Source organism: Dendrobates tinctorius, unplaced genomic scaffold (assembly GCF_039654945.1).
Source record: "Dendrobates tinctorius isolate UK_male_01 unplaced genomic scaffold, ASM3965494v1 ptg000022l, whole genome shotgun sequence".
NCBI lineage: Eukaryota > Metazoa > Chordata > Amphibia > Anura > Dendrobatidae > Dendrobates > Dendrobates tinctorius.
The window spans coordinates 94900435-95477150 of NW_027361690.1; the positions used below are offsets into that span (position 1 = coordinate 94900435).

At 48.6% G+C, this 576716-nt stretch overlaps 4 protein-coding genes and 2 long non-coding RNA genes across 12 annotated transcripts; 3 read left to right on the forward strand and 3 right to left on the reverse strand.

Moving 5' to 3' along the window:
- Positions 1-28004: 28004 nt before the first annotated feature.
- LOC141083990 (uncharacterized) lies at positions 28005-38617 on the reverse strand. Its single transcript, XR_012230892.1, has 3 exons — positions 38496-38617; positions 38255-38405; positions 28005-28793 (listed from the first exon to the last, which is right to left on the reverse strand). It is a non-coding gene; the product is annotated as an uncharacterized lncRNA (long non-coding RNA).
- Positions 38618-64629: 26012 nt separating this feature from the next.
- ADAMTS7 (ADAM metallopeptidase with thrombospondin type 1 motif 7) lies at positions 64630-165451 on the forward strand. Of its 4 annotated transcripts, none has more exons than XM_073568985.1 (24): positions 64630-65020; positions 82178-82533; positions 83013-83163; positions 83270-83475; positions 83709-83792; positions 84089-84213; positions 84427-84576; positions 86230-86373; positions 97457-97601; positions 97809-97901; positions 99991-100136; positions 129550-129719; positions 130989-131122; positions 133215-133335; positions 134606-134850; positions 136083-136224; positions 136400-136526; positions 136642-136855; positions 136953-138398; positions 142105-142257; positions 143254-143427; positions 143637-143783; positions 143994-144153; positions 150992-151444. In XM_073568985.1, the coding sequence occupies exons 1-24, from the start codon at positions 64960-64962 to the stop codon at positions 151021-151023; spliced, it is 4926 nt and encodes a 1641-aa protein (XP_073425086.1). In that variant the 5' UTR covers positions 64630-64959; the 3' UTR covers positions 151024-151444. The 4 variants fall into 4 exon arrangements, with proteins under 4 accessions (XP_073425086.1, XP_073425087.1, XP_073425088.1 ...); XM_073568986.1 differs by lacking the exon at positions 150992-151444 and adding an exon at positions 150521-150976; XM_073568984.1 differs by lacking the exon at positions 150992-151444 and adding an exon at positions 164182-165451 and having other exon boundaries at positions 64631-65020.
- Positions 165452-172029: 6578 nt separating this feature from the next.
- Positions 172030-219811, reverse strand: CIAO2A (cytosolic iron-sulfur assembly component 2A). The gene is made up of 5 exons (XM_073568988.1): positions 219672-219811; positions 191635-191799; positions 175895-175944; positions 174788-174833; positions 172030-172431 (listed from the first exon to the last, which is right to left on the reverse strand). The coding sequence occupies exons 1-5, from the start codon at positions 219760-219762 to the stop codon at positions 172334-172336; spliced, it is 450 nt and encodes a 149-aa protein (XP_073425089.1). The 5' UTR covers positions 219763-219811; the 3' UTR covers positions 172030-172333.
- SPG11 (SPG11 vesicle trafficking associated, spatacsin) lies at positions 219793-323210 on the forward strand. 2 transcript variants are annotated; one of them, XM_073568981.1, is made up of 41 exons: positions 219793-220019; positions 224150-224372; positions 230234-230421; positions 239248-239475; positions 239578-239752; positions 239828-239914; positions 247626-247981; positions 256484-256629; positions 256710-256827; positions 256926-257081; positions 261361-261515; positions 261620-261796; positions 264869-264940; positions 265012-265145; positions 265225-265385; positions 273981-274194; positions 274450-274638; positions 274873-274976; positions 275069-275214; positions 275293-275457; positions 280713-280779; positions 280863-281028; positions 281172-281380; positions 284274-284376; positions 284497-284641; positions 284721-284957; positions 285286-285480; positions 285586-285693; positions 285776-285938; positions 286274-286488; positions 292774-293506; positions 296992-297125; positions 311358-311556; positions 311633-311770; positions 311875-312008; positions 312094-312201; positions 312592-312760; positions 315100-315188; positions 316157-316312; positions 320028-320179; positions 322279-323210. In XM_073568981.1, exons 2-41 carry the CDS (start codon positions 224179-224181, stop codon positions 322457-322459), a joined length of 6966 nt encoding a protein of 2321 aa, XP_073425082.1. In that variant the 5' UTR covers positions 219793-220019; positions 224150-224178; the 3' UTR covers positions 322460-323210. The 2 variants fall into 2 exon arrangements, with proteins under 2 accessions (XP_073425082.1, XP_073425083.1); XM_073568982.1 differs by having other exon boundaries at positions 284515-284641.
- A 19018-nt stretch (positions 323211-342228) lies between these two features.
- On the reverse strand, positions 342229-378422 carry EIF3J (eukaryotic translation initiation factor 3 subunit J). 2 transcript variants are annotated; one of them, XM_073568990.1, is made up of 8 exons: positions 378200-378422; positions 364165-364262; positions 346367-346418; positions 345540-345631; positions 345346-345460; positions 344672-344830; positions 343574-343647; positions 342229-343282 (listed from the first exon to the last, which is right to left on the reverse strand). In XM_073568990.1, the coding sequence occupies exons 1-8, from the start codon at positions 378219-378221 to the stop codon at positions 343151-343153; spliced, it is 744 nt and encodes a 247-aa protein (XP_073425091.1). In that variant the 5' UTR covers positions 378222-378422; the 3' UTR covers positions 342229-343150. The 2 variants fall into 2 exon arrangements, with proteins under 2 accessions (XP_073425091.1, XP_073425090.1); XM_073568989.1 differs by having other exon boundaries at positions 345540-345634; positions 378200-378407.
- A 1996-nt stretch (positions 378423-380418) lies between these two features.
- Positions 380419-385161, forward strand: LOC141084322 (uncharacterized). Of its 2 annotated transcripts, none has more exons than XR_012230976.1 (2): positions 380419-382430; positions 383319-385161. It is a non-coding gene; the product is annotated as an uncharacterized lncRNA (long non-coding RNA). The 2 variants fall into 2 exon arrangements; XR_012230977.1 differs by having other exon boundaries at positions 384104-385161.
- Positions 385162-576716: the final 191555 nt, after the last annotated feature.

Here is a 576716-nt window from a genome sequence, read left to right on the forward strand (position 1 = left end):
CAGACTGGATATAAGGCAGCCGATGCCCTTCTGAGTGGCTGGTGATTTCTCTGCTGGATTCTTGGAGACCAGTCTGATTCCTACTTCCCAAAGATAAGTTTTTTGCTCTGCTATTGAACTTATTAGTTTTGGTTTATTTTACCTTGTTTTCTGAGTTCAGCCATCCCCGGCTGGGGGTGTGCTGGATTCTTTTTCCTTGATCAGTGTTCTCTTTTGCTCTGCTTTCAGAATATTCTGAGTGCTGATACAGGGTTTGAAGTCTAGTGACTTCAGGGTCCTTTTTGCTTATCAGTTGTGTTGGTAATATTTTTAGCAGGGTTTTCTCGGATTGCAGACAGCAGCTTTTCTGTCCGGTCCTTTTTAGTTAGCTTGGGCCCCATCATTTGCTCAACCTATCTTTCTATCTGTGCTAGTGTCTTCATCTTGCTTCACCGTCATTATATGTTGGGGGCTGCCTATTGCTTTGGGGTCTGCTCTGGGGCAGTCAGTTTTTCCCTTTTCTCTCTTTAGGCTTACTTAGATCTCCGGCTGTGACGAGGTGTCTAGGATCACCGTAGGAACACTCCATGGCTACTGCTAGTTGTGTGATAGGATTAGGGGTCTGCAATCCGCTAGTTTCCAACCTCTCTGATTTTCTGGGCTGAGCTTGTGTTTTGTTTTTTCCTCCTCGGTGACTCAATCATAACAGACCTGTCCTCCTACACTTTCCCACTCTTTTATGTATCTTAACTCCACCCACCTCCCAGCGCGTCCAGTGTTCCAAGCAGGGAACCACCAAAGGTGCTCTGCTACCCTCTGAGCAAGCAGCCGCAATGTGGTTGTGCAGAACTACCCTGTTGTTTGGGGTGCGAGTGTTGGAGTGTGGAAAGGAGTTCCCACCTTACTCAGATGGTGGGGCACTACACCTTAGGAGAAGGTGCAGTACCTCTGTGGCGACTGAGCCTCAGGGGCGCCACAATAATGTGGGAGTGATGGGGACTGCAAATGATGATGTGAGGGTAATGGGAATGCAAATGATGATGTGGAGTTGATGGGGGTTGCAAATGATGATGTGGGGGTGATGGGGACTGCAGATGATGAAGTGTGTTTGAGGGGGTACTGCACATGATGAAATGATAGGGGGCTGCGGGGGACTGCAGATGAAGAGAAGGGGGATAGGGGACTGTAAATGAAGTAAGGTTGACTGCAAATGATGAAGTGGGCGTGATGGGGACTGCAAATGAAGTGTGTGAGGGTCGGGGGACAGCAATTGAATTGAAGGTGGGGGTGGGGAGAACAAATGGTGATTTTAAGGTGGGGAGTGGGGAGAGCAAATAATGAATTTTGAGGGTGGGGAGTAAATGTTGCATTGAATGTGGCGAAGAGCAGTTGATAATGAATAGAGGGTGGGAGAGAGAGAAGACATGACAATGAATTGAGGCAGAAGGGGCATATAACTGTGGGGAAGGTGACTTGACGGACAGACTTGACTGGAAGTAGGAGGGGACGATTTGTGCACTACAGACGGAGGTTGGCAATGACAGAAAGGTAACAGCAGGGAAAGACAGAAAAGGGAGTGCAGTACCGAAATTTGACCACAAGATGGCAGGGGGAGTGTAGTTCAGGACTTAACATCAGCTTATGGCTATAGAAACTGCTTAGTCATGGGGGGGAGATAGGAACCCAGGAAGGGAATTCCCAGTGAGAGAGGGGATAAATAGGACTGGTTGGGGTTCCAGAGAGGCTAGTTCCGAGAGGAAGTCAGCAGAGGAAGACTTAGGACAGAAGACGGAGAACGGTGAAGAGCTCGACCAGGGGACTGACATGAGAGGACAGTCAGGGGGGTGGCCCTGACACGACGTGCCGCAGGACAGACGAGGCCCTGGGAGTACCGACTGGACGACGACCTCGGGCAGGTGAAGCATTGGCGGAAGTTTGGTCTAGGACAGCCCCAGCGAAAGATCCGCGAGGGATGTCATCACGACTAAAGGAAAGGTGATAGGTAACCGGGCCTGGAAACGGAGAGCTGTAAAGGAACTGCGGTGCATGGCTAAGGTCGTCAGGAGGACGGCCAATAAACCCGGATCTGTTACAACTGACTTCTGCCTCCGTCTCATCTTTGCCGCGTCCGGTCGTGGTAAGCAGTGGACCACCCCCCAATCCCGGCCCCTACCACATTTGGCGTAGTTGGCAGGATACGCCGCCGCTAATACCACACCTTCCGCGGCAGGCCTGCGCCTGGAGAACCCAAAAGGACTTGAGCTGCCCACCTGTGGATTACAAGTTTGCTCCCCTGTGGATTACAAATTTGCTCACCTGTGGATTACAAATCTGAGACTCTGTTCCGGACCATTGGCTGGCATCGGAGGATCCGGAACGGGAAAAAAAAAACTTTGTGAGATGGTGCCCAAGTGGAGTACCAATTGGAACTGTGGCTGGACCCATCCAAAGAAAACCCGAATGAGACTCTGTGCCCCTGCAACGCTGGTGACCTGCGAGCAGGAGGGGGGTGACGCTGAAGTGGATTACCCGGGGCGGCCACTAGAGGAACTGTCACCGGCCGTCCCTGCGGAACTATCCGGCCTGGAGGCTGATCCTGCCGAAGGGCGGGATGAAGAGCAGTGGCAGGCGCCAGACGACGGGAGCTGCGGAGGAGCAGCAGAGGCCAGCTGCTCCCCGAACCGACTTCTGGGAGAGCGGAGGAACAACCTGCAGAAAGCCGCGGTGCCGGGGAAGGTGAGAGGTCCCCCGGCTCAGCCGGCAGCTCCGCGACAGGCCCCCTCCAGCTGACCTCCCCGCGCGGCCTCCTGCGTTCCTGTGGGCCCGGCTGCGGAGGGCTCTGTTGCCTCCGCCGGGCTGAGCGGCGCCTCTGTTCACATCCCTTAACCACCCTGCCCGGCGGCGCCACGTCCGGTGTCGCCGGTGCGGAACCAACCTATGGCCGTCCCTGCTACGTTCCATCTGGCGGCGGCGGCCTATTCACCCCGGTCCCATCTGCGACTCCGGTTGCGGCCGGCCTATTCACTCCGGTCCCATCTGCGACTCCGGTTGCGGCCGGCTCCACAGCCGCATCTACGTCACCCCCGGAGTCGGCTGCGGTCTGCTTGTCGGGCTCTGCGGCCTACTCGCCAGGACCTGCGGCTGCCCCTGCCCGCCGCCCGGCCCCAGCGGCTGCTGGGCTGCCGGAATCTGCGGCCGCCTCTGCCCTGCTCTCAACCCCGGCCGAGTCCCGCCCACCGGACTCCGAGGCCTACACCGGACCCTCCGTTTGGGTCGCGGAGGTCATACAGAAGAAAAAGGCCAGAGAGCGGGAGGTCTGGAACCTGCTCCATGAGAGAAGGGAGGCTGGCATGGAAGCTTCACTATCAACGGGGCGGCTCGTGTACACCAACCTGGAGAAGGGATACAGGTTCATTCGGGACCTCGCAACCGGCCAGAAGGTATACATCAACGTCACTTCCATCCGTCACGGCCGGGCTTTGCGGGAGGGGGACTTGGTGTCGTACTACAAGGAGTACTGTCCCCGCGGCTACTACGCGGTAGCCGTAATCGCTGAACCCGAAGGTCACGAGCCCCCATAAAAAGGACCCCTAGAGACCCTCCCTGCATCCCGGGAGCTCCACGGCTGTGGGGCCCCTTGCTACCGGCTATCAGGAGATGGCCTGGACTGTCGGGATTTCGCTGCACCGTTGTGCTGGCCACGAGGACAGTTTTCGTCCAGGTTAAGAAGATTTTTTATATTGTTTGACCTTTTTCCTGACATAGCGGAGATGTGGGGGAGTAGGTACTAATGCTAAAGGAAGGGGGAGTAGTTATATTCTGTTTTAAAGATGCTGTGCGAAAATGTTATGTTGAAAGAAAAGGAAAAAAAGGAAAAAAAACAAAGAAAAAAAAAGGGGGGTTACTTCGGTTGAGTAACTCCTATTGTTATTAAAGTAGTGGTAATTATACATGGTATGTTAAAAGTTGATTTATTGAATAGTGTGTGTAACCAAAAAAAAATGTGTGTGTAACAGGTCCCGGGTACGAGGTAGATGTAATGAAGACGCCGACCATGACTCTTTTAAGTGAAGGACGACGAGAGGAGAGATACCGAACCAGACAGTGGTCCGTCAGTCAGGTCCCCGACACCACGGACACCCCAAAGGACAGGCGGGCGCCAATGATGACCCGGTAGGCAAAAGGCCACGGTCATGGCGTTCCGGACAGCTGAAGGTAGTAGAAGGGGAGAGCAATGGGAGGTACACGCCGTAGAGTAGTCCGAGTGGACCTCGCCAACCTGAAAGAAGTTGTCACGTGGCGTGCGTGCTGGCGGGTAGCAGTAGGCTGCTCGGAGCATGGTGCTCCCAGTTTGGTTTGGCCCCCGTGGGCAGCGGGTTGGCCCAACGACCGGTCCAACAACAGACTGTGGACAAGCTTTAGGACGACGTAGGTAGGGAGTACGATTGTCGGGATGACAATGGACAAAGGAAGGGGGAGTGTGGGGAAGGTGACTTGATGGACAGACTTGACTGGAAGTTGGAGGGAACGATTTGTGCACTACAGACGGAGGTTGGCAATGACAGAAAGGTAACAGCAGGGAAAGACAGAAAAGGGAGTGCAGTACCGAAATTTGACCACAAGATGGCAGGGGGGAGTGTAGTTCAGGACTTAACATCAGCTTACGGCTATAGAAACTGCTTAGTCATGGGGGGGAGATAGGAACCCAGGAGGGGAATTCCCAGTGAGAGAGGGGATAAATAGGACTGGTTGGGGTTCCAGAGAGGCTAGTCCTGGGAGAAGCTCAGCAGAGGAAGACTCAGGACAGAAGACGGAGAACGGTGAAGAGCTCGACCAGGGGACTGACAGGAGAAAACAGTCAGGGGGGTGGTCCTGACATGACATACCGCAGGACAGACGAGGCCCCGGGAGTACCGACTGGACGATGACCTCGGGCAGGTGAAGCGCTGGCGGTAGATTGGTCTAGGACAGCCCCAGCGAAAGATCCGCGAGGGACGTCATCACGACTAAAGGAAAGGTGAAAGGTACCCGGGCCTGGAAACTGAGAGCTGTAAAGGAACTGCGGTGCATGGCTAAGGTCGTTGGAGGATGGCCAATAAACCTGGATCTGTTACAACTGACTTCTGCCTCAGTCTCGTCTTTGCCGCGTCCAGTCGTGGTAAGCAGTGGACCACCCCCCAATCCCGGCCCCTACCACATAACTATAATGAATTGGGGTAAGGGGTAGACTGGGAGGTACATAGTGGGGGGCGATGAGGATAAAGTGACTGGTAATGAATTGAGGGAAAGAGTACAGGTGCTAATAAATTTCTATATTAAATGGGGATAGTGGCTATGTATAGATAGTGGGGGCACAGTGGCGGATTATAATTTATATTTTGAATGGTGGGTTGCATAATAACCAATTATATATTAATGGTGGGTGATTGTCTGTACTCAGAAAAAGTGGGGAATGTGCTCTGGAAGTGGAGCTCTAGATAACTGTGTTATTTTATGCAGAGACGAGTCCTGGCTGAAAGAAGTGATGGCAGTCTGCGCTGGATTAAAAAGAAATGCAAAGATGAAGGACTAGGGATAGTCACTGTGCTACCTGTACAGTGACAATATATACTGTATACAGAGCTCCTGTGTATAATGTAACTGGTGACTACTTTATTACCTGTATGCTATATGCAGAGCTCCAGTGTATAATGTCACTGGGGATTACTGTATTACCTGTTCACTGACACTATATACAGAGTTCCTGTGCATAATGGCTGTTAGGCGTCGGGTTCCTGACGCTGCATAGCGGGAATCCCGAGCCTTGCTTCCGGCGGTCTCCCATTTCTCTCCGGCTGCAGAGGAGGTTGCTCAGCAAACTCGTCAGTCCCGGCACTCTGCCCAGACAAGCTCTGTGGGTTTGCTTGCTGCTGCCACCTCTGGCGCAGCTATGGCAGTACATGCTGCTCAGCAGTAAGATTCAGGGACTAAGTCCCCATGTAGGGCCACTGAGCATGCCCGTGGAGTGATCTCCCATTGGAGATCGAAGGTCATGTGCTCAGGTCCTGCTCCTGTTCGGATTGGCCCATCCGAGAAGCCAGGAAGGCCCCGGACGCTCGCGGCTATAAAAGGTTCGCATGGCCGCTTGGCCATGCGCTAGGATAGACTGTATTTTCAGACTATAAGGAGTGAGTTATGTATGCACATATGAATGTCTCTGGTGACTGACTCATTATGAAACCCCTACCCTTGGTACGCATGTGTTGTGCAGCCTAGCCTGCTAGCGCCCAGGCTAAGGCGTAGGTAGGTCAGAGTTTGAGTTAGGCAGTAGTCATCATCAGTGACTCGGCACGCCTCAGTGCAAGTGCTCCACACTCCATAGCCAGTGTCTATAGCGGCGTTCATGGTAACGACGCCGCGCGCTCAGCGGGCCTAGAGGGACTCTAACCCCGTGTCCTTGGGGTAGAGTTCTGTGGCCGTTTGCTGTGCGCTCTTTGGCCGGGCTCTGTGAGCTAAACAGGCTCCGGCATCCACGTTCAGCGGCTGTGCGGCTCTGTGAAGTAACAGAGTCCGCTCCTGTTCACACTGGGTGACGTAACCCACGTGTGACTGTTTTCACGCCGCACTATTCTTCCGCCATTGTCTAGCAGCAGTGTACCACCTCTGCACGTTGAACCCCGGGCTGCGAACGCACCTACTTCTATTTTGTAATTTGGTGCGTTCCACCAGCCCTAACAATGGCACAGTGATCACTGTATTACCTGTACACAGATACTGCATGCTAAGTACAGATCTCCTGTGTATAATGGCACTTATGTTGATAGTATTTTTTTTTATTAATGATCAGTATTGTACTATTCAGTCACAATGTGGTGGTAATATGTTGTCCGGCCATTGTATTTTGGTATTTGTTCCTTGTATGTGCTATTATTCAGTCACTGTGTGGTGGTAACATGTGGTCTGATCATGTTGTGTTGGTATTTGTTCCTTGTAAGTAGTTGGTCACCATGTGGTGGTAATACTGTATGTGGTCTGGACATGGTGTGGTGGTATTTGTTCCTTGTATGTTCTATTATTCGGTCACTGTGGTGGTAATATCTGGTATGGACATGGTGTGGTGGTATTTGTTCCTTGTAGATGGTATTATAGGTCACTATGTGGTGGTAATATGGTGCCTGGTCATGGTGTGGTGGTATTTGTCCCTTGTATGTGATATTATTGGTCATTTAAAAAATTGACAAATAAATAAAAATATACCTAAATTGTATTGCATATTTTAATAAATGTTTTATAGGTTAGAGTATAGTAGGGCCTGGCCAAAAGAGTCTACCTTCTCGTCATGGCAGATTAAAAAAGTATTTTGGTCAAAACAATAGCTGCTGGCTATGTGTGTGATCTGGTGATGGGAACTGTTAATGAGTGGTTGGTGAGAAGTGGAGTTTTTCCAAGAGAGAGCGGTGGGACTGTGGACAGTTTGAGGGGTGGAGGCGGGGCTGGGGTGGAGCTTGGGTGGAGTCTCAAGGGGGCCCCAAAAATTTTGCCAGTATGGGGCCCTGAAATTCCTAGTGGCAGCCCTGTTTGTTTACACACCCTTTGGAATAAATAGCTGCAATCAATCACTTCCTAAAACCATCCACAAGCTTCTTACACCTCTCAGTTGGAGTTTTGGGCCACTTTTCTTTTGCAAATGGCTCCAGGTCTCTCATATTTGAAGGCACCTTCTTCCAACAGCAATTTTAAGATCTCTCCACAGGTGTTCAATGGGATTTAGTTCCGGAATCATTGCTGGCCACTTCAGAACTCTCCAGCGCTTTATTTCCATCCATTTCTGGGTGCTTCTTGAAGTATGTTTTGGGTCATTATCCTTCTGGAAGACCCATGACCTAGGACACAAACCCAGCTTTCTGACACTAGCTACTACATTGTGACTCACAATCAAGGGGTGGACATACCGCTGGTGCAGCCGATGCACTTGCACGTTGGCCCTGGGCAGGAGGGGGCCCAGGAAAAACTCATGGCAACGGGGCATAATCAGTCACAGAGCCAGCGGCAGCATCATGGCTAACCTTAGACGCCGGTCCGCTCTGCTGCACGCTACACACGATTATGCTGAGGGGCCCTGTCCCCACCTGTTAGTGCTGATGCTGCTGTCCAGTCTCATCTATGTGGAGATGCTGTGGGGAGGAGGGAATGTGACACTGAGCCTCACTGTCATGATCTGAAGTGATCTGACAGTTTTAAAAGCACAGAGTGAACTTTTTTTTCCTTTTGGCAAGTTGCCAAGGTGACTTGACTGTCCCCGGTGGTGGTTAGTGGTATCGCACCTTAGGTTTTCAGTTTAAAGTTCTCTGTAATTAAGATTCAGGTGTGGAGCTCTATAAATGAGTCTCAGGGTGTGCAATCACGGCGGGTGATACTCATTCATTCTTTGATTCTGAGTTGGTGAGAGCCTGGTGGAAGGATGGAGCTTAGGAGGAGTCCTGCACAGCTTAGCCAGGGGGGAAGTGTGTCAGCTATGGTGTCTGGACGAAGGGCTGGCATGGCGTGGTGGGGTCGCAGTGATGGTGTCAGCGGGAAGTGTCTGCATGGACTGGTGGAGTGGCGACTATGGAGAGTGGCACTCACCATGTGGGACTTGGCTGCTGAGCTGGACTCAAGCATGCTTGACTTCATGTCAGAAGCTGAACTCATCCTTGGGACTCTGTTACTAAGCAGCAGCAACTGGTGGTGGACTCTGCTCCAAGGCTGCACTATGGTGATGGATCCTGTTATGGTGATGGATCCAGGTGGAGGAGAAGACGCACGCAGGTGGAGGGCTCTGTTGCAGGAGCATAAGCACAGAGCATAAAGCTAAGTGGTGTCCCCCTGTATTGTCTCTTTCCCTCATGTGTGTTGTTAGTGCAGTGGTGGGATTAGTCTCCGCACCGACCAATTCCCTAGCGAGGGTTTAGGGTCAGGGCGAGCAAGGGTTTAAGGTTCGCGTGCGGCGACAGGTGCGGAGCCTGTATAGGGAATGTGAGGAGTGCAGGGACACTGGCTCAGGGGAGTGCAGGTGGTCTCCATGTCCCCATTCCCTATTGCAGGGCCCACCATTGTTAATGTGACCCAGGTCCCCCTTAGTGTTTATTTAAATTCGCCTTACTGGAGGCGGGGTTTCCAGAATGTATGTATAACGTGTAATTCCTAAATTCGCCAGGTGGAGGCGGCGTATCCATCTGCACGTTTTATTATTTAAATTCGCCCCACTGGAGGCGCTGTATCCAGGGTCACGTGTGTTATGGGTCCGCCTTGCTGTATCATCTGCGCCCAGACACACGTGACCGTGACACTCACAGCGTGGATTCCCTCTGCTGCTGACCCCTGCCTGTGCTGTGCTGCTGATCTGATGGTATGAGAAGATGTAGAGGTGCTGGGAGGGAGGTCACTGAAGCAGGACATTAACCATGTCCTGACCACTATAAGGGAGGTGTCCTGAGTGCCCCCTCATACAGCTTTGTTAAGTTTTAGGCACTGCACAGAGTGATATTTGTGCCTCATTGCCTGTCAGCCAACCACAGACTTTTCTTTATAAGCACATCTGTGATTGGCTGACAGGTGATATTCAAGTGTCTTCTGTGTCCTGGAGTTACAGCTAGGAGCAGGAAGCTTCAGCAGAAGAGACTGTGGGACCAGACTGACAGGATGGTAAGACACAGGGGTGGACATACTGAAACTGCAGGTGATGCAGCTGCATCAGGACCCAAAGATGGAGGGGGGCCCTTGCAGGCCCCGGGGCTGTCGAGGACACCGGCACGCTATGGGGCACATGAGTCAGGAGGGGGTGCTGGCATCGGGCCCCCCTTCTCTATAAGCTAAAATACTTACCTCTCCCTGTTCCTCCGCAGCTCCATTGTCCATGACTCTGGCGTCTCAGGGCAGAACGTGTGATAAATTCACTACAGCGTGCCCTCTGTGCTGTGCACTGCAGAGAGTCATAAGACGCTGAGGAGCAATGAGCAATGGAGCCTGGAGCAGCGGGGGAGAGAGAAAAAAGTATTTTATTTTGTTTGTTTGTTTTTATGTATGGAGCATTATATGGGATCCATTATTCTGTATGGAACTTATATGGGGTCCATTATTCTGTATGCAGCAATATATGGGGCCCATTATACTGTATGGAGCAATATATGGGGCTCATTATACTATATGGAGTAATATATGGGGCCCATTATTCTGTATGGAGCATTACATGGGATCCTGTTGTGAGTTCATTTTTCCCTTCGACAATTGAGGTCTGATGAACTCCCTCCTCTGGTGAAGGAAGTGTTATGCGGGGCTTAGGTCAAAGGAGGCTGACATACCCGGGGCCCCTGCGGAGTCCCTCAAACTAGGGAAAACCCTGTCTGACCCTCAACCCAGGGTTTTTGCTAATGGTGCAAATGCCTGAGCCTCCAGCCTTTCCTTATCTCCTGCTCAGCCCTAAGCTGAACCCTCCACCCTCCACCCAGTGAGTTGTCAAACCACCAAAGCCCCCACACAGTAATGACAGACAGGGAGAACTTAAAACACACCGCGCCGCAAACACACAGGACAATACTGTAATGTGAACAGGGCAAAACAAAGCACAAATATAGGAAGGCGAAAAGGTAACAACGGATCATACGATACCAGATATGAATTTCTCTCTCCAACACCTCCTCTCCAGACCGGAACCACTTGGCCTAAAACACAAGCTATAATCGGCGACGCCCACAGGCCAGCACGACTATTTAAAGACCGTGGGCGTGACCAAACATCCCACCTGATTTCCAGCTAGATTAACCCCAGGTAACCTGAGTAAAATCAAGCCGGCGCCACTGAGGCTATAGTGGACGGAGATGGAACTACCGCTGCCTACCGGACGCTGTGGTGTGAATAGCATCCGACATGACAGTACCCCGTCTTCTACGAGGGACCCCAGGGCCCTCAAGACTCATAGGACCCGGCTTGTCCGGATGACGGCGGTGAAAGGAACTGACCAGCCGATCCGCATGTATGTCCGAGGCTGGTACCCAAGACCTCTCCTCCGGACCATACCCCCACCAGTGTACCAAGTACTGAAGAGAACGGCGCAGTACTCGAGAGTCCACCACCTTGGAGACTTCAAACTCTAAATCGCCATCCACCATGACTGGAGGTGGCATCGGCGTCGTGTCCACAGAGCCTACCACCTTTTTCAATAAAGACCTGTGAAACACGTTGTGTATCCTGTATACCGCAGGAAGTTCCAACCGATAAGCAACCGGGTTAATGATGGCAGCAATCTTAAAAGGGCCAATAAACCTTGGACCCAATTTCAATGATGGAATTTTGAGTTTTATGTTTTTAGTAGCTAACCACACCCAATCACCCACACACAGGTCCGGACCTGGCACGCGTCTAGTGTCAGCCACACGTTTGTACCTTGCACTCATGCTCAGCAATCGCTGTTTCACACTCCTCCAGACTGATGATAGTTGAACTCCTAACCGGTCCTCCTCTGGGACGCCCCCAGAGCCCCCCTGACGCAAGGTACAAAATTGAGGATGGTGCTCATAAACACAAAAGAACGGAGACTCTCCCGATGATTCTTGGCGGTGATTATTTAATGCGAACTCGGCCAAGGGAAGGAACGTCGACCACTCCTCTTGGTTGTCAGACACAAAACATCGCAAATACTGCTCCAGATTTTGGTTCATGCGCTCAGTTTGACCATTTGACTGCGGATGAAACGCCGACGAATGAGACAACTTGATCCCCAATCGTGAGCAAAAAGCTTTCCAAAACTTCGCCACAAACTGGGTACCCCTATCAGACACTATGTCCGACGGAACTCCGTGCAGTCTGACCACCTCCTGCACAAACACCTGAAGCAACGTCATCGCGTTGGGCAAGGAAGGCAACGACACAAAATGCGCCATCTTCGAAAATCGATCAACCACCACCAGTATGACCGTGTTCCCGGCCGAGGCAGGCAAGTCCATGATAAATTCCTGGAGATTTCTGTCCATGGCCTACTAGGTATCCCCAGAGGCTGTAGCGTGCCAGCAGGACGGGTTCTGGGCGACTTGGCCCTGGCGCACGTGATGCAAGCTGTCACGTACGAAACCACGTCCTGCCGGATTTTTGGCCACCAGAAGCGGCGCGATACCAGTTCCAAGGTGCCCCTAACCCCTAGATGACCGGCCAGGACCGAATCGTGGTGTTCCCCCAACACTTTAAGACGAAGATGAAGGGGTACAGACGACTTATTAGCGGGAAGTCCTGGTGGTACCTCCTCCTGGGCCTCGGCAATCTCCGCCTCTACCTTAGTCGTGAGAGCCGAAACCACTACACCTTCCTGGAGGATGGGTACCGGATCTTCCTGAGGTTCTCCCCCCGGAAAACACCTGGACAAGGCATCCGCCTTGGTGTTTTTAGCCCCAGGACGGTAAGTCACCAGAAAGTTAAAACGGGTAAAAACACAATGCCCAGCGAGCCCGCCTGGGAGACAGACGCTTGGCCGACTCCAGATAGAGCAGGTTTTTATGGTCGGTGATGACTGTGACCTGGTGGGCCGCCCCCTCCAAGAAGTGTCGCCATTCCTCAAAAGCCAATTTGATGGCCAACAACTCCCTGTTGCCGATGTCGTAATTCCGTTCGGCAGGCGACAGCTTCTTGGAGAAGTAGGCGCATGGACACATATTGCTCCAGGACGAGCCCTGTGACAGTACTGCCCCCACTCCCACCTCAGACGCATCGACCTCCACCGTAAAAGGTTTAGATACGTCCGGTTGCACCAGAATGGGGGCTGAAGCAAAACAGTTCTTCAGAAGCTCAAATGCACGCACCGCATCCTCAGACCAGATAGCGAGATTGGTACCTTTTTACGTCATGTCCGTGAGCGGTTTGGCTATAGTAGAGAAATTCTTAATAAACTTCCTATAATAGTTGGCAAACCCAAGGAACCGCTGGAGCGCTTTTAGATTATCAGGCCGTTCCCATCGCAGCACCGCTTGCACCTTCGCGGCGTCCATTTTAAACCCTGCGGCGGACACAATATATCCCAAAAAAGGCAACTCCTGAGCAAAAAATACGCATTTTTCAAGCTTAGCATAGAGCTTATTCTCACGGAGCAACTGTAACACCTGCCTGACATGCTCTAAATGAGTGTCCTGGTCGCTCGAATAAATGAGGATATCATCCAGGTACACAATCACAAATTTCCCCAGCACATGAGCGAATACATCATTTATGAAATGTTGGAACACAGCAGGCGCGGTTGTCAACCCAAATGGCATAACTAGGCTTTCAAAATGACCCTCAGGGGTATTAAATGCCGTCTTCCACTCATCCCCCTGACGGACCCTTATGAGGTTATATACCCCCCTGAGGTCAAGTTTGGAAAACCACTTCGCACCAGCCACCTGGTTGAACAAATCAGGGATCAGAGGCATCGGGTAGGGATCACGGACCGTAATCTGGTTTAACTCCCGGAAATCCAGACATAGGCGTAACCCCCCATCTTTTTTCTTAATGAAGAAAAACCCCGCTGCTACAGGTGAGGATGAAGGCCGGATGTGCCCTTTACTTAAACTCTCCGCAATGTAGTCTTTAAGAGCTTGTCTCTCCGGACCAGAAATACTAAACATCCTCGCCTTTGGCAATTTAGCCCCGGGTTTTAACCTAATCTGACAGTCATAGGCTCGATGTGGAGGTAGTTCTGAGCAACCCCTCTCAGAGAATACGTCCGCAAAATCCAGCAATGCCTCCGGAAGGCTGGACTTCACGGCGGACACACATGTGGCCAAGCAATTTTCCTGGCAGAAACTGCTCCACTGGACCATGTCCTGGGTTCTCCAGTCAATCACCGGGTTGTACTTGGACAACCATGGGAAACCCAGGACCATTTGTGCTGGGAGATTATTGAGTACCCTACATGTAACCCACTCAGAATGTAGGACCCCAATGTGGAGTTTAACCTCAGCTACAAACTCAGTAATCTCCCCCTGTGGGAGGGGAGCGGCGCTGCACATGTGATACCCCAGCGATTTGCATAGGTTCCGTGGGCTCACCTGCAGCAACCACACTGGCACCCCTGCTTTCCCCCAGGGGCAGCGTCTCCTGCGCCCCTTGACGCAAACGGCGATCAATACGAATAACCAAACTCATGGCAGACTCTAACGATGCAGGAGTCTCATACATCAGGAGGGCCTGTTTAACTCTTTCTGAAACCCCATGAATAAACTGACTCCGCAGCGCTGGGTCGTTCCACTGTGTGTCTACTGCCCAACGGCGAAATTCTGAACAATAGTCTTCCGCCATACGTTCCCCCTGACGGAGGGCGCGGATTTTAGATTCCGCCAAAGCCAATCTGTCGGGATCATCATAAATGAGCCCGAGTGCTGAAAAAACATTCTCAACCGAATGAAACGTAGCAGAGTCGGCTGGTAAGGAAAACGCCCATGCTTGAGGGTCCCCACTCAGTAATGATAACACCAGACCCACCCGCTGAGCCTCATTACCCGAGGAGACCGGGCGCATGCGAAAGTATAACTTGCAGGCCTCCCGAAAGATAACAAATTTGCTGCGTTCCCCAGAAAATCGTTCAGGCAGCGGAATCTTAGGCTCTGCACCTGCACCAGCAGAAGCCGCTTGCACATTAGCTATAACCAGGCCCTGCTGCTGAACTGCCCCCTTCAACTCGGTGACCTGTAAGGACAGCGCCGCCAACTGGCGGTTTATGGAAGTCATGGAATCCATGGAAAAATGTTAGGCCGATTATAATGTTATGCGGGGCTTAGGTCAAAGGAGGCTGACATACCCGGGGCCCCTGCGGAGTCCAGGGAAAACCCTGTCTGACCCTCAACCCAGGGTTTTTGCTACTGGTGCAAATGCCTGAGCCTCCAGCCTTTCCTTATCTCCTGCTCAGCCCTAAGCTAAACCCTCCACCCTCCACCCAGTGAGTTGTCAAACCACCAAAGCCCCCACACAGTAATGACAGACAGGGAGAACTTAAAACACACCGCGCCGCAAACACACAGGACAATACTGTAATGTGAACAGGGCAAAACAAAGCACAAATATAGGAAGGCGAAAAGGTAACAACGGATCATACGACACCAGATATGAATTTCTCTCTCCAACACCTCCTCTCCAGACCGGAACCACTTGGCCTAAAACACAAGCTATAATCGGCGACGCCCACAGGCCAGCACGACTATTTAAAGACCGTGGGCGTGACCAAACATCCCACCTGATTTCCAGCTAGATTAACCCCAGGTGACCTGAGTATAATCAAGCTGGTGCCACTGAGGCTATAGTGGACGAAGATGGAACTACCGCTGCCTGCCGGACGCTGTGGTGTGAATAGCGTCCGACATGACAGTAAGGTAGTGAGGCTGATTACCAAACACCTGGGCAGCTAGATGATGACTGGGTGGCTGGAATTGAGGACTGGATATAAGGCTGCCGACGCCCTTCTTCCTGGCTGGTGATTTTCCTGCTGGATTCTTGGAGACCAGTCTGATTCCTGCATCTCAAAGCTAAGTTTTTCTGCTCTGCTTTCTACTCTTCAGTTTTGTTTTTGTTTTGCCTTGTTTTTTGGGAGTTCTGCCATCCCCGGCTGGGGGTGAGCTGAATTCCATTTTTGCCTCTGATCTGTTGATCTTTTGCTCTGTTTTCAGAATATACCTGAGTGCTGATATAGTCTTTTGAAGCCTAGCGACTTCAGGGCCTGTTTTTCCTATCAGTCGGTTGGCTCATTTTGATAGGGTTTTTGCGGATGGCAGACAGCAGCTTTCCTATCCTGTCCTATGTAGTTAGCTTGGGCCCCATCATTTGCTCAACCTATCTTTCTATCTGTGTTAGTGTTTTCATCTTGCTTCACCGTCATTATATGTTGGGGGCTACCTATTGCTTTGGGGTCTGCTCTGGGGCAGTTTAGTTTTTCCCCTTTCTGTCTTTAGGCTATGTAGTTCTCCGGCTGTGATCGAGGGGTCTAGGGCACCATAGGAACCCCCCACGGCTACTGCTAGTTGTTGTGGATAGGTCCAGGGGTCTGCAATCCGGTAGCTGCCAACCTCTCTGGTTTTCCTGGACTTAGCTGGTATTTTGTTTTTTCCTCCTTCGGTGACTCATCATAACAGGATCCATTATTCTGTATGGAGCATTATATGGGGCCCATTATACTTTTTGGAGCAATATATGGGGCTCATTATACTATATGGAGCAATATATGGGGCCCATCTAATATATAAAGCTCAAGTGTGTGTATGTATATATGTATGTATGTGTGTATGTCTGGGATTGGGATCCGCACCGTCGCAGCTACAGCCACAAAATTTGGCACAGTCACACGTCTGGACCCCAAGAGTGTCCTAGGCTATGTTGTGAGGCGAAATTTTAACCCCGCGCGTTCCAATTCACCAAACAATTTTGCCTCTATCTACATAATGGGGAAAAAGTGTGTGTGTATCAAGGCCAGCCCCTCATTATGATGTCATAATGGTTGCCATGGCGATGCTGATGTCATCATAGGTTGCAAGCCCCGCCGCTCATTATGATGTCATAATGGTTGACTATGGGATGGAGGATGTGTGATGGGTATATGGGCAGTGGACTATGGGATGGAGGATATGTATGATGGGTATATGGGCACGGAACTATGGGATGGAGGATGTGTGATGGGTATATGGGCACTGGACTATGGGATGGAGGATATGTCTGATGGGTATATGGGCACGGGACTATGGGATGGCGGATATGTATGATGGGTATATGGGCACTTCACTATGGGATGGCGAATATGTATGATGGGTATATGGGCATGGGACTATGGGATGGAGGATGTGTGATGGGTATATGGGCATGGGACTATGGGATGGAGGATGTGTGATGGGTATATGGGCACTCGACTATGGGATGGAGGATATGTATGATGGGTATATGGGCACGGGCCTATGGGATCGTGGATATGTATGATAGGTATATGGGCACGGGACTATGGCATGGAGGATAATTATAATTTGCTATAACTAACCACAGTTAGTTACTATGCCCGGGCAGCGCCGGGCTCTTCAGCTAGTTATACTATATGGAGCATTATATGGGGTCCATTATTCTGTACACTCACTGGCCACTTTATTAGGTACACCTGTCCAACTGTGTGTTAAGACTTAATTTCTAATCAGCCAATCACATGGCGGCAACTCAGTGCATTTAGGCATGTAGACATGGTCAAGACAATCTCCTGCAGTTCAAACCGAGCATCAGTATGGGGAAGAAAGGTGATTTGAGTGCCTTTGAACGTGGCATGATTGTTGGTGCCAGAAGGGCTGGTCTGAGAATTTCAGAAACTGCTGATCTACTGGGATTTTCACGCACAACCATCTCTAGGGTTTACAGAGAATGGTCCGAAAAAGAAAAAAAATCCAGTGAGCGGCAGTTCTGTGGCCAGAAATGCCATGTTGATGCCAGAGGTCAGAGGAGAATGGGCAGACTGGTTCGAGCTGATAGAAAGGCAACAGTGACTCAAATTGCCACCCGTTACAACCAAGGTAGGCAGAAGAGCATCTCTGAACGCACAGTGCGTCGAACTTTGAGGCAGATGGGCTACAGCAGCAGAAGACCACACTGGGTACCACTCCTCTCAGCTAAGAACAGGAAACTGAGGCTACAATTTGCACAAGCTCATCGAAATTGGACAGTAGAAGATTGGAAAAACGTTGCCTGGTCTGATGAGTCTCGATTTCTGCTGCGACATTCGGATGGTAGGGTCAGAATTTGGCGTAAACAACATGAAAGCATGGATCCATCCTGCCTTGTATCAACGGTTCAGGCTGGTGGTGGTGGTGTCATGGTGTGGGGAATTTTTTCTGGGCACTCTTTGGGCCCCTTGGTACCAATTGAGCATCGTTGCAACGCCACAGCCTACCTGAGTATTGTTGCTGACCATGTCCATCCCTTTATGACCACAATGTACCCAACATCTGATGGCTACTTTCAGCAGGATAATGCGCCATGTCATAAAGCTCGAATCATCTCAGATTGGTTTCTTGAACATGACAATGAGTTTACTGTACTCAAATGGCCTCCTCAGTCACCAGATCTCAATCCAATAGAGCATCTTTGGGATGTGGTGGAACGGGAGATTCGCATCAGGGATGTGCAGCCGACAAATCTGCGCCAACTGTGTGATGCCATCATGTCAATATGGTCCAAAATCTCTGAGGAATGCTTCCAGCACCTTGTTGAATCTCTGCCACGAAGAATTGAGGCAGTTCTGAAGGCAAAAGGGGGTCCAACCCCTTACTAGCATGGTGTACCTAATAAAGTGGCCAGTGAGTGTATGTAACAATATATGGGGCTCATTATTCTGTATGGAGCATTATATAGGGTCCATTATTCTTTATGGAGCAATATATGGGGCCCATTATACTGTATGGAGCAATATATGTGGCCCATTATACAGTATGGAGCAATATATGGGGCTCATTATACTATATGGAGTAATATATGGGGCCCATTATACTATGTGAAGTATTATACAGGGCTCATCATTCTGTATGTCGTAATATATGTGGCTCATTATTCTGTATGTAGCAATATATGGGGTTCATTAGTCTGTATGGAGAACTATGTGGTGCCCATAATACTGTATGGAGAACTATTGTTATGATTGAGTCACCGTAGGAGGAAAAAACAGAAATGCTTGCTAAGCCCAGAAAACCAGAGAGGTTGGCAGCTATCGGATTGCAGACCCCTGAACCTATCAACACAACTAGCAGTAGCCGTGGGGGGTTCCTACGATGCCCTAGACCCCTCGATCACAGCCGGAGGACTAAATAGCCTAAAGACAGAAAGGGAAATCTAAACTGCCCCAGAGCAGACCCCAAAGCAAAAGGCAGCCCCCCACATATAATGACGGTGAAGCAAGAAGAAAGAACACAACACAGACAGAAAGATAGACTGACCAAAGACGGGGCCCAAGCTAACTAGATAGGAAAGGACAGGAAGGCTGCTGTCTGCAATCCGTGAAAAACCCTATGAAAATAAGAGCCAACAGACTGACAGTGAAAAAGGCCCTGAAGACGCTAGGCTTCAAAAAGACTATGTCAGTACTAAGGAATATTCTGAAGACAGAGCAACCGGCAAAAGGAGATTCAGCTCACCCCAGCAGGGAATGGCAGAATCCAGAAAAGCAAGGCAAACAAAAACAAAACACAAATGCTAAAAGGCAAAGCAGAAAACTTAGCTTTAGAGGAGCAGGAATCAGACTGGTCTCCTAGAAGTCCACAGAGAAATCACCCGCAGGGCAGAAGGGCGTCGACAGCCTTATATCCAGTCCGTGACGCCACTCAGCCAGTCATCATCATTAGGCTCAGGTGCCTGATAATCAGGCTCATTACCTTCCTTTACCAGAATAGGGAGTTCACCAGACCTCAGTGACGAAGGGGAAAATGAACTCACAACAGACTATACTGTCCAGTTTCTGAGCTATTGTAGAATTTACAATAGGTATCACTCATGTAATGTAAGAAGTAAGTGAAATCTTTGGCATTGTACTATACCTATATTTCTTATCTGTGCATCATGAATCATGGTTTGTGTTAAAGGGGCAAACTGAGACTCTTTCATCCGGGGCCCACAAAAACCTGGAGCCGGTTCTGTGTGAATGGATGTATATGGGTATATATGTTTATACATGTGTGTGCATGTGTTTATGCATGTGTGTGCATGTACGTGTGTGTGTTTATGCATGTGTGTGCATGTATGTGTGTGTGTGGTGTAAGACAGCGCTTACTGCTTGTGTTGGTGGACACTCGCTTGGCCACGGGATTCAGTCACACAGAAATGTTTTCTCCATTAACCAGTCCATGCGGTTTATTATTCACTCATAAACCACTGTTTATACAACACACACATAGTCCATAGTATTTCATAAGATATGGCTTTAACTTGCAGTATCTAAACACGCCGCACTTCTTTGCCCAGTTACCGTGGGTGACCGCACCCCAAATAGTTCATTAATGTCCAAGGAACACAGCAGGCACCAACAGACGACATTAAGTTGCAGTCTCTAAACATGCTGGACCTTACTCCGTCCATTTACCATGGGCAACCACACAGTTCATAAACATCCATGGAACATCATAGGCACTAACAGTCTGTTCCACTGGCAGATACTTGTCTGCCCGTAACCCCATTGTCTGGCATTACCTTACAGGAGCTCCTCCTCCACACGCTGACTCCTGTCAGTCCTCTCCCCTGGGGGAAGCTGCCTTACTGGGATCACCGTCCTAGTGACCAGGGCACTCCCAACAGTCCAGACCCGCGGAAGGAATGGTAGCTTCCCCAATGCAATGTTGTCACAGACTCTGCACATATGGCCCCTCCATGTGCTCTTCAGGAAGTCCACCCCTTGGACCTTCCAACACATCAGCCTCCAGATCCATGGCCTCACCATGTGCTTTCAGGAATCCGATCCTACTCCCCGATCTTCCAACACAGGCCATCCAGGACCTTACACTCTGACCATTCAGGTCCATTCACTCTGACAATGTGACCCATCCATGGTCACACTATGTAGCTGTAGCCACCCCCACAAGTGGGCGGTGTATGTGTGGTGTGTCAGTCCCGCCAAGCTCTCTGACTAACCCTATAAGCCCCCCTATTATAAACTAAGCAAAACTCATGGAACTACAAGTCCCAGCACAACAACATTATTTCGGGCTTACAGCGCAGAGGACCTCTGCGACACATACCGGCCATTTACAATCATGCCGGTCACTGTCTCACCATCATAATGTTACGTCGCCATCAGACTTGGGGCCTGCTGTTCCGGTCGTGGCCACTAGGATGCGCCGGACTGCCAATTCGCCGTCAGACTCAGGGACGGCTGTTCCTGCCTCGGCCACTGGGAGGCCCCGTGGTTCTGTTACGTCGCCATCAGACTCAGGGCCTATTGTCCCGGCTTTAGCCACTAGGAGGCGCTGGTCTGTCACGTCGCCGTTAGATTCGGGGCCCGCTGTGCCGGTCGCGGCCACTAGGAGGCGCCGGACCGCCACTTCACCGTCAGACTCGGGGACGGCTGTTCCTGCCTCGGCCACTGGGAGGTGCCGTGGTTCGCCCGTGAGTTATGGTGGTGACAGAGAAGGGGCTCCTGCGCAGGCATCTGGTGGGTGCAGGCTCCGCCCCTCTGTCAGTCGTCAGGGGGTTACTGAATCACCATCTAGCCTGGTCCTGCGGGCTGTCCTAATGACATCATCAGTCCAGGAACCTGTGAGGGATGACCTGATCCCTCAAATACCTTGGGACTGGTCTTGCAAGTCGCCGGATATATTCTTGGTTCCCCTGCGTGCTACTGTGTGAATTGCTATAGTTAACTTTGACCTCAGCCTGGATTTCTGACCATTCTATTGCCTGCCGTTTTTGTACTTCTGCCGCCCTCCTGGTTTATGACTCTGACCTTGGCCTAGATTCCTGACTCTGCTTCTGCCTAATGATTTGTACCTCTGCCGCCCTCCTGGTTGATGACTCTGACCTTGGCCCGAATCTGACTCTGCTACTGTCTGCTGTTTTTGTACCATTGCTGCCCGACTGGTTTAGACTCGGATCCCACTACGTTTTTGGTAGTTATTGGAACACCTCTCTGACGACCGCCCTGCTCTGGTCCACTGCTCTTATTCAGACAGCTACCTCCTGGGCTCTGCTATAAATCCAGATCCCTGTATAGGGGTAAAGGGTATCAGGGTTGCTCGGGGTGTTGTCTTACTGCAGCCCAGACTCGCAGACGGACGTCACACATAATCACAGATATGCCTGCGACTGCCATGCAGTCCTATGGCCTTATTATGCCTCCGTGTGTATTCTGAGGAGCACATACAGCGCCCCCTAGCTGTAACAGGAGTCACTGCCTCACAGTGTTTATACATGTGTGTGTATGTGTGCGCGCGTCTGTGTTTATGAATGTATGTGTATGCATATGTGTATGTATATGTCTATATGTGTGTGTATCTATGTGTATATGACTGTGTGTGTATGTAGGTATGTGTATGTATATACAGTACGTGTGTGTATGTGTGTATATATGTCAACATTTTTTTTGGTTCTTGTATTATACTGCAATTGCAAAGAATAGGAAAATCAACCAAGCTCTTTAAAGGTTATTCACTAAACTCGAATAAGCCAAGATTTTCAGCTCATTTTATTGGACTGAAAGTCCCCCTCTCGGCTTATATTCGAGTCATATACACCAGGGGGTCGGAGGGGGAGGGGGGGCGGGGATGTCAGGTCATACTTACTCCGAAGCTGGGGGCTGCAGAGACCGCGCCAGGACGGGTAAGTATAGCGATACTCACCTGTCCGGGGTCCATCGCTGCTTGCTGCTGTCTGGCACGTCATCTGTCAGTGACGTTCAGACTGCAGGGGGCGCGGCGCGCACTAACCATGTATATGTTTGATCTGGCTAAGCCAGCATCTAGCAGTAGGGAAGGGCGAACCCCAGTGGTCGATTATAAAGAGTTCAATCTGGGCGGTAGCCCAGGGCCCAGTGGTATGGGGGGCCCACCAGCCCAGGGTAAATTGCCTCATTATAATCTGCCACTATAGCGCCACCCACCCCATGCAACGACCTTATCCTCACCCTCCCAGACAGACCCACTGATAAATCCCTGCTCTGTGCACACAGGACCTGTGATGAGGTCACAGGAGGGAAGGAGTCAGGGGTCACATGATCAGGGGCCTCAGTCCGAGGCCCCTGATCATGTGACCCCCTGACTCCTCCCCTCCTGTGACTTCATTAGAGGTCCTGTGCGCACAGCCCTCGATGAATGCAGGACTCTGCTGTGCTGGATGTCATCGTTCTGGATGAGGGAAGGATGTGTGGAGTCAGGAGGGGTTTACAGGGTGGATGTAGCTGCGCGCGTGCGAGGTGTACGGAGCTGCGCTGCGCACGTGCGAGGTGTATGGAGCAGAGGCGCGTGTGCGAGGTGTATGGAGCGGAGGCGCACGTGCGAGGTGTATGGAGCGGAGGCGCGCGTGCGAGGTGTACGGAGCGGAGCCGCACATGTGCGAGGTGTGCAGAGCGGAGCTGCGCATGTGCGAGAAGTATGAACCGGAGCCGCGCGTGTGCGATGTGTGCAGAGCGGAGCCGCACGTGTACGAGGTGTACGGAGCAGAGCCGTGCGTGTATGAGGTGTACGGAGCGGAGCCGCATGTGTACGGAGCAGAGGTGTGTACGGAGCTGAGCCGTTTGTTTACAGAGTGGAGCCGCATGTGTGCGAGGTGTATGGAGCAAAGCCACATGTGTACAAGGTTTACGGAGCGGAGCTATGTGTGTTCAAGGTATACAGAGCGTGGCTGCGTGTGTACAAGGTGTACGGAGCAGAGCCGCATGTGTACGAGGTTTACAGAGTGGAGCCGTGTGTGTGTGAGGTGTACGAAACGGAGCCGTGTGTGTACGAGGCATACAAAGCGGAACCATGTGCGTATGAGGTGTGCAGAGCCATTCGTGTACAAGGTGTATGATAGGGAGCATTCATACCTCCCAACCATCCCAGATTTTGAGAGTCACCCCCGACCAGGAGCTTACTTTTCCCCGGACACAGGAGTACACGGCGGAGCCCCGAGGAGCACTTGAAAACTCGCACGTGACGTTCCATCGGAAGTGACGTGCTGGAAGCTGACCGGAAATTAGGTAATTTCGAGAGGCGATTGTGACGGAACCATAGAGGCTCTTCAGGGAATGCTTCAGATCATCACCATGGCCTCTGACAGCGCGGACAGAGGGATCGCCTTGGACTCAGGGATGTCGGCCATGTGAGTGGATGGTGATATGTCCTGCACGAAGAGGCTCAGGTGGGCACTACAATGTGAGCCGGACTGGTGTAGTATCTTTATAGAATCTTTCTTTCTCTCTCTGTTTCTTTCTCTCTCTGTGTTCTTTCTTTCCCTTCTTTCTTTCTTTCTTTCTTTCTTTCTTTCTTTCTTTCTCTTTCTTTCTCTCTCTGTTCTTTCTTTCCCCTCTTTCTCTCTCCCTCTGTGTTCTTTCTTTCTTTCCTCTTTCTTTTTTTCTCTCTCTCTCTGTTCTTTTTTTCTGTCCCCTCTTTCTTTCTCTCTCTTTTCTTTCTCTCTCTGTTTCTCTCTTTCTTCTTTCTTTCTTTCTTTCTTTCTTTCTGTTCTTTCGCTTTCTCCTTTCTTTCGCTTTCTCCTTTCTTTCTCTCTCCTTTCTTTCTCTCTGTTTTATTTTTCTCTCTCTCTCTGTTCTTTCTTTCTTTTCCTCAGTGCCAGTCAGTATGCCCACAGCACCAGCCACTGTGCCCACAATGCCAGCCACTGTGCCCATAATGCCAGCCACTGTGCCCTCAGTACCAGTCAGTGTGATCGGCAGTGCTAAATGGGTGTGGTTGGGACGTGAACAAGGGTGTGACTAGTTGTGAAATGGGTGTGGTCGGGCGGCCGGTAACCAATCATCATAGTGGAAGTCGTCTGTTTCCATCAACTTTGTTATATGTGGGCAGTGGGCACCTCTAGTAAGGTGGGCACGAGATGGCGGGTCTTGTCACCTCTGCCTCACACATAAGTTACTATGAGGTGCACTTTATTACTGCCACATTTCTTTCTTGGCCTACTGAGAGAAATGTTTTGACCAGTTGAAAGTTATACAACCTGAGGATTGTGCATGTGTGCGCTGCCCGCATGCAGTAATATGTGTGTGTGTGTGTGTATATATATATAATTTACTTACTCCTACCCCTATATAAACCCTGCCCCTCCGACCGCCGTCCACTTTCCCATGCTCCTGTTCCAATCTTGGGGTCTTTTTTGTCCCCCCTTGGTCCTCCACGTGCTGTACATCTGGGACATGACTAACATTGTGCAATGTGCGCTTGTTCGTCACCAGATGCAGCGTTGTGTCCAGTGTGTGAGGAGATGGCGACTTGTCTGTGGCGTTAACCCCTCTGCTGCCATGTTGGGCACAGCCTGTGATGAGGATCATCTCTTCCTGTGTATCCTGCCACAGGCTGCACATCAGAGGCTGCTTCTTCTATCTGGGGAAGTTCATGAAGCAGAAGCCTCTCTGTGACTCATGTGAAGTAACTTGTCTGACAGGTCATGGGTCCAGGTCAGCAGGTGATTGCAGACTATTAGCTGGTTTCGATGTTAGGTACAGGTGAGTCAGGACTAGATGTTGGGTGGAAGCCTTCCAGTATTTGTAAGGCCTCGTTCACACGCTGAGTATTTGGTGAGTTTTTACCTCAGTATTTATAAGGCCTCATGGAGACGCTGAGTATTTGATAAATAAAGACGTGGGGTCTCCTCTATGTTTGCTAACCAGAGCAAGTAAAGCTGATAGCAGGCTGCAGCCCCCAGCTGTCAGTTTTATATTGGCTGGTTATCAAAAATAGAGGGGACCCTCGCCGTTTATTTCTTAATTACTTAGATATATCATTTTAAAAAATGGGGTGGTGTCCCACCCATTTTTTAACAATCAGCCAAGCTAAAGCAGACAGCTTGGGGTAATCGTACAGATTACCGCACGGTGAACGGCATAAAAAAACAATAACTGAATTGCTGGTTTTGTTCATTCTGCGTCTGAATAATCTGAACAAAAAGCGATAAAAAAAGATGGGCCTCAAAATGGTACCAAAAAATCTACAACTCGTCCTGCAAAAAATAGGCTCTTCTACATCTCTGCTCACCAAAAAATAAAAAAGTTACTGAGAATATGGCAACAAAAAATGTTTACAGTGTGATTACAAAACCTAAAAAAACCCAGTATAAATATGGTATCACAGTAATCGGACTGACCCGAAGAATAAATCCACCTTATCACTTATATTGCACTGTGAACCACGCAAACAAAAAAAAGAACTATTCTTGTACAGCTGTCTATTTGTTCATTCTACCTTCCAAAAATCGAAATAAGGCTCTGCTCACACTTATCCTGCACTCTCCGCTGAGCTCTTAAGTTGGGGTTACTGTGTAAATTCCCCAAAACTGTGATTAAGACTAAATCCCCCACTCACTTATGAGGCAGATGGAGTCACTTTGGACTGGTCTCTGTTTTGGTGGTGTTCAATCATTATAGGCGTCTTTTTAGCACACAAGTGTGAGCAACCACAGATCTGTGCAGCATGCCTAAAAGGATTTCCCCCACATATGGAGTATTGGCATACTCAGAAGAAATTGCACAACAAATTTTAGGGTCCATTTTCTCCGTTTACTCTTGTGAAAATAACAAATTTGGAGCTAAAGTTAAATTTTTGTGAACAAAAGTTAAATGTTATTTTTTTTCCTTCCACATTGTTTTAGTTACTGTGAAGCACCAGTAGGGTTAATAAACTTCTTGAATGGGATTTTGAGCACCTTGAGGGATGCAGTTTTTAGAACGGTGTCAGTTTTGTGTATTTTCTATCATATAGGCCCCCAAAGTCACTTCAAATGTGATGTGATCCCTAAAAAATTATTTTGTAAATTTTGTTGGAAAAATGAGAAATTGCTGATCAATGTTTCACCCTTCTAACTTGCTAATAAAAAAATATATAAAAAATGATGCAGATGTAAAGTAGAGATGTGTGAAATGTTATGTATTAACTTTTTTGTGTGACATAACTTTCTGATTTATGGGCATAAGAATTTAAAAGTTTGAAAATTGCAAAATTTTAGAAATGTTTGCTTGCCAAATTTCCGATATTTTCACAAGTAAACGCAAGTCATATTGAACAAATGTTACCATTATTATGAAGTACTATATGGCACGAGAAAACTTTCTCAGAATCACCGGGATACGTTGAATTGTTCCAGAGTTATTACCTCATAAAGTGACATTTTTGAAAGTGAAATTTCAAAAATGTGTTCCTGGTCAATAAGGTCAAAATTGGCTTGGTCACTAAGGGGTTAAATCCAAGCAGCATCAATAATGCAAACAAAAATAAAAACAACAATGGGGACATACAGAGAAATCATAGCAAAAGTTCAAATTGGGCTCCCCACCCCCCTAAAAAAAATTATTATTCGGCGGTATCACAGAAGAGCATATCTCACAACTTTGCAGTAATTTTCCTCCTATTGAAGCCCCTAGATTCCACTCTCATTGCTCCCATAACGTACGATGCCAACAAAAGTACGTCCAAACAGTATGCTACCTCCACAGTGAATTCCTCCACATTAACCTCCACACTCCTACTGTGCCCCCCCCCCCGGCAAAGTATAGTGACCCCAACACAGTATAATGCCCCAACTGTGTTCCCGACACAGTCCTCCATACAGTACAGTGGCCCCAAAACAACCCCCCCCACATTATGACCACACAGCCCTCCAAACAGCAGAATGGCCCTTACACAACCTCCAAAGAGCGTAAAGGCACCACACAGCCCTCTAAACAGCATAATGGACCCCACACAGTATGATAGACCCCACACAAACCTTCACACTGCATAATTGCTTGCATACAGTATACTGGTCCCACTAGTCATCCAAACAGTGTAATGGCTCCAATCATAGTCCTCCAAACAAAATGCCCTGCAAACAGTAAAATTAAATTCCACATATCCCTTAAAAAAGTATAAAAAGTACTTGAGAAAGGTCTGCACTTGAGACCGAAACGTCGCCACATGGGCTATTAAAAAGCACTTTTTTCTAAAATTTCTTATGGTGTGCTGCCTCTATCTTTTTTGATTTTCTATATCTATCTATAGATAGATATATCGATAGATAGGTAGATAGATAGGTAGAAAAAAATCTGCGTTATGCCGGGGTCACACTTGCAAGAAACTCGCACGAGTCTCACATCTCAATACCCGGCACTGCTGCTGACACTCGGACCAGAGCATTTAGCTGTACATTCAGTAAAAGAACCCTTATATATACCCCCTTATGTTAAAGTTGATAAAAAAGAACCAACATTTTTCAAAGATAACTTTATTTTAAACCCAATAAAAACATTGTGACAATCATTGTCATATTTTTTTCAATATGAACACTTTTTTTAACTTTTGGCCAAATAATTTAATTCTTTGACCACAGAACAAGAATGTTGCCTTGCTTCCAAGAAGTTGATTGGTCTCTTGGTGGTGAAGTGGGTCTTGTGGTGGCAATGTAAAACTCAGTGTAGCAGACTTAAACATCTTGGAACTGCTTGATGGTCTGCGACACTTGGCAGGAATCAACTGAACATTCAACATGTAAATGTATTATGCGCAATAACGATGGTGTGCACCCATTTTAATTTAAAAATTGATATTCCGGGCAATCCCCATAACTAATAAATGAATCAGTAGTGAAACTTGATGTCGGTGAGGGGGCCGGCCTTTGGGCGCTGTTTGACTCCGAATATTGTGGATACATGCTGGGATGTCTGGAGTATCTGTAGTCAGGTTCTTTTTTCGGGTGTACACTGTTAAATACCCCCCATCAAAATGTCATTCATAGGGGAAATTGGAGCATGATCCTCAAAACATGCTAGTGTTGTATACACAGTGCTCATAAAGATTGACTGCCTATCCGGTGGCATTGATCGAGCCTTGCTTGCAATTGTCAAGGCGAAAAAATCAAAATGATCCTCTGTAGCTGATTTTTTAATCAAATCAAGATTATCATTTGCCATCTTTGCTGTAGGATCTTTTTTCACTTTTTTTTTGGTGGGCTCTACTGCCACCGGAGAGGCAGCTCTTTCTCTGCTCGCTGTTAAATCTGCTTCTGCTGAAACAGTTGCAACAACAGCTGTAGAAGCAGATGTGCCAGCAGCAACAGAGGATGTTCCAGCAGCTGCAGAACATGTGGCACCAGATGCAGTAGAGGATGTTCCTGCTGCCTCTTCATCTTCAGTCCCAGGAGGACAAATGTTCCCTTCAGTGCTGTGTAAATAAAAGAAAACAAGTCTTCATTATTAGGGTATGTTTCCACGCTGCATAGGAGCAGCGCTTTGGATGTAGCGGAAAGCGTGCTCTGCCCAAAGCGCTGCCCCCTTTTTTTTTTTTACGCGCGGTGATACCGCATGTGTTCATTGAGTACATGCGGAATCACTGCATTCTATCCATAGACTGGGTTATTTATCTTGCGGAGACAGAGCGTCTATGCAAGATAAATTGACATGCTGCGGTCTATAAAGACGCGCCACATGTGCATATACGCGGGTGTGTCACCTGCGTCATTGTACGCATAGTGGAGATGGTATTTCATAAAATCCCATCCACAATGCGGTAACTAGAGTTGAGCGACTTTTGGTTTTTTAGGGTCGCGTTTCGTTTCGTGAAACCCGACTTTTCCAAAAGTCGGGTCGAGCAAGATCGTCCGATTATAGGGAAAAGTCGGGGTCGTCCCGAAACACGAAACCCAATGTAAGTCAATGGGGAATAAAAGTCGGCAGTGAGAGGAGGACAGGAAACACACCTACAGTGCCCATTTGAATGCCAAAAGCATCAATTCTTCTTACTTAAGCTTGTCAACCTTAATTAACTTCATAATACAAGTTACGCAATGAAAAATGGGGGTTATTTGGCTACAGACTGTGGGGGGGGAGGGCTGGCTCCAGGTTTTCATGTGCCCTGGGCGAAAGAGCGCCCCTTTAACACATACCACAACTCATCATGCTCCGATACGGCAGAGAAATAGCGGTATAGTACAATGAAAAATACCTCACTTTTTACATCTCATGACGAGGCCCATCTATTTCTCCATACAGAATCATTGGTCCCATATAATGTTTGAAACAGTATATGATGAGCTCCACATAATGCTACAGTATATGTTGGTCCCCATGGATGAAGCTCTACTGTCTTATGGGCCCAAATAATGCTCCAAACATAATGGGCCCCATTTCTAATGCTCTAGTGTATAATGGGCCCTGTAAATGCTGCTCCAGTGTCTGATGTCCACCTTTGGAATGTTCCAGTGTATGGTGGGCCCCATCTATCATTCTCAGACGGTGTTAGGCCCAGTATGGATTGCACGTGATTGCACAAAGGTTAGAAAGGGTACCGTATCCCCAGATAACATGTATGGATAGCGTACACATTCAAAATATATGTCTCAGGAGGCAGGCTCAGACGGTGTTAGGCCCAGTATGGATTGCACGTGATTGCACAAAGGTTAGAAAGGGTACCGTATCCCCGGATAACATGTATGGATAGCGTACACATTCAAAATATATGTCTCAGGAGGCAGGCTCAGACGGTGTTAGGCCCAGTATGGATTGCACGTGATTGCACAAAGGTTAGAAAGGGTACCGTATCCCCAGATAACATGTATGGATAGCGTACACATTCAAAATATATGTCTCAGGAGGCAGGCTCAGACGGTGTTAGGCCCAGTATGGATTGCACGTGATTGCACAAAGGTTAGAAAGGGTACCGTATCCCCGGATAACATGTATGGATAGCGTACACATTCAAAATATATGTCTCAGGAGGCAGGCTCAGACGGTGTTAGGCCCAGTATGGATTGCACGTGATTGCACAAAGGTTAGAAAGGGTACCGTATCCCCAGATAACATGTATGGATAGCGTACAGTACACATTCAAAATATATGTCTATACATCAGGAGGCAGGCTCAGACGGTGTTAGGCCCAGTATGGATTGCACGTGATTGCACAAAGGTTAGAAAGGGTACCGTATCCCCAGATAACATGTATGGATAGCGTACACATTCAAAATATATGTCTATACATCAGGAGGCAGGCTCAGACGGTGTTAGGCCCAGTATGGATTGCACGTGATTGCACAAAGGTTAGAAAGGGTACCGTATCCCCGGATAACATGTATGGATAGCGTACACATTCAAAATATATGTCTCAGGAGGCAGGCTCAGTCGGTGTTAGGCCCAGTATGGATTGCACGTGATTGCACAAAGGTTAGAAAGGGTACCGTATCCCCGGATAACATGTATGGATAGCGTACACATTCAAAATATATGTCTCAGGAGGCAGGCTCAGACGGTGTTAGGCCCAGTATGGATTGCACGTGATTGCACAAAGGTTAGAAAGGGTACCGTATCCCCGGATAACATGTATGGATAGCGTACACATTCAAAATATATGTCTATACATCAGGAGGCAGGCTCAGACGGTGTCAGGCACAGTATGGATTTGATGGCCCAGATTACACAGCGGAGGAGCAGGGAGAGGTAAAGATTGCAAATGCTGGGGCCCTGCCCAAGCAAGGGGGGCCCACTCGTGGGCGTTGGTACTGGCACTGGGCCCCTCATAGTACAGCGGTGTGTCTGACAGCGGGTGTGCACCACCACCGTCAGAGACACTTGATTGCACTATGAGGGACCCTGTGCCAGTGCCCGCGCCCAAGAGTCGGCCTACCCACCTGTCCAGGGCAACGGCACTCGCACGGTGTCGTGCGCTAGGTGGTGACCCCGGCCATGGGGGGGGGAGGCAGCACAGTTAGGGAGTTTTAGAAAGTGGCATATGTTGATGTTGGACATTCAGCTGATGCAAAAGGCGAAATAGGTGAAGTACCAGGAAGAGGTGGACCAAAGCAAGCCATTTTTCTGTCACCCTATGTGTCATCAGGGGAAGGTGGGACAAAATCCTTGGAAACCCATGCGTGGTTCATTTTAATGAAGGTTAGATCATCCACATTTTGGGTTGACAGACGGGTCCTTTTTTCTGTCAGGATTGATCCAGCTGCACTGAAGACTCTTTCCGATAGCACACTTGCAGCTGGGCAAGCGAGCTCCTGTAAGGCATATTGGGCCAATTCAGGCCAGGTGTCCAGTTTAGCGGCCCAATAGTCAAAGGGGAATGACCTGTGTGGGAGAACATCGATATGGGAGGAAAAGTAGTTTGTAACCATAGTTGACAACTGCTGTCTCCTGTCACTTTCCATCGATGCAGTATTACCAGTTGTGTGAGCGGTATCTGAAAAATCAGTCCACAACATTGTCATGAAACCCCTGTCTCCAACGCCACTTCTGCTGTGTGCACCACGAACACCTCTGCCAAGCTGCCCCCGGCCCGTAAGGCTCGTGTGAGAACCATCACCGCTGCTGTGTGCTGGGAATGCCTCAAGCAACCGATTTACCAGAGTTGCTTGTTTATTAGCCAATATTAGGTCAAGGTTCTCCTGTGGCATGATGTTTTGTAATTTGCCTTTATAGCGTGGATCCAGGATGCTGGCCAACCAGTAGTCGTCATCGTTCATCATTTTGGCAATGCGGGGGTCCCTTTTTAGGATCCGCAAGGCATAATCTGACATGTGGGCCAATGTTTCCGGTGTCAATGATGCACTGCGAGTGCTGGGTGGAGGAGCACTTTCTGGCAAATCCACATCCCTCCAGTCACGCACAAACCCTGTACCAGACCTTGCCACGCCAACATTTTCACTTGCCCCACGAGATGCATCCTCCTCCCCTAAGTAATCATCCCCATCATCATCCTCCTCCTCCTCTTCTTCCTCCACCTCGTCCAGGAGAGGTCCCTGAGCAGACAATGGCTGAATGTCATCAAGGATTCCCTCCTCCTCTTCCTCCTCATCAACATTGGCTGCAGACGCCTGCTCCTTAAGGTGCGTCAAAGTTTGCATGAGCAGACGCATAAGTGGGATGCTCATGCTTAGGATGGCGTCGTCTGCGCTTACCAGCCGTGTGCATTCCTCAAAACACTGAAGGACTTTACAAAGGTCTTTCAGCTTCGACCACTGCACACCTGTCAACTCCATGTCTGCTCTCAAAGTGCCTGGCCGTGTATCCTCCCACAAATGCATTATGGCCTGCCTCTGCTCGCACAGCCGCTCCACTATGTGCAGGGTGGAGTTCCACCTTGTTGCTATGTCGATAATGAGGCGGTGGTTGGGAAGGTGGAGCAATCGCTGCAGCTTCTGCATACGAACGGAGTGTACAGGCGACCGGCGGATGTGCGCGCACAGTCTTCGCACCTTCTGGAGCAGGGCTGTTAACTCCGGATAATTTTTGAGGAAGCACTGCACCACCAGGTTCAAGGTGTGAGCCAAGCAAGGTATGTGGCTGAGTTTTGAAAGGGCTATGGCTGCCACAAAATTACGGCCGTTATCACTAACTACCTTGCCTGCCTCAAGATGTACACTGCCCAGCCATGACTCAGTTTGTCGCTTCAAGTACTCGGCCAGCACCTCGGCGGTGTGTCTGTCGCCCAAACACATCATCTGCAACACAGCCTGCTGACGCTTTCCACTAGCTGCTCGATAGGGGGACACATCGTGTGCAACAGTGGCAGCTGCAGATGGAGTGCTCGTACGACTGCGCTCTGTGGACGAGCTTTCGCTTCTGGAGGAGGAGGAGGAGGAGGAGGGTCGAACGCCTACAGCCAACTGTTTCCTATACCGTGGGCTAGGCAGCACTGTCCCACCACCGCTGTCCCCTGTGGACCCTGCATCCACCACATTAACCCAGTGCGCAGTGATGGACACGTAACGGCCCTGGCCATGCCGACTGGACCATGCATCAGTTGTGAGGTGCACCTTTCCGCTCACTGACTGCTTGAGTGCATGGACAATGCGGTCTTTCACATGATGGTGGAGGGCTGGGATGGCTTTGCGAGAGAAGAAGTGGTGACTGGGTAGGTCATAGCGTGGTACTGCATAGGCCATGAGTTCGCGGAAAGCTGTGCTTTCCACCAACCGAAAGGGCATCATCTCAAACGAGATTAGTTTGGCAATGTGGGCGTTCAAACCCAGTGTACGCGGATGAGAGACTGAGTACTTTCTTGACCTACTCATAGTGTCTGGGAGGGTGAGCTGGACTTGAGAGCTGCATATGGTGGAAGTAGCGGTGGACAGAGCGGACTGAGAGAGGGTTGATGATGGTGATGGAGTTGGTGTTCTTTCTGATGGCCTAGAATCAGTCTTTCGTTGATATAACAGTGGGATTCCCTGACTGCTGTGGTCTTGCAACGACACCTCAACATTTACTGCTGTGCTAACCGGTGGGCTTACAGTGGGGGAAACAATGTAGCGTTGCTGACTACCTTCGTTGTGATCAGTTGCACATGTGGCACTTGAGGTTTGGTGTTGTGTCCACGCTTGCAAGTGCATGCTGGTTAAATGTCTAAGCATGCAACTGGTATTCAAATTTTTCAGATTTTTCCCTCGGCTAAAGGTCTTTGCGCACTTCTTACAGATAACCTTGGCCTGATCATGAGGATTTTGTTAAAAAAAGTGCCACACTGCACTCTTCCTACTTTGGCAGACATTTTGCGGCCTAGCACGCTGTGATCTTTTGACCCTCTGGACAAGCTGTCCAGCAACTCTTTTGATGTTTGGAACCTGTCTTTGGAGTGCTCCGGGCCTGCCAGATTACAGCTGTTGCGATGTCGATGTCTGCTGTGGATGCTCCTCATCTGAGCTATTGGAAGCAGCACCCTCTTCCCCCAATGGATGCCAATCTGGGTCAACAACTGGGTCATCCATCACCTCCTCTTCTATGTCATGTGCACCTTCCTCTGTGTCACTGTGTATGGTGGTATAGTGTGCGGGAAGGGGCACCTGAGTCTCATCAGGGTCAGAATCTGGCTCTGTACACTGCGAGGACAATGTAGTGCTCTGAGTGAATGTACCAGCAGAATGATCCATCAGCGGCTGTGCATCAGTGCACTCCATGTCAGATTCATCTTGGCCTGGGTAATTCACCATTTCACTTGATAATCCAGGCATGGTATGTGAAAACAGCTCCATGGAGTAATCAGTAGTATGGCCTGCGTCATCCTTCAATCTTGGTTGGGGTGAAGGACACAAGGAAAGGTGTGGTTCATGAACATGAGCCTCCAATGACGACTCAGTGCTTTTACTTTTTACAACTGAAGAAGAGGAGGCGATAGAGCTGGAGGCTGAGTCAGCAATGTAAGGCAAAACTTTTTCCTAATGCTCTGGCTTTAAAAGCGGTTTGCCAACTCCTAGAAAACTAAGCGTTCTAGGCCTTATGTAGCCAGACGATGACGCGGGGTCAGCACCTCCTGCATTCGGTCCTATTTTGCTCTTGCCACTACCATCAGATCCACCACCAACACCATCATTACCAGCTGCCAACCCCCGCCCAATTCCACGGCCTCTTCCACCAGCCTTCCTCATTTTTGGTAGAAATGTAGACAAAATCCAACAAACTATATAGTAATGTAAAACAAGGTACAAGGTGTCTATAGGACAGGGGAGATTTTGAATTTCTGCAGACACTTGTGGACACTGGACACTTTTGGATTGTGTGAGGCCCACTGATATCTGAGCGCTATGTGACAAGCTCGATGGCACAGCTGTGACCAAAGTGACTAGAGGATAAGGGAGATTTTGAATCTCTGCACACACTTTTGGACACTGGACACTTTTGGATTGTGTGAGGCCCAATGAATATCTGAGCGCTATGTGACAGGCTTGATGGCACAGCTGTGACAAAAGTGACTAGAGGATAAGGGAGATTTTGAATCTCTGCACACACTTTTGGACACTGGATGGACACTTTTGGATTGTGTGAGGCCCACTGATATCTGAGCGCTATGTGACAGGCTCGATGGCACAGCTGTGACCAAAGTGACTAGAGGATAAGGGAGATTTTGAATCTCTGCACACACTTTTGGACACTGGATGGACACTTTTGGATTGTGTGAGGCCCACTGATATCTGAGCGCTATGTGACAGGCTCGATGGCACAGCTGTGACCAAAGTGACTAGAGGATAAGGGAGATTTTGAATCTCTGCACACACTTTTGGACACTGGACACTTTTGGATTGTGTGAGGCCCAATGAATATCTGAGCGCTATGTGACAGGCTCGATGGCACAGCTGTGACAAAAGTGACTAGAGGATAAGGGAGATTTTGAATCTCTGCACACACTTTTGGACACTGGATGGACACTTTTGGATTGTGTGAGGCCCACTGATATCTGAGCGTTATGTGACAGGCTCGATGGCACAGCTGTGACCAAAGTGACTAGAGGATAAGGGAGATTTTGAATCTCTGCACACACTTTTGGACACTGGACACTTTTGGATTGTGTGAGGCCCAATGAATATCTGAGCGCTATGTGACAGGCTCGATGGCACAGCTGTGACAAAAGTGACTAGAGGATAAGGGAGATTTTGAATCTCTGCACACACTTTTGGACACTGGATGGACACTTTTGGATTGTGTGAGGCCCACTGATATCTGAGCGCTATGTGACAGGCTCGATGGCACAGCTGTGACCAAAGTGACTAGAGGATAAGGGAGATTTTGAATCTCTGCACACACTTTTGGACACTGGATGGACACTTTTGGATTGTGTGAGGCCCACTGATATCTGAGCGCTATGTGACAGGCTCGATGGCACAGCTGTGACCAAAGTGACTAGAGGATAAGGGAGATTTTGAATCTCTGCACACACTTTTGGACACTGGACACTTTTGGATTGTGTGAGGCCCAATGAATATCTGAGCGCTATGTGACAGGCTCGATGGCACAGCTGTGACAAAAGTAACTAGAGGATAAGGGAGATTTTGAATCTCTGCACACACTTTTGGACACTGGATGGACACTTTTGGATTGTGTGAGGCCCACTGATATCTGAGCGCTATGTGACAGGCTCGATGGCACAGCTGTGACCAAAGTGACTAGAGGATAAGGGAGATTTTGAATCTCTGCACACACTTTTGGACACTGGACACTTTTGGATTGTGTGAGGCCCACTGATATCTGAGCGCTATGTGACAGGCTCGATGGCACAGCTGTGACCAAAGTGACTAGAGGATAAGGGAGATTTTGAATCTCTGCACACACTTTTGGACACTGGATGGACACTTTTGGATTGTGTGAGGCCCACTGATATCTGAGCACTATGTGACAGGCTCGATGGCACAGCTGTGACCAAAGTGACTAGAGGATAAGGGAGATTTTGAATCTCTGCACACACTTTTGGACACTGGATGGACACTTTTGGATTGTGTGAGGCCCACTGATATCTGAGCGCTATGTGACAGGCTCGATGGCACAGCTGTGACCAAAGTGACTAGAGGATAAGGGAGATTTTGAATCTCTGCACACACTTTTGGACACTGGATGGACACTTTTGGATTGTGTGAGGCCCACTGATATCTGAGCGCTATGTGACAGGCTCGATGGCACAGCTGTGACCAAAGTGACTAGAGGATAAGGGAGATTTTGAATCTCTGCACACACTTTTGGACACTGGATGGACACTTTTGGATTGTGTGAGGCCCACTGATATCTGAGCGCTATGTGACAGGCTCGATGGCACAGCTGTGACCAAAGTGACTAGAGGATAAGGGAGATTTTGAATCTCTGCACACACTTTTGGACACTGGACACTTTTGGATTGTGTGAGGCCCAATGAATATCTGAGCGCTATGTGACAGGCTCGATGGCACAGCTGTGACAAAAGTGACTAGAGGATAAGGGAGATTGGATTGCTTTTAAAAAAGCAGTTTGCGGAGCAGTGGGTAAACAGCAATGCAGGAATGTCAGGAAGCCTTAGAAGGCAGCCCAACAACCAACACCACTGATACACCACTATATAGCCTCCCCTTGCACTGCACACACAGTGACTGGTGTGTTGTGCAGGCCAAATTGCTAGCAGCAGAAGCAGTTTTTTTGTCTTCTCAGCAGGACAAAAAAAAAAAATTGGGATTGCTTTTAAAAAAGCAGTTTGCGGAGCAGTGGGTAAACAGCAATGCAGGAATGTCAGGAAGCCTTAGAAGGCAGCCCAACAACCAACACCACTGATACACCACTATATAGCCTCCCCTTGCACTGCACACACAGTGACTGGTGTGTTGTGCAGGCCAAATCGCTAGCAGCAGAAGCAGTTTTTTTGTCTTCTTCCCTGCCTAACGCTCTTCCTACAGAATCAGCAGCAACCTCTCCCTTTACTAAGATCGGCAGAAATAAGATGGCGGATCGGCATGCACGCCCTTTTATACCCCCTGTGACGCCCACCAAAGCAAGCCAATCACTTGCATGCCCTTCTGAAAGATGGTGGTGACCCGTGCCTATGTCATCACGTTGCCCACAGTGTCCGTGGATCCTGATTGGCTGAAAAAGAGCGCAAAACAAACTTTTGAAACGCGACTTTGGCGCGTAAGTCGCCGACCTCGTGGCCGACCTCATCCTAGGGTCGGGTTTCGTTTCATGAAACCCGACTTTGCCAAAAGTCGGCGACTTTTGAATTTTTTCGACTCGTTTCGCTCAACTCTAGCGGTAACATCTGGACGCTGCGGATTGAACGCTGTGGCTGTACGCAGCATCCAATCCGCAGCAAATCCTGATGTATTACGCCACTTGGAAACATACCCTTAAGGCTATATATATATATCTTTAATTACTAATCTCTCACTATTTTGAAAAACTTACCTCCGCAATGTCCTGCTTGTCAAAAGAAATTGCATCTCTTCAAACAAAGGGAAATGTTTCTTCTGCGGCGAGGAGCCACTCTTACTGCAACTGGTGATGAATTTGTGGAACCTGTCCCTGACGGACCGCCACCTCTGTTTAATATCTTTTGCTAAAAAAAAACCAAACAACCCACTATTATCAATCTCAGTCCATTTTTAAAATAATATAATATTAATTGTTAAATAATGGTTATAATTACCAATTTGCATCTGCTTTGAATTTGGGCATGCATCCCATTCAGGATATAAGTCCAACAAATGTCCTACTTATCCTAATAGGACTCTGACGCTGGGTCCCAGATAGCTGGAAAATCCCATACCTACAATGTATACAATAATGTCATTAGATACGATATTCAAGACACAAATAATATAAAAAAAGGGAAAAAATATATACGGTATATCTATCTATCTATCTATCACAGAGATATGGCACACAAAATACTTAAGTTACATTTCCCACATGTTTTTTTTGTTAGGAAGTTATAGCGATTTCTCATTTTTATAACACCATTTATTTTTAGGGACCACATCACATTTGAAGTGACTTTGAGGGGTCTATATGACAGAAAATACCCAAAAGTGACACCATTATAAAAACTGCACCCCTCAAGGTGCTCAAAACCACAATCAAGAAGTTTATTAACCCTTCAGGTGCTTCTCAAGAATTTTTGTAATGTTTAAAAAAATGAACATTTAACTTTTTAGACAAAAAATATCACATCAGATCCAATTAGTTATATTTTACCAAGGGTAACAGGAGAAATTGGACCCCAAAAGTTGTTTAACAATTTGTCCTGAGTGCGCTTATACCCCATATGTGGGGGGTAAATCACTGTTTGGGCGCACATCAGAGCTCGGAAGGGAAGGAGCACCGTTTGAATGTTAAACGCAAAATTGACATCAGACGCCATGTCGCGTTTGGAGAGCCCCTGATGTGCCTAAACAGTGGAAACCCCCCAATTCTTACTCAAACCCTAACCCCAACACACACCAAACCCTAATCCAAACCCTAACCCTAATCCAAACCCTTCACCACCCTGATTTCACTAGCCAACAACCCCAAGAAACTTTTTGACACTTTTCACTCCCTCCTCAGACCAAAAGCACAAGCCCAGACATTTGTTCTGGTGACCTGGCCTCCCACTTTATAGTAAAAATAGATAATATCAGTCAGGAAATCTGCTCCCAACCACCAAGTGCTGTGACTCCCATCCCTCCCTGCATTTCCCATGGCTCACTTTCGACATTTGATCCCATCACAGAAGAAGTTTCCAGACTCCTCTCTTCTTCTTGTCCAACTACATGCACTACCGACCTCATTCCCTCACATCTCCTCCAGTCTCTCTCTCTAGTAGTCACAACTCACCTAACTACAATATTTAACTTCTCCCTCTCCTCTGGCATTTTCCCATCCTCCTTCAAACACACCATCGTTAGTAAAGAAACCCGCTTTTGACCCATCCTGCACAAACAACTACAGACCAGTCTCCAATCTCCCCTTCATCTCTAAACTTTTGGAGTGCCTAGTCTACTCCCAGCTTACCCATTACCTCTCCACTCACTCCCTCCTAGACCCTTCACAGTCCGGCTTCTGACCCCTACATTCGACTGAAACTGCACTCATCAAAGTGACCAATGACCTTCTGACAGCAAAACCTTAATGGTCACCGCTCTCTGCTCATTCTTCTCGACCTTTCTGCAGCTTTCGACACTGTTGACCTCCGTCTCCTACTCTCTGGGCTCCAGTCATTGGGCATTAAGGACACTGCTCTCTCCTGGTTCTCTTCCTATCTTTCTGACCGCTCCTTCAGTGTTTTGTTCTCTGGCTCCACGTCATCTCCTCTTCCTCTCACTGTCGTGGTACCTCAGGGCCAACTCCTTGGCCCCCTTCTTTTCTCTCTCTACACGGCCCCAATTAGACAAACCATTAGCAGATTTGACTTTCAGTACCATCTTTATAGCAAAAATAGTAGAAAAGAACGGCACTCACCGGGTAGTGTAGTCAAGGCTTTATTGTAAAAGCATATCAGCGGGAGAACGGGTGCAAAAAGGAAATGGCAACGACGATTGTTTCGCGCAGCAAAGGCGCTTCCACAGGTTACATGGTGAGCTGCAGCGGGCCAAAGAGGAAATACCCACAACCAGAAGTCAGGACCCCTCCCACCGGTGCCGCTCACCTGCTGAGCAATCAACAATGCAACAAAAAAGTACATAGTTCACATAAATGTAAACAAAAATATATAATACATATAATGGTACCATGAATAAAAAAGAAGAGAAAACAAACCAGAAAAAGGCAAAAAATTAATAATTTTTCACAAAAAAATTCTTTTTTCACAAAAAAACAGACATATCAATCCACTCATTAAGTCCCGTACGCTCTAAAGCACGGGTTTGCATAATCTACCTGGCCTCTCGTTTCTATAAATTCCTATTCAAATCACCTCCCCGTGGAGGTAATGTAACCCTTTCTATGCCAGCAAATGATAATGCATTGGGATTGCCACCGTGTGCCTCTCTCATATGGTTAATAAGTCTAGGGACCCCTTTACCTGTCAAAATAGAATTAAAGTCCTCCCTAAACCTAACATAAAGAGGACGTTTAGTTTTCCCCATATTAAAAAACTTGCAAGGACAAAATAAAACATAAACAACATGAGTAGTTTTACAAGAAATAAAATCAGTGACATAATGAGTTACCGCGCCTATACGCAAACAACGGTCAAGAATATGGTGAGAACAAAACGGACACTGCCCACATCGAAAATTACCTTTTGGGGACATCGAATTGAGCCAATTACTATGCGGGTCTTCCATATGGTTATGTACAAGAATATCCTTTAAACTGACACTTTTCCTACAAGCAAAAAGGGGTCCCCTCTCCACCACTTCTGATAAATCAATATCATGACATAAAATGTGCCAATTTTTACGGATTGCAGACCTGACTGCCCAGTCCATAGGACCAAAATCAAACGAAAAAACAAACCTTTTTTCATCTTTCTTGCAATTAACCCTTTTATTCGTCTCACCACTGGAATTCTGATTAAACCTAGTCTGTGTTTTTTTAACAGGTTTTCGGGGTAACCCCTCTTCAAAAATCTGTTATATACTTCTCGCGATTGGTCAGTAAAAACTTTCTGGGTATTATTTATACGTTTTAGTCTAAGAAACTGACTATATGGTAAAGAATTTTTCATGTAAAAAGGATGATAACTATCATAGTGAAGCATTGCATTAGTGGATGATGGTTTACGAAAAACTGAAGTAAAGCGAGAACCCTCTCTAACCTCCAAGAGAACGTCCAAAAATTCAATTGAGCGGCCCCCAAATTTGGAAGTAAATGACATATTCATGTCACCTAAATTATTAAGATACTCCACAAAATTATCAAATGTATCTGGGGGGCTGTCCCACACAATGAATACATCATCCACATGTCTAATATATATCTTGATGCAAATACAAATCAATCACGTTACCCGGGAGAAATCGGAGGCATAAATGTGGATTTTACACCCTGCGTAAAAGGTTTAACAGATTCAAAAACCCCTGCATCATTGTTTTCTGCGGAAGCATTTACTTCACATAAACTGTTTAATAACCCCTGGGGGGGCCGTCCCACACAATGAATACATCGTCCACATATCTAATATACATCTTGATGTGTTTCAAAAAGACGTTAGAAAGTGAATAGGTATGCCTGTTTTCAAAAACGGACAAAAAAGATTGGCGAAAGTGCACGACGCCGGAGTCCCCATCACGGTCCCGACCTGTTGTAGGTACCAAGTGTTCTGAAATTTAAATGCATTGTGCCTCAAAACAAAACGGATCCCCTCACATACAAAGTCAATGAATGCAGCATCCTTGTCCGTTGTGGCTAAAATTTCCCTTATCACATCTACCCCTAAATCCTGGGGAATCATAGTATAAAGACTTTCCACATCAATGGACACAAGAGAAAAACCGGGCTGCCATTCAAAATCAATGACAGCTTTCAAAAAATCTTTGGTGTCCTTTATATATGAGGGGATGTTGCCAAGAAGAGGACAAAGCAGCCAATCCATGTACTGGGAGAGAGGTTCAGTAAGAGACCCTATCCCGGACACAATGGGTCGGCCGGGAGGGCAGGACATAGACTTATGCATTTTAGGAATACAGTACCAATAGGGTTTTTTGGGGAACTCCGGCAGCAAGCATTCTGCTAATTTCTTGGGAATAACCCCTAATTCAACATATCTCCTGAGAAATGAACGAAGATCATTTTTAAATTTCCCTGTGGGGTCGTTCTTAAGTTTCATGTAAGTATTAACATCTGAAAGTTGTCTGGTGGCTTCATTCAAATAAAGTGACCTTGGTAACAACACCGTGTTGCCACCTTTATCTGCGGTTCTTACAACAATATCAGACCACTTAGTGATCTCTGACAATGCTCGCTTTTCCTCAGGAGATAGATTAGAGGGATCCCCCTTGTAGACCAAAGCCTCCACATCCTTTAATACCTGCATTTCAAACAAATCAATCACGTTACCTGGAGAAATCGGAGGCATAAATGTGGATTTTACACCCCGCGTAAAAGGTTTAACAGATTCAAAAACCCCTGCATCATTGTTTTCTGCGGAAGCATTACTTCACATAAACTGTTTAATAAAGCCGCATCTTCCCTGACGGTTGCAAATGCACTAGAGTCCGCTAGAAAACCCAATGGACCCACAGTGCACGGGCTAACCACGTCAGGTGCGGCGAGGTCAGATTTTTTAAAAAAAGATGTGTGCAAATGTATTTTTCTGACGGCCTTAAAAAGGTCAATCTTAAAGTCCACAAAATCAAAGTCCCTGGGAAGGCAAAAATTCAAGCCTTTGGATAATAAAGACAGGTGAGCCGGTGATAAACGGTCGGTTAAATTAATCACCATATCATCTGGAAGGACTATCTCTCCTTCCTGTTCCAAGTCACCATTTTCCTCTTGTATTGGGGCATAACACCTCCTCCTCTTGCCCCCTTGTCTTGTTCTCCGCCTAAACGGATCTGGGTTGCGGAAGTATGGGCAGTATCAGATTCACAAACCGATGTATCATCTCTAAAATTGGTCATCATAGAGTTGTCGTCACAGTAACTGGAATCAGAATCAGTAGTTAGATATTCCCTCTGATTTTTTTATATTTTCTGGGGTGCCTATTCCCCCTGAAGCGCGGCCGGCCAATCTTATCACTGCCACGATTAGCTTTATTCCAAGTGAAGATATGTCCTGATTCAAAGTCAGCTTTATCTCTGACAAATTTATCTCTTTTTTTCTGCTTGATGTCTGCTTGTATTGGAATAAGTTTAGTGTCCATTTTTTTATTTAGAACCGACCACTCTTGTTCAGTTAGGCGGGACTTCAATTCCTCCTTGGTTTTGGTTATGTCCTTGTTCAGATCCTCATAACACTGCAAGTTATATTTTATGACCAGTTGCAAAAGTTTCTGGGAACACTCCAGAAAAATATTATCCCATTCAGTCTTGAGATTAGGGTTATCTTTAAAATGTGATATGTCCTTATAAATTCTCAAACCCCGAGGCACACGGCCACAGTCTATATAGGAACTGAGAGAGTTGTTAGTCCAAAAAAGCTTCATCTCCTTTTCCAGTAAAATGCCAAATTTGTGTTCCAAACTCTTGGTGCTCAAAGAAAAACCTCATCTCGTTGATCGCATTCCTTAAAAAACACATCCACGTTCTCCCGACTTGCTAGTAGGCCACTTGACACAGAGAAAGCCGCCGACTCCATTAGGAATTAGTCGGAACACACTGTGCTCTTACAAAACCACTCTGTAGTGGTTAGTGGGTAGTGTAGTCGTTGCTAAAACCTGTTAAAAAAACACAGACTAGGTTTAATCAGAATTCCAGTGGTGAGATGAATAAAAGGGTTAATTGCAAGAAAGATGAAAAAAGGTTCGTTTTTTCGTTTGATTTTGGTCCTATGGACGGGGCAGTCAGGTCTGCAATCCGTAAAAATTGGCACATTTTAAGTCATGATACTGATTTATCAGAAGTAGTAGAGAGAGGACCCCTTTTTGCTTGTAGGAAAAGTGTCAGTTTAAAGGATATTCCTGTACATAATTGTATGGAAGACCCACACAGTAATTGGCTCAATTCGATGTCCCCGAAAGGTAATTATCGATGTGGGCATTGTCCATATTGTTCTCACCATATTCTTGACCGTTGTTTACGTTGTCATGCTCACCATGTCTGTCATGTCCGCCATGTCTGCCTTCTCTGTTTTGCCTCAAGAACCCCTGGAGCGGTGTGCACGCGCATCTCGTTTCTGCTATCCTGCATGTTTCCTAGAGCAGTGTGCACACTCACCTCATGTCTGTTGAGCTGCAGGATGCCTGCGTTTCTGCTCTGCCTCCTGTGATCATCTCGTCATGTCTAGAATCCCTGATCATGTGTCCTTCCTATGTTCTAGCATAGGCTGGTTCTGCATTCGTCTCTGCATGTCTGAAACCCTGATCATGTGACCTTTCCTAGGATCCTGCACTGTCCGGTTCTGCAATCGTTTCTGCATGCCTAAAACACTGATCATGTGACCTTTCTTAGGATCCTGCACTGTTCGGTTCTGCAATCATCCCTGCATGTCTGGAATCCTGATCATGTGACTGCGCTCTGTGATCCTAGAGGAACTGAACTGGAAGCTCTTCCCTGGTCCTGACCCGGAAGTGGTGGTGCTATGCCCTATATCAGACCGCCCCTTCCTATGCTCAGGGCCTGAGTATTGTGTTGCTTCTCTGCATGGCTGCTTTGTCTGTGGGGTTGCTCCCACTATTCTGTGCCCTTGCACTCTGCTCTGTCGTGCGTCTCTGCACACGCTCCGTGCTCATATTCCTTCTCTTGTCTTGTGCTTTGTCTCGTGTTGTCCTCCGTGCTCTGTTTGTCCTCGCTATGTCTTCTTGTTATGCCCGTTCTGTACCCTGTCCCTGACGTGTCTGTCTACATGTGCAGGCCTCTGCTCTGTACCCTGTCTAGTCCCAAGGTTCTCCCTTGGCCCGGCTCTGGGCTTCGGCCTACGCTCCGCTGCTAGACTCTGTCCCTGTCCCTGACGTGTCTGTCTACACGTGCAGGCCTCCATTCTGTGCTCTGTCCCTGGCGTGCCCCTCGGTACGCGCAGGCCTCGCCTTGTACTTTGCCCCTGGCATGTCCTTTGCATGCGCAGGGTCCTGTCTACTACTCTATGCCTTGTCTCTGATACTTCGTGCGCTCTTGCACTTTTCGTACTAGGCTTTGCCGTGCTGTTTGCACGTCTCTCTGTGCTGTATCTTTGCCTAGCCCTGCCTTGTGGCTCCGTGCCTCCGTGCACGTGCTTGGTCGCCTGTGCCTGCCTGGTGTGCCTCAGCCGTGCCGCCTCTAGCCGTGCTTGCCTGTGTGCCTCAGCTGTGCCCGCTGTCCAGTGCTATAGTGGTCTCCAGCTGCGTGGCCGCAGCGGTGCCGCCTCTAGTCGTGCCCACTTGCTTATGCCATCGTCGGTACCACCTGCCGATGCTCCCAGTTGTGGTTTCCGTGCTCCCTTACACGCACGCTGATTCTCGCACTGTGCCTTTTCGTGCTACTCTTGCACAAAGCCTTTTGCCTCATTTGCTCTGCTCTGAACCCTAGTTTGCCTGCCGGATTCCGTAACCTGCCGACCGCTGCCAGAGGTCCGGACCTAGATGACTGCGGCCTGATGTCCGGAGCTGATGTCCATAGCCTGATTCCTGGACCCTGTCGGTTGATGCCAGCACCCCGAATTCCGATGCCATCGAACCTGTCCCTGGCGTGCCCTCGCACGCGCAGGCCACCGTCCTTGTGCTCCTCCCTGGCATGCCCTCGCACGCGCAGGCCTCCGTCCTTGTACCCGTCCCTGGCATGCCCCTCGGCATGCTCAGGTCTCCGTTCTGTGAATCTGATCCTGGCGTGTCTCCTTGCATGCACCCTGTTTTGTCTCCTAGTTTGTCTGCCGGATTCCTGAAGCCAGCTGACTACTGTTGGAGGTCTGGAGCCAGATGTCTACACTCTGATGCCTGGACCCTGGCAGCCCTTGCCAGCCTTCCGGAGTCCGATTCCTCGCACCCTGCCTTAGACTTTGGCGTGCCCTGGCAGGCACCTTGTTATATGGATTCTGTGTGTTCACGTTTTGCACCTGTTTTAATTTGAAGAGTTCCTCATGCCTTGGACCTCGGCGTGCCCTTGCACACATCTTGCTTTTTGTTCTTTGTGTGTTCATCTTTGCACCTGTTGTACCCTGAAGTGTTCCTGAATGAAGTTTACTTGAACTAATGCCTTGTCTCGTCTTGTCTTGCTTCCTGAGCCGGCCGTCTGGTCCAGCAGCCGTGGTGGCTCACCCCCTTGGTCTTGTCCCTGACATTCCCTGTATAGGGGATGGTTCCTCACTAGGTCAGCTCGCCCGGGGTGGGTGGGTTCCCCGGCCTAGAAGGTCCACTCATTCAGAAGAAAAACGACTCAGCGTAAGCTGACGCTCGTCACATACGTATAGGCGCGGTATTCATAATGTCACTGATTTTATTTCTTGTAAAACTACTCATGTTGTTTGTTTTATTTTGTCCTTGCAAGCTTTTTTATATAGGGAAAACTATACGTCCTCTTTATGTTAGGTTTAGGGAGCACTTTAATTCTATTTTGACAGGTAAAGGGTCCCTAGACTTATTAACCATATGAGAGCGGCACATGGTGGCAATCCCAATGCATTATCATTTGCTGGCATAGAAAGGGTTACCGTATTTTTCGGACTATAAGATGCACCGGACCATAAGACGCACCCCAATTTTCAGAAGGAAAATAGGGAAAAAAATAATAATGTGTCAAATGGGGGTCCGTCTTACAGTCCGAATTCAGCTTACTTGGGAAGGGATCCGGCACAGGTGGAGGAGTAGTCACAGGGGTCATTCAGTGGTCCAGGCTCGTGCGGTGGCGGCTCTGTGCTGGGGCAGGTTGGTTGTGCTGGGGCAGCTGTGCAGGGGCAGCTGTGCTGGGGCAGGGGCAGCTGTGTTGGGGCAGCTTTGCTGGGGCAGGTGGCCTGTGCTGAGCTGGGGCGAGGGTGGTGGCGGGCTCTCGGGGGACGAGATCTCATTGCCGAGATTTGAATCTCGTCCCCCGAGATCTCAGTACGAGATCTGAACCCGCGCATGCGCCGTCCCCGGATCGGAGACCATCTTTCCGGCGTCCATGTTCCCGGAGGCCACCACAACATGGCGGCGGCCAGCAAGGGATGTGTGGGGGCCTCCGGGCTGCGAGGAAATGCCGGCAGAGCCGCCGCCCCTGCACCGGAGCACAGCCCGCCGCCACCACCACACCGCAGAGCCCCGCCCGCTGCCACCACCGCACCGCAGAGCCCAGCCCACTGCCACCACCGCACCGCAGGTTAGTAAATTGCGACCATAAGACTCACCCCCCACTTTCCCCCCAAAAAAAGTGCGTCTTATGGTCGGAAAAATACGGTTCTTTACCTCCACGGGGAGGTGATTTGAATAGGAATTTATTGAAACGAGAGGCCAGGTGGATTATGCAAACCCGTGCTTTAGAGCGTACGGGACTTAATGAGAGGATTGACATGTCTGTTTTTTTGAGAAAAAAGAATTTTTTTGTGAAAAATTATTATTTTTTTGCCTTTTTCTGGTTTGTTTTTCCTTCTTTTTTAATTCATGGTACCATTATATGTATTATATATTTTTGTTTCCATTTATGTGAACTATGTACTTTTTTGTTGCATTGTTGATTGCTCAGCAGGTGAGCGGCACCGGTGGGAGGGATCCTGACTTCTGGTTGTGGGTATTTCCTCCTTGGCCCGCTGCAGCTCACCATGTAACCTGTGGAAGCGCCTTTGCTGCGCGAAACGATCGTCGTTGCTATTTCCTTTATGCACCCGTTCTCCAGCTGATATGCTTTTACAATAAAGCCTTGACTACACTACCCGGTGAGTGCCGTTCTTTTCTACTATTTTTGTTATGTGGATTAGGTTATTTTCTATGAATGTGCACCTAAGGGTAAAATAGTTGCATTGCCTGCTGCGTCTCTTTTATAGACGTATGATGGTTCGGATGTGTGGACTATTGTGATGGTGCTCGCCTTCTATTTCTGGACTTTGTAGTACCATCTTTATGCTGATGACACAACTATATACGTCATCCCCAACCTTACCCCCGTTGTACTACAGAACGCCAGTGACTGTCTGTCCGCAGTATCCAACATCATGTCCGCTCTCTATCTGAAACTCAACCTCTCGAAAACTGAACTTCTTCTGCTCCCGCCATCTACTAACCTCCCTATATCTGACATTTCCCTCTCCATGGGTGGCACCATAGCAATACCCCGGCAGCAGGCGCGCTGTCTGGTTGTTATGTTTGACACCAATCTCTCCTTCACATCCCATATACAATCTCTTGCCCACTCTTGCCGCTTACACCTAAAGAATATCTCTAGAATCTGCCCTTTTCTCACCATGGAAACAACAAAAACCCTCACTGTAGCATTGATCCACTCCCGCCTGGACTAATGCAATGCTTTATTAATTTGCCTCCCCGTTACTCGACTATCCCCTCTCCAGTCCATCCTTAATACAGCAGCCATGGTCATCCATCTGGCTAATCGGTACTCGGACGCGTCCGCTCTTCGCCAGTCCTTACATTGGCTGCCCATTCATTATAGGGTCCAATTCAAAGTACTTGTTCTCACCCACAAAGCGCTCAACAGTGCAGCACCCCCCTACATCTCCTCCCGCTCTTCAAATGACTTTTGACTAACGTCTGCACTAATCCGTTCCTCCCACTCCCGACTTCAACACTTCTCCCTCGCTGTGCCAATCCTTTGGAATGCTCTACCTCAAGAAATTAGGACTATCTACAATTTGCATAGTTTCAGGCGTTCCCTCAAAACACATTTGTCCAGAGCGGCCTATCACGTTCACTAATCAAAGTCATTTTATGTGAAAGTGTGCATGTGTAGCCCATTCACTATCTCCATCTATCCCTCACTCCCTCAAGATGGCTGGACCATCATTGTAAATACACACTTGTACTTTGTATCTCCCCCACCTCATTGTAGATTGTAAGCTCTCACGAGCAGGGTTGTCCAATTTTGCTTTAATTATTGTATTGTTAATGCTGATATTTATGACTTGTGTTTTGAAACTGTTAAACTTTAAAGCACTGCGGAATATGTTGGCGCCATATAAATAAAGATTATTATTATTATGCGCCACCATATAGTATAATGTGCCCTATTGCATTTCATATAGTATAATGTGCCTCCATATAGTATAATGAACCCCAGTATAATGCGCCCCATTGCACTTCATAACGGTATAATACGCCTCCATATAGTATAATGCACCCTGTTGCACTTCATATAATATAATGCACCACCATATAGTATAATGTTCTTCCATATAGTATAATGCACCCCCATTGCACTTAAAATAGTATAATGGCCCCCACATAGCTCTCCATATATTATAATGGCCGCCACATTGTATTCCATATTGTATAATGCGCCTCCATATAGCATATAGTATAATACGACACACAATGTACTTATTGATTAAAAAAATAAATAAACTCGCCTCCCTCGCTCCCCCGCAGATCCAGTCTCCTCAGCGTAGGGTACGAAGCACCGCATATCTCCACACAGCGGGCGCTATGTAATGACGTCATTGCGCCTGCTGTGCTGAGACGTCAGCATGGTCTGCTACCATTGGCGGCACGTCACTGAATAACATCAATATTAGCAGTTTGAATCTGGCTTAAAGGGAACCTGTCTGAAACTTTTATCTCCTGAAGCCATTAATTTGATTGTTTTGCCTTTTAAAAGATAATCCAGTTGATCCCTTTATGGCCCCAAAACTCTGCTTCAGCAGGGAGAGATCAAGAGATCACATTTTGAAATTGTGCCTGGAAGTATAATGTATAGGGGCATGATGAGGCACTTCTAGCTGCTTGGCCTCTCGCTGTATTTCCTACCTAGCATCCTCCTCTGGCTGATTGACAGGTTGATTGCTCTGGTACACCAATGCCACTGACCTGTCAAATACGTAAAAAAAAAACACCTTAAAAAGTTGTTGACAGAGCACTACCACTACACTCAAATACGGTAGATTGGACTTGTAAGATATCAAAATTATTGGTAAATGATAATGAAAACAAATAAAATTCTATTTCAGAGCAGTGCTATGTAGTTACCATGTAACATACATGCAAAAAAGTAAAAATTATATATCTACCAAATTATAAAATAGATATGAAAAGTGTATAAAAGAAAAACGCTGAATTGGTTGCCATCCAAAAAGGCTACAAAAAAACATCACATTGATAGCTCAGCAAATTAAACAAGTTGTCACAGTAAGTAAACAAGTTCTAAAATGGCCAAATTCTGGTCGATCCTGAAGATCTGAAACATCCTGAACCTAAATTAGGTAGAGTAGGTTCACATTACATGCAAGCAACGCCAGGGGCGTAAAAATCACAGTTACATAGCGTGTGACCAGGCCCATGTAGGAGGGGGACTGCCAACGCCAATTTCGCCTGGATGAGCATCCTCATACGCACATTTTGATGGAATGTATTGCAGCACACAGACACGCCAGCTCCCAGCGCTACAATACACACCGCCAGCCAATCACAGATCAACAGCTGATTCTGGCTTGACAATGATGCATAGGGCATGGCAATGATGTCAGCGCTGACCGTGGCGGCACACTGAAGTCAGCTGCCAACTCTTGCATGGGCTACAGAAGATGATGCCGTTCGGTGCAGGAGTGGTGAAGGTAAGAAAAATGAGGGGCACTATACTAGAATAAGGACATTATACCAGAATGGGGATAATATACCAGGATGGGGACATTATACCAGGATGGGTGGCATTATACTAGAATGGGAAGCATTATACCAGGATAGGGGCATTATACTAGAATGGGTATATTATATCAGAATGAGGATATAATGCCAGAATGGGGGACATTATACCAGGATGGTGATATTATACCAGAATGGGGGACATTATACCAGGATGGGGAACATTGTACCAAGATGGGGATATTATACCAGAATGAGGAACATTATACCAGTCATGGACTATAGTGTTGGCACCCCTGCACTTGTTCCAGAAAATGAAGTCTTTCTCCTAGGAAATTATTCCAATTGCATATGTTTTGTTGTACACATTTATTTCCTTTGTGTGTATTGGAACAACTAAAAAAAAGGCAAATTGAGCATAATTTCACACAAAACCCCCAAAATGGGCAGGGCAAAATTGTTGGCACCTTTCCAAAATTGTTGGTAAACAACTTTGTTTCAAGCATGTGATGCTTGCTCAGACTCACCTGTGGCAAGTATCAGGTGTGGGCAATATGAAAATCACACCTGAGATCAGATAAACAGGGGAGAAGCTAACTCAATCTTTGCATTGTGCCAGACTAAAGCCCTAGTCTTACATAGCGAGATCGCTAGCGAGATCGCTGTTGCATCACCGATTTTGTGATGCAACAGTGATCTCGCCTGCGATCTCGCTAGGTGTGAGACATAGCGGTGATCAGGCCCCTGCTGCGATGTCACTGACCGTGCTCGAATGTCCTGGGCCATTTTTTGATTGCTGGTGTCCCACTGGCCAGAATGCTTCGATGTGTTTGACAGGGACAACGACGAATGACCTCAATACTACAGGTCTGAGAGACAGGGTCCCAACGACCGTCGTATCGTTCCGTATGGTTGCTGCGTCGCTGTTGAGATCTGACTGCTTGACATCTCACCAGCGACCTTGTAGCGATGCACCAGCGATCCCTACCAGGTCGCATCGTTGTCGGGATCGCTGGTGCGTCGCCAAGTGTGACGGTACCCTAAGCGCAGAGAACAGAAAGAGAAGAGAACTGTCTGAGGACTTGAAAACCAAAGTTGTTGAAAAATTATCAACAATCTCAAGGTTACAATTCCATCTCCAGAAATTTGGATGTTCCTTTGTCCACAGTGCGCAATATAGTCAAGAACTTTACAACCCATGGCACTGTAGCTGATCTCCCTGGATGTGGACAGCAGAGAAAAATTGTTGAAAGAGTGCAATGCTGCATTGTCTGGATGGTATATAAGCAGCTCCAATCAAATTCTAAAGAAATTCAAGCTGTCCTGCAGGCTCAGGGTGCCTCAGTGTCAGCATGAACTATCCATCAACATTTGAATTAAACGCTATGGCAGGAGATTCAGGAGGTCTCCACTACTGACACATAGACATAAAAAAGCTAGACTGCAGTTAGCCAAAATGTACGTGAGTAAGCCAAAATCCTTCTGGGAAAGTGTCTAGAGAACAGATGAGACCACGATAAAGCTTTTTGGTAAAGCACATCATTCTACCAGTGGCGTAGCGTGGGGGGGGCGGTCCGCCCCAGGCGGCACGTGTGTGGGGGCGGCGCGGCAGCAGCAGCAATTCATCTCCTCTGTGGGAGAAGCGCGGAGGCACAGTGCAGCAGCATCGGGCCGGCCTGTGTGCGGGCACATGAGGCTGAGCAGAGCGGCCTGTTCGCCATCGATAGTAGGGGCGGGCTGTGACGTCGTTCAGCAGCGTCCCGCCCCCTCCAGCCTTTGCTCCTCGGTACTGAGGCGGCTTCGGCGCTGGGGGCTGTGGAGGAAGTGGGGACGCTGGCAGCCTTCCCGGGAGGACGGGCCGAGGCCCCATTCATTCATGGCGGAGCCGCCGTCTGACTAGGTGAGAGGTCTCCGGTGGTGTGTGAGTGCCCGACACCAGCGCCATTCCTGTGCCCAGTACAGCAGGGCAGGTGGAGGTGGGCGCACACACTGACAGCCCACAGTCCTCGTCTGGGACCCCACAAGGGCTCCTTGGGGTCTGTACTGTCACCAGTTCTCTGCCCCTCATTACTTGCGTCCTGGGGTGTGGGGCAGGCACATTACTGTGGGGGTGTCTGCTAGGGGTTGTAGTCCTGATGTGATATAAATGGGGCAATTCTCTGCGCCCCCTGATAGTGAGGCCGGTGCTGGGTGGTCTCCTCATCTCTACACCACAGTTTAAGGGGATTTCCATCACTTATTGTTGGGTCCAAGGTGGAATAATTAAGCCGAGACCCCCAAATCCTATTCTTGCCCCCTGGATCAGCGCCGCTCATCACGCTCACAGCAGAGTCTTGGGCAATCTATGGTCATCAATGTCTGGAAGGGGTGTCGCGTGACCGCTGCAGCCAGTCCAATGCCACCAATCATCTGCAGTGTTCACGTTCTGTCCTGCGTCGTAGATGATGATGGTGGAGACCTCATCTAGCCGTCCTTTCTAATGGTCGTAGTGATGTGATGTCACACCGCCGCCATCGGTTGTCATTCTGGGGATGCTCCTTAAGTACACAGCCGTACGGTGGCCCCCAGCCGAGTGCAGGGGCCGGGGTTCCTCTCTCATCATGTATGACCGCATACACAGGTCTGCTGGATTTCATACACATCCTATACCCGTGTATATATAGAGAACTGCAAGAAGATGAAAGTCTAGAAATTTAGAAATAATAACAGCAGAGTAAAGGTACTGTCACACTAAGTGATATCGCTAGCAATATCGCTATAACTTGTGACGATATAGCGATATTGCTAGCGACATCGCTGTGTGTGATACTTACCTACGACCCGCTCCCCCGCTGATTATCGCTGATCGCGCGAGAACGTCCAGGACTGTTTCTCGTCGTCAGCTTCCTGCGGCGAGACGAGCGACGAGCGTGGAGCCGGGCGGGAGGACGTAGGATCGCCACGTCTGACTGGTAAGTAGCGACCCCCGTCCCCAGCGATGTCGCTGGTGAGATCTGCCTGTGTGGCAGCTCACTAGCGACCACTTAGCGATGTACCAGCGATCCTGACCGCGTCATATCACTGGTAGATCGCTAAGTGTGACTGTACCTTTAGTAGCAGACTAAAAATTATATCTTTGAGTGTAGTGTGGGCTCTTCGGATGCTTCCGGAATCCGGATTATCATTGACCAAAGGGGCGGCAAATTTTTCGACCGCCCCGGGCGCCACAAACAGTTGCTACGCCACTGCATTCTACTGTTTACCAAAAACGATATGAGACCTACAAATAAAAGAACACAGTATCTACAGTCAAATATGGTGAAGGTTCAAAGATGTTTTGAAACTGTTTTGCAAGGCATCAGGAAATCTGAAGATTACCAAAGGATTTGGGGTGACAATGTAGTGCCCAGTGTCAGAAAACTGGATTTGGGTCCTACGTCATGGGTTTTCCACAGGACAATGACCCAAAATTTACTTCAAGCACCCAGAAATGGATGGAAACAAAGCGCTGGCCAGTTGTGTAGTGTCTAGCAATGAGCCTGGATCTAAATCCCATTGAACACCTGTGGAGAGATCTTGAAATAGCTGTTGGGAGGATATGAGAGACCTGAAGCAGTTTGTAAAAGAAAAGTGGCCCAAAATTCCAGTTGAGAGGTGTAAGAAGCTTGTTGATGGTTATAAGGAGTGATTGATTGCAGTTATTTATTGCAAAGGGTGTGCAACCAAATATTAAGTTGAGGGTGCCAAAAATTTTGTCAGGCCCATTTTTGGAGTTTTGTGAGAAATTTGGGAAGGCCCTTGGTGACACATGGATGTGTGAATGGCACACAAGACAAACTCTTTTATTTTGTTTGGATCTATACCTGGTTGTACACCAAATCTGCCATGTTTGAACTAGACCTTAAAGAAGATATCAACTCCTTATGGATACAGATATTTAATTAGAGCATTATTATGCAAACATTTGATAATTAATTACATATAATTAAGTGCAAACCGAGCAGTGACCACCTAGTTATACACTTATCTGGGAAACGGAGTCAACTAGACTTGCATTCAGGAATCCTATGTTTATTTTCACAGAAAGCAAAGTGTTTGTGGTGCTACTAGTCTCACATACCACTGTCTCCAAGGAAAAGTATGTCCAGCACAGAAATCTCAGTGATCCTACCAGCCATGCATAACCGTGGTAACCCTGCATGTCCCACTTGACTCCCCAGAGAGATAGTAATCCTAAATAGACAAAGAGTCAGAAGGAATTATTGCCCATCAGTCCACACCAGCTTTTCTTAATTTCCACCTTGAATAACCTGGACTCAGTTTAATAATTGAAGTTGGAAATGCAGTTTTCAATTATTCCTTTATGGTAACTTTAATTACTAATAAAATATTTATTTATTGAGATTTACAATTTATTTAAGAAGACACACTGTCAGTAACTTTAGGGATAGGAAAATGAATGCATTGTTGTATAAGGTATTAAAAGATAAATTCATTAGTGGAGAAAATTCACTATGAAACTATATACATATATACAGCTCTGGCAAAAATTAAGAGACCACTGCAAAATTTTTAGTTTGTCTGATTTTTCTCTTTATAGGTATATTTTTGAGTAAAATGTAAATTGCTCTTTTATTTCTATAAACTCCTGACAACATGTCTTCGAATTTCCAAGCACTAAATTTTTAGTATTTATTTTCTGAAAATGAGAAATGGTTAAAATAAAAAAAATGCAATGCTTGCAGACCTCAGACCTAAGAAAACAAGTAATCATTTAGAAACAAGACTACTAATATTTTAACTCAGGAAGAGTTCAGAAATCAATATTTTGTGGAATAACCATGATTTTTAATCACAGCTTTCATGCATCTTGGCATGCTAGCCACCAGTCTTTCACACTGATTTTGGGTGACATTATGCCACTCCTGGTACAAAAATTTAAGCAATTCTTCTTTGTTTGATAGCTTGATTCACACGTCCTTCGCAAAGATTAACCTGCACAATTCCAGCCTTGCTGAAGCTTTCCCAGATCATCACCGATCCTCCACCAAATTTCACAGTGGGTGCAAGACACTGTAGCTTGTATGCCTCTCCAGGTCTCTGTCTAACCATTAGATGACCAGGTGTTGGGAAAACCTGAAAATTAGACTCATCAGAGAAGATTGCCTTACTCCAGTCCTCTATGGTCCAATCCTTATGGACTTTGGCAAACTTCAGCCTAGCTCTCCTTTGCTTCTCATTGATGAAAGCTTTTTTCTAGCCTTACTTGACTTGAGCCCTGCCTCTAGGAGCCTGTTGCGAACTGTTCTTGCCATGCACTTCATTCTAGCTGCCATTTTCCATTCCTTTTGTAGGTCACTTGATGTCATCCTGTGGTTGCTGAGTGACATTTAAATAAGATGACGGTCATCCCGGTCAGTGGAGGGTCGTTTTCACCCTCTGCCGGACTGTAGCTTTATTGTTCCCAAAATTTGCTGCTTCACCTTGTTGTAATGGACTGCCTTCTTAGAAAATTTAAGGATGGAGGCAACATGACACTCACTGTATCCCTATGCTAGTAAAGCCAGAAATGAGCCCTTCTTTTCCTCACTCAAGACTTTTCTTTTCAACTCCTTTGGCATGGTTAAAAGTTATTTTTTCATTCCTATAGCTTTTGGGATATTACTAGCACTTGTTTTGCCATCCAGCTTGTCCTATTGCAAGAGGATTCTAAACACCACAGCAGGGTTTTTTTTATACTTTCCGTCATTAAATAAGATTTGGTTCAGGTGATCACCTAATCAGAAGCACATTAAGTAGAATGAGATGTACTCTGGTTGGAATTCAACTGACACTGGAATGGAATGGCTGTCAGACATATAGATAAGCTGTGCAGAGGTCTCTTAATTTTTACCAGAGCTGTATATATATAACTTCAAGCTTTGTATATCATATACACACACCACTGACCTAACTGTCAAAATAAGTTAGAAGATCCACATATTAACCAATTATATATTTATTTAGCCACTAAAAATGGAGACAATTTCAAATTTTGTGGAATATGATTTCCCCTTGAAAATCATAGTAACAAGCAAGCCGTATCCCATCTAGATGCAGATAGTGGTTAATAAAATGGTGAAGGAAAGAGCCATTTGCTCCTTCTTCCTCGATTCAGTATGTACAACTGAAATAGCAGGTGTTATAATGCAATGCACACACTACTATGCCATAGGTCACACACCATGTGGTCTGCGGATGTTACCACGAAAAGAAAGGAAAAGAAAGTTTGTGACGCCAGGGTGCATTTAATTAAGCTCTGCTTCCTGGCAGTGTGATGTAAACTGCTGCACTCCAAATAGTCCAGAAGCAGGGAGACCAGAGGGCCTGTTGATAACTTTTACTTGTTGCTCAAATATACAGGTACATCTAGATAAATGATTTAACAAACATTTAATTCCGTTGCAGCAATCACCGTTACTTTCCAGTATAGTAATGCAGATATATAAATGGTGCAGTAATTCCGGAAGTCCAACCTCTGCATAGATGCACAGTATTTATCACACAGTTATCTGAAGCTGAGGCTGTGGTTTCTCACATACAGGAGCTTTGGCTGCTTCCTTACATGCTCCTTCAGCTTTCCTGTCTCATTCTCTACCAGGACCCGGTCATGTGTTTTAATATCCCACTAAGCATACATAAACTACTTATATGTACTGAATTCTCATGTACATTATGTGGAAACATAATGAGGTAGCTGCTAGCTCTGCTGCTGTAATGAGGTTACCGCGACAGAGAGGAGTCAGAAGACTGCAGCATCTGATTGCTCCTACTTCTGCACTGAAAAAAAGCACTTCACCTTTTTGTATAAATTTCTTTTGGCAGTACAGGAGTTAATCGGCCATGTTGCAAGCTCTAGGAGCTAGGGTTTTCAGCTGAGCATGGTTAGCAACTCCTATCCCCTATATAATCTGGGCCCTGACTGACACACACCGTCAGAGCTAGCTTATGCTGCATGGCTGGGAGGATAGTAGTTGGTGGTTGTATAAGAATACATTGATGGGTTTATCTGTGACTGTTGCTTGGTTTTGTAAGTGTGATTTGTTCCCTTTCCTTCTCCTACTTTGATTTTACCCCATACTCCTTTCCCTGATGCATTCCTCTGTTATTTGGGAGTGAATATTTTTATGCCTGATATTTTCCGCTTCCCCTGTTCATGTTACCTTGTTCATTTGGTTGGTGTACTACGGTGCACAACTACTCCCCTCTTCCCTTGATGGAGGAAGGGTACAGACGAAGGGCGGATTCAGGAGATATGGCAAGGTACGTGGCCCCGGCATCTTCACCTTCAGAAGTAACCCATGGAACAGCGCGAGCTAGGGCGCCGCCTAGTGTTAGGGACAGGGAAGGAGCCCTGGTCCCGGGTCACCCAACAGAGGTGTGACAGCTACATATTAAAGGCACATATATTCATCCACTTTAAAGTATGCATGTCCCCATGCATCGGGAGCATATTACTGTGTTCTAGGACAACTTATAAGAGAAATACACATAAAATGCACACAGGGAAATATCAGTAATCCACGAGTTTCTGTACACGTACTGTAACCTGAAACAAATATAACATCATTGAAAAGTCTTTGAAGGTACGTAACTTGAACGTTGCATAAAATGAGGGAAATGAAGAACATGGGGGCTGTTGTATCACAGTCATTTGTAGTGGCCAATTTTAATAGTCCCAATTAAAGTACGTAAAGATTTAACTCAGTCATTCAAGATATGTTGCTGACACACAACGTTTGGTCACTCTCTCTGACCTTTTCAAAGAATCGCTTCTGATAGCTGATGGGGGCTCATTCTCAAGAGATTCAGAGTCAATGCATTCAGTAGGGGGGCTGAGAGTCAATAAGTTTGCACTGTGGATAATCAGGTTGCGGGATAGACCACCCCAAACAAAAGCCAAATGGCCATCCAACAGGAAACATTATCTTGGCATTCTGCAGCTGCCTCTGACCTTTTGTCAGGGGGCACTTGATCTACAATCAGCTCTGAAGTCATCTGGTTTATGGTGGGCGATGGCATCTTCGCTGACATTTCTGGAGGGATCTCGGACATCATCTGTCAGGCAAAGTTTCATGTGGCTATGGTGTACCAACTTGGTTGTCTCTTAATTCCCTTTAGAGATATTGTAGATATCTACTCCAGGCAGAGTGATAGCTCACATGACGTATGGGCAAGTTTCATACTTCTCATCTAGTTTACTGGTGTGATGATTCTTCTTAAGCCAAATTCTATCTCCGACCATCAGGGGTTTTGTTTTGGTATTCAAGTTGTGGTTCTCTTCTGGTCTTGGAATGTTTTGCTAAACATTCATATCCAGGACAACAGGGGGATATCCATCGTTCTGGACGTCAAAAACAATTAGGCTCTGTCTTGGAAGCTCTGCTTGGCCGATTTTTACTGTAGGTTCTCAGTAACCTTGCTGGGGAACAGCTTGCCCTTTGCTGACATTAACATTTATGGAGGCTTCTGGACGGTGCAGTAACTTGTCAGGATTGCAGTAACATTCACAATTGGAGGCTTGAATGGTGGTGACTTGCGAGCCTGTGGCAAGTAAAGCTGAGAAAGGAATTCCATCAATTTCAATGGTGATTACTAGACACTTTCCACTGTATCTAGGGGCCCATTTTGAATAGACTGGTCCTAAGTGGCCTTCTCCCAAGGGTTGGTCCTTTCCCTTGGGGCATTCCAGTTTAACTGTTGGCACTCCCTTTCAGTGTGGTCACTTCTCCAGAACTTCCTGCAGATAGGCCTCCCTTGATTGTCAAACTGATCTGTGGGCCATCTTCCTGGGTTGCCATAGCCACTGTCTCTGGAGCCATAATGACATCTGTCTCTGTGGAACCAGTAGTCTTCAGGTTGCCAGTACTTCTGCTGCTTTAAATCCCTTAGGTCATCACACACCACTGTCAGTCTCTTGGTGAGTTCTACAACTTGCTCGTGCAGCTCTCCTGCAGCAGCAAGAGCTTGAACTTGAGTAAAGTTGGCAACAGTTTCTTTGAGGACAATTGGTGGCACTATTTCAGGTCCAATGAAAGCTCTCATTTGGTTATTAGGCTGGTTACATGGGCTGCTGCAAGCCGGAACTTGGCTGGAGCTTGTATCTACTTCCAGGACTCTAATGGCCATCTCCTTAAAGTCTAATGAATGAGCTGTCCAGATTCTGTAGGGAAAGTATTCTCAGTTGAGTCTTGATAGACTCTGTCCTTGCCCCCTCTGCAAGCTGGTTCTTTAGGCCGGGATCACACTACCGTGTGTCATGCGAGAAACTTGCATGAGTCTCTCGCATCAACACCCGCCATGTATTTCTATGCAGCCGCAGCTCCAGTCCTGAGTGCCGGCGGTAGCGCCGGGTGTTGATGTGAGAGACTCGTGCGAGTTTCTTGCATCACACATGGTAGTGTGATCTCAGCCTTAGGGCAATATCTGCATTCATTACTTCATGAGTCGGCGCTATAAAAATAAAATTTATTATTATGAGTGTGCACCTGACATATAGCATGCAGTGCTTCTTGCAAGCTAAGGGCAAAATCTCTGAGTGACTCCTCAAGCTGCTGTTTTCTGTCAAAGAACTGCATTTTTTATTATGGGACTGTTCTGATATCAAAGTTGGCACTCAGTCTCTCAAAGATTTGTTCAGCAGTTCTTTTCTCAGTATGGGGCCAGGACTTTACCTCCCTTAGAGCTGCTCCACTTAACTGCCCAAATAATATTTCCACCTTCTGCTCTGTGGACACTGAATAAAGTCTAAACACAGCTTGCATGCTTTCTCTAAAGTCTCTTAGTTCATGGGCATCCCCTTTATAGCTTGGGTGCTAATGTGCTCCAAAATAATACGGCATAGTTACAGGCATTGTGTGGGCCATTAAGGGACCTCCACTACTGCTGGGTTGGTCACACTCTTTATCCTCAGACATGTTGTACGGTATTATAATCAGGTGCTGACAAAGTTTGCTTACATCTTCCAGGGGTGCTGTCCCTTTAATTGCGGCTATGATCCGATTTTCTTCTGCTGCAAGAATCACTGATGCTGCACTGCAGTCTCGTAGCTATGGATAATGGTGGTACTTGCTATGCGCAGGTCTGTTTTGCGATGGGCTGTATTCGAGGCGGGACTTCCTCTTCTTTGGCGCGTTGTCCTGCAATTGAGTGACGCAGAATGAAGAAGGTGGAACTTGCTTCTGGTGCAGTGCTTGTCCTCACGGTGGCCATAAACACATTTATATTTCAATAATCAAGCACTGTAGTCACAATGCACTGGGGCTCCTTGTGAAACCTTTAATTTAGTGGGATCCTGTTCGTGGACACCAAAAATTGTAATGCACATACTACTCTGATGTACATCACACACCATGTGGTGTGCAGATGTTACCATTTTGCTATACCAGGGAGAAAAAACTAAAAGAAAATTAAAGTTTGTGACACCTGGGTGCACTCAATTAACCTCTGCTTCCTTGTAGTGTGATGTAATGTGGTGCACTCCAAATAGTCCAGAAAGCAGAGAGGCCAGAGGGCCTGTTGATAACTTTTACTTGCATGAATATACAGGTACATCCAGATAAACGATTTAATGAAGATTCAATTCCAATGCAGCAATCACACTTTCTTTCCAGTATAATAATGCACATATATAAATTGTGCAGTGATTCATGAACTCCAACTTCTGCTTAGATACACAGTCCTTATCACACAGTTATCAGAAGCTGAAGCTGTGGTTTCTCATATACAGAAGCTTTGGCTATTTCCTTACCTGCGCGTTCAGCTTTCCTGAGCGACTACTCTTGTACTCAAAACGTCTCCTTCTCTACCAAGGCCAGTACCTGGTACCTGTTCATCTCACCATGTGACCTTATGGCCATATATGGAAAGCCGGGCTGTTTTTTTTTAACCCTTTACGACCTCCTGACAGCAGAACATGAGTGAGTATTTTTTTATGTGTAAGGTGTGTGTGTTTGCATATAGGAGGGATATGTGAGGGCTCATACTGTACATAGGGGCTATGTGTGGGCTTATTTCATATATAGGGGCGATGTTGGGGTTTATACTGTAAATTTGGGCTATGTGAGAGCTCATACTGCAAATAGGAGGGCTATATGGGGGCTCATCCTGTATAGGAGTTATGTGGGGGCTCATACTATGTATAGGGGGTCTATGTGAGGGTTTATACTGTTCATGGGGTCTATGTAGAGGCTTTTACTGTTTATAGGAGGCCTATGTTTGGGATCATACTGTAAATAGGAGAGCTATGTGGGGGCTCATGCTGTATATATAGAGGGTATGTATGGGCTCAAACTGGATATAGGGGGCTATGTGGGGGCTCATACTATAGGGGGCTGTGTGAGAACTCATACAGTATATAGGAGGGCTATATGGGGCTCATAATGTATATAGGAGATATGTGGGGGCTCATACTATGAATTGGGGTCTATGTGAGAGTGCATACTGTACACAGGGGCTATATGGAGGATAAGCTGTATATAGGAAGGCTATGTTTGGGCTCATACTGTATATAGGAGTGTTATGTGGGTGCTCATACTGTATATAGGGGGTATTTGTGGGCTCAAACTGGATATAGGGGGCTATGTGGGGGCTCATACTGTATATAAGAGGGATATGTGTAGGCTCATACTGTATATGGAGGCTGTGATTCGACTCATACTGTATATGGGGGAGAGGGAGGTCAGTATGCTTAATTCTGCTAAATTATTAAAGTACCACTCCAGCTGTGAAATATAAAAAAACAAATCTGGAATGGTGCTTTTTGTAGTGCAATTAATCTATTCTATTATTTCTAAACACTGTTTTTTGGAGATCCTTTGTATCCCCGTTAATTCTGCACCCACACACACAAATGATACACCATTTGAAAGGTAAACTTGCCCCCTTCAGCAAGAAAATAGCCAAACAAACCACACATCAACGATTTGATCACAAAATACAGTTTAAACATTGATCTTCATAAACCTGCAGTTAGGAAAAATGACCTGCAGGTGGCACCACAGTACCCCAAAGCACACTACCAACACATTTGTATACATGCACTGCTTTTTCGCCCCACACACACACACACGATACACCCACACACACAAATGATACACCATTTGAAAGGTAAACTTGCTCCCTTCAGCAAGAAAAGCGCCAAACAAACCACACATTCACGATTTTATCACTAAATACGATTTAAACATTCATTTTCATAAACCTGCAGAAAGACACAATGACCTGCAGGTGGCACCTCAACCAGAAGACATTTTTTGGCCTCTACTTATCAAAACAATTTATTGTATTACCAATCTACATATATAAACACCTAGTAAGACACAATAGCCCAATACTTTGCAAAAAGCAAATGGCAGTAACCTAAATATATGGTCTGCCATAGTAAGTGGTTCCACTCCATGAGCATGTATAAATAAACAAGGAGAAACGGAGTGATTGAATCCAAAGATTTTTTTGTTTATGAAAATATGAATTTTTATTCTAACAAGTGTATATAAAAACACACAATGATCATGGTACAGTTGCACATAAAATATGATGCCACAAGCCAGGAAAGGAGATAAGTGGGGATAATCAGAAGAGCACCGTCATGCTAAACCACCCACAGTAAAACAGCCCTTATGGGATATAGGTAAAGTACTGCTGCCTGTATAAAATCCTATCATGACCATAATGGGTCTGAGATGGCAGGAGGCTCCCAACATAGCCCAACATAGGCTTAGCATAGTAGGGGTGAGGAAAGCGGTAAACGTTCAACAGTACATAATCGTGCCATAGTGGCAAAGTAGTCACACAGTCAGAACGCTTACCTAGTGGTGCTCAGCTGCCCACGGTTGTAAGGAAGTCTCCGACGCGCGTTTCGCGCTTACAAATAGCGCTTTTTCTGAAAATTGATTGCGCTCCCGATGACCAATGTGAGAAAATTTTGCACGGGCCAAGCTAGTATTAATATAAAATAAAAATTATAACTGATATGTTAATATTAATATTGAGCAGAATTAATTTTAGCCTATTGGTTCGGACTTCTACAACAGTCATGATTTCACATGTGGCCCCTCTGGAAAATTAATTGCCTACCCCTTGGCCTAGACCTCGATATTTCTATAGCATTGCTCACATTCAAAAGATTTTTTTTTTCAGAAGTAGCCACCAGATGGCAGCACAGATCAAGCCTGAAGCATCTGTCAGATTCTCCTGCTGAACTGACCATTCCAAACAATAAGAAAATAGGAAGATCATCTATTAAGTGGATATAAATGTTAAAAAGCTGGAGGTATTTCCGCTTAGAATAACTAATAATCAAAATAATAAAAAAAAAATAAAAGTAATGCATGGTGAAAAAAAAAAGTGCCAGTAACCACTCCATAAAGATCTGCATGATGAAAAGGGGGCGGTAGAGAGGGACAGATGAAAGACAAGGAAAGCAAAGAGAGTGTGGGAAGGACAAGGGATAGGAGGCAGCACAAAAGGAGGGGAGACTTGGGTGCAGGAGGAGGGTCTGTGAACTTGAGAGCCCTAGACAAGAAACAGATGACAAGAGACAAAAGAGTTGGAGTATCTCCTGGATGTGGGCTACATTGTGTCACCAGAGGCCAGAACAGATACCCAGATGTATTGCTCCAGGAGACAGGGACGTAGCAAGCAATGATCCCTCCTATGGTGCACTACAAACCCCATCCGGCACATCTCCCTCACCGAGGGCACATGTAGAACTAGCAGATCACAAAGGACACCAAATCCTGGACCCCTGCCTCCTGGACCCCTACAGGAGCATGCTGCCCCCCAATCTCCAGAGATAAATCCACCTATCTGCACACTCAAGATGTGGCTCCTTCTCATTCTTCTCTGCTGGGCTGTGCAAGAGGTCACCTCACTGATCTCAGGTCAGTATTTCGGTAACGTTTATTACATTAATCCCTCCCGCAGGACGTTTGGAGTGTCAGCTCTTCGGGCAAGAATTGGTAAAGTACCAATTGGGGTATAAAAAGTAAGAGAAGCCAGAACCTTGGTGTCAGGTGAAATGGAATAATGATGAGTAGGAATGGTTGGTGGACATGCCATTGAGGCAACCTGTGCGGCCCCTCAGGGGCCCAGGAGGTAAAGGGGCCCGCTTCCACCTTCAAAGCAGGAGGAACTGTGCATTATGAGGCCCATATATTGTCCTTGCCCAGGGGTCCTCTGCTGTCTGCATTCAGTAAAGGGTTAAGCATGAGCAGGGTCTCCTTGTACATAATGGCTCCTCTGCCCCCACACTGCTGGGGATTGTACTCCCTTAACCCTATCAGCGATCATCGCCTGCAGAAAACCTGGGCTTGTTCGGAATCAATGCTTTAGAGAAGTCATTTGTACTGGGAGACGTCGCAGAACGATGCGACAATAATGGCAGGACCACTACATTTGGTAAAACTGAGGATGTTCTTCTAAAACAAGATTTCCCCACAATGTTTCCTTTTCATTGCTTTTATTTCCGATGACATTTTTGTGCATCAATGCTCCGTCCTTCGTAAAAGATCTGTGCGCCTAGAGTAGATCTCACTGGGGCGCTCATTAGTGAGTGCAATCCCAGCCATGGACTTTCCAAACACATAAAATGTTCCAAGCCGCAGTGAAACCGCAGGTCCCAGCGGATTAGGGGTCAGTGATGCGGTGGGAGTTATATATAGGAGTGGTGAGTGTAATTGTCGTATTCCGTATACAGTATATACCGGTCTGCCCTCAGTCCACATTGTGGGTGAGTAAGATGGGGGTCTGTGTGCCATCATATTCTCTGTACAGAACACCTGTATATCTTATTAATGTGTCCACCTAGTGACATCTCATAGTGACGTAAGCGGCTGCGGGACCATTGCAGGGTGCGTCTCCGCAGCCAATGATATATCATGGAGTCTCGTACTGCCGAAGCAATGCTCCTATACAGATTATCTGCTAATAACTGAAGCCAACTCTATTTCAGGAAGACTTCCCGCAAATACCAGATTGTATGGGCATCCATTGATAATATTGGGGTATTATGCCATCATGCTTTTACTGAGCATGCTGCTTCTCTTCAAGTATCTGATTGATGCACTACCGGGGTGAAACCTTTCTAGGCTCTGATAGCAGGATTGGGAATCTGAGCTGGGATTGTTGAAAGTGAATTGGTCACCAGGATTTTGCTACCTCATCTGAGAGAAGCAGAATGTAGGAAAATAGACCCTGATTCCAACAATGTGTCACTTAGATCACTGGGTGCAACAGTTGTGACACAGTGAGAGTTTTTAGATGTAGACTGTAGCAGAGCTCAGAGAGATAATCCCGCCCACACCAGGCACTGTAGCACATTGTTTATTGACAGTGAGCTGCTTATCACAGGAGGGGGGCGGGGTCAGTCTACCAGTCATGTGCACATCAGACCTGACAATGACAATCTCCTAGTGATAAATCATGCACTCTAAGTAAACAAGAGCACACAGCCTGATAAGTGACATATCGCTGAATAATGTGTTTCAGCCCCTATCTCCTGCTGTATTCAGATTACATTGCAAAAACTTGCTGACAGATTCCCTTTAAACTGAACAAATCCTTTAAAATGAAGGCACACCCCTACAGCTGACTGTCAAGCTCATCTTCACCCTGGCGAAGATTAACATCACTCCATGATCCAAAGTGCCTTGTTGTAGCGCCCCTCTGCCACCAAGCAGTGGAAGCTCAATGCCTCCCGAGCTATTCCTCTGTTAAAGGGGTATTCCCATCTGCAAGATCCTATCCCAATATCTAGGAGGTGTAACTAATAATAATAGTATTAGCAAATATTTCCAATTAGAAATGTAGTATAGTTTTTGTGATTCACTGTCTCTTTCCTCATGTGCAGGCATTGCAGGACCTTAGGTATCCATGGTTACGACCACTGATATAGTGACAGTTAGTTATCTAGTTGCTAGTGGTCGTAACCATGGATACCTAAGGTCCTGCAATGCCTGCACACGAGGAAAGAGACAACAAATCAGAAAAACTATACTACATTTCTAATTGGAGGTATTTGCTAATATTATTACTACTACACCAACTACATATTGGGATAGGATCCTGGAGATGGGAATACCCCTTTAAGGGCAGAGACACAAAGGCGTATTTTTTGTCTGAGAATCGCATCGTAAAAATCGCACTGGCTGTCTGCTCTCCTGACCTGAGCTTGACATCTGCACAGTAATCCATCATGCTGTCATGCTCGGGTCAGGAGAGGTGCCGGATGCGATTATCGCATGAAAAACATGGCAGTGTGACTCCAGGCTTAGTCTTACTTTGGTTATTACCCATTCCGTAGGCAGTTTGACATGCTATCCAATTTTAATGAACTATTCCAAAATCAAGTTAAAGTGAATTTTCAAGGACTGTGGGCAAAATGCTAAAATAATACCCCTCATAGTAACATCACTGTGGGCATTTAGCACTTTAGATGCCTGTGGCAAACGATTCAGTTGCAATCCCCTATACAAGTTGTAGATGGTAAAGTGTTGGGATGGACTATAAATGTAATTATATCACTTCCCGTCTGCCTACAGCGAAGTACTCAACTTGCCTAAAGGAGCATTCTTCTTTACGAATGACACCCACTTTAATGCCAATGTCACAAAAATGTTGGTGTCTACAAAGCGTTCACAAGCAGAGATGCACATTCACTTTGAAGCTCATAGGCCCCACGTAATAGCAGTGCCCACCTAATATGTGCTATTTGAAAATGGATTCTAGTTTGACCCACTACAGGCATATAGTTTAAGGGGGTTGTCTGGTCACAACCCTAAACGGTTGGGGTCCGACACCCAGTAACGCCCACTGATCAGCTGTTATAAGCTCCGGTGGTGGCCGTGTATAAGCACATTGAACAGAGCTGCACTGCACAGGTCCTTTCAATGTGTAGTGGTTGCTGCCAAGTGCTGCAGATTAGCTCATATTCAAGAGGACAGGAGCTCTTCTGCAGGATCCAGCAACGACCGTCCTAACATGAAAGTAGATGACAACCTCTTTAGGGATTTAAAAATACAGATTCAAGTTATAAAAAGCAAAAAAAAACAAATTCATATTTGGAAAAAAAGTCAATTAAATTTTTCACATGATATGAGTTCCAAGTTACAGCGCAATTGTAATAGGTCAAATGTTTTGAAAAATTCAATGTATTGCTCTGGCCATAACCTTCTGATCTTATCATGTAACTCAGATTATAGGTTCCCATTGGGGCTCTAAATTCTCTATCAGTATGTCTTTGGAGTAGCAAAAATTAATAGAGAATTTAACTTACCGATCTTATATGTACCGCAAACACATATAAAAAACAGAGAGGCCCAATGAGACCGGCAGCCAAGGCAGGCAAACCTAGTCCAAAGGTGTCTCCGTTAAAATTCCAATTTCATTAAAAACTCGTCATAGCAGGATAGCAATACGTGTCGACGCGTTTCAACTTACAAGTCTTAATTGTAACATGTAGAGTTAATGATGTTCCGATTAAATGTTCCGACTAAGACTAGTAAGTCAAAACAACATGTATCACTGTCCTGTTATGATGATTTTTTTAATTAAATTAAAAAACACAAATAAAGCAATTGGAATTTTAATGGCGACACCAAGTTTTCTGTTTCTATTGACATGTCTTTGGAGTGTGAAATGAAACCAGAATATTCAGAGGAAACCCACTGATATTAAAGGGAACCTGACAGCAGTAATTTAGAGGAGTTAGTAGGAGCGCTGTCACAATTCTGTTGTCGAGTGTCCCAGGTCCAGGGGCTCCTATCCTGTCTCTAACACTAGGGGAGCCCCAGCTACACCTGCTCGACAGATTGCTTCAGATGGTGAAGACGTCGGGGTCTCGTGCTTTGCTGTACTCCTGAATCAGCCCTTATCTGTCCCCTACAAGGGAACTGGCGAGGAATAGTGTATGTATATACACAAATCAGACAAACAAGGAAGGACGTACAGGGATAATGAACAGGGATAATGAATATACAATCACACAAATATGAACTCACAGACAACAGAGGAGAACACTGGGTAGAAAAGGTAGGCAATCTAAATAGGAGAGGATGGGGGACTTTATTATAATATACTCACAGGGGAGCGGTCCGGTATTGGTCCGATGGGTGTTGCGGTCCAGTGCCTCCCATCTTCATACGAGGCCATCCTCTTCTTTCCTTCCTGTCGTGGCTCCGGCGCAGGCGCACTGTTGAGGGGATAGCAGAAAACTGCAGTGTGCAGGAGCCGGACCTATCCTGGCACCTGCAGGACTCTGCCCTCAACAGGGCAGAGCAGTGCGCCTGTGCCGGAGCCACGACAGGAAGGAAAGAAGAGGACGGCCTCGTATGAAGATGGGAGGCACCGGACTGGACGCGACACCCATCGGACCGGACGCCGGGGTGAGTATAATCTAACTCTTTTTTTCTTATCTTTCAGGTTACATAGGGGGCTTATCTACAGCACTACAGAATGCTGTAGGTAAGCCCCTGATGTTGGTGCCAGCATCTCATATTCCAAAAAAGGGGTGACAGATTCCCTTTATTATAAAGTTGAAGTGCTTCTATTCAGTACTGCTGTGTTCTGGCCCCTCTCTGTCACGGTAAACCCGTGACAAGAGCTTTATTAGCTCCCTAATACAATTTTTAATTATTCTTCTTTTATACTTAAATGATACATGTACTTGTTTAAAAGTAATGTTAAATCTTCCCTGCCTGTCAACAAATCCCATTGATTTTGAGAATGTTTTTTCGTGGCACATTATAATTTATGATAATGGTAAATTTAGATTGATATATTTTGTGTTTATTTATAAAAAAATATCAGAAACTTGACAAAAATGTAAAAAAAATTCCAATTTTCAAACTTTGAATAATTATCCCTTTAATCCAGATAGTCATACCACACAAAAACATTAATAAATAACATTTCCAACATATTGGCTTTACATCAGCTCCATTTTTAAAACGCTAATTTATTTTGTTAGCCTTTTAGGAGGTTTAAAAATTTAGCAGTATTTTATCATTTTTTCAAGGAAAGTTACAAAATTTATTTTTTTGAGGGACCTCTCCAGGTTTGAAGTGACTTTGGGGGTGCTATATATTGGAAAACCCCAAAAAGTGATACAATTTTAAAAACAGCACCCCTTGACAAATTGAAAACTTCTGTCAGGGAGTTTATTAACCCTTCAGTTGATTTTCAGGAATTAATACACAGTGGTATAGCAGGAATGAAAAAGTGTTTGTTTACCACCAAAATGTCAGTAACTTCTGAACTGACCGCTACAGCCGGGAGACTCTAAGGCCGCTATTTGGGCATGAACTGCTATGACAAACATCAGGACCACACAATCATGATCTCGGTGTGTCAATTAGATTAAAGCGGAAGCCCCCACAATTTATTAACCATTTATTTGATGTAGTCACTTTTGACAGCAGCAACTAAGGGGTTAAACAGATGTGGACGCTGACAGCACTGATCGTTTGTGATACAACAAGTTGTCAGCTATAGTGTACAGCCGACAGCTGCTGGATTGTCACCTGTATGGGGATGCTATTCTCTTATATCTCAGGTCAGTAAAAAGACGTATTGGCGGTCATTAAGGGGTTACATCTCTCTTCTTTGTTTTTATGCTATTATTACACATTTGTTCTGTATGTACTAGGTATTATGGTACAAAAGTGCGACTATGAAGTGAGCCACTGTGGTTATCAATGAGACTGGTGCAGGTGGTAAAGCCCTTGAATATTGCAGGGTCTTTGTACTTACTGGCGGATCTGTATATGTACTGATTCAAATTCCAGCAAGGCTGGATCTATACAAAAGCTTCTTGTCCGCAGCAGTGGGAGGGAAATGAAATGACGATGTCAGCTGCAGCAGAAATACAGGCAAAGACTATATAAATGTTGCAAAAGAACTGACTTACTCATTTTTGAAGCACATTGATAAATACCGGCAGATATTCATTTTTCATGACTGTTAATGCAAAAAAAACCCTTTATTATTCAGATTTAGGGTCTTCTGCACATGGGATTGCTTGTGCTAGAGACAAGGCCCACCAGTAACCAAATCCAGGGCCCCACTTTTCAGCTACATGAAAATGTGACATTATCCTCAATCATAAATTTATAGAATTATGAACCAGGTAGATTATTAAATGAATAAGATGCCGACTGTGTCTGTACATAGTGATTTAAGTGTATAGTGCAAAGGACTGATCATATAAGATGGTGGTGGATTACTCCTGCACAGGGACCCACCAGAGGATTCTCCTGTTCTCCTGTGGGACAGTCCAAGCCTAGGTCCATAGAATTATATGAATACCATATTATGGATCTGTAGCACGCCATAATGCGGCCAAGTGCATGATCCCTGACTTTTATTATCTCCAATATGTGGCTTGTGTGGCTGTTTTAAAGGGAATCTGTCATCAGGTTTTTGGTACCCCATCTGAGAGCAGCATAATGTAGGGGCAGAAACCCAGATTCCAGTAATATATCACTTACTGGGCTGCTTGCTGTAGCTTTGATAAAGTTGCTCTTTTATCTGCTGATGATTTACCAGATCTTTTAATGAGGAAGTTCTGTATCACTCAGCCCCCACCACTGATTGACAGCTTTGTGTGTACACTTGCATAGGCAGAAAACTGCCAATCAATGGTGAGAGTGGTGTTATACACAACTCATGACTATGGAGGACTACAGGTTTCCTAGTCCTCTAGTGCAGGGTTCCCCAACTCCAGTCCTCAAGGCCCACCAACAGATCATGTTTTCAGGATTTCCTTTGTATTGCACAGGTGGAGCAATTATCACCTGAGCAATACTAAGGAAATCCTGAAAACATGATCTGTTGGTGGGCCTTGAGGACTGGAGTTGGGGAACCCTGCTCTAGTGATAATCTACTGCAAGTAGCCCAGTAAGTGACACATCACTTGAATTGGGGTCTCATCTGTACATTATCCTGCTCTCAGATTAGGGGGTAAAAATATGAGATTCCCTTTTTATTTGACACACGTTACTCCTGCGGACTCTGGATCAAGACGGGTATACAAAACGCTAATCATTTTTTGTTCTGCTGCAGATCTAGCAGTTCTCAGACTCTGGAGCTGTGTATAACCCCACCCACATCACTGATTGGCAGCTTGCTGTGTACACTGTGCATAGGCAGAAATCTGCCAATCAGTGATGGGGGTGGGGTTATACAGAGCTCATAAATATTGAGGACTACATGGTAACAGGTTTACGAGTCCTCCAGTGATAATCTGCTGATAACACAGTGAGTTTATGAAAACTACACCAAGCAGCCCTGTAAGTTACACACAGCTGTAATCAGGGTCTCAGCCCCTATATCACACTGCTCTCAGATTAGGTGGTAAAAACCCAGTGATATATTCCCTATAAAGTAACGTGTTATCAGATTCATACTGGTTTGTAAAGTGCTGCGCAATATGTTGGTGATATAGAAATAAAACTATCACTATGCTGCCCAAAGCACAGACTGGATGATTCAGACATTGGCTGCACGACTGCTGTGAGGGATGTTTTACTCAGAAATGCTGCCGAGTTTGGGAGTAAACATATTGGTAAAGTCTGTCAGGGACTATGACCCAGATTCATCATTTGCATTTTCTAAGTCACTTTTATTTTTTGTATTGTAGTATGCATTGTGTTTTTTGTGACAAATTCTTCAAAATGGTGCACACAGTTCATGAATTTTACTCTAAGTAAAAAAAAAAATGCTCTTTAGGCTGTGTACCCACGTAAGAGTTTTTTTGTGTTTTTATGCATTTTTACTAGCAAAAACACTTATCAGAAGCATTCCATTCATTTTAATGAATTCTGTACCTTTTGTGCATATTGATGCGTTTTTTCCCACGAAAAAAACGCATCGCGGTAAAAAACGCAGCATGCTCATTAATTTCGCGGACAAATTTGCATTTCTAACTATATTCTATGAGCAAGAGGATGCTCCTGTAAAAAAGCCCAAAAAATGCGCAAATATCGCACAAAAAAAGTGCGTTTTTCCTGGGAAGGAGTCTGTTTTTTTCTGCATACTTGGGTACATAGCCTTAACCTTTTTTTGCTTCTTTTTAGCCTCGAGTCACACAAGCGTATAGCATCAGATGTAAGAGCACAGGACGCGATATGCTAATGGCCCTCAGCTGACACTCGAGTGTCAGTTCTCTGTGCTCCAATCCTCCCGAATGAGATAATCGCAGCACAGGTGCGGAGGAGATGGAAAAAGTAATTTCTCTATCTCCTCCATTGCCTGTCTCGGCTTATATCAGACTGCACTGGGATGACATCTGAGTGCAGTCCAATGTTTCACACGCACCCATAGACTGGCATAGGTGCGTGTGAGCCGAGTCTCTCTGACAATGGCAGCATGCTGCCATTGATTTCTCATGCCGAATCCGCATTAGAAAATAATCACTCTTCTGCACTGCCCTATAGTATAACATTAGCCCGAGTGCTATCCAATAAAACATCAGCTAGCACTCGGCCGTGTTATATGCCAGTGTGAGCGAGGCCTTAGTGGAAAAAGTTGCACATTTTAGAAAAGGTGCAAAAACTAGGCACATATAAACACTCCAGGTGGGAACTGAGTTACATCTACAACAAATTTTGCTGCTAAAAAGTTACAATTGATTAATCAGTCAAAAACATCAGGAAACTCCATACACCACCCACAGTGGTGAGCATATTAAAAAGAAAAAGAGAACACATAAAATAGACTGAAAAAAAGGCACAAACGTAAAGAAGAATTAAAAGCAAACAGGTAAAAGACATAATAATAAATTTTATTTCTATAGCGCCGACATATTCTGCAGCACTTTACATCAAAAACTAGGCAAAAAAGGAGTAAATTCAACAATTAAAAGGGGCATGTGTGTCTTCGCTGACTAGTCCGAGGCCGGTCCTGGGATGGCTTCTCGCTGTGCTGCTTCATTGACTGACTGATCTATCCCGATCTATCCCTATGTATTATCGTCATAGAGAGACCTGTCAGTCAAAGGGATCTGGGCGGGGGGAAGTTGGCTCAGGACTCAGTCAGACTAGTCAGCCGAGACTCCTAGTCCCCAGCTGGCTTTTCAAAATATGTTTTCTCTGATATTTTGCAGTGTTTCAGAGTAAGGCCGGAGTCACACTACACCGAGATACGGCCGAGTCTCGCAGGTTAAAACCAAGCTCTGGCGCTGGCACTCCGGAGCGGAGCGTGCAGCCGCACAGCAATACATGGAGCTGCACGCTCCGCTCCGGAGTCCTGGTGCCAGAGCTTGGTTTTAACCTGCGAGACTCAGCCGTATCTCGCTGTAGTGTGACTCCGGCCTAAAACATATGAATGCAATCGCACATTGAGTCATGTTGCTTGTGGTTCGAGTAGCATGAATCTGAGGACAGGTTGCTTTAAAGGGGTTGTCGAGTCTAAGAGTCACTCTTTGTGACTGCAAACTGCCAAATCATGTCAGAGTCATTTCCCTGTACTCCTTATGTAGGGAAGGTGACCTGACGGACGGACAGACTTGTCAGAATAGGGAAAGGAAGGTTTGCACAGTTTAGACAGGTGTCAGTTATCACAGTGGGGGAAACAGCTAAGACAGTGTAGTGGACATGCAATAACTTGGGCTGACCATTAGAGGGCAGGGAGGAGTGTGAGTGAAGGGCTTGACATCAGCTTAGGGCTTAGGAAACCGTTGGTCATGGGGGGGCGGAGTTACAGGGAACCGGGAATGATATAAATTTGACAGGAGGGTTCCAGAAAGTTCCAGTCCCCAGGGGGAGGTCAAGTGACAGGAAGACTACGACAGTTTGTGCACTGTGAGGAAACCAAACCACGGGGACTGAGGAGAGAGAAAGTCAGGGGGTGGTCCTGACACAAAAGTACCGCAGTATAGACGAGGCACAGAGGTAAAGCATACCGTATTGAGAGACGACTGATCAGTAAAAGTACTGTTGGTTTACGGGCCTAAGGCGCCACAGTGACGGATCTGTCAGGAGCGTCGAAGAGTGAAGAGTGGACGGTGTGTACATGCACGTCCCCGGTGTAAATTACGGTGTGTGTGAAGCGACCCTGGATATGGATGGCCATGAAGGAGATATTGTGGTGTACTGTGAGGGCCGTCAGTCGGACGGTGGGAAAATAAACTTGGACCTGTTGTACCCGAAACCTGCCTCATCTTGTGTCTGTACATCACTGCGCGGTATCCAGAGGGACCACCCCTCAGCCCGACCCACCGACCCTACACCTAGCGGATGGGCGGTCATGTGACTGTGTGTGTTCGATTTGCAGACTGGCAGTCACATGCTGATTGGACTGTTCTCCTCTAGAATATTGAGTATGGCGCCCCCCCAGTGCCTCGCCACATAATAATAAGCCTACATCCAGTAAGAATTCCCCTGCAACTTCTGTTCCCCCTAAAGTGCTTTCCCCCATACCGTATAATGCCCCCACAGTGCTCCTCACACATGATGCCCCTACAGTGCCCCAAATACAGTACCATGCTCCCAATACGGTGTGATACTAACAGTATGTCCCCAATATAGTGTGGTGCCATCCAATACAGAATGATGTTCCCACTATGCCCCCACAATTCTGATACCCCCAGTACAGAATAATACACACACAGTGTCCCGCGATACAATATAGTTCCCTTTCTCCCATCACTGAAAAATATACTGATGCAGCAAAAAAAAAAAAAAAGCTCATGTAGTCTTGTTTCTAGGTTGCTCTGGCCCAGTCTGTGCTGTTGTTCAGGCTGAGCCTCAGCAGGCGCCATTTCGTGACACCATCGTGCCTGCTGTGCCAGACCCCCTGATTGAATGGTGGAGCAAGGAGGTGACTGCTCCACCATTAGTGTGTGGGACGCTGAGCAGGGCTGTTCGGCAGTAGGCACCTGGTCTCATGAGACCCATAATGGCCGTGTCGTCTGTCATGGGGAGTGTTTATTAAAATCTTTCCTAGGTTGTATTATTAGTGTGCACTGAAATAAAATCTAAAACTGACCAAACTAATACAAAATCGAATACTTTATTGGCAAGTATGGCAACCAAGCCAAGATCCCTGGGCTCATTACAGTATGGGCCGCACATGTGTATTTCCAGGTTTTCTTCTATACAGCTGACTCTAGGAACAAACCCGGCTCCATTGGTCTCTGTACATGTCTAGTCCCTGCATGGGCCAGCTAGCCCACCGGTGCCATACGGCAATCAGTTTCTACTGGCAGGAACGTTAGACACACTTCAATTCATGGTAATAGACATTGTAATATAGCCAGCACATGGGGCTGTGGACATCTTAGAAGTTTCACACCTTATTCCCAATAGTGGTGATATTTCCGCCATATACATTATGCATAATACAGAGTTTACTAATGTATTCAGATTGAAGACCCCATAACTACATGGGGGTTATACGGCCATAGCTGTAGCTATGGCTTTAGGGCCTCAAGGTTTATGTAGGGTTCATACAAGTGGATGCAAAATCATATATTTTACATCCAGAAAAAATATATTATTTTTTCATCCATATGACATCCAATTTTTACATGAGAAATATAATAAATAATAACAGACAAATACAGTTTCCAATCTTTATATTTTTTATGTATCTGTAAAAGCACCTGACGTACAGATGGTAACGGACACACGGATTGCATGCGGATGACCATCGTCATTTTTTTGGATGTAGATAAGCGATTTTGTGATCCCAGTCTTATGCTGCTTTTTCAGTCGCTTGCCACTTGGTGGTCGAGACAGATTTCATTTTGCTAAGGATCCTGCAAATTCTAGTTACACCCCTCCTCACTCATGAGGGAACGGTAACACATTAAAGGGAGTCTGTCAGCACCAACCTCTGTCCTCCCTCCTCCAAACTATTTATATGGTTCTCTGAAAGATAATGTAATCCATACCTTTACTTGCAGTCTATTGCTCCCGGACTGAAAAAATACTGTTGTAAATCATATGCAAATGAGGCTTAAGTGCTCTAGGATTGTCAAAGCACTTTGCAAGCCTCTGCTTCCTAGGCTCTATTCCAGCTCAACCCCACCTTCCTCTGCTAGACTGACAGCTCACTGGTCTGACTACACAGTCAGTGAGCTATTAGTTAAGCAGAGAAAGGTGGGAATTGGTTGGAAATAGAGCAAGGGAGGCTTTGGCTCAGGAAGTGCTTTGATGCTCCCAGAGCACTTAAAAAAGTGTGATTTAATACTTACTATTTTATTTTCTTTTTCAGTTAGGGAGAAACAGATTACACGAATAAAGCTATGGATGGCATTACCTTTCAGAATGCAACGTGGCCATATAAAGCGTTTGGTGGGTGGATCAGTCTGACAGATTCCCTTTAGGACTGCACAGTGGTTCTGTAAAATGCATTTTCCTTGTTGTTGCAGCCTTAGTCCACACGTGGGTCATAGACGTAGCCGGTCAGCTGGTTTTCCTCAGGCCAGCTGTGAGGCAGCTGCACATAGGACATGGATTGTGGGGGACACTGGAGTGCTAATTAGTGCTAGAGGGGGAAGGGAAGACCCGACATTGAAGTCCTCCAGGATCCCAGAGATGGGAACATGCAGACTACAAAAGATTGCAGGCTGCTTTTTTTACACGTCTTGGGAAAAATGTGGAAAAGAAGATTTTGGTATTTTTTTTTTTTTAGGAAAAAAAAGATGTAGTTCATAATATGAAAATAACAGTAGCTGTGAATTCTGGCTGAGATCACCATAGCCACAGGACGGACGTTACATAAAGCGAGGAAGCCCCAGTAATCTCCTCTTGTCATGAGTCATAGAAAATAGTTTTCGACAATCCCAACGAGAACACAGAAGAGCTTCTTAGTGCCAAGATTAATAAATATTGTCCTAGCGCCTTCTAAAGTTCCTACATTTACTCTACGCGAGCAAAGATTGGGCGACCATTCACTCTTAGTGCCTTGTGGAGGGCAGAATAGAGTAGCAGCTGGGCTATTGTTCCTTGGGGACTTTTGTTTTTCAGAGACGTCATCACTAATAAGCTTTTGGATGACAAATAGCATGAAAATGATTTCCACTATCCTATCAGCTCAAAACCTAAAAATATGAGATATTGCCGTTACCCCTACTCTAGCTGCTTGCAAAGTTTCACTCTTGGGTCAAGGAAGCTATGGATATGGGACAATCTTCTGTAGGGCCAGATGTGATTAGATACGTTGGTGAGATGCTTAGCTAATGTTCAGTGTAATGTTATGGATTGTTAAAGTGTTTCTTTGGTTTGGACATTCTGTTTGACAATTTGCTTACTGGAAAGTGACCCTTTGCTGCGACCACCAGTGGTCAATTCTTATCTGTGAAGTTTCAGTTCTCTAGCAGCGTCTCCAAAGAATAAATTAAGCATTATACATTGTACATTAAAGTAATGTGTTGTCTGTGTAATGCAAGATAGCAGGTCAGATCCTCCAGAGGAAGAGAAGCTCTTTGTAACCAGTCTTCAATCTGGCCAAGAGATGAGCATCTTCAACATACTTAGAATTGTTTAAGTGTAAGTGATACACAAGGTATACTGAATAAGTGATTGCAATCTATTAATTAATAACGAATATGAAAATTAGTTTTCAAAACTAGACAACTTTAAAATAATGGTGATGGAAGGAACAGATCCGCCTACAAAGATTTACCAAAATTTCTATATTTTGAATAGCAGGAATTATTTGGAAGAATGATTTTCTGTATTTCAGTTTTTGAGTTGAGAAAAAGCTCTATTTTTCAGATCATTGTATACTGTCCTGCTCAACTTTAGCCCCCCTTAATCTACATGTAAATAAAGATGTTAATTGTTTAGTTTTTTAACACTTATTTTTGATGAAATGTACATAATGCCCTCCCAGAGTATGATGTCTGGTGGAAAAATAAATCAAGTTGGATTAACAATTTGCATTTTATTTGCTTGACTTGTCTGGTATTCCCGCAATAAGGGCTCATGCACATGACCGTAATAATCAGACGACAGCTATCTGTTATTTTGACAGATCGCACTCATCCCCATGTTATTCAATGAATCGGAAAAATCGTAGCATGCATCGGCTGTCTCCGATTTCGGATGGCACTCAGTATTTATATCTATGGGTCGTGGAAAACATCGGACCGCACTCAGATGACATTCGAGTTCAGTCTGATTAAAACAGTGCTAAACATATCAGTCTGTATTTACTACTAGCATAAAATACTTTGCGCCATGAAAAAAAAAATTCAATAATCAGTAGCTTAGCTGCACTCTGAGGGGCCCACCCAAAGGTATGCTACTGTAACTGTACCAGCGTTCGCAGTGCATCCATACAGTTACACTCTGCAGCAAAGCAGAGTGACTCAGTCTCCTTGCCCTGCCATCTGGCCGCTGTTGGGCACTTGAGCCGGAGGGCCCCTTACCCATCTTCGCAACTCCAACTGTATTGGCTGGATGTCAACACTGTTGAAAACAATGATGAGACAGGGAACAACATGCTCCTTCTCCCATCATTCCCCTTCTGCATCTGACATCAGTGACACAGACAGTGGGCGCAATGACGTCAGTACATAGCGCCCGCTGTGCTGTGATGAGCAGGATCTTGGAGCAGTGGAGGAACGAGGAGAGTTGACTGGTGAGTACAGTATTTTTTTATGGGGAGTGCATTATACTGTATGGAGGTCAATTGGGAGTGCATTATACTGTACGGAAGCCTATAGAGAGTGCATTATACTATATAGAGGCCTTTATTATACTATATAGAGGCCTTAGGGAAGTGCATTATACTGTATGGAGACCTATGAGGAGTGTATTATACTATATAGAGGCCTGTGGGGAGTGCATAATACTGTACACAGGCCTATGGGGAGTGCATTATACTATATGGAGACTTATGGGGAGTGCATTATACTTTATGGAAGCCTATGGGGAGTGCATTATACTATATAGAGGCTTTTTGGAAGTGCATTATATTATATAGAGGCCTGTGGGGTGTTCATTATACTGTACAGAGGCCTATGGGCAGTGCATTATACTATATGGAGGCTTATGGAGAGTGCATTATACTATATGGAGACTTATGGGGAGTGCATTATACTTTATGGAAGCCTATGGGGAGTGCATTATACTATATAGAGGCTTTTTGGAAGTGCATTATATTATATAGAGGCCTGTGGGGTGTTCATTATACTGTACAGAGGCCTATGGGCAGTGCATTATACTATATGGAGGCTTATGGAGAGTGCATTATACTATATGGAGGCCTATGGGGAGTACATTATACTATATGGAGGCCGATGAGAAATACATTATACTATTTAGAAGCCTATGGGAAATGCATTACACTATATGGAGTCCTATGGGGAGTGCATTTCACTGTATGGAGTTCTATGGGGAGTACATTATACTGTATGGAGGCCTATGGCGAGTGTATTATACTGTGGAGGTCTATGGAGAGTGCCTTATACTGTATAGAAGCCTATGAGGAGTGGATTACTCTATATGGAGACCTATGGGGAGTCCATTATGCTATATGGAGGCATATGGGTTGTGCATTATACTATATGCAGGTTTATGGGGAAGGCAGTATACTATATGGAGGTCTATGGGGTGCATTAAACTATATCGAGGCTATTTAGGGGGCCATAGTACAGTGAGAGGGCCATCATACAGTGTGGGGATTACAGTGGGGGCCATCATACAGTGTTGAAGCCATCAAATAGTTTGGGGTCTACTAAGTGGTCAGTATACTGTGTGGGGGCATTATACTGTGTAGAGGGGAACATCAAACTGGGAAGAGGGAAGACGCGGAACATTATTAAATGTTAAGTGGGCACTTATTGTTATAGTTTGTTGTAACTTATTGTTATAGCTTATTGTATAGATTGTTATAATCCTGTAGAATGTAAGCCCGCAAGGCCAGGGTCCTCTTCCCTCTGTATCAGTCTGTCATTGTTAGTTTTGTTTACTGTAAGGCCGGTTTCACATTTCCGTTTCTTGACAGAAGGCCAAATTCGCCAGAGCTGTTAAAAATGGATCCGCTGCCGTTGTGGGCCAAATGGTCGTCACTGGATCCGTGTTGTGTACGGATCCGCTGGAGTCGGCATGTGGGCGAAATTTAAAGTAACCGCGGTCTGGGAAGGAGAGAGAGAGAGATTTTTTCGGCGCTTCCACATCGGTATTTAGGGTTAATATGCTCGGCAGGGAAAATCTGCCGGGCATGCGCACTATAAAATAGCGGACTGTCGCTGCAAAAAAACATTGCATCGTCCATCTCTTCCGCCTGGGAGATGCTAAAATTTTCACGGATCCGTCAAAAAACGGATCTGACGGACGAACATCAGTCAAAATCCACCGCTAATGCAAGTCTATGGGGGAAAAAAACGGATCCGCCGTTTTTTTCTAAAAGTGGCGGATTTTGACTGACATCAAAAAACTGAAGTGTGAAACAGGTCTTAGTGACATTTTTATTTTGATGTAATCCTGTCTAATGAACAGCACCATGGAATTAATGGTGCTATATAAATAAATAATAATAATAAAGGGGCATTGTGGTTATTTTGACTGTCAAAGGGGCACACAGAAGGCATTATTATGAGTTATCAGCAGGATAAGGGGTTTGTGCAGGTTGGGAATAGATGGGGACGGTGCTGGAAATGTGAGAAACCTGGTGACAGATTACCTTTAAGTGACCAGGCAGCCCTTTACATATTGTTATAGTAGTAAAGATAATTAAGATAATTATTTTTTTCTGGTTATTGGCTATTCTCTCATTTATCAGAATATTCATCAATATCCAAAAACAAGACAAGAGATAGCATTTTGCTCTAGTTACCTCGAGTGACAGCCAGATGGTATTGGTCACAGTAAACGTGACATAGAGGAAGTACATAATAAGTGATTCCAAGAGAACATCTTTATACATTCACCACCTTTGTAATACATGCCATCTTTAGTCACCGTATAGAGAATATGTACAGTATGGTGACCTTGTTTTAACCACAACACACACACCTTTCTAATAAAAAATGGGCATTGAATAAAATCTAAATATGAGTATGATGACCAACTCAACTTTTGTCTTCGCAGATGTTCCGCTCAGCTTTTCCCTGGATGCAGACATTGTTCATCCTGCACGAGTAGACGAACATGGTATTTTCCTAACCTATGACCTAACTCCCCGTAATTTACAGAAGAGGGGACTTTCTTCAATGACTACTTCCTCAACCTACTATGGGATTAAGTACAAAGGAGTTGAGTTGACCTTCAACCTCAGTCAGAACCACCAACTGCTGGCCCCTGGCTTCGTAAGTGAGTGGCGTAATGGAGGCATCCGTGAGTCAAAAATTAGCAGTCGACCCTCCAGCTTATGCCATATGCAGGGTGAAGTACAGACCCACCACCACCATGTAGGAAATGCTGCTATCAGTATCTGCAGTGGTCTGGTAAGTGCAGAACCATTGCATTTATTGCTGTCTGTGGGAACGAGCTCATTTTTCCTTCTTTATTTTCCATAAATTTTTAGAATGGATTAGTAGAATCTATAGTTCTTGCAGCCACATCTTACATAGCGTCTCATTGTTAGTTATCTTTCAGAAGGAATGGGATTTGGTTTGTCTGATGAGGGTTTCCCAGGTGTGTAGAGTCTGACATGTGTGAGGGATGTCTAATCCCAGGTGTTCAAGGTCAGACAAAGTGTTTCAGGTCTGACTAAGATGCCAGGTGTTCTGTGCCTGACAAATTTAAACATCTGTTTGTTTTGTATTGTCTTGCCAATCATCAGGCGTAAAGTTCCATCTTTGCCCCCCAGGTTATTCTCTTACACTTATATTACCCTTTGACTAACAAAATGACCAACAAAATTGTTTAATTGGCCACTTAACATTATTTTCTTTTTTATCTTCATGTTTTCATTTTCCACAAGAGAGGTGTCTTCCAGTTGGAACACGAGGATTTCCTTATAGAACCGGTGGCAACAGAAGTGCCCTCTTTCGAAAAAGGAATGCCTCATCGGATCTTCCGACGTCACTTGACTGAAGGATGGGAGTCAGGATACAGCAGCTGCGGTGTTAAGGGTAAGACTTCTTCTAAGTCCGACCCTGACTTATATTATATATCGATGTGAGACTTACTGTTTTGACAAGAGTGCTGAACACAGATCTACAATCTGTGCTTTGATAGAGTATCCAGACTCCCATGATAAGTGGGAGAGGAGACGGGAGCGCTGGGAACAGTCAAAGGCACGAGAAAGAAGAGAGCGACTTATATCTCGACGATCCATTAGCAAGGAAAAGTGGGTGGAAACCCTGGTTGTTGCTGACTCGAAGATGGTGGAATATCATGGAAAAAACAAAGTAGAAAATTACGTACTGACCATTATGAATATGGTGAGAATAAATGGATATTTGTTCATATTACTTTTGCAATATGCAATGAAACTTCCCCAAAAGTCGACTTTTTTGAGAAGACTACTCCTTTGGCCAAATTTTGCGTGATAGATTTTGGTTCGAGCATAAACTATGCATTTTTGTCTCATAATATGTTTGTATGCACCTTTGGAGTGGTCATCGCAAAAATCTTCCATGTATTGAATATACCTTGACTGATTTCTTTTTAATAGGTAGCTGGGCTTTTCCATGATGCTAGTATTGGGAACAGGATAAACATCGTTGTTGTACGACTGATCCTACTGGAGAGTGATGAGGTAATGTAAAGAGGCAGCCTATTTGACATTCAACCACCTTTTGGGCTATGGAACAACAGAATGAAGGAGGTGAAAAGTTTAGAGTAGTTGATTAGCTGCGAGAACGTGTTGGACGAAGGGTAAAACACGATATGACTAAGGGAATGAGATGATATCCGGTTGTGCAATATCTAACGAAAGTACATAGAGAGAAATGTAGAATGACTAAGGGCGGAACCGAAGTGAAGGAGGGGTGGCAAGGTAGAAGTTGGCTGGTCATCTAGTTTTTAATATGTCATGGTCTTCTCATTTCTAAGGAGGATCTGAAGGTTTCACATCATGCTGACAACTCTCTGCGCAGCTTTTGCAAATGGCAGAAGGGCATGAACATGAAAAGTGAAGATCATCCGTTACATCATGATGTTGCCGTTCTTCTAACCAGGTCACTAAATACTGAAAGACCACCAAGACCACATTATTCTACTTTCCATAGCGTCTTATTGACACATTACAGCTACCATTAGTATAATGCCCACCTAGTACAAATAGATGACCATAGTGCACATCTAACTCAAGACAAACAGCAGGTCAAACTTTGACCCATGTACCTCATATATACCTACACGGTATTACCTGCTTTTTATTTTATTTTTAGAAAAGACATCTGTGCCTCTATGAATCGCCCATGTGAAACTTTAGGTCTTTCTCATGTGTCTGGAATGTGCCAACCACACCGCAGTTGTAACATAAATGAAGACACGGGTCTGCCAACGGCCTTTACTGTCACTCATGAATTAGGACACAGGTGATTTTTTTTTTCATATTGTGTGGATTACAGAACAATTTTTCAGTAATCCTAAAACATGTACTGTCATTGTAGTTGTCCAGGGAAGTAGTCCATTTGGTTCGTATAAGAGGATAGTTCTCTAGGGGAATTTGCAATTAAAAGTCCTAAGGGGAACCAGGGTGTAATTGAGAATTCACTGTTTAAAGAGAAGGGAGGGGTGAAGGAGGAAAAGATGTATGGATCTTCCAAATTTCTGGAAACGCAGTATTTGTTTCCAACAAACTCTTGCTATGGACGAAAGTTAGACAGTCAATAAAGTTGCACCAGTGCCTGGGAACATGCGGTACAGTTCGCGCTGTTCACTCGTGCCGGCTGGCTACCGAAGGCTGCTCTCATCGTTGCCTCCTGCTCGTGCTGATCTCAGCGTGACCACGAGACAATGATGGGAGTTATATTCAGCAAAAGCTGGGTACCTCCTGTGTTAAATAAAGAATTTAATTAAAAAAAAATGGTATGGGCTCCTGCGCATTTTTTCATAACCAGCAGAGGGAAAGGTCACAGCTGGAGGCTGATTTTAATAACCTGGGACAAGGGACAATACCCATAAGATTTCCAGGCTATTAAAAAAGCTAACAGCAGTTTGCTTCGTCTGTCCTGGTGAATTTATGGGGGACCCCAGAAAAAAATGACATGGGGTCCTACTATAAATTCAAACCAGCAAAGGCTAAAAAGACAGAAAATTCTCAAGGTGCTAGCGGTAATCTCCTTGAAGTCACCACAGTTCATTGGGCCGCTCACAGTGAAGTATAGGAATGCAGCCTCAATTACCGGCGGTGACGGATGCCATCCGTATGTCATCAGTGTGCAGCATGCATTTTGTTTGTGCTGCGCAAAAAAAACTGACATGTCTGTGGGTTTTTCACATGGATACACGGTATGTGTAAAAACCTGCGCACTACCTTTGAATACAATGGGGTGTGAGTATGTCCGTATTTGTGGTCCTTAAAAAACGGACTGCATACGGACATAAAACACGGAAGCATCAAGAAGGCCTTAGAGTGTTAATAAAGGGTTTCCACAGCCTGAACAAATGTTTTCCTTTATTTTTCTATGCAAGGTAGCTTCTACCTAGTCCATACAAAATATATATGGCCTCTCTATGATAAGGATATGGCATGTCCGATTTCAGACTGCCGATCCTTTTGATCTTTTTGTTCTGTAAGTGATAACCTGGCACCAGAGATGTCTGACAAGAACACAACAAGTGCTTGTAAGAGTGGGCGCTTCTGTGTATAGTAGAGCCACGTGAGATAACTGCCCGCTGAGCGATCGGCTAAACCGCCATTCGGCTGACAGCTATCTACTGTGTGTGGAGTTTTACATTATATATCCTATATGTGGGCGATAGTCATTCATGACATCTCACATTTTATGCAAATTCTAGATGGGGTGGAAGAGTTCATTTGCATACATTTTGTCCAGGAAGCATTGCCTGCCCTGTGAGTCTCCATATGCCAGCTAGCAGTCTTTGTAAGGAGGATAGTGCACCGTAGTCTTTGGGTTAGTTGCAGTGTGTATATATATATATATATATATATATATATATATCTGTAAACTGCGCCTTTTCTTAGCTCAGCTACCTTGAATAACTCTTATTTCTCTATGACCTAGTTTCGGGGTACAGCATGATGGCATTGGGAATGATTGTGAACCCAAGGGAAAGAGACCACACATCATGTCTCCTCAGTTATTGTATGATACATCTCCTCTCACCTGGTCACGCTGCAGCAGAGACTACATCACCCGCTTTTTGGAGTAAGTTTTGGAAATCTTACCCTTACTTGAATGTTGAATGTAATAATGCATACCTTCCCTCTCTTTAATGATTTATTTGTTCTGTAGTCTGCTCAGTCATTTAATTATTTCAGTTTTAGGCTCTGTGCACACGGTGCGGTTTCTACTGCGGATCCGCTGCGGATCTGCAGCAGAACTGCAGGTGATGTACAGTACCATTATAGCCTATGTAAAAAAAAAAAACGCTGTGCACATGCTGCGGATTTTTCCGCGCGATTTTTGTGCGGAAAAAAAAGCAGCATGTCACTTCTTTTGTGCGGTTTTGCTGCAGTTTTCCACCTGCTCCATTCTACAAATCCGCAGATGGAAAACTGCACAAAAACCGCAAAAAAAAGGAAGAAATCCGCAGGAAAAATGCAGGTCATTTGACCTGCGGATTTAGTAAAATCCGCGCGGAAAAATCCACGGGAGGATCCGCACCGTGTGCACATAGCCTTAAGGTGTAATGCTTTGGACAGTTTGATGCAATGTGTAGCAGCCCCTGTTGAGTGCTGCAGATCATCTCCTATTCTCTTGAATTACTGATCAGTTTTACATCCATTTGTTGATGGATGGGTTATCGATATTGAGTGACCTTTCATGACCATATGTGTCATCAGGGATTTTCAAGTGCCTCCCAGCAGGTTCAAACTTTTAGTCATAGGGGTGGAGCCGGTACGGTTTCAGCCACTACTTTGTGCATAGAGGACGACCTCTTGCGCTGACTGACAGCTGGCTCTAATGAAGAGCCGGCTGTCAATCACTGCCAGGACAGGGTTACAACCTGCGCTCACTATGTACCGAGCCGTGACTGAAACAATGGCGCCGCCATCCCTATGACTGAAAGCAGGGGCTGCTAGGGGAACAAAGTTAATTTCCTCCTTGCAGCGAGGCTCTCGGTGCAGCAGCCGCACGGTGTCAGGACGCTATTAACCTGCAGAATAACCCAAAATCTGCAGGTTAAAGCTTTTTTTTTTAACATGAGATGTTACCCTTAATTTTTGGCAATGTGTTTTTTTTCTACATATTACAACCTGCACGAAAGATTAAATATAGAACTCTCGTAATTTTCATATTGGCCACTTGGGCTTTTTTAAATTCATACTTCCATTTGTTCCAGGAACCAAGACATTTACATTAGCCACAATGGTCAGATCCAAACCCTATCTATGTACTGTATTGAAGCATCTAATGAGTGTGTGCAAAGGGAAGCAGGTTCAGCTGTGACATCGCCTATTGTGATTGGCGGATTCTGTGCCATCTGTGCATAGAGGTGTCACCTGTCATTGTAATCCGGCCTCTGCTGATAAGAAAACTCTAGTAAACTCCACCTGAACGGACAGGAAATAAAGGATTTAAAAAAGCCCCAGTGGCCAAAAATTGAAAATTGCAATATTACTATTTTTTTTTTCTTTTAATAAAGATCGAATTAATTTTTTTTTAAACATTGCCTATTGGTGCCTTTTGAGTTAATAGAGCAGCTGTTCGTTAATGAGAGTATCAGTTCAAAACACTTGGTGCATGCCCTATAAAGACATGGTAAATTATATGCAACCATTTCATTGCTCTCAAATGCCCTACTCAATTTGCATTATTTACTGACCACATGGAAAATTAAGTCACGATATAGCACTAAACAAAATCCCTAAATCATATGGCCACTAAACATATCTTTCAGTTTATCTTTCACTTTCAGGTCTACAGTGCCGAGCGCCTCACCATTCAGTGTCCGTACCAGTCTGGGTGGTGGCTCCAGCCAGGCTTCTCCAGGATGCCAGCACTGTCTAATCCAATCACACCTTTGGCTCCTAGTGAGTCTAATTAAACAGTTTAAAGGGAATCTGTCACTATAATTTTACCACCTCATCTGGGAGCAGCATAATGTAGAGAAAGAGACCCTGATTCCAGTGATGTATCACTTAGTTTACTGGGTGCAGCAGTTGTGACACAATCAAAGTGTTATGCAGCAGAGTTGAGAAAGCTATCCCCGCCCACATCACAGCTTACTGTGTAATTGTCTATTGACAGTGACCTGCCTGTCAAAGGGTGTGGACATCTAGCTTCCAGAAATGATAATGTACTAGTGATAAAATCTTCAATGGAAGTAAACAATAGCACACAGCCTAACAAGTGACACATCGCTGAATTCAGTGTTTTAAACCCTACCTCATACTGCCCTCAGATTGCATAGCAAAAACCTGAAAAATTCACTGATTAGTTCATTTGGGAGCCCACCCTTCTCTCCCCAATCCAGCATCCATGTCCTATCCTGGGTAATAGATACAACTAAAAACAGAATAAGCCCTCTAAGCTCTGTTGCACAGAACCCTAAATTGTCTAAAATGTTTTTGTGATTCAAACATGCAGCTTCAATATAGGCTGTATATCCCACATTTTCTATTTTGTCGAGGAAGGTATATAAGAAGTAAAGATTCACAGACATCGCTAGATTTGCTTATACAAAGTCAGAACATAATTTTGTTGGACCTCAGAATGTGAAGGGCTATAGTGTAAAGGTTAATTATTTTTCCACCTACTTGCTGGTACGGTTCACACACCAATGCTTAGTATTGTTAGTGTTATGTCAGTCATGTGGTTCATTAACCTGTTAGGGGTCTCCTATATGTGTAATATTTAACTAACAAGGTTGCTGACATCCTCTATGTAACTGAGCGAAGCCCAGAAATTGGAGACATTGAGTGATCCTCATTTACTAGATTGTATGCAGTAGTAAGCAGTGTGTAGAAGTGTCATCCATGCTGTCTTTTTCATGTCATCCATGCTGTCTTTTTCATGTCATCCATGCTGTCTTTTTCATGTCATCCATGCTGTCTTTTTCATGTCATCCATGCTGTCTTTTTCATGTCATCCATTCTGTCTTTTTCATGTCATCCATGCTGTCTTAATTTATAAAACATAGCCTATTAAATCTTACAATAAGGGTATGTTTCCACAAGCTGGATTGCAGGCGCTTTGGATGCTGCGGAAACCCCGCTCCGCCCAAAGGACCGCCCCTTTTGTACGTGCGGTGATACCACATGTGCTCATTGAACACATGCGGCATCACCGCATCGTATCCATAGACTGGGCTATTTATCGTGCGGAGCCGGAGCGTCTCTACAAGATAAATAGACACTGCGGTCTATAAAGACCCGCTGCATGTCCAGCCCTGCACGCACTTAAGATCCCCTCCACTATGCTGTAACATCTGGACGCTGCGGCTGTTGGCAGCGTCCAATCCGCAGCAATTCCTGATGTAATCCGGCCCGTGGAAACATGCCCTGAGATTTATTCTGAATGATGATACTTTTATCATTATTTATGTCACTTCTTCACCTCGTATAACCACTTGGTGCAAGGTGAAAAGCTCAGCAATATGGGATTGACCTTGAATTGGCTATCTTTGATTAAACCTGTGGCCCTTGTAACGGATCCCATACACCAGAGGCCGACTTACCATTGGTGCAACCTGTGCAGCCGCACAGGGACTCAGGAGGTAAGGGGGCCATTTGCAAGTCCAAAGCAGGTGGAATTGTGCATCCTGATGAAATATTGGACTGAAAAGGGCCCATACTCTGTTTTTATACAGGGGCCCTTTTCTGTCTGTGTCCGCCAGTGCCATACACCTTAGGTGATTGAACATCTGTCTCCCCATGTGTGTATCTGTTGTGGATGGGGAGAGTGGAATACGTCACTGTCGGACATCTGGAGCAGCAGCTCATCTTTCCTTGAGAACAAAAGGGTCAGGGTCTTAAACATCTTATTTGTCATGGAAAAGAGGAAGACCACCAAACATATTAGATGGTCAGTTGATCACTATTTTTTTTCTCATCTCTGGGATCCACATTTATGTTGAAAACAATGACTTCTCATTACTTGCCCCATCTGATGAGGCAGAATCCATGTAGAAAAAAAAATGAAAAGGTAGATGAATGTGATGGAAAAAATGTACATGACATGACAGTGCCTCAATGTCTGAGTTCTGGCGCCATTGTAAAAAGTTGTAATATGTGATGTCCAAACTGAGCTAAACTAAATCCTTCTCTGTCCACTGGCCACATAATACGCACTGTCCATTCTTCAAGTTTACAAATTAGAAAGTTGGGACCAACATGTTCTCAAGTTCAGAACCCTCTTGAGACTCATGTAAGACCTCTGGCTGTATAAAATGTGCCTGTTCAGCAGGCAGTTATGACTCCACGTCATGTCTACGATTATTATTAGGACATTCACAGCTGCAGATATATTTCTATTCTTCATGACATGTCACATTGCAAATAAAATTGTACCAGATTGTAAATAAGGTCATGGTTGTGGGATGTGAACAGAATAAAAATTCAGCTATTTTCTGATGGTTTCCAGCCATCTGACTTTTAATTGTATCTCACTTTATTTACACGGATATAAATCTTTTGTGAACAGCCTACGCACCCCTGAAAACCATCCGGACAATTGCTGCCTCTGCTTCTCTCCTCTCTGCCTCCCCCTTACTTACTTCCTCTAAAGTTCCAAACACAAACAAGAAGATCAGCCACTTCCTGCCACATCACAATCAGAGATAACTAAAATATGGCCGGGAAAAATAAAAGATCACCATGATAGAACACGCACCCCACACGCTGGGTCAAGATATTGAGGGGTTAATCTTCCGCCCTGTGCAGTTGCTCATCAGCCATTTTTCAGTTTACCTCCAGAGATAAAGGCTTGTAGATTGTTTGCACCTAGTAGATTTTAATCCTGCAATTGTGTTGTGCATCGATTATATACTGTATACAGTGTATAATATATATACATATATATGTACTGTATATATGTGTATATATATATATATATATATATATATATATTAGTATATACAGTATATGCCGTCATGGCAGAAAATGTGCTGGCATCTTTGAAATTGTTGCAAAAAAAAGAAGTATTTCACCCAGAAAATAATTGCAATTACACATGTTTTGTTATACACATGTTTATTTCCTTTGTGTGTATTGGAACAACACAAAAAATACAGAGGAAAAAAAGGCAAATTGGACAAAAAACCCCAGAAATGGATTGGCTCAAAGTTAATAGAAGGAGTCCACATAACCTTCAGGATTTAAAGAGTGTTTGTGTTTAAGAATGGGAGAAAATCACACCTGAGCAATGCCTGCTACTAGTTTCTCCATACAGGAGGTGTCTTGAAGCTGTCATCACCAACAAAGGATTTTGTTCAAAGTATTAAATAGATTTCTGTAAGCGTGTTAAATACTTTTGCCTGTATCATTTCTCATTATTACACATACCTTAATTTGTGGACATCTATGGTTTGATGTTTTTGTCTGTGTGGATTGGACAACATTTTGTGAGAATTTCATGACAATAGTTATATGTTTATGTAGAAAATTGATGATGTGTTCAATACTTATTTCACCCTCTGTATATACACGTTATGTATATATATATATATATATATATATATATAAATTTATATACAACTCAGGCAAAAATTAAGAAACCACTTCACAGTTTTATAAAAATCAGCTTCTCTACATGTCTGACAGCCATTCCATTCCAGTATCAATTGAATTCCAACCAGAGTACACCTCATTCTACTTAATGTGCTTCTGATTAGGTGATCACCTGAACCAAATCTTATTTATCGAAGGACTGTATAAAAAAACCCTGCTGTGGTGTTTACAATCCTCTTGCAATAGGAAAAGCTGGATGGCAAAACAAGTCTTAGTAATATCCCAAAAGTAATAGGAATGAAAAAAATTACTTTTAACCATGCCAAAGGAGTTGAAAAGCCTTGAGTGAGGAAAAGAAGGGCTCAATTCTGGCTTTGCTAGCAGAGGGATACAGTGAGCGTCATGTTGCCTCCATCCTTAAAATTTCTAAGACCGCAGTCCACTACAACAAGGTCAATCAGCAGACATTGGGGACAACAAAGCTACAGACTGGCAGAGGGCGAAAATGACTGTTCATTGACCGGGATGACCGTCATCTTATTTGAACGTCACTCAGCAACTGCAGGATGACATCAAGTGACTTACAAAAGGAATGGCAAATGGCAGCTGGGGTGAAGTGCATGGCAAGAACAGTTCGTAACAGGCTCCTAGAGGTAGGGCTCAAGCCATGTAAAGCTAGAAAAAAGCCTTTCCTCAATGAGAAGCAAAGGAGAGCCAGGATGAAGTTTGCCAAAGACCGTAAGGATTGGACCATAGAGGACTAGAGTAAGGTAATCTTCTCTGATGAGTCGTCTAATTTTCAGCTTTGTCCAACACCTGGTCATCTAATGGTTAGACGGAGACCTGGAGAGGCATACAAGTTACAGTGTCTTGCACCCACCGTGAAATTTGGTGGAGAATCGTGATGATCTGGAGATGCTTCAGCAAGGCTGGAATTGGGCAGGTTAATCTTTGTGAAGGACGTATGAATCAAGCTGCATACAAGGTTATCCTGGAAAAACAGTTGATTCCTTCTGCTCAGGGAATGTTCCCCAACTCTGAGGACTGTTTTTTTCAGCAGGACAATGTGCCATGCCATACTGCTAGGTCAATCAATGTGTGGATGAAGGACCACCACAACAAATCCCTGTCATGGCCAGCCCAATCTCTAGACCTGAACCCCATTGAAAACCTCTGGAATGTAATCAAGAGGAAGATGTATAGTTACAAGCCATAAAACAAAGAAGAACTGCTTACATTTTTGTACCAGGAGTGGCATAAGGTCAGTGTGAAGACTGGTGGAAAGCATGCCAAGACGCATGAAAGCTGTGATTACAAATCATGGTTATTCCACAAAATATTGATTTCTGAACTCTTCCTGCGTTAAAACATTAGTATTGTTGTTTCTAAATGATTATGAACTTGTTTTCTTAGCATTATTTAAGGTCTGAAAGCACTGCATTTTTTTGTTATTTTGACCATTTCTCATTTTCTGAAAATAAATACAAAGGTTAGTGCTTGGAAATTCAAAGACATGTAGTCAGTAATTTATAGAATAAAAGAGCAATTTACATTTTACTCAAAAATATACCAATAAAGAGAAAAATCAGACAAACTGAAAATTTTGCAGTGGTCTTTTAATTTTTGCCAGAGCTGTATATACCCTTCTTTTGAAAACTGCTCCAGGTCTCATATTTGAATGGTAAGAAAAAGACAATGGCACAACTCTATAATTGTGGTGCACAGGTAGGATCCCCAATCCGTGACAATACTGAATATACAGTGGGGCAAAAAAGTATTTAGTCAGTCAGCAATAGTGCAAGTTCCACCACTTAAAAAGATGAGAGGCGTCTGTAATTTACATCATAGGTAGACCTCAACTATGGGAGACAAACTGAGAAAAAAAAATCCAGAAAATCACATTGTCTGTTTTTTTTTCATTTTATTTGCATATTATGGTGGAAAATAAGTATTTGGTCAGAAACAAGCAATCAAGATTTCTGGCTCTCACAGACCTGTAACTTCTTCTTTAAGAGTCTCCTCTTTCCTCCACTCATTACTTGTAGTAATGGCACCTGTTTAAACTTGTTATCAGTATAAAAAGACACCTGTGCACACCCTCAAACAGTCTGACTCCAAACTCCACTATGGTGAAGACCAAAGAGCTGTCAAAGGACACCAGAAACAAAATTGTAGCCCTGCACCAGGCTGGGAAGACTGAATCTGCAATAGCCAACCAGCTTGGAGTGAAGAAATCAACTGTGGGAGCAATAATTAGAAAATGGAAGACATACAAGACCACTGATAATCTCCCTCGATCTGGTGCTCCACGCAAAATCCCACCCCGTGGGGTCAGAATGATCACAAGAACGGTGAGCAAAAATCCCAGAACCACGCGGGGGGACCTAGTGAATGAACTGCAGAGAGCTGGGACCAATGTAACAAGGCCTACCATAAGTAACACACTACGCCACCATGGACTCAGATCCTGCAGTGCCAGACGTGTCCCACTGCTTAAGCCTGTACATGTCCGGGCCCATCTGAAGTTTGCTAGAGAGCATTTGTATGATCCAGAGGAGTTTTGGGAGAATGTCCTATGGTCTGATGAAACCAAACTGGAACTGTTTGGTAGAAACACAACTTGTCGTGTTTGGAGGAAAAAGAATACTGAGTTGCATCCATCAAACACCATACCTACTGTAAAGCATGGTGGTGGAAACATCATGCTTTGGGGCTGTTTCTCTGCATAGGGGCCAGGACGACTGATCCGGGTACATGAAAGAATGAATGGGGCCATGTATCGTGAGATTTTGAGTGCAAACCTCCTTCCATCAGCAAGGGCATTGAAGATGAAACGTGGCTGGGTCTTTCAACATGACAATGATCCAAAGCACACCGCCAGGGCAACGAAGGAGTGGCTTCGTAAGAAGCATTTCAAGGTCCTGGAGTGGCCTAGCCAGTCTCCAGATCTCAACCCTATAGAAAACCTTTGGAGGGAGTTGAAAGTCCGTGTTGCCAAGCGAAAAGCCAAAAACATCACTGCTCTAGAGGAGATCTGCATGGAGGAATGGGCCAACATACCAACAACAGTGTGTGGCAACCTTGTGAAGACTTACAGAAAACGTTTGACCTCTGTCATTGCCAACAAAGGATATATCACAAAGTATTGAGATGAAATTTTGTTTCTGACCAAATACTTATTTTCCACCATAATATGCAAATAAAATGAAAAAAAAAAACCAGACAATGTGATTTTCTGGATTTTTTTTTCTCAGTTTGTCTCCCATAGCTGAGGTCTACCTATGATGTAAATTACAGACGCCTCTAATCTTTTTAAGTGGTGGAACTTGCACTATTGCTGACTGACTAAATACTTTTTTGCCCCACTGTAGACTTGGCACACACACGTGGATTCTCCTACATCCTCCTATGGAGGCGGAACACACACTCCTTTCCCTGCCAGCATCTTCCTGCTGGTGGAACGCACCATGGCGACGCTGGAGCGCACGCCGGACCAATACCGGTGACGCACTTCCGCCCAGCCGCCATCTTCCCCACATATAAATATACCGCCGGCTCCACTCCATTCAGCACACGTGACTTGCGGACGCCGTGTCCATACTGTCTCTTGCGCCGCGCACTTATAAAGGGTAAGATATACCAGACACTTTTACTTCTGTTGATAGGAGTCCACCTCTTTCTACCGCTGGTAATGGCAATTATGTTATATTTACAGCAAATCGGCCCCAGGCTGCCTCTTTATCTAAGCTACGGTATGTAGGCATTTCACATCTCTCCACACCACCAATATACTGCGGCTCACCTGTCATGACGCCACCATCTTTTTCTTTTTCCCCTTAGAATCCTTTTCTTGCCCTAACAATAGGAAACCACAGTGCTTTTTAGGGGTATGTGCCTCTCTCCTAAAATTGCCTCCTGTACTTTAGATTGTTTCCACTCTGTGTTTCATATATTATGCCACCAGCCATAGTGCTGTGTATGTTTTTTGCATATGTAATGTATATTCTATACCCAGATTCAATCATATGTTGTACAACTTTTGTATATACTTTATTTATTTTATACTTATGTCCACTTTTTTATTTCCAGTACATTGAAGAAGGTCATATAGACTGAAACGTCACTGTATGTACTGTACCTTATTAAATCACTATTTGCATTGGGATCCACGTGTGTGTGCCAAGTCTATATTCATCATATTTGAAGGGTGTCTTCACCCAACAGCAGTTTTAAGATATCTCCACAGGTGTTCAATGGGATATGAACTCATTGCTGGCCACTTCATATCTGTCCAGTGCTTTGTTTCCATCCATTTCTGGGTACTTCTTGAAGTATGTTTGGAGTTATTTTCCTGCTGGAAGACCAATGACCTTGCACGCAAACCCAGCTTTCATACACTGGGAACTACATTGCGACCCAATATCCTTTCGCAGTCTTAAAATTTCATGATGCCTTGCACACAATCAACACACCCAGTACCAGAGGCAGCAAAACAACTCCAAACATCTTTGAACCGTCACCATATTTGACTGTAGGTACTGTGCTCTTTTCTTTGTAGCCGTCATTCCGTTTTTGGTAAACAGCAGAATGATGTGCTTTAACAAAACGCTTTATTTTGGCCTCATCTGTCCACAAGACAGATGGCTTACTCATACATTTTGGCAAGCTGCAGTCTAGCTTTTTTATGTCTCTGTGCCAGCAGTGGGGTCCTCATGGGTCTCCTGCCAAAGCTTTTCATTTCATTCAAATGTTGACAGATAGCTCACACTGACTTTTATGCACCCTGAGCCTGCAGGACAGCTCAAATTTCTTTGAAACTTGATTTTTTCTGGTTATCCACCATCTGGACTATCCTGCGTTGCAACTTTTCATCAATTTTTCTTTACGTCCAGGGAGATTGCCTACAGTGCCATAGGTTGTAAACTTCTTGATTATGTTGTGCACCATGGGCAAAGGAACATCAAGATCTCTGGAGATGGACTTGTAACCTTGCGATTGTTAATATTTTTAAACAATTTTGGTTCTCAAGTCCTCAGACAGTTCTCGTCTTTCTGTTCTCCATTCTTAGGGTATGTGCACACGTTGCAGATTAGCCTGTGGAATTTTCTGCAGAGAATCCGCATCTCTTGGCAGAAAACGCAGGTAAAAACGCTTGCGGATTTTAATGCATTTTTGCTGTACAGATTTTTTTGGTGGTACTGGCAATGGATTAGGTTGAACTTTCTCCCTTTCTCATGGTGCCTACAGCCAAACATGGTGGCAGTGTTCTTTCCTTTTGTGGTGCTGTTGGTGTGGAGGAGTTAAATTTCATTGAAGGTATCATTAATTCACAATCATCCATTAGTTTAAACATTGATCTAATGTATACGTGGGGCTTTAGGTTTTCTTATAGCATTGATCTAAACATGAGTCCTCCAGAACCCCTAGCCGGAAAATCACTTTAAGATTGCGCATGTTATGTAGCTTTGGTAGGTGCATTTTGACCTGTTAGAGGTAATTGAAAACCAGGGTGGAATAACCCTCTAGCTATATTAGATCAAGAGGTCTACAGTACTAAATAAGATGTCCTCTATTTATGTCTTCTGTAATATTTTCTGTATCTGACTTTGTTTCTGTAGTCGTGGATGGGGTCTTTGCTTGGATGATCCACCTAGTAAAGAGTTGCTGGATTTCCCTTCTGTGCCCCCAGGGGTCCTGTATGATGTTGGTCATCAGTGCCGCTTACAATATGGATCTGCTTCGACCTTCTGCAAAGACATTGATGTAAGTTAGTTGTCCATAGTCAGCAAAAATGCTGATTTGGGTATATAACAATAATTTAATGAACTCTCAATTATACATTTCATGAATATTACCTACTTCATCAGGAAGTGGTTCTGATGTAGTTGGATCTAAATACATCCAGCAATTACAGTATAATTGTCTTTCAATGGTCTTTTCATGCTTATCGTTTATGTGCCACTGTTACAGAACGTGTGTAACTCACTCTGGTGCTCTGTGGGAACAACGTGTCACTCGAAACTAGATGCTGCCGTGGATGGAACCACCTGTGGAGATAATAAGGTATAAAGTGGACTCATGAAATCGGACATTGGGTTCAGAATATTTCATAGAGCTGAGAATGTGTAGAGAGCAGGGAGACTTTACCCTGTAAGGCTATGTGCCCACATTAGCGTTTATAAACACTCAGAAAACCGGATTCCTTCCCAGAAACTGCGTGTTTTATTTCCGCGCTTTTTTTGCGCAATTTTTGCACAAAAACAGCGCGTTTTTGATGCATTTTTTTCCGCGCGGTTTCTGGGAACATTGGAAATGGCTAAAAATGCACGGCTATGCAGAAAATAATGAGCATGCTGCGTTTTCAGCCGCTAAGCGTTTTCTAAGTGTTTAAAAATGCATGCATTGGCACAAAAAGCCAAAAAAGCATTAAGTTTAATGGGAATCTTCTTTTAAGCGTTTCTGCAGCGTCTGATCCGGCTCAAACGCTGCGGAAATGCTTACAATAACGCAACGTGGGCACACAGCCTAAGAGTGATTCCTAGCTAGGGCTTGGTGGAACATTCTTGGAACCTGCTTAGGGTTCACCAGCAGAGGAGGTGTCTTTTAAAGCTCTTGGGCCCCGTTGCAACATTCGTTACAGAGTACTCCATGTATTACTTTTCATTTATAGTTTATGTCTCCTCAGAGAGACCTTTTGGGTTTCCTCAAGCTCCAGGGACTGGTTGGCCACAACCTCTGCAGGCCTTAGGGCTCATGAAGACGACCGCATTTTCGGTCCAAGTGCAATCCAACAAAACATCAGATAGCAATTCCATGGGGCAGCACGTCTGATCTTTTTCCTTGGACAGAGACTGTCCCTCAAAAAAAAATTTCAATTTCAATCTGATACTTGATCCCATTCAGCCATGCAAGTCAATGAGTCCATGGAAAACATTGAATGTTAATCGAGTGACAAAATGGAGAAATTTTTTTTCCATCATGTCCACATCCGAGAAAATTGGATCACATTATGTTCAAATACTGATGAAACTCTATCAAAATCTTTGTAATTAGCATAATCGGCCCGATTATCTCGGATGACAGAAAATATGGTGGTGTGACCACAGCCTTATAGTTATGCCTCTGCCCGTTAGGGTTCTTTTACACTTGCCATATTTTTTCAGGCTTTTTTTTTGCGGCCCCAATAGATTTCTATGGGGCCGCAAAAATGTCCGGCAAAAATTTGTCAGAGCATTGTGCTCCATATTGCCGTGAGGGCTGTATTTTTCACGGCTTACGTACACAGCCCCATTTAAATCAATGGTGTCGCGAAAACAATGGAAGCTTGTTTTTGTGGCACACCGTATTTGCGGAACGCCATTTTTTTCAGCCAACTTTTTAAAACATAAAAAATGGCGATCCTAAAAAGATTTTTGCGGCCCGATTTTGCGGCAGACCATGAAAATTACAGCAATACGGCCAGCAAAAACGGGCCGCAAAAATCACGGGAAGTGTAAAAGAAGCCTTAGACAGCAGCCACCAGAGCTGTCACCCTCACAGTACACATGGGATAATTTTTAGATGTCACATGAGGTTGGAAATTACTAGTATATTTAGAGGTTATATAAATCCTGGACTAAACATTTGTTTGACCACATCTTCCCAAAACAGGAGAATGAAACATTTTTTTGCAGAAGGTGCGTACCATAGAACTATGTGCATTCTGTAGAGCAAATGTATTGTGATATCCAATCATTTCTTATACAATTGTATAAGTTGTTATACTGCAAAAAAATTAAAAATGAAATAGACTATAATCTAAACTGTATGTAGGTTATACAGACGACAGCTGCTGTTTAACTGTTTAACTGATGGAAGTGTGTATGTTTTTTTTTAAATTTTTTTCAGCATTTCAACCCACTTTTAATTTTATTTAATTTATTTTTCGTTTTTCAGTACATGGTATGGTAACATTAATTGGAGTCACTGAAAACTGCAACTGGTTTTGCATAAAATAAGTTAAGGATCATGAAAAAAGAGGAGTTTAAAAAAACAAAAAAAAAACAAAGTGCAAAAATATAAAATTGTTCAGTTATGATGGGGTTAACGTGAGGTTGGCAGATGCTGAGGCGACTGTTTTTGATACGTTTTTTTTTTTCTGTCCGCTTTGCAGTGGTGCTTTGGTGGTGATTGTATCCCAGTTGGACAACACCTATCTGCTGTGGATGGAGCCTGGGGATCGTGGAGTTCATGGTCAGCCTGTACAAGAAGCTGTGGAGCTGGCGTACAGAGTGCAGAGCGGCACTGCAGCAATCCATCGTATGTGAACACCAGTGTCAATATCAGTGGCCCCTGATAGTGTTAGTTTTGTTAAAGAGAGTTGGAGTTGTGGTCAAAATATTGAGAATTACTTTGGGAATTATCTAGGGTAAGGACACATGTAATCTGATAGCAGAACGATGTAGGAACAGAGACCCTGATTCCAGCGATGTGTCACTTAGTATACTGGGTGCAGCAGTTAAGGTAGAGTCAGTTTTCTCTGTTGCAGATCTAGAAGAGCTCAGATGTTGAGGCTGTGTATAATCCCGTCCACACCACAGCTCTCTGTGTACATTGTATAGTGACAGAAAGCTGCTAATCAGTGCTGGGGGTGCGGTTGGACCAGGAGGCATGAGGCCAGTTGTCCTGTAGTGATAATCTCCTGCTGATAAAACACTGAGTGTATTGAAACAGCAAAACAGAGTCCAGTAATACATCGCTGGAATCACTTATGTCGTGGTGCCCTCAAATTACACTGTTCTACATATTTTCAATAGTTGTCAGTTTCAGTAATCAAATGAGCCATTCATTAATGATTTTGACCTCCTGAATTCAATTCTGACAATGAAAATTTAGCTGACTTTTGCTTCCATGATATCAAAGAGTTTTCCTTTTACTGCTACGTACTGGCCAGCAGACTTTAATTTTGCTGGTTGGAAAGTTGTCTTTAGAGCAGGGTTCCCCAACTCCAGTCCTCAAGGCCCACCAACAGGTCATGTTTTCAGGATTTCCTTTGTATTGCACAGGTGAAGCAATTATCACCTGAGCAATACTAAGGAAATCCTGAAAACATGATCTGTTGGTGGGCCTTGAGGACTGGAGTTGGGGAACCCTGATCTAGAGGATTCTTTGTTTCAAAATAATCTCCACTGTGGAACCACTTTATTTTGAGAAATTGCATTAAATACAGTTTTTTTTATCATTTGCTGTATATAGTAATTTTACTCAATTTTTCCAATCTAAGAATCTGTGAATAATTCTTTAATCAGTAATCATGATACATGGGGTTTTTATTTTTCAAGGAAATCAGCATGATCAGATCTGTAATTCTGTACGATTAATTTCTTACAATTTTTTTTTATTGCGGTCCATTCACTATTTTTCTGATACAGGACACTTAAATTCCCTGCATAGGCATCAATTTTAAAGTTGCTTTCTAAGATGGTGATATTTATGGTCTATCCTTAGGATAGGTCATCAATATGTGGCCTAAGGGGGTTCTACTCACAGCTGTCTTGTCAGTCATTTGAATTAAGGGGTGTGGTGGTCTAGGAAGCTGTGTCCCTTTTCTTACCTACTTCGGCGCAGCTCCATTCATTTTAATTGTGACTGTGCCTGGTGGTGCAGAAGAGAGGCACCGATCAGCTGATGGTCATACTTCTGATTTGTGTTGCTAGTGTCAGCTGGAACCTGGTGGTTCCTGCAGGTGGGAGCACTTGTCAGAAAATAATGTAGTCAAATATTCTAGACCACTCAGGCCCAATACCATTCATTTGGTTGTGACTGTGCCTGGTCCTGCAGATGAGAGGCACAGATCAGCTAATCTTCATCCCTGGGGTATTCTTAACAGATCGTAGTTTCATACAAGAGTTTGATTCATTTTGCCTCTGGACACAATAGAGCATGAATTTATGTTATAAGTTTATAATACTGACCCATTAGTAAAGTAGTTGGCGCTTGTTAGCTAGCCATCTCTATGTTCATCTGTTGATGGCGAGCTCTTGCCGCTTGGCCTGTTATTTGCATTGTTCCTTAGTCTTGAGAACATATGTTATTTTAATTATGGATCGCAGTATCAGTTGGCGCATTAATTTAGAAATCAATAGGTTTTGGACCTAGAAAGCAAAATGGAAAGTTTCTGTATTTCCAAGTTTTAGAAGACAGCAATTACTAAAACATTGCAAGGTAAATTGAGAAATTCAATAGGTTCTCTTAAGTTTTATGAGGGTAGAGGCATATTCTTTCTATACAAACAAAACAAATATGTTACTACTATTTCCAAAGCTATGTCCAAGGATCACAGATAGATTAAACGTTCATCTTTTATTCATTCCATCAAGACAAAATAAAATCAAAGAATGAAAGACAATAGATTGTGTTAGTAATAATGGTTATTTATTCCTTTTATGGATTTTACATTGGGGCCCAGGAAATTCAAGTTACACCTCTGGATCTAAATCAAAGAATACTGTAGGAAATGGTGTAGCCACTTGTGGAATAATGGCTTCAATGAAATTTCAACAAATTCTTGATGCAGTTGGGTCGCCCTCCCAGGGCTGTGGGGTACTCGGTACCGGGCCGGTGTCAGTGGGATGTGTCACAGCAGCAGTGACCCGGACCATGGCCCTGGGCTCCCAAGTAATAGGAAGATGTGAATGGTGGAATGTAGTTAATGGAATAGTTCGTGACGTCACCTGTGGTGTTCGGCAAGGGAAGTGTTAAGCCGACGCTGCAGACAGATCCTCCGGGACAGATGGTGTGGTGCAGCAATGATGTTATAGCCCTCCACAGGCAGGGCTGTTGTCCCAGGGCAGGATAGGTGAAGAGACACTTAGATGGTGTAGTGTTTGGCGCAGGGGATGTAGCAGTGCCAGGCAGACGGATGCAAGAAGGAATGGAGGACACCAGGGCATGTAGTTCCAAAGCTTTACTCACAGGCTGTAGTGCCCGCTTCTGTGCCGTGTCTTCCAGGTCAGGGACTCAGTCAACCTCCAGGCAAGATGGAATGCTCCCTTCCAACACTCCGCCAACTTATGTGCCTTTTCTGAACGTCTCCTCTATAGCACCTTTAAGTGTGAAGATCTCCTAGTACTGAGTTAAACTGGAGTTCCTCCTGACAAATGTTCCCAAGAACTCTACTTGTACGGCAGACAGCTGTAGCCTGCTTCGGGGGCTCTCTACTGCTGAGTCCCGGCTCTCTATCCAAATTGTTGTTGTGCCCCCAAGTCTTAGATGGGAGTAGTGCATTTACAGCCCACTACTCCACCGGTGTCTGCTGCAGAACCATTAGTGTCCATACAACCTCGGGGACCGGGCCCCGGCCTTGCGCTTAGAACTTCTAGGCAGGGTTCTTCCTCTAACCCACGTCCTCTGTGTTCCCTTTCACTCCCACGTTCCGTACTTGTCTTTCCCTCCTATGGAAGCTCAGGCTTCGGTTCAATGTCTTTCTCCGTCTTTCCTTTCCCATGCCAGCTGGCTCAGATCACTGAGGCAGCTGCAGCACTCCTTCCTCCATCCCTCTTCCAGGGATCCCCACTCCTCTCCGAGTGGCTTCCTCTCTCAGAGTCCCCGTCTGACTGACTGACTGACTTACTGAACTCAATCCTAAAACCTTCCCGTTCTTATGTGTATTCTCAACTCCACCCACCTCCCAGCACGTTTAGTGTTACAAGCAGGGAACCACCAAAGGTGCTCTGCTTCTCTCTAAGCAAGGAGCCGCAATGTGGATTTGCTGAACTACTCTATTGTGTTGGGTGCGAGTGTTGGAGCGTGGTCAGGAGCCTCCAACTTACCTGGATGGTGGGGCACCACACCTTAGGAGAAGGTGCAGTACCTCTGTGGCGACTGAGCCTCAGGGGCGCCACACAAACATAACACCATCTGCAAAAAGTGAAAGTTGAAAAGAGGATGGCTTCTATAAATGGATAATGATCCTAAACACGCATCAAAAACTGCAATAGATGACCTCAAAAGGCGCAAGCTGAAGGTTTTACAATGGCTCTCACAGTCCTCTGATCTGAACATCATTGAAAATCTATGGCTAAACCTCAAAATAGCAGAGAATACACCTCAAAATAGCAGAGAATACAAGACGGCCTAGGGAATCTCACAGAACTGGAAGAATTTGCCAAGGAAGAATGGATGAAAATCCCTCAAGCAAGAATTGAACGACTCTTGACTGGCTGCAAAAAAAGAGTTTACAAGCTGTGATACTACTAACCTGGCAGGGTACCCAAACTTTTGCATTGGACCATTTTCCTTTTAGGCCTTTTAGAGATCATTTCATCTTTAACATGCTTAATTGTTCACAATAACAGTAATTTTGACCAGGGGTGCCCAAACTTTTACATGCCACTGTAACCCATATAAGAACACAGTGGGTGGGGATGCCATGCTCGCTCAGACATTCTTGTGGCTGGAGTCTGAGGGTAATACTTTTAAGGTGTAATTGGTGACAAGAATTCCCTCCTAGTACCAGAAAAAGTCATTGTGATGCAGTTAGTGAAAGAGGTGAATGCAGAAATAGCCATTGTGGATCATTGACACCTTCACAAAGGCAAGGTTTGACTCACAACTTGTAGTTCTCGAGGGAGTTGGTTTTGGAACTAGTTTTGACCTCTTTTATCCTTTTTACTCACTTCTTCCAATTTATCCCATGTGATCAGGTAGCAGCTGAATCCTCGCTGTCTTCCTCCCCTGACCTACAGAGAACATAGTCCCCCACACGCAACCTCAGCTATGGTTTTCTCATTTCTCTTGTTCCAACTTGTTACACCTACTTAACATGTTGTAGATTTCTCCTCTCTACCACATAGTATCGTCCTCCATAATGTCAAAAATGTCAAATTACTGCACATAGACAAAGCTGAGAAGCTTTTGAGCTTATGTGTTGACTGCTGAAGGTGGACCTTACCGGCCGCGCAGATGAACATGTAGTGTAGTTAGAAAAGCGCACACTGTTTTTAATGTATATTGCTCATACACTTATTTTCACATGCTCCTATTGTGTTTTGAACAATATTTTTCATGGATAATCCCTCTCAATGTTTTCTTCACATTAAACTGTCTAGTTTTTCCTGAGTTAGGGCAAAATTACGCCTGTAATGTCAGTGACCCCCCTCCAATACGGGACACTTACAAAGTGTCTCATGAAACATGACAGATGTAGAATTATCTCTGGACGAGCAGCATTGTGACAGCAACTGACATGGAACATCAGAATCATGTCATCAGAGAACATGTAGCCCAGCATGATCATCCGGAGAAGTCTGAGAACGGGGGAGTTTCATTCTTGTTAATAGATGCAGGAGACCAGAACACAATAGATCTTTGATTTCTCTGAATCATACGGACCTACTGACCTTCTCGCAGAAGAAGTAGTATTATATCTTGCATTAGACAAGAAATGAGCCTTTGCAGATGTTCGGATGGCAGAAAGTCTAAAAATGACTGGAGAGGATGCAGTCTTCACATTGAGCCCTGAAGCTGTATTTGATAACAGGGAAAAACCAGATGTTGGCAATACACCCTCCATCAAGTGGACTGTCTGATTCTCACAGCAGATGCTTTTCCGCCATATACTTTAAACCCTTCTTTAGTTAATAGAAAGCAATCGTAGAATTTTTTTGCCCTTAATTGTCAGCACGTTCCAGGACATCAAAGAAAAAAAATGTATCTAGAGAACACTGGGTCCAGCTATAAACTCTGTGGTGGTCTTCACACTGTTCAGTAGTGAAAGCTGCCATACAATGCTATATCACACCTATGACACGTGTAGATCTCCTGAATGTCTGCTGTTTATTAAAAATTGTCAGATGATAGGGGAGCACAGTTTGTGGATCGTAAGTTGCTCTGCTACAGTATTCTATTTATTATGCCCACTTATATAGTGCCATTAATTCCACAGCGCTTTACATACATAATAATAATCTTTATTTTTATATAGCGCTAACATATTCCGCAGCGCTTTACAGTTTGCACACATTTCATCACTGTCCCCGATGGGGCTCACAATCTAAATTCCCTATCAGTGTGTCTTTGGAATGTGGGAGGAAACCAGAGTACCCGGAGGAAACCCAAGCAAACACGGGGAGAACATACAAACTCCTTGCAGATGTTGTCCTTGGTGGGATTCGAACCCAGGACCCCAGCACTGCAAGGCTGCAGCGCTAACCACTGAGCCACCGTGCTGCCCCTACATACATCATCATCACTGTCCCTATATTCCCAAATCAGTATGTTTTTGGAGTGTGGTAGGAAACCGTATATTGTAATATAGTTTTAAAACTGTATTTGAAGGGGGTGGTGATCCCATATCTTTTGCACCACTATTGGTGTTGGTGCTGTGTTGTGGCCATTGCTGAGGTGCTGCATCAGTGGGGTGATGTGGCCTGGAGTCATGGGGCCTTTTACCCTACAGCATGGGTGCTGTGGGGTACTGGGACACTCCCCATGCTGGTGCGTTGTCACTTTGGTGGTGGTTGGCGTATGCTGCTGCCCCTTTTAGATTAGGGACTCACTGAGAGGTTCGCCATGACTGGGTGGTGGGTTTTACACAGACTGATCAGAATCTTAAACTAAGAACCTCATGTTCAGTTTTGTAAATTTGTGTCTTGTGTCATTAGATTAATGTACTTAGAAAAGAAATAAGTAGAGGGTGCAGAACCAATCAGTAGCTTGAGGGAAGGAAGCGCCGCTACATCCTGTGGAGAAGGTAGATAATGGCTTACAGTGGGTACGGAAAGTATTCAGACCCCTTTAAATTTTTCACTCTTTGTTTCTTTGCAGCCATTTGGTAAATTCAAAATAGTTTATTTTTTCTCATTAATGTACACTCTGCACCCCATCTAGACTGAAAAAAAACAGTGATGTAGAAATTTTTGCAAATTTATTAAAAAAGAAAAACTGAAATATCACATGGTCATAAGTATTCAGACCCTTTGCTCAGTATTGAGTAGAAGCATCCTTTTGAGCTAGTACAGCCATGAGTCTTCTTGGGAATGATGCAACATTTTTTTCACACCTGGATTTGGGGATTCTCTGCCATTCTTCCTTGCAGATCCTCTCCAGTTCCATCAGGTTGGATGGTGAACATTGGTGGACAGCCATTTTCACGTCTCTCCAGAGATGCTCAGTTGGGTTTAGGTCAGGGCTCTGGCAGGGCCAGTCAAGAATGGTAACAGAGTTGTTCTGAAGCCACTCCTTTGTTATTTTAGCTGTGTGCTTAGGGTCATTGTCTTGTTGGAAGGTGAACCTTCGGCCAAGTCTGAGGTCCAGAGCACTCTGGAAGAGGTTTTCATCCAGGATATCTCTGTACTTGGTTGCATTCATGTTTCCTTCAATTGCAACCACTCGTCGTGTCCCTACAGCTGAAAAACACCCCCATAGCATGATGCTGCCACCACCATGTTTCACTGTTGGGATTGTATTGGGCAGGTGATGAGCAGTGCCTGGTTTTCTTCACACTTACCATTTAGAATTATCATCAAAAAGTTCTATCTTCATCTCATCAGACCAGAGAATCTTATTTCTCATAGTCTGGGAGTCCTTCATGTGTTTTTTTAGCAAACTATGCGGGCTTTCATATGTCTGGCTCTGAGGAGAGGCTTCCATCGGGCCTCTCTGCCATAAAGGCCCGACTAGTGGAGGGCTGCAGTGATCGTTGACTTTGTGGAACTTTCTCCCATCTCCCTACTGCATCTGTGGAGCTCAGCCACAGTAATCTTGGGGTTCTTTACCTTTCACCAAGTCTCTTCTCAGATGATTGCTCAGTTTGGCTGGATGGCCAGGTCTAGGAATACTTCTGGTGGTCCCAAACTTCTTGCATTTAAGGATTGTAGAGGCCAGTGTGTTCTTAGGAACCTTGAGTACTGCAGAAATTCTTTTGTAACCTTGGCAAGATCTGTCCCTTGCCACAATTCTGTCTCTGAGCTCCTTGGCCAGTTCCTTTGCCCTCATGATTCTCATTTGGTCTGACATGCACTGTGAGCTGTGAGGTCTTATATAGACAGGTGTGAGCCTTTACAAATCAAGTCCTATCAGTTTAATTAAACACAGCTGGACTTGAGTAGAACCATCTCAAGGAGGATCACAAGGAAATGGACACCATGTGACTTAAATATGAGTGTCTGAGCAAAGGGTCTGAATACTTATGACCATGTGATATTTCAGTTTTTCTTTTTTAATAAATTTGCAAAATGTTCTACACTTCTGTTTTTGTCAGTCAAGATGGGGTGCAGAGTGTACATTAATGGGAAAAAAATGAACTTTTTTGAATTTACCAAATGGCTACTATGAAACAAAGAGTGAAAAATCTAAAGGGGTCTGAATACTTTCCATACCCACTGTATATATTAATTAGGAGTGGTCATCTATATGTGGTGTCTTTTCTCTCTTAAGTCATAATTAGATCAATGTATGCTTTTTGAATGTGTGCTCCATGTCCTTTTTTTCTATAGTTATCGCCGTTATCAATAGTTGTGACCACAAAAAGTGCAGTATCTACGATTCTACGCACAATAAAATCCATAAATATTAAAATGAACAAGCCGATGCATTAATATAAAGGGACCCTAAAAATATACCGTATATAATAAAAAATGTTACCATCAGAGCATCACTAAGAGTTGGTTCAGAGGCCACACAGTGTGACCGAACATAATCTATGTATACCATAGATGTAGAATTCTGAGACATGAGATTCATTCTCCAGAGGAAGTGGTTTTTGATTCTCAGAATGATGGGAAATGAAGGATTTCAGTTCATTGGTCACAAATGTAATTCTAAGTAATAGAAAATATGATCCCAGACACAGGACTATAGCCCTGAACATCTGCACACAATTATGGAGAATTAGATCTGTGATATAAGATTTATTCTCCCAGCCATGTGAGCTGTTCCCAGGATATTAAGGCCATGATGTGACTCACTAATAGACCGTTCCTTACGGGGTCCTAGCCTAGTATATAACATTTTTTTCTTTTATTTTTTCTGGTGTGACCAAGATTAGTGCACCCTATTATTTTTCTTTTTCTTTTCCATTTATGACATAGTTTTTAGTGTTTATTGCAAAACTCACAACTGGTTAGAGGTCATTGTTATGACACATATACATGGCACCGAGTGTTCTTTACACCTACAGAGGGAATGAAGCATTGCATGGTGGTCATTGAAATTAGGGGTCTGTCTGTCTGGATATGCCAGGTCCTCCATAGATAAATACCCTCGTTGTAGCCACTCATTTCAGCTTATTCATTAGGTCCTGAATGAGGTTCTCCTGTCTAATAACTGGGTTATGTAAACTAAGCTGCCTCGATAAGCTTTCTTAAAGAGGACTTGACTTAACATTTCTGTGTTAAAGAGGACTTGTCACTTGTTCATTAACTAAGTTAAATAACTTGTAAAAATCCCTTAGCTTCCCTGATTCTGCCGCTCTTTTCCTTTTTGCTCTGTGTTCCTCCATTGCAGAGATATTCACGTGTTGCTTTTGGAGCGCAGTTTGTGAAATCTCTGCTTGTAGTGCAACTGAGCGTTTCTTTAGAGTCTTATCTGTAGGTGTGATCTCTTACATCTCCCTGCCATACACTGCTATTCACAGCTCGGGCTGCTAGACTACTAGTGCTGTTATTGGCAGGGTCTGGTAGGGAAGGGTGAAGGTGCACACCTCTAAAGAAATATCCAGTTGCACTACAAGGGGAGATGTCACATACTGCACTCCAAAAGCATCTATAATACCTCCATAGACTAAGCTATTTCAGAGTAGCCCCCCGATCTGTGATGTCGGGGATTGATTTTGGTGTGTAATAGTGATGTGCTGTTATTATTTATGGTGCCAATGACAGGTAGTGAACAAACTAAGAAATGTTCTGTAAACTGTTACATACAAACTGTTTATCGGGTGTATCTCTCCTTTAGGATTAGAGAGAAAATTCTTCCATGACTCATTTCTGGCCTGTGATGGCATTTTTTTTTATTTAGTCTAAGGACAGGAAAACATGAAGATTTCTGCAAAGCAGCCACTGAAGAAAAAAATATATATTTTATAGCCATTTAAGCCTCTCTCATGCAGATTTTTGTGTGCTTTTTTTAATGCTTGTAAGAAACGCAGTGACCTTACAGCATTTTCCATACCTATTTTTCATGAGCATTTTGCTTTATGTGTAATGTTTTTTTTTCTGGCATGCTTCAAGAGCTGTGAAAAAAAAAAGGCTAAGAAAATGCCAAGTGCTGAGCATACTGTGTTTTGGGGAAAAAATGTCACAAATCAAAAAATACAAACGTCAGACACCAAAAATCGCATATTTTATCATGAGAGAATGAATACTCCTTGTCATCTGAGGACTAATGTGAGTCAAAGAAGAATCAAACCAAGGCTTCTGTACCTTATCAAAATTTTGAGGACAAAGCCCGTTTTTATATACCACCCTCTCATAGGAAGCTACAGCATTTACCATATTGACCCAGTGTGAAATCTGTGGGGGACTTTAAATCCATCTCATGGCAATAGCTTACAAGTTAAAAAAAAGTGTTTCCCTGAGAAGAGTGCGAGGCCAGGTCTCCTAATCAAGGATTCCTAATAAACACACCGTTAAATATGCTTATTTTGTATTTTTATTGATTCAGGACTTCTTACCAGATGCGATACTCCAAAGAAAATGTCATGATAACTCTCATAAAAAATAGTGGTTTACTGGATTATCCACCAAAAATAATCATTGCATCAAAATATAAAATGTATGAAGTAGTTACAAAGAGATTGTAAAGTGGACCATAATTAACTCATTAGTTGAAGATCATCCATCTTTTCGTGGATTCTAAATGGTAGTTTGCGTCTGTCTAAATCAGGGTTCCCCAACTCCAGTCCTCAAGGCCCACCAACAGGTCATGTTTTCAGGATTTCCTTAGTATGGCCCAGGTGATAATTGCATCACCTGTACAATACAAGAGAAATCCTGAAAACATGACCGGCTGGTGGGCCTTGAGGACTGGAGTTGGGGAACCCTGGTCTATATCACGACTAAATAGGAGCATGTGTGTCAGGCCTTAATCGAAGAGGAGCACATCTCAGCTGCGGCATGTAGATACTTCTGATGAATGAAATGAGTGAAGAGCAGAGCGACCCCCTCATGTGTCACATGGTTTATACATATATGTCTCACATAAAACTTGTTTCTATATGTGGCTCTAGAAAACAGCAAAAGAGCAAAAAGGATTACCCGTCCAGGCCTCCAGACAAATGCACAGGATGCAGTGGACCCATAGGTTGCAGGATTTGGGATTGTTTAGTTTGCAAAAGAGAAGACTGAGAGGAGACTTAATAGCTGTCTACAAATATCTCAAGGGCTGTCACATTGTAGAAGGATCATCTTTATTCTCATTTGCACAAGGAAAGACTAGAAGCAATGGGATGAAACTGAATGGGAGGAGACACAGATTAGATATTGGAAAAAACTTTTTGACAGTTAGAGTGATCAATGAGTGGAACAAGCTGCCACGAGAAGTGGTGAGTTCTCCTTCAATGGAAGTCTTCAAACAGAGGCTGGACAGACATCTGACTGGGATGATTTAGCGAATCCTGCTTTGAGCAGGGGGTTGGACCAGATGGCCCAGGAGGTCCCTTGCAACTCTACGATTCTATGATTCTATATAATTAAGATGGCAACACAGGTGCAAGAATACCGATGAAACAACCGCTCACAGCCTACCAATACATGGAGGGGGCGGCTGCCTGGTATGTTGATGCACAATAAAAAACTTGTATGCGGCGCTGTTCACACTGTGGCCATGCACAGCATCCAGGCCAGCCTAGTAGTGACACCCTTCTATTAGCTCAGGCGGGCTGCCCAGCGCTATCAAAATGCATGCCATGTGAACAGACACCGCAGTTTACAAGACCAAATGGGCCCAACTGCACCCTGAATAAAAAGTGCAAAAAACACATTAAAAAAATGTGTCTGGAGGCCTGGACGGGTAAACCTTTTTGCTCTTTTCTATTATTGGAGGATTTTTAAGTCCTCTTTCTGTGCTGTTTCAGTATATGTGGCTCTACCTTGACCTAAGTGTACAAAAATAACACATGAAATGTCAGCTAAACCTTCCATGAGGGTGAAGCAATGAACCAATACAGACTTGAGAGTAAAAATGAATAACCATAATTAATATTTAACACACATATTAGGGCAGATTGGTACTGGGGGCTGTATGATCTCCATGAGGATAGCTAGAACCTCTTTCCAAAAGTCTGCAATAGGAAGACACTAACACATCAGGTGGATAAAATCTGCGGCCTCTTCCCCACACCAATCTGCAGCGCCGGATTTACAAATTTTATATCACCTGCTCGGTGTCAGGTAGTAGCATTGATGGACTGTAGACATTTGGACTAGTTTGTTATTAGTTGCTGGATTTTTGAATATTTACCTACAAAGTCCAAGGCACGTGTGACCTAAACATTGCCAGCAAAAAAAACTGATCCAAAGCATTACATGTGAATCCAGCTTCAATCTGATTTTCTCAGGGGGGTTTTTTAAAGAAGAAAATAGAGAGAACATTATATTTTTATTGACCTATCTCCTACAGATAGTCAGAATTCAGGACAACAAAAGTAACAGTCATGAATGATAATGAGAACAGTGGCGTCTAATTTTTTTTTCCAAAGAAAAATTATTCCACCTGTCCAGTGTCTAGTATTGAAACTGATGGTAGATCCTAACTATATTATATAGTATACTTCTTTTTAATCATAAAGGTTTTATTGAGTTTTCAGAAAAAATACAAACTTCTCATACAAAAACATCAAGAACAGGAGCAATGCGTAGCAAGAGGTGGAATAACCTCGAGCCATTATTAGGATATCAATCTGGGACATTAAATACCCCTTCCAACAACAACTTGAACATAGGAGCGGGGAGAGGGGGGGGAGAGGGGGAAGGGAAGCAGCTCTACATGCATGGCATTCTTAGGCACAATCAATTTATTTATGGTGTAGGTGTCTGTATCTGGGGGAGGGCCGTTGCATAAAGGGAAGTGGCCCACGGATGCCATTGTTTAAGTCTCACCGTTCTCTTCTCTAGATTGGGGGTCAAGTTGGTTTCGTATTGCCAGTGTAGGTTGATCCTCTCAGTTAGTTCTGTTTTTGTAGGGGGGCACACCGACCTCCACTTGTATGCCACACAGTACCTGCCGGCTATGAGAATGTGAGAAATGATGTTTTTTAAAAGATCCGGGATCCCATCTAGGCCAATGTGTAGCACCGCTAAGGTTGGGTTTGGGGAAAGACGGAGACTAGTAACCTCATGGATTAGATTGAACACCCCCTGCCAGAAGTTAGATAACTTAGGGCAAAACCACCACATATGACACAAGGTCCCCCTGTGGTTGCAGCCCCTCCAGCACAAAGGTGACATATGTGGGGAAAAAGAAGCCAGTTTAGTAGGGGAGTTGTACCACCGCAGATGAACCTTTTTTAATTGCTCTATGTGATTGAGACATGAAGAGAATTTGTGGATCCATTTTGAGGCCGCGAACCATTCTTGCAACGGAAGCTGAGAGGCTAGATCTTTTTCCCATTTGAGCATATACGGCAATTGTTTGTCCGGTTCCGGGGAGTTTAGCAGGTTATGGATGTATGAAAGGCCTTTAATTTTGCTATTTTGAAAGAATTTTTTAATTGCGGCGTGGTCGGCTGTTGTGGGAACCGGTAGGTGAGGAGCGGACTGAAGGAAGTGACGTATTTGAAAAAACTGGAATAAACTGTGTCGGGGGAGGTTAAATTTAACACACATTTCTGAGTACGGGAGTAGGACGCCTTCTCTATAGAGATTTGCTAGGGTAATTGGACCTCCACGTGTCCAGGCGGCAAGATTCAAATTCGGAATGAAGGCTTCCAGCGATCTAAGGGGAAGGCTGGGACCTAGAGCCTGTGACACTGGCTTGCTCCATAAGGACCAAGCTTTCTTTAGAGCTGCTGTGGTGGGTAGAAGATCGCCGGGGGGCGAAGGGGTTAGGAGCAGGGAGTCTATGAATTGTTTAGGGGAGTGGGCCTGTGCCCAGGTGTACTCAATCTGTAACCATCTCAAGTCTGAATCATTCTTCCACCAATCTCGAGCCGGTTCCAGGATAGCAGCTCTGTGATATGTTAGAATATTAGGAATACCCATTCCTCCACCACTGAACGGGGCATGCATACATCTCAGGGCTATTCTAGGTTTTTTCCCAGCCCATATAAATTTACTCATTAGCGAATGAATTTTGGTGAGATACCGTTGCGGAATTGTTAGGGGCAGGCACCGAAGTAAGTAGATAATTTTTGGGAGACAGATCATTTTAAAAGTCTGCATTCTCGCCACCCAAGAGAGCGGGAGAAGAGAAAGGCGAGTAAGTTCTTTATCCAATGAGGTGTGCAGGGTTAGCAGATTTTTCCGGATCACGGAGTGTAGCGGGGCCAGTATAATACCCAGGTAGGGGATTCCCTCGTCTTCCCATTTGAAACGGTAAAGATGAGAAAGAGTGGCCCTGGTAGAGGCTGGCAAGAAGAGCGGAAAAATTAAGGACTTGGTAATATTAAGCTTGTAATACGAGACTTGAGCGAAGGAGGACAGGATCTCCATTACGTGTTGTAGGGACACCTCTACATTAGTGCAAGATAAAATCACATCATCTGCATATAGACTGATCACATGATTTATACTCCCCACTCGAATCCCCGAGATCCGAGGGCATTCACGGATAGTCTGCGCCAGAGGCTCTATAGCAAGGGCATAGATGATAGGGGAGAGCGGACACCCCTGTCGTGTCCCATTGGTTAATTCAAAACTCCGAGATATAAATCCGGATGCCAGAACTTTGGCGTTAGGGTTAGAGTACAGCGCCATTATGGCATTAAGTATGGGGCCTTTGAAACCAAACTTGGCCAGAACAGATTTCAGATATCCCCAGTGCACCCTGTCGAACGCCTTCTCTGCGTCCAGGGACAGGAATACACTGGGGATTTTCCTCCCCTCAGCCACCGCAATCAGATCCAGCATACGTCTCGTCCCATCCTTCGCCTGCCTCCCCGCCACAAACCCCACTTGATCCGGGGAAATCAGTGATGGAAGAACTTTATGTATTCTAGCTGAGATTATTTTGGCGTACAATTTTAAGTCGCAGTTTAGGAGGGATATTGGCCTGAAGTTTCCTGGCGAAATAGGGGGTTTTCCAGGTTTTGGCAGGGTAGCTATAATGGCCTCTAGATTATTTGGTGAAATATCTGCTGTGGCTCGCCGAGGAGAAAAGTCTCAGGAGGAAAGGAGACAGGGTTTCAGTGAATTGCCTATAATAGGAGCTAGTGAGGCCGTCTGGGCCTGGAGCTGAATTTCTTTTGGCTGTGGTCACCGCCTGGCGAACCTCCTCCAGAGAAAAAGGGGAATTTAGTTGCTCCAGCTGTACTGCAGATAACCGAGGAAGATTAATATTGTTTAAGAAGGAATTAATTGCCGTTTGGGTAGGCTTTGGGGCAGTGGGGTCATTTTTAAGGTTGTAGAGAGACTGGTAAAAGTCAGCGAATGCGTTGGCTATTTCCGTTGGGTTGCGTATTGTGGCATTAGAACCCGTCACGAGGTATTCAATTTTATTTTGCATTTCTCGTTTTTTAACCCTCCTGGCTAGTAAGGCACCCGCCCTGTCACCCATCATATAGTACCGCTGTTTGAGGGATCTTAAGTTTTTCTCATAGTCTGCCATCAACACTTGGCGGAGCTGTGTTCTTAGTTTCCTGAGTTCGTCAGATGTCAACAAGTTTGGGGCAGATTTATTGTGGGCTTCCAAAAGTACTATGTGGGACAGTAGAGCTTTGAAAGTTGCCTGACGCCTCCTCTTCTCCCTAGTGGCAATTTTGATGAATGACCCCCTAATATAGTCCTTGTGTGCAGACCATAGCGTTTCCTCTGTCACCTCCTTGTTGTCATTAAAGTTAAAAAACTCTGCGAGGTCGGCCTGCAACTCCTCAGAGATTTGTCTACAGGCTAGGAGGGAGTCATTCATGCACCACCGGGTAAAAACAGGCGCGCGGTTTTGCTCCTGAACTGTCAGGTATATGGGGGAGTGGTCCGACCAAGCTATAAGTCCAATTTTTGAATCTGAGCAATCCATAATAAGTGAGCTATCAACCAGAAAGTAGTCCAATCTGCTGTAAGAGGTGAACCGAGGCGAGAAGAATGTGTAGTCCCTCTCATTTGCATGTTGGCATCTCCATATATCATGGAGATGCCTTTCTGAAATTATTGTGCTCATCTCCTTCCTCCTCACAGCAGTATTGGAGCAATCCAGAGTGCTGGACATTACCATGTTAAAATCCCCGCAGATTATTTGCTTACCCTCTTTAACGGATGAAAGCTTGGAAAGAAACCTCCGCAAAAAGCTGATCTGACCAGAGTTGGGGGCGTAAACGGTTGCGATAGTATACTTAGATCCATTTATGGAGCAATTAATAATGGCGTATCTACCGTCAGGGTCTAAATGTTGTGAATGTAGTGTGAACGCAACAGTATTTTTTACACAAATGAATACTCCAGCCTTTTTTTTTTTTCCCACAAGCCAGCAGTATGAAAGGAAATTTGACATTATTTAACCTGTGCGAGTCCCCTTGGAGGAGATGAGACTCCTGACCACATATTACATCACATTTGGATTTAACCACTTCCCGCCAAAACATGGATCTCTTGGCTGGCGAGTTCAGACCCCTAACATTTATAGACACACAGTTCAGTACCATTTACATGAAAAAAAAAAGTCTCTTGCCTAGAGCTGCAGGGGGAAAAGGAAGGTTAGGCAGGAAAGAGATAACACTAACAATATTGACATCACTAACATTACTGATGTAGGGAGCATCAGTCCACAAAGAAAAAAGCCCAAAAAAGGGGCCTGCGGTATGGTGGAAATTTACCGCCATGGGGGTTCAGGGTCCCGGTTGAACAGAACCAGTGGACCTTAAAAGTAGCAACTAAGTCTCAGCCGCGACTCAAACATATCACATAACTCACGCGACGGACCAATCTTCATTCACTTTATCCTGTTGGGATGATCCTGTAGCTCTTGGAGATCTGGCCGGGAGATTTGCCAAGTTCCATGAGGATAGGAGCTTTGCCAACTGCTGTGGGGAATGGCAGGCGTGGGTATTTCCTGCTCGGAAAAGCAGGATCTTTACAGGGAAACCCCATCTATAGGATATAGCTTCATCCCTGAGAATTTTGGTATAAGGAGGAAATTCCCTCCTTTTTGCCAGGGTTCCTGCAGACAGATCTGGAAAAATGGACAGGTGCCAGAATTGCTCAGACAGAGGGGGTCTCTTTCTCAGGGCTTGCAGCAGGGCTTCTTTGGTCTTGTAAAAGTGCAGGCGAGCTAAAGTGTCCCGAGGGACATCAGCACTGAGGGATTTAGGCTTAGGGACTCTGTGTATTCTGTCCACCAGGAAATCAGTTGCAGTCAGGTCTGGGAGCAGCTCCTGCAGCAAGGAGCCCAGAAAACTCTGCAGCCCCTTATCTGGTATGGCCTCTGGAATTCCTCTGATTCTTATATTATTTCAGCGGGACCTGTCCTCTAAATCCAAGACCTTGGTATGGAGCTTTTGCACTTGTTCCTCCAGTGCTGCATTGGCATCAATGAGGCTATTGTGTGACTTTGTCAGCTCCCCCATTTTAGATTCAATATGTGCTGTGCGGCTGCCTATGGCAGTGATATCTCCCCTCAGCTCAGCCACCATATCTTTCCAATCCTGCTGCAGTGATGAGCGGAGGGCACTGAGCAGTTTCTGCATTGTACCTTTGGTAAGCGGTATATCTGCAGCGTCTGTGTCCAAGTCTGGGCCCGCTGTGGATCCCCTCCTGGATGAGCGTGAGGAAGCTGCGGAGGAGGATGCCGCCGCCATTTTCCCTCGCCCCGTGCTGGAGAAGAAGTCTGTAACTTTCGCCGGGGACGGCTTCTTCTGGGATTTTCCCCTTGGCATGCTACGATCCTGGATACCTCCGCAGCACCCCCCCCCCGTGTGCAGAGAGACTGGTGCCGCTGGCGAGCCGCAGTGAGCCGGTTAGGAGTCGAAGTGGCTGGAGCTCAGCAGCTAAGTGACCGGTGCCATTAGCAAGCAGGCCACGCCCCCCTATAGTATACTTTAACTAATAGCAAGTGATAGTAAATCCTAACTATCCTGATGCTATGCCATAACTTGTTTATGAGGCAAAACTCTATACAATGATCATCCAGTTAGGAATAGCATTTTATTACTAGAATTTTAAAGGAAATTTGTCAGCAGGTATTTCTCTATGTAATCCGAGTGCAGCATAAGGTAGGAACATATACCCTGACTCCAGCTGTGTGTCACTTATTAGGCTGTGTGCTGTAGTTTCAATACAATCAATATTTTATCAGCAGGAGATCACCACGCCCAGACTAGTTCCAGCATCAACCACGCCCCCAGTACTGAATAGATGCATTCTGCCTGTGAAGAAGCAGGATTATATCTTAATTACCCAGATGACTATTTTTAGCAAAACGGGAAGAATAGTCTGTTATCTATACGTTTGCTTGTGTAAGCCTGTAATATTGACTTGTAAGCTGATATTTCATATAACATAGTGTGCTCTTATCTTTGATGACTAGTGTTACTTGATCTCATCACCATTCTTCCCCTTATCTGTGAGGCTGGACTGAAGAATACTTGTTAGATCTAAAAATAGGTTACATGCCTCTGTATAGAGAGACTCAGAGACAGACAGACAGAGTGAGACAGCCAGAGATTCTGCCAAGACATCCTAACACCCAAAGGACCAGAGACAGGACTGCAGACAATTCATCATGGCTCCATCACGAGGGACATGGATCTATCATTCTACATGAAACAACCTAGGGGTTTTCGGCTCTGGTTGGAAGAATACAGATCTGCTCCATTGACCATCGCTGAACCATGGATACGTTTGGAGAAAGCCAGGAATGGGACCTGCCAGTCGCCTGGCTCCATGGAGATGTACGGAGAAGCCAGGTTGTGTCTCTCAGTTTAACTGGCATTGTACCTCAACAGACTGTCATCTTCCTGCGCTTGTTGTTACCTCCTCTGTGTGTGTGTACCACAGGTGGGTAGCGACTCTGGGAGCTCTGAAGTAACAGCTGCCATTATCCCGGCGAGTCAGCGGTAGGGTGAGACTCTGTAATGTGCACCATCTTGGGGTATTTTGCTGGGGCTGTTCCATGTGTTATCTGCCTGTTTTATGGTGCAATAAAGCATTTCCACACTGTTTTAACCTCACCCTGTGTTGTCTGAGTAGCGTTATGCCCTCGTCAATGGGAGAGCGGGCGTTAGGCGGGACTATCCCTGGTCCATCTGGTTCTGGCGCACACCGACCCTTGTGTCTCCACACTGACAATATACAATGTACGCAGAAAACTGCTAATCAGTTGTGTGGGCAGGGTTAGCTTTCTGAGCTCTGGTACATCTACAACAGAGAAATCTCTTATTGTAGCACAACTGCTGTACCCAGTAAACAAAGTGATACATTGCTGGAATCAGGGTCTCTTTCCCTACATTATGCTGCTTTCAGATGTGGTAGCAAAAACCTGCTGACAGATTCCATTTAATAATTTTGTGTAACTACACACAGATTGTGGCCAAAGGATGCCGCCCACACTAAGGCACTTAAGGCTGTTTGTACAAGTGTGAACATGGCTTTTTCTAATTATATATGAGCATATGCATTATTTACATATAAATATGATGGTAGCATAATTTGTTTGGAATGGATATGATTGCATTATCTATGTATACAATACATGCCACCTTTATTTATATGTGCAGCATATGGCAGCATTATCTGAGTATGCTCTACATGGCCCCATTATTTATGTGTTCAGTTTATGGCAATATAATATGTGTATACAGTACGTGGCAGCTTTATTTATATGTGCAGCATATGGCAGCATTATCTGAGTATACTCCACATGGCCCCATTATTTATGCGTTCAGTTTATGGCAATATAATCTGTGTATACAGTACGTGGCAGCTTTATTTATATATGGAGTGTATAGCAGCATTGTTTATGTGTACAGTATGCGGTAGCTTTATGTGTGCAGTATATGGCAGCATAATCTGTGTATACAGAACAAGGCGGCATTATTTATGGATGCAATATACGGCAGTAATATATTGTGTACATTGTGTAGATCTATTAATTGTTACATATCGACATTATTTATGTGTATATTATATGGCAGGAATCTTTCAGTGTTTTTTTTATTGTTTTTATTCTAGACGAGTACATAGAGAGCACACAGATTTTGCTTAAGGTGGATCATAGTTAGGTCAGTTTCAAATGAGCATCCAGAAAAAAAAAAAATTTCATCTTGTCATCCATGGTTCAATCATATGTCAGCCTTTTACATCCATGTGGCATCTATTTTATACATCAAGACTAAAAAAAATTACAATAGGACTTGTTTTGCACAGAACAATGGCAGCCCATGGGCACTGAACAATGTAGTGTAGATGAACCGTTTACTTTAGTTTGCCTATGTAAACAGGTTTCAAACGACCGCCGATCGATAAAAGTTTACCGGTCGGCTGTTGGGCCGTGTGAATGGACCCTTAGGGTCCCGTTTCACATAGGGACGCACCAGTGATCCCGACAACGATGCGACCTGGTAAGGATCGCTGGTGCGTCGCTACATGGTCGCTAGTAAGCTGCCAAACAAGCAGATCTCTTCAACGATGCACCAGCAATCCCGGCAGCGATGCGACCTGGTAAGGATCGCTGGCACGTTGTCACACCGCAGCTATTCTGACGACTCACGCCTGCGTCCCTGAGTTCTGTGTCACCAACGAGGTCACTCGTCGGCGTCAAACACAGCGATGCATGCTGGCCAGCGGGACGCCAACAATGAAAAAATGGCCCAGGACATTCAAGCACGATCAGCGATATCCAGTGGGGGGGCCGGTTGCTGCTATGTATCACATGTAGCGAGATCGCTGGCGAGATCGCTGTTGCGTCACAAAATCGTTGAAGCGCTAGCGATCTCGCTATGTGAGACGAGGGCTTTAGAGTGTACATTGAAAAAAAAAATCAAATTATAAAAAAAAATATAAAAATATAAATTAGATGGTAAGTTTATCTAGATGTGTTGCACTGCTCATATGGGTGACATGAGTGTGGTCTGATGCATGTGATTGTGTTTTATATCGCCCCACACTGGAGATGACATAGCCTCAATTTTGCCTGAAGTTGCTTGTGTTTCCTGATATCATGTGTTATAATTGCATGCGTCTGCTCTCTGTCAAGTCGACACCATGCCCAATTATTCAATTACACCATCTTCCATGAATCAGGCAAGTTGTGTCTTGAAAGCCGCTATTGTTTGGGGGAATGTGGGCTTCATCAGACAAGTATTAGAATAATTAGAGAGGAGGAATGATAGAAAGTCTGTGTTCTGCTGATTATCCAAGTAAAAAGTGAGAACTGATTGAGTGGCTGGAGATTGATCAAAGGTCTCATATCTGGGTGTCTGTGTAATGTACACTCTGGGGTAACGTGTGCATCTGGTGTACGTGTGTGTGTCCCACCAAGAACATAAGAGAAATTTTCTTACAAAAGTCCCGATTCATCACTTCCTTTTTTTTAAATTCACTTTCTTTTTTTTTTCTCTTTTGGCATTAGTTGCCGTTTTTGGCACCAAATTCATCAAAATGGCGCGATTAATTAATTAGTCGCTAATGGAAAAAAAGGGGCTTCTTGTCTTGAACCACTTTCATGACGTTTGCACCCAAAATTTGCCCAAACACTAGCATACTCAGAAACACACCATGGGGGGACTAAAGTATAATTTTGCCAAATTTTGCGACTTTAAAAAAGTCGCAATGGATGAATCAACAAAAAAAACTTGTCAAATTGTTAGAATCATCCACAAAGTGGAAAAAAAAGAACAGATGATCACATACAAAATGGACTTCAAAAAAGGCATAAATAGACTACTGAATTGGGGGCAAACAAAAAAAGGCAAAAACCAGACGCAAAGGCAATGGTGCATCGGGGCTAAAAAGACTGAATGAGTATCAGTGATATCTTCTATTTTTGTTACCATGTCTCACACTCCAGTGTGTATATTTTTGTATCTATATATAGACCTGTGTTTTTACTTGTTATAGCGAGAACATGATTAATATTATATCAGGTATAAACAGTGCCCTATGTATTGGATATCTCACATACTAACATATCACTTGTTGTGTGTGGGTGTCCGCGATGATCTGTTCGGCTGCCTGTTACCGTGCTCTCTCTGCCACTAGATTTTAGACCACAAATTGCGTAGACCGGATGATAATAGTGTACTAACTTTGGAAATCTAGTAAAGGCTACATTATCTTTGTTGAAAGTCCTCCCCTTTTTACATTGGCTGGACTCATAAAATGTTAGTCCTAAAAGGATTAAATAACAAAAGACTGACCATCACTTCCATTTTCCAAATAACTTTATTAAATTTTTTAGAATAACAGTAATATTTTAGATTCACATTTAAATGTAGAGGTTACAATAAGACAAAGAGAAGGGAAGGATAAGGGATTTGGAATAGGTTTAAGTTGCTTTATTAAGACATACAAAGGGAAAAACAAAAGGGAAGGTAGGGAGGGGAAATATAAACTAAACTAACAGTGTCGTGTCTCTTCGATATATTTGGGGATTGAATAACCCCATAAGGAAAAGACAAGACACTAAACTAACAGTATCATTTCTCTGCAATATTTTTAGGAGTAAATAAACCCCTATGAAATAAAGACAAGCATACGTATATATTAGTACAACACCTGCAAAAAAAAGGTATTAGTATCACTTAAATATTGCTTACTGATAAATGCTTATACAACGAGCTAAAAGTATTCTGAAAATATAAATTATATGTAGACTTGTCGCAGTTGGTCTGAGTAACCAGTACCCAAGGACCAAATGGAGGGAAAGTTCGATTTTTATTCTCAGACTCTCGTACAAGTGGAACAAGGATTAAGTCCACGTAATAAATCATTTTTCTTATCATTACTCGACTTCTGTCAATCCACGATTCTGTAAAGAGTGGGAATCACACACAGTCCGCAATCTTCAGGTATTAGCAAGACGAACATCTTGTATAGATGGTGTAGGGGCACTAGGAGGACATCCATGAGGACCAATACCAGCTTTTTTAGAAAATCCATACCTTCCACTGGAGTTTGGATGACAATTTGCTTTGAGGCAAACCTCACGAGCAATGTGGAAGTCTGTGACCAATTATAATTAATACCAGCATGCCGAAGTTCTCTTGTAATCTGATAGAATGACCTACGTTTTTGCATGGTATTACTAGATAAATCCTTGAAGAAATTTGAATTCTTGTATGGTGATGTGAGGAAAGCTGGCTCTTTTGAAACACTAAAAAGCGCATTTCTAACCCAATTCGGGTAAAATTAAACTATTACGTCACTAGATAAATTTGATGGCAAGAATGAAGGTCTTCTGATTCTGAATACTCTTAAAATTAGATTCTTCCCTTGAGTTTGAGGAAATAGATGACATACCATTGAAGAGACATAGTCCCTCAGTTGGGATGAGGAAATTGTTTTACGGACGCCCCTGACCTTTACATTATTTTTCCTCTTAAAATCTTCATAATTGTGCAAAGAGTCTCTGAAGGAGGTAATATCCTTCTGAATTTTTCGTAAGGATCTGGAGCTCCTTTGGAACACAAGATTTCTTGATTTTTAGATATATATTTTGAGTCTTGAAGGGAACTGTTGAGTATATTGTGAGATTTTATGCCGCTATCACCGGTGATTGTCGATAATACGTCTTTAAAGAGATTCTTGATCAGGCTTTCCGATGCTTTGACTTTGTCAGCTAATTGAGGGGTTAATTTTTTATGTTTGATTTCAAACGATGGTCCAGAATTGCCCTCACCAATAGTTGATTTCTCCCAAATGTCCAACGATTTCAAAAAAGCTTTGCATATATTGAGCAAGAATCTTTCAGTTGGATAATCATCAGATGCTGGGATGCTATCCAGTGACAACGTATTAACAGTAGGTACTTCAAAAACCATACCAGATTTCTCTTGAACCATATTAGGCCCGTCAGTTAGGGTATCATAATTGAGAGAACTCTCTGAGGAAAAAGAGTAAAGTGAAGATATTTCATCAGAGTTCAAAGATTCAGGATTGTCACTTTCCAAATTAATAGAAGAGACTGACCCCTCAACAGATTCTTCCAAAGATGAATTTCCTAACTTTTCCCTTGTTTCCAAGGATGGATCTAATGCGACGACTTGTTCGGTTTGTTCTATAACCTCTTTAGAAATGCGTACATCTTGGTGCAATGTTTCAAAGTGACTTTTGATTATTTGTTCAGTTTTTTCAAAGGCATCCTTCCAAAAGCTCTTATGGAGAGAGTTGCAATTATTTGGAATGAGCACAGGAGTACCAGCCCTTAATTTAAAAGAGCTGTCATGTAAAGTATGGTAAAAAGCTTCCCCCTTTTTTGGAGAAACTAAAGCTGGACCCTCCTGTGCTACCCCAGATGGGATTACAGGCTCGTTTGTGTGCAATCTCCCATTAGGATAAATATTAGTATCCACAAGTGAAATGTCCCTTTCATTATTATGATGAATAAATGCAGTAGGAGGCTGGACCCCATTATTGTTTGGTAGTGGATTTTCACTTACCACTCCATCCTTTAGAGGAAGTGAATTGACTTTTCTATTATTTTGATGATTAAATCCAGTAGCAAGCTGGACCCCATTATAGCCTGGTAGCGTTTTTTACTTACCGCGCCATCTACTGGTTGAGAAGAGTCATCTTTCAAAGAATTGTCCTCCTTATTAGGGTAAAAAGTAATAGGGAGTTTCTCCTCCAGCTCCCCACGACCCAGATGAGTTTGAAGCCGCAGTATCTGATCATTACTATTGAAAAATCCTCCCAATTCACCATGTCGCTGCAAAGATTTCTCCCCCACATCTGCTGAACCATCGATAATCGGCTGCCATCCATGCCCACTGCAGCCGGCACAAACTCAGCCGCATCATGTCTTAAATTGCTGCTAGGATATCGGTTAGATGATAATATACCCGCTGATCCATGATGATAGACATCAGAAGTCACACCGCTGTTATTCCCCTGGAACCGCGCAGCAGCAACGCCCATCACAGATACCCGATATCTCTTCTGATCTTCATCAGACGAAGCCGCTGCCCCACCGATCCCAGAGGACTCCTCCACCGATATCCGAAAGGTTGATGCAGCTTCCAGCGCTCCCGGATCTCTCCCGATGGCTTTGGAAGAAGACGGACCAGCAGATCTAAGCAGTGTCGGGACAGGAGCAGCGTCGCTGTCATTCCCCTGCAGCCGCGCGGCCGCGGCTCCCACCACTGATCCCCGGCTTGTCTTTAAATCAATAACAGCTGCAGTCGGGGCCACGCTAAGCCCGGGGGACCTCACCGCTGATGACCGGGATACCGGCTGGACTCCAGATGAATCCCTCTTCACCCCCACGCTGCAGGAATCATTAGCTTGAAGCAAAATATTCAGGATTGAGAGTCCTCAGTAGTTGATACCTTTTAATGGCTAACTGAAAAGATGGTAACACATTGCAAGCTTTCGAGACTACTCAGGTCTCTTCATCAGGCTAGACTAATACAAAATCTGAAGTCACATATTTATGCACAATACAGCCTAGAAAAAATGCAATAGATAAGACAAGTGACGTGAAGCAGAACTATCAATATGGGAGAGGGAGAAGCATAAATATAAACATTGGACCAGTTGTCTTATCTATTGCATTTTTTCTAGGCTGTATTGTGCATAAATATGTGACTTCAGATTTTGTATTAGTCTAGCCTGATGAAGAGACCTGAGTAGTCTCGAAAGCTTGCAATGTGTTACCATCTTTTCAGTTAGCCATTAAAAGGTATCAACTACTGAGGACTCTCAATCCTGAATATTTTTCTATCCACTGGCTAACACGGTACAAAGATATACATCTTTCCTGTAGCTTGAAGCAGAGGTTTATCTTGTTTACCTCCGACATGTTGAGGGCCTGCGTGGGAGACTTTCTCTGAGTTTCTTTGCCTAGTCTGTGGATTTTTCCCAAAAGGAGCTGCTTTCTTCTTCTTGGATCTTTTTCCCGGCATGTTCCTCTTCTTTTATAATCCAAATGTCCCACCGTTAAGTACTCTTTAGTAGCTCAAATTAGGAGCTCCTGTGAAACAGGTCCGCTCCGTTCCCTTGCAAACCACGCCCCCTGACCATCACTTCCAAACAGAAAACTGGTGTGTACAGGTGCTTACTAAGAGTAGCCATCTCTATACATGACTAACAAAGTTACACTCTGTAGTGCTATAGCATTTAAACATGAAATATCAATTGCATTACTGCTCTTGAAAATAGGTAAAAAATGGAGACACTTAGCACATAATTTGACCAATTCATGCATACAGCAGGATCCTACCCATATAAATGCAGACTTCAGCATAGGAGAGGATTCACACTAGATGGTTCCCAGCAATAGATAATCGCCTTGTTATTGGCTGCTGGGCATGCATAAATTGGCCAAAATATGTGCTAAGTATATCCATTTTTTCCTATTTTCTAGAGCAGTAATGCAATTCAAATTTCACATATTTCATGTTTCCATGCTATAGCGTTACAGGGTGCTACTATATTTGTTAATCTTAAAGGGGTTGTTCACTACTTGGACAACCATTTCTTAAATACTTTATTCTCTAGTGTAAAATAAAAATAATAGATTCTCACCTTTTGTACCGGTGCATAGCGATGTGGGCACTGGGTCACCCAGCGTTTGCATGGCATTGTTATGCGATGTGAGCGTTGCATCCAATCAATGGCTGTCAGTGTGCTGATTCACTATCAATTCCCTCAAACAAAACTCCAATGTACGGCAAATTCAGTGCCAAAATTTCTGGAAAAGCGCAAGTATGAGATATATCTTTAGTTTACAAAGCAGAATACAGGATTAAAGAAGAGGTTATCCAAATAGTGGATGTTTGGTTTGGCATTCATGTTACCACAATAAAGGAAAGATTCGTTAATTGTCACTCACACTGGGGAGGGCAAAGAGTATCGGCCTAAACAATACAGCATGATTTATATATAAAAGAGATACTTAGTCCAATAGAGATTCCCATGCACCACTGACTTCGGACTTGGTTAGACCCTGTACAGGGTACAAAGCCATTGAAATAAAAGAGATTCCGAGGCACCAGGGAAAATAGGGATAAAACATAACCTTTATTCCATCCTTAAAATTCACATGGTGAAATACAATTGAGGTAGACGAGTGAAGCAACGATTTAGCCCAAAGGGGCCTTTTTCAAGCCAGAAATGCAATAAAAATTGCAGCTATGGCTATTTTCTCTGGTGCCTCGGAATCTTGGATTTTTTTTATTTATAAAAGAGGTGTCATGATTCTCCAGAACCAAACCTTAATCATCACAAAACCTTCTGATCAAAGGTAAGAGCTGCACATCGACCAGAAGAAACAAAGTAGTGTGCTTAGCAATCAGAACCGTTAGGTTGAGTGCACACAGAGCGGATTCAGCTGCGGATTTTTCCGCGCGGATTTGCAGGTAAAGAAGCAGGTAAAACGACCTGCGGATTCCCCCTGCGTTTTGACACCTGGACAATGGAACAGGTGTCAAACCGCAGCGGAATCCGCAGAAAGAATTGACATGCTGCGGATTTAAATGTAGCAAATCCGCGCGGAAAAATCCGCAGCATGTGCACTGCAGTTTTTAAAAGCCGTTGGATAACATTGTACTGTACTCTGCTTGCGGATCCGCAGAGGCAAATCCGCTGCGAATACGCAGCAGAATCCGCACCGTGTGCACATACCCTAATCCAGGGTCAGGCCACGTTCAAACATTCAGTATTAGGTCAGAATTGGGCCGGAATTTTACATCCGTATTCGTAAGCCAAAACCAGGAGTGGAACAATCAGAAGAAAAGAGTAAGGGGGTGTGCACACGCTGCGGAATGCTCTGCGGATTTGTCCGCGCGGATTTAGTAAAATCCGTAGGTCAGAAGACCTGCGGTTTATCTGCGGATTAGCCTGCGGTTTATCATCTCTGCAATGGAGCAGATGGCAAACCGCAGCGGAAACCGCAGAAAGAATTGACATGTCAATTCTTTCTGCGGTTTTGAGACCGCAGCAAATCCGCGCGGAAAATTCTGCACCACCTGCATTGCAGTTTCCATTTTCCATTCATTTTAATGGTACTGTACAATGCAGCTGATCCTGCTGCGGTTCCGCAGGGCCAAATCCGCTGCTGATCCGCAGCAGAATCCGCAGCGTGTGCACACACCCTAATAGAAACACATCACTAGTGATGAGCGAGTATACTCTTTGCACAGGTTTTCCCGAGCATGCTGGGGTGTCCTCTGAGTATTTTGGCATGCTCGGAGATTTAGTTTTCGACGTCTTATCTGCATGATTTGCAACTTGCAGACAGGCTGAATACATGTGAGGAATGCCTGTTTCTTAGGGAATTCCCTCATGTATTCAGCCTGTCTACAAGTCGCAAATCATGCAGATAAGACGAGGAAAACTAAATCTCCGAGCACGGCAAAATACTCGGAGGACACCCCAGCATGCTCGGGAAAACCTGAGCAAGGAGTATACTCACTCATCACTACACGCCACCACTTGTGTATTTTTCTCCCACTCCTGGTTTTGGCTACAAATACTGATGTAAAATACTGAACGTGTGAACGTGGCCTCAAGAATAAATACATAGGAGAGAATAAATCCCAGTGCTTCACTGAAGTCCAGCCGGAATAAACCACTCATTTGCAATGTGTAGTTCTGTCATTTGTTTTACTGTAATTTTGTATAGAACCTTAAGGGCATGTTCCCACGACATCTTTTTCCAGTGTTTTGAGAGTGGAAAACGTGAATAAAACCTCAATCAAAAGTTCAAAAGAATGGATCTATTCAATTTTATCTTAAAACGACTTGCTTTTCATATATTGAGGCTTTTGAGCTTCTTTTAAACACCTAGGCTTTCAAAAGATGCCAAATGGTGAAGAGAGGTAATGCTAACATCCATGCTTTTTGCATTTTCCGCTAGGAAGATGCTCAGTACTTTACAATAGAAGTCAATGGGAAGGCTAAAAAAAATCACTAGGTGTTTCTTTAAGTACCGTATTTGTAAGTGTTTTTGCTTAAAAAAATGCTAGTGTTTTCTTTAGTGATTACTTGAATTTAAAATAAGTCCTGAAGACGATAAAAAGACTGAGTGTGAACATACTCTTATGTGGATCTATGTATGGTTCAGTGAAGCCGAGGGAATCCAGCATATAACATAAGATTTCCTGGTGGGAGCTGAAGAATTTCAACATTTTATCACTTAATCTTTGAAGCTCTGTATCAGGAACAATGCTTTGCTTGTTATGATCATTATTGTCATAGTGTTAAAGGTTTAGAGGTTCTTCAGTTCATTAGATTTATTTGCTGCTTCCTCTATAATCTTTTGGGTGTTATAAATGGCTGGTGCCTTGTTCTTTGTATCAGGATGGGGCTCCAGATTGCTGGAGATCTTGGGCAGATCTTAACCACTTGATATGTTTAAAGGATCCTAATTGTTGGTGCACACAATATAAAAAAGAGAGATTTTCCATATTGTTTCTTTCTTTGCTTATAAGGCCAAGATATGGAGGAAAATACTGTCTAGGAGAAAGAAAACGATACCGTGTGTGCAACATTCTGACTTGTACCCCGGGAGCCCCGTCCTTCAGGCATTTGCAGTGTTCCCAGTTCGATTCATTTCCTTACAAAGGAAAACTTCATCGCTGGAGTCCAGTATTAATGGCTAGTAAGTACAAGGATGTCTATTGCTCCATCTGTATTCCATAGAACCTTACCTTTCATTTATCAGGTCTCAGATTCTTGCCCAAGTTCAGTGGTACCATCGGGACTTGCGTCTGAACACCTCACAAAACAAGATTTGGGCGTATGTGCTGACGTGGCCGTAGACTATAACGGTGCCGACAGAGTCAACGTGTGCTCTGACGTGCACCATTTTTGGGCGTATATGTCTACTGGAGGCGGACACTCAGATGTAGTAGACTGTGTTGGAGTGTCCATCTCTAGTAGTGGTATACACCCGAAAATGATGCCCCGGTGAGACCACTGAACTTGGGCAAGAACGCAATGAGAAAGGAGCCTAAACAATATACAGCAGTGCTGGAAAGTTTGCGAACCCTTCTGAATTTTCCTTATTTTTTCATAAATTTAATCCAAAACGTACATCAGATTTTCACACGAGTCCTAGAAGTGATCAAAGAAATTAGTCAAAAGTATTAGCTGCATAATTTTTTTTGTTGAGATAATTTATTCAATATCACTTCTGTGAGTGGCAAAAGTATGTGAACATTTGTGATTAGCAGATAATTAGAATCTGGTGTTTCAGTCAATGGGGTGACAATCGGGTGTGGGTGACCTGTTTTATTTAAAGACCAGGGATCTATCAATGTCTGATCTTCACAATAGATGCTTGTGGAAGTCAGGGCACAAACAAAGGAGATTTTTGATGACCACAGAAAAAGAGCTGTTGATGCTCATCAGCCTGGAAAAGGTTAAGGAAAGTTCTGAACAAACTTTCAAGTACCACTGTACTCTACATCAGGTTATACAGTCTAATCCAGCCCATAACCAGAGTAGATTTCTATTTGTGGCACATGGACCATTCACGGTGTGACAGATATATTAAGAATCATGCACATTTTGGCGCATTTTAAACAGCGCTCTAGTAAGACTGGCTAATGAAATGGCAGTCTAACATAAACGTAGCCCCTTTTGTTTCCTTACAAGGGTCAAGATGCTTTTTGTTGTTGTGAATGCAGACATTAAGAAGCCACAAAACTGCAAATATCAAGTTCTGTTCTCATCTGAGAAGTTGATGTATTTTGCAGAGCTGTACACAGATAATATTTCTGTAAATCGGGAGGTGGGGCATGGTGGGATCTCCATACACCTTCATTCCAAGCCCCCTTTATATATCTGCTTACAAGTGCCCACCAGCCCTTCCTAGCCACATCCCTGGCCTCTCGTAATTTGTGTATTAATCTTTTTTCCTTCATAGTCAATCCATGTGAACTTCATTGCCAGTCGGACACAGGATACTTTGCTGAGAAGCTGCGAGATGCAGTGATCGACGGGACGCCATGTTATGAGAGGAATACCAGCCGGGATATGTGCATCAATGGCATTTGTAAGGTATGGCTCCTATGAGGCACTTTACTGCATGTCTTCTCTTTTTATTTACTTTTGCCCTTCTTAATAGAATTGAGGAAAAACATTCTCAGGACCCCGGTTCAGAGGCCACGTCAGCTAACCGTGCCTGCCGGACAGGGACAGCTTTATACAGTGCGTCTCTGGACAAAACGTAAAGTGAAGCCCCAAATGCTATCATATTCTGCCATTAGACAGACATGTTTAGGGTGCATTTCTAAGAAATTATTTCAGACTTTTTAAACAAAATTTGACATTCAACTGTTCAAGTCATTTGGTTGTTTTTATCTGACCTCTTTGCACATGTTTCTGAAGAATGATGGGGGTAGAACGATCACTAACAGATCACTCTGTCTCCATATAGTACCATGTTATCAGCAGCACATCTGCTGTTTACACGACGGCGATGTGCTGCCGAGAACGATAATTTTTGTTCCGACATAAACAGTCCAATTACCCGATGAATGAGCAGCATTTTGCTTGTTAGTTGAGTGATTGCCGAGTCCGACCTGCTTACATCTTCTATCGTGGATGCCACACAAACACTCCACGCTAAACACACACACCCACGCTACACTACACAACACACACACACTATGCCACATACTGTATGTTACACACACACCACACACACACACACAATACACCACACACACCCAGCACATAATACACAGTGTAGACGACATACCAGGCTCTCTCCTCCAGGCTCCTGCAAGGTGAATGACTTTTGGGCACATAATGATCACATGACTATAATATCACCAAAGTGTTATGAGTTCATTTTCTCCTTCACCTCTGATGTCTGATGAACTCCCTCTGCTGGTGAAAGGAGGTAGTGAAATTGATCTGGATGGGAAGAACCTGTCATCTGAACAGGTGGAGTGTGATTGGACATCCGGAATTTCTGAGTGGATATAAGGCAGCCGACGCCCTGCAGGGTTGCTGGTGATCCTTTCTGCTCTGAGCTCTGGCATCCAGTTTAGTTCCTGTCTACTAAAAGCTAAGTTTTTGCTCTGCTGTTTTTCCATGAGATTTTGTCTGTTTACTTAGTGTTTGTGTTCAGCCTGCCCTGGTTGGGACGGGCTGAACTCCATTTTTGTCTCTGATCAGTTGATCTCTTTGCTCTGTCTTCAGAATATACCTGAGTGCTGATATAGTGATTTTGAAGTCTAGTGACTTCAGGGCCTTTTCTATCAGACGTGCTGGACATTATTTTTGGCAGGGTTTTTTGCGTGATTGCAGCCAGCATCTTTTCTGTCCTTTCCTATCTAGTTAGTTGGGCGCCATCATTTGCTCAGCCTGTCTTTCTGTCTGTGTTTGTGTTTTCATCTGTTTTTCACCGACAATACATGTTGGGGGCTGTCTATTGCTTTGGGGTCTGCTCTGGGGCAGTTTAGATTTCCCCTTTCTTTCTTTAGGCTTATTTAGCTCTCCGGCTGTGACGAGGGGTCTAGGGCACCGTAGGAACCCCCCACGGCTACTGTTAGTTGTGGTGAATAGGATCAGGGGTCTGCAATCCGCTAGCTACCAACCTCTCCGGTTTTCTGGACTTAGCTTGTGTTTTTTGTTTTTTCCTCCTCCGGTGACTCATTCATAACACCAAAGGTTCTTCTGCACTTCTAACATTGGAAACTGTACTGATAATGCCAGACTGGGCAGTAGCCCAATTTTCTATTCCCTAACGCTCTCCCTTCTGTGAGACTGGAGCACCGTGAACCTCCTACCATCTGTGGCATCCCCATACCTCTTCTGATAAGCCCTGCAATGTCATTATGTTGCTGTATAATGTATGCATTAGGTCACACATGGTCTATTAATCAGTAGAGGCTTCGTAATGCTAGCAGATAGTAAGAGGTCCACTCTCTGGCAAATATTTTTTCTTAACTTGGCTTCTATGCTAGATTTCTCATAACTAGAAGATCAGCTCTCTACAAAAAAAAGATAATTTTTCTTGAAGGACCTATAACACCATATTTCTAAAAATGTACTGATGGGTTCCCTTTAACCCACTATAAAAATTTGTCAGCTGTCAGCCTTTGCTTCATCTATTAACTATGTTGTGTATTTTTCTATACAGAACATTGGCTGCGATTATGAGATTGACTCGAATGCGGTGGAGGATCGCTGCGGTGTTTGCCATGGGGACTCGTCTTCATGCCACACTGTGCATAAAACATTTGATGAGAGTGATGGGCTTGGTGAGTTTCCCTCAGGGGAGCAGATGCTATCATGTCTTACGGTCTTACCATTGGTAGGATACGATAAAGAAGAAAAAGTGCATATAAAAAAAATATTACATCTTTTTGAGGTGAATGGGTTTAAAATCATTGAATCAAAGATGTAATTTTTTTCTGCACTGATCGACCTACAAGATTAACTTGATCTTTAAAGATTTCACTTGATTTATTTAATTAGCACCAACCAATTCCGCAATGCACATTTTGCAAGATAATGTTATTACGTTCCCAAGGAGCATAAGTGCATACATTTGGGGTAGTCAGAATGTAAGAACCATCACACATTTTCGGTTCTTTAGGCTGTGTGCCCACGTAGCGATTTTTAAGCGTTTTTGCCGCGATTTTCGGCGCGAAAACGTTTAAAAATCGTGTACAGAACGCCCCCCATGCATTCCTATGGCATTCCGCACATGCTGTGCTAATGCTGCACTTTTTTCCGCGGCGGAATCGCATCGCGGAAAAAATCGCAGCATGCTCATTCTTTTGTGCGGAATCGCAAAGAATTGCCTCGATTCCGCACCCATAGGAATGCATGAGAATCGCTGACTTCCCGCATGTGGCTATGCGTCTCATGTGCAGTTGGTACCCACGGTGTGGAGAAGAGGTGACTGTCCTCCAGGCCCTGGGTACCATACCCCTGTAAAAAAAAGAATAAAAAATAAAAAATCGGGGTATATTTACCTTCCGGTGTCCCGCGCTGCATTCCCGGCCTAAGCGTTCCCAGTAATGCCTTGCGGCAAGGCCCTGTAATGACGTAGTCTCGCGTGACTCTAGCGGTCTCGCGAGATCGCTATAGCAACGCGAGACTACGTCATCACAGATCTCGCAAGGCATTACTGGGAACGCTGTGGCCCGGGATGGCATCGCGGGACGTCGGAAGGTAAATATACACCGATTTTTTTATTTTTTTTTAGCATTTTAACATCCTATCTTTTACTATTGATGCCGCATAGGCGGCCTCAATAGTAAAAACTTGGTCACACTTGTCAAACACTATGTTTGACTAGTGTGACCAACCTGTTAATCACTTTCCAAGCGATGCTTCAAATCGCTTGGAAAGTGCTTGAATATCGCACACGAAAATCGCGGCAAAATCGCGATCATAATCGCGGTGAAATCGCGCGGAAATCGCGCGGAAAAAACACGCGATTTCTGGGAAGGAGTCCGCTTTTTAGTGAGCGTTTTAAAACGCTACGTGGGCACATAGCCTTAAGCATCTGTTTGCTTTCAGGGTACGTTGACATTGGTCTGATTCCACCGGGTGCTCATGAAATCCAGATTGAGGAGGTAGCAGAGGCAGGAAACTTCTTAGCTTTACGTAGTGAAGATCCAGAGAAATATTTCCTAAATGGCAGATGGACAATACAGTGGAATGGAGATTATCAGGCTGCTGGGACAACCTTCACCTACACCCGCACTGGAAATCTGGAAAACCTGACTGCACCTGGACCAACATATGAGCCTGTGTGGATACAGGTAATATGGTCAGCAGCATTTCTAGCCATAGTTTTATTATACATTAGTATTCAGAAGGTGATCTTAACATATTGTCTGGGAATTTAAAAAAGTGAGCTAAGACCAAGAAATGTTCTAAAATAAAAAAAAACAGCCATTAAGCGCAGACATTAAAGTCCTTGCTGCTTCGGGGCTGCCACTTCTGCAGCAAAGACGTCTGTTACATAATTCACCCTAGCACTGCAGACAATCATAAGACATGCTTCAGCAGTCACGCACCATACTTGCAAACATCACCGCTGCAGCCAGTGATTGACTGCAGCAATCATGTAAACTGTGTTCATGACGTCTTAACCGCTGGATCTGCAAGGACCACTAGAGAAGCGTTGTCTGAGCGGCAGGGGGGAATTTTATTTAGTGAGTAATGGTTATTTTTTTACTTTACAACATTTCTTACTTCCTGGAGACTTTCATAAAATGCCATATAACTATCTTGATTGATTACTTATTTACTAGCCCTTAAAGCACCACTCCAACGTTTTTTTTTTATTCCCGCACTGGAGTACTGCAACTAATCTAAGTTTACTGCTCCTACTCTTATACTCACCAGCCGCCATCTTTGTCTGTTATCAGCGCCGGTCTGGTCATCTTCTGCAGGTTGCAATATACCGGATCGCAACAGTGTTTGTTTTTTTTTTGTAAATCTGAATCAGGGTCTCAGAGATATAGACGTATTTATTTAGTGACAATTTCTATGGTATCATTAATGGGATTTATTCAGAGACAATTTCTATGGTCTCAAAAAAAAAAATCATTAAGGGGAGTGACTGGCAGGATTCCCTGGGGGAGTGTTTATAGGCTGTTCTGCATAATTACCCTGTAAGAATCGTATGATTGATTTAAAAAAAATAAAAAATGGGGAGAATACTCAGGGGAGGAGGGAATAAAATAAGAGCAAAAACTGGCCACTTTTGACTTGGTGACAGCTCCTCTTTAAAGGGTTCAATTCCTTTTAATTAGAAGGGTACTTTATCAATAAGCTGATCACTGCCGTCCTGCTACCGTTCTTCACTGTAGGTTCCAGATTATAGGAATACCTTTTTTTTTTGTGGCAGACTTACTGGCAGCTATTTCATTATAGGACACTACAGTCATCTTCACATCAGCTGAAAATAAACCGTAGGCAGCAGAAACAAATACCTATTTATTTGCACAATTCACATATAAACCTGAGTATTCTTTTGCGGTTTTAGCTCCTGTTCCAGGAGAAGAATCCTGGTATCCGGTACCAGTATACCGTAAGGAGGGATCTAGATGACAGCAATGAGATTCAACCCCCAGATTTCTCATGGAGATATGGCGCATGGTCTGAATGCTCTGCCACTTGTGGCACTGGTAAGAGGGATAAGCTGTGAAAGTTATGCCAAATGATGAAATCTGAAACTAAGTGGTTCTCATAACAATGCTCCATACTTCATGGAGCTTGTACAGAGTCGTAATGACTTGGATCATGTCATCAACACTGCAGCAACAAGTATAAAACATTCTTAATTACATATATTTATGTCAGGGGTGCAGAGGCAGCTAGTGCACTGCGTGGAGAAAGTTGCCGGTCTGGTGGAAGAAAGGTATTGTGACTCGTTGACAAGACCAGATGACAGACGAAGAAACTGCAATGAGGAGCTTTGTCCTCCAAGGTGACTTGGATTTCAGTTTATTTTTTTCCACTAGTATGTAGACAACGTACTATGTTCTGATCCCTTGTGTTAATTATAATAATGCTAATATTCTGCTGATTTATCTTTTTCACAGGTGGTGGGTGGGAGAGTGGCAGCAGTGCTCTATCACGTGTGGGACCGGTGGTGTACAGAAGAGAACAGTCTTATGTATTCAACGAGTGGGACTGGATGAACAACGAGCGTTGCTACCTTCAGACTGTCAGCACCTTCCTAAACCTGAATCCAGCATTACCTGCAGCCATCGTGAACCGTGCCCTGCTGTTTGGCACCATGGAAATTGGAGCCAGGTGGGTAGTCGGAAAGAAAAAAAAATGGCCAAAGAACAGCAAAATAGAGGTATTAAATAAAAAGTATCTGATGTGTGCATTGTTTTATGTCATCTAGTGCTCGGTCTCATGTGGAGATGGGTTCCAGCATCGAGATGTGTATTGTGAAAATGACCTTGAAGATAGTGCCTGTAATCCCTCAGAGCGCCCTATTAGCAAGCGAGTATGTGTAATGCCATTTTGCATTCCAGTTTTCAACCCGTTTGACTGGACTGGAAGTGGAGGATCCAGCAAAGAGATTTTTAATGAAATCTTTCCAGGTCTGCCAAGATCTTCTAATGCCAACCAGAATTCATTGGAAGATAACGCCATCTCTGAAGGAGACTTTTCTAGTGTTGGAGATGGCAATCAGGGAAAAGTTGGGAGGACATTTGTTGATGACTTCTATTATGATTACAACTTTATTAATTTTCACGAGGATTTGACATATGGACCAGTAGAAGACAATAGTGTTAATGGAGGTGAAGAATTAGAGCCAGAATACCTTCCTACTCATGTCTCTCATCAGGGAATTGGAAATGAACAACAGGGAACTGAAAATATCCAGTCCACGGAAAAAGCAAATGGTCATTTCACCACAATATCTAGTGAGAGCTTGAAGTCCTCAGTACACCCTGCTATTTTAGTAGAAGACCAAACTGATGTTAAAATACCTGTACAAACACATACAGCTTCAAAAGAATCTTTCTTGATAGAACAATACACTCCCACATCCAATAATCAGGAAACACATACCAACGATGGATCAAGATATCAAGATCTCTTCGTGCCAACAGCTGACATACCAGTTGACACCTCAGCTTTGACACAGACCTTGGCCAAAAGTTTCCCCGAAAGTTTTATGCATTCAACGCTACCACATTTTCATGCACAAAAACCTACATCTTCACCAAAAACGGTTACATCATTCCCAGCATCTCATACCTCCTCTCAATTTTTCAGTTTAGATGCTACAGAAAGGCAAGCTCACGATATTTCCACTTCTTTTACAGACTTGCTTTACAAAACGTCCCAAAATCCTGTCACATCAGATAAGTTGGATATATCTACAGACCAAATATTAGAGAATGATGAACTTACCAAACCAGATCTGCCCTCTAAACAAGAAAGAAACACTGTACTGAATTATCCTTGGTCTAATGTTTTACTTACTACTTCACCACTAGATAATGACCTTTCAGATTTATCCTCGACTTCTTCAAAACGAAGCTCTGTTGGTCCTGTACCTACTATAAAATCTGCTTTGCGTGAAAGATACGACTACATAACATCTAATGCTGCACAAGTGACTTCACCTTCACCCAAGATGACAACCCCAGCCCTAATAGACATCCTGACGTCTGCCACCACACAAATTCCAAACCATTATCATGGAGGAAACACTTATCCTCCTCTCAAGGAGGAAGTAACAAGAAATTCTGCGGCACCTCAATACAATCTCTCCTTATCACATGGAGGTGACAAACTGGTGAGAAGTTACTGGGAAGTTGGAAACTGGAGTGAGGTAAGATGTTTAATGTTAGCAGAAGCCCAAGAGAAAAAGTTTCAATATAGATTTGTTTCCTAAATCATTATCGTATATACCCGTTATTACATCTAGATCTGTTGATGAGTTTGCCAATTCCACTTAATTAAATCAAGTAGTGAAGCCAGGTACAGACTAATTGATCTAGACCAAATGGTAATACCCTTATAGGCCAATTTTTAACCCAAAAGTTGTGTTGGGTTAATAAAATGCATTGGATAGATAATCCTTTAGGGGATAATGGAGAATGCCTCCCACTTTTGCAGTCATCCCCATCACCTATTTAGCTAGATTCTGGCTAAGTGCTAAGGGTGACAAGAACTTATACAAGATGTTAAGTAAGATCATGTAAGAAGATGCATTCTATAGTAATGCCTTCAAGGTACATTGTTGAAATTTCCCTTTGACAAGAGCTGTAAGTGACTACAGCTGTGGGCACGCACTGGCCATTGGCCCCAGGGCAAAGTTTGAATGGAAGATGACCACTCACGGTAGCTTTTCTCAGTTCCACGACTCAAGAAAATTTGCTAATGGCATGAAATAGTTTATAATTGTGTAAAAAATGTAACATTTGCTAATAAATGCTAAAAAGTAATAGGGTACCTACAGTATATGTATTTCTTATGTAAAGTATAAAACATGTCTATACAGAAGCACTGAAACTTTTTATGACAAATATATGAGTCATGGTATGCAACACGTGGCATGCTGATATGATATAATAAGGAAAAAGAATTTCTTTTGAGGAAGATTACCTGCTTTTATGTTAGGATGAACATAGACTTCTCTTCTGACACCCCCATACACACACGATTGAATATGCATGAGATTTCAATGGGGAGAGGGGAGTAAGCTGTTGCCAGACAACTCAGGTGTCGGCTTTTCTTCCCCAAGACAAGAGTATAAATATTGGGCATGTTAAAATCTTGCAACCATTTGTTTCCCATCCGAAGTTGGAGCACCACCATGTACCTTAGATGGTTATTCTGGAACCCCAAAATTGGTAGATTTAGTCAGCATTAATGTAATTGGTATAGCCACTTTTAGGATCTATCATGCTCGACTTTTCAACATCTGCTGTTGGTGAAGAGCTGAGAAATCTCCTTACAGATTAAATAGTCGGCTGATCATGCAGATTTTGACAAGTTTGACTGACCTTCATATAATGTGTCTTGTTACCTTAAAGCTACCCTCCAGTTGAAACTGAAAATTTGACTATACATTGGAGATTGCAGTAGCGCTGGTTCTTTCACGGACAGTGGAGGGGGAGAGGGCATTTCTTAGTCTTTACAACAGCATTCTACAGCAATGTCTGAAATGGCAATGGATATTTTTGAAGTGGAAAATAGGGCTCCAACTCGCACAAGGAGGGCATTAAATATATTGCCTTTACATGTCCCTTGTTGAGTTTAAAGGGTTTGTCCCACAGACAAAGAACATTTTAATTATTAGATCTTGGAATAATAATAAATTGAAAAAGCAGAAGTGGTAAAAAAATGTTCCTGTGCTGAGATAATCTTATAAATGTGCCCCTGTTATGTACTGTGTAATGGCTGTGTCCTACCATGCAGAGCTGCTCCAGTTCATGTATGGCACACACCACAGCTCCTGGCTAGGGAAGGGGGGGCTCATAACTGCTACTCTCCGAGGTAACATATTTCCCTGCCTGAGATAACACAGTAACACAGGATTGAGTGTTTCTGGTACATCTCCAGCCCACTGAACTCATCATAAAACATGTTGGTATCATATGGTCCTAGCGGTAGACAGAGCTCCTACATTACTGACTTGATTTATGTTGAAATCAGGGGACTTAAGCATGGCACAAACAATCACTCCTGTTTAGGCAGGGAAATGTGTTACCTCAGAAAGCAGCAGCTGTGGGCCCCTACTGGTTTGTCTGTATACTCACTTATCATTATTGACTTAGGGTATGTGCACACTACGGAAAAACTGCGGTTTTAAATCCGCAGAAAGAATTGACATGTCAATTCTTTCTGCGGATTCTGCTGCGGTTTGCCACCTATTCCATTGTCCAGGTGTCAAACCGCAGGGGAAAACTGCAGGTCAATTTACATACGGTTTTACCTGTGGATCCGCACGGAAAAATCTGCTGGTGAATCCGCAGCGTGTGCACTTAGCCTAATGTTCTGCCCCTGGCCAGGAGCGGTGGTATGTGCCAACCGTGAACTGGAGCATCTCTGTATGGTCAGTCACAGTTATTACACAGTACATAGTAGGGGCACATTGATAAGGTTAGCTCAGCAGAGGAACATTGTTTTTTTTTTTAACACATCCTATTGTGGAATGTATTATTATTTCAAGATCTATTGATTTAAATGTAAATTGTTCGTGGGAAAACCCTTTAAGTTTCAAGTAAAAACAAGGGGCTTTTTGTGTTTGCTTTGGAATAATAGGGCTTGAATCAGTACAGACCCTCATTACTCCACATATGTACGTGCTTTTACTTAGAATAAACATAAAGCTTTGAAAAGTAATTAAAAAATGTTAATCCCAGACAGTAATCTCTTGAGGTTAGAACAAACATTTTCATGTCCCGGAGATGTGAGAGAGATTTCTTTTGGAACATTAGTTTGACGCAGTAGTGATCACAATGTTTCAGTATTTCAAAATGTAGAAAACGAAAAAATATTGTGTAAAGGTGAAGATACATTAGGACCTGCTGTCGGTCAGCGACAGGGATGCGGTTATAGACGCCGATCTCAATGCAGACCGCCCCTGCGACTGAAATCTGAACTCTGCCACTGGGAATAAAGTTACTTTTCTCCTGGCAGTGTGGGCCTAAGTTCACACTTTTAGACTGTAGATTAACCCCATATTTGCAGGTTAATAGCATATTTACAGGTGGAAGAATCTCTTTAAAGAAGGCCTTTTACCAGTTTTAGCATGTCAAATTGACCACATCATGGAATAGTGGCTGCAGAGCTGAATAAAACATAGTTGTTTTTGTTTAACTACTCATCTCTGTTACGGAGATTTGAGCTTGTAAAGTTTAAGTTTTAATTCATGCCAAAACCAAGAAAGTATTAACAGAGACTTTTCTCTGGGCCCTCCTGCTTATGATAGGTCAACATTATACAGGGGGAAAACACTCCCAGAGAATATCAGAACATGCTTTCACCTGAGAGACATGTAATGACACAGCCATGTTCTCTTCTGTGCTCTATCTGCTGGCATCTACTGGGTAGAGTAGAGCAGATCTACAGTATGTGTCACTACAAACATCTCTTGCAACTTTCTTTTAACAGAGGTCAGTATGGGGGGAAGGAATAATAGAGCAGAGCTACAGTGCATAAATCAAATACTGTTCCCACCTTTTCTGGGGGCGTGTCCTTTTTACCCTGCATGATGCCTCCTGTTTATGATTGGTCAACATCATGTAGAGGAAAAAGTACACCCCCACAGAGAAGAATCTTTGCTAACACCCTGTTGGTCATAACACAAGTCAGAATGTAAACTTTACAAGCTAATATCTCTGCAATGGAAAAGAGAAATAAAAAAATATGATGGAAAACAAATAACCTACAAATGCACTTGTTTGTATAAATTGGGACATTCATAGATGAATAGTGAGACAGGATACAGACATTTGGCATGGTCTATAAATTTAATCTGTGCAGTATACAGTGACATGTTTTATTACAGCATGTCCTCTTTCTTGTAGTGCTCCACCACCTGTGGTCTTGGTGCAATGTGGCGTACAGTTGTATGCAGAGAAGATGACAATGGTACATGCGATATCAATACTAAGCCAGCTCCTGCGCGACGTTGCTACCTACGGCCTTGTGCATCTTGGACAGTTGGAAACTGGAGCAAGGTAATCAATCTTACAATGACCAAGGGCTTGTCAAAAAGTCGCCACCACGAACCAACACTGTACACCTAGGTTTACATATGAATAATGAATGCCTGTATCAAGTTAGTCAATCATTAAATAATATATTTTTTTACTTGTAGATTACGTAGGACAAACATTGTTAAATCAATCATGTCTACAGCTTATACTTCTGGCTAAAAAAAAAATAAATAATAACTTTTGAGGGAATTATACATGAATATTACAAACACTGGGCGGGGCTTATTCAGCTGCTCCCCCCTCCCTGTCTTGCTCTACACATTTCTTCTTGTGTAGAGCAAGACAGGGAGGGGGGGAGCAGGTGAATAAGCCCCGCCCAGCGGACCGGACAGCGGCAGTTTACATACATTTGAACCGATATAAAAAAGGTATTTATGCATGAAAGGTGTGGGGTCAGGGGGAAGTAAAAGTACGAAGAGAATCCTTTTGTGACACACAATTGAATGATATCATTATATGATATCTCAAAAAAGGGGTGACAGATTCCCTTTAAGTGCATTTACTTGGGACTAAAAAATAATTTTTGCAATTGAGTTTCATTAACATTTTTGCATTGTTGCATTGCACTGTCCATTGCTGGCTGCAGAATGAGTTAACTGAGAATCTGTCAGTCAGCACACTGTGACAGTCTGCCAAGAGATTGAAACTCTCTTATCTGCCTTTTTCTGAGTTCCTCTCTGCTTATTTATAATCACATACCACATCAAGGTTGAATGTGCAGGGAAACAACAACCCTGTAAAAGCCAAAATGATACAACATTTGTAATGAAACCTTTCTGTAAAAACAATTTTTAGCCCCCAAATACATGCATTTAAGGGAAAAAAATGTCCCTACCCCCTGTCTAACCGAAAATCATTTTTGGGTGTTTTGAGATCAAATTCACAGTTAAACTTTTATCTGTCCCCTCACTTTTTATGTATGAAAGGTTTTCAGTCAGAAAACATTTATTTCTACAGTGCTCAAGTAGTTGTGGGCCTGGAGTCCGGGTGAGAGATGTCCAATGTGTAGACATGCGGGACAGTCGGCAGCTAAGACCTTTCCATTGTCAGAGTAATGTCCACAAGCCACGTATACAGACCGTTTGTCATGAGCTGAAGTGTATGGACTGGTATGTTTCATCGTGGAGGGAGGTAAGTAATCGGGGCAAGGACAAGGGTAGAAGATGATCTTGGTTACAGATTCAATACCCAAAAGGCACTAAGTCTACAGTCAGCTTACCTTTACCCCGATAACTAGTAGAAATGGAGATACATAATTATTAATGATGAGAACAAAAAATACAAATTTATATTGGCTGTAAATTAGTGGACTACAAGCATGCCACTTTTTGTCCCTTAAGTGCTCAGAGGAGTGTGGTGGGGGCATGCAGCAGCGGCTGGTCACCTGCCCCCAGGTCGGACGATGCGATGAAGGTCTGAAGCCCAACAACACCCGTTCTTGTAATGATCATCCGTGCACTACATGGGCCGTAGGACCTTGGGGTCAGGTAAGAGGCACAAACATTTTGGTCCTTTAATTATTTATGGGGCAGTAATACTGATGCCATGCACCCCATATTAACCTTCTATCAGGGGCTGCTGTACTAATCTGCTTCTTACAAGATGCATTGCATTTGGGGGTATCTTGTTACCCCATGACAGTCCTTTTACTCTCTCTTTTACTGTTTGGGCTGTCTTCACGCTTTGGCTGCATACAGTGCACAGCTTCCTGCGGAGGGGGTATCCAGCGGCGTCAGGTGAAATGCGTGAACAAAAGGACAGGGGCTGCCGAGGAAGATAATAATCTGTGCGACCATGAGCCATGGCCTGAAAATCTCCAGAAATGTAACCCACAGGACTGCCAGCAAAACAATGCCAGTAAGTGCCCCTCATTTCAGAGGCTTCATATCTAACAATAAGGTGGGCTTTATTTCCCCTACTAACAATTCATTATTTTTAAATCTGCATTCATTCCCTGGTACTGTACATGTACAGAGGGTTTCCATCCAAAATACATATATAAGTTATAGTGAACAAGCTAACAGTGACAATCTGGCACAGGGGGAGAGGACCCTGCCCTCGCCGGTGTACACTCCTAAGGGTCCCGTTTCACTTAGCGATGCACCAGCTATCCCGACAACGATACGACCTGGTAGGGATTGCTGGTGCGTCGCTATTTGATCGCTAGTAAGCTGCCAAAGAGGCAGATCTCTTCAGCGATGCAGGAACGATCCAGCGATCAAACACAGTGATGCATGCTGGCCAGCGGGACACCGACGACGAAAAAATAGCCCAGGACATTCCTGCACGATCAGCTATATCCAGCAGGGGGGCCTTGTCGCCGCTATGTGTCACATGTAGCGAGATCGCAGGCAAGATTGCTGTTGCGTCACAAAATTGGTGACGCATTAGCGATCTCGCTGTGATCTCGCTATGTGAGACGGGCCTTTATAGTGATAATTTTGCACCTATAAGGGCACCCTGTCAGCAGATTCTACAAATGGAAGCAGTGCTATGGTTGTATAGGCGCTTGTCCCTTAATTAAAAATGATAACTTTATTTGTAGAGATCTACTGAATGAGCCATGAGAAATCTAATATAGAAATCATATGCAAATGAGGCAGTTAGTGCAGTGGGGGCGTGTCTATGTACTTGGATCGCTTACCTACCAACAGGTACTCCATTCAATCAGATTCCCACAGGGTTTGTGTTGGGTGGGGTCTCAGTGGTGGTAAGTGAGATGCTCTTTGTACAGGTATTCCTAATTAGATTATAGTTGAAGGAACTCCTGGTGCCTGCCTTTACTTGGCAACACTTTTTAAAGGGGTTGTTCAGATAAAAAAGGTAAATTACCTTCAGTTAGTAAGTTGAAGAAGCACTCCTCCTCCCATCAAAGTTTTTATCTTCTCAATATATTGCAGTCATCATATTATACAGCACTGTGCGCTTACAATTGCTCATTTTGCCTTTCTACCTAGCTAATTCTTCTCTTTTCTCTGCCCTATGTAGAAACAGGAAGTCTCTTGTCCCTGCAAAACTCATTCCCCTCTTTAACTCCTGACCCAACTGCTCTGCTCCTCCCCCTGCCATAGACTTTTGCAGTGACTGATGTTTTATTCAGAGAAAATTGATCTCCTGTTTCTACATAGAGCTTAGAAGGATTCAGCCAGTCAGTTATTAATCATGTGATGTCACAGACCTAATGGAAGAGAGAAGAATTATCTAGGTAGAAAGGCAAAATGAGTAATTGTAAGTACACATTGCTGTATAATATGATGACTGCAATATATTAATAGGATAAAAACTTTGATTGGAGAAGGAGGAGTTCTTCTTTAATAATATACTTGACATCTGCCCTGATTTTTATTTACATGTCATTCCACTTCCAGTTTGATGTATAGCATTTTCTCTATTGGCTCATGATCACAGCTGTGGGAGAAGGGGGCTGGCGACTGCTCATTTCAATAGGTAAGCCAGCCCCTGATATAGGTGGGCCAGTCTCCTTCGCCCACCGCTCTGGTCAGGTGCGGACACAGGACATGCTATACTGTATTGGGCACAAGCTGGAACAGGAGCTGCCGGGACCAGACCTTCTAGCTGAAGATCAGACATCGTTCAGCCATCATTTATATTAGTAGGGTACATAATGTACTCATTTGGGCTCAGTTATAAGAGATACCTCCCTCTGCCTTTTATCTACATTTGTAGCTACAGTAAGTTAATTTGTTGCCATCAGAGATGAGCAGTTCAGTCCGAAAAGGATCAAGTTTGGTTCAGTTTCATGCAAATGCGAACATTTTGAGATTCAATTTTGTAGTTCTCAAAAAAAAAAAACTTGCCTGACACCATTTTCCATACTACTAAATTCATGATTAGTTACAGAACAGACCTTCCCATAATGTCCCACAGTTATGACATCTATCGGATTATCATATTATGATGGTGGTCAGTACCTCGACCATCACTGATCAGCCGTTCCCAGTGGAGCACAGGTTGTACGGCAGAGTCATTGAGTAAGGCTCTCTCTGCTGTAGTGTAAGCTCTTATGGTCAGTGGGGTTCTCTCTCTCCTGTAGAGTGGAAGCTCTTATGATCAGCAGGGTCCTCTATCTCTCCTGTAGAGTGTAAGCTCTTATGGTCAGTGGGGTACTCTCTCTCTCCTATAGAGTGTAAGCTCTAATGGCCAGTGGAGTCCTCTCTCTCTTGTAGAGTGTAAGCTCTTATGGTTAGCAGTGTCCTCTCTCTCATAGAGTGTAAGCTCTTATTGTCAGTGGGGTCCTCTCTCTCTCCTGTAGAGTGTAAGCTCTTATGGTCAGCGGAGTGCTCTCTCTCTCCTGTAGAGTGTAAGCTCTTATAGTCAGTGGGGTCCTCTCTCTCCTGTAGAGTGTAAGCTCTAATGGTCAGCAGGGCCCTCTCTCTTGTAGAGTGTAAGCTCTTATGGTCAGTGGGGTCCTCTCTCTCCTGTAGAGTGTAAGCTCTTATGGTCAGCAGGGCCCTCTCTCTCCTGCAGAGTGTAAGCTCGTATGGTCAGTGGGGTCCTCTCTCTCTCCTGTAGAGTGTAAGCTCTTATGGTCAGCAGAGTCCTCTCTCTCTCCTTTAGAGTGTAAGCTCTTATGGGCAGTGGGGTCTTCCTTCTCCCTCCCCCCAGCTCTCCAGTATTGAGAGTTGTACAAATTTATTCACCCCAAATCTAATTTTGGGGGAAAAATTTGAGGAAGTCTGTTGATTTGAATTTACAAAGATCCGCTCTTCTCTATTTGCCATTGTTATCATTGTACACTTTTTTTGTGATTACAGTTATTTTCCACAGTAAATATTAGTAATATGTCTAGGATATTTTCTAAATAGCATGGAAAGCTTAATTTAAAACTAATAAAAGAATCACTGTGGTCTAAGAATTGGAATAAGAGCAATGGAATAATAATGAAATACTAAGACTAAGTGATTTCTAGAGTTTGCAAAACATTTACAATTATTTCCAAACAATCATTAACTGCTTATTGTCACAGACGTCTTGCCGGCCAGCTGGCATCGGATTCGCTCCTGATTTGGCTATACCCTTATGCCAGCATGTCTCAGCCAAAGTGTCAAAAGACAAGTCTCTGTTGCGACAATCTTGGACGTGCCAACTGGCATCACAGTCACTTCTAATTTAGCCATCGCTAACACCAATGATTCCCAGACAGTATGTGCTGGGAGGTGGTATCAGCGGAATGTGACACAAGAATATCTGGGTAAAATATTACCGAAATAAGATGATATTTCCCAAGTTTAAACTTGTAATTCCTGATATTTAGAGACGTCAGAGGGGGTCGCATTCAGCATTGGGTGGTCTTGACCACAAAATAATCCTGCTTTATAAAGGAGTTTAGCAGATGTGTGATGGTGCGTCACTGTCCTTGTGTAATAATTGTAGACATAGCTTTCTTACTTTAAATAGCTCACTATCATTGTGTGAGAAATCACAAAGGAAATAATTTAACATCCCGGGCATAATATTATATTTAAAATCCCTAGGGTCATTAGAATTGTCAGGTGATGTGTTACTTATAGATCACATGTCATATCACCCAAAGCCTGTTGTAAGGCATGGTCTTGCTACCCTCATTACCCCATAACAAGTAAAAACTGCTTTTGGTATGTGTACCAGTCTAATATGTCCAGGAGTTGTCCCAATTTCCATGCTCTGTAATTTGCCATCCACTCCTAGAGGCAGTTTCTATTCATTAGCATACTGCCAGCACTATAGGTCCAGGAACTTCCTTTCCAGGGGGTTGGACCAGATGACACAGGAGGTCACTTCCAACTCATTCTATGAGTCATCAGTTACAAATAATAGCAAATGGCATACCTGGCCTGAACAAAAATCTGCCTCTCTTTTACTTACGTGAGCAGTTTGACAGACAGGAGAGCAGGAGCAGAGGGACAAAGACAGCTGCCTTCTTCCTGTAAACTCTATCATAGTCTTGGATTACAACAAACAATGAACGGAAAGTTAGACTGAAAAACAAAAGACATCTGGTTCCTGGCACGTTGGAGTGATTTTCTGTACTGAAAGCATCATTTTGGTTAAAAAGAAAAATTGCAATTCTGTTAGTCATTGTATTGGCCATCAGCTGAGCCGACGTTCAATAAAAGACAGTGATCCAATCAAAGTGACACCTATAGTATTCCAAATAAGGGAACACATACTCTACCAGTAAAATGCAATTTTAATAACTTATACTGCAATTTATCGCTATTGATATTGTGCAAAACTCCTAGGCTAACGTATAAGGAGATCACTTGGCATGTATCTGTAGCGTGCTTGTACTGTATATTTTCCACATCTGTTGATGATAACTACAAATACTTTTCAGCAGTCCAGGCTGATAAATCTCCAGAACACCTATAAATATAGATGAGATGGCGGCCTACCATGACGTATTAGGACAGATCTGTGAAAGTCATTAATAGCGGGCATACAAGGCATAAGGTACAGGGGGTGCTAGGGAGGGACACCTAACACTGCAATGTGTGATTAATAGAATACAAAAATAAGACATATTGTGCTCAGACACGAGTAAGTAGACATTTACACACGATACCTATGATATGATCCCTTGCACTTACACACCAAGTATTGCCACTGCATTCACTGTAGATGTTGTACATATTTTGTAGTATATATTTCACTTTACAGGGAAACTTTTCCATAGACAGTATTTTTACTATTTCAGTGTGTCTAAAATGAAGAGAATCATTTTATCAATCCATCTTCCATCATTATGTGTCTACAGCTTCTGTGTAGACCTGTATGATTCTGTGGCTACAGACTACAAGAAAACCTCGTGTAGTCAGATCCTGTAGTCACGCTTATCTTATAGATGGTCGTATGACTGTGGGATCAGACTAAACAGGAGCTTTGGTAGAGGAATGATTTCCCATTCTTGCAGGATTCTCGTCGCTCCACATTCTGTGTCTTTGCCGGATTTTTTGTTTCATATTGCGCCAGATGTTTTCTACTGGTGAAAAACTCCAGACGCAGGTTCATCAGCTGCCAGGGACCAAGCAGCACGGGAGACTAGTCAGACAGGTGGGTCCCCGGTGGCTTCTCCCCGCCCGCTCCCCATGGGTGGAAAGTCTCTTCATGCATTTGGGTATAGGGAAAGACCTATTATTCCAGGGGAGCGGATGGGGAGAAGCCACCAGGTACCCGCCTGCTCATCTAGTCTCCTATGTGGCCAGCTCCCTGTATGTGGTTCCCAGGCCGGGATCACACATGCGAGAAGCTCAGACGAGTTCCGCATGTTAATACCCGGCACTGCCGCTGGCACTTAGGAGTGGAGCGTGCGGCTCCATGTATTGCTATGTGGCCGCACGCTCCGCTCCCGAGTGCCAGCAGCAGTGCCGGGTATTAACATGCGGAACTCGTCTTTTCTGAAACTCCTCAATGTTTCAGAATCAAACATACCTGCCTGAAGTGATACATCCAGTGCCTGGTACATGCTGCTCGTTGTTCAGGCAGCATTTATCAGCTGTCAGGTTCCCTTTAACTTGCATTTGTTTATTGCATAGCAATCAGTGTTCACAGACCATGATTTCTGGAAGTCTTCCCGAACTCCAAGCAATGATTTGCATGTCCGAATCATGAATGTTTTTAATGCAGTGCCACCTGGTGGCCCGTAAAGCACGAACTTCCAATATTGGTTGTCGGACTTTGTCTCTTGTGCACATAGATTTCTTCATAATCTCTGAATCTTTTCATAATATGTACTGTAGATGGTGGGATATTCAAAGCCTTTGCAATTTTACTCTGGGGAGTGTTTTTGTGAAATTTTCACAATTTTTAGATGCAGTTCACAGATTGGTGAATAATGCATGGAAACATTGTATAGCCTGTTTAAATCCACATTCAATCTGAAGCTGGCACAATGTTTAGGAATGTATTGTAAATAGCTGAATCGCGGCCAGTGTGAGCGGAAGCATTGCAAACTTGGACCAGGTAATAGCCAGGAAAATATAGTAGTTGCCCCTAGAACTTTTGTTGTTTATGATAGTTTATCATTCTGTTAAGCGGCTATACTAAAGTGCGCTGCAAAAAAAAGCGGTGGGCAATCTAAATTTCCAAGTCATTCCATGATGTTAATCCTGCAGTAACTTTAGTGTAACCAAGGAATCTTCAGCCAGAACTATAGTGAGCGCATTACATGGAATTGCCCCTTTAATTATATTAATACAAAGACTGTCATTTTTTTTCCATAAAGCTACAAACATTCATTACTGCTGAGTGGGCCGTAATGGAGTAGGCAGAAGGTGACCGGAGGACACATAACGCTTTGTGGAGGCTTTTCAATTACAATGCATGGAGTGCTAGGCTCGTGCTCACACTAGACGCCTTGATCCTTTTGTGCACAGCATTAGGGTATGTTCACATACGTGTTGTATCCATTTTTTTCTCGAATACCACACGTACCCATTATATCTTATGGTACTGTGCACATGTGCATGTTTTTACATTGAGCGTGTGTCGGTGCAAAACACACGGAGACATGGGATGTACAGCACACGGATGACATCAGTGTACAATCAGTATGCCATAAGTGTGCCATCTATATGCCATCAGTGTACAATCAGTATGCAATCTGTGTGCCATCAGTATGCCATCTGTGTTTAATATTGCAAAGTATAGGAGATGTTTTATCATTTATTTCTTTTTTTTTATCCATACCGGAAAGACTCTGCTGACACACTGATGGAGCAAGGATGACACCGGTACCAGTTTGTCACGTATGTTTTTTATACAGACGTGTGACGGAGAACTTATTGATCCCAGAACTAAAGCAACAAGTTATGAGACCATGTAGATGGCCATAATTCCGGACCCTATTTTTTGCCTTTTCTCGAGTGCTGCCGCAGTATAGTTAATATTTATACCGGATTTGTTAACACATTAACTGTGACTTTGTAGCCGTTGCAGATGACAGGGTCAGTAAAGAGGGCACAGACGCCGGACTGTATGGAGCTACTGCAGGTACTGAAGCATATAATCCAGTGTAACCGCTACCATTACAGCATTTATAGTAAAACTTCACAATAAAATCCTCAGCAGGGGGAAATAAAGCACCTTCTGTCGCCTTCTACCTTTCACCATTTTCTACCACAAATTAAAGAAAATCCCCCCACACTCATCCGGAGTCTGGTCAGTGATCATTATTGTTTCCACGTTTTTCACATGTACTATCCATGCTTCTATTCAATCTAAGTGACCATACCATGCCTTCCAAAAGTTGCTTTGGGACAAGAAGAGCAAAAAGGATTACTTTCCTGCAGTCACTGTTAGGATGGGTTCAGATGACCGGTCTCGAGAGAATCGGGTCCATTGTGCTAATCACACTCCGATCAGAGTGTGACCATAGTGGGATCCGATTTTCATGGATGAAGAGAAAATAATGTCTCCATCTTCTCCATTCTGTCAGTCGATGTCATCTGAGTGCAGTCTGATGTTTTCCACGCACTCATTGACTTGCATGGCCGAGTGCGATCCTAATATTGGATCAGACTCTGGCATGCAGCGAAAAGAATCTGACATGGGCACAACCCTATAGAATGAAATTGGTCCGAGTGCCATTGGATGTTTTGTCGGATCACATGCAGACCAAAAATACGGCCCTTAATAAATAGGACAGCTCCGTGGATAGTTCATTTGCCTAAAGGCACAAGGGTCCTGGATTTATTTCCCATCAACATTTGTAAGGAGTTAGTTTTCCCTGTGTTTGCTTGGGTTTCTTCTCACACTCCAAAGAGATTGCGAGTCCCAATGGGTACAGTGATGATGTCTGGAAAGCGCTGAGGAATATGGTGGCACTATGTAAGAATAGTAGATACATAAGTGTATATACTACCGTAAAATTTCAAAGGAGTTGGAAATCCAGCGTTCACTTAATTCACAGGTTACACCTACTCTATCCTAAGTAGAAGCTCAATAGTGATTCATCCACTTCTTATCAAACATAACAGCTAGGGAACTATTTTAGGAGATCATAGTCTCCGTAATGAATAATTACAAGGCTTTTTGTTTCCAGGGTCTCGCTTCAAAGCTACCTCCAGCGCAAAAATAGTATACATGATACATGGATTAGGAATATATCTAATGGGAGCTGCAAGAGAAGAAAGGTTGAGTCCTATTCAATTTTGTGAATTTTGGAATTTAACTCGAATTTCTCCCAATTCTGACAAAATGGGTGGAACTGAGGCGGCACACGAGTGCGACGGGAGTGTGACACCACAACTCGTATAATTCATAATGAGCTGCGACTTTCCTTACACCATTATTCTCACTCCTGTACCTGATCAGAGTAAGATTTCTGGCATGGCGGAGGCGCATGCTACTCCTCAGGAACTCCTCGATTCATGAAGAAGTGTGCCCCACTTCATGAATCTAAAGAGACTGGCTCCAGCATGCCCCTCATCATGAACAAGACTGGTCTTGATGAATTGGGCACTTTTCCTTAAGTGTATAGCTTTAGCCCAAGTTTGCGACCAACCACATGGCTTCATGCCTGGGTAACCACCATTGAAGTGTCTACGTGTGGTCAAAGAAAGATGTATTCGCTGAACAGCAGACGCCTTGATTGGTATCATGGGCCTAAAACAAGCCTGTGTAACAAACATTTTTAGAGCAGGACAAAAAAAACACCCCCACAATGCGTAAAAAGAACACCTAGAAATATGAGAGGGTTAAAGTACGGGAAAGATTCTGGAAGAAGAGGAGAGGAAGAAACAGTGCAGGAGATTTAGTAAGCTACATGAACCAGAATTTTGGTTCAATTTGTGCCAAAAATATCATGTGTGCCGTGCGTCGGTATGTTATATAGACACTTTTTGCAGTTTTGAAAAATATTTAGAATAAAGGGCTGTTGCTTAAAATGTTAAATTAGTCCTAAATTTAAGATGCTAAATATTTGTGTAGAGCAAGCCAAGCAAAAGGTGGTGTTAGGAAGGTACCCAAATTACCTAGACACACCAAATCTATAACACTAAGTGCACCACATCGTTTGTCTGCCTGACCTAGTTTCAAAGAGTAATCGTCATTTTAAATTTTAGTTCATAAATCAATAGTTCACATGAAAATAAGAAACTTTAATGTATCTCATCAGAGAAATCTGCTTCTTTCTCCTCTAGGACTGATCTTTCATTTTTTAAATTCTCAGTTTATGAATAAAATCTGTATTCAGTGAAGACAGATTGTCACAGAATTAATGATCAGTCATGACGGAGAAAGAAGCAGATTTCTCTGATAAGATGTAACATAAAGTTGGTAGTTTTCATGCATATTGCTCATTTATGAAATAAAAATTAAAGCGACAGTAACACATTAACCCTCCCTTTGATGTGGGCTCCGGCGGTGAGCCCACATCTTTTCCAGCACAAGTCAGCTGTTTTGAACAGCTGACATGTGCCTCTAATAACCGCGGGTGGCATCGTGATCCACCCGCGACTGTTAACTAGTTAAATGCTGCTGTCAAACTCTGACAGCGGCATTAAACACGCGCTTCCAACAAGCGCGCCAGAAATCTGCCCATCGGTGACCCCCGTCACATGATCGCGGGTCACCGATAGGTTGGCATGACAACCAGAGGTCTCCAGCAGACCTCTATGATTGTCACTACCAGATTGCTATGAGTGCCACCTGGTGGTCGGCGCTCATAGCAAGTGAGCATTTCTGCTACATACAGGCGATTTGGTCGTCGCCTGTATGTAACAGAGCCGATCGGAAAGTGCAGCTTCTAGTCTCCCTTGGAAACCATTGAAGCATGTAAAAATTAAAAAAAATATATTTTTTATTGTAAATATTACAAAATTTATTATAAGTATTAAAAAAAATTAAAATATAAAAGTTCAAATCATCCCCCTTTCGCCCCATTCAAAATAAAACAAAAACAATAATAAAAAAAAAAAAATCAAACATACACATATTTAGAATCGCCCGATCAATATAAAAAAATTAACCTGATCGTTAAACGGCGTAACGAGAAAAAAAGTGAAAGCGCCAGAATTACATTTGTTTGGTCGGCGCAATATTGTATTAAAATTCAATAACGGGAGCTCAAAAGGTATCTGCACCACAATGGTATTATTAAAAACGTTAGCTCTGCGCGCAAAAAATAAGCCCTCACCCAACCCGAGATCACGAAAAATGGAGAAGCTACGGGTATTGGAAAATGGCGCAATTTAAAGAAATTTTTTTTTTTTTACAAACTTTGGAATTCTTTTCATCACTTAAATAAAAAATAACCTAGACATGTTTGGTGTCCATGAACTTGTAATGACCTGGAGAATCATAATAGCAGGTCAGTTTTAGCATTCAGTGAACATGGTAATAAAGCAAAGCAAAACTTGTGGAATTGCACTTTTTTTGCAATTTCACCGCACTTGGAATTTTTTTTCCCCGTTTCCAGTACACAATATGAAACCAATGGTGTCGTTCAAAAGTACAACTCTTCCTGCAAAAAACAATCCCTCACGTGGCCATTTTGACGGAACAATAAAAAAGTTACGGCTCTGGGAAGAAGGGGAGCAAAAAACAAACGCAAAAATGAAAATGCCTCCGATCATGAAGGGGTTAAGCTAAGTAATAACTTTAACCCAGTGTCTTTTAAACTCAGAAAGTAGCTGTAATAACATATCTCTATCTACTTGTCAGCCATTCATTAATAAATGATACCTAAATAGGAACCAACTTGTTTGCAAATATTTATTTTTACATTTCTGGAATCACAAGAACATTTTATAAATAGTTAAAAGTCCATTTATTTAAAATAACCTTTGTTCACGAGGGAACGATGTTTTAGCAAACAGTTGGAAGTTTGTCCAAAACTCTCAAGGTTGAATCTTTGTGTCTTTGGAACAAAAAACCCAAAACAAATAGAACCATGGCTTAGTACATAAGAGGCGCTGTGATACAAAATAACTGAATACAGCGCACTCATATTTTATAACCCCTGATGACTGAGCATGCTTTTTATTATTTTACGACTACGTTCCCATTATGAGCTTGTGGTGATTTTTTTTCACCTATTAAGTAAAACAGGTTACTTGTATTTTTAATTTTTTTTTAATACCAAAAACTCATTATTATTTATTACTATTATTTATTTATATAGCACCATTAATTCCATGGTGCTGTACATGAGAAGGGGGGGTTACATACAAAGTTATAGACATCGTTAACAGTAAACTAATTTACAATGACAGACTGGTACAGAGGGGAGAGGACGCTGACCTTGCAGACTTACATTCTACGGGATAGTGGGGAAGAGACAGAAGGTCGGGGTGCAGCAGCTCTGGTGGTGATGAGGCGGCGGCTTGGGCAGTGGTGAGGCGGCAGAATGGTTATTGCAGGCTGTAAGCTTTCCTGAAAAGATGGGTTTTCAGGTTCCGTTTGAAGGATCCGAGGGTGGTGGATAATCGGACGTGTTGAGGCATGGAATTCCAGAGGATAGTGATATTCGGGAGAAATCTTGGAGGCGGTTGTGTGAGGAACGAATAAGTGTGGAGGAGAGTAGGAGGTCTTGGGAGGATCGAAGATTACGTGAGGGAAGATGTTGGGAGATTAGTTCAGAGATATAGGGAGGGGACAGGTTGTGGATCTTGGGAACGTCGCCTAAATCAGCGATATGGTCCCAAAGATATTGGTCTTACTAGCTTGGCCCGTGTGAAATTTTCACACATTGGTCGTCGGGGGCACAGGCAATTTCAGAAAAAGCAAGCTGCTCAAATGTAAATGTATTTCATGAGATGATGAACACAGACAGGTATTTATATATGTAGATTGGTAATACAATAAATTGATTTGATAAGTAAAGGCCAAAAAATGTTTTCCGGTTGAGGTGCCACCTGCAGGTCATTGTGTCTTTCTGCAGGTTTATGAAAATGAATGTTTAAACTGTATTTAGTGATAAAATCGTGAATGTGTGGTTTGTTTGGCTCTTGCTGAAGGGAGCAAGTTTACCTTTCAAATGGTGTATTGTGTGTGGGGCGAAGTAATCAGCGAAAAAGCAGTGCATGTTTACAAATGTGTTTACTTATGTAACACACCTGCAGTGAAGTGTGCAATCCTCCAATATGCCTGAAATAGGCTGGGCAAGCACTTGAGCAAGCTGGAAAGACCCCAAGGCAAATGTTTGGATTTCTTTGTGATGTCTGTAAGCTGCTTTGGGGTAGTGTGCTACCACCTGCAGTTCATTTCAAGTTTCAAATGGTGTATCATTTGTGTGTGTGGGGGCAGTATGAACGGAGATAAAAAGTAACCACCGAAAAACAGTGTTTAGAAATAGAATAGACCACTCAGTGACAACCTTTATGGTCTTTACCAAGGGAGCGAGGCTCACATAATGCTCTGGGGTCGTGTCTTTAGGCTTTTCTGCCACCATTAAGCTATGTTCACACCTTGCGTTTTTTTTTCTGCAAGCAAAACTGCGTTTTTGCTGTCTATTGTGCATTTTGATAAAGTTTAGTCCCCACAATAAACATGATTCAACTATGTTAGGTTTTTGCACCAAAAACCTGATACCTGCGTTTTTGCTGCCTTTTTTTTCAGTTACTCATTGCTTTCTATGGGTGAAAAAACACAGCAAAAACGCTGAAAGAAGTGACATGCTGCAGTTTGCAAAAACACAGCAGTTTTCCATTGATGTCAGGGAAAAAAAGCGAATGTGTGTGAATGACGTTTCTGACATCTCATAGACTTTTTTGGTACTGTAAAACGCAGCTAAAATTTACATAAAAGAGGCAGCAAAAATGCAACATGTGAACATATTCTTACCTTGTGAGTAACGCCTTCTTGGTAAATATACCATAACAATTAGTACTAAATAAAAATTCCCATGTATCTGGAACCATATGGTGGATTAAAAAAAAGAAAAAGGGCATGCTCAAGGAGCGGAGGGAAACATACAATAAGAGCAAAAAATTGCCAATTTTAACTTGCTGGTAGTTGTCTTTAAGGCTATGTGCCCACGTTAGCGTTTTTAAACGCTCAGAAAACCGGACTCCTTCCCAGAAACCGTGCGTTTTATTTCCGATTATTACAGAATGCTGTAGATAAGCCCCTGATGGCGGTGGCCGCATCTCATAGGCCAAAAATGAGGTGACAGATTCCCTTTAAAGGGGAATTCACTTGGATTGGATAAGGCATCTATAATGTTATTTCTGCAACATGTTTTTCTACCTTTATAGAGACTCAGACCCCTGTAGTCAGCATGGCTGATTGTGATTTTCATTAGAAATTCAATAAGTTACCAGAGTGTAATGAAATTTCCAAAGTCTACAGACAATGGGGCAAATATATTCATACAATCTAATATTTACAAGGTACAAACTTCGACTAAACACAGTAACATGAAACTTGTGGGTTCAAATACAAAGTCTCCAATAGGGCTGCCAACTAGCAGGAGACTTTACTGTATTGGTCTCATAAGGGTCAAAGGGACCTTTTGGACCTTCTTTGCTCCGGAGCCTGGATGTATCTATAACCACTTGAACCTACTCTAGTTACCCCCTTAAACATGTTCTTTACTTGTCACAGGGACTCCTCCTTTTTGATACATTTGGACCAAGCTTAAGTCCAAACTGGGCAAGACTCCTGGCACATTTTTGTTTCTCCTCCGATGTGTTTTGGTTTCTGATATACAGGGCCGTCAAATGCTGCGCTTGGTTTTTCCCATCAGTCCCATGTAGAATGAATGGGACAGCCGTCGGGGATCATACCTGTCGCTCCATTTTTGTAACGGGGATAAAAATTTGCCATTCTGTTGATCGGTGCAGCCTGTTCCTGGAGTCGGACCCCAACCAATAGCTAAGGTATCTCCTAACCTGTGGATAGGGCATACGGTACCTTGTTTTCACCAGACAACCCCTTCAAAAAGCTAAAAATATACGGTGTGTGTAGGTTTTACTTATCGCAGCTCTAAAAACAGAGGGGAAGGTTTTCCTCTAATTTTGGTATTCAATGTTTGTTTAGAATTCTAATTGCCCGGTGTATTAATTCCATTAATATGTTTAGGAGAACATTACAAAGGATTAGAAGGCTTTGAAGACTATCACCGTATATAAACTTCGATTTCCCAGCACAGGAAATACATCCGGTCCTGTTCACACAGTTGAAGCAGGGCTCTTCAGTTTCCTAGGTATTCTGTCTTTGTGCAGAGCCCCATGGAGTCAGCTGGCTATTATAGGATGTGTGCATGGCTTCTCCAGGAGCTCAAATAAACCCGGAATGTATTTTCAGATGGAAAAGTTAAAAAGTATCTCTCAGTAAGAAAACTAAACAAATGGCACTATAGCCAAACTTTATTAATTGCTCATGTGTTCAAAAAAAAGGAAAGGTAATTGACCCCAAAATTTTATTACACATAAAAAACAATGCTACGTGTGAAGGTATTCTAGTAACCCATTATATTATTGCCACAAACCTCTTTAGCTCACCTTCCCAAAAGGTAAAAAAAAAAGAAACCCAATAAATACCACTAAATATTGAGTGTGACACTAACCCTTATAAATCACTAACAGCTGCCAACCTTCCATCCTTCCAATGTCCTTGGGAGCTCAGATGTAAAACTACAGCTGAACGGAAACTTCTGTAAGGCTTGCCTTAAATGTAAAGTGCGGCTCCAGTGAAAAATAAAACAAAACTCGAGAAGCAATGGGATGAGACTGAAAGGGAGAAGATACACATTAGATATTAGAAAAAACTTTTTGACAGAGTGATGAATGAGTGGAACAGGCTGCCACGAGAGGTGGCGAGTTCTCCTTCAATAGAAGTCTTCAAACAGAGGCTGGACAGACATCTGTCTGGGATGGTGTAGTGACTCCTGCTTTGAGCAGGGGGTTGGACCAGATGGCCCAGGAGGTCCCTTCCAACTCTAATATTCTAGGATTCTGTGAAAATACTAATTTTCAGTCCTATTAGATCTTGATTATTGTAGCTGTGTGAAGCCTTTTCCTTGAGATCTTAAATAATAAGAGGAGGTTTTAATTATTGTCTCCACGATATAGATACCGAGATCTAGACCCCATCCCTGTTTCATTAATCCTGATAGGTCATTTCATCCCTTTAACAGCCTACTTTAATCAGAGCTGATGCTGCTGTGATCACAGGACTTTATTAGCTAGAAGATTCTCTCTACACAAACAGTTCAATATTCCCTGTGTAAATAACATATTCAAGCTATTTTATCTCTTATTATTTAGCGGGAAAGAAATAAATGTGATACAGTATCACAACTCTACTCCTATTCTGCTCCCTACTGAAAGGGAGCATGCACTGTGAAAGTAAATTAATCTAATAAACATCATGGAGTGCCTATTTGTTTCTAAAATTGAATTTACACCCCAAGGCGCATGTCCCAAAAGGTTTTTAAGCACGTCACTAAAGGTACACTTTATAAAAATCTATACAATCTGTTGTGAATAAAAATATTTATTGTTGTCTTGTGTTTCGATACCTTCTTAATCAGTGACCTTATAAATATCAGAATGCTGATGTAATCTTTACTTTTTTGGCCCTTCTTTCAGTTCATCTGCCTTTAAAGGGAATCTGATTATTGCACAATGTAGGGGCAGAGACCCTGACTTCTCGACTTTATCACTTACTGGGCTGCCTGCTGCAGTTTTGATAAAATCACTGTTTTCTGTGCAGCAGATCGACTAGTTCTCTGCAGAACTCCTACACTGCGCATAGGCAGAAAGCTGCCTATTAGCTGCCTATTAGTACTAGGGTCCTGGTAATACAGAGCTCATGAATATGGAGGACTATATGGCAGCTGGTTTACTAGTCCTCACAGTTTTATCAGCAGGAGATTATCAAAACTACAGCAAGCAGCCCAGTAAGTGCCAAATGTCTAGAATCAGGGTCTCTGTTTCCACATTATGCTGCACTCCGATTAGGTGACAGATTCCCTGAAATTATCTATGTCTTCCCTTTCTGAAAGTGTCAGGAAAAGTTAAAACTCAGACAGTGCGATAGAAAACAGACCCTGTTACTTCACTACTAGACCATGAAAACAGAATCTCCTTCACGCTTCTTTAAAAAAACCACATGTGTAAAGTTTAAGAAACATTAGGAAAACGAATCCACCATCTGCGCCGTTACAACTGGAAGCCGCGTTCACCGAAGCTCGTACATTTGTATGTTTGTGGAAGAAAAACCGGAGAAAAAGCCAAGCGTGCGAGTGTGGAAACTAGGTGAGAGACCATGGGGTGGACATTCCCCCGAACAGATGGCAAACACATCACTTAAAGTGACACGACCATCATGTTCAATGTCTCCACTCATTAAAAAGATTTCAGAAATTTGCACGATTACAAATAAAAGCAAATAAATAGCATATTTTTTTCAGTTTGTGCATTATTTTTGACGAGCAAAGGGCTGAAAAACTCACTACAAACTTATATTATATCAAAGGGTCCCTAAAATGCAGTAAATAGGGTCCGTTTTAAAAGTTTGGTTATACTGCCCTGAATGACGTTATTCCACTGCGGTGTCCATTACGCATCTACTACAACATCACTTTTTGCGCATTTCCAGAGTTGTGACATTGTTCTATGCATTAGCAATATTGGAATACCTTTGCATGAATTAACCCTGTACATCAATGTTTTTTTTCCCCGTACACTATCTGCATGGTGACATGTTGTGCGGTATTATTGTATGCCTTGTGCTGTGACATTATGCATTATCTCTGATCTTTTACATTAGCATTTGCACGATTCCACACGCTGGAACTTTGTTTTACTGCTACATCACCATGTCAGTTATCTCTATGCTTGGACATTACTGTGGGCATTAGTCTTTTACTGTGAGCATGATTCCTGTGCTGAAATTACCAAAAAAAAAAAATATATAACAGGCTTTATTAGATCAAGATAAAAGTACATATCGGGGGAGGGACAGACAGGAAGAGGGCGTTAGTCGAAAGTGTGTACCCATATACATTACGCATATACAGTATATCACACATACAAAACATTCTGTACCAAATAGAAAAATATAATAAAAAATATATAACAAAATCAATCATGTGATCACAGAATACGTTCCTAGATGTAACCGAATATATACGTATCAATTGATGTCAGGGGATCACATATTATTTAGCAACATATATAGAAAATATTGACATCAGCACCATGAGGTAGAGTGTTTGAAAAGATTTCTATCAGCAAAAAGATAAAGTGCCCTGTCACACCCTCTGACAAAGGGCAGACGCCGAAACGCGCGTGGAGATGGGCGCATCATCGTGTGTCCCCTAGCTCCTGACTGTTACCCAGGTACATAGTGATGAAACTGGGTGTATATGTCCAAATCTACGCTGCTGACCGCATTGACTATTAACCTGTTTTGAAATAAAGCTTTGAAGGATATCGTCTGCCATCCATCTTTATCAGTAGCGCAGATTTGGACGCACACACAGTTTCACCATTATCCTCAGTCTTTGGACTCGTGTTCTGCAGCAGCTGATCCATGCTTTTCACATGTTGCTTAATTGCAACAAAACAAGGTGAGCGTACCTCTCCCCAGTGCACCCCAAGTTTTTAACCAGTTAAGACCCTATTTGCGCTTTTTTTTTTGCTCTCCAGATTTTCTACTTCTACCCAGGTACATAGATACATCTTACAATATCCACTTTACTTGTTCGTACTGGTGACTATTTAGCTACACCACATATGCCAGGAGCCGCTCTTCCTCCTCTCTTTAGGTGTAAATGCACTAGTACTTTATTTACCTTTTAGGTAAAACTCTACCTCATGGTGCTGATGTCTACATTTTTTATATATGTTGCTGAACAATATGTGATCCTCTGACATCTATTTATACATATACATTTCTTTACATCTAGGAATTTTCTTTCTACTATAAACGTATTTTGTGATACCTTGGATTGATTTTGTTATATTTTCTTCTATTTGGTACAAAATATCGTTTATATACACACAGTTGTGCTCAAAAGTTTACATACCCTGGCAGAACTTTTGCTTTCTTGGCCTTTTTTCAGAGGATATGAATGATAGCATCAAAACTTTTTCTCCACTCATTGTTAGTGGTTGGGTGAAGCCATTTATTGTCAAACTACTGTGTTTTCTCTTTTTAAAACATAATGACAACCCAAAACATCCAAAGACCCTGATCAAAAGTTCACATACCCTGGTGATTTTGGCTTGATAATATGCACAGAAGTTGACACAAATGGGTTTGAATGGCTACTAAGGGTAACATCCTGACCTGTTTGCCTGTAATCAGTGTGTGTGTGCATAAAAGATGAGTGAGTTTCTGGGATCCAGACAGACTCTTGCATCTTTCATCCAGCCACTGACGTTTCTGAATTGTGAGTCATGGGGAAAGCAAAAGAATTGTAAACAGATCAACGGGAAAAGGTAGTTGAACTGTATAAAACAGGAAAGGGATACAAAAAGCTATCCAAGGAATTCATAATGCCAGTCAGCAGCTTCAAACTGTGATTAACAAATGGAAAATCAGGGTCACTGTAAAAACAAAACCACGGTCAGGCATACCAACAACAATTTTGTTCACAACTGCCAGGAAAATTGTTCAGGATGCAAAGAAAAACCCATAAATAACATCAGCTGAAATACTGGATTCTCTGAAAACTAGCAGTGTGGCTGTTTCAAGATACACAATAAGGAGGCACTTGAAGAAAAATTGGCTGCATGGTCGAGTTGCCAGAAGAAAGACATTACTGTGCAAATGCCACAAAGTATCTCGCCTACAATACGCAAAACAGCACAGAGACAAACCTCAAAACTTCTGGATCAAGGTAATTTGGAGTGATGAGACCAAAATTGAACTTTTTGGCCACAACCATAAACGTTAAATTTGGAGAGAGATCAACAAGGCCTGTGACCATTCCTACTGTAAAGCACGGGAGGTGGATCGCTAATGTTTTGGGGATGTGTGAGATACAAAGGCACAGAACACTTGGTCAAAGTTGAAGGAAAGATACATGCAGCACGTTATCAGCAAATACTGAAGGCAAATTTGCAATCATCAGCTCGGAAGCTGCGCATGAGACATACTTGGACATTCCAACATGACAACGATCTAAAACACAAGGCCAAGTCGACCTGTCATTGGCTACAGCAGAACAAAGTGAAGGTTTTGGAATGGCCATCTCAGTCTCCTGACCTCAATATCATTGAGCCACTCTAGGGAGATCTCAGGCACGCAGTTCATGCCAGACAGCCCAGGAAATTACAGGAACTGGAGGCTTTTTGCCAAAAAGAGTGAGCAGCTTTACCATCTGAGAAAATAAAGACCCTCATCCACAACTACCACAAAAGACTACAAGCTGTCATTGATGTTAGAGGGGGAAATACACGGTATAAAAAATGGGGTATATAAACTTTTGATCAGGGTCATTTGGATGTTTTGGGTTGTCATTATAAATTAAAAAGAGAAAATACAGTAGTTTGACAATAAATGGCTTCACCCAACCACTAAACATGAGTGGAGAAAAAGTTTTGTTGTTATTCATACTCTCTGAAAAAAGGCCAAGAAAGCAAAAATTCTGACGGGGTATGTAAACTTTTGAGCACAACTGTATATATAGCTGTACATAGGTATATTAGCACCGTTTTACTAGATGTTTCTCCCCCCTATAGATAATTCTCCCCCCTATATGTAATTTTATCTTGCTCACTACCAAGGATGGACACAAGAATACAATGATTTTTTTGGTCTCTTGATTTTTATGCTTATAGACGGAGCAGAAGCCCTGGCTACCACTGGATACACACTTACCTTTTTAATTGCACAAATGTTTACTGCACTGTATACTACTTCTTCTAGTATTGGTGATTCTGTATCTTCACCTTCTCTTCATTCACTGATACCTTATTCCTCTTACAGGTCTTCAGTGCACTCGTGACCGCCTCACCTTCAGCTTCTGTCGGACATTGAGAATCCTTGGCCGTTGCTCCCTACCTACAGTCCAGGCTCAATGCTGCCAAACTTGCAGGTCTCATACTCAAAGCTCGCGTGAACTCAGTATTCAACGGGTGTCTTGGAGGTGAGGACGATAGCCATGTCTCTAATCTCAGGGACCAAACGATTGTACCAAACTTGGTTATCTCCATCTCGGCTAAAGAAGGTCCACAGATCCGTCCCTGCAGATTTTTTTCTGCTTTATCAAAGGGACAGAAGAGCGCTGCATTTCATCTAGGAATTGACTTTTTTTTTTTTTTGCTTCCAGTGTCCCATAAGCATTAATCCTGTCCAAAAATACACAAGTTTGGATTTTTGGTGCTAATGTCCTGCAAGTGACCTCTTATGAAACTCTTGATCATTCACTGGCTGGCCAGTGGAGGAATCGAATGCTCCTTATAAAATTCTGCTTCTTGGTGCTGTAGGTTCCTCAAGGATTAGTAACAAACAACTATGGTATAATCTATATTATTGTTGCATCTTAAAGACAAGAGGAAGTCTCTCTCTACTTTCTGGCCTATACTATTTCCTTCTGTAGCAATGTGCACTGTTCATGATGTGGATTTCTGCCACACAAGCCCTTCACTGCTGAAGCCGACTGACCCGAAATGTAAAAAAGTATGACAAAGACTTGTGAAAAGTACAGATCGTAAGTGATAAATCCAATGTACGTACAACGGCATATACCGTCTGTGAACCACTTCTCCCGAACCATTGTTGGCCATATGTGCACATTTTACTTTCCAGTTGGACTAGTAACAGCCTCTGTGGTACTGGAAATAGCGGCCTTAGCACTACAGACACCATACCTCATGGATAAATCCACAGAAAACCGTCTTACTAGCCTTACATACGGCACTGAAGAGTTGGGGCATTAAGACTGTAGTCAGTGTAAGAGACTCAGAAATGTAGCATTGGAAATAACCATGTATCTTACACTTGTGGTTTGGAATATCAATACCTTTCCTTAAATGAAATTGGTGCTATCATTAGAACAAATCACTGTCCGTATCCTTTATAAAGCAGACTAGCCTGGTGAAGAGACTACCATTCTCTTTATGGATCCTCTAGGTGCCAATACCCAATAAGTGACTTACCCTATTTTCAGTACACATTTTGTATGCCAATTAAATCTAAACATTTTAATTGCCAATGCATTATTATCTATCAAATACATACAACACTGGCTACCATATTTCTCCTGAAATTGTGTTTGCACTTAATTAATGACCGGACCGTATCGCCTATTGCACCAATACTTTGCTTGTTAATCTGCTCTGCCTGTCTATATGGAGCATCACTACTTATTTGGGGCATTAAAAGGAATATATAAGTGAGATCAACCCTTCTAAGGCCAGGTTCACATAGCGTTAACCAGCCCTATCAACACATAGCGTTGACGGGCTGCATTAACGCTATAGCATAACGCGATATACACTCACTGGCCACTTTATTAGGTACACCATGCTAGTAAGGGGTTGGACCCCCTTTTGCCTTCAGAACTGCCTCAATTCTTCGTGGCAGAGATTCAACAAGGTGCTGGAAGCATTCCTCAGAGATTTTGGACCATATTGACATGATGGCATCACACAGTTGGCGCAGATTTGTCGGCTGCACATCCCTGATGCGAATCTCCCGTTCCACCACATCCCAAAGATGCTCTATTGGATTGAGATCTGGTGACTGAGGAGGCCATTTGAGTACAGTAAACTCATTGTCATGTTCAAGAAACCAATCTGAGATGATTCGAGCTTTATGACATGGCGCATTATCCTGCTGAAAGTTGCCATCAGATGTTGGGTACATTGTGGTCATAAAGGGATGGACATGGTCAGCAACAATACTCAGGTAGGCTGTGGCGTTGCAACGATGCTCAATTGGTACCAAGGGGCCCAAAGAGTGCCCAGAAAAAATTCCCCACACCATGACACCACCACCACCAGCCTGAACCGTTGATACAAGGCAGGATGGATCCATGCTTTCATGTTGTTTACGCCAAATTCTGACCCTACCATCCGAATGTCGCAGCAGAAATCGAGACTCATCAGACCAGGCAACGTTTTTCCAATCTTCTACTGTCCAATTTCGATGAGCTTGTGCAAATTGTAGCCTCAGTTTCCTGTTCTTAGCTGAGAGGAGTGGTACCCAGTGTGGTCTTCTGCTGCTGTAGCCCATCTGCCTCAAAGTTCGACGCACTGTGCGTTCAGAGATGCTCTTCTGCCTACCTTGGTTGTAACGGGTGGCAATTTCAGTCACTGTTGCCTTTCTATCAGCTCGAACCAGTCTGCCCATTCTCCTCTGACCTCTGGCATCAACATGGCATTTCCGGCCACAGAACTGCCGCTCACTGGATTTTTTTTCTTTTTCGGACCATTCTCTGTAAACCCTAGAGATGGTTGTGCGTGAAAATCCCAGTAGATCAGCAGTTTCTGAAATTCTCAGACCAGCCCTTCTGGCACCAACAATCATGCCACGTTCAAAGGCACTCAAATCACCTTTCTTCCCCATACTGATGCTCGGTTTGAACTGCAGGAGATTGTCTTGACCATGTCTACATGCCTAAATGCACTGAGTTGCCGCCATGTGATTGGCTGATTAGAAATTAAGTCTTAACACACAGTTGGACAGGTGTACCTAATAAAGTGGCCAGTGAGTGTACGTTATGCTATGACCGCTAGCGCTGATGAATCATCAGCGCTAGCGGTGACACGCTGTGACGGAGCCTCAGATGCTGCAGGCCGCGTCCGAGGTTCCGTCAGTGCTTAACGGCACATTGCGAACGTGTGCCGCTTTACGGCATACGTCGCGATGCGCTAGTTAATGGGAGGCTATGGCAGCGTTAACGGACTGCGTTACACCTCGTTATACCATGGTGTTCCGCAGTCTGTTAAACGGACTGCCATAGCGCAGTGGGAACCCGGCCTAAGCAGTCTACAAGGGCAGATTCTCAAGTAGATCTATGTCCGGCCCATAGATCTTAACAAGGTCATTTGCATATATGAAAAATGTGTCTTTCTCTGGAATAAGATATCGGATTGTAGATATCAAGGTAGCATTGTATTCAACTTCCTATGACCTAGATACCCATATAGTTAAGGAGGGTAGATCCTACTGACAGTAGGCTTAAGGCGTTCAATATGCGGTTTACTGTTACTGACCATGTGATTTCTTCATAACCATAGTGATTTTGAGTTATTGGGAATATGATGAAGACAATGGGAGTCAGATATTAAGTCAACTGCAGTCACTTCTGAGGTCTGCAGACACTGTCTTTTTAGAATTTAAGAGTTCATGTTGTTTCAGATAACTTTCCAGCATAAGCTATCCTTTGTGTCCATGAGAAATAACACCATTTGGGGCCATTATATGACTTGTAGCCTGCATTTTTCACCAGTTTTCTACTCTGCAGGCTCTCTCTGATTTTCAGTTGTTCCTGAGCTGGTGGGTGGAGACAAGTTTCTATGGTAGCTCCAATACACAGTACATACAGCCACAAGTTTCCTGTCCTGTCTCTATGTGGCACATGTTCAGAGGCATGGAGCATGCAGGACACTATGCAATCGTACTGAGCTGTGTGGCTGTGAAAGCAGTACTGAAGTAAAAAAAAATAACTAGAGGCGGTCTCTGGATCTGGCTGGTCTCTAACTTTGTTGAGTGTGCCTTATTCCTCCCCATCTACATAGAGTTTAAGACGTTGTAATCGGATACTACAGTTAGCTGGGCAGTCCATCTTACTTTGATGGATTTAAACAGCTTTTTTCTTTGTTGGTTTTGAGTGGATGATGAGTTCAGGAGGCAGAAGATAGAAGCGTCTCATAAATGAAGAAACCAAGCATATTTCTCGGAAAAGATATTTTACAAAGTTCTATATTTCCTTGTACTATGGATTTATGCAGTTTGTTGAGATGACATTTAAAGGCAATCTTCACCTTCATAACCATCTTTTTATTGTGGCAATGCATCACAAATTATGTTTCAGTAACTGCAATATTTTTTAATTTTTGCTATAGATCTTTAAAACCTGTTTTTGTTATACCCTAGAAGATTATCACATTGCAACGGTGGCAGGTGGTTTTAGAGTGCTTCATTAAATCGATTCATGGGGTCTGTACAAAATGGGACAGCGATGCAGTTGTGTTGTATAGAAGTTGTGACCATAACTGACTATGATGTAGGCCGAAAATCTGGGTGGAAAAGTAAGCACAAGTTACAACAATATTTCCTGTTCACTGGTCACTATGGGTAACTTCGTTGTTTCCGAATTCTGACCTATGGAGTAGTGGTTCTGATCCCATTTAAGTACAGGAAGGTAGACATTAGAAAATCCTTAGTAATTACAGGAAGTTCTGCCCAGGATTTTTTTACACAGCGTCTAGTGATTTTTCTTTGCAATGACATGATCTCTTTATTATTCTACACTTTGCTCTTCGTATGTGTTGGGTGTGTGTGACGGGACCCTGGCCAGGAGAAGTGAGGTTCTCAACCACAGCTGGGACACAGGATGATCCTTCATTCATGCTCAGGAGCAGGGTTCAGCACTCAGCACACAATAGGTGTATTTTTATCTTTACAAAGCTCCGGATTAGTCGGATGTGCAAAAATATATGGAAAGAAAAAAAAAAGAGAAACAAAGGACACAGTCCCATATGAGCTGACGGGCCTTCCTCACTTCCTCCGCAGTCTCAAACACTGGCTTTTTTCATCCTCCACATGACTAAAACAGTTCCATCCCCAGAATATCACCGCACAAAAGATCAACTGTGTAAAAAGCATTTCATCTCCTTGTATCCTGTGCAGAAAAGCCAGAGCGCATAGACAAACTAACTTACGAAGACCACTTCTTATATGTACCGCCAAAAGGATGTCATAGTGGAAGATGCTTCCACCTCTATTTTCTGTGTGCCTGAGGTCCCTGTATAGTACTAAATAGTGGAAGGTGCCTCACAAATTTCCCTGTATATATGCAAGAGCAGAAAGGTAATGCAAAACGCTCTCTTGCTCTGGAAGGCCATGTTTGTCCAGGCCTTGGTAGGGACCACTAGAACCGTACTGAAGAGCACAACATCAAATTACAATTATACTCATCAGCCATAACATTAAAAGCACGGATCCCATCAGGTCCACCTTGTGCTGCAAAAACAGCTTTGACCCATTGAGACTTCGAATCCACAAGATATCTTAAAGGGTTTGTCCAGTCCAAATCAATAAGTCTGCAGTCACTCTGTGTGTCTGCAGACTTATGCCTCCCCCCAGTGTGCACTGAGCGCTACAAGGATTCGCTGGACTCTGAGCCGGGACTGGAGGGCATGTATGAGTTATATATGAACTCTCGGCCTCCCTCCATAAACTTGCATTGAGCAAGGCTAGACCTCAACTAGTGACACGACTGGCTAGAGGGCGCCCACTGGACGGGCTCTGGTCGGGAGTATCTATAACTCACACTTCACCGCCGCCCCCGGGTCAGAGACCGGCGAATCCTCGCAACGCACAGTACGTGCAATGGGGGAATTCACAAGTCTGCAATCACACAGAGCAGCTGCAGATTTATTTACAAATCAATAAGTCAGCACAAAAAAATCTCACCAAAATCCACACGTTAAATGCAGAATTTTATACTTTTTTCACTCCACATTTCACTGTAGGAATAGCAGGATGAAACAATGAAAATACACCGCTCAGTTTACACACAACCTGCAACCTGTAGATGAGATTTTTAGCATTTAATCTATTTACACGCTACTGTATTATGCAGATCTGCCGCTCTGAATACGCACCATGTGCATTTAACCCCGTGTCCCTCGATTCCCAGCATTTTGGAGATCACCAAACTATAATGGCCAGAAAAGTGGTTTTATGGGTGAGAACACTAAGTTATAAATGTGACCCTGCTTAAGCAGAATTTTTTTTTTTTTTTTTTGGAGGTGGGGGTGTCCGGTGTCCCATAAATTTTGTGCGCGTCCCTGGTAGTTACTAACTGATGCATGCCGCGAACATCCCACCAATCCTGCCACTTTATAAATGCTCTAACCAGTCACCTAGCCATAACATTTTGGATAGATGGCTTCTAAAATTTGCCCAGACCCTTAGGGTCCCGTCACACACAGCGATCTCGCTGATTTTGTGACACATCAGCGATCTCACCAGCGAGATCGCTGTGTGTGACGGGGATCAGCGACCGGCCCCCCTGCCGGTTATCGCTGATCACGCTCGAGCGGCCTGGGCCGTTTTTCGATAGCTGGTCTCTAATGTAAACGTCGGGTAACTAGTAGCCGCGGCTCCTGGATACCCGTTTACATTAGAAACCAGCGTCGCTGGTCCGGATCGCTGGAGGGGCTGTCTATGTGACAGCTCACCAGCGATCAGCCTAACGATGTCCCAGCGATCCCATCCATGTCGGATCGTTGGTGGGATCTCTGGGACATCGTTATGTGTGACGGGGGCTTTACAATTGCCCATTTACTTCAGGAACTGATTGCTCACTTGCGGCCTCATATATCAAACCCTGATATTATTGCTGATCGGTATATATATCTACAATTATTTATAAAGAGATTAGGGCCCAATAATGTAATGTACCAGAAAGCTGTCTCACTGGAATGATCAGATCTACACATTTGTAAAAGACTTGAATGATAGTACAAAATAAAATGCATTGGATCGACCACTTGGGAGAGATAATTCTGACACTAGTGCCTTATCAGCGTGGGTGTCAGCCTGTGCCGGGACACATGGAGCTGGAAGGGAAAAGCTAGCACCTACTGTATTGAACTTATTCCTACATTTCCAGGAGGAGTAACACAGGAACAGCACAATGCAGAGGTCTTAAAGAAAAGGATCCAGACTTGTTATTTTATGGTGAATACAAGGGTTCATGGTGTTTTTGATTCAATCACAATACGGATATGGGTCCTGTGCAATTTCTAGAATATTCCAGGATGGTAGTATAACTTTTTGAGACATGTTCAGTAATTGCATATTTGTTGTTGAAGGCACAAAAACCACAATTTATCAAACTCTATTGCTGTACAGGGTAAAGTATTTACGGATTTGCCAATAAATCCGCCATAAAAACGCTTAAAATAAGCTTCCCATTCATTTCTATGCATTTTGCACTTTTTGTGCATATTGATGCGTTTTTTACCGCGAAAAAAACGCTTCAGGGTAAAAAACGCAGCATGCTCATTAATTTTGCGGATTTTTCCGCATTTCTGGCTCTATGTGTCTGGAACCGCGGGGCAAAAAAACGCATAAAAACCACACAGAAAAAAATGCGCGGTTTCTGGGAAGGAATCCAGTTTTTAGGCAGAAATTTTCTGCATACGTGTGCACATAGCCTAAGGCAAAAGGTGAACCCGGCCTGTAACAGTAGCCCAGGTCAATTCTTCTATCGGTGGTGATCCAGGACAGGTCATGTAGTGATAAGCCGAGGCATATGATATAACAGCCCTGCGTACGCTACAGGATAGAATTCTCGGTTTCCACATACTATGAACTTCTGCTGGGTACATGTGGTCCATAAAAGAGTAAATTGACCTACTTTAGTCGACATTTTGATTGACAGCTCATCTCACCCCCACCATTGTAAAACAATATTGTGGGGTCAGAGGTCAGACCCTCATACAAAGTGTCAGCGTTCCCTATGGGTCACTAAACAGGTCACTTGTTAAATGCATGGCTCCTGTTCTATAGAGGAAGGGGTAACCCCATGCTGGTAGTTGTCAGGCCGCTTGGCTCCGTGCAGATGTTCACAGAAGTGATGACTGGCTCCACTAATAAGAAAGGCGAATAAAAGAGATTTATTGGTGACTTCCCTCCGCACCCTGAAATAACAGAGCTGTTACCATACTACGTCCTTACTACTAACAAGTAAGAGACCATTTCCTAGTCCATGTATAAAGCGTGCTGTCATCAGAGACCCCGACAGACCAGAATCCAGCAGGGGCTGCAGTCCAGGAGTGAGCAAGTTCATCAGTACAACCCATATAGCGCACATCCAGTGGTGTCACCCTGAAGTGATGGCGGTGTCCGCGGCCCTTGTTCCAGACCTTCATTTACCCCTCAGAGCGAACTTCTCCATCTAGTCGGGCTCCGTGACACACTGCTCCACTATCTCCCGCAGGTTTGGGTTCTCCATGGCGGCCGAGACTCGTTCCTTATCGTTTATCTGTTTATTAACTTGTAGATAAAATCAGAGTCATTGATACGGAACAGGAAACAACGCAGCGGCACAGAACATGGCGCCAGTGTAGCATTTGTAGTTTATATCGCCTGGACTTCCCTGCGGACCCCGCTGACCAAACAGACCACCAGTGATCCATGTAGCCTTCTTGGGGCATGTGCACACAACGCCTGCTTCCAGTGGGTACACTCCGATGGGAAACCCACCTGAAAAAAGCGCCAATTAATGCACTTGTGGGACTATGTAAAAATGACTGTTCACATGGTCAGGCTTTTCAGCCTCAGTTTTCCAAAGACGCCAAGCGGTTAAAAACATGACCAGTCCATTAATCAGGCGTTTCCAGTCAGAACATGCTTTACACAATACAGGTCAATGGGACGGCTCAGGACACGCAGGAGGCTTTCTAAGCGTGTGCACATGCCCTAAGCTTGGCTCAGTGGCAACATTACAGCGTGGGGCTGTGTTCACATGGGCATCATGTACAACCCTGGCTAACAGTACAACTGCTTTGTTTACCATAGTAACCAATCAGAGTACAGCTTTCATTTTTCCAAAGCACTTTAAGAAATGAAAGACGAGCTCAGATTGGCTGCTCTGGGTAACAAAGAGAATTGTATTATTTGGGCTCGGTGTAATAGTAAGATGGTCTTTGCCGCCCAAGGCAACCAGAGCTCAGCTTTCATTTCTTAAACTACTCTAGAAAATTGAAAGTTGAGCTCATATTGGTTGCTATGGGGGAAAAAGACAATTATACAGTTAGCCAGTTTTGATGAATGGTGCACACAAATTGTGTGATTTTTGGAATTTTACGCCAGCTCCACCAACTATGAATAGTGGAAGGGGGCATGACCAGACAGACTCGCTGCAATCAGAGCAGACATGTTCTCCAGTCTTTGACAGAAGTCCCGTAAAGGGAATCATTCACCAGGTTTTTACTCCTCTATGTGAGAGCAGATTGTTGGAATCGGAGTCTCTGCCCATAGATCCATGTGTCACTTACTGGGCTGTAGGCTGTTATTTTGAGAAAATCACAGTTTTCTCTTCTGCAGATCTGCCAGTTCTCCGAATGCAGAGCTCTGTATAACCCCGCCCTCATCACTGTGCATAGGCAGAAAGCTGTCAATCATTGGTGGGGGCGGGGTTATACAGAGCTCATGAATGTGGATGACAACAGGTTTCCCATTCCTCTAATGATAATCTCCTGCTGATAAAACTGATTTTATTAAAAATACAGCCAGCAGCCCAGTAAATGACACGTTGCTGGAATCAGGGTCTCTGTCTCTACATCATTCTGCTCCCATGTTAAATGGTATAAACCTGAGGTTCCCTATAAAGAATTTACAACGTGCTTCTCCTACAGACTTTGGATCAAGCCTGTTATACAAATCACTTATCATTTTTAATTTCCCCCTTAGTGTTTTCGTTGTGGGGTCTGCTCCGCACCCGGACTCTTTAGGATAATGCAATGGTTTATTTTGCGCTGTGGGGCCAAACTGCATATTATGGATTTACCGTGACTTGCTGCCGGTTTTGGTGGCCTGGCCTGTACAGGTAACATATTGAAACCAGGCACTTCACCACTATAAACGGTCCCATTACTCCCATCAGAAGAGGCAGGCTCCTGCGCATTTTTCCCCCAGCATTGTGCTTGTGACATTACATTTGCCTGTTCCATTTTTAGGAACATACAAATATCAAAACACAAGTGTGAATGGGGTGTGATCTCTACTAGATTAGAATGAATTTTTTAAAATTAATTTCAGATCATGACCGGCGCCAAATATTGTTTTTGCAACACAGCCGAACATCATTGGAGTCAATGGGAGTGCACATGACCGAATATGTTCGGAATCAATCGTCAAACATAAATTTGGCACGAATAGGGAACCAATATGGCAAATTCAGGTTCAGTGACCGATTCCGAACATATTCGCTCAGCTCTGATTTCTACGTACACAGGCAGCTTTATGCGCTCTTGGAGTTTTCTTTATTACCGTAGTTGAATAGGGTGAGTTATGTTTTTTAATTTTTTACTTTTCCACATACTGCATCGTAATAGAGAAAACAGATCAAGAAATCAGGAGAAGGTCAACTTTACTTTCCCTAGACTTCATAGGTTCCCGATAACCAAAATTTAGATTTCTCCAAGGGAAGTAGGTGAATTATTTATGGGCAATATTTCACTGCAGGAAAATAGATCTTGATACAGGATATATTTTCAATACTTCATTGGCAGCAATCGTACGTCTATATATTACATACACACATGACGACTCATCTCCCACATACACAGCCTCCGCTCATATCCAGTGTTAGCCATTTGTCTTATTGGCATAAGAAGCACGAACTTACTATCCTCCTCCGTTGAGTGCGTCCCTTCGGAAATATAGATCTCCAGCTGAAATAGAAGAAGGACATGAACTCACCCACTGCAGGACAGTGTGGGATCAAGGAATCAGACTGTGATGGCAGGTACAGGTCTCCCATAATGTATTACATTGTTTGCGATTATATGACATTAGCTTCCCACGAAAACCACAGCAAAACTGCAGGTCAGGACTTTACCGGAGTGTCTGGAAGAGCGAGGAATGCAGACAACCTGCCAGATATCCCTGCGGTCCCAGCTACCATGCCAGGACTGTGGGTGTGTGAAACCGGCATTTGTAATTTATTCTTTTGCCTCGAAATGTGCTTAATCCATCAGCATTTAAAGGGTTAAAAGGCCTCAGCAGTTAAAAGGTTAAACGTGCTCAGTGCAGAGATGGAGCCAGCTGGGATTTCCATTACAGCGCGAGCATGCACTGCCATCTGGTGGACAATTTGGACTATTGCAGTCATTTTACTGCACTTTCTATTGTGACACACATTCTATTGGGAGGAGAACAGATAACATTATATTTCTCCATTTAGTAAATGATTTATCAGGGATTATGCTCCCCTGATTGTACGTTATAAGCATGTCCATCTAAAACTTAAAAACTGCAAAAAAATGGGACCATATAGGACCTGTATTTGTTTAGCATATGTGAAAGTAATTCTTGTCACCCATTACCCTGTGAACGTGGAAAAGCTTTTTTTGGTCAATGTTGTCTCTGCGTTAGCCTACGTTTTTCTATGCAGAATTATCCATTACATAATATACAGTATATGTCAGAGAATAGTTGTCTTTTCTATATCAGACATTGATGACCTATCCCAAGGACAGGCCATTAATGTTAAAGTCACCGGACAACCCCTTTAAACATATCCTATTTTAGGCTGCTAATCCGGCAAATCCTTAATACAAAACAATTTATCTTATAGCTCAACAGAGATTGGACTTTCCAGCTGGAGACTGTCAATAGTTGGAGGTGGAGCCCCCTATTGATTAGTGTGACAACTTATCAGCAAAGCATTATCGCTGTGACAACAAATCGCCAATATCCAGCAGTGTCAGGCACGGGTTAGTAGATTTCTCACCTTGTGCTTGAAAGATAGACACCTCTGCAGCTTGACTCTCAAACACAGACCTGCACATCAAAATATATAGAATTCCTGTTATTTAGGAAAACACCAGAAAGCTCGTCTATATCGGTACATTGAGTACTGTACAAATAAAAACACATTTATCACAGGTTATGACGGGATTTAAAAATGGCGCAACTATAAGTCACCAACAGGGGACGTGAAGAACACCGATTTACAATGGCACCTGTCTGTGACAGGGTGGGGTATGTCTGGCAGAATCGAATAGAAAAGCGTAAGGATCAGTCAGTCAGAACATCTTCAAAACCGCAGGACTTGGGTTCCTGGCATGCAATGGTTAGTACCTTCCAAAAGTAGAGTAGTCCATGGAAGGACAACTGGAAGCAGGGTCAGGGCGATTGCAGTTTGCTTGGTATGTGGCTAATAGCCACATGTCAGGTTACAGGGTCCAAGATGACCCCTGCCCATAACTAAAAGCGCCTGCAATGAGCAGAAAGAATGAAGCTCTGGGCAATGTCCTGCTGTAAAACCGCGGGTGCTGGCGCACGTTTTAATGTTAACAGTACCATCTACCTAAGCATTATACCACTGCATTGTAGCTATGTCCGGGAGGAAGACTGGGCTCTGAGAAGGAAGATCTGTCTGGAGAGGACAATGCCTGGCGTGGTGGCTAGAAGAGCGATCGGCCAGGGCTCCAGGCTCCACAGGACCCATCTAAAGAGTGAAGAGTCACTCGTATGCCTTGATTAAGGCTGTGTGCCCACACTACATTTTTTAAGCGTTTCCGCCAAGTATTTCCCACAGCAGAAACACTTAAAAAGGATTTCATGGGAATGCGCTATGGGATTCCGCAGTTGCTGTGCCCATGCTGCGGATTTTCCTGCTGCAGAATTGAATAGTGGTAAAATCCGCAGCATGTTCATTATTTCTGCGGAATCGCGCCGATTCCGCCGCCATAGGATTGCATTGAAACGCTCACTTTACGCATGTGGCTATGCCCACCATGCGTAAAGTGAGCGCTTCATGTGCGGATGGTACCCAGGGTCTGGAGGAGAGGAGATTCTCCTTCAGGCCCTAGGTACCATATTCCTGTAAAAAATAGAGTTAAAATAAAAAAAAAAAAAAAAAAAAAAATCGGGATATACTCACCCTCTGATGGCCCCAGAGTCCTTCCGGCTCTCAGCCACGCTGCCAGGGATCCATTCCCAGGGATGCATTGCGCGAATCACCTGAGATGACGTCGCAGTCTCGCGAGGGTGACGTCACAAAGGTCCTTCGCACAAAGGATCCCAGGGAACGGAACGTACTGGGAGCGCCGCAGAGGAGATCGGGGGCCGTCAGAAGGTGAGAATAACCATATTTTCTATTATTTTTAACATCCTATCTTTTACTACTGATAGTAAAAAGTTGGTCACACTTGTCAAGCACTATGCTTGACAAGTGTGACCAACCTGTCAATCACTTTTCCAAGCGATGCTACAAATCGCTTGGAAAGCGCTAGCATTCTGCAAGCTAAAAACGCTTGCAAAACGTGGTAAAATTTCTTCAAAATTTCTTGTGTTTGTGAAAAAAAAATGTAAATATGACAAATTTTGAAAAACATGGATTTTTGTGATAACTCATCGTAAAATCCTATTCTCCGAGACGCTCATTGGGGGACACAGGACTGTGGGTGTATGCTACTGCCGCCAGGAGGCTGACACTAATTGAATGAAAAATAGGTTAGCTCCTTCTCCGCAGTATACACCCTCGCCTCGATTGCAGGCTAAACCAGTTTGGTGCAAATGCAGTAGGAGATCACAACAAGACAAAATCAGCCTCAATGCAGGTAACAACATGTCTAGAGAACCCACCTGGTATCATAAATATCTATTAATAAAAAGGAGCCAATTGTGGGTGCTGTGTCCCCCAATGAGTGTCTCGGAGAAAAGGATTTTACGGTGAGATATCACAAAAATCCATGTTTCTCCTTCGCCTCATTGGGAGACATAGGACTGTAGGACGTTCTACAGCAGTCCCTGGGTGGGAAGTCGACTCAACGGTCCAAGCTACACGCACCTCCTGTCTAAAGGTGCGCCACAGCTGCTTGAAGAATCGTTCTACCTAGGCCTGCATCTGCTGAAGCCTAAGTATGGACATTGTAATGTTTGGAGAACGTGTGCTGGCTGGACCAGGTTGCCGCCTTGCATACCTGCTCCGCCGATGCCTGGTGCCGAAGAGTCCAAGAGGCGTCCACTGCTTGAGTTGAGTGCGCTCTGATCCCTGCTGGAACAGCTGCGCCTCTGATGCGGTCGGATTCCTGAAACGTCAGCCGAATCCACCTGGCTATGGTCGCTCTTGAGGCAGCAAGTCCTTTCCTGCCACCCTCGGAGAGCAAGAACAGCGTGTCTGTCCGACGAAAGGATGCCGCCCGTGACACGTACCTCCCGAGAGCTCTCCCCAGGTCCAACGTATGAAGAGCCCTTTCCACCCGGTGTCCCGGTGCCGGGCAAAAGGAGGGCAAGGCAATATCCTCATTAATGAGGAAACGACCTTCGGCAGAAAAGGGGGAGCTGGTCTGAGAACCATCGTATCCTTGTGAAATATCAGAAACGGAGCTTGGCAAGATAGAGCTGCCTGCTCTGGGACCCGCCTGATTGATGTTATCGCCACAAGGAACACCACCTTCCAGGAAAAGTTTGTCGAAGTGACCTCTTGTAGTGGCTCGAATGGAGCTTCCTGCAGAACGCTTAGGACGAGGTTACGGTCCCAGGCGTCCCGAGTGGTCCTATAGGGGGGTACCAAGTGTGAGACCCCCTGGATGAAGGTCTTTACCTGCAGATTGGTAACGATTCTGCGCTGGAACATGACGGATAAGGCAGATATCAGTCTCCTGAGTGAACTTGGAGCTAAACCAGAGTCCAAGTCAGACTGGAAAAAACGCCAAAATGTTGGGAATAGAGAATCTCAGTGGAGAACAACCGTGGTCCCGACACCACGAGAAGAAAATCTTCCAGGTGTGGTGGTAAATACGTGCTGAGGCGGGCTTCCGGGCGCTAACCATTGTAGCAACCACATTGCGTTCGAACCCAGCCTAGGTCAGAATTCAAGATTCAACGGCCAAGCTGTCAAACACAGGGCCCCTGAGTTCGGGTGGTAGATCGGGCCCTGGGAAAGTAGGTCTGGGCGCTCTGGCAGTTGCAGGGAATGTCGGTGAGTAGCTGCACCAGGTCTGCATGCCATGCCCGCCGAGGGCAATCTGGGGCCAGTAAAATCACTGGAACCCCTTCTACCTTGATGACCCTTGGGAGTAGCGGCAGCGGGGCGGAAATAGGTATGGGAGGCGAAAATGGTTCCATGGCGGAACCAACGCATCCACGGCAATTGCCTGCGGGTCCCAGAACCGAGCGACAAACGCGGCCGCCTACCCTGGAGGCCATCAGGTCCACATCCGGCGTTCCCCAACATCGGCAAATTTGCCGGAAGACCTTGTGGTGTAGTGACCATTCCCCAGACGCAAAACCCTGCTGGCTGAGGAAATCTGCCGCCCAGTTCTCTGCCGAGATCACCGAGTGGTTCCTCTCGGCCCAGTGAGGGATGTGCCTCACACCGTGCATGGCTGCCCTGCTGCGGGTGCCCCCCTGGTGATTTATGCAAGCCACGGCCGTGGCGTTGTCCGATTGAATCTGGACTGGGCGGCCTGCTAGAAGATGATGAAAATGTTGCAGAGCCAGCTAGATCGCTCGGATCTCTAACAAGTTGATCGGGGAGGCGTACCTCCTGCGGCTAACACCGTCCCTGGGTCGCATGATGGCGAAAAAACTGCTCCCCAGCCGAGGAGACTGGCGTCGGTTGTGACCACCAACCAATGGTCCGGGGGAAATGGTTTCCCCTGTAGACGGGAGGAACTAACTGTCCACCACCCGAGTGCCTGTCTGACCTTCATGGACAACCGACACTGGTGATTGAGTGTAAACGGGTTTTTGTCCCGCGATGCCAAGAGGGCGTGCTGCAGGGGACGAAGATGGAATTGCTTTCATTGCTGCCACCCTCTTCCCTAAGACCCTTATGCAAAAACGAATGGTATGAGGGACTGGCTGGCGAAGTACCTGGACTCGCTGGTGAAGAGCTAAGGCCTTGTCTCGAGGGAGAATTACCAACCCACGGGGGATGTCGAAGATCATCCCTTAAAAGGAAATCCTCTGAGCTGGGACCGGGGATGATTTCTTCAGGTTGACCAACCACCCTAAGTGGGCAGGAGTATCTAGCGTGATGTTGATGCTCTCCTCGCATGCTCGACATGAAGGGCCCTTCATCAAGAGGTCGTCTAAATAAGGCAAGACAACTATGCCCCAGGAAGTGCAGGATGGCCATGACGACCGCCATGACCTTTGTGAACACTCCGGGGGCGGTAGCTAGCCCAAAGGGGAGAGCTGCGAACTGAAAGTATAGGTCGTTGATAGCGAAGCGTAGAAATTTCTGATGTGGAGGGAAAATGGGGATGTTCAGGTACACGTCTTGGATGTCGTTAGATGCCAAATATTCTCCTTGTTCTATGGCATCTATGACCGAGCGACTCCATCCAGAAATGTCTGACCCTGAAATCTGTTCAGGAGCTTTAGGTCCAGTATGGGCCTGACAGTCCCGTCCATTTCGGGGACCGTGAACAGGTCAGAATAGAAACCCAGCCATCTTTCGTCTCCCGGTACGGGGATGACAACACCGTTTTGCTGGAGCAATTTGATGATCTTGAACAAGGCCTGTGCCCGGGATTCCACTTTGGGAGGATGAGAAAGAAAAAATCGTCTTGGGGGCTGTTTGACAAAGTCCATCTTGTACCCCGAGGATACCAGCTCCCTTACCCATGTGTTGTGCATGACGGAGAGCCAGACATGGCGAAACCAGAGTAGGCAACAGCCTACTCTGCTGGTGTCGCCCGGCACTTGCCTCGAGCCATTTGGCTGAAGATCTTTGGGACTTAGGTCCCCTTGATCTGGGCTGTTGAGATCGCATTCTCCCGAATGGTTTGGCTCTATATGAGACTTGATGATCCCTTTCCTGGTTGGGGCAACCTGCAACGGTGGAGTTGGTTGCTGAAGCCCACCCGGAGTTGCGAAAGGACTGAAACCGTGTCTGAAGCAGGTGACGAAAAAGCTGTTTAACCCTTTGTTGAGGGAGAAAACTGCTCTTGCCCCCTGTGGAGTCAGAGATAAGCTGGTCCAACCTTTCACCAAATAGGCGGCCGCTCTGATAAGGTAAAGAAGCTAAGGACTTCTTCGAGGTTGAATCTGCACGCCAAGTCCTCAACCACAGAGCCCCTTAATAGAAATTGCATTTGCGGCAGCGAGTGCTGCGCAGCTAGCCGTATCCAAAGACGCATTAATCAAGTAGTGTGTGGCCCACGCAATCTGATTAGCAATATCTGCTACCTCTGCAGGCAGGTCCATACCCTGCAAGGCTCTCTTTAATGATTCAGACCTAGAGCCCATGGACTTAGCTACCCAAGTTGCTGCGAACGAGGGTCCCACATCGCGGGAGAGGATATGTGGAGACGATACTCGCACGTGCTCGCCCGTTGTTGGTTTGGGGAGATCGGACCCTTTCAATAGGGTCCGTCGCCCCTGTCTCATCTTCATGGGAAAAAAAAGAGTCTGGAAAAAGACCAGACGTGTGTGCCTCCTAGGCCACTAAGCAAGAACTGGTTTCGCCTGCAATCGAGGCAAGGGTGTATACTGGGGAGGGGGAGCTAACCTTTTTTTTTCCCATTCACTTAGTGTCAGCCTCCTGACGGCAGTAGCATACACCCACAGTCCTGTGTCCCCCAATGAGACGAAGGAGAAAATTTCACAATTTTCAAACTTTTAATTTTTATGCCCCTAAATCAGAGCATCATATCACATAAAATAGTGAATAAATAACATTTTCCACATGTCTCCTTTACATCAGCACAGTTTTTGAAACATAATTTTTTTTCGTTAGAAGTTATAAGGGTTAAAAGTAGACCAGCAATTTCTTATTTTTCCAACAAAATTTACAAAAACATTTTTTTCAGGCAACACATCACATTTGAAGTGACTTTTGGGGCTTGTATAACAAAAAAATGCCCAAAAGTTACACAATGCTAAAAACTGCACCCCTCAAGGTGTTCAAAACCACATTCAAGAAGTTAATTAATCCTTCAGGTGCTTCACAAGAAATGAAGCAATGTGGAAGGAAAAAATGAATATTTAACTTTTATTCACAAAAATTTACTTCGGACACAATTTTCTATATTTTGTCAAGGTATCAGGAGAAAATGAACCACAATATTTGTTGTGCAATTTTGCCTGAGTACTCCGATACCCCATGTGTGGAGGAAGACCACTGTTTAAGCGCACGGCAGTCCTCAGAAGGGAAGGAGCACCATTTCAGGTTTTGAACGCAAAATTAGCTGGAATTGAGATCGTACGCCATGTCACATTTGGAGAGCCCATTGATGTACCTAAACAGTGGAAAGCCCCCATAAGAGACCCCATTTGGGAAACTAGACCCCCTAAGGAACTTATCTAGATGTGTGGTGATCACTTTGAACCCCAAGTGCTTCACAGAAGTTTATAATGTAGAGCTGCAAAAATAAAAAATCTTATTTTTTTCACAAAAATGATCTTTTCGCCCCCAATTTTTTATTTTCCCAAGGGTAACAGGAGAAATTGGACCCCAAAAGTTGTTGTGCAATTTGTCCTGAGTACGCAGATACCCTATATGTGGAGGTAAACCACTGTTTGGGCGCATGGCAGAGCTTAGAAGGGAAGGAGCACCATTTGATTTTTTTCAAGACAAAATTGGCTGGAATTGAGAGCGGATGCCATGTCGCGTTTGGAGAGCCCCTGATGTGCCTAAACAGTGCAAACCCCCCACAAGTGACCCCATTTTGGAAACTAGACCCCTCAAAGAATGTATTTAGATGCATGGTGAGCACTTTGAAACCCCCAGGTGCTTCACAGAACTTTATAACTTAGAACCATGAAAATTAAAAATCAAATTTTTCCTCAAAAATTATCTTTTAGTACCAATTTTTTTATTTTAACAAAGGTAACAGGAGAAAATGGACCCCAAAAATTGTTGTGCAATTTCTCCTGAGTTTGTGGATACCCTATGTGTGAAGGAAGACCACTGTTTGGGCACACGGCAAAGCTCGGAAGGGAAGAAGAAAGGTTTGACTTTTTGAACACAAAATTGTCTGGAATTGAGAGCGGATGCCATGTCAATTTTGTAGGGCCCCTGATGTGCCTAAACAGTGGAAACTCCCACAAGTGATACCATTTTGGAAACTAGACCCCTCAAGGAACTTATCTAGATGTGTGGTGAGCATCTTGAACCATCAGGTGCTTTACAGAAGTTTATAAAAGAGCTAAGAAAATTAAAAAAAAAACAAAACACATTTTGCCTGCAAAATTTTTCTTTTAGACCCAATTTTTTTTTATTTTCTCCAGGGTAACAGGAGAAATTGGACCCCAGAATTTGTTGTGCAATTTCTCCTGAGTGTGCCAATACCCCATGTGTGGGTGAAAACTACTTCTGAGGCACAGTGCAAAGCTCAAAAGGGAAGGAGTGCCATATTATAGTGCAGATTTTACTATTATGGTTTGCGGGTGCCATGACCCACTAGGAGAGCCCCTGAGGTGCCAGAACACAGAACACCCCATAAGTGACCCCATTTTATGAACTACACCTCTCAATGAATTAATCTAAGGGTGCAGTGATCATACTGATACCAAAGGTGTGTCACAGAATTTTATACCATTGGGCAGTAGAAAATAATAGGTATTAGACCTACCGGTAATGATGTTTCCAGGAGTCCATCCTGACAGCACTATGGAGGACGTCCTCCTCCTCCTTACAGGGACAGGAAAGCACACGAGAGGTTAAAAGGCCATGTCCCACCCCCTTTCCCTCAGTGATTTGACAAGTACCACAAGGTGGATGATGCTAGTAACGGTTTAATGAAACAGTCATATTACAGCATATGACATAACATAATACAACATAGTATAACATAACAGGGAGGGAACTACCCGTGCTGTCAGGATGGACTCCTGGAAACATCATTACCGGTAGGTCTAATACCTATTTTCCAGGACGTCCACCTGACAGCACTATGGAGAGTACCAAAGCACCTCCTCAGGGTGGGATTACTGCTTGGAGAACTTTTCTCCCGAATGCGGTTTGTTGGCCAGCTAACACATCTAGTTTGTAGTGTTTGCAGAATGTATTAAGACTAGCCCAGGTTGCCGCTCGACAAATTTGATCAACTGACGCCCCTGCCCGCTCGGCCCATGAGGCCGATACCGCCCTTGTAGAGTGGGCTTTTAAGGAATCAGGCGGGCTGGCGCCTTCAGCCTGGTAGGCGTCCGAGATTACTGAGGTAATCCAACGCGCTATGGACGCCTTAGAGGCCTTCTTCCCTTTATTCCTACCACCAAAGAGAACGAACAGGTTCGGGTCGATACGCCAACTATTGGTGGCCTCTAGGTATTCTATAACTGCGCGCCTCACGTCTAGCGAGTGGAGCCGCCGCTCCTTCTCATTTCGGGGATTATCACAGAAAGAGGGTAACACTACCTCCTGGTTCAGGTTTCTTGTGGAGGCTACCTTCGGGGTAAATGCCGGGTCTAACCTAAGGATTATACTATCCTTTCTTATCTGGAGGTATGGATCCTTAGTGGATAGGGCCTGGATCTCCCCTATTCTTTTGGCCGTGGTAATGGCTACTAGAAAGGCCGTTTTACGAGTGAGAGCACGGATGGGTATCTTCTCACTAAGGGCGAAAGTGTCCGAGCAGAGGAACCGAAGTACCAGGCCCAGGTCCCATGGCGGGGTGAGCTGCCTAATCGTGGGACGCAGGCGTTGTGTGGCTTTTATAAACCTTATCACCCAGGGATGTGCAGCTAACTGATAATCAAAGAAGGCGCTCAAAGCTGAAACCTGGACTTTTAGAGTGCTGGGCTTGAGGCCTTTATTAAAGCCTGCCTGCAGGAACCCTAGTATGTTAGGGAGATCCGGGGTACCTGCCACGAGCTCGGACCTGCCACCCTCCAGACAGAATCTCCTCCATATCTTCCGATAGATTGCCGACGTCACCGGCTTCCTGCTGGCCTGTAGGGTGGATATGACCTGCTCCGACAATCCTTTTGCCTTCAGGATGTCCCTCTCAGGATCCAAGCCGATAGATGGAGTCTTGCTGGGTCCGGGTGGTGGATCGGGCCCTGGTGGATGATGTTCTTCCACAAGGGCAGCTCGACTGGATCTTCTACTGCCATGGCTCCCAGAAGGGAAAACCAGCTTCTCCTCGGCCAGTATGGCACTATCAATATCACTCTTGCGTGGTCCTCGCGTATCTTTCTGAGCACTGCCGGTATGAGGGCCAGTGGTGGGAACGCATAAGAGAGGGATTCTCCCCAAGTCTGACTCAGGGCGTCTACGCCCTCTGGATGGTCCATCGGATTTAAGGAGTAGAATCTGGGAACCTTCGCGTTCTTGCGGCTTGCGAAGAGATCTATACTGGGGTTCCCCCAGCGCTGACAAAGCTGGTTGAAGATCTCTATGTTCAGTTCCCACTCTGTCGGGTGGATCTGTTGTCTGCTCAGGTAGTCCGCCACTTCGTTTTGGGAACCTTCTAGATGTACCGCGGTCACGGATCGAACTGTCCGTTCTGCCCACGTGAATATCTTTTCTGCCAGTGCCTGTAGTGGTTGATGTCTGGTTCCTCCTTGGTGTTTCAGGAATGCCACTGTCGTCGTATTGTCGGATAAAATGCGGACATGACGACTCTTTAGTACCGACCGGTTTCTCCGCAACGCTTCCCAGACCGCGAAGAGTTCCTTGAAATTGGAGGATCTGGCCTTGATGCTTGCTGGCCACTTCCCCTGGAAGATCTTCCCTTCTATGTGGGCTCCCCATCCCCACGCACTTGCGTCTGTGGTGACTACCACGTATGGAGAGGTTGTCCAATGCACGCCCACCTGAAGATTCCTGGCCTGTAACCACCAGCGAAGGGACTCCTTTACTCGTCCTGAGAGTCTTAGGGGTTTGTCTAGCGACGCCTGACTCCTGTCCCACCTCGCGAGAATTTCTCTTTGTAACAACCGCGAGTGGAATTGGGCCCAACGGACACACTGGATGCAGGCTGTCATAAGGCCCAGGACCTCCATTGCTTCCCTTATGGAGCATTGACGCTTCAACAGACCTCTGGTTCTGGCCTGAATGGACTTCTGCTTCTGCTCGGGTAGCCAGGATATTCTGTCGGCTGAGTCTAGGAGGACTCCCAGGAATACCTTTCTGGTGTTTGGAGTGAGGTCCGACTTCTCCCAGTTGATCACCCAGCCCAGGAACTCCAACACAGTAGTTGTTCGGATCCTGTCTCGGATGAGCGCTTCCTTGGATCTTGCCACCAGTAAGAAGTCGTCCAGGTACGGCACAATCACAATACCCTGATCTCTCAGGTAGGCCACCACCTCTACCACCAGCTTTGTAAAGATCCTGGGAGCTGAGGCCAACCCGAATGGAAGACCCTGGAACTGAAAATGGCAGGTCCGGGCTGGTGAACTGATCGCAAACCTTAGTAGGCTTTGGGATGAGGGATGAATAGGAACCTGATAATATGCCTTTTTTAGGTCTAGGGTGCACATAACTGCGTCCCTGTCTATCAGAGGAATTGCGGATCGGATTGACTCCATCCGGAACCTCCTGTATCTGACCCAAGCATTTAGTGGCTTCAGGTTTATGATGGTGCGGGCCTCTCCGGATTTTTTTGTAATTACAAACAGGGAAGAGTAGTGACCTTTCCCTCTTTCTGATGGTGAAACTGGTATTATGACCCCTGAGTCTAGCATGTCCTGAAGATCCGACCACATTGCGGAGTCCTCCTGGACGACAGTGGGGGCAATATATCTGTCGGGGGGAGGAGAATAGAGCTCTATCCTGTAACCCTCTCTGATGGTTCTGAGAACCCACTGATTGTTGGTGACTTGCGACCAGTTTGCTGCAAAGTGGCGAAGTCTCCCCCCAATGCCTATGGCGTCATTGTCTCCTCGACCTAGATGTCGATGCAAATGGGGGATCTCTGCTCTTCCCACTTTGGCTGAAGGAGCCTCTGTAGGAGCTTCTATTAGACCTCGCCCGGCCCCTAAACTCTGACTGTCCTCTGAAGAAGGAGCCTCTCCGAAAGGACTGGGACCGTCTGGGCTTTTCTTCCGGGAATCCCTTATTCTTATCAGACACCAGCTCAAGGATATTATCCAGGGCTGGACCAAACACCCTCAGACCCGAGAAAGGGATGGCACATAACTTGGCCTTAGAAGGGTTATCTCCCGACCAGGATCTAAGCCAGACTGCTCGCCGGGCCGCATTAGAGAGGGAGCTGTTTCTGGCCGCAAACCTAACTGATTCCGCCGACGTATCCGACAGGAACGCCGTGGCTGATTTCAAAAGAGGAAGAGATGCTAGAATCTCTGACCTCGGGGTCTTGTTGGTTAGGTTTTCCTCCAACTGCCCCAACCACAGGAACATAGACCTGGCCACCGAGGTGGCTGCTATGTTGGCTCTAATCAGGGCCGCCGACGTCTCCCATGTTCTTTTTAACAAGACGTCCGCCTTTCTATCCATTGGGTCTCGAAGACCGGACGAGTCCTCGGCTGGGATAGCCGATTTCTTCGTAACCTTGGCAACCGGGACGTCGATCTTAGGGACCTCTTCCCACGCCCGAGTTTCCTCGGGATCGAAGGGCAGTCTATTTTTAAAGTTTCGGGAGAGTGTCAACCGACGCTCTGCTTCCTTCCACTCCTCCTGGATCATTGCTTTGATGTGCTCGCTCACAGGGAACACCACCTGTTTGCGGGACACCAGTCCTCCAAACATTAAGTCCTGTCTGGACTGTGGCTTAGGGACTTCTTCCATCTGCATGGTATTTCTGACCGCGTGTACCAGCTCGTCCGTATCCTCCAGTCTGAACAGGTACTTTCTGTTCTGTTCCTGACTATCCCCCAGGATCTCGCCTTCTTCCTCCTGATCTGAGTTCCGGAAATCGGATTCCTCGCTAGGGCTCGCCTCTGATACTGGGACTGGTTCCCACCTCGGACGCTTGCGACCTGGCCCAGGGCTGGGGGATCGACGCCGGGACGTGGAGGCCTGAATCTCTTCCCTTATCAGCGACCTCATTTCGGAAAGCAGAGATGGCTGTTCCTCGCCTATGACCCTGGAGGTACAGGGACCGCATAGGGTCTTGCTATAGGTGTCTGGCAGCTTTACTCTGCACACCGGACATCTGACTGATTTGGCGGTAGCTTTCGCCGGGTCCTTCCCCGAGGGGGACTCAGCCGGGGTTCCCTTTTCCTGATAATATAAGGGGCACCTCATCAGATCTGGGCTGTGGGGACGAGTGGGGAGGGTGGTCTGCGCTATGCGCACTTACCCCTCCACCAGATGCAGTGTTGCCTTCCATCCCCTGGCGTCCGATGCAGTCACACAGCCTGGAACCGCCTGTGACGACTCTGGAGAAGGCTTTGGTCCAGGAGCGCGCGCGCCCTGGATTTGAAACCGGCGTCTGACGTCACCGGATGTGACGCTGGTAAGCCGCGCCTCCACTTCCTGCCGGGCATCTGCGCGCGACCGCGCTCGGCGCGAGCCCTCCGGCTTCCACTGCCCAGCGTCAGCGTCGTTCTGCGGGCTCGGCCCGCCGCCCCGCTTCTGTCGGTGCCCGCATGGCCAGCCGCCTGCGGGGAGCCGACCCGTCCTGGAGCCGAGAGCCCCCCCACCGGGAGGAACGGCTCCCTCCAGGAGCGCCGTCCTGCTCCTGGCCTTTGGAACCGAGGGACTCCCCACCGGGAAGTTTCGGCTCCGGGACCTCTTGACAGGGGAAGGATTGGACCGGCCGCACGATCCCCTGGGTCCCTCCGGTAAGCTCTCGCGTGTCCCTCCGTGCAGGGACAGGAAAAACACTGAGGGAAAGGGGGTGGGACATGGCCTTTTAACCTCTCGTGTGCTTTCCTGTCCCTGTAAGGAGGAGGAGGACGTCCTCCATAGTGCTGTCAGGTGGACGTCCTGGAAAATTACATTTTTACCACAAAAATTTTGTTTAAGCCCCAGATTTTACATTTTCACAAAAGAAGTGGGTAAAATTGGCACCAGAATGTGTCCCACAGTTTCTGCTGAATATAGAAATACCTCATATGTGGCTGTACAGTACTGCTTAGCCACACGCAGAGTCTCGGTAGGGACGAAGCACTATTTGCCTCCTGGAGCGCAGATTTTCCTCGAATAGTTTGTGGTGTCCAAACACAGAGCCCCCTAAGTGCTAGAGAGCAGAATCCCCCTCCCCCAAGTGACACAATTTTGGAAATTATACCCCTGCCAAATATGAATGCTAAAGGTGGGTTATGCACACTCGTGCTCAGAAGCGAGGGGGGCATTTGGATTTGTGAGTGCAGAATTTGCTGAATTTCTTTAGGCTTTTCCAGAGCCTTTGTGCTATCAGTAACGTGGAAGCCTCCTATATTTCTGTTAACACAGACCTGAGTGGAGAATTGCTTTTTTTGTGGATTGAGTTAAAGCTTTTATTGGGAACATTTTTAAGAACGTTTATGATCACATTTATCCAGCAGTCTACACTGAGCACTTACTTTGGAGTTTCTATCAAAATCTCCGAGCTACGTGACAGATGGAACCCCTGGAGGATCCATTCACTATAATGAGGCAGCAGAGTTACTGTGGACTCCGTCAGGCCTCTGTTCAGCGTCGTCCTTACTTTCAGAGGTGCATAACACTATGGTGGACTGCGGTTTCTATGCACGCCGAAAAAAAAGGACACCGCCGGATCATAGGTCCTATGGCGCTCACAGTGCCTCCATCTGCCTAATTATAAAGAATCTTCCGTAGGTGGTTCTGTCTGAATCACATATTTCAGAGATATACATGGAAACCCGGATGCAAGCGCTCAACGTAGAGCACAGGATAAATGTGCGCTGAGCCTAACTGCAATCTTTAGGTGGCAGAATGAACAAATCCACAACAGGTGAAGAATTGGTTTTATTTTTTATGCCATTCCTAGTGAGGTATAAGTGATTAGACAACTTTATTCCTCGGGTCGGTGCGATTACAGCGATACTAGATTTATATATTTTTTTTTATGTTTAGCTTCTATCACACACTTTTTTTTTTGCAAGAAGTTTTTGCATCACCATATTTTGAGAGCTACATTTTTTCCATACAATTTGGCCGACAGAGTCATGTGAGGGCTTGTTTTTTGCGCAATGAGCTGAAATATTTACTGTTACCATTTTTGAACACATGACATTTTTTTTTATCACTTTCTATTCGATTTTTGTGGAGGCAGAATGAACTAAAACCAGCAATTCAGGAAGTTTTTTTTTTGTTTTTTTTTCTCCGTTCCAAATGTGGTAAAATTGGTAAGGCTGGTTTATTCTTCGGGTCACTACGATTACAGCGATACCTCATTTATATCTTTTTTTACGTTTTGTCATTTTTACACAATAAAAACTTTTATAGAAAAAAATTTTTATTTTTCCCGATGGAGCTGTATGGCGGCTTTTTTTTACGGGACAAGATGGCGTTTTCAGTTATACTATTTTTATTTACATTCGTCTTTTTGATCGCATTTTATTCCACTTTTTCCCAGCGGTATGATGATAAAAAAAAAAAAAAAAAAAGTAGCAAAATTATTCTTTATTTTTTTTACAGCGTTCACTGAAGGGGTTTTATAAATTGGATTGTTCCGGATGCGACAATACCAAACGTGTACTTTTTTGTTTATTTAATTTTTTTTTACATAAAAATGTGTATTTATTAGTGGAGTTTTTAATTATTATTATTATTACTATTTTCAAATTTATTTTTTTTACATTTTTAAAAAAATGTTTTCTTTTTTACCTAGTCCCTTTATGGGACTTTCACTTTTTTATTTGTTTTACTTTGATTGTAGGTATAATACATTGCAATGCACTAGCATCACCACTCCATTCACTTTTATAAGACTGACTGAATGGCTAAATCTGTTAGTCCCATAGAAGAGAATGCAGAAGTCTGGCTCAAAGTGCTCATAATAATAATAATCTTTATTTTTATATAGCGCTAACATATTCCGCAGCGCTTTTACAGTTTGCACACATTTTCATCACTGTCCCCGATGGGGCTCACAATCTAAATTCCCTATCAGTATGTCTTTGGAGTGTGGGAGGAAACCGGAGTGCCCGGAGGAAACCCACGCAAACACGGGGAGAACATACAAACTCCTTGCAGATGTTGTCCTTGGTGGGATTCGAACCCAGGACCCCAGCGCTGCAAGGCTGCAGCGCTAACCACTGAGCCACCGTGCTCATACCTTTATGACTTGTTCTGTGGACAGGCGATAAGTGTGTTTAGTTAATATGGCCACTGAAGCACTTGCCCGTAGGTGAGGGGAGCACCGGCGCACTCGCCCGTAGGTGAGGGGAGCACCGGCGCACTCGCCCGTAGGTGAGGGGAGCACCCTGACAGCCTAAAAGCATCCCTCCATTATTAGACTGCATGTAAAGAACGGAGCTAATGAATGTCATAGCTGACAATTTTGCAGGCTATCTAGAGAGCGTGCTTATGTGCTCTACACAGACACATTGGGGAGCAAGGTGCTCATATACTGCCTTTACACATGGGCCCCTACACATATCACAGCTGTGGGATCAAAGGGGTCCGGGTTGGTTTTCCTTTTTCTTAAGCGGTCTTACCAATAAGTGTGGCCAGCGAGCAGTGCGGGACCGTGGGGGTAAACTTGATGGTCACCAGGAAGCATTCATCAGCCAGCTCCTCTACAGTCACACAACTCTCCGACACGACCTCTAGATCTTCTAATGTGCTGGGCTTCTCCGGATCCCGAATATTTCGGATTATATCTGGGTGAGAAGATAAATAAATGAATCACAGACAGGTTATTTTACTCACCTATATAGCGCCATTAATTCCACAGCGCTTTATAGACATCATCACTGTCCCCATTGGGGCTCACAATCTAAATTCCGTATCAGTATGTCTTTGGAATGTGGAAGGAAACCGGAGAACCAAGAAGAAACCCACGCAAACATGGAGAGAACATACAAACTCCTGGCAGATGTTGACCTTGGTGGGATTTGAACCCAGGACCCCAGTACTAACCACTGAGCCACCACATATGTGGAGATGCAATTGCAACATGTAGTAGATACATACTGTACATATGGAATGTTATTACTGGACAAACTTGTGTATAATAACCCGGGTATATTTCCTCTGTTATCCCTCTTGGAAATGTACAAATAAGTTGACTTTATTCCACAGTTCTTCTCGTCTATAGACTACATGGGGTCATAAGAGTGAGGATATCATATATATCAGTTTATTTCTGCCTTTCCAAGAGGGATGACAGAGGAACAGCATGATTCTATAAAAATAAAAGCTGCCCATAATGGTTATTTCATTGCTAATATAAGTATTTACTAACACTCTGGGACAGATATTCTATAAAGTAACTACAGAAAACAAGCATCAGCAGCGCCAGGATCCTGTAGGGTCTGTGTACCCGGTCTTATATTATCCGGCAGAGGGATACAGAGAGGGCACGGTACAGAACACACGGGCAGGGGACACAGCTCATCACTTCTGAAGAGATGACTGACCCTAATACTAGGCAAAAACTCATCTCACGAAATAGATCAAACAGTCTGATATCTGCAACCTGCAGCTTCAGTGGCACTACAACTCCCAGCATTACCTACCTGCCTGGCACATTTAGAGCTGTAGTTTCACAATAGCTATAGATTAGATATACAGGTTACAGTCAGGATATAGGAACTCAACATTATTGTATGAAGACCTGATATGTAATCAGGAAGAGAACACAACACCAGGACATGACGGGGGCCCTGGATCCGGATACAACAGCAGGTCCTGATCTATATACAGCATCCATGTGTAACATCCGTATACACAGCCCCGTACAGAACATCCGTATACACAGATCCCGTATATAACATCCGTATACACAGATCCCATATATAACATCCGTATACACAGATCCCATATATAACATCCGTATACACAGATCCCATATATAACATCCGTATACACAGATCCCATATATAACATCCGTATACACAGATCCCATATATAACATCCGTATACACAGATCCCATATATAACATCCGTATACACAGATCCCGTATATAACATCCGTATACACAGATCCCGAATATAACATCCGTATACACAGATCCCGTATATAACATCCGTATACACAGCCCTGTATATAACATCCGTATACACAGATCCCATATATAACATCCGTATACACAGATCCCGTATATAACATCCGTATACACAGCCCTGTATATAACATCCGTATACACAGATCCCGTATATAACATTCGTATACACAGATCCCGTATATAACATCCGTATACACAGATCCTGTATATAACATCAGTATACACAGCCCCATATAGAACATCAGTATACACAGATCCCGTATATAACATCAGTATACACAGATCCCGTATATAACATCAGTATACACAGATCCCGTATATAACATCCGTATACACAGATCCCGTATATAACATCCGTATACACAGATCCCGTATATAACATCCGTATACACAGATCCCGTATAGAACAGCCGTATACACAGATCCCGTATAGATCATCCGTATACACAGATCCCGTATATAACATCCGTATACACAGATCCCGTATAGAACATCCGTATTCACAGATCCCGTATATAACATCCGTATACACAGATCCCGTTTAGAACATCCGTATACACAGATCCCGTATAGAACATCCGTATTCACAGATCCCGTACAGAACATCCGTATACACAGATCCCATATAGAACATCCGTATACACAGATCCCGTATATAACATCCGTATACACAGATCCCGTATATAACATCCGTATACACAGATCCCGTATATAACATCAGTATACACAGCCCCATATAGAACATCTGTATACACAGATCCCGTATATAACATCCGTATACACAGCCCCGTATAGAACATCCGCATACACAGATCCCGTATATAACATTCGTATACACAACCACGTACATAACATCAGTATACACAACCACGTATATAACATCAATATACACAGCCCCGTATAGAACATCCGTATACACAGATCCCGTATATAAATAATGCCTGAAATGAGCCTGAAGTGACCAGAAGGCACCACTAAACGCTGCATTTACATGTACTAAATTTCTTTTGCCTCCTAAATTACTCTTACCATGATGACATACGCTGTAACTGTTTTGGCTCCTATAATCCTCACTCTCCTTCGCTATGCACAAACCCCAGCACCCGCTAACCAAATAGTAATCTCTCCTTCCCTCTTGCCTCCCCACCTGACGACCTCTGCTGAACTGCTCCTCAACCTCAGAGCTCTCCTAATAAAATACAAAACAAGCCACCCACCCTCCTTCTCCCACATCTTCTCCCTTTCTCTGCTTCTCCTCACTGCTGGCGACATATCTCCCAACCCTGGACCCCCCACAGCTCATACCTCCCATTACTACCCCCTTCTATCGTTCCCAAAACAACACAAACACCAGAAATCTTTCCCACCTCAAATCCGTGCCCCTGACAACCACCACCCTGCTCCCGCTCTCTGGATCACTCTGGAATGCCCGCTCCGTTTGCAATAAACTCCATGTGATTCATGACCTCTTTACCTCTCGTAACTTTTCCTTCCTTGGCCTCACCGAAACATGGCTGACACCCTCCGACACCGCCTCCGCTTCTGCGCTATATTACGGCGGCCTCCACTTCACCCACACTCCTCGCCCTGGCAACAGACATGGCGGAGGAGTGGGCCTTCTCCTTTGTTCCAACTGCACCTTCAACCCAATCCCACCTCTTCCCTCCCTTGTCCTCCCCTCTTTTGAAGTCCACTCTGTCCGCATCTAGTCTCCCTCCAACCTCCAAGCGGCCAATTCTCTACCTGGCTCCTTCACTTTCTCTCTACTGACATTCCCACCATCATCATGGGTGACTTCAACATCCCCATTGACACCCACCAGTCGGCAGCCTCTAAACTCCAGTCCCTTACTTCATCCTTTGGACTTACTCAGTGGTCCTCCTCAGCCACCCACACAGATGGACATACATTAGACCTGGTCTTCACCCGCCTCTGCTCTCTTTCCAACTTCACCACCTCCCCTCTCCCTCTATCTGACCACCATCTACTCACTTTCTCATCCCTGTCCTCCTCACCTGTCACCCACGTCCAGCAGCATGCGCACCCCCGCAGAAACCTCGCACATCTAGACACTCGCACACTCTCTGACTCTATTCTACCACTGTCCTCCATAGCTTCACTCCATTACACTGACACTGCCACTAGTTTCTACAATGCCACTTTTGCATCAGCCATCGACTCAGTCGCCCCTGTCATGCATAACAGAGTGCGATGAACCAATAGACAACCCTGGCACAATAACACCACTAAAAAGCTTCGGCAAGCATCCAGAATTGCAGAACGGCGCTGGAAGAAAACGTATTCACAAGACGACTTCACTGCACTCAAACAAGCAACACTTGCATTCAAATCAGCTCTCACCTCTGCTAAACAGGCCTTCTTTACATCCCTTGTATCTTCCTTATCCCACAACCCCAAACAGTTGTTCAATACTTTTAACTCCCTCCTCCGCCCACCACTGCCACCTCCGACTTCCCTAATCTCTGCCGAGGACTTTGCCGCACACTTCAAAAACAAGATAGACCAAACACGGCAAGTCTTTATTGCCCAACCACCTCAACCCCTTTGTATACCAGATCAATGCCCAAACCCCATAACCTCCTTATCCAACATCACTGAAGGGGAGCTTGCTCATCTTCTCTCCAAAACACATCTCACCACTTGTGCACTTGACCCTATCCCATCCCACCTCCTCCCCAGCATCACCATCTTATCCCATCCCTAACCCACCTCTTCAACTTATCACTAACTTCTGGTACCTTCCCTTCTGCTTTCAAACATGCCACAATCACACCTATCCCTAAAAAGCCAACCCTCGATCTAACAGCCACGTCCAGGTATCGCCCAATATCGCTGCTCCCATTCGCTTCTAAACTCCTGGAGCAGCATGTCCACGCTGAACTTTCCTCTCACCTCTCATCTAACTTGGTCTTTGACAATCTACAATCTGGCTTCCGCCCCCATCATTCCACTGAGACAGCCCTGACCAAAATTACCAACGACCTACATACAGCCAAAGCTAACGGTCAATACTCTATAATCCTGCTTCTAGACCTGTCCTCTGCTTTCGACACAGTTGACCACTGCCTCCTACTACAGATCCTCTCCTCCTTTGGCATCAAAGACCTCGCCCTATCCTGGATCTCCTCATACCTTTCCAACCGCACATTCAGCGTCTCCCACTCCCAAACTACCTCCTCATCCCACCCTCTCTCTGTTGGAGTCCCCCAAGGCTCTGTTCTAGGACCCCTACTCTTCTCAATCTACACACTTGGCCTGGGGCAACTCATAAAGTCCCACGGATTCCAGTACCACCTTTATGCCTATGACACTCAGATCTACCTCTCTGGCTCAGACATCACCTCTCTGCGCTCCAGAATCCCAGAGTGTCTATCAGTCATATCCTCCTTCTCCTCTCACTTCCTCAAACTCAATGTGGACAAATCTGAACTGATCATCTTTCCCCCATCTCACAGATCTTCCTTACCCGACCTTTCTATAGCAATTGACAACACCACGCTTTCCCCCATACCGGAGGTCCGCTGCCTCGGAGTAACCCTTGACTCTGCCCTGTCCGTCAAACCGCACATCCAAGCTCTCTCCACCTCCTGTCGCCTCCAGCTCAAAAATATTTCCAGAATCCGTCCCTTCCTCAACCCTCAATCTACTAAAATGCTTGTGCATGCCCTCATCAACTCCCGCCTCGACTATTGCAACATCCTTTTCTGTGGCCTCTCTGCTAACACCCTTGCACCTCTCCAGTCCATTCTCAACTCTGCCGCCCGACTAATTCATCTCTCTCCTCGCTACTCCTCCGCTTCTCCCCTCTGCAAATCTCTTCACTGGCTCCCATTCCCTCAGCGTATCCAGTTCAAATTACTAATACTGACCTACAAGGCCATCTACAACCTGTCTCCTCCTTACATCTCTGAACTAATCTCCAGATACCTCCCCTCACGTAATCTCCGGTCCTCCCAAGACCACCTCCTCTCCTCCACACTTATTCGCTCCTCACCCAACCGCCTCCAAGACTTCTCCCGAATAGCCCCCATCCTCTGGAATTTCCTGCCCCAACACGTCCGGCTACCAACCACACTCGGATCCTTCAGACGGAACTTGAAAACCCACCTCTTCAGGAAAGCATACAGCCTGCAGTGATCCCCGCTGCCTCCTCACCACTACTAGAGCTACCGCCTCACCATCACTGGAACCGCTGTAACCCTCCAACCTACTGTCTCCTTGCCCACCATCCTGTAGCATGTAAGCCCGAAAGGGCAGGGTCCTCTCTCCCCTCTATATCAGTCTGTGATTGTTAGTTTGTTTGCTGTAAGTGATATCTGTAATCTGTATGTAACCCCTTCTCATGTACAGCACCATGGAACCAATGGTGCTATATAAATAAATAATAATAATAATAATAATGAATAATATTATTATTATAACATCCGTATACACATATACCGTATGTAACATCCGTATACACAGATACCGTATGTAACATCCGTATACACAGATACCGTATGTAACATCCGTATACACAGATACCGTATGTAACATCCGTATACACAGCCCTGTATAGAACATCCGTATACACAGCCACGTATGGAACATCCATATACACAGGTCCCATATATATATATCACATACATAGTATCCATATACACAGGTTCCATATATATAATATCCATATATACAGATCACATATATAGTATCCTTATACACAGATCCCATATATAATATACACAGATCCGTATATAACATCTGTATACACAGCCCCTTATATAACATCCGTATACACAGCCCTGTATATAACATCCGTATACACAGAACCCGTATATAACATTCATATACACAGATCCCGTATATAACATCCGTATACACAGATCCCGTATATCATTACAAAAATGGGTTTTAGGCTGTGTGCACACGATGCAGATTTGCAGCGGTTCCGCAGCGGATTTTACCGCGCAGAAACGTTGCATTTCTGCATTGTGATGTACAGTAGCCTTAAAATCAATGTAAAAAAAAAAAACCGCTGTGCAGACGCTGCAGATTTTTCCGCGGTACAAAATCCGCAGCATGTTACTTCTTTTGTGCGGTTTTCCATCTCCCCTGTCACCAAATCCGCAGGGGGAAAACCGCGATGGAAAACCGCTCAAAAACTGCATGAAAACCGCATGAAAAATGGAAGAAATCCGCAGGAAAACTGCAGGTCATTTGACCTGCGGATTTCTTCCATTCTGCGCGGAAAAATCCGCAGGGCCAAACAGTCCGTCTGCACTCAGCCTTACTGTGGACATAATAGGACAATCGCAAATATATATATAAGAAATATGCAAGAAAAGAACCGCGAAACAAGTCCAACACTGCAATTTTTACAAAATTAGAAAATGATTTTATTAGAATACTAGATGGTGGCCCGATTCTATCGCATCGGGTATTCTAGAGTCTCTGTTAAAATAAAAAATAGTGATATACTCACCTTCCGACGGCCCCCGGACTTTGTCCCTCCTTTCACCACGCTCCCGGCATCTTCCGGTCCCAGTAATGCTTTGTGCGAAACACCGCTGTTGATGTCGCGCTCTCGCAAGACTGGCGTCATCTCTGGCCCTTCTCGCTAATCATTACTGGGACCCTGCAGTCACTGTTCGGATCTTACACTCAGAGCTGCAGTCACTGTTCTGCTCTTACCTAATGTACTCCTGTTACACGCAGAGCTGCAGTCACTGTTCTGCTGTTAGCTAATGTAGTCTACTCCAGTTACACCCAGATATGCAGTCACTGTTCTGCTGTTACCTAATGTATTGTACTCCAGTTACACCCAGAGCTGCTGTCACTGTTCTGCTGTTATCTAATGTATTGTAGTCCAGTTACACCCAGAGCTGCAGTCACCGTTCTGCTCTTACCTAATGTATTATACTCCTGTTACAGCCAGAGCTGCAGTCACAGTTCAGATCTTACCTAATGTATTGTACTTCAGTTACACCCAGAGCTGCAGTCACTGTTCAGATCTTACCTAATGTATTGTACTCCAGTTACACCCAGAGCTGCAGTCACTGTTCTGCAGTTACCTAATGTATTGTACTCCAGTTACATCCAGAGCTGCAGTCACTGTTCTGCTGTTACCTAATGTATTGCACTCCAGAATATGTACAGGACTGAGGACTGTGCCTGTGTAATGAGCGATGCAGCAGTGATGCCTTTAACGGCTGTAATGTGCCTGTACAGTAAGCAATGCGGCCGTGTTGCCACGACGACTAAGCAACTGTCGCTGATTGGTCGCGGCCTAAGTGCCATGACCAATCAGCAAGGCAGGATTTCCATTACAGGTAAAGGTAATACTATGCGGTGAACCTATTATGGTGTGATTATGGTTTTTGTATTCATTGCCATTGGTGGCTGGCTCCACCATTTGTGATGACTACTTTTGTGCTTTAATTTTGCACTACATGACTGGTTGCTTTATATTAATATGGGACAAATGTTGAACATTTTATTCTTATACTATGTATTGATAAAATTATTGGTATCCCTATGTCTATGTATCGATGTTGTACCTCATTTCTGCCCATGTGCTATTTATGGTCATTATTGACTCTCACTCTACCTTTCCCTTTATTCCTGTTATATTCTAATAAAATCATTTTGTAATTTTGTAAAAATTGCAGTGTTGGACTTGTTTCGTGGTTCTTGTCTTGCATATTTCTTATACAAGGGTGGGAGCGGAGCCATGCATACAAGGGTGGGAGCGGAGCCATGCATACAAGGGTGGGAGCGGAGACATGCATACAAGGGTGGGAGCGGAGCCATGCATACAAGGGTGGGAGCAGAGCCATGCATACAAGGGTGGGAGCAGAGCCATGCATACAAGGGTGGGAGCAGAGCCATGCATACAAGGGTGGGAGCAGAGCCATGCATACAAGGGTGGGAGCAGAGCCATGCATACAAGGGTGTCGCTGTCTCCCATCACCCCCTAGATGGGACCGTCTTGTTGCAGGAAAACAAGCCCAGTGCTCCCACTGATACAGGGAAACAAGCCAGGTGCTCCCACTCATTCAAAACCTATGGTGAGTTGAGTCACGTTCACATTGTAAATGTTATAATTAAATGATAAGTATGCACTACTAAACTATAAAGGTTGGGGACCACTGCCATAAATAACATCCGTATACACAGATCCCGTATATAACATCCGTATACACAGATGCCATATATAACATCCATATACACAGATCCCGTATATAACATCCATATACACAAATCACATACAGTCATGGTTGAAAATGGCACTACTGAAATTGTTCCTGAAAATGAAGCTTTTCTTCCAGAAAATTATTGCAATTACACCTGTTTCGTTAAACACGTTTATTTCCTTTGTGTGTATAGGAACAACACGAAAAAAAACTGAAAAAAGGCAAATTGGATATAATTTCACACAAAACCCCACAAATGGGCCGGACAAAATTGTTGACTCCCTCAACTTAATATTTGGTTGCACACCCTTTGGAATAAATAACTGCAATCCATTGCTTCCTATAACCACCAACAAGCTTCTTACACCTCTCAACTGGACTTTTGGGCCACTTTTCTTTTGCAAACTGCTCCAGGTCTCTCATGTTTGAAGGTGTCTTCTCACAACAGCAACTTTAAGATCTTTCCACAGGTATTCAATGTAGAGCCAGACTCATTACTGGCCACTTCACCTCTCTCTGAGTGCTTCTGAAGTATGTTTCCTGTGGGAAAACCCATGACATAAGACACAAACCCAGGTTTCTGACATTGGGCACTACATTGCAAAAATCCTTTGGTAATCTTTAGATTTCATGATGCCTTGCACACAGTCAAGGCAGTGCCAGAGGCAGCAAGACAACCTCAAAACATCTTTGAACCTCCACCATATTTGACTGCAGGTACTGTGTTATTTTCTTTGTACAGTCATGGCCAAAAGTTTTGAGAATGACACAAATATTATATTTTCACATGAACTGCTGGCCTCTGGTTTTTATGTGTGTTTGTCAGATGTTTTTATCACATACAGAAATATAATTGCAATCATATTATGAGTAACAAAAGGTTATATTGACAGTTAGAATGAGTTAATGCAGCAAGTCAATATTTGCAGTGTTGACCCTTCTTCTTCAGGACCTCAGCAATTCTCCCTGGCATGCTCTCAATCAACTTCTGGATCAAACCCTGACTGATAGCAGTCCATTCTTGCAAAATAAATGCTTTTATTTTGTCTGAATTTGAAGGTTTTTGTTTGTCCACCCGTCTCTTGATGATTGACCACAAGTTCTCAATGGGATTAAGATCTGGGGAGTTTCCAGGCCATGGTCCCAAAATCTCTATGTTTTGTTCCCTAAGCCTTTTAGTTATCACCTTTGCTTTATGGCAAGGTGCTCCATCATGATAAAAAAGGCATTGTTGATCGCCAAACTGCTCTTGGACGGTTGGGAGAAGTTGCTCTTGGAGGACATTCTGGTACCATTCTTTATTCATGGCTGTGTTTTTAGGCAAGACTGAGAGAGAGCCCATTCCCTTGGCTGAGAAGCCACCCCACACATGAATGGTTTCAGGATGCTTGACAGTTGGCATGAGACAAGACTGGTGGTAGCGCTCACCTGGTCTTCTCCGAATAGGTCGTTTTCCAGATGTCCCAAACAATCGAAAAGGGGATTCATCAGAGAAAATGACTTTACCCCAGTCCTCAGCAGTCCACTCCCTGTACCTCTTGCAGAATATCAGTCTGTCCATGATGTTTTTTCTGGAGAGAAGTGGCTTCTTTGCTGCCCTCCTTGAGACCAGGCCTTGCTCCAAGAGTCTCCGCCTCACAGTGCGTGCAGATGCACTCACCCCTGCCTGCTGCCATTCCTGAGCAAGCTCTGCACTGCTGGTAGCCCGATCCCGCAGCTGAAACACTTTTAAGAGACGGTCCTGGTGCTTGCTGGTCTTTCTTGGGCGCCCTGGAGCCTTTTTGGCAACAAGGGAACCTCTCTCCTTGAAGTTCTTGATGATGCGATAGATTGTTGACTGAGGTGCAATCTTTCTAGCTGCGATACTCTTCCCTGTTAGGCCATTTTTGTGCAGTGCAATGATGACTGCACGTGTTTCTTTAGAGATAACCATGGTTAACAGAAGAGAAACAATGATGCCAAGCACCAGCCTCCTTTTAAAGTGTCCAGTGGTGTCATTCTTACTTAATCATGACAGATTGATCTCCAGCCCTGTCCTCATCAACACCCACACCTGTGTTAATGGAGCAATCACTGAAACGATGTTAGCTGGTCCTTTTAAGGCAGGGCTGCAATGATGTTGAAATGTGTTTTGGGGGATAAAGTTAATTTTCTAGACAAGTATTGACTTTGCAAGTTAAGCTGATCACTCTTTATAACATTCTGGAGTATATGCAAATTTCCATTAGAAAAAATGAAGCAGTAGACTTTGTAAAAATTAATGTTTGTGTCATTCTCTAAACTTTTGGCCATGACTGTAGACCTCATTCCATTTTCAGTAAACTGTAGAATGATGCGCTTTACCAAACAGCTCTAACTTGGCCTCATCTGTTCACAAGACGCTTTCCCAGAAGGATTTTGGCTTACTCACGTACATTTTGTCAAACTGCAGTCTAGTTTTTTTATGTCTCTGTGTCAGAAGTGCGGACCTCCTGTGTATAACAAAACACAAGTAACTGCAATAATTTACAGGAATACTTCATTTTCTGGAACAATTTCAAGGGTGACAACACTTTCGGCCTTGACTGTATATATAATATCCATATACAACTTCCATATGCAATATCTGAATACTTAGATCACATATATATATTACTCATATATACCATTCGTATATATAGATCACATATATAAATATCCATATGTACTTCAGATCACATACATAGTATCCGTATACAGAGGTCCCATAGAAATAATATCCATGTACAGCTCTGGAAAAAATTAGGAGACCACTGCACAGTTTTATAAAAATCAGCTTCTCTACATGTCTGACAGCCATTCCATTCCAGTGTCAGTTGAATTCCAACCAGAGTACACCTCATTCTACTTAATGTGCTTCTGATTAGGTGATCACCTGAGACAAATCTTATTTAATGAAGGACAGTATAAAAAAACCCTGCTGTGGTGTTCACAATCCTCTTGCAATAGGACAAGCTGGATGGCAAAACAAGTGTTAGTAATATCCCAAAAGTAATAGGAATGAAAAAATTACTTTTAACCATGCCAAAGGAGTTGAAAAGAAAAGTCTTGAGTGAGGAAAAGAAGGGCTCAATTCTGGCTTTACTAGCAGAGGGATACAGCGAGTGTCTTTGTCATGGTTAGGACATGGTTAATGTCCTGTTCTCACAGGCAGGGCTGTGGAGTCGGAGAGTCGGTATAAAATGGACCGACTCCGACAACTAAAATATATAATATATAATAAATTGGGTACAGTAATTCAATGCAGAATGTGCTGAATATTTTTTCATAGGAATTTGGGAAAGTTATGAAATGTCCTATAAATGACTGTTCTATTCCTGATCTAAGGCTACATTCACACACAGCATTTTTGCTGCGTTTTTTGTGGATACGTTTTTCAGCTGCAAAAGCCGATCAGATTTTTAAAAAACCGCATCACCTGAAAGGTTTTTGAGCTCATAGATAATGTTTTCAATATCAAAAGCAGATTAGAAATCTGCTCTATCTATCCATTTATCCATATCTGTCTCCATATCTTATCTGTACCAAAAAGAATGAAAGCCGGGTAGCACACAGACTAAAGGCCCTTTTACATTTAGCGATGCAGCAGCGATCCGACCCGGTCAGGATCGCTGGTGCATCGCTAAATGATCTCTACTGAGCTTTCATACAGAAAGACCTCACAGCGATTCAGCAGCGACGCAGCGCACGATACTTACCATTCACACACAGCGATCCTGACGTCCTCCCGCCCGCCTCCACGCTTCGCTCGTCATCACAGCAGGAAGTCTCAGCAGGAAGCGCCCGACGAGAAATGGAGCCGGACATTCTCGCGCGATCAGCGATGGACAGCGGGGGAGCCGGTCGCTGGTAAGTATCACACATAGCGATATCGCTAGCAATATCGCTATAACGTCACAAAACCAGTGACGTTTTAGCGATATTGCTAGCGATATCGCTTAGTGTAAAACCCCCTTAACACTTCCTGCCAGGCAAAGGCGGAGGAAAGAGCGTCTCAAACATCATTAACAAGATATTTTGTAAGTGACAAAGTTACTTTAACAATGACAGCAGATATGTCTAAAAGACAGCTCATACAGCTTGTTGTGAAGGACGGTGTACCGTTAACATTATTTGCACGACCAGCTTTTACAGCTCTTAATGGAGAAATGGCCCCCAAACTTGGTGTTTCTCTGGAAAGAGAAAGTATTAGAAAATTAGTGATTGAAGAAGCCCTTAAACAAAAGGAAGATCTTAAAAAGACTCTCAAAAGACGCTTCATGTTTCTTAAAATGGATGTGTGCACACGTCACAGAGTGAACTATTTTGCCATCAATGTTCGATATGTTTGTGACAACAAAAATTGTTACCAACACGCTGGCAGTAAAAGATACTAAAGCTCATCAAAGCAGCCAGTTTCATAGAATCGTAGAGTTGGAAGGGACCTCCTGGGCCAGTTTCTCCAGGCCTTAGTGGAAAAAGTTCTGCAAGATTACGAACTCAAAAAAGAACAGGTTCTTGCTATTGTAACGGACAATGCTTCAAACATAAGTACAATTACACTGATGAATGAGAGTAATGAACAACAGCTAGAGGAACATTTAGGATTCAGTATGTGTGAGATGGAAGGCCACAGTGCTGTTCATGTAACTGAGGAACAAACAGATATTACTACAGAAGAACAGCAAAATTATACTGTAGAAATAGATGATCTTGTTGAAGCTGCTTCAAAACACTTTCCTATTCATCACATGCGCTGTGTTGTGCACACGCTGCAGCTGGCAATAAGAGATAGTCTGCAAGAGGGACATGCTGGAAATCTGATTGGAAAAGTGAGGAAATTGGTTATTGCTGCCAGAACCCCTAAAATTGATTCCATCTTGAAGAGACGTGCTGGAAAAGGGCAATTGTTGATCAACTAAAACCGTTTCTTATAGATATGGCGAACCCTCAGGTAACCCTAAATGAAGGTCAATGGACACAGGTGGCTGAATTGAAGGAATTGCTTAATCACCCATTTATTGTGACTAAAAAATTACAAGCTGAGGATTTAACTCCTGGCATTTTCATGAGGGAGCGGAAGAACTTGCTATTTTGCTGTTTAATCGCAGATGGCATTTCTGCATCAATGAAACGGAGAGAGACACAGATATTGGAAAATAACATTTTTCTGGCAGCTGTTTATGTGGACCCAAGTCATCGTATATTGCTTGATGATCAACAGCTTACTAAAGGAAAAGAAGCTCTGACTGAGGTAGCAGTTAGGAAGAATGGCCTACAGGAGGACTGCCAGGCGCAAGAGGACTCGGGTCCTGACAGTGCTACTGCTGCCATATCTTCATCCTCATCAGATGAGGAGTTTGACTTTGACAAGTATTTGTATGACATGGAGCAGGCAAAGCGTTGCCGCAAGGAAAAAGATTTCACTCCGTCTCCTATAGCAAGCAGATTGACCATATTTCAGCAAAATGTTTCACTTGTTCTCAAAGAAATAGAAAAATTCAACCGTTCATCAAAACTGACTGTGCATGAGGCAATTCCTTTATACCCAGAAATTGTTAGAGATGTTGCCCATGTGGTTACGGCTTTCCCTCCAACCCAAGTTACTGTAGAGAGGTTGTTCTCTAGCCTTAAAATTATTAGGTCAGATTTGAGGTCATCTATGAAGGAGGATCTGATGGAGGCAATTTTATTTCTTAGAACAAATTCATAGACTGCACAAATGTTATTTAGTATGTTTTTGTTGAAAACTGTTTTTTGCCACTTATAGTTTATTATATAGTGTTATATATATATATATATATATATACACACATACACATACACACACACACACACACACACTATATATATATGTAATCGATATTACATAGTGTATTACATGTTTACAATTTATTACAGTTTTTTGTGTTCTAAAGTTGTATTCCAATAAATATTATGTTCTATCTAAATATCTTGATTATTGTATCATAAAAATGATTAAATGTCTGATGTTCACATTGTACTAGAATAAATTTTTCACTTAAATATAGGCAATATATGTGGGAGTCGGAGTAAGGGAAATTGAGGAGTCTGAGTCGCAGGTTTGGCTTACCGACTCCACAGCCCTGCCACAGGGTTAACTTTTGCTGGCCTCTCTTTGGATCTGGGAGGGGTATTTATACTCACTCCAAACTAGCATTCTCTGTCAGTTATACTGCTGTTCTGGTGTGTCTGACCCCTGGTGTGCATGTACTCTGCGTTGTTTGTTTGCTTCCCGTGTATGACCCGGCTTGTTCCTTCACTCTGTACTCCGTCTCTCGTTTTAGTACCATTGTCTTTTCTGGATCTGACCTCCTGGCTTGGCTATCGTTACTCCGTTACAGTTTACCCCTACTGTACCATCTATTGCCCGTTCTGGTTTTCTGATCTATTGCTACGTCCTGACTATCCATTCTGTCTAATCCTTTGGTACTGTATTGCTATCTCGTGCTTTAACCTCGGCTTGATCTGGTTTCTGTCTCTGTCTATGCCCCTTGGTAACATTGTCCTGTAGTTACCTTTCTAGGAGTTTCCCTGCAGCTCCTAGCTCCGTGGAGCTTAGGCCACGCCCCCAGCAGTCACGTGATTCAGGTCCTGGAGCATGCATTGTCACCACTGCTGCCCGCTCCGTAGGTATCTTTGTGCACAGTCTTTGTACTCAGGACACGCATTCTGGCTCAATGAGCAAATGCAGTGCGGGACTCCTGACATTATAACTGACCTTTTCAGGTTTTTTTTCCTTTGAAGAGAAAAAAAAAAAAAAGTGTGTATTATCCTCATGGATCCCATACAAGCCTTGGCTGATCAGGTCAAGCACCTGACCCAAATGTTCCATAAACTCAATGTGGAACAGCGCACGATGGCCCATACCCAGCAACAGTTGGTGGTTACTGTGCAGGGGGCTGTCGATGCAGGGGCTTCTAGTTCTGGGGGGTAGAGATGTGTCATTAGCATCCCCCGAATCTCCGGTCAAATTGCTAGACCCTTTCTCAGGGGATAAAAAGGAGTTCAGGTCGTTCAGAGAAGGATGCAAGCTTTTTTTTTTTCTCTAAGGCCCCGCTCCTCCGGGGATGAGTTCCAGAGGGTGGGGGTCATTATTATTTCCCTACTTCGGGGGGCTCCGCAAGCATAGGCTTTCTCTTTGTCTTCCTCTGCTCCTGAACGTATGTCAGTGAACTTGTTCTTTGAGGCTCTGGGGCACATCTATGACGAGCCTGATAGAGTGCGTCTGGCTGAAGATATGGTGATGAGTGTGACACAGGGGAGGCACTCTGCTGAATGGTTCTGCTCAGAGTTTAGTCGTTGGACCGCCGAAGTATCCTGGAACGATGCCGCCCTGAGGGGGTTGTTTCGCAGGGGCCTTTCTGACCGTCTGCAGGACGCTCTGGCATTACATCCGCTTCCTGATACCCTGTAGGACGCCATGATGCAGGCGGTCCGTATGGACCAGAGACTCCATGCTAGAGGAATGATGCAACAAGAGTCTCCCTTGTACCCCAAATTGTGTGACACTGCACCCGTATCTGAGCCCGTGAAGGTTGGGTCAGTCTTGGTTAAGGAGAAAGCGAGAAGGCACCGTAGAGACAACCTACTATGCTTTTACTGTGGAGCCTCTGGACATTGGAAAAGGAATTGCCCCTCCTGCCCTTCTTCAGAGAAACCATCAGAGAAACGACTGAGTCTGGGCAACAATCGAGGAGGTTGTCCAGACTCCCAGGTATATTTTTTCTCACGTACAAAAATGGTGCTCCAGGTTGAATTGGAAATTGCTGGCGGTCCTGTTATGACCACCGCCTTTGTTGACTGTGGTTCCTCCATTAATCTGATTGATGCTAAGTTGTGACTCTTAATAAGATAGGGACAGTCAGGTTAAAAGACCCTGTTAAAATTGTGCCTGTGGATTCATCCCCTCTTACACGGGATGGAATTTGTTTTACGTCTGAAGTTTCTTCTATGAAAGTGGGTTCCACTCATGTGGAAAATTTAAGTTGTTTCATTATGAATAATCTGCCTGCAAGACTGGTATTGGGAATGCCCTGGTTGCAATGCCACTATCCTCTTATTGATTGGGTGAAGGGGGAGATCACCCGATGGGGATGTAATGATAATGGTCTGTGTTGTAACCCAGTTCCTTTTGTCAATCCGATAAAATCTGTATCATCTGTCGGTCTGGAGGGTATTCTGGAGTACCTGAGAGACTTTAAAGACCATATGATTGTGCTATCGATTTAGTACCTGGAGCCAAATTACCCAAGGCTCGTTTGTTTAATTTGTCCGGGCCTGAGCCCCAAGCTATGAAAGAGCACATTAAAGAAAGCCTTCACAAGGGGCATATTCGGCCCTTGGTCTCACCCGTGGCAGCGGGGTTTTTCTTTGTAAAGAAAAAAGATGGTGAGTTGCGACCGTGCCTCGACTTTCGAGAACTGAACAAAATTATTGTTAAGAACACGTAGCCTCTCCCATTGATTCCTGATCTGTGCAATCAACTCACGGGGGCCAAATGGTTTTCTAAGCTCGATCTACGAGGGGCTTATAACCTTATAAGGATCCGGGAGGGGGACGAATGGAAAACAGCATTCCTGACAACTGAAGGGCTGTTTGAAAACCTGGTTACGCCCTTTGGCCTCACTAACGCTCCTGCGTTTTTTCAGAACTTTATTAATGTTGTTTTTTCTGACTTTATTGGACGTTACGTAGTCATTTACCTGGATGACATCTTTATTTACTCTGAGGACAGTCAGTCACACTTGCATCATCTGCGTATGGTGCTTATGAGACTCCGAGAGAACCATTTGTATGCTAAGCTGGAGAAGTGCTCATTTTCTATGCAAGAACTGTCTTTTCTGGGTGTAATTTTATCCGGGGAGGGATTCCACATGGATCCAGGGAAGGATCAGGCCATTACAAATTGGGTGCAGCCTCATGACCTGAAGGGGTTGCAGCGATTTCTGGGCTTCGATAATTATTATAGGAAGTTCATTAAAGGGTTCTCGCAGGTGGTAAAACCCTTTAATTTACAGTTTACCCCTACTGTACCGGCTAATGCCCGTTCTGGTTTTCTGATCTATTGCTACGTCCTGACTATCCATTCTGTCTAATCCTTTGGTACTGTCTTGCTATCTCGTGCTTTGTCCTCGGCTTGATCTGGTTTCTGTCTCTGTCTATGCCCCTTGGTAATATTGTCCTGTAGTTACCTTTCTAGGAGTTTCCCTGCAGCTCCTAGCTCCGTGGAGCTTAGGCCACGCCCCCAGCAGTCACGTGATTCAGATCCTGGAGCATGGATTGTCACCACTGCTGCCCGCTCCACAGGTATCTTTGTGCACAGTCTTTGTACCCAGGACACGAGCTCTGGCTCAGTAAGCAAGTGCAGTGCGGTGTTCCTGACAAGTCATGTTGCCTCCATCCTTTAAATTTCTAAGACGGCAGTCCATTACAACAAGGTCAAGCAGCAGACATTGGGGGAAACAAAGCTACAGACCGGTAGAGGGTGAAAATGACTGACCACTTACTGGGATGACCGTCATCTTATTTGAATGTCACTCAGTAACCGCAGGATGACATCAAGTGACCTACAAAAGGAATGGTAAATGGCAGCTGGGGTGAAGTGCACGGCAAGAACAGTTCGTAACAGGCTCCTAGAAGCAGTGCTCAAGTCATGTAAAGCTAGAAAAAAGCCTTTCATCAATGAGAAGCAAAGGAGAGCCAGGCTGAAGTTTGCCAAAGACCATAAGGATTGGACCATAGAGGACTGGAATAAAGTAATCTTCTCTGATGAGCCTAATTTTCAGCTTTGTCCAACACCTGGTCGTCTAATGGTTAGACGGAGACCTGGAGAGGCGTACAAGCCACAGTGTCTTGCACCCACTGTGAAATTTGGTGGAGGAACGGTGATGATCTGGGGATGCTTCACCAAGGCTGAAATTTTGCAGGTTAATCTTTGCGAAGGACGTATGAATCAAGCCACATACAAGGTTATCTTGGAAAAACAGTTGATTCCTTCTGCTCAGGCAATGTTCTCCAACTCTGAGGACTGGTTTTTCCAGTAGGACAATGCACCATGCCACACAGCTAGGTCAATGTGTGGATGAAGGACCACCACATCAAATCCCTGTCATGGCCAGCCCAATCTCCAGACCTGAACTCCATTGAAAACCTCTGGAATGTAATCAAGAGGAAGATGGATAGTCACACGCCATCAAAGAACCGCTTACATCTTTGTACCAGGAGTGGCTTAAGGTCACCCAAAAGAAGTGTGATAGACTGGTGGAAAGCATGCCAAGAAGCATGAAAGCTGTGATTAACAATCATGGTAATTCCACAAAATATTGATGTCTGAACTCTTCCCGAGTTAAAACATTAGTATTGTTGTTTCTAAATGATTATGAACTTGTTTTCTTAGCATTATTTGAGGGCTGCAAGCACTGCATTTTTTGTTATTTTGACCATTTCTCATTTTCTGAAAATAAATACAAAATTTAGTGCTTGGAAATTCAGTAGTTTATAGAATAGAAGAGCAATTTACATTTTACTCAAATATACCTATAAAGAGAAAAATCAGACAAACTGAAAATTTTGCAGTGGTCTCTTAATTTTTGCCAGAGCTGTATATATCCATATATACAGATCACATACATAGTATCCGTATACACAGATCCCATATACAGTGTGTCCGTAAAGTCATGGTGCAATTTTGACCAGTCACTGGAAAGCAACAAAAAACAATAGAAATGTGAACTCTGCTCCAAATAAAAGAAAACCTTTCCCAGTTTGATACCTATTCCGTGCATTTGTTGCCCTACACACTTCCAAACAATAGTGAAGTTCTTACACCAGACATTACCCGTGTGTGGTAACAGAGTGAATAACGTCTGTGATTCCCGGGCGAGTCTCTCGCATGAAAACCTGTCACTGCCGTCAGCACTTGGACCAGAGCGTGCGGCTACATGTATTTCTATGTAGTCGCACGCTCCCGTCCGAGTGCCGGCGGCAGTGACAGGTTTTCATGCGAGAGACTCGCCCGGGAATCACAGACGTTATTCCCTCTGTTACACCAGACATTACCCGTGTGTGCTAAGAACTTCATTGATATCGTCGTTAATACGTTCAGTGTACACATGTTGCTTCACACAACCCCAAAAGTAAAAGTCTAAGGGCGTCAGATCCGGGAATCGTGGTATACTTGTATACTTAGCTGTGACTGGTCAAAAGTGCACCATGACTATACGGACACACTGTATATAATATCCATATACACAGATCACATCTATATATATATAAAACTGAGTGTATGTATGCATGTATGTGTATAAAGCCCCGCCCACTCCACACGCAAAGCACAGTATATATATATTTTTATTTTATTTTTTTCATAGGCACGTCTTTTTGACCACAACAGGTACAATGCCTGTGTTGTCCATAGCAACCAATCACTAAGCATCTTTCATTTCACCAGAGTTGTTTAAAAGATGAAAGCTGGGCTGTGATTGGTTGCTATGAGCAACAGTTTTCCTTGTAGACAGTTGTGGTAACTGAGGCCTATTATTCTTATCATTTCTATGGTGTTATCGTCCTTCTGTAAAGCTGGAAATACAATTTATTACTGTGCCGACACAGACCACCCTCTGACACAGACTGCAGGGGGAGCCCAGAATGAGGAACTTCTCTTTATCTGGGCATGAAGTATCCTCATTAACACAGATTATAAATAGAAACACAAGACGGATTTCTCCAGCCCAGGTATCATTTTAATCAGTGTAACAGCGCCAACCTGACAATGTTGGCTCTGACGGGATGATGTGGGATATTAGAGGTAGTAGTCCGGTGGCTCTGGCTGAAGGGGATGACTTGGCATATAGAAGGCAAAGGGGTGCTCACTGTGAGCGTATGTTGGTGCTCAGAAGAAAATATCATTGAAAATACAAAAAACTTCAGCACTCAAACCAAAAATGTATTTGTCTTGCGTTGCATAAGTGGCAAAAAAACTGAGTAGAAAAAAAGAGAAAAGACTGAACCCTTACGGATACAATTAAGTAATGCTGAAAAAAAACCAAAAAAAAATGATCCTTTTGGAATACAGATAAATATCAATACGACGTTTCGGCCTGTGTAAGGCCTCTTTCACACATCCGTTTGTCTCCATCAGTCAAAATCTGCCATTTTCTTGGCGGATCCGTTTTTTTCCCCATTGACTTGCATTATCGGCGGACCTTGACGGATGGTCATCCGTTGGATCAGTTTTTTTACGGATACGCCAACATTTTGGCGTCTGCTGACATGACTGGACAGACCATGAAACGATTTTTTGCTTCGCCGAATCAGCATTTTTCATAGCACATGCCTGGAAGAATAAGCTTTGGTAGAAGTTTAACCCTAAACCCGGTTCTGGAGGCTGGAAAAAAAATCTCAATCTCTCTCTCTCGCTCTCTCTCATTCCAGACACGGTTCCTTTAAAATTCTACCTTACACGGATCCGTCAAAACAACGGTCCGCTGTCACCCGTTTTTTTCAATCGGCCTACGGATCTGTTTTCTGCCATTTTGGCGGATTTCGACTGAGCAGAAAAACAGATGTGTGAAACAGGCCTAAGCCTTTTTCAAGTATAAATCTGAATGATGGAAGGATCAGTATGAGCTGATGTTCACTAGTGTCAGGACTAAAGGGTCTGTGTATAATACACCCAAAGGTGAAGGGCCTGGGAGAATGCTGCCTTACAAACAAGCCCGCGCTGGCATGCGCAGCATGCTTAGACAGGCCAAAACGTCGTTTTGATTTTTATCTGTATTCCAAAAGGATCGTTTTTTTTTTTTTTTTTTTTTCAGCATTACTGAATTGTGTCCATAAGGGTTCAGTCTTTTCTCTCTTTTTTTCTACTCAGTTGTTTTTCCTCTTATGCAAGGTAAGACAAATAAATTCTTGGTTTAAGTGCCGGGGATGATGTGGGATATTAGGGGTAGTAGTCCGGTGGCTCTGATGGGATGATGTGGAATATTAGGGGTAGTAGTCCAATGGCTATGGCTGACTGGATGATGCGAGATATTAGGGGTAGTAGTCCGGTGGCTCTGACGGGATGATGTGGGATATTAGTGGTAGGCCGGTGGCTATGGCTGATGTGGGATATTAGCAGGGCTGTGGAGTCGGAGTTAGTTTTGATTGGAGTCGGAAGAAATGTACCGACTCCAGCTTTAAAAAAAATGTATTAATATTTCATAATTGAACTTTCATATGAATTTTATAAATGTTACTCAAATATATATGTTCTATCAAACTATGAACAACAGTGATAAGCAGTTCTGCTGGAGATAGAGACATTTCTTACTTCTTGTGTGTCACTGTTCTCCACTGCCCTTATCTAATCTTATACTTGGTTAACCTCATGCTGCCCCAACCCCCCTACTTACAATGTATGAAACTGAAAGTGAAAATGTGTTGCAAATTCTTAGTAGTAAAGCTCCTCCTCTAGGCTAGATCATACTAGGTGTGCGTCTTCCAAGCATCTCACAGCTGCCTGCTACTCAGAAGAGGAAGACTGTAAGAAGTATTATCCTTTCAACAAACTTTGCATCAGTTAACTGTGAGTACATGAGGAATAATAACAGTATTACTGACCACTATATCAGTTGTACGACCTGGCAATAATTTTGTACAATTGTTTTTAGGAAAAACAATTGTCATTTGGATTGTGAATGCAGAATTAAAAACCTGAGAATGTCAAAGAAGCATCACATTAAATCAGCTGTATTTGAACATTTCACCATCACTCAAGATAGAAAACATTATGTCTGTCAGTGTATGACAAATGATCCAGACGAAAACAAATGCTGTGAAGCCAAGATGAGCGCATATTCAGGCAAAGATAAAAATGCTCCTACCAGAGCTTCTAATCTAAAGAGACATTTACAGCGCTTTCATCCAGAAGTACTGAAAGCAGTGGATGAGAAAGACTGCATCCAAACCAATGAACCAGTGCCCAGCTCTTCCAGCCAAACAAAGGAGCAGAGAACTTTTCAGCCATCAGTTGCAAGATATTTTGTCAGTGACAAAGTTACTGTGACAATGACAGTAGATACATTTAAAAAACAGATCATAGAGCTTGTTGTAAAGGATAGTGTGCCTATTTCATTATTTTCACGACCAGCTTTTATGTGTCTGAATGGGGAAATGGCCCGCAAGCTTGGTGTTTCTCTGGAGAGAGAGTATTAGAAAATTAGTAATCGAAGAAGCTTTTAAACAAAAGAAGAACTTAAAAAAACTCTCAAGGGACGCTTTCTGTTTCTTAAAATGGATGCCTGCACACGTCACAGAGTGAACTATTTTGCCATCAATGTCCGATTTGTTTGTGACAAAAATGAAATAGTTACCAAGATATTGGCAGTAAAAGACACCAAAGCTCATCACACCAGTGAGTTTCTCCAGGTCTTGGTGGAAAAGGTTCTGCAAGACTATGAACTTAAAAAAGAGCAAGTTCTTTCTGTCGTAACTGACAATGCTTCAAATATAAGTACTATTAAGCTAATGAATGAGAGTAATGATGGTGACCAGCAGCTAGAAGAACATTCTGGGTCCACAGACACAGAAATGTTTGAAATAGAGGAACACAGTATTGTAACTGAGGAGCAAACTGAAGTTGCTTCAGATGAACAGCAACATGATAGTTTAGATGATCTTGTTGAAACTGTGTCAATATGTTCTTCCATTCATCACATGCGCTGTGTTGTGCATACGCTACAGCTGGTTATAAGAGACAGTCTGCAAGAAGGACATGCTGCTGCACTGATTGGCAAGGTGAGAAAATTGGCTACTGTTGCCAGAACCCCTAAAGTTGACTCAATTTTGAAGAGACGTGCTGGAAAAGGGGCAATTATTGATCAAGCCACACGATGGGGCAGTACTTACTTAATGATTCAGCGCTTGGTTGAACTGAAAACCTTTCTTGTAGACATGGCTAACCCTCAACTGACGCTAAATGAAAGTCAGTGGAATCAGGTGACTGAGCTGGAAAAATTGCTAGAGCACCCATTTACAGTGACTAAAAAATTACAAGCAGAGGACTTAACTCCAGGTATTTTCTTAAAGGAGTGGAAGAACCTGATGTTTCGCCTGTCCCAAAGAGGAGGGTTAATTGCAAGTGGCACTGCTACATCAATGAAACGGAGAGAGGAGCTACTATTACAAAATAACATTCTTTTGGCAGCTGTTTATGTAGACCCAATGCATCGGATTCTTCTAGATGATCAACAGCTAAGTAAAGGAAAAGAAGCTCTGTTTGAAATAGCAGTAAGGATGAAAGGGTTGCAGAACAGTCAGGAGGAACAAGAAGAATTTGGTCGTCCTGCCACATCTTCACCCTCATCATCAACTGATGAAGAATTTAATTTCAAAAAATATTTGGATCACAAGGACCGTGCAAAGCGTTCCCGCATAGAAGAGTCATCCCCATCAAGGATCACAGCCAGTACATTTCAGCAGAATTTTTCATGTGCACTAAAAGAAATTGAGAAATTTGACCGTTCATCAAAAATAACAGTGCAACAAGCGATTCCTCTGTATCCTGACATTGTCAGAGATGTTGCCCGAGTGGTTACTGCTTTGCCACCAACACAAGTTAGTGTAGAGAGGTTGTTCTCTGTTCTCAAAATAATTAGATCAGATTTGAGGGCATCCATGAAGGAGGATCTGACAGAGGCAATACTTTTTCTGAGGACAAATTAAGGAGGATCTGACAAAGGCAATACTTTTTCTGAGGACAAATTTATAGATTTCTTCTTATTAACTGCATAAAAGTGTTTATTGCATATTTACTTACAGTTTATAAAAGTTTATAAAAGTTATTTGCTATATTCTAATTGTATTCTAATAAATGTATTTTTTGCTCTAAGTGGTCTGATTACTTATATGATGGTGAGAAACTGAATAAGCACGATGTTTAATATTTTATAACAGTAAATTTGTTGTTATGAATTGGCCATTTATGAAGGAGTCGGAGCCTGATAAAATCCAGGAGTCGGAGTCGCAACTGTGGCTTACCGACGCCACAGCCCTGGATATTAGGGTAGTAGTCCAATGGCTATGGCTGACGGGATGATGCGAGATATTAGGGGTAGTAGTCCGGTGGCTCTGACGGGATGATGTGGGATATTAGTGGTAGGCCGGTGGCTATGGCTGATGTGGGATATTAGGGTAGTAGTCCAATGGCTATGGCTGACGGGATGATGTGGAATATTAGTGGTAGGTCGGTGGCTCTGGCTGATGTGGGATATTAGGGTAGTAGTCCGGTGGCTTGTATTAGTGGTAGTAGTCTGGTGGCTCTGGCTGACGGGATGATGTCGGATATTAGGGGTAGTAGTCTGGTGGCTCTGGCTGATGTTGGATATTAGGGGTAGTTGTCCGGTGGCTCTGACAGGATGATGTGGAATATTAGTGGTAGGCCGGTGGCTATGGCTGATGTGGGATATTAGGGTAGTAGTCCGGTGGCCCTGGCTGACGTGATGATGTGGGATATTAGGGTTAGTAGTCCGGTGGCTCTGACGGGATGATGTGAAATATTAGTGGTAGGTCGGTGGCTCTGGCTGATGTGGGATATTAGGGTAGTAGTCCGGTGGCTCTGGCTGATGGGATGATGTGGAATATTAGGGGTAGTAGTCCGGTGGCTCTGAAGGGATGATGTGGAATATTAGTGGTAGGTCGGTGGCTCTGGCTGATTTGGGATATTAGGGTAGTAGTCCGGTGGCTTGTATTAGTGGTAGTAGACTGGTGGCTCTGGCTGACGGGATGATGTGGGATATTAGGGGTAGTAGTCTGGTGGCTCTGGCTGACGGGATGATGTTGGATATTAGGGGTAGTTGTCCGGTGGCTCTGACGGGATGATGTGGAATATTAGTGGTAGGTCGGTGGCTCTGGCTGATGTGGGATATTAGGGGATAGTGTGGGATAATAGGGGTAGTTTCCGGGGGCTCTGGCTGACGGGATGATGTGGGATATTAGGGGTAGTTGTCCGGTGGCTCTGGCTGACGTGATGATGTTGGAAATTAGGGGTAGTTGTCCGGTGGCTCTGACGGGATGATGTGGGATATTAGTGGTAGTTGTCCGGTGGCTCTGGCTGACGGGATGATGTGGGATATTAGGGGTAGCAGTTCGATGGCTCTGGCGGACGGGATGATGTGGGATATTAGTGGTAGTTGTCCGGTGGCTCTGGCTGACGAGATGATGTGGGATATTAGGGGTAGTAGTTCGATGGCTCTGGCGGACGGGATGATGTGGGATATTAGGGGCAGTAGTCCGGTGGCTCTGGCTGACGGGATGATGTGGGATATTAGGGGTAGTAGTTCGATGGCTCTGGCTGACGGGATGATGTGGGATATTAGGGGTAGTAGTCCAGTGGCTCTGGCTGATGTGGGATATTAGGGGTAGCTGTCCAGTGGCTCTGGCTGACGGGATGATATGGGATATTAGGGGTAGTAGTTCGATGGCTCTGGCTGACGGGATGATGTGGGATATTAGGGGTAGTAGTCCGGTGGCTGTGGCTGACGGTATGATGTGGGATATTAGGGGTAGTAGTCCGGTGGCCCTGGCTGACGGGATAATGTGGGATATTAGGGGTAGTTTCCGGGGGCTCTGGCTGATGGGATGATGTGGGATATTAGGGGTAGTTGTCCGGTGGCTCTGGCTGATGTGGGATATTAGGGGTAGTTGTCCGGTGGCTCTGGCTGATGTGGGATATTAGGGGTAGTTGTCCGGTGGCTCTGGCTGATAGGATGATGTGGGATATTAGGGGTAGTTGTCCGGTGGCTCTGGCTGATGGGATGATGTGGGATATTAGGGGTAGTAGTCCGGTGGCTGTGGCTGATAGGATGATGTGGGATATTAGGGGTAGTAGTCCGGTGGCTGTGGCTGATGTGGGATATTAGGGGTAGTAGTCCGGTGGCTGTGGCTGATGTGGGATATTAGGGGTAGTAGTCCGGTGGCTCTGTCTGACGGGATGATGTGGGATATTAGGGGTAGTAGTTCGGTGGCTCTGGCTGACGGGATGATGTGGGATATTAGGGGTAGTAGTCCGGTGGCCCTGGCTGACGGGATAATGTGGGATATTAGGGGTAGTAGTCCGGTGGCTCTGGCTGACGGGATGATGTGGAATATTAGTAGTAGTCCGGTGGCTCTGACTGACGGGGTGATGTGGGATATTAGGGGTAGTAGTTTGGTGGCTCTGGCTGACGGGGTGATGTGGGATATTAGGGGTAGTAGTTTGGTGGCTCTGGCTGATGGGATGATGTGGGATATTAGGGGTAGTAGCCCGGTGGCCCTGGCTGACGGGATAATGTGGGATATTAGGGGTAGTTGTCCGGTGGCTCTGGCTGATGGGATGATGTGGGATATTAGGGGTAGTTGTCCAGTGGCTCTGGCTGATGGGATGATGTGGGATATTAGGGATAGTTGTCCGGTGGCTCTGGCTGACGGGATGATGTGGGATATTAGGGGTAGTAGTCTGGTGGCTCTGGCTGACGGGATGATGTGGGATATTAGGGGTAGTAGTCTGGTGGCTCTGGCTGACGGGATGATGTGGGATAGTAGGGGTAGTAGTCTGGTGGCTCTGGCTGACGGGATGATGTGGGATAGTAGTCTGGTGGCTCTGGCTGACGGGATGATGTGGGATATTAGGGGTAGTAGTTTGGTGGCTCTGGCTGACGGGATGATGTGGGATATTAGGGGTAGTTGTCCGGTGGCTCTGGCTGACGGGATGATGTGGGATATTAGGGGTAGTAGTCTGGTGGCTCTGGCTGACGGGATGATGTGGGATATTAGGGGTAGGAGTTTGGTGGCTCTGGCTGACGGGATGATGTGGGATATTAGGGGTAGTTGTCCGGTGGCTCTGGCTGACGGGATGATGTGGGATATTAGTCTGGTGGCTCTGGCTGATGTGGGATATGCCCTCAGCTATATATATATAAATATACACACACACACACATGATATACCGTAATCATTATAATTTGTTATAACTAACCACAGTTAGTTACTATGTCCGGGCAACGCCGGGCTCTTCAGCTAGTATATATCCATATATACAGATCACATACATAGTGTCCATACACTCAGATCCCATATATATATATATATATAATATCCATATATACAGATCTCACACACATTATTATATATACACACACACAGGTCCCACATATATATAATATCCCTATACACAGGTCCCACATACAATTTCCGCATACAGAGCCGCTCACATGGAGGACACGTTGGTCACATGACTGCAGGTGACCCGGGAGCGCCCCCAAGTACCACACTCGCAGCGCAGCGGCTGGTTACCATACACTTCCAGGGCGCGCTCCTCCATGACCCGGGCACGTCTTTTGGTTCCCCCGCGGAGAGCTGACAGCAACCCGGTCAGCAACTCCATACCAACTCCGCCCACTGACTGACGTCACGCCTCATTGCATCCAACCAGCAGCTGGTGATGACGTCAGCTCTCCGCGTGACCTTTGCTATCACGTGATCTCATGGAAAGATGGCGGTGCCCGGGACAAGCAAGAGCGCGCTGTAAATAGGAAGGAACTGCGCAATGTCGTATGGGGAACGGAAAAGAGTGACCGGAGGTAGCAGACGTGAGCGGCCGTAGCCTGGAGAGTGATGGAAGCCTAGAACTTGGACAAGCAGGTGATGTTACTGCAATGCCTGCCGCCGAGACTCGTAGTTTAGGGTCTGCAGCAGAATGTACCTTCCTGCTATCCGTAGATAATAGTGAGAACCCGGTGTACATGGCAGCCAATCAGATTTCAGCTTTTATTTTTCAAACGTTAGTTGGAAAATGAAAACAGCAACCTGATTGTTTGGGTGACCCCTCCAGTGCTCCCTCCTTAGTCTTGATATCCCCTCTTAGGCCTGTTTCACACGGTTTTCCTGTCAGTTGCTAGCCGCCTAAAAGGCGGAGAACGGATCCGTGTTCATCGAGACATCAACGGGTGCCACCGGACCGTTGTGCAGACAGGATCCGCCGATCCAGGAATGTTAAAGGAACAGGCGTCATGAAAAAAAGGACCGCCGATGCAGAGACCGGGGCCGCGGGACGAGCCGTGAGAAGAGGCAGGAGCCGCGAGAAGAGACCGGGGCTGCGGGATGAGGTCGTATGCTCGGGGGAGGAGGGAGGTCTTAGCGGCTCCCGGGACGGCATTAACGGGTTAAAATGCTTCCCGGAGTTAAGATCCCGGGCATGCGCGGTTCAAACTGGCGGTCCGTTAGAGCAAAAAATCGTTGCAGGGTCCGTCTCATCTGCCCGGGAGCCGCTAAAATATTGGCGGATCCGTAAAAAAAACGGGTGGGATGGACGCCCGTCAGTCAAGATCCGCCAACAATGTAAGTCTATGCGGGAAAAAAAACAGATCCGCCCCTTTTTTGGCGGATCCGTTTTTTTTTTAAATTTGGCGGATTTTGACTGAAGGGAAAAAACGGATGTGTGAAACAGGCCTAATACACAGCACCAGGGGCTTTACACAAAATCTGTTCTGTTTTATGTGGCAGTATTAGGCTGATATACACTGCATTAATTCCTTGTGTCAAGACTGACTTTATTTGGTCATAAATATCCCCTATCCTAAAGAGAAAAAGTCCTTGATATCATGAGACCCCTTTCTTAGTAGACCACTCCTTACAGTGTCCTGCCTGACCTCAAGCAATGAGAGAAGCCAGTGCACCTCTCTGGTGTGAGCACCGTGTGACCTGGAGAGCATTAGATAGGGGGCTTATAGTAATTAAAAGGGTTATTATCCCTCCCTGAGCCTCATGGCATATCCGCTGGGTGAGAGATGTGGATCCATCACTAGGTCCCTGCCGCTCTCAAGAACAGCGCCCTCCCTGCCTTCTGTAGCCAAGAATGGAGGGGTGGATTCTGCATTGACTTACATGGGAGTCCTGAAAACTGGTGAGTAAGCGTGCCATTGTGCTACCAAATAAGCGCTGGCGTCTCTCCCTGCTTGGTGACAAATTAGGAGGAGGGATACTGTAAGCGGAGGTACACAAAGTGCCCCAACTAATAATGGGCATCCGAAAAGGGATCCAACACCCTTCCCCTAGATCTATAATAGATTACCAATTTATCTGCACCTATGTTGGTGATTTATTTCTATTTATGTAAGAATGATGAATATTGAAGGAACCTGTCCCCTTGGAGAACGCTATTTACCTGCTGATATAGTGTTAATCTGCGGGTAAATAGTGCTTCAATGCTCCTTAGGCTACCATCCCGTGACTAGTATTTGCTGAGTTTTTGATGTTGCAGTTTTTTCTGCACCCATTAAGTAAGATTACTAGCATTGTTGTTAAAATGCGCAGCGTCAAAAAGCCATTGTGGGAGCATAGCATGATCTAAACTAGGTTACTTGCGTTTTTGATTGTTAGATCATTTATTGATTGCAATTGGAGCGTGTTTGTGACGCTGTCCTATTGGTCTCTTTTTGGTATGTCATGTTTGTTTTAGATAACTCTGCTTTGTTTTTGATACTTCCTGGTATTTAATTCCATTGGTGTTGTCATGTGCGGATTAAATGTATGTTATATTTGCGGATTTTCTGCATCTCATGGGAAATATCCGCACATAAAACTCAACGTACCGAAAGAAAAATTGATGATGTTGCAGATTCGAAGCACGCACTGCAGGTCAGATTACTCTGTATAAAAAAAAAATGACAGTGGGCAGGAGCTTTCCATAAATCCCTTTGACTTTGCTGGAACTGTAAGATGCTGTTTTTTGTGCAATGAAAATCCATAGCATCAAAAACTCATAATGGGAACTTCACCTTACTGAAAGTGCAGCTACAAGGAGAAAATGAACTTATTTCCTTGCAGCAGCTGGCAATCTTCATTCATAAGGCTGTGCACAAAGCAGTTGGTTATTGCTCACAGCACTGCCTATTATGCTGTGAGCCATGGGTGAACATATCATTGATGCAATAGGTGCCCAAGAGGTAAGGGGGCCACTTCCACCTACCGTGTTTCCCCGAAAGTAAGACCCTGTCTTACATTAATTTTACCCCAAAAAGTCCCACCCTGTCTTACTTTCGGGGGAGGTCTTAAAAAAAAAAAATGACAATTTCTTTTTAACCAATAAATTAACATTTATTAACATGCTGTTATACCCCATAACAGTGCCGTATCCCACTGCACACAGCCCCACACCCCATAACAGTGCCGTATCCCACTGCACACAGCCCCACACCCCATAACAGTGCCGTATCCCACTGCACACAGCCCCACACCCCATAACAGTGCCGTATCCCACTGCACACAGCCCCACACCCCATAACAGTGCCGTATCCCACTGCACACAGCCCCATACCCTATACAGTACATGTTTCCCTACTTGGTTTTTAAATGCTGGACGTTTTCCTCTGCGGTGCGGCTGTGGGTGCGGAAGGCCTGTGCTGCAGGGAACGCTGTGCCAATCAGCAGGGAAACAGCGGTGACGTGGGGCTGGGGCGGCCAATTACAGCCCAAGCTGCTGGACCAATCAGTGCTCGAGCCGGGGGCCGGCGGTGACTTGGGGAACAGGGGCGGCCAATGAGCTGTTGAGCTGGGCGGATTGCGGGGTTAACACGGCGAGTTAACCCCATGAGCGCTGGACCCGCCCAGCTGCACCTGAGGACACCTCTGGAGCCTGGGGACCCAATGGGGGACAGCGGCGGCCCAAAGGTAAGGGCCTTACATTTCACAGCGGCCCCCAACCCTGCCTTACATTCGGGGGGAGGCCTTACATTGAAGGACCCCCCCGTAACCCCCACCCTGTCTTACTTTCGGGGGGGTCCTACTTTCGGGGAAACAGGGTACTAAGCAGCAAACCGCTTGTGTCATAGACAGAACTACTAGATTGTAAAGGGCCCTTATGCTGTTCTTACACAGGGGTCTTTTTCTGTCTGTGTCCGCCCTGGTTGTGAGAGGCGGATGTAAGCACGCCCTCGCAGTTTGACAGCTTTTCCTGCACAGATGTGTTGCAGAGCGGACTGTCAATCAAAAGATAGTGAGCAGTGCTTTAGCAGTGACTTTATCCAGTTTCTGCACACTGCTATGATTGAGAGCCAGGGCCTCCTGGGTGGAAATAAGTTTATTTTCTCCTAGGAGCAGCGCTTTTAGTAAGGCGGCTGGGCAACAGTATAATACTATTTACCTGCAGTTTATCCCATCATCTGCAGGTAAACAGCATTTTAGTAGTAGTAGATTGCGTCCGAGTGTCTGACCCCAGTAGTCGTACACGACTGAAAATGGTGCACATCAGAGCGCACATTCACTCTGTCGGCACCATTATAGTCTATGGCCCCGATGGGACCAATGAACATGGGCAAAAATGCTATGTGAAAGCACCTTTAGTGTTGTGGCCAGTGCTTGACTGCAGGAGGCAGGTGACAACACATACATCCAGCAGCGTCATTTACCATTGAGCTGGCAAGCAGGGCATGTTGGTACTTTTAGTTTGACAATCGGTGGGGTTCCACATATTGCTGATCCCTGGATTCGATGTAAACCATTTACATTCAATTGTAATAACACATCTATACTGCAGTAGAGGAATAGCGCCCCCTTCAGTTTATTTGTATATACATAGATAAAAAATAGAGACTTGAAATTTGCTACAATGATAAAAATGAGCACATGTTCTTATGGAAACCGACACCATTACATTACTGTGATGTATTTGTATAGTCCTTTCACCCATTGTTGACTGTGATACATTTTAAGATTAATATAAATGCATATATGGAGATTAATTATAGGTTTTATTGTATTCTGCATACTTTCAGATTGGAGAGCTTGACGTTTTAGCAGTAAAATGGAGCTAAGTGTCCTTCTGGACCCCTGTATAACCTTACAGGACTGGAATGAGCTGCCTATAAAGGTCTCCTTGACAAGACTCAAAAACCTCACCTTATGTAGCCTTCAACCGGGAGGAAGTCTTTGCCTCACCACCTTCACCGCCGAGAGAAAGCATGGCGCTCGTACACAGCTGGAGGGACCGTTCACTCAGTAAGACCTTCCCTGATATCAGTGGTGAATGATGCATATTATTTGAGGAATATATGTGTATATGCAGGACAAAATGACCCATGTTTTATTATATGAAGGGCGTCTGTCAGTGTGTAGACCTGGAGTCATATGTGACCAGCTGTTTTAGAAGGATTCACAGATAGTGGGTACATGACATAATACAGAGAGGGTAATGAAAAGTACATGCAAAAACAATACAAAACATGCAATTATCAAAAGATATTATCTGACCCACATATGTGGACGGAGTGCATGTGATATGTGGAATATACTATATGTGCACCACTTATTTTTTTTTATTTTTATTTTTTATCAACCAGTTACAACATGTAGTGGTTACCAGGATCTCTACGAGGCCACATTCACACATTCAGTATTTGGTCAGTATTTTACATCAGTATCTATAAACCAAAGCCAGGAGAGGGATAATCAGAGGAAAAGTCTAATAGAAACACGTCACCGCTTCTGTATTTATAATATAATAAACTTGGCACTCAACTTGAATGTTCCAAGGATTTAATACGATTTTGTACAAAAGAGAAAAAAAAGTGATGGCACTCACCGTTCTGTCGTGAAAATTCTTTATTAATTAAAAGGCTTTGGCACGGGAGGAACATACAGAGAGTGGACAACGGCCGTTTCATGCACTTGCGCTTCAATGGGTCCCGCAACTTGAATGTTCTAAGAATTTCATACATTCCACGGTTTAGTACATCAGTTACACAAACGTTTTGGTCATATCCTGACCTTCCTCAGTGTACCGACTGCTAGTGTGAGGACACAACCAGCTTTTACAGCTCTTAATGGAGAAATGGCCCCCAAACTTGGTGTTTCTCTGGAAAGTATTAGAAAATTAGTGATTGAAGAAGATGTTAAAAAGACTCTCAAAAGACGCTTCATGTTTCTTAAAATGGATGCCTGCACACGTCACAGAGTGAACTATTTTGCCATCAATGTTCGATATGTTTGTGACAACAAAAATTGTTACCAACACGCTGGCAGTAAAAGATACTAAAGCTCATCACAGCAGCCAGTTTCTCCAGGCCTTAGTGGAAAAAGTTCTGCAAGATTACAAACTCAAAAAAGAACAGGTTCTTGCTATTGTAACGGACAATGCTTCAAACATAAGTACAATTACACTGATGAATGAGAGTTATGAACAACAGCTAGAGGAACATTTAGGATTCAGTATGTTTGAGATGGAAGGCCACAGTGCTGTTCATGTAACTGAGGAACAAACAGATATTACTACAGAAGAACAGCAAAATTATACTGTAGAAATAGATGATCTTGTTGAAGCTGCTTCAAAACACTTTCCTATTCATCACATGCGTTGTGTTGTGCACACGCTGCAGCTGGCAATAAGAGATAGTCTGCAAGAGGGACATGCTGGAAATCTGATTGGAAAAGTGAGGAAATTGGTTATTGCTGCCAGAACCCCTAAAATTGATTCCATCTTGAAGAGACGTGCTGGAAAAGGGCAATTGTTGATCAACTAAAACCATTTCTTATAGATATGGCGAACCCTCAGGTAACCCTAAATGAAGGTCAATGGACACAGGTTGCTGAATTGACGGAATTGCTTAATCACCGATTTACTGTGACTAAAAAATTACAAGCTGAGGATTTAACTCCTGGCATTTTCATGAGGGAGCGGAAGAACTTGCTATCTTGCTGTTTAATCGCAGATGGCATTTCTGCTTCAATGAAACGGAGAGAGACACAGCTATTGGAAAATAAAATTTTTCTGGCAGCTGTTTATGTGGACCCAAGTCATCGTATATTGCTTGATGATCAACAGCTTACTAAAGGAAAAGAAGCTCTGACTGAGGTAGCAGTTAGGATGAGTGGCCTACAGGGGCACTGCCAGGCGCAAGAGGACTCGGGTCCTGACAGTGCTACTGCTGCCATATCTTCATCCTCATCAGATGAGGAGTTTGACTTTGACAAGTATTTGTGTGACAGGCAAAGCGTTGCCGCAAGGAAAAAGATTTCACTCCGTCTCCTATAGCAAGCAGATTGACCATATTTCTGCAAAATGTTTCACTTGTTCTCAAAGAAATAGAAAAATTCAACCGTTCATCAAAACTGACTGTGCATGAGGCAATTCCTTTATACCCAGAAATTGTTAGAGATGTTGCCCATGTGGTTACGGCTTTGCCTCCAACTCAAGTTACTGTAGAGAGGTTGTTCTCTGGCCTTAAAATTATTAGGTCAGATTTGAGGTCATCTATGAAGGAGGATCTGATGGAGGCAATTCTATTTCTTAGAGCAAATTCATAGACTGCACAAATGTTTAGTATGTTTTTGTTGAAAATATATATATATTGTGTGTAATCGATATTACATAGTGTATTACATGTTTACAATTTATTACAGTTTTTTGTGTTCTAAAGTTGTATTCCAATAAATATTATGCGCTATCTAAATATCTTGATTATTGTATCATAAAAATGATTTAATGTCTGATGTTCACATTGTACTAGAATACATTTTTCACTTAAATATAAGCAATATATGTGGGAGTTGGAGTCGGTGTAAGGGAAATTGAAGAGTCGGAGTCGCAGGTTTGGCTTACCGACTCTACAGCCCTGCTGACCAAATACTGAACGTGTGAATGTGGCCTTAAAGGTGTTGTTCACTACTGGTCAACTACTGCTTTATCAATTCACGACTGCATATAAAATTGAACCTGCCCACTTCTCACAGAGACAATGTCCTAACGATGTCAGCATCCGCTTTTTGTCTGCTGTTCGTATAGTACAGGCTGCATCAGCAGGCGATCATTGGCTGCAGCTGGCACATGACACCAGTCCTGTCACTCTTTGGGAACATCAGCGCCAATGTCACTAGAATGGTGCCGCTGTGGTAGGTCAGTATAGATGGTGGTGAATTAGTGAAGTTGGGGTTGTCTAGTAGCGAACAACCCATTTAACCCTAATATTATCATTCCACATTAACCCTATACGATAGAAATTTTTTTTTTTTTTAAATATTTGCCTTTTTTTTCATTATTCAAATGTCCTGAACATAAAAGAAAACCCATTGAAACTATCAATTTCCCATCTAAATGTGCTGAGTGTATATTAGATCTAAGATACACGCCAATAAGTACTGCCTGAGTGTTTTTAACATATTTTATACACACCAGAAAACATCTTTTTAATTAAAAGCAAAGTTTTTGTATAATAGGAGTTATATAAGTGTGCCGAGTATGTGTCTGCTGTTGAGGTTCCACTGTTGGGGTGATCTCTTAAGGTAAGATCTTAGTGATTGCCCGCCCCTGACCTGATAAATATGAGCCGAGTGCATGCATAGAAGGTATACATCGGACACACAGTCAGAGATGGCTCCTCTCTCAGCAAAAGCTGGCACAAAACTGATTTTATTAGTACAAAACAAAAGATCAAGTAGCAGGCTGGAAGAGGGCGTCGCACAGCTTCTGAGCAGCCATCATGTCAGTCTGTGATAGGTCCATGCTGGGTCTATTTCATATATGGTCTCCGGTGTGTCCCCTTCACATTCCAAGGATTCCAGGGCGTAGTCCCAGGACATAGACACCATCTTGCCACACCACGTATATTACTAGCTTATGTAAGGTTAATAATTGATTTCATTAGCCATTCTCTCCTTCACACAACCTTGTATACATCCAACCTTTTACATCACTTTTCCTTATCCCTATTGGTTGTGATCTAAATAAAGTTGTTGTCCTCTACTCGGACAACCCCTTCTCAATCACTATATTTCCTCCACAAAGTAACAGCCTATGTATACTTCTAGTGTGGGCGCCGTTCCAGCGATGTTGGCGCCGGTTCTCCTGGGACTCGCATGACTGTCATGTGAGCCCTGCAGCCACATGGAGTTGAGTATCGCTGTTATTTTACATGGGAGAAATATAGTGAAGGAGTTGTCCGAGTAGTGGAAACCCCTTTAATCCTTCTCTGATTGTTAGCACTCAAGGAAAGTTAAGTCACGGTCTTTCTTCACTCCGACAAGTAAACAGATTATTTGCATGCGCCACATAGTTCAGCATTTGGAGTAAAGTAAGTATCAGGCGTTCCTTATGTCCATCGTCCAGAGCTGTGGAAGAAAACTCATTACAAACATGGCTTAAGCCTGCCATATACATTAGATGGCTGTCAGCCGATCGTTTGGCCCTGCAGCTAACTCTGCCGTCTCCCCCATACACAGGGGCGCTCGTTAGATCAAGTGCCCCTCTCTTCTCTAAGAGAAAGCTTCCCTTTGGGAAGCTATCGGCCTGAAATCAGACATGCCTGATCGACATCTCCCCCGACCGTCAGTTGGCCAGTGTTCTCATACACATTAAAGTATTGACCGAACCCGTTAATGTTGGCGGCTTTGGTTGACATTAGTCTAATGTGTATGTGAACCGTTAATTTTCCTTTTGCCAAGTCATGTACTTAAAGGGGTATTCTCGTCTCCAAGGTCCTATCCCAATATGTAGTAGGTTTATTAATAATAATAATAATAATAATAATAATAATATTAGTATGTATCTCCAATTGGAAATGTAGTATAGTTTTTCTGATTCGCTGTCTCTTTCCTCATATGCAGGCATTGCAGGACTTTAGGTATCCATGGTTCCGACCACTAGTAACTAGATAACTAACTGTCACTATATCAGTGGTGTAACCATGGATACCCCTGCAATGCCTGCACATGAGGAAAGAAACATGGCTAATCAGAAAAACTTTACTACATTTCTAATTGGAGATATTTGCTAATATTATTATTATTACTACACCTACTACATATTGGGATAGGATCTTGGAGATGGGAAAACCCCTTTAAGTTATTAACCACAATTTAAGGTGCACGACACATTACAACTCTTTTGGCTCAGCTATTACACTATAATCTGCATATTAGACTAAAGTCAGTCAAAACAGGCAAAATTGGTGGGATCAGCCAACAGTCTAATGTGTATGGGGGTCTCCTGACTGCCTGTTCCCCGACAGATGATTTTTGGGGAATAGAAGGATTTGGAATAGTGGGTTTTCACCATCCCATCCTTTTAGTCTTCAGTAGGTAAGCTGCTGCCAGAGGCTGTGGGAACAACTTTTTCCCTTAAATGAGGAACCCCCTCCCCTTTCCAGAAGGGGGAATTATGAGAACCCAGCCTTTAATAGGGCTTTTCAGAACTTTCATATTAATGCCCTATCTTTAGGATAGGCCATCAATATCATGTCGCTGGGATCTCTATTCTGTGCACCCCCAACAAAGGGCTGGTTGAATAGGCTGGGGCGCTTCGGCGAGCACTGTAGCCTCCTCATTGTTTACCAGGCAGTGATCCATCCATTTTGTAGCTTGTGCGATTGGTATTGAAGCTCGGCCCCATTCTCTTGAATGAACAGCAGTGACCCACAGAACTAGACAGTCTGATACAAATGAAGAGGCTGCACTGCTCCAAGCCCCTTCAGTCAGCTCTTAGGTGGGGGCACTCTGAGTTGGACCCCCACTAATCAGATATGAATAATGGCCTTTTCTAATGATAGGGCATTAATATGAATGTCCCTGATGAAATACTGACTCGTTATGACCATAGTAAAGGCCATGAATGAACTAACAATGAATTGTGGACTTTTTGTTATACAAAACACATACATACCATATGTATGTATGTATGTAAAACATATATGTCATTCATTGTTCGCTGTGTTTGTTGAATTCTTTTTTTTCTTTAAGTAAACACACAGTTGTCTATAATATGACGTACAAGGGGGCTTCACATTTCTATGGTGGTCTTATTGGACCTGCACTGAGCAGTTCTTTTATGCTCTCTATTATAATCTGTGTTTTTTTTTTTTTTCCCCCAGATTTCTGTGGGAAGATGACAACCACAATGATACCGAGCAGGATCAGAACCCACGTCTCCTGACCGCTGGACAGAACAACGATATATGCGTCTATGAAGTGTGTGCCGGGGATGGGCAGGCAGCACTGACTGCGCTCTGTCTCTGTGACGTGGACACATTGAGACAGCTCTGTGCAGAGAGCCATGTTTGTGAGTATGGCGGCTCACCTATGACTTTATGCTAACCTCAGTAGGGTTATATAGTGTGCACACGTCTTATTTTATTATAAATACCCTTATCGCTCTGAAAGAAGCGACCAAGGGTGTATGTGAGTGAAGAGTAGGTAAGGAGTCCATGGATACATAGCACAGATGCTAGAATGAAAGGCGGCCATGTCTGGTACTGGGAGTCTCCCCCACCACTCATAACAGGTATGTCACCAATATGTAGGTTCGAAGGGTTTCTGATAGGTTGTGCCTGGTATTGCGGCTCCGTCCCAATCACTTAATTATGTCTAATCTGCAATACCAGATGCTGTCCCTGGTAAAGAGGGCTGTGTTTTCTGAATTGGGGGATATATACAGTTGTGGCCAAAAGTATTGACACCCCTGCAATTCTGTCAGATAATACTCAGTTTCTTCCTGAAACTGATTGCAAACACAAATTCTTTGGTATTATTATCTTCATTTAATTTGTCTTAAATGAAAAAACACAAAAGAGAATGAAGCAAAAAGCAAAACATTGATCATTTCACACAAAACTCCAAAAATGGGCCAGACCAAAGTATTGGCACCCTCAGCCTAATACTTGATTGCACAACCTTTAGCCAAAATAACTGCGACCAACCGCTTCCGGTAACCATCAATGAGTTTCTTACAATGCTCTGCTGGAATTTTAGACCATTCTTCTTTGGCAAACTGCTCCAGGTCCCTGATATTTGAAGGGTGCCTTCTCCAAACTACCATTTTTAGATCTCTCCACAGGTGTTCTATGGGATTCAGGTCTGGACTCATTGCTGGCCACCTTAGAAGTCTCCAGTGCTTTCTCTCAAACCATTTTCTAGTGCTTTTTGAAGTGTGTTTTGGGTCATTGTCCTGCTGGAAGACCCATGACCTCTGAGGGAGACCCAGCTTTCTCACACTGGGCTCTACATTATGCTGCAAAATTTGTTGGTAGTCTTCAGACTTCATAATGCCATGCACACGGTCAAGCAGTCCAGTGCCAGAGGCAGCAAAGCAACCCCAAAACATCAGGGAACCTCCTCCATGTTTGACTGTAGGGACCGTGTTTTTTTCTTTGAATGCCTCTTTTTCTCTCCTGTAAACTCTATGTTGATGCCTTTGCTCAAAAAGCTCTACTTTTGTCTCATCTGACCAGAGAACATTCTTCCAAAATGTTTTAGTCTTTTTCAGGTAAGTTTTGGCAAACTCCAGCCTGGCTTTTTTTATGTCTCGGGGTAAGAAGTGGGGTCTTCCTGGGTCTCCTACCATACAGTCCCTTTTCATTCAGACGGCGACGGATAGTACAGGTTGACACTGTTGTACCCTCGGAGTGCAGGGCAGCTTGAACTTGTTTGGATGTTAGTCGAGGTTCTTTATCCAACATCCGCACAATCTTGCGTTGAAATCTCTTGTCAATTTTTCTTTTCCGTCCACATCTAGGGAGGTTAGCCATAGTGCCATGGGCTTTAAACTTCTTGATGACACTGCGCACGGTAGACACAGGAACATTCAGGTCTTTGGAGATGGACTTGTAGCCTTGAGATTGCTCATGCTTCCTCACAATTTGGTTTCTCAAGTCCTCAGACAGTTCTTTGGTCTTCTTTCTTTACTCTGTCTCTTCCGAATCACAGATGAAGAAAAGTGGGTCTCCTAAGGAGACTCCCGGCATGGCTCCTTCCTCGCCCCCCTATTAGGGGGTGCCCAGTTGAAGTTGAGATGGCGGTTCCCCATGTCGATCCGTCCCCAGTCCTGCGGGTGCTGGTTCGAAATTGAGACCCCCCTCCTTCCCCAATTCATTTTGGTCTTAGGTTGAGGTCGAGGCGAGGAAGCCCCCTGACGGTGACAGCAGCACCCTCCCTAATCCCCCTCTGGGGGTATTAGGTTGAGACGCCTCAGATAGGGTCTGTTCCATGGCAACCTGCAGAGTATCCAGGGACCCCAGCTAGCTGCGGGCTCCTGTTGGGGCCGGGGGGAGTGCGGGCAGGCAGGTCCCCCTGAGGCATCATTCTATGGTGCCTCAGGGGGACCCATAACAGGGCCCCGCTTCAGATTGTGGCCCCACCGCTAGCCTGCTTTTCAATCCGGGGGGTCCGGTTAAAATCCGACCCCCTCCCGGACTACCGCGCCGGCCTGGAGCCATTTCTGGGCATAGATAGCTAATTTAGGCCGCGGCTTCGGCCTAGCTGAGATCGCCGCCTTTTCTCCGCCCCCCGGATGACAAATATGACACTCCACAGTGTCATAGAAGGGGCGGATCGAGGCAAAAAGGGAGCGTTTTTACATAGCCCTGCGTGCTCTTTTCAGCTCTCCGCCCCCTTCTTCCTCCTCGTCTTCTCGGCGGCCATCTTCGCTGTAGCAGACGCCGGCTGGGACATCAGCAGCAACGCCAGCAGTCTCCGGGGGGCACAGGACTGTGAATTGTCGGCGCTGGACCTAGGGGCACACTGGTGGGGTAAGATCACAGCCAGGTTCTCTTTACTAAGCTGTGAATCCACATTACCTAGAAGGCTTTCCTATAGTTTTCCTCTGCGTAGCCACCCTTGTACGGTCCTCTGCTAGCCAGCCTCTGTGCACTATGCCGGGCTCAAGGAAGAGAACCAGGCAGGACTGCTTTTATGCTTTCTGCACAGCCTGCAAAACCACTCTCCCCAGTGGCAGCACGTACCCGCACTACAGGGATTTTATCCAAAATACTGGGTCAGAGCCCCAGGAAGCCCCTACCATTGCTTCAGTGGCCGCTACCACGCCGGAATGGGCTACCCAGATGTCGCAGTCTATGACACAGTCCATAGATAACCTGACCTCCACATTACTCCAGGCTCTGCAGGGTCATGTCTTGGCTATGAGCGTTACCCAGCAAAGGGACAGCTCCACTCAGGGACAGGCCGTTTCTGGCTCTCCCAGACGTAAGCGGACCCACACGTCGCGTTCCTCTGCGTCATCCCATAGCACATGGTCATCCTCCTCCAGGGAGAGACACCGTAGTTCCAGGTCGCCTAGACCGTCCCCTACTAGGGACAGACAACGCAGATCTCCGCAAGAAGACCTCCGCTCCAGCTCACCCACCAGGGAACGCCTGAGCGATACGCAGGATTCGGAAGGCATCTGTGACTCCGACTCAGACAATGAGACGGAGAGGTCTCTGGTCCCTTGTCCTCCTAGCAATACAGCGCTAGTTGAGGACATAATCTCTTCCATCCATCGGGTGCTGGACATTTCCGATCCAAACCCGGAAGTCCCAGAACACAAGATTTGCTTTGAAGGTGTTCTGAAACCACCTAAGGTTTTCACTAACCACCTGGAATTTCAGACGATCCTTACTAAGCTGTTTTCGCAGCCTGAGAAGAAATTCACCAATCGCAAATATTTGGAGGCTAGGTACCCCTTCCCACAAAAGGACACCAAGCAGTGGACAGATCCGCCCGAAGTGGACCCCCCAGTCTCTAGACTAGCAGCACAGACCCTCCTCTCACTGCCAGATAGCTCAACCCTCAGGGACGCAGCAGACCGGCAGGTAGAACGCATGGCTTGTTCAGTTGTCGAAGCGGCAGGGGCCTCCCTGGCCCCCTACGTTCGCTTCAGTTTTGGCGGCCAAGGCCATTCTGACTTGGGCCAAAACATTGCAAGATGGCCTCCAAACTTCAAATCCTGAGCTGTCGGACCAAGCGGTTCAAATAGCAGTTGTAGCAGATTACATGCTTCATGCAGCCCTTGACTCCGCAAGAGGTGTAGCGGGGATAGCAGCAAACGCCATCACAATTCGGCGTATCCTCTGGCTGCGGGAATGGAAAGCGGATGCGGCCACAAAGAAGGCCCTCGCGCATCTTCCGTACCTCAGTGGACGGCTTTTCGGTGAAAAGTTGGACACCATGATATCCAACGCCACTGGGGGTAAGAGTACCTTTCTCCCTCAGCTAAAACCTAAACGCACGTTTAAACGACATAACCAGACTCGATTCCGATACTTTCGGAATTCTTCGGGCTGGTCCGTCTCGCGCCCAGCACAAAATCGTAACCATGCAGGGACAACACACAGGCGGCGCAGAGGCCGGACAGGACCTGGCAGTTGAAAGCAGGCCAGGCGAAGCCCAAAGGAGGAAAACCTGAGAATTTCACTTCATCATGACTCACGAACTCCGGAAGACACCCCACCAGTAGGCGGGCGACTTCTACTCTTTCAGCAAGTCTGGCTGCCTATTACAGAAGACAGGTGGGTCAGGGAAATAGTGTCTTCTGGATACAAGATAGAGTTCATTTCCAGTCCACCGTACTGGTTCTTCCTCTCTGTTCCACCGAAACCGCCAGACAAGGCTCGTGCCTTCCACCAAGTGGTCTCCTCTCTCCTTCAAGCAGGAGTCGTTGTACCGGTTCGCGCGGCCGAACGCTTCCGAGGGTTCTACTCCAATCTATTCGTAGTCCCCCAAGAAAGAGGCAGCGTCCGGTCCATACTAGACCTAAAACAACTCAACAAATATGTACGGGTTCGTCATTTTCGCATGGAGTCCCTTCGGTCCATCATTGCGTCCATGGAGCAGGGAGAATATCTCGCCTCCATAGACATACAAGACGCATACCTGCATATACCAATTGCTCCCGCCCATCAAAGATATCTCAGATTCGCGATCAACCAGGACCACTACCAGTTCGTGGCGCTCCCGTTCGGACTCGCCACGGCTCCCAGAACGTTTACCAAGATCATGGCAGCCACCATGGACGTTCTACACTCCAGAGGCATTGCAGTCGTTCCATACCTGGACGACCTTCTCATCAAGGCTTCCACCTTCAAGGACTGCGAGGTCAGCGTCTCAATCACAATCGACACACTGAGTCGCTTGGGCTGGTTAGTCAACTTACAAAAGTCATCGACTACCCCGAGTCAGTCCCTGACCTTTCTGGGGATGCTATTCGACACCTCCAGGGGTCTGGTGCTCCTTCCCATGGACAAGGCACTGGCTCTCCATCTGGGAGTTCGCATACTCCTCCGCAATCCTCCCCGATCTCTCTGGTTTGCCATGAGAGTGCTCGGCAGGATGGCAGCAGCAATGGAGACGGTACCATTTGCCCAGTTTCACCTCAGGCCTCTTCAACTAGCCATCCTCAAGTCATGGGACAGGAATCCTTTCTCCCTCGACAGGGAGTTCCGGCTCACATCGGGAACCAGGAGGTCCCTACTCTGGTGGCTCAAGCCAACCTCACTTGCAGCGAGAAAATCTTTTCTCCCAAGTCAATGGAAGGTCCTAACCACCGACGCGAGCCTGACAGGTTGGGGTGTGTTGCACCTACATCACAAAGCACAGGGCAAGTGGTCACCAGTGGAAGCGAACATGCCCATCAACATCCTGGAAATTCGGGCCATCTTCCTGGCATTGAAAGCTTTTCGTCAATTACTGGCAGCCTCTCGTATCAGAGTACAGTCGGACAATGCCTCGGCGGTGGCATATGTGAATCACCAAGGCGGGACCCGCAGTACCCAGGCGATGATAGAAGTGGCACATATCCTCCAATGGGCGGAAGACACGAGGTCGGTACTCTCTGCGGTCCACATCCTGGGTGTGGACAACTGGGAAGCCGACTTCCTCAGCAGACAAGGAATGGACTCGGGGGAGTGGTCTCCACCGCAAAATTTTTCGCCAGATCTGCCATCGCTGGGGGACCCCGGATGTGGACCTAATGGCATCCCATCTCAATGCAAAGGTCCCCAATTTCATGGCCAGGACACGCGATCCGTGGTCGCTCGGAGCAGATGCCCTAGTTCAGGACTGGACTCAGTTCCAGCTTTTGTATATTTTCCCACCTCTTCCCCTGATATCCAGAGTCATGAGGAAGATCAAACAAGAGGGAGTTCCAACTATCCTGATCGCGCCAGACTGGCCCAGACGTACATGGTACGCCGACGTCGTACAACTTACAGCAGACGCCCCCTGGCGTCTCCCCGACCGTCACGACCTTCTGTCACAAGGTCCGTTCTACCATCAGAACTCGGGGGCTCTCAATTTGACAGCGTGGCCCTTGAAACCTGGGTTCTAACCCAGGCAGGGCTCTCACCGGATGTCATTACGACCATGATCAGGGCAAGGAAGCCAGCCTCCGCCAAGATTTATTACCGTACCTGGAGAGCTTTCTTTACCTGGTGCGAATCTCGCGGACAGGTCCCGCTCCCGTATTCCCTCTCGAAGGTACTTGGTTTTCTTCAATCGGGCCTGGACTCCAGGCTATCCCTAGGCTCGCTTAAAAGCCAGGTGTCAGCGCTTTCTGTGCTTTTCCAAAGGCGTATTGCTAACAAGCCGCAAGTAAGGACTTTTTTCCAGGGAGTTTCCCGATTTAGTTCCCCCCTACAAACGTCCACTGGAAACGTGGGACCTTAACCTGGTCCTGACAGCATTGCAGGCACCACCTTTCGAACCCCTTAAGGATGTCCCACTCCGCATTCTATCACAGAAGGTGTTTTTTCTAGTGGCAATCACCTCTCTACGCAGGGTGTGTGAATTGTTAGCACTCTCCTGCAGACGGCCCTTCCTAGCTTGCCACCAGTACAAGGTGGTTCTCCGTACAGTACCATCTTTCCTTCCGAAGGTTGTGTCCAACTTCCACCTCAATGAGGAAATTTCTCTGCCATCCCTTTGCCCGGTTCCGGTTCATAGAGTGGAGAAGGCTCTGCATACGCTTGACCTCGTCAAGGCATTGCATATATACGTGTCTAGGAGTGCACCCTTCCGGAAGTCTGATTCTCTTTTCCTTCTTCCAGAGGGCGTTCGCAAAGGTCTGCCAGCTTCCAAAGCTACTCTTGCCAGGTGGATCAAGTCCACCATACAAGAGGCTTACCGACTTAACAATTCTCCTCTTCCGGCCGGTATCACGGCACACTCTACGCGGGCAGTAGGGGCCTCCTGGGCCATTCGGCACCAGGCTTCGGCACAACAAGTGTGTAAGGCGGCCACTTGGACTAGCCTACACACGTTTACGAAACACTACAGTGTTCATACCCAGTCCTCAGCGGATGCGAGCCTGGGTAGACTGGTTCTGCAGGCGGCAGTGCCCCAAGTTTAGGGACCTGCTAGCACAATATTTGTCCATTGCTTCCCCCCCAGGGACTGCTTTGGGACGTCCCATGGTTCTGTGTCCCCCAATGAGGCGACAGAGTAAAGGAGATTTTTGTGTACTCACCGTAAAATCTCTTTCTCTTAGCCTCTAATTGGGGGACACAGCTCCCACCCTGTTGCCCTTACGGGCCGTTGTTACGGTTGAGTTCTCATATTGTTCTTTGAGCTCGTACATAGTAGCCTTCTTACAGGCATGGTTATGTTGTTTCTGTTACGTTCCTCCTAATGCTTTTGCACAAAACTGGAGAAGGCTGACGCCGTCCAGGGGTGTATACTGCAGAGGAGGAGCCATAGTTAATCTTTTTCAGATTATGAATAGTGTCGCCTCCTAGTGGACAGCAGCATAACACCCATGGTTCTGTGTCCCCCAATTAGAGGCTAAGAGATTTTACGGTGAGTACACAATCTCCTTTTCTCCATGCTCAATGTGGTACACACAAGGACACAGGACAGAGGTTGAGTCAACTTTAATCCATGTCAACTGGCTGCAAGTGTGATTTAGTTATTGCCAACACCTGTTAGGTGCCACAGGTAAGTTACAGGTGCTGTTAATTACACAAATTAGAGAAGCATCACATGATTTTTATAACAGTGCCAATACTTTTGTCCACCCTCTTTTTTATGTTTGGTGTGTAATTATATCCAATTTGGCTTTAGGACAATTCTTTTTGTGTTTTTTCATTTAAGACAAATTAAATGAAGATAATAATACCAAAGAATTTGAGTTTGCAATCATTTTCAGGAAGAAACTGAGTATTATCTGACAGAATTGCAGGGGGTGTCAATACTTTTGGCCACAACTGTACATATGTATGTATATGTGTGTATATATGTGTGTGTGTGTATATATATATATATATATATATATATATATATATATATATATATATATATATACAGTGTATGTGTGTGTGTATATATATATATATATATATATATATATATATATATATATATAAATAAAATATTTATTTAAAGACTTAAGTCAGGTTTTGTTGCTATTCTCTATCCATGTGGAATGTAGCAGAGGTCTAGCACGCTCGCCTTTTTTCCCATTCATTCTCTATGGGAGTAAACTTTTGCACCATTCAGACTGGACTTTTTAGAGTCCCAGCAGTCGGATCTCCATTCATCGGAAAGTTTTTTTTTTTTTTTTTTTTTTTTTTTGCTGATCGGGAATAACTTTCAATTTAGCACAGTCTCTTCAAAGAGCTTATTCAGGACTATTTTAATTTCTTTATTGAGGAACTAAGAACTGACAGGCAGGTAGTTGCTAACTACCAGTCTGTTCTAGTTGTCGCCGGGTAAGATCAAACACATACTGCTCCTGCCGGTGATTCTGCTATCTCTTCCACTCTGCTCTGTTGACGGGGCGTGGCTGCTGAAGTTATGCTGATTGACAGCCAGCTCCCCACAATTTGTCATGCTGTCAATCTGCATGACATCAGCAGGCACGCCCCATCAGCAGAGCAGAGTGGAAGAGAAGCAGCTGCTCTGTCTATGTGACGTCAGGTAAGCCACAGGATCGTCTTCAGTGACTGCTCTGAGCTACCAGAGATCGGCACTGGACACAACAGGCAGTTCACAACTACCTACCTGTAAGTTCTTAGGCCATAAGAAAAAAAAAAAATAGTAGTCCCAGATAGTGTTTTTTTTTTTTAGCGTCCATTAAACGGGTTATCTAGTAATCCCAACTAATTTCTATTACTTTCAGGTGTTCCTTCCCCATCCTCCGTTCGTCTCCTGTCTCTTAGTGGAGATGACATTTTCATTTTGCTCAGCAGTAGTGTCTTTGTACATCTTCACTACTCTGGCAAGGACCATATGCCAAGCCTTGTGACATGTTTTTGTCTGGACCTGGACCCAGAGACGACTGAGCACATCTGTGATGCGTGTTACCGACATGAAATCCTGTTCCTTCTGGAGAGTTCGGGGTTCATTTGTATCCTTTATGTAAAGCTGATCCCTTCAGGACTTTCTAATCACGTTTCTGGTTTACTTCGACACATATTAATGTTATTGATCCCTTGATGTGTTTCATCAGATGTTTTTGACACCTGCGATGGGTCACTAGTGGCTGAAATGGAGCTTCCATCGAGGACTAGTAGTGATACGGCAGAACCACTGAAAAGTATTTGTGTGTCTCCAAATCTAGATTCAGTTGTGGTGTCCTCCAGCAGTTCTTACTTTCTTTCTTTGAGGCTCAGTGAAAGTCTCAGGTAAAGTTCTGTTCTGTAAAATCCATTGAATCAAAACATTTGGAATAATTGTAAATGACTGCTCCTCTTGTACAGGGAGAACATGATACAGGCCATACAGACATGGCGTAATGGGCGGATGTCATTGAGTGAAGCACAGGGATCTACTTCTCAAATGGACAGGTGGGTGACTGAACATTATTTCCTCTGTCCTGACTCCTCCAGTTTGAAGGAAAAACTATTATAGTGCATTGTTGAGGTGTATAAACCCAGGTTCATTTACTGCATTCATCCAATGGGACAGATATTTTTTTTTATTATGGCAGATTTTCCACTTGGAACAATTAAAAAGAGGTATTTGCATCTCATGTATGTGTGGCATAGCTACATATTGTCTTGAAAGCAGGGCCCCATTGTGCATTGTCAGGGAATGACGAAAAGACCATGTGTGTGCTAATGTTTTCATTAATTCATTCATTTTTTCGTTTTGGAGTTCTGAAAATTGCAGAGTAGGCATGCTTGGTAGTTTTCAAAACTTCCACATAAACAAATGGAGAGAGCTGCCCATTGGCGGCCACTGCTTGACTGTTACTTGAGATAAAGAGAGATCTGTATAATCGCTTGGAGAAGCCGGCCAAGGGAAAAGCCGGACTACTCTCTAATCTGCCTGTTGTCCCCAGCTGGATCTTCTAAGTATATTTTCTCTGAAATCTGAAGCATTTCAGAAAAAAATATACCTGGCTGCAATTGTGAAACCGGTTTGGATTCATGCGCTCTGTAATTTGGGCAGAATGAATCAGATGACCTGTTCTCTTTTTAAAACAAAATCATTTAGAACGGATTTTGAGCTCCTCGGCGAAGCACCTAGGTCAGAACTCTGTGACCATTGGGCTGGAGGTTTGTGAACCGAACCTCTTCCTACTTGCCAGCATCTCCGGCCTGGTCGGGATGTAATTGTTGTGGCATGATGCACATGTGACATCATATTAGGCCGTCTAATCCAAAGAGCAGCCACCGATCCCAGCGGGAAGGAAGAGGTTCGCTGGGCTCTCATTCAGTGGCCACAGACCTGGCCTCTGGACCATGGTTCTGCAAATTTATTTGCTTCACCCTAGTTTCTCCTACGTCTCATTGGGGGACATAGACAGTGGGTGTTATGCTGCTTGCCACTAGGAGTATGAACAAACTAATGAACAAATCAATCGCTAAAGACAAGTAAGATAATAAGTAAGAGTTATTGCAGCATAAAAGTATAAAAGATGAGGTCAAAGTTTGCAGATAAAGTATAATAGTAATGAATAATTACTAACGTTCCCTGCTTTATAAGAGGAAGATTGACAGGAAAATGTCAGAAAGCTATGTCATCAAAGGTTGACCATGGCCAGCAGACAAGAAGTCATAATTGTTGTATCCCCTCCCTAACCCCATACCTCCCTAATGTCTTCTACATCCCTTACAGACAATATAATCATGCGTCTCAGCGATTAATCCCTACTCTAATTTTATATAGAAATGTTTCTAATAACTGTTTAGATTGCACACACATTCTCTACGACTAAATCCAACGACAAGAAGCTTGTGTCTCCCCTGGCCGTGTAGTTACAAGTGAAATCTCACATGAGGATTGTTAGGAGTAACACCTTGGTCTGTACCATATACTTTACTATACTGCGCTGTACAGGGAAAGGGTCACCGCTCTAATCTAGTGTACTAATGTATATGAAGCACAGGGTAATAGATCTTCCCTCTTCTGTCTAACCCTTGAATTTATGAGGCCTACTGTAATTACCCAGCGTTCTGTGGGAGCATTAACTCTTATGTTGTTTGGGTGTCAATAATTTTTTAGTAAAAATCTTAAAAATTCCACAACTTTGTTACATTTTAAGGATACCAATTATTTGTCACAAACATTAGTGGGGTGCGGGGGGCGTGGCTATGGAGTGAACGGGAGAGGACGCTTACCGAGAGAGCTCCGCATAATCCTGGGGCATCCTGATACTTGGACCCTTTCCTCCTGGTATTTCTGGGGCTGCATAGACCCCGGTAGGCGGCGGGACCCCCTTGGAGCATCGTATTAGGACGGGAGTGGTCTGCCATCAGCGGGAGACCGGGGAGACTGAGGCGGGCGGCTGCTTCCCCACGAGGCGGTGGCCATATTGGACGCGCGGCTCTGCTACAGGGAGCTGCGGCGTTGCTCACACAGCCGCTCTGCTGCTCGGGCAGCGAAGATACCGACTGACAGAACGGGGGGAACACGCAGTGAGTCCCCTGAAAGATTGGGCCCCGCATACTTTTTCCCCCTCTATTTAAACGCTGTACCGGCTGGCGTTAATACTGTGGGAGGATTTGCACCCCCCCCCCCGAGCAGTAATTACATATCAACAATCCTGCTGTGCACGCTGCCTGCGGTGGACATTTTCAGATCATATGTTTCCAGCTATCTTACTGGGTCGAGCTGCAGCAGCCATGAGCAGATTTAAGGGGTCGGGAGCAGCAGCAGAAAAATTAAAGGAGTAGGTAAGGCCCGATCCCTCAGAAAGTACACGACCCCAGAGGAATACTTCCTCCCAGGTTCAACGTAAAAATTGTCCTTCGGGGGGTGAGGAGGAGGCTGAGCAAGAGGAATTGACCCTTAAACAGCCGTCTGAGCAATTGATGCAAGCTATCTCCCTAACCAGAACGTCCCTGACGGAAAAAATTGAGGATGTATACACGGAGGTGGGGAGACTTCGCCATGATATACAGGCCATGAAGGGACGCATTACAGAGGTGGAGACGAGAGTGTCCAAAGTGGAGGATACCATTACACCAATGGAGGCCAAATTAGCGAAGGTGGCGGGCTCCATGAATGCTTGGAAACAAAAGGCGGACGACTTGGAGAACAGAATGCGTCGGAATAATATCCGCATCATTGGTCTGCCTGAACGCTCGGAAGGTCAGCATCCTGAGCAGTTTCTGGATGATTGGCTTAAGACCTCCCTGGGAGATGATTTCTCGTCAGTATTCGCTGTTGAAAGGGCTCATAGGGTCCCTACAAAACCCCTGCCTCCAGGGGCCCCACCCTGGCCCTTCCTGGCACGCCTCCTCAATTGTAAGGACAGAGACACCATTCTGCGTCTTGCAAGACAAAAAAAAGTCCTATTAAGTTCAATAATGCTGTGATCTCCATTTTTCCAGACTTTTCTATGGAATTGCAGAAACAGCGGGCACAATTCATCGAAGTCAAGAAACGACTCAGGGAAAGAGTATATCCGGCCCGGCTTCCAGTTGTTCACGGAGGTACCTCCGTTTTTTTCCACGGATCCGGCGGGGGCGACTGAATGGCTGCGGTCCCAGGGGGGATCCCCTACAAAGGAATCCTGATGTGAAGGCTGTTAATTTGGATCCTTTTATTAAAAGGTCTAATTGGAACTTTCTTGGCGGGTATCTAGTTACCAACAATACCGGACACTGTGTTCAGTGATGGTATCCCCTTGTTTATTTTTTGATGGGGGTGTGAGACTGTGCTCCTATATTGTTAGGTCTTGGTTTGGTTTTTTCTTTTTCAAAAGTTTTTGTTTTTCTGGTTATTTAGGTAAATGTCGCAGCCGATGCCAACTCGGCTATCTAGGTGATATCTCTACATTTTGTTCGGGCACCACTATGCAACATATTTAGATGGGCGGGAATGGGTTCTGAATTAATAGGTATGACCTGGAATGTAAGAGGCATAAAAACCTCCCGTAAGAAAATTAAGGTGTTCTCACAAATTAGACAATGTCGTCCTCACATTGTGGCCTTGGTTGAGATGCACCTGACCAGAGATACCGTTCGGTGTGTGCAAAAACCGTGGATACAATGGTTTACACATGCTTTTCATACCAGCTATTCAAGGGAGGTTTCATTGTTAATTCATAAAGATGTTCGGTGGGAAACCAGGGAGGCCCGGAAAGATCCTGAGGGACGGTTTGTGTTTGTACATGCGCTAATTAACTCTCAGAAATATGTTATTCTGTGTATTTACAACCCCCTCCGGCCAATATGGCAATTATCCAGAGGGCACTGAGCTTTGCCCTAAATTACCCAGATGCACATGTCATTTGTATGGGTGACTTTAATTTGGTCATGAATAATCATCTTGATAAATTGAGATTGAGTGGTGGAATACAGAGTGGGGCATCCCCCCCGGGCACATCCCAGCTGTCGCAATTTATGGCGGGTAGCGGGTGGCTGGATCTATGGAGATTGCGCCATCCAGAGACAAGGGAATATACTTGCCATTCCTCCACTAAACGCTCCCTATCTCGCATAGATTACATTTTTGGATCCAGCAGCCTAGCGACGTGGGTGGATGATGTTGAACATGGCAATAGGGGGATTTCAGACCACAGCCCGGTTCTTAAACTTAAGTACGGACCATTGAATAATAGGATAACATGGAAACTGAATCCTTTCTGGCTGAAATTGATAAAACCGACTGATAGAACAATTGATCAGCTACGTTGCTTCGTCTCGTCCCACCCTGAACCCCGAAATATTAATCTATTTTGTGACACTCTTAAAACTTATCTGAGGGGTTGTTTATCCTCCACAATCTCTTATATTAAACGATTAACATCGGAGGGGGATGGCAAGGTGGAGCGACGTTTGAAGGATTCGGAGGCTGCCTACATATCTGACCATAGTAACAGGGTGGAGTTGTTGACAGCTCAAAGGTTATATACTCAACATATCGACACTAAAACTAAACGTAAATTATTTTTTTACCCGACAATCTTATTTTGAAATGGGGAATAAGGCAAGCAAATTTTTGGCTTATCTAGTATGGCAGCATAATACAACTAATACAATCCTGCAGATTCGCTGTTCTGATGGCACTCTGGTCTCTACAACTGAGGAAATATTGCAGTGTTTTTGTGACTATTATGGTTCACTGTACAATTCTAAGTCTGATGTTGACAGCCTGGGGTGTTTAGACTACCTAGCAGATATAGAGTTTCCCACACTAAGCCCTTCCCAACGGGCCTTTATGGATGCTGAGTTTACTCTAGAGGAGGTGGAGGTTGCCATGAAAGATATGGCCTCTGGGAAGGCCCCAGGGCCGGATGGATTTCCTGTCGAACTATATAGGAAATATCGGGAGATACTGGCGCCCCTTCTGCTGAAGGTGTTTCGTGGGATTTGGGAGGGGGGATGCATGCCGGAATCCTTTTATGAGGCTAATATAATAGTTCTGAAAAAATTTTCGTAAAGATCTTATAATCCACATTTACTTATGATATAGGCCGATAAGATCCACAATCCAAAGGAAAAGACCCTTTGGATTGTGGATCTTATCGGCCTATATCATAAGTAAATGTGGATTATAAGATCTTTACGAAAATTTTGGTCAACAGGTTGACCTCAGTCATATTAGACCTTATACACTCTGACCAAACTGGCTTTATGCCTGGTAAGAGCACCTCCATCAATATTAGACGGGTTCAGTCGGTGGTCCAGTATAGCTCCCTGGTGTCGGATAATGAATGGGCATTGGCATCACTTGATGCTGCCAAGGCCTTTGACTCTCTTGAGTGGCCTTTTCTTTATGCATGTTTGCAGAGGTATGGGTTCGGTGACAAATTTCGAAAATGGGTCAGTATATTATACATGAAGCCTAAGGCCCGGGTCATAGTAAACAGCTCCATATCTGAACCCTTTTCATTACATAGGGGAACTCGCCAGGGGTGCCCCCTCTCCCCGGCCCTTTTTGCTCTGACAATCGAGGCACTGGCAATTCGTATTAGATCGACCCTTCATATTGCTGGTATAGAAATAGCGGGTCGAATTGATACCATAGGCCTCTATGCTGATGATATAATATTCATGGACAAAGCAGAGGAAACCCTGGTGAGAGTGATCACTACGGTAAATAAATTCGGTAAATATTCTGGCCTATATATAAATTGGGATAAATCTGCTTTGATACCTCTTTCCCGCACTCCAATGCCACAACTTGAAACTCTCTCATCACTGCCCATTGTAACCAGTTTCAAGTATTTGGGTGTCCACATTTCCCAAGAGAGTAAGTTCGATTTGCGACTTAATATGTATCCACTGCTGGAGTTGGTTAAGGCCAAGTTTGCAATCTGGGGTAAACTTCCGTTGTCTGTGACTGGACACATCAATTTAATCAAAATGATTTTACTCCCTAAGCTTAGTTATTTTCTACAACATAGTGCTGTAGTGGTGTCCAGATCCTTTTTCGCTAATCTGAATTCCCAGATCACACCTTTCATGTGGGGGAAGACCAGGCCCAAACTTAAATTATCCACTTTGCAGAGACCTAGGAGGGAGGGGGGGGGGGGGGCGGTGCTACCCGATTTCTTTTTGTACTATTTGGCCGGACAGGCCAAAGCCATGAACACATGGATGCCTGGTGGTCACCTTCCTAATTCTGAGAATCATCTACTTCATGCCGCACAGGTTGGTTGCCCGCTGGGATTTTTGGAAATTAGGAAATTGTGTCCCACGGTTGTTGCCCCTGCTTCGGTTGGCACGGTCGGTGTGGAGGCAGATTAAAAGGGTGATTGGATTTGAAGATATCATAGCTGAGATGCCTCTATGGAATAATGGTTACCTTCCAGCGTTACTTGAGCACCCGTCTGCTGAGTTTTGGACTCAGTATAATATTTGCATGATAGGCCATCTATATGATCATGGAACTCTGATGGCTTTTGAACATCTGCAAGTTAATCGTAATGTCTCGAGATCCCAGTTCTTTCAGTATCTACAACTAAGGTCAGCTATTCAATCGCATATAAGGTCTGCAGGTATAGATATTATTTCGTCTATACCCTTGATAGGGATCCTTAAGTCTCAGGGCCCCCGAGGTCTCATCTCCTCTCTATATACATATATGCTGTCGGTGGGGACAGGACCTGCTATAGACTCCGTTAAGAAAAATTGGGAGAGGCTTGTTCCGAATGCGCAAGGAGAGGAGTGGGAAGAAATACTGGAGTCCTCAATTAAGGTGTCTCCATCTGTTAATAACAGGATGATCCAATTATATATTATAAATCAATCATATTTGACTCCAACTCGACTCTTTAAGATGGGCCGATACCAATCATCAGAATGTTTGAGATGTCATTCAACAGATGCAGATTTTATCCATATGATCTGGTGCTGTCCTGTCATTGCGCAATATTAGAGAGAGGTGAAATCATTATTAACATCCTTGGTACAGGTTCCTGTTCCCCTTGAACCGCTGGTCTGTCTGTTTGGGGTCTGGGACGAGGAGACATGGGATCAATATGTTGGGCTCTTTCTACGGGAGACGTTGTTTATGGCACGAAAGGTACTGGCATTACGATGGATGGGAGGCTCCTCTCCCTCACTTGGGTCCTGGGTTAATTTAGCGAACTCGATCATCCCATATGAACGCACACTATATCAAAACAGAGGGTGCCCGGGTAAATTTGAAAAGATTTGGGAGAGGTGGAATTCCTCTCACCTCACTTTGTAGAGTGGAGATGTCACATAATAATAAAGGATTAAGTGTGTGAATGTAGGCTGTGGAATAGTTTAGGTTAGGTTAATGTTTTTGTAGATGTAGATTTGGCTTAAAAGTTAGGCAGATCTCATTAGACAAGTAATACAAGACCATTGTGATTCAAACGACATTATATTTCGCTTTATTCTGTATACATCTGGTATGCACATTTTGCCTTATACTTTAATGTCATATGAACATATATATATATTTTGTATTATGTTTAATATTATATACCTGTATGTATACTGTATATCTGTTTATGACTTAATAAACAAATTAAAAAAAAAAAAAATAGTGGGGCGCGTCGTCACACCTTCTCACTTTATTTGTGGCTAAATTAATTTCAGTAATCTCTCTTTTAATCTAATCTCTACACAGCTCTTGGGATGACACTTTAGTGTCACTTCTCTACAGGACTAAGTGCCGCCCTGACTTTCCTGTGTGCCACCATGCTGCTGATGCACAGCCAAGAGACCTGTCCTCTGGAGCACCTTTCAGCTGGACTGTAGTTGGAGGAGGCTGGGTGAAGGCCCTGAAGGATGACAAAGAGGATCCTTTGAGCCTTCACATATGGTCTGTGTCGTCATATAGTGCTTTGTTCTATGTTCTACAAGAAGAGGAGTGTGCCACCCTGGTGCATTGGGACATGGACACACAGGGTATTACTTACCACGCTCTGGGAAAAGCTGTATGTGTTTATTCTCCTGATGATGAAGCTTCTCTGGTGATCACAGGTAAATCAGGTGACGTGGGAAGGATCAGATGAATTGTTCTTGCCAGTATTAAAATGTTAAAGGGAACCTATCATGTAAAATAACACTATAAACCTGCAGATATGGGGTTAATCGCAATAATGGCGTTCTGACAGCGCCACCAGCACCTAGAGCCCCGCTGGCAGGAAGAAATTAACTTTATTCCTCCCAGTAGTGTTTGGCTTCCAGTCATGGGGGTGGCGCCGACATGGTTTAAGTCTCCACTCTGCGCGTAGAGAGCGGCATCTGTAACTGCACCCTGGCAATGACTGACAGCATGCTCTAAAGCTGAGTTGGGGGTGCGTTTACACTCGTCGCGCTCTATATTACAGAGCGATGAACAAAACTGTGTCAGCCCACCCCTATGACTTGAAGCTGAATGCTACTGGGAGAAATAAAGTTCATTTCCTCCCTATGTGCAAACAGCCCGCAGTGGGGACCGTGACTGCTCTGTGCTGCTGCTATTTACAGACACAATCTCCTATGCAGTGTATTCAGAAAGCACATAATTCTGCACCTGCATTTTTTCGATTTTTCTGTATAATTGCAGGTGCGCTTATTCTCAGGCTTTGTTAACATGAGCATCAAACCTTCAATTTCTCCTACGCCTCATTGGGGACACAGAGACCGTGGGTGTTATGCTGCTGGCCACTAGGAGGACACTAAGTAAACCAGAAAAAAGTTAGCTCCTCCCCTGCAGTATACACCCTCTCGCTGGCTGAGATTCTCCAGTTCTTACTTGGTGTCTGTAGGAGGCACTTGGGTCTAGTTTCAGACCCCACCGTTTTCAAAAATAAAATAAATTTTCTGTAAATTTTTATTTTTTAATTAACGGAGTGAAGGGGGCGACTGTTCCTTTCTTCGGCCCGCCCTCCCTCGAACCAACAACAGTCAAGCACGTGGAGTAACTCTTCACGTACACTTTCCTGCGACGAATGGGGCTGATTCCTCTGACGATGGTTCCCTTATGGTCGGTACTCCACGGATACGAGAGCAAGCGCAACAGGAGTGCATGGAGCAGACCTGAACAGCGTTTTTTCGGATGCCCTGAATCAGCCCCAGAGCTCTCCGTCCCCCTACCCAGAGGGTGAATCGATTGAGCAATACCCCCGTGTAAAACCTCCTCCAGCTCTGCTACATCGCCTGGAGGATGAGACTGAAAGACCCTGGACAGCGACGACCTGACTGAGCACAGGAGTGGAGGTATGGGGTCGGGTCCTTGTCCCCGGGAGAAGCGCTGACTTAGCGTCAGCGGCGGTACACTGGCGCCCGACCAAAGCCCAAAAATTTACTCCCCGACTTCTCTGGCCTACTAGGCCGCAGTTTGAATAGCGCCGCCCACGCTATCGTCACCTCCCCCTCCTCTTGGCGCCTCTCATTGAAAATGAGACGCGCAATTCTAATCTCGGGGCCATGTCTGTTACCTCTGCAGTTAACCCTTTCAGGAGCAGCCGAATTCTGGGTGACGCCACAGGGCCACCGTTTTCCTCCCGGGGGACATAACACAGGACCGTGGGTAAGCTGTATCTGCCCTCAGATGAAAGCTTAACCCCTTCCCGGCACATTCCCTGCACCTGCAGTCAGACTCTGCCGTTAACCCTTTCTGGAGCGCAATGCCTCACTCACAGGCTAAACAGGCCACTAAGAAGCACACTGCGCTTTTCTACCGTGTGTACTACCTGCAAGTCGGCCTTACCACAGCGAGCATGACTCTCCAGTGCTCAAGCTAATCCGTTATGCACGGACCGCGCCCCGACCTGCGCTCCAACGCCTCTCGCAGCCGCTGCTGACGGGCCTCCTGCGTCTGGTACCCCCGAGTGGGCTGCACCCCTGTCACGGTCGGTGGAGCCTCTGACCAAGGCTATATTCCCCCTCCAGGAGGACTGTCTCTGCCAAAGCGGGCTCATGGCGTGTCCCCTAGTCGCGTTCGCGCCTCAGCATCAGCGACTCCTGTCTCTCGCTTGCCCTCTCCTGAGGTTCACAGCGAGCATAACTCTGATTTTGTATCTGTCATGTCAGCCCCTCAGAATCCCCCAACTGATCAAGAGTCGCTTGATTCTCTTATAGAATCAGTCAACAGGATTCTGAGGTTGAATGAGGAAAATATTCCCGCTCCAGCACTCCTCATTTAAGGAATAAGCGTGTGCGCTGGTTATTTACCAGCCGTCCAGTATCATAGGGATCAGCCATAAGTGGTACCTTGGGCAAAAGTTTACTCTGGCTAAATACCCTTTTGATCCAGACTGTTATGATGAGTCACCGAAGGAGGAAAAAACAAAATACCAGCTAAGTCCAGAAAAACCAGAGAGGTTGGCAGCTATCAGATTGCAGACCCCTGAACCTATCCACAACAACTAGCAGTAGCCGTGGGGGGTTCCTACGGTGCCCTAGACCCCTCGATCACAGCCGGAGAGCTACATAGCCTAAAGACAGAAAGGGGAAAAACTAAACTGCACCAGAGCAGACCCAAAAGCAATAGGCAGCCCCCAACATATAATGACGGTGAAGCAAGATGAAAACACTAACACAGATAGAAAGATAGGTTGAGCAAATGATGGGGCCCAAGCTAACTACATAGGACAGGATAGGAAAGCTGCTGTCTGCCATCTGCAAAAACCCAATCAAAATGAGCCAACCGACTGATGGGAAAAACAGGCCCTGAAGTCGCTAGGCTTCAAAAGACTATATCAGCACTTAGGTATATTCTGAAGACAGAACAAAAGATCAACAGATCAGAGACAAAAATGGAATTCAGCTCACCCCCCGGCCGGGGATGGCAGAACTCCCAAAAAACAAGGCAAAACAAAACTGAAGAGTACAAAGCAGAGCAGAAAAACTTAGCTTTGAGATGCAGGAATCAGACTGGTCTCCAAGAATCCAGCAGGAAAATCACCAGCCAGGAAGAAGGGCGTCGGCAGCCTTATATCCAGTCCTCAATTCCAGCCACCCAGTTATCATCTAGCTGCCCAGGTGTTTGGTAATCAGTCTCACTACCTTCCTTCACTAGAGGAGGGAATTCATCAGACCTCAATGGTGAAGGGAAAAATGAACTCACAACACCAGACCTAAAGAAGGATCGATTACAGATCCCTCCGGTGGACCCTCCTGTACCACGTCTTGCTTCCACAACGCTCCTATCTGTTTCTGAGGGTTCCTCGGTCAGAAACCCCTCCGATCATCAAAACTGACTACCTTGCCCGTTCAATTTTTTGGAAGCTTCAGGAGCGGCATTTGTTTCATCCTTCGCCGCAGTTTAGGTCACTAAGGCATGGCCGCTTGGGCAGAAGTCCTGATTACTGCCTTCCATGGCACCAATATTCCTCCGGAGGCAACCTCTGTCGCTAGCCAGATGATTCACGCAGCGAACTTTGTAGTAGACTCATCTTTTTAGGCCGCCAATTGTGCGGCTCATACTGCCATTAGAAGAGCCCCAGGGCTCCGCGGCTGGTGGGCGGATGCCACATCTAAAAGTTTGTTGACTCCCCCCTTTTCAAGCGGGTCATCATTTTGGAGAGAGACTGGACCAGCTCATTTCTGATACTACCGGGGGAGAAGACAAGTAAATTCCTTCCTCAACAAAGGGCTGTTCGGCCGTTTTCGCTCCAACAGCCGACATGTTTCGATTTTCTCGCAGCAATTCCATCTGGTCCTCCTCTACCTTCTCTGTCGGATCAGGTCTGTCCCCGCGCGGAGACTGAGGCTCCCAGATCTCATACAGATCTAACCGTTCTTGGAAACCCTCCCTAGGGCTTCTGGATATAGGGGAGCTAGATCTCATAGATCTACCTAATGACGACAAATGGGTCAGGAAGCTGGTATTCTTTGGATATAATATACAATTTCTCACCCCCCCCCCCCCCCTCCAACTTGAGTTTTCTTTTCCTCTTCCTCCAAGAGAAAGACGAGCCTTCCATCGGGCTGTTCAGGCTCTTCTAAGGGATGGAGTCATAATTCCGGTCCCCCGTCACGAAGGGTTCAGGAGATTTTATTCAGTCCTTCTTTTGTGGTTCTAAAAGAGGACGGGTCCATGCGACCCATTTCTGGATCTCAATTGTTAATCACCTTGTCACGGTACGGCGATTCCAAATAGAAATTCTCCGATCAGTTGTCGCTTCCATGGAAAAGGGACAGTTCCTAGCATCCATCGACGTCAAGAACGCTTGCCTTCACATTCCGATCTGCCCGTCCCTCCAGTAGTTCCTGCGTTTTGCAACTTACGAGGAACACTTCCAGTTCGTGGCCTTGCCCTTCAGACCCGCCACCGCTCCCAGGGTCTTTACCAAGGTCATGGCGGCTGTCATGCCCATTCTTCACCCTCGGGGAGTGGTACTGTTACCGTATCTGGACGACCTGCTCATCAAGGGTCCGTCCCTTCCAGTCTGCAAGGAATCTGTGGATAACAGTAAATACTCTTTCCCGCCTAGGGCGGAAGATAGAATGCGAAAAGTCTCTCCTAGGACCGGCTCACACTTCCCGCAGATTCACCACTCTCCCTCCATGAGAGACCCAAGCCTTACAACAAGCAGAGCGGCCTCTTTCTCGACCAGTGTCTCTCTCCATTCGTTTCAGCATGAGAGTTCTCGAAAGGATGGTGGCAGTGATGGAAGCAGTTCTATTTGCACAGTTCCACCTCCGTCCCTTCCCTTACAACATGCATTGCTGTTAGCTTGGGACGAGAACCTGTTCTCCCTGGACTGTCGGATTCCTCCATCCCTGCGGGACAGGCAAGCCCTCAGGGAGTAGACACCAAGGTCCTCCCTGAATCAAGGGAGGTCTTTACCCACAGTAAGATGGTTGGTAGTAACCTCTGACGCAAGTCTCCTCAGTTGGGGTGCGGTCCCTCGTCACCTCACGGCACAAGGTCACCCCGAGAGTCACGTCTCCCCATTAACTTTGGGAGATAAGAACAATCAGCTCTAAGGAGTTTCCACCATCTCTTCGCAGGTCTCCCCATCAGATCTCAATCTGACAACGCCAAGGCTGTAGTGTATATCAACAGTCAGGGAGGTTTTCAGGGCAAGATGGCCATGCACGAAGTGAGTTTCATCTTCCATAGGGCCGAGACCAACCATTCTCCCATCTCAGCAAGCCACATCCCGGGCTTGGAAAATTAGAAGATAGATTTTCTCAGTCACCAAAGCATTGCCTCGGGGAGATGGTCTCTTCATCCGGAACTCTTTCAGCAGATTTGTCATCGTTGGAGGACTCCGGATTTGGATCTCATGGCCTCAAGACTAAACAACAAGGTTCCTCGGTTCATTTTCCGATCACGCAATCCTTGCGCCATCGGAGCCGACGCTCTAGTTCCGCCATAGCTCCGGTTCCGGCTCCTGTACATCTCCCCCTCCCTCTTCCCTTGTTTAAGAGGGTCATCAAGAGGATCAGAGCGGAGGTAGTGCCAGTGTTCCTAGTCGCGCCAGACTGGCCGCGCCGAGCATAGTATGCAGAACTAATACAACTAGTCGCCGACGTCTCCTGGCGACTTTCATATCATATGGATCTACTCTCGCAGGGCCCGATTTACCACCAGAACTCCGGGGTCCTGTCTTTGACGCCGTGGCCGTTGAATCCTGGTTTTTAGTTCAGGCTGGTTTCCCTCACGACGTGATTTCCACCATGATTAGTACCAGGAAGCCTGTGTCCATGCGCATTTATCACCGCACCTAGATAGAATATAGAAGACCATTTGACTCATGGGGCCTTAACCCGGTTCTTGGGTCCTTTCAGGAGGTTCCTTTTACAGCTGCTGCAGGACGTGTCACTGACCGTCCTCTCTTGGAAGGTGGTCTCTCTAGTGGCAACTACGTCAATCAGACGAGTTTCGGAATTTCCATCAGGAAAAGGTAGTTCTCAGGACATTCCCGTCCTTCCTGGACAAGGTCCTCTCCTCTTGCCATCTCAACGGGGAAATTGTTTTGCCTTCCCTTTGTTCCGGCGCCAGTCCATCAAATTGAGAAGCACTCCACACCCTGAATGTGGTTAGGGCGTTGAGACGGTACATCTCGCAGATGGCTCCTTTCCACAAGTCAGATGCCCTGTTCATACTTCCAGACGGGCATAGGAAGGGTCTAGCCAGGTTTATTCGCTTGGCGATTCAGGTATCCTACCGTGTCAGGAACGCGCCTGTCCCAGCGGGGATTAAGGCGCGCTCTACCCGGTCAGTGAGCACCTCTTCGATCTTTCGGCACCAGGCCTCGGCAGAACAGGTCTGCAAGGCTGCGACTTCGTCCAGTCTGCATACTTTTACAGAAAGTTACCAAATTCATTCTCAGGCCTCTCCGCAAGACTGCGACTTGGCCAGCTTGCGTACCTTTACAAACATTGCCTAATTCATTCTCAGGCTTCTGCGGATGCAGCTCTCGGCAGACACTGCCTGCAATCGGTGGTACATGGGGTATTAGCATATGTATGCTCCCCACCCAGGGACTGCTTTAGAACGTCCCACGGTCTCTGTGTCCCCCAATGATAGGGATTTTTGTGTTCTCACCGTAAAATCCTTATCTCCGAGCCAATCATTGTTGGGACACAGCACCCACCCTTTTCAGCCTATTGGCTCACTGTAGCATTCTTAGGCATTGATATTGTTATGGTTATTGTTAACTGTTTTTGCCCCTACTGCTTTTTTCATCGAACTGGAGAATCTCAGCCAGCGAGAGGGTGTATACTGCAGGGCAGGAGCTAACTTTTTTTCTGGTTTACTTAGTGTCCTCCTAGTGGCCAGCAGTATAACACCCACGGTCTCTGTGTCCCCCAATGATTGGCTCGGAGAAAAGGATTTTACGGTGAGTACACAAAAATCCCTATTTTTTGCAAAAAACAGATAAAAAGCTGTAGAGCTTTTTGGGAAAGAAATGACCCACATGTGGACATCACATTAAACTGTTCCAAATTATTATGCAAAAAGATTTTAGGAGTGATAAGGTTAGAATTTTTTTGTTTGTCATTTAAACTCATTGATGGTGATGTGTGTCAGGGCTCTTTATATCACTGAAAGCAATTGCAGATACCTGTGCAAATTAGTTTGGCAGGTGTGTCCAAATAAAGGCAAGACTACTTAAGAAGGCTGTTCCACATTATTAAGCAGCCTACAAAATGGGAAAGAAAAAAGGATGTGTCGGCTGCTGAGAAGCAACAAATTGTGGAGTATTTAGGTCAAGGCATGACTACAATCATCATTGCCAAGACACTTCATCGTGATCATCGCACAATCAAGAAGTATGTAGCTGATTCCCAGCACACACGTGTGCGTGCTGATAAGGAAAAATTGAGGACTCTTTCCAACAGGCAATTGCGTCAGGTTAAAAGAGCAGCTGCAAAAATGCCTTGTCATAGCAGCAGACAAATTTTTGAAGCTGCTGGTGCCTCCAACGTCCCCCGAACAACAAGATGCAGGGTCCTTCAGAGGTTTGCAGCTGTGCGTAAGCCATCCTGTCGACCACCTCTATCCCCACTGCACACAAGCAGAAACGGCTCCAGTGGGCCAAACGATACATGAAGACTGACTTCCAAACTGTTTTGTTCACCGATGAGTGCCGTGCAACGCTCAATGGTCCATATGGATGGAGTGGAGGATGGCTGGTTGATGGACACCCCATGAAAACACGGCTAAGGCGCCAACAAGGAGGAGGTGGAGTAATGTTTTGGACTGGAATCATGGGGAGAAAGATTGTCGGCCCCTTTAGGATCCCTGAAGGGGTAAAGATGAACTCCATAATCTATGTGGAGTTTCTAAAACAGCACTTCCTGCCATGGTTCAAGAGGAAGAACCGTGCTTTCCGCAGCAAGATCATTTTCATGCATGATAATGCACCATCTCATGCTGCAAATAACACATCTGCATCTCTGGCTGCTATGGGCATAAAAGAGGACAAACTTATGGTGTGGCCACCATCTTCCCCTGACCTCAACCCCATTGAGAACCTCTGGAGCATCATCAAAAGGAGTGTCTATGATGGCGGGAGGCAGTTCACATCTAAGCAACAGCTCTGGGAGGGTATTCTGTCCACATGCAAAACAATTGAAGCACAAACCATCCAAAAACTGACAAATTCAATGGACGAGAGAGTTCAGAAGCTTCTTTCGAACAAGGGGTCCTATGTGCAAATGTAACATCACCTAGAATAAAGTTTTGACTTGAAAACTGTTTGATTTCATTTTGTAATAAGCTGATAATGCTTATTTCACAATTGACCATTTTTTTGTTCAAAATAAAAAGGTTGAAAACTCTGCTGTGCATAATAATTTGGAACATGCATTTTGAGTTTATTATTTTTCAAAATATACTGTTTTCATAGGCAGTTTGTTCAAAAACATTGCAATTATACTAGAATATTAGATGACTGGAAAATAACAATAACTGCAATTCATATACGTAATTAAGAGAGAATATGAGGAAATATTTTTTGCATAATAATTTGGAACACAGTGTACAATGATAGATTCAGTTTCAATTGCTCTTCTTTCTGTGCATTTTTTTCCCTTCAGATCGTGGCCTTTCCCTTGTCCTTTTTTCGGTGACACAGAATGAGTTCCTGACCCGGTTAATGATCCATGGTAGTGCCAGTACTGCAGATACTCTCTGCCACCTAAATAATTGGGGGCGTTGTTCTGTACCTATCCACACACTGGAGGTAAAAGGAAATTAACTGTTTTCTTTCTGTTTGAGTCTTCAAGATAGCTTTTTATCAAAGTATTCTCTGTCCTCTTTCAGGCCGGCCTGGAGAACAGACAGTTGGATACAGTAGACTTTTTCCTAAAGAGCAAAGATAGCATCCTGAGCTCTTTACCTTGTGACGATGGAGGCGTTCGTTCTGAGCTCTTCCTCTGCAGTAAGGACAAGGACAAAATTAAAGCATTGTGCTGCTTGGCTGTGGGTGTCATCTGCATTGGATTTACTCTTTCTTCCATTCTCTAACATATTTTACAGATGTACAAGATCTTGTGCCGGCTCTAGATCTGCTCTACTCTTACATCCATTGCACAGATCAAGAGACTCAGAGCAAACACTTCTCTGAGCACTTGCTGCAGCTTATGCTCCAATTCCTCAATGCTCAGTTGCTGACAGTCTGCAATTTGCAATCTGGTACGTTTCTGTAATTTTCCCATCATGTTTCCTATTCATATGTAGCTATTTACCTTATTTCTCGTGCTTTAAGACACACTTTTTTTCATCCCAAAAATGTGGAGGAAAATGGGGGGTGGATCTTATAGTCCAGATTTACCGGCTCTGGCTGAGGTGGAGGAGCGGTTTTGGCGGAGCAGTGGGTCACATAGGCAGGAGCCGGTGGCTGTAGCTAACTCCTGTGGCCCCTGCTAAAGAGAAATGAAAATTCACTGCATTCAACGCCCATGGATTTGGAGGGCAATGAGTATTCATTTGTTTTTGGCATCCTGGTATGATTGGGTCCCATCATTCCTGGTAGGATTGGACCCATTCTTATTTTGGTATGATTGGACCATTCCGGTCCTGGTATGCATGGACCCATCAGAAACAATTAAAAAAAAAAAAAAAAACATTGCACTTGCCGTCCACTCCCTCGCAGCATCCTGCTTCGTTGCCAGATACTGCTTAATGCTTGTAAGCAGCGCATGGCAGGGACGTCATGTGCTGCTCACAAGCAGAGCACAGCAGCCGGAATACTCACCGGGACTGTTCATCGCAGAGAGCAGTGAGTATTCATTGCTCTTCAGTAACGCGCAGTGTCAGCCACCGCCTTCCTACTGCGACTGGCGGTCACGTTTGCAGTTACTTAAGAAAAATTAATATTCATTTCTCCTACACCTCATTGGGGGACACAGACAGTGGGTTTTATGCTGCTTGCCACTAAGAGGACACTAAGTAAACATAGAAAAAAAGTTAACTCCTCCTCTGCAGTATACACCCTCTTGCTGGCTGAGATTTCTCTAGTTCTTGCTTAGTGTCTGTAGGAGGCACAGGATCGATTGAGCAATACCCCTTTAAGAGCTCTTCCAGCTCTGCTGCATCGCCTGGGAGGATGAGAGCCCTGCAGCTGGAAGGCCCCGGACAGCGCTGCCTGCCTGAGCACTGGATCGGAGGTATGGGGTCGGGTCCTGGTCCCCGGGAGAAGCGCTGACTTCGTATCAGCGGTGGTACACCAGCGCCCCATTGCGCCCCCCCCCCCCCGCTTCCGGCGCTTACAGTGGGTAGGCCAAAAATATAGTCCCCGGCTTTTTCGGCCTATTAGGCCGCAATTTGCATAGCGCCACCCACCGTTAGTGCCGCCGCTTTCGTCCTTGGCGCCTCTCGCTCTGTACGAGAGGCGCAGTACTAGTCTTGGGGGCCATGTATTTTACCCCAGTCTGCTCAGGGACGGCTGTGAGGCGCGCACTCTGGCGAGTTCTGTCTCTCGCTCTCCCTCTCCTAATGTTCGCAGCGAGCACGACTCTGAATTCGAATCTGACACGCCAGCCCCTCAGAATCCTCCAACTGACCAAGAGTCACTTGATTCTCTTATAGAATCAGTCCGCAGGATTCTGAAGTTGGATGAGGAAAATATTCCCGCTCCAGAACACGTTATCTCATTTAAGAGGACCAAACGTGTGCGCAGGTTATTTACCAGCCATCCAGAGTTTAAGGACATTGTCCAGAAACCTAAGGATCGTCCACATAAGCGGTTCACAGGGCAAAAGTCTACTAAGGTTAAATACCCTTTTGCTCCAGACTTAATGAAGGATTAGTTACAGTCCCCTTCGGTGGACCCTCCTGTATCGCGTCTTGCTTCTAAAACGCTCCTATCCGTTTCTGAGGGCTCTTCAGTCAGAAACCCCTCCAATTGTCAAATTGACTACCTTGCTCACTCAGTTTTTGACGCTTCAGGAGCGGCGCTTTTTCCATCTTTTGCGGCGACTTGGTTCGCTAAGGCAAAGGCCCCTTGGGCAGAAGTCTTAATTACTGCCTTCCAGGGTAGCAATCTTCCTCCAGAGGCAGCCAGTGTTGCCAGGCAGATAATTCACTCAGGGGACTTTGTAGTGGACGTTTCTTCAGATGTTGCTAATTGAATTTCCATTAGAAGAGCCCTATGGCTCCGCGACTGGCGGGCAGATGCCACATCTAAAAGATCGTTGACTTCTCTGGCCTATCAAACTGGTCGCCTATTTGGAGATAAACTGGACAAGCTCATTTCTGATACTACCGGGGAGAAAAGTAAATTCCTTCCTCAACAAAAGGCTGTACGGCCGTTTCGGAACCAACAGCCGACGCGTTTTCGACCTTTTCACAACAGTTCCGGTTGGTCCTCCACTACCTTCTCTTCCATATCAAGTCGGTCCCCATGCGGAAACATAGGCTCCCAGGTCTCATACAGACCTATCCGCTCTTGGAAGCCCAGGCCAAGGGCATCTGGATCTAGGGGAGCCAGATCCCATAGATCCTCTACACAATGACTTGTTGCGGTATCCGGCGGACACCGACAAACTAGGTGGTTGTCTACTTTCCTTCAGTCACACCTGGCTCGCAGTCGTCCACGACAAGTGGGTCAGGAAGCTGGTGTCCTCCGTATACAAGATAGCTTTCTCTCCCCCCCCCGACACTTTTTTTCCGGTCCTCACCCCCCCAAGAAAAAGACAACAGCCTTCCTTCGGGCCGTTCAGGCGCTGCAAAGGGACGGAGTCATCATTCCGGTCCCTCAAGACGAAAGTTTTTATTCAAACCATGTTATGGTTCCAAAGAAGGACGGGACGATGCGACCTATACTGGATCTCAAACTGTTAGATCAGTTTGTCAAGGTACGGCGATTCCGATTGGAATCTCTCCGATCAGTTGTCGCTTCCATGGAAAAAGGAGAGTTCCTAGCATCCATCGACATCAAATGCAACAAAAAAGGAAAGAAGACCACATAAAAATGCACACCACCGATATATATATATATATATAATAATAATAGAAAAAGCTTTATTGACAACAATATAAATTTAAAAACATGTAAAAACAAAAAGGGAATACAATCCCCCTGTTAGTCCTGATCAATACAATAATGAATTGAGTCTCATGCATACTGTATATCATCAGCATAAATAAAGGAACAAAAAAAGGAAAAACATCCACAATAAGGTGTATCCATATGATAGATGTAAATATATAGTTACAGCAAAGAGCACCTAATGGCGCACAATCCTGATCAAATCGCCCTAATGCTGGAGACTCACACGATAAAATAGCCTTCACATGGATAAATACCATGGATCTCATGTCCATCACAGCTGAAGTGCCACATAGTCTAATAGAATATATAACATCCACAATACTTGAGATGAAGGTCCAGAAAAAATATATGTAGACCAGCGCACAACATGTGCACAAAATGGTTCAATCCCATAAAGATGAATAAATAAATAACCGCACTGGATGCTGAGCTGCACACATAAAACCACTTAAATGAGTGGTAATAAAGTATCAAACAGGCAGATATTATTCAAGAAGCCATGATAATACCAAGTGAAAACCACACTAATGTGGATCTGCATGAAAGACGCCACATAAATAAGTGGCAATAAGATATCAGGCAAAAAACGCTGTTGAAAAACAGCCAAGTATGCCCAGTGAATGGCAGCCCTCTCACGGTTAGAAGCAACAGCTCACATGTGAAACAGGTATAATGAAATGCATGAAAGGTCCATACCAAGGCAACAGTACAGACAGGACGGCAGAAGGGAGGAAACCCAACGCGTGTCACCGTATCAAGACGGCTTCATCAGGGGAAGTATGCATGACATTGCTGCTAAAGCCTTTAAATACCTGTATATGAAGCGCTCAGTCTAGCCACCTGTGAAGGAACATGTCAGACCCAAACCAGAAATAACGAGGAAAGCTGAAAACCTGGCAGACAGACGTCTCTGCTCAAGGTGTCAGCTGCATGTGCGCTGTTATTACAGCGCGGTGCAGATGACATGAAATGAAGCATAAAGTGCGCATGTGCGGCTCCCGGGAGTCTCAATAGCAGACAGACACACACAGGGAAAAAAAAAAAAAGGTTGTATATCGCACTATGTGAATGACCTGAGTGTGAGTTTTTCATAAGACTGCACTGTTCCAACTCTGGAGTTTAGGGGAAAATTATATATATGTGTGTGTGTGTGTTGTATAACATATGGATATTGTGGGTGGTACAGATAACAAGTTAGATATCATAAGTTGTCCACTCTTGGTAAAATAAAATACAAGTAATATTCCATACAAGAACTTCAGACTAAGGAGCAGTTCATGAATCCGGATTAAAGCTGTCCATTAAAAGTCATTACCATCAGCAAATGTGTGAAAAAATAGTAGCAGTAATGACATAAACTTTCCAATATAGCTACATGTCAGAACTACGTTGACGAGCTGCTGTTTTTCTTTTGCATAGAGCTGGACCCCGGCCTAGAAAAATGCATGGGAATTCTGACTGGTTACATTGCCAAGCTCCGACCTTTTATGAAGAGGTTTCAGCAGCAGCTGCCTCCTGTGAGGGTCCCACGTGCTGAGAGAAGACATGGATTGTGGGAGAACATGTCTGTGGAGGTAATGTGACTTCTATAATCTGAAACTAGAGGAAATACTCAGACAGTTTACTTGGATCTCTTGCTGGTTTCCTGTACTTCTAATGTTCTTTCATGCTTGTTTAGAATTTAATTTCAGATGCCATCCTGACAAATTGCATCCCTGAGGCCCAAACCTTCTTACGAGCACAGGGCCGTTACCCTTCCAGCTTGACCTGGTTCAAAAGAGAAAGCTTGAAACTGGTTTTCAGATGTCTTCAGGAGACTCGTTTGTCAGAGGCCTGCCAGCTTCTCCAGAACATGGTGAGCAATGGATCACACATTATGTCTGTCTAGAATACAGCTCTTGCTGACATTGTTGGTTTTGAGAATAGTGAACGTTCTTGCATTGTGCCTATATTGAAAGCTTTAAAATGATATTTAATAGGCAATGTGATGACATCACTGACATACAGAGAACCTACTCAATAACTCTTATCACTAGAGTGAGACCAACACAGCTTTACTAGTCGGACCCCTGTATTCATGAATACAAAGTAGCAGTGGTTCTAAGGAATGTCTGTACAGCTTCCTCTTGTGTATGATTCCCCTTCTATTGCTGCTGCTACTTTGTTCTAGTGGATACAAAGGATCAAAATGATCATTTGTGCTGCTGAGTAGACTTTGATGCTATGGTTTAGTGATATGTCACCAGTAGTAAAATGAAAATCAGAGCTTAGCCTAATCGACAAACAGCGGGTGCTGATACCTGGCTGTCACCACCAGGATTAGAGAGAACACCTGTCGCAGGTTTACTGCGACAGAAAAGAGCCAGAAGACCACTCTGTCTGATTTATTGAACTCCTGCACTGATTAGAAGCACTTTACGCTCATATTAAACAGTGCGGATTTCTGCTAGCAGTGTGGATGTTAATCTGTTCAGTTGAGAGCTGGAGCTTTCCTGCTTTGATGGTCACAGTTGTTCAGTGTTGTCCACTCCCCACTGCTATATATGATGGCCTCTGGCAATCAGGGAATTCCAGTGTTTCATATTGCCTGGTTCTGGAGATGGAGGCGTTGGTTGTTTGAGGAAGCGTTTTGGAGTGTTGTACAGTAGACTGTTGCTTGGTGAATTGTCTGTGTGCATATCTTCATCCTCTCATATTTGATTTTCCCTTCCTTTACTTCCCCGTGTTCCACTCTGCTGTTTGTGAGTGTATATTTGCATGATTGGAATTTTAATTTATCTCTGTACTTCTTTCCTTGTTAAACTGGTTTGTGTATTTATATACACAACTCCTCTCCACTTTTGTTGGTGGGGGAGGAGACAGATAATTGCAGATTCAGGAGCTCAGTAAGGCATGTGGCCCCAGTGTCTTCACCATCAGAAGTAATTTGGTGAGGAGGGATAGCTAGGGGTCCCCTAGCTTTAGGGATAGGGAAAGAGAACCTAGCCCCCCTATCTTGTAACTGTGTCGTGCGAACACTGATCCTGGCAGTTTAACCACTCACATGTTACAGTCAATAGCAACCATGGCATGCAATTTGGTTAAACAGAAGTGGGGGACTCTGCTGCACCATCAGCCCACCCTTAGATCTTTTGCAGGGTACCATTGGGTTGTCATCGAAACAATTGAATCTGGCAGGGTCAGTTTCACTTATTTTATTTTTTAATATCACTATTTCTCATTTAAAAAAATATTTCCCTGTTTAGCAATCCCTTTAATGCCACAGTTTTCTCTCTCTCTCTCTATATACCGAAATCCTGCGTTGCTGATTGGTCGCGGCCGCCATGCCTCGACCAATCAGCGACAGGCGCAGTCCTCAATTAGAAGGACGCACGCCACCGCTATGGTCGGGAGATCAGCGACTAGCGCCGCTCATCTCCGGGTGCACGGGCATCAGCGGCGACGCAGCCGGGAGCTGACCGGCTAGCGGTACCCAGGGTCCAGAGGAGAGGAGAGTCCTCCGGACCCTGGGTACCATAAACGTGTAAAAAATAGAATTAGAATAAAGAGTGATATACTCACCTTCCGACGGCCTCCGGACTTTTTCTCTCCTCTCCACGCTCCCGGCATCTTCCGTTCCCTGTAAGGCTTTGCGCCAAAGACCGCTGATGACGTTGCGCTCTCGGGAGAGTGACGTCAGCAGCGGTCTTTGGCGCAAAGCATTACTGGGAACGGAAGATGCCGGGAGCGTGGAGAGGAGGGACATAGTCCGGGGGCCGTCGGATGGTGAGTATATCACTTTAGAATCTGGCCAGCAGCTAGTTAAAATGATAAATAACATTGTTTCTGAAATACAACATTTTATTACACAATCCCAGGAGAGCGTTGTAGTCTTGATTGCACAATTTCAGTTATTTGGTCTTCCTTAAAGGAAACCTGTCACCCCCCAGGGTGTTTATCAGTTGAAGAGCCACCTTCAGCAGCACTAAGGCTGCATTCTGTGAAGGTGGCTCCTCTTTTTCTGACCCCTAGTAATGCTGAAATATCGACTTTTATAAATAGCTCCTCATACCTGTAATGTGTCCCATAGGTATGATGTGTCCCCCTGTATCGGCTGCCTACCATCCGTCCATCATGCCTGTCCGGTGTCTCGGCGCCGCCCACATCTGTCCATCATGATGCCCCTGTGTGTCGCTGCCTGGTACATGGTAGGCGGCTGACACCTTCACAGAATGCAGCCTTAGTGCTGCTGAAGGTGGCTCTTTAACTGAAAAACGCCGTGGGGGGGGACAGGTTCCCTTTAAACTTATTGGTTTATATAGGCAAAGCAAGTGGAGAAAATGAGATTACTCCATGCCATGACCCAGTTGTATGCCCCTGATGTGGAAGGCGTCACCAAAATTACTGGGATTTCTTTACTGCTAGTCTGCTGGGTCTATCTCCAGTTGGTTGAGAAATCTTATTTTCAGGAAACCAGATAAGATGCACTTCATAGAATCATAGAATGGTTGAATTGGAAGGGACCTCCAAGGTCATCGGGTCCAACCCGCTCCCCAAAGCAGGATTCACTAAACCATCTCAGACAGATGTCTGTCCTGCCTCTGTTTGAAGACTTACATTGAGAAATCACCACCTCTCGTGGCAGCCTGTTCCACTCATTGATCACCCGCATTGTCAAATAGTTTTTTTCTAATATCTAATCTGTATCTTCTCCCTTTTTGAGTAATTTCTACTTAATTTTCGTTTGTTGCCTGCATATCATTAAACATATTGAGTGTTCTAATGGCCCCTCCAACTTATAGAGAAGCATTGCAGAATGTGTACGTGTGCTCTACGCTCACTCCTAAGTGTGAAAAAACAGCTTGATATTTCTGTATTATGGCACCAGACTTATGGGTTCTCAATCTACCTATGCCTCATAATATTAATGCTTAAATCTTTATTTCAGGGCTATTCCAGATGGGACGAACTTCATCGTATATGTTTGCACACATCGGATGTAGGAGTCCGAACGCTCTTGGTGTGTATGGTGTATTGCTGCTTTGCCAGTTTGAGCTTGGGGATGGCTGACCTCAAAGTGTCTCGTTTTAGGTTGATCTGCTGCAGAAAGAAGGACTTTTTTCAGAACAGCAACAACAAGCGATCCGCACAGTATGCAGACTAGAGGAACTGTATGGCAGTGGGTGCCAGATTACTGACGAGAGGAAAAGAGTGGCTAACCCTAGGTAATCTAACTGTGCTGCTCGACTGTACAGTACAGCCCGTAACGGGAACATTGATTGTGGGCTATGATATGTCTTCCAGGCCTTCATGGGGAATCTCTGCTACGTCTCCAGAGGTGAAGACGCTGCAAGGTGCACTGACTGCTCTGAGAGAAGAGCCGGAGGTAATGCTTCTGCATTGGGCTAAGGACTGGGACTATGGGACACAGGAGTCACTTTTACTGCCATGGAGAAAAAACACAAGTGAGTGTGAGAATTTATCTGTGAACGTGTATTACTTGAAGGTTATATAATTGATTACCATTTTAATTCTGGTCCATTTTATGGCTGTAAACAATTCTGATGTATGGAGACTAAGGCATTGTCTCAATACACCATTAGGTAATGCAGCGTTGTAGGACCGCCCACTGGACTATCAGTGACTGACAGCTCTATTTCTATAAGTCTGCGTGCAGAGATAGCTTTCAGTCACTGATAGGACCGCCCACTGGGCTACAAATCCCAGAACGAGCAGACGATTAAATGATGAAAACACGTTATACTGAATCTTTTCTCATGAAATTATGTATTCATTTGCTCAGCTCCTCCTGCTCTATAACATGGTGTCTGCAGATTGGACTGCATTTTCATAATGACAGGTTCCCTTTTAAAGAGAATCCATCAGCACAATTTTGTAATGTGTAAAGTAAAGACATGGCTGTAATGGAGCTGTACTACTGATTATATTGATACCTTTGGTGAGGAAAACTGCTTTGTTGGTCTTTAATCAATATTTGAAATTTTCTTCTGATTAGATTTTGGTGCGCAGGGGCCAGACTGTGCACCAGGTCTTCTTTCCCTTGCCTGTGATTCCATGCTGCCTCTGGCCTTTTAACCCCTTCCTGACATCCGACGTACTATCCCGTCCACGGTACCCGGGCCCGTATGACCGTGGACGGGATAGTACGTCGGGCCCTTTAATGCGATACCGCGACTAAAGTCGCGGTGATCGCATTAAAATTCCGACGCCATCTCACCTTAGAAAAGATGGCGTCGGCATCCCGGGCTGCGATCCCGCCCCCCCGGCATCCAGAGCGCTGTGATTGTCTGTTCAATTTTGAACAGCCAATCGCAGCGTTTCTCATTGTTTCAGCCAATCAGCTTGGCTGAAACAATGATGTCCTAGGCGGGGATCGAGTACCGATGTACTCGATCCTAGAGCCGGTGCCTGGCAACGGCAAAAAGCACCCGGATTGGCGCGATCGCTGATCTGATCGATCGAGCCAATCGCAGTGCACAGCGGCGCTATATCGCCGCTGTGCCCTGCCAGTACCGGCCAGGATCGGTGCTATATTAGCACCGATCGTGCTGGAGCCTGATGCAGGCCCAGCAGGGCCTGCAGGAGTTGGCTGGCACGATCGATTAGATCGGCGATCGCGCCAACCACAGGGCACAGCTGCGGTCACCATGTGACCGCTCTGTGCCCTGCTGGTGACCTGGGCATGACCTGCCTAGTAATCGGAGCTGTGAGCTCCGATTCTAGGCAGTTGCCATGGTCACCAGGCAGATCAGGGATTGGTGGGATCGATGTAATCATTCGATCCCACCAATGACAGGTCACAGCAGCGATGTGACCGCTCTGTGACCTGCCCCCTGACCTGTCTCTGACCTGTCTGACCTGTCTGCAGGGGTCCTCGCTCTAGCTGAGGATTCCTGCAGAGAGGTCGGACGCAGCAAGAGCTCCTGTGCTGGGTATTGTGGTGCCACAGCTTGTAGCATCACAATCCCTGCAGAAGAAAGAAGAAGAAGAAGAAAGAAAACTACAATTGTAAGTGTTAATTGATCCCTGATCCCCTGCCCAATCTATCTTCACCCCCCCAATCTATCTTCATCCCTCCACCCCCCCTCTTACCCCCCTCCACCCCACTTTTGCGCCACCTCCGTGCGCAGCTGGCGAGCGTTGATCGGTGACGCAGTTCACCGATCAACACTCGCGCTCGCTTTTTTTTCCTTAGCCCCCTTTGCGCCACTTCCGTTCACACATTCCGCAGCCGCAAAAGTTGGATAAGTGACACACGTCACTTATCCAAGCTTGTGCCTGCCGTTTTTCATTTTTTTCACCCCCCTTTGTGCCACCTAACTACAACCCTAACTGTTGATCCCTGCCCAATCTATCTTCATCCACCCCAATCCCCCCATCCCCCTTCCCCCTATTTTTACCCCCCTCCACCCCACTTTTGCGCCACCTCCGTGCGCAGCTGCCGAGCGTTGATTGGTGACGCAGTTCACCGATCAACACTTGAGCTCGCTTTTTTTTCCTTAGCCCCCTTTGCGCCACTTCCGTACACACATCCCGCAGCCGCAAAAGTTGGATAAGTGACACACGTCACTTATCCAAGCTTGTGCCTGCCGCTTTTCATTTTTTTCACCCCCCTTTGTGCCACCTAACTATAACCCTAACTGTTGATCCCTGCCCAATCTCTCTTCATCCACCCCAATCCCCCATCCCCCTTCCCCCTATTTTTACCCCCCTCCACCCCACTTTTGCGCCACCTCCGTGCGCAGCCGCCGAGCGTTGATTGGTGACGCAGTTCACCGATCAACACTTGAGCTCGCTTTTTTTTCCTTAGCCCCTCCGTACACACATCCCGCAGCTGCGAGACTTGGATAAGTGACACAGTTCACTTATCAGAGTTTGCCGTTTTCCTTTTTTTTTTTTTTTTCCACCCCCCCTTGCGCCACCCCGTGCGCACATCCAGCAGCCTAGTTTTGATAAGTGACACTTATCAGCTAGGGCCTGCTGTTTTAGACTTTTTTCCACAGCTTTTTCTTTACAGAAAGTTTACACCAATCACTCCCCCCCCCCCCTCACGTACACATACAGTTTTCAATAAAGTGTACACCCAAGCACCATATTTACACAAAAATGTCATCAAATTCATCCCAACAGCGCTATTCAGTGGAGGAGGCATATGCTTTACTTGCCTCCGAAACTGATAGCGATTTGGATGACGATCCGACTTTTCTTTATTTTTCGGATTCTTCATCCTCTTCTTCTTCCTCTTCCCCCTCCTCATCTTCCTCCTCGGGTCCTGCGGAACCGCCACGCAGACGCTCCAGGACAGAAGATGAGGCAGCGCCCACCATGCCCGCAGCTGACCCAGTGCTCCCCGTATGGACCTCGCCCCCCGAAAATTACGAGCCACTGATTCCTGATTTTGTGGCAGAATCAGGAATCAAGTTTGACACCACCGGCCTCACAGAAATTGACTTTTTCAAAGTCTTTTTCTCTGAGGATTTTGTTAACCTCATGGTGGAGCAAACTAATTTGTACGCTCGTCAATTTTTGGAGCAAAACCCGCGTTCAACATTTTCAAACTGGTCTCCTGTAGACGCAGTTGAAATGACGCAGTTTTGGGGCCTGGTCCTCCATATGGGGATACTGAAGAAGCCGGAAATTCGGCAATATTGGAGTGTTGATATTTTATACAACACTCCAGTGTTCCGAATGGTCATGGCCCGGACGCGGTTTGAGGCCATCCACAAGTTTCTGCATTATACTGATAATGCAGCGTGTCCCGCACAAGATGACCCCAACTTTGACCGTCTGTTCAAAGTTCGGCCGGTCATCGAACACTTCAACAAAAAGTTTGCTGAAGTGTACGTGCCCCAAAGGGACATCTGCGTGGATGAGTCCTTGGTTCACTTCAAGGGAAGGCTGCGATTCCGTCAATACCTGCCCAGTAAGAGGGCCAGGTACGGAATCAAACTCTAGAAGTTGTGTGAGAGTACCTCAGGGTACACCCACAAGTTTAGAGTTTACGAAGGGAAGGACACCCGGATTGAACCCCCTGAGTGTCCTCCTTTCCTGGGAGTGAGTGGGGAAATTGTGTGGGATTTGGTGCACCCACTGCTGGATAAAGGTTATCACCTCTACACTGATAACTTTTATACCAGCATCCCACTCTACAAATCCCTCTCTGAGCGACGTACCGCAGCCTGCGGTACTGTCCGCAAAAATCAGAGAGGCCTCCCGAAGACGCTACTTGGGCAGATGCTCCGAAAAGGTGATAGCAGAGCCCAATGTAGCGACCACCTGCTGGTGGTCAAGTACAAGGGCAAGAGAGATGTCCATCTCTTGACCACCATACATGGTGATGGCAGTACCCTCTGCACTGTACGGGGTACCTCTACACAGGTCCTCAAACCGATATGTGTAGTGGGGTACAACAAAAAAATGGGGGGAGTTGATCTCTCTGATCAACTCCTCCAACCGTACAATGCATTGAGGAAGGCCAAGGTGTGGTACAAAAAGCTGGCCGTGCACATCGTCCAAATGGCAATGCTCAACGCATTCCTGCTGTCACAATGTGCATGTCCCAGCGATACGGCGTACCTTCATTTCCAGGAGGTAGTGGTTAAGGCCATGATTTTTGGCGCTCAGGAAGGAGCGGGCCCCAGTACTTCAGGAACTGAAGGTGCTCGTATTGTCCCAGGTCAGCATTTTCCGGGGGTGGTCCCGCCAACCCCAAGAAAAGGTAAGCCGCAAAAAAGGTGTCGAGTGTGTTACAAAAAAGGAATACGCAGGGACACCACTTACCAGTGCAACACCTGCCCCGAAAAACCTGGCCTGTGCATGAAGGATTGCTTCAAATTGTACCACACCTCCATGCACTACTAATTTACATTAGATTAGTTGGGGGCACATCTAGATTTGTTCATTGGGGGTCTAGTATCCAAAATGATGTCATATGTGGGTTTTTTTCCTGTTTAGGCACATCAGGGACTCTGCAAATGGAACATGACGCCAGCAGACCATCAAAGTCTGCATTCCAAAACAACACTACTTCCCTTTCGAGCCGCAACGTGTGCCTAAACAGTTTTTTCCCACATGTGGGGTACCAGAGTACCCAGGACAAATTGGACAACGACTTTTGGGGTCCAATTTCTCCTGTTACTCTTGGGAAAATTAAAAATTGGCGACTAAATGATCATTTATGTGGGAACAAAACAGGATTTTATATTTTCACGCCTGGGCATTATAATCTTTAGTGAAACACTTGGGGGTTCAAAGTGCTCACCACACATCTAGATAAGTTCCTTAGGGGGTCTAGTTTCCAAAATGGGGTCACTTATGGGGGGTTTCTACTGTTTAGGAACATCAAGGGCTCTGCAAATGGAACATGACGCCCGCAGACCATTCCATCAAAGTCTGCTTTCCAAAACGTCATTACTTCCCTTTCGAGCCCTGACGTGTGCCCAAACAGTAGTTTTCTCCCACATGTGGGGTATCAGGGTACTCAGGACAAATTGAACAACAACTTTTGGGGTCCAATTTCTCCTGTTACTCTTGGGAAAATTAAAAATTGGGGACTAAATGATCATTTATGTGGGAACAAAACAGGATTTTATATTTTCACGCCTGTGCATTATAATCTTTAGTGAAACACTTGGGGGTTCAAAGTGCTCACCACACATCTAGATAAGTTCCTTTGGTGGGTCTAGTTTCCAAAATGGGGTCACTTATTGGGGGTTTCTACTGTTTAGGAACATCAAGGGCTCTGCAAATGGAACATGACGCCCGCAGACCATTCCATCAAAGTCTGCTTTCCAAAACGTCATTACTTTCCTTTCGAGCCTTGACGTGTGCCCAAACAGTAGTTTTCTCCCACATGTGGGGTATCAGGGTACTCAGGACAAATTGAACAACAACTTTTGGGGTCCAATTTCTCCTGTTACTCTTGGGAAAATTAAAAATTGGGGACTAAATGATCATTTATTTGGGAACAAAACAGGATTTTATATTTTCACGCCCGGGTGTTATAAACTTCTGTGAAGCCCTTGGGGGTTCAAAGTGCTCACCACACATCTAGATAAGTTCCTTAGGGGGTCTAGTTTCCAAAATGGGGTCACTTGTGGGGGGTTTCCACTGTTTAGGCACATCAGACGCTCGTCAAACGTGACATGGCGTCCGATCTCAATTCCAGCCAATTTTAGGTTGAAAAAGTCAAACGGGGCTCCTTCCCTTCTGAGCCCTGCCATGTGCCTAAACAGTGGTTCCCCCCCACATATTGGGTATCAGCGTACTCAGGACAAATTTGACAACAACCTTTGGGGTCCAATTTCTCCTGTTACCCTTGGGAAAACAAAATATTGGGGACTAAATGATCATGTTTGTTGAAAAAATATGATTTTTTATTTTCACGCCCGGGTGTTATAAACTTCTGTGAAGCCCTTGGGGGTTCAAAGTGGTCACCACACATCTAGATAAGTTCCTTAGGGGGTCTAGTTTCCAAAATGGGGTCACTTGTGGGGGGTTTCCACTGTTTAGGCACATCAGACGCTCGTCAAACGTGACATGGCGTCCAATCTCAATTCCAGCCAATTTTAGGTTGAAAAAGTCAAACGGGGCTCCTTCCCTTCTGAGCCCTGCCATGTGCCTAAACAGTGGTTCCCCCCACATATTGGGTATCAGCGTACTCGGGACAAATTTGACAACAACCTTTGGGGTCCAATCTCTCCTGTTACCCTTGGGAAAACAAAATATTGGGGACTAAATGATCATGTTTGTGGAAAAAATATGATTTTTTATTTTCACGCCCGGGTGTTATAAACTTCTGTGAAGCCCTTGGGGGTTCAAAGTGGTCACCACACATCTAGATAAGTTCCTTAGGGGGTCTAGTTTCCAAAATGGGGTCACTTGTGGGGGGTTTCCACTGTTTAGGCACATCAGACACTCGTCAAACGCGACATGGCGTCCGATCTCAATTCCAGCCAATTTTAGGTTGAAAAAGTCAAACGGGGCTCCTTCCCTTCTGAGCCCTGCCTTGTGCCCAAACAGTGGTTCCCCCCCATATATTGGGTATCAGCGTACTCAGGACAAATTTGACAACAACTTTTGGGGTCCAATTTCTCCTGTTACCCTTGGGAAAATAAAAAAATTGTCGCTAAAATATTATTTTTGTGACTAAAAAGTTAAATGTTCATTTTTTCCTTCCACGTTGCTTCTGCTCCTGTGAAGCACCTGAAGGGTTAATAATCTTCTTGAATGTAGTTTTGAGTAGCTTCAGGGGTGCAGTTTTTAGAATGGTGTCACTTTTGGGTATTTTCTGCCATATAGACCCCTCAAAGTGACTTCAAATGTGAGGTGGTCCCTAAAAAAAATGGTTTTGTAAGTTTTGTTGTAAAAATTAGAAATCAAAACTGAAGGTGGCCGCGCTTATAACGCTGTGTAATGAATATATCACCCAAACTGAAAGTAGCAGTCAAACTTTAAAAACAGGCATTACTCACTGTTGCGAAGGCTAATTATGGCTGATCATGTCGCTCTTGTATTCACAATTGTTGGAAAGAAAAATCTCTAAACTAAAGCAAAAACAGGGAGCGTCCTCCCGTTTGCAAAAAAGAAACAGCTCCCCGCAAGAGAGCGCGTCCCCCTGGGCGGCAGACAGCCACGGCCGATGGCGCCGCCGAACAGTAGCGTGGTGAGCAGGGGGCGTGACTGGCGGGGGGCGTGAATTGTGGGTGGTGACGTCACCGTGCAAGAACCAATCCTGACGCGTTTCGGGGAAGCCATCCCCCTTCCTCAAAGGTAAGGTTCCAGTGGCAGATAGCACACTTAATTTGCCAGGTGTGCCAGCAGCTTATCTATTGACTGTGTATTTGCAGCGCCGGTGTGTTTTTGTCTTTTTTGCAAAATTAGAAATCGCTTGTCAAATTTTAACCCTTATAACTTCCTAACAAAAAAAAAATGTTGTTTCCCAAATTGTGCTGATGTAAAGTAGACATGTGGGAAATGTTATTTAGTAACTATTTTGTGTCACATATTTCTCTGTTTTAAGGGCATACAAATTCAAAGTTTGAAAATTGCAAAATTTTCAAAATTTTTGCCATATTTCTGTTTTTTTCATAAATAAATGCAAGTTATAGCGAAAATTTTTTACCACTAAAGTGAAGTACAATATGTCACGAGAAAACAGTCTCAGAATCGCCTAGATCCGTTGAAGCGTTCCAGAGTTATAACCTTATAAAGGGACAGTGGTCAGAATTGTAAAAATTGGCCCGGTCATGAACGTGCAAACCACCCTTGGGGGTGAAGGGGTTAATAACAAGTCACTGCTTTTTCAATGACCAGTCCCCTCTGTTTGACATCTCTTCAAACAGAGAAGGCAGGTGGAGGGGCATCACAGACAGGCAGGAGAATACTCAGGGCACAGTCCGGCCCCTGTGCACCGAAATCTAATCGGCAGAAAAATTCAAATACTGATTAAAGAACAACAACAAAGCGGATTTTCTCACCAAAGAGTCACTGTAATCCAGGGTTGTGGAGTCTGAGTTGGAGCCCATTTTGGTGGAGTCTGTGTCATGGAAATTGAGGAGTCGGAGGTTTGGCTTACCGACTCCACAGCTCTGCTGTAATCAGTATTATAGAGCCATTACAGCCATGTCTTTACTTTACAAATTACGATGACAGGTTATCTTTAAAACCGTTATCCACTAAACTTAAACATGTTGGTGTGACTGCAGTAGCCTTCTTCCCTTCACTGAGGTCAAGGAAATTGAATTTCTCGGTCGGGTGAGCTGAGGCCAGCAGCGTTCCTCTGTTCTTTTCTCTGTCTTGCAGTACAGCGATCTCTATATGACCCTCTCCTTTACTGCAAAGATGTTGTTCCTGCAGAGTGAATGCAATATTCTAATAAAAATCCAGGAACAAATGTTGTGGAGCAAAACATGGCTATGTCTGTGGCACCTCACGTGCTAATGTGATTGGCCATTCAGAGTGCAATGATTCACCTTCCTTCCGTGACTTTATTTAAAGGGAAAAGCCCATTCATTTCATTCTCATTTCTGTTTTCGCAGACATGTCTGATATCAGTCCAAAAATCCTTTGGCGCCATTTGACTCTGTGGCATGATTGGAAGCAAATTGTTTCTTGGATTAACAGTACAGAACAGCCTCAACAAAAGGGAGATGAAGAGCACCCCCCCTGGCCTCGCCTCAGTCCTGCAGTCATTGATGAGGATACCTTATGTTGCAGTTACACAAGACAGGAAATATTGGACCAATTATCAAGGTTTGCACAGAAGTGGTTTTTCTCTGTTCTAGACCCGTGCAATGATTGGGTTGCATCACCGTAAGATAAGGCCACGCTGGTATAGGTGCGGACATACTGGTGTGTACTCTGGCCGTACTGGGAGAGTATCGCTGTCTATTGGTTATAACTGAGAGTAGGATTAGTCCTGCTGTAATCATTATTTATATGCAGTTTCAGATTGCAAGTTTCTATATAATTTCTCTGCAGGCCATTAGTGATTTGTTTGTTTTTCAGGATGAACATTTTTATTCCCTCTGAGCTGGATGATTTTGAGAGTCATGTGGAACGTTTAGCCATAAGTGGAAGACTGATGGATCCGGCAGACGCTTCTCCAGGATGTCCAGATTTTCATAACCGCTTTATCATCTTGTGTGTTGAGCGTGGTCTCCAGTACATGCTGTACAGTTATCTAGATTGTCACAGGTAACGACTAATAAATTCCATTATTTTCCTTGTTTTTAACTGTGAAGTTAGTAATATGGCAATAAAATGCTTTTCTTTCATTCTCAAAACATTTGGCATCATGGAAAATAATGTATTTCAGTGACAGTCATCGTACTTGTGTGATCAGAGCAGCCTTGTAGTTCTTTCATTAGGTAATTCACAGATTGAATGACTATTAATGATGTCACTTACTGTGTGATCTGATATTCACAGATTAAACCCAGAATTGTGTTCTGCTTTAGCCGACACAACTTTACATGATACTTACCCGTGGTTTGGGTACTTGGTGCATAATCGACAACTTAGTGACCACACAGGTGAGATCTGTGACTCCTGTTCTGGCACTGCCATAGTGCTCATGCCTCCTTGATGTTGTCTAATTCCTAATGGTACGTTTCCTCACCATTAGATGCTGATCGGATGTTCCAGGTCAGCCTGTCCAATGCCCATATGCTGATGCCTGGTTGCCAGCCAAGTGTGAACAATATGCTCTTGGATGGGCATACGCTGCTTGCTCTGGCGACAATCATGTATGCCCCTGGCGGAATTGATGGGGTAATTCAGATCAATTTTACATAGTCCCTTCTTATTTAAGGTCTGCTGTATGTAATATTATTTTATCCTTCACCACAGATGATGAAGCATAGCGAAGAGCCCAACCTCTGCCAATGGAACGTGGACCTTCCATTATTGAAGATGGCGTTGACCCCCTATCCCAAACTAAGGGCAGCTCTCTTCTCTCAGCACCCATCTAACTGCGGCTCACCCCCTGATATTACACTCTACCATCTTCTTCAGGTACAGTGGGGAGCCTTTGTAAAACTGAAGACATTGAATATTAACGTTGTATACATAAATTTATGTTTTGTGAATTGAAAAATTATTTTCAAATAACATTTTCAGGAATTTGGATTTTAATTTTAATATTGTTACAACAGTGATACTACTCATATATATTAGCCAGAGCTACGGAGCGGCCATCATATATCACACTCACAAAGACATTGCTGCAGCTCAGACTTCTCCAACCCCCATCTATTAGCAATCAATGCTGGGAAAAAGCCATAACTTGACAATCCTGTAATGCAGGAATGTGCTGCGTCCTCTAGAGCAGGAGTAGCTTGTAAACTGCAGCTGTTAGCATCTATATGCACTAATGGATCATATGGACAGGGGTGTCATGAAGAAACAGTGCTTTTAACCAGTGGCGTAATTAGTCCTATGAGCCCTGGTGTAACATTTGGATCTAGGCACCCACAGTATGTTGGTCAGATGTACTCGCCCCTGTAATAATATCCCCGTCTTGGCCCCTATACTGTAATAAATAACCCCTTCCTATTATAATGCCCCCCATCCCGTAATAATAATCTTCTTCGTATGATAATGTCCACCATCCTGGCCCCTGTTCTGTAATAATGTCTCCCATCCTGGTCCACACTCTGTAATAATGTCCCCCCAGCTTGCCCTACAATCTGTAATGTCCAACATCCTGGGGCCTTCATGTAATAATGCCCCCCCATCTTGTCTCACATTATGTAATCATGTCCCCCATCCTGGGGCCTTCTTGTAATAATGTCCCCCACCTTGGCCCACGTTCTGTAATATCACGCATCTTAGAGCCTTCCTGTAATAATATCCCCATTTTGGCCCACATTCTGTAATAATTCCATGTGCTCTTCTCCAGTGCAATTAAAAATGAATGAATGAACGATTCTTCTTACCTGACCTCATTCCCGTGGCGAGCAATATCCACTTCCTTCTCCATAGCCGGTGCACACGGGTGATTGGCGCTGGCGCATGGTGGTAGCATCATGCGCCTCATAAGATGAGAATTGATTGACCGGCTGAGTGTATTGCGGTGCAGGGAGCCAGTGGTTCTCTGCTCAATAATAAATTACAGCTGAATTTGCTTCCGAGGACACACATTTGGCTCAAAAACGTCTCTGACTTCTTGGGCCAGTTGCACCCTCTGCTCCCGCAATTGTTACGTCCCTGCTATTAAGTCCTTGACATGGTCAAGGATGATTGAAACATTCTCTTTGTACATAATGTGCATATAGTAAAAATATTTTATTATATATCGTTAAATGGCAACTTGCAAAGTTGTGTCAGAGTGTGGCATTTATTATATTGGAGACACATTCAGGCTTAACCCCTTGAACGACTGCCGATACGCCTTTTAACGACAGTAGTTAAGGGTACTTAAACCACAGCGCTGTTAATTAACAGCGCTGGGAAAAAAGTGTATAGTGTCCCCCAGAGTCGGATTTTCTCCGGGGTCTCAGCCGCTGGGGGTAGCCGAGACCCCAGAGAACATGATTCGGGTTGGTTTTTACCCACCCTGCTTTTGCGATAGCCGTTATGAACCGTATAACGGCGACCGAAAAAAAAAAAAAAAAAAAAGAGCCGCGATTTTGCTTTCACTTTTCCTCCTGGTGGTCCTCGGACCCTCCTGCCTCCTCCGGTGGGCGCCACCATCTTGGTCCAGGAAGAAAATGGCGGTCACATGCGCAGTGCGCCCGCCGAATCGGCCGGCAGGCAGATTCCATTCATTCATTCAATGTACATTTTGATCACTGTGATAAACCCTATCGCAGTGATCAAAATAAAAAATTAGTAGATATACCCCCTCTTTATCACCCCCTTAGTTAGGGATATATAATGAAATAAAGAAAATATATTTATTTTCATTTTTCAGTTAGGGTTGGAATTGGGGTTAGGGTTAGAATTGGGGTTAGGGTTGGATTTGGGGTTAGGGTTGGATTTGGGGTTAGGGTTAGAATTGGGGCGAGGGTTAGAATTGGGGCGAGGGTTAGAATTGGGGCGAGGGTTAGAATTGGGGCGAGGGTTAGAATTGGGGCGAGGGTTAGAATTGGGGCGAGGGTTAGAATTGGGGCGAGGGTTAGAATTGGGGCGAGGGTTAGAATTGGGGCGAGGGCTAGAATTGGGGCTAGGGCTAGAATTGGGGCTAGGGCTAGAATTGGGGCTAAGGCTAGAATTGGGGCTAGGGCTAGAATTAGGGCTAGGGTTGGAATTAGGGTTGGAATTAGGGTTAGGGTTGGAATTAGGGTTGGAATTAGGGTTGGGATTTGGGTTAGGATTTAGGGTTAGGGTTGGGATTGGGGTTAGGGTTGGGCATAGAGTTGTGTTGGCATTAGGGTTGGAGCTAGAGTTGAGGGGTTTCCACTATTGAGGCACATCAGGGGATCTCCAAACGCAACATGGCGCCACCATTGATTCCACCCAATTTTGCGTTCAAAAAGTCAAATAGTGCTCCCTCCCATCCGAGCCCAGACGTGTGCCCAAACAGTAGTTTACCCCCAACATATGGGGCATCAGCGTACTCAGGACAAATTGCACACCAACTTTGGGGGTCAGATTTCTCCTGTTACCCTTGGGAAAATAAAAAATTGGGGGCTAAAAAATCACTTTTGTGAAAAAAGATTTTTTTTTTTTATTTTCACGGCTCTGCGTTATAAACTTCTGTGAAGCACTTGGGGGTTCAAAGTGCTCACCACACATCTAGATAAGCTCCTTGGGGGGTTTAGTTTCCAAAATGTGGTCACTTGTGGGGGGTTTTTACTATTTAGGCACATCAGGGGCTCTGCAAACGCAACATGACGCACGCAGAACATTCCATCAAAGTCTGCACTCAAAAATGGCGCTCCTTCCCTTCCGAGCTCTCCCATGCGCCCAAACAGTGGTCCCCCCCCCCCCCACACACACACACACACATATAGGGTATCGGTGTACTCAGGACAAGTTGCACAGCAACTTTTGTGGTCCAATTTCTCCTGTTAGCCTTGTGAAAATAAAAAATAGCGGGCTAAAAAAATCATTTTTGAGGAGAAAAAAAGATTTATTTTCACTGCTCTGCGTTATAAACTTCTGTGAAGCACTTGGGGGTTCAAATTGCTCACCACACATCTAGAAATTGTGTCACTTGTGTTTTTTTTCCACTGTTTAGGCACATCAGGGGTTCTCCAAACGCAACATGGCGTCCGATCTCAATTTCAGCCAATTCTGCGTTGAAAAAGTCAAATGGCGTTCCTTCCCTTGTAAGCTCTGCTGTGCGCCCAAAAAGGGGTATTACGGTGTATGCAGGATAAATTGCACAACAAATTTTGTTGTTCATTTTCTCGTTTGACACTTGTGAAAATAAAAAAAAAATGGTTCTGAAGTAAATTTTGTGCAAAAAAATGTTAAGGCTGTGTGCCCACGTTGTGTTTTTTAAGCGTTTCCGCCTCGTTTTTACCGCTGTGGAAACGCTAAAAACCCGCTAACAAAACACATTCCCATGCAATCCTATGGGATTCCGAAATTGCTGTGCCAATGCTGCAGATTTTTCCGCTGCGGAAGCGCATAGTGGTAAAATCCGCAGCATGTCCATTAATTCTGCGGAATCGCGGCAATTCCACCGCCATAGGGATTGCATTGAAACACTCACTTTACGCATGTGGCTATGCCCACCATGCGTAAAGTGAGCGCTTCATGTGCGGATGGTACCCAGGATCTGGAGGAGAGGAGATTCTCCTCCATGCCCTGGGTACCATATTCCTGTAAAAAAATAGAACTAAAATAAAAAATAGGGATATACACTCACCCTCTGATGGCCCCAGAGTCCTCCCGGCCCTCATTGGCGCTGCCAGCAACTTCCGTTCCCAGGCGTGAATGCATTACGTGACCGCTACGTCATCAGAGGTCATTCTCTCAATGCATCCCTGGGAACGGAAGTTGCCGGCAGCGCCAATGTCGACCGGGAGGACTCTGGGGGCTGACAGAGGGTAAGTATGTCTTATTTTTTATTATTTTTAGCATTAGGCAGCATGAATAGTAAAATGTTGGTCACACTTGTCAAGCACTATGCTTGACAAGTGTGACCAACCTGTCATTCACTTCCAAGCGATGCTTCAAATCGCTTGGAAAAGTGCAAGCATTCTGCAAGCTAAAAACACTTGCAAAATGCTTGTGTTTTGCGGGAAAAAGCATGTGAATTCCGCATGCGTTTTACCCGTGGCGGGGAGTTGCGGAAATGCTGCGGACAGTTACGCAGCATTTCTGCAACGTGGGCACATAGCCTTAATGTTAATTTTTTCCTTCCACATTGCTTCAGTTCCTGTGAAGCATGTAAAGGGTTAATAAACTTCTTGAATGTGGTTTTGAGCACCTTGAGGGGTCCAGTTGTTAGAATGGTATCTCTTTTGGGTATTTTCTGTCATGTACCCCCCACAAAATGACTTTAAATGTGAGGTGGTCCATAAAAAAATGGTTTTGTAAATTTTTTTGTAAAACTGAGAAATCGCTGGTCAACTTTTAACCCTTATAACTTTCTAATAGAAAAAAAATTTTGTTTCCAAAATTGTGCTGCTGTAAAGTAAACATGTGAGAAATTTTTTTCATTAAGAAATTTGTGTGACCTTTGTCTCTCTGATTTAAGGGCATAAAAATTTAAAGTTTGAATATTGCAAAATTTTCAAAATTTTCGCCATATTTCCGTTTTTTTCATAAATAAACACAAGTCATATAGAAGAAATTTGACCACTAACATTAAGTACAATATGTCACGATAAAACATTCTCAGAATCAGCGGGATCCGTTAAAGCGTTTCAGAGCTATATCCCCATAAAGTGACAGTGGTCAGAATTGTTAAAATTGGCCTGGTCATTAAGCTGCAAAATAGCTCTGTTACTAAGTGGTTAAATAATAGTATTTCTCAATTAAGTATTCAAAGAAATATATTTAAAAAAAAAACAAAAGCTGGTTTATATGCTTTACGCACTGATTGGAAGTGACTGAAGAAGTTGGGTTCGAACTTCAGGGTAAGGAAGTTACTTGCACTTTCCCACAACCCCCACGGCTGCCACAGAAGTCAGTTGAGGATGCGGGAGTGTAGGGACTGGGGGGATCTGCTAGGTGACTATTACTTCTAAGCATTTCATATGTTTAGCATCCTGTGCTGCTTTTGAAACCTATATTAGATTGCTCGACAATACTTTTAATTACCTGACCGTTCAACACATTTTTTCTTCAGTTTATTCCGTTTTTTCTTTTAGGCCTTGTCACCCTTCCATCCTGCTCATTTTTTCACATTTCAACCTACAAATTCTCTGGCAGCAAGTGGTAAGTAACCTGGTGCATGGCAAACAAGAACACCTGACCTATAGTATAGGCACGGTCAACATGCTTTTTTTTATTCTTTACAGACACCAGTTCGGTGATGCCACATTTCTCCTGCCCGACGTTGGTGAAAAAGCTGTCTGTAGTGGAACATCTGGATACATTTTTCTATTTACGCAGTGGCCGGCCCGCTGTTGCCTTTTCCACTTTTCTTGTGCATTATCTTTTGAAAAGCAAAGATCCAAAGCAGCTGTAAGTTCAGAGTCACCCTTTTAAGTAATATGGGATTGTTAGACCAGAATGCACATTTTATTTCGCCTCTGACGGACTCCCATGAATTTTATCTCTATGATCCCACTTCTTCGTATCCCTTATTCCAATGTCTTTTATTTCAGGATCCATCAGGTTGCGGAGGATGTGTACTCGCTGGCCTTGTCCTGCTTTCATTCCCCTGTTGTCATTTCCTCCTGTGTTTGCTTCCTTGAGCTTCTTGGACTTAGTAGCTACAAACTCCGCATGGATGTAAATGTGGCCAATGTGATCCTGCGGCACAGCTCATCCCTCCAGGCGGAGGCAGGAAACGTTTCACAAATACAAGCATTAGGTGTGATGGATAGTTGTTAATATTATTAAATTGGCATATTACTATTACTGTAGTGGAGATTGTTTTCAATCATTTTCCTTTCTCATATGTCTTTAAGTAACTGAAAGTTCAGCTTTTAGACAGAGTTGTCCAGCCTTAGTATTGCCTTATTTAACTAGTTCTGTTTTAAGCACCCTCTGTGTGATCATCGCTCTGTGGAAGCCGTGTCATCACTTCCACGACTCCTTGTTCTTCTTTATGCCGAAGATTGTTCTTAATGACATTGGCTGTATGTTTTGGTTCATTATTTTGCTGCAGAATAAACTTGGTCGCTAATCATTCGTCTCCTTGATGGTGTTGCATGATTGAGAAGTATCTGTTTGCTTCTCCACATTGAGGACACCATTAATCCTGACCATATTCCCAACTCCATTTGCTGAAATGCGGCTCCAATCTTAAGAACCCTCCACCATGCTTCACTGTCGCCTGTTACTGCCTTCTGTTACAATTAGACCAATCATTCCAGAACTACACTGTGTTCTAAATTATTATGCAAAAAATATTTCCTCATATTTTTTCTAAATTACCTATATGAATTGCAGTCATTGTTGTTTTCCAGTCATCTAATATTCTAGTATAATTGCAATGTTTTTGAACAAACTGCCTATGAAAACAGTATATTTTTAAAAATAAGAAACACTCAAAATGCATGTTCCAAATTATTATGCACAGCAGAGTGTTCAACCTTTTTATTTTTATTTTGAACAAAAAAATGGTCAATTGTGAAATTATAAGCATTATCAGCTTATTACAAAATGAAATCAAACAGTTTTCAAGTCAAAACTTTATTCTAGGTGATGTTACATTTGCACATAGGACCCCTTGTTCGAAAGAAGCTTCTGAACTCTCTCGTCCATTGAATTTGTCAGTTTTTGGATGGTTTGTGCTTCAATTGTTTTGCATGTGGACAGAATACCCTCCCAGAGCTGTTGCTTAGATGTGAACTGCCTCCCGCCATCATAGACACTCCTTTTGATGATGCTCCAGAGGTTCTCAATGGGGTTGAGGTCAGGGGAAGATGGTGGCCACACCTTAAGTTTGTCCTCCCATAGCAGCCAGAGATGCAGATGTGTTACTTGCAGCATGAGACGGTGCATTATCATGCATGAAAATGATCTTGCTGCGGAAAGCACGGTTCTTCCTCTTGAACCATGGCAGGAAGTGCTGTTTTAGAAACTCCACATAGATTATGGAGTTCATATTTACCCCTTCAGGGATCCTAAAGGGGCCGACAATCTCTCTCCCCATTATTCCAGCCCAAAACATTACTCCTCCTCCTCCTTGTTGGCGCCTTAGCCGTGTTTTCATGGGGTGTCCATCAACCAGCCATCCTCCACTCCATCCATATGGACCATCGAGCGTTGCACGGCACTCATCGGTGAACAAAACAGTTTGGAAGTCAGTCTTCATGTATCGTTTGGCCCACTGGAGCCGTTTCTGCTTGTGTGCAGTGGGGATAGAGGTGGTCGACAGGATGGCTTACGCACAGCTGCAAACCTCTGAAGGACCCTGCATCTTGTTGTTCGGGGGACGTTGGAGGCACCAGCAGCTTCAAAAACTTGTCTGCTGCTATGACAAGGCATTTTTGCAGCTGCTCTTTTAACCTGATGCAATTGCCTGTTGGAAAGAGTCCTCAATTTTTCCTTATCAGCACGCACACGTGTGTGCTGGGAATCAGCTACATACTTCTTGATTGTGCGAGGATCACGATGAAGTGTCTTGGCAATGTTGATTGTAGTCATGCCTTGACCTAAATACTCCACAATTTGTTGCCTCTCAGCAGCTGACACAAACTTTTTCTTTCCCATTTTTGCAAAAAATGTAGGCTGCTTAATAATGTGGAACAGCCTTCTTAAGTAGTCTTGCCTTTATTTGGACACACCTGCCAAACTAATTTGCACAGGTATCTGCAATTGCTTTCAGTGATATAAAGAGCCCTGACACACATCACCATCAATGAGTTTAAATGACAAACAAAAACATTCTAACCTTATCACTCCTAAACTCTTTTTGCATAATAATTTGGAACACAGTGTAATGACATTTTTCTGCATAATTAAGTACCTTTGCCTTGTTTCCATGTATAAGGTATGGTTTTTGGCCACAATTCTTCTGCGAAGACCACTTCTGATCAGACTTTTCTGAACGGTAGATGGGTGTATCTGGGTCCCCCTGATTGGTCCCACTTCTGATCTAATGGCACTGCTGGACATCTGATTTTGAAGTAACAGAAACATGATCTATCTTTCATCTGCTTCACTAAGTTTTCTTGTCCAATCACTGTGCCTACTATCCTCAGTTTTGCCCATTTCGTGGTGTCCTCAGTGATAAGAAATACAGGGAGATACTTATCCATCATGTTGTACAATCACAGGGGTGTCTGCTTGGTTCCAAATTTTTTCTGCATCAGGACAGTGACCACGAACATAAAGTCAATGATCAGCGCAAAGAAGTAAAAGAGTCCTGGAAGTGATAATATAGCACCCACAAAGCCCTGATCTTAACATCAATGTGTCTGGGATTACATGAAAAGTCAGAAGGATTTATGCAAGAAGATCTGTGGTTAGTTCTGCAAGATGTTTGGAGAAACCTTGCTGCCGAGTTCCTTCAAAAACTGTGCAAGTATACCTGGAAGAATTGATGCTGTTTTGATGGCCGGTCACACAAAATATTTGATTTGACTTAGACTTAAGCGATAAAACTAAACTTTTCTCACTTTTATTTCTTAAATCATTCTTACTTTCCAGCATTTTTTTCACACCTACCTAAAACTTCTGAAAATTGAATAAAACTTCTATATATTGAAGTCAATGTGCAAGAGTTACGTGTCCATCTTATTTTTTTTTTTATATAGCCCACAGATTGTCAAAATTAGTGGAAAATGAAATAGAGGCTGCAAAAGATCTTTTACTGAGCTTGGAAGAGGTTGTGGAGGCAAATTTGCAGCAGGAGGACAGGTATGATGTACTCCGACGCTTACACGAAACAGCACTGGTAGTAAAGTTTGATATGGCTGTCAGTAAGAATAAACTTGTGACCCCATCAATGATCTTGAATTCAGTCTGTTTTACCCGCAGTCTCCTTCCTCCTCATAGTCTATGGGTCACAGTGGTGCAGTTCTGTCTCCTCCATGGTATTCCTGTGAGCACCATCTATCTGAAGTACTGTGCGCAGAGACAAGACTGGCTGCAGCTGCTGGTACATGCATATAGCACAGAACAGGTCAGTCCACTCCCAACCACTGCACCATTGCTAGTTTCCTTTCTACTTTTCTTTAGTGTCATCTATTTGTCTTTTCCAGGTCTTTTATGTATTGGATGATTTAAATCCTGTTCTCCGAAGTCATATCTCCCTAGCGATACAAGATAAAGTCTCCAGTGGTTGTTCCTTGCAAGAAATTGTCAGTGATGCAAACACAGACAATCTCCACCATGTGATACTGAAATGCCTAAGTATGGAGGAACCAGGGCTTATGCTTCTGAAGGAGTGTACAAGATGGAGAGTGCCTCTATTCAGTGTGCTGGCTGCCTGTACACAGGTGACGGCTGCGGGTGTTGTGGAGGCTTTCATGTACTCGTAACGTCAAATTAAAGCACAATGCATGGGTCCTTCTTTATAATCTACATGTCACGGTTATAGGAACACTATACTAGCTACAAAAAATGTGTAGGTATTCCAGTGCCAGATTTTGTTGTGGCTTGGTTACCATCTTGGCCCCTTGTCCTGACATCTTCAGATAAGGCTTGTACCTTTTAGGTTAGGACACATCTTTACTGAATCTGTGCTTAAGATGGACCAGATGAATTTCTAAATCTCTAGTTCTCCTAGATCTTCAACCTCTAATTGTACCTTCTTCTGCTAATTAGGGTGCAGACACAGTCTCCTGCCTCTGCGCCTGGATCTTGAGTTCAGTGGATGCTGCTGCATATACAGAGATCACGCACTCGTCTGACGCTATCGATTATAAGTGGAGCTTGGAAGATCTTGTGCAGATTTGGGATATTCTCCTGGCAAAGACAGACAGTGGCACCCTGCAAAAGGCATTCAGCATTTTTATGGAGGTAGTGCATTTGGGAAATGCGGGGGAATTATCAATATTATAATAATAAAAGTCATAATGTCTCTATAATGTGTGCTTCACGACATTGCTCAATTTGCTGACATAGGACTGCCCCTTGCTGATCTTACTTGATGTGTATGAGCTTTGTCTGCGTGACAAGAATTACACGGAGGCCAAAAACAAAATAGTGGATTTCCAGAGTAGTTTGTCCAGTGTAAGTAATGTATCTCTTTATGTGTGGTGCTGTCTGCTTTCTGCAAAGGTGGATAGCATGTAATCTAAATCCCATCTTATAGCTCCAGTCTGAAGACAGTTCTCCAGCTCCGATCCCATTCTTGTGGCTTCACGCTCGGGCTTCTCATCTCCTGCAGCTTCTGCTTCTCCAAAGCCGGACTCCATATGAGTTACAGAATATTTTGCAGCTTCTTTGTGATAGCGGCAGCCAGATTATATGTGAAGGTAAAGGCACTATGTCATATGTCTAATAGTGGTGAGCGAACATGCTCGGATAATGTGTTCTATTCCCTGCGGCGGCATGTCTGCCAGCTGGCAGACAGCCTCAACATATATGGAGATTGCCTATCAAACAGGTAATCCCTACATGTGTTGCGGCTGTCTAATAGCTGCAAAACATGCAGCTGCAGGGACTCGAACACATTATCTGAGCACACCGAAGACACTCGGTTGGCACCCTAGCATACTGTGATAACACCTTATCTGAGCACTTTTTCTGATGTCTAATAAATACTAACTCCAGTGTGCCCGAAGATGTAATGTTTGGTAATTTTTTTTAGGCATGGATATTCCCAAACTAAATGCCCTCTGTCAAATCCTGGAAGATCATCCTTTTATGATTAGCGAGGAGCTTTTGAGGGACTACAGCCCTGCAGCGTTACAGGTGGAGTGTCAGAGACTGCTGCAGGGTCTGCTAGAAGGCCGACACTTTACTTTGGCTTGTCAGGTAGCTGAATTGGCAGAATTGCCCACTGACAACCTGGTAATAGAAGAGGTAAGTCTTCTGTGTATCTTAAGGTCTCTCATATGCCATTTTCCTTTACATGACGAGTACTGTCTCAAAAGCAGATATTGCCTCTAATTATCTTCCATTTTTATATAGCTTATTATCTCAACATTATGAGGTTCGATGATTGAAAAATCATCACACGGGGCTGTGAAATTGGGCATTGTACAACCAGCATTAGAGCCTTCCATACATTGTAACAATAGTTACGGATACTTACATGATCCATTGTTAAAGAGCAAACCTTAAATACCCAACTATTCCCATAATTCTTTCCATTATGACCCGCCTGAGTGCCATTCTCTCATGCAGGCTAACTCCATATCAGAAAACTCACAAAGCACAAGAATTTGACGAATTTTTCTTTAGCAACATACTGTCCCAGTGTCTGTGCTCCCAGCCATATGAAGCCATATGCAGATATAATGGTCCCAGTGTCTGTGCTACTAGCCATATGAAGCCATATGCAGATATACTGGTCCCAGTGTCTGTGCTACTAGCCATATGCCGATATAATAGTCTCAGTCTCTCTGCTCCAAGCCATATGAAGCCATATGCAGATATACTGGTCCCAGTGTCTGTGCTCCCAGCCATATGAATCCATATGCAGATATAATGGTCCCAGTGTCTGTGCCTTTTGAAACAAGAACACTATGTCATAGGAATCAGAAAATTATTGAGGTGAACATACAAAATCCCTTAAAACATTAATTTATTGGATAAACGTTAAAAAAACACCTTCCCAGTGAAATTTCTTTGGCAAATGCCACAATGAAGAAAAGTGCCTCTGAAAAAGGGAATACCTAAGGGGCAGTTCCTTAGGATTCGGAGGAACTGTTCTGAGCTAAGCACCTTTAGGAGACAGGCGAATGACCTATACAATAGGTTCAGGATGAGAGGGTACTCCCCACAGGCATTAAATGGGCCACAGCATGAAGCATTCATAGAGGATAGACCTTCACTTCTTCTCCAAAAGAAAGGGGCCTTGAATCGAGCTAATGACAACATGGTTAGACTCCTAGGCACTTATGATGGCCAATCGGACAGGGTCTATCAAGTTCTCAAAAAACATTGGGGTATCCTATTGGCTGATCCCAATTTGAGGGGTCTTGTTGCACCAAAACCGAGTATTGCATATAGAAAGGGGAGGTCTCTAGGAGACCGGCTTGTACATGGCCTTCATCAAACATCAAGGGGGGCGGGTACATGGCTGGATAGGAAGCCCCTGGGCTTTTTCAGATATGGAAACTGTTCCAGATGCAAGAATATGACACAGTGTAAAATCTTCACGAGTTCGACTAATGGGAAAACTTTCTGCATTAGAGACTTTGGAAATTGTAGATCAACAGGCTTGGTCTATAAAGCTACATGGACTTGTCCTTTGGATTATGTGGGTAAAACCACTAGAGAACTGAGGGTGGGAGAGCACCTGGGGGATATCAGAAATAAGCGGGATACCCCAGTCGCCAGATATATTAATGCGTGGTTACCTCAGGGCCGTACAAGCGACATCACCTTCAATATATGATTGAGTTGATTAAACCGAGGAGGAAATTTGGATAATATTATTTTGAGACGGGAGTGTGAGTGGATTTTTAGGTTGCAGTCCCTCTCCCCTGATGGAATGAATGAATGCATGTCATATGCCTGTTTTATATGAAAAACTGTCCCTGATTGGTTAATGTGTTCTATTTAATTTCTTTGGTGGGGTTTTGTATTTATTTTGGCGTATCGGACTATGTTTGTAAGACATAGACCATATTATATGGTAATATCTACATATTCACTAATTACAGATTTATTTTAGTTTTCTTTATTCTTTGCCCCAATATTTGCTGACCTCTATGGGTTGATTTGGACTATCTTATTTTGAATAGTATTACTCATGTTTTATGGTAGCATATAATGTTCATCTTTCTGTATGACGCTTCTGTGCTATGGGAGATTTAGGGTTACATTTATCAGCCTTTGTCTCAGTTTGAAGTGAGGTCAAACTATCAGGGAGGTCCCTGTATATTGTGCTTGCGTTCCATGCATGAGCGCACTCTGGGTCCTTTAAGCATTTTATTTTCTATGGCAACGCATGGCGGCGGAAGTGATGTCATGAGACTGGAAGGTCCCGCGCCATTTTGGATGTGTTCCACTGTGGAGCGCACACCGGGTCCTGGCAGTTTTTCCTGCCTTCTCCATCTTGTACACAGCAGCGGAAGTAATGTCCCAGGGTTATGCGTGGATGCTTTCTATTGTGAAGCGCACGCCGGGTCTCGACAGTATACAGCTGCCTTTGTCCATGTGAGTGCATTACCAATTATATTTGCATATTAGGGCACGGGTATATACTTTTTCCTATGTGATTTGACCACCGGGTAGGGTAGGTGGGGCTTACTGTGGCATTGGATAATCAAGGCGGTTATTTAAATCCAGTCTTTTTTGACCGCTGATACCATTAAGCACCATCATGGTATCAAGCATGGATATCAATTGCATCGGTTATACCTCCTTATGAACCGCTACAGCGGGTAACGCGTCGGGGTTCCTCCATGCATGATAAGTGACCACTCTGAATTTTTTCACCTAATTGTATATCCCTGAGCTGGGACTATTGGTGTTTATTATCATGTCTTGTGGGCATATTGTGGGTCATAGGGTATCATGATGTGGATATATTTTGTTTTTATTATTTGAATTATTTTTGTCTGGGAGTCTGCACTGGTTCTAGGGCATTCTGATTTTTCATTCCTGCACTATATGGACATTGTTTTCCCTCCTGTCAAATCAGGGACTGGTAGGGGAGTGAGGGATAGCCCTCGTTGAGTGGGGGCGCCAAAATCGTTCCTTAGGGTGCCAACCTCCACTGTCAGACAGGTATCAGACAGGCTGTATCATAGGGCTTTGCAGCATCTCAGAGCAGGTCTTTTTTCTTCATTGTGGCATTTGCCAAAGAAATTTCACTGGGAAGGTGTTTTTTTAACGTTTATTCAATAAATTAGTGTTTTAAGAGATTTTGTATGTTCACCTCCCAGTGTCTGTGCCTCCAGCCATATGAAGCTATATGCAGATATACTGGTCCCAGTGTCTGTGCCTCCAGCCATATGAAGCTATATGCAGATATACTGGTCCCAGTGTCTGTGCCTCCAGCCATATGAAGCTATATGCAGATATACTGGTCCCAGTGTCTGTGCTACCAACCATATGAATCCATATGCCGATATACTGGTCCCAGTGTCTGTGCCTCCAGCCATATGAAGCTATATGCAGATATACTGGTCCCAGTGTCTGTGCCTCCAGCCATATGAAGCTATATGCAGATATACTGGTCCCAGTGTCTGTGCCTCCAGCCATATGAAGCTATATGCAGATATACTGGTCCCAGTGTCTGTGCCTCCAGCCATATGAAGCTATATGCAGATATACTGGTCCCAGTGTCTCTGCTACCAACCATATGAATCCATATGCCGATATACTGGTCCCAGTGTCTGTGCCTCCAGCCATATGAAGCTATATGCAGATATACTGGTCCCAGTGTCTCTGCTACCAGCCATATGAATTCATATACAGATATACTGGTCCCAGTGTCTGTGTTACCAGCCATATGAATCCATATGCAGATATACTGGTCCCAGTGTCTGTGTTACCAGCCATATGAATCCATATGTAGATATACTGGTCCCAGTGTCTGTGCTACCAGCCGTATGCAGTTATACTGGTCCCCGTGTCTGTGCTACCAGCCATATGCAGTTATACTGGTCCCAGTGTCTGTGCTACCAGCCATATGCAGTTATACTGGTCCCCGTGTCTGTGCTACCAGCCATATGCAGTTATACTGGTCCCAGTGTCTGTGCTACCAGCCATATGAAGCCATTTGCAGATCGCTATAGTAACTGTGGCTGCGTGGATGCATTCAGAAATACAGGGTGCTTTAGAGAGACCACTCAGTGGGTCTTGTCTCCCATTCTGAGATATCACCAGAATACCCTATGATTTCTGCACCTGCGCTTGGGCTGCATGTAAAAGGATTATTATAGATTGCAGAGACGTTTGGGTGCTATAGACCCTAATCTCTGAAGTCATGAGCTCATATAGCACCAATTTCAATATTTTCTGACATGGTATTATTATTATTTATGTAGCACCATTAATTCCATGGTGCTGAACATGAGAAAGGGTTACATACAAAGTTATAGATATCATTTACAGTAAACAAATTTACGATGACAGACTGGTACAGAGGGGAGAGAACCCTGTCGTTGCGGACTTACATTCTACGGGATAATGGGGAAGAGAGAGAAGGTCAGGGGGCGGCAGAATGGTTATTGCAGGCTGTAAGCTTTCCTGAAAAGATGGGTTTTCAGGTTCCGTTTGAAGGATCCGAGGGTGGTGGATAATTGGATGTGTTGAGGCATGGAATTCCAGAGGATGGGAAATTTCGGGAGAAATCTTGGAGACTGTTGTGTGAGGAACGAATAAGTGTGGAGGTCTTGGGAGGATCGAAGATTGTGAGGGAAGATATTGTGAGATTAGTTCAGAGCTTTAGGGAGGGGATAAGTTGTGGATGGCTTTGTAGGTCAGTGTTAGTAGTTTGAACTGGATTCGTTGTGGATTTGGGAGCCAGTGGAGGGATTTGCAAAGGGGAGAAACAGGAGAGTAGCGAATAAAGAGGTGGATTAGTCGGGCAGCAGAGGTGAGGACAGACTGGAGTGGTGCAAGAGAGTTAGCAGGGAGGCCACAGAGGAGGGTGTTGCAGTAATCAAGGCGGGAGATGATGAGGGCATGCATAAGAGTTTGAGTAGATTGAGGGGTGAGGAACAGACAGATTCTGGAAATATTTTTGAGTTGGAGGTGGCAAGAGTTTGGACGTGCGGTTTGAAGGACAGGGCAAAGTCGAGAGTTACTCTGAGACAGCGGATTTCAGGTGTGCGAGAGCGTGATGCCGTTTACCATAATAGATAGGTCGGGTAGGGGAGATACACGCAATGGAGTAAAGATGATGAGTTCGGTTTTATCTACATTGAGTTTTAGGGAGCGAGAGGTGAAGGAGGGTATGGCTGATAGATACTGCGGGATTCTGGACAGCAGAGAGGTGACATCTGGGCCAGAGAGGTAGATTTGAGTGTCGTCCGCATACAGGTGGTACTGGAAGCCATGGGACTTTGAGTTGTCGTAGGCCAAAGGTATAGATTGAAAAAAGTAGGGCCCCCAGGACAGAGCCTTGAGGGACTCCAACAGAGAGAGGGCGGGATGAGGAGGTAGTGTGGGAGTGGGACTTGCTAAATATGTGGTCGGAAAGGTATGAGGCAATCCAGGACAGGGCAAGATCTTTGATGCCAAGGGAAGAAAGAGTCTGTAGAAGTAGACAGTGGTCGACTATGTCGAAGGCAGAGGACAGGTGGAGAAGGAGGAGGATGGAGAACTGTCTGTTAGCTTTGGCAGTGAGTAAGTCATTAGTAATTTTGATCAGGGCAGTTTCAGTGGAGTGGTGGGGATGGAAGCCAGATTGGATGTTGTCAAGGAGAGTTAGATGAGAGGTGGGAGGAAAGTTGAGCATGGACATGCTGCTCAAGGAGTTTGGAAGCAAACGGGAGCAGTGATATGGGGCGATAGCTGGGCACAGCAGTTGGGTCAAGGTTAGTGTTTTGAGGATGGGTGTGATGGTGGCATGTTTGAAGGCAGAGGGGAAGATACCAGAAGAAATTGATAGGTTGAAGAGATGGGTTTGGGCTGGAATGAGCGTGTTAGTGAGGTTGGGGAGCAGGTGGGAAGGGAGGGGGTCACGTGAACAGGTGGTGAGGTGTGATTTGGAAAGGAGGTAAGCTCTCCTTCAGCTTCATGTTCGAGAGGGAGGTTATTAGGGAAGGGCAGAGGTCTGGTATATGGAGTGGTTGGGATGGTGGAACAGTAATGGTTTGCCTTGCTTGGTCGATCTTATTTTTGAAGTAGTTGGCAAAGTCTTCGGCTGAGATGAGGGGAGTTGGAGTTGGAGGTGGCAGTGGTGGGCGGAGGAGAGAGTTGAATGTGCTAAACAGTTGTTTTGGGTTGTAGGATAATGACGATACAAGGTTTGTGAAATAGGTCTGTTTAGCAGAGGTGAGGGCTAATTTGAAGGCAAGTGTAGCTCGTTTGAGAGCAGTGAAGTCGTCTGGCAGGCGTGTTTTCTTCCAACACCGCTCCGTGACCCTGGATGCTTGTCAAAGTTTTTTGATGAGATCAGGTATGTTGTGATAAAATGCCCCTTTAGGTTGTCTTCACTTACATATTCCTTGTTTTTCTGTACAGGTGCTACAAGACCAAAGCCACCTTCGAGCGATTGGTCAATGGAACTGCCCGCAGAGCCGAGCACAGTATTGGCGGAAGTGCCATGTCACTTTTTGCACCAACCAGCTGTCCTGTCTCACAGCATCCAATTTCTTCCAATCGCAGGCTGCAGAGCCCACTGCCACCAGTGCCCTAATAGCAGAGCAGATGGAGGCACTGGCAGAACAAGAGCTGCTCTTCACACTTGCAGGGCACTGGCTTTCACTGGATGAATCTTCTTCACTAAGGCCATTAAAAGAATTGGAACAGCAGATCTGGAAGTGTCGCATCAAGCGGGAAGTATTAAATAGGACTGGTGGCTCACGGACGTTGTCCCCTCTGTCGGCTTTTACTAGTTTCGCCTCTGAGTTTTCATTTTCTGATCTGCCTCTACTGAATTCTCCCGAGCTCCTAGACATCGCCAGTTTACCTCCACTACATGATGTAGCTCTGGGAACGAATGAAATTCCAAGCTCCTTGGTACTGAGTAGTCTGATAAACCGACTATTGGATGACAGTAGGGCACATGAAGCCAGCCGAGTTTGCAGGTACTTCCAGTTGTCCCATCATGATTTATGGCTTGTGCTGAGCTGCCGGGCGCTGGCCTCAGGGGATATAACAATACATCAACTGCATCCTGATATCCAGAAAATCATCACTGCAGGCATAAACGCCCAGGAAAGCGTGTGGAATCGGAAAAGGAGATTGCAAAGCTGTAAGTAGAAAAAGCTTAGTATCTCTATCTCTCTCTCTCTGTCTCTCTCTATGCAAATAGCTAGCAAAAGATAACCCACCACATTTTTGCACATTTGCAGCCCCTTAGATTACATGCATGCCACTACCTAGTAAACTCCTACAGATTTCCATCCATCAGCATTTATGATGTCTGTAAAGGGCCTGCATCAGTTTTAAATATTTCAGAGTTTGAGTAATACAGTGGCGTAAAAAAGTATTTAGTCAGCCACCAATTGTGCAAGTTCTCTCACTTAAAAAGATGAGAGAGGCCTGTAATTGACATCATAGGTAGACTACGACTATGAGAGTCAAAATGAGAAAACAAATCCAGAAAATCACCTTGTCTGATTTGGCAAGATTTATTTAGCAAATTATGGTGGAAAATAAGTATGTGGTCATCTAAAAACATCAAGATTTCTGGCTCTCACAGACCTGTAACTTTTTTAAGAGGCTCCTCTGTCCTTCACTCGTTACTTATAGTAATGGCACCTGTTTGAACTTATTATCAGTATAAAAGACACCTATCCACAACCTCAAACAATCACACTCCAAACTCCACTATGGTGAAGACCAAAGAGCTGTCGAAGGGCTACAGAAACAAAATTATAGCCCTGCACAAAGCTGGGAAGACTGAATCTGCAATAGGCAAGCAGCTTGGTGTGATGAAATCAACTGTGGGAGCAATAATAAGAAAATGGAAGACATACAAGACCAAGGATAATATCCCTCGATCTGGGGCTCCACGCAAGATCTCAACCCATGGGGGTCGAAATGATCAAAAGAACAGTGAGCAAAAATTCCAGAACCACATGGGGGGACCTAGTGAATGACCCTTATAGACCACCGTAACAAAGGCTACCATCTACTGACTATGCCGCCAGGGACTCAGATTCTGCAGTGCCAGACGTGTCGCCCTGCTTAAGTCAGTACATGACTGGGCCCCTGTCTGAAGTTTGTTAGAGAGTATTTTGATTATGCAGAAGAGTTTTGGGAGAATGTCATATGGTCTGATGAAACCAAAGTAGAACTGTTTGGTAGAAAACAAAACTTGTCGTGTTTGGAGGAGATAGAATGCCTAGTTTCACCCAATACCTACTGTGAAGCATGGGGGTGGCAACATCATGCTTTTGGGCTATTTCTCTGCAAAGGGACCAGGATGACTGATCCGTGTACATGAACGAATGAATGGGGCCATGTATCGTGAGATTTTGAGTGCAAACCTCCTTCCATAGTCAAGGGCATTGAAGATGAAACATACCTGGGTCTTTCAGCATGATAATGATCCCAAGCACTCCACCAGGGCAAAGAAGGAGTGGCTTCGTGAGAAGCATATGAAGGTCCTGGAGTGGCCTAGCCAGTCTCCAGATCTCAACCCCATAGAAAACCTTTGGGGGGATTTGAAAGTCCGTGTTGCCCAGCGACAGGCCCAAAACATCACTGCTCTGCATGGAGGAATGGGCCAACATACCATCAACAGTGTGTGCCAACCTTGTGAAGACTTACAGAAAGCGTTTGACCTTTGTCATTGCCAACAAAGGATACAGTGCCTTGCGAAAGTATTCGGCACCCTGCAACTTTTCAACTTTTTCCCACATATCATGCTTCAAACATAAAGATACCAAATGTAATTTTTTGGTGAAGAATCAACAACAAGTGGGACAAAGTTGTGAAGTTGAATGAAATTTATTGGTTATTTTAAATTTTTGTGGAAATTCAAAAACTGAAAAGAGGTGCGTGCAATATTATTCGGCCCCTTTAACTTAATACTTTGTTGCGTCACCTTTTACTGCGATTACAGCTGCAAGTCACTTAGGGTATGTCTCTATCAGTTTTGTACATCGAGAGACTGAAATTCTTGCCCATTTTTCCTTGGCAAACAGCTCGAGCTCAGTGAGGTTTGATGGAGATCGTTTGTGAACAGCAGTTTTCAGCTCTTTCCAGATTCTCGATTGGATTCAGGTCTGTACTTTGACTTGACCATTCTAACACCTGGATACGTTTATTTGTGAACCATTCCATTGTAGATTTTGCTTTATGTTTGGGATCATTGTCTTGTTGGAAGACAAATCTCCGTCCCAGTCTCAGGTCTTTTGCAGACTCCAACAGGTTTTCTTCAAGAATGGTCCTGTATTTGACTCATCCATCTTCCCATCAATTTTAACCATCTTACCTGTCCCTGCTGAAGAAAAGCAGGCTCAAACCATGATGCTGCCACCACCATGTTTGACAGTGGGGATGGTGTGTTCAGGGTGATGAGCGGTGTTGCCTTTACGCCAAACATATCATTTGGCATTGTTGCCAAAAAGTTCGATTTTGGTTTCATCTGACCAGAGCACCTTCTTCCACATGTTTGGTGTGTCTCCCGGGTGGCTTGTTGCAAACTTTAAACAACACTTTTATGGATATCTTTGAGAAAAGGCTTTCTTCTTGCCACTCTCCCATAAAGGCCAGATTTGTGCAGTGTACAACTGATTGTTGTCCTATAGACAAACTGTCCCACGTCAGCTGTAGATCTCTACAGTTCATCCAGAGTGATCATGGGCCTCTTGGCTGCATCTCTGATCAGTCTTCTCCTTGTTTGAGATGAAAGTTTAGAGGGACGGCCGAGTCTTGGTAGATTTGCAGTGGTATATTACTCCTTCCATTTCAATATGATCGCTTGCACAGTGCACCTTGGTATGTTTAATGTTTTGGAAATCATTTTGTATCCAAATCCGGCTTTACACTTCTCCACAACAGTATCACGGACCTGCCTGTTGTGTTCCTTGTTCTTCATGATGCTCTCTGTGCTTCAAACAGAACCCTGAGACTATCACAGAGCAGGTGCATTTATATGGAGACTTGATTACACACAGGTGGATTATATTTATCATCATTAGTCATTTAGGACAATATTGGATCATTCAGAGATCCACAATAAACTTCTGGAGTGAGTTTGCTGCACTGAAAGTAAAGGGGCTGAATAATATTGCATGCCCCACTTTTCAGTTTCCGAATTTCCACAAATATTAAAATAACCAATAAATTTCGTTCAACTTCACAATTGTGTCCCACTTGTTGATTCTTCATCAAAAATTTACATTTGTTATCTTTATGTTTGAAGCATGATATGTGGGAAAAGGTTGAAAAGTTCCAGGGGGCCAAATATTTTCGCAAGGCACTGTATATAACAAAATATTGACATGAACTTTTGTTAATGAGCAAATACTTATTTTGCACCATAATTTGCAAAATAAATCTTATCAAATCAGACAAGGTGATTTTCTGGATTTGTTTTCTCATTTTGACTCTCATAGTTGTGGTCTACCTATGATGTCAATTACAGGCCTCTCTCATCTTTTTAAGTAAGAGAACTTGCACAATTGGTGGCTGACTAAATACTTTTTTTTCCCCCACTGTATAAGGAAAATTACCCGATCTTCCAGTCCTGCGTATTTTCATTTCCTTTTGTTACTTTGTCTCTAGCATCCAGTGTGGATTCCATGTCTTCTCAGACCCCCACCAACCCTGTGGTCACACATCTGGAAGTTCTGAAAGATGCTTGTACACATGGAAAGACTTTTTGCAGACAGATGCTGTGTATGTATGAGCTGAGCCAGGTATGTAAAGGCTTTTTACATCCTTTTTTTTTTTCAGAAACTCATTTTTATTGAAAAATTGATAATAAACAAGGCTTGCAGGACAACACCTCACGCAATACAACATTGTCAGGGCATAATACAATAATACAGTTATTCCATAAGTATTTAACCCCTTTCCGACGTTGGGCGTACAAATCGATTAACCTGATTGCTGAACAGCGTAATGAGAAAAAAAGTCAAAATGCCAGAATTATGTTTTTTTGGTCACTGCGGCATTATAATAAAATGCAATAACGGGCAATCAAAAGATCATAGCTTCACCAAAATGGTATTGTTAAAACCGTCAGCTCGGCACACAAAAAATAAGCCCTCACCATTACCAACCCGAGATCACGTAAAAAGGAAACGCTACGGGTATCGAAAAATGGCGCTATTTTTTTATTTATTTATTTTTTTTTTTTAGCAAAGTTTGGAATTTTTTTTCACTACGTACTGTAGATAAAAAAGAACCTAGACATGTTTGGTGTCTATGAACTCGTAATGACCTGTAGAATCATAATGTCAGGTCAGTTTTAGCATTTACTGAACCTAGTGAAAAAGCCAAACAGAAAACAAGTGTGGGATTGCACTTTTTTTTGCAATTTCACCGCTTTTGGAACTTTTTTTTTTCCTGTTTTCTAGTACCCGACATGGTAAAACCAATGGTATCGTTCAAAAGTACAACTCGTCCCACAAATAATAAGCCCTCACACGGCCATATTGATGGAAAAATAAAAAAAAGATGTGGCTTTGGGAAGAAGGGGAGCAAAAACGAAAAACACTCTGGGGTTAAGGGGTTAATATGCTGGGCTCAAGCATCGTAGAAATTGGAAGGTGCATTTAGGAGGTATTGCAAGTATTGTGACATCCCCACCCTCATCATGGGTGATTTCAACATCCCCATTGCTTTTCCCCTCTCCCCATCTGCTTCTCACCTTTTATCTCTAACCTCATCTTTCGGCCTCTGGCAGCATACTGACTCCCCCCACAAATGAAGATGGAAACTCCCTCGACTTGGTCTTCTCCTGGCTTTGCTCAGTGGATAATTTCACAAACTCCCCTCTCCTACTCTCTGACCACAACCTCCTTTCATTCTCTATCAAGAACTGCTACCCTGTTCAGGTCACCCCGACTTTCCACACTTATAGAAACATACAGGCCATTAACACCCAGAAACTTAAGAAGAACTTGCAGTCATCATTGGCCCCTATCTCCTCCCTCTCGTGTCCTGATTCTGCACTGAATCTTTACAATGAAACACTGCAATGTGACCTGGATGAAATTGCACCTCCTATAAATAGAACAATACGACACAGACGGCGACAACCGTGGTACACGCTGCAAACACGCTTCCTACAGCGATGCTCCAGGTGCGCCGAACGTCTGTAGAGAAAATCTAATCTACCCGAAGACTTCATCCATTATAAGTTTATGCTTAAAACATAGAGTTAAAAATTAGAGTTCTAGTCCTCTTCATCTCTGAAGAGACAATTTGCATAATTAGCATATTTCCCAGAGGAGCCTTGCAGCTTTAAGTCTCCACATCTCGACATGCTTAGCATGTCATTCTCCGCAAGGAGAAATGATACTTCTTGGATATCGGTCAGACACCTCTCACAGCCAAACCAGATCTCACACTTTGCACTGACGAGGGGCAGTACCCCGGAACACAGTGTCTGCAAATTGAGATTCTGGCTTGGCTTTTATCCTAAGTCGTAACAAGGCTCATTAAAGGGTCGACATTGACTTTTAGGATTGCTACTTCCAATAGGTGGCACTAGAGTTCTAGTCCTCTTCCTCTCTGAAGAGATAATTTGCTTAAGACATACAACACTGCCCTTCACCTCTCCAAACAAATCTATTTCAACACCCTCATCACCTCACTATAACCTTAAAGGTTTCTTTGACACTTTTCATTCCCTTCTCAACCCAAGAGTGCAGGCCCCAACCACGGAGCTTCGAGCTGACGATCTGGCCAATTATTTCAAGGAAAAAATTGACCATATCTGACAGGAAATTTTCTCCCCATCCCCTCATACCATGCAATGTTCTCCCTCCCCCACTGCATCTAACTCACTCTCTGATTTTGAACCAGTCACAGAAGAAGTAATCAGGCTCCTTGCATCTTCTCGCCCTACCACTTGCACCAGTGACCCCATTCCTTCACATCTCCAGTCCCTTTCCCCAGCTGTGACCTCTCACCTAACAAAGATATTCAACATCTCTCTCTTCCGGTATCTTTCCCTCATTTAAGCATGCCATCATACATATATTGCTTAAAAAACCATCCCTCGACAAAACTGTGCCGCTAAACTATAGACTTGTCTCTAATCTTCCCTTCATCTCTAAATTCCTGGAACGCTTGGTCCACTCTCATCTTATCTGCGATTTCTCAGATTACTCTCTTCTCGACCCTCTCCAATCCGGTTTCCGCTCTCTACACTCTACTGAAACTGCCCTCACTAAAGTCTCCAATGATCTACTAACTGCTAAATCTAATGGTCTCTATTCCATGCTAATTCTCTTGGATCTCTCTGCAGCATTCGACATTGTGGATCATCAGCTCCTCCTCACTATGCTCTGTTCCATCGGCCTCAAGGGCACCGTTCTCTCCTGGTTCTCCTATCTCTCTGACCGTTCCTTCACTGTATCTTTTGCTGGTTCCTCCTCCTCTTATCTTCCCCTTACTGTTGGGGTTCTTCAAGGATCTGTCCTAGGCCATCTCCTCTTCTCTTTGTATACTGCCCCTATTGGACAAACAATCAGTAGATTTGGTTTCCAGTACCATCTCTATGCTGATGACACCCAATTATACACTTCTCCTGGTATCACGCCTGCCTTTTTAGAAAACACCAGTGATTATCTTACCGCTGTCTCTAACATCATGTCCTCCCTCTATCTGAAACTAAACCTGTCAAAACATGAACTCCTCGTGTTTCCTCCCTCTACTAACCTACCTTTGCCTGACATTACCATCTCCGTGTGTAGTTCCACCATTACTCCCCAGCAACCTGCCCGCTGTCTAGGGATCATACTTGATTCCGACCTTTCATTCACCCCCCACATCCGATCACTGGTTCGCTCTTGTTATCTGCACCCAAAAACATTTCTAGAATTCGACCCTTTCTTACTTTCGACTCTGCAAAAACTCTTACTGTTTCTCTTATTCATTCTTGTCTGAACTATTGTAACTTTCTACTAATCGGTCTCCCTGTTAGCAAAATCTCCCCTCTGCAATCTATCTTGAATGCTGCAGCCAGGATCCTATTCCTCACCAATCGTTACACCGATGCCTCTACCTTGTGCCATTCATTACACTGGTTACCCATCCACTCCAGAATCCAGTACAAACTTATTACCCTCACCCACAAAGCTCTCCATGGCTCAGCACCACCCAACATCTCGTCCCTCGTCTCAGTCTACCACCCTACCCATGCCCTTTGTTCTGCTGATGACCTGAGGTTAGCATCCTCAATAATCAGAAGCGCCTACTCTCGTCTCCAAGACTTTTCACGTGCTGCGTCAATTCTTTGGAGTGCACTACCCAGGATGATACGATTAATCCCCACAGTTTTAAGCGTGCCATAAAAACACATTTGTTCAGACTTGCCTACCGCCTCAATGCATTAATCTAATTATCCCTGTGTGGCCCATTCAAATGTTTTTTACCATATTAAGATTCTCGCATAATGTTCTCACCTGCTTTGTGCATGTAATAGCCCTCTGTGTCTATACTGTTATATAATTAGGCTGTTAACCGGTTCATGCAGCATCACAGAAACACCCGATTCTTACACTAGGGTTGGTCCAAACAATGAAAGCATTTGTTACCATCCACCTTTCGTGTCTCCCCTTTTTCCTCATAGATTGTAAGCTTGGGAGCAGGGCCCTCATTCCTCTTGGTATCTGTTTTGATCTTTGCGATTATTGTTATGCTGTAATGTCTATTGTCTGTACAAGTCCCCTCTATAATTTAAAGTGCTGCGGAATAAGTCGGCGCTATAGAAATAATAATATTATTATTATTATCAATATCTCACATGCATAAGTATAAGACGGTATACGAGGGTCAATATTAAATACTAACATAGGCAATTATCAAAAACTCAGAAATAAGCAACTTCAGAGGACTAATATTCTATTACATAACGGGAAGACCATATCATCGGAATAACATTTCCATTGAGGACATGACAACATCTCTGACATTCTGATGAAGTTGGTTCTACCCATGCCATATAACTGATTAGTGGTTAAGTTGGATTGGTGAATAATAAATAATTGATTGAGCTTATTATCAGCTGCAGCAGACACATACAGGTGGCATTCCTTATCTTCCTGCCATTCCTCCTCTGACAAGGAGGAAGTTGTGGCCCACCGTTTGTCTTTAACTGGAAGAATCGTATATTACTCTGTCGCCTCATTGGGGGACACAGAACCATGGGTGTTATGCTGCTGTCCACTAGGAGATGACACTATGCATAATCTGAAAAAGATTAACTATGGCTCCTCCTCTGCAGTATACACCCCTGGACGGCATTAGCCTTCTCCAGTTTTTGCTTAGTGTCGCAGAGGAGGCACACCCAAAAATGTTCTATTCTTTTTTTCGACGGGATTACAGATGAAGAAAAGTTGGTCTCCTGTGAGACTCCCGGCATGGCTCCTTCCTCAGCCCCCTATTACGAGGTGCCCAGTTGAAGTTGAGGTGGCTATTCCCCATGTCGCTCCATCCCCAGTCCTTCGGGTGCTGGTTTGAAGTCGAGACCCCCCTCCTTCCCCAATTCCTTTTTGGTTTCCGGGTTGAGGTTGAGACGAGGATAAAGCCCCCTGATGGTGACAGCAGCATCCTCCCTAATCCCCCTCTCTGATTTTGAACCAGTCACAGAAGAAGAAGTAAGCAGGCTCCTTGCATCTTCTCGCCCAACTACTTGCACCAGTGACCCATTTCCGTCACATCTCCTCCAGTCCCTTTCCCCTGCTGTCACCCCTCACCTAACTAAAATATTTAACCTCTCTCTCTCTTCTGGTATTTTTCCCTCCTCATTTAAGCATGCCATCATACATCCACTACTTAAAAAACCATCCCTCGACCAAAACTGTGCCGCTAACTATAGACCTGTCTCTAATCTTCCCTTCATCTCTAAACTCCTGGAACGCCTGGTCCACTCCCGTCTTATCCGCTATCTCTCAGAAAACTCTGTTCTCGACCCTCTCCAATCCGGTTTCCGCTCTTTACACTCCACTGAAACTGCCCTCACTAAAGTCTCTAATGAACTGCTAACAGCTAAATCAAATGGTCATTACTCCATGCTAATTCTCTTGGATCTCTCTGCAGCATTCGACACTGTGGATCATCAGCTCCTCCTCACTATGCTCCGTTCCATTGGCCTCAAGGACGCCGTTCTCTCCTGGTTCTCCTCCTATCTCTCCGACCGCTCCTTTACTGTTTCTTTTGCCGGTTCCTCCTCCTCTCACCTTCCTCTTACTGTTGGAGTTCCTCAAGGATCGGTTCTAGGCCCCCTCCTCTTCTCCTTGTACACTGCCCCTATTGGTCAAACAATCAGTAGATTTGGTTTCCAGTACCATCTCTATGCTGATGACACCCAATTATACGCTTCTTCTCCTGACATCACGCCAGCCTTTCTAGAAAACACTGGCGATTGTCTAAACGCTGTGTCTAATATCATGTCCTCACTATATCTGAAACTGAACCTATCAAAGACTGAACTCCTTGTGTTTCCTCCCGCTACTAATGTACCTACACCCGACATTGCCATTTCCGTCTGTGGTTCCACTATTACTCCCCAGCAACATGCCCGCTGTCTTGGGGTCATACTTGATTCCGAGCTTTCCTTTGCCCCCCACATTCGATCACTGGCTCGCTCTTGTCATCTGCACCTCAAAAACATTTCTAGAATTCGACCTTTTCTTACTTTTGACTCTGCAAAAACTCTTACTGTTTCTCTTATTCATTCTCGTCTCGACTATTGTAACTCTCTTCTAATCGGTCTCCCTCTTACAAAACTCTCCCCTCTCCAATCTGTCTTGAATGCTGCAGCCAGGATCATATTCCTCACCAATCGTTACTCCGATGCCTCTACCTTGTGCCAGTCATTACACTGGCTACCCATCCACTCCAGAATTCAGTATAAACTTATTACCCTCACCCACAAAGCCCTCCATGGCTCAGCACCACCCTACATCTCCTCCCTTGTTTCAGTATACCACCCTACCCGCGCCCTCCGTTCTGCTGATGACCTGAGGTTAGTATCCTCAATAGTCAGAACCTCCCACTCCCGTCTCCAAGACTTTACACGTGCCGCGCCAATTCTTTGGAATGCACTTCCCAGGTCAATACGATTAGTCCCCAGTCCCCACAATTTTAAGCGTGTCCTGAAAACGCATTTATTCAGACTGGCCTATCGCCTCAACACATTAACCTAACCTATCCCTGTGTGGCAGAGCCAAAAATTTTACCATAACCAGGTTCCCAGCATCATGTTCCCACATGCTTTATGCATCCATTAGCCCTCTGTGTCTGTACTGTTACACACTTAACATTATGGCTGGTTCATACAATCAGGGCAACTGTTACCACCCACCTTTCGTGTCTACCTCTTTCCTCATAGACTGTAAGCTTGCGAGCAGGGCCCTCACTCCTCTTGGTATTTGTTATAATCTACTGTATGTGATTATTGTTATGCTGTAATGTCTATTGTCTGTACAAATCCCCTCTGAAATGTAAAGTGCTGCGGAATATGTCGGCGCTATAAAAATAAAATTTATTATTATTATTATTATTATTATTATTAGGTTGAGACGCCTCAGGTAGGGTCTGTACAGGCAGCACTCTGCAGCTCCCAGCAGCATAAGCACACTGCGGCTGAATCCAGGGACCCCAGCCCAGCTGCGGGCTTCTGTCGGGGCTGGGGGGGGAGTGCAGGCAGGCATGGCACAATAGAGACACAGGGCTCCCCTGTCCCTGCGGCAGCACCAGCTCTATCGTGCCTCAGAGGGACCCCTCACAGGGCCCCCCTTCTGCTTATAGCCCCACCGCTATCCTGCCTTCAGGTCCGGGGGAGTCCGGTTCAGATCCGACCCCCTCCCGGACTTCCGCGCCGGCCTGGAGCCTTTCTGGGCATCAGGCATCTAATTTAGGCCGCGGCTTCGGCCTAGCTGAAGCCGCCGCCTCCTCTCCGCCCCCCGGATGACAAATATGACACTCTACAGTGTCATAGAGGGGGCGGATCGAGACAGAAAGGGCGCGTTTTTTCACAGCCCTGCTGCGCTTTTTCAGCTCTCCACCCCCTTCTTCCGCTTCCTCTTCTTCTCGGCGGCCATTTCTGCTGCAGGACATCAGCAGGACCAGGCCAGCCAGTCTGGGGGGGCACAGGACTGCGGATCTTCGGCGCTGGACCTAGGGGCACACTGGTGGGGTAAGATCACAGCTGTTTTTTTTTTTTTACTCGGCTGTGAATCCATATTCCCTATAAGGCTCCCCTATAGGTTCCTCTGCATAGCCAGCCCTTCTGCACTCTGTGCACTATGCCGGGCTCAAGGTCCAAGAGAACCAGGCAGGATTGCTTTTATGCATTCTGCACAGCCTGCAAAACCACTCTCCCCAGTGGCAGCACGTACCCGCACTGCCGGGACAGTATCACTGGGTCAGAACCCCAAGAAGCCCCTACCAATGCTTCGGTGTCTGCTACCATGCCGGAATGGGCTACTCAGATGTCGCAATCTATGACGCAGTCTATAGATAACCTAACCTCCACATTGCTTCAGGCTCTGCAGGGTCATGCCTTGGCTATGAACATTACCCAGCAAAGGGAGAGCTTGACTCAGGGACATGACGTCCCGGCCACATCCAGACGTAAGCGGACCCACAAGTCGCGTTTATCTGCGTCATCCCCCTCTAGGGAGAGACACCGTAGTTCCAGGTCACCTAGACCGTCCCCTACCAGCGACAGTGAAAAAATGAGGATGAATGAACTCATGGAGATCAACATCCAACACTGCGGAGACACCATCACATGTTTCTCAACGCAGTGATTCTAGAGCAATGCCCCCATCCCTTATAAGAAATATGCAAAAACATACAAAACACAAGCCGCGGAGACACCATCACATGTTTCTCAACGCAAGCAATGACTAGCCAGGTCTTTCCCCGGGAAGGAACAACCATGGGAAGGGCAGTCTCCAATGAAGGAAACCACCTATGCCAAAACATGGTATCCATCCACAGACAGCTGTTTCAGGGTATTGCCCCTCATCAGTGTGGAGTAGGAAACTGGCTAGTAGGAGCAATGCCTAGTAAAAGACTGTGAAAAATGAGGATGAATGAACTCATGGAGATTGCTCCTACTAGCCAGTTTCCTACTCCATTGGAGACTGCCCTTCCCGTGGTTGTTCCTTCCCGGGGAAAGACCTGGCTAGTCATTGCTTGCATTGAGAAACATGTCATGGTGTCTCCGCGGCTTGTGTTTTGTATGTCCCTACCAGAGACAACGCAGTTCTCCACAGCGATCCCCGACCACAGAAGACCTCCGACCCAGTTCACCCACCAGGGGATGCCTCAGCGATACACAAGATTCGGAAGGCATCTGTGACTCCGCCTCAGACAACGAAACAGAGGGGTCCCTGATCCCAATTCCCCCTAGCAATACAGCGCTAGTTGAAGACGTAATCTCTTCCATCCATCGGGTGCTGGATATTTCTGATCCGCCCCCGGAGGCTCCAGAGCACAAGATTTCGTTTGAGGGTGTTCTAAAACCGCCTAAAGTCTTCTCTAATCACCCAGAATTTAAGGCGATCCTTAACAAGCAGTTCTCACAGCCTGAGAAGAAATTCTCCAATGGCAAATATTTGGAGGCAAGGTACCCCTTCCCGCAGAAAGACACCAAAGAATGGACAGATCCACCCGAAGTGGACCCCCCAGTCTTTAGACTAGCAGCACAGACCCTCCTCTCACTGCCAGGTAGCTCAACCCTCAGGGATGCAGCAGACCGGCAGGTAGAACGCATGGCTTGTTCAATTTTTGAGGCTGCAGGAGCCTCCCTGGCTCCTGCGTTCGCTTCAGTTTGGGCTGCCAAGGCCATTCTGGCTTGGGCCAAAAAATTACAAGATGGCCTCCAAGCACCAACCCCTGAGCTGTCGGACCAAGCGGTTCAAATAGCAGTTGTAGCAGATTACATGCTTCATGCTGCTCTGGATTCAGCAAGGGGTGTAGCGGGGATAGCATCAAACGCCATTACGATTCGGCGTATCCTTTGGCTGCGGGAATGGAAAGCGGACGCGGCCTCAAAGTCCCTCGCGCACCTCCCGTACCTCAGTGGGCGGCTTTTCGGTGAAAAGTTGGACACAATGATATCTAACGCCACCAGGGGTAAGAGTACCTCTCTCCCTCAACTAAAACCTAAACGCACTTACATAAAGCGTAACCAAACACTGTTCTGATCCTTTCGGAATTCTTCGGGCTGGTCTGTCTTGCGCCCAGTACAAAATCGTAACCGTTCCCCACGCTGGGACAACTCACGGTCGTCGCAAAGGTCGGACAAGTCCTGGCAGCCAAAAGCAGGCCAGTCAAAACCCAAAGGAGGAAAACCTCAGACTTTCTCCTCCTCATGACTCACGAACTCCGGAAGACACCCCACCCGTAGGCGGACGAATTTTGCTCTTTCAGCAAGTCTGGCTGCCTATTACAGAAGACAGGTGGGTCAGGGAAATAGTGTCTTCCGGATACAAGTTAGAGTTCACTTCCAACCCACCGAACCGGTTCTTCCTCTCTGTTCCCCCAAAACCGCCAGCCAAGGCTCGTGCCTTCCACCAAGCGGTTTCCTCCCTTCTTCAAGCAGGAGTCATAGTGCCGGTTCCCGCGGCCGAGCGCTTCCGAGGGTTCTACTCCAATCTATTCGTAGTCCCCAAGAAAGGAGGCAGCGTACGGCCCATATTGGACCTAAAACAACGCAACAAATATGTGCGGGTTCGTCATTTTCGCATGGAGTCCCTTCGGTCCATCATTGCGTCCATGGAGCAGGGAGAATATCTCGCCTCCATAGACATACCAGACGCATACCTGCATATACCGATTGCTCCCGCCCATCAGAGATTCCTCAGGTTCGCAATCAACAAGGACCACTACCAGTTCTTGGCTCCCCCGTTCGGACTCGCCACGGCTCCCAGAACGTTTACCAAGATCATGGCAGCCACCATGGACGTTCTACACTCCAGAGGCATAGTAGTCGTTCCATACCTGGACGATCTCCTCATCAAGGCTTCCACCTTCAAGGACTGCGAGCTCAGCGTCACAATCGACACTCTGAGTCGCCTGGGCTGGTTAGTCAACCTACAAAAGTCATCGACTACTCCGAGTCAGTCTCTGTCCTTCCTGGGGATGCTATTCAACGCCTCCAGGGGTCTGATGCTCCTTCCCAAGGACAAGGCACTGGCTCTCCGTCTAGGAGTCCGCATCCTCCTTCACAGCCCCCCCCGATCTCTCCTGTTTGCCATGAGAGTCCTCGGCAGGATGGCGGCAGCAATGGAAGTGGTCCCATTTGCCCAGTTTCACCTCAGGCCTCTTCAACTAGCCATTCTCAAGTCCTGGGACAGGAATCCTTTTTCCCTCGACTGGGAGTTCCAGCTAACATCGTTAACCAGGAGGTCCCTGCTCTGGTGGCTCAAGCCAACCTCACTCGCGAAGGGGAAATCCTTTCTCACAGCTCAATGGAAGGTCCTGACCACCGACGCAAGTCTGACGGGTTGGGGTGCGGTGCACTTGCATCACAGGGCACAGGGCAAGTGGTCACCAGTGGAGGCGAACATGCCCATCAACATCCTGGAAATTTGTGCCATCCTACTGGCGTTGAGAGCCTTTCGTCACTTACTGGCAGCCTCTCATATCAGAGTACAGTTGGACAATGCCACGGCTGTGGCATATGTGAACCACCAAGGCAGGACACGCAGTACCCAGGCGATGAGGGAAGTGACACACATTCTCCACTGGGCGGAAGACACGGGTTCGGTACTCTCTGCGGTCCACATCCGGGTGTGGACAACTGGGAAGCCGACTTCCTCAGCAGACAAGGACTGGACTCGGGAGAGTGGTCTCTCCATCCCGAAATTTTTCGCCAGATCTGCCATCGCTGGGGGACCCCGGACGTGGACCTAATGGCATCCCATTTCAATGCCAAGGTCTCCAACTTCATGGCCAGAACACACTATCCGCGGTCGCTCGGAGCGGATGCCCTGGTTCAGGACTGGACCCAGTTCCAGCTTCTGTACATCTTTCCACCTCTCCCCCTGATATCCAGAGTGGTGAGGAAGATCAAACAAGAAGGAGTTCCAACCATCCTAATCGCGCCAGACTGGCCCAGATGTACATGGTACGCCGACATCGTACAACTTACAGCAGACGCCTCCTGGCGTCTCCCCGACCGTCCCGATCTTCTGTCACAAGGCCCATTCTTCCACCAGAATTCAGGGGCTCTCAATTTGACGGCATGGCCCTTGAGACCTGGGTTCTAACCCAGGCAGGGCTCTCACCGGACGTCATTGGAACCATGATCAGGGCACGGAAGCCAGCCTCTGCCAAGATTTATTACCGTACCTGGAGAGCATTCTTTACCTGGTGCGAATCTCACGACCAGATCCCACTCCCTTATTCTCTCCCCAAAGTTCTTGGTTTTCTCCATTCGGGTCTGGAGGCCAGACTGTCCCTGGGCTCGCTTAAGAGCCAGGTGTCAGCGCTCTCAGTTCTTTTTCAAAGACGCATTGCTAACAAGCCGCAAGTAAGGACTTTTCTTCAGGGGGTTTCCCGATTGGTTCCCCACTACAGACGGCCACTAGGAACGTGGGACCTCAACCTGGTCCTGACAGCATTGCAGGGACCTCCCTTCGAACCCCTTAGGGAAGTCCCACTACGCCTTCTATCCCAGAAGGTGGTCTTTCTGGTGGCAATCGCCTCGCTACACAGGGTGTCTGAACTGTCGGCGCTCTCCTGCAGACGGCCCTTCCTGGCTTTTCACCAGGACAAGGTAGTTCTCCGTACGGTCCCATCCTTCCTTCCGAAGGTTGTGTCCAACTTCCACCTCAATGAGAAAATTTCACTGCCATCCCTTTGCCCGGTTCCGGTTCATAGAGTGGAGAAGGCTCTGCATACGCTTGACGTCGTCAGGGCATTGTGTATATGTGTGTCTAGGACTGCGCCCTTCCGGAAGTCGGATTCCCTTTTCCTTCTTCCGGAAGGCGTCCGCCAGGTCTGCCGGCTTCCAAGGCTACCCTCGCCAGGTGGATCAAATCCACCATACAAGACCGCCTTAAAAATTCTCCTCTTCCGGCCGGTATTACGGCACATTCTAAACGGGCGGTAGGGGTCTCCTGGGCCATTCGACACCAGACTTCGGCTCAACAAGTGTGTAAGGTGGCCACTTGGACTAGCCTACACACGTTTACCAAACACTATCCAGTCCTCAGCGGACGTGAGCCTGAGTAGACGGGTTCTGCAGGCGGCTGTGCCCCAAGTTTAGGGTCCTGTCTGCACAATATTCGTCCATTGCTTCCCACCCAGGGACTGCTTTGGGACGTCACATGGTTCTGTGTCCCCCAATGAGGCGACAGAGTAAAGGAGATTTTTGTGTACTCACTGTAAAATCTCTTAGCCTCTAATTGGGGGACACAGCTCCCACCCTGTTGCCCTTCCGGGCAGTTGTTAAGGTTGAGTTCTCATATTGTTCTTTGAGCTCGTACATAGTGGCCTTCTTACAGGCATGGTTATGTTTTCTGTTATATTCCTCCTAATGCTTTTGCACAAAACTGGAGAAGGCTAACGCCATCCAGGGGTGTATACTGCAGAGGAGGAGCCATAGTTAATCTTTTTCAGATTATGCATAGTGTCATCTCCTAGTGGACAGCAGCATAACACCCATGGTTCTGTGTCCCCCAATTAGAGGCTAAGAGAAAGAGATTTTACGGTGAGTACACAAAAATCTCCTTTTAATAGCTTTGTATCCAAAAAAGTATACGGAGTAGAAACCAGTCTGGGGCCTGCAACCAGAGCACTCCAATATGGGGATTCCTAGAGAATGAGATAGGTGCGGGGGGATGAATAGGTGGTGGAAAGTCCATGACACAATTTTAGGTATCGGTAAAAAACTGGGGTACATTGAATACTTGATTTGTATAGATCATGAAGAATGTGAACCTCGGCTATAATCCAGAAATCTGTATCTGCTGGAAAATTCATATGTGGGAGACGGGGCTTGTTCCAAAAAGGAGTCTCTGCCATGATATCATGCAGTATAAAGCGTAACTCCAGCAGTTTTTATTTCAGAGCTGGAGTGGTGCTACTATTCTAAGCTCCCTCCCCTAGTGCTCTACTTACCAGCTGCTGTTTTCAGCTGTTCCCAGCGCCACTCCAGAAGTCGGAGGTAACGGTCACAAGCTCTCAGTGTAAGTCTATGAGATCCTCGTTCTGGCCTCATTCTTTCTCTCATAGACTTATATTGAGAAGTGACCTCCGGCTCGCCCAGTAAACACTGGAGCGATACGACAGATGATAAAATGCAGAAGGCTGACCGGTGCAGCGCTGATAACAGAAGACGATGGCAGCTGGTGAGTATAAAGGCCCCTTTACATTTAGCGATGCACCAGCGATCCGACCACGATCCGACCCGGTCAGGATCGCTGGTGCATCGCTAAATGGTCGCTAGTGAGCTGCCAAACAGGCAGATCTCACTAGCGATGCAGCGACGCAGCAGCAGTCATTACTTACTTTTAACACGCAGCGATGCTGACGTCCTCCCGCCCGCATCCACGCGTCGTTCGTCGGCGCCACCAGGAAGCGCCCGACGAGAAATGGACCCGGCTGATCTCGCGTGATCAGCGACAGACAGCGGAGGAGCCGGTCGGAGGTAAGTATCACACATAGCGATATCGCTGCTGCGTCTCAAAATCGGTGACACTTTAGCGATATTGCTAGCGATATCGCTATGGGTAAAACCACCTTAACCCTAGGGGCAGGGAACTTATATTAGTGACACCACTCCTGTGGTGACATTAAAAAAACAGTGAAGTGGTGCTGTCATTGTCTGTAGAGTGTGGTGCTATACCTTGTGTGTTAGCTGTTGCATTGGTTATGTCCTCTTGTACGAGCGGTCTTGTATGTGTACAGTTTCCTACCAATGATCATTTTTTTCTATTTCACCAATACTTTAGGATCTTGGCTGTTCGTTCTTGGACGTATCATCCCGGGATCCCAGTGAAGTTCTGCGTACCTTGCTGTCCAGTTATCGCCCTGAACTTAGTGACCGAGCCCAGGCAGTTATCACATTACATGGGCTTTCCCCTGACTCTGTAGCCCAGATTGTAGCTGAAGAGAGCCTGAAGATGTGGAGGACACTGAACAAGAAAGGAGGTTGGTGCTGGCCTGTTGAGAATGTTGGGGGGTCCTACCATATTATTGGCATTATGACCCCTATTCATGTTTTCAGGCCAGTCTGAGGTATATAACGTCTCTGAGAAACGGTCCAACTTTCTTCAGATCGCAAAACTGTGTCCGGATCCAACTTTGGTGGGGTTATACTTACTGGATCACCTGGAGACTGTTCCACTTACGGAGCTTCATTGCAGTCAGTATCTGGAATGTTATTTTTCTATACTCTTTATTTGTGCCTTTCTCTTATTGCCCCATCCCAAGACTCTATAATTCCTGTAAAATTTGTATTCACTTTAGTAATTGAAATCCTCACCTTGGCTCATGATTGCTTCAGTCTTACATGCCACCTAGAAGGGATCCGACGCGTCCTGCAAGCATGTCGCCACCTGACGGAGATGCATTTGGCTCCCAGTCAGGAATATAGCCTCATGGTATGTCAGCTCCCTTCTGTTCTCCTGCTCCTCCCATTGTTTGTGTAACTTTGTGAATGTCTCTCTTGTCCTATTGTCCTTTTAGGTTCGACTTCTGTCAGGGATTGGGCGATATAATGAAATGGTTTATGTCTTTGATATCTTACACAAAAATCAGCACTTTGAGGTTCTGCTGAGGAAACAGCTTGATACAGTGAGTATGATATTGGGCAGTGTGAAAGCCTATGTAGATAGGCTGATAATTGGGGAATGAGCCTTTCTAGAAATGCTCCTTCTTGACATGTTTGGTTGAAATTATTTATTTTTAAGCTGGCTTAAAAATCATTGCTTTCAGGGGCCAGTCATCCTGGGTAAACAGGTGATGTGGTGCCAATAACATGAATTGTGGTTGCCCTGCCTAAACAAACCATTAAATGATCTGGTACATTGCACACCTCGTAAACGTGGCATCAGACTATTCTGATGATCTTTAAATGCCCAGTTGGTTGGGAAAAAAGTAAATCTGTCCTTATGGTAAAACACATATTTCAGTAAGGCATTGTTATATAATTGCATCCTCGCTCTACCTATGATTTGCATTTAGAAAGGTGGATTGCAGACTGCACTCTTGGAATACATTAAGCGCTGTCATCCAGGTGATAGTGAGAAGCACAACATGACCGCACTCTGTTTCAGTCTGCATCGGGACATTGGCCACAACCATGAGCATGCAGCAAAAATCCAGCTTCGATTAATCCAGTCCAGGCCCTGGGGTAAGTGGTCCAAGATTAGATATACCATATACAGTACTGTGCAAAACTGTATGGAAGCAAATACTGCAAGGAATGATTTAACAAATAGTTTATCAATTAACAGAATGCAAAGTGAATGAGCAAAAGAGAAATCTAAATCACATCAATGTTTGTTGTCACCACTCTTTGCCTTCAAAACAGCATCAATTCTGCTAGGTACACTTGTAATTGTACACTGTTTTTGAAGGAACTCATCAGGGATGTTATTTCAAACATCTTGGGGAACTAACCACAGATCTTCTATGGATGTAGGCTTGTATTAATCACTAAGTCTCTTAATGTGATCCCAGACAGACTCGATGATGATGTTGTGATTAGGGCTTTGTGGAAAACATACAGTGGGTACGGAAAGTATTCAGACCCCTTTAGATTTTTCACTCTTTGTTTCATTGCAGCCATTTGGTAAATTCAAAAAAGTTCATTTCATTTTTTTTTCTCATTAATGTACACTCTGCACCCCATATTGACTGAAGAAAACAGAATTGTAGAAATTTTTGCAAATTTATTAAAAAAAAGAAAAACTGAAATATCACATGGTCATATGTATTCAGACCCTTTGCTCAGGCACTCATATTTACGTCACATGCTGTCCATTTCCTTGTGATCCTCCTTGAGATGGTTCTACTCCTTCATTGGAGTCCAGCTGTGTGTAATTAAACTGATAGGGCTTGATTTGTAAAGGCACACACCTGTCTATATAAGACCTCAGACCTCACAGTGCATGTCAGACCAAATGAGAATCATGAGGTCAAAGGAAGTGGCCAAGGAGCTCAGAGACAGAATTGTGGCAAGGCACAGATCTGGCCAAGGTTACAAAAGAATTTCTGCAGTACTCAAGGTTCCTAAGAGCACAGTGGCCTCCATAATCCTTAAATGGAAGAAGTTTGGGACCACCCGAAGTCTTCCTAGATCTGGCCGTCCAGCCAAACTAAGCAATCGTGGGAGAAGAGCCTTGGTGAGCGAGGTAAAGAAGAACCCCAAGATCACTGTGTCTGAGCTCCACAGATGCTGCAGGGTGATGGGAGAAAGTTCTACAAAGTCAACTATCACTGTAGCCCTCCACCAGTCGGGCCTTTATGGCAGAGTGGCCCGACGGAAGCTTCTCCTCAGTGCAAGACATATGAAAGCCAGCATAGAGAGTTTGCTTAAAAACACATGAAGGACTCCCAGACTATGAGAAATAAGATTCTCTGGTCTGATGACACAAAAATAGAACGTTTTGGTGATAATACTAATCGGTATGTGTGGAGAAAACCGGGCACTGCTCATCACCTGCCCAATACAATCCCAACAGTGAAACATGGTGGTGGCAGCATCATGCTATTGGGATGTTTTTCAGCTGCAGGGCAGGACGACTGGTTGCAATTAAAGGAAACATGAATGTGGCAAAGTACAGAGATGGCCTGGATGAAAACCTCATCCAGAGTGCTCTGGACCTCAGACTTGGCCGAAAGTTCACCTTCCAACAAGACTGTGACCCTAAGCACATAGCTAAAATAACAAAGGAGTGGCTTCAGAACAGCTCTGTGATCATTCTTGACTGGCCCAGCCAGAGCCCTGACCTAAACCCAATTAAGCATCTCTGGAGAGACCTGAAAATGGCTGTCCACCAACGTTCACCATCCAACCTGACGGAACTGGAGAGGATCTGCAAGGAAGAATGGCAGAGGATCCCCAAATCCAGGTGTGAAAAACTCATGGCTGTACTAGCTCAAAAGGGTGCTTCTACTCAATACTGAGCAAAGGGTCTGAATACTTATGACCATGTGATATTTCAGTTTTTCTTTTTTTTAATAAACATTTCTACATTTCTGTTTTTTTTCAGTCAAGATGGGGTGCAGTGTACATTAATGAGAAAAAAAATGAACTTTTTTAAATATTCCAAATGGCTACAATGAAACAGAGTGAAAAATTTAAAGGGTTCTGAATACTTTCCATTGAGGACATCATAAATCGCGACTACATCCCCAACTCCATTTGCTGAAATTCAGCTCCAAACTTCAATGGAACCTCCACCATGCTTCACTGTCGCCTGCACACACTAATTATTGTACCTTTCTCCAGCCCTTTGGTAAACAAATCGCCTTCTGTTACAGCCAAATATTTCACTAAAACTTTTGCACGATATTGTACTAACTTTGTATAAATGACTCTATCCTATGTAGAAATATCCTAAGTAGAAAATTATTACTGGGTAATAGCACATCAAAGTTGTTAATATTAAGTAATAGTTGTCTCTTCTGAGATACATGCATAGTTATATCAACATTGCAAAATATTTTTTGTGCCATGCCCTGCAGAATATTGGATGTCTGACCTGGGAGAGCTTCGATCTTCTATTATCAAGGCCCTCACTCTGCTGATTGATGCTGCTGAGAGTTATTCCAAGGTAAGCAGACTACTTCCTGATGTGACTGGGATCTTTCTTCCAGAGTTGTTTTGTATTTTTCTTATGTAGTGTGTCACACCAGCTTATTTAATCAGGTTGATTATTCTAATCACACTCTCATCAGAGTTTGACCAGAGTGTGATCATGGTGTGATCTGATTCTCTCTTATTAGGAGAACATGGAGAAAAAAAATGTCTCCATCTTCTCAATTGTGTCAGTCTGTGGAAATCGGGCTGCACTCAGATGTCATCCGAGTGCAGTCTGAAGGTTTCCATGGATTCATTGACCTGCATAGTCAAGTGCGATCCGTGTATTGGATCAAACTCTGGCATGCAGCGATGAAAAAAATCAGAAATGTGCACGGCCCCGTAGCATAACATTGGTCCGAGAGCAATTCAATGTTTTGCCGGATCGCACTGACTAATAATTTTCTGCACGAGCCCTAACACTATTTTCAGTCTCGAAGGAAAGCAATACTTGGCTGTAGCGAACCGCAAAGGCTGCACATGTGTTAACACTTTCCTGCCAGTGGCTGGGACGTTAGTTGGAACCTGTTCTGGAGATACAATAAATGTGGGTCCTAGATGGGGTGTCACCTAGTAGAAATTCATAGCATATCTTTATTATTATGCCAGACAACCCCTTTAGGCGACACACAGACAGGTAGAAGTAGGGGGTCAGCATTTTACTTTATGGCAAGATATCAATAGCTGAGTGAACCTAAAGGTAATAGGGGATAGAGATTGAGGATCAAAGCCAAGAAAGTTGCTGTACACTGTGAAGTTACAGAGAGGAGGTCACTTTAAAGAAGAGCAGAGTATATTTCGGACACCCCCTTGTAAATAATGTGATAAGTGAGGACCATCCTGTCTTTCTCTGGTGCAGAATTGCTTTCTTGTAACAGAACAGTCCCTGTACTGAAGAAAGCTGGATAATACTGTCCTCTGATTTTCCTTGTGTCCATGCAGGACTCTTGTGTGCGCCAGTCACTACGCTGTGCCCGTCTCACCCGGCTTCTGACCCTACAGCTTCATCTGTTGAACAGTGGCCATGAAACAAAGCTTATCAACTTGGAGCGAGTGAACTTGGTGGAGCCCATATTGGCTCTGCCAAGATTTTATCAGGTGCGTGTACAATTCCTAAATGTGTCTCACTTTTCATACTTAATAGTCAATTCCCTCCTCTTCCCACTCTTCTTATTGTTATGTGTGTGTATAAAATTATTTGGGACTGCCGCCTGCCTCACCAGTAGCTGCGACAATTTGGCAAGATGGGCAGAGACGAGTATCAACAAATCCAAAGCAATAGCCAAGGATTCTTGTTACAGAAGAATAAATCAGATCGTATTGCTTCTATAATTTTTTTTTATTTAACTTATTTTATATATAGCGCCATTAATTCCACAACGCTTTATCTTCATCACTGTCCCCATTGGGGCTCACAATCTAGATTCCCTATCAGTATGTATTTGGAATGTGGGAGGAAATCCGAGAACCCAGAGGAAGCCCACACAACACGGGGAGAACATACAAACTCCTTGCAGATGTTGTGCTTGGTGGGATGTGAACCCAGGACTCCAGCGCTGCAAAGCAACAGTACTAAACACTGAGCCACCCTGTCCCGGCACAGGCTCATGCTAGGTGCGGGTGTATACAGTAGGCTCAGGAACTGACTGCTCTTCTCACACCGAGGATGCCAACTGTATAAAACAGCTGGCATCTGCCTCTAACAGCAACAACTGGAGCAAGCTCTGATTGCTGGGGTAAATCCTTAAACGCTGCTTTTAATTCTTTACAGTGGCATTTAAAAGAAACCTGTCCTGTTGAAAATAGTATCTGACATGCAGGCAGGGTGTTAGAACAGGAGGAACTGATCAGACTGATTATACAGTTTGTGCATGTAGAGATGGCTGTCAATCACTGAGGAAGACCACCCATTGCACTCGTATGCATACAAACACCAGGGATTTCAAGCAATAAAATACAAGTTAAGTTAGGCCAGGTTCAGATTTTTTTTTTTCATCTGTATTGCTATCCGTGTGTCCAATTTTTTTTTTTTTTTTCTTTAGGTCCATATGGCCTTTTTTATATTATATTTATATATATATTATAATGGACCTTTGAAAAGTACATGACATACACATGTGATTCATTTTTTGCGCACCCATTGACTTATAATGAGCGAGTCTGATCTGGAATGCGGATCAAAGTAGTGCATGCTGCTGTGTTGTTTTTTTTTGTTTTTTTTTTTTTTGCATACAGACCATCAGTCCCTGTGTAAAAACGTTGATGTATACTACCAAATTGATTTGCATGGGTCAGAGTATTATTTGGATTTTACTTATTTTGCCTAAGAATCTCACACAGACTTTTAATACTCTCTTCTGAGCGATCCCTTATACAGAATCTTTTCCCACAAACCTACCGTTTTTTTCGAACTATAAAACGCATCCAAGATTTAGATAGCAGACAATAGGAAAAACAGTTTTTCCTTTTAATTAAAACTTCCCTGGTAGTTTAAAGTAGAGTGATTATTTTCACTAATTTTAATGTACTAGGGTAGAATTAGGAGGTAAAAATTCTATTGTTAGTGTCTCTTTGCAGTGTTATACATACAACACAACTCTGCTACATGCACATATAGACATACGCAGCCCTGCTGCATGCCCATGTAGACATACGCAGCCCTGCTGCATGCCCATGTAGACATACGCAGCCCTGCTGCATGCCCATGTAGACATACGCAGCCCTGCTGCATGCCCATGTAGACATACGCAGCCCTGCTGCATGCCCATGTAGACATACGCAGCCCTGCTGCATGCCCATGTAGACATACACAGCCCTGCTGCATGCCCATGTAGACATGCGCAGCCCTGCTGCATGCCCATGTAGACATGCGCAGCCCTGCTGCATGCCCATGTAGACATGCGCAGCCCTGCTGCATGCCCATGTAGACATGCGCAGCCCTGCTGCATGCCCATGTAGACATGCGCAGCCCTGCTGCATGCCCATGTAGACATGCGCAGCCCTGCTGCATGCCCATGTAGACATGCGCAGCCCTGCTGCATGCCCATGTAGACATGCGCAGCCCTGTTGTGAGTTCATTTTCCCCTTCACCATTGAGGTCTGATTAACTCCCTCTTCTGGTGAAGGAAGGTAGTGAGGCTTATTACCAAGCATCTGGGCAGGATGATGATGACTGGGTGACGGGAATTGCTGACTCGATATAAGGCAGCCGACGCCCTTCTGCCTTGCTGGTGATCTCTCTGAGGGATTCTAGGAGACCAGTCTGATTCCTGCTCCTCAAAAGCTAAGTTTTCTGCTCTGTTTTTGGCATTTGTGTTTTGTTTTTTGTTTTTCCTTGTTTTTCTGGATTTCTGCCATTCCCTGCTGGGGTGTGCTGAATTCCTTTTTGCTCTGTCTTCAGAAAATACCTGAGTACTGATATAGTCTTTTTGAAGCCTAGCGTCTTCAGGGCTTTTTTCCCTATCAGCTGTTGGCTCTTGTTTTGATAGGGTTTTGGCGGATTACAGATAGCAGCTTTTCTATCCTGTCCTTTGTAGTTAGCTTGGGCCCCATCGTTTGCTCAGCCTATCTTTCTATCTGTGTGAGTGTTTTTCATCTTGCTTCACCGTCATTATATGTTGGGGGCTGCCTATTGCTTTGGGGTCTGCTCTGGGGCAGTTTAGATTTCCCTTTCTGTCTTTAGGCTATGTAGTTCTCCGGCTGTGATCGAGGGGTCTAGGGCACCGTAGGAACCCCCCCCACGGCTACTGCTAGTTGTTGTTGATAGGTTCAGGGGTCTGTAATCCGATAGCTGCCAACTTCTCTGGTTTTCTGGACTTAGCTAGTATTTCTGTGTTTGCCTCCTACGGTGACTCATTCATAACACAGCCCTGCTGCATGCCCATGTAGACATACACAGCCCTGCTGCATGCCCATGTAGACATACACAGCCCTGCTGCATGCCCATGTAGACATACACAGCCCTGCTGCATGCCCATGTAGACATACACAGCCCTGCTGCATGCCCATGTAGACATACACAGCCCTGCTGCATGCCCATGTAGACATACACAGCCCTGCTGCATGCCCATGTAGACATACACAGCCCTGCTGCATGCCCATGTAGACATACACAGCCCTGCTGCATGCCCATGTAGACATACACAGCCCTGCTGCATGCCCATGTAGACATACACAGCTCTGCTGCATGCCCATGTAGACATACACAGCTCTGCTGCATGCCCATGTAGACATACACAGCTCTGCTGCATGCCCATGTAGACATACACAGCCCTGCTGCATGCCCATGTAGACATACACAGGCCTGCTGCATGCCCATGTAGACATACACAGCCCTGCTGCATGCCCATGTAGACATACACAGCTCTGCTGCATGCCCATGTAGACATACACAGCTCTGCTGCATGCCCATGTAGACATACACAGCCCTGCTGCATGCCCATGTAGACATACACAGCCCTGCTGCATGCATGCTACATGCACATATTGACATACATACACTATACATTACCACATCCTGCAGTTCCTTATTGAGAACCTGGAAAGAGGCTACAGCTCATCCTCTGAAGCCAGGTGTACGCGTCTCGGCTTTAGAGAGACACACTGCGCATGATCGGAAGTCTTCCGATTTACCTGTCTGTTATATTACACTTCTATGTTGTTTTAGACCTGTTATATTGCACATCTGTGTTGTATTCTACCAGTACCTGTGTTATACTCGTTATACTGCTCCTGCGCACTGTGCCACCCCTATGTGCAGTGCCGCCCCTGCGTCTCTTCTTGCCTCGTCTCATTGTTGCAGTCTTTTTCGCAGGCTGTCATTGTTACAGAAGCATATGATGTGCAGCCAGACTGGCCAGAAGTCCTGTATAGCAAAGTAATAGTTGGAGGAGATTTTCAGTACCTGGAAGAGTTCAAGCAGCGTCAGCTCCTCAGCGGTGTGGTGATAGAGCAGCTGTCAAACAAGTAAGCCAGACATATAAGATGTAAAGGATGTCAGGGTGCGGTTGTATAGGTACTCAATAAGACAATGTTGCCGGATGACATAAGTGGAGTTGCAGATTACTGGATTCATATCAGAGGACTGTCATTAGAGACTTTTGGCGTGCCGCACTCTAATTCTTGTTCTTACACGTTTTCCGACTTGCTGTACTCGTTTTCCATCCCGAATCTGCATATTGTATTGCAATGCAGGTGAATCGGCCTACAGCTGTAACATTTATGTGATTTTGTTAGGAGGTACTAGTCAGTTTTGTGTTTTAGATGGATTCTACTTGCCCTCAAATTTGTAGGTCTTGTCCAGGTGAGGAAAGACTGCATTCACACATCTATGTCTGTTCTTACAGCAGTATAAAATGGGCCATTTTCCCTCTTTGACCTCCATTTTTTCATCCATTTCTTTAAAAAAGTGAAGCAGAACTTGTATTTAGCCATTGATTCAGGGAAGGGATTAAACAGTTAAATGGAATCTGTCAGTAGGATCATCCTTCCTAAGCCGTCTAAATGGGTATGCAACTTATAGAAAAAGGAATAAAATGATACCTTGAAATCTGTAATCTGATGTCTTATTCCACAGAATTCCACCTTTTTGTTATATGTAAATGAGGTGTTAAGATCTATGGGCCGGACACTGATCTCACTGAGAATCTGCCTCCAGAGATTATTTGACAGCCAGTGTGGGGGAAGGGCGGTGCAGCAGAGCTGACAGCAGTGTGAGAGGACAATTGTAGATACAAATGTGTTTGGAATAGGATAAAGTTAATTTCGGCTGTACTGTGTTCTGATCTCACAGCAGAGCTGTGTCTGATTATGAATGTCTCGAATCTGATGTTGACATTCGGGCCATATTCGAACACTATTCGTGCCGAATGTATGTCTTATGATCGGTTCCGAACATATACGTTAATTTTTACTCTCATTGACTGTAATGACGTTTGGCTATGATCAATGAATATTGCAAAAACAATATTCGATTCCGATCGTATTCAGAACCGAATACGAACAAATTCACTCATCTCTAATTATGAGACTATAGTGTCAGTCATTACATGTCTCACTAGTAACGCCTCCTTTCATTTAAAATAATCTCTGGAAGCAGATTCTCAGGGAGATTTATGTAGAGATTTATAGATTTTAACAACTCATTAACATTTAAAGAAAATCATTGATTTCTCTGGAATAAGACTCCAGATCGCAGATATCAATATAACATTTTATTCAGCTTCCTATGACGTACATACCCATATAGACAGCTTAGGAGGGTTGATCCTACTGATGGATGCCCTTTAAATAAAATGGATGCATTTAGTTTTTCCATCCATGTTAAAACATCACTGTAACCTTTAATGGCCGAGTCTAATCCACAAAACGGATGAGAATAAGACATAGTCTCACAGATTGGACACATGGTTCCATATTTAAAATGGATGTTTTTATGGATCAAGGAAACTATTAAGGCCCTTTTACATTTAGCGATGCACCAGCGATACGACCAGCGATACGACCCGGTCAGGATCGCTGGTGCATCGCTAAATGATCGCTAGTGAGCTGCCACACAGGAAGATCTCACAGCGATACAGCAGCGACGCAGCGCACGATACTCACCTTTCACACACAGCGATCCTGACGTCCTCCTGCCCACGTCCAGCGTCGCTCGTCTCACACAGCAGGAAGCAGACGAGAAATGGAGCCGCCCGATCAGCGATGGACAGCGGGGGAGCCGGTCGGAGGTAAGTATCACACATAGCGATATCGCTAGCAATATCGCTATAACGTCACAAAATCAGTGACGTTTTAGCGATATTGCTAGCGATATTGCTATGTGTAAAACCCCCTTTAGAGATGAGTGAATAGCTTCAGATGACTCCTTATCCGAATAGCTATAACGCTTACCGAATAGCTGCATCTGGATACCTGGAACGCTCCCGATAATCAGCTGTTTGGCGCTGCAGCTGCATGTGTCGCGGCTGTGTGACAGTCACAACACATGCATGTAGAGTGTTTAGTGTGTGGTTTCATCTGTTTGTTTGTATGCATAATCTACATTAGATATTGTCTAATTTCAGATGCAAACTGAACTCTCCTGGGTCCACTGGTCTGCAGAACCTGAAGCGAGTGATCTGTTACTGTGAGGACATCAACACCCGCTATAAACTGGCCATTGAGAACAAGTTCTATGACATCACTGATGTCCTGATGAGGGACTCGCAGACACGGTGCTGCCTGACAGATATGCTGTCTCGATAAAACATCTGAGCAAGGTGCCAGATTTTGGCCTTTTGATGAACAAGCAGCATTTTTTTTTACGTTTGCTTCTACCAGACTATGATTAAGAAACCAATGGCGTTACAGCTAGCTCCTATAACTTTTCATGGAGTTAAGGAACAAATACGTGTCCTGTTTTCAGGAGACTTGAAAGTTGTGGGGTTTTTTATGTTTTACTTGTCTAATCACAAATAAAACATCCATCTGTATGTGCCGTCATTCTACTGCTGCACTGTATGCCACATAATCATAACACAGGAGCGCTTATAAACCAGTATTACAGTCGCAAATCTGGGCCTGGTCACTCGAAATAACAGCATCATCAGTCCTTATGATGCCGTCAGGTCTGGTGATCAGTATATTGCCAGGCTGAAATTTACACCCGTGCCTATATTACATTTGTGGGACATTAGTCCTTTGCACTAAGAACTTGAATCCATAAGGAGATTTTGCTGTGTATTCCCCCTTATAAAATGTTTCCTAAAAATGGAACTGAATCTTTGTAGCAGAAGCGGGTACCTGTTATGTTAAATCCATACATCCTTCTTTTTTTCCCCACTTTGTATGAACCTGTCACTCAGTATTTTGATCTTTGAATTACTGTTTGCACTATAGTCTGTTTAGTATGTTATGTATATTGTTATTAAATATCAGGTGTGGTTAATATTTTGTAAGAAAGGTCTAAAGCTGAGCTTAATTTTTCAACTTATTAAAGTTCATCTATTTTTCTTCACCATTTATCACTGTCATTTGTCAGACTTGCATGTGCATGACTTGAGCAAATATTGTCAAAAGAAGACCTCTCCAGCTCTTACATACACTTCACTCCTGCATGCACATGGTTACAAATTACAAACAAATCCCGTGTAGTCTGATCCTGCAGTTTATACACCTGCCAACTTTCCTAGGCTAAACTAAATTTTTAAGAACAGGGAATTGGGTGCCCTGTTCTATTGATTTGTTGGCACATAAGAGAATATCACCCCATGAATGCAAAACTTGTAACTTTTTATTTTTAGAACATTCAGATGAACATAAAAGAAGGCAATGTCTATTTTGCAAAAAATGTTTTAATAGTGGTTATATTGTTTGCAGAAAAGACGTCATTATATACACAGAGAAAAATGTTACCATCAAGAGTTGGGAACAATCATTAAAAGGAACCTGTCACCTGTTTTGGCCGCTTTAATATGTGGACACCGCCTTTCAGGGCTTATCTACAGCATTCTATAATGCCCCCGGTCTGACCTGCAAGATAAGAAAAATTATTATACTTACCCTGGGGTAAGGGGCAGTCCGGTCCAATGGGCGTCGCCGGTCCGGCACTTCCCATCTTCTTGCGATGCCGCCCTCCATCAACTTGTCTCGCTAAAAACAAGCCCTCTCATGACTCTGTGGGCCAAAATATGGAAAAATTATCGCTCTCAAAATGTGGTGATGCAAAAACTATTTTTTGCAATAAAAAGCATCTTTTAGTGTGTGACAACAGCCAAACATAATAAAACGCTATAACGCTTCTTTCACACATCCTAATATTTCCAGTACCGGAGATGTCAGTGTCCATGTGTGTAATACTTGCAGCACATGTGTTGCATGCGTGTGCCACATCAGTACCACAAGGACGGGCGCCAGGGAAGAAGCGTTACAGTAAGAGCTGTTCCAGGGCTGAACATGGCTCTCATAATTCTCCCCTGCTCTGCCTGCAATCGGCGCGAGCAGGGGAGAATGAGGACAGTTACATTTAAGTAATAAGAGACAGCAGGCGGTGGCTGATGGGACTGTTACTCCCATCAGCCTACCCCTGCAGGCTGGTAAGGGGCCATAACTCCCCCCCCCTCCCCCCCCCCCCCCCCCCAGATGATGAGAGCCATGTTCCGCACCCGGCGCCGGGGAACAGCGCTTACTGTAACGCTTCTTCCCCAGCGCTGATGTGTGTCACATGGATAACATCCATGTGTGTTATGCATATGCACATGTGCTGGATGTTTTGTGGCCCGTGCTGACATTAAAAAACGGACATGTCAGCGTGTTTTGCAAACAGACACACTCCATGTGCTCAGACCCATTCACTTGAATAGGCAAATAGCGCTCCGTTCCTCCCGAGTCTCTCCGTATGGCTTGGTGGTAAAAATGTAGTTATTTTGTCCTCACTGCCCAATAGAATAAAATTCTGTGACACACCCATGGTGTCAATATGATCACTGCAACCCTAGATGAATTCATTGAGAGGTGTAGTTCGTAAAATGGGGCCACTTGGGGGTTCTGCTGTTTTGGCACCTCATGGGCTCTTCCAGTGGGTCATGGCACCTGCAAACCATAACAGTAAAATCTGGCACTCCTTGCCTACTGAGCTCTGCCATGCGCCCAAACAGAGGTTTACCCCCATATATGGGGTATCTGCGTACTCGGAACAAATTGCACAATAACGTTTGGGGTCCAATTCTTCGGTTACCCTTGGGAAAATAAAAAATTGGGGGCAAAAAATCATGTGTAAAAAAACAATTTTTTATTTTTTTGAGTAAGTTATAAACTTCTGTGAAGCACTTGTGTGGTGAACACTTTGAATCCCCATCTAGATAAGTTCCTTAGGGGGGTCTAGTTTCCAAAATTGGGTCACTTTTGGGGGGTATCCACTGTTTAGGCACATCAGGGGTTCTCCAAACCACTCAACATGTCGTCCGATCTTAATTCCAGCCAACTTTGAGTTGAAAAAGTCAAACGGCGCTCCTTCCCTTTCGAGCTCTGCCATGCGCTTAAACAGTGGTTTACCCCCACATATGGGGTATCAGTGTACTCGGGACAATTTGCAAAACAACTTTTGGGGTCCAATTTCAACTGTTACCCTTGGTAAAATAAAAAAAAATTGGATTTAAAGTAATTTTTTTTGTGGAAAAAAAGTTAAATGTTGTTTTTTTTTTTCTTAAACATTCCAAAAGTTCCTGTGAAGCACCTGAAGGGTTAATAAACATCTTGAATCTGGTTTTGAGCACCTTGAGGGGTGCAGTTTTTAGAATTGTCACTTTTGGGTATTTTCTATCATATAGACCCCTCAGTGACTTCAAATGTGATGTGGTCCCTAAAAAAAAAACGTAAAAATGATAAACTGTTATTTAACTTTTAACCCTTATAACTTCCTAGCAAAAAAAACTTTGATTCCAAAATTGTGCTGGTGTAAAGTAAACATGTGGGAAATGTCAATTAAGTATTTTGTGTGACGAGGGGGCGTGGCCTGCTAGCAAGTGTGGCAGCGGCATAGTTACAGAGCTCCTGCAGTCCAGGACCTTTAGCAGCTCATCCTGGCTCAACTCAGCACCCAGCTTCCTCCAACTACTCACCTGCAGCTCCTGCAACCACCCAGGCACATGATGACACACGGCAGCTCACAGAAGAGGCGATCCCCGCAGAGATTTCCCGACTTCTTTGCAAGGGGGGGGGGGGGGGGAAGTCCACCAAAGCAACAGGTAAAATAGTGCCTGCATCCCCTTCAGGCTCCCCATGGTCCTCTGGGGGCTCTGAGAGAGGTGCAGGCAGAGAGGGGATTCAGCAACACCACTCTGCCCCACTCACTAAGGAGGATATGCAAGAGTTTCTTTCCTCTTTGAGAGCTCCTTTAAAAGAGGACATGCATGATATGCTTAGAGAGCTGAAAGGAGAATTCTCAGCTCTGGGAGAGGGCACCTCTCATTTAGAGAATAAAATGGCTGAATATGCCACTTCTTTCAATGCACTAGTCGATGAAAATGAAGCCTTAAAGGAAGAATTGGCTCGTGTCAGTGATAAAACATACGACTTGGAGGATAGATCGCGCAGGAATAACGTTCGGTTGAGAGGGATCCCTGAGGAGGTCTTGGATAAGGATTTGCCTGCTTTCCTGCATAACTCTTTAAAGGCTTTCTCCCTGAAATGTCCATTAAAGACTTAATGATTGATAGGGTCCATAGAACCCCTCTGTGTAGAGTTAGAAGAGCTCACCAACCCCATTGCAGTCATTTTTCTGCATTCTTTGGATGGTACTTGAGGATGTGCATATGTTTTTTGTGCATCCAGTTGTTTGGATTATGTTTTGAGTACTGCTGTTTTTTCTATTTTTTCCTCTTTTATGACTCTTTTTTTTTTTTTTTTTTTTACTATTGTGCATTCTAATGTGATGATTGACACTTGCATCTCGGTTCAGTTCATAAGGATCTATAATGGTTTTATATTTATGCTGGGCACCTAATTGGCTGTTATGGTGGAGGGGCTTGGTGTGTTGGGGACTGCTGCATCCATAGGAAGTTTGTTATTTAGACGCGAGTATACAGTTTATGTCCTTGAATGTTCGAGGCCTCAATTCACCTATGAAACGTTCCCTGTTATGGAGGGAAGTTAAAAAATCATGTGCTGACGCCATGTTTGCAAGAAATGCATTTATTGGAAGCTGACTCCACCATCCACAGTTCCCACATAGGTTTTTCACTAATAATGCAGGTAAAAAGGCAGGAGTTTGTATACTGATTAAAAACACTGGCATTTAGAAATATAGAGATGTATGCGGATCCTAAGGGCAGATTTTTAATCCTAGTCTGCTCCCTCAATGGTGAACTACATACGCTGGTGGTGGTGTATGCCCCTAATGAAGCCCAAAGCACGTTTGCTCGCAAGGTGTTTTAGAAAATGACTGAATTGGATAAAGGAGAAAAGATTATATATGGACACTTCAATGCCCCTATAGATAGATGGACTGCTCTAGTAAATTAACCCATTCTAGGAGGGACCTGAAAGTAGTAGCGAATGAATATTGTCTCCATGATTATTGGAGATATTCCCATGCTACGGAGCATGACTATATGACTCCTCCCGTCTCCGGACATATAGCAGAACAGATTATTTCTTGGTTGACAATACGACTCTAAATAGATGCAGATCAGCGGGTATTGGATTGATTACGTTCTCAGTCCACGCCCCGATATTCCTGAGACTAACTCTACGTCATCAGTCTTAGGCTAGTTTCACACTAGCGTTTATGAGCGCAGCGACGGCCTGCGCACGGCCGCCGCTAAGCCCCGCCGGTAGCTCCGCCCACCGGCGCATGACACTGCATGCGCCCTGCGTCCCCTATCTTTATCACAGGGGGCGCAGGCCGTGCGCAGTATGCGTTTGGCAGCGCATGCGCCTTTTTGACGGTGCGCCGACGCAACCAAACTGCAGCAGGTGGCGTCAAAAGGACGCATGCACCGCCAAACGCATACTGCGCACGGCCTGCGCCCCCAGTGATAAAGATAGGGGACGCAGGGCGCATGCAGTGTCATGTGCCGGTGGGCGGAGCTACCGGCGGAGGCGTGACAGGGGCGGGGCTTAGCGGCGGCCGTGCGCAGGCCGTCGCTGCGCTCATAAACGCTAGTGTGAAACTAGCCTAATCCTTCTGCTAGGTGGCAGTTAAATACATCCTTATTGTTACAAAGCAAGGTGGTAGAGAAAGTACAGACAGCTCCAACATTACTTCCAGTCGAACGACAATGGAGAAGTCACAGACGAGTCCTTGTGGTCGGCTCATAAAGCCGTAATGAAGGCCCTTTTACACATAGCGAGATCGCTAAAGCGTCGATTTTGTGACGCAACAGTGATATCGCTAGTGATCTCGCTTTGTGTGACACGTACCTGCGACCCCCCCCCCTCCCCCTGCCCCGCTGGATATCGCGCGAATGTTCTGGACCATTTTTTCCTCGTTGGCGTCCCACTGGCGCCGACTAGCGACGCATGGACGCAGGCGGAAGTCCTCATCGCTGCAGTGTGACAGGTAACAGCAACCGCCGACGGATCGCTTATCGCTGCTGCGTCGCTGGTGAGATCTGCCTGTTTGGCAGCTCACTAGCGACCATTTAGCGATGCACCAGCGACTCTGACCAGGTCGTATAGTTGTCAGGATCGCTGGTGCATCGCTAAATGTAACGGGACTCTTAGAGGCATCTTTCTGTAACAAGCTACCTATTTGAAGCGTAAAAGGGAACCCAGCAGGGTTACTTTGTTAGCCCGCCTTCACCAATTAGAGTCTTTAAACAAAACAATGATCACACCAGCTCTGTCTGATGAAATCTATAATATCCGATTCAAACTACGAGAAAACCTCTTGTCGCTATATGAAAATAATCTTAAGAAACTTAAAAGTAATTATTATGCAACAGGAGATAGAGCTGGGGCGCTGTTAGCCCGTAGCGTTAAAAAAAAAAAAAAGAGAGGGACAAGCTAGAATTGACCATTTAGTGGATCAACAAGGGAAATGTATCAGAAATCCATTAGAAATAGTAAAGGTTTTTGCTAATTACTATAAACATCTCTATAATCTAGTGACTGATCCCATCACTCCGCAGCCCTCCCAAACTAATATTGAGAGATATCTACAATCTATAAACTTACCCCAAATATCACAGGAACAACTGAACATACTAAATGCCCCATTTACAGAGGAGGAAAATCGGAACACCATCAAACTTACAAAATGTCATAAAGCCCCTGGCCCAGATGGGTTATCAAATGGGTACTATCGCCAATTTCATCAATATTTGACTCCCTACCTCCTTCGTATATTTAATTCATGGCAAAATTCAGAATCTGTATCTGTCACAAATCTAGAGGCCACTATTACTACTCTGCCTAAACCGGGGAAACCTCCGATATGTCCCAGTAATTTTAGGCCCATTGCACTCTTAGGCCGGAGTCACACTACAGCGAGATACGGCCGAGTCTCGCAGGTTAAAACCAAGCTCTGGCACCAGGACTCCGGAGCGGAGCGTGCAGCTCCATGTATTGCTGTGCGGCTGCACGCTCTGCTCCGTAGTGCCGGCGCCAGAGCTTGGTTTTAACCTGCGAGACTCAGCCGTATTAAGCTGTGTTTGATCCCGGCCTTAAATTGCGATGTTAAAATTTTTTCTAAAATGCTTGCAATTAGATTCCACCATGTGATCCCCTCCTTGGTTTCGTCTGATCAAGCAGGATTTGTAGCAGGTCGGGAAGCGAAGGTCTGAACACGCAGTATGATAAATTTAATCCGGATAGCAGAATTGAGTGGGGTCCCCAGTGCATTCCTGTTCCTAGATGCTGAAAAAGCGTTTGACCGGGTGCACTGGGGTTATCTCAAAAGTGTTCAACGAAAATTTGGTCTAACGGGCCCCATTTACTCGGTGATATGTGCTATGTACTCAAATCTCTCTGCCAAAGTTTTATCATCAGGGTTCCTTTCAGAGTCGTTCTGTATATCGAATGGTACACGTCAAGGCTGCCCATTGTCTCCTGTTATATATGCCTTGTGCATGGAACCTTTGACAGAAAAAATGAGTGCCCAGGATATATCAGGTATTAGAGTTGGACAGGTGACTCACAAAATTGGATTATACGCCGATGATGTGATTATCTCTTGTACTAATGTAGAGTCCTCCTTCCGTGCTATTATCCTTGCTTTGGAGGAGTTTGCTAATGTCTTATATTATAAACTAAATGCTGCTAAGTCTTTGGTCTTTCCTGTATTGGTTCCACTCACAATTCAGGAATGTTTGAAGCGGGAGTATCCCTTTAAGTGGGTGAGTGATGAACTCCCATATTTAGGCATAGTCCTCACTAATTCTACACAATTGGTGGAATTTCTCAAAATTGATACAAGAATCTAGGAGGAGTCTGGACGAATTACGTACAGCTACTATGTCATGGATAGCAAGGATTAACATTTAAAAGATGTTGGTACTTCCCAAGGTTTTATATTTTCGTTGCGTCCCTGTCCAGATTCCTCTTAGGATAATTAAATCCCATCAAAAAATAGCTAATGACTTCATTTGGGCATATAAAAAACCAAGAGTGGCTGGTAGGTTACTATATTATCCTTATTAATTTTGGGGGATGGGTGCCCCTAACTTACATGCTTCTCATAAAGCGGCGGTATTAACGGGTATTAGAGACTGGTGGTTATTGGATAAGACACATAAGTGGCTTCAGATTGAGTCATTTTATACTAACTTGACCTCGACGCGGCTTACGGTGGAAATGGAAGCTATTAAATTTAGTAACTACACCCCGTGTCTACCTACCGCATCAACAGCAATATGTTATTGGAGGAAATTTGCTTCAAGCCTTCTAAATATTCCTTTAACAAATATTTCCTTAAAAGCTTTGGAAATGCATATCCCCTTTATTAACTTACAGCGCTGGTCCACTGCAGGAGTTGAATCCCTCCAGGACGTGATAGATGGCTCTCTTGTCATCCCATTCGATCAACTCTGTTCCAAATTCCCTAGTATTAGGCTATGTGCACACTAGGGTGACCGCAAAAAATCGATGTCGGAATTTTGTCCGTCTGGACCCCACAAAACGATTCCCCTTTCCAGATATTGAGAGAGCCAAAATTTGAGCTCGATCAAACGACGTTAACCCGTGCCGCTCGTCGCTCAAAGTTTGAAAAAATCCAAATTGAGGTATTTTAAGATTTAGGTATTTTGCATAGTCTGTTAGACTATAAAGAATGTGACAACAACATTGCAGAAATAGCCCTGACCAAATTTTCGAACCATTTGTGATATTTGAATGCAGAGTTGGTGGGATTATCGTTTTTTGATCCCACCATTACAGACAATGAAAGGTTGTTAATGGCTAATAAATTGCTCAGTAGCACAGATGAACCATCAGAGCACGCTAGGGTTGTAAATCCAAAAGTTAGGAAAGAAAAATTAAAAGAGGTAGGAAGTAACCGACTTTAACGACCTTCTGACAAAAGATGAAGAACAAAAGCAATATGTCCTGCAAGTTGTAAGCAAATGCCGAGCATTATATTCTGACGTTTCAAAAACTACTTTAACAAAAGCTCTTGAATAGATTAGATAACTATGTAAAATTATCAACTCATGTAGGTTAGCGTGCTCTGATGGTTCATCTGTGCTACTGAGCAATTTATTAGCCATTAACAACTTTTCATTGTCTGTAATGGTGGGATCAAAAAACGATAATCCCACCAACTCTGCATTCAAATACCACAAATGGTTCGAAAATTTGGTCAGGGCTATTTCTACAATGTTGTTGTCACATTCTTTATAGTCTAACAGACTATGCAAAATACCTAAATCTTAAAATACCTCAATTTGGATTTTTTCAAACTTTGAGCGACGAGCGGCACGGGTTAACATCGTTTGATCGAGCTCAAATTTTGGCTCTCTCAATATCTGGAAAGGGGAATCGTTTTGTGGGGTCCAGACGAACAAGATTCTGACATTTCCCCCCCCCCCCCCCCATATGAGATCCGGTCATCCTAGTGCACACGCTGCGGATCCGGCGATCCGCAGCAGTTCTGCAGTGTACAGTACAATGTAAGTCTATGGGATTTACAATCCGCAGTGCACATGCTGCGGTTTTTACACTGCGAAAAAGCTGCGGTTTTGAATCCGCAGAAAGAATTGACATGTCAATTCTTTCTGCGGATTCCGCTGCAGTTTGCCACCTATTCCATTGTCCAGGTGCGGTTTTACCTGCGGATCCGCAGAGGCCAATCCGCAGCGTATGCACATAGCCTTAGGTGTCTTTTTTTACCCATACCTACAGAGCAGACATCTGCTCCAAACCATGCCAGACTCCCTTTTCCTTAAACCCCCTGTGAATCACAAAGCCATGGGATTCCTCCTACGACCTGAATCAGGCCCCAAAGGCGTTTCAGTCCTCTATAGTGTATTAAATGATCCAGAGGTGGATGCTAAATTATCATATATGCTAAAATGGGAGGAATTGGGGATAACGTGGGATCCAGAGGAATGGAGGGATAGTTTAAGAGAAATACGTTAGACTGTCATCTTGTATTGGTCACCTAGAACAGTTAAAGAAGATGCATCTTGGGTGGTATAGGAATCCAAGACAACTGGTACATTATGGGCCAAACCAGACTTCGGCTTGCTGGAGGTTGCGGAGGTTTGGGATAGTTGAGCCATATGTGGTGGTCCTGTCCGGTGGCGATCGGTTTTTGGAATACTATAAATATGTTAAGGGAGGTGACTGGGATTCAGGTTAACTTGACACCATCAATGGGATTGTTGCATATAGGGACAAATGATTTTCCTTTAAATATCAGGGGTATAGTGTCACATATTCTGATTGCGGCTAGGCTCACCTTTGCTGCTAAATGGAAGGGGATGTCTCTTCCCACCGTGAGAGAAGTGGTGGACTAAATTAATATACATTGTCAATATGAACAAACTCTGGCGCACTCGTCAGTTACCAAGAAAAAGGTTGATTAAGTAACCACGGTTCCTATATTTGGAGGTCTGCCCCTTTGAATTGAAGATATGTTTTTTCATAAGTTTTTTTATGCAAGTGTCGATATGTTTTATACATTGTCAATCTATGAGTGTGCACATTTATGCTTATGTTTCCCTTATTTAAACCCCTATGTTGGGGGTGTTGTTACTTATGTTTTTTTTTTTCAAAAATATGCAATAAAAATTTATTGAAGTAAAAGTATTTTGTGTGCCATATCTCTGATTTAAGGGCATGAAAATTTAAAGTTGGAAAATTGCTAAATTTTCAAAATGTTTGCCAAACTTCCATTTTTTTTCACAAACGCAAGTCATATCAAACAAATTTTTACCACTATCATGAAGTACATTGTCATGAAAAAACACTCAATCACCAGGGTCCATGGAAGCGTTCCAGAGTTATTACCTCATAAAGGGACAGTGGTCAGAATTGTAAAAATTGGCCCTGATCATTAACGTGCAAACCACCCTCGGGGGTAAAGGGGTTAAAGGGCATATTGTCCATCCTGTATATTGAATATTACAACTAATGCACACACATAATAAGACTACATATGATGAGTTAGAATTAACCATGGATTTTATTTTATATTTTGTGCCTGTAGCAGTAGGGGTTAGTTTTTTTTTTTTCTACAAATGTACAGTTGAAACCAGAAGTTTACATACACTACATAAAAAGACACACGCATGTTTTTCTCAATATCTGATATGAAATCAGAATAAACCTTTCCGGTTTTAGGTCAGTTAGGATGACCATAATTATTATTCACCAAATGCCAGAATAATGAGAGTCTCGTCCTCCACAGATTTTCTCCTTGGCTTCTGTGTTTCTGCAGGCAATTGCATCTCGTTGCCGATTTAGGTGTTATTGTTCCTAGTCCTCCACAAGAGTGCTTCGCATGTTTTTATGCAAATCTCTTTGTTGTACCTAAGAAGGACTGCTCTGTCTGGCCCATCCTGGACCTAAAACTAATGAACAAGCGATTTCGTCGGTAATAGTCTCCACAGAACCTGAGAATTTCTGTGTTTAGTGGAGATTCAAGATTCCGATCTTTGAATCCCTATCTTTCCAGTTCATCTGTCTCGTTTTCACTTTGTGACTCTCCCTTTCGTACTGGCAACGGAACCCAGGTCACAATGGAGATGGCTGTAGTAATGGCCATCCTGCGTGTCAAGGGGATCATAGTCATCCCTTACCTGGCCTTATCAAGGCACCCCTCTTTTTCAGAAAGCATGCACAGTGAATTGTAGGCTCGCTAGGTTTGCTCTCGGCTGGCTTGTCAACTAATCAAAGTACATGTAATCAAATTGTTCATAACAGGTATCACATCTGAATTCCTTGCTTGATACAGGTGCTATCTGACAACTTTCACTATCAAGTCCGCTTTTAACTGTGAACATTATACAGTGTGGAACATCTAACTTGTGAAAGTTTCCCAACTTCATTGCCATCCCATGAAGACTTTGTATGGATGTACTCATCATTACATTGCAGCTGGGTATACGTGATACTAGTATAAGGCTATGTGCACACGTAGTTTTAGGTCCTGCGGATTTTTCCGCACGTATTTGGAAAAATCCGCAGGTAAGTTCAGGTCGAAAGACCTGCGGTTTCACACCTCTACAGTGGAGAAGGTGTGAAACCGCTGCGGATTCTGTACAAAGAATTGACATGCTGCGGATTTGAACCCGCAGCATGTGCACAGCGTTTTTCAGTTTACCATTGAAAATAGTACCGTACAACTCAGCTAAAGCTGCTGCGCATCCGCAGCAGAATCCACAACGTGTGCACATGGCCTTACAAAAGGTTTTGTATGATCAAATTTTAACTTTTGCCCATTGTCTTCTTTCTCTTTGGTGATGAACAATGCAAGCAAAGCAGGACAGATTGTTTTAGTCATGCTCCAGTCTTCAATATGCTTTTCACTTGGAGTATTTGAAGTGCAATTTTTTTCTGCAGCTTGTGAATTCTTTCGGCAGCATTTCCTACACATTGACTTCAATTGAGTCAGTGAAATCTCTATGTCTTGTGCACCCGATACTCCAGGGCTTCATGCTCTTGGCGGGAGATCTCATGTGGCAGACTGGAGACTCCTGAGGAGGCTGCTCATCACCAGTGGAGGCATGGCCGATCCCAGCAATTTCATTGGCCCCTACTTCTTTTAAATACATCTTCCCACCCCATTATAATACGCCCCCAGAAGACGCTATGGGCAAAACGAGCTTCACAGTGCAGGGGAACCATCATACCACCCACATTGGTTGTCACTCTGCAGTGCATTTGTCACACCTCCATAATCCAGGTAACATGTTTTACTATACTTATTACATCAAGTTTTAGGCTGAGTGCACACGTACTTTTTTGCCCTGCAGATTTTTCCGCACAGAATTGAAGAAATCGTTACACCACCATAATGCACACCTGAGATTTTATCCCCTGGTCCTAATAAAAGGAAGCAGGTTTAATTCCTCCTCCCAATCCCACATCCCCTTCACAAGTGTTTTCCTGTGGTATCAGGTCAGGGAGAGGACATGTTATTTGTTCCGTAGGCCTGTGGGTAGTAGCAGGCTTAACCATTTTTTGTCTGCCAATCTGGGATTGATTAGCAATGCCAATCTATCCCAACAGTACTTAAAAGATATTACGATGTTCATGCCAGACTGTCTACAAATTACACTTTCCTAGTTTCTTCACAGTTATGGTGGACTTGTTGCTGGGAGGAGCTTGGTACAGGGAGCCTTTCCATTGGGACAGCTGCTCCGGTGAGTATTTTTCAGAGTCCATGACAGCACCACCTGAGAGAGGGGATCCGCCCTCCAGGAACAGGAAATCCTACAGATACATAAGGGCGGCACCTCTCCCACGCATCAGTTGGTTTACAGAGCACAAGAGGACCACCAAGGTTCATAGCATAATTTATATACAATATTCTTACACGACTATTAATTACCCGTGTACATATCAGAGGAAGAAGTGCACACCCAAATTAAACTAAAGGGAGGGAATATACAGGTGCTGAGAGAATTACAGAGAGTAATAATTACTTTAGAGTAATAATTACTTTAGGGAGGGACTACAGCCTGCAGAACCCTGACACCAAAGGAGAGGTCTGAGGAAGCACCCAGGTCTAGTCTATAATGGTTGTAGAAGGTGCTCGGAGAGGACCAAGTAGCTGCCTTACCTATCTGGTCGATCGAGACCTCCGATCTCTCTGCCCAAGAGGTTGCCATGGCCCTGGTGGAATGCGCCCTCAGCTTGCCAGGGGCCGGTTTGCCTTTTTAGGTGTATGCCAATGAAATGGCCTCCCTAATCCATCTCGCTAGTGAGCTTTTTGAAGCCATAAGGCCCTTTCTAGTGCCCTGATAAGAAATAAGGCATTATCTTTTTTCCAGGGGTCGATATCTGCCAGGTACTCTGGGAGACATCTCGTCTAGCGTGTGTAATTTCCTTTCCTTATCGTTCGTGGGATTAGGGAGGAAGGATAGAAGCACTATCTCCTGAGTTCTATGGAAACTGGAGGCTACTTTAGGCAGGTATGCTGGATCAGGTGTAAGAATTACCCTGTCGTCCCTGAATTGTATGTAAGGAGGAAGTCTAGACAGCGCCTGGATGTCACTTACTCTCCGGGCTGATGTCAACGCTACCAGGAGAGCCACTTTAAGGGACAGGTTTTTTGTGGAGGCTGGCCTCTGTCACGGCTGTAAGGACTAGGTTTAGATCCCATAGCATAAATTTCTCACTACCGGTCTGGACCTGCCTGTTGCTTTAATAAACCTATAGATCCAATAGTTACTGGCGATATTGCAGTTGAAAAGCGCCCCTAGAGCCGACACCTGTACCTTAAGGCTGCTGGTGGAGAGTCCCATGTCCAGACCTCAGAGTTCTTACAAAGATCTGTGCTATGGGACTGAGCTGCCCAGCTACTACCCCTGAAGGAATCTTTTCCAGATCCTAACTTAGATTTTGGTTGTAATCGGTTTTCTGCTTTTGAGCAGGGTGTTAATTAGGGCCGGGGAGAAACCTTTCTCCTTTAGTAGTGCCCGCTAAAAATCCACATCGTCAGATGTAGGCCAGCTACCTGAGGATGGTAAACTGGGCCCTGGGATAGGAGGTCTGGGATGTTTGGTAGGACCCAAGGGTCAGACACAGACATGGTCCTGAGGCATGAGAACCATGCCCTCCTGGGCCAAAACGGGGCGATCACTATAATCCTTGCTTTGTTCTTCCTGACCTTCCTCATCACCAGGGGTAGTAGAGCCAGGGGAGGGAAGGCGTATGCTAGCCCAAAGTCCCATTTGACCAGAAGAGCATCTACTGCCAGAGGATTCTCCCTGGGATTTAGAGCGCAGAACTGAAGCACCTTCCGATTCTCTCTGGTGGCAAAGAGGTCCACTTCTGGCTGCCCCCATTTTTGTACTATTTGGTCGAAGATGGATGTTTTTAAGGACCATTCCCCCCTGCTTTAGAAGGTTGCGGCTTAGGAAGTCTGCTGTGGTGTTTTCTTTTCCTTTTATGTGCAGAGCTGTTAAAGACAGGAGATGTTGCTCCGTCCATTAGAACAGCCGTTTTGCTACCTCCATCAGGGGCCTGGAAGAAGTCCCACCTTGGTGGTCGATGTAAGCCACAGTGACCTGATTGTCGGAGAATATTCGAACATGGTGACCCTGTAGATACACAAAAAGGTTTTTGACTGCCTGCTCTACGGCTGTTCGCTCTTTCAGGTTGGAGGACATTCCCACAGGTCCTGGATCAAGATTTCCCCCATGTGGGCCCCCCCAACCCGTAGGGCTTGCATCTGTGGTGACTAGCCGGGTTACGTTATATTCCCAGGGCACCCCTCTGGCTAGATTGTTCTCGTCTAGCCACCACTCAAGGGATCTCAAGGTATGTTGGGATAGAGTAAACTGGCCTTCTAGATAACCGCCCAGGATCTTTTGCTGGTGTAAAACCTCACCCTGTTGTACCCTTGTATGAAACTGGGCCTATTGGACCGTGGGGATGCAGGATGAGAGAGAACCCAGGAGGAACATTGCTTTCCTAAGAGACATGGTAGGGCTATTGGAGGCGTTCAAAACCTGCTGACGTAGGTGAACTAATTTTTCGGGTGGAAGACGACACTCCTGATTCTGCGAGTCTAGGGTTAAAGCCCAAGAACTGCTGGACTTTCATGGGCTGTAGACGGGACTTCTTAATGTTTAATAGCCACCCTAACCGCTCCAGAGCTGATTTTGCTTTTTGCAATTGATCCAGACAATGGACTGCTGTTTTGCCTACAATAAGTCATCCAGGTAAGTGATTACTAGGATGCTTGCTTCCAGCAGATGGGCCCTAACCTTCGCTATAACTTTAGTGAACACCCGGGGGGCGACTGCTCTACCAAAGGGAAGTGTGACAGATTGAAAATGCTTTAACGACCCCTGTAAATGAACTGCCACTCTAAGGAAACACTGATGAGACGCATAGATAGGTATACGGTAATAAGCGTCTTTTAAATCCAACACCACCATGAAACAATGTTCAAACAATTTTATTGTGGAACTGATCGTTTCCATTTTGAAAGGTCGAATGAACAGGTATCTTGAGTGCCTTCAGATTGATTACGGTCCTGTAAGAATTATCTGGTTTACGGACCAAAAATAGGAGAAAGGGGGGGGGGGGGGGGAAGAGTCGAAGATTTCGCTCTTCTCCTCCTCTGGTACCTTTACCAGTACTCCTTTCTGACATAGGTCAACAACTTCGGTCTCTAGGGCAGTCTGTTCCGCCAGAGAAGACCTGAGCGGGGTGACCCTAAAACTGTTCTGGGGACACAGGCAAATTCTAGCTTCAGGCCTGAGGCTATCAACCCCAGGATCCAGTTACTGTTTGAGATCCGCGACCAGCTTGGCAGAAGCCCGATAGTCTACCTCCCACCGGGGCCTCTAGTCACTGGGGAGGTTTCTTGGTCTCACGGGATGCTTCCTGGCATCCCCCTCCAAACATAAACCTGGTACCTTTTTTCTTTTTATCTTCCCATCTGCCCCGGTCCCTGGATGACCTCCGAAAAAAATCTCTTCCTAGCAAAGGGCCATCTATAGGAAGGGGTGGGCAGGGAAGGGAATTTCTTTTTATAGTCACCAGCCTTCTCCAGGAGTTCATCTAGGACTGGTCCGAATAGATATTCCCCCTCACACGGGATGGAGCAAAGCCGGAATCTGGCCTGGATATCCCATGGACAGCATTTCAGCCATATAGCCCGTCGGGCTGCATTTGATAGCCCTGCGGCCTTGGCCGCCATTCTTGCGGAATCTGCCGAAGCGTCGGCTAAAAAGGCTGTCGCATCCTGGATGGTAGGTAGGGTTTTCAATATGGAGGACAGAGCCTCGAGGGAATCTAACTGCGTTTCCAGCTGGTCCAGCCAGACCATCATAGATCTGGCTGTGCAGGTAGCTGCTACTGCCGGTCTCAGGGCACCAGCTGACATTTCCCATGTGTCTTTCAAGTAGGAGTCTGCCTTTTTATACAGCGGATCCTTTAAAGAGACCATGTCATCAAAGGGGATAGCGGATTTTTTGGACGCCTTAGCCACTGCTGCATCCAATTTTGGGGCTTTGTCCCATTTATTTACCACGGGGTCCTCAAAGGGATATCGCTGTTTAAAAGCTGGTCGAAGGGAGCCTTTACTTTCTGGTTTCCTCCATTCCCTATTAATCAAATTTTGGACCTTGTCGTTTAACGGGAACGACTTACATTTCCTGGGGTGTAAACCACCGAACATTAGGTCCTGCGCTGACCGTTCTGGTTTTGTGTCCGTTACCCCCACGGTAGCCCTGACTAGTTTGTCCACTTGTTCCAGACCTAGGCATAAACGACTGGCATCTTCCTCTGAAGAGGACGCAGATGCGGAGGTGGAGGGCTCTGAGGAGTCTTCACTTCCTGTAGGGTCAGCTGAAGAGCCTGACCCTGAGAAACTTGCTCTCTTTCTCCTCCTAGACGACTCCCCCTGGGGTACAGATTTTAGGGCTTTAACCTCCATCCTGACAATTTCCCTTAGACTTGTAGCAAAGTCAGGGGTTTCTTCCACCACCTACAGGAGGGGGGATAGAGTAAGGAAGTATGCCTGGTAATTTTTTGGGACTTGGGACTAGGACCCCCCCCCCCCCCTTTTTTTTTTGCCGTATGCATGACTGGCACAGCCTTTTAGGGTAGGCATCTGGCAAGGGGCATTTGCAAAGGGCGCATTCCCTGTTTTTTGCCTTGTCAGCGCATTTCTTCCCCTATAAGAGGAAAACATAAGGAGAACACTGCATTAGGGCACATTCACAAAGATCTCCTACCCTCGCCCTGGGGGAACTTCTATGGCCGGATTGTCCAGTTCACTTTTTCTTTTGCTGGGAGCTGGTTTGGGACCTCTCAGATACGTTCCTGCTCTCGGTCCAGCTGGGCCACAGGAGCCTCCGGCTCGTCCATTCCTGCACCTGAGCTGAAGCCGCTCTGCAGTGCTTCTGTGCCCTTTCCTTCCCCCCCGGCAACCCAGGTTCACAGGTGTCATGGCCAGGGGCCGATTCCTGCCCCGCCTTCCATAGGTACTTACCCCCAAGCGCCGGGGGAGAAAGCCAGCATCAGACTTTCGGTCCGGCGCTACCGGCCCCGCCCCCCACTTCACTTCCGGTCTGAGGGGACGCGCAGGCCACCAGTGCAACGGCGGCGCCCGACCCCACACAGCACTCCCCGCACGCCACCGAGGCACAGCCGCACGCCCCCAACTGCGGCCCGGACGAGGGGAGACCGCACTAGCAGGACCAAGGACCGGGGGGAGGATACATACCCGCCGGCGCAGGAGACGGGCATCCGCCGGACCCCACTCCCACCTGCCCCGCACACTGACGTGGAACCCTACCCAGGCCACCATGGTGCTTCCAGGGGACTCCACACTGCCCGAGGTAGGAGACCCCCCCCCACTACCCGAGTCGGACAGCCGGCCTGGGGATTCCTTCATCCATGATGGCATGATCTGTAGGGAATCCTGTCCTCCAGGAACAGGAAACCAACTGATGCATGGGAGAGGTGCCACCCCTTATGTATCTGTAGGATTTCCTGTTCCTGGAGGGTGGATCCCCTCTCTCAGGTGGTGCTGTCATGGACGACCGAATAAAGACCACGTTCCCTTTAAAAGGAGGGAGATACAATTTTGAGGGCCAAAGTTGATTTTCTGGTAGTAAATTTAAACTTCCCTACAATCTGAAGGCAGTATACCCCCCTACATGATCTATTGGCAAGAAAAAAAACTAATGGTCCGATTTGATAAAACATGGGAGGCTTCTACTCCTTGAAACCTTAGCAGTCAGTGCCTAAAGCAGCTGTCTTATCAAACTCTACTCCATTCCCTTTGAAGGAAGACTCGTCTTTGGTCCAGTGTGATCAAATCCCAGAGATAAAATTATAGGGAAAAAAAAAAAAAAAATGTTTTAATTGAAGAACCACTGTTCCAGCCTCAATAGATTTAAAAGATGTGTACTTTTCACCCACTAATCTACCACTTATTCGAGATATGAAGGTCACATTAATCACTCAGTTTGTTGCCTTACGGTTAGTATCTGTTGATTCCCAAGACTTTTTTACAAAATTTATGGTGGAAGTCATTGAATTCCAAATATCACAATCTATTTGGATGATTTTCAGTAAACTGCAAGTTCTCTGAATTCTCACCAAATAAAGTCCAGGATAAATCCTAAATTTCAAGAAGTCAAACTTGTCTCCTTTGCACAGGAAAGTTTTCTTCAGGATTCTTGTAGACTCAAAGATGAAAACAATCTTCATTCCTTCCAAAAGAGAGAATGTCTATCCATCAGATGTTTCAGTCCTTCCCAAGCAGTGAAAGCAAAATTTGCTCAAAAAAAATAAAAATAAAATAAAAAAAAAAATCTATTTTTCAGCACTTTTGGGGGACTTGAGCCTGAAAAAGCCAACATGTTGAGCTATAAAGGATAAGAATCGCAGTTGTAGAGGCCTTTAGCAGGACCCTAGCTGCCTTTACAACCCAGTGGTCAATGGGAGCCGATACACGTGAGCACCAATTGCATTTAAAAGCTGATGTTAGTGATTAAAAAGTGGCACTTGAGTGGTTAAACAGCTGGTGTCAAAAATGCGACGTCCTATTACATCATTCGACCAAGGTGTTAAAAGGGAACTTGTCCGTTACCTAATTCCCCAACCCCATAAACTGCCACCATGTTTGTATTGCAACCTTTTCCTACATTCTAATTCTATTCCAAACACCCATGAGACCTGCAACCGCAGGGACTTGAACATACTTTGAGCACACCGAAAGACACTCAGTTAGCACCTAAGTACATTCACTCATCACTAATACCCACCATTAAAAACAATCCTCAATTCAAAATACATTAACCCCCAACATTTTAGTGTTACATTTTTCATTGCTTTTGGCTACAGTGCCAACTTTAGGAAGTCATCATCACCCAGTATCTGCACCAGAAAGTACAGCAGCCACCTTGTCACAAGGATGAATTTATTAAATTAGTTGTCTTATAAAACAAACATTGCAGTCTCATTGTTAATATAACAATTCTCCCGTGAAAGGACCTGCTTGCAAAGCGTCATCCGGTAAGTGAGCAGAATTTGAGAAAGGGTCTGACCCTGCACCTCTGAGCGAGAGTCTGAAAGCATCTAACCAATCTGGAAACCACTGCAACATTCGACTACTAAATAAATATCAAGCCACCCCAAAAAAGGTTTAAAAAAAAAAAAAAAGTTAAAAACACCCACCAATTTCTGACCTCTCAACATGGGCAGCACATGTGGCACGCAGATTCACAATGGTAGCATAAGTCTCTCTCTTCAAGGGCCAATGCATGACCCCAGAATTGGAGGCATCTGTGGTTCCCCGCATGTTCATGGTAGTAGAGTTCAAGATAATTCCATGTGGTTTTAAGTCTTTATTTTAAACATATGAAAAAAGCACTGAACTGCATCAAGTGCGAGTTTCAGCACAAGTCAGAGCTTGGTACAGGGCTCAGAATCTGCCATGTAAAACCTAATGGGGACAGAAGTAATCAGTGCCATAAATGCAAAGATTCATAGAGAAGATGCTGACTAGTAGACCAGCACTGCTTATAAAAAGGCATTGCCCCTCATGTGTGGAGGAGATTGGGTGGGAAGCACATACCACTCTGTTTGTAACATGGAACAATAGTACATGTATGCCACAAGCAGAGTGGGAGATATCACAGGCCAGGAAATATAGTGCATGAGCAAGTATGTAGGGTGTAATGTGGGTTTAACCCATTTGTATCCAGATTCACCCATCCTGACCAGGCAGGGTGAAGGGTGTAGATTCTTTGACTGTAGCATTTGGCAGAGTCCTGGAGAGGGGAGAGGACACTCACATTCAGAGTCGTGAGCATTTAACGAGTGTCACATGAAATCCTCAAACTCTCTGCCATATTCGTCATCTACGCCGCCATAATCAGCCAGATCATTCTTCATGTTAGCCTTCAGACCGCCTCCAGGAACCACTCCTTTTTTCTTCTTTTTAGCTTTATTTTGCTAACAAGGGAGAAAAAAAGAAAATGGTAAGTTCATACTATTTCTGAGTGCCTGCTATGACGACATGTTGGTGCTAGAAGTTTCCATGTACAAAATATATAAAGCCCTGTACGGTTTTATGGATGAAGAATATCAGGTTCTGGAGTAGGTTTCTGCTCTAATTTGTGACTTTAAGTTGTAGTAAAATGGCAGAGGAAGAGCAAAGAGGTAAAACATTTCAAGAGGTCTTATCTTTTTAGAACAAGGAAACTTGCACAAAAACTGTTTAATTCAGTGATCCCTAGGCCTCACCTTCTCTTGCTTCTGTTTTTCACTGCAGAGAACTGTTAAGGAATTTGATACCTTCTTCAGGTCATCTAGCTCCACTAAAAGACAAGAAGCAAAAAAAGGCATCTTCCAGGTCAAACATCCCCATTTTTTTCTCCCATGCTTCTTACAGAACATATCTGCATTGATTTCATAGTATAAGGCGCATCCTTTCCATGACTTCAAACACAGCCATTAAGTACGTGCTGTGGTGAAAGGCAATAAACGGACACAATGGCATTTGTTAATGGTGTGCACATCCCTTGCTTAAAATGGGTTGTACTGATTGCCACTGATTCCAAGTAATCCCAAATGATATTGAAGGGCTTGCCCAGTCTGATTATTCCAAAAGCTCAGATATGTAAAAAACTGAAAGCAGAAAAAAAAAAAAAATGCCCTGAGAAGTAACACGAAGGATCGTGCTGTAATGAATAAATTCTATGCAGAGAAATTTAGTCCTCTAACCACAAATTACAGAAAGTACAAAATTTTAAGACAAAATATATAAAAGCTTAAAAACAAGAGCTGTATACAGACCATACAGGAAGTTAGTGAACATGCTTGGATAACGTCATATCCGAGCACGGTCGGGTGTTATCCAAGCATCTGGGAGTTCTTATATACCATGTTTGAGTCTCTGTGGCTGCATGATTTGTGGTTTTTAGACATCCTCATCACATGTGGGGATTGCCTGTGTTACAGCTAATCATGTGTTTAGTCATTAGCAGCAGACCAAACAGTGTCACAACAAGGTGGCACAGCTACTGTTGAGAACACAAGTAGCTACAAGCATAGATCTTCAAAACCAATACACTTTAGTCATAGCTTATTTTATGATGATCGAATATCTAGACATTAATCTTATATTCTTCAGGTGTGTGAAGCTGTAAAAAGGACCAGTATTGCACAAGAAAGAAAGGCATAAAATTTTGTTCTGACAAGTAAATTTCCCTTTTTCCTAATTTATATAAGACAGGAAAAGTAATTGAAGGCACTTTTGACTGCACAATAAACGGCAGTGATTGTTTTCAATTTGTTCACCTACACACGCAATATGGAAAAAATATTATGGTCATTACTCACATGAGATACAAATATCTCGCACAAGTGTTTCTAATAAGATGGGGTAATAAAGTGATTTCTCATATTGTGTGATTTTCTCCTTCAGCAGCTTGCCAAATTCTATGAAATCCTCTCGTGATGACGGATTCATGGCATCAATCCCAGTAATACTAACTACACCTGTATGAATAGAAATAGGACATTGTATCAACCAACAAGTCACCGGTAACAGAGTTACTAAGGGCGCTTTCACATTACACCCCCCCCCCCCCCCCAACTTCTTGGGCCTGCGTCCAAACCCCCGAGGCCTGCGTCCAAACCCCCGAGGCCATAGACCAATAAATACTGCCGACAGTGAACGTGCGCCCTGCATACTTTTCGCGCGTATACGCCTACTGGAAGTGGGCACTCAGACAGACTGCGTCTGGGTGTCCGTCTCCAGTAGGCCTATAAGCCTGAAAACTATGAATGGCAGGGCGCATGTTCACTGTCGGCACCAATATAGCCTATGGCCATGTTGGCGCATATGCTTGAATCCATTTTGCAGATTCAGACACAAGAACGTGCAAAAAAAGTGCAATGTGAATTCAGCACAAAGTTACAAAGGGCGCAAAGTGAAGAGAGCAGTGTTTCTCTTTTGGTTCAATCATTCCCCAAATTCCCCTTTCATTCTGTAGAAAGTCAAAATGCCTCACCAAAAGCTTCTTTTGCTAACTCTAGATCCGCATCTTCTTGCAATTTTTTTAGTCGAAGTTTTTCTGCCATTTGCTCCTCTGGTGATAGATGTACAGGTTCTTCAGGCTGCTCCAACTGTATACCAAAAATAATCAATCCGTGAGCAATCAACATGGCGCATCCACATCACATAGAAGGGCTCACCATTACTTACCCGCTTTTTAATTTCTTCTTGTTTATTTTTAGAAAGTTTCTCTTTTTCTTTTATTTTTTCCAGCAATTTTTTCTTCTCAGGAACTTTCTGTTCTACTGGGGTAGGTAAAGAAAAATCTACTTTACTACACAAGATCTGAGCAAGCAAATGTTTAATCTTTATATAGCTAAAACATTAGAAAGCATTTACATCAAGTAATTCACATTCATTAACATATAGGAGCTCAGAAAAGTCAGCTGTTGTGGGAAGACTGACACCCGATTTCTTTTAATAGCATCCCATACATTTAAGCTAATAATTCACAAAGGTGCATGAATTTGACAGCAAAAGTAGTGCAATCAACTCAGAATAAGTTAAAATGGATCATGCTACAATATAAGAGTTACACCATGTACAACAACGTGTGGTCTACACCTCCGTCTGATGAAGGGCTGCACTCTGTATACTTACAGCATGTGGACCTGGTACTTAAATCAAGCCAGTGGCCTGAGATGCTGAAAGCCTAATGTCTGGTAAGAGAAAAAAAAAAAAAAAACCCAAAAACACACACACACACACCCTAAAACCTGGAGTCCATCACGGATCACTGCACACAGAGGCAGTTGCTGGGTCCAAAAAAAAAATAAAATAAAAAAAAAAGGGAAAGATTTTATCAGCACTACATCTTCTGCCAGAAGATCGCCTTGCTCACTTGTGAAATGCCACCGTGCCGGAGTCTAATAACGGGACAAATTCATGTACCAGAAACTGATCGTTCCACACTAAATCATAAATGCCTACATATACTGGATCATAGCACGTTTGTGTGGCTTTCATACATTTCTTACCTATTTTCTCAGGTTGTTTATTTTCTGCTTCCTCCTCATCATCCCAATTATCCTAAATTAAAAGAATTAGGACATTTGTTAATGCTCTTTGATCAGCAGCCTGGTTCAGTATATTACAGACAATTTGAGGTATATTCATATGCAGATTTGTAGCAGAAAATTTTGCAGTCATCTTATTCAATTACGGTAAGTGGGAGATCCAGAGCCCATACAGATACAGCAGGAAAAAAAAAAAAAAAAAAAAAAAAAAAATTTGTACAAATTATATCCTTTGAATTGCACACGCAGATTTTTTTAATACACTCCTGCATTAACAAGGGCAGAATTTTTTCCGTTGATGTAGCTTGTTTTTCTGTACACAAGATTTATTTTCCAGATGAATCAACTTCGGATACAATATTAAAGGAGTTGTCCTGTGGTAAATAAATAAAGTTAAAAAGAACTACCTTATATACTCACGTATAAGCTGAGATTTTCAGCCCTTTTTTTGGGCTCAAAGTCCCCCTCTCGGGTTATCATACTTACCTCCCCCAGCGCGGTCTCTGCAGCCCCCCCCCCCGCTTCTCCCACGGTCTCAGGCTCCTTCCTTCAGCGGTCACATGGTACCACTCATTAAAGTCATGAATATGCACATATTCATGACTTTAATGAGCAGTACCACGTGACCGCTGAAAGGAGGAAGAGCTGCCTGAGACCGGAGAAGCGGGGCTGCAGAGACCGTGCCAGGAGGGGGTAAGTATATGTGATATTCACCTGACCCCGGTCCACCGCCGCGCGCCGCTCTGTCCTCTGCCTGTGATGTTCAGGTCAAAGGGTGCGGTGACGTAGTTCGTGCATGCCACACCCTTTGCATGAACAGTCACTGACTGACAGCGCACTGAGGAAACAAGATGCACCCAAAAAAAAAAGTAATTAATGCTCGGCAGAAAGGGGGTGGATGGGGGAGAAAGAAAAAAAAAAAAAAAAGAAAAAAAAAAAAATCAGGGATGAGGAAGGAATCAGAAAAGTCTTCAGCAGCAGTGATCAGAAGTGATGGCACAGGCTTCAAAAAGTCTGTGGTAGCACAAGGTGCAGCAGTGTGGCAAACACATAGGCCGCCCTGTATATGTTTGCAGATTGGATGAGGAAATACGGGCGGCCTATGTGGTAAGATCATGAGGGGGGGGATGAGACACATTAGGCATCACCTGTATCCATAAGTCTGATGAAGATATGACAAGCTACCCTTAAAAACAAACACGTTTATTGTGCAGATGAGTGCAAAGCTACAAAATAACGGAATTTGAAGTCTCCAGGTTATAAATCAAAAGGTGTGCAGAAAAAGGAAAAAAAAAAAAAAGTCTGCTACATCATTAACCTCTTGACTCCAGAGCCTGTTTTCACCTTCATGAACAGGCCAAGTTTTACAATTCTGACAACCACTGTCACTTTGAGGTCATAACTCTGAAAAAGCAATTTCAGAATTAGTGGGATTCTTTGACATGTTCCAGAGTATTGTACTTTGTTAGTGGTAAATTTAGACACACATTTCTCTCATTTATTTGTGCAAATATCAGAGTTTTGGCAAAAATTTGCACACTTTTTATTTTTATGCCCCTAAACCAGAGAGCTATATTCGCCACGTCTACTTTACATCACTTTTAAACAATTGATTTTGTTAGGAAGTTAAGGGTTAAAAGTCAATAAGCAATTTCGGAACAAAATTTACAAACCCAATTTTTGTATGGACCACATAACATTTGAAGTAACTAAGGCTATGCTCACACGTGGCGGTTTTAACCGTGCGATTTTGCCGTGAAAAATAAGCATCCCATGCCTTCCTATGGGATTCCGCAATGCTGTGGTTTTTACTGCGGCGGAACCGCTTCGCGGTAAAAAGACGCAGCATGCTCATTAATTTAGCGGAATCGCGGTGATCCCGCACCCATAGGAATGCATTGTTCTGCTTACTTTCCGCATGTGGCTGTGCACACCATGCGAAAAGTAAGCAGAACATTTGCGGATGGTACCCGTGGTCCAGAGGAGAGGAGACTGTCCTCAGGGCTCTGGGTACCATATCCCTGTAAAAAAATAGAATAAAATATATTGTTATTCTCACCTTCCGACGTCCCGCACAGCCTTCCCGCCTCTCTCCACGCTCCCGGTCCCAGTAATCCTTTGCGAGCGATGACGCCCATTCTCGCGAGCGTGGAGAGAGGCGGGAAGGCTGCGTGGGACGCCGGAAGGCAAGAGCTTTCTTTTTTGTTTTTAACATCCTTTTACTATTGATGCCGCATAGGCAGCCTCAATTGTAAAAAGTTGGTCACACTCGTCAAACACTAGGTTTGTCGAGTGTGACCAACCTGTCACTCAGTTCTCCAAGCGATACTACAGATCACTTGGAAAACGCTAGCAATTCTGCAAGCTAATAACGCTTGCAAAATGCTAGTTTTTCGGTGGGAAAATCGCGGGAATTTAAAATGCGATTTTCCCGCGGTAATTTCTGCGAGAGTTCCGCTACGTGTGAACGTAGTCTAAGGGGTCTATGACAGAAAATACCCAAAAGACTCCCAATTTAAAAAACAAAAAAAAACTGCACCCCTCAAAATGGTCAATAGCACAGTCAAGACGTTTATTAACCCTTTAGGTGCTTCAGGGGAATTAAAGCAAAATATAAAAATAGCACTTTTTCCTGCAAAAAAATTTGGATTTTGCCCCAAATTTACCATTTATACAAGGGTAACAGGAGAAAATGGACAGTACAATTTGTTCAATTTCTCTCGAGTACACCAATACCCCATATGTGGTGGAAAAGAGGGATTTTGGGCAGGGCTGTGGAGTCTGTAAGCCAAACCTGCGACTCCGACTCCTCAATTTCCCTTACACCGACTCCGACTCCAACTCCACGACTCCGACACATATTGCTTATATTTAAGTGAAAAATTTATTGTAGTACAATGTGAACCTCAGACATTTAATCATTTTTATGATCCAATAATCAAGATATTTAGATAGAACAGAATATATATTGGTGTACTACCCGGTTTTCATTCTTTTTGGTACAGATACGATATGGATAGACAGCTATGGATAAATGGATAGATAGAGCAGATTTCTAATCTGCTCTTGCTATTGAAAACATTATCTATGAGCTCAAAAACCTTTCAGGTGATGCAGTTTTTTAAAAAGATGATCAGCTTTTGCAGCTGAAAAACGTATCCTCAAAAAACACAGGAAAAACGCTGTGTGTGAATGTAGCCTTAGATCAGGAATATAACAGCCATTTATAGGACATTTCATAACTTTCCCAAACTCCTATGAAAAAATATTCATCACATCCTGCATTGAATTACTGTACCCAATTTATTATATATTTTAGGAGTCGGTCCATTTTATACCGACTCCAACTCCACCAAAATGAGCACCAACTCCACAGCCCTGATTTTGGGTTCTTACTGTAAAATCTCTTTCTTGGAGCCTACATTGGGGGACACCGATTACCATGGGTTTATGCTGCTGCTAAGAGGCTGACACTATGCAAAACAAGAAAATTAGCTCCTCGGCAGTATACACCCACTGAGAGGCACCAAGTACCTCAGTTGGTGAGAAAGCAAGTAGGAGAAGCAACCAAAAACTATGAACATATGTACCAACCCAACAAGGGACTCGAAGACCCAACACGGTACAACTTAAACAGGGAGGGTGCTGTGTCCCCCAATGAAGGCTCCAAGAAAGATTTTACGGTAAGAACCCAAAATCCCTCTCTTTATCGCCTTATTGGGGGACACATTACCATGGGAAGTTCCAAAGCAGTCCCGAGGGTGGTAACAGCCATAAAGGAACGAAAGAAGGAAGGGCTTAGGTCGGCCGATGTGCGACCGCCGCCTGCAGAACCTTCCTACCAACAGCTGCATCGGACGAGGCCTGGGTATGAACCCTGTAGAACCTCGCAAAAGTGTGCAAAGACGACCAGGTCGCAGCTCTGCAAAGTTGCAAGGTCGAAGCCTGATGTCGCACAGCCCAAGAAGCCCCTACAGCCCGGGTGGAGTGGGCTCTCACTCCCGGAGGGGGCCGTTTTTCCTGAAGTCGGTAGACTTCCAGGATGGTAGAACGAATCCAGCGAGCAACTGCGGATTTGGACGCCGGAAGCCCTTTCCGGCGACCTTCAGAGATGACAAGCAGGGAATCGGATTGGCTAAAAGAAGCGGTCCTGGCAAGGTAGACATGCAAGGCTCTCACTACGTCCAGTTTGTGGAGCGACTTTTCCAGAGGATGAGCTGGCGCAGGACAAAACGATGGAAGAGCGATATCTTCGTTAATGTGAAAGGGGGATACCACGGAAGGAAGGAAGGAAGGAAGGAACTGGCCTGAGAACGACCTTATCTTGGTGAAGGATAAGGTACGGGGAACGACAGGATAAAGCCGCCAGCTCAGAAACTCTCCTGATGGATGTAATGGCGATTAGAAAAGCCACCTTCCATGAAAGAAGGGACAGAGGAATGTCCTGTATTGAAAATGAAAAATTCCAGCGCGAGAAATGGAAAATTAAAAATCCATTTTATTGTGCCAATGCATATTAAAATTCCAGCAGGTACAGCATACTAGTCGGATGACTGCAGAACAACGTGTTTCGACGCCTCAGGTCTTAATGATGTTCTGACATTAAATGTAACCAACTTCCTTTTATTGGATTCTCCCACCTGCAAAAATCAGAAACACATGTGTGGACTGCTCCAAAGCAGCTCCCAATATGGTAATGGTAGGAGAGCCAAACAAAGAGGAAAAAAAAAACAACACCAGTCAATGTAGACAATACAACATAAATAACATATATAATTTAAAAGGGAAATTTTTTTTTTTCTTTTTCATTGTTGATTGACTGCCTGGTCAAGTCCGTGCACAAGGATTTGGATTCTGCCGGCAGGGCAGTACGGTGAGCTGGATTGTTTTTTCTTTTCTTTTCACAATGTCCTGTATTGGTTCGAACGGCGCCTTTTGGAGAGCGCCAAGAACAAGATTGAGATCCCACGGATCTATCGGAGAGGGATGAGGGGGAGTCACATGGGCGACTCCTTGGAGAAAGGTCTTCACCTGCGGTAAAGAAGCCAGATCCTTCTGGAAGAGGATTGCCAGGGCAGACATCTGGCCTTTGAGGGTACTGAGGGACAGGCCCGCATCCAAACCGGATTGGAGGAAACCAAGTATGGATGGAATGGAGAATGACAACGGAAAAAGATAGTCATCATCGCACCAACGGAAAAACGCCTTCCAGTACCTATGGTAAATGCGGGAGGAGGCTGGCTTCCTAGTCTTGATCATGGTTTGAATGACCTGGCTGGAAAGCCCTGATTCTCTCAGAATTGCGGCCTCAACGGCCATGCCGTTAAACTCAGAGACTGAGAATTCTGATGGTAAAGGGGGCCTTGTGAGAAGATCTGGACAGTCTGAAAGCCTCCAGGGGACGTCCGCAAGCATGTTCACCAACTCCGCGTACCAAGGACGTCTTGGCCAGTCTGGAGCCACTAGGATGCCCTCTGACTTTCTTTTTGACCACTCTTGGGATTAGGGCAAGGGGGGGAGAAATAGGTAGGGCAGTTGGAACTGGGACCACGGAATTACTAGGGCGTCGCAACCGACGGCTAGAGGATCCCTGGACCTGGCTACAAGTGAGGAACTTTGTTCATCCTAGATGCCATGAGAGCGACGTCCGGGGTGCCCCAACGCTGGCATATCTGACTGAAGACTGTGGGATGAAGGGACCATTCGCCTGACACTAGACCCTGGCAACTTAAGTCGGCTGCCCAATTTTCCACCCCTGGAATGTGGACGGCGGAGATCGCCGGAACGTGACGCTCTGCCCAACGCAGTATCTTCGCCACTTCTGACATTACCTGCCTGCTGTGAGTACCGCCCTGGTGGTTTATGTACGCCACGGCCGTGGCGTTGTTTGACTGAATGCGGACTGGTTTGCCTACGAGGAGATGCTGCCAACGAAGGAGAGCAAGGAAGATTGCTCTGATTTCCAGAAGGTTGATGGGCACAAGAGTCTCCTGGGCGTTCCAGTGCCCTTGAGCCGTTTTCTGATGGTAAACCGCCCCCCAACCTAGGAGACTGGCATCGGTGGTGATGACCTGCCACTGAGGCGGAAGAAAAGACCTTCCGTGGAGAACTGAGGCCGGCAATGTCCACCAAGTCAGCGACTGTCTGACTCCGAGCGGAAGGAGAATGGGGCGGTCCAGAGAAAACGAGGTCTTGTCCCAGACTGACAGGAGGAACAGTTGGAGAGGGTGATAGTGGAATTGTGCGAAGGGCACTGCTTCCATGGAAGCTATCATTTTCCCTAGGACCCTCATGCAGGACCGAAGGGACATGATCGAGCGTTTTAGGGACTGGATCCCCTTGCAAAGGGATGAAAACTTGTCCCTCGGTAGAAAAACCCGGGCTAGATTCGTGTCGCATTCCATGCCCAAAAAAGTCAGACGCTGGGTAGGGCGCAGGATGGACTTCTTGTTGACCATCCATCTGAGGCGTCCGAGGGCATCCAGGGTTATCTGAAGACTCTGGAGACAGTCTTGGTGGGACGAGCCCTTGATCAGGAGATCGTCCAGCTAAGGAATGATAAGAATCCCCCTGGATCGAAGGATGGCCATGACTGATGCCATCACCTTCGTAAAGACGCGGGGAGTGGAGGCTAGGCCGAAGGGAAGGGCCGTGAACTGATAGTGATTGTCCTGAATCGCAAAGCGGAGGTATCTCTGATGTCGCAAACAAATGGGAATGTGGAGATAGGCATCCTGTATGTCCACAGAGCAGAGAAACTCTCCAGGTTCCATTGAGGCTATTACCGAACGCAGAGACTCCATCTTGAAGTGGAGGACTCTCACGTGGCGGTTGAGCAACTTGAGGTCCAAAATTGGACGAAGGGAGCTGTCCTTTTTCGGGACTACGAAGAGATTCGAGTAGAACCCTGAAAACCATTCGTTTGCAGGAACGGGAACGATGACCCCGGCGGAAAGGAGGGAGGAGACGGCCTGAAGGAACCCTGGAATCTGGGACTGCTGTCTTGGGGATCGAGATAGGAAGAAGCGACTGTTTGGGGGGGGGGGGGGGGGGGAGAGAAAATTCAATTTTGAATCCGGATGTGATGATTTCCCTGACCCAAGCGTCCAGGGAAGCGTCCAAGAATTCCAGGTGGGGGTTCCCCGTCACTTAGTTGAAAATCTGCCAGATCGGGAGCCCGAGGACCTGGGGGGCTGACCTCTGGATTTCCAGTGGGGAGCGGGTTTATAAGAAGGCTTTCTCCGGTCTCTGGAAGCAGACTGTCGGTCCTGCTGGGATGAGCCTTCTGCGGGAGAGAACGGGCGAAAGGACCTAAACGGCCGAGAAGCCTTCCTGTTAAAGAACCTCTTAGGACGGGACTGAGGAAGGGAAGTACTCTTCCCACCAGTGGCATCTGAGATTATCTGATCTAGCTTGGCACCAAAGAGCCTAGATCCATGAAACGCCAGACTGGTGAGCGACTTTGAGGTGGTGTCCGCATTCCACGACTTCAACCAAAGAATCCGGCGTATGGCTACTATGTTGCTCTTAGCTCTTGCTACGCACCCAGCCGCGTCCAAGGAGGCGGCCAAAAGGTATTTGCCCTCATGATTAGTTTGGTCTGCTAAATCTGCCAGCTCGTCCTGAGGAGCTGCCGCTGAAATGCCTTTGCACAGAATTTTTGCCCAAGCCGAAATGACCTTCGCCACCCAAGCAGAGGCGAAGATAGGACAGAGGGAGGCGCCGGATGCCTCAAAAATTGACTTAGCCAACAACTATCTGCCTGTCTGTTGGATCTTTAAGAGAAGCTCCGTCCGGAAGCGAAAGAACCGTCTTAGAGGAAATCCGAGAAACTGGTGGATCTACCTCAGGAGCTTTGGTCCATTTCGAGACTAGATCCGCATCGAAGGGCTATAGTACATCTAAGTACTTGCGGCCTGAAAAACGTTTCTCAGGATGTTGCCAATGATTGGCTAAGGAAGTGTCGAACTCTGTGATCAGGAAAGGTTCGAGATGAGGGCCTCGTTTTCTTAAAGGAAACAGAGCATTCCTGAGGGGGTGCCTTATCCTCTATTTTGAGAGTTTGGAATATAGCTGGAGACAATCTACTTTATCCCGAGTTCTAGCTATGTTGTCCGCTTCTGAGTCAGATCGGGAATCGTCTGACCTAGGATCGTCTGTTGAGGATGGAGACGAAGAGCGTAGCCTGGGAGAAGCGGAGGGACCCTGCGAACTGGAAGAGCCAGACAGGACCCGCTTCCTAGAGCGCCTACCCGGCTTGTCCGTCTGAGGGTCGCGGTTAGGTGCTGGCGACTCACCGCGAGAGGCGGTCGGTGCACAGGTGGCTGCAGATAGCTGGGGTAACCGCTCTAAGACCTGGACCAGAGATTGAGACACTTGTCAGATCGAAACCGACTGGGACATCGCCACGGCCCACTCTGGGGGTGGGATACTCTCAACCCGGGGCTCGGAGTGCTCCTGAGGGGCAGAAATGGAGGAAGGGCTGCAGGACGGACAGAACAGAGACAACTGACCTGATGCCCACTTCTTTTTACAGCGCGCGCAGGCGTAGTGAATAGCGGTGGGTCTAGAGCAGAGAGCCCCTGCAGGGTTGGGCAGATGTCAAAGCGGTAGAAACCCTGCCTGATGTGGAACTGCGGAGGGGAGCTAATTCTAGCGTCAGCTGAAGCAGCGCCGAGCCTACCGAGGTTCAGATGCAGAAGAAAAAAGAACCAGCGTTGTGTCCCCCAGGAAGAAATCTTAAGAGGGAGAAAGATCTCCAGCAAGGGCAGGAAGAGACGCTAGCGGTGGGCGGGGCTTAATCGCAAAGCCCTGATTGGAAGAGGACCGAGGAGGGGGCGCGGTAAATGTCCTACTGACAGGGCTGAAGTGAAAGCAGCCCTGTGATAGGCTGTAACAGAGTGCGAAGAAAGCGCAAAGGGAGAGGGGATAAGCTTCCTTAACTTTTTTTTTTTTGCAAACGAAAGTGAAAGCGCTCCCTCTGCCCTAACAAGCGACGGCGCGCCCAGAGCAAAGAAGCCACAGGGACAGGAAAGTCACAGGGACAGGGCAGCCACCGGGTAGGATGCTGCCTGTGAAGGCCACCGCTGGACCCCCCATGATAAGCGCACGTCTGACAGCGCTTGGTGGAGGAAAATTGGCGGGAAATTCAAAAAGGAGAAGAGGTACTGATCCTGATTGTTGCAGGGGTATTTTAAAAACAGCGCAGTACTGGCTGTAACGGCTGCAGGGCTGATGGTTCGCCTAGGGTCCATATTTGAGAGCGGGGCTGGAGGGGATATCCGGATCCGCTTACATGACGTCCGTGAGAAGGATGACCGCAGGGGCGCACGATAGCCAGCAGGCCACTGGGAGAAACGATCCTCAGTACCCGCACTCTGTCCGTATGGTGCAGAAGACGGCTCCAACTCATGCTGGTAGGGGAAACGTCACCGCTGGCGACCGCCGTCTTCCTCTCAGCCCTGTCCCGGGAGAGGGGTGAGGAGGATGCTCGGCTAGGACCGGCCACCATTATAAGCCCATAGCACCCGAGGGTGATAGGGGAAGGTCCTGCCTGCGGTCCTGAGAGTTGCGATGTGGGTACTACCACACTGCTAGCTCATCCGCCTGAAAAGGAAAAGCAGGATGAACTCACATCCCGTTTCCTGATGCTGTATCTGAAAAATAAAGTGAAAACATTAATAAACACAACTAAAAACCTGAAAGGAAACGAGGCTTCATAAAATGCGGATCTGGGGAGATCCCGATCCGCCTCCTACAGACACTAAGCACAAACTGAGGTACTTGGTGCCTGTCGGTGGGTGTATACTGCCGGGGAGGAGCTAATTCTTGTTTTGCATAGTGTCAGCCTCCTAGCAGCAGCATACACCCATGGTAATCTGTGTCCCCCAATAAGGCGATAAAGAAACTACTGTTTGGGCGGCTGACAGGGAAGGAGCGCCACCTGAGTTCTGGAGCACAATTTTGGCTGAAATAGATTGCAGATGTCATATCACATTTGAAGAGCCCCTGATCAGCCAAAACAGCAGACACCCCCACAAGCGACCCAATTTTTGAAACTACACCTCAAGAAATTAATCTATCATCTACAGGCAATTCACAGAGTTGTATAACATTGAGCTCAGTAAATGGAAAATTTACAATCCACACACACAAAAATGTTGCTTTAGCCCCAAGTTTCAAAAGGCATGATAGGAGAAAATGAACGGCACCAAGATTTGTGCTGAACGTGGCAATATCCCATATGTGACTTTACAGTACTGCTTAAGGCCCCGTCACACTAAGCGACTCACCAGCGATCCCGACACCGATATGAAGGTGTCAGGATCGCTGGTGAGTCGCTATGCGATCGCTGGTGAGCTGTCACACAGACAGCTTCACCAGTGATCAGCACAGCGATGCCGAGCGCCCGGCATCGCTGGCTATCGCTGTAGAAAATAGTATCAAAATAAAAAATATAGTTATTCTCACCTTCCGACGTCCCGTTTAGCCATCCCGCCTCTCTCCACGCTCGGTCCCAGTGATCCTTTGCACGAATGACCGCGAGATGTCACGGTCTCGCGGGATAACAAAGTCTCGCGGTCATTCATGCAAAGGATCACTGGGACCGGAGCGTGGAGAGAGGCAGGATGGCTGAACGGGACATCGGAAGGTGAGAATAACTTTTTTTTTATTTTTTTTTTTTTTTTTTTTTTTTTTTTTTTTTTTACACCTGATCACTGGTCTCCCGCTGTCACACACAGCGATGCGTGCTGGCCAGCGGGAGACCAGCGACCAAAGAAATGTCCAGAGGTTTCTTGCAGCGATCAGCGATACCGGCAGGGGGGCCGCTCGCTGATCGCTGTCACACAGCGATCTCGCTGGTGAGATCGCTGTTACGTCACAAAAGTTGTGACTCAGCAGCGATCTCGCTACCGAGATTGCTTAGTGAGACGGGGCCTTTAGCCACATGGAAAGACATGATAAGGAGCGCTATGACTCATGGAGAACAAATCTATATACAGTCAGAGGACCCCATTTAGGAGATTACACCCCTGTAGGAATTTATCTACAGGTGTAGTGATGATTTTGATCCCATGGGTATTTTTCAGAAACAGGTAGCAGGGGATGTTGTAGAGTTCAAATTACAAATCTGTCATATTGCCCAATACGTGGTTCTGGAAAAATACACTGGTAAATTACGATAAGTCTGCTCTCACTGCTACAGAAATGCCAAACATGTACAGGTTAAATGTCGTTTAGGCACACTTTGGGGCATTTGAAAGTGCAGAATTCGCTGGTTTTCTTGATAGCCTTTTCCAGAGCCTTTGTACTACCATGGAAGCCCCCTATATTTCCATTGACAGGTGAAGGGACCGGAGTGGGGACTCTTTTTTTGGACTGAGTTAAGCTTTCATTGGGAACATTTTACATAACATTTAGGATCACATTTTCCAGAGTTCTACATTGAGCACTTACATTGGGGTTTTCATCTACCGTACATACTCGTGTATAAGCCGAGATTTTCAGCCTTTTTTTGGTCTGAAAGTCTCCCACCCCCCTGCATATGGGGCAGCATTAACCCTTGTGCAGCAGCATATGGGGGGGTATTTATGGAGCATCATTAACCCTTGTGCAGCAGCATATTATGGGGGGTATTTATTGAGCATCTTCTTGGGCCAGCATATGGGGGGGGTTATCTACGGAGCATCTGCTTGGACCACCATTAACCCTAGACTTATACGCGAGTCAATAAGTTTTTCCAGTTTTTTGTTGCAAAATTTGGAGGGGGGGGGGGGGGGGGTGTTCGGCTTATTCACGAGTATATATGGTAAATCTCCGAATGACCAATTCAGATGAAACTCCCGAGGGTTCCATTCATCATCATGAAGCAGCAGAGATACTCTGTACTCCCATCTGTCCTGACCTCTGTTCAGCATTGTCATTTTTAGAGCAATCGGTTGATGGCACTTTTATGCGCGCTTAAAGAGACGGACACCGCCGGACCACAGGTCAGACTGCATCCACAGTGCCTCCATATGCCTCATTATAGGGAATCTTCTGCCAGGGGTTCTGTCTGAATCACGTATTTCGGAGATTTACATAGAAACCGCTCAGCGTAGAGTGCAGGATAAATGTGAGCCTTACTGCGATCTTGGCGAGGCAGAATGAACAAATCAATAGCAGGTAAAGAATTGGTTTTATTTTTTACACCGCTCCTAGTGCAGTATAAGTGATTAGGAGACTATTCTTCAGGTCAGTGCGATTATAGCGATACCAGATTTATATAATTGTTTTCTTGGCTGCCGTCACACACTAAAAGATGCTTTTATTTGCAATATAAAGTTTTTGCATATTTTGAGGGCAATAATTATTCTATATTTCTGGCTGACAGTCTTGTGAGGGCTTGTCTTTTGCTGGACAAGTTGACGTTTTTATTGGTACCAAATTCAGTCAACATTTTTTTTGACCGCTTTCTAATCAAATTTTGAAGAGGCGGAATGAACAAAAACCAGCAATTCAAGATTTTCTTTAATGCGATTCACCATATGGTAAAAGTGATAAGACAGCCATTTCTTTGGGTCAGTGCAATTATAGCAATACCACATTTGCATCTTTTTTATATTTTGGTGCTTTTACACAATAAGTATTTTGTTGAAAAAAAAAATTGTGTTTGTATCACTGTATTCTGAAAGCTAGAACTTATTTTTCCGCCGTGGCTTGTTTTTTTTTTGCAGGACAAGATGATGATTTCAGCGATACCATTTTAATTGACAGATTATTTTTATTTGATTTTTGTGTTTTATTCCACTTTTTTGGTTGCACGATGAAAAAGCATACTTTTTTGCCACATTTTTCCTACTTTTTCACGGAGTCCACTGAAGGGGTTAACTAGTGAGTTGTATAGGTTAGGTTGTTCCTGACAAAGCGATACCCAAAATGTCTAGTGGGTCAGCTTGTCGTAGCTGGCTGACCCGGCGGTTGTTATTACGACCTCGGTTTGCCATGGCAACGATTGGGCCCTTGCAATGACTTTGAGGTTGCCGATCTGAATAAAGAGGAAGCTGCCTCACTCTGCTAAATGCTGCGATCGTCATGGATTGTGGCATTCAGGGGGTTAAATGGCTGAGGAAGGTGCTGGCATCACTGCTGACAGGAAAGGGTGAGTTTTCACTTAAGCCAAAGCTCCTACTGCAATCGTGCATGCACTGCTCCTGAGCCCGCACGATCGCCATAACACAAGTTTACATAACTATCATTATTATTAATACGATTATAGCGCCATTTATTCCATGGTGCTGTACAAGAGAAGGGGTTACATACAAATTACAGATATCACTTACAGTAAACAAACTAACCATTACAGACTGATATAGAGGGGAGAGAGGACCCTGCCCTTTCGGGCTTACATTCTACAGGATGGTGGGGAAGGAGACAGGTTGTGGGGGGTTGCAGCAGCTCCAGTGATGGTGAGGCAGTAGCTCCTGTAGTGGTGAGGGGGCAGCGGGGATCATTGCAGGCTTTCCTGAAGAGATGGGTTTTCAGGTTCCGTCTGAAGGATCCGAGTGTGGTTGATAGCCAGACGTGTTGGGGCAAAGAATTCCAGAGAATGGGGGCTATTCGGGAGAAGTCTTGGAGGCGGTTGGGTGAGGAGCGAATAAGTGTGGAGGAGAGAAGGAGGTCTTGGGAGGATCGGAGATTACGTGAGGGAAGATATCGGGAGATTAATTCAGAGATATGGAGGAGACAGGTTATAGATGGCCTTGTAGGTCAGTATTAGTAATTTGAACTGGATACGCTGAGGGAATGGAAGCCAGTGAAGAGATTTGCAGAGGGGAGAAGTGGAGAAGTAGCGAGGAGAGAGATGAATTAGTCAGGCAGCAGAGTTAAGGATGGACTGGAGAGGTGCGAGGATGTTAGCAGGGAGGCCACAAAAAAAAGGATGTTGCAGTAGTCGAGATGGGAGATGATTAGGGCATGCACAAGCATTTTAGTAGTGTGAGGGTTGAGGAAGGGACAGATTCTGGAAATATTTGAGCTGGAGGCAGCAGGAGGTGGAGAGAGCTTGGATGTGTGGTTTGAAGGACAGGGAAGAGTCAAGGGTTACTCCGAGGCAGCAGACCTCCGGTACAGGGGAATGCATGATGTTGTCAATTGTTATAGATAGGTAAGGAGGATCTGTGAAGTGGGGGAAAGATGATCAGTTCAGATTTGTCCACATTCAGTTTGAGGAAGCGGGAGGAGAAGGATGATATGGCTGATAGACACTCCGGGATTCTGGACAGCAGAGAGGTGAAGTCTGGGCCAGAGAGGTAGATCTGAGTGTCATCGGCATAAAGATGGTTCTGGAATCCGTTGGACTTTATGAGTTGCCCCAGGCCAAGTGTATAGATTGAGAAGAGTAGGGGGTCTAGAACGGAGCCTTGGGGGACTCCAACAGAGAGAGGGTGGGATGAGGAGGTAGTGTGGGAGTGGGAGACGCTGAATGTGCGGTTGGAGAGATATGAGGAGATCCAGGATAGGGCAAGGTCTTTGATGCCAAAGGAAGAAAGGATCTGTAGTAGGAGGCAGTGGTCAACTGTGTCGAAGGCAGAGGACAGGTCTAGAAGGAGGAGTATAGAGTATTGTCCGTTCGCTTTGGCTGTAAGTAGGTCGTTAGTAATTTTGGTCAGGGCTGTCTCAGTGGATTGATGGGGGCGGAAACCAGATTGCAGATTGTCCAAGAGCAGGTTAGATGAGAGGAAAGTTCAGCGTGGACGTGCTGCTCCAGGAGTTTGGAAGCGAATGGGAACAGCGATATTAGGCGATAGCTGGACATAGCGGTTGGGTCGAGGGTTGGCTTTTTGAGGATAGGCGTGATTGTAGCATGTTTGAAAGCAGAAGGGAAGGTACCGGAAGTTAGTGATAGGTTGAAGAGGTGGGTTAAAGATGGGATAAGAATGGTGGCGAGGTTGGGGAGGAGGTGGGATCGGGTCAAGTGCACAAGTGGTGAGGTGTGATTTGGAGAGAAGATGAGCAAGCTCCCCTTCAGTGATGTTGGATAAGGAGGTTATGGGGTTTGGGCATTGGTCTGGTATACAAAGGGGTTGTGGTGGTTGAATAATAAAGACTTGCCGTGTTTGGTCTATCTTGTTTTGAAGTGCATGGCGAAGACCTCAGCAGAGATAAGGGAAGTTGGAGGGGGCAGTGGTGGGCGGAGGAGGGAGTTAAAAGTATTGAACAACTGTTTGGGATTGTGGGATAAGGAAGATACAAGGGACGTAAAGTAGGCCTGTTTAGCAGAGGTGAGAGCTGATTTGAATGCAAGTGTTTGTTTGAGTGCAGTGAAGTCATCTTGGGAATGCGTTTTCTTCCAGCACCGTTCAGCAATTCTGGATGCTTGCCGAAGCTTTTTAGTGGTGTTATTGTGCCAGGGTTGTATATTGATTCGTCGCACTTGGTTATGCATGACAGGGGCGACTGAGTCGATGGCTGATGCAAGAGTGGCATTGTAGAAACTAGTGGCAGTGTCTGTCGTGGAGTGAAGATATGGAGGACAGTGGTAGGAGTCAGAGAGCATGCGAGTGTCTAGATGTGCAAGGTTTCAACGGGGGGTGCACATGTTGCTGGACATGGGTGAAGGTGAGGAGGACAGGGATGAGAAAGCGAGTAGATGGTGGTCAGATAGAGGGAGAGGGGAAGTTGTGAAGTTAGAAAGAGAGCAGAGGCGAGTGAAGACCAGGTCTAATGTGTGTCCGTCTGTGTGGGTGGCTGAGGAGGACCACTGAGTAAGTCCAAAGGAAGAAGTGAGCGACAGAAGTTTTGCGGCTGCTGACTGGTGGGTGTCAATGGGGATGTTGAAGTCACCCATAATGATGGTGGGAATGTCAGCAGAGAGAAAGTGGAGGAGCCAGGAGGAGAATTGGTCAATAAAGGCAGTGGTGGGGCCTGGAGGTCGGCATATGACAGCCACTTTGAGGTTGGAGAGTAGATGCTGACAGAGTGGACTTCAAAAGAGGGGAGGATAAGGGAGGGTAGAGGTGGGATTGGGTTAAAGGTGTAGTTGGAAGAAAGAAGGCCCACTCCACCACCATGTCTGTTGCCAGGGCGAGGAGTGTGGGTGAAGTGGAGGCCGCCATAGCATAGCGCAGCAGGGGAGGCAGTGTCGGAGGGTGTCAGCCATGTTTCAGTGAGGCCAAGGAAGGAAAAATTGCGAGAGGTAAAGAGGTCGTGAATCACATGGAGTTTATTGCAGACAGAGCGGGCATTCCAGAGTGATACAGAGAGAGGGAGCAGGGCGGTTGGCGTCAAAGGCACGGATTTGAGGTTGGAAAGATTTTGGGTGTTTTTATGGATTGGGAGTGATAGAAGGGGGTAATAATGGGAGGTGTGAGCTGTGGGGGTCCAGGATTGGGAGATATGTCGCCAGCAGTGAGGAGAAGCAGAGAGAGGCAGAGCAGGTGATGTGTTTTGTGTGTTATTAGGAGCGATCTGAAGTTGAGGAGCAGGTCAGTGGAGGCGATCAGATGGGGAGGCAAGAGGGAAGGAGAGATTATTACTTTGTTAGAGGGTGCTGGGGTCTGTGGATAGCGAAGGAGAGTCAGGAGTAATGGAGGCAAAAGCATTAGAGCATATTTCAGCATGGTAAGAGTGTGGAGCTGACAGAAAGAAATGTGGTATTTTAAACAGAGTTTTGGCATACCTTCTGGTCTCTTCTGGCATATTTCAATATTTATCCTTATAATGGTATCCTTGCAATGGCAGACCAGGGTCTAGGCAGACTGATCTCTAAGAATTTATAACAGCTCAAATGCACATCAAACAGGCCCTGGTGTGATCAGGAGGGAGGAGCAGCAGGGAGACTGGTTACACACACACACACAGGAGGGGATTAATTAGAAGTCAGGAAGGAAGAAAAAAAACACAAAAAAACAAAACAAAAAAAAAAAAACACAGGAGGGCAGATATATCATTGATAGCAGATAGATACAGGAGTGAATGGGGTTCAGGAGAGATGGGTGCTGAAGGGATTGCAGCCAGGGGACATACCATTGATAGCAGATAGATACAGGAGGGAACCCCATCCCGACCGTAACAAACTTGCATCAAATGTCGTGAAAGGGTTAAACAGATTAATGACTGATCTTGGAAGGACTTTCATAGAAAATCTTCACAAAAACCTCATTCTGACAACCCATAAACATCTCCCCCCCCCCCCCCCCCATTTTGTTTTCAATGCAGATAGGCAAGTCTCAAGTACTATGGTAGATCTATATGAACAAAGCAAATTGTAGTCTTCAAACCTTTCAGGCAGCATGATATGTCACAGTTGTGCAGCTGCGGCCATGGCAGGCTCACTGATAAACTGCATGGAAAAAGGTTTACATCCAAGATAACCAAGAAAAAACAGATATGATGTAGGTGGCAACAAGAAAAAAAGAAAAGGAAGAGAATGCACTAAGTCAGCCAAGTTTGTAGGAATGGCCCTCTCTTATCATTTGTCGATTTCATTATTTAGGTATTCGGGAACTGAAAGGAATAACAGGCAACCAATACGGTTTTCCAAGCAAGTGGTCAAAAAACATTGGGACCACCGATATGTGCAGCAAGAACTAGCGTGGTGATGTATCACTTGTCACTTACAGCAGGCTGAAGTGTTGGCATTGTGCATTTAATGCTCTATTGGTGAAGTACCGAGATACTGCACATCTGGAGGAGACGCAATGTCGCCCCTGCCAGAGACACTCTTCAGAACTCCAATAAGTCAGTCATAAGACTAGCTTCTATCATCTTCTCCCCACCTTAACTTCCTCCTCTTCATCTTCTCCTTCCCAGCGATCCTTTGCCGTCAATGGACCACCCTTTTGAGTAGGTTCTTCTGGTTCAAAGTCATCTGCCTCTGTGAACACACAAAAAAGAAGTCTATTAAAAGAAACAGAAGAAGATCACCTAGCCCTACGATTTCCAACCTATCATTGGTGAGAAGAAAAAAAAAAAAAAAAAAAAAAAAATCTTGCTGGCAAAAAAGTTTTGGGATTGGAAACAATATGTAGTCCTACATTGCTCATTAGGCCAGAACGTGCTGGTGTCAAAAAGCCATAAAAATGGAATCTGTAGCAGATCTCAGCATGGATTACACTAGGTCAGGACTCCAGTGCGATGCAAAGCGCCGACATATAGCTGTAAAACGAGTCATACGCTACAGAAGACTACTGAGAAACATGCAGACCACAACAAGATTTTATCTTTACATGTATGGAGAACTCCAGAAAACAGTCACTGCGCACATTTAGGAGAATCACCAATTTTGCAGTAAAGTGATCTTTCAGCAATGGCTTTTGCATGGGTCAAAACTATTTTAGTGAGCAAAATCAGGATTTCACAATATAAAAGCCCTAATACCTTAAAGTAAACTTGTCAAGTCAAATAACGCTATTAACCTGCAGTTAGTAGTGTTAGTAAGGTGTCCAGCCATTCTACTGAAAATGCAGCACTCAGGAGAAGATGAACTTTGAAAGTTGGCTGCTCCTGGGAGGAACACACAGGCGTGCGAGAGCAGGTACAGTCACTGCTCAGCGTACTGTGAGTGGTGGCTGGAAACACGCCCCTACGCCGACTGACAGCTGGCCCAGAACGCATCAGTGACTGGTTCCTTTAACCCCTTAGCGACCGCCGATACGCCTTTTAACGGCGGTATTTATCTGTACTAAAACCACAGCGCCACTAATTCATGGCGCTGTGGAGAAAGTGAATAGCGCCGCCCCAGTGTCGGATTTTCTCCGGGGTCTCGGCTGCCGGGGGTAGCCGAGACCCCAGAGAACATGAATCGGTCGGTTTTTACCGACTCCGCTTTTGCGATCGCCGTTATTAACCATATAACGGCAACCGCAAAAAAAAAGCCGCGATTTTACATTTAATTTCTCTTTCCTCTGATGTGATCGCACATCAGAGGAGAGAGAAAGAGGGTCCCCGATCCCCCCCGGTACCTCTCCGTGGTCCTCTGTCCCCTCCTGGTGGTCCTGCGTCCCGCCATCTTGGATCCGGGTAAAATGGCGGGGGCATGCGCAGTGCGCTCGCCGGGAATCTGCCATCTCCAGCTGGCAGATTCCATTCATTTTGATCACGATGATAAACTATCATTGTGATCAAAACAAACAAAATAGTACATAACCCCCCCGTTTATCACCCCCTTACTTTGGCCAACATAACGAAATAAAGAAAAAAAATTTTTTTTTCAATTTTCCATTAGGGTTAGGGCGAACTAGGATTAGGGTTAGAGTTAGGGTTAGAATTAGGGTTGGAGCAAGAATTGAGAGGTTTCCACTATTTACCAACTTTGGGGGTCTAAAAAAAAAAAAAGTCACTTTTGTGGAAATAAAAAAAGACTATTTTCACGGCTCTGCGTTTATAAACTTCTGTGAAGCGCTTGGGGGTTCAAAGTGCTCACCACACATCTTGATAAGTTCCTTAGGGGGTCTAATTTCCAAAGTTGGGTCACCTGTGGGGGGGGGGGGGGGGGGGGTTCCACTGTTTAGGCCCAACAGGGGCTCTGCAAACACAACATGATGCCCGCAGACCATTCCATCAAAGTCTGCATTCCAAAATGGCACTCCTTCCCTTCCGAGCTCTCCCATGCGCCCAAACAGTGGTTCCCCCCCCACATATGGGGTATCGGCGTACTCAGGACAAATCGCACAACAACTGTGGGGGTATCATTTCTCCTGTTACCCTTGTAAAAATAGAAATTTTGGGGCGAACAGATAACTTCAAGAGGAAAAAAATGGATTTCTTATTTTCACGGCTTTACGTTATAAACTTCTGTGAAGCACTTGAAGGTTCAAAGTGCTCACCACACATCTAGTTAAGTTCCTTGGGGGAACATTGCTTTAGTTCCTGTGAAGCACTTAAAGTGTTAATAAACTTCTTGAATGTGGTTTTGAGCACCTTGAGGGGCCTAGTTTTTAGAACGGTGCCACTTTTGGGTATTTTCTGTCATGTACACCCCTCAAAATGACTTTAAATATGATGTGGTCCCAAAAAAAAAAAAAAAAAAAAAGAAAAAAAAAGTTTTGTAAATTTTGTTGTAAAAATGAGAAATCGATGGTCAACTTTTAACCCCTATAACTTCCTAACAAAAATAAATTTTGCTTCCAAAATTGTGGTGATGTAAAGTAGACATGTGGGAAATGTTATTTAAGAAATTTTTGTGACATCTCTCTGATTTAAGTGCATAAAAAGTTAGTTTTAAAATTGCTAAGTTTTCAAAATTTTCACCATATTTCCATTTTTTTCATAAATAAACAAGACTTATCGAAGACATTTTACCACTAACATGAAGTACAATATGTCACGAGAAAACAATCTCAGAATCAGCGGGATCCATTAAAGCATTCCAGAGTTATAACCTCATAAAGGGACAGTGGTCAGAATTGTAAAAATTGGCCTGGTCATTAAGCTGCAGACTGGCTCTGTCGCTAAGGGGTTAACCAATCGTTACAACTTGTTTGGCAAGGGATCGTAGAGCCTAAGGGTGTGTGCACACGTTGCAGATTCTGCTGAGGATTTTTCCATGCAGATTTGTCTAAATTCGCAGGTAAATCCTTGACTCTGCGCTCTCTTTCACGCCACATATCCAAGCCCTCGCCTCCTCCTGCCGCCTCAAATTCAAAAATATTTCCCGGATCCGCTCATTCCTCAACCACAAAAACACTAGTGCATGCTCTTATCTCCCGCCTCGACTACTGCAACCTCCTACACTCTGCTGTCCGACTAATCCACCTGTCTCCCCACTATTCCCCAGCCTCCCCCCTATGCCAGGCCCTTCACTGGCTTCCTATTGCCCAGATGCTCCAATTCAAAACCCTAACCATGACATACAAAGCCATCCACAACCTGTTTCCTCCATAAATTTGTGACATGGTCTCCAGGTACCTACCCGCATGCAACCTTCGATCTCAGGATCTCCTTCTCTACTCTCCCCTTAGCTCTTCTTCCCACAACCGCATACAAGACTTCTCCCGTGCTTCCCCCATACTCTGGAACTCTCTGCCGCAACACAGACTCACCAAAGAAAACCTTCAAGAAGAACCTGAAGACCCACCTGTTCTGACAAGCCTACAGCCTGCAATGATCCTCGGTCTACTGAACCACCGCACGACCTGCTCTACCCTCTCCTACTGTATCCTCACCCATCACTGTAGACTGTGAGCCCTCGGGGCAGAGTCCCCTCTCCTTATGTACTTGTGCGTCCCTTGTCTTACACACGTTTATTATACTTGTCTATATTTCCCCTTTTCTCATGTAAAGCGCCATGGAATAAATGGAGCTGCATAATAATAATTCCACAGGTCAAAAGACCTGTGGATTTACTGCAGTTTTCCCCTGCGGTTTGACACCTGTCATGGAGCAGGTGCCAAACCGCTGTGGAATCCGCACAAAGTAGTGACTTGCTGTGGATTTAAAACCGTGGAAAAATCCGCACCGTGGGCACTGCGGTTTTCATTTTGCATTGACTTAAAGGGTACTGTCTGCTGCGGATCCGCAGCAGAATCTGCAACGTGTGCACTGTGCACACATCTTAAGTGGTCCAACATGTGGAAAACGGAGATTAGACCTACCGGTAATGTTATTTCCAGGAGTCCATTCTGACAGCACCATGGGGTTGTCCTTCCTTCATCCTTATAGGGACAGGAAATGCACGAGAGGTTAAAAGGTCCCCTCCCACTCTCCAGTGATTTCCCAAGTACCACACCAGTATGGATGCAATTATTTATTTAGATTTTAGTACAAGCATATTACCACCAATACAAATCATCGGGAGGGAACTACCAGTGCTGTCAGGATGGACTCCTGGAAATAACATTACCGGTAGGTCTAATCTCCGTTTTCCAGGACGTCCTATCCTGACAGCACCATGGGGAATACCAAAGTAGGAATTCGTTTAGGGTGGGACTACTGCTTGTAGCACTTTACGACCACAGGTCGTTCTGCTAGCTGCTAGTGTGTCCAATTTATAGTGTCTACCGAAAGTGTTCAGTGTAGACCAAGTGGCGGCCCCACATATTTGCTCTACTGAGGCTCCCGCCCTTTCTGCCCCTGAAGTCGCCACCGCCCCAGTGGAATGAGCTCTAAGCTCCTCTGGTATCGGTAATCTCTCGGCCTCGTATGCTGAGGAGATAATTGACTTATCCGCCCTGCCAGGGCGTGAGTAGATGCGCCTTTATCTTTATTTCTACCCTGTAATGGACAAATAATTTATGTCCTGTAGCCACTCCTGAGTGGCCTCTAAGTAGCGTGTGACGTCCAATGAGTAAAAGAATCTTTCTTTATCGTTTCCCGGGATGGGCAGAATGAGGGTAAGACTATCTCCTGGTCTAAATTTTTTTGGGGAGATACTACCCAAGGGAGGAATCCTGGGTTCAGTTTTAGTATTATGCAGTCATCCTTTGAATGTAGGAGTTCTGGACTGACACAGCCTGGATCTCACCCAGCCGTTTGGCTGAGGTGATGGCTACCCAAAGGATGTGTTTTGTTGTTTTTTTTTTGTAAGCTTGTGACATCAATCTCTGATACTGGCTCATATGGTGGTCTGCATAGAGCGTTAAATAACTGATTTAGGTCCCACGGGAACTGTTTTTCCTTAACGTGGCTCTCAATCTCTGGATGCCTTTGTAAAACATGTTATCTACGGATGAGAGGCCACGGCAAAATCAAAGAAAGTACTCCAAGCTGCTATCTGAACTTTCAATGTGCTTGGACTCAGACCTTTATTAAGTCCTGCATGGAGGAAGTTAAGGATTTGAGGGATATATGAGCAAGACGGGTCTATGGGGATATTACCACCTTCTGGGCAGAAGTTCCCCAAGATTTTGCAATAGATTGCACTCGGTAACCCGCTTACAGCTGGTCTGCATCTTTGAGATCAATTGGTAGGAGAGGTCTCTGGATCTTAGGATCAGTCTCTCAGGATCCATGCTGCCAACTGTAGAGTCACCGGATCTGGGTGCAGAACTGGGCACTGGGAAAGTAAATCCTCTGGCGTTGGTAGATGGGCAGCCCTTCCTGAGCCATCTTCTTCAGAAGGGGGAACCAACTTCGCCCGGGCCCGAAGAGTACCACTAGCATCACCCGCCTTCTTCCTGGATCTTCCTGAAGACTCTCGGTATTACAGCAATCGGGGGAAAACCGTATAGCAGTCCCCCACTCAATATCTGATTCAAGGCGTCGACCCCTTTGGATGGTCCGCTGGATTGAGGGAGAAGAATCTCTGTAGCCTGGTGTTCTTCCTTGACGCAAAGAGGTCTAGCTGAGGGGTCCACTCGGTGGCTCGGACTTCTTGTCCTGTTCAAATAGTCGGCTATGTTGCTCCTGGTGCCTTGCGGGTGTACCGCTCATATGGAGCGAACATTGTTCTCTGCCCCGGTGAAGATGTGAGCCGCCAGGTTCTGAAGCTTTCCCCCTGGTGGCGTAGGAAAGACACTGTGATTACGATGTTTGACCTGGCTTACCTAAGTTGGCCCTGTAGACTCGACCGGCTTCGTTTTAGTGTCTCCCAAACTGCTCCTAGTTTGAGGACTGTGAATTGATGCTTCCGGGCCATATCCCTGAAGGTACCTTCCTTTCAGATGGGCCCCACATCCTTTCCTACTGGCGTCCGTGACGATAGTCCCACATGGTGATAGGATCCAAGGCACCCCCAGGCTGATGGTTCTTGTGACTGGTCCCCCACTTTGGAGATGATTTTAGGCCTGAGGACGGCCGAGTGTCTTTGTCCAGAGAGGTCTGCTGTCTGTCCCACTTTGACCCGATTTCCCTTTGTAGTCTTCTCGTCCCATTACGCAGGGTATGTATGCTTGTCAGGGTACCCAAGACCTTCATTGCGGTTCCTATGGATATTCAATCTCGTCGTAGCTGTCGAACTTTTTTTTTTTTTTTTTTTTTTCTTCTTCTCTTTCTCCTCTTTCCGGTAAACGAGATTCCTCTCTTGGAACCTAACATGATTCCCAGGAATTCTTTCCCCTCCCGGGGTACCGGGCTGCAGGTCTGACTTGTCTTGTTCAGGATTCATCTAGAATCTCAAGCGTGGCGATTACCAAGTCGAGTTGTCTTTTAACTCTGATGCTGACTAGATATTACAAGGAAGCCGTTCAGGTATGGCCCGATGATTATGCCGCTTGTCTTAAGTGTGCCACGATCTTGGCGACCAGCTTCATGAAAAACCCGGGTGCTGAAGCTAGGCCAAAAGAACGAGCCTGAAATTGAAAATGATAGTACCCGCTTATTTTAGTGCGAATCGCAGGAACTTCTGAGAGTGAGGGTGGATGGGAACCTGATAGTATGCACTCTTTAGATCTATTGTGCACATTGTGGTGTTCTGATCTATCAGAGGGATGGTGGTTTTTAGGGACTCCAACTGGAATCTTCTGTATCGGACCCACTGGTTAAGTGGTTTTTAAATTTATAATGGTCCGACTCTCCCCCAAAGGGTTGTGAAGAGTTGAATAGAGGCCTTGACCTCTCTCAGTACCTGGGACCAGAACCACTACTTCTGACCCTAGCAGATCTTTACGTCTGCCCATATAGGGTCTATAAGGGTTTTGGACCGTGATTGAAACTACAAACCGTGCTGGGGGGGGGGGGGGGGGGGCGCTTTGTGAATTCAAGGGTATAGCCCTGGGAAACTGTATTCAGGATCCACTGATTCTGGGACATAAGCCCCCATGCCTCTGAGAAGTTTTTGAGGTGACCCCCTACGGATATTGAGCTGATCTTTTCCCTCTATCCTGGGAGCCTGAGGAGAACATTCGTGCTCCCTTCTCATTGCGGCCTTTGAGCATTGTGAGGCACAGGGGGGAGGGGGCCCTAGGAGGGGGGGTAATGTTAAGCGTTGGGTTCCTGACTCTGCACAGCAGGAATCCCCCTCCCCGCCGTAGTGGAGTCTGCTCAGCAAGGACATTGTTTTCAGCATCCTGCTCCGTCTGCTACTGTTGGCTTGGTAAATACTATCTAGTGGATTGGAAGGGTCATGGCCCAGAGGATAGGGCCTCTGAAGGGAAAATATCCTTTTGATGTCCCTGGCCTTCTAGTATTTTATCTAAGACCAGCCTGAATACCCCTCCGACTGAGACGGTATGGCACGTAACTTATTTTTCGCCTGGTAATTCCTTGACCAGGTCTTCATCCCTATGGCTTGGCGAGCCAAATGGATAAAGAATTATTCCTGGCCGCGAAACGCACTGATTCGGCTGAAGCGTCCACCAGAAATCCAGTTTGTAATTCTCAACAGGGGAAGGCTTTCTAAGATATTACGTCTAGGGGTTTTCCCCTTGATCGGTACTCTGACTGGTCGATCCATAGATGCATGTATCTGACGACCGATGTGACTAGAAGAATCTTCAAAGGGAATTGAAAACTTCCGTGACACCCTGGCCACTAGGGGTGTCGATCTTAGGAACTTCCTCCCGAGTGTTAACCTGGTTAAAGGGTAGTTGAAGCCCAAGGACTTGAGGAACGATGAACCGCTCCTCAGCGTCCCCCCATTCCTCTAGAATCCTTGTACGGATATGGTCTTTAACTGGTGGATGACTGAGGAGGTAGCAGACCTGAGGCGGAGGCCTGGACCTCCCCTCTGACCATTGTGCACGTCTCAGCGGGGGAAAAGAGGCTTGTTTGCCTCTGACGAACCTGAGGGTGCACCCTTCGCATAGGGGTTTAAAGGTATGCCTGTCGATTTGCCCCTGGTCTGCCCAGCCTCGCGCTGCCTAGCGGCTGACACATGAGGAGAGCAGTTACGCTTCGCCTAGAAGGGCCGCCTGGTCGGCCCCCTGGTAGTTTGCCAACACAGATGGCGTTTATTGGATCTGGCGGCTTTCCTGGAGGTTGATGCTGCAGGAGTCGGTGCCCTCTTTTTCTATCGTAAAGCACGGGAGCTTTTTGGTTAAAGCTCCTGTCTTACATCTGTCATGTCCATCATGCCCATTACTTACAGACATTGGTGGTTCAGCGTGATCGCTGCTTCCACAGCGTCTTTCCTGGCGGTGTACGGTAGTCTGTATGGCCGACCCTCCGCCACTCTGTCCTACCTTGCCTTGAGTCTGACGATTCCTGGAGGTTGATTCCTGTGGATGCCGCAGCTCCTCCGCGGCCCTCTCGTGCCTGTCCTTACAGGGACAGGAAAAACACTGGAGTGTGGGAGTGGGAGGGGACCTTTTAACCTCTCGTGCATTTCCGGTCCCTATAAGGATGAAGGAAGGACAACCCCATGGTGCTGTCAGGATAGGACGTCCTGGAAATGTTATTAAGCGTAAATTGTATATCAGTGGGCTGGAAGAAAAAAAAAAAACAAAACAAAAAAAAATGTAGTGTACATAGCAGTCTATGGTCCAGTTCCAACAGCCCGATGCAAGGTCGAGGGAAGGCTGAGGTCATATTTTTAACAGTGGTCTTCAATTTTAACCCCTTCACCCCCAAGGGTGGTTTGCACGTTCATGACCGGGCCAATTTTTACAATTCTGACCACTGTCCCTTTATGAGGTCATAACTCTGGAACGCTTGTATTGATCCCGGTGATTCTGACACTGTTTTCTCGTGACATATTGTACTTCATGATAGTGGTAAAATTTAATTCAAATAACTTGCGTTTATTTGTGAAAAAAATGGAAATTTGGTGAAAATTTCGCAATTTTCCAACTTTCAATTTTTATGCCCTTAAATCACAGAGATACAGCACACAAAAAACTTGAAAAGTAACATTTCCCACATGTTTACTTTACATCAGCACAATTTTGGAACCAAAATTTTTTTTGTTAGGAAGTTATAAGGGTTAAAAATTGACCAGCGCTCATTTTTGCAACACCATTTTATTTTTACGGACCACATCACATTTGAAGCCACTTTGATATGATAGAAAATACCTAAAAGTGACACCATTCTAAAAACTGCACCCCTTAAGGCGCTCAAAACCACATTCAAGAAGTTTATTAACCCTTTAGGTGCGTCACAGGAATTTTTTTAATATTTAAAAAAATGAATATCTAACTTTTTTTCACAAAAAAAATACTTCAGGTTCAATTTTTTTTTATTTTACCAAGGGTAACAGGACAAATTGGACTGCAAGAGTTATGGTGCAATTTGTCCTGAGTACGCCGATACCTGATATGTTGGGGGGGAACCACTGTTTCGGCGCATGGCAGAGCTCAGAAAGGAAGGAGCGCCGTTTGACTTTTTCAATGCAAAATTGGCTGGAATTCAGATTGGACGCCATGTCACGTTTGGAGAGCCCCTGATGTACCTAAACAGTGGAAACCCCCCACAAGTGACCCCATTTTGGAAACTAGACCCCCCAAGGAACTTATCTAGATATGTGGTGAGAACTTGGAACCCACAAGGGCTTCACAGAAGTTTAGAACGTACAGCGGTACAATTAAAGTCATTTTTTCCACAAAAATGATCTTTTCACCCCCAATTTTTATTTTCCCAAGGGTAACAGGACCCTAAAAGTTATTGTGCCATTTGTCCTGAGTACGCGGATACCCCACATGTGGGGGTAAACCACTATTTGGGCGCATGGCAGAGCTCGGAAGGGAAGCAGCGCCATTTGACGTTTTTGGCTGGAATTGAGATCTGACACCATGTCGCGTTTGGAAAGCCCCCTGATGTACTAAAACAGTGGAAACTCCCCACAAATGACACCATTTTGGAAACTAGACCCCCAAGGAACTTATCTAGATGTGTGGTGAGCACTTTGACCCCTCCAGTGCTTCACAGAAGTTTATAACGCCCGGGAATGAAAATAAAAAATTCGGATTTTTTCCACAAACATGATCTTTTAGTCACCAATTTTTTTTATTTTCCCAAGGGTAACAGGAGAAATTGAACCCCAAAAGTTGTTGTCCAATTTGTCCTGAGTACGCTGACACCCCATTTGTGGGAGAAAACTACTGTATGGGCACACGTCGGGGCTCGGAATGGAAGTAGTGACGTTTTGGAATGCAGACTTTGATGGAATGGTCTGCGGGTGTCATGTTGCCTTTGGAGAGCCCCTAATGTACCTAAACAGTGGAAACCCCCCCACAAATGACCCCATTTTGGAAACTAGCCCCCCTAAGGAACTTATCTAGATGTGTGGTTAGCACTTTGAACCCCCAAGTGCTTCACAGAAGTTTATAATGCCCCGGCATGAAAATAATAAAATCATATTTTTTTCCCCCAAGAAGTAAGGTTTCTCCTTGCGGAGAGTGACATGCCAACTGTGGCTTGTCAAGGTAAGGAGACTTATTCGCCGTGCAATGCTCCTCTGGGTGGCATGTCACTCTCCGCAAGGAGAAACCTTACTTAGACCCTAGTCCAGAGCCTCTCACCTAGCCAAATCAGATCTCATACTTTGCACTGACGAGAGCCAACAGCTCGAAACACCGTGTCTGCAAATTGAGATTCTGATTTGGCTTGTATCCTAAGTCATACTACAAGACTCGTTAAAGGGTTGATTGTGACTTGTAGGATCGCTACTACCAATAGGTGGCGCTGTAGAGTAAAAGTCCTCTTTCTTTCTGAAGAGGCAATTTGCATATTATTTTCCCAGAGGAGCATTGCACGGCGAGTCATATGAGGTCTTATTTTTTGCGGGACGAGTTGACGTTTTTATTGGTACCATTTTCGGGCACATGTCATTTTTTGACCGCTTTTTATTCCGATTTTTGGGACGCAGAATGAACAAAAACCAGCGTTTCATGAATATCTTTTGGGGGGATGCGTTTACACCGTTCCACGTGCGGTAAAATTGATAAAGCGGTTTTATTCTTCGGGTCAGTAAGGTTACAGCGATACCTCATTTAGGTCTTTTTTTATGTTTTGTCGGTTTTATGCAATGAAAACTATTTTATATAAAAAATAAATTATTTTTGTATCACTTTATTCTGCAAGCTATAACTTTTTCAGCGGTACCATGGATATTTATATGCGTCTTTTTGATCGCGCGTTATTGCACTTTTTGTTTGGCGGTATGATAAATCATTTTTTGCTTCGTTTTTTATTTTTTAAGGGGTTCGCTAAAGGGGTTAACTAATGGGATAGTTTTATAGGGCAGGTCGTTACGGACGCGGCGATACCCAATATGTGTACTTTTATTGTTGTTTTTTTTTTTATTTCCAAAAAATGGATTTATTGGGGGAATATTTTTTTTTTTTTTTTCTAATTTACTTGGCGATTATTTTAACACTTTTTTTTCTTAACTTTATTACATAGTCCCAGGTGGGACATCACTGTCCTGTGACAGATCGCTGATCTGTCACATCACAGATCAGCAATCTGTCACAGGCAGTTCTGCAGACTTCCTCATGCCTGCGCTTTGCAGGCACTGAGGAAGTCAGCTCCCTACAGGCCCCCGCTGCCATCTTGGATTCGGGGGCCTGTAGGGAAAGAGCCCCCCGCAGCAGCGCTGCACATTGCGCTGCCGTGGGGGGCTCAGGGAAGCACGGAGGGAGCCCCCTCCCTGCCGATGCTTCCCTTTAACCCCCGGTACACCGCGATCATGTTTGATCGCGGTGTGCAAGGGGTTAACGTGTCGGTGGCGGTGCGTGACCGCCCCTGACACATAGTGCCGGGTGTCAGCTGTGATAATCAGCTGACACCCGGCCACGATCAGCGGCGTTCACCACGTGGGCGCCGCTGATCGCGGTAGACGTACTATCCCGTCCATGGGCATAGGGGCCCGGGTCCCATGGACGGGATAGTACGTCTGATGTCAGGAAGGGGTTAATGGCACTGTCAGCACAGAATGAGTGTTCAAGCCAAGTCACGCCGCTCGGTGCTCCATGGCTTGGCCAATCATTTATATACACCTTCCCACCTGCTTGTTTTCCAGTTATCTCCTCCTTTCTCTGGCTTTATGATGCCAGAGCTGTCAAAGATGGTGGTGGAAAGACTGAAAACAAGCAGGTGGGAAGGTGTATCTAAAGGACTGGCCAAGCCATAAAGCACCAAGCGGTGTAACTTGGCTTAACACTCACCGAGCGGCATGACTTTATTTCAACAGTCATTCTGTAATGACAGTCCCTTTAAACTTTTAGAGGGAAGCAGAGGGATATCAAACTGAGCTGCTACTATCCTTACCCTGCACCAAGTGGCTGCACTCTGGGACTATTCCATTCTCTGCTTATAGATTGCTGCGGTGATGTCATGACTACAACGCACATCACTCCAACTAATCACAGAGTTTAGCGACTCAGTCTACATTGGCTGAGACGATACTCGCCTTACCCTACCCAACTTCAAGCCACTACTACTTCAGTCTGTTTACAGACTGAGGTGGTGACATCACATATGCAGTCAATTATCGAACACAGTGATTGGCTGCAGTGGTGATGTGCATTGCAGTCATGACCACCTAAAACAAAACTGAGCAGCAGAGAGCCACCACTCAGAGCAAGGTAAGGCAAACAGCAGCTCAGTTTTATTTTAGCCCTTTGCAACTACAGCTGATATAATGCTAAAGCCAGTAAACCCTTTTAATGGGAAAATATGGCCACATTATGACTACAAAACTAAGACCATACTTTCACACAGTCTATTGGGGTGGGAGAAGTTATGAAAACAGCTGCTGAACTCAATCATTTTATGAGATTCACCATTTCAAGGGATGCACAAAAGCACCAGCTATATGGGAATCAGTATTTAAGAGAGCCATTGAAAAGATTAGTGTTTTAACATTTTTTGATTAAAGATGTCAAGAATGGGCACATATCAAGCAGACCACCATGAGGACAAAAAACGAAATTGGCAATTTTCCATATGCTGGTGTGAACTTAGCCTAAATCACAAAACTGGCCACATATTAAAAATGTCAGGAACCTATCAAAGCAAGGAAGGCATCTAAAACCACCAACGATCACATATGGTATCAGATGGTAAAAGACAAGGGACCTCCATAGAAGAAGCATCTCTATTAGTGATGAGCGAGCATGCTCAGGTGCCAACAGGTTGGAATCCCCACGGCTGCATGTGCCACGGATGTTCGACAGCTACAACACATGCAGGGAATGTCTGCTTACTAGGCAATCCCAGTAAGTGTTAGCACTGTCGAACAGGCATGAGACAAGACGCTGCCGGGACGCTAACCTATTATTCGAGCGCTCCAAAGACACAGCACCTGATCATGCTCAGATAACACCTCATCCTAGCACGCTTGCTCATCACTAATCTCTATACCAAGTAATAGAGGGGGGGGGGTACTCAGGGAGTCGGGGGTTCTGCTTGTAATACAGCATATGGAGAGGGCGAGTCAGGAGCCACACCCTGGCGGAGCCGTGACCTCTACAGCTAACATTGTAAGACAGAAAAAAAAAACAAAAAAAACAAAAAAAAACTTTATAGTGAACTGCGGAGCGTGCTCAGACCGGCCCAATATAACTAAACTTAGCCCCCGCCGGCCAGCGTCGCCCCACAACAGCCCCCGCCGGCCAGCGTCGCCCCACAACAGCCCCCGCCGGCCAGCGTCACCCCACAACAGCCCCCGCCGGCCAGCGTCGCCCCACAACACTCATTAAAAGACAGGGGCTCATTACCACTCAGGACATGGTGGCCATGATAGAAGCCACTAGAAAGAGGCCCACAGCTAGAGGGCAGGGGCACTAATCGGGCAATAGCCATATCACAAGGCAAAGGGCACGACCACCTGGGGATGGGCGGGGCCTATGCTGACTAAGGTAAAACAAGTGACATCCAGGGGAGACAGGAGGCCATATGGACCGGAGCCGGCGCCCCCCATGCTCAGGCAGCGCGCACCGGGGACCTCGAGGACACACATGAATGAAGCGGTCGCGCAGCAGCCCGTGCACTCACCCCAGCTGTCGGTCTCCGCCATGTCTTCCCGCTGCCGCTCCGGCTCTCTCTGAGTCACCGCGCGGCGCACTCAGGTCTAGTGGGCCCCTCACCGGAAGTGCGTCACTCCACCCAGTGTCTCAACCGGCGCCATCTTGCTACTCCCAAGTCCTCTGTCTATATTGCTTTACATAGGAGTCGGAGGGTGAAGTCGTTTCGGCTCCACAGATGCTGGCGCGGAGCAGGAGCACTTCCTGTGCACGACACGAGAGAGGGAGGGAACAGCGCTGCCGGCAGTGTGGCTGTGGCACTGTGCTCCACCATGTTCCCGCTGACACGTGAGCGTCACGTGGTCTCACTGCTGGAGATTGCCGCTCGGTACTTGTCCTGACCAGTGTGGAGGAGGGGTCGTGCGGCTCTGGGGTCTGCTGGCGCGCGTGACTACGGGGCTGAGAGAGACTTTTTTTGGTTTTTCACATACATACTTGTAGAGTGTAAAAATATGGTTACTGTGAAGGAATACTACAGGGGTGTAACTCCACTGTTTACAAGGAGATTGCAGACGATTTTGGGCCTTAAAGGGAAGGTGCCACCCAAAAAAATTTTTTTCAGCAATTGAAAAAATGAAAAGAATTAATGTTTACATTTTCTTAAAAAATATCATTTGTTTTTAATTTTGCAAAATATGAAAAATAATTTTAAAAAGTTTGGCATTTCCACTTGTTAACACTAGGGGGAGCAGCTTCTGAAATTTGGCACAAAAACCTAGTGTACAACTAGCTCACACTACTGCCCTGCAGTAATTATGGGCAGAATCTGCTGACATGGGTGTGATGTCACTCCTCTCCTCCCCTTCTGGGTGTTTGCTAAGTTAAAAGATAGGATGACATCTAGGAACACAGTGAGCAGCCATTTTGATGGGGCCTGCAAAGTTACTGTCTTTGCATGCGAAGTCTGGAACAGAACAGACCATCATTCAGCAGAAATGTGTCTTGTATTTCTGTGCAGCAGACAGTCTATCCATGTGTATAAAACACAGCACTCTATGTACAATCCCTGGCACCGAACTGGGTGCCCCCCATAGACCAGCACACTGCTCTTCTGAAATACTCTGTGCTGCTGTCACCCTGCTCCTTCCACCATACATCAGGCTCCTGTCGCCTCGCTTTCACACATCGGCAGGACAGGATCTGAGGAGAGGAATGGGGTCTTTAGTCACTGAGCATGTCAGGCAGCAAGGATTCTGGGAGCAGGGTGACAGCAGCACAGAGTATTTCAGAACAGTGTGCTGGTCTGTGGGGGGCACAGAGGGAGGTATATGGGGAGGAGCAGGGTGACAGCACCACAGAAGTCCAGGAAACATTTCTGCTGATTGATGGCCTGTTCTGATCCAGACTTTGCATGCAAAGACCCCATTCCCCTCCTCAGATCCTGTCCTGGCGATGTGTGAAAGCGAGGCGACAGGCGCAGTCTGGGGTGACGCTGGGAAGCAGACTGGGGGAAATGTAGCCATTCAGTAGCGATAAAAATGAGACCCCTCTCTTCAGCTGCCTCACCAGCCCTCCCCTGACTGCACCTATTACCCCTGACCCGTGTGCAGGTGCTCAGCCTGAACCACCCTAGAATGGTTCCCTTTTTAGCAGATAATACTGCCATAGTGTTCTCACATAATACCACCATATACTTCACACATAATACCGCCATATAATTCATACACAATACCACCATGTAGTTCACACATAAATCCAGCAGGGTGACAGCAGCACAGAGTATTTCAGGAGAGCAGTATCACACTGGATAGGATTAGATACACGGCTCAACAGTCAGTATCACACGGGATAGGATTAGATACACGGCTCAGCAGTCAGTATCACACAGGATAGGATTAGATACACGGCTCAGCAGTCAGTATCACACAGGATAGGATTAGATACACGGATCACCAGACTGTATCACACAGGATAGGATTAGATACACGGCTCAGCAGTCAGTATCACACGGGATAGGATTAGATACACGGATCAGCAGACTATCACACAGGATAGGATTAGATACACGGCTCAGCAGTCAGTATCACACAGGATAGGATTAGATACACAGCTCAGCAGTCAGTATCACACAGGATAGGATTAGATACACGGATCAGCAGACTGTATCACACAGGATAGGATTAGATACACGGCTCAGCAGTCAGTATCACACTGGATAGGATTAGATACACGGATCAGCAGACTATCACAGGATAGGATTAGATACACGGCTCAGCAGTCAGTATCACACAGGATAGGATTAGATACACAGCTCAGCAGTCAGTATCACACAGGAGAGGATTAGATACACGGCTCAGCTGTTAGTATCACACAGGATAGGATTAGATACACAGCTCAGCAGTCAGTATCACACAGGAGAGGATTAGATACATGACTCAGCTGTCAGTATCACACAGGATAGGATTAGATACACGGATCAGCAGACTGAATCACACAGGATAGGATTAGATACACGGATCAGCAGACTATCACACAAGAGAGGATTAGATACACAGCTCAGCAGTCAGCATCACACAGGATAGGATTAGATACATGGCTCAGCAGACAGTATCACATGGGATAGGATTAGATACACGGCTCAGCAGTCAGTATCACACAGGATAGGATTAGATACACGGATCAGCAGACTAACACACAGGATAGGATTAGATACACGGCTCAGCAGTCAGTATCACACAGGATAGGATTAGATACACGGATCAGCAGACTGTATCACAGGATAGGATTAGATACACGGCTCAGCAGTCAGTATCACACGGGATAGGATTAGATACACGGCTCAGCAGTCAGTATCACACAGGATAGGATTAGATACACGGATCAGCAGACTATCACAGGATAGGATTAGATACAAGGCTCAGCAGTCAGTATCACAGGATAGGATTAGATACACAGCTCAGCAGTCAGTATCACACAGGAGAGGATTAGATACACGGCTCAGCTGTCAGTATCACACAGGATAGGATTAGATACACAGCTCAGCAGTCAGTATCACACAGGAGAGGATTAGATACATGGCTCAGCTGTCAGTATCACACAGGATAGGATTAGATACACGGATCAGCAGACTGAATCACACAGGATAGGATTAGATACACGGATCAGCAGACTATCACACAAGAGAGGATTAGATACACCGCTCAGCAGTCAGCATCACACAGGATAGGATTAAATACATGGCTCAGCAGACAGTATCACACGGGATAGGATTAGATACATGGCTCAGCAGACTATCACACAGGATAGGATTAGATACACGGCTCAGCAGACTCGCACAAGAGAGGATTAGATACACAGCTCAGCAGTCAGCATCACACAGGATAGGATTAGATACACGGATCAGCAGTCAGTATCACACAGGAGAGGATTAGACACATGGCTCAGCAGTCAGTATCACACAGGAGAGGATTAGATACACGGATCAGCAGACTGAATCACACAGGATAGGATTATATACATGGCTCAGCAGACAGTATCACACAAGAGAGGATTAGATATACAGCTCAGCAGTCAGCATCACACAGGATAGGATTAGATACACGGATCAGCAGACAGTATCACACAGGAGAGGATTAGACACATGGCTCAGCAGTCAGTATCACACAGGAGAGGATTAGACACATGGCTCAGCAGTCAGTATCACACAGGAGAGGATTAGATACACGACTCAGCTGTCAGTATCACACAGGATAGGATTAGATACACGGATCAGCAGACAGTATCACACAGGAGAGGATTAGATACACAGCTCAGCAATCAGTATCACACAGGTTAGGATTAGATGTCCAGCAGATGGCCAAGTGTTTTGAAACAGCAGGGAGCAGCTCCTCCTATGTTTTGCAAGAGCAGTGGCTGCAGTTGGTCGGGTGTTTTGGAAAGAGCAGCTTGGTCTCCAGCAGCTCGTCCTGGTTCCTCTCCTGCAGCTGGTATGTGCAGAGTGAACATCCAAGCCGTTATGCTGGAACAATACAGCATCCAGGGCTTGCAATAGAGTGTAAATGAAGCTAAAAGGAACGCACTGAGCTCTAATAAGATGGCGCCTGGCCACACCTACAGCTGTGAATTGAGCTGCCCACAGGGGTGCCCCGTTCACTCCTGATGCTGCTGCAATGAAAGAGATAGGGTCGGGAGCCGACTGTTATGTCTTATGCCCAGGGACTGCCGTAAATAAGCATGGAAAGTGTCATTCAGCAGCCAGCAAGGTAAGATGGCAGCCCCCAGTGGCTGCATTAATACCGTACAAAAAACAAACCATACATACCACTGAGTCAAGCTTAGGGGACAATATCTTTTTATACTATTTTCTTTTTTACATTAAATTATGAAAAAACACAGCACCTTCCCTTTAAGGTTGAAGGAAGACTTTAAGTCCATCTAGTTCAACCCATATCCTATCCTAACTTGCCCTAACATGTTGATCCTGAGGAAGGCAAAAAAAAAACCCACGTGGCAAACAGTAAGCTTCACATTGGGGAAAAAAATTCCTTCCCGACTCCACATACGGCAATCAGACTAGCTCCATGGATCAACGCAATATTAAGGAAACTAGTGTATATACCCTGTAATATTATGCTTTTCAAGAAAGGCATCCAGACCCTTCTTAAATTTTAGTAGGGAATCACTCATTACAACCTCATATGGCAGAAAGTTCCATAGTCTCACTGCTCTTACAGTAAAGAATCCGCGTCTGTGACTATGCTTAAACCTTTTTTCCTCCAGACGTAGAGGATGCCCCCTTGTCCCCATCACAGGTCTAAGAGTAAAAAGATCATTAGAAAGGTCTTTGTACTGTCCCCGCATATATTTATACATTGTAATAAGATCACCCCTAAGCCTTCGATTTTCCGAACTAAATAACCCCAAGTGTAATAACCTGTCTTGGTATTACAGACCCCCCAGTTCCCTAATAACCTTGGTCACTCTTCTCTGCTCCAGTTCAGCTATGTCTTTCTTATACACCGGAGACCAGACCTGTACACAGTATTCTAAGTGTGGTCGCACTAGTGACTTATATAGAGGTAAAATTATGTTCTCCTCATGAGCATCTATGCCTCTTTTAATGCATCCCATTATTTTATTTGCCTTTGCAGCAGCTGCCTGACACTGGCCACTAAATGTGAGTTTGTCGTCCACCCATATACCCAGGTCTTTTTCAGTGACAGTTTTGCCCAGTGTTCTACAATTAAGCACATAATTATACATCTTGTTTGTTCTACCCAAGTGCATGACCTTACATTTATCCCCATTAAAGCTCATTTGCCATTTATCAGCCCAAGCTTCTAGTTTACATAAATCCTCCTGTAATATAAAATTGTCCTCCTCTATATTGATTACCCTGCAGAGTTTAGTGTCATCTGCAAATATTGAAATTCTACTCTCTATGCCCCCTACAAGGTCATTAATATGTTAAAAAGAAGCGGGCCCAATACTGACCCCTGTGGTACCCCACTGCCAACCGTAACCCAGTCCGAGTGTGCTCCATTAATAATCTCCCTTTGTTTCCTATCCCTGAGCCAACTCTTAACCCACTTACACATATTTTCCCCTATCCCCATTGTTCTCATTTTATGTGTCAACCTTTTGTGTGGCACCGTATCAAAAGCTTATGAAAAGCTTTTGTCATGAAGTCTAGTCCTGATTCCTGCTGTGTTATGTTCCTGAAGTGCTTCTGTGTCTTGAACCCTGTGCCCAGTGACTGTGACACTTTGCTATCTGACTTTCTGTGATTCAACCTGGGTTCATCTTGGAAGTAGGAGTCCGATGTGTCTGCTGAGTTTCTGCTACTCTGTGCTCAGCTTGTTATTCAGTGCAACCCCCGGCCGGTTCCAGTCCAACCCAGCTGGGCTTGCACCAGACCACTTGAGTTCCTTTTTAGGTTGCTGCCAGATGTCTGGAGCCTGATGACCGCGGCCTGATGTCCGGTGTCTGACAACCACTTCCGGATGTCCAGTGCCTGACGTCCTCCGACAGATGTCCGGATCCTATTCTTCCCTGCCCGATGCCTGCCGATCGCTGCCAGATGTCCGGAGCCTGATGACTGCGGCCTCATGTCCGGAGCCTGATGATCATTGCCAGATGTCCGGAGTCCGATGCCAGTGTACTGATGTTCTATCCGAGATCCGAGTCCTGATGTCCTGCCTGTGATCTGATGTCCTGATGTCTGCCTGGAGTCCTGATGTCCTGTTTGAGACCTGATGTCTGCTTGGTGGCTTGATGTCCTGATGTCTAGATGTCCTACCTGATGACCTGAGGTCCTGATGTCCAGTTTGTACCCTGATGTCTAGATTTCCTTCCTGATGACCTGATGTCCTGCCTGTCCTGATGTGTCTCGATGTCTGGTCTGTGGTTCTGGTTGTCCAGCCTGTGTCCAGATGTCTGGTCCGTGGTCCAGCCTGTGTTCCTGGGGAGTCTCCAGCCTTGTTTCCTGGTGACGGCTCTGCCTGGATCTAACCAGCCGATGACCTGTGTTCCCATGACGGTGTTTCTGTTCCTGTCCTGCATGTGTCCTGATGTTTCGCCGGTTCCCTGGGGTCCACCCTGTGATGATGTCTGTCCTGGGTCGGTGTCTGATGTTCTCCTGCTGAGCCTGTGCTATGTCTGAGGCCTGAGAGAGAGGCCATCCTGATATGCTCGTGTCAGATGACCCTGGACTGCATCAACCCGTGATGACCCCTGCCATCATCTGACGTCTATCCGAGGTCGGTGCCTGATGTTCTCCTGCTGAGCCTGTGCTACGCCTGAAGCCTGAGTGTGACCGTCCTAGCATGCCCGTGCCAGATGACCCTGGACTGCATCAACCCGTGATGTCCTCATGCCTTCGTCTGTTATCCTGAGACGTGTACCTTTCCCTGAAGTGAATCGGGAGCCTGGCAAAGTTATGTTTCGTTCTTGTACTGTGTTTTTGTTTGAGTAAACTTTGTCTTCAAACCTGAAGTTGTGCGGTGTCATATAGTTCTGCATGTTGCCATCTCATCCACATGCTCAGCTGCCACAAGACCCTGCTCGCTGCCCTTCCCTAGTCTGGGTAGGTCCAAGTTACTCTACAGTATGTGGTCCAGTGGGTCCACATTCCGTCCCCACCTGGGACGCTCGCCCCACGTCGTCGTGGTCGGGTGACGTGGAGGCGTCGGCTCGGCCGCATCTGCGGTCACAGTATTAACATCCACTTAGGAAGCAACACTGACAATCAATTTCACATGCTGTTGTGCAAATGGAATAGACAACAGATGGAAATTGACAATTATCAAGACATCCTCAATAAAGGAGTGGTTCTGCAGGTGGGGACCACAGACCACATCTCAGTACCAATGCTTTCTGGCTGATGTTTTGGTCACTTTTGAATGTTGGTTGTGCTTTCACACTCGTAGCATGAGACGGACTCTACAACCCAAACAAGTGGCTCAGGTAGTGCAGCTCTTCCAGGATGGCACATCAATGCGAGCTGTGGCAGGAAGATTTGCTGTGTCTGTCAGCGTAGTGTTCAGAGGCTGGAGGCGCTACCAGGAGACGTGGAGGGGGCCATAGGAGGGCAACAACCCAGCAGCAGGACCGCTACCTCTGCCTTTATGCAAGGAGGAACAGGAGGAGCACTGCCAGAGCCCTGCAAAATGACCTCCAGCAGGCTACAAATGTGCATGTGTCTGCACAAACGGTTAGAAACCAACTCCAGGAGGATGCTCTGAGGGCACGACGTCGACAGATGGGGGTTGTGCTCACAGCCCAACACTGTGCAGGATGCTTGGCATTTGCCACATACTGTAACACCAGGATTGGCAAATTTGCCACTGACACCCTGTGCTCTCCACAGATGAAAGCAGGTTCACACTGAGCACATGTGACAGACGTGACAGAGTATGGAGATGCCGTGGAGAGCGATCTGCCTGCAACATCCTTCAGCATGACCGGTTTGGCAGTGGGTCAGTAATGGTGTGGGGTGGCATTTCTTTGGAGGGCCGCACAGCCCTCCATGTGCTTGCCAGAAGTAGCCTGACTGCCATTAGGTACCGAGATGAGATCCTCAGGCCCTTTGTGCGTCCATATGCTGCTGCGGTTGGCCCTGGATTCTTCCTAATGCAGGACAATGCCAGACCTCATGTGGTTGGAGTGTGTCAGTAGTTCCTGCAAGATGAAGGCATTGAAGCTATGGACTAGCCCGCCAGTTCCCCAGACCTGAATCCAATTGATCACATCATGTCTCGCTCCATCCACCAACGTTACGTTGCACCACAGACTGTCCACGAGTTGGCGGATGCTTTAGTCCAGGTCTGGGAGGAGATCCCTCAGGAGACCATCCGCCGCCTCATCAGGAGCATGCCAGGCATTGTACAGTAGGGAGGTCATACAGGCACGTGGAGGCCACACACAATACTGAGCATCTTTTCATTGTCATGAGGCATTTCCACTGAAGTTGGATCAGCCTGTAATTTGATTTTCCACTTTGATTTTGTGTATTATTCCAAATCCAGACCTCCATGAGATAATCATTTTGATTTACATTGATAATTGTTATGTTTTATTGTTCTTAACACATTCCACTATGCAATGAATAAAAATTTGCAACTGGAATATTTCATTCAGCGATACAGTGCCTTGCAAAAGTTTTCGTCCCCCTGGGACTTTTCAACCCTTTCCCACATATCATGCTTCAAACATAAAGATACCAAATTTAAATTTTTGGTAAAGATTCAACAAGTGGGACACAATTGTGAAGTTGAACAAAATTTATTGGTTATTTTAAATTTTTGTGGAAATTCAAAAACTGAAAAGTGGGGCATGCAATATTATTCAGCCCCTTTAACTTAATACTTTGTTGCGCCATCTTTTGCAGCGATTACAGCTGCAAGTCGCTTGTGGTATGTCTCTATCAGTTTTGTACATCGAGAGACTGAAATTCTTGCCCATTCTTCCTTGGCAAACAGCTCGAGCTTAGGGTTGTTTCACATTTGCGTTTCCAGCAGCAGCGTCAGCCTGCGCAGGGCCTCTGCTAAGCCTCGCCTCCTCCGGTGGCACCGCCTAGGGGCGCATGATGCTGCATGCGACCTGCGTCCCCTATCTTTAGCACTGGGGACGCAGGCCGTGCGCAGGTATGCATTTGGCGGCGCATGCGTCCTTTTGATGGTGCGCCAAGCGCACCAAATTGCAACAGGTTGCGTTTGGCGCCGGTCGGCGCACTGTCAAAAGGGCGCATGCGCCGCCAAACGCATACCTGCGCACGGCCTGCGTCCCCAGTGCTAAAGATAGGGGATGCAGGTCGCATGCAGTGTCATCTGCCCATAGGCGGAGCTACCGGAGGAGGCACAGGAGGGGGCGGGGCTTAGCGGCAGCCGTGCGCAGGCCGACGCTGCTGCTGGAAACGCAAATGTGAAACCACCCTTAGTGAGGTCTGATGGAGATCGTTTGTGAACAGCAGTTTTCAGCTCTTTCCACAGATTCTCAATTGAATTCAGGTCTGGACTTTGACTTGGCCAAAAAACTGGATATGTTTATTTGTGAACCATTCCATTGTAGATTTAGCTTTCTGTTTGGGATCATTGTCTTGTTAGAAGACAAATCTCCGTCCCAGTCTCAGGTCTTTTGTAGACTCCAACAGGCTTTCTTCAAGAATGGTCCAGTATTGGGCTCCATCTTCCCATCAATTTTAACCATCTTCCCTGTCCCTGCTGAAGAAAAGCAGGCCCAAACCATGATGCTGCCACCACGTTTGACAGTGGGGATGGTGTGTACAGGGCGATGAGCTGTGTTGCCTTTACGCCAAACATATCGTTTGGCATTGTTGCCAAAAAGTTTGATTTTGGTTTCATCTGACCAGAGCACCTTCTTCCACATGTTTGGTGTGTCTCCCAGGTGGCTTGTTGCAAGCTTTAAATGACACTTTTTATGGATATCTTTTAGAAATGGCTTTCTTCTTGCCACTCGTTCATAAAGGCCAGATTTGTGCAGTGTATGACTGATTGTTGTCCTATGGACAGACTGTCCCACCTCAGCTGTAGATCTCTGCAGTTTATCCAGAGTGATCATGGGCCTCTTGGCTGCATCTCTGATCAGTCTTCTCATTGTTTGAGATGAAAGTTTAGAGGGACGGCCGGGTCTTGGTAGATTTGCAGTGGTATGATACTCCTTCCATTTCAATATGATCGCTTGCACAGTGCTCCTTGGGATGTTTAAAGTTTTGGAAATCATTTTGTATCCAAATCTGTCTTTAAACTTCTTCACAACAGTATCACGGACCTGCCTGTTGTGTTCCTTGGTCTTCATGATGCTCTTTGTGCTTCAAACAGAACTCTGAGACTATCACAGAGCAGGTGCATTTATACGGAGAATTGATTACACACAGGTGAATTATATTTATCATCATTAGTCATTTAGGACAATATTGGATCATTCAGGGATCCACAATGAACTTCTGAAGTGAGTTTGCTGCACTGAAAGTAAAGGGGTCGAATAATATTGCATGCCCCACTTTTCAGTTTTTGAATTTCCAGAAAAAGTTAAAATAACCAATAAATTTCGAACAACTTCACAATTGTGTCCCATTTGTTGTTGATTCTTCACCAAAAATTTACATTTGGTATCTTTGTGTTTGAAGCATGATATGTGGGAAAAGGCTGAAAAGTTCCAGGGGGCCGAATACTTTCGCAAGGCACTGTATCTAGGTTGTGGTAATTTAGTGTTCCCTTTATTTTTTTGAGCATTGTATATGGGTTTGCTGCATCCTGATAGAACTAACACACTAAGGCTACTTTCACACTTGCGTTTTTTTGCTGCGCGTTTTTTGCGCACACAAACGCATGAAAAAAAAACGAATCATGCGTTTGTGTGCATTTTTTTCGGGTTTTGGTGCATTTTTTTAAAAAAATCACATGCTTTTTTTGCGCATACGTGCGAATTACAATGCGCACGTATGCGCACCCATAGACTTTAATGGGAGTTTTGCTGTTAAAAAAAAAACGCATTGCGTGTGCATGCGTTTTTTTGGGTCAAGTCGGACACACAAAAAATGCAACAGGATGCATTTTGTGCGCCCGAGCGCACACTGCAAAAAAAGCATGTGCATACAAACGCGTACGTGCGCATATGTATACGCACATATGTGCACCCATGTTAAAGTATAGGGGAAAATACGCATGCTTTTTTTGCGCTAAAAAAGCAGCGCAAAAAAGCGCATGTGTGAAACCAGCCTAAGACCTGGGCAGGTAAATACTGCTGCCCATTTTTGCTGTGTTCTATAGTAACAGCAAAATGAATATTTTTTCAAAAATCTCATTCACCTTGTGCACCACTCACAGCAAATCAAATCTTTCAGAGTTTTTTGTTTTTCAGCATTGACATCAAAATGGATTAGCGCTAAAAATTAAATAAAAACACACAAAAAAAAGAGCATAATTTCCCTTGCAGTTTTCTGTTCATAGCCTGCGGTTATCATGCAGAAAAAAAGGATGAAATAAAGCTACTTGTGAAAAGAGCCTTATCTTATGCATCGAAACGCACATTGGGGTGGGAGATCCAGAGGTCATCTAGCACTTGCCTCCTGTCAGGTAAAAAAAAACATGTGCATTAACCCCTTTATGCTATTACAATCTGCACTTGTGATGTATTTAACCATTTTATTTCCATATTCTACAAGTGAATGTAGTTTCAATGTAGCAAACTAGTATACCGAGGTACTATATATCAAGTTTACCCTTAGGCTGGAGTCACACTAACCTGCGCAAAATACGCTCCGTATTTTACATGCGTAATACGGATCAATGACCACAAAATAGTGGTCCGTAGGTCATCCGTAAGCAAGGTGAGGTCGCGTATTTTGCGCATGTCAGCATCCGTATGTAATCCGTATGTAATCCGTATGCTGAGATTTTCTCGCAGGCTTGCAAAATGGACATACAATGGAGCCCTATGACAGTTTTAATAAAGAAACAAAAGAATAGATATAGACACATAGAATACATATATATATATATATATATAGATATATATGTATTCTATGTGTCTATATCTATTCTTTCATTTCTTTATTAAACCTGTCAGTGTGAGTTTACTGTATAGCGCACTGAATTGCCGGCTTTGCTAAAAGACACCTGGTGCGTATTTCTCGCAAGTCACACGTGTGGTCCGTGTGTAATCCGTATTTTTTGCGCACCCATAGACTTGCATTGGCGTGCTACGGGCGTAGTACGCTGACAATCGCAGCATGCTGCGAGTGGCACGGAGCGTAGGATACTGAGGAGAAATATACGGCTGATGGGAGCTGCCCCATAGAGAATCATTGGTCCGTGTCTAATGCGTGCTTTTTGCGCCTCTCACTCTCCCGTATTCCTCGCCAGTGTGACCCCGGCCTTATCCATGCATACTGGCAGCTGTTACTATGCATGATCCTGTAGTCCGATATACCATGGACTCTTGCAGCAAAAGGCATACTCCCAGGCAGGTTTATAGCCTTGTGCAATTCCTGACAGGCAGGCAGATTAGTCCCCACGGGACCAATGAAGGCCTCACATGCATGTTTTACCTTGATTATCTAATATATAAAGCTCAAAGTGTGTATGTAGGTGTGTATGTATGTATGTGTGTGTATGTATGTATGTGTGTATGTATGTATGTGTGTATGTGTGTATGTATGTAGGTGTGTATGTATGTATGTGTGTGTGTATGTATGTATGTGTGTATGTATGTATGTATGTGTGTATGTGTGTGTGTATGTGTGTGTGTATGTGTGTATGTAGGTGTGTATGTATGCATGTGTGTATGTATGTGTGTATGTATGTGTATGTCTGGGATTGGCATCCGCACCGTCGCAGCTATAGCCACAAAATTTGGCACAGTCACACGTCTGGACCCTGAGAGCGTCCTAGGCTATGTTGTGAGGCGAAATTTTAACCCCGCGTGTTTTAATTCACCAAATAATTTTGCCCCATCTACATACTGGGGAAAAAGTGTGTGCGCGTCAAGCCCCGCCCCTCATTATGATGTCACAATGGTTGCCATGGCGACGCTGATGTCATAGGTTGCAAGCCCCGCCGCTCATTTAGATGTCATAATGGTTGACTATGGGATGGAGGATGTGTGATGGATATATGGGCACGGGACTATGGGATGGAGGATGTGTGATGGGTATATGGGCACTGGACTATGGGATGGAGGATATGTATGACGGGTGTATGGGCACGGGACTATGGGATGGAGGATATGTATGATGGGTATATGGGCATGGGACTATGGGATGGAGGATGTGTAATGGGTATATGGGCATGGGACTATGGGATGGAGGATGTGTGATGGGTATATGGGCACTGGACTATGGGATGGAGGATGTATGATGGGTATATGGGCACTGGACTATGGGATGGAGGATATGTATGATGGGTATATGGGCATGGGACTATGGGATAGAGGATGTGTGATGGGTATATGGGCATGGGACTATGGGATGGAGGATGTATGATGGGTATATGGGCACTGGACTATGGGATGGAGGATGTGTGATGGGTATATGGGCACTGGACTATGGGATGTAGGATCTGTATGATGGTTATATGGACACTCGACTATGGGATGGAGGATATGTATGATAGGTATATGGGCATGGGACTATGGGATGGAGGATGTGTAATGGGTATATGGGCACGGGACTATGGGATGGAGGATGTGTGATGGGTATATGGGCACTGGACTATGGGATGGGGGATATGTATGATGGGTATATGGGCATGGGACTATGCGATGAAGGATGTGTGATGGGTATATGGGCATGGGACTATGGGATGACGGATGTGTGATGGGTATATGGGCACTCGACTATGGGATGGAGGATATGTATGATGGGTATATGGGCACTGGACTATGGGATGGAGGATGTGTAATGGGTATATGGGCACGGGACTACGGGATGGAGGATGTGTGATGGGTATATGGGCATGGGACTATGGGATGGAGGATATGTATGATGGGTATATGGGCACGGGCCTATGGGATCGTGGATATGTATGATGTGGATATGTATGATGGGTATATGGGCACGGGACTATGGGATGGAGAATAATTATAATTTGTTATAACTAACCACAGTAAAGGTACTGTCACACTTAGCGATGTACCAGCAATCCCGACCAGCGATATGACGCGGTCAGGATCGCTGGCACATCGCTAAGTGGTCGCTAGTGAGCTGCCACATAGGCAGATCTCACTATCGACATCGCTGGGGACGGGGGTCGCTACTTACCTGTCACACTAGGCGATCCTGCGTCCTCCCGCCCGGCTCCACGCGTCGCTCGTCGTCACAGCAGGAAGCGCCGCAGGAAGCTGACGACGAGAAACAGTCCTGAACATTCTCGCGCGATCAGCGATAACCAGTGGGGGAGCCGGTCGTAGGTAAGTATCAGACATAGCGATATCGCTAGCAATATCGCTATAACGTCACTAGTTATAGCGATATTGCTAGCGATATCTCTTAGTGTGACAGGCCCTTTAGTTACTATGCCCGGGCAGCGCCGGGCTCTTTAGCTAGTTTAATTATAAGAAATAACTTTATGTCTAATGTATACCCTTTGCTTCATCTCCATGTTGACAGGAGGTATCTTTTTAACTTCTTTTGTATTTGATTATTCTATGTTGTGAATTTATTAATAAAATTTCTGTCTATTTTACTTGTAGATACAGACACTCCTTTTCTCTGGATTTTATCTGGCTTTTGATTATTCATATAATTTACGGAGTGTGACCTAGTTAAGGCTCTATGGCCTAATATGTATTTAGCCCTGAGCAAAGAACCTGTCACACACAGCGAGATCGCTGCCGAGTCACAAGTTTTGTGATGCAACAGCGATCTCACCAGCGATATAGCTGTGTGTGACATCTATCAGCGATTGGCCCCCCTGCCGGGTATCGCTGATCGTGCTCAAAAGCCCTGGACATTTTTTTGATCGTTGGTCTCCCGCTTGCCAGCACGCATCGCTGCGTGTGGCAGCGGGAGAGCAACGATCAGCGAGCTCCCAGCTCCTATCCAAGGTAAACAGCGTGTTTCTAAGCGCCGCACAGCACTTAGAAACCCGCTGTTTGTCTTGGTTACCAGTTCCCAGCGCCAGCATGCTGGTATCTAAGGTACACTGAGGGTAACTAAGCGACGCGCGCTTGTTACCCGCGTGTCGCTGGTCCTCATCGCTGGTGAGATCTGCCTGTTTGGCAGCTCACCAGCGATCATGTAGCGACACACCAGCAAACCTGACAAGGTCATATCATTGTCGGGATCACTGGTGAGTCGCTATGTGTGACGGGGCCCTAAGGGTGGTCTATTCGCTTTATACGCGTTGGTTATTCTTGTATTTTACCCTTTTGTCTAGTCATGCTTTGTGGCCTAATAAAATAAAAAAAGTTTTTGTAAGATTTGCTCAAGTGCTGGACTACATCCTTATTATCCTAAGAGTTGTGTCTGGTCGTATGCTCAGCCATGAGCAGCCACAGACAGGACAGGAGCGCGGTGCCGTTTGTGGTGCGACAACGGGGGCTTCACGGAGTAAGAAATCTAAGGGACAATTTTCTAATCTCTGAGTATGTCAACAAGTTGCATAATTGGATGTGCTACACGATTCTTAAAGGGAACGTATCCGTAGAATACGAATAGAAACCTGCTGTGAGCTCCAGACAATTCACAGTCGCATGCCAGCTAGTCAAGTGTATGTAAATCCAAAGTAAATCTACACTCTTCCCCTGCCCTTAATCTCGTCCACCCCTCTGTTCCGGTGCTGGTGATATTAAATGACAATGTAGGAATAAATGAAACCCTGAATGCGCAGACCTAGGGGTCATCTCACATGAACAAGAAGTTCACGATCACCGACACCGTCACAGCGTGCACTAGTTTCTTCCGTATTTGAGGTTGAAACTCATGGGAACCTGGACCAAGTATGTGTTCTCTTTCTTATGCCACCTAATGGGTGTTATTAACCAATACCTTTACCCCTGTCCCCTTTCTCCCCATAATAGTGCTGTATGGAAGCATAATAAGGAGGCACATTTGCTTGCCAATGGTTATAGGCTCTGAGCCCGAGTGTGCATGAGGCCTAGGGATGCATTATAGCGGTACTTTCCTGCTCCGTAGGTTGTCCTCAGTTTTCAGGCACAGCGTTCGACTTTCATAACAACCCACAGCAACTACACGTTATAAAATCAGTCGGATTGATAGCATGGTGACATCTCGGCAGTTTATTGATTTGCAATCATTGTCTCGGCCCATTAGGTTACAGAGAGTGACTCCAGTCCAGACGGCGGTGCCTTTCCCATCATTGTGGATGGGGGCGGATCAGTCTATCGTAGGAGCAGATGATGACTCCAGGCTGGCACAGATGAAACGACAAACCCCTTGGCAGAATCAAAGAGATGTCATAAAAAGTCAATAGGGTGTGTCCCGTACTGCTGGTGTCCATAGTGCTACAGTTCTGCCACGGTGCTGTGGTTTATTACATAATGTGAACACAGCCTTATTCTGAATAGTCAAACGATTGGTACACATCAAATCATTGATTCAGCAAAAGTAATAAGTGCCAATGTCAATTACAGACAAGCTCCCCTAGCAGCATTGTCACGGAGCGCCATAGGTCATGTTCACACCAGATAGATTTGGCAAATATACAGTGAATCCAGATTCTGCATCGGAGTGATGTCTGCCATGGACGGAGTAGTAGCTTCTTACACAGATCAGCCACAATGTATTTCAATCGAGCTAATCTTTGGTAATGATGAACATACCATTTAATAACCACAGCGGGCTCCATGTTTTGTTCTGCTGCATTGACGCCGGGGATGAAATATCCCGCTCACTCGCATTATTAACAGCAGCAGCTCCTGTAAGGATACAGGTGCAGAACCCAAACGCATGTATATCGTTTTAGGGGTATCGCACCATCAATCTGCGGTTAATCAGTACCCATTAGCAGTCACAGACAGGACTGCAGGAAATACCATTGTTTCCTCTTTGGAAACACAAAGCACCTACTGTGAAACCACAGAAAATGGAGGCGACACCTGACACCAGAGGTAACAGAGATTAAGAGCGCCATGTACTGCCCCTTTAAAAAGCACCTGTCCAAATGAACATTGCCAATACTGGCACTGTCCCTATACATATTATACATAAACCGCCCCAACACAATATATGGCAGTGTAGGTCTCAAAAATACGAGATTACAGAAACGGATCCCTGCATGGCCCCTAGGGGTTCCTTCTATGTCAAGGAATCCCATGCTAGATGTATATTGCTAATGCAGTGTGATGTGCATTGGGGCGGACATCATGGGGTTGAGGGCATCCGTTCTTCATTTCTCCATGTTGGGTGCCAGTCTGTTCTTAACCTACATGTTAACTCTTGCCGCCGGCAAGGAAGGGATGACGGCCCCAGGCAATGAGCAATGAGATGGCTAGTACAAAACCGCTAACTCCAAGTACATGGATGAGAAAATCATATTCTTGTGAATATTTCTGCAGATCACACAAGAAAAGAAAAACAACTATGACATAGGTAATAGTCATTGGAGCTAAACCTTATAGGAATAATTGTAGTGTTATGTGGAAACGGGCTAGTCAATGAGACCGGGTGCATCGGTGAGGAAAGTACAGGAGAATGAGCTCCAAACACTTGCAGCTCTGTTCACAGGTGAAACATTCCCCTGCACTTCTATAGTTTTCATGAAAAAATGCACAACAAGAAAGGCAGCGAAGAGGCAAGTCACTAGACAAAGTCTGATTATGGACAGTTTTGCTTTTGGAGTGATTAAAGAGCCGGTCAATTTCAGGATTCAGACTACAAATTCTTTTTGGAGGGTCCAAATATTCAACATTATTATATACAAAAAATAAAATTACGGTAAATTACGTGCAACTCAAAAGGGACATGTCCCTGGATTCATACTGGCCAAACCAGGGCCAGCAGAAACCAGAGCCTGGAGTCAGTAGGGTGCAGGTACGGCCAGGAGCAGCGAGGAATTCCAAGCGTCTTCTCACTCTGATCCCGGTGATTGACAAGTGTTCCCCATATGTGTATATAAGGAAAGATTTGTCCACCACGGGATGGATCACAGCACTGGCTTCATCTCGCTTCTCCCAGATGTCTCATTAAACTCCATATTAGTCTGGGGTCAGACTTGCGAGAAACTCGGGTCTCAATACCCGGCGCTGCCGCCGGCACTCGGACAGGAGGGCTCAGCTGCATAGAAATAAATGCAGCTGCACATTCCAGTCCCGAGTGCCGGCGGCAGTGCCAGGTATTGAGACGAGACTCGGGCGAGTTTCTTGCAAGGGTGACCCCGGTCTTACATAGCATTTCAGAGAAAACATTCCTGGCTGCGATTTTGCATCCAGGTGCAGATTCTTGCTGCTCCTAGTTTGGTCAGCATGAAAAAGTGCCAGGTTCCCTTTAAAGCACAAGGCTCGCAGTCCAAAAAGACCTCACAATTAATAATTTAACTTGTTTTAAGCACTCACTCTTGGAAAATAGGCAGCGGATCAAAGTCCATGGAGTAAGGTGGGAAAAAAAAAAAAACATGGATGCCATCCGAGTACTGTCACCATTTTTTAGATCATAAGCAAATGAGGAGTCGTGCTACAACTGTGCCATCACGGCCAATGGCTTAGGGCACCATTCCGCCCCCTCATTCAGCATCCTCCATATGTCCCTTTAGGGCGCAGCAAGATGCCTGTATAAATCAGGTCCCGTAGAAGCGCAGGAGCGCTAAACGGTCGTTGTCCGATCTTTCCCTATTGTTGTACCCTCCCTGCTGAAGAGGTTTTAATTCGTATCCATAAAGACTGGATTTTAGAAATGGTGAGTGCCACCCTTTTCTTTCTTTTTCACATGGCTGTATAAATCGGCCAGAGATAGGAACACAGTGCTCGGACTGGCCGTCAGGGCACTGCATTCCACTCTCGCTCCGAGTTATACAGCTGTCTGACTGCGCCATTGACAGAGCTTCCTTGCTCAGAGTGAGTGCTGCCTAAATTGAATACTGCCTCCTGCACCGACACTGCGGGAGCCCAGAGAGCACAGATAGTGTTAGTGTGAGCACACGCTAGTCCCTCGCTGCACACAGGAGGACACAGTAATGTGTGGCTAATGCCAATAGGACACAGGGATGGACAGGGCCAGGAATTCAGCTAAGGCGGCGGTCGCTCTGGGCAAGCGAGGACTGTCAATCAAGCTAAGGGGAAGGCCTTGGGCACGCCCAGGTGGCACTGAGGACCCTGCATTTAAATACCGTATGTAATAAAACTTTTTTTTTCTTTTAAATGTAGTTAAATACAGGTATATTTTTTAGGGCCACATTCCCTATAGAACTTAAGTGATTTAATTTTAAAAAATCTGGAGCGATAGACTTTTTAATGGATCGGAAAAGGATTGCATTTTTTTGTCTTGCAAATGAAAAAAACAAATGCCACAGTGATGGTAAAAGCTGATACACTGACCAAAAACTGATGAAAAAAAAATCTAATATATAAAGCTCAAAGTGTGTATGTATGTGTGTATGTATGTATGTATGTATGTGTGTGTGTGTGTGTATGTGTGTGTGTATGTCCTGGATAGGCATCCGCACCGTCGCAGCTACAGCCACAAAATTTGGCACAGTCACACGTCTGGACCCCGAGAGCGTCCTAAGCTATGTTGTGAGGATAAATTTTAACCCCGCGCGTTCCAATTCACCAAACAATTTTGCCCCTATCTACATACTGGGGGGAAAAAGTGTGTGCGCATCAAGCCCCTCATTATGATGTCATAATGGTTGCCTTGGCAACGCTGATGTCATCAAAGGTTGCAAGCCCTGCCGCCGCTCATTACGATGTCATAATGGTTGACTATGGAATGGAGGATGTGTGATGAGTATATGGGCACCGGACTATGGGATGGAGGATATGTATGATGGGTATATGGGAACGGGACTATGGGATGGAGGATGTGTGATGGGTATATTTTTGCACTGGACTATGGGATGGAGGATATGTATGATGGGTATATGGGCACGGGACTATGGGATGGAGGATGTGTGATGGGTATATGGGCACTGGACTATGGGATGGAGGATATGTTTGACGGGTATATGGGCACGGGACTATGGGATGGCGGATATGTATATGGGCACGGGACTATGGGATGGAGGATGTGTGATGGGTATATGGGCATGGGACTATGAGATGAAGGATGTGTGATGGGTATATTGGCACTCGACTATGGGATGGCGAATATGTATGATGGGTATATGGGCATGGGACTATGGGATGGAGAATATGTATGATGGGTATATGGGCATGGGACTTTGGGATGGAGGATGTGTGATGGGTATATGGGCATTCGACTATGGGATGGAGGATATGTATGATGGGTATATGGGCACGGGCCTATGGGATCGTGGATATGTATGATGGGTATATGGGCACCGGACTATGGAAAGGAGGATATGTTTGACGGGTATATGGGCACGGGACTATGGGATGGCGGATATGTATATGGGCACGGGACTATGGGATGGAGGATGTGTGATGGGTATATGGGCATGGGACTATGGAATGGAGGATATGTATGATGGGTATATGGGCACGGGACTATGGGATGGCAGATATGTATGATGGGTATATGGGCACGGGACTATAAGATGGAGGATATGTATGATGGGTATATGGGCATGGGACTATGAGATGAAAGATGTGTGATGGGTATATGGGCACTCGACTATGGGATAGCGAATATGTATGATGGGTATATGGGCATGGGACTATGGGATGGAGAATATGTATGATGGGTATATGGGCATGGGACTATGGGATGGAGGATGTGTGATAGGTATATGGGCACTCGACTATGGGATCGTGGATATGTATGATGGGTATATGGGTGCGGGACTATGGGAAGGAGGATAATTATAATTTGTTATAACTAACCACAGTTAGTTACTATGCCTGGGCAGCGCCGGGCTCTTCAGCTAGTTAGATCTAAAAATACAAAACAAAAAACACACCGCCACAGAAAAACGGATGGTTCTTATATGCAAAAAAAGAAACAAGTCTGAATGAGGCCTCAGTATATACAATGTAGGGTATGGTTACTGCATCCCCCCCAACTTAAGTACAGGGCATCTGACCAAAAAGACAAACATAGGCCCAGATAACTAACCTAATGCAAAACTGCACAAGACATATGGCATAAATTAGTAAATATATCTTAGATCTGATGAGGCTGGTGTACATACCGTGAAAATCCAAGTCTGAGACTGGACAAATACTGATACTGTACCCTTTATAAAAATGCTAATTTTATTATCAGGCAGGGAAACGTTCAAACCAGATTATACAGCCATTCTAATATGGATTTTCAAAGTGAGTACACTAGGCTCTCCAGGTCTTACTTCTATTTAATAAAGGATGCAATTGAAAAGTGGTGACAAGATCTGCTTTAATATGTGGATGTATTGTACTGGCAGGTCTTATAAGACATCGTGATCCTTGTAAGTACCACGACAGACAATAATGCACACATTGTACTCAGATCTTATCCTTCTCTGTAGCACATTTGGACTCCACAAAAAAAGACAAATATTGGTCCCTAGTAATATACAGCATTTTGCAAAAAGATATCAAAATACTGTAAAAAGCGTCCACGAGCTGCCATGAGATGCATCACCCCACAATCAGTAAGTGTTTTATAGCCGCCGCGGTAGAAAAACAAAGCACAGCATCCTGAGAATCCAAATACTTCCGATACAATACAAACATTCATTTTGTGGACATATAAAAGAAAAAAATTAATCTACAGAGTGCCAATACTTCCTTCTGAGGCTGCAAATCGCTAGAAAAAAAATTATCATTTGGTTTTGCAATTTTCATATATTTTTCGTTCATTTTCCTTTTTTTTTGTAAAACCAGTGGATTTTTTCTCCCTTTTGTCCTTAGGAATTTGATTCCTCAGAATATACAGTGGAGTCTTTAAAGGGAAAGGCGTCTCCTGGAGGTTGGTCGCCCGGATGGGCGCTGGTGCTTGTGGTGCTGTCCATAAACATATTTGAGATGTCATTACCAAAGTAGATCTTACTGTTGGCAGCGATGGCTTGGTATTTTATAAGTTGCAGGTATTCAGGGGTTAATTTTAGCTGCAAGAGGAAGACAAAAAGCAAAAGTTAACATATGACACAAAGAAAATTTGGGGAAATTCCAGGGCTCGTGTCATCATCTTAAGTGGGTAAAATTGAAAGGGGCTTGTAAAAACAACCAACTATGCCAGTTACTTATTAAACATCCACGTCATTCTTAAGAATAATGCGATTTTTAGATTTGTTTACTGATCATTGCCTAGGTAACAGACCACCGCTGCAGTCTATCAGAGGAGGCTGGTCTCCGAGACAAGGGGTGCAGTGCTTACATACTGATGGTATTGAGCTTGTAAGCGCAGATCAGAGTGGAAGGAACTATTCTGTCAGTGAGGTCACAAGAAGTCGGAGAGTCACCACCATGAGTGATTCTGTGACAAGAAGAGATTGGCGTATAACAACAGTCAGGTAGTTAGCAATGACCTCCCAATAAGTGTTCAGCCTCATAGTAGGGGTGGACAGAAAAAAAAAAAAAAGGACTTAGTGTATTTTGGGGGTTATAAGACGCACCCCAAATTTTGAAGAGGAAAATAGGAAAAAAACAGGATTTTGGTTGCTTACCGTAAAATCTGTTTCTCATTGTCTTCATTGGGGGACACAGAAACCGTGGGTGTGTGCTGCTGCCACTAGGAGGTTGACAATATGCCATGAAAAAAATGTTAACAGACTCCGCAGTATACACCCCTCCGACCAGCTGTAGGACAATCAGTTAGTAAAAAAGCAGAAGGAGGAGACAATATCTTGTAAGTCATCATATATTCATTACAAGTAACAAAATCATGGGAGGCCGCTGTGTTCCCCAATGAAGACTCTGAGAAACAGATTTTACGCTAAGCAACCAAAATCCTGTTTTCTCTTTCGTCTCATTGGGGGACACAGAAACCGTGGGACGTCTAAAAGCAGTCCCTGGGGTGGGAGAAGACAGAAACTTCCTTCAGGTCGGAGAACTCACCACTGCCGCCTGCAAGATTCTTCTGCCTAGGTTGGTGTCCGCTGAAGCATAGGTATGGACCTTATAGAACCTTGAAAAGGTATGCACGGACGACAATGTGGCTGCCTTGCACAACTGCATGGCTGATGTCCTATTGTGTACTGCCCAGGAGGTGCCCACCGCCCGAGTAGAATGGGCCTTGACCCCAGCCGGGGACACTCTGTCCTTCACTCGGTAGGCTTCCAGAATTGCCATTCTGATCCAGCGGGCAATTGTTGCCTTAGAGGCCGGCAGGCCTCTTCTCACCCCATTGGGGATAACAAAGAGTGAGTCTGCCTTCCTGAAGGGAGCGGTCCTGGCCAGATAGAGCCTTATCGCCCTGACCAGGTCTAGCTTATTCAAAGAACGCTCCAGAGGATGGGTTGGAGCGGGACAAAATGACGGAAGCATTATATCCTCGTTCAGGTGGAAGGTGGATACCACCTTGGGAAGAAAGTTAGGAGGAGGCCGCAAAACAATCTTGTCTTGGTGCATAATTAAGAATGGAGGGCGACAGGACAATGCCGCTGATTCTGAAACCCGCCTAATAGAGGTGATAGCTACGAGAAATACCACCTTCCAGGACAACAAAGACATGGGAGCTTCCTGGAGGGGTTCAAAGGGTGAACCTGTCAAGGCTTCCAAGACCAAGATAAGATCCCATGGAGCCACTGGGGATCTGTAAGGAGGAGCTGTATGCGCCACCCCTTGCAGAAAGGTCTTAACCTGTAAGCGGGAGGCAAAATTTCTTTGAAAAAGAATAGAGAGAGCAGATACCTGGCCTTTCAAAGAACTTAGGGACAGACCGGCCTCTAACCCTGCCTGGAAAAAGGCTAAGACAGATGGTAGGGAACAGGGCATAGGTGTAATGTGATTAGACTCACACCAGCCAAAATAGGCCTTCCAGGCTCAATAATAGACCCTGGAAGAGGATAGCTTCCTAGCCTGGATCATTGTATTAATGACTCGATCCGAAAATCCCGCTGCTTTCAGTATTGTGGTTTCAACGGCCATGCCGTCAAATTGAGCAACCGAGAATTCGAGTGGTAAAACGGCCCCTGAGCCAGGAGATCTGGTCTGTCGGGGAGTCTCTAGGGGGTGCCTGCGAGAAGATTGATAATTTCTGCGAACCAGGCCCTCCTGGGCCAGTACGGAGCGATCAATATGACAGGCACCCCTTCCGCCTTGATCTTCTTTAGCAACCTTAGCAGGAGAGGAAGGGGAGGGAACAGGTAAGGGAGTCTGAACTGTGTCCAGGGAATGACCAGCGCGTCGACCACTATTGCTAGAGGATCGCGTTATCTTGAGACAAACTGTTGGACCCTTCTGTTCTGCCGCGACGCCAGAAGTCTGGAGTCCCCCATAGGCGGCATATCTGACAGAACACGTCCTGATGTAAGGACCATTCTCCTGCCGCCAGCCCCTCCCATAGGCGGCATATCTGACAGAACACGTCCTGATGTAAGGACCATTCTCCTGCCGCCAGCCCCTCCCTCCGAAATTGCCGGAATTGCGGTTTCCGCCCAGCTGACGATTCTGGATACCTCGGCCAGTGCCCGGGGACTCCTGGTTCCCCCTTGGTGATTGATGTATGCCACCGCTGTGGCATTGTCCGTCCAAATCCGGACTGGCTGGTTGTTGAGGTATCTTTCCCAATGTAGGAGTGCTAGAAAGATCACCCTCAGTTCTAGAATATTGATTGATAGTGAGGAGTCTCGCCTTGACCATCATCCCTGGACTGTCAGTTGATGGATTACCGCACCCCAGCCCAGGAGACTGGCATCTGTAGCTACCACCTGCCAGTGGACAGGGGGAAAAGGCCGTCCCAGATGATCAGTGGGGGAGGTCAGCCACCACTTGAGGGATTCCCTGGTCTGAATGGAAGGGAGGAAGGGGCGATCCAGCGAAGAGATGGTCCTGTCCCACTGAAGGAGGATGTTCCTCTGCAGTATCCTGGAATGAAACAGACTCTCATGGCAGCGCGAAAGGATAGAAGTCGGAATTTTAACAGAGAACGAATTCCCTGCTGGAGGGTAATACACTTTCTTTCTTGGAGAAAGACCATCGAGCGGCGGGTGTCGATTATCATCCCTAAGAATTCTAGGCATTGTGTTGGCGTTAGGTGACATTTCTCCCTGTTTATGTTCCAACCAAACCAGAACAGCGTGTTTAAAACCACCGCTAGGTTTTCCTGGGCCTGAGTGAAGGAGGGTGCTTTGACGAGAATATCGTCAAGATATGGTACTAATATTATGCCTCTGACCCTTAATATAGCTACCATTGCTGCCATAATCTTTGTAAAAATTCTGGGGGCTGTTGCCAGCCCAAATGGCAGGGCCACAAACTGGAAATGCTGCTCTTGGACAGCAAAGCGCAGAAACCTTTGATGTCCCTGAAAAATGGGGACATGCAGTAGGCGTCCCAAATCTATGGAACATAGGAATTCCTGATCCTCCATAGATTTGATTACCGACCGAATCAACTCCATCCTGAAATGGCATAAGCGGACCCATTTGTTTAGCCTTTTGAGGTCTAGTATGGGATGAACTGAGCCATCCTTTTTTGGGATTGTAACGGGGTCTTCCAAGCTGGGGTACCTCTTTCAGTACCACCCCGTGTTTTCGGAGGTCCGCTCTGCGTTGGCTGGAGTCTGAATGAAGGATGCTGGCTGGAATTCCTCTGAGTGCATGGGGGAATATAAAAGATCACTGCTTCTCCATGTATTTCCAGTCTGACAACACTTTACTCACAGGACACAGAATATGTCACACAGATACAGAGGGCCGGCCAATAGACAGGCGTCAGGCTAGACATGCATTACAAAAGCCGCAGGTGGCCGGAGCCTGCGGATGTTTACTGTGGGAATTACAAAGGTAGGGGGAGGGCGGACACTGCTGATACATTAGGGACATGCATCTCACATGGAACCTATTATATATACATATAACTGCACAACATATTCTGGGTGCTGAGTGGTTCTGTAGCAGGGATCACAAACAGGCTTGAGTAAAAATCGGTGAAACGTTCTTGCTCGGGAATGGGGACAATTACTCCTGCGTTGAGGAGAGAGTCGATTGCCGCAAAAAACCCTAGAGCCATAGCAGCGTCTCTTGGAGGTTGCGATAGAAAGAAACGGTCTCACGGAAGCGTGTTGAAGTCTATCTTTTATCCTGTGGATACCACCTCCTTTACCCAGATATCCTCTACTGAACACTGCCAGACATCTCTGAAGAGGAGAAGGCGGCCTCCTAGTCTGGAAGAGGTACTGGGAAGGGAGTTGGCTTCCCTGTCGGTGTCAGGCTGAAGTGGCTCTGCTCAGCCCTGACCTGGTAGCTCTGCTGTTGGAACTGCGGGAATGCCATGAAGGGGTGGCCGAAAGGATACCCTCCTCCTGTCTCTAGGTGCTTGCGTCCTCTGTGGGCCCTGAGCATAAGCGTCTGTTGCTGGGGTACGGCGAAAGGGCTGAGCCCTACGTTTGAAAACATATCGACGAGGCTTGGCCTGAGGGAGAAGGGAGCTTGTACCCCCTGTTGCATCCTTAATGATTTGATCCAACATTGACCCCAAGAATCAGGCACTCTGAAACGGCAGACTGGTCAGTGATTTCTTTGAGGATAAATCAGCCTGCCAAGCCTTTAGCCAGACCGTCAGCCGGACGGCTACCACGTTACTGGATGCTTGAGCTGCGCAAGAAGCGGCATCCAGGGCCGGTGATACCATATACCTCCCGGCATGAGAGATTTGATCTGTGAACTCCGCCAGTTCCGCTGGTGGGGCCCCGGCCAATATGCCCTGTCTAAGCTGTTTGGCCCATTCCGTAACAGACAGCTACCCAGGCTGAGGCGAAAACCGGACACAATGTAGCGGCCGCTGCCTCAAAGGTGGATTTCGCCAGGGATTCTATCCTTCTGTCATTAGGATCCTTTAAAGCTGCCCCACTGGCCAGTGGGAGGATTGTATTGGTAGAGAGTCTGGACACTGGTGGATCCACCGAAGGTCCAGTTGGAGGTGAGATCTGGAGGAAAAGGATATAGAATCCCAAAACGACTAACCCTCTGAAACCGCCTGGTTTGGTTTTCCCTTTCCCTGGCTAATACTTCCTCAAAATCCTAGTGGGAGGCAAAGGCCCTAGCGGGGGGACTTATGACGGTTAAATGAAAAAGTCTGATCTTTAGGTATTGATGTGGCGTCCCCAATGTTAAAAGTCTCATTGAGCCATATCCTTGACACCCTCGGACTGTTCTGGCCCATACTCAGAACTCTCCTCTGAGTAAGTCTCTGATAATGCCTCGCCTGATTCCTGGGATGAGGACCGGGAGGAGGCAGACAGCCAGAGGAACTCTGGTGGAGAGATGGAGTGAGAAGGGGACCTGGGTTGGTGGTCCTGTCTAAACCTTTTAGGGCCTCTAAAAGGCCCAAAAGGAGGCTCCTTTGATGCTCCTGTGTCCACTGGAGTCTGAATTGGCAATCTGTCAAGCACCGTTACCAAGGTCTGTGATACCCTGGTAAGATCGGCCACGGACTTAGATAAGGAAGAGGCCCATCCTGGACACTCACTGTCTCCCGTGGCGATGGATGGCCCCTGGGCGGCAGGCAGGGTGGCTTCCTCCTGCTCCAGGGATAATGTGGGAGCCCTAACAGATAAGGCAGGGGGGCTGCACCTGTTCTCTAGTGTTGGTGACACCGTAGGTCTGCTGCAATCTGAGCAGAGTGGTGAGGACTGACCTGAAGAAAGCCTGACATTTCATTTGGTACATACAAAATATTTGACCAAGGTCGCTGAAGCGGATGAGGAGGAACGGGACTGCTCTCCCTTGGGCATACTGACAGGCTTAACCTGGTGCCGACCGTCAGGGGTAGAAAGCGGAGTGAGGGAGCAACCTGTAGTGCAGTACTCACATACCCACGACCTGTGTCCCCGCAGCAGCTGCCGCCCGAAGGCTGATGAGAGAGAGAGAGAGAGGTGACCAGCCCCCTGCCTAGAATCTTTTATGAAATCCCCGCCTGGAGGCGGTGGGCGGAGCCCTGCTCCGGCCTCCTGGAGCACCAAGATGGCGCTGGTACAAGAAGAGGAAGTCAAGGGGCGGAGCCTGCCGGAAGCCAGAATTACCCCAAATAGCAAATTATTATTGATCTACTATATAATCATTATGCAACTGATTATTGTTTCTGGCCTAGCCTAACCCAGTTTCGATGAGACTAGGTGGATACAGAAATACAGAAACAAGTCTTAGAGAACCAGAAATATCTTAAAGCTACATGATTCTAATATTCAGCAAAATGTCCATATAGTGGTATAATTTTTGATTCTTGTATATATTCATAAGCCATATATTCTCCCCTTAACATATGGAACTGGGCCCACCGGACCGCGGGGATGCAGGATGAGAGAGAGCCCTGGAGGGACATTGCCTTTCTAAGAGACATGGTAGGGCTATTGGAGGCGTTCAGGACCTGCTGACGTAGGCGAACTAATTTTTCAGGTGGAAGACGACACTCCTGTTTCTGCGAATCTAGGGTTAAGCCCAAGAACTGCTAGACTTTCATGGGCTGTAGACAGGACTTCTTAATGTTTAATAGCCACCCTAACCATTCCAGAGCTGATTTTGCTTTTTGCAATTGATCCAGACAATGGTCTGCTGTTTTGCCTACAGTAAGGAAGTCATCCAGGTAGGGGATTACTAGGATGTCTACTTCCCACAGATGGGCCATAACTTCCGCTATAACCTCAGTGAACACCCGGGGGGGCGACTGCTATACCAAAGGGAAGGGCGACATATTGAAAATGCTGTAACGACCCCTCTAAATGAACCGCCACTCTAAGGAAAAGCTGATGAGACGCATAGATGGGTATATGGTAATAAGCGTCTTTTAAATCCAACACCACCATAAAACAATTCTCAAACAGTAATTTTATTGTGGAATTGATCGTTTCCATTTTGAAAGGTCGAATGACCAGGTATCTGTTGAGTGCCCTCAGGTTGATTATGGTCCTGTAAGAATTGTCCGGTTTACGAACCAAAAATAGGGGGGGAGTAAAAGCCTTTGCCCTTCTCCGCCTCTGGTACAGTACCTTTATCAGTACACCCTTATGGCATAGGTCAAGAATTTCAGTCTCTAGGGCAGCCTGTTCCGCCAGGGAAGACCTGAGCGGGGTGACCCTATAACTGTTCCGGGGGGCACAGGCAAATTCTAGCCTTAGGCCTGAGGCTACCAAGCCCCGGATCCAGTCACTGTTTGAGATCTGCGACCAGGCTTGGTAGAAGGCCGATAGTCTACCTCCCACCGGGGCCTCTAGTCATTGGGGAGGTTTCTTGGTCTCACAGGATACTTCCTGGCGTCCCCCTCCAAACATAAACCTGGTACCTCTTTTCTTTTTATCTTCCCATCTGCCCCGGTCCCTGGATGATCTCCTGCGGAAAAATCTCTTCCTAGCAAAGGGACGCCTATAGGAAGGGGTGGGCAGGGAAGGGAATTTATTTTTATCATCGCCAGCTTTCTCCAGGAGTTCATCTAGGACTGGTCCGAATAGATATCCCCCCTCACACGGGATGGAGCAAAGTCAGGATCTGGCCTGGATGTCCCCAGGCCAGCATTTCAGCCATATAACCCGTCGGGCTGCATTTGATAGCCCTGCGGCTTTGGCCGCCATCCTTGCGGAATCTGCCAAGGCGTCGGCTAAAAAGGCTGCCGCATCCTGGATGGTAGGTAGGGTTTTCAAGATAGACTTCCTCGAGGCTCTATCCTCTAACTTTGTTTCCAGCTGGTCCAGCCAGACCATCAGAGATCTGGCTGTGCAGGTAGCTGCTACTGCCGGTCTCAGGGCGTCAGCTGACATTTCCCATGTCCCTTTCAAGTAGGAGTCCGCCTTTTAATCTAGTGGATCCTTTAAAGAGACCATGGGCTTTGTCCCATTTGTTCACCACGGGGTCTTCAAACGGATATCGCCGTTTAAAAGCTGGTGGTAGGGAGCCTTTCCTTTCTGGTTTCCTCCATTCCCTATTGATCAAATTTTGGACCTTATCATTTAATGGGAACGACTTACGTTTCCTGGGGTCTAAACCCCCGAACATTAGGTCCTGCACTGACAGTTCTGGTTTTGTGTCTGTTACCCCCATGGTAGCCCTGACTGCCTTGACTAGTTTGTCCACTTGTTCCAGACCCAGGCAGAAACGACTGGCGTCTTCCTCTGAAGAGGATGCAGATGCGGAGGGCTCTGAGTCTTCATTTCCTCTAGGGTCAGTTGAAGAGCCTGACCCTGAGAAACTTGCTCTCTTTCTTTTACTAGATGACTCCCCCTGGGGTACGGACTTTAGAGCTTTAACTTCTGTCCTGAAAATTTCCCTTAGACTTGTAGGGAAGTCAGGGGTTTCTTCCGCCACCTACAGGAGGGGGGACAAGGTAAGGAAGTATGCATGGTAATTTTTTGGGACTACTCCCTTTTTTTTTTTTTTTTACCGTCTGCCGTATACATGACTGGCATAGCCTTTTAGGGTAGGCATCTGGCAAGGGGCATTTGCAAAGGGCGCAGTCCCTGTTTTGTGCCTTGTCAGTGCATTTCTTCCCCTATAGGAGGAAAAACATAAGGGGAACACTGCATCAGGGCACATTCACGAAGATCTCTTACCCTGAGCAGAAGGCGTAGGTACCGGATCACGGGGGGGCGAGCTGGATTCTTCGGCCTGGAGGAACTTCTATGGCCGGATTGTCCAGTTCGTTTTTTCTTTTGCTGGGAGCTGGTTTGGGACCTCTCTGAGGTACGTTCCTGCTCTCGGTCCAGCTGGGCCACGGGAGCTTCCGGCGCATCCATTTCTGCACCTGAGCTGAAGCCGCTCTGCAGTGCTTCTGTGCCCTTTTATCTTCCCCCCCAGCAATCCGGGTTCACAAGTGTCATGGCCAGGGGCTAATTGTCCCCCTCCTTTCCCCCTCCCGACGTCCATGGATACTCCTCCCTGCGCGCGCCCCCCCGCCCCAACCGCTATGTCGGCGCTCGCGCCGCTGCGCCCGGCGACGCACCTGGGAGAAAAGCCGGCCCGCCAACTTCCGGCCTGGCGCTACCAGCCCTGCCCCCCACCGGCCGCGTCACTTCCGGTGTGAGTGAACATGCGGGGGCGCGCAGGCCACCAGCGCCATGGCGGTGCCCGATCCCTGCACGCCACCGAGGCACAGCCGCCCGCCCCCGACCGCGACCTGGACTGAAGGGAGACTGCACCTGCAGGACCGGGGTCCGGGGGAGATCCATACTTACCTGCCGGAGACAGGCAACCGCCGGACCCCGCTCCCACCTGTTCCGCACACTGACGTGGAACCCTACCCGAGCCCACCGTGGCGCTTCCAGGGGACTCCGCACTGCCCAAGGTAGGAGACCCCCCCGCTACCTGAGTCGGACAGCCGACCTGGGGATTCCTTCATCCATGATGATATGATCTGTAGGGAATCCTGTCCTCCAGGAACAGGAAACCAACTGATGCATGGGAGAGGTGCCGCCCTTATGTATCTGTAGGATTTCCTGTTCCTGGAGGGCGGATCCCCTCTCTCAGGTGGTGCTGTCAAGGACGACCGAATAAAAATATGGTTTTCGGTATGACTGCTGTGTTTATGAAGCCCTGGTAGTTTTCTTGGGGGAGGGTCACAGCCATAGGGAGGGGAGCAGTGTTTGTCTACACTTATTATTGTCCACGTGGACAGAATACAGTCATAGAAACAGATAAACACTATATGGACATACAGTGGGTGAAATAAGTACTGAACACGTCACCAATGTTCTAAGTAAATCTATTTCTAAAGGTGCTATTGACATGAAATTCTCACCAGATGTCAGTAACAACCCATTGAATCCACACAGGCAAACCTCAAAATATTTTGCAAGCATCATATTATATAGCACTGTGTACTTACTATTGCTCTTTTTGCATTTCTACCCAGCTAATTATTCTCTTTCCCATTATGTCTATGACATCACGTGATTAATAAGTGAGTAGCTGAATCCTTCCAAACTCTATGTAAAAACAGAAGGTCAGTTTTCCCTGCATGACTCATGAGTCACTGCAAAAGTCTATGGCAGGGAGAATAGCAGAGCAGTTGGGTCAGGAGTTGAAAAGGGGAATGACAAATAAAGGGACAAGAGACTCCCTGTTTCTACATAGAGCAAAGAAAATCTCATAGGTAGAAAGGCAGAATGAGTAATCTTAAGTACACAGTGCTGTATAATATGATTAAATATATATTAGGAGGATCAATACCTTTGATGGGAGTGCTTCTTTAACACCTTCACAACCTATGAGGTATATATACGTCATATGTTGTGTACCTATCTTTGATGAGGACTACAGCGCTGTGCCCGCATCTTTTCCGGCATGACAGCTGATTTGATCATCTGTCATATGCCCCTAACAGCTGTGGGTGGAATCGTACACGATCCACTCGTGTCTGTTAACATGTTAAATGCCACCGTCCATGTCTGACAGTGGCATTTAACATGTGCTGAAACGCTTCACAAATGTTGCCCATCAGCGCCCCTGTCACGTGACCGTGGGGCGCCGATAGGTTGGTATAACAGCCAGGCGTCTGCAGAAGATCCCCATGCTTGTCATTACTTATCTGCTATGAACGATGGCTTGTGGCCAGCTTTCATAGGAGACGATCATTTCTGCTACACAATGCCGGGCTGAAGTCCTGCTATGTGCAGCACAAGCGATCGACTGAACGCAGCTTCAAGTCAACGAAAAGGACGATTGAAGCAAGTGAGAAGCAGAAAGAAAGGTTTTAAAAAACTATAAAAAGTTTACATCACCCCTCTTTTGCCACATTCAAAATAAAACAATAAAAAATGATGTGGCAACAGGTCGACTTTGAGGTTGTGCGCAGGAGAGCAAAGACCGCGGTCGCAGAGGTCACAACCGGGCTTGTGCGGGCGAGGAGCCTACAGATTAAGAAACTACAACTCCCAGCATGCCCCAGGAAGCAGCGGCTGTAAAGTGCTGCGGGTGCTGTAACGCTCACCTCGGCTCTCCGGGCTACCGCACGCTGCACCTGCTCCCTCACTGTGGTGAGCGCTCTCCCGATCTCCTGTGCCATGCCTGCCCTCCACATACCACCCACCGGGATGGCTACAGGACCTGTGATGACGTCATCACCACGGGAGCAGTGACAGTGGGCGGGGCCAGGCTGTGGTTCACGTGTGAGCTGTCACCGCATGTGCTGGTGTGTGCGCAGGGTAGCGACTAGAACGGAGTTGACTTTTAGAGGGAACTAGCTGAAGAGCCCGGCGCTGCCCGGGCATAGTAACTAACTGTGGTTAGTTGTAGCAAATTATAGTTATCCTACATCCCATAGTCCCGTGCCCATATACCCATCATACATCCTCCATCCCATAGTCGAGTGCCCATATACTCATCACACATCCTCCATCCCATAGGCCCGTGCCCATATACCCATCACACATCCTCCATCCCATAGTCCCATGCCCATATACCCATCACACATCCTCCATCCCATAGTCCCGTGCCCATACACCTATCAAACATATTCGCCATCCCTTAGTCAAGTGTCCATGTACCCATCATACACATCCGCCATCCCATAGGCCCGTGCCCATATACCCATCATACATATCCTCCATCCCATAGTCCAGTGCCCATATACCCATCACACATCCTCCATCCCATAGTCCCATGCCCACATACCCATCATACATATTCTCCATCTCATAGTCCCATGCCCATATACCCATCACACATATTCGCCATCCCATAGTCGAGTGCCCTTAAACCCATCACACATCCTAAATCTCATAGTCCCATGCCCATATACCCATCATACATATCCTCCATCCCATAGTCCCGTGCTCATATACCCATCATACATATCCGCCATCTCATAGTCCTGTGCCCATATACCCGTCATACATATCCTCCATCCCATAGTCCCGTGCCTATATACATATCCGCCATCCCATAGTCCCGTGCCCATATACCCGTCAAACATATCCTCCATCCCATAGTCCTGTGCCCATATTCCCGTCATACATATTATCCTCCATCCCATAGTCCCGTGCCCATATACATATCCGCCATCCCATAGTCCTGTGCCCATATACCCGTCATACATATCCTCCATCCCATAGTCCCGTGCCCATATACCCGTCATACATATCCTCCATCCCATAGTCCAGTGCCCATATACCCATCATACATCCTCCATCCCATAGTCTCGTGCCCATCATACATTTGAGGGGTCTGTATGATAGAAAATACCCTAAAGTGACACCGTTCTAAAAACTGCACCCCTCAAGGTGCTCAAAATCACATTCAAGAAGTTTATTAAAGGGGTTGTCCACTACTTTATAGTAACCCCCCATTGTATCCCCCCCGGTGCCCCTAATGATTTTTGTCATTACCTTGCGCTGCCAATTCTGCCTCTGAATGGCGCTATGACGGTGGCTGAGTCCGGGTCACGTGACCCCCAGGCTGCAGCTGCCACTAACATCCGCTGATGTCACGTCAATTTCCTGACTCTGGAAATTGACGTGACGTCAGCAGGCGTGACCCAACCTCTGCACACTGCTGACACTCATCAAGAGTGTGGGGGGGGGTGGCGGCGATGTGTGAGGGGTGGGCGGGCCATGCAGGGGTCTGTATGCAGGTATCGTCCGATGAGACTACAAGTCCCATCGGGCTATGCCTGCTACACCGTCAGTGACTGACACTTTAGCCAATGATGGGACAGCTGTAGTCCCATCATCCGGCTAATGTGTTGAATGTAAAAAAACAAACACATGCAGAACATACAACACATAACATAGAGTACATACTCACCAATCACCTAATTCCCCGAAGCTATCGATCACCTGTAAAAAATATAAAATAATAAACCAACCTATAATCACTGTTACAGAACCACTCAGCACCCAGAATATGTTGTGCAGTTATATGTATATATAATAGGTTCCATGTGAGATGCATGTCCCTAATGTATCAGCAGTGTCCGCCCTCCCCCCACCTTTGTAATTCCCACAGTAAACATCCGCAGGCTCCGGCTACCTGCGGCTTTTGTAATGCATGTCTGGTCTGACGCCTGTCTATTGGCCGGCCCTCTGTATCTGTGTGATATATTCTGTGTCCTGTGAGTAAAGTGTTGTCAGACTGGAAATACATGGAGAAGCAGTGATCTTTTATATGCGCCCATGCACTCAGAGGAATTCCAGCCAGCATCCTTCATTCAGACTCCAGCCAACGCAGAGCGGACCTCCGAAAACACGGGGTGGTGCTGAAAGAGGTACCCCAGCTTGGAAGACCCCGTTAGACTGGTGGCAGCCAGCGGGATTTGATACCCCTTCTACAGGAGGAAAGGAATGAATGGAAAATAACTACCAGAAGTTAAAGAGGACTACATTAAAATACCTGGTGGAAGCCCGAGGGTTGATCGCCAGCAACAAAACAAAAGCGGATTTGATAGCAGCCATCATGGAACACGACAGTGCAGCGCCCCCCAATGTGAAAGTGGAGGAGACCGAATTCCAGAGGGAGGTAAAGAACAGACTGCGTTCTATGGCCCAAACCCTGCAGTAGAGATCATGCGAGAGGTGATGGCTGATGTGCGTACTGATCTGAAGGAAAAGAAGGCCAAGCGGACCAGGAGAGAGCTAGCCAAGATGGAGATGGCAGAGCGGACCAAAGTGGAGCTCGCCAAGATGGAGATGGCAGAGCGGAGAGAGGAGAGCCAGCGAGCAGGGGGAGCTCTGGCCTTCGACCAGGTACCTTCAACAGTAAGCCACAAAAAGATCCAGTACAATGCCTTCCGACAGTTGGGGGAGGCAGAGGAAGACATTGATGTCTTTCTGCAGGACTTTGAGCTGCAGTGTGCCCTTCATCAAGTAAAGCCGGAGGAACGGGTTCAGATTCTGGCAAGCAAGCTGACAGGCCGGGCAGCGGATGCCTATCACACGGTACCTGATGAGGACTGTATGGACTATGAGCGGATCAAAGAAGTGGTCTTGGCCCGGTATGCGTTGACACCAGAGGCCTACCGCCAAATGTTCCGCGGACTTATAAAACGCGTAACCGATACCCACGCTGAATGGGCCTGTAAATTACAGCGGTCACTGCTACAGTGGGTACAAGGGAGCCAAGCATCCACTAAGGAGGACGTCCTCCAGCTCTTCCTGTTAGAACGATTCTTTAATGGACTAAACCCCGAGACACAGGAATGGCTTCGGGACAGGCGGCCAACGACTCTTGAGGAAGCAGCTCGTCTGGCCGATGAACATCATGATGCCAGGAGGCCGCAGTTGTCCGGATCAAAGGTGGTCACTAGGGGCCCGCCCATGGACCTGGAGGGCCCCAAACCACCGAAGATTGTAGGGGGACCAGCTAGAAACCCGGCCTACCACAGTCCACCTGGGGCACGATGCCACACCTCCGTCAGCTGGGCCACCTGCAAAGACAATGTCCCAATCGGACTCAGCATACTCAGTGGCCAAAGGCGGGAACAGCTACCTTCAGCCGGGCTGCTGTACACTGCTACCAAGGCGAAGCTGACCTGGCATTGGGGGCTACGATTAACCAAGGGGTGGAAGAGATGGAGGAAGTGCTGCATGAAGAAGACCCTGTGCAGGCAGCCCGGGCAGATAATCGACAACAGCATCGACAGGTCGTGTGGGTTAATGGGAAACGTATGCAGGGACTAAGAGATTCCGGGGCAACTTTGACCCTTGTGAAGCCTCATCTCGTCCGGGACCAAGAGAAGACGGACCGGACAGTGGCCGTCCGTGTAGCAGGGGGAGCCATACATCGACTGCCCACTGCCAGGATTCACCTGAACTGGGGAGTCGGGGATGGCCTTGTTGAGGTCGGCTTGATGGAGGATTTGCCTGCAGATGTCTTGCTGGGAAATGACTTGGGGCCCATGTTTTCTGCATTCTCGGTGGCCCCTCTGGCTCAGACATATCCTGTGACCACCCGGAGACAAGCTCGAGCTGCGGAGGCGGACTCACACTCAGAGGAGGCCCACGTAAGACATCCCAGCCCTGTATTTATTCCCATAGCCAGACACATTTCTTGGGCCACCCCAGATGAATTTAAGAGGGAGTTACTTGAGGATCCTTCATTAGAGGGATATCGTGGGAAGGCACAGGAGGGGAGAGGGGTGCTGGAAGGGGAACAGTTTGTATGGAAGCAGGGACTCCTCTACCGGATCACAGAGCAGCACCACACAGGGACGAGCCCCGCTATAAAACGACAGCTGGTAGTTCCCAAGAAGTATAGGCAGGAGTTACTGCGAATCTCTCATGATATACCCTTGGCGGGCACTTCGGCGTCAGTCGCACCAGGCATCGTCTGACACAAAACTTCTTTTGGCCGGGGGTATCCTATGATGTTCGTCAGTACTGCCAGACCTGTGACAGTTGTCAGCGCATTGGCAAGAGGGGGAATCGATGCAAGGCCAAATTACGCCCCCTCCCCATTGTGGAAGAACCATTTAGCCGAGTAGCGGTCGATCTGAAAGGGCCGTTAGCCAAACCCAGTCCGTCCGGGAAAAAGTATATATTGACAGTGGTAGATTATGCCACACTGTATCCAGAGGCGGATGCGTTACCTAACACACTGGCAGAGACGGTGGCGGCCGCCCTGCTCCAGGTTTTCTCACGGGTTGGATTTCCCCGGGAGATTATCTCGGGCCAGGGTACCCAGTTTACAGCAGAGGTGACCAACCAACTGTGGAAGCTGTGCGGCGTAAAGTCCATTAGAAGCGCCCCATACCACCCGCAAACCAATGGGTTGTGTGAACGCTTTAACGGGACATTAAAACAGCTCATTGGGACTTTTACCAGGACCTACAGGGACTGGGAGAAATTCTTGCCACACCTCCTGTTTGCCTATCGGGAGGTGCCCCAAGAATCCACGGGGTTCTCCCCATTCGAGCTGGTATACGGGAGACGGGTAAGGGGACCCCTAGACTTAGTGCTGGAACACTGGGAAGGGGAGGGCCTCATAGAAGGGGTACCTATTGTACCCTGTAACGGGGTCTTCCAAGCTGGGGTACCTCTTTCAGTACCACCCCGTATTTTCGGAGGTCCGCTCTGCGTTGGCTGGAGTCTGAATGAATGACGCTGGCTGGAATTCCTCTGAGTGCATGGGCACATATAAAAGATCACTGCTTCTCCATGTATTTCCAGTCTGACAACACTTTATTCACAGGACAGAGAATATATCACACAGATACAGAGGGCCGGCCAATAGACAAGCGTCAGGCCAGACATGCATTACAAAAGCCGCAGGTGGCCGGAGCCTGCGGAGGTTTACTGTGGGAATTACAAAGGTGGGGGGAGGGCGGACACTGCTGATACATTAGGGACATGCATCTCACATGGAACCTATTATATATACTGTACATATAACTGCACAACATATTCTGGGTGCTGAGTGGTTCTGTAACACGGCTCCCCTTTTCAGCGACGCGATCGGCATACACAGTCTGATCCTCAACGGATCGGTTTGGGGATGACCGGCGTTTATGGGGTTGGTACAAGTTCCATTTGTCGACTTAGTCCATCGGCGTTACCATTTTGTTTGCTGGGTCTGTAGTGGATGGTGAAGTCCAGAGGTTGTAGGGCTAACCTCCACCACAGCAATCTGGCGTTGTCTCCAGAGACCCGATTAAGCCAGACTAGGGGATTATGGTCCGTTAGGAGGGAAGCTGTCGTCCATACAAATATGGTTGCAACTTCTTGAGTGCCCATACTACCGCCAGGCACTCCTTCTCGATGGCCGCATAGCTTACTTCACGGGGCAGTAGTTTCCGACTCAGGTAAGCTACCGGGTGTTCTTGGCCGTCCGGCCCGACTTGGCTCAGTACTGCCCCCAATCCAAACATAAAAGCGTCTGTATGAACAAGGAAACGTGTAGTTGGATCGGGTGCAGCCAATGCAGGGGTATTGGTGAGGGCATCCTTTAGTTGGCGGAAAGCTTCCTCACACTCTGAGGTACAGGTTACCTGGCGGGGTTGGTTCTTACGGGTCAAATCAGTGAGGGGCTTGGCTACGCTGCTGTAATTGGGAATGAATTTCCTGTAATATCCCGCTGTCCCTAGAAAAGCCATGACCTGGGTTTTAGTGCGTGGCATGGGCCATTTGGCTATGGCCTCAATCTTGGCTGGTTCTGGTCACTGTTTCCCACTTCCCACCCAATGCCCTAAATACTGAACCTCTGCTTTGCCCACGTGACACTTGTTTGGGTTCAGGGTGATTCCGGCCTGGTGGATCCTGTCCAATACTGTTTCTGGGTGATTTAGATGCTCTTCCCATGTCGCACTGTAGATGGCGATGTCGTCCAGGTAGGCACAAGCATAGTGTCATGTCGGACGCTATTCACACCACAGCGTCCGGCAGGCAGAGGTAGTTCCACCTCTGTCCACTATAGCCTCAGTGGCGCCGGCTTGATCTTCAGGCTCTTGGGGGTTAATCTTGCTGGCGACCAGGTTGGATGTTTAGTCACGCCCACGGTCTTTAAATAGTCATACTGGCCTATGGGCGTCGCCGATTATAGCTTGTGTTTCATACCAAGTGGTTCCGGTCTGGAGTGGAGGTGTTCAAGAGAGAGAGATTCGTATCTGGTGGCGTATGATCCGTTGTAATCCTTTCTCCTTCCCATATTTGTGTTTAGTTGTGCTCTGTTCACATTACTGTATATTCCTGTGTGCGTGCGGCGCAGTGCAGTTCTCCCTGTCTGTCATTATTTGTGTGGGGCTTTGGTGGTGTGTCTCCTCACTGGGTGGAGGGTGGAGGGTTAAGTGCAGGGCTGAGCAGGAGATAAGGAAAGGTTGGAGGCTCAGGCATTTGCACCATCAGCAAAAACCCTGGGTTGAGGGTCAGACAGGGTTTTCCCTAGTTAAAGGGACATCACAGGGGCCCCGGGTATTTCAGCCTTAGGTGAACTAAGCCCCGCGTGACATTATAATCGGCCTACATTTTTCAGGAGTCCATGGATCCCTTAGATTCCATAACCCGCCAGTTGGCGGCGCTGTCCTTACAGGTCTCCGAGTTGAAAGGGGCAGTTCAGCAGCAGGGCCTGGTAGTAGCAAAGGTGTAAACGGCATCTGCAGGTATCGGTGCAGAGCCAAAGATCCCGCTGCCAGAACGATTTTCAGGGGATCGCAGCAAATTTGTCGTATTTCGGGAGGCCTGCAAGTTATATTTCCGCATGCGCCCTATCTCCTCAGGTAATGAGGCTCAGCGGGTAGGGCTGGTGTTGTCATTACTGAGTGGTGGCCCCCAAGCATGGGCATTTTCCCTACCAGCTGACTCTGCTACATTTCATTCTGTCGATAATGTTTTTTCTGCCCTCGGGCTCATTTACGATGATCCTGACAGACTGGCTCTAGCGGAATCTAAAATCCGCACCCTCCGCCAGGGGGAGCGCTTGGCAGAGGATTATTGTTCGGAATTTCGCCGTTGGGCCGTAGACACACAGTGGAACAACCCAGCACTGCGGAGCCAGTTTATTCATGAGGTATCAGGGAAGGTTAAACAAGCCCTCCTGATGTATGAGACTCCGGCATCGTTGGAGTCTGCCATGAGTTTGGTGATACGTATTGATCGCCGTTTTCGTCAGGGGGCACAGGAGACGCTTCCTCTGGGGGAAAGCAGAGGTGCAAGTGTGGTTGAAGTAGATGAGTCCACTGAACCTATGCAGATTGCTGGCGTGGCACAGGTTAAGCGTCGGGTTCCGGGATTCCGGAAGCCCGGAGCATGTTTCTACTGTGGTAAAGGAGGTCATTATGTTAACGTTTGCCCTGTACTACCTAAGAGGGTCACTCCGGCGGAAAACTGTTAAGCTCAGAGGGTATGGAGGAGGCCCGACTGAGCGTATGCATATCCTCCATGGTGGTATCTCAATGTATGCTCCCTGCCAAGGTTATTATCGCAGGCCGAGAGCTACCAATATCAGTGTTTGTGGATAGCGGTTCCGCCACCAATCTCATAGATGAGGAGTTTGCACACACCGCCGGGTTTAAGATCGAAAGACTTCCTCACCCCATACAGGTGGTTACCATTAATGCTGTTCCCCTCCCTCAAGGGGAGATTACGGAGTTTGTGGCAGAGGTGAAACTCCACATTGGGGTCCTACATTCTGAGTCGGTTACATGTAGGGTCCTCCGTAATCTCCCAGCACAAATGGTCCTGGGTTTTCCATGGTTGTCCAGGCACAACCCGGTAATTGATTGGAAAACTCAGGACATAGTCCAATGGAGTGGTTTCTGCCAAGACAATTGCTTGGCCACATGTGTGTCCGCCGTGACGCCCAGTCTGCCGGAGGCCTTGCAGGATTTCGCGGATGTTTTCTCTGAGAGGGGTTGCTCAGAACTGCCTCCACATCGAGCCTATGACTGTGCGATTAGGTTAAAACCCGGGGCCAAATTACCTAAGGCCAGGATGTTTAATATTTCTGGTCCTGAGAGACAAGCTCTGAAAGACTACATCGCTGAGAGTCTGAGCAAAGGACACATCCGGCCTTCGTCCTCGCCTGTAGCCGCGGGGTTTTTCTTCATTAAGAAGAAAGATGGGGGGTTACGCCCGTGTCTGGATTTCCGAGAGTTAAACCAGATTACTATCCGTGATCCCTACCCAATGCCGTTGATCCCGGATTTGTTCAACCAGGTAGCGGGGGCGAAATGATTTTCCAAGCTGGACCTCAGGGGGGCGTATAACCTCATAAGGGTCCGTCAGGGGGATGAGTGGAAGACGGCGTTTAACACTCCTGAGGGTCATTTTGAGAGTCTGGTCATGCCGTTTGGGTTGACAACCGCGCCTGCCGTTTTCCAACATTTTATTAATGATGTATTTGCTCATGTCCTGGGGAGATTTGTGATTGTATACCTGGATGATATCCTCGTTTATTCGAGCGATCGGGACACTCATTTGGAGCATGTCAGGCAGGTGTTACAGTTACTCCGGGAGAATCAGCTCTATGCTAAGCTGGAAAAATGTTTATTTTTTGTTCAGGAGTTGCCCTTTTTGGGATATATTGTGTCCGCAGCCGGGTTTAAAATGGACACTGCGAAGGTGCAAGCGGTGCTGCAATGGGAGAGGCCGGAGAGTCTGAAAGCACTCCAGCGGTTCCTTGGGTTTGCGAATTATTATAGGAAATTTATAAAACACTTTTCGACTATCGCCAAACCGCTCACGGACATGACAAAAAAAGGTGCCGATCTGGCTAGCTGGCCTGAGGTGGCTATACGTGCATTTGAGCGTCTGAAGAATAGTTTTGCTTCAGCCCCCATTCTGGTGCAACCAGATGTGTCTAAAGCTTTTGTGGTGGAGGTTGATGCGTCGGAGGTGGGAGTGGGGGCAGTACTGTCTCAAGGCTCATCCTTGAGCGAGATGCATCCATGTGCCTACTTCTCCAAGAAGCTGTCGCCGGCCGAACGGAATTATGATATCAGCAACAGGGAGTTGTTGGCCATCAAATTGGCTTTTGAGGAATGGCGACACTTCTTGGAGGGGGCGGCTCACCAGGTCACAGTCATCACCGACCATAAGAATCTGCTCTATCTGGAGTCGGCCAAGCGTCTGTCTCCTAGGCAGGCCCGCTGGGCATTGTTTTTTACTCGTTTCAATTTTCTTGTGACTTACCGTCCCGGGGCTAAAAACACCAAGGCGGATGCTTTGTCTAGGTGTTTTCCGGGGGGAGAACCTCGGGAAAAGCCGGTACCCATCCTCCAGGAAGGGGTAGTGGTCTCGGCTCTCACGACTGAGGTAGAGGCGGAGATTGCCAAGGCCCAAGAGGAGGTACCGCCAGGACTGCCCGCCAACAAATCATTGGTACCCCTGCATCTTCGGCTTAAGGTGTTGAAGGAACACCACGACTCGGTACTGGCTGGTCATCCAGGGGTGAAGGGCACCTTAGAGCTGGTATCGCGTCGTTTCTGGTGGCCCAAAATCCGGCAGGACGTGGTCTCATACGTGGCAGCTTGCATCACGTGCGCTAGGGCTAAGTCACCCCGAACCCGTCCTGCTGGCACGCTACAGCCTCTGGGGGTACCCAATAGGCCATGGACAGAAATCTCCTTGGATTTCATCACTGACTTGCCAGCCTCGGCGGGGGAACACGGTCATCCTGGTGGTGGTTGACCGTTTTTCAAAGATGGCGCATTTTGTGGCGTTGTCTTCATTGCCCAATGCAAAGACGTTGGCTCAGGTATTTGTGCAGGAGGTGGTCAGACTCCACGGAGTTCCGTCGGACATAGTATCTGATAGGGGTACGTAATTTGTGGCGAGGTTTTGGAAAGCTTTTTGCTCACGTTTGGGGATCAAGTTGTCACATTCATCGGCGTTTCATCCACAGTCTAATGGACAAACTGAGCGCATGAACCAAAATCTAGAGCAGTATTTACGATGCTTTGTGTCCGACAACCAGGAGGAGTGGTCTACTTTCCTTCCTCTGGCCGAATTTGCGTTAAATAATCACCGCCAAGAGTCATCGGGAGAGTCTCCGTTCTTTTGTGTTTACGGTCAACATCCCCAGTTTTGTACCTTACGTCAGGGTGACTCGGGGGGTGTCCCGGAGGAGGACCAGCTAGAAGCCCAATTGTCATCGGTCTGGAGGAGGGTGAAACAGCGTTTGTTGAGCATGAGTGCTAGGTACAAACGGGTGGCTGACAGTAGACGCGTGCCAGGTCCGGACCTGTGTGTGGGTGAATGGGTGTGGTTAGCAACGAAGAACATAAAACTCAAAATTCCATCTTTAAAACTGGGTCCAAGGTTTATTGGGCCTTTTAGGATTTCTGCCATCATTAACCCAGTGGCTTATCGGTTGGAACTTCCGGCGGTGTACAAGATACACAACGTGTTTCACAGGGCTTTATTGAAAAAGGTGGTAGGCTCGGTGGACACGACGCCGATGCCACCTCCAGTCATGGTGGATGGCAATTTAGAGTTTGAGGTCGCCAAGGTAGTGGACTCTCGAGTAGTACGCCGTACTCTTCAGTATTTGGTGCACTGGCGGGGGTATGGTCCGGAGGAGAGGTCTTGGGTTCCAGCCTCAGACATACATGCTAATCGGCTGGTCAGTTCCTTTCACCAACGTCATCCGGACAAGCCGGGTCCTATGAGTCTTGAGGGTCCGGGGGTCCCTCGTAGAAGACGGGGTACTGTCATGTCGGACGCTATTCACACCACAGCGTCCGGCAGGCAGAGGTATTTCCACCTCCGTCCACTATAGCCTCAGTGGCGCCGGCTTGATCTTCAGGCTCTAGGGGGTTAATCTTGCTGGAGACCAGGTTGGATGTTTAGTCACGCCCACGGTCTTTAAATAGTCATACTGGCCTATGGGCGTCGCCGATTATAGCTTGTGTTTCATACCAAGTGGTTCCGGTCTGGAGTGGAGGTGTTCAAGAGAGAGAGATTCGTATCTGGTGGCGTATGATCCGTTGTAATCCTTTCTCCTTCTCATATTTGTGTTTAGTTGTGCCCTGTTCACATTACTGTATATTCCTGTGTGCGTGCGGCGCAGTGCAGTTTAAGTTCTCCCTGTCTGTCATTATTTGTGTGGGGCTTTGGTGGTGTGTCTCCTCACTGGGTGGAGGGTGGAGGGTTAAGTGCAGGGCTGAGCAGGAGATAAGGAAAGGTTGGAGGCTCAGGCATTTGCACCATCAGCAAAAACCCTGGGTTGAGGGTCAGACAGGGTTTTCCCTAGTTAAAGGGACATCACAGGGGCCCCGGGTATTTCAGCCTTAGTTGAACTAAGCCCCGCGTGACACATAGTCCTGGAGACCATCCAGAAGCCGGTCAGCCAGCCTTTGGAAGGTTGCCGAGGCATTCTTCATCCCGAATGGCATAATTCGAAACTGGAATAAGCCGAACGGGGTGACAAATGCCGACTTGGGAATAGCGTCAGGACTAAGGGGAATCTGCCAGTAGCCTTTGCATAGATCGATGGTGGTCAAATACTTTGCCCCCGCCAGCCGGTCTAACAACTCATCCACACGCAGCATGGGGTATGCATCCGTCACTGTTTTCTCATTGAGCTTACGATAGTCTACACAAAACCGTGTAGTCCCATCCTTCTTGGGCACTAACACTACGGGGGATGCCCAGGGACTATCTGACTCTTCAATGACCCCTAAACGCAACATCTCTTTGTTGCGTTTAGGGGTCATTGAAGAGTCAGATAGTCCCTGGGCATCCCCTGTAGTGTTAGTGCCCAAGAAGGATGGGACTACACGGTTTTGTGTAGACTATCGTAAGCTCAATGAGAAAACAGTGACGGATGCATATCCCATGCCGCGTGTGGATGAGTTGTTAGACCGGCTGGTGGGGGGCAAAGTATTTGACCACCATCGATCTATGCAAAGGCTACTGGCAGATTCCCCTTAGTCCTGACGCTATTCCCAAGTTGGCATCTACAGTGCGACATGGGAAGAGCATCTAAATCACCTAGAGACAGTATTGGACAGGATCCACCAGGCCGGAATCACCCTGAACCCAAACAAGTGTCACGTGGGCAAAGCAGAGGTTCAGTATTTAGGGCATTGGGTGGGAAGTGGGAAATAGCGACCAGAACCAGCCAAGATTGAGGCCATAGCCAAATGGCCTATCCCACGCACTAAAACCCAGGTCATGGCGTTTCTAGGGACAGCGGGGTATTACAGGAAATTCGTTCCCAATTACAGCAGCGTAGCCAAGCCCCTCACTGATTTGACCCGTAAGAACCAACCCCGCCAGGTAACCTGGATCTCAGAGTGTGAGGAAGCCTTCCGCCAACTAAAGGACGCCCTCACCCATACCCCTGTATTGGCTGCACCGGATCCAACTAAACTTTTCCTGGTTCACACAGACGCTTGTATGTCTGGATTGGGGGCAGTACTGAGCCAAGTCGGGCCGGACGGCCAAGAACACCCAGTAGCTTACCTGAGTCGGAAACTACTGCCCCGTGAAGTAAGCTATGCGGCCATCGAGAAGGAGTGCCTGGCGGTAGTATGGGCACTCAAAAATGTGCAACCATATTTGTATGGACGACAGTTTTCCCTCCTAACGGACCATAATCCCCTAGTCTGGCTTAATCGGGTCTCCGGTGACAACGCCAGATTGCTGCGGTGGAGTTTAGCCCTATAACCTCTGGACTTCACCATCCACCACAGACCCGGCAAACAAAACGGTAACGCCGATGGACTAAGTCGACAAACGGAACTTGTACCAACCCCATAAACTTCATGTTATGAATGAGTCACCGTAGGAGGCGAAAACAGAAATACTAGCTAAGTCCAGAAAACCAGAGAAGTTGGCAGCTATCGGATTACAGACCCCTGAACCTATCAACAACAACTAGCAGTAGCCGTGGGGGGTTCCTACGGTGCCCTAGACCCCTCGATCACAGCCGGAGAACTACATAGCCTAAAGACAGAAAGGGAAATCTAAACTGCCCCAGAGCAGACCCCAAAGCAATAGGCAGCCCCCAACATATAATGACGGTGAAGCAAGATGAAAAAACACTCACACAGATAGAAAGATAGGCTGAGCAAACGATGGGGCCCAAGCTAACTACATAGGACAGGATAGAAAAGCTGCTGTCTGTAATCCGCCAAAACCCTATCAAAACAAGAGCCAACAGCTGATAGGGAAAAAAGCCCTGAAGACGCTAGGCTTCAAGAAAGACTATATCAGTACTCAGGTATTTTCTGAAGACAGAGCAAAAAGGAATTCAGCACACCCCAGCAGGGAATGGCAGAAATCCAGAAAAACAAGGAAAAACAAAACCAAAATACAAATGCAAAAAGAAGAGCAGAAAACTTAGCTTTCGAGGAGCAGGAATCAGACTGGTCTCCTAGAATCCCTCAGAGAGATCACCAACAAGGCAGAAGGGCATCGGCTGCCTTATATCCAGTCAGCAATTCCCGTCACCCAGTCATCATCATCCTGCCCAGATGCTTGGTAATCAGCCTCACTACCTTCCTTCACCAGAAGAGGGAGTTCATCAGACCTCAATGGTGAAGGGGAAAATGAACTCACAACAGTACCTCCCCCTTGAGGAGGGGTCACCGAACCCTCATCCACGCCACCAGGGTGATCAGGGTGAGCCCGATGAAAGGCACGCACCAATCTTTTGGCATGAATATCAGAGGCAGAGACCCAGGAATTATCCTCCTGACCATAACCCTTCCACTTAACCAAATACTGGAGTCTCCGTCTAGCCAGACGGGAATCCAGTATCTTCTCTACCTCATATTCCATGTTACCTTCAACCAATACAGGGTCCGGAGGTGCCACCCCAGTAACTAGTGGTTCAACAAACCTCTTCAAAAAGGACTTATGAAACACATTATGGATTTTAAATGTGACAGGAAGAGTCAAACGAAAAGAGACCGGATTAATAATCTCCAAAATCTTGTAAGGTCCAATAAATCTAGGCTTAAACTTAGGAGAAGCCACCTTCATAGCGATATTTTTTGATGATAACCAAACCATATCACCAACCTTAAACTGGGGACCAATGGTCCTATGTCGGTTGGAAAACCGCTGGGCCTTTTCCTGGGAGAGAGATAACTTATCCACCACTTGGTCCCAGATCTGGTGCATTCTCTCCACCACAGTGTCAACACCTGGGCAGGCAGAAGGCTCCACCTGCCCTGAAGAAAATCGAGGATGAAACCCAAAGTTACAAAAAAAAGGTGACATCAAAGTGGCAGAACTAGCTCTATTATTTAAAGCAAATTCGGCCAAGGGCAAAAATGAAACCCGATCATCTTGATCAGCGGAAATAAAACATCTCAAATACAACTCCAAGGTCTGTTTGTTCTCTCCGTCTGCCCATTGGTCTGAGGGTGAAAAGCAGAGGAGAAGGACAACTGAATTCCCAGCTTGGAACAGAAAGTCCTCCAAAATCTAGACACAAACTGAACTCCTCTGTCACATACAATGTTCTCAGGAATCCCGTGCAAGCGAACCACCTGTTGCAAAAACAGGGGCACCAACTCAGAGGAAGATGGCAACTTAGGGAGTGGTACAAGATGAACCATCTTAGAGAACCTATCACAAATCACCCAAATAACAGTCATTCTCTGAGAGACAGGCATATCAGAGATGAAATCCATTGAAATATGGGTCCATGGCCTCCTGGGGACCGGCAAAGGCATCAACTACCCACTAGAGCGAGAACAAGGTTTAGACCGGGAGCAAGTCCCACAGGACTGCACAAAATTCCTGACATCACGAGACAAGGCGGGCCACCAAAAAGACCGACTCACCAGATCTCTAGTACCAAAAATACCTGGATGACCAGCCAATGCAGAGCAATGAACTTTAGACATCACTCTCTTCTTCCACTGGTCAGGAACATACAACTTTCCACTGGGACAACTCTCAGGTTTGTCCTCCTGGAACTCTTCCAGAGCACGTCTCAAATCGGGCGAGATAGCAGAAAGAACTACCCCTTCGCCTAAGATGGTAGCAGGCTTGGTCACCACAGGAGAATCAGCAAAGAAGCTCCTAGAGAGAGCGTCAGCCTTGACATTCTTAGTGCCAGGAAGAAAAGAGACCACAAAATCAAAATGTGTAAAAAAACAAGGCCCACCTAGCCTGTCTAGGGTTCAAGCGTTTGGCCGACTCCAGGTAAATCAAATTCTTGTGGTCAGTGAGGGCCATGACTTGATGTTTAGCTCCCTCCAACCAATGTCTCCACTCCTCAAATGCCCACTTCATGGCCAACAGTTCCCGATTCCCCACATCATAGTTACGTTCAGTTGGGGAGAACTTTCGGGAAAAGAAAGCACAGGGATTCATTTTAGATGTTACAGGATCCTTTTGGGACAAAACAGCTCCAGCAACAATCTCAGAAGCGTCCACCTCTACCTGGAACGGGAGTGAGACATCAGGTTGCCGCAAAACCGGGGCAGAAGTGAATCTTTGCTTCAGCTCCTGAAAGGAAGAAACAGCCTCCGGAGACCAATTCAACACATCAGAACCCTTCTTAGTCAGATCAGTCAATAGCTTGGCAATACTAGAAAATTTTGCTATAAATTTCCGATAAAAATTAGCAAAACCCAAAAACTTCTGGAGGGCCTTCAAAGAAGTGGGCTGAACCCAATCATAAATGGCCTGTACCTTGGCCGGGTCCATTTCAATAGTTGACGGAGACAAAATAAATCCCAAAAAAGAAATCCTCTGTACCCCAAAAAGGCATTTCGATCCTTTGACCTACAGGGAATTCTCCCTCAAGATCCGGAACACAGTCCGAACATGTTCCACATGAGAATCCCAATCCTTGGAGAAGATCAAAATATCATCCAGATAGATAATACAAAATTTATCCTCAAAGTCTCGGAAAATATCGTTCATGAAGCACTGGAAGACAGAAGGGCCATTAGTGAGCCCAAAAGGCATCACCAGGTACTCAAAATGTCCTTCCGGAGTATTAAACGCCGTCTTCCATTCATCCCCATGCTTAATGTGGATAAGATTATACGCCCCCCTGAGGTCAAGCTTGGTAAACCAGCAAGCACCTTTAACTCTGGAGAATAGATCCGAAATCAGGGGTAACGGATACTGATATTTAATAGTAATTTTGTTGAGGGCACGATAATCAATACAAGGCCTTAATGAACCATCCTTTTTGGCCACGAAAAAAAAAACAGCACCTAAGGGTGAAGAGGATGGTCTAATATGACCCTTCTCCAACGCCTCCTTAATATAGGATCGCATAGCCTCGTGCTAGGGTACAGATAAATTGAAGAGCCGACCCTTGGGAAATTTACACCCCGGGCTCAGTTCAATTGCACAGTCATAACTCCTATGAGGAGGCAAAGACGCAGACTCATTCTCACTAAATACATCATAAAAATCCGCCAAATAGTCAGGAACATCATGCGACTGAGGTGAGGTGGAAAAACCGGAGCCTCACTAAGGGCACACCGACAACCTCAACTCACCACAGACACAGATTTCCAATCCAAAACTGGATTATGAATTTGCAACCAGGGAAACCCCAGAACAATGGTATCATGCAAATTATGCTACACCAAAAATCTGCAATTTTCTTGATGGTCTGGGGCGACCCGCATTACCACCTGGGTCCAAAACTGAGGTTTATTTTTCGCCAAAGGAGTAGCATCAATCCCCCTCAAAGGGATAGGCGTCCGCAGAGGTGTCATAGGAAATCTGCAACGTTTAGCAAAATCCAAGTCCATTAGGTTCAGGGCTGCTCCCGAATCCACAAAAGCCTTGGCGGAAAATGTGGACAGGGAGCAGATCAGAGTAATTGCCAGCAGAAACTTAGGTTGAACACCACCCACAGAAAACGTGTGTGCAAAACATTTCTCTCGTTTAGGACAGACAGAAATAATATGCATGGCATCTCCACAAAAAAACCACAGCTTATTACGCCTTCTGAACTCCTGATGTTGCTCCCTGGACAAAACTCTATCACATTGCATAGGTTCAGACACTTGTTCAACAGGTGGCAACACCTCTCGTGCAGTCCTGCGTTCACGTAAACGCCGATCAACCTGCATGGCTAATGACATAGAATCGTCAAGACCAGAGGGAACAGGAAATCCCACCATAGTATCTTTTACGGCTTCTGACAAACCCTTCCGAAAGAGAGCTGCCAAGGCATTATCATTCCAGGTAGTAAGGACCGCCCACTTTCGGAATTTTTGACAGTACAATTCTGCAGAATCTCGACCCTGGCTCAATGCCAACAGGGTCTTTTCAGCCTGATCAATAGCATTAGGTTCGTCATACAACAACCCCAAGGCTTGGAAAAATGCGTTCACATTAGTCAGAATAGGATCATCTGGTTTAAAAGAAAACGCCCAATCCTGGGGATCACCACGCAGCAAAGAGATGACAATTTTAACCTGCTGCGCGGAGCTCCCTGACGAGTTAGGCTTCAAGGCAAAAAATAATTTACAATTATTTTTGAAATTCAAAAATTTAGACCGATCCCCAAAAAACACATCAGGAGTAGGGATCTTTGGTTCAGCAGCATGTGAATGAGCAAGGTAGGCGGAAATTCCCCGCACTTCCACAGCGAGCTGCTCCACACGATCAGACAATTGCTTTATCTATATTGAGAGAAAAAAAAAATTCCCCCTACGGCCTCAGAGATATAGAGGAAAAAATATACACACCTTTTTTCTTTTTTTTTTTTTACACAATTCTTTCCTGCTATTGAGTACCCTAGGATCTGCGGTATGGCTGGTGATTCTGTTATGAATGAGTCACCGTAGGAGGCAAAAACAGAAATACTAGCTAAGTCCAGAAAACCAGAGAAGTTGGCAGCTATCGGATTACAGACCCCTGAACCTCTCAACAACAACTAGCAGTAGCCGTGGGGGGTTCCTACGGTGCCCTAGACCCCTCGATCACAGCCAGAGAACTACATAGCCTAAAGACAGAAAGGGAAATCTAAACTGCCCCAGAGCAGACCCCAAAGCAATAGGCAGCCCCCAACATATAATGACGGTGAAGCAAGATGAAAAAACACTCACACAGATAGAAAGATAGGCTGAGCAAACGATGGGGCCCAAGCTAACTGCATAGTACAGGATAGAAAAGCTGCTGTCTGTAATCCGCCAAAACCCTATCAAAACAAGAGCCAACAGTTGATAGGGAAAAAAGCCCTGAAGACGCTAGGCTTCAAAAAAGACTATATCAGTACTCAGGTATTTTCTGAAGACAGAGCAAAAAGGAATTCAGCACACCCCAGCAGGGAATGGCAGAAATCCAGAAAAACAAGGAAAAACAAAACCAAAACACAAATGCAAAAAGAAGAGCAGAAAACTTAGCTTTTGAGGAGCAGGAATCAGACTGGTCTCCTAGAATCCCTCAGAGAGATCACCAGCAAGGCAGAAGGGCGTCGGCTGCCTTATATCCAGTCAGCAATTCCCGTCACCCAGTCATCATCATCCTGCCCAGATGCTTGGTAATCAGCCTCACTGCCTTCCTTCACCAGAAGAGGGAGTTCATCAGACCTCAATGGTGAAGGGGAAAATGAGCTCACAACACTTCGGTCATCCCCAAACCGATCCGTTGAGGATCAGACTGTGTATGCCGATCGCCTCGCTGAAAAGGGGAGCCGTGTTACAGAACCACTCAGCACCCAGAATATGTTGTGCAGTTATATGTATGTATAATAGGAAAACCGAAGGAACAATGGAAGCTTAAATACCATAAAAAATGGATTTTTATTTAGTATATGCAACAATGCAAATTTTACATATTTTCATAATAAAAGACAAATTTTACTTAATAAATGCAATAATGCCGATTAAAAGCGGGTAACACCAATGCAACAAAATTGCTGCGCAAATATCCTATGGTATAGATGGATGATGCATTCCCTGCATAAATGTATGCCCAGAAAAAGTTGTGCTTAATAAAGAGTACAAAAAAGGTTATCTTACCAAAAACTGTCCAAAAGACTAGCCTACATGACCAAATCCTTATAAAATATGTATGTATATACAAAGGCTAGTACCAAGTATTAGAGAGAAGTCTCTTTTGATAGAGCAATGCAAGCATAACAATAATAAAGTGAATTAAGTGACTGTGCAAACAGAAGAACCAATTCCAGATAAACAAATCTACAAGAGGGACAAGACCATGGTCCTTAAAGTATATAATTAAATTGCTATGCTAGCATTGCCCAAGATGGAACAAATAACTGAGACAAACAAGTCTGGAAATACGTGGAGAAGCAGTGATCTTTTATATGCGCCCATGTAACCAAGGAATTCCAGCCAGCGTCATTCATTCAGACTCCAGCCAATGCAGAGCGGACCTCCGAAAACACGGGGTGGTACTGAAAGAGGTACCCCAGCTTGGGTAAACCCCGTTACAGCACCATTTGACTTTTTCAACGCAGAATTGTCTGGAATTGAGATCAGACGCCATGAGATGTGCCTAAACAGTGGAAACCCCCCAATTCTAACTCCAACCCTAACCCCAACACACCCCTAACCCTAATCTCAGCCCTAACCCTAGCCCTAACCTTAATGGGAAAATGGAAATAAATGCTTTTTTTATTTTATTATTTTTCCCTAACTAAGGGGGTGATAACGGGGGGTTGGATTTACTATTTATGGCGGGTTTTATGTTCGGCAGCTGTCACACGCTAAAAGACCCTTTTTATTGTAAAAATAGTTTTTGCATCACCACATTTTGAGAGCTATAATTTTTCCATATTTTGATCCACTGAGTCATGTGAGGTCTTATTTTTTGAGGGACGAGTTGACGTTTTTATTGGTACCATTTTCAGGCATGTGACTTTTTTGATCGCTTTTTATTCCAATTTTTGGGATGCAGAATGAACAAAAAACAGCATGTCATGAATTTCTTTTGGGGGGTGCGTTTACAGGGTTCCATGTGTGGTAAAATTGATAAGGCGGTTTTATTCTTCGGGTCAGTACGATTACAGCGATACTTCATTTATGTCTTTTTTTATGTTTTGGCGCTTTCATGCAATGAAAGCAATTATATATAAAAAATAATTATTTTTGCATTGCTTTATTCTGAGAGCTATAACTTATTTTTTCGCTGATGATGCTGTATGGCGGCTCATTTTTTGCGGGAAAAGATGACATTTTCAGCGATACCATGGTTATTTATATCCGTCTTTTTGATTGCATTTTATTGCACTTTATGTTCGGCGGTATGATGATAAAGCATTGTTTTTTGCTTTGTTTTTTATTTTTATTTTTGAAAGGGATCACTAAAAGGGTTAACTAGTGGGACAGTTTTATCGGGCGGGTCGTTACGGACGCGGCGATACTAAATATGTGTACTTTAATTGTTTGTTTTTTTTATTTCCAAAAATTGAATTTATTAGGCAATATATATTTTTAATTTATTTAGTGATTTTTTATAAATTATTTTTACACTTATTTTTTTTTTCATTTTAATTTATTGTCCCGGGGGGGACATTACTGTAATGTGTCAGATCGCTGATCTGACAGTTTGGACAGCACTCTGTCAGATCAGCGATCTGACAGGCGCTGCACAGGCTTGCTCAATGCCTGCTGAGACGCCTACCTGCAGGCCCCCGAAGGCTCCCTCAGCCGTATTGGATCCAAAGGCCTGCAGGGAGGAAGGCCCTCGGAACAGCGCGATCACATCGCGCTGTTTCGAGGGTCCAGGGAAGCACGCAGGGAGCCCCCTCCCTGCCTATGCTTCCCTAATCCCCGGTACACTGCGATCATGCTTGATCGCAGTGTGCCAGGGGTTAACTTGTCTTGGGCGGTCCGTGACAGCCCCTGACACATAGTGCCGGGTGTCAGCTGTGATAATCAGCTGACACCCCGCCAGCGATCAGCAGCGTCCCCCCCTCGGGAGGGCCGCTGATCGCTTAGACGTACTATCACGTCCCAGGTCATACGGGCCTGGGTACTGTGGACGGAATAGTACGTCTGATGTCAGAAAGGGGTTTAGGACTGTTTACCTTTCTGTTGTGGGTTTCATGGTTTATGAAGCAAATAAACCCACATGAACGTTGAAGAGAATGTGCCTCCTGTATCCTCCTACGCAGCTGAGTGCAAACCTTACAACCCCCTATAATGTATATATGTTACCCAGGTATATAGCGAGGTGTACAGTATATATACACATTATAGGGGTACACAGCAGGGTGTGTATATATTACTCAGGTATAGAGCAGGGTTGTACATAAATATTACACAGGTATAGAGCAGGGGGTGTACATACTGCACATCAGCTGTTGGATGGGGCCCCGCACACCACACGGTATGATGTCACGTGATTGTGATGTCACAATAGACTCCAGAGACCGGAACTCAGAGATAATGTGACGTGACATCACAGGAAGTCAGAACACCGAGATCAAGTGACCAGGACAGCAGCTAAGGTAACAGAGGGAAGAGAGAAAGCAAGGTAAGTCCTCAAGAGCTTCTCTGGGGCAGATGGTTTTCATGACAGGGACTTGTGAATTATAGGACAACTAGTGATGGGCAGTGTGGATTTCTGGCGCTCGTTTTCATCAGCCGCCGACAACTGCCATTTTAGTCCCCATGAGACTGCAAACGGCTTTTACTGGGTCGCTGACACCCATCGTTCACTGAAGGGAGCAGGGGTGCACATATATGCACATATTATAGGGTTATACTGCAGGATGTATATAGTTCACACAGGGTATACAGCAGGGGTGTATATACAGTATTTATATACACTCACTGGCCACTTTATTAGGTACACCATGCTAGTAAGGGGTTGGACCCCCTTTTGTCTTCAGAACTGCCTCAATTCTTCGTGGCAGAGATTCAACAAGGTGCTGGAAGCATTCCTCAGAGATTTTGGACCATATTGACATGATGGCATCACACAGTTGGCGCAGATTTGTCGTCTGCACATCCCTGATGCGAATCTCCCGTTCCACCACATCCCAAAGATGCTCTATTGGATTGAGATCTGGTGACTGAGGAGGCCATTTGAGTACAGTGAACTCATTGTCATGTTCAAGAAACCAATCTGAGATGATTCGAGCTTTATGACATGGCGCATTATCCTGCTGAAAGTAGCCATCAGATGTTGGGTACATTGTGGTCATAAAGGGATGGACATGGTCAGCAACAATACTCAGGTAGGCTGTGGCGTTGCAACGATGCTCAATTGGTACCAAGGGGCCCAAAGAGTGCCAAGAAAAAATTCCCCACACCATGACACCACCACCACCAGCCTGAACCGTTGATACAAGGCAGGATGGATCCATGCTTTCATGTTGTTTACGCCAAATTCTGACCCTACCATCCGAATGTCGCAGCAGAAATCGAGACTCATCAGACCAGGCAACGTTTTTCCAATCTTCTACTGTCCAATTTCGATGAGCTTGTGCAAATTGTAGCCTCAGTTTCCTGTTCTTAGCTGAAAGGAGTGGTACCCAGTGTGGTCTTCTGCTGCTGTAGCCCATCTGCCTCAAAGTTCGACGCACTGTGCGTTCAGAGATGCTCTTCTGCCTACCTTGGTTGTAACGGGTGGCAATTTGAGTCACTGTTGCCTTTCTATCAGCTCGAACCAGTATGCCCATTCTCCTCTGACCTCTGGCATCAACAAGGCATTTCCGACCACAGAACTGCCGCTCACTGGATTTTTTTTCTTTTTCGGACCATTCTCTGTAAACCCTAGAGATGGTTGTGCGTGAAAATCCCAGTAGATCAGCAGTTTCTGAAATACTCAGACCAGCCCTTCTGGCACCAACAATCATGCCACGTTCAAAGGCACTCAAATCACCTTTCTTCCCCATACTGATGCTCGGTTTGAACTGCAGGAGATTGTCTTGACCATGTCTACATGCCTAAATGCACTGAGTTGCCGCCATGTGATTGGCTGATTAGAAATTAAGTCTTAACACACAGTTGGACAGGTGTACCTAATAAAGTGGCCAGTGAGTGTATATATATATATATATACACATTATAGGAGTATTAAACAGGGTATAGAGTAGGTGATATCTAATATATAAAGCTTAAAGTGTGTATGTGTGTATGTATGTGTGTGTGTATGTGTGTGTGTGTATGTGTGTATGTCCGGCATAGGCATCCGCACCGTCGCAGCTACAGCCACAAAATTTGGCACAGTCACACATCTGTACTCCGAGAGCGTCCTAAGCTATGTTGTGAGGCGAAATTTTAACCCCGCACGTTCCAATTCACCAAACAATTTTGCCCCTATCTACCTACTGGGAGAAAAAGTGTGTGCGCGTCAAGCCCCGCCCCTCATTATGATGTCATAATGCCCCTATTTGCATACTGGGGAAGCAGTGTGTGCGTATCAAGCCCTGCCCCTCATTATGATGTCACAATAGTTGCCATGGCGACGCTGATGTCATCATAGGTTGCAAGCTCTGCCACCGCTCATTATGATGTCATAATGGTTGACTATGGAATGGAGGATGTGTGATGAGTATATGGGCACCGGACTATGGGATGGAGGATATGTATGACAGGTATATGGGCACGGGACTATGGGATGGAGGATATGTAGGACAGGTATATGGGCACGGGACTATGGGATGGAGGATATGTATATGGGCACGAGACTATGGGATGGAGGATATGCATGATGGGTATATAGGAACGGGACTATGGGATGGAGGATGTGTGATGGGTATATGGGCACTGGACTATGGGATGGAGGATATGTATGACAGGTATATGGGCACGGGACTATGGGATGGCGGATATGTATATGGGCACGGGACTATGGGATGGAGGATGTGTGATGGGTATATGGGCACTGGACTATGGGATGGAGGATATGTTTGACGGGTATATGGTCACGGGACTATGGGATGGTGGATATGTATATGGGCACGGGACTATGGGATGGAGGATGTGTGATGGGTATATGGGAACTGGACTATAGGATGGAGGATATGTATGATGGGTATATGGGCACGGGACTATGAGATGGCGGATATGTATGAAGGGTATATGGGCACAGGACTATGGGATGGAAGATATGTATGATGGATATATGGGCATGGGACTATGAGATGAAGGATGCGTGATGGGTATATGGGCACTCGACTATGGGATGGAGGATATGTATGATAGGTATATGGGCACGGGCCTATGGGATCGTGGATATGTATGATGGGTATATGGGTACGGGCCTATGGGATCGTGGATATGTATGACGGGTATATGGGCACGGGCCTATGGGATGGTGGATATGTATGATGGGTATATGGGAGCGGGACTATGGGATGGAGGATAATTATAATTTGTTATAACTAACCACAGTTAGTTACTATGCCCGGGCAGCGCCGGGCTCTTCAGCTAGTCTAATATATAAAGCTCAAAGTGTGTATGTATGTATGTATGTATGTGTGTGTGTATGTCCGGGATAGGCGTCCGCACCGTCGCAGCTACAGCCACAAAATTTGGCACAGTCACACGTCTGGACGCCGAGAGCGTCCTAAGCTATGTTGTGAGGCAAAATTTTAACCCCGCGTGTTCCAATTCACCAAACAATTTTGCTCCTGTCTACATACTGGGGAAGCAGTGTGTGCGTATCAAGCCCCGCCCCTCATTGTGATGTCATAATGGTTGCCATGGCGACGCTGATGTCATCATAGGTTGCAAGCCCCGCCGCCGCTCATTATGATGTCAAAGTGGTTGACTATGGGATGGAGGATGTGTATGATGGGTATATGGGCACGGGCCTATGGGATGGTGGATATGTATGATGGGTACATGGGCACAGGACTATGGGATGGAGGATGTGTGATGGGTATATGGGCACTGGACTATGGGATGGAGGATATGTATGATGGGTATATGGGCACGGGACTATGGGATGGACGATATGTATGATGGGTATATGGGCACGGGACTATGGGATGGAGGATGTGTGATGGGTAAATGGGCACTGGACTATGAGATGGAGGATATGTATGATGGGTATATGGGCACTCGACTATATGATGGCGAATATGTATGATGGGTATATGGGCATGGGACTATGAGATGAAGGATGTGTGATGAGTATATGGGCACTCGACTATGGGATGGCGAATATGTATGACGGGTATATGGGCATGGGACTATGGGATGAAGGATGTGTGATGGGTCTATGGACATGGGACTATGGGATTGAGGATGTGTGATGGGTATATGGGCACTCGACTATGGGATTGAGGATATGTATGATGGGTATATGGGCACGGGACTATGGGATGGAGGATATGTATGATGGGTATATGGGCATGGGACTATGAGATGAAGGATGTGTGATGGGTATATGGACACTCGACTATGGGATGGCGAATATGTATGATGGGTATATGGGCATGGGACTATGGGATTGCGAATATATATGATGGGTATATGGGCATGGGACTATGGGATGGAGAATATGTATGATGGGTATATGGGCATGGGACTATGAGATGGAGGATGTGTGATGGGTATATGGGCACTCGACTATGGGATGGAGGATATGTATGATGGGTATATGGGAACGAGCCTATGGGATCGTGGATATGTATGATGGGTATATGGGCACGGGACTATGGGATGGAGGATAATTATAATTTTCTATAACTAACCACAGTTAGTTACTATGCCCGGGCAGTGCCGGGCTCTTCAGCTATCTGATAAATAAAGCTCAAGTGTGTGTATGTGTGTGTGTGTGTGTGTGTATGTCCGGGATTGGCATCCGCACCGTCGCAGCTACAGCCACAAAATTTGGCACAGTCACACGTCTGGACCCCGAGAGTGTCCTAAGCTATGTTATGAGGTGAAATTTTAACCCCGCACATTCTAATTCACCAAACAATTTAGCCCCTATCTACATAATGGGGAAAAAGTGTGTGTATCAAGCCCCGCCCCTCATTATGATGTCATAATGGTTGCCATGGTGACGCTGATGTCATCATAGGTTGCAAGCCCCGCCACTCATTATGATGTCATAATGGTTGACTATGGGATGGAGGATATGTATGACGGGTATATGGGCACGAGACTATGGGATGGCGGATATGTATGATGGATATATGGGCACGGGACTATGGGATGGAGGATGTGTGATGGGTATATGGGCAGAGGACTGTGGGATGGAAGATATATATGATGGGTATATGGGCACGGGACTATGGGATGGAGGATATGTATGATGGGTATGTGGGCATGGGACTATGAGATGAAGGATGTGTGATGGGTATATGGGCACTTGACTATGGATTGGCTAATATGTATGATGGGTATATGGGCATGGGACTATGGGATGGAGGATGTGTGATGGGTATATGGGCATTCGACTATGGGATGGAGGATATGTATGATGGGTATATGTGCACGGGCCTATGGGATGGTGGATATGTATGATGGGTATATGGGAACGGAACTATGGGATGAGGATAATTATAATTTGCTATAACTAACCACAGTTAGTTACTATGCCCGGGCAGCGCCGGGCTCTTCAGCTAGTCTACTATATAATTGCAAATCGCCTCTGTCACAGCTTCCGGCGATTGTGTCACTATCCCACAATCCACCGCGGCCGGAAGCTGTGATAGAGCAGACCGCCATATTGGAACACCCAAGCAGGGGCGTGTCTACCGTGGTCACAGCTGCCACGGGCTCGGAGTGCTTAGGGGCCCGATCGTGGAGCTGCAGCCGCTCATTGGCAGTGCAGCTCCGTGGCTGCCAGGCTTCAATTGGCCTGACGCGATGGCTGCTCTGTGCGCACAGGACCTGTGATGAGGTCACAAGAGGGGAGGAGTCAGGGGTCACATAATCAGGGGCCTCGGTGTGTGCAGGACTCTGCTGTGCTGGTTGTCATGGTGCTGGATGAAGGTAAGTTTATGTGTGGGGTCAGAAGGGGTTTACAGGGTGGATGTAGCAGAACGTATGTGTACAAGGTGTACGGTACGGAGCGGAGCCACGTGTGTACAAAGTGTATGGAGCGCAGCCACGTGTGTATGAGGTGTATGGAGCGGAGCCGTGTCTGTACAAGGTGTACGGAGCGGAGCCGTGTGTGTGCGAGGTGTACAGAGTGGAGCTGTCTGTACAAGGTGAGCGATCCGCGTGTGTACGGAGCAGAGCCATGTGTGTACAAGGTGAGCTTAGCCATGTGTTTACGGAGAGAAGCCGCGTGTGTACGGAGCAGAGCTGCATGTGTACGAGGTGGACAGAGCGGAGCCGTGTGTGTACGAGGTGAGTGGAGCCATGTGTGTACGAAGTGAAGCCGCGTGTGTACGAGGTGGACGGAGAGAAGCAGCGTGTGTACGGAGTGGAGCCGCAAGTGTATGAGGTGGATGGAGCGGAGCCGCGTTTGTACGAGGTGGACGGAGCGGAGCCGCGTGTGTATGGAGCGGAGCCACGCATGTACGAGGTGTACGAAGCGTAGATGTGCATGTATTTTGGCATGGGGGGGGCCATTTGAAAGTTAGCATCGGGGACCATAACATTGTAGTTATGCCACTGCACCCAAGTTATGGGTATTCCGATCTGGCGGCCGGGATTCTTATGCCCCACCGGCTGAGCCAATGAACATTGCTGCGCTGGATTTGAATCCCCCCCAAGCCGCTCCCCTGGCCTCAGCCAATGAGTGGTGCTACTCATTGGCTCAGCCAGCGGGGCAGGGGATTACTTACATACTTACCTGACCAGGAGGAGCGTTGCCGCGGCGCTTCTCTTCTCACCGGAGACCGGGGCAGGAGTGCGGTATCGGCATCGCGCATGTGCATAGCGCTATCCTGCGCCATTTTACTGAAGACACATTTGCAGTGTGCCTTCAGCAATATGGCGCCGGACAGCGCAGTATGGGCATGAGCGTACTCCGGCGCTCCTCCCCCCCGCCTCCAGCAGAACGGGACAGCGCTGGAGCACAGGGAAGAAAGGTGAGTATAAACGTTTTTTTTTTTGTAGGTGTGCAGTTTAATAGGGGTGAGAGGACCCTACATATCAGGATAGGGGAATGAGAGGTAGCATGCATACCAGGATAGGGGGTGAGGGGACCATGCATATCAGGATTGGGGGGTGAGAGGGCCATGCATACCAGGAAAGGGGGGGTGAGGGGACCATGCATATCAGGATAGGGGGGTGAGGGGACCATGCATATCAGGATAAGGGGGTGAGAGGACCATGCATAACAGGATAGGGGGGTGAGAGGACCATGCATACCAGGATAGGGAGGGGAGAGGGCCATGCATGCATTCAAATCCCGCGTGGCACCGCTCATTGGCTCAGTCGGCAGGACAGGGGATTCAAATCCCCCGCCAAAGCCGCGCGGCACTGCTCATTGGCTGAGCCGCCCGCCGGCGGATGTTCATTTCACCGCACTCCCGATGCAATAGCATCGTGCCTATTTCTAGTATATATATATTAGCCAACGCAGCCAATGCAGAGCGGACCTCCGAAAACACGGGGTGGTACTGAAAGAGGTACCCCAGCTTGGGTAGACCCCATTACAGCACCATTTGACTTTTTCAACGCAGAATTGTCTGGAATTGAGATCAGACGCCATGAGATGTGCCTAAACAGTGGAAACCCCCCAATTCTAACTCCAACCCTAACCCCAACACACCCCTAACCCTAATCTCTGCCCTAACCCTAGCCCTAACCTTAATGGGAAAATGGAATTAAATGCTTTTTTTTATTTTATTATTTTTCCCTAACTAAGGGGGTGATAACGGGGGTTTGATTTACTATTTATAGCGGGTTTTATGTTCGGCAGCTGTCACACGCTAAAAGACGCTTTTTATTGTAAAAATAGTTTTTGCATCACCACATTTTGAGAGCTATAATTTTTCCATATTTTGATCCACTGAGTCATGTGAGGTCTTATTTTTTGCGGGACGAGTTGACGTTTTTATTGGTACCATTTTCAGGCATGTGACTTTTTTGATCGCTTTTTATTCCGATTTTTGGGATGCAGAATGAACAAAAACCAGCATGTCATGAATTTCTTTTGGGGGTGCGTTTACAGGGTTCCATGTGTGGTAAAATTGATAAGGCGGTTTTATTCTTCGGGTCAGTACGATTACAGCGATGCTTCATTTATGTCTTTTTTTATGTTTTGGCGCTTTTATGCAATGAAAGCAATTATATATAAAAAATAATTATTTTTGCATTGCTTTATTCTGAGAGCTATAACTTATTTTTTCGCTGATGATGCTATATGGTGGCTCATTTTTTGCGGGAAAAGATGACGTTTTCAGCGATACCATGGTTATTTATATCCGTCTTTTTGATTGCATGTTATTGCACTTTATGTTCGGCGGTATGAAGATAAAGCATTGTTTTTTGCTTTGTTTTTTATTTTTATTTTTGAAGGGGATCACTAAAAGGGTTAACTAGTGGGACAGTTTTATCGGGCGGGTCGTTACGGACGCGGCGATACTAAATATGTGTACTTTAATTGTTTGTTTTTTTTATTTCCAATTTTAATGTATTTAGTGATTTTGTATAAATTATTTTTACACGTATTTTTTTTTTTCATTTTAATTTATTGTCCCGGGGGAGGGGGGGGACATTACGGTAATGTGTCAGATCGCTGATCTGACAGTTTGGACAGCACTCTGTCAGATCAGCGATCTGCCAGGCGCTGCACAGGCTTGCTCAATGCCTGCTGAGACGCCTACCTGCAGGCCCCCGAAGGCTCCCTCAGCCATATTGGATCTGAGGGCCTGCCGATGCTTCCCTAATCCCCTGGTACACTGCGATCATGTTTGATCGCAGTGTGCCAGGGGTTAACGTGTCTGGGGCGGTCCGTGACAGCCCCTGACACATAGTGCTTGGGTGTCAGCTGTGATAATCAGCTGACATCCTGCCAGCGATCAGCGGCGTCCCCCCCTCGGGAGGGCCGCTGATCGCTTAGACGTACTATCCTGTCCCCGGTCATACGGGCCCGGGTACCATGGACGGAATAGTACGTCTGATGTCAGAAAGGGGTTTAGGACTGTTTACCTTTCTGTTGTGGGTTTCATGGTTTATGAAGCAAATAAACCCACATGAACGTTGAAGAGAATGTGCCTCCTGTATCCTCCTACGCAGCTGAGTGCAAACCTTACAACCCCCTATAATGTATATATGTTACCCAGGTATATAGCGAGGTGTACAGTATATATACACATTATAGGGGTACACAGCAGGGTGTGTATATATTACTCAGGTATAGAGCAGGGTTGTACATAAATATTACACAGGTATAGAGCAGGGGGTGTACATACTGCACATCAGCTGTTGGATGGGGCCCGCACACCACATGGTATGATGTCACGTGATTGTGATGTCACAATAGACTCCAGAGACCGGAACTCAGAGATAATGTGACGTGACATCACAGGAAGTCAGAACACCGAGATCAAGTGACCAGGACAGCAGCTAAGGTAACAGAGGGAAGAGAGAAAGCAAGGTAAGTCCTCAAGAGCTTCTCTGGGGCAGATGGTTTTCATGACAGGGACTTGTGAATTATAGGACAACTAATGATGGGCAGTGTGGATTTCTGGCGCTCGTTTTCATCAGCCGCCGACAACTGCCATTTTAGTCCCCATGAGACTGCAAACGGCTTTTACTGGGTCGCTGACACCCATCGTTCACTGAAGGGAGCAGGGGTGCACATATATGCACATATTATAGGGTTATACTGCAGGATGTATATAGTTCACACAGGGTATACAGCAGGGGTGTATATACAGTATATTTATATATACACATTATAGGAGTATTACACAGGGTATAGAGTAGGTGATATCTAATATATAAAGCTCAAAGTGTGTATGTATGTATGTGTGTGTGTGTGTATGTGTGTATGTCCGGGATAGGCATCCGCACCGTCGCAGCTACAGCCACAAAATTTGGCACAGTCGCACGTCTGGACCCCGAGAGCGTCCTAAGCTATGTTGTGAGGCAAAATTTTAACCCCGCGCGTTCCAATTCACCAAACAATTTTGCCCCTATCTACATACTGGAGGAAAAAGTGTGTGCGCGTCAAGCCCCGCCCCTCATTGTGATGTCACAATGCCCCTATTTGCATACTGGGGAAGCAGTGTGTGCGCTTCAAGCCCCGCCCCTCATTATGATGTCATAATGGTTGCCATGGCGACGCTGATGTCATCAAAGGTTGCAAGCCCCGCCGCCGCTCATTATGATGTCATAATGGTTGACTATGGAATGGAGGATGTGTGATGAGTATATGGGATGGAGGATATGTATGATAGGTATATGGGAACGGGACTATGGGATGGAGGATGTGTGATGGGTATATGGGCACTGGACTATGGGATGGAGGATATGTATGACAGGTATATGGGCACGGGACTATGGGATGGCGGATATGTATATGGGCACGGGACTATGGGATGGAGGATGTGTGATGGGTATATGGGCACTTGACTATGGGATGGAGGATATGTTTGACGGGTATATGGGCACGGGACTATGGGATGGCGGATATGTATATGGGCACGGGACTATGGGATGGAGGATGTGTATGATGGGTATATGGGCACGGGACTATGGGATGGAGGATGTGTGATGGGTATATGGGCACTGGACTATAGGATGGAGGATATGTATGACGGGGTTTACAGGGTGGATGTAGCAGAACGTATGTGTACAAGGTGTACGGTACGGAGCGGAGCCGCATGTGTACAAAGTGTATGGAGTGCAGCCACGTGTGTATGAGGTGTATGGAGCGGAGCCGTGTGTGTACAAGGTGTACGGAGCGGAGCCGTGTGTGTGCGAGGTGTACGGAACGGAGCTGTCTGTACAAGGTGAGCGATCCGCGTGTGTACGGAGCAGAGCCATGTGTGTACAAGGTGAGCTTAGCCATGTGTTTACGGAGAGAAGCCGCGTGTGTACGGAGCAGAGCTGCATGTGTACGAGGTGGACGGAGCGGAGCCGTGTGTGTACGAAGTGAAGCCGCGTGTGTACGAGGTGGACGGAGAGAAGCAGCGTGTGTACGGAGTGGAGCCGCGTGTGTACGAGGTGGACGGAGCGGAGCCGCTTGTATACAAGGTGGACGGAGCGGAGCCGCGTTTGTACGAGGTAGACGGAGCGGAGCCGCGTGTGTATGAGGTGGACGGAGCGGAGCCATGTGTATGGAGCGGAGCCACGCATGTACGAGGTGTACAAAGCGTAGATGTGCATGTATTTTGGCATGGGGGGCCCATTTGAAAGTTAGCATCGGGGCCCATAACATTGTAGTTATGCCACTGCACCCAAGTTATGGGTATTCCGATCTGGCGGCCGGGATTCATATGCCCCACCGGCTGAGCCAATGAGCATTGCTGCGCTGGATTTGAATCCCCCCCCAAGCCGCTCCCCTGGCCTCAGTCAATGAGTGGTGCTACTCATTGCCTCAGCCAGCGGGGCAGGGGATTACTTACATATTTACCTGACCAGGAGGAGCGTTGCCATGGCGCTTCTCTTCTCACCGGAGACCGGGGCAGGAGTGCGGTATCGGAATCGCGCATGTGCATAGCGCTATCCTGCGCCATTTTACTGAAGACACATTTGCAGTGTGCCTTCAGCAATATGGCGCCGGACAGCGCAGTATGGGCATGCGCGTACTCCGGCGCTCCTCCCCCAGCCTCCAGCAGAACGGGACAGCGCTGGAGCACAGGGAAGAAAGGTTATTATAAATGTTTTTTTTTTTTTGTAGGTGTGCAGTTTAATAGGGGTGAGAGGACCCTACATATCAGGATAGGGGAATGAGAGGTAGCATGCATACCAGGATAGGGGGTGAGGGGACCATGCATATCAGGATTGGGGGGTGAGAGGGCCATGCATACCAGGAAAGGGGGGGGTGAGGGGACCATGCATATCAGGATAGGGGGGTGAGGGGACCATGCATATCAGGATAGGGGGGTGAGGGGACCATGCATATCAGGATAGGGGGGTGAGGGGACCATGCATACCAGGATAGGGGGGTGAGGGGACCATGCATACCAGGATAGGGGGGGGTGAGAGGACCATGCATACCAGGATAGGGAGGGGAGAGGGCCATGCATGCATTCAAATCCCGCGTGGCACCACTCATTGGCTTAGTCGGCAGGGCAGGGGATTCAAATCCCCCGCCAAAGCCGCGCGGCACTGCTCATTGGCTGAGCCGCCCGCCGGCGGATGTTCATTTCACCGCACTCCCGATGCAATAGCATCGGGCCTATTTCTAGTATATATATATTTAAATAGTATATACATTATAATACACAGGTATACAGGAGGGGGTATGTCACGACTGCAGCCGCGGCCCGGCAGGCGCCTCCACGCCGATGGCCAGGGGCGGGCATACCCCGGGGACGCACTATAGACCCTCTATACCACAAAGGGGGGACCTGGGCCTACCCGAACTAGGGAAGGGCAGGGACCGGGATACTGTGGCAGCTGAGCATGTGGACAAAGAGGACGTAGGACTTGATGACACCGCACAACTACAGGTATAAATAAAGTAAAGTTTACTTAATGTAAAGTCACAGAACATAGACAAAACCAGGACACACGAGGTCATCAGGACACACAAGGTCATCAGGATACATGAGATCATCCAGACGCAGGCAGGACATCAGCGTCACCGGCAGACATCAGACAGGAGTCGTTTGGTTCCGGACATCCAACACGACCTACAGGCACCACTGCAGTCATCCAGCTCCAGGCTCCAGGCAGCGATCATCAGGTTCCAGACTGTGGTCGTCAGGCTCCGGGCATCGGACCTAGGAAGGAACTCAAGCGTGATGGTGCTAACACCGCAGGATTGCTGGGCCGCATGGAGCTAGCACCGCATGGTAGTCAGAGCACTATGAAAATAAAAAAACCGGCACTCCCATATGGGAGTGCCGTTTTTTTGATTTTCATATTGTATTGGGACTGGTACCCTTTTTCCGTGCACCCCACATTCAAATTCGGAGTGACGTGTCTTTTTATAAGGTAGTCAGAGCACAGCATAGTAGATGCTCAGCAGGAACACCGGTTACAAGAGTCTCAGAGTCACCGGGTGCAGGGCTCCAACCACAGAGGGATTCCAGGAACACAACATAGCAGACAGTTCAGACATGGTCAGGTACGGGAAAGGTACAGGATCAAGGATTCAAGCCTGGATACACCACCTCTAGGCCAGGGCGAATTTAGACGGTCAGGCGCAGGACAGGTAAAGGATCAGGGATTCAGGGTCGGATATAACGCCTTCGTTGCAGGGCGAAAGAAGCGGACAAAGCAGAAATCAAGGCAGGGAATTTGGCACCATAACCGAGACAGACATGCCAAAGTCATGCCAAAGTCCAGGAGCTTTGTGAGTAGCTCTGGCCCCGCCCATAGCGACACTTGTTCGGAGTGTGGGCCCCCCTAGCTAGGCGACACTCGTTAGGAGTGTGGGCCCCCCTAGCTAGGCGACACTCGTTCGGAGTGTGGGCCCCCCTAGCTAGGCGACACTCGTTCGGAGTGTGGGCCCCCCCAAGCTAGGCGACACTCGTTCGGAGTGTGGGCCCCCCTAGCTAGGCAACACTCGTTCAGAATGTAGGCCCCCCTAGCTAGGCGACACTCGTTCAGAGTGTGGGCCCCCCTAGCTAGGCGACACTCATTCAGAGTGTGGGCCCCCCAGCTAGGCGACACTCTTTCAGAGTGTGGGCCCCCCTAGCTAGGCGACACTCGTTCAGAGTGTGGGCCCCCTTAGCTAGGCGACACTCGTTCAGAGTGTGGGCCCCCCTAGCTAGGCGACACTCGTTCAGAGTGTGGGCCCCCCTAGCTAGGCGACACTCGTTCAGAATGTGGGCCCCCCTAGCTAGGCGACACTCGTTCAGAGTGTGGGCCCCCCTAGCTAGGCGACACTCGTTCAGAGTGTGGGCCCCCCTAGCTAGGCGACACTCGTTCAGAGTGTGGGCCTCCCTAGCTAGGCGACACTCGTTCAGAGTGTGGGCCCCCCTAGCTAGGCGACACTCGTTCAGAGTGTGGGCCCCCCTAGCTAGGCGACACTCGGTCAGAGTGTGGGCCCCCCTAGCTAGGCGACACTCGGTCAGAGTGTGGGCCCCCTAGCTACGTGACACTCGGTCAGAGTGTGGGTCCCCTTAGCTAGTCGACACTCGGTCAGAGTGTGGGCCCTCAAGCTAGGCGACACTCGGTCAGAGTGTGGGCCCCCCTAGCTAGGCGACACTCGGTCAGAATGTGGGCCCCCCTAGCTAGGCGACACTCGGTCAGAGTGTGGGCCCCCCTAGCTAGGCGACACTCGGTCAGAGTGAGGGCCCCACTAGCTAGGCGACACTCGGTCAGAGTGTGGGCCCCCCTAGCTAGGTGACACTCGGTCAGAGTGAGGGCCCCCCTAGCTAGGCGACAGTCGGTCAGAGTGTGAGCCCCCCTAGCTAGGCGACACTCGGTCAGAGTGTGGGCCCCCCTAACTAGGCGACACTCGGTCAGAGTGTGGGCCCCAGTAGCTAGGCGACACTCGGTCAGAGTGTGGGCCCCCCTAGCTAGGCGACACTCGGTCAGAGTGTGGGGCCCCACTAGCTAGGCGACACTCGGTCAGAGTGTGGGCCCCCCTAGCTAGGCGACACTCGGTCAGAGTGTGGGGCCCCCTATCTAGGCGACACTCGGTCAGAGTGTGGGCCCCCCTAGCTAGGCGACACTCGGTCAGAGTGTGGGCCCCCTAGCTAGGCGACACTCGGTCAGAGTGTGGGCCCCCCTAGCTAGGCGACACTCGGTTAGAGTGTGGGCCCCCCTAGCTAGGCGACACTCGGTCAGAGTGTGGGCCCCTTAGCAAGACGACACTCGGTCAGAGTGTGGGCCCCCCTAGCTAGGCGACACTCGGTCAGAGTGTGGGCCCCCCTAGCTAGGCATCACTCGGTCAGAGTGTGGGCCCCCCTAGCTAGGGGACACTCGGTCAGAGTGTGGGCCCCCCTAGCTAGGCAACACTCGGTCAGAGTGTGGGCCCCCCTAGCTAGGTGACACTCGGTCAGAGTGTGGGCCCCCCTAGCTAGGCGACACTCGGTCAGAGTGTGGGCCCCCCTAGCTAGGCGACACTCGGTCAGAGTGTGGGCCCCCCTAGGTAGGAGACACTCGGTCAGAGTGTGGGCCCCCCTAGGTAGGCGACACTCGGTCAGAGTGTGGGCCCCCTTAGCTAGGCGACACTCGGTCAGAGTGTGGGCCCCCTTAGCTAGGATCACTCGTTCAGAGTGTGGGCCCCCCTAGCTAGGCGACACTCGGTCAGAGTGTGGGCCCCCCTAGCTAGGCGACACTCGTTCAGAGTGTGGGCCACCCTAGCTAGGCGACACTCGTTCAGAGTGTGGGCCCCCCTAGCTAGGCGACACTCGTTCAGAGTGTGGGCCCCCCTAGCTAGGCGACACTCGTTCAGAGTGTGGGCCCCCCTAGCTAGGCGACACTCGTTCAGAGTGTGGGCCCCCCTAGCTAAGCGACACTCGTTCAGAGTGTGGGCCCCCCTAGCTAGGCGACACTCGGTCAGAGTGTGGGCCCCCCTAGCTAGGCGACACTCGTTCAGAGTGTGGGCCCCCTAGCTAGGCGACACTCGTTCAGAGTGTGGGCCCCCCTAGCTAGGCGACACTCGGTCAGAGTGTGGTCCCCCATAGCTAGGCGACACGCGGTCAGAGTGTGGTCCCCCCTAGCTAGGCGACACTCGGTCAGAGTGTGGTCCCCCCTAGCTAGGCGACACTCGGTCAGAGTGTGGGCCCCCCTAGCTAGGCGACACTCGGTCAGAGTGTGGGCCCCCTAGCTAGGCGACACTCGGTCAGAGTGTGGGCCCCCCTAGCTAGGCGACACTCGGTCAGAGTGTGGGCCCCCTTAGCTAGGCGACACTCGGTCAGAGTGTGGGCCCCCCTAGCTAGGTGACACTCGTTCAGAGTGTGGGCCCCCCTAGCTAGGCGAAACTCGGTCAGAGTGTGGGCCCCCCTAGCTAGGCGACACTCGGTCAGAGTGTGGGCCCCCTAGCTAGGAGACACTCGGTCAGAGTGTGGGCCCCCCTAGCTAGGCGACACTCGGTCAGAGTTTGGGCCCCCCTAGCTAGGCGACACTCGGTCAGAGTGTGGGCCCCCCTAGCTAGGCGACACTCGTTCACAGTGTGGGCCCCCCTAGCTAGGCGACACTCGTTCAGAGTTTGGGCCCCCCTAGCTAGGCGACACTCGTTCACAGTGTGGGCCCCCTAGCTAGGCGACACTCGTTCAGAGTGTGGGCCACCCTAGCTAGGCGACACTTGTTCAGAGTGTGGGCCCCCTAGCTAGGCGACACTCGTTCAGAGTGTGGGCCCCCCTAGCTAGGCGACACTCGTTCAGAATGTGGGCCCCCCTAGCTAGGCGACACTCGTTCAGAGTGTGGGCCCCCCTAGCTAGGCGACACTCGTTCAGAGTGTGGGCCCCCCTAGCTAGGCGACACTCGTTCAGAGTGTGGGCCTCCCTAGCTAGGCGACACTCGTTCAGAGTGTGGGCCCCCCTAGCTAGGCGACACTCGTTCAGAGTGTGGGCCCACCTAGCTAGGCGACACTCGGTCAGAGTGTGGGCCCCCCTAGCTAGGCGACACTCGGTCAGAGTGTGGGCCCCCTAGCTAGGTGACACTCGGTCAGAGTGAGGGCCCCCCTAGCTAGGCGACAGTCGGTCAGAGTGTGAGCCCCCCTAGCTAGCCGACACTCGGTCAGAGTGTGGGCCCCCCTAACTAGGCGACACTCGGTCAGAGTGTGGGCCCCAGTAGCTAGGCGACACTCGGTCAGAGTGTGGGCCCCCCTAGCTAGGCGACACTCGGTCAGAGTGTGGGGCCCCCCTAGCTAGGCGACACTCGTTCAGAGTGTGGGCCCCCCTAGCTAGGCGACACTCGTTCAGAGTGTGGGCACCCCTAGCTAGGCGACACTCGTTCAGAGTGTGGGCCCCCCAGCTAGGCGACACTCGTTCAGAGTGTGGGCCCCCCTAGCTAGGCGACACTCGATGAAAGTGTGGGCCCCCCTAGCTAGGCGACACTCGTTCAGAGTGTGGGCCCCCCTAGCTAGGAGACACTCGTTCAGAGTGTGGGCCCCCCTAGCTAGGCGACACTCGTTCAGAGTGTGGGCCCCCCTAGCTAGGCGACACTCGTTCAGAGTGTGGGCCCCCCTAGCTAGGCGACACTCGTTCAGAGTGTGGGCACCCCTAGCTAGGCGACACTCGTTCAGAGTGTGGGCCCCCCTAGCTAGGCGACACTCATTCAGAGTGTGGGCCCCCCTAGCTAGGTGACACTCGTTCAGAGTGTGGGCCCCCCAGCTAGGCGACACTCATTCAGAGTGTGGGCCCCCCAGCTAGGCGACACTCATTCAGAGTGTGGGCCCCCCTAGCTAGGCGACACTCGTTCAGAGTGTGGGCCCCCCTAGCTAGGCGACACTCGTTCAGAGTGTGGGCCCCCCTAGCTAGGCGACACTCGTTCAGAGAGTGGGCACCCCTAGCTAGGCGACACTCGTTCAGAGTGTGGGCCCCCCTAGCTAGGCGACACTCGTTCAGAGTGTGGGCCCCCCTAGCTAGGCGACACTCGTTCAGAGTGTGGGCCCCCCTAGCTAGGCGACTCTCGTTCAGAGTGTGGGCCCCCCTAGCTAGGCGACACTCGGTCAGAGTGTGGGCCCCCCTAGCTAGGCGACACTCGTTCAGAGTGTGGGCCCCCCTAGCTAGGCGACACTCGGTCAGAGTGTGGGCCCCCCTAGCTAGGCGACACTCGGTCAGAGTGTGGGCCCCCTAGCTACGTGACACTCGGTCAGAGTGTGGGTCCCCTTAGCTAGTCGACACTCGGTCAGAGTGTGGGCCCTCAAGCTAGGCGACACTCGGTCAGAGTGTGGGCCAACCCAGCTAGGCGACACTCGGTCAGAGTGTGGGGCCCCCCAGCTAGGCGACACTCGGTCAGAGTGTGGGCCCCCCTAGCTAGGCGACACTCGGTCAGAGTGTGGGCCCCCCTAGCTAGGCGACACTCGGTCAGAGTGTGGGCCCCCCTAGCTAGGCGACACTCGTTCAGAGTGTGGGCCCCCCTAGCTAGGCGACACTCGGTCAGAGTGTGGGCCCCCCTAGCTAGGCGACACTCGGTCAGAGTGTGGGCCCCCCTAGCTAGGCGAAACTCGTTCAGAGTGTGGGCCCCCCTAGCTAGGCGACACTCGGTCAGAGTGTGGGCCCCCCTAGCTAGGAGACACTCGATCAGAGTGTGGGCCCCCCTAGCTAGGCGACACTCCTTCAGAGTGTGGGCCCCCCTAGCTAGGCGACACTCGGTCAGAGTGTGGGCCCCCCTAGCTAGGAGACACTCGTTCAGAGTGTGGGCCCCCCTAGCTAGGCGACACTCCTTCAGATTGTGGGCCCCCTAGCTAGGCGACACTCGTTCAGAGTGTTGGCCCCCCTAGCTAGGCGACACTCGGTCAGAGTGTTGGCCCCCCTAGCTAGGCGACACTCGGTCAGAGTGTGGGCCCCCCTAGCTAGGCGACACTCGTTCAGAGTGTGGGCCCCCTAGCTAGGCGACACTCGTTCAGAGTGTGGGCCCCCCTAGCTAGGCGACACTCATTCAAAGTGTGGGCCCCACTAGCTAGGCGACACTCGTTCAGAAAGTGGGCCCCCCTAGCTAGGCGACACTCGTTCAGAGTGTGGGCCCCCCTAGCTAGGTGACACTCGTTCAGAGTGTGGGCCCCCCTAGCTAGGCGACACTCGTTCAGAGTGTGGGCCCCCTAGCTAGGCGACACTCGTTCAGAGTGTGGGCACCCCTAGCTAGGCGACACTCGTTCAGAGTGTGGGCCCCCTAGCTAGGCGACACTCGTTCAGAGTGTGGGCCCCCCTAGCTAGGCGTCACTCGTTCAGAGTGTGGGCCCCCCTAGCTAGGCGACACTCGTTCAGAGTGTGGGCCCCCCTAGCTAGGCGTCACTCGTTCAGAGTGTGGGCCCCCCTAGCTAGGCGACACTCGTTCAGAGTGTGGGCCCCCCTACCTAGGCGACACTCGTTCAGAGTGTGGGTCCCCGTAGCTAGGCGACACTCGGTCAGAGTGTGGGCCCCCCTAGCTAGGCGACACTCGGTCAGAGTGTGGGTCCCCCTAGCTAAGCGACACTCGGTCAGAGTGTGGGCCCCCCTAGCTAGGCGACACTCGGTCAGAGTGTGGGCCCCCCTAGCTAGGCGACACTCGGTCAGAGTGTGGGCCCCCCTAGCTAGGCGACACTAGGTCAGAGTGTGGTCCCCCCTAGCTAGGCGACACTCGGTCAGAGTGTGGGCCCCCTTAGCTAGTCGACACTCGGTCAGAGTGTGGGCCCCCCTAGCAAGGCGACACTCGGTCAGAGTGTGGGCCCCCTTAGCTAGGCGACACTCGGTCAGAGTGTGGGCCCCCCTAGCTAGGCGACACTCGGTCAGAGTGTGGGCCCCCCTAGCTAGGCGACACTCGGTCAGAGTGAGGGCCCCCTTAGCTAGTCGACACTCGTTCAGAGTGTGGGCCCCCTAGCTAGGCGACACTCGGTCAGAGTGTGGGCCAACCCAGCTAGGCGACACTCGGTCAGAGTGTGGGCCCCCTAGCTAGGCGACACTCGGTCAGAGTGTGGGCCCCCCTAGCTAGGCGACACTCGGTCAGAGTGTGGGCCCCCCTAGCTAGGCGACACTCGTTCAGAGTGTGGGCCCCCCTAGCTAGGCGACACTCGGTCAGAGTGTGGGCCCCCCTAGCTAGGCGACACTCGGTCAGAGTGTGGGCCCCCCTAGCTAGGCGAAACTCGTTCAGAGTGTGGGCCCCCCTAGCTAGGCGACACTCGGTCAGAGTGTGGGCCCCCCTAGCTAGGAGACACTCGATCAGAGTGTGGGCCCCCCTAGCTAGGCGACACTCCTTCAGAGTGTGGGCCCCCCTAGCTAGGCGACACTCGGTCAGAGTGTGGGCCCCCCTAGCTAGGAGACACTCGTTCAGAGTGTGGGCCCCCCTAGCTAGGCGACACTCCTTCAGATTGTGGGCCCCCTAGCTAGGCGACACTCGTTCAGAGTGTTGGCCCCCCTAGCTAGGCGACACTCGGTCAGAGTGTTGGCCCCCCTAGCTAGGCGACACTCGGTCAGAGTGTGGGCCCCCCTAGCTAGGCGACACTCGTTCAGAGTGTGGGCCCCCTAGCTAGGCGACACTCGTTCAGAGTGTGGGCCCCCCTAGCTAGGCGACACTCGTTCAAAGTGTGGGCCCCACTAGCTAGGCGACACTCGTTCAGAAAGTGGGCCCCCCTAGCTAGGCGACACTCGTTCAGAGTGTGGGCCCCCCTAGCTAGGTGACACTCGTTCAGAGTGTGGGCCCCCCTAGCTAGGCGACACTCGTTCAGAGTGTGGGCCCCCTAGCTAGGCGACACTCGTTCAGAGTGTGGGCACCCCTAGCTAGGCGACACTCGTTCAGAGTGTGGGCCCCCTAGCTAGGCGACACTCGTTCAGAGTGTGGGCCCCCCTAGCTAGGCGTCACTCGTTCAGAGTGTGGGCCCCCCTAGCTAGGCGACACTCGTTCAGAGTGTGGGCCCCCCTAGCTAGGCGTCACTCGTTCAGAGTGTGGGCCCCCCTAGCTAGGCGACACTCGTTCAGAGTGTGGGCCCCCCTACCTAGGCGACACTCGTTCAGAGTGTGGGTCCCCGTAGCTAGGCGACACTCGGTCAGAGTGTGGGCCCCCCTAGCTAGGCGACACTCGGTCAGAGTGTGGGTCCCCCTAGCTAAGCGACACTCGGTCAGAGTGTGGGCCCCCCTAGCTAGGCGACACTCGGTCAGAGTGTGGGCCCCCCTAGCTAGGCGACACTCGGTCAGAGTGTGGGCCCCCCTAGCTAGGCGACACTCGGTCAGAGTGTGGGCCCCCTAGCTAGGCGACACTAGGTCAGAGTGTGGTCCCCCCTAGCTAGGCGACACTCGGTCAGAGTGTGGGCCCCCTTAGCTAGTCGACACTCGGTCAGAGTGTGGGCCCCCCTAGCTAGGCGACACTCGGTCAGAGTGTGGGCCCCCTTAGCTAGGCGACACTCGGTCAGAGTGTGGGCCCCCCTAGCTAGGCGACACTCGGTCAGAGTGTGGGCCCCCCTAGCTAGGCGACACTCGGTCAGAGTGAGGGCCCCCTTAGCTAGTCGACACTCGTTCAGAGTGTGGGCCCCCTAGCTAGGCGACACTCGGTCAGAGTGTGGGCCAACCCAGCTAGGCGACACTCGGTCAGAGTGTGGGCCCCCTAGCTAGGCGACACTCGGTCAGAGTGTGGGCCAACCCAGCTAGGCGACACTCGGTCAGAGTGTGGGGACCCCAGCTAGGCGACACTCGGTCAGAGTGTTGGCCCCCCTAGCTAGGCGACACTCGGTCAGAGTGTGGGCCCCCCTAGTTAGGCGACACTCGGTTAGAGTGTGGGCCCCCCTAGCTAGGCGACACTCGGTCAGAGTGTGGGCCCCCCTAGCTAGGCGACACTCGGTCAGAGTGTGGGCCCCCCTAGCTAGGCGACACTCGGTCAGAGTGTGGGCCCCCCTAGCTAGGCGACACTCGTTCAGAGTGTGGGCCCCCCTAGCTAGGCGACACTCGTTCAGAGTGTGGGCCCCCTAGCTAGGCGACACTCTTTCAGAGTGTGGGCCCCACTAGCTAGGCGACACTCGTTCAGAGTGTGGGCCCCCCTAGCTAGGCGACACTCGTTCTGAGTGTGGGCCCCCCTAGCTAGGCGACACTCGGTCAGAGTGTGGGCCCCCCTAGCTAGGCGACACTCGGTCAGAGTGTGGGCCCCCCCTAGCTAGGCGACACTCGGTCAGAGTGTGGGCCCCCCTAGCTAGGCGACACTCGGTCAGAGTGTGGGCCCCCCTAGCTAGGCGACACTCGGTCAGAGTGTGGGGGCCCCCCTAGCTAGGCGACACTCGGTCAGAGTGTGGGCCCCACTAGCTAGGCGACACTCGGTCAGAGTGTGGGCCCCCCTAGCTAGGCGACACTCGGTCAGAGTGTGGGCCCCCCTAGCTAGGCGACACTCGTTCAGAGTGTGGGCCCCCCTAGCTAGGCGACACTCGGTCAGAGTGTGGGGGCCCCCCTAGCTAGGCGACACTCGTTCAGAGTGTGGGCCCCACTAGCTAGGCGACACTCGGTCAGAGTGTGGGCCCCCCTAGCTAGGCGACACTCGGTCAGAGTGTGGGCCCCCCTAGCTAGGCGACACTCGTTCAGAGTGTGGGCCCCCCTAGCTAGGCGACACTCTTTCAGAGTGGGGGCCCCACTAGCTAGGCGACACTCGTTCAGAGTGTGGGCCCCCCTAGCTAAGCGACACTCGTTCAGAGTGTGGGTCCCACTAGCTAGGCGACACTCGGTCAGAGTGTGGGCCCCCCTAGCTAGGCGACACTCGTTCAGAGTGTGGGCCCCCCTAGCTAGGCGACACTCGGTCAGAGTGTGGGCCCCACTAGCTTGGCGACACTCGTTCAGAGTGTGGGCCCCCCTAGCTAGGCGACACTCTTTCAGAGTGTGGGCCCCACTAGCTAGGCGACACTCGTTCAGAGTGTGGGCCCCCCTAGCTAAGCGACACTCGTTCAGAGTGTGGGCCCCACTAGCTAGGCGACACTCGTTCAGAGTGTGGGCCCCCCTAGCTAAGCGACACTCGTTCAGAGTGTGGGCCCCCCTAGCTAGGCGACACTCGTTCAGAGTGTGAACCCCCCTAGCTAGGCGACACTCGTTCAGAGTGTGGGCCCCCTAGCTAGGCGACACTCGTTCAGAGTGTGGGCCCCCTAGCTAGGCGACACTCGTTCAGAGTGTGGGACCCCCTAGCTAGGCGACACTCGTTCAGAGTGTGGGCCCCCCTAGCTAGGCGACACTCGTTCAGAGTGTGGGCCCCCCTAGCTAGGCTACACTCGTTCAGAGTGTGGGCCCCCCTAGCTAGGCGACACTCGTTCTGAGTGTGGGCCCCCCTACCTAGGCGACACTCGGTCAGAGTGTGGGCCCCCCTAGCTAGGCGACACTCGTTCAGAGTGTGGGCCCCCCTACCTAGGCGACACTCGATCAGAGTGTGTGCCCCCCTAGCTAGGCGACACTCGGTCAGGGTGTGGGCCCCCCTAGCTATGCGACACTCAGTCAGAGTGTGGGCCCCCCTAGCTAGGCAACACTCGTTCAGAGTGTGGGCCCCCCTAGCTAGGTGACACTCGGTCAGAGTGTGGGCCCCCCTAGCTAGGCGACACTCGTTCAGAGTGTGGGCCCCCAAGCTAGGCGACACTCGTTCAGAGTGTGGGCCCCCAAGCTAGGCGACACTCGTTCAGAGTGTGGGCCCCCAAGCTAGGCGACACTCGTTCAGAGTGTGGGCCCCCCTAGCTAGGCGACACTCGTTCAGAGTGTGGGCCCCCTAGCTAATCGACACTCGGTCAGAGTGTGAGCCCCCCTAGCTAGGCGACACTCGTTCAGAGTGTGGGCCCCCCTAGCTAGTCGACACTCGGTCAGAGTGTGAGCCCCCCTAACTAGTCGACACTCGGTCAGAGTGTGGGCCCCCCTAGCTAGGCGACACTCGGTCAGAGTGTGGGCCCCCCTAGCTAGTCGACACTCGGTCAGAGTGTGGGCCCCTCTAGCTAGGCGACACTCGTTCAGAGTGTGGGCCCCCCTAGGTAGGCGACACTCGTTCAGAGTTTGGTCCCCCCTAGCTATGCGACACTCGGTCAGAGTGTGGGCCCCCCTAGCTAGGCGACACTCGGTCAGAGTTTGGTCCCCCCTAGCTATGCGACACTCGGTCAGAGTGTGGGCCCCCCTAGCTAGGCGACACTCGGTCAGAGTGTGGGCCCCCCTAGCTAGGCGACACTCGGTCAGAGTGTGGGCACCCCTAGCTAGGCGACACTCGGTCAGAGTGTGGGCCCCCCCCAGCTAGGCGACACTCGGTCAGAGTGTGGGCCCCCCTAGCTAGGCGACACTCGGTCAGATTGTGGGCCCCCCTAGCAAGGCGACACTCGGTCAGAGTGTGGGCCCCCTAGCTAGGCGACACTCGGTCAGAGTGTGGGCCCCCCTAGCTAGGCGACACTCGGTCAGAGTGTGGGCCCCCCTAGCTAGGCGACACTCGGTCAGAGTGTGGGCCCCCCTAGCTAGGCGACACTCGGTCAGAGTGTGGGCCCCCCTAGCTAGGCGACACTCGGTCAGAGTGTGGGCCCCCCTAGCTAGGCGACACTCGGTCAGAGTGTGGGCCCCCCTAGCTAGGCGACACTCGGTCAGAGTGTGGGCCCCCCTAGCTAGGCGACACTCGGTCAGAGTGTGGGCCCCCCTAGCTAGGCGACACTCGGTCAGAGTGTGGGCCCCCCTAGCTAGGCGACACTCGGTCAGAGTGTGGGCCCCCCTAGCTAGGTGACACTCGTTCAGAGTGTGGGCCCCCCTAGCTAGGCGAAACTCGGTCAGAGTGTGGGCCCCCCTAGCTAGGCGACACTCGGTCAGAGTGTGGGCCCCCTAGCTAGGAGACACTCGGTCAGAGTGTGGGCCCCCCTAGCTAGGCGACACTCGGTCAGAGTTTGGGCCCCCCTAGCTAGGCGACACTCGGTCAGAGTGTGGGCCCCCCTAGCTAGGCGACACTCGTTCACAGTGTGGGCCCCCCTAGCTAGGCGACACTCGTTCAGAGTGTGGGCCCCCCTAGCTAGGCGACACTCGTTCACAGTGTGGGCCCCCCTAGCTAGGCGACACTCGTTCAGAGTGTGGGCCACCCTAGCTAGGCGACACTCGTTCTGAGTGTGGGCCCCCCTACCTAGGCGACACTCGGTCAGAGTGTGGGCCCCCCTAGCTAGGCGACACTCGTTCAGAGTGTGGGCCCCCCTACCTAGGCGACACTCGATCAGAGTGTGTGCCCCCTTAGCTAGGCGACACTCGGTCAGGGTGTGGGCCCCCCTAGCTATGCGACACTCGGTCAGAGTGTGGGCCCCCCTAGCTAGGCAACACTCGGTCGGAGTGTGGGCCCCCCTAGCTAGGTGACACTCAGTCAGAGTGTGGGCCCCCCTAGCTAGGCGACACTCGTTCAGAGTGTGGGCCCCCAAGCTAGGCGACACTCGTTCACAGTGTGGGCCCCCCTAGCTAGGCGACACTCGTTCAGAGTGTGGGCCCCCCTAGCTAGGCGACACTCGTTCACAGTGTGGGCCCCCCTAGCTAGGCGACACTCGTTCAGAGTGTGGGCCACCCTAGCTAGGCGACACTTGTTCAGAGTGTGGGCCCCCCTAGCTAGGCGACACTCGTTCAGAGTGTGGGCCCCCCTAGCTAGGCGACACTCATTCAGAATGTGGGCCCCCCTAGCTAGGCGACACTCGTTCAGAGTGTGGGTCCCCCTAGCTAGGCGACACTCGTTCAGAGTGTGGGCCCCCCTAGCTAGGCGACACTCGTTCAGAGTGTGGGCCTCCCTAGCTAGGCGACACTCGTTCAGAGTGTGGGCCCCCCTAGCTAGGCGACACTCGTTCAGAGTGTGGGCCCCCCTAGCTAGGCGACACTCGGTCAGAGTGTGGGCCCCCCTAGCTAGGCGACACTCGGTCAGAGTGTGGGCCCCCTAGCTACGTGACACTCGGTCAGAGTGTGGGTCCCCTTAGCTAGTCGACACTCGGTCAGAGTGTGGGCCCTCAAGCTAGGCGACACTCGGTCAGAGTGTGGGCCCCCCTAGCTAGGCGACACTCGGTCAGAATGTGGGCCCCCCTAGCTAGGCGACACTCGGTCAGAGTGTGGGCCCCCCTAGCTAGGCGACACTCGGTCAGAGTGAGGGCCCCACTAGCTAGGCGACACTCGGTCAGAGTGTGGGCCCCCCTAGCTAGGTGACACTCGGTCAGAGTGAGGGCCCCCCTAGCTAGGCGACAGTCGGTCAGAGTGTGAGCCCCCCTAGCTAGGCGACACTCGGTCAGAGTGTGGGCCCCCCTAACTAGGCGACACTCGGTCAGAGTGTGGGCCCCAGTAGCTAGGCGACACTCGGTCAGAGTGTGGGCCCCCCTAGCTAGGCGACACTCGGTCAGAGTGTGGGGCTCCACTAGCTAGGCGACACTCGGTCAGAGTGTGGGCCCCCCTAGCTAGGCGACACTCGGTCAGAGTGTGGGGCCCCCTATCTAGGCGACACTCGGTCAGAGTGTGGGCCCCCCTAGCTAGGCGACACTCGGTCAGAGTGTGGGCCCCCTAGCTAGGCGACACTCGGTCAGAGTGTGGGCCCCCCTAGCTAGGCGACACTCGGTTAGAGTGTGGGCCCCCCTAGCTAGGCGACACTCGGTCAGAGTGTGGGCCCCTTAGCAAGACGACACTCGGTCAGAGTGTGGGCCCCCCTAGCTAGGCGACACTCGGTCAGAGTGTGGGCCCCCCTAGCTAGGCATCACTCGGTCAGAGTGTGGGTCCCCCTAGCTAGGGGACACTCGGTCAGAGTGTGGGCCCCCCTAGCTAGGCGACACTCGGTCAGAGTGTGGGCCCCCCTAGCTAGGTGACACTCGGTCAGAGTGTGGGCCCCCCTAGCTAGGCGACACTCGGTCAGAGTGTGGGCCCCCCTAGCTAGGCGACACTCGGTCAGAGTGTGGGCCCCCCTAGGTAGGCGACACTCGGTCAGAGTGTGGGCCCCCCTAGGTAGGCGACACTCGGTCAGAGTGTGGGCCCCCTTAGCTAGGCGACACTCGGTCAGAGTGTGGGCCCCCTTAGCTAGGATCACTCGTTCAGAGTGTGGGCCCCCCTAGCTAGGCGACACTCGGTCAGAGTGTGGGCCCCCCTAGCTAGGCGACACTCGTTCAGAGTGTGGGCCCCGTTAGCTAGGATCACTCGTTCAGAGTGTGGGCCCCCCTAGCTAGGCGACACTCGGTCAGAGAGTGGGCCCCCCTAGCTAGGCGACACTCGTTCAGAGTGTGGGCCCCCTAGTTAGGCGACACTCGTTCAGAGTGTAGGCCCCCCTAGCTAGGCGACACTCGTTCAGAGTGTGGGCCCCCCTAGCTAGGCGACACTCGTTCAGAGTGTGGGCCCCCCTAGCTAGGCGACACTCGTTAGGAGTGTGGGACCCCCTAGCTAGTCGACACTCGTTCGGAGTGTGGTCCCCCCTAGCTAGGCGACACTCGTTCGGAGTGTGGGCCCCCCCAAGCTAGGCGACACTCGTTCGGAGTGTGGGCCCCCCTAGCTAGGCGACACTCGTTCAGAGTGTGGGCCCCCCTAGCTAGGCGACACTCGTTCAGAGTGTGGGCCCCCCTAGCTAGGCGACACTCGTTCAGAGTGTGGGCCCCCCTAGCTAGGCGACACTCGGTCAGAGTGTGGGCCCCCCTAGCTAGGCGACACTCGTTCAGAGTGTGGGCCCCCCTACCTAGGCGACACTCGTTCAGAGTGTGGGACCCCTAGCTAGGCGACACTCGTTCAGAGTGTGGGCCCCCCTAGCTAGGTGACACTCGTTCAGAGTGTGGGCCCCCCTAGCTAGGCGAAACTCGGTCAGAGTGTGGGCCCCCCTAGCTAGGCGACACTCGGTCAGAGTGTGGGCCCCCCTAGCTAGGAGACACTCGGTCAGAGTGTGGGCCCCCTAGCTAGGTGACACTCGGTCAGAGTTTGGGCCCCCCTAGCTAGGTGACAGTCGTTCAGAGTGTGGGCCCCCCTAGCTAGGCGACACTCGTTCAGAGTGTGGGCCCCCCTAGCTAGGCGACACTCGTTCAGAGTGTGGGCCCCCCTAGCTAGGCGACACTCGTTCAGAGTGTGGGCCCCCTAGCTAGGCGACACTCGTTCAGAGTGTGGGCCCCCCTAGCTAGGCGACACTCGGTCAGAGTGTGGTCCCCCCTAGCTAGGCAATACTCGGTCAGAGTGTGGTCCCCCATAGCTAGGCGACACTCGGTCAGAGTGTGGGCCCCCCTAGCTAGGCGACACTCGTTCAGAGTGTGGGCCCCCCTAGCTAGGCGACACTCGTTCAGAGTGTGGGCACCCCTAGCTAGGCGACACTCGTTCAGAGTGTGGGCCCCCCAGCTAGGCGACACTCGTTCAGAGTGTGGGCCCCCCTAGCTAGGCGACACTCGATGAGAGTGTGGGCCCCCCTAGCTAGGCGACACTCGTTCAGAGTGTGGGCCCCCCTAGCTAGGAGACACTCGTTCAGAGTGTGGGCCCCCCTAGCTAGGCGACACTTGTTCAGAGTGTGGGCCCCCCTAGCTAGGCGACACTCGTTCAGAGTGTGGGCCCCCTTAGCTAGGCGACACTCGTTCAGAGTGTGGGCCCCCCTAGCTAGGCGACACTCGTTCAGAGTGTGGGCCCCCCTAGCTAGGCGACACTCATTCAGAGTGTGGGCCCCCCTAGCTAGGCGACACTCGTTCAGAGTGTGGGCCCCCCAGCTAGGCGACACTCATTCAGAGTGTGGGCCCCCCAGCTAGGCGACACTCATTCAGAGTGTGGGCCCCCCTAGCTAGGCGACACTCGTTCAGAGTGTGGGCCCCCCTAGCTAGGCGACACTCGTTCAGAGTGTGGGCCCCCCTAGCTAGGCGACACTCGTTCAGAGAGTGGGCACCCCTAGCTAGGCGACACTCGTTCAGAGTGTGGGCCCCCCTAGCTAGGCGACACTCGTTCAGAGTGTGGGCCCCCCTAGCTAGGCGACACTCGTTCAGAGTGTGGGCCCCCCTAGCTAGGCGACTCTCGTTCAGAGTGTGGGCCCCCCTAGCTAGGCGACACTCGGTCAGAGTGTGGGCCCCCCTAGCTAGGCGACACTCGTTCAGAGTGTGGGCCCCCCTAGCTAGGCGACACTCGGTCAGAGTGTGGGCCCCCTAGCTAGGCGACACTCGGTCAGAGTGTGGGCCCCCTAGCTACGTGACACTCGGTCAGAGTGTGGGTCCCCTTAGCTAGTCGACACTCGGTCAGAGTGTGGGCCCTCAAGCTAGGCGACACTCGGTCAGAGTGTGGGCCAACCCAGCTAGGCGACACTCTGTCAGAGTGTGGGGCCCCCCAGCTAGGCGACACTCGGTCAGAGTGTGGGCCCCCCTAGCTAGGCGACACTCGGTCAGAGTGTGGGCCCCCCTAGCTAGGCGACACTCGGTCAGAGTGTGGGCCCCCCTAGCTAGGCGACACTCGTTCAGAGTGTGGGCCCCCCTAGCTAGGCGACACTCGGTCAGAGTGTGGGCCCCCCTAGCTAGGCGACACTCGGTCAGAGTGTGGGCCCCCCTAGCTAGGCGAAACTCGTTCAGAGTGTGGGACCCCCTAGCTAGGCGACACTCGGTCAGAGTGTGGGCCCCCTTAGCTAGGCGACACTCGTTCAGAGTGTGGGCCCCCCTAGCTAGGCGACACTCGTTCAGATTGTGGGCCCCCTAGCTAGGCGACACTCGTTCAGAGTGTTGGCCCCCCTAGCTAGGCGACACTCGGTCAGAGTGTTGGCCCCCCTAGCTAGGCGACACTCGGTCAGAGTGTGGGCCCCCCTAGCTAGGCGACACTCGTTCAGAGTGTGGGCCCCCTAGCTAGGCGACACTCGTTCAGAGTGTGGGCCCCCCTAGCTAGGCGACACTCATTCAAAGTGTGGGCCCCCCTAGCTAGGCGACACTCGTTCAGAAAATGGGTCCCCCTAGCTAGGCGACACTCGTTCAGAGTGTGGGCCCCCCTAGCTAGGTGACACTCGTTCAGAGTGTGGGCCCCCCTAGCTAGGCGACACTCGTTCAGAGTGTGGGCCCCCTAGCTAGGCGACACTCGTTCAGAGTGTGGGCACCCCTAGCTAGGCGACACTCGTTCAGAGTGTGGGCCCCCTAGCTAGGCGACACTCGTTCAGAGTGTGGGCCCCCCTAGCTAGGCGACACTCGGTCAGAGTGTGGGCCCCCCTAGCTAGGCGACACTCGGTCAGAGTGTGGGCCCCCCTAGCTAGGCGACACTCGGTCAGAGTGTGGACCCCCCTAGCTAGGCGACACTCGGTCAGAGTGTGGGCCCCCCTAGCTAGTCGACACTCGGTTAGAGTGTGGGCCCCCCTAGCAAGGCGACACTCGGTCAGAGTGTGGGCCCCCTAGCTAGGCGACACTCGGTCAGAGTGTGGGCCCCCCTAGCTAGGCGACACTCGGTCAGAGTGTGGGCCCCCCTAGCTAGGCGACACTCGGTCAGAGTGTGGGCCCCCCTAGCTAGGTGACACTCGTTCAGAGTGTGGGCCCCCCTAGCTAGGCGAAACTCGGTCAGAGTGTGGGCCCCCCTAGCTAGGCGACACTCGGTCAGAGTGTGGGCCCCCTAGCTAGGAGACACTCGGTCAGAGTGTGGGCCCCCCTAGCTAGGCGACACTCGGTCAGAGTTTGGGCCCCCCAAGCTAGGCGACACTCGGTCAGAGTGTGGGCCCCCCTAGCTAGGCGACACTCGTTCACAGTGTGGGCCCCCCTAGCTAGGCGACACTCGTTCAGAGTGTGGGCCCCCCTAGCTAGGCGACACTCGTTCACAGTGTGGGCCCCCCTAGCTAGGCGACACTCGTTCAGAGTGTGGGCCACCCTAGCTAGGCGACACTCGTTCTGAGTGTGGGCCCCCCTACCTAGGCGACACTCGGTCAGAGTGTGGGCCCCCCTAGCTAGGCGACACTCGTTCAGAGTGTGGGCCCCCCTACCTAGGCGACACTCGATCAGAGTGTGTGCCCCCTTAGCTAGGCGACACTCGGTCAGGGTGTGGGCCCCCCTAGCTATGCGACACTCGGTCAGAGTGTGGGCCCCCCTAGCTAGGCAACACTCGGTCGGAGTGTGGGCCCCCCTAGCTAGGTGACACTCAGTCAGAGTGTGGGCCCCCCTAGCTAGGCGACACTCGTTCAGAGTGTGGGCCCCCAAGCTAGGCGACACTCGGTCACAGTGTGGGCCCCCCTAGCTAGGCGACACTCGTTCACAGTGTGGGCCCCCCTAGCTAGGCGACACTCGTTCAGAGTGTGGGCCACCCTAGCTAGGCGACACTTGTTCAGAGTGTGGGCCCCCCTAGCTAGGCGACACTCGTTCAGAGTGTGGGCCCCCCTAGCTAGGCGACACTCGTTCAGAATGTGGGCCCCCCTAGCTAGGCGACACTCGTTCAGAGTGTGGGCCCCCCTAGCTAGGCGACACTCGTTCAGAGTGTGGGCCCCCCTAGCTAGGCGACACTCGTTCAGAGTGTGGGCCTCCCTAGCTAGGCGACACTCGTTCAGAGTGTGGGCCCCCCTAGCTAGGCGACACTCGTTCAGAGTGTGGGCCCCCCTAGCTAGGCGACACTCGGTCAGAGTGTGGGCCCCCCTAGCTAGGCGACACTCGGTCAGAGTGTGGGCCCCCTAGCTACGTGACACTCGGTCAGAGTGTGGGTCCCCTTAGCTAGTCGACACTCGGTCAGAGTGTGGGCCCTCAAGCTAGGCGACACTCGGTCAGAGTGTGGGCCCCCCCTAGCTAGGCGACACTCGGTCAGAATGTGGGCCCCCCTAGCTAGGCGACACTCGGTCAGAGTGTGGGCCCCCCTAGCTAGGCGACACTCGGTCAGAGTGAGGGCCCCACTAGCTAGGCGACACTCGGTCAGAGTGTGGGCCCCCCCTAGCTAGGTGACACTCGGTCAGAGTGAGGGCCCCCCTAGCTAGGCGACAGTCGGTCAGAGTGTGAGCCCCCCTAGCTAGGCGACACTCGGTCAGAGTGTGGGCCCCCCTAACTAGGCGACACTCGGTCAGAGTGTGGGCCCCAGTAGCTAGGCGACACTCGGTCAGAGTGTGGGCCCCCCCTAGCTAGGCGACACTCGGTCAGAGTGTGGGGCCCCACTAGCTAGGCGACACTCGGTCAGAGTGTGGGCCCCCCTAGCTAGGCGACACTCGATCAGAGTGTGGGGCCCCCTATCTAGGCGACACTCGGTCAGAGTGTGGGCCCCCCTAGCTAGGCGACACTCGGTCAGAGTGTGGGCCCCCTAGCTAGGCGACACTCGGTCAGAGTGTGGGCCCCCCTAGCTAGGCGACACTCGGTTAGAGTGTGGGCCCCCCTAGCTAGGCGACACTCGGTCAGAGTGTGGGCCCCTTAGCAAGACGACACTCGGTCAGAGTGTGGGCCCCCCTAGCTAGGCGACACTCGGTCAGAGTGTGGGCCCCCCTAGATAGGCATCACTCGGTCAGAGTGTGGGTCCCCCTAGCTAGGGGACACTCGGTCAGAGTGTGGGCCCCCCTAGCTAGGCGACACTCGGTCAGAGTGTGGGCCCCCCTAGCTAGGTGACACTCGGTCAGAGTGTGGGCCCCCCTAGCTAGGCGACACTCGGTCAGAGTGTGGGCCCCCCTAGCTAGGCGACACTCGGTCAGAGTGTGGGCACCCCTAGGTAGGCGACACTCGGTCAGAGTGTGGGCCCCCCTAGGTAGGCGACACTCGGTCAGAGTGTGGGCCCCCTTAGCTAGGCGACACTCGGTCAGAGTGTGGGCCCCCTTAGCTAGGATCACTCGTTCAGAGTGTGGGCCCCCCTAGCTAGGCGACACTCGGTCAGAGTGTGGGCCCCCCTAGCTAGGCGACACTCGTTCAGAGTGTGGGCCCCCTAGTTAGGCGACACTCGTTCAGAGTGTAGGCCCCCCTAGCTAGGCGACACTCGTTCAGAGTGTGGGCCCCCCTAGCTAGGCGACACTCGTTCAGAGTGTGGGCCCCCCTAACTAGGCGACACTCGGTCAGAGTGTGGGCCCCAGTAGCTAGGCGACACTCGGTCAGAGTGTGGGCCCCTTAGCAAGACGACACTCGGTCAGAGTGTGGGCCCCCCTAGCTAGGCGACACTCGGTCAGAGTGTGGGCCCCCCTAGATAGGCATCACTCGGTCAGAGTGTGGGTCCCCCTAGCTAGGGGACACTCGGTCAGAGTGTGGGCCCCCCTAGCTAGGCGACACTCGGTCAGAGTGTGGGCCCCCCTAGCTAGGTGACACTCGGTCAGAGTGTGGGCCCCCCTAGCTAGGCGACACTCGGTCAGAGTGTGGGCCCCCCTAGCTAGGCGACACTCGCTCAGAGTGTGGGCACCCCTAGGTAGGCGACACTCGGTCAGAGTGTGGGCCCCCCTAGGTAGGCGACACTCGGTCAGAGTGTGGGCCCCCTTAGCTAGGCGACACTCGGTCAGAGTGTGGGCCCCCTTAGCTAGGATCACTCGTTCAGAGTGTGGGCCCCCCTAGCTAGGCGACACTCGGTCAGAGTGTGGGCCCCCCTAGCTAGGCGACACTCGTTCAGAGTGTGGGCCCCCTAGTTAGGCGACACTCGTTCAGAGTGTAGGCCCCCCTAGCTAGGCGACACTCGTTCAGAGTGTGGGCCCCCCTAGCTAGGCGACACTCGTTCAGAGTGTGGGCCCCCCTAGCTAGGCGACACTCGTTAGGAGTGTGGGACCCCCTAGCTAGTCGACACTCGTTCGGAGTGTGGTCCCCCCTAGCTAGGCGACACTCGTTCGGAGTGTGGGCCCCCCCAAGCTAGGCGACACTCGTTCGGAGTGTGGGCCCCCCTAGCTAGGCGACACTCGTTCAGAGTGTGGGCCCCCCTAGCTAGGCGACACTCGTTCAGAGTGTGGGCCCCCCTAGCTAGGCGACACTCGTTCAGAGTGTGGGCCCCCCTAGCTAGGCGACACTCGGTCAGAGTGTGGGCCCCCCTAGCTAGGCGACACTCGTTCAGAGTGTGGGCCCCCCTACCTAGGCGATACTCGTTCAGAGTGTGGGACCCCTAGCTAGGCGACACTCGTTCAGAGTGTGGGCCCCCCTAGCTAGGTGACACTCGTTCAGAGTGTGGGCCCCCCTAGCTAGGCGAAACTCGGTCAGAGTGTGGGCCCCCCTAGCTAGGCGACACTCGGTCAGAGTGTGGGCCCCCCTAGCTAGGAGACACTCGGTCAGAGTGTGGGCCCCCTAGCTAGGTGACACTCGGTCAGAGTTTGGGCCCCCCTAGCTAGGCGACACTCGGTCAGAGTGTGGGCCCCCCTAGCTAGGCGACACTCGTTCACAGTGTGGGCCCCCCTAGCTAGGCGACACTCGTTCAGAGTGTGGGCCCCCCTAGCTAGGCGACACTCGTTCACAGTGTGGGACCCCTAGCTAGGCGACACTCGTTCAGAGTGTGGGCCACCCTAGCTAGGCGACAATCGTTCAGAGTGTGGGCCCCCCTAGCTAGGCGACACTCGTTCAGAGTGTGGGCCCCCCTAGCTAGGCGACACTCGTTCAGAGTGTGGGCCCCCCTAGCTAGGCGACACTCGTTCAGAGTGTGGGCCCCCCTAGCTAGGCGACACTCGTTCAGAGTGTGGGACCCCCTAGCTAGGCGACACTCGGTCAGAGTGTGGGCCCCCCTAGCTAGGCGACACTTGTTCAGAGTGTGGGCCCACCTAGCTAGGCGACACTCGTTCAGAGTGTGGGCCCCCCTAGCTAGGCGACACTCGGTCAGAGTGTGGTCCCCCCTAGCTAGGCGACACTCGGTCAGAGTGTGGTCCCCCCTAGCTAGGCAACACTCGGTCAGAGTGTGGTCCCCCCAGCTAGGCGACACTCGTTCAGAGTGTGGTCCCCCCAGCTAGGCGACACTCGTTCAGAGTGTGGGCCCCCCTAGCTAGGCGACACTCGTTCACAGTGTGGGCCCCCTTAGCTAGGCGACACTCGGTCAGAGTGTGGGCCCCCCTAGCTAGGCGACACTCGGTCAGAGTGTGGGCCCCCTAGCTAGGCCACACTCGTTCAGAGTGTGGGCCCCCCTAGCTAGGCGACACTCCGTCAGAGTGTGGGCCCCCCTAGCTAGGCGACACTCGTTCAGAGTGTGGGCCCCCTAGCTAGGCGACACTCGTTCAGAGTGTGGGCCCCCCTAGCTAGGCGACACTCGTTCAGAGTGTGGGCCCCCCTAGCTAGGTGACAGTCGTTCAGAGTGTGGGCCCCCCTAGCTAGGCGACACTCGTTCAGAGTGTGGGCCCCCCTAGCTAGGCGACACTCGTTCAGAGTGTGGGCCCCCTAGCTAGGCGACACTCGTTCAGAGTGTGGGCCCCCCTAGCTAGGCGACACTCGGTCAGAGTGTGGTCCCCCCTAGCTAGGCAATACTCGGTCAGAGTGTGGTCCCCCATAGCTAGGCGACACTCGGTCAGAGTGTGGTCCCCCCTAGCTAGGCGACACTCGGTCAGAGTGTGGGCCCCCCTAGCTAGGCGACACTCGTTCAGAGTGTGGGCCCCCCTAGCTAGGCGACACTCGTTCAGAGTGTGGGCACCCCTAGCTAGGCGACACTCGTTCAGAGTGTGGGCCCCCCAGCTAGGCGACACTCGTTCAGAGTGTGGGCCCCCCTAGCTAGGCGACACTCGATGAGAGTGTGGGTCCCCCTAGCTAGGCGACACTCGTTCAGAGTGTGGGCCCCCCTAGCTAGGAGACACTCGTTCAGAGTGTGGGCCCCCCTAGCTAGGCGACACTTGTTCAGAGTGTGGGCCCCCCTAGCTAGGCGACACTCGTTCAGAGTGTGGGCCCCCTTAGCTAGGCGACACTCGTTCAGAGTGTGGGCCCCCCTAGCTAGGCGACACTCGTTCAGAGTGTGGGCCCCCCTAGCTAGGCGACACTCATTCAGAGTGTGGGCCCCCCTAGCTAGGTGACACTCGTTCAGAGTGTGGGCCACCCAGCTAGGCGACACTCATTCAGAGTGTGGCCCCCCCAGCTAGGCGACACTCATTCAGAGTGTGGGCCCCCCTAGCTAGGCGACACTCGTTCAGAGTGTGGGCCCCCCTAGCTAGGCGACACTCGTTCAGAGTGTGGGCCCCCCTAGCTAGGCGACACTCGTTCAGAGAGTGGGCACCCCTAGCTAGGCGACACTCGTTCAGAGTGTGGGCCCCCCTAGCTAGGCGACACTCGTTCAGAGTGTGGGCCCCCCTAGCTAGGCGACACTCGTTCAGAGTGTGGGCCCCCCTAGCTAGGCGACTCTCGTTCAGAGTGTGGGCCCCCCTAGCTAGGCGACACTCGGTCAGAGTGTGGGCCCCCCTAGCTAGGCGACACTCGTTCAGAGTGTGGGCCCCCCTAGCTAGGCGACACTCGGTCAGAGTGTGGGCCCCCCTAGCTAGGCGACACTCGGTCAGAGTGTGGGCCCCCTAGCTACGTGACACTCGGTCAGAGTGTGGGTCCCCTTAGCTAGTCGACACTCGGTCAGAGTGTGGGCCCTCAAGCTAGGCGACACTCGGTCAGAGTGTGGGCCAACCCAGCTAGGCGACACTCTGTCAGAGTGTGGGGCCCCCCAGCTAGGCGACACTCGGTCAGAGTGTGGGCCCCCCTAGCTAGGCGACACTCGGTCAGAGTGTGGGCCCCCCTAGCTAGGCGACACTCGGTCAGAGTGTGGGCCCCCCTAGCTAGGCGACACTCGTTCAGAGTGTGGGCCCCCCTAGCTAGGCGACACTCGGTCAGAGTGTGGGCCCCCCTAGCTAGGCGACACTCGGTCAGAGTGTGGGCCCCCCTAGCTAGGCGAAACTCGTTCAGAGTGTGGGACCCCCTAGCTAGGCGACACTCGGTCAGAGTGTGGGCCCCCTTAGCTAGGCGACACTCGTTCAGAGTGTGGGCCCCCCTAGCTAGGCGACACTCGTTCAGATTGTGGGCCCCCTAGCTAGGCGACACTCGTTCAGAGTGTTGGCCCCCCTAGCTAGGCGACACTCGGTCAGAGTGTTGGCCCCCCTAGCTAGGCGACACTCGGTCAGAGTGTGGGCCCCCCTAGCTAGGCGACACTCGTTCAGAGTGTGGGCCCCCTAGCTAGGCGACACTCGTTCAGAGTGTGGGCCCCCCTAGCTAGGCGACACTCATTCAAAGTGTGGGCCCCCCTAGCTAGGCGACACTCGTTCAGAAAGTGGGTCCCCCTAGCTAGGCGACACTCGTTCAGAGTGTGGGCCCCCCTAGCTAGGTGACACTCGTTCAGAGTGTGGGCCCCCCTAGCTAGGCGACACTCGTTCAGAGTGTGGGCCCCCTAGCTAGGCGACACTCGTTCAGAGTGTGGGCACCCCTAGCTAGGCGACACTCGTTCAGAGTGTGGGCCCCCTAGCTAGGCGACACTCGTTCAGAGTGTGGGCCCCCCTAGCTAGGCGTCACTCGTTCAGAGTGTGGGCCCCCCTAGCTAGGCGACACTCGTTCAGAGTGTGGGCCCCCCTAGCTAGGCGTCACTCGTTCAGAGTGTGGGCCCCCCTAGCTAGGCGACACTCGTTCAGAGTGTGGGCCCCCCTACCTAGGCGACACTCGTTCAGAGTGTGGGTCCCCGTAGCTAGGCGACACTCGGTCAGAGTGTGGGCCCCCCTAGCTAGGCGACACTCGGTCAGAGTGTGGGTCCCCCTAGCTAGGCGAAACTCGGTCAGAGTGTGGGCCCCCCTAGCTAGGCGACACTCGGTCAGAGTGTGGGCCACCCTAGCTAGGCGACACTCTGTCAGAGTGTGGGCCCCCCTAGCTAGGCGACACTCGGTCAGAGTGTGGGCCCCCTTAGCTAGGCGACACTCGGTCAGAGTGTGGGCCCCCCTAGCTAGGCGACACTCGTTCAGAGTGTGGGCCCCCTAGCTAGGCGACATTCGTTCAGAGTGTGGGACTCCCTAGCTAGTCGACACTCGGTCAGAGTGTGGGCCCCCCTAGCTAGGCGACACTCAGTCAGAGTGTGGGCCCCCGTAGCTAGGTGACACTCGGTAAGAGTGTGGGCCCCCCTAGCTAGGCGACACTCGGTCAGAGTGTGGGCCCCCTAGCTAGGCGACACTCGGTCAGAGTGTGGGCCCCCCTAGCTAGGCGACACTCGGTCAGAGTGTGGGCCCCCCTAGCTAGGCGACACTCGGTCAGAGTGTGGGCCCCCTAGCTAGGCGACACTCGGTCAGAGTGTGGGCCCCCCTAGCTAGGCGACACTCGGTCAGAGTGTGGACCCCCCTAGCTAGGCGACACTCGGTCAGAGTGTGGGCCCCCCTAGCTAGGCGACACTCGTTCAGAGTGTGGGCCCCCCTAGCTAGGCGACACTCGTTCAGAGTGTGGGCCCCCCTAGCTAGGTGACACTCGGTCAGAGTGTGGGCCCCCCTAGCTAGGCGACACTCGTTCAGAGTGTGGGCCCCCTAGCTAGGCGACACTCGTTCAGAGTGTGGGCCCCCTAGCTAGGCGACACTCGTTCAGAGTGTGGGCCCCCCTAGCTAGGCGACACTCGTTCAGAGTGTGGGCCCCCCTAGCTAGGCGACACTCGTTCAGAGTGTGGGCCCCCTAGCTAATCGACACTCGTTCAGAGTGTGGGCCCCCCCTAGCTAGTCGACACTCGTTCAGAGTGTGGGCCCCCCTAGCTAGGCGACACTTGTTCAGAGTGTGGGCCCCTCTAGCTAGTCGACACTCGGTCAGAGTGTGGACCCCCCTAGCTATTCGACACTCGGTCAGAGTGTGGGCCCCCCTAGCTAGGCGACACTCGGTCAGAGTGTGGGCCCCCCTAGCTAGGCGACACTCGGTCAGAGTGTGGGCCCCCCTAGCTAGGCGACACTCGTTCAGAGTGTGGGCCCCCTAGCTAATCGACACTCGTTCAGAGTGTGGGCCCCCCTAGCTAGTCGACACTCGTTCAGAGTGTGGGCCCCCCTAGCTAGGCGACACTTGTTCAGAGTGTGGGCCCCTCTAGCTAGTCGACACTCGGTCAGAGTGTGGGCCCCCCTAGCTAGGCGAAACTCGTTCAGAGTGTGGGCCCCCCTAGCTAGGCGACACTCGGTCAGAGTGTGGGCCCCCCTAGCTAGGAGACACTCGATCAGAGTGTGGGCCCCCCTAGCTAGGCGACACTCCTTCAGAGTGTGGGCCCCCCTAGCTAGGCGACACTCGGTCAGAGTGTGGGCCCCCCTAGCTAGGAGACACTCGTTCAGAGTGTGGGCCCCCCTAGCTAGGCGACACTCCTTCAGATTGTGGGCCCCCTAGCTAGGCGACACTCGTTCAGAGTGTTGGCCCCCCTAGCTAGGCGACACTCGGTCAGAGTGTTGGCCCCCCTAGCTAGGCGACACTCGGTCAGAGTGTGGGCCCCCCTAGCTAGGCGACACTCGTTCAGAGTGTGGGCCCCCTAGCTAGGCGACACTCGTTCAGAGTGTGGGCCCCCCTAGCTAGGCGACACTCATTCAAAGTGTGGGCCCCACTAGCTAGGCGACACTCGTTCAGAAAGTGGGCCCCCCTAGCTAGGCGACACTCGTTCAGAGTGTGGGCCCCCCTAGCTAGGTGACACCTCGTTCAGAGTGTGGGCCCCCCCAGCTAGGCGACACTCGTTCAGAGTGTGGGCCCCCTAGCTAGGCGACACTCGTTCAGAGTGTGGGCACCCCTAGCTAGGCGACACTCGTTCAGAGTGTGGGCCCCCTAGCTAGGCGACACTCGTTCAGAGTGTGGGCCCCCCTAGCTAGGCGTCACTCGTTCAGAGTGTGGGCCCCCCTAGCTAGGCGACACTCGTTCAGAGTGTGGGCCCCCCTAGCTAGGCGTCACTCGTTCAGAGTGTGGGCCCCCCTAGCTAGGCGACACTCGTTCAGAGTGTGGGCCCCCCTACCTAGGCGACACTCGTTCAGAGTGTGGGTCCCCGTAGCTAGGCGACACTCGGTCAGAGTGTGGGCCCCCCTAGCTAGGCGACACTCGGTCAGAGTGTGGGTCCCCCTAGCTAAGCGACACTCGGTCAGAGTGTGGGCCCCCCTAGCTAGGCGACACTCGGTCAGAGTGTGGGGCCCCCCTAGCTAGGCGACACTCGGTCAGAGTGTGGGCCCCCCTAGCTAGGCGACACTCGGTCAGAGTGTGGGCCCCCTAGCTAGGCGACACTAGGTCAGAGTGTGGTCCCCCCTAGCTAGGCGACACTCGGTCAGAGTGTGGGCCCCCTTAGCTAGTCGACACTCGGTCAGAGTGTGGGCCCCCCTAGCTAGGCGACACTCGGTCAGAGTGTGGGCCCCCCTTAGCTAGGCGACACTCGGTCAGAGTGTGGGCCCCCCTAGCTAGGCGACACTCGGTCAGAGTGTGGGCCCCCCTAGCTAGGCGACACTCGGTCAGAGTGAGGGCCCCCTTAGCTAGTCGACACTCGTTCAGAGTGTGGGCCCCCCTAGCTAGGCGACACTCGGTCAGAGTGTGGGCCAACCCAGCTAGGCGACACTCGGTCAGAGTGTTGGCCCCCTAGCTAGGCGACACTCGGTCAGAGTGTGGGCCAACCCAGCTAGGCGACACTCGGTCAGAGTGTGGGGACCCCAGCTAGGCGACACTCGGTCAGAGTGTTGGCCCCCCTAGCTAGGCGACACTCGGTCAGAGTGTGGGCCCCCCTAGTTAGGCGACACTCGGTTAGAGTGTGGGCCCCCCTAGCTAGGCGACACTCGGTCAGAGTGTGGGCCCCCCTAGCTAGGCGACACTCGGTCAGAGTGTGGGCCCCCCTAGCTAGGTGACACTCGGTCAGAGTGTGGGCCCCCCTAGCTAGGCGACACTCGTTCAGAGTGTGGGCCCCCCTAGCTAGGCGACACTCGTTCAGAGTGTGGGCCCCCTAGCTAGGCGACACTCTTTCAGAGTGTGGGCCCCACTAGCTAGGCGACACTCGTTCAGAGTGTGGGCCCCCCTAGCTAGGCGACACTCGTTCTGAGTGTGGGCCCCCCTAGCTAGGCGACACTCGGTCAGAGTGTGGGCCCCCCCAGCTAGGCGACACTCGGTCAGAGTGTGGGCCCCCCTAGCTAGGCGACACTCGGTCAGAGTGTGGGCCCCCCTAGCTAGGCGACACTCGGTCAGAGTGTGGGCCCCCCTAGCTAGGCGACACTCGGTCAGAGTGTGGGCCCCCCTAGCTAGGCGACACTCGGTCAGAGTGTGGGGGCCCCCCCTAGCTAGGCGACACTCGTTCAGAGTGTGGGCCCCACTAGCTAGGCGACACTCGGTCAGAGTGTGGGCCCCCCTAGCTAGGCGACACTCGGTCAGAGTGTGGGCCCCCCTAGCTAGGCGACACTCGTTCAGAGTGTGGGCCCCCCTAGCTAGGCGACACTCGGTCAGAGTGTGGGGGCCCCCCTAGCTAGGCGACACTCGTTCAGAGTGTGGGCCCCACTAGCTAGGCGACACTCGGTCAGAGTGTGGGCCCCCCTAGCTAGGCGACACTCGGTCAGAGTGTGGGCCCCCCCTAGCTAGGCGACACTCGTTCAGAGTGTGGACCCCCCTAGCTAGGCGACACTCTTTCAGAGTGTGGGCCCCACTAGCTAGGCGACACTCGGTCAGAGTGTGGGCCCCCCTAGCTAGGCGACACTCGGTCAGAGTGTGGGCCCCCCTAGCTAGGCGACACTCGTTCAGAGTGTGGGCCCCCCTAGCTAGGCGACACTCGGTCAGAGTGTGGGGGCCCCCCTAGCTAGGCGACACTCGTTCAGAGTGTGGGCCCCACTAGCTAGGCGACACTCGGTCAGAGTGTGGGCCCCCCTAGCTAGGCGACACTCGGTCAGAGTGTGGGCCCCCCTAGCTAGGCGACACTCGTTCAGAGTGTGGACCCCCCTAGCTAGGCGACACTCTTTCAGAGTGGGGGCCCCACTAGCTAGGCGACACTCGTTCAGAGTGTGGGCCCCCCTAGCTAAGCGACACTCGTTCAGAGTGTGGGTCCCACTAGCTAGGCGACACTCGGTCAGAGTGTGGGCCCCCTTAGCTAGGCGACACTCGTTCAGAGTGTGGGCCCCCCTAGCTAGGCGACACTCGGTCAGAGTGTGGGCCCCACTAGCTTGGCGACACTCGTTCAGAGTGTGGGCCCCCCTAGCTAGGCGACACTCTTTCAGAGTGTGGGCCCCACTAGCTAGGCGACACTCGTTCAGAGTGTGGGCCCCCCTAGCTAAGCGACACTCGTTCAGAGTGTGGGCCCCACTAGCTAGGCGACACTCGTTCAGAGTGTGGGCCCCCCTAGCTAAGCGACACTCGTTCAGAGTGTGGGCCCCCATAGCTAGGCGACACTCGTTCAGAGTGTGAACCCCCCTAGCTAGGCGACACTCATTCAGAGTGTGGGCCCCCTAGCTAGGCGACACTCGTTCAGAGTGTGGGCCCCCTAGCTAGGCGACACTCGTTCAGAGTGTGGGACCCCCTAGCTAGGCGACACTCGTTCAGAGTGTGGGCCCCCCTAGCTAGGCGACACTCGTTCAGAGTGTGGGCCCCCCTAGCTAGGCTACACTCGTTCAGAGTGTGGGCCCCCCTAGCTAGGCGACACTCGTTCTGAGTGTGGGCCCCCCTACCTAGGCGACACTCGGTCAGAGTGTGGGCCCCCCTAGCTAGGCGACACTCGATCAGAGTGTGTGCCCCCTTAGCTAGGCGACACTCGGTCAGGGTGTGGGCCCCCCCTAGCTATGCGACACTCGGTCAGAGTGTGGGCCCCCCTAGCTAGGCAACACTCGGTCGGAGTGTGGGCCCCCCTAGCTAGGTGACACTCAGTCAGAGTGTGGGCCCCCCTAGCTAGGCGACACTCGTTCAGAGTGTGGGCCCCCAAGCTAGGCGACACTCGTTCACAGTGTGGGCCCCCCTAGCTAGGCGACACTCGTTCAGAGTGTGGGCCCCCCTAGCTAGGCGACACTCGTTCACAGTGTGGGCCCCCCTAGCTAGGCGACACTCGTTCAGAGTGTGGGCCACCCTAGCTAGGCGACACTTGTTCAGAGTGTGGGCCCCCCTAGCTAGGCGACACTCGTTCAGAGTGTGGGCCCCCCTAGCTAGGCGACACTCGTTCAGAATGTGGGCCCCCCCTAGCTAGGCGACACTCGTTCAGAGTGTGGGTCCCCCTAGCTAGGCGACACTCGTTCAGAGTGTGGGCCCCCCTAGCTAGGCGACACTCGTTCAGAGTGTGGGCCTCCCTAGCTAGGCGACACTCGTTCAGAGTGTGGGCCCCCCCTAGCTAGGCGACACTCGTTCAGAGTGTGGGCCCCCCTAGCTAGGCGACACTCGGTCAGAGTGTGGGCCCCCCTAGCTAGGCGACACTCGGTCAGAGTGTGGGCCCCCTAGCTACGTGACACTCGGTCAGAGTGTGGGTCCCCTTAGCTAGTCGACACTCGGTCAGAGTGTGGGCCCTCAAGCTAGGCGACACTCGGTCAGAGTGTGGGCCCCCCTAGCTAGGTGACACTCGGTCAGAATGTGGGCCCCCCTAGCTAGGCGACACTCGGTCAGAGTGTGGGCCCCCCTAGCTAGGCGACACTCGGTCAGAGTGAGGGCCCCACTAGCTAGGCGACACTCGGTCAGAGTGTGGGCCCCCCTAGCTAGGTGACACTCGGTCAGAGTGAGGGCCCCCCTAGCTAGGCGACAGTCGGTCAGAGTGTGAGCCCCCCTAGCTAGGCGACACTCGGTCAGAGTGTGGGCCCCCCTAACTAGGCGACACTCGGTCAGAGTGTGGGCCCCAGTAGCTAGGCGACACTCGGTCAGAGTGTGGGCCCCCCTAGCTAGGCGACAGTCGGTCAGAGTGTGGGGCCCCACTAGCTAGGCGACACTCGGTCAGAGTGTGGGCCCCCCTAGCTAGGCGACACTCGGTCAGAGTGTGGGGCCCCCTATCTAGGCGACACTCGGTCAGAGTGTGGGCCCCCCTAGCTAGGCGACACTCGGTCAGAGTGTGGGCCCCCTAGCTAGGCGACACTCGGTCAGAGTGTGGGCCCCCCTAGCTAGGCGACACTCGGTTAGAGTGTGGGCCCCCCTAGCGAGGCGACACTCGGTCAGAGTGTGGGCCCCTTAGCAAGACGACACTCGGTCAGAGTGTGGGCCCCCGTAGCTAGGCGACACTCGGTCAGAGTGTGGGCCCCCCTAGCTAGGCATCACTCGGTCAGAGTGTGGGTCCCCCTAGCTAGGGGACACTCGGTCAGAGTGTGGGCCCCCCTAGCTAGGCGACACTCGGTCAGAGTGTGGGCCCCCCTAGCTAGGTGACACTCGGTCAGAGTGTGGGCCCCCCTAGCTAGGCGACACTCGGTCAGAGTGTGGGCCCCCCTAGCTAGGCGACACTCGGTCAGAGTGTGGGCCCCCCTAGGTAGGCGACACTCGGTCAGAGTGTGGGCCCCCCTAGGCAGGCGACACTCGGTCAGAGTGTGGGCCCCCTTAGCTAGGCGACACTCGGTCAGAGTGTGGGCCCCCTTAGCTAGGATCACTCGTTCAGAGTGTGGGCCCCCCTAGCTAGGCGACACTCGGTCAGAGTGTGGGCCCCCCTAGCTAGGCGACACTCGTTCAGAGTGTGGGCCCCGTTAGCTAGGATCACTCGTTCAGAGTGTGGGCCCCCCTAGCTAGGCGACACTCGGTCAGAGAGTGGGCCCCCCTAGCTAGGCGACACTCGTTCAGAGTGTGGGCCCCCTAGTTAGGCGACACTCGTTCAGAGTGTAGGCCCCCCTAGCTAGGCGACACTCGTTCAGAGTGTGGGCCCCCCTAGCTAGGCGACACTCGTTCAGAGTGTGGGCCCCCCTAGCTAGGCGACACTCGTTAGGAGTGTGGGACCCCCTAGCTAGTCGACACTCGTTCGGAGTGTGGTCCCCCCTAGCTAGGCGACACTCGTTCGGAGTGTGGGCCCCCCCAAGCTAGGCGACACTCGTTCGGAGTGTGGGCCCCCCTAGCTAGGCGACACTCGTTCAGAGTGTGGGCCCCCCTAGCTAGGCGACACTCGTTCAGAGTGTGGGCCCCCCTAGCTAGGCGACACTCGTTCAGAGTGTGGGCCCCCCTAGCTAGGCGACACTCGGTCAGAGTGTGGGCCCCCCTAGCTAGGCGACACTCGTTCAGAGTGTGGGCCCCCCTACCTAGGCGACACTCGTTCAGAGTGTGGGACCCCTAGCTAGGCGACACTCGTTCAGAGTGTGGGCCCCCCTAGCTAGGTGACACTCGTTCAGAGTGTGGGCCCCCCTAGCTAGGCGAAACTCGGTCAGAGTGTGGGCCCCCCTAGCTAGGCGACACTCGGTCAGAGTGTGGGCCCCCCTAGCTAGGAGACACTCGGTCAGAGTGTGGGCCCCCTAGCTAGGTGACACTCGGTCAGAGTTTGGGCCCCCCTAGCTAGGCGACACTCGGTCAGAGTGTGGGCCCCCCTAGCTAGGCGACACTCGTTCACAGTGTGGGCCCCCCTAGCTAGGCGACACTCGTTCAGAGTGTGGGCCCCCCTAGCTAGGCGACACTCGTTCACAGTGTGGGACCCCTAGCTAGGCGACACTCGTTCAGAGTGTGGGCCACCCTAGCTAGGCGACAATCGTTCAGAGTGTGGGCCCCCCTAGCTAGGCGACACTCGTTCAGAGTGTGGGCCCCCCTAGCTAGGCGACACTCGTTCAGAGTGTGGGCCCCCCTAGCTAGGCGACACTCGTTCAGAGTGTGGGCCCCCCTAGCTAGGCGACACTCGTTCAGAGTGTGGGCCCCCCTAGCTAGGCGACACTCGGTCAGAGTGTGGGCCCCCCTAGCTAGGCGACACTTGTTCAGAGTGTGGGCCCACCTAGCTAGGCGACACTCGTTCAGAGTGTGGGCCCCCCTAGCTAGGCGACACTCGGTCAGAGTGTGGTCCCCCCTAGCTAGGCGACACTCGGTCAGAGTGTGGTCCCCCCTAGCTAGGCAACACTCGGTCAGAGTGTGGTCCCCCCAGCTAGGCGACACTCGTTCAGAGTGTGGTCCCCCCAGGTAGGCGACACTCGTTCAGAGTGTGGGCCCCCCTAGCTAGGCGACACTCGTTCAGAGTGTGGGCCCCCTTAGCTAAGCGACACTCGGTCAGAGTGTGGGCCCCCCTAGCTAGGCGACACTCGGTCAGAGTGTGGGCCCCCTAGCTAGGCCACACTCGTTCAGAGTGTGGGCCCCCCTAGCTAGGCGACACTCCGTCAGAGTGTGGGCCCCCCTAGCTAGGCGACACTCGTTCAGAGTGTGGGCCCCCTAGCTAGGCGACACTCGTTCAGAGTGTGGGCCCCCCTAGCTAGGTGACAGTCGTTCAGAGTGTGGGCCCCCCTAGCTAGGCGACACTCGTTCAGAGTGTGGGCCCCCCTAGCTAGGCGACACTCGTTCAGAGTGTGGGCCCCCCTAGCTAGGCGACACTCGTTCAGAGTGTGGGCCCCCTAGCTAGGCGACACTCGTTCAGAGTGTGGGCCCCCCTAGCTAGGCGACACTCGGTCAGAGTGTGGTCCCCCCTAGCTAGGCAATACTCGGTCAGAGTGTGGTCCCCCATAGCTAGGCGACACTCGGTCAGAGTGTGGGCCCCCCTAGCTAGGCGACACTCGTTCAGAGTGTGGGCCCCCCTAGCTAGGCGACACTCGTTCAGAGTGTGGGCACCCCTAGCTAGGCGACACTCGTTCAGAGTGTGGGCCCCCCAGCTAGGCGACACTCGTTCAGAGTGTGGGCCCCCCTAGCTAGGCGACACTCGATGAGAGTGTGGGCCCCCCTAGCTAGGCGACACTCGTTCAGAGTGTGGGCCCCCCTAGCTAGGAGACACTCGTTCAGAGTGTGGGCCCCCCTAGCTAGGCGACACTTGTTCAGAGTGTGGGCCCCCCTAGCTAGGCGACACTCGTTCAGAGTGTGGGCCCCCTTAGCTAGGCGACACTCGTTCAGAGTGTGGGCCCCCCTAGCTAGGCGACACTCGTTCAGAGTGTGGGCCCCCCTAGCTAGGCGACACTCATTCAGAGTGTGGGCCCCCCTAGCTAGGCGACACTCGTTGAGAGTGTGGGCCCCCCAGCTAGGCGACACTCATTCAGAGTGTGGGCCCCCCAGCTAGGCGACACTCATTCAGAGTGTGGGCCCCCCTAGCTAGGCGACACTCGTTCAGAGTGTGGGCCCCCCTAGCTAGGCGACACTCGTTCAGAGTGTGGGCCCCCCTAGCTAGGCGACACTCGTTCAGAGAGTGGGCACCCCTAGCTAGGCGACACTCGTTCAGAGTGTGGGCCCCCCTAGCTAGGCGACACTCGTTCAGAGTGTGGGCCCCCCTAGCTAGGCGACACTCGTTCAGAGTGTGGGCCCCCCTAGCTAGGCGACTCTCGTTCAGAGTGTGGGCCCCCCTAGCTAGGCGACACTCGGTCAGAGTGTGGGCCCCCCTAGCTAGGCGACACTCGTTCAGAGTGTGGGCCCCCCTAGCTAGGCGACACTCGGTCAGAGTGTGGGCCCCCCTAGCTAGGCGACACTCGGTCAGAGTGTGGGCCCCCTAGCTACGTGACACTCGGTCAGAGTGTGGGTCCCCTTAGCTAGTCGACACTCGGTCAGAGTGTGGGCCCTCAAGCTAGGCGACACTCGGTCAGAGTGTGGGCCAACCCAGCTAGGCGACACTCTGTCAGAGTGTGGGGCCCCCCAGCTAGGCGACACTCGGTCAGAGTGTGGGCCCCCCTAGCTAGGCGACACTCGGTCAGAGTGTGGGCCCCCCTAGCTAGGCGACACTCGGTCAGAGTGTGGGCCCCCCTAGCTAGGCGACACTCGTTCAGAGTGTGGGCCCCCCTAGCTAGGCGACACTCGTTCAGAGTGTGGGCCCCCCTAGCTAGGCGACACTCGGTCAGAGTGTGGGCCCCCCTAGCTAGGCGAAACTCGTTCAGAGTGTGGGACCCCCTAGCTAGGCGACACTCGGTCAGAGTGTGGGCCCCCTTAGCTAGGCGACACTCGTTCAGAGTGTGGGCCCCCCTAGCTAGGCGACACTCGTTCAGATTGTGGGCCCCCTAGCTAGGCGACACTCGTTCAGAGTGTTGGCCCCCCTAGCTAGGCGACACTCGGTCAGAGTGTTGGCCCCCCTAGCTAGGCGACACTCGGTCAGAGTGTGGGCCCCCATAGCTAGGCGACACTCGTTCAGAGTGTGGGCCCCCTAGCTAGGCGACACTCGTTCAGAGTGTGGGCCCCCCTAGCTAGGCGACACTCATTCAAAGTGTGGGCCCCCCTAGCTAGGCGACACTCGTTCAGAAAGTGGGTCCCCCCTAGCTAGGCGACACTCGTTCAGAGTGTGGGCCCCCCTAGCTAGGTGACACTCGTTCAGAGTGTGGGCCCCCCTAGCTAGGCGACACTCGTTCAGAGTGTGGGCCCCCTAGCTAGGCGACACTCGTTCAGAGTGTGGGCACCCCTAGCTAGGCGACACTCGTTCAGAGTGTGGGCCCCCTAGCTAGGCGACACTCGTTCAGAGTGTGGGCCCCCCTAGCTAGGCGACACTCGGTCAGAGTGTGGGCCCCCCTAGCTAGGCGACACTCGGTCAGAGTGTGGGCCCCCCTAGCTAGGCGACACTCGGTCAGAGTGTGGACCCCCCTAGCTAGGCGACACTCGGTCAGAGTGTGGGCCCCCCTAGCTAGTCGACACTCGGTTAGAGTGTGGGCCCCCCTAGCAAGGCGACACTCGGTCAGAGTGTGGGCCCCCTAGCTAGGCGACACTCGGTCAGAGTGTGGGCCCCCCTAGCTAGGCGACACTCGGTCAGAGTGTGGGCCCCCCTAGCTAGGCGACACTCGGTCAGAGTGTGGGCCCCCCTAGCTAGGTGACACTCGTTCAGAGTGTGGGCCCCCCTAGCTAGGCGACACTCGTTCAGAGTGTGGGCCCCCCTAGCTAGGCGACACTCGTTCAGAGTGTGGGCCTCCCTAGCTAGGCGACACTCGTTCAGAGTGTGGGCCCCCCTAGCTAGGCGACACTCGTTCAGAGTGTGGGCCCCCCTAGCTAGGCGACACTCGGTCAGAGTGTGGGCCCCCCTAGCTAGGCGACACTCGGTCAGAGTGTGGGCCCCCTAGCTACGTGACACTCGGTCAGAGTGTGGGTCCCCTTAGCTAGTCGACACTCGGTCAGAGTGTGGGCCCTCAAGCTAGGCGACACTCGGTCAGAGTGTGGGCCCCCCTAGCTAGGCGACACTCGGTCAGAATGTGGGCCCCCCTAGCTAGGCGACACTCGGTCAGAGTGTGGGCCCCCCTAGCTAGGCGACACTCGGTCAGAGTGAGGGCCCCACTAGCTAGGCGACACTCGGTCAGAGTGTGGGCCCCCCTAGCTAGGTGACACTCGGTCAGAGTGAGGGCCCCCCTAGCTAGGCGACAGTCGGTCAGAGTGTGAGCCCCCCTAGCTAGGCGACACTCGGTCAGAGTGTGGGCCCCCCTAACTAGGCGACACTCGGTCAGAGTGTGGGCCCCAGTAGCTAGGCGACACTCGGTCAGAGTGTGGGCCCCCCTAGCTAGGCGACACTCGATCAGAGTGTGGGGCCCCCTATCTAGGCGACACTCGGTCAGAATGTGGGCCCCCCTAGCTAGGCGACACTCGTTCAGAGTGTGGGCCCCCCTAGCTAGGCGACACTCGGTCAGAGTGAGGGCCCCACTAGCTAGGCGACACTCGGTCAGAGTGTGGGCCCCCCTAGCTAGGTGACACTCGGTCAGAGTGAGGGGCCCCCCTAGCTAGGCGACAGTCGGTCAGAGTGTGAGCCCCCCTAGCTAGGCGACACTCGGTCAGAGTGTGGGCCCCCCTAACTAGGCGACACTCGGTCAGAGTGTGGGCCCCAGTAGCTAGGCGACACTCGGTCAGAGTGTGGGCCCCCCTAGCTAGGCGACACTCGATCAGAGTGTGGGGCCCCCTATCTAGGCGACTCTCGGTCAGAGTGTGGGCCCCCCTAGCTAGGCGACACTCGGTCAGAGTGTGGGCCCCCTAGCTAGGCGACACTCGGTCAGAGTGTGGGCCCCCCTAGCTAGGCGACACTCGGTTAGAGTGTGGGCCCCCCTAGCTAGGCGACACTCGGTCAGAGTGTGGGCCCCTTAGCAAGACGACACTCGGTCAGAGTGTGGGCCCCCCTAGCTAGGCGACACTCGGTCAGAGTGTGGGCCCCCCTAGATAGGCATCACTCGGTCAGAGTGTGGGTCCCCCTAGCTAGGGGACACTCGGTCAGAGTGTGGGCCCCCCTAGCTAGGCGACACTCGGTCAGAGTGTGGGCCCCCCTAGCTAGGTGACACTCGGTCAGAGTGTGGGCCCCCCTAGCTAGGCGACACTCGGTCAGAGTGTGGGCCCCCCTAGCTAGGCGACACTCGGTCAGAGTGTGGGCACCCCTAGGTAGGCGACACTCGGTCAGAGTGTGGGCCCCCCTAGGTAGGCGACACTCGGTCAGAGTGTGGGCCCCCTTAGCTAGGCGACACTCGGTCAGAGTGTGGGCCCCCTTAGCTAGGATCACTCGTTCAGAGTGTGGGCCCCCCTAGCTAGGAGACACTCGGTCAGAGTGTGGGCCCCCCTAGCTAGGCGACACTCGTTCAGAGTGTGGGCCCCGTTAGCTAGGATCACTCGTTCAGAGTGTGGGCCCCCCTAGCTAGGCGACACTCGGTCAGAGAGTGGGCCCCCCTAGCTAGGCGACACTCGTTCAGAGTGTGGGCCCCCTAGTTAGGCGACACTCGTTCAGAGTGTAGGCCCCCCTAGCTAGGCGACACTCGTTCAGAGTGTGGGCCCCCCTAGCTAGGCGACACTCGTTCAGAGTGTGGGCCCCCCTAGCTAGGCGACACTCGTTAGGAGTGTGGGACCCCCTAGCTAGTCGACACTCGTTCGGAGTGTGGTCCCCCCTAGCTAGGCGACACTCGTTCGGAGTGTGGGCCCCCCCAAGCTAGGCGACACTCGTTCGGAGTGTGGGCCCCCCTAGCTAGGCGACACTCGTTCAGAGTGTGGGCCCCCCTAGCTAGGCGACACTCGTTCAGAGTGTGGGCCCCCCTAGCTAGGCGACACTCGTTCAGAGTGTGGGCCCCCCTAGCTAGGCGACACTCGGTCAGAGTGTGGGCCCCCCTAGCTAGGCGACACTCGTTCAGAGTGTGGGCCCCCCTACCTAGGCGATACTCGTTCAGAGTGTGGGACCCCTAGCTAGGCGACACTCGTTCAGAGTGTGGGCCCCCCTAGCTAGGTGACACTCGTTCAGAGTGTGGGCCCCCCTAGCTAGGCGAAACTCGGTCAGAGTGTGGGCCCCCCTAGCTAGGCGACACTCGGTCAGAGTGTGGGCCCCCCTAGCTAGGAGACACTCGGTCAGAGTGTGGGCCCCCTAGCTAGGTGACACTCGGTCAGAGTTTGGGCCCCCCTAGCTAGGCGACACTCGGTCAGAGTGTGGGCCCCCCTAGCTAGGCGACACTCGTTCACAGTGTGGGCCCCCCTAGCTAGGCGACACTCGTTCAGAGTGTGGGCCCCCCTAGCTAGGCGACACTCGTTCACAGTGTGGGACCCCTAGCTAGGCGACACTCGTTCAGAGTGTGGGCCACCCTAGCTAGGCGACAATCGTTCAGAGTGTGGGCCCCCCTAGCTAGGCGACACTCGTTCAGAGTGTGGGCCCCCCTAGCTAGGCGACACTCGTTCAGAGTGTGGGCCCCCCTAGCTAGGCGACACTCGTTCAGAGTGTGGGCCCCCCTAGCTAGGCGACACTCGTTCAGAGTGTGGGCCCCCCTAGCTAGGCGACACTCGGTCAGAGTGTGGGCCCCCCTAGCTAGGCGACACTTGTTCAGAGTGTGGGCCCACCTAGCTAGGCGACACTCGTTCAGAGTGTGGGCCCCCCTAGCTAGGCGACACTCGGTCAGAGTGTGGTCCCCCCTAGCTAGGCGACACTCGGTCAGAGTGTGGTCCCCCCTAGCTAGGCAACACTCGGTCAGAGTGTGGTCCCCCCAGCTAGGCGACACTCGTTCAGAGTGTGGTCCCCCCAGCTAGGCGACACTCGTTCAGAGTGTGGGCCCCCCTAGCTAGGCGACACTCGTTCACAGTGTGGGCCCCCTTAGCTAGGCGACACTCGGTCAGAGTGTGGGCCCCCCTAGCTAGGCGACACTCGGTCAGAGTGTGGGCCCCCTAGCTAGGCCACACTCGTTCAGAGTGTGGGCCCCCCTAGCTAGGCGACACTCCGTCAGAGTGTGGGCCCCCCTAGCTAGGCGACACTCGTTCAGAGTGTGGGCCCCCTAGCTAGGCGACACTCGTTCAGAGTGTGGGCCCCCCTAGCTAGGCGACACTCGTTCAGAGTGTGGGCCCCCCTAGCTAGGTGACAGTCGTTCAGAGTGTGGGCCCCCCTAGCTAGGCGACACTCGTTCAGAGTGTGGGCCCCCCTAGCTAGGCGACACTCGTTCAGAGTGTGGGCCCCCTAGCTAGGCGACACTCGTTCAGAGTGTGGGCCCCCCTAGCTAGGCGACACTCGGTCAGAGTGTGGTCCCCCCTAGCTAGGCAATACTCGGTCAGAGTGTGGTCCCCCATAGCTAGGCGACACTCGGTCAGAGTGTGGTCCCCCCTAGCTAGGCGACACTCGGTCAGAGTGTGGGCCCCCCTAGCTAGGCGACACTCGTTCAGAGTGTGGGCCCCCCTAGCTAGGCGACACTCGTTCAGAGTGTGGGCACCCCTAGCTAGGCGACACTCGTTCAGAGTGTGGGCCCCCCAGCTAGGCGACACTCGTTCAGAGTGTGGGCCCCCCTAGCTAGGCGACACTCGATGAGAGTGTGGGTCCCCCTAGCTAGGCGACACTCGTTCAGAGTGTGGGCCCCCCTAGCTAGGAGACACTCGTTCAGAGTGTGGGCCCCCCTAGCTAGGCGACACTTGTTCAGAGTGTGGGCCCCCCTAGCTAGGCGACACTCGTTCAGAGTGTGGGCCCCCTTAGCTAGGCGACACTCGTTCAGAGTGTGGGCCCCCCTAGCTAGGCGACACTCGTTCAGAGTGTGGGCCCCCCCTAGCTAGGCGACACTCATTCAGAGTGTGGGCCCCCCTAGCTAGGCGACACTCGTTCAGAGTGTGGGCCCCCCAGCTAGGCGACACTCATTCAGAGTGTGGGCCCCCCAGCTAGGCGACACTCATTCAGAGTGTGGGCCCCCCTACCTAGGCGACACTCGTTCAGAGTGTGGGCCCCCCTAGCTAGGCGACACTCGTTCAGAGTGTGGGCCCCCCTAGCTAGGCGACACTCGTTCAGAGAGTGGGCACCCCTAGCTAGGCGACACTCGTTCAGAGTGTGGGCCCCCCTAGCTAGGCGACACTCGTTCAGAGTGTGGGCCCCCCTAGCTAGGCGACACTCGTTCAGAGTGTGGGCCCCCCTAGCTAGGCGACTCTCGTTCAGAGTGTGCGCCCCCCTAGCTAGGCGACACTCGGTCAGAGTGTGGGCCCCCCTAGCTAGGCGACACTCGTTCAGAGTGTGGGCCCCCCTAGCTAGGCGACACTCGGTCAGAGTGTGGGCCCCCCTAGCTAGGCGACACTCGGTCAGAGTGTGGGCCCCCCTAGCTAGGCGAAACTCGTTCAGAGTGTGGGACCCCCTAGCTAGGCGACACTCGGTCAGAGTGTGGGCCCCCTTAGCTAGGCGACACTCGTTCAGAGTGTGGGCCCCCCTAGCTAGGCGACACTCGTTCAGATTGTGGGCCCCCTAGCTAGGCGACACTCGTTCAGAGTGTTGGCCCCCCTAGCTAGGCGACACTCGGTCAGAGTGTTGGCCCCCCTAGCTAGGCGACACTCGGTCAGAGTGTGGGCCCCCCTAGCTAGGCGACACTCGTTCAGAGTGTGGGCCCCCTAGCTAGGCGACACTCGTTCAGAGTGTGGGCCCCCCTAGCTAGGCGACACTCATTCAAAGTGTGGGCCCCCCTAGCTAGGCGACACTCGTTCAGAAAGTGGGTCCCCCTAGCTAGGCGACACTCGTTCAGAGTGTGGGCCCCCCTAGCTAGGTGACACTCGTTCAGAGTGTGGGCCCCCCCTAGCTAGGCGACACTCGTTCAGAGTGTGGGCCCCCTAGCTAGGCGACACTCGTTCAGAGTGTGGGCACCCCTAGCTAGGCGACACTCGTTCAGAGTGTGGGCCCCCTAGCTAGGCGACACTCGTTCAGAGTGTGGGCCCCCCTAGCTAGGCGTCACTCGTTCAGAGTGTGGGCCCCCCTAGCTAGGCGACACTCGTTCAGAGTGTGGGCCCCCCTAGCTAGGCGTCACTCGTTCAGAGTGTGGGCCCCCCTAGCTAGGCGACACTCGTTCAGAGTGTGGGCCCCCCTACCTAGGCGACACTCGTTCAGAGTGTGGGTCCCCGTAGCTAGGCGACACTCGGTCAGAGTGTGGGCTCCCCTAGCTAGGCGACACTCGGTCAGAGTGTGGGTCCCCCTAGCTAGGCGAAACTCGGTCAGAGTGTGGGCCCCCCTAGCTAGGCGACACTCGGTCAGAGTGTGGGCCACCCTAGCTAGGCGACACTCTGTCAGAGTGTGGGCCCCCCTAGCTAGGCGACACTCGGTCAGAGTGTGGGCCCCCTTAGCTAGGCGACACTCGGTCAGAGTGTGGGCCCCCCTAGCTAGGCGACACTCGTTCAGAGTGTGGGCCCCCTAGCTAGGCGACATTCGTTCAGAGTGTGGGACTCCCTAGCTAGTCGACACTCGGTCAGAGTGTGGGCCCCCCTAGCTAGGCGACACTCAGTCAGAGTGTGGGCCCCCGTAGCTAGGTGACACTCGGTAAGAGTGTGGGCCCCCCTAGCTAGGCGACACTCGGTCAGAGTGTGGGCCCCCCTAGCTAGGCGACACTCGGTCAGAGTGTGGGCCCCCCTAGCTAGGCGACACTCGGTCAGAGTGTGGGCCCCCCTAGCTAGGCGACACTCGGTCAGAGAGTGGGCCCCCTAGCTAGGCGACACTCGGTCAGAGTGTGGGCCCCCCTAGCTAGGCGACACTCGGTCAGAGTGTGGACCCCCCCTAGCTAGGCGACACTCGGTCAGAGTGTGGGCCCCCCTAGCTAGGCGACACTCGTTCAGAGTGTGGGCCCCCCTAGCTAGGCGACACTCGTTCAGAGTGTGGGCCCCCCTAGCTAGGTGACACTCGGTCAGAGTGTGGGCCCCCCTAGCTAGGCGACACTCGTTCAGAGTGTGGGCCCCCTAGCTAGGCGACACTCGTTCAGAGTGTGGGCCCCCTAGCTAGGCGACACTCGTTCAGAGTGTGGGCCCCCCTAGCTAGGCGACACTCGTTCAGAGTGTGGGCCCCCCTAGCTAGGCGACACTCGTTCAGAGTGTGGGCCCCCTAGCTAATCGACACTCGTTCAGAGTGTGGGCCCCCCCTAGCTAGTCGACACTCGTTCAGAGTGTGGTCCCCCCTAGCTAGGCGACACTTGTTCAGAGTGTGGGCCCCTCTAGCTAGTCGACACTCGGTCAGAGTGTGGACCCCCCTAGCTATTCGACACTCGGTCAGAGTGTGGGCCCCCCTAGCTAGGCGACACTCGGTCAGAGTGTGGGCCCCCCTAGCTAGGCGACACTCGGTCAGAGTGTGGGCCCCCCTAGCTAGGCGACACTCGTTCAGAGTGTGGGCCCCCTAGCTAATCGACACTCGTTCAGAGTGTGGGCCCCCCTAGCTAGTCGACACTCGTTCAGAGTGTGGGCCCCCCTAGCTAGGCGACACTTGTTCAGAGTGTGGGCCCCTCTAGCTAGTCGACACTCGGTCAGAGTGTGGGCCCCCCTAGCTATTCGACACTCTGTCAGAGTGTGGGCCCCCCTAGCTAGGCGACACTCGGTCAGAGTGTGGGCCCCCCTAGCTAGGCGACACTCGGTCAGAGTGTGGGCCCCCCTAGCTAGGCGACACTCGGTCAGAGTGTGGGCCCCCCTAGCTAGGCGACACTCGGTCAGAGTGTGGGCCCCCCTAGCTAGGCGACCCTCGGTCAGAGTGAGGGTCCCCTAGCTAGGCGACACTCGGTCAGAGTGTGGGCCCCCCTAGCTAGGCGACACTCGGTCAGAGAGAGGGCCCCCCTAGCTAGGCGACAGTCGGTCAGAGTGTGAGCACCCCTAGCTAGGCGACACTCGGTCAGAGTGTGGGCCCCCCTAACTAGGCGACACTCGGTCAGAGTGTGGGCTCCACTAGCTAGGCGACACTCGGTCAGAGTGTGGGCCCCCCTAGCTAGGCGACACTCGGTCAGAGTGTGGGCCCCACTAGCTAGGCGACACTCGGTCAGAGTGTGGGCCCCCCTAGCTAGGCGACACTCGGTCAGAGTGTGGGGCCCCACTAGCTAGGCGACACTCGGTCAGAGTGTGGGCCCCCCTAGCTAGGCGACACTCGGTCAGAGTGTGGGCCCCCTAGCTAGACGACTCTCGGTCAGAGTGTGGGCCCCCCTAGCTTGGCGACACTCTGTCAGAGTGTGGGCCCCCCTAGCTAGGCGACACTCGTTCAGAGTGTGGGCCCCCCTAGCTAGGCGACAATCGTTCAGAGTGTGGGCCCCCCTAGCTAGGCGACAGTCGTTCAGAGTGTGGGCCCCCCTAGCTAGGCGAGACTCGTTCAGAGTGTGGGCCCACCTAGCTAGGCGACACTCGTTCAGAGTGTGGGCCCCCCTAGCTAGGCGACACTCGGTCAGAGTGTGGTCCCCCCTAGCTAGGCGACACTCGGTCAGAGTGTGGTCCCCCCTAGCTAGGCGACACTCGGTCAGAGTGTGGTCCCCCCAGCTAGGCGACACTCGTTCAGAGTGTGGTCCCCCCAGCTAGGCGACACTCGTTCAGAGTGTGGGCCCCCCTAGCTAGGCGACACTCGTTGAGAGTGTGGCCCCCTTAGCTAGGCGACACTCGGTCAGAGTGTGGGCCCCCCTAGCTAGGCGACACTCGGTCAGAGTGTGGGCCCCCAAGCTAGGCCACACTCGTTCAGAGTGTGGGCCCCCCTAGCTAGGCGACACTCCGTCAGAGTGTGGGCCCCCTAGCTAGGCGACACTCGTTCAGAGTGTGGGCCCCCTAGCTAGGCGACACTCGTTCAGAGTGTGGGCCCCCCTAGCTAGGCGACACTCGTTCAGAGTGTGGGCCCCCCTAGCTAGGCGACAGTCGTTCAGAGTGTGGGCCCCCCTAGCTAGGCGACACTCGTTCAGAGTGTGGGCCCCCCTAGCTAGGCGACACTTGTTCAGAGTGTGGGCCCCCCTAGCTAGGCGACACTCGTTCAGAGTGTGTGCCCCCCTAGCTAGGCGACACTCGTTCAGAGTGTGGGCCCCCCTAGCTAGGCGACACTCGTTCAGAGTGTGGGCCCCCCTAGCTAGGCGACACTCATTCAGAGTGTGGGCCCCCCTAGCTAGGCGACACTCGTTCAGAGTGTGGGCCCCCCAGCTAGGCGACACTCATTCAGAGTGTGGGCCCCCAGCTAGGCGACACTCATTCAGAGTGTGGGCCCCCCTAGCTAGGCGACACTCGTTCAGAGTGTGGGCCCCCCTAGCTAGGCGACACTCGTTCAGAGTGTGGGCCCCCCTAGCTAGGCGACACTCGTTCAGAGAGTGGGCACCCCTAGCTAGGCGACACTCGTTCAGAGTGTGGGCCCCCCTAGCTAGGCGACACTCGTTCAGAGTGTGGGCCCCCTAGCTAGGCGACACTCGTTCAGAGTGTGGGCCCCCCTAGCTAGGCGACTCTCGGTCAGAGTGTGGGCCCCCCTAGCTAGGCGACACTCGTTCAGAGTGTGGGCCCCCCTAGCTAGGCGACACTCGTTCAGAGTGTGGGCCCCCCTAGCTAGGCGACACTCGGTCAGAGTGTGGGCCCCCCTAGCTAGGCGACACTCGGTCAGAGTGTGGGCCCCCTAGCTACGTGACACTCGGTCAGAGTGTGGGCCCCCCTAGCTAGGCGACACTCGTTCAGAGTGTGGGCCCCCCTAGCTACGTGACACTCGGTCAGAGTGTGGGCCCCCTTAGCTAGGCGACACTCGGTCAGAGTGTGGGCCAACCCAGCTAGGCGACACTCGGTCAGAGTGTGGGGCCCCCCAGCTAGGCGACACTCGGTCAGAGTGTGGGCCCCCCTAGCTAGGCGAAACTCGTTCAGAGTGTGGGCCCCCCTAGCTAGGCGACACTCGGTCAGAGTGTGGGCCCCCCTAGCTAGGAGACACACGTTCAGAGTGTGGGCCCCCCTAGCTAGGCGACACTCCTTCAGAGTGTGGGCCCCCCTAGCTAGGCGACACTCGTTCAGAGTGTGGGCCCCCTTAGCAAGGCGACACTCGTTCAGAGTGTGGGCCCCCCTAGCTAGGCGACACTCGTTCAGATTGTGGGCCCCCTAGCTAGGCGACACTGGTTCAGAGTGTTGGCCCCCCTAGCTAGGCGACACTCGGTCAGAGTGTTGGCCCCCCTAGCTAGGCGACACTCGGTCAGAGTGTGGGCCCCCCTAGCTAGGCGACACTCGTTCAGAGTGTGGGCCCCCTAGCTAGGCGACACTCGTTCAGAGTGTGGGCCCCCCTAGCTAGGCGACACTCGTTCAGAGTGTGGGCCCCCCTAGCTAGGCGACACTCGTTCAGAGAGTGGGCACCCCTAGCTAGGCGACACTCGTTCAGAGTGTGGGCCCCCCTAGCTAGGCGACACTCGTTCAGAGTGTGGGCCCCCCTAGCTAGGCGACACTCGTTCAGAGTGTGGGCCCCCCTAGCTAGGCGACTCTCGTTCAGAGTGTGGGCCCCCCTAGCTAGGCGACACTCGGTCAGAGTGTGGGCCCCCCTAGCTAGGCGACACTCGTTCAGAGTGTGGGCCCCCCTAGCTAGGCGACACTCGGTCAGAGTGTGGGCCCCCCTAGCTAGGCGACACTCGGTCAGAGTGTGGGCCCCCTAGCTACGTGACACTCGGTCAGAGTGTGGGTCCCCTTAGCTAGTCGACACTCGGTCAGAGTGTGGGCCCTCAAGCTAGGCGACACTCGGTCAGAGTGTGGGCCAACCCAGCTAGGCGACACTCTGTCAGAGTGTGGGGCCCCCCAGCTAGGCGACACTCGGTCAGAGTGTGGGCCCCCCTAGCTAGGCGACACTCGGTCAGAGTGTGGGCCCCCCTAGCTAGGCGACACTCGGTCAGAGTGTGGGCCCCCCTAGCTAGGCGACACTAGTTCAGAGTGTGGGCCCCCCTAGCTAGGCGACACTCGGTCAGAGTGTGGGCCCCCCTAGCTAGGCGACACTCGGTCAGAGTGTGGGCCCCCCTAGCTAGGCGAAACTCGTTCAGAGTGTGGGACCCACTAGCTAGGCGACACTCGGTCAGAGTGTGGGCCCCCTTAGCTAGGCGACACTCGTTCAGAGTGTGGGCCCCCCTAGCTAGGCGACACTCGTTCAGATTGTGGGCCCCCTAGCTAGGCGACACTCGTTCAGAGTGTTGGCCCCCCTAGCTAGGCGACACTCGGTCAGAGTGTTGGCCCCCCTAGCTAGGAGACACTCGGTCAGAGTGTGGGCCCCCCTAGCTAGGCGACACTCGTTCAGAGTGTGGGCCCCCTAGCTAGGCGACACTCGTTCAGAGTGTGGGCCCCCCTAGCTAGGCGACACTCATTCAAAGTGTGGGCCCCCCTAGCTAGGCGACACTCGTTCAGAAAGTGGGTCCCCCTAGCTAGGCGACACTCGTTCAGAGTGTGGGCCCCCCTAGCTAGGTGACACTCGTTCAGAGTGTGGGCCCCCCTAGCTAGGCGACACTCGTTCAGAGTGTGGGCCCCCTAGCTAGGCGACACTCGTTCAGAGTGTGGGCACCCCTAGCTAGGCGACACTCGTTCAGAGTGTGGGCCCCCTAGCTAGGCGACACTCGTTCAGAGTGTGGGCCCCCCTAGCTAGGCGTCACTCGTTCAGAGTGTGGGCCCCCCTAGCTAGGCGACACTCGTTCAGAGTGTGGGCCCCCCTAGCTAGGCGTCACTCGTTCAGAGTGTGGGCCCCCCTAGCTAGGCGACACTCGTTCAGAGTGTGGGCCCCCCTACCTAGGCGACACTCGTTCAGAGTGTGGGTCCCCGTAGCTAGGCGACACTCGGTCAGAGTGTGGGCCCCCCTAGCTAGGCGACACTCGGTCAGAGTGTGGGTCCCCCTAGCTAGGCGAAACTCGGTCAGAGTGTGGGCCCCCCTAGCTAGGCGACACTCGGTCAGAGTGTGGGCCACCCTAGCTAGGCGACACTCTGTCAGAGTGTGGGCCCCCTAGCTAGGCGACACTCGGTCAGAGTGTGGGCCCCCTTAGCTAGGCGACACTCGGTCAGAGTGTGGGCCCCCTAGCTAGGCGACACTCGGTCAGAGTGTGGGCCCCCCTAGCTAGGTGACACTCGTTCAGAGTGTGGGCCCCCCTAGCTAGGCGACACTCGTTCAGAGTGTGGCCCCCCTAGCTAGGCGACACTCGTTCAGAGTGTGGGCCCCCCTAGCTAGGCGACACTCGTTCAGAGTGTGGGCCCCCCAGCTAGGCGACACTCGTTCAGAGTGTGGGCCCCCCTAGCTAATCGACACTCATTCAGAGTGTGGGCCCCCCTAGCTAGGCGACACTCGTTCAGAGTGTGGGCCCCCTAGCTAGGCGACATTCGTTCAGAGTGTGGGACTCCCTAGCTAGTCGACACTCGGTCAGAGTGTGGGCCCCCCTAGCTAGGCGACACTCAGTCAGAGTGTGGGCCCCCGTAGCTAGGTGACACTCGGTAAGAGTGTGGGCCCCCCTAGCTAGGCGACACTCGGTCAGAGTGTGGGCCCCCCTAGCTAGGCGACACTCGGTCAGAGTGTGGGCCCCCCTTGCTAGGCGACACTCGGTCAGAGTGTGGGCCCCCCTAGCTAGGCGACACTCGTTCAGAGTGTGGGCCCCCCTAGCTAGGCGACACTTGTTCAGAGTGTGGGCCCCCCTAGCTAGGCGACACTCGTTCAGAGTGTGTGCCCCCCTAGCTAGGCGACACTCGTTCAGAGTGTGGGCCCCCCTAGCTAGGCGACACTCGTTCAGAGTGTGGGCCCCCCTAGCTAGGCGACACTCATTCAGAGTGTGGGCCCCCCTAGCTAGGCGACACTCGTTCAGAGTGTGGGCCCCCCAGCTAGGCGACACTCATTCAGAGTGTGGGCCCCCAGCTAGGCGACACTCATTCAGAGTGTGGGCCCCCCTAGCTAGGCGACACTCGTTCAGAGTGTGGGCCCCCCTAGCTAGGCGACACTCGTTCAGAGTGTGGGCCCCCCTAGCTAGGCGACACTCGTTCAGAGAGTGGGCACCCCTAGCTAGGCGACACTCGTTCAGAGTGTGGGCCCCCCTAGCTAGGCGACACTCGTTCAGAGTGTGGGCCCCCTAGCTAGGCGACACTCGTTCAGAGTGTGGGCCCCCCTAGCTAGGCGACTCTCGGTCAGAGTGTGGGCCCCCCTAGCTAGGCGACACTCGTTCAGAGTGTGGGCCCCCCTAGCTAGGCGACACTCGTTCAGAGTGTGGGCCCCCCTAGCTAGGCGACACTCGGTCAGAGTGTGGGCCCCCCTAGCTAGGCGACACTCGGTCAGAGTGTGGGCCCCCTAGCTACGTGACACTCGGTCAGAGTGTGGGCCCCCCTAGCTAGGCGACACTCGTTCAGAGTGTGGGCCCCCCTAGCTACGTGACACTCGGTCAGAGTGTGGGCCCCCTTAGCTAGTCGACACTCGGTCAGAGTGTGGGCCCTCAAGCTAGGCGACACTCGGTCAGAGTGTGGGCCAACCCAGCTAGGCGACACTCGGTCAGAGTGTGGGGCCCCCCAGCTAGGCGACACTCGGTCAGAGTGTGGGCCCCCCTAGCTAGGCGAAACTCGTTCAGAGTGTGGGCCCCCCTAGCTAGGCGACACTCGGTCAGAGTGTGGGCCCCCCTAGCTAGGAGACACACGTTCAGAGTGTGGGCCCCCCTAGCTAGGCGACACTCCTTCAGAGTGTGGGCCCCCCTAGCTAGGCGACACTCGTTCAGAGTGTGGGCCCCCTTAGCAAGGCGACACTCGTTCAGAGTGTGGGCCCCCCTAGCTAGGCGACACTCGTTCAGATTGTGGGCCCCCTAGCTAGGCGACACTGGTTCAGAGTGTTGGCCCCCCTAGCTAGGCGACACTCGGTCAGAGTGTTGGCCCCCCTAGCTAGGCGACACTCGGTCAGAGTGTGGGCCCCCCTAGCTAGGCGACACTCGTTCAGAGTGTGGGCCCCCTAGCTAGGCGACACTCGTTCAGAGTGTGGGCCCCCCTAGCTAGGCGACACTCGTTCAGAGTGTGGGCCCCCCTAGCTAGGCGACACTCGTTCAGAGAGTGGGCACCCCTAGCTAGGCGACACTCGTTCAGAGTGTGGGCCCCCCTAGCTAGGCGACACTCGTTCAGAGTGTGGGCCCCCCTAGCTAGGCGACACTCGTTCAGAGTGTGGGCCCCCCTAGCTAGGCGACTCTCGTTCAGAGTGTGGGCCCCCCTAGCTAGGCGACACTCGGTCAGAGTGTGGGCCCCCCTAGCTAGGCGACACTCGTTCAGAGTGTGGGCCCCCCTAGCTAGGCGACACTCGGTCAGAGTGTGGGCCCCCCTAGCTAGGCGACACTCGGTCAGAGTGTGGGCCCCCTAGCTACTTGACACTCGGTCAGAGTGTGGGTCCCCTTAGCTAGTCGACACTCGGTCAGAGTGTGGGCCCTCAAGCTAGGCGACACTCGGTCAGAGTGTGGGCCAACCCAGCTAGGCGACACTCTGTCAGAGTGTGGGGCCCCCCAGCTAGGCGACACTCGGTCAGAGTGTGGGCCCCCCTAGCTAGGCGACACTCGGTCAGAGTGTGGGCCCCCCAAGCTAGGCGACACTCGGTCAGAGTGTGGGCCCCCCTAGCTAGGCGACACTAGTTCAGAGTGTGGGCCCCCCTAGCTAGGCGACACTCGGTCAGAGTGTGGGCCCCCCTAGCTAGGCGACACTCGGTCAGAGTGTGGGCCCCCCTAGCTAGGCGAAACTCGTTCAGAGTGTGGGACCCACTAGCTAGGCGACACTCGGTCAGAGTGTGGGCCCCCTTAGCTAGGCGACACTCGTTCAGAGTGTGGGCCCCCCTAGCTAGGCGACACTCGTTCAGATTGTGGGCCCCCTAGCTAGGCGACACTCGTTCAGAGTGTTGGCCCCCCTAGCTAGGCGACACTCGGTCAGAGTGTTGGCCCCCCTAGCTAGGAGACACTCGGTCAGAGTGTGGGCCCCCCTAGCTAGGCGACACTCGTTCAGAGTGTGGGCCCCCTAGCTAGGCGACACTCGTTCAGAGTGTGGGCCCCCCTAGCTAGGCGACACTCATTCAAAGTGTGGGCCCCCCTAGCTAGGCGACACTCGTTCAGAAAGTGGGTCCCCCTAGCTAGGCGACACTCGTTCAGAGTGTGGGCCCCCCTAGCTAGGTGACACTCGTTCAGAGTGTGGGCCCCCCTAGCTAGGCGACACTCGTTCAGAGTGTGGGCCCCCTAGCTAGGCGACACTCGTTCAGAGTGTGGGCACCCCTAGCTAGGCGACACTCGTTCAGAGTGTGGGCCCCCTAGCTAGGCGACACTCGTTCAGAGTGTGGGCCCCCCTAGCTAGGTGTCACTCGTTCAGAGTGTGGGCCCCCCTAGCTAGGCGACACTCGTTCAGAGTGTGGGCCCCCCTAGCTAGGCGTCACTCGTTCAGAGTGTGGGCCCCCCTAGCTAGGCGACACTCGTTCAGAGTGTGGGCCCCCCTACCTAGGCGACACTCGTTCAGAGTGTGGGTCCCCGTAGCTAGGCGACACTCGGTCAGAGTGTGGGCCCCCCTAGCTAGGCGACACTCGGTCAGAGTGTGGGTCCCCCTAGCTAGGCGAAACTCGGTCAGAGTGTGGGCCCCCCTAGCTAGGCGACACTCGGTCAGAGTGTGGGCCACCCTAGCTAGGCGACACTCTGTCAGAGTGTGGGCCCCCTAGCTAGGCGACACTCGGTCAGAGTGTGGGCCCCCTTAGCTAGGCGACACTCGGTCAGAGTGTGGGCCCCCTAGCTAGGCGACACTCGGTCAGAGTGTGGGCCCCCCTAGCTAGGCGACACTCGGTCAGAGTGTGGGCCCCCTAGCTAGGTGACACTCGTTCAGAGTGTGGGCCCCCCTAGCTAGGCGACACTCGTTCAGAGTGTGGCCCCCCTAGCTAGGCGACACTCGTTCAGAGTGTGGGCCCCCCTAGCTAGGCGACACTCGTTCAGAGTGTGGGCCCCCCAGCTAGGCGACACTCGTTCAGAGTGTGGGCCCCCCTAGCTAATCGACACTCATTCAGAGTGTGGGCCCCCCTAGCTAGGCGACACTCGTTCAGAGTGTGGGCCCCCTAGCTAGGCGACATTCGTTCAGAGTGTGGGACTCCCTAGCTAGTCGACACTCGGTCAGAGTGTGGGCCCCCCTAGCTAGGCGACACTCAGTCAGAGTGTGGGCCCCCGTAGCTAGGTGACACTCGGTAAGAGTGTGGGCCCCCCTAGCTAGGCGACACTCGGTCAGAGTGTGGGCCCCCCTAGCTAGGCGACACTCGGTCAGAGTGTGGGCCCCCCTTGCTAGGCGACACTCGGTCAGAGTGTGGGCCCCCCTAGCTAGGCGACACTCGGTCAGAGTGTGGGCCCCCTAGCTAGGCGACACTCGGTCAGAGTGTGGGCCCCCCTAGCTAGGCGACACTCGGTCAGAGTGTGGACCCCCCTAGCTAGGCGACACTCGGTCAGAGTGTGGGCCCCCCTAGCTAGGCGACACTCGTTCAGAGTGTGGGCCCCCCTAGCTAGGCGACACTCGTTCAGAGTGTGGGCCCCCCTAGCTAGGTGACACTCGGTCAGAGTGTGGGCCCCCCTAGCTAGGCGACACTCGTTCAGAGTGTGGGCCCCCCTAGCTAGGCGACACTCGTTCAGAGTGTGGGCCCCCTAGCTAATCGACACTCGTTCAGAGTGTGGGCCCCCCCTAGCTAGTCGACACTCGTTCAGAGTGTGGGCCCCCCTAGCTAGGCGACACTTGTTCAGAGTGTGGGCCCCTCTAGCTAGTCGACACTCGGTCAGAGGACCCCCCTAGCTATTCGACACTCGGTCAGAGTGTGGGCCCCCCTAGCTAGGCGACACTCGGTCAGAGTGTGGGCCCCCCTAGCTAGGCGACACTCGGTCAGAGTGTGGGCCCCCCTAGCTAGGCGACACTCGTTCAGAGTGTGGGCCCCCTAGCTAATCGAAACTCGTTCAGAGTGTGGGCCCCCCCTAGCTAGTCGACACTCGTTCAGAGTGTGGGCCCCCCTAGCTAGGCGACACTTGTTCAGAGTGTGGGCCCCCTCTAGCTAGTCGACACTCGGTCAGAGTGTGGGCCCCCCCTAGCTATTCGACACTCTGTCAGAGTGTGGGCCCCCCTAGCTAGGCGACACTCGGTCAGAGTGTGGGCCCCCCCTAGCTAGGCGACACTCGGTCAGAGTGTGGGCCCCCCTAGCTAGGCGACACTCGGTCAGAGTGTGGGCCCCCCTAGCTAGGCGACACTCGGTCAGAGTGTGGGCCCCCCTAGCTAGGCGACACTCGGTCAGAGTGAGGGTCCCCTAGCTAGGCGACACTCGGTCAGAGTGTGGGCCCCCCTAGCTAGGCGACACTCGGTCAGAGAGAGGGCCCCCCTAGCTAGGCGACAGTCGGTCAGAGTGTGAGCACCCCTAGCTAGGCGACACTCGGTCAGAGTGTGGGCCCCCCTAACTAGGCGACACTCGGTCAGAGTGTGGGCTCCACTAGCTAGGCGACACTCGGTCAGAGTGTGGGCCCCCCTAGCTAGGCGACACTCGGTCAGAGTGTGGGCCCCACTAGCTAGGCGACACTCGGTCAGAGTGTGGGCCCCCCTAGCTAGGCGACACTCGGTCAGAGTGTGGGCCCCCCTAGCTTCGTGACACTCGGTCAGAGTGTGGGCCCCCTTAGCTAGTCGACACTCGGTCAGAGTGTGGGCCCTCAAGCTAGGCGACACTCGGTCAGAGTGTGGGCCAACCCAGCTAGGCGACACTCGGTCAGAGTGTGGGGCCCCCCAGCTAGGCGACACTCGGTCAGAGTGTGGGCCCCCCTAGCTAGGCGACACTCGGTCAGAGTGTGGGCCCCCCTAGCTAGGCGACACTCGGTCAGAGTGTGGGCCCCCCTAGCTAGGCGACACTCGTTCAGAGTGTGGGCCCCCCTAGCGAGGCGACACTCGGTCAGAGTGTGGGCCCCCCTAGCTAGGCGACACTCGGTCAGAGTGTGGGCCCCCCTAGCTAGGCGAAACTCGTTCAGAGTGTGGGCCCCCCTAGCTAGGCGACACTCGGTCAGAGTGTGGGCCCCCCTAGCTAGGAGACACACGTTCAGAGTTTGGGCCCCCCTAGCTAGGCGACACTCCTTCAGAGTGTGGGCCCCCCTAGCTAGGCGACACTCGTTCAGAGTGTGGGCCCCCTTAGCAAGGCGACACTCGTTCAGAGTGTGGGCCCCCCTAGCTAGGCGACACTCGTTCAGATTGTGGGCCCCCTAGCTAGGCGACACTCGTTCAGAGTGTTGGCCCCCCTAGCTAGGCGACACTCGGTCAGAGTGTTGGCCCCCCTAGCTAGGCGACACTCGTTCAGAGTGTGGGCCCCCTAGCTAGGCGACACTCGTTCAGAGTGTGGGCCCCCCTAGCTAGGCGACACTCATTCAAAGTGTGGGCCCCCCCTAGCTAGGCGACACTCGTTCAGAAAGTGGGCCCCCCTAGCTAGGCGACACTCGTTCAGAGTGTGGGCCCCCCTAGCTAGGTGACACTCATTCAGAGTGTGGGCCCCCCTAGCTAGGCGTCACTCGTTCAGAGCGTGGGCCCCCCTAGCTAGGCGACACTCGTTCAGAGTGTGGGCCCCCCTAGCTAGGCGTCACTCGTTCAGAGTGTGGGCCCCCCTAGCTAGGCGACACTCGTTCAGAGTGTGGGCCCCCCTACCTAGGCGACACTCGTTCAGAGTGTGGGTCCCCGTAGCTAGGCGACACTCGGTCAGAGTGTGGGCCCCCCTAGCTAGGCGACACTCGGTCAGAGTGTGGGTCCCCCTAGCAAGGCGACACTCGGTCAGAGTGAGGGTCCCCTAGCTAGGCGACACTCGGTCAGAGTGTGGGCCCCCCTAGCTAGGCGACACTCGGTCAGAGAGAGGGCCCCCCTAGCTAGGCGACAGTCGGTCAGAGTGTGAGCACCCCAAGCTAGGCGACACTCGGTCAGAGTGTGGGCCCCCCTAACTAGGCGACACTCGGTCAGAGTGTGGGCTCCACTAGCTAGGCGACACTCGGTCAGAGTGTGGGCCCCCCTAGCTAGGCGACACTCGGTCAGAGTGTGGGCCCCACTAGCTAGGCGACACTCGGTCAGAGTGTGGGCCCCCCTAGCTAGGCGACACTCGGTCAGAGTGTGGGGCCCCACTAGCTAGGCGACACTCGGTCAGAGTGTGGGCCCCCCTAGCTAGGCGACACTCGGTCAGAGTGTGAGCCCCCTAGCTAGGCGACTCTCGGTCAGAGTGTGGGCCCCCCTAGCTAGGCGACACTCTGTCAGAGTGTGGGCCCCCCTAGCTAGGCGACACTCGTTCAGAGTGTGGGCCCCCCTAGCTAGGCGACACTCGTTCAGAGTGTGGGCCCCCCTAGCTAGGCGACACTCATTCAGAGTGTGGGCCCCCCTAGCTAGGCGACACTCGTTCAGAGTGTGGGCCCCCCAGCTAGGCGACACTCATTCAGAGTGTGGGCCCCCCCAGCTAGGCGACACTCATTCAGAGTGTGGGCCCCCCTAGCTAGGCGACACTCGTTCAGAGTGTGGGCCCCCCTAGCTAGGCGACACTCGTTCAGAGTGTGGGCCCCCCTAGCTAGGCGACACTCGTTCAGAGAGTGGGCACCCCTAGCTAGGCGACACTCGTTCAGAGTGTGGGCCCCCCTAGCTAGGCGACACTCGTTCAGAGTGTGGTGGGCCCCCTAGCTAGGCGACACTCGTTCAGAGTGTGGGCCCCCCTAGCTAGGCGACTCTCGGTCAGAGTGTGGCCCCCCTAGCTAGGCGACACTCGTTCAGAGTGTGGGCCCCCCTAGCTAGGCGACACTCGTTCAGAGTGTGGGCCCCCCTAGCTAGGCGACACTCGGTCAGAGTGTGGGCCCCCCTAGCTAGGCGACACTCGGTCAGAGTGTGGGCCCCCTAGCTACGTGACACTCGGTCAGAGTGTGGGCCCCCTAGCTAGGCGACACTCGTTCAGAGTGTGGGCCCCCCTAGCTACGTGACACTCGGTCAGAGTGTGGGCCCCCTTAGCTAGTCGACACTCGGTCAGAGTGTGGGCCCTCAAGCTAGGCGACACTCGGTCAGAGTGTGGGCCAACCCAGCTAGGCGACACTCGGTCAGAGTGTGGGGCCCCCCAGCTAGGCGACACTCGGTCAGAGTGTGGGCCCCCCTAGCTAGGCGACACTCGTTCAGAGTGTGGGCCCCCCTAGCTAGGCGAGACTCGTTCAGAGTGTGGGCCCACCTAGCTAGGCGACACTCGTTCAGAGTGTGGGCCCCCCTAGCTAGGCGACACTCGGTCAGAGTGTGGTCCCCCCTAGCTAGGCGACACTCGGTCAGAGTGTGGTCCCCCCCTAGCTAGGCAACACTCGGTCAGAGTGTGGTCCCCCAGCTAGGCGACACTCGTTCAGAGTGTGGTCCCCCCTAGCTAGGCGACACTCGTTCAGAGTGTGGGCCCCCCTAGCTAGGCGACACTCGTTCAGAGTGTGGGCCCCCCAGCTAGGCGACACTCGTTCAGAGGGTGGGCCCCCCTAGCTAGGCGACACTCGATGAGAGTGTGGGCCCCCCTAGCTAGGCGACACTCGTTCAGAGTGTGGGCCCCCCTAGCTAGGAGACACTCGTTCAGAGTGTGGGCCCCCCTAGCTAGGCGACACTTGTTCAGAGTGTGGGCCCCCCTAGCTAGGCGACACTCGTTCAGAGTGTGGGCCCCCCTAGCTAGGCGACACTCGTTCAGAGTGTGGGCCCCCCCTAGCTCGGCGACACTCGTTCAGAGTGTGGGCCCCCTTAGCTAGGCGACACTCATTCAGAGTGTGGGCCCCCCTAGCTAGGCGACACTCGTTCAGAGTGTGGGCCCCCCAGCTAGGCGACACTCATTCAGAGTGTGGGCCCCCCAGCTAGGCGACACTCATTCAGAGTGTGGGCCCCCCTAGCTAGGCGACACTCGTTCAGAGTGTGGGCCCCCCTAGCTAGGCGACACTCGTTCAGAGTGTGGGCCCCCCTAGCTAGGCGACACTCGTTCAGAGAGTGGGCACCCCTAGCTAGGCGACACTCGTTCAGAGTGTGGGCCCCCCTAGCTAGGGGACACTCGTTCAGAGTGTGGGCCCCCCTAGCTAGGCGACACTCGTTCAGAGTGTGGGCCCCCCTAGCTAGGCGACTCTCGTTCAGAGTGTGGGCCCCCCTAGCTAGGCGACACTCGGTCAGAGTGTGGGCCCCCCTAGCTAGGCGACACTCGTTCAGAGTGTGGGCCCCCCTAGCTAGGCGACACTCGGTCAGAGTGTGGGCCCCCCTAGCTAGGCGACACTCGGTCAGAGTGTGGGCCCCCTAGCTACGTGACACTCGGTCAGAGTGTGGGTCCCCCAGCTAGGCGACACTCGTTCAGAGTGTGGGCCCCCCCTAGCTAGGCGACACTCGGTCAGAGTGTGGGCCCCCCTAGCTAGGCGACACTCGGTCAGAGTGTGGGCCCCCCTAGCTAGGCGAAACTCGTTCAGAGTGTGGGCCCCCCTAGCTAGGCGACACTCGGTCAGAGTGTGGGCCCCCCTAGCTAGGAGACACTCGTTCAGAGTGTGGGCCCCCCTAGCTAGGCGACACTCCTTCAGAGTGTGGGCCCCCCTAGCTAGGCGACACTCGTTCAGAGTGTGGGCCCCCTTAGCTAGGCGACACTCGTTCAGAGTGTGGGCCCCCCTAGCTAGGCGACACTCGTTCAGATTGTGGGCCCCCTAGCTAGGCGACACTCGTTCAGAGTGTTGGCCCCCCTAGCTAGGCGACACTCGGTCAGAGTCTTGGCCCCCCTAGCTAGGCGACACTCGGTCAGAGTGTGGGCCCCCCTAGCTAGGCGACACTCGTTCAGAGTGTGGGCCCCCTAGCTAGGCGACACTCGTTCAGAGTGTGGGCCCCCCTAGCTAGGCGACACTCATTCAAAGTGTGGGCCCCCCTAGCTAGGCGACACTCGTTCAGAAAGTGGGCCCCCCTAGCTAGGCGACACTCGTTCAGAGTGTGGGCCCCCCTAGCTAGGTGACACTCGTTCAGAGTGTGGGCCCCCTAGCTAGGCGACACTCGTTCAGAGTGTGGGCCCCCTAGCTAGGCGACACTCGTTCAGAGTGTGGGCACCCCTAGCTAGGCGACACTCGTTCAGAGTGTGGGCCCCCTAGCTAGGCGACACTCGTTCAGAGTGTGGGCCCCCCTAGCTAGGCGTCACTCGTTCAGAGTGTGGGCCCCCCTAGCTAGGCGACACTCGTTCAGAGTGTGGGCCCCCCTAGCTAGGCGTCACTCGTTCAGAGTGTGGGCCCCCCTAGCTAGGCGACACTCGTTCAGAGTGTGGGCCCCCCTACCTAGGCGACACTCGTTCAGAGTGTGGGTCCCCGTAGCTAGGCGACACTCGGTCAGAGTGTGGGCCCCCCTAGCTAGGCGACACTCGGTCAGAGTGTGGGTCCCCCTAGCTAGGCGAAACTCGGTCAGAGTGTGGGCCCCCCTAGCTAGGCGACACTCGGTCAGAGTGTGGGCCACCCTAGCTAGGCGACACTCTGTCAAAGTGTGGGCCCCCCTAGCTAGGCGACACTCGGTCAGAGTGTGGGCCCCCCTAGCTAGGCGACACTCGGTCAGAGTGTGGGCCCCCTAGCTAGGCGACACTCGGTCAGAGTGTGGGCCCCCCTAGCTAGGCGACACTCGGTCAGAGTGTGGGCCCCCTAGCTAGGTGACACTCGTTCAGAGTGTGGGCCCCCCTAGCTAGGCGACACTCGTTCAGAGTGTGGCCCCCCTAGCTAGGCGACACTCGTTCAGAGTGTGGGCCCCCCTAGCTAGGCGACACTCGTTCAGAGTGTGGGCCCCCCAGCTAGGCGACACTCGTTCAGAGTGTGGGCCCCCCTAGCTAATCGACACTCATTCAGAGTGTGGGCCCCCCTAGCTAGGCGACACTCGTTCAGAGTGTGGGCCCCCTAGCTAGGCGACACTCGTTCAGAGTGTGGGACCCCCTAGCTAGTCGACACTCGGTCAGAGTGTGGGCCCCCGTAGCTAGGTGACACTCGGTAAGAGTGTGGGCCCCCCTAGCTAGGCGACACTCGGTCAGAGTGTGGGCCCCCCTAGCTAGGCGACACTCGGTCAGAGTGTGGGCCCCCCTAGCTAGGCGACACTCGGTCAGAGTGTGGGCCCCCCTAGCTAGGCGACACTCGGTCAGAGTGTGGGCCCCCCTAGCTAGGCGACACTCGGTCAGAGTGTGGGCCCCCCTAGCTAGGCGACACTCGGTCAGAGTGTGGACCCCCCTAGCTAGGCGACACTCGGTCAGAGTGTGGGCCCCCCTAGCTAGGCGACACTCGTTTAGAGTGTGGGCCCCCCTAGCTAGGCGACACTCGTTCAGAGTGTGGGCCCCCCTAGCTAGGTGACACTCGGTCAGAGTGTGGGCCCCCCTAGCTAGGCGACACTCGTTCAGAGTGTGGGCCCCCCTAGCTAGGCGACACTCGTTCAGAGTGTGGGCCCCCTAGCTAGGCGACACTCGTTCAGAGTGTGGGCCCCCCTAGCTAGGCGACACTCATTCAGAGTGTGGGCCCCCCTAGCTAGGCGACACTCGTTCAGAGTGTGGGCCCCCTAGCTAATCGACACTCGTTCAGAGTGTGGGCCCCCCCTAGCTAGTCGACACTCGTTCAGAGTGTGGGCCCCCCTAGCTAGGCGACACTTGTTCAGAGTGTGGGCCCCTCTAGCTAGTCGACACTCGGTCAGAGTGTGGGCCTCCTAGCTATTCGACACTCGGTCAGAGTGTGGGCCCCCCTAGCTAGGCGACACTCGGTCAGAGTGTGGGCCCCCCTAGCTAGGCGACACTCGGTCAGAGTGTGGGCCCCCCTAGCTAGGCGACACTCGGTCAGAGTGTGGGCCCCCCTAGGTAGGCGACACTCGGTCAGAGTGTGGGCCCCCCTAGCTAGGCGACACTCGGTCAGAGTGTGGGCCCCCCTAGCTAGGCGACACTCGGTCAGAGTGAGGGTCCCCTAGCTAGGCGACACTCGGTCAGAGTGTGGGCCCCCCTAGCTAGGCGACACTCGGTCAGAAAGTGGGCCCCCCTAGCTAGGCGACACTCATTCAGAGTGTGGGCCCCCCTAGCTAGGCGACACTCGGTCAGAGTGTGGGCCCCCCTAACTAGGCGACACTCGGTCAGAGTGTGGGCCCCCCTAGCTAGGCGACACTCGTTCAGAGTGTGGGCCCCCCTAGCTAATCGACACTCATTCAGAGTGTGGGCCCCCCTAGCTAGGCGATACTCGGTCAGAGTGTGGGCCCCCCTAGCTAGGCGACACTCGGTCAGAGTGTGGGGCCCCACTAGCTAGGCGACACTCGGTCAGAGTGTGGGCCCCCCTAGCTAGGCGACTCTCGGTCAGAGTGTGGGCCCCCCTAGCTAGGCGACACTCGGTCAGAGTGTGGGTCCCCCTAGCTAGGCGAAACTCGGTCAGAGTGTGGGCCCCCCTAGCTAGGCGACACTCGGTCAGAGTGTGGGCCCCCCTAGCTAGGCGACACTCGTTCAGATTGTGGGCCCCCTAGCTAGGCGACACTCATTCAGAGTGTTGGCCCCCCTAGCTAGGCGACACTCGGTCAGAGTCTTGGCCCCCCTAGCTAGGCGACACTCGGTCAGAGTGTGGGCCCCCCTAGCTAGGCGACACTCGTTCAGAGTGTGGGCCCCCTAGCTAGGCGACACTCGTTCAGAGTGTGGGCCCCCCTAGCTAGGCGACACTCATTCAAAGTGTGGGCCCCCCTAGCTAGGCGACACTCGTTCAGAAAGTGGGCCCCCCTAGCTAGGCGACACTCGTTCAGAGTGTGGGCCCCCCTAGCTAGGTGACACTCGTTCAGAGTGTGGGACCCCCTAGCTAGTCGACACTCGGTCAGAGTGTGGGCCCCCGTAGCTAGGTGACACTCGGTAAGAGTGTGGGCCCCCCTAGCTAGGCGACACTCGGTCAGAGTGTGGGCCCCCCTAGCTAGGCGACACTCGGTCAGAGTGTGGGCCCCCCTAGCTAGGCGACACTCGGTCAGAGTGTGGGCCCCCCTAGCTAGGCGACACTCGGTCAGAGTGTGGGCCCCCCTAGCTAGGCGACACTCGGTCAGAGTGTGGGCCCCCCTAGCTAGGCGACACTCGGTCAGAGTGTGGACCCCCCTAGCTAGGCGACACTCGGTCAGAGTGTGGGCCCCCCTAGCTAGGCGACACTCGTTCAGAGTGTGGGCCCCCCTAGCTAGGTGACACTCGGTCAGAGTGTGGGCCCCCCTAGCTAGGCGACACTCGTTCAGAGTGTGGGCCCCCCTAGCTAGGCGACACTCGTTCAGAGTGTGGGCCCCCTAGCTAGGCGACACTCGTTCAGAGTGTGGGCCCCCCTAGCTAGGCGACACTCATTCAGAGTGTGGGCCCCCCTAGCTAGGCGACACTCGTTCAGAGTGTGGGCCCCCTAGCTAATCGACACTCGTTCAGAGTGTGGGCCCCCCCTAGCTAGTCGACACTCGTTCAGAGTGTGGGCCCCCCTAGCTAGGCGACACTTGTTCAGAGTGTGGGCCCCTCTAGCTAGTCGACACTCGGTCAGAGTGTGGGCCCCCCTAGCTATTCGACACTCGGTCAGAGTGTGGGCCCCCCTAGCTAGGCGACACTCGGTCAGAGTGTGGGCCCCCCTAGCTAGGCGACACTCGGTCAGAGTGTGGGCCCCCCTAGCTAGGCGACACTCGGTCAGAGTGTGGGCCCCCCTAGGTAGGCGACACTCGGTCAGAGTGTGGGCCCCCCTAGCTAGGCGACACTCGGTCAGAGTGTGGGCCCCCCTAGCTAGGCGACACTCGGTCAGAGTGAGGGTCCCCTAGCTAGGCGACACTCGGTCAGAGTGTGGGCCCCCCTAGCTAGGCGACACTCGGTCAGAGAGAGGGCCCCCCTAGCTAGGCGACAGTCGGTCAGAGTGTGAGCACCCCTAGCTAGGCGACACTCGGTCAGAGTGTGGGCCCCCCTAACTAGGTGACACTCGGTCAGAGTGTGGGCTCCACTAGCTAGGCGACACTCGGTCAGAGTGTGGGCCCCCCTAGCTAGGCGACACTCGGTCAGAGTGTGGGCCCCACTAGCTAGGCGATACTGGGTCAGAGTGTGGGCCCCCCTAGCTAGGCGACACTCGGTCAGAGTGTGGGGCCCCACTAGCTAGGCGACACTCGGTCAGAGTGTGGGCCCCCCTAGCTAGGCGACACTCGGTCAGAGTGTGGGCCCCCTAGCTAGGCGACTCTCGGTCAGAGTGTGGGCCCCCCTAGCTAGGCGACACTCTGTCAGAGTGTGGGCCCCCTAGCTAGGCGACACTCGGTCAGAGTGTGGGCCCCCCTAGCTAGGCGACACTCGGTTAGAGTGTGGGCCCCCCTAGCTAGGCGACACTCGGTCAGAGTGTGGGCCCCTTAGCAAGGCGACACTCGGTCAGAGTATGGGCCCCCCTAGCTAGGCGACACTCGGTCAGAGTGTGGGCCCCCCTAGCTAGGCATCACTCGGTCAGAGTGTGGGCCCCCCTAGCTAGGCGACACTCGGTCAGAGTGTGGGCCCCCTAGCTACGTGACACTCGGTCAGAGTGTGGGCCCCCCTAGCTAGGCGACACTCGTTCAGAGTGTGGGCCCCCCTAGCTACGTGACACTCGGTCAGAGTGTGGGCCCCCTTAGCTAGTCGACACTCGGTCAGAGTGTGGGCCCTCAAGCTAGGCGACACTCGGTCAGAGTGTGGGCCAACCCAGCTAGGCGACACTCGGTCAGAGTGTGGGGCCCCCCAGCTAGGCGACACTCGGTCAGAGTGTGGGCCCCCCTAGCTAGGCGACACTCGTTCAGAGTGTGGGCCCCCCTAGCTAGGCGAGACTCGTTCAGAGTGTGGGCCCACCTAGCTAGGCGACACTCGTTCAGAGTGTGGGCCCCCCTAGCTAGGCGACACTCGGTCAGAGTGTGGTCCCCCCTAGCTAGGCGACACTCGGTCAGAGTGTGGTCCCCCCTAGCTAGGCAACACTCGGTCAGAGTGTGGTCCCCCCAGCTAGGCGACACTCGTTCAGAGTGTGGTCCCCCCTAGCTAGGCGACACTCGTTCAGAGTGTGGGCCCCCCTAGCTAGGCGACACTCGTTCAGAGTGTGGGCCCCCCAGCTAGGCGACACTCGTTCAGAGGGTGGGCCCCCCTAGCTAGGCGACACTCGATGAGAGTGTGGGCCCCCCTAGCTAGGCGACACTCGTTCAGAGTGTGGGCCCCCCTAGCTAGGAGACACTCGTTCAGAGTGTGGGCCCCCCTAGCTAGGCGACACTTGTTCAGAGTGTGGGCCCCCCTAGCTAGGCGACACTCGTTCAGAGTGTGGGCCCCCCTAGCTAGGCGACACTCGTTCAGAGTGTGGGCCCCCCTAGCTCGGCGACACTCGTTCAGAGTGTGGGCCCCCTTAGCTAGGCGACACTCATTCAGAGTGTGGGCCCCCCTAGCTAGGCGACACTCGTTCAGAGTGTGGGCCCCCCAGCTAGGCGACACTCATTCAGAGTGTGGGCCCCCCAGCTAGGCGACACTCATTCAGAGTGTGGGCCCCCCTAGCTAGGCGACACTCGTTCAGAGTGTGGGCCCCCCTAGCTAGGCGACACTCGTTCAGAGTGTGGGCCCCCCTAGCTAGGCGACACTCGTTCAGAGAGTGGGCACCCCTAGCTAGGCGACACTCGTTCAGAGTGTGGGCCCCCCTAGCTAGGGGACACTCGTTCAGAGTGTGGGCCCCCCTAGCTAGGCGACACTCGTTCAGAGTGTGGGCCCCCCTAGCTAGGCGACTCTCGTTCAGAGTGTGGGCCCCCCTAGCTAGGCGACACTCGGTCAGAGTGTGGGCCCCCCTAGCTAGGCGACACTCGTTCAGAGTGTGGGCCCCCCTAGCTAGGCGACACTCGGTCAGAGTGTGGGCCCCCCTAGCTAGGCGACACTCGGTCAGAGTGTGGGCCCCCTAGCTACGTGACACTCGGTCAGAGTGTGGGTCCCCCAGCTAGGCGACACTCGTTCAGAGTGTGGGCCCCCCTAGCTAGGCGACACTCGGTCAGAGTGTGGGCCCCCCTAGCTAGGCGACACTCGGTCAGAGTGTGGGCCCCCCTAGCTAGGCGAAACTCGTTCAGAGTGTGGGCCCCCCTAGCTAGGCGACACTCGGTCAGAGTGTGGGCCCCCCTAGCTAGGAGACACTCGTTCAGAGTGTGGGCCCCCCTAGCTAGGCGACACTCCTTCAGAGTGTGGGCCCCCCTAGCTAGGCGACACTCGTTCAGAGTGTGGGCCCCCTTAGCTAGGCGACACTCGTTCAGAGTGTGGGCCCCCCTAGCTAGGCGACACTCGTTCAGATTGTGGGCCCCCTAGCTAGGCGACACTCGTTCAGAGTGTTGGCCCCCCTAGCTAGGCGACACTCGGTCAGAGTCTTGGCCCCCCTAGCTAGGCGACACTCGGTCAGAGTGTGGGCCCCCCTAGCTAGGCGACACTCGTTCAGAGTGTGGGCCCCCTAGCTAGGCGACACTCGTTCAGAGTGTGGGCCCCCCTAGCTAGGCGACACTCATTCAAAGTGTGGGCCCCCCTAGCTAGGCGACACTCGTTCAGAAAGTGGGCCCCCCTAGCTAGGCGACACTCGTTCAGAGTGTGGGCCCCCCTAGCTAGGTGACACTCGTTCAGAGTGTGGGCCCCCTAGCTAGGCGACACTCGTTCAGAGTGTGGGCCCCCTAGCTAGGCGACACTCGTTCAGAGTGTGGGCACCCCTAGCTAGGCGACACTCGTTCAGAGTGTGGGCCCCCTAGCTAGGCGACACTCGTTCAGAGTGTGGGCCCCCCTAGCTAGGCGTCACTCGTTCAGAGTGTGGGCCCCCCTAGCTAGGCGACACTCGTTCAGAGTGTGGGCCCCCCTAGCTAGGCGTCACTCGTTCAGAGTGTGGGCCCCCCTAGCTAGGCGACACTCGTTCAGAGTGTGGGCCCCCCTACCTAGGCGACACTCGTTCAGAGTGTGGGTCCCCGTAGCTAGGCGACACTCGGTCAGAGTGTGGGCCCCCCTAGCTAGGCGACACTCGGTCAGAGTGTGGGTCCCCCTAGCTAGGCGAAACTCGGTCAGAGTGTGGGCCCCCCTAGCTAGGCGACACTCGGTCAGAGTGTGGGCCACCCTAGCTAGGCGACACTCTGTCAAAGTGTGGGCCCCCCTAGCTAGGCGACACTCGGTCAGAGTGTGGGCCCCCCTAGCTAGGCGACACTCGGTCAGAGTGTGGGCCCCCTAGCTAGGCGACACTCGGTCAGAGTGTGGGCCCCCCTAGCTAGGCGACACTCGGTCAGAGTGTGGGCCCCCTAGCTAGGTGACACTCGTTCAGAGTGTGGGCCCCCCTAGCTAGGCGACACTCGTTCAGAGTGTGGCCCCCCTAGCTAGGCGACACTCGTTCAGAGTGTGGGCCCCCCTAGCTAGGCGACACTCGTTCAGAGTGTGGGCCCCCCAGCTAGGCGACACTCGTTCAGAGTGTGGGCCCCCCTAGCTAATCGACACTCATTCAGAGTGTGGGCCCCCCTAGCTAGGCGACACTCGTTCAGAGTGTGGGCCCCCTAGCTAGGCGACACTCGTTCAGAGTGTGGGACCCCCTAGCTAGTCGACACTCGGTCAGAGTGTGGGCCCCCGTAGCTAGGTGACACTCGGTAAGAGTGTGGGCCCCCCTAGCTAGGCGACACTCGGTCAGAGTGTGGGCCCCCCTAGCTAGGCGACACTCGGTCAGAGTGTGGGCCCCCCTAGCTAGGCGACACTCGGTCAGAGTGTGGGCCCCCCTAGCTAGGCGACACTCGGTCAGAGTGTGGGCCCCCCTAGCTAGGCGACACTCGGTCAGAGTGTGGGCCCCCCTAGCTAGGCGACACTCGGTCAGAGTGTGGACCCCCCTAGCTAGGCGACACTCGGTCAGAGTGTGGGCCCCCCTAGCTAGGCGACACTCGTTTAGAGTGTGGGCCCCCCTAGCTAGGCGACACTCGTTCAGAGTGTGGGCCCCCCTAGCTAGGTGACACTCGGTCAGAGTGTGGGCCCCCCTAGCTAGGCGACACTCGTTCAGAGTGTGGGCCCCCCTAGCTAGGCGACACTCGTTCAGAGTGTGGGCCCCCTAGCTAGGCGACACTCGTTCAGAGTGTGGGCCCCCCTAGCTAGGCGACACTCATTCAGAGTGTGGGCCCCCCTAGCTAGGCGACACTCGTTCAGAGTGTGGGCCCCCTAGCTAATCGACACTCGTTCAGAGTGTGGGCCCCCCCTAGCTAGTCGACACTCGTTCAGAGTGTGGGCCCCCCTAGCTAGGCGACACTTGTTCAGAGTGTGGGCCCCTCTAGCTAGTCGACACTCGGTCAGAGTGTGGGCCTCCTAGCTATTCGACACTCGGTCAGAGTGTGGGCCCCCCTAGCTAGGCGACACTCGGTCAGAGTGTGGGCCCCCCTAGCTAGGCGACACTCGGTCAGAGTGTGGGCCCCCCTAGCTAGGCGACACTCGGTCAGAGTGTGGGCCCCCCTAGGTAGGCGACACTCGGTCAGAGTGTGGGCCCCCCTAGCTAGGCGACACTCGGTCAGAGTGTGGGCCCCCCTAGCTAGGCGACACTCGGTCAGAGTGAGGGTCCCCTAGCTAGGCGACACTCGGTCAGAGTGTGGGCCCCCCTAGCTAGGCGACACTCGGTCAGAAAGTGGGCCCCCCTAGCTAGGCGACACTCATTCAGAGTGTGGGCCCCCCTAGCTAGGCGACACTCGGTCAGAGTGTGGGCCCCCCTAACTAGGCGACACTCGGTCAGAGTGTGGGCCCCCCTAGCTAGGCGACACTCGTTCAGAGTGTGGGCCCCCCTAGCTAATCGACACTCATTCAGAGTGTGGGCCCCCCTAGCTAGGCGATACTCGGTCAGAGTGTGGGCCCCCCTAGCTAGGCGACACTCGGTCAGAGTGTGGGGCCCCACTAGCTAGGCGACACTCGGTCAGAGTGTGGGCCCCCCTAGCTAGGCGACTCTCGGTCAGAGTGTGGGCCCCCCTAGCTAGGCGACACTCGGTCAGAGTGTGGGTCCCCCTAGCTAGGCGAAACTCGGTCAGAGTGTGGGCCCCCCTAGCTAGGCGACACTCGGTCAGAGTGTGGGCCCCCCTAGCTAGGCGACACTCGTTCAGATTGTGGGCCCCCTAGCTAGGCGACACTCATTCAGAGTGTTGGCCCCCCTAGCTAGGCGACACTCGGTCAGAGTCTTGGCCCCCCTAGCTAGGCGACACTCGGTCAGAGTGTGGGCCCCCCTAGCTAGGCGACACTCGTTCAGAGTGTGGGCCCCCTAGCTAGGCGACACTCGTTCAGAGTGTGGGCCCCCCTAGCTAGGCGACACTCATTCAAAGTGTGGGCCCCCCTAGCTAGGCGACACTCGTTCAGAAAGTGGGCCCCCCTAGCTAGGCGACACTCGTTCAGAGTGTGGGCCCCCCTAGCTAGGTGACACTCGTTCAGAGTGTGGGACCCCCTAGCTAGTCGACACTCGGTCAGAGTGTGGGCCCCCGTAGCTAGGTGACACTCGGTAAGAGTGTGGGCCCCCCTAGCTAGGCGACACTCGGTCAGAGTGTGGGCCCCCCTAGCTAGGCGACACTCGGTCAGAGTGTGGGCCCCCCTAGCTAGGCGACACTCGGTCAGAGTGTGGGCCCCCCTAGCTAGGCGACACTCGGTCAGAGTGTGGGCCCCCCTAGCTAGGCGACACTCGGTCAGAGTGTGGGCCCCCCTAGCTAGGCGACACTCGGTCAGAGTGTGGACCCCCCTAGCTAGGCGACACTCGGTCAGAGTGTGGGCCCCCCTAGCTAGGCGACACTCGTTCAGAGTGTGGGCCCCCCTAGCTAGGTGACACTCGGTCAGAGTGTGGGCCCCCCTAGCTAGGCGACACTCGTTCAGAGTGTGGGCCCCCCTAGCTAGGCGACACTCGTTCAGAGTGTGGGCCCCCTAGCTAGGCGACACTCGTTCAGAGTGTGGGCCCCCCTAGCTAGGCGACACTCATTCAGAGTGTGGGCCCCCCTAGCTAGGCGACACTCGTTCAGAGTGTGGGCCCCCTAGCTAATCGACACTCGTTCAGAGTGTGGGCCCCCCCTAGCTAGTCGACACTCGTTCAGAGTGTGGGCCCCCCTAGCTAGGCGACACTTGTTCAGAGTGTGGGCCCCTCTAGCTAGTCGACACTCGGTCAGAGTGTGGGCCCCCCTAGCTATTCGACACTCGGTCAGAGTGTGGGCCCCCCTAGCTAGGCGACACTCGGTCAGAGTGTGGGCCCCCCTAGCTAGGCGACACTCGGTCAGAGTGTGGGCCCCCCTAGCTAGGCGACACTCGGTCAGAGTGTGGGCCCCCCTAGGTAGGCGACACTCGGTCAGAGTGTGGGCCCCCCTAGCTAGGCGACACTCGGTCAGAGTGTGGGCCCCCCTAGCTAGGCGACACTCGGTCAGAGTGAGGGTCCCCTAGCTAGGCGACACTCGGTCAGAGTGTGGGCCCCCCTAGCTAGGCGACACTCGGTCAGAGAGAGGGCCCCCCTAGCTAGGCGACAGTCGGTCAGAGTGTGAGCACCCCTAGCTAGGCGACACTCGGTCAGAGTGTGGGCCCCCCTAACTAGGTGACACTCGGTCAGAGTGTGGGCTCCACTAGCTAGGCGACACTCGGTCAGAGTGTGGGCCCCCCTAGCTAGGCGACACTCGGTCAGAGTGTGGGCCCCACTAGCTAGGCGATACTGGGTCAGAGTGTGGGCCCCCCTAGCTAGGCGACACTCGGTCAGAGTGTGGGGCCCCACTAGCTAGGCGACACTCGGTCAGAGTGTGGGCCCCCCTAGCTAGGCGACACTCGGTCAGAGTGTGGGCCCCCTAGCTAGGCGACTCTCGGTCAGAGTGTGGGCCCCCCTAGCTAGGCGACACTCTGTCAGAGTGTGGGCCCCCTAGCTAGGCGACACTCGGTCAGAGTGTGGGCCCCCCTAGCTAGGCGACACTCGGTTAGAGTGTGGGCCCCCCTAGCTAGGCGACACTCGGTCAGAGTGTGGGCCCCTTAGCAAGGCGACACTCGGTCAGAGTATGGGCCCCCCTAGCTAGGCGACACTCGGTCAGAGTGTGGGCCCCCCTAGCTAGGCATCACTCGGTCAGAGTGTGGGCCCCCCTAGCTAGGCGACACTCGGTCAGAGTGTGGGCCCCCCTAGCTAGGCGACACTCTGTCAGAGTGTGGGCCCCCCTAGCTAGGCGACACTCGGTCAGAGTGTGGGCCCCCCTAGCTAGGCGACACTCGGTCAGAGTGTGGGCCCCCCTAGCTAGGCGACACTCGGTCAGAGTGTGGGCCCCCCAAGGTAGGCGACACTCGGTCAGAGTGTGGGCCCCCCTAGGAAGGCGACACTCGGTCAGAGTGTGGGCCCCCCTAGCTAGGCGAAACTCGTTCAGAGTGTGGGCCCCCCTAGCTAGGCGACACTCGGTCAGAGTGTGGGCCCCCCTAGCTAGGAGACACTCGTTCAGAGTGTGGGCCCCCCTAGCTAGGCGACACTCCTTCAGAGTGTGGGCCCCCCTAGCTAGGCGACACTCGTTCAGAGTGTGGGCCCCCTTAGCTAGGCGACACTCGTTCAGAGTGTGGGCCCCCCTAGCTAGGCGACACTCGTTCAGATTGTGGGCCCCCTAGCTAGGCGACACTCGTTCAGAGTGTTGGCCCCCCTAGCTAGGCGACACTCGGTCAGAGTCTTGGCCCCCCTAGCTAGGCGACACTCGGTCAGAGTGTGGGCCCCCCTAGCTAGGCGACACTCGTTCAGAGTGTGGGCCCCCTAGCTAGGCGACACTCGTTCAGAGTGTGGGCCCCCCTAGCTAGGCGACACTCATTCAAAGTGTGGGCCCCCCTAGCTAGGCGACACTCGTTCAGAAAGTGGGCCCCCCTAGCTAGGCGACACTCGTTCAGAGTGTGGGCCCCCCTAGCTAGGTGACACTCGGTCAGAGTGTGGGACCCCCTAGCTAGTCGACACTCGGTCAGAGTGTGGGCCCCCGTAGCTAGGTGACACTCGGTAAGAGTGTGGGCCCCCCTAGCTAGGCGACACTCGGTCAGAGTGTGGGCCCCCCTAGCTAGGCGACACTCGTTCAGAGTGTGGGCCCCCTAGCTAGGCGACACTCGTTCAGAGTGTGGGACCCCCTAGCTAGTCGACACTCGGTCAGAGTGTGGGCCCCCGTAGCTAGGTGACACTCGGTAAGAGTGTGGGCCCCCCTAGCTAGGCGACACTCGGTCAGAGTGTGGGCCCCCCTAGCTAGGCGACACTCGGTCAGAGTGTGGGCCCCCCTAGCTAGGCGACACTCGGTCAGAGTGTGGGCCCCCCTAGCTAGGCGACACTCGGTCAGAGTGTGGGCCCCCCTAGCTAGGCGACACTCGGTCAGAGTGTGGGCCCCCCTAGCTAGGCGACACTCGGTCAGAGTGTGGACCCCCCTAGCTAGGCGACACTCGGTCAGAGTGTGGGCCCCCCTAGCTAGGCGACACTCGTTTAGAGTGTGGGCCCCCCTAGCTAGGCGACACTCGTTCAGAGTGTGGGCCCCCCTAGCTAGGTGACACTCGGTCAGAGTGTGGGCCCCCCTAGCTAGGCGACACTCGTTCAGAGTGTGGGCCCCCCTAGCTAGGCGACACTCGTTCAGAGTGTGGGCCCCCTAGCTAGGCGACACTCGTTCAGAGTGTGGGCCCCCCTAGCTAGGCGACACTCATTCAGAGTGTGGGCCCCCCTAGCTAGGCGACACTCGTTCAGAGTGTGGGCCCCCTAGCTAATCGACACTCGTTCAGAGTGTGGGCCCCCCCTAGCTAGTCGACACTCGTTCAGAGTGTGGGCCCCCCTAGCTAGGCGACACTTGTTCAGAGTGTGGGCCCCTCTAGCTAGTCGACACTCGGTCAGAGTGTGGGCCCCCCTAGCTATTCGACACTCGGTCAGAGTGTGGGCCCCCCTAGCTAGGCGACACTCGGTCAGAGTGTGGGCCCCCCTAGCTAGGCGACACTCGGTCAGAGTGTGGGCCCCCCTAGCTAGGCGACACTCGGTCAGAGTGTGGGCCCCCCTAGGTAGGCGACACTCGGTCAGAGTGTGGGCCCCCCTAGCTAGGCGACACTCGGTCAGAGTGTGGGCCCCCCTAGCTAGGCGACACTCGGTCAGAGTGAGGGTCCCCTAGCTAGGCGACACTCGGTCAGAGTGAGGGCCCCCCTAGCTAGGCGACACTCGGTCAGAGAGATGGCCCCCCTAGCTAGGCGACAGTCGGTCAGAGTGTGAGCACCCCTAGCTAGGCGACACTCGGTCAGAGTGTGGGCCCCCCTAACTAGGCGACACTCGGTCAGAGTGTGGGCTCCACTAGCTAGGCGACACTCGGTCAGAGTGTGGGCCCCCCTAGCTAGGCGACACTCGGTCAGAGTGTGGGCCCCACTAGCTAGGCGATACTCGGTCAGAGTGTGGGCCCCCCTAGCTAGGCGACACTCGGTCAGAGTGTGGGGCCCCACTAGCTAGGCGACACTCGGTCAGAGTGTGGGCCCCCCTAGCTAGGCGACTCTCGGTCAGAGTGTGGGCCCCCCTAGCTAGGCGACACTCATTCAAAGTGTGGGCCCCCCTAGCTAGGCGACACTCGTTCAGAAAGTGGGCCCCCCTAGCTAGGCGACACTCGTTCAGAGTGTGGGCCCCCCTAGCTAGGTGACACTCGGTCAGAGTGTGGGACCCCCTAGCTAGTCGACACTCGGTCAGAGTGTGGGCCCCCGTAGCTAGGTGACACTCGGTAAGAGTGTGGGCCCCCCTAGCTAGGCGACACTCGGTCAGAGTGTGGGCCCCCCTAGCTAGGCGACACTCGTTCAGAGTGTGGGCCCCCTAGCTAGGCGACACTCGTTCAGAGTGTGGGACCCCCTAGCTAGTCGACACTCGGTCAGAGTGTGGGCCCCCGTAGCTAGGTGACACTCGGTAAGAGTGTGGGCCCCCCTAGCTAGGCGACACTCGGTCAGAGTGTGGGCCCCCCTAGCTAGGCGACACTCGGTCAGAGTGTGGGCCCCCCTAGCTAGGCGACACTCGGTCAGAGTGTGGGCCCCCCTAGCTAGGCGACACTCGGTCAGAGTGTGGGCCCCCCTAGCTAGGCGACACTCGGTCAGAGTGTGGGCCCCCCTAGCTAGGCGACACTCGGTCAGAGTGTGGATCCCCCTAGCTAGGCGACACTCGGTCAGAGTGTGGGCCCCCCTAGCTAGGCGACACTCGTTTAGAGTGTGGGCCCCCCTAGCTAGGCGACACTCGTTCAGAGTGTGGGCCCCCCTAGCTAGGTGACACTCGGTCAGAGTGTGGGCCCCCCTAGCTAGGCGACACTCGTTCAGAGTGTGGGCCCCCCTAGCTAGGCGACACTCGTTCAGAGTGTGGGCCCCCTAGCTAGGCGACACTCGTTCAGAGTGTGGGCCCCCCTAGCTAGGCGACACTCATTCAGAGTGTGGGCCCCCCTAGCTAGGCGACACTCGTTCAGAGTGTGGGCCCCCTAGCTAATCGACACTCGTTCAGAGTGTGGGCCCCCCCTAGCTAGTCGACACTCGTTCAGAGTGTGGGCCCCCCTAGCTAGGCGACACTTGTTCAGAGTGTGGGCCCCTCTAGCTAGTCGACACTCTGTCAGAGTGTGGGCCCCCCTAGCTATTCGACACTCGGTCAGAGTGTGGGCCCCCCTAGCTAGGCGACACTCGGTCAGAGTGTGGGCCCCCCTAGCTAGGCGACACTCGGTCAGAGTGTGGGCCCCCCTAGCTAGGCGACACTCGGTCAGAGTGTGGGCCCCCCTAGGTAGGCGACACTCGGTCAGAGTGTGGGCCCCCCTAGCTAGGCGACACTCGGTCAGAGTGTGGGCCCCCCTAGCTAGGCGACACTCGGTCAGAGTGAGGGTCCCCTAGCTAGGCGACACTCGGTCAGAGTGTGGGCCCCCCTAGCTAGGCGACAGTCGGTCAGAGTGTGAGCACCCCTAGCTAGGCGACACTCGGTCAGAGTGTGGGCCCCCCTAACTAGGCGACACTCGGTCAGAGTGTGGGCTCCACTAGCTAGGCGACACTCGGTCAGAGTGTGGGCTCCACTAGCTAGGCGACACTCGGTCAGAGTGTGGGCCCCCCTAGCTAGGCGACACTCGGTCAGAGTGTGGGCCCCACTAGCTAGGCGATACTCGGTCAGAGTGTGGGCCCCCCTAGCTAGGCGACACTCGGTCAGAGTGTGGGGCCCCACTAGCTAGGCGACACTCGGTCAGAGTGTGGGCCCCCCTAGCTAGGCGACTCTCGGTCAGAGTGTGGGCCCCCCTAGCTAGGCGACACTCTGTCAGAGTGTGGGCCCCCTAGCTAGGCGACACTCGGTCAGAGTGTGGGCCCCCCTAGCTAGGCGACACTCGGTTAGAGTGTGGGCCCCCCTAGCTAGGCGACACTCGGTCAGAGTGTGGGCCCCTTAGCAAGGCGACACTCGGTCAGAGTATGGGCCCCCCTAGCTAGGCGACACTCGGTCAGAGTGTGGGCCCCCCTAGCTAGGCATCACTCGGTCAGAGTGTGGGCCCCCCTAGCTAGGCGACACTCGGTCAGAGTGTGGGCCCCCCTAGCTAGGCGACACTCTGTCAGAGTGTGGGCCCCCCTAGCTAGGCGACACTCGTTCAGAGTGTGGGCCCCCCTAGCTAATCGACACTCATTCAGAGTGTGGGCCCCCCTAGCTAGGCGACACTCGTTCAGAGTGTGGGCCCCCTAGCTAGGCGACACTCGTTCAGAGTGTGGGACCCCCTAGCTAGTCGACACTCGGTCAGAGTGTGGGCCCCCGTAGCTAGGTGACACTCGGTAAGAGTGTGGGCCCCCCTAGCTAGGCGACACTCGGTCAGAGTGTGGGCCCCCCTAGCTAGGCGACACTCGGTCAGAGTGTGGGCCCCCCTAGCTAGGCGACACTCGGTCAGAGTGTGGGCCCCCCTAGCTAGGCGACACTCGGTCAGAGTGTGGGCCCCCCTAGCTAGGCGACACTCGGTCAGAGTGTGGGCCCCCCTAGCTAGGCGACACTCGGTCAGAGTGTGGACCCCCCTAGCTAGGCGACACTCGGTCAGAGTGTGGGCCCCCCTAGCTAGGCGACACTCGTTCAGAGTGTGGGCCCCCCTAGCTAGGTGACACTCGGTCAGAGTGTGGGCCCCCCTAGCTAGGCGACACTCGTTCAGAGTGTGGGCCCCCCTAGCTAGGCGACACTCGTTCAGAGTGTGGGCCCCCTAGCTAGGCGACACTCGTTCAGAGTGTGGGCCCCCCTAGCTAGGCGACACTCATTCAGAGTGTGGGCCCCCCTAGCTAGGCGACACTCGTTCAGAGTGTGGGCCCCCTAGCTAATCGACACTCGTTCAGAGTGTGGGCCCCCCCTAGCTAGTCGACACTCGTTCAGAGTGTGGGCCCCCCTAGCTAGGCGACACTTGTTCAGAGTGTGGGCCCCTCTAGCTAGTCGACAGTCGGTCAGAGTGTGGGCCCCCCTAGCTATTCGACACTCGGTCAGAGTGTGGGCCCCCCTAGCTAGGCGACACTCGGTCAGAGTGTGGGCCCCCCTAGCTAGGCGACACTCGGTCAGAGTGTGGGCCCCCCTAGCTAGGCGACACTCGGTCAGAGTGTGGGCCCCCCTAGGTAGGCGACACTCGGTCAGAGTGTGGGCCCCCCTAGCTAGGCGACACTCGGTCAGAGTGTGGGCCCCCCTAGCTAGGCGACACTCGGTCAGAGTGAGGGTCCCCTAGCTAGGCGACACTCGGTCAGAGTGTGGGCCCCCCTAGCTAGGCGACACTCGGTCAGAGAGAGGGCCCCCCTAGCTAGGCGACAGTCGGTCAGAGTGTGAGCACCCCAAGCTAGGCGACACTCGGTCAGAGTGTGGGCCCCCCTAACTAGGCGACACTCGGTCAGAGTGTGGGCTCCACTAGCTAGGCGACACTCGGTCAGAGTGTGGGCCCCCCTAGCTAGGCGACACTCGGTCAGAGTGTGGGCCCCACTAGCTAGGCGATACTCGGTCAGAGTGTGGGCCCCCCTAGCTAGGCGACACTCGGTCAGAGTGTGGGGCCCCACTAGCTAGGCGACACTCGGTCAGAGTGTGGGCCCCCCTAGCTAGGCGACACTCGGTCAGAGTGTGGGCCCCCTAGCTAGGCGACTCTCGGTCAGAGTGTGGGCCCCCCTAGCTAGGCGACACTCTGTCAGAGTGTGGGCCCCCTAGCTAGGCGACACTCGGTCAGAGTGTGGGCCCCCCTAGCTAGGCGACACTCGGTTAGAGTGTGGGCCCCCCTAGCTAGGCGACACTCGGTCAGAGTGTGGGCCCCTTAGCAAGGCGACACTCGGTCAGAGTATGGGCCCCCCTAGCTAGGCGACACTCGGTCAGAGTGTGGGCCCCCCTAGCTAGGCATCACTCGGTCAGAGTGTGGGCCCCCCTAGCTAGGCGACACTCGGTCAGAGTGTGGGCCCCCCTAGCTAGGCGACACTCTGTCAGAGTGTGGGCCCCCCTAGCTAGGCGACACTCGGTCAGAGTGTGGGCCCCCCCTAGCTAGGCGACACTCGGTCAGAGTGTGGGCCCCCCCTAGCTAGGCGACACTCGGTCAGAGTGTGGGCCCCCCAAGGTAGGCGACACTCGGTCAGAGTGTGGGCCCCCCTAGGAAGGCGACACTCGGTCAGAGTGTGGGCCCCCCTAGCTAGGCGACACTCGGTCAGAGTGTGGGCCCCCCTAGCTAGGCGACACTCGGTCAGAGTGTGGGCCCCCCTAGCTAGGCGACACTCGGTCAGAGTGTGGGCCCCCCTAGCTAGGCGACACTCGGTCAGAGTGTGGGCCCCCCTAGCTAGGCGACACTCGGTCAGAGTGTGGGCCCCCCTAGCTAGGCGACACTCGGTCAGAGTGTGGGCCCCCCTAGCTAGGCGACACTCGGTCAGAGTGTGGGCCCCCCTAGCTAGGCGACACTCGGTCAGAGTGTGGGCCCCCTAGCTAGGCGACACTCGGTCAGAGTGTGGGCCCCCCTAGCTAGGCGACACTCGGTCAGAGTGTGGGCCCCCCTAGCTAGGCGACACTCGGTCAGAGTGTGGGCCCCCCTAGCTAGGCGACACTCGTTCAGAGTGTGGGCCCCCCTAGCTAGGCGACACTCGTTCAGAGTGTGGGCCCCCCTAGCTAGGCGACACTCCTTCAGAGTGTGGGCCCCCCTAGCTAGGCGACACTCCTTCAGAGTGTGGGCCCCCCTAGCTAGGCGACACTCGTTCAGAGTGTGGGCCCCCTTAGCTAGGCGACACTCGTTCAGAGTGTGGGCCGCCCTAGCTAGGCGACACTCGTTCAGATTGTGGGTCCCCTAGCTAGGCGACACTCGTTCAGAGTGTTGGCCCCCCTAGCTAGGCGACACTCGGTCAGAGTGTTGGCCCCCCTAGCTAGGCGACACTCGGTCAGAGTGTGGGCCCCCCTAGCTAGGCGACACTCGTTCAGAGTGTGGGCCCCCCTAGCTAGGCGACACTCGTTCAGAGAGTGGGCACCCCTAGCTAGGCGACACTCAGTCAGAGTGTGGGCCCCCCTAGCTAGGCGACACTCGTTCAGAGTGTGGGCCCCCCTAGCTAGGCGACACTCGTTCAGATTGTGGGCCCACCTAGCTAGGCGACTCTCGTTCAGAGTGTGGGCCCCCCTAGCTAGGCGACACTCGGTCAGAGTGTGGGCCCCCCTAGCTAGGCGACACTCGTTCAGAGTGTGGGCCCCCCTAGCTAGGCGACACTCGGTCAGAGTGTGGGCCCCCCTAGCTAGGCGACACTCGGTCAGAGTGTGGGCCCCCTAGATACGTGACACTCGGTCAGAGTGTGGGTCCCCTTAGCTAGTCGACACTCGGTCAGAGTGTGGGCCCTCAAGCTAGGCGACACTCGGTCAGAGTGTGGGCCAACCCAGCTAGACGACACTCGGTCAGAGTGTGGGGCCCCCCAGCTAGGCGACACTCGGTCAGAGTGTGGGCCCCCCTAGCTAGGCGACACTCGGTCAGAGTGTGGGCCCCCCTAGCTAGGCGACACTCGGTCAGAGTGTGGGCCCCCCTAGCTAGGCGACACTCATTCAGAGTGTGGGCCCCCCTAGCTAGGCGACACTCGGTCAGAGTGTGGGCCCCCCTAGCTAGGCGACACTCGGTCAGAGTGTGGGCCCCCCTAGCTAGGCGAAACTCGTTCAGAGTGTGGGACCCCCTAGCTAGGCGACACTCGGTCAGAGTGTGGGCCCCCCTAGCTAGGAGACACTCGTTCAGAGTGTGGGCCCCCCTAGCTAGGCGACACTCCTTCAGAGTGTGGGCCCCCCTAGCTAGGCGACACTCGTTCAGAGTGTGGGCCCCCTTAGCTAGGCGACACTCGTTCAGAGTGTGGGCCCCCCTAGCTAGGCGACACTCGTTCAGATTGTGGGCCCCCTAGCTAGGCGACACTCGTTCAGAGTGTTGGCCCCCCTAGCTAGGCGACACTCGGTCAGAGTGTTGGCCCCCCTAGCTAGGCGACACTCGGTCAGAGTGTGGGCCCCCCTAGCTAGGCGACACTCGTTCAGAGTGTGGGCCCCCTAGCTAGGCGACACTCGTTCAGAGTGTGGGCCCCCCTAGCTAGGCGACACTCATTCAAAGTGTGGGCCCCCCTAGCTAGGCGACACTCGTTCAGAAAGTGGGCCCCCCTAGCTAGGCGACACTCGTTCAGAGTGTGGGCCCCCCTAGCTAGGTGACACTCGTTCAGAGTGTGGGCCCCCCTAGCTAGGCGACACTCGTTCAGAGTGTGGGCCCCCTAGCTAGGCGACACTCGTTCAGAGTGTGGGCACCCCTAGCTAGGCGACACTCGTTCAGAGTGTGGGCCCCCTAGCTAGGCGACACTCGTTCAGAGTGTGGGCCCCCCTAGCTAGGCGTCACTCGTTCAGAGTGTGGGCCCCCCTAGCTAGGCGACACTCGTTCAGAGTGTGGGCCCCCCTAGCTAGGCGTCACTCGTTCAGAGTGTGGGCCCCCCTAGCTAGGCGACACTCGTTCAGAGTGTGGGCCCCCCTACCTAGGCGACACTCGTTCAGAGTGTGGGTCCCCGTAGCTAGGCGACACTCGGTCAGAGTGTGGGCCCCCCTAGCTAGGCGACACTCGGTCAGAGTGTGGGTCCCCCTAGCTAGGCGAAACTCGGTCAGAGCGTGGGCCCCCCTAGCTAGGCGACACTCGGTCAGAGTGTGGGCCACCCTAGCTAGGCGACACTCTGTCAGAGTGTGGGCCCCCCTAGCTAGGCGACACTCGGTCAGAGTGTGGGCCCCCCTAGCTAGGCGACACTCGGTCAGAGTGTGGGCCCCCTAGCTAGGCGACACTCGGTCAGAGTGTGGGCCCCCCTAGCTAGGCGACACTCGGTCAGAGTGTGGGCCCCCTAGCTAGGTGACACTCGTTCAGAGTGTGGGCCCCCCTAGCTAGGCGACACTCGTTCAGAGTGTGGCCCCCCTAGCTAGGCGACACTCGTTCAGAGTGTGGGCCCCCCTAGCTAGGCGACACTCGTTCAGAGTGTGGGCCCCCCAGCTAGGCGACACTCGTTCAGAGTGTGGGCCCCCCTAGCTAATCGACACTCATTCAGAGTGTGGGCCCCCCTAGCTAGGCGACACTCGTTCAGAGTGTGGGCCCCCTAGCTAGGCGACACTCGTTCAGAGTGTGGGACCCCCTAGCTAGTCGACACTCGGTCAGAGTGTGGGCCCCCCTAGCTAGGCGACACTCAGTCAGAGTGTGGGCTCCCGTAGCTAGGTGACACTCGGTAAGAGTGTGGGCCCCCCTAGCTAGGCGACACTCGGTCAGAGTGTGGGCCCCCCTAGCTAGGCGACACTCGGTCAGAGTGTGGGCCCCCCTAGCTAGGCGACACTCGGTCAGAGTGTGGGCCCCCCTAGCTAGGCGACACTCGGTCAGAGTGTGGGCCCCCCTAGCTAGGCGACACTCGGTCAGAGTGTGGGCCCCCCTAGCTAGGCGACACTCGGTCAGAGTGTGGACCCCCCTAGCTAGGCGACACTCGGTCAGAGTGTGGGCCCCCCTAGCTAGGCGACACTCGTTCAGAGTGTGGGCCCCCCTAGCTAGGCGACACTCGTTCAGAGTGTGGGCCCCCCTAGCTAGGTGACACTCGGTCAGAGTGTGGGCCCCCCTAGCTTGGCGACACTCGTTCAGAGTGTGGGCCCCCCTAGCTAGGCGACACTCGGTCAGAGCGTGGGCCCCCCTAGCTAGGCGACACTCGGTCAGAGTGTGGGCCACCCTAGCTAGGCGACACTCTGTCAGAGTGTGGGCCCCCCTAGCTAGGCGACACTCGGTCAGAGTGTGGGCCCCCCTAGCAAGGCGACACTCGTTCAGAGTGTGGGCCCCCCTAGCTAGGCGACACTCGTTCAGAGTGTGGGCCCCCCTAGCTAGGTGACACTCGGTCAGAGTGTGGGCCCCCCTAGCTTGGCGACACTCGTTCAGAGTGTGGGCCCCCCTAGCTAGGCGACACTCGTTCAGAGTGTGGGCCCCCTAGCTAGGCGACACTCGTTCAGAGTGTGGGCCCCCCTAGCTAGGCGACACTCGTTCAGAGTGTGGGCCCCCCTAGCTAGGCGACACTCGTTCAGAGTGTGGGCCCCCTAGCTAATCGACACTCGTTCAGAGTGTGGGCCCCCCCTAGCTAGTCGACACTCGTTCAGAGTGTGGGCCCCCCTAGCTAGGCGACACTTGTTCAGAGTGTGGGCCCCTCTAGCTAGTCGACACTCGGTCAGAGTGTGGGCCCCCCTAGCTATTCGACACTCGGTCAGAGTGTGGGCCCCCCTAGCTAGGCGACACTCGGTCAGAGTGTGGGCCCCCCTAGCTAGGCGACACTCGGTCAGAGTGTGGGCCCCCCTAGCTAGGCGACACTCGGTCAGAGTGAGGGTCCCCTAGATAGGCGACACTCGGTCAGAGTGTGGGCCCCCCTAGCTAGGCGACACTCGGTCAGAGAGAGGGCCCCCCCTAGCTAGGCGACACTCGGTCAGAGTGTGAGCCCCCCTAGCTAGGCGACACTCGGTCAGAGTTTGGGCCCCCCTAGCTAGGCGACACTCGTTCAGAGTGTGGGCCCCCTAGCTAGGTGACACTCAATTAGAGTGTGGGCCCCCCTAGCTAAGCGACACTCGGTCAGAGTGTGGGCCCCCCTAGCTAGGCGACACTCGTTCAGAGTGTGGGCCCCCCTAGCTAGGCGACACTCGTTCAGAGTGTGGGCACCCCTAGCTAGGCGACACTCGTTCAGAGTGTAGGCCCCCCTAGCTAGGCGACACTCGGTCAGAGTGTGGGCCCCCCTAGCTAGGCGATAATCGGTCAGAGTGTGGGCCCCCTAGCTAGGCGACACTCAGTCAGAGTGTGGGCCCCCCTAGCTAGGCGACACTCGTTCAGAGTGTGGGCCCCCCTAGCTAGGCGACACTCGTTCAGAGTGTGGGCCCCCTTAGCTAGTCGACACTCGGTCAGAGTGTGGGCCCCCTAGCTAGGCCACACTCAGTCAGAGTGTGGGCCAACCCAGCTAGGCGACACTCGGTCAGAGTGTGGGCCCCCCTAGCTAGGCGACACTCGGTCAGAGTGTGGGCCCCCCTAGCTAGGCGACACTCGGTCAGAGTTTGGGCCCCCCTAGCTAGGCTACACTCGTTCAGAGTGTGGGCCCCCTAGCTAGGCGACACTCAGCCAGAGTGTGGGCCCCCCTAGCTAGGCGACACTCGGTCAGAGTGTGGGCCCCCCTAGCTAGGCGACACTCGTTCAGAGTGTGGGCCCCCCTAGCTAGGCGACACTCGTTCAGAGTGTGGGCCCCCCTAGCTAGGCGACACTCGTTCAGAGTGTGGGCCCCCCTAGCTAGGCGACACTCGTTCAGAGTGTGGGCCCCCCTAGCTAGGCGACACTCGGTCAGAGTGTGGGCCCCCCTAGCTAGGCGACACTCGTTCAGAGTGTGGGCCCCCTAGCTAGGCGACACTCGTTCAGAGTGTGGGCCCCCCTAGCTAGGCGACACTCGGTCAGAGTGTGGGCCCCCCTAGCTAGGCGACACTCGTTCAGAGTGTGGGCCCCCCTAGCTAGGCGACACTCGGTCAGAGTGTGGGCCCCCCTAGCTAGGCGACACTCGGTCAGAGTGTGGGCCCCCCTAGCTAGGCGACACTCGGTCAGAGTGTGGGCCCCGCTAGCTAGGCGACACTCGGTCAAAGTGTGGGCCCCCCCTAGCTAGGCGACACTCGGTCAGAGTGTGGGTCCCCCTAGCTAGGCGACACTCGGTCAGAGTGTGGGCCCCCCTAGCTAGGCGACACTCGGTCAGAGTGTGGGCCCCCCTAGCTAGGCGACACTTGGTTAGAGTGTGGGTCCCCCTAGCTAGGCGACACTCGGTCAGAGTGTGGGCCCCCCTAGCTAGGCGACACTCGGTCAGAGTGTGGGCCCCCCCTAGCTACGCGACACTCGGTCAGAGTGTGGGCCCCCCTAGCTAGGCGACACATAATTTCTGCGAACCAGGCCCTCCTGGGCCAGTACGGAGCGATCAATATGACAGGCACCCCTTCCGCCTTGATCTTCTTTAGCAACCTTAGCAGGAGAGGAAGGGGAGGGAACAGGTAAGGGAGTCTGAACTGTGTCCAGGGAATGACCAGCGCGTCGACCACTATTGCTAGAGGATCGCGGTATCTTGAGACAAACTGTTGGACCCTTCTGTTCTGCCGCGACGCCAGAAGTCTGGAGTCCCCCATTGGCGGCATATCTGACAGAACACGTCCTGATGTAAGGACCATTCTCCTGCCGCCAGTCCCTCCCATAGGCGGCATATCTGACAGAACACGTCCTGATGTAAGGACCATTCTCCTGCCGCCAGCCCCTCCCTCCGAAATTGCCGGAATTGCGGTTTCCGCCCAGCTGACGATTCTGGATACCTCGGCCAGTGCCCGGGGACTCCTGGTTCCCCCTTGGCGATTGATGTATGCCACCGCTGTGGCATTGTCCGTCCAAATCCGGACTGGCTGGTTGTTGAGGTATCTTTCCCAATGTAGGAGTGCTAGAAAGTTCACCCTCAGTTCTAGAATATTGATTGATAGTGAGGATTCTCGCCTTGACCATCGTCCCTGGACTTTCAGTTGATGGATTACCGCACCCCAGTCCAGGAGACTGGCATCTGTAGCTACCACCTGCCAGTGGACAGGGGGAAAAGGCCGTCCCAGATGATCAGTGGGGGAGGTCAGCCACCACTTGAGGGATTCCCTGGTCTGAATGGAAGGGAGGAAGGGGCGATCCAGCGAAGAGATGGTCCTGTCCCACTGAAGGAGGATGTTCCTCTGCAGTATCCTGGAATGAAACAGACTCTCATGGCAGCGCGAAAGGATAGAAGTCGGAATTTTAACAGAGAACGAATTCCCTGCTGGAGGGTAATACACTTTCTTTCTTGGAGAAAGACCCTCGAGCGGCAGGTGTCGATTATCATCCCTAAGAATTCTAGGCATTGTGTTGGCGTTAGGTGACATTTCTCCCTGTTTATGTTCCAACCAAACCAGAACAGCGTGTTTAAAACCACCGCTAGGTTTTCCTGGGCCTGAGTGAAGGAGGGTGCTTTGACGAGAATATCGTCAAGATATGGTACTAATATTATGCCTCTGACCCTTAATATAGCTACCATTGCTGCCATAATCTTTGTAAAAATTCTGGGGGCTGTTGCCAGCCCAAATGGCAGGGCCACAAACTGGAAATGCTGCTCTTGGACAGCAAAGCGCAGAAACCTTTGATGTCCCTGATAAATGGGGACATGCAGTAGACGTCCCAAATCTATGGAACATAGGAATTCCTGATCCTCCATAGATTTGATTACCGACCGAATCAACTCCATCCTGAAATGGCATAAGCGGACCCATTTGTTTAGCCTTTTGAGGTCTAGTATGGGATGAACTGAGCCATCCTTTTTTGGGATTGTAACGGGGTCTTCCAAGCTGGGGTACCTCTTTCAGTACCACCCCGTGTTTTCGGAGGTCCGCTCTGCGTTGGCTGGAGTCTGAATGAAGGATGCTGGCTGGAATTCCTCTGAGTGCATGGGGGAATATAAAAGATCACTGCTTCTCCATGTATTTCCAGTCTGACAACACTTTACTCACAGGACACAGAATATGTCACACAGATACAGAGGGCCGGCCAATAGACAGGCGTCAGGCTAGACATGCATTACAAAAGCCGCAGGTGGCCGGAGCCTGCGGATGTTTACTGTGGGAATTACAAAGGTAGGGGGAGGGCGGACACTGCTGATACATTAGGGACATGCATCTCACATGGAACCTATTATATATACATATAACTGCACAACATATTCTGGGTGCTGAGTGGTTCTGTAGCAGGGATCACAAACAGGCTTGAGTAAAAATCGGTGAAACGTTCTTGCTCGGGAATGGGGACAATTACTCCTGCGTTGAGGAGAGAGTCGATTGCCGCAAAAAACCCTAGAGCCATAGCAGCGTCTCTTGGAGGTTGCGATAGAAAGAAACGGTCTCGCGGAAGCGTGTTGAAGTCTATCTTTTATCCTGTGGATACCACCTCCTTTACCCAGATATCCTCTACTGAACACTGCCAGACATCTCTGAAGAGGAGAAGGCGGCCTCCTAGTCTGGAAGAGGTACTGGGAAGGGAGTTGGCTTCCCTGTCGGTGTCAGGCTGAAGTGGCTCTGCTCAGCCCTGACCTGGTAGCTCTGCTGTTGGAACTGCGGGAATGCCATGAAGGGGTGGCCGAAAGGATACCCTCCTCCTGTCTCTAGGTGCTTGCGACCTCTGTGGGCCCTGAGCATAAGCGTCTGTTGCTGGGGTACGGCGAAAGGGCTGAGCCCTACGTTTGAAAACATATCGACGAGGCTTGGCCTGAGGGAGAAGGGAGCTTGTACCCCCTGTTGCATCCTTAATGATTTGATCCAACATTGACCCCAAGAATCAGGCACTCTGAAACGGCAGACTGGTCAGTGATTTCTTTGAGGATAAATCAGCCTGCCAAGCCTTTAGCCAGACCGTCAGCCGGACGGCTACCACGTTACTGGATGCTTGAGCTGCGCAAGAAGCGGCATCCAGGGCCGGTGATACCATATACCTCCCGGCATGAGAGATTTGATCTGTGAACTCCGCCAGTTCCGCTGGTGGGGCCCCGGCCAATATGCCCTGTCTAAGCTGTTTGGCCCATTCCGTAACAGACAGCTACCCAGGCTGAGGCGAAAACCGGACACAATGTAGCGGCCGCTGCCTCAAAGGTGGATTTCGCCAGGGATTCTATCCTTCTGTCATTAGGATCCTTTAAAGCTGCCCCACTGGCCAGTGGGAGGATTGTATTGGTAGAGAGTCTGGACACTGGTGGATCCACCGAAGGTCCAGTTGGAGGTGAGATCTGGAGGAAAAGGATATAGAATCCCAAAACGACTAACCCTCTGAAACCGCCTGGTTTGGTTTTCCCTTTCCCTGGCTAATACTTCCTCAAAATCCTAGTGGGAGGCAAAGGCCCTAGCGGGGGGACTTATGACGGTTAAATGAAAAAGTCTGATCTTTAGGTATTGATGTGGCATCCCCAATGTTAAAAGTCTCATTGAGCCATATCCTTGACACCCTCGGACTGTTCTGGCCCATACTCAGAACTCTCCTCTGAGTAAGTCTCTGATAATGCCTCGCCTGATTCCTGGGATGAGGACCGGGAGGAGGCAGCCAGCCAGAGGAACTCTGGTGGAGAGATGGAGTGAGAAGGGGACCTGGGTTGGTGGTCCTGTCTAAACCTTTTAGGGCCTCTAAAAGGCCCAAAAGGAGGCTCCTTTGATGCTCCTGTGTCCACTGGAGTCTGAATTGGCAATCTGTCAAGCACCGTTACCAAGGTCTGTGATACCCTGGTAAGATCGGCCACGGACTTAGATAAGGAAGAGGCCCATCCTGGACACTCACTGTCTCCCGTGGCGATGGATGGCCCCTGGGCGGCAGGCAGGGTGGCTTCCTCCTGCTCCAGGGATAATGTGGGAGCCCTAACAGATAAGGCAGGGGGGCTGCACCTGTTCTCTAGTGTTGGTGACACCGTAGGTCTGCTGCAATCTGAGCAGAGTGGTGAGGACTGACCTGAAGAAAGCCTGACATTTCATTTGGTACATACAAAATATTTGACCAAGGTCGCTGAAGCGGATGAGGAGGAGCGGGACTGCTCTCCCTTGGGCATACTGACAGGCTTAACCTGGTGCCGACCGTCAGGGGTAGAAAGCGGAGTGAGGGAGCAACCTGTAGTGCAGTACTCACATACCCATGACCTGTGTCCCCGCAGCAGCTGCCGCCCGAAGGCTGATGAGAGAGAGAGAGAGAGGTGAACAGCCCCCTGCCTAGAATCTTTTATGAAATCCCCGCCTGGAGGCGGTGGGCGGAGCCCTGCTCCGGCCTCCTGGAGCACCAAGATGGCGCTGGTACAAGAAGAGGAAGTCAAGGGGCGGAGCCTGCCGGAAGCCAGAATTACCCCAAATAGCAAATTATTATTGATCTACTATATAATCATTATGCAACTGATTATTGTTTCTGGCCTAGCCTAACCCAGTTTCGATGAGACTAGGTGGATACAGAAATACAGAAACAAGTCTTAGAGAACCAGAAATATCTTAAAGCTACATGATTCTAATATTCAGCAAAATGTCCATATAGTGGTATAATTTTTGATTCTTGTATATATTCATAAGCCATATATTCTCCCCTTAACATATGGAACTGGGCCCACCGGACCGCGGGGATGCAGGATGAGAGAGAGCCCTGGAGGGACATTGCCTTTCTAAGAGACATGGTAGGGCTATTGGAGGCGTTCAGGACCTGCTGACGTAGGCGAACTAATTTTTCAGGTGGAAGACGACACTCCTGTTTCTGCGAATCTAGGGTTAAGCCCAAGAACTGCTAGACTTTCATGGGCTGTAGACAGGACTTCTTAATGTTTAATAGCCACCCTAACCATTCCAGAGCTGATTTTGCTTTTTGCAATTGATCCAGACAATGGTCTGCTGTTTTGCCTACAGTAAGGAAGTCATCCAGGTAGGGGATTACTAGGATGTCTACTTCCCACAGATGGGCCATAACTTCCGCTATAACCTCAGTGAACACCCGGGGGGCGACTGCTATACCAAAGGGAAGGGCGACATATTGAAAATGCTGTAACGACCCCTCTAAATGAACCGCCACTCTAAGGAAAAGCTGATGAGACGCATAGATGGGTATATGGTAATAAGCGTCTTTTAAATCCAACACCACCATAAAACAATTCTCAAACAGTAATTTTATTGTGGAATTGATCGTTTCCATTTTGAAAGGTCGAATGACCAGGTATCTGTTGAGTGCCCTCAGGTTGATTATGGTCCTGTAAGAATTGTCCGGTTTACGGACCAAAAATAGGGGGGGAGTAAAAGCCTTTGCCCTTCTCCGCCTCTGGTACAGTACCTTTATCAGTACACCCTTATGGCATAGGTCAAGAATTTCAGTCTCTAGGGCAGCCTGTTCCGCCAGGGAAGACCTGAGCGGGGTGACCCTATAACTGTTCCGGGGGGCACAGGCAAATTCTAGCCTTAGGCCTGAGGCTACCAAGCCCCGGATCCAGTCACTGTTTGAGATCTGTGACCAGGCTTGGTAGAAGGCCGATAGTCTACCTCCCACCGGGGCCTCTAGTCATTGGGAAGGTTTCTTGGTCTCACAGGATACTTCCTGGCGTCCCCCTCCAAACATAAACCTGGTACCTCTTTTCTTTTTATCTTCCCATCTGCCCCGGTCCCTGGATGATCTCCTGCGGAAAAATCTCTTCCTAGCAAAGGGACGCCTATAGGAAGGGGTGGGCAGGGAAGGGAATTTATTTTTATCATCGCCAGCTTTCTCCAGGAGTTCATCTAGGACTGGTCCGAATAGATATCCCCCCTCACACGGGATGGAGCAAAGTCAGGATCTGGCCTGGATGTCCCCAGGCCAGCATTTCAGCCATATAGCCCGTCGGGCTGCATTTGATAGCCCTGCGGCTTTGGCCGCCATCCTTGCGGAATCTGCCAAGGCGTCGGCTAAAAAGGCTGCCGCATCCTGGATGGTAGGTAGGGTTTTCAAGATAGACTTCCTCGAGGCTCTATCCTCTAACTTTGTTTCCAGCTGGTCCAGCCAGACCATCAGAGATCTGTCTGTGCAGGTAGCTGCTACTGCCGGTCTCAGGGCGTCAGCTGACATTTCCCATGTCCCTTTCAAGTAGGAGTCCGCCTTTTAATCTAGTGGATCCTTTAAAGAGACCATGGGCTTTGTCCCATTTGTTCACCACGGGGTCTTCAAACGGATATCGCCGTTTAAAAGCTGGTGGTAGGGAGCCTTTCCTTTCTGGTTTCCTCCATTCCCTATTGATCAAATTTTGGACCTTATCATTTAATGGGAACGACTTACGTTTCCTGGGGTCTAAACCCCCGAACATTAGGTCCTGCACTGACAGTTCTGGTTTTGTGTCTGTTACCCCCATGGTAGCCCTGACTGCCTTGACTAGTTTGTCCACTTGTTCCAGACCCAGGCAGAAACGACTGGCGTCTTCCTCTGAAGAGGATGCAGATGCGGAGGGCTCTGAGTCTTCATTTCCTCTAGGGTCAGTTGACGAGCCTGACCATGAGAAACTTGCTCTCTTTCTTTTACTAGATGACTCCCCCTGGGGTACGGACTTTAGAGCTTTAACTTCTGTCCTGAAAATTTCCCTTAGACTTGTAGGGAAGTCAGGGGTTTCTTCCGCCACCTACAGGAGGGGGGACAAGGTAAGGAAGTATGCATGGTAATTTTTTGGGACTACTCCCTTTTTTTTTTTTTTTTTACCGTCTGCCGTATACATGACTGGCATAGCCTTTTAGGGTAGGCATCCGGCAAGGGGCATTTGCAAAGGGCGCAGTCCCTGTTTTGTGCCTTGTCAGTGCATTTCTTCCCCTATAGGAGGAAAAACATAAGGGGAACACTGCATCAGGGCACATTCACGAAGATCTCTTACCCTGAGCAGAAGGCGTAGGTACCGGATCACGGGGGGCGAGCTGGATTCTTCGGCCTGGAGGAACTTCTATGGCCGGATTGTCCAGTTCGTTTTTTCTTTTGCTGGGAGCTGGTTTGGGACCTCTCTGAGGTACGTTCCTGCTCTCGGTCCAGCTGGGCCACGGGAGCTTCCGGCGCATCCATTTCTGCACCTGAGCTGAAGCCGCTCTGCAGTGCTTCTGTGCCCTTTTATCTTCCCCCCCAGCAATCCGGGTTCACAAGTGTCATGGCCAGGGGCTAATTGTCCCCCTCCTTTCCCCCTCCCGACGTCCATGGATACTCCTCCCTGCGCGCGCCCCCCCGCCCCAACCGCTATGTCGGCGCTCGCGCCGCTGCGCCCGGCGACGCACCTGGGAGAAAAGCCGGCCTGCCAACTTCCGGCCTGGCGCTACCAGCCCTGCCCCCCACCGGCCGCGTCATTTCCGGTGTGAGTGAACATGCGGGGGCGCGCAGGCCACCAGTGCCATGGCGGTGCCCGATCCCGCACAGCGCCCCCTGCACGCCACCGAGGCACAGCCGCCCGCCCCCGACCGCGACCTGGACTGAAGGGAGACTGCACCTGCAGGACCGGGGTCCGGGGGAGATCCATACTTACCTGCCGGAGACAGGCAACCGCCGGACCCCGCTCCCACCTGTTCCGCACACTGACGTGGAACCCTACCCGAGCCCACCGTGGCGCTTCCAGGGGACTCCGCACTGCCCAAGGTAGGAGACCCCCCCGCTACCTGAGTCGGACAGCCGACCTGGGGATTCCTTCATCCATGATGATATGATCTGTAGGGAATCCTGTCCTCCAGGAACAGGAAACCAACTGATGCATGGGAGAGGTGCCGCCCTTATGTATCTGTAGGATTTCCTGTTCCTGGAGGGCGGATCCCCTCTCTCAGGTGGTGCTGTCAAGGACGACCGAATAAAAATATGGTTTTCGGTATGACTGCTGTGTTTATGAAGCCCTGGTAGTTTTCTTGGGGGAGGGTCACAGCCATAGGGAGGGGAGCAGTGTTTGTCTACACTTATTATTGTCCACGTGGACAGAATACAGTCATAGAAACAGATAAACACTATATGGACATACAGTGGGTGAAATAAGTACTGAACACGTCACCAATGTTCTAAGTAAATCTATTTCTAAAGGTGCTATTGACATGAAATTCTCACCAGATGTCAGTAACAACCCATTGAATCCACACAGGCAAACCTCAAAATATTTTGCAAGCATCATATTATATAGCACTGTGTACTTACTATTGCTCTTTTTGCATTTCTACCCAGCTAATTATTCTCTTTCCCATTATGTCTATGACATCACGTGATTAATAAGTGAGTAGCTGAATCCTTCCAAACTCTATGTAAAAACAGAAGGTCAGTTTTCCCTGCATGACTCATGAGTCACTGCAAAAGTCTATGGCAGGGAGAATAGCAGAGCAGTTGGGTCAGGAGTTGAAAAGGGGAATGACAAATAAAGGGACAAGAGACTCCCTGTTTCTACATAGAGCAAAGAAAATCTCATAGGTAGAAAGGCAGAATGAGTAATCTTAAGTACACAGTGCTGTATAATATGATTAAATATATATTAGGAGGATCAAAACCTTTGATGGGAGTGCTTCTTTAACACCTTCACAACCTATGAGGTATATATACGTCATATGTTGTGTACCTATCTTTGATGAGGACTACAGCGCTGTGCCCGCATCTTTTCCGGCATGACAGCTGATTTGATCATCTGTCATATGCCCCTAACAGCTGTGGGTGGAATCGTACACGATCCACTCGTGTCTGTTAACATGTTAAATGCCACCGTCCATGTCTGACAGTGGCATTTAACATGTGCTGAAACGCTTCACAAATGCTGCCCATCAGCGCCCCTGTCACGTGACCGTGGGGCGCCGATAGGTTGGTATAACAGCCAGGCGTCTGCAGAAGATCCCCATGCTTGTCATTACTTATCTGCTATGAACGATGGCTTGTGGCCAGCTTTCATAGGAGACGATCATTTCTGCTACACAATGCCGGGCTGAAGTCCTGCTATGTGCAGCACAAGCGATCGACTGAACGCAGCTTCAAGTCAACGAAAAGGACGATTGAAGCAAGTGAGAAGCAGAAAGAAAGGTTTTAAAAAACTATAAAAAGTTTACATCACCCCTCTTTTGCCACATTCAAAATAAAACAATAAAAAATGATGTGGCAACAGGTCGACTTTGAGGTTGTGCGCAGGAGAGCAAAGACCGCGGTCGCAGAGGTCACAACCGGGCTTGTGCGGGCGAGGAGCCTACAGATTAAGAAACTACAACTCCCAGCATGCCCCAGGAAGCAGCGGCTGTAAAGTGCTGCGGGTGCTGTAACGCTCACCTCGGCTCTCCGGGCTACCGCACGCTGCACCTGCTCCCTCACTGTGGTGAGCGCTCTCCCGATCTCCTGTGCCATGCCTGCCCTCCACATACCACCCACCGGGATGGCTACAGGACCTGTGATGACGTCATCACCACGGGATCAGTGACAGTGGGCGGGGCCAGGCTGTGGTTCACATGTGAGCTGTCACCGCATGTGCTGGTGTGTGCGCAGGGTAGCGACTAGAACGGAGTTGACTTTTAGAGGGAACTAGCTGAAGAGCCCGGCGCTGCCCGGGCATAGTAACTAACTGTGGTTAGTTGTAGTAAATTATAATTATCCTACATCCCATAGTCCCGTGCCCATATACCCATCATACATCCTCCATCCCATAGTCGAGTGCCCATATACTCATCACACATCCTCCATCCCATAGGCCCGTGCCCATATACCCATCACACATCCTCCATCCCATAGTCCCATGCCCATATACCCATCACACATCCTCCATCCCATAGTCCCGTGCCCATACACCTATCAAACATATTCGCCATCCCTTAGTCAAGTGTCCATGTACCCATCATACACATCCGCCATCCCATAGGCCCGTGCCCATATACCCATCATACATATCCTCCATCCCATAGTCCAGTGCCCATATACCCATCACACATCCTCCATCCCATAGTCCCATGCCCACATACCCATCATACATATTCTCCATCTCATAGTCCCATGCCCATATACCCATCACACATATTCGCCATCCCATAGTCGAGTGCCCTTAAACCCATCACACATCCTAAATCTCATAGTCCCATGCCCATATACCCATCATACATATCCTCCATCCCATAGTCCCGTGCTCATATACCCATCATACATATCCGCCATCTCATAGTCCTGTGCCCATATACCCGTCATACATATCCTCCATCCCATAGTCCCGTGCCCATATACATATCCGCCATCCCATAGTCCCGTGCCCATATACCCGTCAAACATATCCTCCATCCCATAGTCCTGTGCCCATATTCCCGTCATACATATTATCCTCCATCCCATAGTCCTGTGCCCATATACATATCCGCCATCCCATAGTCCTGTGCCCATATACCCGTCATACATATCCTCCATCCCATAGTCCCGTGCCCATATACCCGTCATACATATCCTCCATCCCATAGTCCAGTGCCCATATACCCATCATACATCCTCCATCCCATAGTCTCGTGCCCATCATACATTTGAGGGGTCTGTATGATAGAAAATACCCTAAAGTGACACCGTTCTAAAAACTGCACCCCTCAAGGTGCTCAAAATCACATTCAAGAAGTTTATTAAAGGGGTTGTCCACTACTTTATAGTAACCCCCCATTGTATCCCCCCCGGTGCCCCTAATGATTTTTGTCATTACCTTGCGCTGCCAATTCTGCCTCTGAATGGCGCTATGACGGTGGCTGAGTCCGGGTCACGTGACCCCCAGGCTGCAGCTGCCACTAACATCCGCTGATGTCACGTCAATTTCCTGACTCTGGAAATTGACGTGACGTCAGCAGGCGTGACCCAGCCTCTGCACACTGCTGACACTCATCAAGAGTGTGGGGGGGGCGGCGGCGATGTGTGAGGGGTGGGCGGGCCATGCAGGGGTCTGTATGCAGGTATCGTCCGATGAGACTACAAGTCCCATCGGGCTATGCCTGCTACACCGTCAGTGACTGACACTTTAGCCAATGATGGGACAGTTGTAGTCCCATCATCCGGCTAATGTGTTGAATGTAAAAAAACAAACACATGCAGAACATACAACACATAACATAGAGTACATACTCACCAATCACCTAATTCCCCGAAGCTATCGATCACCTGTAATAAATATAAAATAATAAACCAACCTATAATCACTGTTACAGAACCACTCAGCACCCAGAATATGTTGTGCAGTTATATGTATATATAATAGGTTCCATGTGAGATGCATGTCCCTAATGTATCAGCAGTGTCCGCCCTCCCCCCACCTTTGTAATTCCCACAGTAAACATCCGCAGGCTCCGGCTACCTGCGGCTTTTGTAATGCATGTCTGGTCTGACGCCTGTCTATTGGCCGGCCCTCTGTATCTGTGTGATATATTCTGTGTCCTGTGAGTAAAGTGTTGTCAGACTGGAAATACATGGAGAAGCAGTGATCTTTTATATGCGCCCATGCACTCAGAGGAATTCCAGCCAGCATCCTTCATTCAGACTCCAGCCAACGCAGAGCGGACCTCCGAAAACACGGGGTGGTGCTGAAAGAGGTACCCCAGCTTGGAAGACCCCGTTAGACTGGTGGCAGCCAGCGGGATTTGATACCCCTTCTACAGGAGGAAAGGAATGAATGGAAAATAACTACCAGAAGTTAAAGAGGACTACATTAAAATACCTGGTGGAAGCCCGAGGGTTGATCGCCAGCAACAAAACAAAAGCGGATTTGATAGCAGCCATCATGGAACACGACAGTGCAGCGCCCCCCAATGTGAAAGTGGAGGAGACCGAATTCCAGAGGGAGGTAAAGAACAGACTGGCGTTCTATGGCCCAAACCCTGCAGTAGAGATCATGCGAGAGGTGATGGCTGATGTGCGTACTGATCTGAAGGAAAAGAAGGCCAAGCGGACCAGGAGAGAGCTAGCCAAGATGGAGATGGCAGAGCGGACCAAAGTGGAGCTCGCCAAGATGGAGATGGCAGAGCGGAGAGAGGAGAGCCAGCGAGCAGGGGGAGCTCTGGCCTTCGACCAGGTACCTTCAACAGTAAGCCACAAAAAGATCCAGTACAATGCCTTCCGACAGTTGGGGGAGGCAGAGGAAGACATTGATGTCTTTCTGCAGGACTTTGAGCTGCAGTGTGCCCTTCATCAAGTAAAGCCGGAGGAACGGGTTCAGATTCTGGCAAGCAAGCTGACAGGCCGGGCAGCGGATGCCTATCACACGGTACCTGATGAGGACTGTATGGACTATGAGCGGATCAAAGAAGTGGTCTTGGCCCGGTATGCGTTGACACCAGAGGCCTACCGCCAAATGTTCCACGGACTTATAAAACGCGTAACCGATACCCACGCTGAATGGGCCTGTAAATTACAGCGATCACTGCTACAGTGGGTACAAGGGAGCCAAGCATCCACTAAGGAGGACGTCCTCCAGCTCTTCCTGTTAGAACGATTCTTTAATGGACTAAACCCCGAGACACAGGAATGGCTTCGGGACAGGCGGCCAACGACTCTTGAGGAAGCAGCTCGTCTGGCCGATGAACATCATGATGCCAGGAGGCCGCAGTTGTCCGGATCAAAGGTGGTCACTAGGGGCCCGCCCATGGACCTGGAGGGCCCCAAACCACCGAAGATTGTAGGGGGACCAGCTAGAAACCCGGCCTACCACAGTCCACCTGGGGCACGATGCCACACCTCCGTCAGCTGGGCCACCTGCAAAGACAATGTCCCAATCGGACTCAGCATACTCAGTGGCCAAAGGCGGGAACAGCTACCTTCAGCCGGGCTGCTGTACACTGCTACCAAGGCGAAGCTGACCTGGCATTGGGGGCTACGATTAACCAAGGGGTGGAAGAGATGGAGGAAGTGCTGCATGAAGAAGACCCTGTGCAGGCAGCCCGGGCAGATAATCGACAACAGCATCGACAGGTCGTGTGGGTTAATGGGAAACGTATGCAGGGACTAAGAGATTCCGGGGCAACTTTGACCCTTGTGAAGCCTCCTCTCGTCCGGGACCAAGAGAAGACGGACCGGACAGTGGCCGTCCGTGTAGCAGGGGGAGCCATACATCGACTGCCCACTGCCAGGATTCACCTGAACTGGGGAGTTGGGGATGGCCTTGTTGAGGTCGGCTTGATGGAGGATTTGCCTGCAGATGTCTTGCTGGGAAATGACTTGGGGCCCATGTTGTCTGCATTCTCGGTGGCCCCTCTGGCTCAGACATATCCTGTGACCACCCGGAGACAAGCTCGAGCTGCGGAGGCGGACTCACACTCAGAGGAGGCCCACGTAAGACATCCCAGCCCTGTATTTATTCCCATAGCCAGACACATTTCTTGGGCCACCCCAGATGAATTTAAGAGGGAGTTACTTGAGGATCCTTCATTAGAGGGATATCGTGGGAAGGCACAGGAGGGGAGAGGGGTGCTGGAAGGGGAACAGTTTGTATGGAAGCAGGGACTCCTCTACCGGATCACAGAGCAGCACCACACAGGGACGAGCCCCGCTATAAAACGACAGCTGGTAGTTCCCAAGAAGTATAGGCAGGAGTTACTGCGAATCTCTCATGATATACCCTTGGCGGGCACTTCGGCGTCAGTCGCACCAGGCATCGTCTGACACAAAACTTCTTTTGGCCGGGGGTATCCTATGATGTTCGTCAGTACTGCCAGACCTGTGACAGTTGTCAGCGCATTGGCAAGAGGGGGAATCGATGCAAGGCCAAATTACGCCCCCTCCCCATTGTGGAAGAACCATTTAGCCGAGTAGCGGTCGATCTGATAGGGCCGTTAGCCAAACCCAGTCCGTCCGGGAAAAAGTATATATTGACAGTGGTAGATTATGCCACACTGTATCCAGAGGCGGATGCGTTACCTAACACACTGGCAGAGACGGTGGCGGCCGCCCTGCTCCAGGTTTTCTCACGGGTTGGATTTCCCCGGGAGATTATCTCGGGCCAGGGTACCCAGTTTACAGCAGAGGTGACCAACCAACTGTGGAAGCTGTGCGGCGTAAAGTCCATTAGAAGCGCCCCATACCACCCGCAAACCAATGGGTTGTGTGAACGCTTTAACGGGACATTAAAACAGCTCATTGGGACTTTTACCAGGACCTACAGGGACTGGGAGAAATTCTTGCCACACCTCCTGTTTGCCTATCGGGAGGTGCCCCAAGAATCCACGGGGTTCTCCCCGTTCGAGCTGGTATACGGGAGACGGGTAAGGGGACCCCTAGACTTAGTGCTGGAACACTGGGAAGGGGAGGGCCTCATAGAAGGGGTACCTATTGTACCCTGTAACGGGGTCTTCCAAGCTGGGGTACCTCTTTCAGTACCACCCCGTATTTTTGGAGGTCCGCTCTGCGTTGGCTGGAGTCTGAATGAATGACGCTGGCTGGAATTCCTCTGAGTGCATGGGCACATATAAAAGATCACTGCTTCTCCATGTATTTCCAGTCTGACAACACTTTATTCACAGGACAGAGAATATATCACACAGATACAGAGGGCCGGCCAATAGACAAGCGTCAGGCCAGACATGCATTACAAAAGCCGCAGGTGGCCGGAGCCTGCGGAGGTTTACTGTGGGAATTACAAAGGTGGGGGGAGGGCGGACACTGCTGATACATTAGGGACATGCATCTCACATGGAACCTATTATATATACTGTACATATAACTGCACAACATATTCTGGGTGCTGAGTGGTTCTGTAACACGGCTCCCCTTTTCAGCGACGCGATCGGCATACACAGTCTGATCCTCAACGGATCGGTTTGGGGATGACCGGCGTTTATGGGGTTGGTACAAGTTCCATTTGTCGACTTAGTCCATCGGCGTTACCATTTTGTTTGCTGGGTCTGTAGTGGATGGTGAAGTCCAGAGGTTGTAGGGCTAACCTCCACCACAGCAATCTGGCGTTGTCTCCAGAGACCCGATTAAGCCAGACTAGGGGATTATGGTCCGTTAGGAGGGAAACTGTCGTCCATACAAATATGGTTGCAACTTCTTGAGTGCCCATACTACCGCCAGGCACTCCTTCTCGATGGCCGCATAGCTTACTTCACGGGGCAGTAGTTTCCGACTCAGGTAAGCTACCGGGTGTTCTTGGCCGTCCGGCCCGACTTGGCTCAGTACTGCCCCCAATCCAAACATAAAAGCGTCCGTATGAACAAGGAAACGTGTAGTTGGATCGGGTGCAGCCAATGCAGGGGTATTGGTGAGGGCATCCTTTAGTTGGCGGAAAGCTTCCTCACACTCTGAGGTACAGGTTACCTGGCGGGGTTGGTTCTTACGGGTCAAATCAGTGAGGGGCTTGGCTACGCTGCTGTAATTGGGAATGAATTTCCTGTAATATCCCGCTGTCCCTAGAAAAGCCATGACCTGGGTTTTAGTGCGTGGCATGGGCCATTTGGCTATGGCCTCAATCTTGGCTGGTTCTGGTCACTGTTTCCCACTTCCCACCCAATGCCCTAAATACTGAACCTCTGCTTTGCCCACGTGACACTTGTTTGGGTTCAGGGTGATTCCGGCCTGGTGGATCCTGTCCAATACTGTTTCTGGGTGATTTAGATGCTCTTCCCATGTCGCACTGTAGATGGCGATGTCGTCCAGGTAGGCACAAGCATAGTGTCATGTCGGACGCTATTCACACCACAGCGTCCGGCAGGCAGAGGTAGTTCCACCTCTGTCCACTATAGCCTCAGTGGCGCCGGCTTGATCTTCAGGCTCTTGGGGGTTAATCTTGCTGGCGACCAGGTTGGATGTTTAGTCACGCCCACGGTCTTTAAATAGTCATACTGGCCTATGGGCGTCGCCGATTATAGCTTGTGTTTCATACCAAGTGGTTCCGGTCAGGAGTGGAGGTGTTCAAGAGAGAGAGATTCGTATCTGGTGGCGTATGATCCGTTGTAATCCTTTCTCCTTCCCATATTTGTGTTTAGTTGTGCTCTGTTCACATTACTGTATATTCCTGTGTGCGTGAGGCGCAGTGCAGTTCTCCCTGTCTGTCATTATTTGTGTGGGGCTTTGGTGGTGTGTCTCCTCACTGGGTGGAGGGTGGAGGGTTAAGTGCAGGGCTGAGCAGGAGATAAGGAAAGGTTGGAGGCTCAGGCATTTGCACCATCAGCAAAAACCCTGGGTTGAGGGTCAGACAGGGTTTTCCCTAGTTAAAGGGACATCACAGGGGCCCCGGGTATTTCAGCCTTAGTTGAACTAAGCCCCGCGTGACATTATAATCGGCCTACATTTTTCAGGAGTCCATGGATCCCTTAGATTCCATAACCCGCCAGTTGGCGGCGCTGTCCTTACAGGTCTCCGAGTTGAAAGGGGCAGTTCAGCAGCAGGGCCTGGTAGTAGCAAAGGTGCAAACGGCATCTGCAGGTATCGGTGCAGAGCCAAAGATCCCGCTGCCAGAACGATTTTCAGGGGATCGCAGCAAATTTGTCGTATTTCGGGAGGCCTGCAAGTTATATTTCCGCATGCGCCCTATCTCCTCAGGTAATGAGGCTCAGCGGGTAGGGCTGGTGTTGTCATTACTGAGTGGTGGCCCCCAAGCATGGGCATTTTCCCTACCAGCTGACTCTGCTACATTTCATTCTGTCGATAATGTTTTTTCTGCCCTCGGGCTCATTTACGATGATCCTGACAGACTGGCTCTAGCGGAATCTAAAATCCGCGCCCTCCGCCAGGGGGAGCGCTTGGCAGAGGATTATTGTTCGGAATTTCGCCGTTGGGCCGTAGACACACAGTGGAACAACCCAGCACTGCTGAGCCAGTTTATTCATGAGGTATCAGGGAAGGTTAAACAAGCCCTCCTGATGTATGAGACTCCGGCATCGTTGGAGTCTGCCATGAGTTTGGTGATACGTATTGATCGCCGTTTTCATCAGGGGGCACAGGAGACGCTTCCTCTGGGGGAAAGCAGAGGTGCAAGTGTGGTTGAAGTAGATGAGTCCACTGAACCTATGCAGATTGCTGGCGTGGCACAGGTTAAGCGTCGGGTTCCGGGATTCCGGAAGCCCGGAGCATGTTTCTACTGTGGTAAAGGAGGTCATTATGTTAACGTTTGCCCTGTACTACCTAAGAGGGTCACTCCGGCGGAAAACTGTTAAGCTCAGAGGGTATGGAAGAGGCCTGACTGAGCGTATGCATATCCTCCATGGTGGTATCTCAATGTATGCTCCCTGCCAAGGTTATTATCGCAGGCCGAGAGCTACCAATATCAGTGTTTGTGGATAGCGGTTCCGCCACCAATCTCATAGATGAGGAGTTTGCACACACCGCCGGGTTTAAGATCGAAAGACTTCCTCACCCCATACAGGTGGTTACCATTAATGCTGTTCCCCTCCCTCAAGGGGAGATTACGGAGTTTGTGGCAGAGGTGAAACTCCACATTGGGGTCCTACATTCTGAGTCGGTTACATGTAGGGTCCTCCGTAATCTCCCAGCACAAATGGTCCTGGGTTTTCCATGGTTGTCCAGGCACAACCCGGTAATTGATTGGAAAACTCAGGACATAGTCCAATGGAGTGGTTTCTGCCAAGACAATTGCTTGGCCACATGTGTGTCCGCCGTGACGCCCAGTCTGCCGGAGGCCTTGCAGGATTTCGCGGATGTTTTCTCTGAGAGGGGTTGCTCAGAACTGCCTCCACATCGAGCCTATGACTGTGCGATTAGGTTAAAACCCGGGGCCAAATTACCTAAGGCCAGGATGTTTAATATTTCTGGTCCTGAGAGACAAGCTCTGAAAGACTACATCGCTGAGAGTCTGAGCAAAGGACACATCCGGCCTTCGTCCTCGCCTGTAGCCGCGGGGTTTTTCTTCATTAAGAAGAAAGATGGGGGGTTACGCCCGTGTCTGGATTTCCGAGAGTTAAACCAGATTACTATCCGTGATCCCTACCCAATGCCGTTGATCCCGGATTTGTTCAACCAGGTAGCGGGGGCGAAATGGTTTTCCAAGCTGGACCTCAGGGGGGCGTATAACCTCATAAGGGTCCGTCAGGGGGATGAGTGGAAGACGGCGTTTAACACTCATGAGGGTCATTTTGAGAGTCTGGTCATGCCGTTTGGGTTGACAACCGCGCCTGCCGTTTTCCAACATTTTATTAATGATGTATTTGCTCATGTCCTGGGGAGATTTGTGATTGTATACCTGGATGATATCCTCGTTTATTCGAGCGATCGGGACACTCATTTGGAGCATGTCAGGCAGGTGTTACAGTTACTCCGGGAGAATCAGCTCTATGCTAAGCTGGAAAAATGTTTATTTTTTGTTCAGGAGTTGCCCTTTTTGGGATATATTGTGTCCGCAGCCGGGTTTAAAATGGACACTGCGAAGGTGCAAGCGGTGCTGCAATGGGAGAGGCCGGAGAGTCTGAAAGCACTCCAGCGGTTCCTTGGGTTTGCGAATTATTATAGGAAATTTATAAAACACTTTTCGACTATCGCCAAACCGCTCACGGACATGACAAAAAAAGGTGCCGATCTGGCTAGCTGGCCTGAGGTGGCTATACGTGCATTTGAGCGTCTGAAGAATAGTTTTGCTTCAGCCCCCATTCTGGTGCAACCAGATGTGTCTAAACCTTTTGTGGTGGAGGTTGATGCGTCGGAGGTGGGAGTGGGGGCAGTACTGTCTCAAGGCTCACCCTTGAGCGAGATGCATCCATGTGCCTACTTCTCCAAGAAGCTGTCGCCGGCCGAACGGAATTATGATATCAGCAACAGGGAGTTGTTGGCCATCAAATTGGCTTTTGAGGAATGGCGACACTTCTTGGAGGGGGCGGCTCACCAGGTCACAGTCATCACCGACCATAAGAATCTGCTCTATCTGGAGTCGGCCAAGCGTCTGTCTCCTAGGCAGGCCCGCTGGGCATTGTTTTTTACTCGTTTCAATTTTCTTGTGACTTACCGTCCCGGGGCTAAAAACACCAAGGCGGATGCTTTGTCTAGGTGTTTTCCGGGGGGAGAACCTCGGGAAAAGCCGGTACCCATCCTCCAGGAAGGGGTAGTGGTCTCGGCTCTCACGACTGAGGTAGAGGCGGAGATTGCCGAGGCCCAAGAGGAGGTACCGCCAGGACTGCCGGCCAACAAATCATTGGTACCCCTGCATCTTCGGCTTAAGGTGTTGAAGGAACACCACGACTCGGTACTGGCTGGTCATCCAGGGGTGAAGGGCACCTTAGAGCTGGTATCGCGTCGTTTCTGGTGGCCCAAAATCCGGCAGGACGTGGTCTCATACGTGGCAGCTTGCATCACGTGCGCTAGGGCTAAGTCACCCCGAACCCGTCCTGCTGGCACGCTACAGCCTCTGGGGGTACCCAATAGGCCATGGACAGAAATCTCCTTGGATTTCATCACTGACTTGCCAGCCTCGGCGGGGGAACACGGTCATCCTGGTGGTGGTTGACCGTTTTTCAAAGATGGCGCATTTTGTGGCGTTGTCTTCATTGCCCAATGCAAAGACGTTGGCTCAGGTATTTGTGCAGGAGGTGGTCAGACTCCACGGAGTTCCGTCGGACATAGTATCTGATAGGGGTACGTAATTTGTGGCGAGGTTTTGGAAAGCTTTTTGCTCACGTTTGGGGATCAAGTTGTCACATTCATCAGCGTTTCATCCACAGTCTAATGGACAAACTGAGCGCATGAACCAAAATCTAGAGCAGTATTTACGATGCTTTGTGTCCGACAACCAGGAGGAGTGGTCTACTTTCCTTCCTCTGGCCGAATTTGCGTTAAATAATCACTGCCAAGAGTCATCGGGAGAGTCTCCGTTCTTTTGTGTTTACGGTCAACATCCCCAGTTTTGTACCTTACATCAGGGTGACTCGGGGGGTGTCCCGGAGGAGGACCAGCTAGAAGCCCAATTGTCATCGGTCTGGAGGAGGGTGAAACAGCGTTTGTTGAGCATGAGTGCTAGGTACAAACGGGTGGCTGACAGTAGACGCGTGCCAGGTCCGGACCTGTGTGTGGGTGAATGGGTGTGGTTAGCAACGAAGAACATAAAACTCAAAATTCCATCTTTAAAACTGGGTCCAAGGTTTATTGGGCCTTTTAGGATTTCTGCCATCATTAACCCAGTGGCTTATCGGTTGGAACTTCCGGCGGTGTACAAGATACACAACGTGTTTCACAGGGCTTTATTGAAAAAGGTGGTAGGCTCGGTGGACACGACGCCGATGCCACCTCCAGTCATGGTGGATGGCAATTTAGAGTTTGAGGTCGCCAAGGTAGTGGACTCTCGAGTAGTACGCCGTACTCTTCAGTATTTGGTGCACTGGCGGGGGTATGGTCCGGAGGAGAGGTCTTGGGTTCCAGCCTCAGACATACATGCTAATCGGCTGGTCAGTTCCTTTCACCAACGTCATCCGGACAAGCCGGGTCCTATGAGTCTTGAGGGTCCGGGGGTCCCTCGGAGAAGACGGGGTACTGTCATGTCGGACGCTATTCACACCACAGCGTCCGGCAGGCAGAGGTATTTCCACCTCCGTCCACTATAGCCTCAGTGGCGCCGGCTTGATCTTCAGGCTCTAGGGGGTTAATCTTGCTGGAGACCAGGTTGGATGTTTAGTCACGCCCACGGTCTTTAAATAGTCATACTGGCCTATGGGCGTCGCCGATTATAGCTTGTGTTTCATACCAAGTGGTTCCGGTCTGGAGTGGAGGTGTTCAAGAGAGAGAGATTCGTATCTGGTGGCGTATGATCCGTTGTAATCCTTTCTCCTTCTCATATTTGTGTTTAGTTGTGCCCTGTTCACATTACTGTATATTCCTGTGTGCGTGCGGCGCAGTGCAGTTTAAGTTCTCCCTGTCTGTCATTATTTGTGTGGGGCTTTGGTGGTGTGTCTCCTCACTGGGTGGAGGGTGGAGGGTTAAGTGCAGGGCTGAGCAGGAGATAAGGAAAGGTTGGAGGCTCAGGCATTTGCACCATCAGCAAAAACCCTTGGTTGAGGGTCAGACAGGGTTTTCCCTAGTTAAAGGGACATCACAGGGGCCCCGGGTATTTCAGCCTTAGTTGAACTAAGCCCCGCGTGACACATAGTCCTGGAGACCATCCAGAAGCCGGTCAGCCAGCCTTTGGAAGGTTGCCGAGGCATTCTTCATCCCGAATGGCATAATTCGAAACTGGAATAAGCCGAACGGGGTGACAAATGCCGACTTGGGAATAGCGTCAGGACTAAGGGGAATCTGCCAGTAGCCTTTGCATAGATCGATGGTGGTCAAATACTTTGCCCCCGCCAGCCGGTCTAACAACTCATCCACACGCAGCATGGGGTATGCATCCGTCACTGTTTTCTCATTGAGCTTAGGATAGTCTACACAAAACCGTGTAGTCCCATCCTTCTTGGGCACTAACACTACGGGGGATGCCCAGGGACTATCTGACTCTTCAATGACCCCTAAACGCAACATCTCTTTGTTGCGTTTAGGGGTCATTGAAGAGTCAGATAGTCCCTGGGCATCCCCTGTAGTGTTAGTGCCCAAGAAGGATGGGACTACACGGTTTTGTGTAGACTATCGTAAGCTCAATGAGAAAACAGTGACGGATGCATATGCCATGCCGCGTGTGGATGAGTTGTTAGACCGGCTGGCAGGGGGCAAAGTATTTGATCACCATCGATCTATGCAAAGGCTACTGGCAGATTCTCCTTAGTCCTGACGCTATTCCCAAGTTGGCATCTACAGTGCGACATGGGAAGAGCATCTAAATCACCTAGAGACAGTATTGGATAGGATCCACCAGGCCGGAATCACCCTGAACCCAAACAAGTGTCACGTGGGCAAAGCAGAGGTTCAGTATTTAGGGCATTGGGTGGGAAGTGGGAAATAGCGACCAGAACCAGCCAAGATTGAGGCCATAGCCAAATGGCCTATCCCACGCACTAAAACCCAGGTCATGGCGTTTCTAGGGACAGCGGGGTATTACAGGAAATTCGTTCCCAATTACAGCAGCGTAGCCAAGCCCCTCACTGATTTGACCCGTAAGAACCAACCCCGCCAGGTAACCTGGATCTCAGAGTGTGAGGAAGCCTTCCGCCAACTAAAGGACGCCCTCACCCATACCCCTGTATTGGCTGCACCGGATCCAACTAAACTTTTCCTGGTTCACACAGACGCTTGTATGTCTGGATTGGGGGCAGTACTGAGCCAAGTCGGGCCGGACGGCCAAGAACACCCAGTAGCTTACCTGAGTCGGAAACTACTGCCCCGTGAAGTAAGCTATGCGGCCATCGAGAAGGAGTGCCTGGCGGTAGTATGGGCACTCAAAAATTTGCAACCATATTTGTATGGACGACAGTTTTCCCTCCTAACGGACCATAATCCCCTAGTCTGGCTTAATCGGGTCTCCGGTGACAACGCCAGATTGCTGCAGTGGAGTTTAGCCCTATAACCTCTGGACTTCACCATCCACCACAGACCCGGCAAACAAAACGGTAACGCCGATGGACTAAGTCGACAAACGGAACTTGTACCAACCCCATAAACTTCATGTTATGAATGAGTCACCGTAGGAGGCGAAAACAGAAATACTAGCTAAGTCCAGAAAACCAGAGAAGTTGGCAGCTATCGGATTACAGACCCCTGAACCTATCAACAACAACTAGCAGTAGCCGTGGGGGGTTCCTACGGTGCCCTAGACCCCTCGATCACAGCCGGAGAACTACATAGCCTAAAGACAGAAAGGGAAATCTAAACTGCCCCAGAGCAGACCCCAAAGCAATAGGCAGCCCCCAACATATAATGACGGTGAAGCAAGATGAAAAAACACTCACACAGATAGAAAGATAGGCTGAGCAAACGATGGGGCCCAAGCTAACTACATAGGACAGGATAGAAAAGCTGCTGTCTGTAATCCGCCAAAACCCTATCAAAACAAGAGCCAACAGCTGATAGGGAAAAAAGCCCTGAAGACGCTAGGCTTCAAAAAAGACTATATCAGTACTCAGGTATTTTCTGAAGACAGAGCAAAAAGGAATTCAGCACACCCCAGCAGGGAATGGCAGAAATCCAGAAAAACAAGGAAAAACAAAACCAAAACACAAATGCAAAAAGAAGAGCAGAAAACTTAGCTTTCGAGGAGCAGGAATCAGACTGGTCTCCTAGAATCCCTCAGAGAGATCACCAACAAGGCAGAAGGGCATCGGCTGCCTTATATCCAGTCAGCAATTCCCGTCACCCAGTCATCATCATCCTGCCCAGATGCTTGGTAATCAGCCTCACTACCTTCCTTCACCAGAAGAGGGAGTTCATCAGACCTCAATGGTGAAGGGGAAAATGAACTCACAACAGTACCTCCCCCTTGAGGAGGGGTCACCGAACCCTCATCCACGCCACCAGGGTGATCAGGGTGAGCCCGATGAAAGGCACGCACCAATCTTTTGGCATGATTATCAGAGGCAGAGACCCAGGAATTATCCTCCTGACCATAACCCTTCCACTTAACCAACTACTGGAGTCTCCGTCTAGCCAGACGGGAATCCAGTATCTTCTCTACCTCATATTCCATGTTACCTTCAACCAATACAGGGTCCGGAGGTGCCACCCCAGTAACTAGTGGTTCAACAAACCTCTTCAAAAAGGACTTATGAAACACATTATGGATTTTAAATGTGACAGGAAGAGTCAAACGAAAAGAGACCGGATTAATAATCTCCAAAATCTTGTAAGGTCCAATAAATCTAGGCTTAAACTTAGGAGAAGCCACCTTCATAGCGATATTTTTTGATGATAACCAAACCATATCACCAACCTTAAACTGGGGACCAATGGTCCTATGTCGGTTGGAAAACCGCTGGGCCTTTTCCTGGGAGAGAGATAACTTATCCACCACTTGGTCCCAGATCTGGTGCATTCTCTCCACCACAGAGTCAACACCTGGGCAGGCAGAAGGCTCCACCTGCCCTGAAGAAAATCGAGGATGAAACCCAAAGTTACAAAAAAAAGGTGACATCAAAGTGGCAGAACTAGCTCTATTATTTAAAGCAAATTCGGCCAAGGGCAAAAATGAAACCCAATCATCTTGATCAGCGGAAATAAAACATCTCAAATACAACTCCAAGGTCTGTTTGTTCTCTCCGTCTGCCCATTGGTCTGAGGGTGAAAAGCAGAGGAGAAGGACAACTGAATTCCCAGCTTGGAACAGAAAGTCCTCCAAAATCTAGACACAAACTGAACTCCTCTGTCACATACAATGTTCTCAGGAATCCCGTGCAAGCGAACCACCTGTTGCAAAAACAGGGGCACCAACTCAGAGGAAGATGGCAACTTAGGGAGTGGTACAAGATGAACCATCTTAGAGAACCTATCACAAATCACCCAAATAACAGTCATTCTCTGAGAGACAGGCATATCAGAGATGAAATCCATTGAAATATGGGTCCATGGCCTCCTGGGGACCGGCAAAGGCATCAACAACCCACTAGGGCGAGAACAAGGTTTAGACCGGGAGCAAGTCCCACAGGACTGCACAAAATTCCTGACATCACGAGACAAGGTGGGCCACCAAAAAGACCGACTCACCAGATCTCTAGTACCAAAAATACCTGGATGACCAGCCAATGCAGAGCAATGAACTTTAGACATCACTCTCTTCTTCCACTGGTCAGGAACATACAACTTTCCACTGGGACAACGCTCAGGTTTGTCCTCCTGGAACTCTTCCAGAGCACGTCTCAAATCGGGCGAGATAGCAGAAAGAACTACCCCTTCGCCTAAGATGGTAGCAGGCTTGGTCACCACAGGAGAATCAGCAAAGAAGCTCCTAGAGAGAGCGTCAGCCTTGACATTCTTAGTGCCAGGAAGAAAAGAGACCACAAAATCAAAATGTGTAAAAAAACAAGGCCCACCTAGCCTGTCTAGGGTTCAAGCGTTTGGCCGACTCCAGGTAAATCAAATTCTTGTGGTCAGTGAGGGCCATGACTTGATGTTTAGCTCCCTCCAACCAATGTCTCCACTCCTCAAATGCCCACTTCATGGCCAACAGTTCCCGATTCCCCACATCATAGTTACGTTCAGTTGGGGAGAACTTTCGGGAAAAGAAAGCACAGGGATTCATTTTAGATGTTACAGGATCCTTTTGGGACAAAACAGCTCCAGCAACAATCTCAGAAGCGTCCACCTCTACCTGGAACGGGAGTGAGACATCAGGTTGCCGCAAAACCGGGGCAGAAGTGAATCTTTGCTTCAGCTTCTGAAAGGAAGAAACAGCCTCCGGAGACCAATTCAACACATCAGAACCCTTCTTAGTCAGATCAGTCAATGGCTTGGCAATACTAGAAAATTTTGCTATAAATTTCCGATAAAAATTTGCAAAACCCAAAAACTTCTGGAGGGCCTTCAAAGAAGTGGGCTGAACCCAATCATAAATGGCTTGTACCTTGGCCGGGTCCATTTCAATAGTTGACGGAGACAAAATAAATCCCAAAAAAGAAATCCTCTGTACCCCAATAAGGCATTTCGATCCTTTGACCTACAGGGAATTCTCCCTCAAGATCCGGAACACAGTCCGAACATGTTCCACATGAGAATCCCAATCCTTGGAGAAGATCAAAATATCATCCAGATAGATAATACAAAATTTATCCTCAAAGTCTCGGAAAATATCGTTCATGAAGCACTGGAAGACAGAAGGGCCATTAGTGAGCCCAAAAGGCATCACCAGGTACTCAAAATGTCCCTCCGGAGTATTAAACGCCGTCTTCCATTCATCCCCATGCTTAATGCGGATAAGATTATACGCCCCCTGAGGTCAAGCTTGGTAAACCAGCAAGCACCTTTAACTCTGGAGAATAGATCCGAAATCAGGGGTAACGGATACTGATATTTAATAGTAATTTTGTTGAGGGCACGATAATCAATACAAGGCCTTAATGAACCATCCTTTTTGGCCACGAAAAAAAAAACAGCACCTAAGGGTGAAGAGGATGGTCTAATATGACCCTTCTCCAACGCCTCCTTAATATAGGATCGCATAGCCTCGTGCTAGGGTACAGATAAATTGAAGAGCCGACCCTTGGGAAATTTACACCCCGGGCTCAGTTCAATTACACAGTCATAACTCCTATGAGGAGGCAAAGACGCAGACTCATTCTCACTAAATACATCATAAAAATCCGCCAAATAGTCAGGAACATCATGCGACTGAGGTGAGGTGGAAAAACCGGAGCCTCACTAAGGGCACACCGACAACCTCAACTCACCACAGACACAGATTTCCAATCCAAAACTGGATTATGAATTTGCAACCAGGGAAACCCCAGAACAATGGTATCATGCAAATTATGCTACACCAAAAATCTGCAATTTTCTTGATGGTCTGGGGCGACCCGCATTACCACCTGGGTCCAAAACTGAGGTTTATTTTTCGCCAAAGGAGTAGCATCAATCCCCCTCAAAGGGATAGGCGTCCGCAGAGGTGTCATAGGAAATCCGCAACGTTTAGCAAAATCCAAGTCCATTAGGTTCAGGGCTGCTCCCGAATCCACAAAAGCCTTGGCGGAAAATGTGGACAGGGAGCAGATCAGAGTAATTGCCAGCAGAAACTTAGGTTGAACACCACCCACAGAAAACGTGTGTGCAAAACATTTCTCTCGTTTAGGACAGACAGAAATAATATGCATGGCATCTCCACAAAAAAAACACAGTTTATTACGCCTTCTGAACTCCTGACGTTGCTCCCTGGACAAAACTCTATCACATTGCATAGGTTCAGACACTTGTTCAACAGGTGGCAACACCTCTCGTGCAGTCCTGCGTTCACGTAAACGCCGATCAACCTGCATGGCTAATGACATAGAATCGTCAAGACCAGAGGGAACAAGAAATCCCACCATAGTATCTTTTACGGCTTCTGACAAACCCTTCCGAAAGAGAGCTGCCAAGGCATTATCATTCCAGGTAGTAAGGACCGCCCACTTTCGGAATTTTTGACAGTACAATTCTGCAGAATCTCGACCCTGGCTCAATGCCAACAGGGTCTTTTCAGCCTGATCAATAGCATTAGGTTCGTCATACAACAACCCCAAGGCTTGAAAAAATGCGTTCACATTAGTCAGAATAGGATCATCTGGTTTAAAAGAAAACGCCCAATCCTGGGGATCACCACGCAGCAAAGAGATGACAATTTTAACCTGCTGCGTGGAGCTCCCTGACGAGTTAGGCTTCAAGGCAAAAAATAATTTACAATTATTTTTGAAATTCAAAAATTTAGACCGATCCCCAAAAAACACATCAGGAGTAGGGATCTTTGGTTCAGCAGCATGTGAATGAGCAAGGTAGGCGGAAATTCCCCGCACTTCCACAGCGAGCTGCTCCACACGATCAGACAATTGCTTTATCTATATTGAGAGAAAAAAAAAATTCCCCCTACGGCCTCAGAGATATAGAGGAAAAAATATACACACCTTTTTTCTTTTTTTTTTTTACACAATTCTTTCCTGCTATTGAGTACCCTAGGATCTGCGGTATGGCTGGTGATTCTGTTATGAATGAGTCACCGTAGGAGGCAAAAACAGAAATACTAGCTAAGTCCAGAAAACCAGAGAAGTTGACAGCTATCGGATTACAGACCCCTGAACCTCTCAACAACAACTAGCAGTAGCCGTGGGGGGTTCCTACGGTGCCCTAGACCCCTCGATCACAGCCAGAGAACTACATAGCCTAAAGACAGAAAGGGAAATCTAAACTGCCCCAGAGCAGACCCCAAAGCAATAGGCAGCCCCCAACATATAATGACGGTGAAGCAAGATGAAAAAACACTCACACAGATAGAAAGATAGGCTGAGCAAACGATGGGGCCCAAGCTAACTGCATAGTACAGGATAGAAAAGCTGCTGTCTGTAATCCGCCAAAACCCTATCAAAACAAGAGCCAACAGTTGATAGGGAAAAAAGCCCTGAAGACGCTAGGCTTCAAAAAAGACTATATCAGTACTCAGGTATTTTCTGAAGACAGAGCAAAAAGGAATTCAGCACACCCCAGCAGGGAATGGCAGAAATCCAGAAAAACAAGGAAAAACAAAAACAAAACACAAATGCAAAAAGAAGAGCAGAAAACTTAGCTTTTGAGGAGCAGGAATCAGACTGGTCTCCTAGAATCCCTCAGAGACATCACCAGCAAGGCAGAAGGGCGTCGGCTGCCTTATATCCAGTCAGCAATTCCCGTCACCCAGTCATCATCATCCTGCCCAGATGCTTGGTAATCAGCCTCACTGCCTTCCTTCACCAGAAGAGGGAGTTCATCAGACCTCAATGGTGAAGGGGAAAATGAACTCACAACACTTCGGTCATCCCCAAACCGATCCGTTGAGGATCAGACTGTGTATGCCGATCGCCTCGCTGAAAAGGGGAGCCGTGTTACAGAACCACTCAGCACCAGAATATGTTGTGCAGTTATATGTATGTATAATAGGAAAACCGAAGGAACAATGGAAGCTTAAATACCATAAAAAATGGATTTTTATTTAGTATATGCAACAATGCAAATTTTACATATTTTCATAATAAAAGACAAATTTTACTTAATAAATGCAATAATGCCGATTAAAAGCGGGTAACACCAATGCAACAAAATTGCTGCGCAAATATCCTATGGTATAGATGGATGATGCATTCCCTGCATAAATGTATGCCCAGAAAAAGTTGTGCTTAATAAAGAGTACAAAAAAGGTTATCTTACCAAAAACTGTCCAAAAGACTAGCCTACATGACCAAATCCTTATAAAATATGTATGTATATATAAAGGCTAGTACCAAGTATTAGAGAGAAGTCTCTTTTGATAGAGCAATGCAAGCATAACAATAATAAAGTGAATATGCAAACAGAAGAACCAATTCCAGATAAACAAATCTACAAGAGGGACAAGACCATGGTCCTTAAAGTATATAATTAAATTGCTATGCTAGCATTGCCCAAGATGGAACAAATAACTGAGACAAACAAGTCTGGAAATACGTGGAGAAGCAGTGATCTTTTATATGCGCCCATGTAACCAAGGAATTCCAGCCAGCGTCATTCATTCAGACTCCAGCCAATGCAGAGCGGACCTCCGAAAACACGGGGTGGTACTGAAAGAGGTACCCCAGCTTGGGTAAACCCCGTTACAGCACCATTTGACTTTTTCAACGCAGAATTGTCTGGAATTGAGATCAGACGCCATGAGATGTGCCTAAACAGTGGAAACCCCCCAATTCTAACTCCAACCCTAACCCCAACACACCCCTAACCCTAATCTCAGCCCTAACCCTAGCCCTAACCTTAATGGGAAAATGGAAATAAATGCTTTTTTTATTTTATTATTTTTCCCTAACTAAGGGGGTGATAACGGGGGGTTGGATTTACTATTTATGGCGGGTTTTATGTTCGGCAGCTGTCACACGCTAAAAGACCCTTTTTATTGTAAAAATAGTTTTTGCATCACCACATTTTGAGAGCTATAATTTTTCCATATTTTGATCCACTGAGTCATGTGAGGTCTTATTTTTTGAGGGACGAGTTGACGTTTTTATTGGTACCATTTTCAGGCATGTGACTTTTTTGATCGCTTTTTATTCCGATTTTTGGGATGCAGAATGAACAAAAAACAGCATGTCATGAATTTCTTTTGGGGGGTGCGTTTACAGGGTTCCATGTGTGGTAAAATTGATAAGGCGGTTTTATTCTTCGGGTCAGTACGATTACAGCGATACTTCATTTATGTCTTTTTTTATGTTTTGGCGCTTTCATGCAATGAAAGCAATTATATATAAAAAATAATTATTTTTGCATTGCTTTATTCTGAGAGCTATAACTTATTTTTTCGCTGATGATGCTGTATGGCGGCTCATTTTTTGCGGGAAAAGATGACGTTTTCAGCGATACCATGGTTATTTATATCCGTCTTTTTGATTGCATGTTATTGCACTTTATGTTCGGCGGTATGATGATAAAGCATTGTTTTTTGCTTTGTTTTTTATTTTTATTTTTGAAAGGGATCACTAAAAGGGTTAACTAGTGGGACAGTTTTATCGGGCGGGTCGTTACGGACGCGGCGATACTAAATATATGTACTTTAATTGTTTGTTTTTTTTATTTCCAAAAATTGAATTTATTAGGCAATATATATTTTTAATTTATTTAGTGATTTTTTATAAATTATTTTTACATGTATTTTTTTTTTCATTTTAATTTATTGTCCCGGGGGGGACATTACTGTAATGTGTCAGATCGCTGATCTGACAGTTTGGACAGCACTCTGTCAGATCAGCGATCTGACAGGCGCTGCACAGGCTTGCTCAATGCCTGCTGAGACGCCTACCTGCAGGCCCCCCGAAGGCTCCCTCAGCCGTATTGGATCCAAAGGCCTGCAGGGAGGAAGGCCCTCGGAACAGCGCGATCACATCGCGCTGTTTCGAGGGTCCAGGGAAGCACGCAGGGAGCCCCCTCCCTGCCTATGCTTCCCTAATCCCCGGTACACTGCGATCATGCTTGATCGCAGTGTGCCAGGGGTTAACTTGTCTTGGGCGGTCCGTGACAGCCCCTGACACATAGTGCCGGGTGTCAGCTGTGATAATCAGCTGACACCCCGCCAGCGATCAGCAGCGTCCCCCCCTCGGGAGGGCCGCTGATCGCTTAGACGTACTATCACGTCCCAGGTCATACGGGCCTGGGTACTGTGGATGGAATAGTACGTCTGATGTCAGAAAGGGGTTTAGGACTGTTTACCTTTCTGTTGTAGGTTTCATGGTTTATGAAGCAAATAAACCCACATGAACGTTGAAGAGAATGTGCCTCCTGTATCCTCCTACGCAGCTGAGTGCAAACCTTACAACCCCCTATAATGTATATATGTTACCCAGGTATATAGCGAGGTGTACAGTATATATACACATTATAGGGGTACACAGCAGGGTGTGTATATATTACTCAGGTATAGAGCAGGGTTGTACATAAATATTACACAGGTATAGAGCAGGGGGTGTACATACTGCACATCAGCTGTTGGATGGGGCCCCGCACACCACACGGTATGATGTCACGTGATTGTGATGTCACAATAGACTCCAGAGACCGGAACTCAGAGATAATGTGACGTGACATCACAGGAAGTCAGAACACCGAGATCAAGTGACCAGGACAGCAGCTAAGGTAACAGAGGGAAGAGAGAAAGCAAGGTAAGTCCTCAAGAGCTTCTCTGGGGCAGATGGTTTTCATGACAGGGACTTGTGAATTATAGGACAACTAGTGATGGGCAGTGTGGATTTCTGGCGCTCGTTTTCATCAGCCGCCGACAACTGCCATTTTAGTCCCCATGAGACTGCAAACGGCTTTTACTGGGTCGCTGACACCCATCGTTCACTGAAGGGAGCAGGGGTGCACATATATGCACATATTATAGGGTTATACTGCAGGATGTATATAGTTCACACAGGGTATACAGCAGGGGTGTATATACAGTATATATATATATATATATACACATTATAGGAGTATTACACAGGGTATAGAGTAGGTGATATCTAATATATAAAGCTCAAAGTGTGTATGTGTGTATGTATGTGTGTGTGTATGTGTGTATGTCCGGCATAGGCATCCGCACCGTCAGAGCTACAGCCACAAAATTTGGCACAGTCACACATCTGTACTCCGAGAGCGTCCTAAGCTATGTTGTGAGGCGAAATTTTAACCCCGCACGTTCCAATTCACCAAACAATTTTGCCCCTATCTACCTACTGGGAGAAAAAGTGTGTGCGCGTCAAGCCCCGCCCCTCATTATGATGTCATAATGCCCCTATTTGCATACTGGGGAAGCAGTGTGTGCGTATCAAGCCCTGCCCCTCATTATGATGTCACAATAGTTGCCATGGCGACGCTGATGTCATCATAGGTTGCAAGCCCTGCCACCGCTCATTATGATGTCATAATGGTTGACTATGGAATGGAGGATGTGTGATGAGTATATGGGCACCGGACTATGGGATGGAGGATATGTATGACAGGTATATGGGCACGGGACTATGGGATGGAGGATATGTAGGACAGGTATATGGGCACGGGACTATGGGATGGAGGATATGTATATGGGCACGAGACTATGGGATGGAGGATATGCATGATGGGTATATGGGAACGGGACTATGGGATGGAGGATGTGTGATGGGTATATGGGCACTGGACTATGGGATGGAGGATATGTATGACAGGTATATGGGCACGGGACTATGGGATGGCGGATATGTATATGGGCACGGGACTATGGGATGGAGGATGTGTGATGGGTATATGGGCACTGGACTATGGGATGGAGGATATGTTTGACGGGTATATGGTCACGGGACTATGGGATGGTGGATATGTATATGGGCACGGGACTATGGGATGGAGGATGTGTGATGGGTATATGGGAACTGGACTATAGGATGGAGGATATGTATGATGGGTATATGGGCACGGGACTATGAGATGGCGGATATGTATGAAGGGTATATGGGCACAGGACTATGGGATGGAAGATATGTATGATGGATATATGGGCATGGGACTATGAGATGAAGGATGCGTGATGGGTATATGGGCACTCGACTATGGGATGGAGGATATGTATGATAGGTATATGGGCACGGGCCTATGGGATCGTGGATATGTATGATGGATATATGGGTACGGGCCTATGGGATCGTGGATATGTATGACGGGTATATGGGCACGGGCCTATGGGATGGTGGATATGTATGATGGGTATATGGGCGCGGGACTATGGGATGGAGGATAATTATAATTTGTTATAACTAACCACAGTTAGTTACTATGCCCGGGCAGCGCCGGGCTCTTCAGCTAGTCTAATATATAAAGCTCAAAGTGTGTATGTATGTGTGTATGTATGTGTGTGTGTATGTGTGTATGTCCGGGATAGGCATCCGCACCGTCGCAGCTACAGCCACAAAATTTGGCACAGTCACACGTCTGGACGCCGAGAGCGTCCTAAGCTATGTTGTGAGGCAAAATTTTAACCCCGCGCGTTCCAATTCACCAAACAATTTTGCCCCTGTCTACATACTGGGGAAGCAGTGTGTGCGTATCAAGCCCCGCCCCTCATTGTGATGTCATAATGGTTGCCATGGCGACGCTGATGTCATCATAGGTTGCAAGCCCCGCCGCCGCTCATTATGATGTCAAAGTGGTTGACTATGGGATGGAGGATGTGTATGATGGGTATATGGGCACGGGCCTATGGGATGGTGGATATGTATGACGGGTACATGGGCACAGGACTATGGGATGGAGGATGTGTGATGGGTATATGGGCACTGGACTATGGGATGGAGGATATGTATGATGGGTATATGGGCACGGGACTATGGGATGGACGATATGTATGATGGGTATATGGGCACGGGACTATGGGATGGAGGATGTGTGATGGGTAAATGGGCACTGGACTATGAGATGGAGGATATGTATGATGGGTATATGGGCACTCGACTATATGATGGCGAATATGTATGATGGGTATATGGGCATGGGACTATGAGATGAAGGATGTGTGATGAGTATATGGGCACTCGACTATGGGATGGCGAATATGTATGACGGGTATATGGGCATGGGACTATGGGATGAAGGATGTTTGATGGGTCTATGGACATGGGACTATGGGATTGAGGATGTGTGATGGGTATATGGGCACTCGACTATGGGATTGAGGATATGTATGATGGGTATATGGGCACGGGACTATGGGATGGAGGATATGTATGATGGGTATATGGGCATGGGACTATGAGATGAAGGATGTGTGATGGGTATATGGACACTCGACTATGGGATGGCGAATATGTATGATGGGTATATGGGCATGGGACTATGGGATTGCGAATATATATGATGGGTATATGGGCATGGGACTATGGGATGGAGAATATGTATGATGGGTATATGGGCATGGGACTATGAGATGGAGGATGTGTGATGGGTATATGGGCACTCGACTATGGGATGGAGGATATGTATGATGGGTATATGGGCACGAGCCTATGGGATCGTGGATATGTATGATGGGTATATGGGCACGGGACTATGGGATGGAGGATAATTATAATTTTCTATAACTAACCAGTTAGTTACTATGCCCGGGCAGTGCCGGGCTCTTCAGCTATCTGATAAATAAAGCTCAAGTGTGTGTGTGTGTGTGTGTGTGTGTGTGTGTGTGTATGTCCGGGATTGGCATCCGCACCGTCGCAGCTACAGCCACAAAATTTGGCACAGTCACACGTCTGGACCCCGAGAGTGTCCTAAGCTATGTTGTGAGGTGAAATTTTAACCCCGCGCATTCTAATTCACCAAACAATTTAGCCCCTATCTACATAATGGGGAAAAAGTGTGTGTATCAAGCTCCGCCCCTCATTATGATGTCATAATGGTTGCCATGGTGACGCTGATGTCATCATAGGTTGCAAGCCCCGCCACTCATTATGATGTCATAATGGTTGACTATGGGATGGAGGATATGTATGACGGGTATATGGGCACGAGACTATGGGATGGCGGATATGTATGATGGATATATGGGCACGGGACTATGGGATGGAGGATGTGTGATGGGTATATGGGCAGAGGACTGTGGGATGGAAGATATATATGATGGGTATATGGGCACGGGACTATGGGATGGAGGATATGTATGATGGGTATGTGGGCATGGGACTATGAGATGAAGGATGTGTGATGGGTATATGGGCACTTGACTATGGATTGGCTAATATGTATGATGGGTATATGGGCATGGGACTATGGGATGGAGGATGTGTGATGGGTATATGGGCACTCGACTATGGGATGGAGGATATGTATGATGGGTATATGTGCACGGGCCTATGGGATGGTGGATATGTATGATGGGTATATGGGAACGGAACTATGGGATGGAGGATAATTATAATTTGCTATAACTAACCACAGTTAGTTACTATGCCCGGGCAGCGCCGGGCTCTTCAGCTAGTCTACTATATAATTGCAAATCGCCTCTGTCACAGCTTCCGGCGATTGTGTCACTATCCCACAATCCACCGCGGCCGGAAGCTGTGATAGAGCAGACCGCCATATTGGAACACCCAAGCAGGGGCGTGTCTACCGTGGTCACAGCTGCCACGGGCTCGGAGTGCTTAGGGGCCCGATCGTGGAGCTGCAGCCGCTCATTGGCAGTGCAGCTCCGTGGCTGCCAGGCTTCAACTGGCCTGACGAGATGGCTGCTCTGTGCGCACAGGACCTGTGATGAGGTCACAAGAGGGGAGGAGTCAGGGGTCACATAATCAGGGGCCTCGGTGTGTGCAGGACTCTGCTGTGCTGGTTGTCATGGTGCTGGATGAAGGTAAGTTTATGTGTGGGGTCAGAAGGGGTTTACAGGGTGGATGTAGCAGAACGTATGTGTACAAGGTGTACGGTACGGAGCGGAGCCACGTGTGTACAAAGTGTATGGAGCGCAGCCACGTGTGTATGAGGTGTATGGAGCGGAGCCGTGTCTGTACAAGGTGTACGGAGCGGAGCCGTGTGTGTGCGAGGTGTACAGAGTGGAGCTGTCTGTACAAGGTGAGCGATCCGCGTGTGTACGGAGCAGAGCCATGTGTGTACAAGGTGAGCTTAGCCATGTGTTTACGGAGAGAAGCCGCGTGTGTACGGAGCAGAGCTGCATGTGTACGAGGTGGACAGAGCGGAGCCGTGTGTGTACGAGGTGAGTGGAGCCATGTGTGTACGAAGTGAAGCCGCGTGTGTACGAGGTGGACGGAGAGAAGCAGCGTGTGTACGGAGTGGAGCCGCATGTGTATGAGGTGGACGGAGCGGAGCCGCGTTTGTACGAGGTGGACGGAGCGGAGCCGCGTGTGTATGGAGCGGAGCCACGCATGTACGAGGTGTACGAAGCGTAGATGTGCATGTATTTTGGCATGGGGGGGGCCCATTTGAAAGTTAGCATCGGGGCCCATAACATTGTAGTTATGCCACTGCACCCAAGTTATGGGTATTCCGATCTGGCGGCCGGGATTCTTATGCCCCACCGGCTGAGCCAATGAACATTGCTGCGCTGGATTTGAATCCCCCCCAAGCCGCTCCCCTGGCCTCAGCCAATGAGTGGTGCTACTCATTGGCTCAGCCAGCGGGGCAGGGGATTACTTACATACTTACCTGACCAGGAGGAGCGTTGCCGCGGCGCTTCTCTTCTCACCGGAGACCGGGGCAGGAGTGCGGTATCGGCATTGCGCATGTGCATAGCGCTATCCTGCGCCATTTTACTGAAGACACATTTGCAGTGTGCCTTCAGCAATATGGCGCCGGACAGCGCAGTATGGGCATGAGCGTACTCCGGCGCTCCTCCCCCCGCCTCCAGCAGAACGGGACAGCGCTGGAGCACAGGGAAGAAAGGTGAGTATAAATGTTTTTTTTTTGTAGGTGTGCAGTTTAATAGGGGTGAGAGGACCCTACATATCAGGATAGGGGAATGAGAGGTAGCATGCATACCAGGATAGGGGGTGAGGGGACCATGCATATCAGGATTGGGGGGTGAGAGGGCCATGCATACCAGGAAAGGGGGGGTGAGGGGACCATGCATATCAGGATAGGGGGGTGAGGGGACCATGCATATCAGGATAAGGGGGTGAGAGGACCATGCATAACAGGATAGGGGGGGGTGAGAGGACCATGCATACCAGGATAGGGAGGGGAGAGGGCCATGCATGCATTCAAATCCCGCATGGCACCGCTCATTGACTCAGTCGGCAGGGCAGGGGATTCAAATCCCCCGCCAAAGCCGCGCGGCACTGCTCATTGGCTGAGCCGCCCGCCGGCGGATGTTCATTTCACCGCACTCCCGATGCAATAGCATCGTGCCTATTTCTAGTATATATATATTAGCCAACGCAGCCAATGCAGAGCGGACCTCCGAAAACACGGGGTGGTACTGAAAGAGGTACCCCAGCTTGGGTAGACCCCGTTACAGCACCATTTGACTTTTTCAACGCAGAATTGTCTGGAATTGAGATCAGACGCCATGAGATGTGCCTAAACAGTGGAAACCCCCCAATTCTAACTCCAACCCTAACCCCAACACACCCCTAACCTAATCTCTGCCCTAACCCTAGCCCTAACCTTAATGGGAAAATGGAATTAAATGCTTTTTTTTATTTTATTATTTTTCCCTAACTAAGGGGGTGATAACGGGGGTTTGATTTACTATTTATAGCGGGTTTTATGTTCGGCAGCTGTCACACGCTAAAAGACGCTTTTTATTGTAAAAATAGTTTTTGCATCACCACATTTTGAGAGCTATAATTTTTCCATATTTTGATCCACTGAGTCATGTGAGGTCTTATTTTTTGCGGGATGAGTTGACGTTTTTATTGGTACCATTTTCAGGCATGTGACTTTTTTGATCGCTTTTTATTCCGATTTTTGGGATGCAGAATGAACAAAAACCAGCATGTCATGAATTTCTTTTGGGGGTGCGTTTACAGGGTTCCATGTGTGGTAAAATTGATAAGGCGGTTTTATTCTTCGGGTCAGTACGATTACAGCGATGCTTCATTTATGTCTTTTTTTATGTTTTGGCGCTTTTATGCAATGAAAGCAATTATATATAAAAAATAATTATTTTTGCATTGCTTTATTCTGAGAGCTATAACTTATTTTTTCGCTGATGATGCTATATGGTGGCTCATTTTTTGCGGGAAAAGATGACGTTTTCAGCGATACCATGGTTATTTATATCCGTCTTTTTTATTGCATGTTATTGCACTTTATGTTCGGCGGTATGAAGATAAAGCATTGTTTTTTGCTTTGTTTTTTATTTTTATTTTTGAAGGGGATCACTAAAAGGGTTAACTAGTGGGACAGTTTTATCGGGCGGGTCGTTACGGACGCGGCGATACTAAATATGTGTACTTTAATTGTTTGTTTTTTTTATTTCCAATTTTAATGTATTTAGTGATTTTTTATAAATTATTTTTACATGTATTTTTTTTTTCATTTTAATTTATTGTCCCGGGGGAGGGGGGGGACATTACGGTAATGTGTCAGATCGCTGATCTGACAGTTTGGACAGCACTCTGTCAGATCAGCGATCTGCCAGGCGCTGCACAGGCTTGCTCAATGCCTGCTGAGACGCCTACCTGCAGGCCCCCGAAGGCTCCCTCAGCCATATTGGATCTGAGGGCCTGCCGATGCTTCCCTAATCCCCTGGTACACTGCGATCATGTTTGATCGCAGTGTGCCAGGGGTTAACGTGTCTGGGGCGGTCCGTGACAGCCCCTGACACATAGTGCTGGGTGTCAGCTGTGATAATCAGCTGACACCCTGCCAGCGATCAGCGGCGTCCCCCCCTCGGGAGGGCCGCTGATCGCTTAGACGTACTATCCTGTCCCCGGTCATACGGGCCCGGGTACCATGGACGGAATAGTACGTCTGATGTCAGAAAGGGGTTTAGGACTGTTTACCTTTCTGTTGTGGGTTTCATGGTTTATGAAGCAAATAAACCCACATGAACGTTGAAGAGAATGTGCCTCCTGTATCCTCCTACGCAGCTGAGTGCAAACCTTACAACCCCCTATAATGTATATATGTTACCCAGGTATATAGCGAGGTGTACAGTATATATACACATTATAGGGGTACACAGCAGGGTGTGTATATATTACTCAGGTATAGAGCAGGGTTGTACATAAATATTACACAGGTATAGAGCAGGGGGTGTACATACTGCACATCAGCTGTTGGATGGGGCCCGCACACCACATGGTATGATGTCACGTGATTGTGATGTCACAATAGACTCCAGAGACCGGAACTCAGAGATAATGTGACGTGACATCACAGGAAGTCAGAACACCGAGATCAAGTGACCAGGACAGCAGCTAAGGTAACAGAGGGAAGAGAGAAAGCAAGGTAAGTCCTCAAAAGCTTCTCTGGGGCAGATGGTTTTCATGACAGGGACTTGTGAATTATAGGACAACTAATGATGGGCAGTGTGGATTTCTGGCGCTCGTTTTCATCAGCCGCCGACAACTGCCATTTTAGTCCCCATGAGACTGCAAACGGCTTTTACTGGGTCGCTGACACCCATCGTTCACTGAAGGGAGCAGGGGTGCACATATATGCACATATTATAGGGTTATACTGCAGGATGTATATAGTTCACACAGGGTATACAGCAGGGGTGTATATACAGTATATTTATATATACACATTATAGGAGTATTACACAGGGTATAGAGTAGGTGATATCTAATATATAAAGCTCAAAGTGTGTATGTATGTATGTGTGTGTGTGTGTATATGTGTGTATGTCCGGGATAGGCATCCGCACCGTCGCAGCTACAGCCACAAAATTTGGCACAGTCGCACGTCTGGACCCCGAGAGCGTCCTAAGCTATGTTGTGAGGCAAAATTTTAACCCCGCGCGTTCCAATTCACCAAACAATTTTGCCCCTATCTACATACTGGAGGAAAAAGTGTGTGCGCGTCAAGCCTCGCCCCTCATTGTGATGTCACAATGCCCCTATTTGCATACTGGGGAAGCAGTGTGTGCGCTTCAAGCCCCGCCCCTCATTATGATGTCATAATGGTTGCCATGGCGACGCTGATGTCATCAAAGGTTGCAAGCCCCGCCGCCGCTCATTATGATGTCATAATGGTTGACTATGGAATGGAGGATGTGTGATGAGTATATGGGATGGAGGATATGTATGATAGGTATATGGGAACGGGACTATGGGATGGAGGATGTGTGATGGGTATATGGGCACTGGACTATGGGATGGAGGATATGTATGACAGGTATATGGGCACGGGACTATGGGATGGCGGATATGTATATGGGCACGGGACTATGGGATGGAGGATGTGTGATGGGTATATGGGCACTTGACTATGGGATGGAGGATATGTTTGACGGGTATATGGGCACGGGACTATGGGATGGCGGATATGTATATGGGCACGGGACTATGGGATGGAGGATGTGTATGATGGGTATATGGGCACGGGACTATGGGATGGAGGATGTGTGATGGGTATATGGGCACTGGACTGTAGGATGGAGGATATGTATGACGGGGTTTACAGGGTGGATGTAGCAGAACGTATGTGTACAAGGTGTACGGTACGGAGCGGAGCCGCATGTGTACAAAGTGTATGGAGCGCAGCCACGTGTGTATGAGGTGTATGGAGCGGAGCTGTGTGTGTACAAGGTGTACGGAGCGGAGCCGTGTGTGTGCGAGGTGTACGGAACGGAGCTGTCTGTACAAGGTGAGCGATCCGCGTGTGTACGGAGCAGAGCCATGTGTGTACAAGGTGAGCTTAGCCATGTGTTTACGGAGAGAAGCCGCGTGTGTACGGAGCAGAGCTGCATGTGTACGAGGTGGACGGAGCGGAGCCGTGTGTGTACGAAGTGAAGCCGCGTGTGTACGAGGTGGACGGAGAGAAGCAGCGTGTGTACGGAGTGGAGCCGCGTGTGTACGAGGTGGACGGAGCGGAGCCGCTTGTATACGAGGTGGACGGAGCGGAGCCGCGTTTGTACGAGGTAGACGGAGCGGAGCCGCGTGTGTATGAGGTGGACGGAGCGGAGCCATGTGTATGGAGCGGAGCCACGCATGTACGAGGTGTACAAAGCGTAGATGTGCATGTATTTTGGCATGGGGGGCCCATTTGAAAGTTAGCATCGGGGCCCATAACATTGTAGTTATGCCACTGCACCCAAGTTATGGGTATTCCGATCTGGCGGCCGGGATTCATATGCCCCACCGGCTGAGCCAATGAGCATTGCTGCGCTGGATTTGAATCCCCCCCAAGCCGCTCCCCTGGCCTCAGTCAATGAGTGGTGCTACTCATTGCCTCAGCCAGCGGGGCAGGGGATTACTTACATATTTACCTGACCAGGAGGAGCGTTGCCGTGGCGCTTCTCTTCTCACCGGAGACCGGGGCAGGAGTGCGGTATCGGAATCGCGCATGTGCATAGCGCTATCCTGCGCCATTTTACTGAAGACACATTTGCAGTGTGCCTTCAGCAATATGGCGCCGGACAGCGCAGTATGGGCATGCGCGTACTCCGGCGCTCCTCCCCCAGCCTCCAGCAGAACGGGACAGCGCTGGAGCACAGGGAAGAAAGGTGAGTATAAATGGTTTTTTTTTTTTTGTAGGTGTGCAGTTTAATAGGGGTGAGAGGACCCTACATATCAGGATAGGGGAATGAGAGGTAGCATGCATACCAGGATAGGGGGTGAGGGGACCATGCATATCAGGATTGGGGGGTGAGAGGGCCATGCATACCAGGAAAGGGGGGGTGAGGGGACCATGCATATCAGGATAGGGGGGTGAGGGGACCATGCATATCAGGATAGGGGGGTGAGGGGACCATGCATATCAGGATAGGGGGGTGAGGGGACCATGCATACCAGGATAGGGGGGTGAGGGGACCATGCATACCAGGATAGGGGGGGTGAGAGGACCATGCATACCAGGATAGGGAGGGGAGAGGGCCATGCATGCATTCAAATCCCGCGTGGCACCACTCATTGGCTTAGTCGGCAGGGCAGGGGATTCAAATCCCCCGCCAAAGCCGCGCGGCACTGCTCATTGGCTGAGCCGCCCGCCGGCGGATGTTCATTTCACCGCACTCCCGATGCAATAGCATCGGGCCTATTTCTAGTATATATATATTTAAATAGTATATACATTATAATACACAGGTATACAGGAGGGGGTATGTCACGACTGCAGCCGCGGCCCGGCAGGCGCCTCCACGCCGATGGCCAGGGGCGGGCATACCCCGGGGACGCACTGTAGACCCTCTATACCACAAAGGGGGGACCTGGGCCTACCCGAACTAGGGAAGGGCAGGGACGGGGATACTGTGGCAGCTGAGCATGTGGACAAAGAGGACGTAGGACTTGATGACACCGCACAACTACAGGTATAAATAAAGTAAAGTTTACTTAATGTAAAGTCACAGAACATAGACAAAACCAGGACACACGAGGTCATCAGGACACACAAGGTCATCAGGATACATGAGGTCATCCAGTCGCAGGCAGGACATCAGCGTCACCGGCAGACATCAGACAGGAGTCGTTTGGTTCCGGACATCCAACACGACCTACAGGCACCACTGCAGTCATCCAGCTCCAGGCTCCAGGCAGCGATCATCAGGTTCCAGACTGTGGTCGTCAGGCTCCGGGCATCGGACCTAGGAAGGAACTCAAGCGTGATGGTGCTAACACCGCAGGATTGCTGGGCCTGCATGGAGCTAGCACCGCATGGTAGTCAGAGCACTATGAAAATAAAAAAACCGGCACTCCCATATGGGAGTGCCGTTTTTTTGATTTTCATATTGTATTGGGACTGGTACCCTTTTTCCGGGCACCCCACATTCAAATTCGGAGTGACGTGTCTTTTTATAAGGTAGTCAGAGCACAGCATAGTAGATGCTCAGCAGGAACACCGGTTACAAAAGTCTCAGAGTCACCGGGTGCAGGGCTCCAACCACAGAGGGATTGCAGGAACACAACATAACAGACAGTTCAGACATGGTCAGGTACGGGATAGGTACAGGATCAAGGATTCAAGCCTGGATACACCGCCTCTAGGCCAGGGCGAATTTAGACAGGGTCAGGCGCAGGACAGGTACAGGATCAGGGATTCAGGGTCGGATATAACGCCTTCTTTGCAGGGCGAAGGAACCGGAAAAAGCAGAAATCAAGGCAGGGAATTTGGCACCATAACCGAGACAGACATGCCAAAGTCATGCCAAAGTCCAGGAGCTTTGTGAGTAGCTCTGGCCCCGCCCATAGCGACACTCGTTCGGAGTGTGGGCCCCCCTAGCTAGGCGACACTCGTTAGGAGTGTGGGCCCCCTAGCTAGGCGACACTCGTTCGGAGTGTGGGTCCCCCTAGCTAGGCAACACTCGTTCGGAGTGTGGCCCCCCCAAGCTAGGCGACACTCGTTCAGAGTGTTGGCCCCCCTAGCTAGGCGACACTCGTTCAGAGTGTGGGCCCCCCTAGCTAGGCGACACTCGTTCAGAGTGTGGGCCCCCCTAGCTAGGCGACACTCGTTCAGAGTGTGGGCCCCCCTAGCTAGGCGACACTCGTTCAGAGTGTGGGCCCCCCTAGCTAGGCGACACTCGGTCAGAGTGTGGTCCCCCATAGCTAGGCGACACTCGGTCAGAGTGTGGTCCCCCATAGCTAGGCGACACTTGGTCAGAGTGTGGTCCCCCATAGCTAGGCGACACTCGGTCAGAGTGTGGGCCCCCCTAGCTAGGCGACACTCGTTCAGAGTGTGGGCCCCCCTAGCTAGGCGACACTTGGTCAGAGTATGGGCCCCCTAGCTAGGCGACACTCGGTCAGAGTGTGGGCCCCCTAGCTAGGCGAAACTCGTTCAGAGTGTGGGCCCCCCTAGCTAGGCGACACTTGGTCAGAGTATGGGCCCCCCTAGCTAGGCGACACTCGGTCAGAGTGTGGGCCCCCTAGCTAGGCGAAACTCGTTCAGAGTGTGGGCCCCCCTAGCTAGGCGACACTCGTTCAGATTGTGGGCCCCCTAGCTAGGAGACACTAGTTCAGAGTGTTGGCCCCCCTAGCTAGGCAACACTCGGTCAGAGTGTGGGCCCCCCTAGCTAGGCGACACTCGTTCAGAGTGTGGGCCCCCTAGCTAGGCAACACTCGTTCAGAGTGTGGGCCCCCCTAGCTAGGCGACACTCGTTCAGAGTGTGGGCCCCCCTAGCTAGGCGACACTCGTTCAGAGTGTGGGCCCCCCTAGCTAGGCGACACTCGTTCAGAGTGTGGGCCCCCCTAGCTAGATGACACTCGGTCAGAGTGTGGGCCCCCCTAGCTAGGCGACACTCGGTCAGAGTGTGGTCCCCCCTAGCTAGGCGACACTCGGTAAGAGTGTGGTCCCCCATAGCTAGGCGACACTCGGTCAGAGTGTGGTCCCCCTAGCTAGGCGACACTCGGTCAGAGTGTGGGCCCCCCTAGCTAAGAGACACTCGGTCAGAGTGTGGGCCCCCCTATCTAGGCGACACTCGGTCAGAGTGTGGGCCCCCTTAGCTAGTCGACACTCAGTCAGAGAGTGGGCCCCCCTAGCTAGGCGACACTCGGTCAGAGTGTGGGCCCTCTAGCTAGGCGACACTCGGTCAGAGTGTGGTCCCCCTAGCTAGGCGACACTCGGTCAGAGTGTGGGCCCCCCTAGCTATGCGACACTCGGTCAGAGTGTGGGCCCCCCTAGCTAGGCGACACTCGGTCAGAGTGTGGGCCCCCCTAGCAAGGCGACACTCGGTCAGAGTGTGGGGCCCCCTAGCTAGGCGACACTCGGTCAGAGTGTGGGCCCCCCTAGCTAGGCGACACTCGGTCAGAGTGTGGGCCCCCCTAGCTAGGCGACACTCGGTCAGAGTGTGGGCCCCCCTAGCTAGGCGACACTCGGTCAGAGTGTGGGCCCTCCTAGCTACGCGACACTCGTTCAGAGTGTGGGCCCCCCTACCTAGGCGACACTCGGTCAGAGTGTGTGCCCCCCTAGCTAGGCGACACTCGGTCAGGGTGTGGGCCCCCCTAGCTATGCGACACTCGGTCAGAGTGTGGGCCCCCCTAGCTAGGCGACACTAGGTCAGAGTGTGGGCCCCCCTAGCTAGGCGACACTCGGTCAGAGTGTGGGCCCCCCTAGCTAGGCAACACTCGGTCAGAGTGTGGGCCCCCCTAGCTAGGCGACACTCGTTCAGAGTGTGGGCCCCCCCAGCTAGGCGACACTCGTTCAGAGTGTGGGCCCCCAAGCTAGGCGACACTCGTTCAGAGTGTGGATCCCCCTAGCTAGGCGACACTCGGTCAGAGTGTGGGCCCCCTAGCTAATCGACACTCGTTCAGAGTGTGGGCCCCCTAGCTAATCGACACTCGGACAGAGTGTGGGCCCCCCTAGCTAGGCGACACTCGTTCAGAGTGTGGGCCCCCCTACCTAGTCGACACTCGTTCAGAGTGTGAGCCCCCCTAGCTAGTCGACACTCGTTCAGAGTGTGGGCCCCCCTAGCTAGGCGACACTCGGTCAGAGTGTGGGCCCCCCTAGCTAGTCGACACTCGGTCAGAGTGTGGGCCCCCTAGCTAGTCGACACTCGTTCAGAGTGTGTGCCCCCCTAGCTAGGCGACACTCGGTCAGAGTGTGGGCCCCCCTAGCTAGGCGACACTCGTTCAGAGTGTGGGCCCCCCTAGCTAGGCGACACTCGTTCAGAGTTTGGTCCCCCCTAGCTATGCGACACTCGGTCAGAGTGTGGGCCCCCCTAGCTAGGCGACACTCGGTCAGAGTGTGGGACCCCTAGCTAGGCGACACTCGGTCAAAGTGTGGGCCCCCCTAGCTAGGCGACACTCGGTCAGAGTGTGGGCCCCCCTAGCTAGGCGACACTCGGTCAGAGTGTGGGCCCCCCTAGCTAGGCGACACTCGGTCAGAGTGTGGGCCCCCTAGCTAGGCGACACTCGGTCAGAGTGTGGGCCCCCTAGCTAGGCGACACTCGGTCAGAGTGTGGGCCCCCCTAGCTAGGCGACACTCGGTCAGAGTGTGGGCCCCCCTAGCTAGGCGACACTCGGTCAGAGTGTGGGCCCCCTAGCTAGGCGACACTCGTTCAGAGTGTTGGCACCCCTAGCTAGGCGACACTCGTTCACAGTGTTGGCCCCCCTAGCTAGGCGACACTCGTTCACAGTGTGGGCCCCCCTAGCTAGGCAACACTCGTTCACAGTGTGGGCCCCCCTAGCTAGGCGACACTCGTTCAGAGTGTTGGCCCCCCTAGCTAGGAGACACTCGTTCAGAGTGTGGGCCCCCTAGCTAGGAGACACTCGTTCAGAGTGTGGTCCCCCTAGCTAGGCGACACTCGTTCAGAGTGTGGGCCCCCCTAGCTAGGCGACACTTGTTCAGAGTGTGGGCCCCCCTAGCTAGGCGACACTCGTTCAGAGTGTGGGCCCCCTAGCTAGGCGACACTCGTTCAGAGTGTGGGCCCCCCTAGCTAGGCGACACTCGTTCAGAGTGTGGGCCCCCCTTGCAAGGCGACAATCGGTCAGAGTGTGGGCCCCCCTTGCTAGGCGACACTCGGTCAGAGTGTGGGCCCCCCTAGCTAGGCGACACTCGTTCAGAGTGTAGGCCCCCCTAGCTAGGCGACACTCGGTCAGAGTGTGGGCCCCCCTAGCTAGGCGACACTCGTTCAGAGTGTGGGCCCCCCTAGCTAGGCGACACTCGTTCAGAGTGTGGGCCCCTTTAGCTAGGCGACACTCGTTCAGAGTGTGGGCCCCCCTAGCTAATCGACACTCGGTCAGAGTGTGGGCCCCCCTAGCTAGGCGACACTCGTTCAGAGTGTGAGCCCCCCTAGCTAGGCGACACTCGGTCAGAGTGTGGGCCCCCCTAGCTAGGCGACACTCGGTCAGAGTGTGGGCCCCCCTAGCTAGTCGACACTCGGTCAGAGTGTGGGCCCCCCTAGCTAGGCGACACTCGGTCAGAGTGTGGGCCCCCCTAGCTAGGCGACACTCGGTCAGAGTGTGGGCCCCCCTAGCTAGGCGACACTCGGTCAGAGTGTGGGCCCCCCTAGCTAGGCGATACTCGGTCAGAGTGTGGGCCCGCCTAGCTAGGCGACACTCAGTCAGAGTGTGGGCCCCCCTAGCTAGGCGACACTCGGTCAGAGTGTGGGCCCCCCTAGCTAGGCGACACTCGGTCAGAGTGTGGGCCTCCCTAGCTAGGCGACACTCATTCAGAGTGTGGGCCCCCCTAGCTAGTTGACACTCGGTCAGAGTGTGGGCCCCCCTAGCTAGGCGACACTCGGTCAGAGTGTGGGCCCCCTAGCTAGTCGACACTCGGTCAGAGTGTGGGCCCCCCTAGCTAGGCGAAACTCGGTCAGAGTGTGTGCCCCCTTAGCTAGGCGACAGTCGGTCAGAGTGTGGGCCCCCCTAGCTAGGCGACACTCGGTCAGAGTGTGGGACCCCCTAGCTAGTCGACACTCGGTCAGAGTGTGGGCCCCCCTAGCTAGGCGACACTCGGTCAGAGTGTGGGCACCCCTAGCTAGTCGACACTCGGTCAGAGTGTGGGCCCCCCTAGCTAGGCGACACTCGGTCAGAGTGTGGGCACCCCTAGCTAGTCGACACTCGTTCAGAGTGTCGGCCCCCCTAGCTAGGCGACACTCGTTCAGAGTGTGGGCCCCCCTAGCTAGGCGACACTCGGTCAGAGTGTGGGCTCCCCTAGCTAGGCGACACTCGGTCAGAGTGTGGGCCCCCCTAGCTAGGCGACACTCGGTCAGAGTGTGGTCCCCCTAGCTAGGCGACACTCCTCAGAGTGTGGGCCCCCCTAGCTATGCGACACTCGGTCAGAGTGTGGGTCCCCCTAGCTAGGCGACACTCGTTCAGAGTGTGGGCCCCCCTAGCTAGGCGACACTCGTTCGGAGTGTGGGCCCCCCTAGCTAGGCGACACTCGTTCAGAGTGTGGGCCCCCCTAGCTAGGCGAAACTCGGTCAGAGTGTGGGCCCCCCTAGCTAGGCGACACTCGTTTAGAGTGTGGGCCCCCCTAGCTAGGCGACACTCGGTCAGAGTGTGGGCCCCCCTAGCTAGGCGACACTCCTCAGAGGGTGGGCCCCCCTAGCTAGGCGACACTCGGTCAGAGTGTGTGCCCCCCTAGCTAGGCGACACTCGGTCAGAGTGAGGGCCCCCTAGCAAGGCGACACTCGGTCAGAGTTTGGGCCCCCCTAGCTAGGCGACACTCGTTCAGAGTGTGGGCCCCCGTAGCTAGGCGACACTCGGTCAGAGTGTGGGCCCCCCTAGCTAGGCGACACTCGGTCAGAGTGTGGGGCCCCCTAGCTAGGCGACACTCGGTCAGAGTTTGGGCCCCCCTAGCTAGGCGACACTCGTTCAGAGTGTGGGCCCCCCTAGCTAGGCGACACTCGGTCAGAGTGTGTGCCCCCCTAGCTAGGCGACACTCGGTCAGAGTGTGGGCCCCCCTAGCTACGCTACACTCGGTCAGAGTGTGGGCCCCCTTAGCTAGTCGACACTCGGTCAGAGTGTGGGCCCCCTAGCTAGGCCACACTCGGTCAGAGTGGGGGCCAACCCAGCTAGGCGACACTCGGTCAGAGTGTGGACCCCCCTAGCTAGGCGACACTCGGTCAGAGTGTGGGCCACCCTAGCTAGGCGACACTCGGTCAGAGTTTGGGCCCCCCTAGCAAGGCGACACTCGGTCAGAGTGTGGGGCCCCCCAAGCTAGGCGACACTCGGTCAGAGTTTGGGCCCCCCTAGCTAGGCGACACTCGTTCAGAGTGTGGGCCCCCCTAGCTAGGCGACACTCGGTCAGAGTGTGTGCCCCCCTAGTTAGGCGACACTCGGTCAGAGTGTGGGCCCCCCTAGCTACGCGACACTCGGTCAGAGTGTGGGCCCCCTTAGCTAGTCGACACTCAGTCAGAGTGTGGGCCCCCTAGCTAAGCCACACTCTGTCAGAGTGTGGGCCAACCAAGCTAGGCGACACTCGGTCAGAGTGTGGGGCCCCCCAGCTAGGCGACACTCGGTCAGAGTGTGGGCCCCCCTAGCTAGGCGACACTCGGTCAGAGTGTGGGCCCCCCTAGCTAGGCGACACTCGGTCAGAGTTTGGGCCCCCCTAGCTAGGCGACACTCGGTCAGAGTGTGGGCCCCCCTAGCTAGGCGACACTCGGTCAGAGTGTGTGCCCCCCTAGCTAGGTGACACTCGGTCAGAGTGTGGGCCCCCCTAGCTACGCGACACTCGGTCAGAGTGTGGGCCCACTTAGCTAGTCGACACTCGGTCAGAGTGTGGGCCCCCTAGCTAGGCCACACTCGGTCAGAGTGGGGGCCAACCCAGCTAGGCGACACTCGGTCAGAGTGTGGGGCCCCCCAGCTAGGCGACACTCAGTCAGAGTGTGGGCCCCCCTAGCTACGCGACACTCGGTCAGAGTGTGGGCCCCTTAGCTAGTCGACACTCGGTCAGAGTGTGGGCCCCCTAGCTAGGCCACACTCTATCAGAGTGTGGGCCAACCCAGCTAGGCGACACTCGGTCAGAGTGTGGGGCCCCCCAGCTAGGCGACACTCAGTCAGAGTGTGGGCCCCCCTAGCTAGGCGACACTCGGTCAGAGTGTGGGCCCCCCTACCTAGGCGACACTCGGTCAGAGTGTGGGCCCCCCTAGCTAGGTGACACTCGGTCAGAGTGTGGGCCCCCCTAGCTAGGCGACACTCCTCAGAGGGTGGGCCCCCCTAGCTAGGCGACACTCGGTCAGAGTGTGTGCCCCCCTAGCTAGGCGACACTCGGTCAGAGTGTGGGCCCCCTAGCAAGGTGACACTCGGTCAGAGTTTGGGCCCCCCTAGCTAGGCGACACTCGTTCAGAGTGTGGGCCCCCGTAGCTAGGCGACACTCGGTCAGAGTGTGGGCCCCCCTAGCTAGGCGACACTCGGTCAGAGTGTGGGGCCCCCTAGCTAGGCGACACTCGGTCAGAGTTTGGGCCCCCCTAGCTAGGCGACACTCGTTCAGAGTGTGGGCCCCCCTAGCTAGGCGACACTCGGTCAGAGTGTGTGCCCCCCTAGCTAGGCGACACTCGGTCAGAGTGTGGGCCCCCCTAGCTACGCTACACTCGGTCAGAGTGTGGGCCCCCTTAGCTAGTCGACACTCGGTCAGAGTGTGGGCCCCCTAGCTAGGCCACACTCGGTCAGAGTGGGGGCCAACCCAGCTAGGCGACACTCGGTCAGAGTGTGGACCCCCCTAGCTAGGCGACACTCGGTCAGAGTGTGGGCCACCCTAGCTAGGCGACACTCGGTCAGAGTTTGGGCCCCCCTAGGAAGGCGACACTCGGTCAGAGTGTGGGGCCCCCCAAGCTAGGCGACACTCGGTAAGAGTTTGGGCCCCCCTAGCTAGGCGACACTCGTTCAGAGTGTGGGCCCCCCTAGCTAGGCGACACTCGGTCAGAGTGTGTGCCCCCCTAGTTAGGCGACACTCGGTCAGAGTGTGGGCCCCCCTAGCTACGCGACACTCGGTCAGAGTGTGGGCCCCCTTAGCTAGTCGACACTCAGTCAGAGTGTGGGCCCCCTAGCTAAGCCACACTCTGTCAGAGTGTGGGCCAACCCAGCTAGGCGACACTCGGTCAGAGTGTGGGGCCCCCCAGCTAGGCGACACTCGGTCAGAGTGTGGGCCCCCCTAGCTAGGCGACACTCGGTCAGAGTGTGGGCCCCCCTAGCTAGGCGACACTCGGTCAGAGTTTGGGCCCCCCTAGCTAGGCGACACTCGGTCAGAGTGTGGGCCCCCCTAGCTAGGCGACACTCGGTCAGAGTGTGTGCCCCCCTAGCTAGGTGACACTCGGTCAGAGTGTGGGCCCCCCTAGCTACGCGACACTCGGTCAGAGTGTGGGCCCACTTAGCTAGTCGACACTCGGTCAGAGTGTGGGCCCCCTAGCTAGGCCACACTCGGTCAGAGTGGGGGCCAACCCAGCTAGGCGACACTCGGTCAGAGTGTGGGGCCCCCCAGCTAGGCGACACTCAGTCAGAGTGTGGGCCCCCCTAGCTACGCGACACTCGGTCAGAGTGTGGGCCCCTTAGCTAGTCGACACTCGGTCAGAGTGTGGGCCACCTAGCTAGGCCACACTCTATCAGAGTGTGGGCCAACCCAGCTAGGCGACACTCGGTCAGAGTGTGGGGCCCCCCAGCTAGGCGACACTCAGTCAGAGTGTGGGCCCCCCTAGCTAGGCGACACTCGGTCAGAGTGTGGGCCCCCCTACCTAGGCGACACTCGGTCAGAGTGTGGGCCCCCCTAGCTAGGCGACACTCGGTCAGAGTGTGGTCCCCCATAGCTAGGCGACACTCGGTCAGAGTGTGGTCCCCCTAGCTAGGCAAAACTCGTTCAGAGTGTGGGACCCTCTAGCTAGGCGACACTCGTTCAGAGTGTGGGCCCCCCTAGCTAGGCGACACTCGGTCAGAGTGTGGGCCCCCTAGCTAGGCAAAACTCGTTCAGAGTGTGGGACCCCCTAGCTAGGCGACACTCGTTCAGAGTGTGGGCCCCCCTAGCTAGGCGACAATCGTTCAGAGTGTGGGCCCCCCTAGCTAGGCGACACTCGTTCAGAGTGTGGGCCCCCCTAGCTAGGCGACACTCGTTAGGAGTGTGGGCCCCCCTAGCTAGGCGACACTCGTTCGGAGTGTGGGCCCCCCTAGCTAGGCGACACTCGTTCGGAGTGTGGGCCCCCCTAGCTAGGTGACACTCGTTCGGAGTGTGGGCCCCCCCAAGCTAGGCGACACTCGTTCGGAGTGTGGGCCCCCCTAGCTAGGCGACACTCGTTCAGAGTGTGGGCCCCCCTAGCTAGGCGACACTCGTTCAGAGTGTGGGCCCCCCTAGCTAGGCGACACTCGGTCAGAGTGTGGGCCCCCCTAGTTAGGCGACACTCGTTCAGAGTGTGGGCCCCCCTACCTAGGCGACACTCGTTCAGAGTGTGGGCCCCCCTAGCTAGGCGACACTCGTTCAGAGTGTGGGACCCCCTAGCTAGGTGACACTCGCTCAGAGTGTGGGCCCCCCTAGCTAGGCGAAACTCGGTCAGAGTGTGGGCCCCCCTAGCTAGGCGACACTCGGTCAGAGTGTGGGCCCCCCTAGCTAAGAGACACTCGGTCAGAGTGTGGGCCCCCCTATCTAGGCGACACTCGGTCAGAGTGTGGGCCCCCCTAGCTAGGCAACACTCGGT

Excerpts from the sequence above, each read along its gene's own strand:
- ADAMTS7 (XM_073568984.1), top strand. The coding sequence starts at position 64,960 with ATGTGGCTCCTTCTCATTCTTCTCTGCTGGGCTGTGCAAGAGGTCACC. Across the intron at positions 82,534-83,012 it reads TCAGTATCTGCAGTGGTCTG|AGAGGTGTCTTCCAGTTGGA; the intron begins GTAAGTGCAGAA and ends ATTTTCCACAAG. Across the intron at positions 142,258-143,253 it reads CAGTTGGAAACTGGAGCAAG|TGCTCAAGTAGTTGTGGGCC; the intron begins GTAATCAATCTT and ends TTATTTCTACAG.
- SPG11 (XM_073568981.1), top strand. The coding sequence starts at position 224,179 with ATGGAGCTAAGTGTCCTTCTGGACCCCTGTATAACCTTACAGGACTGG. Across the intron at positions 274,195-274,449 it reads ATATTGGACCAATTATCAAG|GATGAACATTTTTATTCCCT; the intron begins GTTTGCACAGAA and ends TTTGTTTTTCAG. Across the intron at positions 311,771-311,874 it reads ACTTACGGAGCTTCATTGCA|TAATTGAAATCCTCACCTTG; the intron begins GTCAGTATCTGG and ends TATTCACTTTAG.
- EIF3J (XM_073568989.1), bottom strand. The coding sequence starts at position 378,221 with ATGGCGGAGACCGACAGCTGGG. Across the intron at positions 344,831-345,345 it reads GTTAGCAAAAGAAGCTTTTG|GTGTAGTTAGTATTACTGGG; the intron begins GTGAGGCATTTT and ends CTATTCATACAG. Across the intron at positions 343,648-344,671 it reads GCGAGATATTTGTATCTCAT|TGGAGCTAGATGACCTGAAG; the intron begins GTGAGTAATGAC and ends CTTGTCTTTTAG.
- CIAO2A (XM_073568988.1), bottom strand. The coding sequence starts at position 219,762 with ATGGAGTTGCTGACCGGGTTGCTGTCAGCTCTCCGCGGGGGAACCAAA. Across the intron at positions 191,800-219,671 it reads GCGCGCCCTGGAAGTGTATG|ATATAATCCGAAATATTCGG; the intron begins GTAACCAGCCGC and ends CTTCTCACCCAG. Across the intron at positions 174,834-175,894 it reads GTCTATCTTTCAAGCACAAG|CTGGAGATCTATATTTCCGA; the intron begins GTGAGAAATCTA and ends CTTCTATTTCAG.